Source organism: Oncorhynchus kisutch, linkage group LG19 (genome assembly GCF_002021735.2).
Source record: "Oncorhynchus kisutch isolate 150728-3 linkage group LG19, Okis_V2, whole genome shotgun sequence".
In the NCBI taxonomy this organism is placed as follows: domain Eukaryota; kingdom Metazoa; phylum Chordata; class Actinopteri; order Salmoniformes; family Salmonidae; genus Oncorhynchus; species Oncorhynchus kisutch.
Window position 1 is genome coordinate 44772942 of NC_034192.2, and position 576716 is coordinate 45349657.

Genomic DNA, 576716 nt, shown 5'->3' on the forward strand with positions numbered 1-576716 from the left:
ACTGTTTAATAGTCACATCTACAGGGTTGATTCAGACTGTTTAATAGTCACATGTACAGGGTTGATTTAGACTGTTTAATAGTCACATGTACAGGGTTGATTCAGACTGTTTAATAGTCACATGTACAGGGTTGATTCAGACTGTTTAATAGTCACAAGTACAGGATTGCAGGTGTGATAGCAGGATACAATGAAACTCTTAGGCTCCTAGCTCCAACATGCAGGACTAAGTGACCATTGGGGAAGTGAGGGGGGGGGGGGGGGGGGGCATAGGAGGAGCAGCATGACCATTGAGGGGTGGGGGGGACCAAGTGAAATAAAAACAAGACACATTTTTATTTAAAAAACGTATAATATACATATTAACAACTACAACAGTGATTCATGTTTTGGGGTGGGGGGGGAGCAGCAGGTAAGGTACGTTATTGTTGAGGGGGGGTGTCCACATTTATCAATACATGTCAAACAGCATACTGTATGCACACATACAGTAAAAATGCAAACATACAGTAAATATATTTTGCATATGCTACTGTATTTGTACTGTACTTTATGTTAGATCAATTTTACGGAATGGGGTTCCTTAAGAATCGGGCTATGGTTGATAAGATCACTCTGATGTTATGGAAGATCGCAGGGTTTTCAATAATCTGTCGTTGGATTTCACAATGGCAGCCTCCTGTTCGTTTGTAAATAGACGTGTTCTACCACCACGTGATGGTCGTCTTTCAGTTCTACAAAAACAAAATAGCATACAGTACACAAGGTAAACATGTTACAAAATAGTATAGCTCCCAATTTCATACATGAAACATTGACTTTAATTCCCCTTACAGTATGTATTGGAATCTACATTCTTTACTGTAGTGATCAATTGGTAATTGAGCTTAGCTTGTTGAACAGTGTTGCTTTTCATTTACACACATGACATTTGAGTTTGTGTGTTGTGTTTTGCCAAATGTTTGTTGTAGAATTGCAATCTGAGGGTAAGGCAAAACATGTGCCAGTAGTACTCCAGATTTGGTGTCTGGTTCTGCTAAATGAGTTGCAGGTTTGTGTCAGTGTGCCTCATGGGCCAGTTCTAGTGTGTAAACATTTGAGGAAAACTGTTATAGAGATATGGCTGATCTATCTTCCTGAGAGGCCTTTCCTTTTCCTTTTGCTCTGAGGAAAGGGAAGAGAGAGGTCAATGGCAAGTAACACATTTCCATCCAGCTCTGCATTTTTCAGTAACACTTCAGATCTCACAGGTCATTCTAACAATGTTTTTGTTAATACTGATTTCATTGCTCCACCTGCTGTTTCCCCTTTTCTTTTGCTGGTGAAATAAAAAGATGAACTAGGAAAAGTACATTACCCGAAGAAAAGTTGCATGTCAGCTGTCTAAAAGTAAAAGGGGATGAAAGTAAATAATAAGTAATATTTTGAATAACAGTAGTGTTCCTGCAAAACTCATTAATAAATATTGTCTTTTAGTAGACAGGTCTATTCAAAGTGACTTAAATGCACACCTGTATGTTCAATAGATGTGACCAGCGTGGTAACCAAACCTACCATGTTTCAACTGAGCTATCAGCACCACTCAGCGCAGTTGTCATAGCAACCAAACATTGATAAATATAACTAGGAAACTCAGTATGTAGGTTCACCATTGCACCAAGTGGAGTGAGGAATGGCACAGTGTTATCAGTGAGAGTTGACTGTCTTGGATAAGAGCAGATAGCTAGTTGTTTATGGTGTAGGTCATCACATTTAGGAATGGCACTCCAGTGTTTTATTATGAACCCTCCCAAACACAAACTCCCTCCTTGTCTCTAGAGGTCAAACAAGACCAAGAGGAGTCACACTCTTGGACATTCCTACTGTAATGGACTGATCCAGTAATTCAAATGGAATTCATAAGGGCTCGGGTAGATACACATCACTGCTGATCCTATTGAGAAACCCTATTCATCCCACATTTCCACCCTTTCCCTCACCACTTTATGATTCAGTTCTATTAACATGATCCTGCATACATACCACTGAAATCCAGAACACCTCCCAAGGAGTGTCACTACGATGATTAAGTCCTCTAGGGAACTCCCACTATGTCTACTACACACTTAGAAACAAGGTGCTATCTAGAACCTAAAAGGGTTCTTCGGAAAGCCTTTTATCTTTGATTGTATTGTGGAGCTGGGTGGACTGTAGAATACCGGACATCAATACATAATGGGAGTACTGGGAGGGGTGAGAAGAGCGTGTGTAAGAGATGAAGGCCATGATATCCGACTCCAACTACTTCAAACGTGGAAATGTGGGTCATTTCTGATTGAGACGTTGATGAGATTTCAATCATTATTCACCCATTTAAAAAGACAGTCAGATGTTTGTTGACATCCCAATGTGTTATCACTATGCTTTCCACCATCCAAAAGAACAACCAAATTCCAATGGAAAAACCATGTAAGATTTTTGGTTTAGTTGTCACCTACTGTAAATGTATTATCACAGCACTTTCCACCATTTAAAAGCACCACAAAGTTCAAATGGGAATACAATGTCAGATATTTTGTATTTATACAACAAGTTAATGTGTTATTACTGTGCTGAATCTAATAGCACAACCAAATTACCTGGATTGTATTTGATATTACATGAACAGTACATAGCGCGATTGATCAATGCTGTTCAAGAGTCTGCACAGATATTTATATTGTGAAGATCCCCACAGACCTGCGACCTTTACATGCCATGACATTTATAGTTACATTAACCTCAAAATGTGGTCATGGATGAGTTACTCATTTTCAGGTTGAATAAAGACTGTTACATTAGTTTGTAAGATAGTCTTAACTTTAGCCTATCTACTGTATTAAACAAGTCATATTGAATTGTGTTAGGTTGACAACACAAGCCAATATCAACATTTAAAGTAGATCTACTGCTTGGATAGTTCCATCTGAGCCACTAGTTTAATCCTAGGCATGAATGTTTATTTTTGGTTTAGTTGGGGATCCTTTGTTACTTTGTTGACAAGTTAATAGGCTATTTACTGTATTGCAAAAGCGATGTTGAATTGTGTTTGGTTGTCAACGCAACCAAATATCAACGTTGGAAGGAGATGTATATTTTGTGCCACTGACTTAGTCTGACTTTAATTTCAGTTTGTCTGCAAATGAATAATTGATGTTTGATTCACGTCTCCATCACAACCAGACATCTAAGTTAAAGAATAGGACTAAATCAAATCCAACTTTAAATGCACTTTTAAAAAACGATGAATGAGAACGTTACAGAGGCATGAACATCACACCCTTCAAAAGGCTAACCTCCCCTGTTACTGTAATGGTGAGAGGTTAGAATGTCTTGGGGGGGTATGATATTTGTACTTCTGTAACTTTCTCACTCATAAATATTCACAATTCATTCAGGATTATCCGTAATAATGATAGCATCCAAATTAAACAAGTGTTTAGAAACATATTCTATTCTTATTTACAATAAAAAATGGGACTCCAAAATGACACAATACATTATTTACCATTAATTTCTATTGGGCACAAAATAATCTGAAACACAACCAAAACAAACAGCAATTGCATCCAACAAAGTTGTAGATTGTATGCTATGAATAGGGACCAAATACTTTGAACTACGTTAATAGCAGCCTGTTGTCATAGACGTAGACGTAGACGTAGATGTAACATAGTAAATATAAACTCGGGACACTCACATTAAATCAAATCAAAACCAATTTAATTGGTCACATACACGGTTAGCAGTTCCTACATTGCAGTAATATCTCACAAGTAATCTAGCAATTCCCCAACAACTACCTAATACACACAAATCTAAAGGGATGGAATAAGAATATGTAGATATAAATATATGGATGATCGAAGGCCGAGCAGCTTAGGCAAGGTGCAACAGATGGTATAAGGTACACTACCGTTTAAATGTTTCGGGTCACTTCAACATTTCCTTGTTTTTTAAAGAAAGGGACATTTTTTTGTTCATTAAAATAACATCGCATTGATCAGAAATACAGTGTAGACATTGTTAATGTTGTAAATGACTATTGTAGCTGGAAACGGCAGATTTTTCATGGAATATCTACATAGGCGTACAGAGGCCCATTATCAGCAACCATCACTCCTGTGTTCCAATGGCACGTTGTGTTAATCCAAGTTTATAATTTTAAAAGGCTAATTGATCATTAGAAAACCCTTTTGCAATTATGTTAGCACAGCTGGAAACTCTTGTACTGATTAAAGAAGCAATAAAACTGGCCTTCGTTGAGTATCTGGAGAATCAGCATTTGTGGGTTCAATTACAGGCTCAAAATGGCCAGAAACAAAAACCTTTCTTCTGAAACTCATCAGTCTATTCTTGTTCTGAGAAATGAAGGCTATTCCATGTGAGAAATTGCCAAGAAACTGAATATCGCCTTCCGGGTGGCGGATTGGTTTAAGGCACTGCATCGCAGTGCTAGCTGTGCCACCAGAGATTCTGGGTTTGCGCCCAGGCTCTGTCGTAACCGGCCGCGACCGGGAGGTCCGTGGGGCGACGCACAATTGGCCTAGCGTCGTCTGGGTTAGGGAGGGCTTGGCCGGTAGGGATATCATTGTCTCATCGCGCACCAGCGCCTCCTGTGGCGGGCCGGGCGCAGTGTGCGCTAACCAAGGTTGCCAGGTGCACGGTGTTGGGGAGAAAAAGGGGTAAATAATAATAATAATAATAAAATTAAAAAACAACCACTGAATTGCATAGCGCCACATTCAAATAATATTACTAAAAATATTTATATTCATGAAATCGCAAGTGCAATATCGTCTCAGATTTTGAAAATATGCTTTACAGCGAAAGCAATCCAAGCGTTTGTGTAAGTTTATCGATCGCTCGACAAAATATTATGTACACTTAGCATCAAGTTGCTTGGTCACGAAAATCAGAAAAGCAATCAAATTAATAATTTACCTTTGATGGTCTTCGGATGTTTTCACTCACGAGATCCCAGTTACACAATAAATGTTCCTTTTGTTCCATAAAGATTATTTATATATCCAAAATACCTCAGTTTGTTTGGCGTGTTATGTTCAGAAATCCACAGGAAAGAGCGGTCACGACAACGCAGACAAATTCCAAATAATATCCGTAATGTCCACAGAAACATGTCAAACGTTTTTTATAATCAATCCTCAGGTTGTTTTTAAAATATATAATCGATAATATATCAACCGCAACTGTCTTTATCAGTAGGAGAGGGAGAGGCAATGGCTGCCCAAACTCTGTTGCTCGAGCAAAACTCATGCGAACACCTGACGCGATGTTATCTTTCTCGCTCATTTTTCAAAATAAAAGCCTGAAACTATGTCTAAAGGCTGTTGACACCTTGAAGAAGCGATAGGAAAAGGAATCTGGTTGATATCCCTTTAAATGGAGCGAAAGGCAGGCTATGGAACATGGAGCTTTCAAAATAGAAGCCACTTCCTGGTTTGATTTTCCTCAGGTTTCGCCTGCAATATCAGTTCTGTTATACTCACAGGCAATATTTTGACAGTTTTGGAAACTTTAAAGGGTTTTCTATCCTAATCTGTCAATTATATGCATATTCTAGCATCTGGTCCTGAGAAATAGCCCATTTACTTTGGGAACGTTATTTTTCCAAACATAAAAATAGTGCCCCCTAGCTTCAAGAGGTTAAACCCTTTCCGTTTCCTTACAGTTCCTGCCACTCATCTGCTCCATGCCCTCACCCAGGGGACATAGGTTGGTGGTTCTCCCATCATGACATAATGACCCTGATCTTCCCCTCCCCTGTGACTCACCAAGCACCAACATTTCCCACAAACACCCATGTGGTTTCACTAAAATCATGCTGGCCAGTATCTACTGCTGGCCAGGTATCATGCATTCCTGACATATTCTAAATGTAATTCAATAAACGCTTTATCACACATTTTTCCAGGGAGGGAATACAGCTGTGTTGATGTTGGTAGATGTTAGTTTTATATTTAGGCAACTAACCGTGTAAAGGTTATGGGACATTTTGGGCAATTAAAAAAAAAAAATTGTCAGAAATCCTAACACAGCATAAATAATATGTCATGTTTATTTGTGTCTCATGCATCTCGTCACAAGATATCCTCATCAGAAAATCTATGTGAAAACAAAGAATCTAGTGAGAGTTAACTAATGAGCACAACACGTTCAGACTTTGTTGACTTACAGTAGCAGGTATCAAAACATTTCCAAATGAGGTGTTACTGGTTCCCAGTGTATTCCAACACAGTACATGCTTTGTATAGGGAGAGACAAAAACTTCAAAGTGTACACTGTTATTAGTGTGACAGATCATGAAAACACTGTATTCAATATGGTGCTACAGTTGGCGTTATAGGGGGATATGATGGTTTTATGTCACATGGTGAAACTATATTTCTACATTGTTTGATTAACCATTATTAACTGACAAGTACTAGGACCTATTTTAGGCTCTCCTCATAGAGAGAGCTTGGCACTGTGTTTATATGAGAGAGGACCACACCCATCCTCAGGGCCCTCCCCCTCCTCCTACGTTTAAAATGTGTTCAGAGTGATAGCCTCAAGGAGCCCACAAACAAAACGTCCCAGCTACAAGGGTCTTACACTGCCTCCTAAGATCCATATATAAACCAGCACACTAGAGATATATAGAAGACTCAAGGGAAGAGTGACGTTTTACATCCGTGGACTTGGAGTCTTCAGAGTTAACAGGTTTGTTTTGCTGAGACCTGAGGACACTTGTTGGAGAAGCATTTCTGAACTTTGCACAACACAGCACAGCTTTTGAAAAGAATGGCGCAACGACAGAACTCCGACAAAGATCCGACTATTGAACTCTTCATAAAGGTCAGTATTTTGTTCATCCTTTAGTTTAGAATAAGAAAATAATAATTTGTATTAATTCCAACATAGTCTATGCATATAATTTCAAGAATATGTGAAAAGATGTAAATCGTGTGATGATTGTAATACAGAAAAACATACCGCAAAATTGTTTCATGTGAAAGCTAATGAAATGTACAAGATGTAATGTAAAGCTTCAGTCACTTCAGCCATAGCCTCTATTTCACAGAATGGCTTGTCGTGAAGAACAAATTCTTATTTTCAATGACGGCCTAGGAACAGTGGGTTAACTGCCTGTTCAGGGGCAGAACGACAGATTTGTACCTTGTCAGCTCGGTGATTTGAATTTGCAACCTTCCGGTTACTAGTCTAACGCTCTAACTACTAGGCTACCCTGCCACCCTGTGTGTGTGTGTGTGTGCGTGTGTGTGTGTGTGTGTGTGTGTGTGTGTGTGTGTGTGTGTGTGTGTGTGTGTGTGTGTGTGTGTGTGTGTGTGTGTGTGTGTGTGTGTGTGTGTGTGTGTGTGTGTGTGTGTGTGTGAGAGAGAGAGAGTGAGAGAGTGTGTGAGAGTGAGGGTGGCATTTATCACTGTGTAATGACACCAGACACTGGAGGCCACCTTATCACCACATGCCCTAGAGGAGCAGGCGGCACACTGGGAACGCCTGCCCTCCCCCCCTGAGGCAGGCACACACACACACGCTCTAACACACATGCACATTCTGAAAACTGAAATAAGATTGCAAATAAGTAGATATGGACTGTATCTTTGTAAAGTCATATACGTACAGTACATAATGGTACATATTTGAAGCACACACACACACACGCAGAGAACCATCCCATTTGTTTATCCATACCAGAGGTAGAGTAGCGTTGGTGGGTCAGTAATCAGACTCTGTTCAATAGGTGGGTACTGAGGAGAGCCCATGTCAATTTCTGTAAGCTTCCTCTCTAACTCAATGCCTACAATGCACTACAAGTGCGTGTATTTGTGTCTTTGATCATGAGATGAATATGAATTGCATGATAGGACAGGAGATCAGGACTTACTGTAATAGATAACATGGACAATGTCAACATCAATCATTGGAATTTAAATAGGGCTCCCTATCTTATGTGTGACCATGAGTCTTCTGTGTTTGAGGAGTTATCGTATATTTCTGTCTGTGAAATAAACTACCATTAAACTAGCCGGGTCCCAGATGTGTTAATATTGTTTTGCCAACTACTATGGTCATTGTTTGGTGTGACAATGACCCTAGGAGTTGGCAAGACAGCACAAACAGATTTGGCAACAGGCTATAACTAAACCTAAACTAAAAGAATTATGCTGCTTGTCTTTCAGGCTGGCCACGATGGAGAGAACATGGGCAACTGCCCCTTCTGCCAGAGGCTCTTCATGGTCCTGTGGCTAAAAGGAGTCAAGTTCACCGTGACAACCGTCGACATGAGGAAGTAAGCCCCCGCCTCCCTGGCTTCCCGCCCTTCCAATTCCTGTTCATCTGTTTAAAGGTCGCTCACACAGGGCTCTATAAAGAGTTCAGCAAGAACAAGGATGTTTTTCAGAAACCAAACTGTTTAATGGGGTGTGATACAGAGAGGTGATAGAGGGCAGGGCTTGAAAAACTAAAACATTTGCAGAAAGGAGAAAGAGCTCTGTGTAGAATTGAACAAACACCTTTTCTTAAACTATCCCCTTTCTTGTGTAAATGTCTCAGGCCCATTACCGGTGAGCAAATAGAATCAGGAAACATTGAAAGGATGCTGATAATTGAGTGATTGAGGAGCCACTCCCATGCCAGTGTGTTTTACTTACTGAATCATAGATTGCTGGAATCATGGCTTGATAACCTTTGTGTTCGTTGTGACTGTGTCAATGAATGATTAAGCATGGTATCTGTTGAAATAAAAGCTGGAATGATCCCATATATGACCATGTCTACTCCCTTTCTTTATTCCTGCCCGTTGCCAACCTCTCCACCCAACCCTGCCCCGGTACACTCTAGAAAACCAGCAGAGCTGAAGGATTTGGCACCTGGGACCAACCCTCCGTTCCTCCTGTACAACGGCACCCTCAAGACGGACTTTATCAAGATCGAGGAGTTTCTGGAACAGACATTGGCCCCTCCCAGGTAAAGTATTATTATATTAAAGAAAAAGTGAATGGCACTAACCTTCTTCAAACAAACTCATACTCCTCTCGTCCCACTCCCTTCAGGTATCCACACCTTAGCCCACTCAGCAAAGAGTCCTTTGACGTGGGCGCTGACATCTTCGCCAAGTTTTCCGCTTTCATTAAGAATAGACCAGCCAACAGTACTTGTAAGTAAAGTTTCAGTCAGTCCACATTCATGTTTTAGATTAGACAATGTCTTATGAGGCAATGGAAAATATGACAATTAAATATACTAATGGAATTCCAACAATGACATTGATTCAGTTATTAAAGCACACTGGCAATGGCGTATGCCTTAATGAACTGCTGGTTTGATGTGAATTTTAGGGCCCAGCCCAAGCCTACTCCTGGTCTGTATAGCATACTCAATGGAGAATCTCAACTGAAAGTGCTTTTTTTTTATCCATAAGGAATATCTCCAAAGCTCCAGACCTGTCTGACATACATGCCTGTGTCTCTCTAAATCCATAGTCCATGAGAAGGCGCTGCTGCGGGAGTTCAAGCGTCTGGATCTCTACCTGACCTCCCCCATCCCTGAAGAGATTAACCAAAACTCCAGAGAAAACATCCTTGTCTCCAAGAGGAAGTTCCTGGATGGCAACCATCTCACCCTGGCAGACTGCAACCTGCTGCCCAAGCTGCATGTCATCAAGGTGAAACAAATAGGCATATGACATAAACGGTTTGAAATATGAATTTGATTATTTTCTGGTATTAGGCATGTCTTATGACTATACTACACAACCTATGCAATGACAGGGCCCATCCTTACTTTCTAATCCTTACTTTCTAATAATTTTGGGGTGGCAGGTAGCCTAGTGGTTAGAGCGTTGGGCCAGTAACTGAAAGGTTGCTAGATCGAATCTCCGAGCTGACAGTGTAAAAATCTGAACAAGGCAGTTAACTCACTGTTCCCTGGTAGGCAGTCATTGTAAATAAGAATTTGTTCTTAACTGACTTGCCTAGTTAAATAAAGGTTCAATTTAAATACACTTTTAAAAATCCTAGGAGATGTATAACTCCATTTTGAACCATTGGGAACATTCTCTGCACATATTCTCTATTCTCCATTACTTTAATAGTGTTATATGACTATTATTCTTTATAGTGTCTCACAATTCAACTGTTTTGGTTTGGTTTTATTTGGTTTGGTTTTATTTGATAGATTGCTGCCAAGAAGTACTGTGACTTTGACATCCCGGTCCAGTTCACTGGTGTATGGAGGTACCTGAACAATGCCTACGAGAGGGAGGAGTTCAGTCAGACCTGTCCTGCCAACATCGAGATCGAGAAGGCTTACCTGGATGTAGCCAATAAGAGGCTGTAAACCTATAAACAATTTTTAGCCAACAATTACACAACCATTACACAACTATTACACAACATTTCCTCTTTTACTGTTACCATGGAAATGGTAAGCCATTCACAAAACATGAAGGAATTTTGGGAGGGGCCAGCAATCATTATTGAAATATCTCATGTCAACTGTTTAAAAATCAACATTTATAAATTCCTGTGTTAGGATGCAGATAGGCATTCTAGAAATCAAAGTTCACAAAGAGACCCCCTCCTGCTTAATGTGCATTAGGTTAATTTAGCACTAGGGCATGCACAAGATGAACGACAATGCCATATGTTTTACAGAGTGTGTAATAGTAGGCTGCTACAGTAACTAAGGTCTATGTATGAAGACAAGTACAGACTATTTATTTCATGTAATTATACTGGCAAATTTCATTATATGCCACACTAAATAGGCCAAGTGTGCAATTTGACTGCTTATCTAATTTAGTGAGTTTCTTTGTCCATAGTGTAAATATATATTTCTTACCTTGTTGTTTATGACCTGCACACCCATACTATAAGAATATATGAGTGTATTCTAATTATGTTTATGTGTGATTGAAACTAGTGATACAAAACCTATTGTTGATAGTTACCATTACCACTCATAATATTAAGCTCTCACCAACAAGACTGCAGTCAATTAGCATGTAAATAAGTTTAGGTATCAGGAAAAGATGTTTTACTATAATACAGTACACCTGTTCAAACTATGATGTGAAAGAAAATGTCTGACCCTTGAGTGTGTATGTATGTTTGTTTGTTTGTATGTGTGTGTGTGTGTGTGTGTGTGTGTGTGTGTGTGTGTGTGTGTGTGTGTGTGTGTGTGTGTGTGTGTGTGTGTTTGCTGGTCATTTCAAAGCATCCCATATACAGTATATGCAGTCAGTGATTTCTGTGGTATGATTCCACAAAATATGTATTTACTGTGCATTTCTAAATTAGTCAACTAAAATATAGTTGACGTCTAATTTTAGTATTTAATGTTGTTGACTTTATTCTGCTTCCAAGCATTGGTTCGAGGCATATACGTTGTGTATTTGTATAGAAATTGATATGCAATCTTACACAGTGTTGGTCTCTCAAAAACAAAGTTGTTCCGTTCAATCCACATGATATATTTCATTTTATTGTCAGACAGTCTCAACGCAAGGCCCTTTTCAACCGGATTAAAAAATATATTTTCATAAATAATTGAGTCTAGGGTTATCAGTATAAACATTGTGTTGGGGACGTACGTTTAATATGTAATAAGGGACACAGCTTGTTGTCCAGGCATCGTCGAAACGTCTCTTATCCTCCTTCACCGCACAGCTTCTAGTTGGTCACACAGTATTTCCAGAAGCATGCTATCCAGGGAAGAAAGCGACAAAGATAGACACATGTCAAGATTCTGTGCATCAATTCTTTCTTCATGAGTCCTATCATGTTACATCATCTACTGTTTGTATCCTGATAGGCTATACCCACCGGGCACAGACGTTAATTCAACGTCTATTCCACATTAGTTCAATAAACAACATTGCTTCAACCACTGTGTGCCCAATGGGTAGTTACTCCATCTCACCTTCGACGAGACAGTCCTTAGTTAAAAATCCTTACCAAACACTTTATTGCATTGTAAATATGCCAGCATATATATGGTATTTTCTTAAGTTGTTGATGCGATACTGTGCTTTAAATTGTCCTCAGCAAACACCTGCTCTTACTATGATCATAAGGAACACATAAGGAAAGGTGCTGCGACAGAGTCGGTCCAGGATAACGTTGATTTTACTCACCTCTCTTGTTAGTTTTCGGCAAGTTCTGCTCAGAACGAAGGAAGCCCTGAGAGCGAAGCTTGTCGGCTGCAGCGAGCTTCAACACCACCACCTTCAGATCATCAACCTAAAAAAACAGACAGAATATATTTTATTACACATTGATCCATATAGAATGTAATAGAAGAGAATAGGTTCACCAGAGGGTTCTTTTGTATCACACAGTCAATAGAAATGTCTAGCACACTTACCATGTTGACAAATTTATCCTGCTGCACAGAATCTTTAGCTCCTGAAGGAAAATTGAGAAAATAAACCCAGTAAATATAGACCTCATCACGTTATATGGGTGACTAGCTGCTTAGAATAAAACCAACTGTCCTTTTGACTAACTCGTCTGCATATGGCAAAGAGTCATGGGATATCAGAACATTCACGTCCAATCCTTGGTATCTTCATTGAAGGTTTCGTCCCTCCCCACCTGCTTTATTCCATGTCTCCCTGACTCCATCGTGCTGCAGCAGGAGAGGGTAGAGATTCTTCACCTCTCTTTGGTCAGTCAATTCAGTGTTCTCTCCATCCTCCACATCTGCCACCAACTGCTGGATCAGCACTGCTCAGACCAAACAGCTCTCAATAATCAAACAGTATTATCTCAGTACTGAGATTCACACCATTGCTGAAAGTTCCAGTAAACCCAATGTCATGTTACTCAGAACTGGTGTTAAAAATCCAGACTCCGAGTGAAGTTAACTGTCAAAATAGCTATTGCCTTCAATGTTCTCAGAGGAAAATCTATCCCCATTTGTCATCTATGGTAGACCCACATTATCAGACAAAGGTTTGCACACACGTACTCATTCAAGGGTTTTTCTTTATTTTTTACTATTTTCTACGTTGTAGAATAATAGTGAAGACATCAAAAATGTGAAATAACACACATGGAATCATGTACTAACCAAAAAATGTGTCTATGTACACTGACGACTCAACAGTATGCATGTCGGCTGCAACCGTAAAATAAATGAGACACTTAACATAGAGCTCCAGTCAGTTTTAGAATGGGTAACTGGCAATAGGCTGGTGATAAATATCTCAAAAACTAAAAGCATACATTTTTGGGACAAATCACTCGCTCAACGCTAAACCTCGTTTAGATCTATTATTGAATAATGTGGCTATTGAGCAAGTTGAGGAGACTAACCTGCTGGGTGTAACCCTAGATAGCAAGCTTTCATGGTCAAAACATACTCAATAGTTGCTAAAATGGGAAAGGTTTGTCCATGATTGGGCATTGCTCTGCCTTCTTGACATCCGTGTCGACCAGACTGGACTACTGCCCAGCTGTGTGGTCATGTAAGGCAAAGAAAGACATAGGACAATCGCAGTTGGTCCAGAACAAAGCAGAACGTATCGCACTTAGATGTACACAGACAGAAAGTGTCAGTAACATGCATGTCAGTCCCTCCTGGCTCAAAGTTGAGGAGAGATTGACTGCATCACTATTGGTCTTTGTGAGAGGTATTGATGTGTTGAAGGTACCGAACTGTCTGTTCAAGCAGTTGGCACACAGTTCGGACAGGCATCGGTACAACACAAGACATGTAACCAGAGGTCTCTTCACAGTCCCAAGTTCCAGAACAGAGGCTGGGAAATGCACAGTATTAAATAGAGCCATGATTACATGGAACTCTGACAGCCCAGGTAACTCAAGCTAGCAAAATAACCAGTTTAAAAAAAAACAGATAAAAGGACACCTTACTGCACAAAGGGGACTGTGAAGAGACACGGCCATTTTATATATCTTGTATTGCAATTCCGACTGTGATGTATTAGACCTACACAAACGGTCAATAGTTTTAGAACGCCTACTCATTCAAGGGTTTTTCTTGATTTTTTTACTCTTTTCTACATTGTAGAATAATAGTGAAGACATCAAAACTATGAAATAACATACATGAAATCATGTAGTAACCCAAAAAGGTTTTTTATTTTATTAGTTTAACACATTTTTGGTTACCACATGATTCCATATGCGTTATTTCATAGTTTTGATGTCTTCACTATTATTCTACAATGTAGAAAATAGTAAAAATAAAGAAAAATCCTTGAATGAGTAACTGTGTCCAAACTTTTGACATGGTTGTAGATAATGAACTGAGACTTTCAGAGTTCAACATTGCCCTCACAACATTATGCATAGGGATCTAAGAATGAATACCAGAAATCTAAACACTATAAATGATACCAAGAAAAGATGAGACATCTTACAGCATGTCTCATAAGGAAGGTTCAGCTAGACATGCCCTAAAATAGAACATCATAGACATGGTCAGATCAAAATAATTCAAAGATACCACAGATTCTCTTGCCTACCTTCTTGGGGTTCCAAGCTTGTGTCTGGATACAGTGGTAGAGCATGTCTGGCAGGGCAAATAACAGCTAAAAAGTAGAACAGTGCTAAGGACAGCATGATGACAATAGCTTATGTGGCTCTGTACTGCACTACTTTGTCTTGACTAGGAACTTCACTTTTATATCTTACTCGACCATCCATCACGACGGGATCGATACATCGTCATGTCACCCAGTCTCAGTCTTAATGGTTTGGACGTGATGGGCCCATCATCATGAACACAATTCAGGGGGCTCTGTCAAAGCAACTGGGGCCTATCTCTGCTTGTTCAGAGGGCCCTACAAATGTTTCCTCTCCAATAGCAATCAGTGGCCAGTCATCAACCTCAAATTCTTTATATGTGACTGAAACCATTTTCTTGTTCTAATGGGTTGTTCATCCTACCCCAGACAACATGGTGGAACAGCATGTATCACTGTTCTGATCAAGGCCCCTTTTAAGCACAGAGACTCTTTAGAAATATGTTGTGGTCTCTTTGTTTATTTTCTTTGTCTTACCCTTTGTCTTACACTCTCAGAAAAAAATAGTATGGTTAGGGTACAGTATTGTTCCCCGGGGTATAAAACCACACCCTTCATTAGCATATTTCCCAGCATGCTGTATTGCTAGTTTATTTTTTATTTTTTTATTCAACATGTTTGTTTTTAGATGCACATAGTGTGTTTTTGCATGTACATTGATTGATTGATAGATTGATCTTATGTTACACAAAGACAAAAAACATTATTTTTCAAATTACTAATCCAATCTATTAGTAATTATTGCACCCGTTATACTGAGATAGTTGTTCCTGTTTAAATGGTTTAGCTAACTGATACTGTGGCAGTCATGCTAAATGCATGTTGTAGGTGATTAAAGGGTCACATTTTGGGATTTCTTCACTTCAAACAGGAATAAATATAACTTTGCAAACCAGCATAATGTAATTGAACTGATTTCAGATGACTGTGTTGGGGTAAAACTAGACTGTTAAAGTATGGCTTTATGATATGTGTAATGTATTGTCATAAAAGGTTCTATGATAAAATATTAATTTAGGCACTTGGTGAAGGCTACAGGACTGAAAGCCATTGAATGCAACAACCATGTTTCATCCCCTGAGGCAGTGGTTCCCAAACTTTTTTGGTTACTGTACCACCAAATGAATTTGACTCTGGATGGAGTACTCCTGAAGTACCCTCTCATCTGCATTTTAGTACCCCAAGTTGGGAACCACTGCTCTAAAGTATACTATTGGCTCTTAATGGTATGAACTGCAAGGGTACAATTAGGTACCTATAACTAAAGGTACAATGGACATACCTTACAGGGTTCCACTAAAGTGACAAGCATTTGTACCCCTTTAAGTAACAGTTGTCTACATCATTTTGTGTTTAGAGACCATCATTAGGCAAGCTTCAGGGAAATCGCTCACTCGGTAGTCTTCAGCCATTTCTCATTGTCCTAACATGAAGCAACAACCAATTACTGGCAAAGATAATTGTGTGCCCTGCTTTTCTAATGTCAGTTTATATGGGAAGTCATTTGAATGTTGTACATAAATAAATAAATATTGTTGTATATGTATTTGCAAAACTATCCAATCATTTACATTTCACACATAACCTTGATCATACATAACCTTGTGATCCGTAGAAAATAGAACACTAAAGTTCAAAAGGGCACAAAGAATGACATAGGGTGGTGTGTCATTGCTCTGAGTTTTAGCGGTCTCTTTGTCAAAATGAAAGGTTTCTAATAAACAGGAAATAGGAGTATGATCAAAAGGCCCAGACTGTTGTAAGTGATTGATAAGGTTATCATGAGCGTGTCTGCACAGGTTTCTGTTGAAATTACTGTTGAAAGCAATCTGGTGTCTCGCAAAACATCACAGGTGTCAAACTCCACGGGGCCGAGTGGCTGCGGATTTTAGCTCCCCCCTTGTACTTCATTGATGAATTAAGGTCACTGGTTAGTAAGGAACTCCCCAAACATGGTTGTCTAGAGCTTAATTGAAAGGAAAAAACAAAATGAATGAGTTTGAGTTTGACACACCTGGTGTACATCATCTCAACTGCTCATTCTTAGGTGAAACATTTTGCTGAAAAAATTGTGCTGAAAGTAAGAAGAACTTCCTACATACAGTGTTGTGGTTCTCAATTTCAAAATAAAAACCATGTGTGATGTGTCAAAGTCTAATTTCAATGTAAGGCTATATAAAATAAAATGTTATATGGCGAGTTATGTCATCCATGTAAGTTTGTACCATGGCTTTGAATCTGGTTTGCATCAACATAACTGGAATTTGATATATTCAACACATAGTTTAAGCTGACATAAGACATAATTTTTTGCTTTTTTGTGTGGTTTTTATCTCACCGCCACAGAGATGAGCTGTCAATGACACATGACTTCAGAACCGGTAAGTGGGTGAGGAACCCTGAGCTGATCCCAGGCAGTGTTTCCTTGTTGTATATAACTTTTTTACCAGTTGTAGGTAAGGTATATTGTCATTATGGAGACACCTTTTTCCAACCCATCTTCCATAAAACATATTAATACACTAGAACTGATGCACATCAATAAATAATGGAGACAAAGCACTGAAAAAAGACGTTGGGCGCATTACATAAATTCGCTCGGAGGTGGTTAAAACTGCATTCTAATGTCGACTGCTTAATTTGAAAGAAAACGGTATCAAGCGAAGTGCTTTATGCATGTTCAGTTATTCGGTCTCGGGCCTGCCCGAATGGAAATTTGAAGTTATGGGGAAAAGGCCTCAATGAGACTGACATTAGGCTAAATGTGAAGAACTATACATTTGCCTCTGTTGGCCATCAAGTAGCCTTAATGTTTATGCCATTGTAGGCTACCATTTGATACAATAAATATGTCAAATCGGAGGGTCTGCTGTCCGGACCTCTGGCAGTCTCTATGGGGGTGCCACAGGGTTCAATTCTTGGACCGACTCTCTTCTCTGTATACATCAATGAGGTCGCTCTTGCTGCTGGTGAGTCCCTGATCCACCTCTACGCAGACGACACCATTCTGTATTCTGCCGGCCCTTCTTTGGACACTGTGTTAACAACCCTCCAGGCAAGCTTCAATGCCATACAACTCTCCTTCCGTGGCCTCCAATTGCTCTTAAATACAAGTAAAACTAAATGCATGCTCTTCAACCGATCGCTACCTGCACCTACCCGCCTGTCCAACATCACTACTCTGGACGGCTCTGACTTAGAATACGTGGACAACTACAAATACTTAGGTGTCTGGTTAGACTGTAAACTCTCCTTCCAGACCCATATCAAACATCTCCAATCCAAAGTTAAATCTAGAATTGGCTTCCTATTTCGCAACAAAGCATCCTTCACTCATGCTGCCAAACATACCCTTGTAAAACTGACCATCCTACCAATCCTCGACTTTGGCGATGTCATTTACAAAATAGCCTCCAATACCCTACTCAACAAATTGGATGCAGTCTATCACAGTGCAATCCGTTTTATCACCAAAGCCCCATATACTACCCACCATTGCGACCTGTACGCTCTCGTTGGCTGGCCCTCGCTTCATACTCGTCGCCAAACTCACTGGCTCCATGTCATCTACAAGACCCTGCTAGGTAAAGTCCCCCCTTATCTCAGCTCGCTGGTCACCATAGCATCTCCCACCTGTAGCACACGCTCCAGCAGGTATATCTCTCTAGTCACCCCCAAAACCAATTCTTTCTTTGGCCGCCTCTCCTTCCAGTTCTCTGCTGCCAATGACTGGAACGAACTACAAAAATCTCTGAAACTGGAAACACTTATCTCCCTCACTAGCTTTAAGCACCAACTGTCAGAGCAGCTCACCGATTACTGCACCTGTACATAGCCCACCTATAATTTAGCCCAAACAACTACCTCTTTCCCAACTGTATTTAATTTTAATTAATTTATTTATTTTGCTCCTTTGCACCCCATTATTTTTATTTCTACTTTGCACATTCTTCCATTGCAAAACTACCATTCCAGTGTTTTACTTGCTATATTGTATTTACTTTGCCACCATGGCCTTTTTTGCCTTTACCTCCCTTCTCACCTCATTTGCTCACATTGTATATAGACTTGTTTATACTGTATTATTGACTGTATGTTTGTTTTACTCCATGTGTAACTCTGTGTCGTTGTATCTGTCGAACTGCTTTGCTTTATCTTGGCCAGGTCGCAATTGTAAATGAGAACTTGTTCTCAACTTGCCTACCTGGTTAAATAAAGGTAAAATAAATTAATAAAAAAAATATATGGCCTCCTCTCGCTGTGAAAAAATGAATTGGGTTAGTTTTCAAGCCTTATGGGCAGGTCTTGAGTGGTCATTGGGCTAGAAATATTTGCTTGACCTGGCAACCGTGATCCCAGTGAGTAAGTAGTAGATTTGTGTCAGTACAGAGGGATAGGCCATTAAGTGTTTTGAGCTTCAGTAAGGTTGGCTTCTTAGCTTTCATACCAATGGTTATCATCTGTATTGCAGAAATGGAACATAAATCACGGAAAATGGATGTTGGCGGTGGCAGCTGCAGAGAAGTATTTGGGTAAACAAGATTTGACTTCTGAGGAGTTACAGGGTGTGTTGAGTTGGGGTGCCCCATCCCTCCAGGCCATTGGCATGGTGCGGGAGAAAATAGAGTCAAAGTAGTGGAATGGGGTAGTGTTTTTTTTAATGAGTGGTGTGGCAGCTGCAGTGAAGTACCTGGGTGTATGAGATTTTACCGCAGAAGAGTTATAAGATGTTTTGAGATTCTTTATGAAATAGCGGTATATAGGTGTATGGTTGTTTGGTGTGCAATTTTATTATTCCCCCCCCCCATTTTATTTTTTGTATCACAAATGCAAAGTGATTGAACACAGTAGGTGGCGGCATTCATAAACAAGGTGTGCGAACGCCATGATAGCAAAGAAGAAGAACCCGGAAGTTAGTTGTGTTTGTAAATCCAACAGCTAGCTTGCAACCCTGAGGTATATCAGCATACGGAAACCTCCTTCGACAGGAGTGGAAACAAAAAAGCAAAGGAGGGAATTCTCTGTCAGCTGCAATCGTTTGTAGGTAAGTGTTTTCTCGATTTTTTTTTTGGAAACGTTTCTCTTAATGAGATGCCTTTTTGTGACTATAGCTAATATAGCTAGCTATCTGTAACGTTCGCTAGAAATCAAGCTAACTAGCTATTCGCCTTGCTTCATTACTTGTAACCTGCTTGTCAAGTTATAGCTAGGGTAGCCAGCCAGCCATTAAATAGTTTTATAGTTTTGCACTGACAGTTGAGTCATGTCCTTGCTAATGCTAACAGCAAAACGTTAGCTTGCTAACAGTAGTTAGCTAGCAACACACTCGAATAACATGAAATGACAGTCATTGTTAGGTATGTAACTAGCGTGTTTTTTTAACGGTCATGAGTATCCAGTTTGATTAGTAATATGGTGAATTAATGGTTTGTTCCTACTTTCAGCTTGTACTGTTGACAAACATGTTGTCGGAAGGCAGCTCCTTTGTGAAGGGGATAGCCCTGGGAGGCACATTCTGCCTGTTGTTGTCCCTGTTGGGGAGCTTTGCACCAGGCATGCAGTCCAGCCCAGAGGACCACCACCACCACCACATCAAGGCTCCCACCAAGGACGAGCTACAGAGCCTGTCTGATTCCCAGATGGTGGAGCTGAGCCAGAGAGTGCGAGTCTATTGCGTCATCATGGTTCAGCCTTCTGTCCTGGTGTATTGGTCCACAGCCAAGGACACCTGGGGTAAACACTGCGACCAAGCCGTATTCTACAGCTCTGAGTCGGCCAAAGCTCTGGAAGCGGTGGACCTTAAGGAACAGGACGAGTGGGCCAAGCTGCGCAAGGCCCTGAAGCATGCGTATGACAATGCTGGCGACCTGCGCTGGTTCTTCGTAGCGCGGCCCACCACCTTCGCCATTATCGAGAACCTCAAGTATCTCATTCTGGCCAAGGACCCCAACGAGCCCTTCTACATTGGCCATGCCATGAAATCGGGTGAACTGGAGTACGTGGAGTACCAGAGCGGCATTGTGCTGAGCTATGAGGCACTCAAGAGGCTGGTGAATGTGTTCAAGGATGAGGAGAAGTGTCCAGAGCGAGGCAGAGCCCTGTGGAAGCTGAGCGAGGAGAAACAATTAGCTATATGTCTGAAGTACACCGGAGTCTTTGCAGAGAATGGCGAGGACACACAGGGTAAGGGCCTGTTCAACAGTAAGAGTGTGGGTTCACTCATCCAAGACAGCATGGACAAAAAAAACGTGGATGTGGTGGAGGGCTGCTGCTCGGACTTAGCCATCACCTTCAGCGGAATGTCACCAAACCAGATGCAGGTCATGATGTTTGGAGTTTACAGACTACGCCCGTATGGGCACAACTTTCATGATTCCTTGATATTCCTGCCCCCTGAGGGCTCTGACAATGATTAAAGTGCAAGGCTTCCCACTTTGGGGCAGATATGGCATTAACCAGACTGCTGCTGTCAAGTGAATAAAGACAGTTTTCTTATTCAGTTTGTGAGCGTGAGGGAGGTTGGCAAGTACTCGAGGGAGGCAAATCATTATTCTTAGTCTTTTATACCTTTTTGAATTTGCACTCTGCACATAATACCATTGTGGAAAAGTAATGAACAGATGAAGAAATTTGAAGAGCAAATGTGCCACACATTCCACAGAGGGCCAAGTGTCTGCAGTCTTGCTCCAACCTTGTACTTGATAGATGAATCAAGGTCACTAATTAGTAAGGAACTCCCCTTGCATGGTTTAACACTCCATGGAATGAGTTTGACATTCCATTGACATATTTTTCGTTAACACAATTGAAATTTTTATTGGTATTTGTGGCTGATTTAGTTTAGGATATTAAACTCAACAAAAATAAACGTCCTCACTGTCAACTACGTTTATTTTCAGCAAACTTAACTTGTAAATATTTGTATGAACATAAGATTCAACAACTAAGACATAAACTGAACCAAGTTCCACAGACATGTGACAAACAGAAATGGAATAATGTGTCCCTGAACAAAGGGGGGTCAAAAATAAGTCTATCTGGTGGCCACCAGCTGCATTAAGTACTGCAGTGCATCTCATGGACTGGACCAGATTTGCCAGTTCTTGCTGTGAGATGTTATCCCACTCTTCCACCAAGGCACCTGCAAATTCCCTGACATTTCTGGGGGGGAATGGCCATAGCCCTCACCCTCCGATCCAACAGGTCCCAGGTGTGCTCAATGGGATTGAGTTCCGGGCTCTTCGCTGGCCATGGCAGAACACTGACATTCCTGTCTTGCCTGAAATCATGCACAGAACGAGCAGTATGGCTGGTGGCATTGTCATTCTGGAGGGTCATGTCAGGATGAGCCTGCAGGAAGGGTACCACATGAGGGAGGAGGTCTTCCCTGTAACGCAGTGTTGAGATTGCCTGCAATGATAACAAGCTCAGTCTGATGATGCTGTGCCACACCGCCCCAGACCACGACGGACCCTCCACCTCCAAATCGATCCCGTTCCAGAGTACAGGCCTCGGTGTAACGCTCATTCTTTCGACGATAAACGCGAATCCGACCATCGCCCCTGGTGAGACAAAACCGCGACTCGTCAGTGAAGAGCACTTTTTGCCAGTTCTGTCTGGTCCAGTGATGGTGGGTTTGTGCACATAGGTGACGTTGTTGCCGGTGATGTCTGGTGAGAACCTGCCTTACAATAGGCCTACAAGCCCTCAGTCCAGCCTCTCTCAGCATATTGCAGACAGTCTGAGCACTGATGGAGGGATTGTGCGTTCCTGGTGTAACTCGGGCAGTTGTTGCCATCCTATACCTGTCCCGCAGGTGTGATGTTCGGCTTTACCGATCCTGTGCAGGTATTGTAACACGTGGTCTGCCACTGCGAGGACCATCCACTGTCCTTCCTGTCTCCCTGTAGCGCTGTCTTAGGCATCTCACAGTACAGACATGGCAATTTATTGCCCTGGCCACATCTGCAGTCCTCATGCCTCCTTGCAGCATGCCTAGGGCACATTCATGTGGATGAACAGGGACCCTGGGCATCTTTCTTTTGGTGTTTTTCCAGAGTCAGTAGAAAGGCCTCTTTAGTGTCCTACGTTTTCATAACTGTGACCTGAATTGCCTACCCGTCTGTAAGCTGTTAGTCTTAACGACCGTTTCACAATTGTAAAAGAAAGAAAAGCATGAAAGTGTTTAAACCCTTTACAATGAATATCTGAAGTTATTTGGAATTTTATGAATTATCTTTGAAATACAGGGTTTTGAAAAAGGGACATTACTTTTTTTTTGCTGAGTTTATAAGGCCACATGGAGTGAACATTTTGAAATAATCTTGAAGTATTGAGATGTCTCAACAGTTTGCTACACATGATTGGTTGCCACCATTGTAATTGTTGGTGGATTTGTTTAATTTTGGGGTAACTATTTTACTCACTTGAAACACCTGATGAAATAAATTGGCAGCCATGTTTATCCTCGTACCAAAAACTAAATGAAATTAATTGTTCTGCTGAGACTTGCTGCATTTAGTCATCATGGGAAATCATAGTTCTTACTGACAAGTGCTAAACCAAATACTGAGCACTGTAAAACCAAATAGGCCTATCTCATAGTGAAGCAGTTTCTTACCCCTTGTTATTGATAAGCTAATAGATATACATGCACAGTGCTTTCAGGAAAGTATTCAGACCCCTTGACCTTTTCCACATGGTTACGTTAGCCTTTTTCTAAAATGTTTTTCCCCCCCTAAATCTACACACAATACCCTATAATGACGATGCAAAAACAGGTTTTTAGACATTTTTGCAAATTATACAAAATAAATGGGAGTGTCACTGCACAGCTATTTTCAGGTCTCTCCAGTTATTCGTCCAGGTTTGGGCTGGGCCACTCAAAGACATTCTGAACTAGGTCTTCCTCTAGGATTTTGCTGTTTTTAAAGTCATCATTGACCTCATTGTGAAATCCCGGAGCAGTTTCCTTCCTCTCCGGCAACTGAGTTAGGAAGAACGCCTGTATCTTTGTGGTGATGGTGTATTGATACACCATCTAATGTAATTAATAACTTCACCATGCTCAAAGGAATATTCAACATCTGCTTTAAAAAAAACCCCATTAACAATCGGTTCCCTTTGCGATGCATTGGAAAAGCTCCCATGTCTTTGTGGTTGAATCAGTTTAATTCACTGCTTGAGCTTACAATTATCTGTATGTGTGGGGAACAGATGAGGTAGTTATTCATGTTAAACACTTATTATACACAATGAGTCCATGCAACTTATGACTAGATAAGCACATTTTTACTCCCAAACTCATTTAGGATTGCCATAGAAAAGGGGTTGAATACTTAACTCAGGACATTATGGGGTATTCTGTGTAGGCCATTGACAAATCTCAATCCATTTTAAATTCCGGCTGTAACAAAATGTGGAAAAAGTCAAGGGGTGTGAATACTTTGAAGACACTATATATAAACAATTAGGAACACCTGCTCTTTCCATGAGACTGACCAGATGAAAGTTATTCATGTCACTTGTTAAATCCACTTCCATCAGTGTAGATGAAGTGGAAGAGACAAGTTAAAGAAGGATTTTTAAGTCTTGAGACATGGATTGTTGCCCATTGCAAGACAAAAGATTTTAAATGACTTTGAACAGGGGTAGTAGGTGCCAGGCACACCGGTTTCAGTGTGTCAGGAAATGCAACTATACTGGTTCACGCTCAACAGTTTCCCGTGTGTATCAATGGTCCAAATGACATCCAGCCAACTTGACACAACTGTGGGAAGCATCGGAGTCCATGCCGACGAATTGAAGCTGTTCTGAAAGCAAAAGTGGGTGCAAGTCAATATTAGGAAGGTGTTCCTAATGTTTTGTATACTTTTTGGGACTAATGACTGTAATATGGCTAAGTCAGATCATTTTTGAAGGACATAAATGCTTATCAGGCCCATTCCTTAATACCCCACTATCTGATAACTGGCTGAAACTGTAATCCTCATTTTGTAATCAGTTAATTTGCGCCAGTATATCTGTGTCCATTATTTTATGTGGAAGTATTCTATGGATTAGGTTTTCACTGATGTCAAAGCCCTAATTTCATACCCATAACCTTTAAATGCCTACTGAGATTGGAAAGCAGGTATGACAGGTTTTTCCAAGGCCAAGTCTGCTTTTCAGTCGAGACAATGCAAGGAGACACCTTATTTCCGGATCACATCTTCTCTACTGATTTCCCAATGCTGTCAGAACAGGACCACGGCTGTATCCAACAACCAATAGGTGGTTCTCAATTGGGAGAAAGTCTGCTTTGTGACCCGAAAAGGGGCTGACATATGTAGGAGTGTGAATTTGTTAATAAGCAGGTGTGCTATCGAGGAGAAGCGGACAACTGTATCCTCTTGGCTTCCTATCGCTGAAGCCTTTTGAAATCTGCCACACCCCTTTTGAATAATTTCTGAGAAATGCGCACACGTTTAAAAACACACCTGTGTTCATGCCCCATCAAGCGTCATTGTACACCCTGGAATAGATTTAATATGGACAAGTGTCAGCTAGATTGCTTGTTTTCTCATACATACAACACCTGAAATGTTGAATGTGAACATTTTTATTTATTTTGAGAGTTTCTTCAGTTAGCCTCCAATTCGCTAAAGAGTTATTTGATTTAACAGCATATATACGTGGTATTATGATCTACAATCCTTTTAAAATGTTTTGCTCCTGGTATCAAGTGAATCCCAACGACATTGGCAAAGAAACCATGAAATGTAAAGGCTGTGAAAAAGAAGGGAAAATATATTGAATGCAGGTTTTTATTTGTGCATTAATTGGGGATTGGTTCAAAGCCTCCAGCTAGTTACACAGCTAAGTCCATTGGTGTAAACAATTGACTGGCAGCCTCACTGTCAAGAGCTTCACGTTGTCCAGGGGGGTTGGTGAAGACATCTCACTTATACGTCTTCATGTGCCACAGTCCATCATTAAGATAGTGAACAGTTTCAACTCCTACTCCCTTGTTGACTTTCTCTCTGCTCACAAAAAAAGTGAAGTGGAATGAGCATTAGGCAAGTTTACAAAAGTACAGTAGTATACACACACAGGAGGTTGGTGGCACCTTAATTGGGGAGGATGGGCTCGTTAATGGCTGGAGCGGAATAGTTTCCATATGTTTGATGCCGCTCTGTTCCAGCCATTATTATGAGCCTTCCTCCCCTCAGCCTGCACTGGCTACACATACAAGTACATTTCTGCAGTGTAAATGAGTCTTTCTATAAATAAGGGGGCCAATGTGTGACTGATCAACATTTCAAAATGTTTTGAAAGAAAATGTTTTATGCAGTTCCACATGTGTACTTTAGAGGAATAAAAGTACATATGCAAAGTGGCCCATAACTCCACCTATACAACAGACCTTGGACTACACATCCTTTAAGTAGAGTACACATACATTGGCAAGTCAAATTCAGGGACCTTTTCGAGCACCTAATTGTCATTTGTTTATAGGGCCTAATATAGAACCCCCCCCAAAAAGCGTAAAGTGTCAAAAGTAGGCCATTACCACTTAAGGAAAACTCCACCCAAAAACATTTAGTCCATTGTTGATATACTGCCAAAATATATAAAAATGTCAGCAATCAGGTTTAAGATATGGAACTTTCAAAATATAGAATTCTGTCCCATATGATGCAACATTTTGTAACTATTGTATAGCAACCATAGACTAATGAAACAACATACCAAAAATAAGAATGTATTTTTAGGCCTCTGCAATGCATTGATATTCAAATGATTAATTTCTAAAATGTGAGAATATTGTGGACATTGCCTGACTAAATAGACTGGATGCATGGCGATCTTTCTGTAGTCTGTGGCCAACGCAGGTACACATAATGGAAGGATTTGTATCGAAAGCCAACAGATGTTGTCGTCCTCAATAACCACACGCGGTTTTACCGCAACAGAGTAGGGCTTCACCCTTCAATTGAAGCATCGGGAAACAAAACTGGCCACATCGCTCACAAAAACAGAAAATGAAATCACTGATAATTATATGGGAGCAGAACTTTACAAATTGGCTACAATAATTACAAGGACTTTTCAAACACCAAATTAAGGTCAATATCTGATTTTCAAGCTAGGCCTATACCAGCAGTCTACTTGAATTTCTGAGCTCCAATTCAAGTTGGCTACTTTCAAGCCCCTTGTATTGTTTAAAATTGCAGGTGTAACAAGGAAAACAAAATGTATTTCATCAGTGGTGTAAAGTATTTCTACCTAAGTTGTTTTTTGGGGGGTATCTGTACTTAACTATTTATTTTACTTTTCTACATTCCTTAAAATATTGTACATTTTACTCCATACATTTTCCTTGACACCCAAAAGTACTTGTTACATTTTGAATGCTTAGCAGGACAGGAAAATGGTCAAATTTACGCACTTATCAACCGAACATCCCTGGTCATCCTTACTGACTCTGATCTGGCGGACTCACTAAACACACATGCTTAGTTTAACTTTCCATAAATAAAATGGTGCCATCTGGTTTAAATGATTTACTTTTACTTTTGATACTTAAGTATATTTTAAACCAAATACTTTAAGTCGAATGTTACTGGGTGACTTTTACATGAGCCATTTATTACGGTCAAGTATGACAGTTGGGTACTTTTTCCACCACTGTTTCGTGTTATTTCATTACCAGATCATATTGTGAATAAGCCCACTGGCTATGAAATGTTATTTACAGTGTATTCAGACCTTGACTTATTCCATATTTTGTTACTTTACAGCCTTATTCTAAAGATCCCTCTCAATCTACACACAATAGCCCATAATAAAGCGAAAACAGGTTTAGACATTTGCTAATGTATTACAAATAAAACATACCTTATTGACATAAGTATTAAGACCCTTTTATAAGACTTGATTGAACTCCGGTGCATCCTGTTTGCATTGATCATACTTGTTTCTAAATGTTGTTTCTAAAACTTGATTGGAGTCCACCTGTGGTAATTTCAATTGATTGGGCATGATTTGGAAAGGCACAACTGTCTATATAAAAGGTCCCACAGTTGACAGTGCATGTCAGAGCAAAAAGCAAGCCATGACGTCGAAAGAATTGTCCGTAGAGCTCAGACAGGTTTGTGTCGAGGCACAGATCTGGAGAAGGGTACCAAAAAATGTCTGCAGCATTAAAAGGTTCCCAAGAACACAGTTGGAACCACCAAAACTCTTCCTAGAGCTGACCGCCCAGCCAAATTGAGCAATCGGGGAGGAAGGGACTTGGTCAGGGAGGTGACCAAGAACCCGATGGTCAATCTGACAGAGCTTTAGAGTTCCTCTGTGGAGATGGTTGTCCTTCTGGAAGGTTCTTCCATCTCTACACCAATCTGGCCTTTATGGTAGAGTGGCCAGACGGAAGCCACTCCTCCGTAAAAGGCACGACAGCCCGCTTGGAGTTTGCGAAAAGGCACCTAAAGGACTCAGACCATGAAAAACAAGATTTTCTGGTCTGATGAAACCAAGATTGGACTCTTTGGCCTGAATGCAAAGCGTTACATCTGGAGGAAACCTGGCACCATCCCAATGGTGAAACATGGTGGCCAGCATCATGCTGCGGGGATGTTTTTCAGCAGCGGGACTGAGACTAGTCAGGATCGAGGAGAAAGATGAATGGAGCAAAATACAGAGCGACCCTTGATGAAAGCCTGCTCCAGAGCGCTCAGGACCTCAGACTGGGGCAAAGGTTCACCTTCCAACAGGACAACGACCCTAAGCACACAGCCAAGACAACGCAGGAGTGGCATCGGGACAAGTATCAATGTCCGAGTGGCCCAGCCAGAACCTGGACTTGAACCCGATCTAACAACTCTGGAGAGACCTGAAAATAGCTGTGCAGTGACACTCCCCATCCAACCTGATCGAGCTTGAGGATCTGCGAAACTCTGCAAATATAGGTGTGCCAAGCTTGTGGCATAATACCCAAGGCCAAAGGTGCTTCAACAGAGCACTGAGTAAAGGGTCTGAATACTTACGTAAATGTATTCAAAAATATTTATATAAATTTGGCTAAAATGTCAAAAAAAACATTTTTGCTTTGTCATTATGGGGTATTGTGTGTAGATTGGGGGGGGGAAATCAAATACATTTTAGAACAAGGCTGTAACGTAACAAAATGTGAAAAGTCAAGGGGTCTGAATACTTTGCGAATGCACTATATATCCAGAATAATTAATAGGAAAAGCGCTGGGTGTTGTGCAATAGTCTATCCTATAGAATTCTGCACAGTAGACTCAGTGTCCAATCCGAGGCGCAAAAACATACGTAAAGGAACTCATTACCTTGAGGCTTTCTCAGTTCAATCTTGGGATATTAGAACCAATGTGGATCCAGGCACAACGGTCTTCACTGGTGTAATGAATGAGACACATATTCTGGACATTCTTCAAACATTACATGCGCTATCACAACAGCTGAAAATTACTTCCTGTATCAGATGTGAGAAAATATCACACTTAAATAAATCAGCTGGACACCAAATGCGCATCCAAGTATCAGTGCATAATTATTTTAGAACCATGTTAATGACCGTATCAGTTTAGGTTTTAAGGTGACTCTTTTGGTTAGAAGCAATGGGTTTTGCAATCTCATAGATCATTTTGGATATGCATACCCATAACATGAGACACCGAACTGCTACCTGGAAATGGATCCTATTGCAGAAACTTATTTACTGGACTCCTGGAAAACACCACTCACTCCTGTCCAGTTCCATCTGATTTCTGATTGGATGCTAGATCATTTCTGTTAATGGATGACCAGTATGCCCTTCTCCCTAGGACTCTGATAGGTGCAGAGCTAGTCAACCCAGTGGTGCCTGAACTTTTTAATAATACTAGCTTGTTGACGCTTAGAAAAAATAACCGCTATAGTTACCACTGCTTTATACTAGCACGGGGAAAATCTGAAGGACTTTTCCATGAGTCTGTCAGTAATCAGGTGCTAGCGGCTGACAGACTGGTGGTAGAACAATCTAAGGCAGGAGAATCAGTTATATCAGCCTTTGTGACTGAACAATTCTGAGAGCCTTTTCTCCTGGGAAGATGGTGAGCTTATCAATGCTGTAAACATCTGTTCCTTTGTTAATCTGTTTTCTACATTTTCATTGGCTGGTAACTTGTATGTGCCTTTGTGTCAAACAGATTCTCACACAAAGTGTGAGCAATAATGTTAACCTATCTGTCCCCTCTGCTCCCTATCTGGAAGAAGAGGGACAGAACATTCTTATGACTGAATGAAATGCCATTTCCCCCCCAGACAGGGAAGTCTGAAAACCCTGGTTTACAGAGCACCAGGACTAGTTATGCTGAGATACCATAAAAAGGGGAGATTGTGGCAGAGTATATTTTGATTTGTTATCTTATATGACCTGTAGAAGGGGACAGGTCATTCTGTTCCTCATCTTGTCTGTAAGGTTGCTCTGTTCCCTGATATGCTCAAATCGCACTGTTTCAAGTTGCCCTTTTGTAATATAACTAGAGATGTGATATATTGGTAAGCAGATCGGAATCGGCCGATATTAGCTACAAATGTCAGCATCGGATCTGTCTAGTTTAACGCTGTTGCGCAAAACCGATGTCGAAGTTGACATGAATACCTATAATGAGGGTAGATGACGTAATGACGGCACGAAAAAATACAGCGCTACATGTGCGACACAGCATTCCTAACCTGGCCCACAATGTCTGCTGTGTGGATCTATTTTCAAGTTTCAAAGGAAACTAACAAAAAGGCCATATGTAACGTTTGTGCTGCTATTATTTCCAGAGGGGAGAAAGGGAAATTTCTCAACACCACAAACCTAATCACCCATTTGATAGTGCATCACCCCCAGACGTTCAGCAACTACATAGAACCAAAGCAGAAAAAAAGCTTGCCACACTTCCAACAACTAAACAAGTTCAAGTCTTGCAGTCATTTGAAAGAGTAAGAACATTTCAGCGAGACAACTCAAAGGCGAAATCCATTAACGCCAAGATAATGACAAACTGTGCTCTGTCGTGGATGTTGGCTTTCGCCGACTGGTTGAGCACCTCGAGCCCCGGTACACACTACCAAGTATCGAGCATTTTTCAGATGCTGCCCTACCAGAGTTACACAGCATCCATGAGCTACTTGCTATGGGCGTCACTGCTATTAGCTTCACGACTGACATTTGGACCAGCGATGTCATCCCCATAAGCATTATGAGTCTGACAGCACAGTGGGTCAACGAGGATTTCGTACTGAGGAAAGCCGTATTGCATGCTCAAGAATGTGCTGGTTCTCATACTGCTTCTGCCATTTCAATGGCATTTGAGAACATGTTTGAAACATGAACACTCCTAGCACCATTTGAACAACTGACTGGAGAATTAAGCTCAAACTGTGTCTGCAGCAGACGTGATACCCTCTGTCATGGCAGTGAAACGCCTGCTCAACAAAACTGCAGACACAGACCGTGGGGTTACCTTGCAAAAGTACTCGACTAGAGGCTGTGAACAAGCGATTCGGTGGCATTCTCTCTGACCTGCTTTACTGTGTCGCCACCTTTTTCGATGCTAGGGACAAGGGCCGCTACTTCGATGCAGACAAACAGGGTTCATGTGAAATTTTAGACACAGCTGGACAAGATGGAAATGGACACAGTGCGCACCGAGGAAGAGGACCCATGACAGAAGAGGCCACGGACAGACAGAGCTGAAACTTCACTGCTTGACATTGATGAAATCCTGGTTGAGAATGAAAAGACTGAACAAATGAACAACGAAACCTAGCAAATAAGTAAAATAAATGGGTTTTGATTGTTTTACAGGTAATGGGGACATATGTAAATGCCAACAACTTTTTGGTCCGTGTGTGTTAAATAGTCAACTGTACTAGAATGTTTTAAAGGCCTCACATTTTAAATATTGATTATCGGTATTGGGTTTATTGGCAAGGAAAACAATAGGGTATCAGCCAAAAATGTAATATCGGCGCATCCCTAAATATAACCAGTCTGTTTCTAAACTACTGTGTTCTAACTCTAATCCATCTATTGATAAGCAGAAGTACCGGACTCATTCAAAGGGCATGTGCAACACCCCTCCCATCCTGGGTCTGTATAAATGTCTGAAATCACCCCTCCCATCCTGGGTCTGTATAAATGTCTGAAATCACCCCTCCCATCCTGGGTCTGTATAAATGTCTGAAATCACCCCTCCCATCCTGGGTCTGTATAAATGTCTGAAATCACCCCTCCCATCCTGGGTCTGTATAAATGTCTGAAATCACCCCTCCCATCCTGGGTCTGTATAAATGTCTGAAATCACCCCTCCCATCCTGGGTCTGTATAAATGTCTGAAATCACCCCTCCCATCCTGGGTCTGTATAAATGTCTGAAATCATCCCTTCCATCCTGGGTCTGTATAAATGTCTGAAATCATCCCTTCCATCCTGGGTCTGTATAAATGTCTGAAATCACCCCTCCCATCCTGGGTCTGTATAAATGTCTGAAATCACCCCTTCCATCCTGGGTCTGTATAAATGTCTGAAATCACCCCTCCCATCCTGGGTCTGTATAAATGTCTGAAATCTAAGAGCGAGTCGAATTGTTTTTTACCTTGCATGCATGCTTGTAATAAAGCTTTTTATATTGAGATCGGACTGCCTTCTGAGTGATTTTTCCACCACAATAGCTGCACTACATTTCTGAGAGCTCTATACAAAAAAAAAAAACTGTCTGACAGCTAGATCCAGGATTCAAGTTCAATGTCTAATTTAATTGATGAATGCTTAATACATGATAACGCCATCTTAAATGCAAGGTCAGAAAAGTAATGTTTCATGCCGCTCAATTTTGGGAAAAATCGATCAAGACACCAACCAGGATAAAGGGTTAAACATCAACTCGTGAATTTGATTGAACAACTTGTTTCAGCTGTTAAGTTATTGATAATAATCTGCAAAAAAGATTCTTCATGCCCCCTTATATTAATGTAATGACATGAAGAATATTTTTTTTGCAGATTATTATCAATAACTTAACAGCTGAAACAAGTTGTTCGGTATAGGAAATCCTCCCTGGTACCCTAGATTATAGAAAGACCCAAATAGGAAAAAGCACATGATGTGATACTTACATGTCTTCTGCAGACATCTTCATGACTCCGACACAAAGGGCATGTTGCTTGCCCTCCGCCATTATGGCCTGGAACCAATTGTCAAGGAAACACCATCTCACATGCACTTGATACTAACAGGAAGTATCAAAAACACCAATGCTGGTGTATGACATCATTACAAGCTGACATAATGGTGCATTCAGAAGGTAAAAATGGGTAAAAACATGTATGGGTCAAACTACAACATTATACACATTAAGGTTGTAAATGGCCTTGTTTTACCATCTTTTGGTCAGAGAGTTGAAAGGTCAGTGACTCACACTCTGGTATCAAAATGCTGGTCTGAGTTTCCCACTTGGAACTCCGACTTGAGGGCCGATCTAGTGGTAAGCCATTTCCAACAGGAACTTGGACCTCCTAGTTTCTGAACGCATCATCATGATCACAATGAATATGATTACATGGATGGGGGCCAGGGGGCCTGATCCTAAATAAACACTTTCACTATTAGACACTGAGAATAGAGCCCAGTAAGATCTTGTACTGAACATAAATGATCAGCATAATTGGTCATAGGAAGGATACAACTACTGTTTCTGAGGCAGAGGGGTAGAGTTTGGCGCCTGGGGACGTCAATCCAGGACACATGATATTGGCTCCACTTAAGACAAACTTGATGGCCCCTTTGTCTACTTGTTGGTGTGGAAGAATAAAGGGGTCTGTAAAATATGAACAGAGAAACTTACTGAACAGTACACTGCAACACAGCAATTCATCAGACACCTGCACATCAAAAAGAGCAGAGGTCTTACACTTATGCAGCAGTCGGAGGGTTGGGTAGAACGGTCCTTCTCTTTGTCTGAAGAAGAGCAATTCTCCATTCACCGTCAAGATTTCAATGTGTTCATGGCTGCAGGTTGGATGACGGAACACAAAACAACATGTCAAACCGTTCTCTTGTTCACCCAAGGGGGGCAATACCCAGCCCTCTTGGGTTCTCAGGCGAAGCATGCAACGCGGCCAATGTGTACAACAATCCCGACACCGTTTCTAAATAGATATCCAGCATCTCCGAAGACCTGTGTGTAACGGAAGAAGGAAGCTAGAAAAGTGTTGAATGTTTAAAAAAAACTATTTTGGCTGCAACAGTTAAAATGTAGAATAAGTGTTTTTTGCATTTGTAAAATTATTTTGATGTGATATGAAAGTAGAGGGCCTTGTATTTCTTGAACCAAATTGCAATTGAGAATCCATTCACATTTATATGGAGTATCAGACTGTTTTGGATGCCAGAGTCAATTTGCCTCTAGACATAACTTAAGGGCCTTGGATGGTAAGGAGTAGGCTAGACTACACTCCTTCACAGTCCATCTTGGCCTAGTAAAACTGATGTCAACAAATATTCCAAATACAATGGACTTGTTCGTCATTGCAGCAGACAGTGCTGGTGACTTGTGACTGACTGATCAACGAATCACCTTGCATGATCATAAATAACTACTAATTATTATTTGTAGATCAGTCAGTCGGTCAACATTTACCCACACTGGGAAAGGGGGATACCTTGTCAGTTGTCCAATTGAATGTATTCAACTGAAATGTCTCTCCTGCATTTAACCCAACCCCTCAATCAGAGAGATGCTTCATGGACTTGCTGATCTGAAACCATTGACTGTACATAGTCTCAAACACGGCCACTGATAAGGGGAAAAATATTATCTTCTTGACTTACCATCGCACTATTTTGACAGGGTCCTTTTTTGGCATGATATGGTTGAGCCATGACTCAATGTCTGGAAACTGGTCCAACAGCTGGTTTTTGATGCCTTTGATTACAGAGGTCTTCAGCTGAATACAGTTGGAAACATTTTCCTTCTCATCAAATCTGAAACGAGACAATAGAAACACATGCATGTTAGTTTGACCCTTCATTCAAATGAAAGCTAATCAAGAGTTATCAGTTGATAAGTCTATTTGGAAGACTAAGAACATGTTATAGTTAGCTAGCTAAGTGGCTATAGTTAGCTAACTAGCTGCCTGGTCATGTAGATAGCAAGTTAGCTAGGGAAATCATGCGTAATACCTACTTCTTAAACATCCTCGTTGGTCGCGTTTACTGTGTTCTTCTCTACCTAGACAAGTCTATTATTTTTGCTTGATGTTTGACTTTGATGAACAAAAATCCAATAACATGTATTTCAATTCAATAGTCTCCCCACGCCTGTTTCGCAGTTTATAGGCAGCAAGTGACGTCAACTTGCGACATGCATGCGACGGTTTCGAACGAAATACGGCAGGCTCCGAACCCGAAGGCCCCATTCGAATATTTTAAAGATGAGTCCTTCCTTCCTCCCTTCTTTCTATACGTTATTATTTTACATGTCCTTTGAAAATACGTTGTAAACCATAACTTTTGACAGTAAACCAAAAATCTTTAGATAGGAAAACATAGTTGGGATACTTGGGTACATTAAAGCACACTATTAGACCATGTCAGAAGATTTTACTACATGTAGCAGGCAGGTAGCCTAGTGGTTAGCGCGTTAGACTAGTAACCGAAAGGTTGCAAGATCGAATCCCCGAGCTGACAAGCTAAAAAATGTCGTTCTGCCACTGAACAAGGCTAGGAACTCACTGTTCCTAGGCCGTCATTGAAAATAAGAATTTGCTCATAACTGACTTGCCTAATAAAATGGAAATACATTTACACCATCTCTGGCGCCATCTTGCGGTACATGACAGTTGTACAGCTAAATAAGGCTTGCTAAGTAGCACAGCCACTTTTGCAGGTCGTCATTAGTTACTACAGACACAAAGTCCTAAACCCCGCCCATTTCTACAATTTATCTTCTGAAATGTATTATTTTAAACCTAACCCCACTGCTAACCTTATGCCTAACTCTAACCTTAAATTAAGATTAAAAGCATACATTTAATTTAATTTTATGGCTGTGCTAACTAGTGGAAACCACTTTTGCAGCAGTAACATGTGGGTAAAGCACTTCCGGTAGGTCATGGAATCGCTTGTAGAAGGTACGTTTTGATATTGAACTTCCCAGGTGTTATGGCAATTTAACACTTGATACATTACATATTTCGGCTAGAAATAAGTCTCTATTGGATGCCGACAAAACTAACTACTGCTCCACAACGTGGATATTAAAGAGAGGCCAAGCAATAGGAAGCAGTAATCAACCATCTTTCTTCTGCCAGCAGAAATAACAAGAACAGTGAGAGGGTCCAAGTCATTGAGCTGGTCCAAATGGGGCTGTAGTTTGCAATGTATTGTCTGTTTCTTAGCTAGATACTTGTAAAAGACCGGACGACTCGGTTGGAATATAGCAAGAAAAACCTTGGAATCGCGACTTGTTAACCCACGGCACATCTGGAGGTTTATGATTAGTAGACTGGCTATAGCTATTAGAATTTGTATTCATTTTTTCATGTTTCCAATAGGTTTACCTTCCCCTAATCCCCCACCGCCAACCCAAGAGGCTAGACCAGCAGCTTCAGATGTAAATAACGACAGCAGTATCACGTCTTCGAAGAAGAGGAAAATAAACAGTTCTGAGAGGGAAGACATTGATTCAATCTCTTCATCTCCTAAAACCACAAATTATTCACCTTCCTCCTGCACCTCCACTTCGCAACACATTCAGAAGAAGTTGAGGTTCGAAGATTCAGTAGATTTCATTGGACTGGATGTGAAAATGGCCGAGGAGTCGTCTGCATCGTGTTCTTCTAACAAGATGAAAACAGTTTTTTTGGCTGGGGGTGTTGGGCACCATGCAAACGGGCTGACGAAAACGGCAGGCTCCACTACCTTCTCCAACAGCAAACCTGGCGCTGCAAAGAAACTAGTCATCAAGAACTTCAAAGGTAGTGTGATATTCAAAACATTCTAGGGATGGATGGATGCAAGGAATTGCTTGCTGTAATGCCATTTGTCCCTTATAGTGAACGTTTCTTTTAAAATTGTGTTAATTACTTGGCCTTGCCTAAAATATGTGCATTAGTCTGGCTAATCTATGCAATTTTACAGTTGAATATGTGTCATTGTAAAATAGGTGGTTCGAGCCCTGAATGCTGACAGCCATGGTATATCAAACTGTTACCACGGATATGACAAAACATTTATTTTTACTGCTCTAATTACACCGGTAACCACTTTATAATCGCAATAAGGCACCTCGGGGGTTTGTGGTATATGGCCAATATACCACGGCTAAGGGCTGTATCCAGTTGTGCATAAGAACAGCACTTAGCCAGTGGCCATATGCCACACCCCCTCGGGCATTATTGCTTAGTTATAAAATGCACAATGATACACTACTATTTAAATGCCTGACATGATGCAGCTCATTTGTCTGAATATTGTTTTGTTTTTTAGATGTTAGACTGTTTATGTGTAAAAAAACTAAACTTAAAAAAACAGTGGTACAGATAAAAGAATGACACCAGAGAATTACTGTTCTCAAACTGCTTCCCTGTCTCTTTCATTTTCTTCACAGAAAAGCCCAAATTGCCAGAGAACTACACACACGAGACCTGGCAAAAGCTAAAGGAGGCGGTCGAGGCCATTCAGAACAGCATTTCAATCAAGTACAATCTTGAGGAGCTCTACCAGGTACCTCAAAATGCTGCACGTGCCTCATTTCCCTTCAGAACAGCCTTGGGTCATGTTCACATAATATTTTATTTGTCACATGCTTTGTAGACTGACAGTGCAATGCTTACTTACGGGTTGTTTTTCAACAATGCAGAGTTAAAGATAATAAATAGAAATAGTGACACAGAATAAATACCCAGTGACTAACAAATAACAATGACGAGTAAAAATAACATGGCATTTGGCACCAAACCTGGACTTGTCCAATAAGAAGTGCTTGTTTTCATTGACCAATGCAAAATGTTTTATGCTCCCTGCCCTAATGAACACTACTCTGTGGTTATTATGATGATTGGCCACAGATGGGAAGCCCTCCTCCCCTGTGACCGTGACTTCTTTGATTTCGCAGTCAGTAAGCTAAACACAGTCCTAACAAACAAGCTATTTTTTTCTTCATGTCTCTAGGCCAGTATCTTGCGAAAGAGCTTGACAATAATTTGTGTGATATGTCTGCACTGTTTAATAGCTGTGTTGAGTTATGGGATGTTTAGATTACTTGGTGGCGGTGTCTTCTGTAGGATATTACATGCATAGATAATCAGTGTTTTAGCCCTGAAATGTAATAAACTCTTTAAGCACTCTCCTTTCTGTTTGTTGTTTTAGGCTGTGGAGAACCTCTGCTCCCATAAGATATCAGCCAAGCTCTACAAACAACTGCAGGTTGTGTGTGAAGACCACATCAAGGCACAAATCGATCAATTCAGAGAATATCTTTTTCTGTGTGTGTAAATAGATGGTACTAGAAAGATGGTTCAATATATGTTTAGACACTGCTCAATCCTTGATCACTCAATGTAGGCTTTCATAAGTCTAATTATTTTGTGTTTACTAGGGGATAGCTTTTGTCATTTGAACTACAGAAACTGAAATCATGTTCTTTTTTAAGGTTGATATTGAATGCATGTCCTTTTAATCATGTGTACTGAAAGGACACTGCTGCTGCTTTGTGTTGTTATGCATATGAAACCTGCTACATCCTTGACTCAGTGCTCACGGATGCACTGGACAGTACACTCTTCCTGAAGAAAATAGACAAGTGTTGGCAAGATCACTGCAGACAAATGGTATGTCTAGGACTCTGTCCTTGATAGGATGTCATTTGATTCAATCTCATTCAAATCATTTCCTATAAAGGATTTCTTTCCTCTTTTACAGATCATGATTAGAAGTATATTTTTGTTCTTGGACCGCACCTATGTTTTACAAAATTCAATGCTCCCGTCAGTCTGGTGAGTTTCTCTCCCTCAAATCAAAATTCTGTAGAAAACATTGTTCAAATTCTAACTGTGTTCTTTCAATAGTAATTGGCTTTGGTTCATATTAATATCACCCCTCTTTCCTTCAGGGACATGGGCCTGGAGTTGTTTAGGTTTTACATTATCAGCGACATGAAGGTCCAGAGCAAGACCATCGACGGAATCCTGCTGCTCATCGAGAGGGAGCGCAGCGGCGAGACCGTCGACCGTAGCCTGCTGCGGAGCCTATTGAGCATGCTTTCTGACCTGCAGGTATGGCTAAGCCCCTTCACACAGGGCATGGGAAAGCCTACTCAGTGGATTTCTTGTCCTATTCGCCCGGTTAATCAACCCTTAGCCCCTACCCCAGTGGTTCCCAAACAAGGGGTCGTGACCCCATGTGGGGTCATCTGATGAAAATAGGGTCACAGGAGAATTTCCAAAATCCTGAAGGAAAAAAATATATTTACCAAAATTTTAAACGCAACAATTTAAACAATTTTATTTAGAGTTCATATAAGGAAATCATTCAATTGAAATAAATAAATTAGGCCCTAATCAATGGATTTTACATGACTGGGCAGGGGCGCAGCCATGGGTGGGCCTGGTAGGGTAGAGGCCCACCCACTTGGGAGCCAGGATTCGTTTTTCCACACACCAACACTTTATTACAGACAGAAATACTCCTCAGTTTCATCAGCTGTCTGCGTGGCTGGTCTCAGACGATCCCACAGGTGAAGAAGCCGTACATGGAGGTCTAGGGCTGGTATGGCTACACGTGGTCTAGGGTCGTGAGGCCGGTTGGACATACTGCCGAATTCTCTAAAACGATGTTGGAGACAGCTTGTGGAAAATAAATTAACATTAAATTGTCTGGCAACAGCTCTGGTGGACATTCCTGCAGTCAGCATACCAATTGCACACTCCCTCAAAACTTGAGACTTCTTTGGCATTGTGTTGTGTGACCTGCACATTTGAGTGGCCTTTTATTGTCCCCAGCACAAGGTGCACCTGTGTAATGACCATGCTGTTTAATCAATGCTCACTAACAGGGATGTAAACAAATATTTTAGAGAAGTAAGCTTTTTGTGTGTATGGAACATTTTGGGTATATTTTATTTCAGCTCATGAAACACTTGAAACATTCCCATGGTGAAAGGCTAGGACCGCGACGCACATTATTGCTGAGACGCACATTATTGCTGAGACTTTTTTAAATTTTCGGTGGCAATTTATATGGTGAAAAAAATGTGTGGGGAGGCACAGAAACTCTTATCATTACCTATGTCGGATAACTGGTAAACAAAGAATTTATGCTATTGCTAGCAATCAAGAGGAAAGTCTGACTGACTCAAGCTCCCCAGCTTATGCTTTCCAAATGGGTGTGAGGGCCAAGATGCCCATGCGTTGACTTTTGTCGGGGATGCTATTCATGAGGACATATTGTTCTGTCCCACGATTCCTGAGCACGAAACAGCATAGCGGATGTTGGGATCGAATGGTGGGCTTTTGCACAGATGGGGCTCCATCTACAGTATGGCGGGCAGGCCTCTGCACTCTATGAATGTGTTTTCCTCTGCCATATGGACACATTGTATGATACACCGGGAAAAAACTGGCGGCAAAAGAGCTGAGCACAGAATTCTGAGATACTGTATATGGCAGCAGGTAACTTTGATTGTAAACTACATCAAACCACATCCACTGTAGGCACACGTGTTCACAAAACTGTGGAAATATGGGATCAGAGCATGACAATGTTCTATTTCACACTGAGGTTTGGTGGTTATAGAGGGGAAATATTTTTCTCATTGGAAGAGCAGTTTGGGACCTACTTCCCAATCCATTTGACTGTGATCCTGGCTCAGTTGACATGCCGGTAAGTGAAATCGAACAGTTGATCGAGCTGTCATGTGCTCGAATGCAGCAGACAACGCATTCACGGGTCACTACAGAGGGGTTTTGGTTCCTGATTCAAAGGGAATACCCTGCCGTCTCCCTTTGAGAATTAATGTTGCGTTCAAAACAACTCGGAAATCTCAGACTTCAGTGCGTTCAAGACAACTGGGAACTCGGAATGAAACGAGCTCAGACTGGGAAAAGTCATTTTGAATGGTCATCCAACTCAGAATTCCTAGTCGGGAACTCCGGCCTCTATTTATAGACTTTCTGACCTAGAAGATCACTAACGTCATGATTTGACCTCGTATTTTTCAGTTCCCAGTTGTCTTGAAAGCACCGTAAAACTCATGGTAGGCTACCTTTCACCAGCTCATATCTGTATGAAGCTGGATTCGGTGCTCTCAACTGCATAAAAAAAAACATATCGACCCAGGTTGGATGTGACAGCAGAGATGAGATGCGCCCTGTCGACCACACCCCCTGACTGAAAAATTCAGACGCGACATGCATCAAGCACATCCATCTCATTAGTGGTGGTGAGATGAGAGATTATGTCTGAATAATTTGCAATCGACTGTCATAGCCCCACATTAAAAGTATGGGATGGTGAGTTGAAGACGATCAGAATTACTGTTAGAATGGTTTTAACTGCCAAAGCCCCAAATAAAATAAAAAGTAAACATTGGCTGTTAATTACATTGTTTTCACATGGTTTGGGTCGTGAGAATTTTCAGATATCAAAATGGGGTCCTGGGCCAAAAACATTTGGGAACCCCTGCCCTACCCCCTAAGCATTTGTTTAGATCAGAAAGGATTGGACAGGTATATGAAAGCTGTTTCTTGTAGCTATCCATTTCTTCCAGATGTGCAGGGTGGATAGGGGTTGATCCTGCACTAAGATATCCCTTTGATATTGCCAACCACTTCAACTTTTTTGGTGACAAGATTAGCACACTTGCATGCAAACAACAAATTCTGAGCCTTCATATTCATGCATAATGGACCAAATAATCAAAGACAATCACTGTAGTTTTGAGTTCTACAAAGTGGGTGTGGAAGAGGTGATTATAAAAAATAAAAAAAATCTATCTATAAGTAAGGACAATGTACCAAAAAACTGGATGGTATATTTGCTGAAATTGGTTGCGAAATACATTGTGACTCATGTTTGCCACATCTTCAATTTAAGCCTAGAAGACAGTGTGTGCCCTCAAGCTACTGGGGTGGCAGGTAGCCTAGTGGTTAGAGCATTGGACTAGTAGCCGAAAGGTTGCAAGATCGAATCCCCGAGCTGACAAGGTAATAATCTGTTGTTCTGCCCCTGAACAAGGCAGTTAACCTAGGCCGTTATTGAAAATAAGATTTTTTTTTCTAAACTGACTTGCCTAGTTAAATAAAGGTTCTTGTTTTTTTAAATGAAGGGAGGGAGGGAGGCTATTCTTGCTACCCAAGAATAGCAGAGCACTCTTTCATGGTTCAAACAGCCAACCAAAAGTGCTTAGCAAACTTTTGGAAAAAATTGTGTTTGATCAAATACAAAGTTATTTTACAGAAAACAAATGATCAACTTTCAGCATGACACAAATGACTAATGATTGGCTGAAAGACATGTATAGTAAGAATGTGGGAGCTGTTTTGTTAGAATTCATTTCAGCTTTTGATGTTATTGATCATAATCTATTGTTGAAAATAAACGTTGGTGTTATGGATTTGCATCCTCTGCCTTTTATTATGGATTGAGAGTTACCTATCTAATAGAACAGAGGATTTTTGTTAATGGAAGCCTCTCATGCAATTTCAATTGAGTGTGGTGTACCGCAGGGCAGCCGGCTAGGGCTGTTATTGTTTTCTGTTTTTACAACTGACCTTCCACTGACCTGGAATAAAGCCTGTGTGTCTATGTAGAATGATAGTGAAGACATCAAAAATGTGAAATAACACACATGGAATCATGTACTAACCAAAAAATGTGTCTATGTACACTGACGACTCAACAGTATGCGCATCGGCTGCAACCGTTAAATAAATGAGACACTTAACATAGAGCTCCAGTCAGTTTTAGAATGGGTAACTGGCAATAGGCTGGTGCTAAATATCTCAAAAACTAAAAGCATACATTTTTGGGACAAATCACTCGCTCAACGCTAAACCTCGTTTAGATCTATTATTGAATAATGTGGCTATTGAGCAAGTTGAGGAGACTAACCTGCTGGGTGTAACCCTAGATAGCAAGCTTTCATGGTCAAAACATACTCAATGGTTGCTAAAATGGGAAAGGTTTGTCCATGATTGGGCATTGCTCTGCCTTCTTGACATCCGTGTCGACCAGACTGGACTACTGCCCAGCTGTGTGGTCATGTAAGGCAAAGAAAGACACAGGACAATCGCAGTTGTTCCAGAACAAAGCAGAACGTATCGCACTTAGATGTACACAGACAGAAAGTGTAAGTAACATGCATGTCAGTCCCTCCTGGCTCAAAGTTGAGGAGAGATTGACTGCATCACTATTGGTCTTTGTGAGAGGTATTGATGTGTTGAAGGTACCGAACTGTCTGTTCAAGCAGTTGGCACACAGTTCGGACAGGCATCGGTACAACACAAGACATGTAACCAGAGGTCTCTTCACAGTCCCAAGTTCCAGAACAGAGGCTGGGAAATGCACAGTATTAAATAGAGCCATGATTACATGGAACTCTGTCAGCCCAGGTAACTCAAGCTCGCAATAAAACCAGTTTTAAAAAAACAGATGAAAGAACACGTTATTGCACAAAGGGGACTGAAGAGACACGGCCATGCAATTCCGACTGTGATGTATTAGACCTACACAACCGGTTAAAAGTTTTAGAACACCTATGCATTCAAGGGTTTTTCTTTTCTTTTTTACTCTTTTCTACAATGGTGAAGACATTCAAACTATGAAATAACACGTGGAATCATGTAGTAACCAAAAAAGTGTTAAACAAATCAAAATATATTTGAGATTCTTCAAATAGCCACCCTTTGCCTTGATGACAGCTCTTCCATTCCTATTTTGGTTACTACATGATTCCATATGTGTTATTTTATAGTCTTGATGTCTTCACTATTATTCTACAATGTAGAAAATAGTAAACATAAAGAAAACCCATGAATGAGTAGGTGTTCTAAAACTTTTGACCGGTAGTGTATGTACTCATTTGTAGGCTGTGTGTGATATAAATGTATGCAGTTCAATCCTTGACTAATAATGTTCTGTATTATGTCATGTTTCATGTGGACCCCAGGAAGAGTAGCTGATGCTTTTGCAGCAGCTAATGTGGATCCTAATAAATACCGAATCTCCGACTCTGCTGTGTCTAAGACATCATGGGGTGTTTGTCAGCTGTGTTATTAGCAATCAACAACACCCGCGTCGGGATTTGAGTTGATGTACTATCACCTCCCCCACTTAAGAAATGGCTTTAATGACACCCAATGTTCTCCCTCCTCCTGACAGATTTATCAGGACTCCTTTGAGCAGCGCTTTTTGGAGGAGACTAATCGTCTGTATGCCGCTGAGGGACAGAGGCTGATGCAGGAGAGAGAGGTGATTTATCCCCCTGGGCAGTGCAACACCACTGACTCTCTACTCCAGACCTCAGAGCCCTATGTCATCATAAATTAGAATATTCTGAGTCTGACTGGAGGCCACATTTTGATAGCCTGGTTCCAGATCTGTTTGTGCTGTATAGCCAAACATGATATTGTACTGCCAAAACTTGATGATCATAGAAATTGGCATGGTCTGTTCTTGCTCTTTTGCGAACTCCAATGATCGTCATGTTTGACAGTAAAATGTATTGTTTGGCTATACAGCACACACCGATCTGGGACATGGCTAGCATTTAGAGTCTTGAGTCATCTTACAGTTACTTCTGGTAAAGAAAATACGTGATATGTGGAGTGGTTTTACATGGCACTAGATGTTTGTTTGACCCTGTAAGGATAGGTTGCTTTTGACTTCATATCCCAAATGATTTAGAAGCTACTTGATGGTTTAATCTGATCACTTCTTGAATATCTCGTCAGGTCCCAGATTATCTCCATCACGTCAACAAACGCTTAGAGGAGGAAGCAGACAGAGTCATCACGTATCTAGACCAGAGCACACAGTGAGTATTCTTTGTTAGAATACAAGGGGTTCGTCTTCCAAGAGTCCATCAGTATTGGTGTCATCTGTTTTCAGTTCCACATTTGACGTAATGAAGTTTTGATTTGCTGCTGCCTTGGCACCGGTCTCAACGGGGTCTACCTGTAAATATAAAGGATGATAAAAGAGAGATTTGACTCCTCATTTTCTCCCTCTCACGCATTCTTTTTTCAGAAAACCTCTCATTGCCACTGTGGAAAAGCAACTACTGGGTGAACATCTCACTGCAACACTGCAGAAAGGTATATATCAGAGACTACAGACGTACCACACTGGGGCATTTGTTTGCTTAAAATGGATGACATTTTAACAGAGTAAAAAAAAAAAACGATGCTATTGTCATATCACTTATCACATGATGAGAACATCAAATGTAAAAATAAAAAAAAGATATGGACTGTTTTTTGTTTAGTTACATGAACTAAATTGTCACTAAATACCTTAAACTAAACTACTATTTTCCATCTCCAGGCTTGAATCACCTGCTAGATGAGAACAGAATCCAGGACTTGTGTCTTCTCTATCAGCTCTTCAGTCGGGTGAGAGGGGGCGTGCTAGTCCTCCTACAACACTGGATCGAGTACATCAAGGTATGCTTGAAAACATCAGTAGTCCGAATCTGTAATTTACTCTTACTAATTAACTTTTTGAAGGTGTGGGGATACTTCCTTCCAAGTACAAAACAGCTGGAGATTTGGATCATTCATTTGTATAGTATATAACCTAAAGCAACCCTTGACACCTCTACCAACATCACACAGGCCTTTGGAAGTACGATGGTCATTAACCCTGAGAAGGACAAGACCATGGTACAGGAGCTGCTGGACTTCAAGGACAAGGTGGACCACATCATCCACGTCTGTTTCATGAAGAATGAGAAGTTTGTCAATGCCATGAAGGAAGCCTTCGAGACCTTCATCAACAAGAGGACAAACAAACCTGCTGAGCTCATTGGTTGGTATCTTATGATGATCGCTATGGGAAACATGATAACGATAGCACTACAACGAGTGAACTGACTGAAAGAGAACTCATCTTTTCAAATTGTCTTCGTTCATAGACGTTTGTGTGCATTTTGCTCCCACCAGTTTAAAGCTTCAGAATAAAGCTATTAAGCAAAAATTATATTCACATTTTTTTTTTTTACAAGTAAACTACAAAAATGTAAATAAAACAACACGTGGTTGTATTTTGTAGCAAAACACGTGGATTGGAAACTGAGGGCGGGGAACAAGGAGGCCACGGACGAGGAGCTGGAGAAGATGTTGGACAAGATCATGATCATCTTCCGATTCATTTATGGTAATGTGGTCCCAACATATTCATTTATGGTCATGTGGTCCCAACATATTCATTTATGGTCATGTGGTCCCAACATGTTCATTTATGGTCATGTGGTCCCAACAGGTTCATTTATGGTCATGTGGTCCCAACATGTTCATTTATGGTCATGTGGTCCCAACATGTTCATTTATGGTCATGTGGTCCCAACATGTTCATTTATGGTCATGTGGTCCCAACATGTTCATTTATGGTCATGTGGTCCCAACATGTTCATTTATGGTCATGTGGTCCCAACATGTTTCGCCAAACCATCATCTACTTCCAGGTCCTTTTAACTTTCCTCTTTGACAGGTCTCTTAGAAGCCTGTTGAAGTCTGTCTTTGTACTTTAACTTCATCCTCACCTTTTTGAATTCTTGAATAGGAAAAGACGTTTTTGAGGCCTTCTACAAGAAAGATCTGGCCAAGAGGTTGCTGGTGGGAAAGAGTGCCTCCGTGGATGCCGAGAAGTCCATGCTGTCGAAACTGAAACATGGTCAGTGGGTCCCCATCAGACCTGGGTTCAAATAGTATACATTTTCCATCAAATGGCTGTGCTTGATTGACTGAGGCAGTGGAAAGGTGCTCAACCTACCCCACCCATCCGACACTTCAGGCAAGCTCAATCAAACGCTCAAAAGAATTTTAAATATTTCAAATAGTATTTTAGAACAATTCCACACACAATCCCCCACCACTTTCTACATCAGAATCCACCACTAGGACTGGGAATGATATCACAATACTTAGGTGCCGATACGATATGTATTGCAATTCTCACGATTCTACATGTATTGCGATTTGATGTTCCAAACATATTGCTCACTATATGGGTTCTATCTTCGGCTGGCGGTACGGCGGCGGCAGTGCCAAACACACGTTAGTTTCAATTTCAGCGTGTAAAAACTGATGCTCTGGCGTTTTCCACCCCATGCAACAGGTTCAAATTTACTTGCTGCAGAGAGACATGAGAGAGTATGAGAAGATTAGTTTTGATCAGTCATATAAATATAAGTCCTGGAAACATGTTGGCTCACTATTTAAAAACTATATACAGTACCAGTCAAAGGTTTGGACACACCTACTCATTCAAGGGTTTTTCTTTATTTTTTACTATTTTCTACATTGTAGTAAAGACATCAAATCTATGAAATAACACATGGAATCATGTACAGCACTTTGAGATATCAGCTGATGTACGAAGGGCTATATAAATACATTTGATTTGATGTAGTAACCAAAAAAGTGTTAAACGAAACAAAATATATTTTATATTTGAGATTCTTCAAATAGCCACCCTTTGCCTTGATGACAGCTTTGCACACTCTTGGCATTCTCTCAACCAGCTTCACCTGGAATGCTTTTCCAACAGTTTTGAAGGAGTTCCCACATGCTGAGCACCTGTTGGCTGCTTTTCCTTCTCTCTGCGGTCCATCTCATCCCAAACCATCTCAATTGTTTTGATGTCGGGTGATTGTGGAGGCCAGGTCATCTGATGGAGCACTCCATCACTCTCCTTCTTGGTCAAATAGCCCTTACACAGCCTGGAGGTGTGTTGGGTCATTGTCCTGTTGAAAAACAATTGATAGTCCCACTAAGTGCAAACCAGATGGGATGGAGTATCACTGCAGAATGCTGTGGTAGCCATTCTGGTTAAGTGTGCCTTGAATTCTAAATATATCAGACAGTGTCACCAACAAACACCATCACACCTCCATGCTTCACAGTGGGAACCACACATGCGGAGATCATCCGTTTACCTACTCTGCATCTCACAAAGACACTGCGGTTGGAACCAAAATTCTCAAATTTGGACTAATCAGACCAAAGGACGGATTTCCACCGTTCCAAGCAAGTCTCTTCTTCTTATTGGTGTCTTTTAGTAGTGGCTTCTTTGCAGCAATTCGACCATGAAGGCCTGATTCACGCAGTCTCCTCTGAACAGTTTATGTTGAGATGTGTCTGTTACTTGAAATCTGTGAAGCATTTATTTGGGCTGCAGTTTCTGAGGCTGGTAACTCTAATGAACTTGTCCTCTGCAGCAGAGGTAACTCTAGGTCTTCCTTTACTGTGGTGGTCCTCATGAGAGCCAGTTTCATCATAGCGCTTGATGGTTTTTGCGACTGCACTGGAAGAAACTTTCAATGTTCTTGAAATTTTCCAGATTGACTGACCTTCATGTCTTCAAGTAATGGACTGTCGTTCTTTTCTTATTTGAGCTGTTCTTGCCATAATATGGATTTTGTCTTTTACCAAATAGGGTTATCTTTTGTATACCCCCCCTACCTTGTCACAACACAACTGATTGGCTCAAACGTGTTAAGGAAAGAAATTCCACAAATGAACTTTTCACAAGGCACACCTATTAATTGAAATGCATTCAATGTGACTACCTCATGAAGCTGGTTGAGCGAATGCCAAGAGTGTGCAAAGCTGCCATCAAGGCAAAGGGTGGCTACTTTGAAGACTCTCAAATATAAAATATATTTAGATTTAACACTTTTTTGTTGCTAACTACATGATTCTATGTGTTATTTCACAGTTTTGATGTCTTCACTATTATTCTACAATGTAGAAAATAGTACAAATAAAGAAAAACCCTTGAACGAGTAGGTGTGTTCAAACTTTTGACGTATGTGTGTGCGTGCACTTGGAAAGTATTCAGACCCCTTCGGTTTTAGCACTTTTTGTTACTTTACCCCTACCTACATGTACAAATTACCTCGACTAACATGTACCCCCCACATTGACTCGGTACCGGTACACCCTGTATATAGCCTCGTTATTGTTATTTTATTGTAACATCATTTTTTTATTTATTTTTTTTTACTTTTAATTTATTCAGTAAATATTTTTTTAACTATATTTTCTTAACTGCTTTGTTGGTTAAGGGCTTGGCAGTAAGCATTTTATGGTATTCAGCGCATGTGACAAATACAATTTGATTATTCTAAAATGTATTTAAATACATTTTTTGGACTAAGCGAAAACAGGTTTTTATTTTTTCCACTTATAAAAACAGAAATACCTTATTTACACAAGAATTCAGACACTTTGCTATGAGGTTTAAAATTGAGCTCCTAAGCATCCTGTTTCCATTCATCCTTGATGTTTCTACAACTTGATTGGAGTCCACATGTGGTAAATTCAATTGATTGGACATGATTTGGAAAGGCACACACCTGTCTATATGAGGTCCCACAGTTAACAGTGCATGTCAGAGCCAAAACCAAGCCAAGAGGTTGAAGGAATTGTCCGTAGAGCTCCGAGACAGTGTCTCGGCACAGATCTGGGGAAGGGTACCAAAACATTTCTGCAGTATTGAAAGTCGCCAAGAACACAGTCTTAAATGGAAGAAGTTTGGAACCACCAAGACTCTTAGAGCTGGCCGTCCGGCCAAACTGAGCAATCGGGGGAGAAGGGCCTTGGTCAGGGAGGTGACCAAGAACCCGATTGTCACTCTGACAGAGCTCCACAGATTAACTCTGGAAATAGAAGAACCCTCCAGAAGGACAACCATCTCTGCAGCACCAATCAGGCCTTTATGGTGGAGTGGCCAGATGGAAGCCACTCCTCAGTAAAGGCACATGACAGCCCGCTTGGTGTTGGCCAAAAGGCACCGAAAGGCCTCTCAAACCATGAGAAACAAGATTCTCTGGTCTGATGAAACCAAGATTGAACACTTTGGCCTGAATGCCAAGCATTGGGTCTAGAGGAAACCAGGCACCAGTCATCACCTGGCCAGTACCATCCCTACGGTGAAGCATGGTGGTGGCAGCATCATGCTGTGGGGATGTTTTTCAGCGGCAGAGACTGGCAGACTAGTCAGGATCGAGGCAAAGATGAATGGAGCAAAGTACAGAGAGATCCTTGATGAAAAGGATGAAAAGGTCCTGCTCCAGAGCTCTCAGGACCTCCGACTGGGGTGAAGGTTCACCTTCCAACAGGACAATGACCCTAAGCACACAGCCAAGACAACGTAGGAGTGGCTTCGGGGCAAGTCTTCAAATGTCCTTGAGTGGCCCAGCCAGAGCCCTGACTTGAACCCAATCGAACATCTCTGGAGACCTGAAAATAGCTGTGCAATGACGCTCCCCATCCAATTTGACCAGAGCTTGAGAGGATCTGCAGAGAAGAATGGGAGAAACTCCCCAAATACAGGTGTGCCAAGCTTGTAGCGGCATACCCAATAAGACTTGAGGCTGTAATCGCTGCCAAAGGTGTTTCAACAAAGTAAAGGATCTGAATACTTACAGTTGAAGTCAGAAGTTTACATATACAAAACTCCTGACATTTAATCACAGTAAAAATTCCCTGCCTTAGGTCAGTTAGGATCACCACTTTATTTTAAGAATGTGAAATGTCAGAATAATAGTAGAGAGAATGATTTATTTCAGCTTTAATTTCTTTCATCACATTCCCAGTGGGTCAGAAGTTTACATACACTCAATTAGTGTTTGGTAGCATTGCCTTTTAAATTGTTTAACTTGGGTCAAACGTTTCGGGTGGCCTTCCACAAGCTTCCCACAATAATAAATTGGTTGAATTTTGGCCCATTCCTCCGGACAGAGCTGGTGGAACTGAGTCAGGTTTGTAAAACTCCTTGCTCGCACACACTTTTTTAGTTCTGGCCTCAAATGTTCTATAGAATTGAGGCCAGGGCTTTGTGATGGCCAATCCAATACCTGGACTTTGTTGTCCTTAAGCCATGTTGCCACAACTTTGGAAGTATACTTGGGGTCATTGTCCATTTGGAAGAATTTTGTGAAGTGTACCATTCCCTCCTGCAGCAAAGTACCCCCCACAACATGATGCTGCCACCCCCGTGCTTCATGGTTGCGATGGTGCGGCCTTTCAGGTTATGTCGATATAGGACTTGTTTTACTGTGGATATAGATACTTTTGTACCTGTTTCCTCCAGCATCTTCACAAGGTCCTTTGCTGTTGTTCTGGGATTGATTTGCACTTTTCGCACCAAATTACGTTTGTCTCTCGGAGACAGAACGTGTCTTCTTCCTGAGTAGTATGACGGCTGCGTGCTCCCATGGTGTTTATACTTGCGTACTATTATTTGTACAGATGAACGTGGTACCTTCAGGCGTTTGGAAATTGCTCCCAAGGATGAACCAGACTTTTGGAGGTCTACAAACAAATTATTCTGAGGTTTTGGCTAATTTCTTTTGATTTTTCCCATGATATCAAGCAAAGAGGCACTCAGTTTTGAAGGTAGGCCTTGAAATACATCCACAGGTACACCTCCAATTGACTCAAATGATGTCAATTAGCCTATCAGCAGCTTCTAAAGCCATGACACAATTTTCTGACATTTTCCAAGCTGTTTAAAAGGTACAGTCAACTTAGTGTATGTACTCTTCTGACCCACTGGAATTGTGATACAGTGAAATAATCTGTCTGTAAACAATTTTTGGAAAAATTACTTGTGTCATGCACAAAGTAGATGTCCTAACCGACTTGCCAAAACTATAGTTCGTTAACAAGAAATTTGTGGGGTGGTTGAAAAATGAGTTTTAATGACTTCAACGTAAGTGTATGCAAACTTCTGACTTCAACTGTATGCAAATGTAATATCAGGTTTTTTTATTTATACATTTGCCACGATTTCAAAAACCTGTTTTTGGTTTGTCATTATGGGCTAGTGTGTGTAGATTGATGAGGGGGAAAAACAATTTGAATACATTTTAGAATAAGGCTGTAACGTAACAAAATGTGGAAAATGTCAAGGTAGGTGTATGTGATTAATATATATCAGTATATGCTATATGTGTTTATGTATTATTTTATTACAAAAATACTTTTGAGTCAAAGTATCAATATAATATTGCAGTATGTAACTATATCAATCCCCCCCATCACTAGCTACTACTATTAACTGTACACATAGAACTTTGACCAACAACTATGAAGCATGTGACACTGAATGAGACTAGGGACTCGTAACCTTGGTCCTTTCTTTAGAATGTGGAGCGGCATTCACCAGCAAGCTGGAAGGCATGTTCAAGGACATGGAGCTTTCCAAGGACATCATGGTGCAGTTCAAACAGGTACACATGCTGTTGTCCTTCTCTGTTTTAGGACTACAGAATCAGACGTTACGCAGTCAGCTATCCATATGTAAAAATAGAGAAGAATAATAATTATGTCTTTGCAACTTGTTGTGGCAATATTTTCACAACTAACTTTAGAATTATTAGCCTAGATGTGTCTCATTAGACACCATTGATTGGTTGGTTTATTTCTCCCTTTTCCTATTACATAGTGTCAAAACCTCCCTGGTAACATTGAGCTGACAGTGAACATCCTCACCATGGGATACTGGCCCACCTACGTCCCAATGGAGGTTCATCTGCTCCCAGAGGTTAGTGCAAGTATCAAACCCTTCAGGCTCTGTTATTTTATGACCTGCTATGTAATACATTTGGTTTATGTCACACCCTGTTCCCTTTTTTTTATAGTGCAGTACTTTTGACCAGGGAACTATATAGGGAATAAGGTGCAATTTGGGACAAAGCCATAGTCATTGTCAGATTATTTTTAACACTCTTTCTTGGCCAGATGGTGCGGCTGCAGGAGATTTTCAAGACGTTTTACCTCGGCAAGCACAGTGGCAGAAAGCTACAGTGGCAGTCGACATTAGGCCATTGTGTTTTAAAAGCTGAATTTAAAGAGGTACAGTAGCTAGTAATTTTTATTAATCTAGTATGTTAGGCAGAAATTCATTGTGATAACATTTCCTTTTCCACAAACAGGGCAAAAAGGAGCTTCAGGTATCCCTGTTTCAGACACTAGTGCTGCTCATGTTCAATGAAGGAGAGGAATTCACCTTAGAGGAGATCAAGCTAGCTACAGGAATAGGTCTGTATGATCACAATGTACTCAGTCATGACACAAATCCTAATGGATCCAATATAGCAGTCCTCTTGAGACATTTTCAGACATGTTGCTTAAACTGTATAAATTATTATCACTATCATCTTTTCTATTTGATTGAAACACAAGCTTTTGCCCAGTCTTTTTGGTTTGAGTTTGCGTTGACCTAAAGTGAGATGTGTGTGCAGAGGATGGCGAGCTGCGGCGGACCCTGCAGTCGTTGGCGTGTGGCAAGGCGCGCGTCATCCATAAAGTCCCCAAAAGCAAAGACGTGGAGGACGGAGACAAGTTCTCGTGTAACGATGACTTCAAACACAAACTCTTCAGGATCAAGATCAACCAGATCCAGATGAAAGAAACGGTATATTCTCTTTCTTTCTCAGCAGGGCTGTAGTCATTAGGAGGAAATATTTGTCATGTTTTTATTGGACAGGTTTGTTTTAGTGCATAATGAATATGTCCCAATGCTATTTAAATGGGAATATGAGTCTCAGTCCAGTCTAGTTCTAGCACTAATGTTTCTGAACTATGCATTGCCCCTTAGAGGCGGGTGTTCAAGTCTGCTACTCTCCACTATGTTGTAATAATAATAATATGCCATTTAGCAGACTTTCCTTTTCCTAAGCCACTTAGTCATGTACGGTTGAAGTCAGAAGTTTACATACACCTGAGCAAAATACATTTAATCCCATAAAAATGCCCTGTCTTAGGTCAGTTAAGAACACCACTTTATTTTAAGAATGTGAAATGCCAGAATAGTGAGAATTATTTATTTCATCACATTCCCAGTGGGTCAAAAGTTTACATACACTCAATTAGTATTTGACAGCATTGCCTTTAAATTGTTTAACTTGGGTCAAATGTTCAAAGTAGCCTTCCACAAGCTTCCCACAATAAGTTGGGTGAATTTTGGCCTATTCCTACTGACAGCTGGTGGAACTGAGTCAGGTTTGTAGGCCTCCTTTCTCGCACACACTTTTTCAGTTCAGCACACACATTTTCTATTGGATTGAGGTCAGGGCTTTGTGATGGCCACTCCAATACCTTGACTTCGTTGTCCTTAAGCCATTTTGCCACAACTTTGGAAGTATGCTTGGGGTCGTTGTCCATTTGTGACCAAGCTTTAACTTCCTGACTGATGTCTTGAAATGTTGCTTCAATAGTATCCACATAATTTTCCATCATGATGATGTCATCTATTTTGTGAAGTGCACCAGTCCCTCCTGCAGTAAAGCATCCCCACACCATGATGCTGCCACCCCGTGCTTCACAGCTGGGATGGTTTTCTTTGGCTTGCAAGCCTCCCCCTTTTTCCCTCCAAACATAACGATGGTCATTATGGCCAAACAGTTGTATTTCTGTTTCATCAGACCAGAGGACATTTCTCCAAAAAGTACGACCGTAGTCCCATGTGCAGTTGCAAACCGTAGTCTGGCTTTTTATGGCGGTTTTGGAGCTTCTTCGTTGTTGAGCGGCCTTTCAGGTTATGTCAATATAGGACTCGTTTTACTGTGAATATAGATACTTTTGTACCTGTTTCCTCCAGCATCTTCACAAGGTCCTTTTCTGCTGTTCTGGGATTGATTTGCACTTTCTTTACCAAAGTAAGTTTACCCGTCTCCTTCCTGAGCGGAATGGCGGCTGCGTGGTCTCATGGTGTTTATACTTGCGTACTATTGTTTGTACAGATGAACGTGGTACCTTCAGGCATTTGGTAATTGCGCCCAAGGAGGAACCAGACTTGTGGAGGTCTACAATTTTGTTTGATGTCTTGGCTGATTTTCTTTTGATTTTGACACGATGTCAAGCAAAGAGGCACTGAGTTTGAAGGTAGGCCTTGAAATACATCCACAGGTACTCCTCCAATTGACTCAAATTATGTCAATTAGCCTATCAGAAGCTTCTAAAGCCATGACATCTTTTTCTGGAATTTTCCAAGCTGTTTAAAGGCACAGTCAACTTGGTGTATGTAAACTTCTGACCCACTGGAATTGTGATGCAGTGAATTAGAAGTGAAATAATCTGTCTGTAAACAATTGTTGGAAAAATTACTTGTCATGCACAAAGCAGATATCCTAACCGACTTGCCAAAACTATAGTTTGTTAACAATACATTTGTGGAGTAGTTGAAAAATGTGTTTTAATGACTCCAACTTAATTAAGTGTATGTAAACATTTGACTTCAACTGTATACATTTTACTTTTAGGTGGTCCCGGGAATTGAACCCACCATCCTGGCGTTGCCAGTGCCATGCCCTACTAACAGAGCTACTTCACCAATCTCACCCATTTGATTCTATCTGTATTGTCTATCTATAAATAAAAGGAAAATGGGTGGGGGGGATATTAGCCACTCATTCATTTGGTGGATTGTCCTTGGTAGGTGGAGGAGCAAGCCAGCACCACGGAACGAGTCTACCAGGACCGGCAGTATCAGATCGATGCCGCCATCGTCAGGATCATGAAGATGAGGAAGACTCTGAGCCATAACCTCTTGGTGTCGGAAGTGTACAACCAACTCAAGTTCCCTGTCAAGGTGAGTGAACGAAGAACAAACGTGTGAAACACATGACCCTGTGTGCAAGAAGACTACTCACTCAGGGGTGAAGTTTTCCGAAAGCATTGTAGGGAACGTGGTACTTTATTTACACAGACTGACCTTCCAACATACATTTTGCAATTGTTACTCTGGTCCCTGTGCATAACCTGGTCTCAGAGCATTTTGTATTATTCTGTATGCAAATCTAACAATCCATTTAGTATTATATGTTATGTTTTGTATGGTATATATTATTTGTGGATGTCCATCACCATCACAGTATGATATGTTACGAATTACAATTCAAATTATATGTAACGAATTTGCAAATCGTATGATATTTTTTTTAAATATATCAAAGTGGCTAAGGTTAGCTCGCTCACTAATGTTAGCTGGGTTAGGGATAAGTGTAGGAGTTAGCATTTTTACCTTTATTTAACTAGGCAAGTCAGTTAAGAACAAATTCTTATTTTCAATGACGGCCTAGGAACAGTGGGTTAACTGCCTTGTTCAGGGGCAGAACGACAGATTTTTACCTTGTCAGCTCGGGAATTCGATCTTGCAACCTTTCGGTTACTAGTCCAACGCTCTAACCACTAGGGGAAGGGTTAGTTAAAACAGAAACCCAGCTTAAAACCACAAACAGCAAGCAATGCAGATGTAGAAGCACGGCGGCTAGGAAAGACATCCTAGAAAGGCAGGAACCTAGGAAGACACCTAGAGAGGAACCAGGCTCTGAGGGGTGGCCAGTCCTCTTCTGGCTGTGCCGGGTGAAGATAGAACATGGCCATGAAGGCCAGATTGTTCTTCAAGCTGTTCATAGATGACCAGCTGGGGTCATTCAGAGGTCGAGACAGCAGGTGTGGTAGAGGGAGAGAGAATCAAAAACAGCAGGTCCAGGACAAGGTAGCGCGTCTGGTGAACAGGTCAGGGTTCCATAGCCGCAGGCAGAACAGTTGAAACTGGAGTAGCAGCACGACCAGGTGGACTGGGGACAGCCAGGAGTCATCAGGACAGGTAGTCCTGAGGCATGGTCCTAGGGTTCAGATCCTCAGAGAGGAGAGGGAGGGAATTAGAGGGAGCGTACTTAAATTCATGCAGGACACCACATAAGACAGGAGAATTACACCAGATATAACAGACTGACCCTAGCCCCCTGTGGACACTGTGGCCCCGTCCGATGATGTCCTCGGAGACCCTTCCACCCCAACCAACCTCCTTTTGTTTTTGCCTTAAGTAACCATCTGTCTTATGTTACCAAACAAAACATATCATACCAAATGGAGTGTCTCGGCTATATGTACAGAATAATATGAAATGCTCTGAGACCAGTTTGCTGTGTGACTTGGTGGCTGAGAGAAAGTGCCTTGTTAGCTACGAGGCTTTAGGAAAACTCATGTATGATCCAAGTACATTTCCAAGCACTTCAGAGTGGACTGTCATTTTGAGATTTTCTGTTTGCTGACACTCACTTTCTCAACAGCCTGCTGACCTAAAGAAGAGAATAGAGTCTCTCATTGACAGAGATTACATGGAGCGCGACAAGGAGAACCCCAACCAATACAACTATGTGGCTTAAAGCGAGTTAGACAGAGTGAGGGATGAAGAGAGGGAGATGGAGAGCAGGTGGTCCAGTCAGGCTGAAGGCTTCCCTGAGCACTCTGTCCCATGGATGCTCTTCCTCTTGCTCTTCTGCACACATGGATGTCAGCGTTACCCTCTTTAACCCAGCAACCGACAACTGAATGGATACTGCTCAGCGGGATTTTATCAGGGGCCTGTTTTCCTGTGGACTGCATGCCCATTAAACAAGAATATCGTCCATTCATTTCTCAGTGCCGCTCGGTGAGAATTGGACTAGCTACCTTGGACAAAAAAAGACAAACCAATGTTGTTCAGTTTGTTCTTTTTTTATGGAGAGGGGAAAAAAGTATTTATTTTCAAACTTAGATCTCTGTCCATTGTCATTTGTTTATGGCATTCTGTCCCTTGTTTTTTAAGTCACTACTTTATTTGATTTTAATTAACTCTGTACTGTCCCATGCAAATGTTCAAACACCTAACATGGCTCTTAACATACTACACATGGAAGAAAAGAGAAAAACAAAGGTAAAGCTTGTCTCATCAATCAATGTTGTATGTGAGACCCATGGATAAACATTCACAGTAGGATATTATTTTTTCCGTGGTTGATTTCAGTGTCAAATCTGCGCACCTGCAGCCAAGTCAAACAATTCTCAGTATCTATTAGTCGCAACCTACTCCTGTTTATTAACAGCAACAACAGCAATCAATGGGACGATTGTTAAGTAGCAATATGAGGAATTGACAATATGTGCCAAAAATAGAGCACTTCTTTTGTTATATGATTTGTTAATGCTGCTAAACAAACACTTTAACTTGTACATGTTATGCATTTAGTTTTCCATTTTACTTTAGCCCTGACTGTTTCAATGTTTTCTTTTTTTATAGACAAGACTTTACAAATGTATTAAAATTGTAGTTGCGAACTTTGACAGAGATGATGTACTATTAAAAGCACAGCCACATCAGCCCCTGTTTCCCTTCATGTTCCCAAGTATGATATCTCTTATGTTCCAAGCATTATATTCTTTGTAAGTCCTCTCTGTAGGCCTTATGGAAGGCCATGTGTTTGTGGATAGATGGAGTTGTTTGATATCTCAACAGATTAAACTGTTTATTGAGAAATCATGCTTGACTGGACTTTATGCCCTGTCTGAATAAATGTTTGTTTTACTGCTTCAGATTAAAATAATTGTCAGTGTTTCTATTTTGTTTTCCCCCCTTCATATCTGTTAATTTTCATAGACATCTCAACCCCAATAGTAAGATAGTATTGGCATGTAGTATATAATATTGGGTTACCAACATATCAGCTGCACCTTTTTATTACAAGAAGTTATCCATATCAGAGTTTCTAAACCATCTTTGTCCGTATTGTCATACGATGTAAATAGTAAAATGTGTTCCCTCAAAAAGAGGGAGGAAATAGTATCTTTTGATTGGTTGTTTGGGTGATATGTGTCACAAAATAAACAGGAACATGATTCTACAAAATCCATATTTTGTCACTTATTCAGGGGGAGAAGTAGCAACTAAGTTTATTCAAAGCACATTTATTGTGGAGTTCCGATACGTGCTTAGTATATAGGAAGCTCTGCCCGCAGGTCATATGACTTTAATTTCCTGGTGCTTCTGCGGGAGCTGCACATTTGGAAGGGAGCCGAAGTCGAACGCCGTTGTTTCCGGTTGAAGTGTTTTGGCTACCAAGTTATCATGTTTTGGTGCGCGTTTGTGGTTTTCTTCCTGGCTCTTGGAAATGGTATGTTTAGACAATTGAAATTAATTTTGTTTTGTGTCACCGTTGGCTAATATTGTGGGTCACAAAAGAGGAAACTTTCGGTGCTCCGTCACTTCAGGCCTATCCTCTACCAGGTTGTTAGCTTGATAGCTATTTCTTTTCTACGCCAGTAGTTAGCAAACAAACGTTAACTATAATTTAGTTTAACGTTGTTTCAAAAAAGAAATTGCTGTCCATAATCTCAGACTTGAAGTTCATGGAACTGTTGACCTGTCATGCTTATTTAGCTAGGTAATGCGCCTGTTGTGTTATTTAGCAGTTGCAGATAAGACTTCTTCCCGGATGGACAGGGAAAATGACGAGTTTTTCCCTCTGTCTTTGGCTATAACCCAATGTCATGTTTAGACATTGTATTTGGCTTTATATCGTCATTATTGTGTCTATCAAACCTTAACCTGTCAACAATCCACCAGTTGCATTCACCCAATTTATTTGGAACATGTGATAAGATGACTTGGCTCAGAACACCTATCTAGCTAGTTACTAATCTGCTAACGTCGTTAGTCACTTCGTTGCATGACATTTTCGTAGTTAACAACTAGTTACTGTTGTACATCCAGTTCAATCCAAACTTTTGGTTTAAATTTAAATTAAGGATTCACACCTCGAAGGTTGTATCTTCGATAGCTAACGTTACCTTGCTTGTTGATCAGGAAGTTGTCTCATGACCTAGGTACAGATTTTACCCCAGATAAAGTGATATACCAAAGATTGGTGTCCATTACAAGAGAGCCCCATACAAACTAACCTGCTTTCCTGTAACGCCAAGTAATGGACACCAACAGTCGTTGGTTTTTAACATTAGCTCGCATACAATCTGTAGCAACTCATGACCAAGCATCTCTTGATTGCCCTTTCCCAACAGTGTTGTTCAATTGTGAAACGGCTGCTGACTGCTGTGAAATCTTAAACAAGGGATCAACTAGATCCAGCCGTCCGGGGGGAGGAACATAACAATACATACGTTTAGACTACAAATTGACTGGAAGAAAGCTAAACGGATCATATTTGACAAAAATATAATCATTTCAAACCTTGATTAAATTTGGGGACATTGCCCATTTGACTGGTAAATCAAAATCCCATAAAACGTATTGTAAGAGTAGGGGTGTTCACCACCCTCATGGGTAAAGCCCCAACTTGGCTACATTCCATCATGGCCACCTAATCATCCCCCTCATTCCTAATTGGCATATCACTCCTCATGTCCCCACCTTGTGCCGGAGTAGATGGCTGCTGTTTTACAGGTTCCTAACCAATTGTGCTATTGTGTTTTTTGTGTGCTTTATTTGTAACTTATATTGTACATAATGTTTCTGCCACTGTCTCTTATGACCGAAAAGAGCTTCTGTATATCAGGACAGCGATTACTCACCTCGTACTGGATGAATACTTTTTCTTAAAGAGTCAGCTGAGAAAGATTTACTTCAGACACTGGACAAGGCCCAAATCCCCATCATTTACATGAAGAAGAGCCAAGATATCGGGAAAGTATGTCAGGGTCCCTTGTAAGGATTTGACGGCGAGTGTGTAATCTGCCTCTACCATCAGTCCTATTAGCCAACGTGAAATCATTGGATAACAAACTGGATGAGCTCCTATTAAGACTATCCTACCAACGAGACATTAAAAACTGTCAAATATTATGTTTCACCGAGTCGAGGTTGTCGGTCTGTGTCTATTTGTCAATAACAGCTGGTGCACCGTACGTACATACCCCAACCAGAAGCTATGGATTACAGGCAATATCCGCACTGGGCTAAAGGCTGGATTTGCCGCTTTCAAGGAGTGGGACTCTAACCCAGAAGCTTATAAGAAATCCCGCTATGCCCTCCAACGAACCATCAAACAGGCATAGCTTCAATACAGGACTAAGACAACACCAAGCTCTGACGCTCGTCAGATGTGGCAGGGCTTGCAAACTATTACGGACTACAAAGGGAAGCACAGCCGCGAGCTGCCCAGTGACACGAGCCTACCAGATAAGCTAAATGACTTCTATGTCATGAATAGTAAACTTGACAAGCGACAATATAGTAAGCAGGAATGAGTTGACGGAGAATCCACGCATCAGGCGTGACTCTCCCTCTCGCTGCAGTGTCCCCGTGCCAAAAATGACATCAGGTCTCTCCGCGACGCACATAGCAACCGTCAACCTGCTTCTCTACCGACAACATTTTCGACAAGTCACATGGCGAAATGGACGGCCAGAAAAGGAAAGGTGGAGCAGAGAGTGAGAATAAAAAAAGAGAAAGGCCCTTGCCACAGAAGCTGCAAAATAAGCAACATGTTTGCCAGTAAGGGACCAGTAAGGGAGTCAAAAACACTAGCTAAAACACACACACCCAGCATGGTTAGCTAAGTAGCCTAGTTAATAATAGTGACACAACGGCCAGTAGGCTAAACAGTTTGCACGTCTTCGTGGAGGAATTATATCATGGCAATGAGTGCAACAGTGATCATAATGACATTGAAGGCAATATATACGTTTCAACTCGTAAAAAATAGTAAACTTAGACTATGGACATGCCAGCATTCGGTCATGATTCATGCCACATAAGCGAGGGAAAGTGCACATACACTGTACAGCGAAACAGGCTACAGTAATGTAACTATAATACATCCATGAATGTAACACAGTAGCCTGTGTGACACAGCAGCCTGTGTGACACAGCACAGGCAATGACAAAGATCATTAGCGCCATTAGTACCAGCATTTACAAGTTACTACAATAATATACAGCTCTGTGAAAAATTAAGAGCCTACTGATACACTAATTATAGTGAGTCTGATAATAGTATTTTCTTTGCAAAGGTGGAGAAGGAAGCAGCAGCAGCACTAGAGCGTCTACGTCAGTTCAGAGTCAGACTCAGAGCAGGAACCTTCAGGTACAACCCGAGCACAAACCTAAACATATAGGCTATGATTTTAGGTTAATATGTTCTTTATTTATGAGATTATCAGTAGGACTGTAATCGGGGGGCATACAATCAATGACTGCACAAGTAATACAAGTTTAAGTTTAGGTTATTTACAATGTTAATCTCGTTCTGCAGAGCAACCAGATGTACAGAGCATAGTACAGGGAAAAGAGACAGTGAAAGCACTGCAAATCCATTTGATTATTTTGCCCGTCCTCAGTCCAAGGATTTTGACTTATTCTTTTCAGTACCACCCAAAACAAACCCCCCAGTCATTCCGAATGTATTCCACTCCAAAGATGGCACAAACAGAAAATGGCTGACATACAATGAAGTAACTCACTCCTTGTCCCTGCTCAGTATGTCTTTCGTTCGCAAAACCTTCAGCCAGTGATAGTGCATTTGTCAAAGGAGGCATGTAGGCCTGAAACATGCCCATCAGAGCGTACAGGAACATGAGAGAAGCAAGAACCATAGAGAAAGTGCAGAAGCCTTTTTCCTCAGAGCCAGCAAAACAGACATCCGTACCCTTCTGAGTGATAAGCAAATGTCAGTTCAACTAAAACAGGTCAGAAAGAGGAGGCAGGTCATGGAACATGTGATTGAGGTAGTTCAAATTATTGGTAAATGTGGGCTTAGCTACGGAGGACACAGACACGAAGCTGCATATAACTTGGAAAACATGGCTGTCAATCATGGCAAGTTTCTTGAGCTTATATTGTTGCTAAGCAAATATGATATCTTCCTACCTGAGCATGTTAGTGATTGCATTGAGAAGAGCAAGAAGCAGATGGAAAGTAAAGGGAGAGGGTTCTTGGTAACTATGATGTCCAAAACAACAGCAAATAAAGTAATTGAAGTCAGAATGTTGATTCAGTAGACAATTGCTGTTGAAGTGAGAAAGGCAGGGATGATCTCAGTACAAATGGACACAACACAGGATTTAACATCCAAAGACCAGTGGGCAGTAGTTCTGCGATATTTCACTGATGTCCACGAGAGACTCATTGCGGTCATTGACCGTGAGTCATCGACTGGACAGTACTTTGTGGACCTTGTGAAAAAGACCCTTGAGAGATGGACAAAGATATCAAACAGTGTGTTGGTAATGCAACAGGCTGAGTAGCTAATATGCAGGACAATACAGGGTCTTCTAAGCATTTCTAACAGGATAGTTTCCTATCCAAGTACACATATGGTGTCCTCAACCTTGTGCTAACTGACACCACTGGGGTTTGGCAAGTGAATCCCTTTTCTCACTATTGAATGACATTGCTGTGTTCGTTCAAGATTCCTACAAGTGTGTGAAGCTAAGGGAGGAAACCAGTGAGGACAGGAGACGCAGACGGCTTGATGCAATTGGTGAAACAGACTGGTGGGTCAAAGTTGAGGCCTTGAGGAAAGTATTTGTAGGCTTTGCAAAGCCTGACCATGCACTTCACACGGATGTGGTCATCACGATGGAAAGAATTGAAAATGATGCGAACAGAAAACCTGCCATCCGATGCAAGGCCCAAGGGTACAAGGATGCTCTCCTGAAGCATGAAACCATACTTACAGCTGAGGTTTTTCTCAGGATTCTTGAGCAGACGTCCCCTCTCTCTAAATACTTGCAAACAAGTGGCATGGATATCGTAACAGCACAGCACTTGGTGACAGGAATGGAGGATAACCTGAGAAAGTCTGCCCGAGACTTTGTGGGTGTGAAGAGGGCAGCAAACAACTTTGTTGGGTGGACCAATGGCATTCTGGAGGAGCAGCAGGACTGTGATGCTGAAGCTCAGACTGCTCTCCCAGAGAAGAGAACAAAAAAAATGAAGAGAACCAGGTGAGTTAGCAGAAGATGAGTCCATTGCTCATGCTGACATGGATTACAAAATCAAGATTCACAATGTGGTACTGGACACTTGTTGAAAGTATTCACCGCCATTATGCAGCAAACACGGTGCTGTGTGCAGATGTCTCCTGCATGAATCCGAAGCATTTTCCTGAGATCAGAGAAAAGGGCCTTCCAAAGACAGCCATGAAGGAGCTCAGCGACTGCTTACTGGAATGTGATGAACATGCCACTGTTGAGGCATCGCAGGCTGAACTGATCAGCCTTGCACAACAGTGGCAAAGACTGAAACAGTCAGCATTGGAGGAGTACAACACCAGGGCTGCTGCCGCCAGTGATGAATCATGGGAAGGCTTTGAGGATCCTGATGAAAGTGTGGAGTTGGTGAGCAGAAGTTGTTCCACGTGTAAAAACTGCCCGATGTGCTGCAATCTTCTCCTGTCTCAGTACAATTTGCTCAAGGAAGTCTTTCACATCATTGGTTTGGGCTACAAGTTCCTCCTCACGCTATCCATCACTCAAGTGGCTTGTGAGAGGACCTTCTCCACCCTGAAATTCATGAAGAACAGCCTAAACCTCCCTCACTCAAGATAACCTTGAAACGTTCCTTTTGATGGCAACCGAGAGGGAGATTCTTATGGGACTTGACAAAGATGACGACATTGACAAGATGCCAGTGAGTTACTGTGCCACCTGCTGGTTTACTAGTGGTAATTACAGGCTGACATGGGTGAAAGACAATTTGCTGTGAGTTAAAGCTTTTGTACAGAGGCATGTTTTTTGGGACTTTCGTATTATACTTGCAGTTATGGAGCCAATGTTCAATTTCATTGACTCAGTGTGTAGATGTGTTTATTTTTGTGCTGTTTGCTTTATGGGCACCAGTGAGTGAACCAGTGAGTGAACATTGTAAGAAGAGTGCTTTTTTGACTTTTGTATTATACTTACTTACATTGTTGTAGCTTATGTTCAGTGAATGTGTGTGTGAAGTTTTTTGATATGCTTGATACTTGAATATAGAGAGAATCATTTGAGCTAACTCTGTATATCTCATTCTCTTTTTAAAAAAGTGTAGGCTAATTGTTTTGTGTGTCTAGCCTTGTACATTTGTATGTGCTATGGTTGGTGTATTCCTAGTGAGATTGATGGTGGACCCATAACCATAGTTTACCTTACTCAGTGTTCAGATAGGCTACTTGTTGGTCAGTCCCAAATGTTTGTATTTTGCAATGTGGATAACTTTCTTCCCCAATGAACATAGTGGCCAAATGTATAACTAGTTTGGTACCCGTTACTTTAACAAATAGGGTTAGCCTACAAAATTAGCCGTCTGGGGGTTTGCGTGAACAGGGTGTGGTGCTTTGCGGGAACAGGGTGTCCTGGGATGGAGTCAAATTCCTGGCCTGAATTGTTGTTTCAGTCCGCCCCTGCAGACCACCATAGTCTCTGTGTCCAAGAACACCAAGGTAACCAGCCTAAATGACTACCGACCCGTAGCACTCACGTCTGTAGCCATGAAGTGCTTTGAAAGACTGGTCATGGCTCACATCAGCACCATCATCCCAGAAACCCTAGACCCACTCCAATTTGCATACCGCCCAACAGATCCACAGATGATGCAATCTTTATTGCACTCCACACTGTCCTTTCCCACCCGAACCAAAGGAACACCTATGTGAGAATTCTATTCATTGATTACATCTCAGCGTTCAACACCATAGTGCCCTCAAAGCTCATCACTAAGCTAAGGACCCTCGGACAAAACACCTCCCTCTGCAACTGGAGCCTGGATTTCCTGACGGGCTGCCCCCAGGTGGTAAGGGTAGGTAACAACACCTGCCACACTGATCCTCAACACAGGGGCCCCTCAGGGGTGCGGGCTCAGTCCCCTCCTGTACTCCATGTTCACTCATGACTGCACGGCCAGGCACGACTCCAACACCATCATTAAGTTTGCTGATGACACAACCAGTGGTAGGCCTGATCACTAACAACGATGACACAGCCTTTCGGGAGGAGGTCAGAGACCTGCAGTGTGGTGCCTAGGATAACAACCTCTCCCTCAATGTGATCAAGACAAAGGATATATGATCGTGGACTACAGGACGCCCACATTCTCATCAAAGGGGTTGTTTTGGAGCAGGTTGAGAGCTTCAAGTTCATTGGTGTCCACACGACCAACTAACTATCATGGTCCAAACACACCAAGACAGTTGTGAAGAGGGCAGGCAACACCTATTCCCCTTCAGGAGACTGAAAAGAGTTGGCATGGGTCCTCACATCCTCAATGTTCTACAGCTGCACCATCGAGAGCATCCTGGTTGCATCACTGCCTTGTATGGCAACTGCTCGGCCTCCGACCGCAAGGCACTACGAGGGTAGTACGTACGCCCCACTACAGAGGGTAGTGCGTACGCCCCAGTACATTACTGTGGCCAAGATTCCTGCCATCCATGACCTCTATACCAGGCGTTGTCAGATGAAGGCCCTAAAAATTGTCAGACTCCAACCACCCTAGTCATAGACTGTTCTCTCTGCTACCGCACGGCAAGCGTTACTGGCGCACCATGTCTAGGTCCCAAAGGCTTCTTAACAGCTTCTACCCCCAAGACATAACTCCTGAACAGCTATTCAAATGGCTACCCGGACTATTTTCATTGACCCTCACCTCCATTTTTACGCTGCTGCTACTATCTGTTTATTATCTATGCATAGTCACTGTACCTACATGTACATAATACCTCAACTAACTTGTGCCCCCGCACATTGACTCTGTACCGGTACCCCCTGTATATAGCCTCATTACTTTATTGTTGTGCTTTAATTATTTATTTTTATATGTATTTTTTACATGCATTTTATTTTCGTAAATACTTTCTTAACTTATTTTTCTTACAAGCCGTTAACCAACAATGCAGTTAAGTAAGCATTTCACTAAGGTATTCGGTGCATGTGACAAATACAATTTGTTTTGATAGCTGATGTGTGGTGAGCATTCTGGCACAAAAATGGTTACTATGCAGCACTGAGGTGGGTGCTACACATTGATAGGGGGTAAGGTGAGTTTCCCCCTACTATGTAAAGCGCTTTGAGTACCCCAGTTGGTGGAAAAGCACTATATAAATCCAATTAATTATTATTTGTATTATGATCACGACTCTCTATTATACTTGGTAACAGATTTAAAAAATGAAAATCACTTGGAGCGGATTTCCTGGTGTTTTTAGTCTTCTGTCCAACAAGAAAAAAATATACTTAAAAAAAAAAAATCATAATAATTTGGGAGGGGGGGGGGCAAATAAAAGCAGTTGGGGAACTGTGTCTTAGACCCTCCCAGTTAGATAGACAGCAGCTGCTACAACAATCACTTGTCTGCCACGATTCACTTTTAATATTCAATACAGTCAGAATCCTAGTTTTGTTATCAGTAGTAAATCTCTGGTCGCCCCCCCCCCATATGCATAAAGTTTATATTTACATCAATGTGTTCATTTGGTCTGAGAAATGGCCCCAGAGTCCTCTGTTGCAAGCTAGGGCCTCTGATATCAGGTCACTCGGGGTGACGTGGTCCCTGTCACTCCAGGTCAAGCCTAACCATGACCTACCATTTAGTCCCATGTGAGAGTAATCTGCTGATGAACGGTTTATTCAACAGTTTAAAAGTGAAGGTTAAAGTGAAGGTAAAACTTTTACAGTGATTTGAGGCCATTAGGCTACTTATAAGGGAAGTAGAAAATATCCAAAACGCATGTTCGACTAGCCTACCTATGCTGGTAAGATGTGCGTTTATTTTGAATTTATTGAAAAGGGGTTTATTTACACATCTGCCTCATGTTTTTTTGTCTTCTCATTATGAAATGCAAGACTTTATTTCTATTGCAGAACTCCACCTGTCACATGCGACTGAGGTGTCAGTCAACAACACAGAGAATAAATTATGCCTCTACGCCAATTTGATGGTCAACTTCTCCGTCACCTATGAAGTTGGTGTAAATAAGGTGCGTAATCTGTATATTTACTCCTATTTAAATGGTTTTTAATTTGCAGGCTAGTACATCTAAGCCTTTAGAGAACTCCTAAAACAGTCCAGGTATCAAGGGAGAAGGATGCTATGCTACTAGCCTCATGCCATGAATATGCATAGCCATCGAAAGACAACTCCGATATGTTTTTTTTTCTTCTCAGTCATCATCTGTCCTACTTATATCAATACACTTTTTACAACTTAAGCATTACTTGCAGCCACGTGAGTGCTAGTTGGCTACTGAACAGAACATTAAGCGAGCTAAGAACAGCCACACAAATAAACGGACTACATGAATATTGACTCTGGGTATAGGGGTTTAGCCCAGCTGCTGAGAAATGTCTTCTGTTCATCCATTTTCTGTTTAGTTTTTTTCCCCTGTTGACTAAATAGTTGTGAGCCAAAATATTGACACTCTTGCACTTTTTTCAAGTAATGAACCATTTCTTCCTGAAAAGTCTTGAAATTAATACATATTTTGGTATCCACATATTCATGTATTTGGTTTGCAGTTGAAAAAAAAAGAAATCTGAATAATTTACTAAATGTTAGCTTATTCCACAAAGAAATCATAAAATGGCCCAGACAATATTATTGGCACCTTCTGGAAGTAGTTACAAATAATTAATTTCAAGCAGGTGATTCTCCTTTATTTTGGAATTGAACTCGTCTGTGGTGAGTTGCAGGTGTCTACTATATAAAAAATAAAAATAAATAATTCAACCAGTTTGAATAGAGAAAAGGACTCATTCTCCTATTTTGTGTCACTGTGTACCGCAATGAGCATAGTGGAAAGAAAGAAAACCAGAAAATTATTTGAGGTCAGATACAAGATTGTAGCCAAGCATGGACAATCTCCAGAGACCTTGATGTTCATATTTCCACTGTATGTAACGTTAACAAGAAGTTTGAGGCCGATGCCACTGTAGCCAACCTCCCTGGACTTGGCCACTAAGGGGCCCCTTAAGGGATTTATATGGTAGTAGACCCAAGAGGACCCCACTGCTGAGAGAAAGACATACAGTGCCAAATAAAGTATTCATCCCCCTTGGCATTTTTCCTATTTTGTTGCATTACAACCTGTAATTTAAATAGATTTTTATTTGGATTTCATGTAATGGACATAAACTAAATGGTCCTAATTGGTGAAGTGAAATGAAAAAAATTACAGAAAATTGCTGCATGCATATGTATTCACCCCCTTTGCTATGAAGCCCCTAAATAAGATCTGGTGCAACCAATTACCATCAGAAGTCACATAATTAGTTAGATTGCACACAGGTGGACCTTATTTAAGTGTCACATGATCTCGGTATATATATACAGTTGAAGTCGGGAGTTTACATACACTTAGGTTGGAGTCTTGAACGTATGCATGAAATCAGGACAATACCAAGGCCTTTTAGAGCGCAATGTCGGACCCGGTGTCAGAAAGCTTGGTCTCCATCGAATATCATGGTTCTTCCAGCAGGACTGACCCCAAGCACCCAGGAATGGTTCAAGACAAAACGCTGGACTGTTCTGAAGTGGCCAGCAATGAGCCCAGATCTAAATCCCATTGAAAACCTGTGGAGAGATCTGAAAACAGCAGTTGGTAGAAGGCACCCTTCAAATCTGGGAGAACTGGAACCGTTTACATGAGGAGTGGGCCAAACTTCCAGTGCAGAGGTTCAGGAAGCTCATCAATGGCTATAGGATGTGCTTGATTATGGTTATTTTGACCAAATATTAAGTCTAGGGTGTGGATAATTTTGTCAATGCCATTTGTTTATTTTAAATGGATATATTAAGTTCTGAATAAAAAATAAAGGTTCTGTAATAACAGTGAAATAAAGAATTGTGGAGTCCAAATACTTTAGTCAATTTCAACTTATTTTGGTGGGACATTGTGAGTTACTTGAAAAAAGTGCAAGGGTGCCATTATTTGGGGCCACAACTGTATCCTGTAATTGTCATGGCTTGTCTATTTCACCAGGGTTCATCAGTTATAGCCCTTATATATATAAAAAAAAAAAAATGTATTTCTGTGTATGTATGTATGTATGTATGTCTTCTCTTCCCATCTCAGTCTGATTTATAGGCCTAGATATTTCCCAGGATATAAAATATATTATTTTGTTCCTTTTTTTCCTCCTAATCCATCATAAGAACGGACACACTGTTAAGTTATGTCAACAATACTATTTTCTCATGACCTAAGCATCTGAAATAGCCCTGTTCCTGAGAAAGTACTTGACAGGAATGGGATTCCCCTCTTGTCACTTAATGACTGTCCAATGTTTTCGGCCCCTTTCAGAGTGAAACGGTTCTGTTTGTGCTGCCTGAAAATGTGACAACAGAAGGGAGCATCTGCAATAACACAACATCAACATTGAAACTCGGTTTTGGAGACGGGCACAGCTGGGCGGTTGAATTCACCAAGGACAACAAAACGTACCAAGTAGATTCCATTGTCTTCACCTACAACCTCAATGACTCAAACGTCTTCACCAACTCCACGTCAAACGGTAACTAGTGACTACACAGCCTTGTCATGATACTGTTCATTCATGATATACCACTTCGGTACTGTAGTTGATATGACGCATACTGATATTTGACTGAATCTCTCTTGGGTTTAGAAACCAAGTCTGTGACAGCAAAGCCAAGGATCACCAACGTGGGTGTGGATACCTACTACTCCTGCAAGAGCGAAAATGTCCAGAGAGTAGAGTCTGTCACTCAGACACTGTATGATGTTACTTTACAGGCATTTGTCACAAACGGCAGCAAAAGTGACACCGGTAGGTTGTACGAGAACAAGCATCAGGCCATTGTAGGATCAACTGTGACAAAATGATCTGATTTATTGTGCATTATGTCAAACACTATTACTGTGTCTGTTCTCCAGGTTTGAAGTCTATTCCATTTCAATACAATCAATTCAAGAAGTGAACTGAATATCAGATTACTTACTGAATTGATCCCAACCCTGTTGGTTCTCTGAAAAGTCTTTCTCTGTCCTTACACAGACACTGTATGCACTGCTGACCTAACCTCCTCCACTGTGGCGCCCACCACGACCGTTACCACCACAGCTGCCCCCACTTCTACCCCTACCCCTACACTGCCCACACCCACCACTGGAAATTACAGCATCGCACCCGACTTCAACAGTACAGCCTGCTTAATGGCCACCTTCGGCCTGCGGATCGGCTTCAAGCAAGGAGACGTATGTATAAACATAGTATAGCCATTTTAAAATGGGCTCTTTTGATGTTATCATGCAATTTGCCTGTTCAGTAGAAAGGGTTCAGACATGTTTGTCGCAGAGAACTTGACTTGTCTATGAAGATAGGTTGTTGTTACTAGTATGTTAATGTTCTTGTTGTTTATCAACCTGTGTTTTCAGTTGAATGCGTTGTTGTACAACTGACTAGGTATCCCACACTCCCTTTCCCCTTTATTAGAAAGTGGAGACCATCAACCTGGTGCCCAGTGCGACTGAAGTGGGCGGGGCATGTGGGGTCAACAGCAGCATCCTCATACTGACATCGGACACAATCAACATCATGTTCACTTTCAACAACGTAAGTTGACGAGGCCAAATATCTGAAACCAAGGCCGTTATTATCCTGGTTGTCTGCATTTAACTTGTAGACAGCTGGACTAAGGCGGTAGGATGCAGCGTAAGGTCCGTTTGTCTCCTGTTCAAGGGGTTTCCTTGCTCGTTACAGGACAGCAAGAAGTTCCACCTGCACGCTTTGAACGTCACAGTGAAACCAGCCACTGGTAGGCAACCTAGCACTACAAACCCTTTCAGAAAGCACTAGCGTAGTAAACCAAGTCCCTATTTGGACGATAGTATAGGATAAACTTTATTGTCCCCCAGGGGAAAGTTGTCTTGGACACAGTGCGGCTTTATAAGAAATAAACACTATACATTACATACATACACAGTATATACAATGCATATTAAAACCTCTACTCTCTTTGCTCACTCTGTGTGTTACGTCCAGGGGTGGCTGTTGTTGCAGCCAATACCAACATGTCCATTTGGGTGGCGGCGGTAGGCAGCTCCTACATGTGCAACAAGGAGCAGACATTAACTGTCACCGAAACGCTCACTCTCTACACGTTCAAGCTTCGTGTCCAGCCCTTTGGGGTTGAAAAAGGGGAATTTGCTACAGGTAGGTGACTCTGAGATGGTGAATTGTTATCAATACCTTTGTGTTGTGTTAGCCATATGCTACAGTTTACTAGGGTTACTAGAGCCAAATGCAGCAAATATGCTTGAAACTGAGGCATAGGCCATAATAACCACTCTTGGTATCAGTAGAATAGGTCAACTGTCCAGTTTGAGAAACAGCTAAGTATTTAGAGTAGCAGGTAGCCTAGCGGTTAATAGCGTTGCGTGGGTAACCGAAAGGTTCCTGGTTCGAATCCCCGAGCCAACTAAGTAAACAAAATCTGTGCCCTTGAGTAAGGCACTTAACCCTAATTGCTCGTTTAAGTTGCTCTGGATAAGAGTGTCTGCTAAATGACTAAAATGTTCATATGTATTTTATACTATGCCATGTTTCTGCCCCTGCTTAAACTGATTAACAACCAAATGAGCATGAGAAGATGAGATGTTCCGAGTCATTCTCATTGATTCTCTCTCTCGTCTGCAGCCCATGAATGTTCACTGGATGACACCAGCATCTTAATCCCAGTCATTGTTGGTGCCGCCCTGGCCATCTTGATTCTCATTGTAGTGATTGCTTACGTGATTGGTCGAAGGAAGACCTATGTGGGATATCAAACCCTCTAAATAGCTATCTGTGATCATGAATCCAGAACACAGTTTGATCCTTATGTGTCAGGGGGGGGGGTCCCAAAACCTGATCCTGGATTGGCTGTGTAATCTTTCCATTAATGACTGACTCACAAACTGGAGTAGTCAGACTATAGTCTATTTACTTCAGCCACTCTTAAGAGCTGCTTTTAGACTTGAGATTAGGCTAGCTTCGCTTAGGTTTAGACTTGAGTAGCTTTGTTCAGGTAATTCTGAATACTCAAAACGCTCTCCAGGACCAGGTTGGACCACCCATGTTCTTTGTGTAATCTCCCTTTTTGTTTGATTTGCTTTGTCTGTGCCCCCCCCCCCCCCCCCCTTGTTGAAAGGAGCAGTGCAGGATTCTCTGCCTCTGTACAGTATAGAAGGCCTTATTTATTGCAGCATATCTGAAAGTGATTGTTTCTTATGACACTCCATTTCCTTGCATCACTTTCCAGATTCTTGTTCAGTGTAGGCTCTCTTTTGATCAAGTAGCACATTTTATAGAAACTCCGGTCAGAGTACTTGTGCTACTGTTTGCACATTTTCACGAGGAGTTGTGACGATTGGGTGTTGTGCCCTTGTCACTGTGAATCATGCTCCCTCCCCCTCTCCCTCACCTTTTTTTGTTTCATATGTTTTTATTTAATGTCTGTACATTTTAGTTGAACCTTTCTTTTGTGTTTTCATTCATCCTCACAATTCATTGTAGCAGCACAACATTTTGACAACTTGAACATTTTAGAATTTGCCTCGCAGCTCAACTACATTGAGTAGCTTTGTTGATTTGTCTCAGGAACTCCTTACTAACTAACCAGGATAAAGGTCTGCTGCTTCGCTCTCCTCTCTCACCTTACTGATAATCCACTAGTCACAGTAGTTTGCATCTGGAAAGGGAAGACTTTACGACTGAAATCTGTGTGGCCACATTTAAAAAACAATGATAATATTGGCATGTAGTGCCTTCTCCAAGTTGACGTTACCAAACAAGGGCTCTGCCCCTATATGTTCACACACGGCACTAGTTGACATAATGTTTGCCACTAATGTCTGTTTGTCTCAGAATTATGTGTTAACCCTTTGACTGACTGGCTGTGAAATCTACCTTGAAGTGTTACTTTAACTCTGAAAAGTCCATGAGGATGTAAAAGATGAACCTGAAAGGAGAAATGAAACCAAACCCCCTCTCCCGTCATGACATGTTGGCATTAGGTTTCAAAAAGGGATAGCTGTAGTTGACTTATTTGCTGCCATTCAAATGTGTTCTTTGCAGATGGTGATTATTTTGTACATATAAATGCATTCAATTGTTCAGTAAGTTTGACTTAAGTTCAAAATGCATGCTGCAATATTACACCTGTGTATAGTATAGTCTTTGCTCCAGTGTTGCGCCAGAAAGCTGCCAGTTAGTAAGGGGAACTTGTAAACAGAGCTGGGGTCAATTCCATTTTTACAATCAAGTCAATTTCAGTAAATTGATTTCTAATTCCAATTGTCCTCTCTGCTCTTCAGTGAGGAACATTTGAATGTGAATTTTTGTTTACTTCCTGAATTGACTAAAATTAAATGGAATTAACCCCAACCCTGCCCAGTTAACCCCTTGTAAGTTATACCTATCGACAGAGAGCGGTAGTAAAGGTCATTGTCCACAGGATGTGTATATTTTTGTACTGTTAGGATGGGATACAATGGGTATTATGTTGTAGTGCGGTGGTCAGCATGAAGCATGAATACATTTGATTGCTGCCTTTAGTTGCTTTTGATTCAACCAATTTTTCTTCAGATTATGTGAATGATTAATTTATTCCTTATCAAATATTATTTTTGATTCTTGCATTACAGTCCGGTGTGATGTGTCTTGGAAAATGGACTGCTTTTCTACAAATCCTGTTTGTTACTATGATTCTAAAATTGGCTTCTCAGACCCTATATAAAGTCGATTCTAAAATACCCTTTGGAATCTTAACATTTACTATTCCCAATTTTCATTCACTTGACAATGTTATGATTGTGACAAATTTGTGCCTTACTCAATGAAGCTTGTCCATTTGAGATTCATTCAGGTTTGATATCTTTACATTTAGTCTAAATGTCTCCTATTGTATGAATTCAAAATGCATCATGTTAAGAAAAGGGAAATCCCTATTTCAGGAGAGGCCCATCCTCCAAATGTAAGATGCATTGTATTTTCTTCTGTGTAACTCCAAACAAATGTTCATTTTTGAATTCCTTTTCAATAGGCTTTTAGCTGCAATAAATGGGAATGGAAATTGTCCCCCAAAACAATGGTGTGGAACATTTTTTTATATTTTACAATTATGAAAATAAGTGTTATTGGTCCCTGGTCATTTTAGTAAATTGCTCTTTGTTTTCCAACTATTCTTGACTGAGAAGCCTCCTAGTATGACCATGCATTCACGATTTTCATGTTTTACCTTTCTTCCACCCTGCAACGTCCCTCATGCCCACTTTCTTTACTGTCACCCAGCGGAGGATTGCGGACACGACAGGGAGCTGGCTCGTTCCTATAGCCGTCGGGGTTGCTCTGGCTGTGCTGATCCTCATTGTATTGATCGCATATTTTATTGGGAGAAAGAGAAACCAAGGCTCTAGCTATGAGCACTTCTAAATGACCCCACTGGCTATGCTGAGGTTGTATCTTTCCTCATCAGGATACATGTTGATTTTAATTTAACTACAAATTGATATGTGCTGTGCATAGTTAACCTTAATGTACAATTCACCTGAAGCAAAGCTCTTTCCCATGAAACAATGAGTTGGAGAAGATGTTTGTGTTAAAGAAATTGCTTGACTCCATTGATAACATTTGGCATTTAACAGTTCTTGTAGATATATTTAGAATTGATTGGCTGACTCTTATTCCTTACTTATAACATGGTTGACTATAGATGGCAGATGATGGCCAAATATTTTCCTAACTGCTGTCACTGCCCATGTTCTGACAGAATCCCTGGTGTTGTTGTAGATCTGCCATCACCGAATATGCTCTGACAGAACCGCCCCCATGTTGTAGATAAATGTCTGGGTTCTGATCTGATGTCTTGCTGCTTTTCGAGCCTTGTCATCCATGTTGTCTGTAAAGAGCTTAACCAAATCCTGTTTCTTCTCTCTTCACTAAAATGTGTTTTCTGCTAACTAATTGCTAGCATGCTAATGTCGCTAACCCTTCTTCTGTCTCTTCTCTGTGGCAGCCGTGGAGTGCTTCATGGATTCTGATTTGAGCTTTCTGGTGCCCATCGCTGTGGGCGTGGCCCTCTGCTTCCTAATCGTCCTTGTGCTTATCTCTTACCTGATTGGCCGGAGGAAGAGTCGCACCGGCTACCAGTCTGTATAATCTAACCAATCCCAGCTGCTTCTGCCTCTACCCATTCCTTCCCATCCTCCCCCACCCAAGCCCGTCACAACACGTTTGCTCCCCATCCCCAAAGCTTCTATGGCATCCGATTGGAAATGGAAGGAAAAAATGTATCTTTCCTTGACGTTACCCCCAGCAAATTCCCTGTTCAGACTCCCACCCGAAGTATCACCCCACCCAACAGTAATTTTGGTAGTTGACCGTCTGTTGCTATTTTTTGACACCAACAATGACTGAAATCATTTACCACCAAAACCTGTCAACATAATCAGTGGTATTGCACCAGGTGTGTGTGGATGTAAATTGCACGGAGTGAAGTATCATGGGTCATCTTAATAACAGGCCATCAGTTTCTTTATTCCCAGAGAGGCTCATATGAATGAGGCTGTTTTTTCTCACTGTTTTGTGTTGCATTATATTTCTATGTTTCTAATTAATTACTCTCTTGTATAGAATTAATTATGTTGATTTTGGATAAATAGGGACTTGAAATTGTGCAAAGAATTTATTGAAAGTTCATAGATACAAATTGAGGCATTGCTATTCACAAGTAACCATTGTGAAATATTTGTAGAATTAGAAAATATCCTATTTTTGTGAATTCCCTGTAATTTAAATGTTATTATACCACCTGCACTAATCTTCTCTTAGTGTCCCTTTTATTGTACTAGGACTGACTTTACAAAGACATGTACCAACCAGCATTTGGAGCAGTTGCATAAACATGTGATTTTGATGTTTTAGAGAAAAATATAATGTTAAGAAGTCCCCTCTCAGGGAAAGGACGACAGCGGTATAGACTCCGGTCGGGTATCACAAATGGCTCTGTTAAGACTGAGGCTATAGGGACTCTGCAATAGACTAAACTAAATGTGATGTTGGTTTGCTGTTAGGAGTGTCCCTATAGCCTTTTCCTCTAAAGGCGTTTACTACCTGGATCATGTTCAGTAGGTAGGGCGTTTTGAGACTTAGTGAAACAGGGAGGTACTGCCTGAACAATAACCTTTTTTCGTTGCAAACAGTTGCTACGGTGTGTCCTTCTGAACACTGCCCAGGCCTCATAATAGAAAGTATAATAATTTACATATTCTAGCACAAATTATTTTATGACCAAAGCTTGGACAGAAAGGAAACTTATTTCCGGACCTCTGCATTTCAGAGCAGGTAAATGAACAACCTGAGTTTTTAATAAACCAGTGACATGCATTGTGTTTGACCAAGGATGATGTTTCTATCAGGCTTGTTATTCTGTTCCGTACCAATACATAAGACCTCTGGTTAATTTTGCCCCAAAGATGTGGTTTTGTGCCTTTTTTGTTGCACTAGTATTCCCCTCAACCAAGCCTGTCTCAATCCGATGAAGAATGTTGAGATGATGTTAAACTTGTTGAACTTCAGTTGGAGCGGAGAATTAAAATAGTTGCTTTCCTGTTTTGTAGCACTTTGCCTCTTCTTTCGTTACCCACTGGTGTTTTCCTTTCCTTTTACTGCGCTTGTTATGACAAGGACATTGTGTGTGTGTGTGTGTTGCATACAGTTGTAAATCTAGCCCTAGCAATGTTACACACATTCTTTTTTTTCTCTTTTTTTAACCTTTATTTAACCAGGAAGGGCTCATTGAGATTAAAATGTATTTTTCAAGAGTGCCCTGGCCAAGATAGGCAGCACCAATTCATTACAAAAAAATGTAGACAGACAAACTACAAGTAATCTAGTCAAAACCATTGAATTCAGAAGAGTATAAAACAGCAAATTAAAAACATTGACAGGTCAGGGAATCAGCCTCAAAATCCTTCATCAGTGATTTAAAAACACCAATCGGGACAAGTTCTTCCAGTTTTAAAGTATTTTGTAAGGTGTTCCAAGACGATGGCGCAGAGTACATAAAAGCCCTTTTACCAAATTCAGTTCGGACATTTGGAACAGTTAGCAGGATAAAGGCCAGCGAACGAAGAGAGTACCCACCACATTTCTGAACAATAAAAATTCACAACAAAAAGGTAGTAAACTCAAAGTGGTTTTGTAAATAAAAGTATACCAGTGACCGAGCCTACGAGTGACTAGAGAAGGCCAGCCAACCCTGGTATACAAAGTGCAGTGGTGCGTAAGGGTTTTGCAGTTTAAAATAAATCTCAAAGTGCCATGGTAAAGAGTGTCAATTGATCTCAAACATTGAGCGGAAGCTCAAAAATATATATAAAATATCCCCATAGTCTAAAGGCATAAATGTAGCTGATACTAGCCTCCTTCTGGCTTCTAAAGAAAAACAGGCCTTATTCCTAAAATAAAATCCCAATTTCAGCCTCAATTGTTTTGTAAGTTATTGAATATGCAATTTAAAAGAGGCCGTCATCAATTAAAATTCCAAGATATTTATGAGGTTACAACCTCAATCTCCTTGCCCTGACAGGTAGTAATAGGTGAAAGGTTCAGAGGTCTATTTCTTGCATTAGAAAACACCATTAGTTTAGTTTTGTCAGTATTGAGGATAAGCCTCAATTGACACAAGGTATGTTGAACAGTATAAAAAGCAGTTAACAAGTTCTGGAAAGCTTTTGTAAGAGATGAGGCACAACAGTAAATAACAGTATCATCAGCATAAAAATGAGGTTGTGCATTTTGGACATTTTTGTCTAAATGTATATAAATAGTGAATAAGAGGACCAAGTACAGAGCCTTGGGGCACACCATTCAAGACAGACAATTTAACAGACAACCCCATCAATTTGAGTGCACTGAGTTCTATCAGACAGATAGTTAGCAAACCATGCAACTGCATGCTCAAAGACCTACACTCAACAATCTCTGCCTTTTTAGTATAGCATGATCAAACTGTATCGAGAGATCAATAAAAAGTGAGACACAGTGCGGTTTTTTGTCAATGGCTTCAGTGATTATCATTTAAAACCTTCATGGCTGTAATTGTGCTATGCTTCTTCCTGAAGCCCGATTGGTACATTGATAAAATAGAGTTAGTAAATAAAAACTAATGCACTGTCCAGGCCCACAGATCAGACTGTGATCAGGATCATGACTGTACAATCTCTATTGACATGACTGTCGTCCAGGATACATCCCAAATGGCACCCTATTACCTAGTGCCTTCAGAAAGTATTCATACCCTTTGATTTGTTACACATTTTGTGTTACAGCCTGAATTCAAAATATATACACTGGGGCAAAAAAGTATGTAGTCAGCCACCAATTGTGCAAGTTCTCCCACTTAAAAAGATGAGAGGCCTGTAATTTTCATCATAGGTACACTTCAACTAGGAAAAAAATCAAATTGTAGGATTTTTTATTAATTAATTTGCAAATTATGGTGGAAAATAAGTATTTGGTCAATAACAAAAGTTTATCTCTATACTTTGTTATATACCCTTTGCTGGCAATGACAGAGGTCAAACGTTTTCTGTAAGTCTTTACAAGGTTTTCACACACTGTTGCTGGTATTTTGGCCCATTCCTCTATGCAGATCTCCTCTAGAGCAGTGATGTTTTGGGGCTGTTGCTGGGCAACACGAACTTTCAACTCCCTCCAAAGATTTTCTATGGGGTTGAGATCTGGAGACTGGCTAGGCCACTCCAGGACCTTGAAATGCTTCTTACGAAGCCACTCCTTCGTTGCCCGGGCAGTGATTTTGGGATCATTGTCATGCTGAGACCCAGCCATGTTTCATCTTCAATGCCCTTGCTGATGGAAGGAGGTTTTCGCTTAAAATCTCACGATACATGGCCCCATTAATTATTTCCTTTTACACGGATCAGTCGTGCCACCCCCATGCTTCACAGTAGGTATGGTGTTCTTTGGATGCAACTCAGTATTCTTTGTCCTCCAAACACGACGAGTTGAGTTTTTACCAAAAAGTTATATTTTGGTTTCATCTGACCATATGACATTCTCCCAATCTTTTTTCTGGATCATCCAAATGCTCTCTAGCAAACTTCAGATGGGCCTGGACATGTACTGGCTTAAGCAGGGGGACACGTCTGGCACTGCAGGATTTGAGTCCCTGGCGGCGTAGTGTGTTACTGATGGTAGGCTTTGTTACTATGGTCCCAGCTCTCTGCAGGTCATTCACTAGGTCCCCCTGTGTGGTTCTGGGATTTTTGCTCACCGTTCTTGTGATCATTTTGACCCCACGGGGTGAGATCTTGTGTGGAGCCCCAGATCGAGGGAGATTATCAGTGGTCTTGTATGTCTTCCATTTCCTAATAATTGCTCCCACAGTTGATTTCTTCAAACCAAGCTGCTTACCTATTTCAGATTCAGTCTTCCCAGCCTGGTGCAGGTCTACAATTTTGTTTCTGGTGTCCTTTGAAAGCTCTTTGGTCTTGGCCATAGTGGAGTTTGGAGTGTGACTGTTTGAGGTTGTGGACAGGTGTCTTTTATACTGATAACAAGTTCAAACAGGTGCCATTAATACAGGTAACGAGTGGAGGACAGAGGAGCCTCTTAAAGGTGTTACAGGTCTGTGAGAGACAGAAATCTTGTTTGTAGGTGACCAAATACTTATTTTCCACCATAATTTGCAAATAAATTCATTAAAAATCCTACAATGTGATTTTCTAGATTTTTTTTCTAATTTTGTCTGTCATAGTTGAAGTGTACCTTTGATGAAAATTACAGGCCTCTCTCATCTTTTTAAGTGGGAGAACTTACACAATTGGTGGCTGACTAAATACTTTTTTGCCCCACTGTATATTTTTCTCACCTATCTACACACAGTACCCCATAATGACAAAGTGAAAGCATGTTTTTAGACATTTTTGCAAATGTATTTTAAATAAAATATCTAATTTTATACTGAACAAAAATATAAACGCAACATGTAGAGTGTTGGTCCCATGAGCTGAAGTAAAAGACCCCAGCAATGTTCCTATATGCGCAAATAGCTTGCTTCTCTTAAATGTTGTAGACATTTGTTTACATCCCTGTTAGTGAGCGTTTCTCCTTTGCCAAGATACACCACACCTGTCAGGTGGATGGGTTATCAAGAAGCCGATTAAACAGCATGATAATTACACAGGTGCACCTTGTGCTGGGGACAATAAAAGACCACTCGTGCAGTTTTGTCACACAGCGCAATGCCACAGATGTCAAGTTTTGAGGGAGCGTGCAATTGGCATGCTGACTGGACGAATGTCCATCAGAGCTATTGCCAGATAATTGAATGTTCATTGCTCTACCATAAGCTGCCTCCAACGTCGTTTTAGAGAATTTGGCAGTATGCACAACCGCCTCAAAACCGCAGACCACGTGTAACCACGCCAGCCCAGGACCTCCACATCCGGCTTCTTCACCTGCGCTATCGTCTGAGACCAGCCAACCGGACAGCTGATAAAACAGGAGTATTTCTGTCTGTAATAAAGCCCTTTTGTGGAGAAAAAAAGTCAATTTAATTGACTGATTTCCTTATATGAACTGTAACTCAGTAAAACCTTTGAAATTGTTGCATGTTGCAATTATGTTTTTGTTCTGTACACATAAGTATTCACACCCCTGAGTGAATTTATAGAAGCAACTTTGGCAGCGATTACAGCTGTGAGTCTTTCTGGGTAAGTCTCTTGAGAGCTTTCGAAACCTGGATAGTACAATATTTGCCCATTTTATTTTCTAAATTCTTCAAGCTATGTAAAATTGGTTGTTGATCTTTTGTTAATCAACCATTTTCAAGTCATGCCGTAGATCTTTTTGCAGATTTAAGTCAAAACTGTAACTCGTCCACTCAGGGAACACTGTCTTGGTAAACAACTCCAGTGTACATTTGGCCTTGTGTTTTAGGTTATTATCCTGCTGTCAGGTAAATTAATCTCCCAATATCTGGTGGAAAGCAGACTGAACTGGGTTTTCCTCTAGGATTTTGTCTGTGCTTGGCTCCATTCCATTTATTTTGTATCCTGAAAACCTCCCCAGTCCTTCACAATAACAAGCATACCCATAACATAATGCAGCCACCACTATGCTTGAAAATATGGAGAGTGGTACTTAGTAATGTGTTGTATTGGATTTGCACCAAACATAACGCTTTGTATTCAGGACAAGAAGTAAATTGCTTAGCCAATTTTTCTGCAGTATTTAATGGCTTGTTGCAAACAGGATGCATGTTTTGGAATATTTATATTCTGTAGAGGCTTACTTCTTTTCACTCTTTCAATTAGGTTAGTATTGTGGAGTAACTACAATGTTCTTAATCCATCCTCAGTTTTCTCCTATGAATACTTATTAACTCAAGACATTTCAGAGATTTCAAAAAGATTTCAAAAAACATAATTTCACTTTGAAATGGAGTGTTGTGTGTAGGCCAATGACCAACCAATCTCAATTCAATCCATTTTAAATTCAGACTAACACAACAAAATGTGGAAAAAGTCAAGGGGTGTGAATACTTTATGAAGGAACTGTATTCTCTATAGGCCCTGTTCAAAAGTAGTGCACGATAAAGGGAATAGTGTCCATTATGGACGTCCCAGTGCTATGTTATGGGTGCAGTCATCACTGGTATATTAGTAGGTGCCCAAATTCTGTCTCCTTTTAAGGTCATATGAACCTATTTCTATGGAAGTTCAATGTGTTGCAGAGAACAATGGATGGATCTACACTTAATCGCTCCAATGGATTGATTGGATTCCCATATTGTTTAGTGTTTTGCGCATCCATAAGCCTCAAATAAACAATGTAATTTAATCTGACTTGATACGTTGTGGTTTTTATACTTGATGCGTCAAATCATGTCATTTCTTTTCAGGATTTTGTGTGAATTCCTTAATGTTTATAGTACATGACAGATACACATTGTTCAATTAGTCAATATAATTTAATGTTTATTGTTAACATTTGCTACAGTGGTTTTTATTAAACAATATGAATTGGCATAACACTCACCATTTTAATATTTCTTAGGCAGTTTTGATCATTGACTGTACCATATCAACATAATGAATAAAATGAATAAATCATTCTGCAATGCCTTTAAATATACACACCACTACTTATTTATTTGGATAGTGAAGCAAAAACTTTTAATTTGGCACTCTACTCCAGCATTTTGGATTTGAGATCAATTATTTGACACGAGGCGACAGTACAGAATGTCACCGTTTATTTGAGTGTATTTTCAAATCTGTTTTACCATTTAGAAATTAAAGCACTTTATTTATCTAGTCCCCCTATTTCAATGTGTCAAGCATTTGGGCTAATTCACGTATAGAGTTGGTTTCCTGGAAACAGACTAAGTCTAGTACTAGACTAAAAAGCTTATAGAGAATCTCCATTGAAATAGCTTTCTAGTACAAGACTAGGCTTAGTCTGTTTCCCGGAAACCAACCCTTAGTGTATCACATTTTGTCTAAAGTTTAGTATTTGGTCCCATATTCCTAGCACGCAATGAGTGCATCAAACTTTTGACTCTTCACATTTGTTGGATGGCAATGGGTGCATTTGCAGTTTGTTTTGGTTGTGTTTCCTTACGGATTATGTTTTGCGCAATAGAAATAAATGGAAAATAATGTATTGTGTCATTTTGTAGCTACTTTTATTGTAAATAAGAATAGAATATGTTCCTAAACACTTCAACATTAATGTGGATGCTACCGTGATTATGGATAATCATGAATGAATCGTGAATAATGATAAGTGAGAATTACAGAAGCATAAATAGCTTACATAGAGGCACAAGCTTGATGTAGTCATTGCGTGCTATGAATATGGGACCAAATACTTAACGTTTAACTAAATGTAATACACTATAAGTGAATTTATCCAAATACTTATGACACCATCAAATGGGGGGACTAGATACATAAAGTGCTTTAATTTCTAAATGGTAAAACCGATATATATATGAAAATACCCTCAAATAAAAGGTGACATTCTGTTCTGTCGCCTCATACAAAAAAAAAACATTTGATCTCAAATCCAAAATGATCGAGAAATTTTAGGTTCACTGTCCAAATAAATACGTAGGGAAGTGTATATCTGGACAAAGTAGACCTTCAGAGAATGATGGCTAAAGGATAGTCATTACTTTATCTTGTTTGTGCATGTGTAATAAGTTATGTTTAATATACTGTGCTTGACAACCTTCAACGTAAGAAAAGAGTTGCATGTAAAAAATATATAATACATTCCTATGGAAAAAAAAGCATTGTTCTTATCAACATTGTATTTATTATAGTATATATCAGAATAAATACATGGATACCAGGTTTAGTAGAATCATAGCAAAGGTACAGTAACAATGATTAATTCTAGGCCTAAATCAAAATAGCCTGTTATTTCATGAAGAGTGTGCAAGACTGGCATACAAGTTTAGCAACAATGTGACCTCTGTCGGTTTCCACAGTAGATCTTACTTTCCATCAGCTAATATAGAGATCAAAGTCAGCCTGCAGTATTACAGTCTCAGTAGCAGTCTTGTGTTCATACAAAATAAAACAAAATGGCAGCATACACTGAGTATACAAAACATTAAGAACACCGGCTCTTTCCATGACATAGACTGACCAGGTAAATCCATGTGAAAGCTATGATCCCTTGTTAAATCCACTTCAATCCGTGTAGATGAAGGGGATGAGACAGGTTAAATATGGATTTTTAAGCCTTGAGACAATTGAGACATGGATTGTGTATGTGTGCCATTCAAATGGTGAATGGGCAAGACAAAAGATTTCAGTGCCTTTGAACAGGGTATGGTAGTAGGTGCCAGGCACAACGGTTTGTGTCAAGAACTGCAACGCTGCTGGGTTTTTCACACTCAATAGTTTCCCATGTGTATCAACAATGGTCCACTACCTAAAGGACATCCAGCCAACTTGACACAGTTGTGGGAAGCATTGGAGCAACATGGGCCAGCATCCCTGTGGAATGCTTTCGACACCTTGTACAACAAATTGAGGCTGTTATATGAGAGCACTCAATATTAATGTTAATGTTTTGTACACTCAATGTATATTATCAATAAATGTAGAATAAGGAGCTATCAAAAAACAACAACAAAACCTGAAATGTAACCTAGTCATTTACTGTTTATCTTACTGAAATGTAACCTAGTCATTTACTGTTTATCTTACTGAAATGTAACCTAGTCATTTACTGTTTATCTTACTGAAATGTAACCTAGTCATTTACTGTTTATCTTACTGAAATGTAACCTAGTCATTTACTGTTTATCTTATTGAAATGTAACCTAGTCATTTACTGTTTATCTTACTGAAATGTAACCTAGTCATTTACTGTTTATCTTACTGAAATGTAACCTAGTCATTTACTGTTTATCTTACTGAAATGTAACCTAGTCATTTACTGTTTATCTTACTGAAATGTAACCTAGTCATTTACTGTTTATCTTACTGAAATGTAACCTAGTCATTTACTGTTTATCTTATTGAAATTTAACCTAGTCATTTACTGTTTATCTTATTGAAATTTAACTTAGTCATTTACTGTTTAGCTTATTGAAATTTAACCTAGTCATTTACTGTTTAGCTTACTATGTAAAACCTGAAATGTAACCTAGTCATTTACTGTTTATCTTACTGTTTAAGTAAAAGTGTCCTGCCTTCACCATTCTTCATATTGTAGCCCTTGGAGTCTACAAAACACAATAGATATGCTGTTGAAAAGTACAAACTCAAAAGAAATTAGTACACAATTTGATTTCAAATCAAAATGTGCTTAACATGTTCCTCTTATATCCTTATTGTACAGTGGGTATTTATGTCTATTAATAATGTCTTAAATTATAAATTGCATAGCTACAGAGACGAACTACCTGTGAGATGAGCCTTGTGTTTCATAAACCTAGCTAGTGGCATTCATCTAGCTAAGTATTCAATGGTAATATTCAGTTTCTATACTTAGCTTGTGCTCAAGACTATCGGTGAGGTGTCTGTGTCGTGTGTGTATGCTTATGATCCTATAACATTCCAAATGATTGCTTTTTTCAGCAAAAGGCACAAGAGTACATGAGGAAATGGGAGAAGAGAGAAGCTGGTCAACTATTTTATGCAAAACAAGGATTCAACATAATGAGATTTTTTCCTATATTCTCTTGTCTCCTGGTTGTCATGGGGACAGCATTCAGCATGGGGAATACTACTATGCGCCCACATCGAAGGAGAAGGACACACTGCCTAGGAAGCGATCGGTAGGCGAATCATTGATGATGCCCTTGCCATTGAGTTTGCATTTTACAACAATGTGGGTGTCATACTGCAGCCCATTGAAACGCACGGCCACCACCGGTGCTGTGTAGTTTACCTGGGAGAAGGGATATGGGACACAAGCAACTTGAGTGGCTATTGTCACTATGATCATGCATATAATCTAGATCATGAGAGCAACAGTGGAAGTCATGATGCTGAAAATCCTCACTTACATGTCTCAGCTTCCCATAGTAAGGGTAGTACATCAGGTTGAAAATGCTTTTTGGGAAGAACTGAAGTTCTCCTAAGCTTTCTGGCGCACCTTTCTGAAAGAGTGAGAGGTGACCTAGTGAGTTATATTTTGGTGACTAAAGCAGTTATTATATTCAGTAACGAAGAGATGATGTTTGGAGGGAGGAATGCTGATCGTTACTGTACCTTGACTCCACAGGTGACGTTTACGGGAGTGCCATGGCCAGGTAAATAGCCCAGTATCTACAGGGAAAGAAATGAGAGCAAAGAAATGACCCTGTGTATTGTCATTTTGATGAGAAACCATGTAAATCTGTGCATATTTATAATTCACAGTGGTTATCTTCCGTTTTCTACCTAGCGATAATATTAATTTTGGATATCCCCACCAGGTTTCACTCTAAAACGTTAAAAATGGGGACAATAAAACTATATGCTACAGTATATAATGGTAACAATAACATTGATTTGATTCACAGGAACGCTGTAATCATATAACAAGACCATTTTATCTGCTCCTCACAATGGCCACAAGATGTCACTGAAATCTATCTATCTCAGATGACCTCAATGGCATCCTCCATTTCATCGATAAACTCTACTTTACGTCTATAACACAGATAACACTATCTGTTAGCAAACACTGATTATATATGCAGCTTTAGGATGAAGTTCATGTTAGGTGACTGATGCTGTAGAGGGATAGTGTGGTCCTGGATCTGTTTGTGCTGGGAGAATGACTCCTGTGATCGTTGTCATGCCAAACGTGCTTGGCACGCTCATAGAAGTTGGCAAAGACAGTCCAAACAGATCTGGGATCAGGATATCCCTCTATAGCATCATCTTGTGGCCATTGTGAGGAGCAGATAAAAACGGTCTTGTGATATGATTACAGCGTTCCTGTGACTCTACTGTAGCATATAGTTTTATTGTCCCCATTATGAACGTTTTAATATTATCGCTAGGTAAAAAAATGAAGATAACCACTGTGAATTTTAAATATGCATAGATTTACAACATTGTTTCTCAACAAAATGATGTTATAACAATGGGTCCTCCATGGGGGAGATCTCTACGATCTGATCTGAGCTGTGTCTTACCCGGTTCATTCGGAGGAGGATGCAGGGTTTCCCCTGGGAGAATCCAAAGTGGGGGTCCTGGAGCCCCGAGCACTCGCCCAGCCAGGACCTCTTGAACTGGCACGCCTTCCTCTCTGCGCTTTCCCCTTGTTCATCCTGCATGAAGTACGCGTCCTGCGGACACTGGATGTTCCTCTGCTCCTGTACGGCGTCATTGTATGCTGAAAGAGATACATAAAAGAAAATGGTCCTTTTTTCATGGGGGGTTCATGGTTAGCACTGAAACACCATTGATAATTTAAAGAATGGTATATGCTACTGTATGTCAAGGAGTGTGACTGGTTGAAAAAATAGGGACATGAGGTGGATGGGGAGGTGTGGGCTCCCATAAATAAACCAATTGTTCCGCCAGGCCTCTGATTCAGGCAGCCTGACCAAAGCGGGGAACTGAAGAAGGGGGAAAATGTAGCAGAACTCAATGGATACGCTCTGCCCACAAAGAGGCTTCCCTTCCCAGCATGCAGTTCTGCCAGTGGCGGTTTGGTCATGGGACAAAGGTAGGGAAGGTGGGGGGAGAGGATTAACTTACTGTGTGCCTGTTCTGCTTCAATATCATACCCCCAACATTCCCCAACATGTCCCCAACATTTGAATCCCATTGAACCCAACACAAACAAACACTATCCTCAGCTAACTTTCAGCCCACACTCCCGGATTTTTGTACAGCTAAAAGTAGCATTGGAATCAACATGGTAATGTCATGTTCATGGTGGAATTCATGTTTCTATTCAAGTTTGGCCAACTATTCCATCATGCATCTGACTCACGTCTTAGTTGTTCTTCCATTAGCTTTGCATACTTCTTCCAAGACTTGCGGTCAGATGCATTGAAGGCGATCTCATAGTGCCCATCCAGTTGTGGGGACATCGTCATACCTGCCAAAGGAAACCCATAGACAGTCAACTGTGCTTACGTTCAGATAGAATGGACAGATAGAAGGATGGAGGAGTGATAGAGGGACAGAATGACAGAGAAATAGGGAGTTGTGGGTTAGAGTTTATATTTACCTGGTGGCATCACCCTGTCGTTGTGGGTTGGATGGTAGGGGCTGATAGACAGCATGAGGCACCACATACAGGCACCAAACATGGCCGCCAGGAATGCATACAGTGCCGTGTAGAAGAGGATGATCAGAACTAGAAGGAGGTAACATGGATGGCAGATAAAGAGAATGAATTCAAACCAGTCATTATAACTCAATTTAATGGAGATGATGAGAAGAACGGCGAGGGTAACAGTGGTTATGGCTATCAGCGTGATTTGGAAAGACACAAGCACAGCATCAGAACAGAAAGTCATTGATTTGAATTGCCTATATAATGAAGTATAATGAATCCCCTGTTATTATGTTGGAATTGTCTGGGCTGTCTAGACACTCCTAATGGCTTTGCTCAGGATGCTCACTATTGTGTTAATTAAACCAATACAAAAGAGTTGTCTCTCCAAGTCTGCAAATGGGAATCACTCCAATCAGTTTGTATTTTGTTACGAAAAATATTTGTTAACAAACTCATTCACATTATCTGAACTATATGAAAAAAAGAAAACCCTGGGAACTGCCATTGTTCTCCCCCGATTGCAATTAGTCCATTAGCAATTAATCAAACCCAAACGTGCCCTAAACTAAAGGCTTTTACTGCGCAGGCAATTTCACAGGAGACTAGTTGCAGCCAGCCTTGCGTCCCCTGAGCCCACAAAGGCCTTACTGTTTGAGCTCAGTGAGAATTCACCCAGCAGTCCTTTCACTCAGGAACACAGTGAACCTCCGGTTGCCATCGTAGTGACGGTCTTTTGCAGCCATAGAACCATGGCCAGCTCCAAGTAGCCCCAATCACCCCACTCTGTTAATGTGTCCCCCTCTCACACTCCTCTCACACAGGAGACACATCACAGACTTCAAACTCAGTCCCCTCTCCTTTCTTGCCAGGGGGCACATGGGGCCCCATTCCTTCACAAGTGTGCATACATTGCTTTCTGAAACTATCGCTCCTTTTCCTGAGCCTGGCCTTTTGTCTTCTGTATTACTGGGCACGATGATGAAAAAAACAGCAAGTTTTCAGCTTCTGACGTTTTCAGGAGGAACATGCTCTTTCTTGAGACATTTTTCAAAGCTTGGCTCCTTGGACTGCTCTCGTATGGTAGAGTTCAAACCCAAACGCGTCACATAGCAACAAGGCTGTTGGATCAAGAGCCCTGCTCCATCATCACTGATTCAACAAGCCCCAGGAAACAGCCTCTGAAACCCCAGGAAACAGCCTCTGCCAAGAAAGTTTGTCTGACGACTGCGCCGAACAGTCACTTGTCTACTCCCTATGTGTTCGCCTGTGACCGTGAGGCCGCGAGCACGCTAGGGTCAAATGCAGAGTTCACGGGAGCTTTGGGAAAGAGGCAGTGGAAAGCCAGGTGAGGGGTATGAGGAATGTGATTCCTGGCCAGTGCGCTGCCCGGAACAGCGCACTCCCGCCGGGAATCCGTCCCCAGGCAGCCTTGTTTTTGTCCACATCGGGACAGAGTTGTCTGTGCACCTATGTAAACATGAAGCTCGGGGACACACACACTCACAGTCTAGTGAGCAGAGGCGAGGAACGAGGTCCCCCCCCCCCCCCCCAGCTACAGCCCATCCCAGCCCATCACCCAAAAACAATAAGCCACAAAACCACCACTTTTGCTTCAACCATTGGCGATTAACATTGTAATGATTACAAATGAGAGAGGTTAATGGCTCTATAAAGAGGTTAAGTACCAATGTGTCAGTAGACCTAATGTTGCAGTTTTGAACACTGCATAATGTACACGCTTTAGCTGTTATCTTGGGCGTGGAATATTTTGTGTGATATGATATGTAAGCGCAACATGCAGATCTGCTACTACTGAGCACTTCTACTTACACCAGCTATGCCCAGTGCGGCCCATGAACTCTCTGGTCTCTGCGTTCCATAGATATGTCTTCACATCGCCTGCTTTCTCGTGGAGCGTTCTCTTAGGTTTGGGCTTGGGCTTCCATTTCTCAAAGTTCAGGTCTTCCTGCTCCAGAGGTTGATGTTCTATCAACTCCTCCTGCACCTCTTCCAAGGCCTCTGACACTGCGTGCTTTCCAGGTGGCGCCTCTGCAGACTGGCACAATGAATAAATAGAGGGAGAAAAGGAAGGTAAGAATCACCCCAGTCCGACTTTGCCTTGCCACGATGTTGTCAATCAATATCTATTGGTTCTAACTCATTATAGAAAGCCATTTTTTGATTATTATAATCAGCCATGTTTTTAGGTTAAGCGCCATGAATATTTTTACATAAAGACTATTATTCCCTATTTATCGAGTAAATGCAATGTTCCAAAACAGCATGACATCCACTGTAGCAACGCTCCTCCACGATGGTCCTGTCCCATCATGTTTCGTAGTCCTCTTTGGGAGGGCTCTCCTCCTCGAGTTTGACCTTCCTGCTTGGAGCAACAGCTGCATCTGAGCTGGAGGGTCACGACGACAGCCAGATGTAAAACACTGATTCTCAGCATAGAGAGGCCCAAGAAAGATCTCCAGTGGTCAGTGAAACCCCCTGGGGTTTTAAGAATGTCACTTTCTTAATGAAGTGGAGTTTTTAAGAACTTTTTCTATGGCTTTGTTGTAAGATCAAATGCACTTTTAAAAAAAGCATCCTGTTATTTGCAGATGGATCAATTACTGGTAGGCCTTCTGGATGTTTAAAGAATCTAAATCAGAACTAGATCTGATATATGGCATGCAGGTTTGATGGGTTAACAGTTACAGGCAGATAGGGATTTAATTTTATTCTATTCTGACAAGAACTGAATTAATTATTAATTAAATCCATGAGGTATGGTACCCCAATCCTCTTGCAAGGTGCACTTGTAGACAGCAGAATGAGTCCCAGAAATCAATTAGTTTTCATGTCATCCTCTGTTTTCACACAAGGGACTTACTGGATTTGGTGAGTAGTTTCCATGGTGCTCTTCCTCAGCCCCTCCCGCCGTAGAAATGGGCTCCATGATTCTTCACAGAGAGAAAGGTACTTGTTAAACCAATCACATCTACTACCTTCTCCAAGGAATTAAAGCGGCACATCCTAACATCCTTAGAATGTAATACAAATCCATTGCACCCACTGTTTCCGACATTTTTGCGTGAGGTCTACCAAATAACTTTGAAAAACCATTACAAATGTTTTTATCGACAATTGATTTTGGCACAGCTCCAGGGTGTGATTTCCCGAAAATATGTATATTTTTTAAACGAATCTTGACATACCTGAGTTTTCTTTAGCAGGGAAAGTTCTTTGAGTGTCTTGAATCCCTCTTGACCCTAAGTAGAACGAATTCTAAATTGGTCAAAAATAAATGTGGGATTTCATTAGAAAGTTTTACGCACACAAGGGGAGCCGGGCACAAGAAGCTCCTCACAGCTAGGCGAGCATCATAGTGAATGAGTGCATACTGAAAAGAGGAACACGGGGGGGGGGGGGGGGGGGGGGGGGGGGTCTCGTGGGAGAGAGGGAGCAATGTCTTTTTTTAATCCCAGACGAATTTTTGGCAACAGTGAGGGGCCGATGTACGGCATTCTGCACACGCACACCAGAGTCACATTGTCTGTTGAGCTGAACTAACTGAGACTCAGGCATAGACGCAGCGCACCGAAAATACTATTTCTATGTTATTCCCAACATGCTACTGTCTGTCAATCACTGTCGTGCTTAAAGCTGCATTAACTGTTTTTTAAAATTAATAATGTATCTATTTTTGTGCTTTTTAAATGGCCACTGCTTGTTGTAGGCTATGCTAAATGACTAAGACTACTTGAACTTCACAGAACAACAGTTTTATGGCGAGCAGCCGATTGTGGTCGGTTGCAAACTTGCACACGTTGGGTCTGTCACTGTCAGAGAGATGTGCAGACTTCATTCACGATCAGACCCAACGTGTACACGTTTGCAACCGACCACCAACGGCTGCTTGCCATAAAACTGTTGTTCTGTGAAGTTCAAGTAGTCTTAGTCATCAAGAGCTATCTGCATAAACCTAATCATGACGCATATAGGACCTATTAGCGCAGATCACAATGAAAGGGAGCAGTTTGAGGAAACCTGGAAGAACGAATAGATTACTCAGAGGTTAGGCCATGAAGATTATAGCAGTTGATGGTAACAATTTTGAATGTTGACATTGGGTGGCGCTCGAACGTCTCCAAATTGCTAGCCTATCCTACTCCACTCTTGCTTATTATGAGCCTTTTTTATCAGCTAATGTCTTCCTGTCTGATCAAAATAACGGTTATATTCTAATGACAGTATATAACAATAATAAAGACGAATACAAAAAAGCTGAAACTAAATACATATATATATTTTGGCTATAAGTAGGCTATATGAAAATGTTCAGCTAATAAATTGAGATAAAAGAAGCCTACGATTATTTTAGGACTGATTTAAATTAGTTAATGTCCTGAGTGTGACTGTGACTGGAGCGTGGTGCATGCGTAAAACGGTGCACCTATTGACGCTCCGCAGTTCACGACGGATGAAGACAGTAGAGAGTGGACATGTCAATAGACACTAATGTAAAAGAGACAGCCACGGACGTGGCGCGGGGGGTTCTGCTATTAGAGAATGCCACTGCAATCAAATGTCACGCGTGCATTAGCTCTTAGCAGTAAACACGTTTTTGTTCCGCCTGTTTTGTGTCTAGTTTTTAACCTTGAATCATAATTTTGGGCCTATATTCAGCTCCCGCGGTTAATTAGAAAATGCCTCTTGTACAGAATCAACAAGCCGGAATAATTTTGACAGAAACTCCTATAGGTACAGTATGTGCGAGGTCAACCGCATGGTTACAGCAAAAATGATAGGCTACTTTGTGCAATATATTTTTGTCTGTAGCCTACTGGCTAGTATGGCTAATGTAGGTTACATTGGACTGGCTGACTGTTTTTATTTTTTGTGGGTTTGTCAAAATCCTGAAGAAAGGTACAATTTGTCACATTGTCAGGATAAATAGATAGGATGTAATACTAACTCTGTGGGAATTACATGTGTTTGACACGAGCAGGGCAGTTCTTGATTAATATGGGAAAGCCGCTAGTTTACATGAGATAGATACAGTATATTTCTGTTCTTTTTGCTCGGGCCACTGCAGGTGCAGCCATGCAGCATTAGATACAGCGATGATGTATTTGTTACTTTGCCAACAACATTCACACACCCACGGCAGGTTACATTGTATTTGTGTTTCTTACAAAGTAGTTCAATAAGATGTTATTACCATGCAATTATTCATTAATTACATGGTTACAACAACACGTGCACCTGATTCGACATCAGACAATTCGAGCGCTTAGGACACATATTATTTTTTTGTCGAAATGTAGTTCTTTAAATAGTCTTGTTATGTTCAATTATCTAACTATATAGCATTCTAAATAGCCCAAATCATGTTGTTAAAGACAAAATAATACTAAATAAAGCCAGTATTATCAAAAATGTATGCTACCGTGAATCGTCACATTGAATCGATAATGTTAATAATGAGAAACAAATTATCAATGTCTAGATGATAATATATTTTAACTACACATGCTTTCATTTGAATGGAATGGAGCAAGGGGAACGACAGGATTAGTTTAATCAAGGCTTTAGATTCCTTGGTTTATTACACAGCTAACCATAATACACTCCTATTGATATTGCCCTATCAGTTGAAGAGGAGTGTATTATGACTTACACAGGAATACTACTGTCAAAACTATATTAGTACAATCCCCAAAAAGTGGTATATTGAGGGTATATACAGGTATATTGGGGGTATCTAGAGGTATATTGAGGCGATATAGAGGTTTGTGGAGGGTATATATAGGTACACTACATTACCAAAAGTATGTGGATACCTGCTCAACAAACATCTCATTCCAAAATCATGGGCATTAACATGGAGTTGGTCGTCCCTTTGCTGCTATAACAGCCTCCACTCTTCTGGGAAGGCTTTCCACTAGATGTTGGAACATTGCTGCTATAACAGCCTCCACACTTCTGGGAAAGCTTTCCACTAGATGTTGGAACATTGCTGCTATAACAGCCTCCACACTTCTGGGAAAGCTTTCTACTAGATGTTGGAACATTGCTGCTATAACAGCCTCCACACTTCTGGGAAGGCTTTCCACTAGATGTTGGAACATTGCTGCTGGGAGTTTCTTCCATTCAGTCACAAGAGCATTAGTGAGGTCGGGCACTGATGTTGGGCTTTTAGGCCTGGCTTGCAGTCGGCGTTCCAATTAATTCCCAAGGTGTTAGATGGAGTTGAGGTCAGGGCTCTGTGCAAGCCAGTCAAGTTCTTCCACACCGATCTCAACAAACCATTTCTGTATGGACGTCACTTTGTGCAAAAGTAACAGTATAGACTTTACGTCCGTCCCCTCGCCCCGAACCAGGGACGCTCCGCACACGTCAACAGTCACCCTCGAAGCATCGTTACCCATCGCTCCACAAAAGCCACGGCTCTTGCAGAGCAAGGGGAACCACTACTTCAAGGTCTCAGAGCAAGTGACGTCACCGATTGAAACGCCACTACTGCGCACCACCGCTAACTAGCTAGCCATTTCACATCGGCTACACTCACCCCCCTTTTGACCTCCTCCTCTTTCCGCAGCAACCAGTGATCCGGGTCACGGCACCAATGTAACAGTATAGACTTTACGTCCGTCCCCTCGCCTCGACCTGGGTGCGAACCAGGGATGCTCTGCACACGTCAACAGTCACCCTCGAAGCATCGTTACCCATCGCGCCACAAAAGCCGCGGCTCTTGCAGAGCAAGGGGAACCACTACTTCAAGGTCTCAGAGCAAGTGACGTCACCGATTGTAACGCCACTAGTGCGCACCACCGCTAACTAGCTAGCCATTTCACATCGGCTACACAAAGGGCATTGTCATGCTGAAACAGGAAAGAGCCTTCCTCAAACTGCCACAAAGTTGGAAGCACAGAATCATCTCGAATGTATTGTATGCTGTAGCATTAATATTTCCCTTCACTGGAATTAAGGGGCCTAGCCCGTACCATGAAAAACAGTGTCAGACCATCATTCCTCTACCACCAAACCTTACAGTTGACACTGCATTCGGGCAGGTAGCATTTTCCTGGCATCCGCCAAACCCAGATTAGTTCGACGGACTACCAGATGATGAAGTGTGACTCAAGGTAACGCGTTTCCACTGCTCCAGAGTCTAATGGCGGCGAGCTTTAAACCACTCCAGCCGACCCTTGGTATTGCTCATGGTGGTCTTAGGCTTGTGTGCGGCTGCTCGGCCATTGAAACCCGTTTCATGAAGCTCCCGACGAACAGTTCATGTGCTGACCTTGCTTCCAGAGACAGTTTGGATAGTGAATGTTGCAACCGAGGACAGACGATTTTTACGCGCTATGCACTTCAGCACTCGGCGGTCCCGTTCTACGAGCTTGTGTGGCCTACCACTTCGCAGCTGAGCTGTTGTTGCTCCTAGACGTTTCCACTTCACAATAACAGCACTTACAGTTGACTGGGGCAGCTCTAGCAGGGCAGAAATTTGACAAACTGACTTGTTGAAAAGGTGACATCCAATGATGGTGCCACATTGAAAGTCACTGAGCTCTTCAGTAAAGCCATTCTACTGCCAATGTTTGCATGTTGGAGATTGCATGTTTGTGTACTCGATTTATATATCTGTCAGCAACAGGTGTGGCTGAAAAAGCCGAATCAACTAATTTGAAAGGGTGTCCATATAGTTTTGTATATATAGTGTGTATTGAGGGTATATATAGGTATAGTGAGGGTATATACAGGTATATTGGTGGTATATACAGATATATTGATGGTATATAGAGGTATATTGACAGTGTATACAGGTATATTGAGGTATATTGAAGGTATATACAGGTATATTGTGGTTATATAGAGGTGTATTTACAGGTATATTGAGGTATATACAGGTACAGTGCATTCGGAAAATATTAAGACCCCTTGTATTTTTCCACATTTTTTTATATTACAGCCTTATTCTAAAAGTGATTAAATTAAAACATTTCCTCATCAATGTACACACAAAGCCCCATAATGACAAAGACATTTTTGTAAATGTCTAAAAACAAAAAAACAGAAATACATTATTTACGTAAGTATTCAGACCCTTTGCTACGAGACTCCAAATTGAGTTCAGGTGCATCCTGTTTCCATTGATCATCCTTGAGATGTTTCTACAACTTGATTGGACACCACCTGTGATAAATTCAATTGATTGGACATGATTTGGAAAGGCACACACCTGTCTATACAAGGTCCCACATTTGACAGTAAGAGCAAAAACAAAGAAATGAGGTCGAAGGAATTGTCCGTAGAGCTCCGAGATAGGATTGTGTCAAGGCACAGATCTGGGGAAGGGTACCAATTATTATTGTTAATTAGAATTTTTTTAGGTGGTGCTTTGTAAATTATGTCTGAGTGTTGGAGAGTGCCCCTGGCTATCCATAAATAAATAAAAAAGGAAACTGTGCCGTCTGGTTTGCTTAATATAAGGAATTTGAAATGATTTATACTTTTAGTATATTTTAGCATTTACATGTACTTTTGATACTTAAGTATATTTAAAACCAAATACTTTTAGACATTTAGTAGTATTTTACGAGGTGACTTTCACTTTTACATGAGTCATTTTGTATTAAGGTATCTTTACTTTTACTCAAGTATGACAATTAGGTACTTTTTCCACCACTGTGTATTGATGGTATATACAGGTATATTGAGGGTATATACAGGTATATTGAAGGTATATACAGGTATATCGAGGGTATATACAGGTATATTGAGGGTATATACAGGTATATTGAGGGTATATACAGGTATATTGAGGGTATATACAGGTATATTGTCTACCGCTGTGTTTGTCTTCCAGGATCATTCAAACAGAGGAAACGGAAGTCCATCATGGTCACTATGATGTTGCTCATTGTGTCTCTACTCATCCTTATCTTTGGACTGGCAGCCACCACCAGGACACAGAACATCACAGTCGGTGGCTACTACCCTGGAGTCATTGTAAGTAGAAGTCTAACATCTTACTGTCTTAGCGATATGTCATACCTCAACGAGAAGAGGGTAACACTATAATGCATCATAAGACTTGTCATGAGTATATGACCCTCTTGTAATGGCTTATCATCCTCTCGATCCTGACTAAATACCAGCCATTTTGAGAAAGTTGAAATGTTGTTAACACAGAGCAAAATAACATATTAAAAGCTGGATTCTTATAATACATTATACATATTTTATACATGCTTATACATGCTTCTATAATAGCATTATTATTGTTATTGTTATTATTATTATTATTATAATTAGTTATAAACAAGAAATTCCGTCACAGATGTAGTATTCTACTCTATTCTATACCATTGTATTCTATTATACTCTATTCTGGTCTACTCTATTATTTTCTACTCTAAAGCGCGTTATGCCTGCAGACTTTAATTAACTTTAAGTGTTTCTGAAAAGAGTATACCATCCAGGGTAATATGCTCTGGCTGATGTAAGCTCTCTTTTAGCTGCTTTTGAGTGACAATTTATGATGGTCTCTCAGAGGGTGGCATTTCCCCCACATTCATTATTTAGCATGTTTGTCATTAGAGGATGAAACATGTACTCATCATCCATAAATTGGCTTCAGAATCCCTATCTATACAACCCTCAGCATTCTGCCTCAGAAGAAAGCAACAGTGGTGGTCCTATAGAGCTTATACTAATATATTGTAAGCCTTATTCTAAGCCATTATAAAGACTCATACATGCTTTTAACAAGTTCTAAAAAAGAAGCTTCCTAACAGTAAAAATACATGTCCTTCGTTCTATTCTATTCCGTGTGGATTATCAAGGCACAAGGCGAGACCCAGATGCAGACACAGGAGGCAGATGGTTAGAGTCTTTGATATTTATTGACAATCCAAAAGGGGTAGGCAAGAGAATGGTCATGGACAGGCAAAAGGTCAAAACCAGTTCAGAGACCAGGAGGTACAGAGTGGCATGTGGGCTCGAGGTCAGGGCAGGCAGAATGGTCAGGCAGGTGGGTATGAAGTCCAGAAAACAGGCAAGGGTCAAAACCGGGAGGACTAGCAAAAGAGAAAGCAGGAGCACGGGGAAACACGCTGGTTGACTTGAAAAACGTACAAGACGATCTGGCACAGAGAGACAGGAATAACAGGATAAATACACTGGGGAAAATAAGCGACACCTGGAGGGGGTGGAGGCAAACACAAGAAACAGGTCAGGGCGTGACAGTGGATGTTGATTAGGCTGTCTATAAGAATAAATCAACTATGGTCATTCTTCTGAAGAAATACCAGTGAATCAAATTTCAGATACAATTTAAGAACAGCATTGGCTAGGATAGATCAAGATACATGTTATTGTGAACTTGTGTGAATAGAGCTGAGACTGGCTGTACTTTCACCAGATGTATCTTACTGAGTGATCAATGTCACGATCATAGATATGGGCCCTGTTCGAATACTTCAGAAATGCATCCTTCCTTACCTTCCTACCAGTGATGTTGTGGTAAAAAATAGGTGGGTAAACGCTGATCACCGATCGTGGTGAAAAAAGTAACGCACCCTATACTTTCAATGCCTTTTTCAGCAAAAGGTGGGTAAACTGTTACAGACCTGTGATTACTTCCATGAAGTAATCACAGATCTGAATTGATGAAAGTAATAAGGTGGGGATCTTGGACACTTATGCAATCATTTATAGATTTTTCTCACCTCAAGGAAACAAGGAAGGGAGGATGCATTTGTACAGTATTTGAACAGGGCCATTTGATTATTTCTGGGGAAAGGTCATTTGGGTGAACCGAACGGAAGGGCCATTTCCTGATCCAGAGGGACTCAGTATTGTGTTGTAATTGCTGATTCAAATGAATTTCCTATTTATTCCAGTTCCACTGGCGCCCTATCAACAGTCTGCTCTTTTTTCAGCTGGGCTTTGGCTCCTTTCTGGGAATCATCGGAGCCCATCTGATAGAAAACAAGAGGCAGATGGTAAGAGGAATTATATTACGCCTGCACTTCCGTATCAGTTTCTATGCCACGGCTCTATATCTCTCTGCAGACATACACCACCAATAACCCAATCCAATTCTTTAAGCTGCATTCACTTGACATAGACTACATCCAAATTGCGGTCTTCATGTGGCATGGGCACACAACCACAGCTACCTTCTCTAGCAGAATGACACAGTTGGCTCACGGGGGTTTTAGCGTGGCTATCAGAAAATAGCTCCTAGCGCTTCTTGTGAGATGCACCCAGAAATAGACATGTGTAAGAGGAGGAGGACAGATGTCCACGCAGGAATGTACAGAAGGAACTGCAGATGAAGGGTGTTGCCAGGGGCATAGCCACTCTCCATAGCTCCCAAAATAAATAATGAGTGTGTAGCATGACAGCCTTAACGCACAGAAACTACAGGGGGCTGGATGAGGAGCAAATAGCAGTAAACAACTTACATCCAAAGCACCCTAGTGCATTCCTCCCACATAATACAGTGGAGCTGGCGCTGTTGCCACCCTAGTGCATTCCTCCCACATAATACAGTGGATCTGGAGCTGTTGCCACCCTAGTGCATTCCTCCCACATAATACAGTGGCGCTGTTGCCACCCTAGTGCATTCCTCCCACATAATACAGTGGCGCTGTTGCCACCCTAGTGCATTCCTCCCACATAATACAGTGGAGCTGGAGCTGTTGCCACCCTAGTGCATTCCTCCCACATAATACAGTGGAGCTGTTGCCACCCTAGTGCATTCCTCCCACATAATACAGTGGAGTTGTTGCCACCCTAGTGCATTCCTCCCACATAATACAGTGGAGCTGTTGCCACCCTAGTGCATTCCTCCCACATAATACAGTGGAGCTGTTGCCACCCTAGTGCATTCCTCCCACATAAAACAGTGGAGCTGTTGCCACCCTAGTGCATTCCTCCCACATAATACAGTGGACAACATATGGATATATCCGGCACCATCCACACATGTATACATGATGTCAAAATGTGGAAATATTGTTGTTGTTGATGTTGCCAAACATAGATGGAATATATTCCCATGAAATGAATCTTGGCTCAGACCCAAGTCCCTACAGTTGCTGGTTGCTTTTGAATGTGTGTTGTCCCTGGCTACTGCTTCCTTCCTCTCCTCTCCTCCCAGGGAGGGCTGTAGAGTGTTGTAGAAAGGGTGGGGTGATGTGTCATTGAATACATGCTGTCTTTCATTGAGCAGTGAAAGGACTTGAGGGTGAGGGTAGCGGTGCCTGAAAAGAGCTGGGCACTGTGCCACGTGGGGCGGGCAACGCAGGACCGAGGTGACAGTCAGAGCACTCTATCACAGTTGTCCTGTGCCCACCCCCAATATACACCCCCACCCCCTCTCCTCACCGGGAACATTCATACTCACGCACCCAATGTTGCATTCTCAGTGACTTGGTTTACACGTGTCCTCACACACTCATACAGTGGGGCAAAAAAGTATTTAGTCAGCCACCAATTGTGCAAGTTCTCCCACTTAAAAAGATGAGAGAGGCCTGTAATTTTCATCATAGGTACACTTCAACTATGACAGACAAAATTAGAAAAAAAATCCAGAAAATCACATTGTATGATTTTTAATGAAGTTTTGCAAATTATGGTGGAAAATAATACTGTAGTAGATAATATTGTAGTAGATAATACTGTAGTAGATAATACTGTACTAGATAATACTGTAGTAGATAATACTGTAGTAGATAATACTGTAGTAGATAATATTGTAGTAGATAATACTGTAGTAGATAATACTGTAGTAGCTAATACTGTAGTAGATAATATTGTAGTAGATAATACTGTAGTAGATAATACTGTAGTAGATAATATTGTAGTAGATAATACTTTAGTAGATAATACTGTAGTAGATAATATTGTAGTAGATAATATTGTAGTAGATAATACTGTAGTAGATAATATTGTAGTAGATAATACTGTAGTAGATAATACTGTAGTAGATAATATTGTAGTAGATAATATTGTAGTAGATAATACTGTAGTAGATAATATTGTAGTAGATAATACTGTAGTAGATAATACTGTAGTAGATAATACTGTAGTAGATCATACATAATATAGTAGATAATACAAAATGTAGTAGATAATACATCATGTAGTAGATAATGCTGTTGTAGATGATACATAATGTAGTAGATAATACTGTAGTAGATAATATTGTAGTAGATAATACATCATGTAGTAGATAATACATAATGCAGTAGATGATACATAATGTAGTAGATAATACTGTAGTAGATAATACATAATGTAGTAGATAATACATAATGTAGTAGATAATACATAATGTAATAGATAATACATACTGTAATAGATAATACATAATGTAGTAGATAATACTGTAGTAGATAATACATACTGTAGTAGATAATACATAATGTAGTAGATAATACATAATGTAATAGATAATACATACTGTAGTAGATAATACATCATGTAGTAGATCATTCATAATATAGTAGATCATTAATAATATAGTAAATAATACATAATGTAGTAGATAATACATAATGTAGTAGATAATATATAATGTAGTAGATAATACATACTGTAGTAGATAATACATCATGTAGTAGATAATTCATAATATAGTAGATCATTAATAATATAGTAAATAATACATAATGTAGTAGATAATACATAATGTAATAGATAATACATACTGTAATAGATAATACATACTGTAGTAGATAAAACATAATGTAGTAGATAATACATGCTGTAGTAGATAATGCATAATGTAGTAGATAATACATACTGTAAGAGATAATACATGATGTAGTAGATAATGCATAATGTAATAGATAATACATACTGTAAGAGATAATACATGCTGTAGTAGATAATGCATAATGTAATAAATAATACATACTGTAGTAGATCATTCATAATGTAGTAGATAATACATACTGTAGTAGATAATGCATAATGTAGTAGATAATACATACTGTAGTAGATAATACATCATGTAATAGATAATACATACTGTAAGAGATAATACATGCTGTAGTAGATAATACATAATGTAAAAGATAATACATACTGTAGTTGATCATTCATAATGTAATAGATAATACATACTGTAATAGATAATACATACTGTAGTAGATAAAACATAATGTAGTAGATAATACATGCTGTAGTAGATAATGCATAATGTAATAGATAATACATACTGTAGTGGATCATTCATAAGGTAGTAGATAATACATGATGTAGTAGATCATAATGTAGTAGATTATACATACTGTAATAGATAATACATACTGTAGTAGATAAAACATAATGTAGTAGATAATACATGATGTAGTAGATAATAATGTAGTAGATTATACATCATGTAATAGATAATACTGTAGTAGATAATACATAATGTAGTAGATCATCGAGAGCATCCAACATTGAGAGCATCCTGACTGGCTGCATCACTGCCTGGTACGGCAATTGCTCGGCCTCTGACCGCAAGGTACTACACAGGGTAGTACGTATGGCCCAGTACATCACTGGGGCTAACCTGCCTGCCATCCAGGACCTCTACACCAGGCGGTGTCAGAGGAAGGCCCTAAAAATGGTCAGAGACCCCATTCACCCCAGTCATAGACTGTTCTCTCTACTACTGCATGGCAAGAGGTACCGGCGTGCCAAGTCTAGGACAAAAAGGCTTCTCAACAGTTTTTACCCCTAAGCCATAAGACTCCTGAACAGGTAATCAAATGGTTACCTGGACTATTTGCATTGTGTGCCCCCCCAACCCCTCTTTTTACGCAGCTGCTACCCTCTGTTTATCATATATGCATAGTCACTTTAACTATACATTCATGTACATACTACCTCAATTGGGCCGACCAACCAGTGCTCCCGCACATTGGCTAACCGGACTATCTGCATTGTGTCCCGCCACCCACCACCCGCCAACCCCTCTTTTACGCTACTGCTACTCTCTGTTCGTCATATATGCATAGTCACTTTAACCATATCTACATGTACATACTACCTCAATCAGCCTAACGAACCGGTGTTTGTATATAGCCTTGCCACTTTTATAGCCTCCTCTACTGTATATAGCCTGTCTTTTTACTGTTGTTTTATTTCTTTACCTACCTATTGTTCACCTAATACCTTTTTTGCACTATTGGTTAGAGCCTGTAAGTAAGCATTTCACTGTAAGGTCTACTACACCTGTTGTATTCGGCGCAAGTGACAACTACACTTTGATTTGATTTGAATACTGTAGTAGATAATACATCATGTGGTAGATAATACATAATGTAATAGATACATTTAAGCAATAAGGTCAGAGGTGGTGTGGTATATGGCCACGGCTATGGGTTGTTCTTAGAACGACGCAACACAGAGTACCTGGATACAGGCCTTAGCCATGGTATATTGGCCATATACCACAAATACATGTCAATTGAAAAAAGGTCAAACGAAACAAAGTGCAACTAGTTTGCAGTCTTTCCAGCTTCAGTTTGAAGTGATTGTGACTGGCTGTTAGCCAGCCTGCCAGCATAGTGGAGTCTGCCACTAGCACAGTCAGTGTAGTCAGCTCAGCTATCACCATTGAGACCGTGTCTGTGCCTCGACCTGGGTTGGGAAAAACTAAACATGGCGGTGTTCGCCTTAGCAATCTCACTAGGATAAAGACCTCCTCCATTCCTGTCATTATTGAAAGAGATCATGATACCTCACATCTCAAAATAGGGCAACTTAATGTTAGATCCCTTACTTCAAAGGCAATTATAGTCAATGAACTAATCACTGATCATAATCTTGATGTGATTGGCCTGACTGAAACATGGCTTAAGCCTGATGAATTTACTGTGTTAAATGAGGCCTCACCTCCTGGCTACACTAGTGACCATATCCCCCGTGCATCCCGCAAAGGCGGAGGTGTTGCTAACATTTACGATAGCAAATTTCAATTTACGTTTTCGTCTTTTGAGCTACTAGTCATGAAATCTATGCAGCCTACTCAATCACTTTTTATAGCTACTGTTTACAGACCTCCGGGGCCATATACAGCGTTCCTCATTGAGTTACCTGAATTCCTATCGGACCTTAGATAATATTCTAATCTTTGGTGACTTTAATATTCACATGGAAAAGTCCACAGACCCACTCCAAAAGGCTTTCGGAGCCATCATCGACTCAGTGGGTTTTGTCCAACATGTCTCTGGACCCACTCACTGTCACAGTCATACTCTGGACCTAGTTTTGTCCCATGGAATAAATGTTGTGGATCTTAATGTTTTTCCTCATAATCCTGGACTATCTGACCACCATTTTATTACGTTTGCAATTGCAACAAATAATCTGCTCAGACCCCAACCAAGGAACATCAAAAGTCGTGCTATAAATTCACAGACAACACAAAGATTCCTTGATGTCCTTCCAGATTCCCTCTGTCTACCCAAGGACGCCAGAGGACAAAAATCAGTTAACCACCTAACTGAGGAACTCAATTTAACCTTGCGCAATACCCTAGATGCAGTTGCACCCCTAAAAACTAAAACCATTTCTCATAAGAAACTAGCTCCCTGGTACACAGAAAATACCCGAGCTCTGAAGCAAGCTTCCAGAAAATTGGGACGGAAATGGCGCCACACCAAACTGGAAGTCTTCCGACTAGCTTGGAAAGACAGTACCGTGCAGTACCGAAGAGCCCTTACTGCTGCTCGATCATCTTATTTTTCTAACTTAATTGAGGAAAATAAGAACAATCCGAAATTCCTTTTTGATACTGTCGCAAAGCATTCCCCAAGAGAGGATGGCTTTCACTTTAGCAGTGATAAATTCATGAACTTCTTTGAGGAAAATATCATGATTATTAGAAAGCAAATTATGGACTCCTCTTTAAATCTGCGTATTCCTTCAAAGCTCAGTTGTCCTGAGTCTGCACAACTCTGCCAGGACCTAGGATCAAGAGAGACGCTCAAGTGTTTTAGTACTATATCTCTTGACACAATGATGAAAATAATCATGGCCTCTAAACCTTCAAGCTGCATACTGGACCCTATTCCAACTAAACTACTGAAAGAGCTGCTTCCTGTGCTTGGCCCTCCTATGTTGAACATAATAAATGGCTCTCTATCCACCGGATGTGTACCAAACTCACTAAAAGTGGCAGTAATAAAGCCTCTCTTGAAAAAGCCAAACCTTGACCCAGAAAATATAAAAAACTATCGGCCTATATCGAATCTTCCATTCCTCTCAATTTTTTTTGAAAAGGCTGTTGCACAGCAACTCACTGCCTTCCTGAAGACAAACAATGTATACGAAATGCTTCAGTCTGGTTTTAGACCCCATCAAGCACTGAGACTGCACTTGTGAAGGTGGTAAATGACCTTTTAATGGCATCAGACCGAGGCTCTGCATCTGTCCTCGTGCTCCTAGACCTTAGTGCTGCTTTTGATACCATCGATCACCACATTCTTTTGGAGAGATTGGAAACCCAAATTGGTCTACACGGACAAGTTTTGGCCTGGTTTAGATCTTATCTGTCGGAAAGATATCAGTTTGTCTCTGTGAATGGTTTCTCCTCTGACAAATCAACTGTAAATTTCGGTGTTCCTCAAGGTTCCGTTTTAGGACCACTATTGTTTTCACTATATATTTTACCTCTTGGGGATGTCATTCGAAAACATAATGTTAACTTTCACTGCTATGCGGATGACACACAGCTGTACATTTCAATGAAACAGGGTGAAGCCCCAAAATTGCCCTCACTAGAAGCATGTGTTTCAGACATAAGGAAGTGGATGGCTGCAAACTTTCTACTTTTAAACTCGGACAAAACAGAGATGCTTGTTCTAGGTCCCAAGAAACAAAGAGATCTTCTGTTGAATCTGACAATTAATCTTAATGGTTGTACAGTCGTCTCAAATAAAACTGTGAAGGACCTCGGCGTTACTCTGGACCCTGATCTCTCTTTTGAAGAACATATCAATAACATTTCAAAGACAGCTTTTTTCCATCTATGTAACATTGCAAAAATTTGAAACTTTCTGTCCAAAAATGATGCAGAAAAATTTATCCATGCTTTTGTCACTTCTAGGTTAGACTACTGCAATGCTCTACTTTCCACCTACCCGGATAAAGCACTAAATAAACTTCAGTTAGTGCTAAATACGGCTGCTAGAATCCTGACTAGAACCAAAAAATGTGATCATATTACTCCAGTGCTAGCCTCCCTACACTGGCTTCCTGTCAAAGCAAGGGCTGATTTCAAGGCATTACATGGGCTTGCTCCTACCTATCTCTCTGATTTGGTCCTGCCGTACATACCTACACGTACGCTACGGTCACAAGACGCAGGCCTCCTAATTGTCCCTAGAATTTCTAAGCAAACAGCTGGAGGCAGGGCTTTCTCCTATAGAGCTCCATTTTTATGGAACGGTCTGCCTACCCATGTCAGAGACGCAAACTCGGTCTCAACCTTTAAGTCTTTACTGAAGACTCATCTCTTCAGTGGGTCATATGATTGAGTGTAGTCTGGCCCAGGAGTGGGAAGGTGAACGGAAAGGCTCTGGAGCAACGAACCGCCCTTGCTGTCTCTGCCTGGCCGGTTCCCCTCTTTCCACTGGGATTCTCTGCCTCTAACCCTATTACAGGGGCTGAGTCACTGGCTTACTGGGGCTCTTTCATACCATCCCTGGGAGGGGTGCTTCACCTGAGTGGGTTGAGTCACTGATGTGATCTTCCTTTCTGGGTTGCCCCCCCCCCCCCGGGTTTTGCCGTGGCGGAGATCTTTGTGGGCTATACTCAGCCTTGTCTCAGGATGGTAAGTTGGTGGTTGAAGATATCCCTCTAGTGGTGTGGGGGCTGTGCTTTGGCAGAGTGGGTGGGGTTATATCCTTCCTGTTTGGCCCTGTCCGGGGGTGTCCTCGGACGGGGCCACAGTGTCTCCTGACCCCTCCTGTCTCAGCCTCCAGTATTTATGCTGCAGTAGTTTATGTGTCGGGGGGCTAGGGTCAGTTTGTTATACCTAGAGTACTTCTCCTGTCCTATTCGGTGTCCTGTGTGAATTTAAGTGTGCTCTCTCTAATTCTCTCTTTCTCTCTTTCTTTCTCTCTCTCGGAGGACCTGAGCCCTAGGACCATGCCTCAGGACTACCTGACATGATGACTCCTTGCTGTCCCCAGTCCACCTGGCCGTGGTGCTGCTCCAGTTTCAACTGTTCTGCCTTATTATTATTGGACCATGCTTGTCATTTATGATCATTTGAACATCTTGGCCATGTTCTGTTATAATCTCCACCCGGCACAGCCAGAAGAGGACTGGCCACCCCACATAGCCTGGTTCCTCTCTAGGTTTCTTCCTAGGTTTTGGCCTTTCTAGGGAGTTTTTCCTAGCCACCGTGCTTCTACACCTACATTGCTTGCTGTTTGGGGTTTTCGGCTGGGTTTCTGTACAGCACTTTGAGATATCAGCTGATGTACAAAGGGCTATATAAATACATTTGATTTGATTTGATTTGATTGTGTTAGCTGTGTTGTTGGCCAGCTCCTCTGAACAACAGTGTCCTGATAAGTGAGCACATTTTCTATGCCAGGCGAAATCGCGCCTCATTACCTCATTGTTATGGATGGATCCAAATAAATGTCACTAGAAAACAGCTTAAACAAATGCAAATGCAGCTTCTTTGCCATTATTCTGGCTGCACTTTTTGACGTGACTGTAAGTTAGCCGTAGTTGGCTAGCTAGCAAGCAAGGGATAAGAATGTTACCAGTCAGTATGGCAATGGAACATTTAGAACGACTGGGTCGCGTCCATAGCTAGGGTAGCAACCCTAGATTTGTGTCGAGACTATATATTGTGGAAGGATGAAATAATATGAATAAACTTATCAAAATAATGTTTTTCATGAAAATATGTCAATCATTTGAATATGTTGGTAACCCGTAAAAGTGATAATGCCCTCGAAGCTGATTTTTTGAGGTTATACACCCATGCCAATATATCCTCCAAACACTGGCTTCTCAGGAATTATAATGTAGTAGATAATACATCATGTAGTAGATAATACATCATGTAGTAGATAATACGTCATGTAGTGGATAATACATCATGTCCAACATTAGATGCAGAACAACAAACACAATAATTTATTCATGGAATGAGAATATTTCCCCTGAGGTGACTTTCAAATGGAAGGTAATAAGACTAAGGTCTGAGTGGATAACTCTTTGTTTCTCTCCTCACTCTTTGTTTCTCTCCTCACTCTTTGTTTCTCTCCTCACTCTTTGTTTCTCTCCTCACTCTTTGTTTCTCTTACAGCTGGTGGCGTCCATTGTGTTCATCAGTTTTGGAGTGGTGGCTGCCTTCTGCTGTGCCATTGTGGATGGGGTGTTTGCAGCCAGACACATAGTGAGTAGCAGTACCAAGGAGAGGCAATAAGCCAAGCTCTAATGCAGTTAACATGCAGTCATATGGAATATCAATGTGTTGGTGTTATTACACAGTAACCACACTAGTAACTGATTTCATATATAATATGACCATTGTAAATTATTTTCAATTATAAACTGGGTGGTTCAAGCCCTGTTTGCTGATTGGCTGACAGTCATGGTATATCAGACCTTATACCACGGGTATGACCAAAACATTTATTTTTACTCCTCTAATTACGTTGGTAACCAATTTATAATTGCAAAAGGCACCTCGGGGGTTTGTGATATATGGCCGATATACCACGACTAAGGGCTGTGTACAGGTACTCCGCGTTGCATTGTGCTTAAGAACAGCCCTTAGCCATGGTATACTGGCTATATACCACACCCCCTCGTACTTTATTGCTTAATTATATCATTGTTTTTGTACCTTTTCTGTATTTTCCATGAGAAAGTATTAATTACATACTGGTTACTTACGTATAGAGTAACTAAAAGACATAAATTAATTTTAATCTAGTGTTGTTGCAGTGTATCCTGCTGGTGTGGTTGATGCTGTTGTTTCTTCTCTAATGATGTGTAAAACCTTAACAGTAGGATGAAATGTTTGTATGTTTTGTTACGCCCCAGGACCTTAGACCTTACTATGCCGGCCGCTGTGATTTCTACGCCAATTCAAAATCCTCTGTGGATTATGAGGACGTAAGTGCACACTCATATCACCACTTTGTTGAAAGGTTGCCTTGAAGTTGTTTATATGTTGCCTTAAAGTTAAAAGGTTGCCTTAAAGTGGTTTAAACATTGCCTTAGAGTTGAAAATCCATCAGTTTCCCAATATAGAGAGCATGATCCATATGCTTTACTGTGTGATAACAGTGACTACCTGTGTGAAATCTAGGTTCACTGCCAGACAGCATCCCGTGCAACCTGTAACCTACGTGTGAAATCTAATACCTGCTACTGCTGTGACCTCTACAACTGTGGCAAGTGAGTTTCCCAAGCCTCTTTCACCAACTTCTGTCATCACAGGATTATTTTGATATTATCTTGCAGTCTGAGAGGCAGCTTAACTCATCTCAATTTGATTGTTTTTTTAGTTTGATTATTTCCTTGTTTACCTCATGTATTTACCCGTGTGCTGTTTTACTGTATTTTATGTTGCTGTAAGGTCAGCACCGGTGGAAAAATGAAATTGTAAAAACTTTTTTGGGCTTATGTTTCAGAGAACATCCTCTTTTGGGACATGCGAATAAAGATGTTTTGAAAAAGTTTAGGAAAACGTCCATGATTTGGAAGTAGGTCCCTTTCTTTTAGCCCCTTGAGACTCATTAACAACCCATTTTCTGTTGTTGTGGTTGATTGTAACAGTAGCTGTGTAGAAGTCTTCTTGCTTGGAACACACCATGGGAATGAGTGTATGAAGACCATGGGAATGAGTGTATCACTCCTGCATGAAGATCAGTCCACCTACCTGTCCCCCAGCTCTTACTTTCTAGTAGTTGTAGCTAGTTCCTCCATTTCTGCTCCATTTGACAGCCAAAGGCCAACTTATGTTCATGTTTTTATATTCTGTTGTCATTTTCTATCAAATAATTAAATACACAGTGAATGTGGTACAAATGACACTTTTCTCTGTAGCCTTGCGTCTCAAGTAAGTGGTTCTTACTTACTTCTGTATGTCTTTACTATTTGTCCTTCCTGATCTCGTACACCCACCTCTCCCACACACTGGCCCAGCCGTGTGGAGCTGATGGGGGGCTACCACGAGTACACGGAGGTGGGGAGCTGCGAGGATGTGGTACACCTTTATCACCTGCTGTGGTCCGTCACCATCCTCAACATCATCGCTCTTTTCCTGGGCATCATCACCGCCGCCGTGCTGGGAGGCTTCAAGGACATGGTGAGATGAACAGCAGGACATCTGAACATCTGGGTTGTATTATTTATGGCACATCCTAGCATTAAGTTTTAAAGTGTTTTTCAACAGAAACCGAAAGAAAGTGGTTCTTATTGGACTAGTTCAGGTATTCCCTCCCAGTTTCAGTCCGCTTTCTTCCGTTTGGTGCCTAATGAATATGACCCTGGGACGTATATAGTGTACTTAGTTCAAGAAAGAAAGGGGGATACCTAGTCAGTTGTACAACTGAATGCATTCAACTGAACTATCTTCCGCATTTAACCCCTCTGAATCAGAGAGGTGAGGACGGATGCCTTAATCGAAATCCACGGCGCCTTGGGAACAGTGTGTTAACGACAGATTTTTGCCTTGTCAGCTCGGGAATTCGATCCAGCAACCTTTCGCCAGGCTACCTGCCGCCCCTACCTAGTTATGTCAAATAGTTTGAAATACTTGAGCTGCAATTGATTGAGTTTAACGCGGTATAATGGAAGCGATGGAATAGTCCCAAATGTGCAAACCTCAAGCTGAATCAATTTAAATGGATTTATTGGATTTATTTGACCCAGAGATGGAGGAGCAGACATGGTATAAGACACTGACCCAGAGATGGAGGAGCCGACATGATATAAGACACTGACCCAGAGATGGAGGAGCAGACATGATATAAGACACTGACCCAGAGATGGAGGAGCAGACATGATATAAAACACTGACCCAGACATGATATAAGACACTGACCCAGAGACGGAGGAGCAGACATGGTATAAGACACTGACCCAGAGATGGAGGAGCAGACATGATATAAGACACTGACCCAGAGATGGAGGAGCAGACATGGTATAAGACACTGACCCAGAGATGGAGGAGCAGACATGATATAAGACACTGACCCAGAGATGGAGGAGCAGACATGGTATAAGACACTGACCCAGAGATGGAGGAGCAGACATGATATAAGACACTGTCCAGAGATGGAGGAGCAGACGTGGTATAAGACACTGACCCAGAGATGGAGGAGCAGACATGGTACAAGACACTGACCCAGACATGGTGTAAGACACTGACCCAGAGATGGAGGAGCAGACATGGTATATGTCACGCCCTGACCTTAGAGAGCATTTTATGTCTCTATTTTGGTTTGGTCAGGGTGTGATTTGGGTGGGCATTCTATGTTCTTAGGTAGCTTTTTCCCACATGGTTTTTGTGGGTAGTTGTTTTCTGTTTTGTGTCTGCACCAGACAGAACTGTTTCGTTTTGTTCCATTTTGTTATTTTGTCTCAGTGTTCAGTTTAAATAAAGTAATGAACACTTACCACGCGGCGCTTTGGTCCGATTCCTCCTCTTCAGAAGATGACACCCGTTACAGTATAAGACACTGACCCAGAGATGGAGGAGCAGACATGGTATAAGACACTGACCCAGAGATGGAGGAGCAGACATGGTATAAGACACTGACCCAGAGATGGAGGAGCAGACATGATATAAGACACTGACCCAGAGATGGAGGAGCAGACATGATATAAGACACTGACCCAGAGATGGAGGAGCAGACATTTTTATTTGATTTATTTTACCTTTATTTAACTAGGCAAGTCAGTTAAGAACAAATTCTTATTTTCAATGACGGCCTAGGAACAGTGGGTTAACTGCCTGTTCAGGGGCAGAACGACAGACCTTGTCGGCTGGGGGGTTTGAACTTGCAACCTTCCGGTTACTAGTCCAGCACTCTAACCACTAGGCTACCCTGCCGCCCCAGATAGTAAACCGGTAGGCAGAAACTAACAATTCTTAAAAAGTTGCCCAACCATTCTTAAAAGGTTGAATGATGTTAATTAGGCATTTTAGGCATTTGATTTACTTAGGGTTTGCTCAAGATGAAAACTTAGCACCTCGGCCCTTAGTGTGACCCTTAGCGTGGCCCTTCGTCAATCATTGTTGTGTGTGTGCGCATGTGTGTGCGTGAGAGTGTGTGTGTACACCATGGACCACAGGTATCAGTATTGCTCATTCTATCTGTATGTGTTTTGGACAGACGCCCATGCTGACCCCTGACTCGTGTGAGTCAGAGCCCCTCCCAGCAGCCCCTGTCTCCACAGAGCTTCCAGCTCCCAGCACCTCCTCCTTCAACTGCTACTACAGCAATGCCCCCTACCTGCCACCCTATACTGCCTACGACCTGCAGGTAATAAACTACTAATACCCATCATTCATTACCCCCCAGAAAGCCAAAACTAACAGGAATAATTCATTAGGACTGAAGATTAATTTAAACTATGTGTGGGTAGCTCAAACCCTTGAGGAGATCACGAGTTTATGTCAATGGTGTTATGATTCTGTCCTCACTGCTTGACCATAGGATGAGTACTGTACAAACTCAAGTCGCCTGTCTTGTTTCAACCCCGGCTCACCTTCCCCCTCGTGTCTCTTCAGGGCTCCAGTATGATGTTCCCAGACTCTTCTGGCCTGTCTGATGAGTCCCAGTCGGGGGCCAGCCACATGTGGTCCTCCCTGGTCCCCCCGTGCTACTCTCCACCTTACTGCCCACCCGACGAGAAGCCCCCGCCATACAGCCCCTAGGAGAGAGGCTGGAACTGGGAAAGAACAGGGGAGGACATCCGGTATCGTCTCCTCTTTTGCCAGCTACATTGGCAACAAAGGGCAATGGGTATTGATGGGTGTTAGTGGACCTTGAATATTAACCTGTTTGAACGCGAGCTGCTGCTGCATCTGGTGCTCCAAACTGTTCCTGAGCAGCCAAGCCTGCCTGAGCTGTGTGGAATATAAAGATACAAGGAGTTAGTGGAAGAAAGAAAGAGCATGAGTCACTGATGTGACTAGAAGCCAGTGCGGTGAGGTTTAATTCATCCCCCAGTAAGTATAGCCTGTTAGGATTCAGCCAAACCTGGATGGAGCGGGGGGTATAGCAAGACCCTGCTTGGCCTACACCCCCTTTTCTCAGCAGACTCTCTCAGTTGGTGCTAGTTTGCTCCCTAACTCTTCCTCTTGGCCCTAACTCTTCCATGTCTGCATTTCTAAGGGGTCTGGATAACTATAAGCAGCGTAGTGGGGGAGGCAACATCCTATCGTTTACACCTTACAGGTCTGCAAACATCAAAGGGTTATTTGATTTGATGTCATTAGGATCCCCATTAGCCGACACCAATGGTGACATCTAGTCTACCTGGGGTCTGATACACAACGAAAAAATACATTACAGACAAAAATACTATAATTTACATACATCTAAAAAATATTAACACTAGCTAGGTTTCCATCCCATTGAGGACAGATTTTCATGCAAATATTCTAGAATCCGCATAAAGAAAACATGTCCATTTTCCCACCAGTGGTGTGTTTCCACCAAATTAGTGCGTCAGTGCGTGATGACAATTTACTTTTTCACATAAGTTTTTATGTACAGAATACATTTTTTAAGTTCAATGTGTTTCCATCGCATTTTTTACTTTACTTACTACTAACACTGTTGCGTTAATGTGCCTACTCTGGTCTTGGCAGTGTGCTCTAGCCAACAACTCACAGATACAGTGCGGGTAGGCTGTGCAGGTAGTCAAAAATTATAAGATTATTATGGATATGAGCAAGAATATTTTTATTTGTCAAATGGCAGTCAAGCATCGATCATCATGACACCAGAGAAGGACCCTCGATAGTTATTGGAAAGGAGCATCAAGATCACTTTGCACTTTCAGCACCCTGTGAAGTTCATCATAACATATTTAATCTGTAGCCTAATAAACTGCATGGTTTCCCGAGTTGTAGTGGGAGGATCACACACCATATCATCGCATGACTCCAAGTTTACTTTGATATATTTGCGCATAGAGGTGTTTCCACTGCCATTTCTCGCCTAATTAATTGTACAGACACAAAAAGATCCCACAATGTCGAACAAACAAATGATCTGTCGGCGTTTATAAAATTGTACTGAAACATCCTGTTTCCTTCACAGCTGTCATGATTGTTTTTTGTACGGTATGACTTTATCCGCATAAAAACTGTGGATGGAAACGTGGTTAGTGACATTACAGACTTAAATATAAACTACAACTAAGGACACATTTAATAAAACTTAAGAATAATAATGTGTGGGTGTGTGTAGAGTGTGTGTGTGTGTGTGTGTGTGTGTGTGTGTGTGTGTGTGTGTGTGTGTGTGTGTGTGTGTGTGTGTGTGTGTGTGTGTGTGTGTGTGTGTGTGTGTGTGTGTGTGTGTGTGTGTGTGTGTGTGTGTGTGTGTGTGTGTGCATCGATCAGTTACACATACATGTCAGTACATACACACAACAAGTAGGTCACATGGGGGAGAGGTGTTGCTTTATTTGTTTTTTGATATCAAGTTTGCGGTTCACTTTAGCAATATGAGAGGGAAGGCAGTTCCATGCAATCGTGGCTCTATATAATACTGCACGTTTCCTTTCATTTGTTCTGGACCTGGGAACTGTGAAGAGACCCTTGGTGGCATATCTGGTGGGGTAAGTATTTCTGTCAGAGAGTGATGTACGTTGATTATGCAGACAATTTAGAATGTTCAACACATTAATATATCTGACAAAAACAAGAATTGATGCAGTCAATCTCTCCTCTATTTTGAGCAAAGAGAGACTGACGTGCATACTGTAGACAATTGCCCTCAGAGTACATTGAAGGGCAAGACGTGCTGCAGGGGCCACCTGCAGCTTTTCTAGGTTCTTCTTTGCAGATTAGATAAAACTGGGCTTTTGGTTGACTGTGATGTTAAATATTCGGAGCATCTTTTTTTATCACAGACAGACCTCTCCCCATCTTTACAACAATTGAATCAATATGTCTTGACCATGACAATTTATAATCTAGGGTGACACCGAGAAGTTTAGTTTCCTCAACTTGTTCAACAGCCACATCATTCATTACCAGATTCAGCTGAGGTCTAGAACTTACGTAATGATTTGCACCAAATATGTGTTATGGCTTTACATCCTATGGTAAAGAATGTAAAGCCATAACACATACTTTTATCCAACAACAGGCTATGGTCAATAATATTAAAGGTTGTTCTGAAGTCTAACAATACAGCTCCCACCATCTTTTTATTATCAATTTCTTTCAGCCAATCATCAGTCATTTGTGTCAGTGCAGTACATGTTGAGTGCCCTTCTCTGTTGTTAATTAGATTACAGAGAAATAGCATTGTATTTGGTCAAACACCAGTTTTTCCTGAAGTTTGCTAAGAGCTGGCAGAAAGCTTATTAGTCAGCTGTTAGAACCAGTAAAGAATGATTTACCGTTCTTGGGTAGCGGAATGACTTTGGCTTCCCTCCAGACCTGAGGACAAACACTTTTCTCCAGGCTCAGACTAAAGATATGACAGATAGGAGTGGCTATAGAGTCAGCTACCATCCTCAGTAGCTTTCCATCTAATTTGTCAATGCCAGGTGATTTCTCATTATTGATGGATAACAATTTTTCAACCATAAATATGATGGCTCACAGTTTGTTTTGGGCATGAGTTTGTCAACTCTGCCAATGAAATAGTCATTAAAATAATTGTCAATTTTAAAAGGTTACAGCCAAGGGGAAGGGGTAGGAGCGAATTGGGATTGGCTGTAGTGTATCAAAAACAAGCTGACCTTTCTTAAGATGCCAGGACTGTCTACAGATGTGCCTTATCCATATCTGTCAACTCAAGAGAAGCACTCGTTATCCTGGCCAGATGAGAAGCTCTCCTCAAACAATGTGCTCTCCTCCTTGGACAATGTGGTCTCCTCCTTGGACTATGTGGTGTCTTCCTTGGACAATGTGCTCTCCTCCTTGGACAATGTGCTCTCCTCCATGGACAATGTGCTCTCCTTGGACAATGTACTCTCCTCCTTGGACAATGTGCTCTCCTTGGACAATGTGCTCTCCTCCTTGGACAATGTGCTCTCCTGTAATGTACTCTACAACATATTTATCACCCCAGTACAAGAAATATCAGCTGTAACGGTGCTTGGATTTATGTAAAGGTACACAATTTTCTCTAGTAGTGCAATTGAAAATGAAGGTATTGAAGAATCGATACTGAAGATCACAGTTCACCCTATTAATCTAGCTCACAGTATTGTTGTTATAGATAGATCACAGTTCACCCTATTAATCTAGCTCACAGTATTGTTGTTATAGATAGATCACAGTTCACCCTATTAATCTAGCTCACAGTATTGTTGTTATAGATAGGTCACAGTTCACCCTATTAATCTAGCTCACAGTATTGTTGTTATAGATAGGTCACAGTTCACCCTATTAATCTAGCTCACAGTATTGTTGTTGTAGATAGGTCATAGTTCACCCTATTAATCTAGCTCACAGTATTGTTGTTATAGATAGGTCACAGTTCACCCTATTAATCTAGCTCACAGTATTGTTGTTGTAGATAGGTCACAGTTCACCCTATTAATCTAGCTCACAGTATTGTTGTTATAGATAGGTCACAGTTCACCCTATTAGGGGGAATCTGAAACATAAATTATCACTCCGAATGTTATGTAATGTATTTTATAAATTGCAAAGGGACTGGCTAAACACGAACCTATTCTGTTTCTTTCTAGGTGTGATATAACAGGCTTTTACACTTGAATATAGCAAAAAACAGTGTTGTGTGTTGTATCTTAATCACAATATGCATAGACCTCAAAGTAAAGAGCAGCGTCTTAAGATCATCGATTAAAGTAATCAGCATTGTTTTTGCATAATTTTTTTGAACAACACTTTATCAACAGCTGAAGATGTACTTCTGCTGACTGGAGTGGATTGATTGTCTTGCCATTAAAATCATTTTTGTGAAAAATGCATGTACGGTGTTACTTTCCATAGGCAACGTACACTGATTATAGAAAACATTAGGAACTCCTTCCTGATATTGAGTTGCACCCCCTTTTGCCTCCAGAACAGCCTCAATTTGTCGGGGCATGGTCTATACAAGGTGTCGAAAGCGTTCCACAGGGATGCTGGCCCATGTTGACTCCAATGTTTCCCACAGTAGTGTCAAGTTGCCTGGATTTCCTTTAGATGGTAGACCATTCTTGATACACACGGGAAACTGTTGAGCATGAAATCCCCAGCAGCATTGCAGTTCTTGACACGAACAGGGGAGCCTGGCACCGACTACTATACCATGTTCAAAGGCACTTAAATATTTTGTATTGACAATTCACCCTTTGAATGGCACACTTACACAATCCATGTCTCAATTACCTCAAGGCTTAAACATCATTTTTTTACCTCCCACCCTTCTTCTACACTGATTTAGTGGATTTAACAAGTGACATCAATAAGGGGTCATAGATTTCACCTGGATTCACCTGGTCAGTCTGTCATGGAAAGAGCAGACGTTCCTGATGTATTGTACAGTCAGTGTATACAATCAGTATAGGGTAAATAAAGTCAACAAACATCATACGCTGTTGAATACACAACTCACAAGGAGCATTTGATTTTCGTTTCTTTAAATAAAAGAATCAACTGGGGTTGAGGGAATGCCAATGGAGGGGCCTTCATTAATATGAGAGTTAGGGAAACAACCATACAACAATATTTACCTTCCTTCATTACTATGGGAGTTAGGAGAACTACCAGATGTATCCTCTTCCATTACTATGGGTGTTAGAACAACTACCAGATTAATCCTCCTTCAGTACTATGGGAGTTAGGACAACTACCAGATCTATCTTCATTAGTTTCTTTGGGAGTTAGGACCACTACCAGATTCATTCTCCTTCATTACTACGGGAGTTAGGACCACTGTCATGTCTTTGGCTATGCCGGATTAAGTGATATGACATGCTATTCTATAAAATAATTTCTCCGTAATTAACATTACCTGATTGAGCTAATCATGTAAATGTAATTAACAAGAGAGTCGGGGAACCACAAAAGAACATTTATAGAACTGTTATCTTCCGAATAAACTCTTAAAGACCTAGTAATATTTTACATCAATAGCAGTCAATATTAATCATCACCTTAATTCAGTCTCATCTGAAAGTTGTAAATTCTTGGTTATCTTCACGAACCCTGGCTAACAAGTTGAATCAGCAATACAAAATGTAATTATTTATTTACTAAATACCTAACTAATCACACAGAATTACACATACACAGAATTAATCATAACTTGATTACAAATTACGTCCTAGCGGGCAGAACAGATATGACAGTTTGTTACTATGGGAGTCAGGACAACTACCAGATTCCTTTTCCTCCGTTCCTATGGGCGTTAGGACACCTACCAGAAATGTCCTCCTTCTTTACTAAGGGAGTCAGGAAACCTACCAGATTCATCGTCCTTCATTACTATGGGTGTCAGGAGAACTACCAGATTTATCCTCCTTCATTACTATGGGAGTTAGGACAACTACCAGATTTATCCTCCTTCATTACTATGGGAGTTAGGACAACTACCAGATTTATCCTCCTTCATTACTATGGGAGTTAGGACAACTACCAGATTTATCCTCCTTCATTACTATGGGAGTTAGGACAACTACCAGATTTATCGTCCTTCATTACTATGGGAGTTAGGACAACTACCAGATTTATCCTCCTTCATTACTATGGGAGTTAGGACAACTACCAGACTAATTTTCCTCCATTACTTTGGGAGTGAAGACAACTACCAGATGTATCCTCCTTCATTACTATGGGAGTCAGGACAACTACCAGATTCATCCTCCTCCATTACCATGTGATTCAGGACAAGTACCAGATGTATCCTCCTTCATTACTATGGGAATAAGGACAACTACAAGATTCATTCTCCTCCATTAGTATGGAAGTTAGGACAACTATTTAAAAAAATCCTCCTTTGTTACTACGGGAGTGAGGAAAACTAACAGATTCATCCTCCTCCATTACTATGGGAGTAAGGACAAATACAAGATGTATCCTCCTTCATTACTATGGGAGATAGGACAACTTCTAGATTTGTCCATCCTTCATAACTACGAGAGTCAGTACAACTTCCAGAATGAATCTCCTTCATTTCTATGGGAGTCAGGACCACTACCAGAAGCATCCTCCTTCATTACTATGGGAATCAGGACAACTACCAGATTCATTTTCCTCCATTACTATGGGAGTTAGGACAACTACCAGATTTATCATCCTTCATTACTATGGGAGTCAGGACAACTACCAGATTTATCCTCCTTCATTACTATGGGAGTCAGGAGAACTACCTGATTTATCTTCCTTCATTACTATGGGAGTCAGGAAAACTACCTGATTTATCCTCCTTCATTACTATGGGAGTCAGGACAACTACCAGATTTATCCTCCTTCATTACTATGGGAGTCAGGACAACTAGCAGATTCATTCTTCTCCATTACTATGGGAGTTAAGACAACAACCAGATTATTTATCCTCCTTCATTACTGAGGGAGTTAGGACAACTACCAGATGTTTTCTCCGTCATCACCATGGGATTCAGGACAACTACGGAATGTATCCTCCTTCATTTCTAAGGGAGTCAGGACAACTTCCAGATTAATTTTCCTCCATTACTATGGGAGTTGGGACAACTACCAGATTTATCCTCCTTAATTACTACGGGAGTCAGGACCACTACCAGATTTAGCCTCCTTCATTACTATGGGAATCAGGACAACTACCAGATTCATTATCCTCCATTACTAGGGGAGTTAGGACAACTACCAGATGTATCCTCCTCCATTACGAAGTGAGTCAGGAAAACTACCAGATTCCTCGTCCCTCATTACCATGGGAGTCAGGACAACTACCCGATATATCCTCCTTCATTACTACGGGAGTCAGGAAAACAACCAGATTCATAGACCTACATTACCATGGTAGTCAGGACAACTACCTGAAATATCCTCCTTCGTTACTACGGGAGTTGGGACAACTACCAGATTTATCTTTTTTCATTACTACGGCAGTCAGGACAACTACCAGATTTATCATTTTTCATTACTACGGCAGTCAGGACAACTACCAGATGTATCCTCCTTCATTACTATGGGAGTCAGGACAACTACCAGATTCATCCTCCTCCATTACTATGGGAGTTAGGACAAATACCAGACGTATCCTCCTTCATTACTATGGGAGTCAGGACAACTTCCAGATTCATTTTCCTCCATTACTATTGGAGTCAGGACAACTAGCAGATGTATCTTGTTTCATTACTACGGGAGTCAGGACCACTACCAGATGCATCCTCCTTCATTACTATGGGAATCAGGACAACTACCAGATTCATTCTGCTCCATTACTATGGGAGTAAGGACAACTACCAGATTTATTCTGCTCCATTACTATGGGAGTAAGGACAACTACCAGATTTAACCTCCTCCATTACTATGGGAGTTAGGACAACTACCAGATTTCTCCTCCTTCATTACTATGGGAGTCAGGAAAACCACCAGAATCCCGCACCCACAAAGGAATGGAGTCAGCAGGAGCAACAGCCAACCCTCTCCCATCGATGGAGGAAAGGGTTCACCATCATACCACCGCTCTCCACCTTCGGCTCCCCCAGCTCAGGACTCCCCATCTCCCGACTCCAGCACCCTCCGTCTTACGCTCCCGAGGGTTTATGATGGAGCGGCGGCGGGGTGCCAGGGGTTCTTACTCCAGCTGGAACTGGAGCTCGTGCTCTGGAGTGGGCGAACGCAGTCTGGAATGGCCCAGACTCAGCGAAGGAGCACTACCCAGAGTTTTCCCGCCGTTTCAGCGCCGTGTTTGACCACCCTCCAGATGGCCGAGCGGCGGGAGAACGACTATTCCATCTCAGGCAGGAGAAGAGGAGCGCCCAGGATTACGCGTTGGAGTTCCGGACCTTGGCAGCAGGATCTGGGTGGAACGACACTACCGGTGTAGTCTCCGGGAGGACGTCCGCAGGGAGCTAGCGTGTCGGGACACTGCTCTTTCCCTGGATGAGCTGATTGACATGTCCATCCGACTGGACAATCTGCTGGCTGCCCGCGGGAGTTCGGAGAGGGTCCTGTGTGTTCCACCACCCAGCACCTCCACTCCCGTTCCGATAGAGTTGGGAGGGGCTGTGCCGAGGGGTACCGGAGGAGGAGGCTCCCCCTGCACCAGCTGTGGTCGGAGAGGACACATGGCCGATCGGTGCTGGGGGGGTCCGCCTGGGAGTCGAGATGGCAGGCGGAACACTTCTCGATCACCCCAGGTGAGTCAGCACCAAACTCACCCAGAACCTCCTGTTGGTCACATGTTTGTCTTGATTTTTTTGTCGATTCAGGCGCAGCTAGTCGATTCAGGCACAGCTGGGAACTTTATGGATCGCGGACTCTCTATTAAATTAGGTGTTCCACTTGTGCCGATAGATTCTCCCTTCCCCGTGCACCTAGATAGCCGGCCATTAGGGTCAGGGGTAGTAGGGGAGACCACGGTTCCACTGGACATGGTAATGCAGGGGAATCATAGGGAGCTTATCAGTCTCTATATTATTGATTTGACTGCGTTTCCAGTGGTGCTAGGGATTCCCTGGCTAGCCCGGCACAATCCTAAAATTTCGTGGAGACAGGGGGTTCTCCAGGGGTGGTCAGAGGAGTGTTCTGGAAGGTTCTGGGAGTTTCCATCGGTACCACGTCGGTGGAGAGTCCAGACCAGGGTCCCACGGTGTGCATTCCCCCCGAGTATGCCGATTTGGCAATCGCTTTCAGTAAAAAGAAGGCGACTAAATTACCATCACATCGACCGGGAAGGGATTGTGCGATAGATCTCCAGGTAAACGCTGCGCTTCCCAAGAGTCACGTGTACCCATTGTCCCAAGAGGAGACGTTGGCTATGGAGACATATATCACGGGGTTCAGCTACCCACTACCTCTCATTGCTACGGCAGTGGAATCATTTCAGGGAGCGCAGTTCTTCACAAAATTGGATCTCAGGAGCGCGTATAGCCTGGTGCGTATTCGGAAGGGAGACGAGTGGAAAACCACATTTAGTACCACATCGGGCCACTATGAGTACTGCGTCATGCCGTATGGGTTAAAGAATGCTCCAGCCGTTTTCCAATCCTTTGTAGACGAGATTCTCAGGGACCTGCATGGGCAGGGAGTGGTTGTTTATATCGATGACATTCTGATCTACTCAGCCACTCACGCCGCGCATGTGTCTCTGGTACGCAAGGTGCTTGGTAGACTGCTGGAGCATGACCTATACGTCAAGGCTGAGAAGTGTGTGTTCTCCAAACGAGCCGTCTCCTTTCTGGGTTATCGCATTTCCACCTTGGGGGTGGAGATGGAGGGTGACCGCAGTAAGGCCGTGCGTAATTGGCCGACTCAGACCACGGTAAAAGAGGTGCAGCGGTTTTTGTGTTTTGCCAACTACTACCGGAGGTTTATCCGGGGTTTTGGCCAGATAGCGGCTCCAATTACCTCACTGCTGATGGGGGGCCCGGTGCGGTTGCGGTGGTCAGCAGAGGCGGACGGAGCTTTCAACAAGTTGAAGGCGCTGTTCACGGATGCACCCGTGTCGGCGCATGGAGTCAGGAAAACTACCAGAATTATCCTTCTTCATACAAAAAGGACAGCCATCTCAAGCTAAAGATTTCTTCCCTTCTGTGAAATGAGACACACTTCGGTTTTATTTACTTTATTAACAGTTGTTCAGCACTAAGACCTAATAAATACATTATTTAAACAAAGAACATTTTAAAATTAAAAAGGTGTTTAGCACAATTATGTAGAAGACACCACTGTTAATTTTGTAATTTTTGCTTTAAACCATAAAAGCTGGAAGTGCCCTTATTGAAGGACATACTGAAGCAGTATAAAATGTCAAGTTAGCGCTACAGTCCAACTCTATTCAACTACATACTGACAAGACAAGACTGGGAAGAAAAAGGAACATGATTCCAATGAGTTACATGAGTACTATGATACACTACATAGGCTAACTTTATACAGAGTAGCAGGCAGCTTCGTCCTTGACAGAACATGACTTTTAGAAAGACTGCAAAATATATGGCCAGCATATGAAAAAAAAAAAAAAAGGTCCCAACAAAAGAGTAGACCATGTAAGGTAAGTCATGATCAAACCATTTGCAAGGACTTCAATATTTAATGGACATAATTAAATCTTAAATTATAGGTTTGTGCAACCAATTCAACTACTAAATAATTATTGCAATTGCGTTTCCCTTCAACATTGGGCAGAAGTGTTATAATCAACCATTAATTACAAGCACAGCAAAACCAGTCATTTGTGCTCAATTGCCTCTTCATTTGTGGCACAAAAATAATCCAATAGAAATTTGAACAATCCAGATTTTAATCAACACATATGGTATTTGAAGCAATGTATCCCATCAATGAGCTGGTATCTGAATCCCTGTGTGCAGAAAGAGCATTGTTTCAGTATCAATTAATTCCATCAATATCCCACATCCGGATCCAATCTCTGTGGTTTGAAAATAAACTGTACATTATCTTCTCAAAGGCATAACATACTTTGCCTCTATAAAAAAAAATCATAAAATAAAAATATGTACTAACAATAAATACATTTATATGACTAGATTGAGGGTCCTTCTGTTGAACAGCATGAGCACTCCAAAGTTCTTGGAAATATTTACCATTAAAAAGCGTCAGTAGAAATACAATGAGACAATAGACAGTTCAATGACGAGCATGATAAGAACAAAAAAGTCATACTACACTCCAGATGGGTTAGCTAGTGCACATAGGAACTTCCTACAAAACAACTGTTGAACATTTGAAAAAGACAACATGGATGATATTTGACATGGACCCAGGAAACAGAATTCGAGAAGGGGACCCCACTGACAAGGCACAGATCGGTGAGCCACCCTGCTCAGTAGGTCTCTGGTATAACAAACTCAAACTCAGACGAGCCTGGGGGAGGTTGGATGGGGTGGCTCCCTGGTCGGTGGGCATGCGCAGCTGGTCGAGGCTGTGCCTCAGGCGCCACAAATATGTCATCCCAGTTTAACATCTTGCCCTGGGTGGACTGTAACGGTAGTGGGTTGGGCTGCCCCCTTCCAGGGTTAATGTGCTGGACGCTCCCATCCTCTTGGATAATAGGGACCCCTCCTGGATCTGAACCGTCCGTCTCATATGAGTAGGTCTTGAACTGCACCGTTTTGCAAGGGAGCAGGCGGTACAAGTTGTTGTCGGTGTCGTCCTTCTGTTTCCTCCCAGACGGGTCTTGGTTGTGGGCCTGTTTGCAGTGAGTTGACAGTAGTTGGTAGTTGATTAACATCTCGTTGCACAGCAGGCACTGGTACCTCCGCTCACCTGTGTGGTGGATCTCGTGTTTCGTCCGGTACTCAGCCAGGGCGAACACCTTGTCACAGTAGTGGCATGGGTACTTCTTCTCCCAAGAGTGGGTGTTGAAGTGGCGCCGGAGGCTCGTCAGGCACACGTAGGGACGCTTACAGACCACGCACACAAAGAAGGTCTTCCCGTCCATGATGAGCTCGTAGTGATCTTCCTGCTCGCTTTTGGCCTTCTTCTTGCTCGAAGCACCCTGTGGCAGTTGAGAGGTGTTGAAAGGTTGAAGAGGTGTGGCCATCAGAGACCTCTTTGCCCCTCTACTGTTTTTAGAATCTCCCTCCCCGGGATCGTCCTTCATGGGGACAATGTCATATGTGTTCTCCCCGATATTGGCATACACCTTGCAGCCTGGAGAAAGTGAGCCGAGCTCTGAGGCCTTATCTAGTGTTATTGTCTTTTTTGCAGCTGCAGCCGCTTGGGGAATGCTAATGCCTGCCTCATTGATGAATCCGCCTGGTGACGTCACATCCGAGAGCTTGATTTTTAAGTTGCCCTTTCGAGCTAGTGTGACCTGCTTCTTATGGATCCCTATTATCTCTGGGGTTTCTGAGGGCAGGGAGGTGCTGTGGAGTTTGGGGATGAAAGTGCCAATTTTAGCCGGCGTTGTGGATGTGCTGCAAGACGAGGCTACAGCAGGTGAAGATGGAATATTGGAACTGGTGTCAGGGGACACCATAGGGATGTTCAGAGGACTGAGGTCTCGCAGGGTCTGAGAGGAGCTGTTAAGGTGCGGGGCTTCTTTGACCGTTTTCTCTTGGTCCTTTGTCAAAGCAGGGGGTCTGGCCTCTCCCGGTTGCTTTGTCACAGAGGCTTCCTCTGTTTCGGGTGCATCCAAATCAATGATTTCAGAGGGCTTGCATTTTTTGATGGCGTCCGTTTTGGACACAAACATAATGTCATCGTCTGAGTCCTGATCCGTACTTCGGTCAGTCTGGTTGAACTCCTCTGCAGACAGTGAAAAGGACTCGGTGATAATGGGCATCGTTGGCTCTGTACTGTTTTTGTCCACAGAGCTCACCTCATTGTTTTCCGTGTCTTTGGACAGGCCAGGTAGGCCCTTGACTTGTGAGAGCGGTACGCCTAGATTCGCAATGAACTTCACCCCCAACATCTGCCCAGCATTGATAAGCTCCTTGAGCATGTCAGAGCGAACGCGGACAATCTTGGAACTGTAAATGTAATTCAGGATTTCCTCAAAGATTTCCGCCTTTATGAAATTCAACTCAATCACCTGTCCAGCCACTGAGAAAAGTTGGTGGAAATAAGTACTCGACGCCGACAATATGTTTTTGTGCGCTCGAAATTTACGGTCCTGTATAATTATGGTGACGTCGCAGAACAATCCGTTATTTCGTTGTCTATTCATCGACTTCAGCACCGTTCCTGAATATCGGGTGTCAGTTGCAGAGATCAGCTTTAGGCCCGACATCCCTGTGGGGTGAAGACAAGAGCAACAAATAAATGCATTCACTTGACAGTCTATTATATCAATATACAAAAATGTCCTCCATCCCAGGTCTTACAGTTCCTTTACTGCCCTATTAGCTGTAAATTGCAAATCACCTTTCACTTCTTGTTGGATGACCTCATCATGCATTCATAGTTGCTCATTGTTTTAAAGGCAGATGGAGTCAGCAAGCTACCCATTATGCTGGCTGTTGGGGTGAATAAAATAGTTGACAAACTAGCTACATTGCTAGCTAGCTAACGAGCTAAAGCCATAATTGATCAATAAAAGTCAAGGTCTGTACAAATATTGTTGGGGGAGGAGAGAGCGAAAACCAATATAGACTTGCCATCTAGCTAACGTTAGCTAGTTAGCCTAACACCATTCACAAATAGAAGGCCGGTCTACACAATAGTCTTGCATGCCAATCACATCTAAAGTATTTTTCAAATAAAAAGCTATTATGGTAGTGATTTAAGGTAGTCTTGTACAATGTATTATTTTACATTAGGGAAATACGGGTTCATATTGATTGATTATATGAAGAGGATCTAGTTTAGCTAGCTATTAACATAGGATGTTCTCTTCCTGGTTCGCGGCCTTTTGGTGAGAGTTGATCTTCCATCATTACAAAATTATTGTATAGGGCCAATATACGATGTTGGTTTCTACAAGTAGCTAACATTTGGTATTTACCTGCAACGCCAAGCCGTATGATTGATGTTCTTTCCAAACGAAGTATCGGTAGATGGTTGTAGACAACAAAACGTCAATCTCCTTGTTACCGTCGGTGTGACCTACTGCTAGTTCATGCATGGCCAACAGGAGTCGCAACAACTCTGTGTCAAAATAGTTCCATGTAGCGAGAGCTACACATTTGCTGCAGTTCAAACGTTTGAAACTAGATATGCTCAATGGCATTATTTTAGATAATTAATGCAGACCACAATTATTTTTTTTAAGCCAGCGACATTGCTTAAGCGACTGCTAAAAGTCAGTTCCAGTCTAATGTACTATGCGGAACATAGAGCATCGTGCTGTATTGTTTCAAGGGGGATCTGTTTACACTCGCACCCCATCATGTACTGTTTCTGAAGCTCGTATATAAACAACGCAGAATGACCGAAACAGCAGATTAGGTAGTCATTCCTGTTTATTCTTTACCAAGCTCTCCAATTTAGGGTGTTAGCATAAAAAACGCTAGCTACGCCTCTGTCCGATCAAGAACAGAGAAGCCCCAGAAGACGACGGAACCGATCTGGCAGCGGCAGTCGATCTCGCGACTCCAGTCCAGTCTTTGGTCCCATGCCCAAGGCCCCCCAAAATGAAGAAGAGCATAAACCTCCTCGAATATTCGAGATAGAGAGAAATGACAAAGGGTTTCGTACGGAAAACCCGCACGAGAGGTACAGCAATCAGCGAAATGGCGGCAGGAATGATGATCAACGCCAGAGACAAAACGCCTTCATCTCGGGGTAAATGTAGTTCGCTTGCGCAAGTTAATTAGTTACCACCTGGTCTCACAGCTGTGTTTACGCACAGCCAGCTAGATAGCATTGTCTGACTCACACAATCTAACGACAAAATTGTTTCAGGGGTTTGTGAAGTCACTTGATCCCCTACATACTCAACTTTCGGGGGAGGTTCTCTTCTGCACTGTTCAACCAATCCAGTAAATGTGGAGGAGGAGTTAATTAATCTATAAGGCTTATTGGGGTGTGGTATATGGCCAATATACCATGGCTCGGGGCTGTTCTTATGTGCAGCGCAGAGTTCCTGGATTTTGGCCTTAACCACAAACCCTTGAGGTGCCTTATTGCTATTCTAAACTGGTTGCCAATGTAATTAGATCAGTAAAAATAAATGTTTTGTCATACCTGTGGTATACGGTCTGATATACCACGGCTGTCAGCCAATCAGCATCTCCTGATTACATGCCGTTACTTTTAGATTACTTTCCCCTTAAGAGGCATTAGACAAAGACACAAATGTATGTTACCAATTGAACAAAATCTGTTTCAGGATAAATCAATGTCAAAGTTTACATAGCTGGCCATATATGGGTGTTAAATTTTACTTTATGGGTTGGTTATGTAGGCTTCTTCTCACCCATCTCAAAAGAAATGTTGTGCTCATGGAATGGCATGCTTTGAGCACTACTGAATAGCGCTATGTACATGTGAAAAATGAATGCCATCTGCAGCATTTGCTGTAGGCCTATTGTTTAAATGTTTTGTTGGTGACACATTGATATCTTGACAATCCACTTTTTTGGTAAAAAGCTGAGGGATGGGCCTGGAGAAATGTAACCACTCAGATTAATAGACAGAGCTATGGATGCAAGGACTGACCATCCATGATATCAACATTATTGTTTTAACATGATTGTTTTAACCATTTTCTGAGGATATACAGTGGTTGTTTACATTTACAATGTTTACAAACATTGGAGAAAAACAAGCTTATATTTTGGGTTCTCATGGAGTGTCACAGTTGAACTAAGCTCATGAGGCATTTATACGTTATATTCTTCAAGAATCAATGGATATACAGTACGAGTCAAACATTTGGACAAACCTACTCATTCAAGGGTTTATCTTAATTTTTAAAACTATTTTCTACATTGTAGAAAAGTAGTGAAGACATCAAAACTATGAAATAACACATATGGAATCATGTAGTAACCAAAGAAGTGTTAAACAAATCAAAATATATTTTATATTTGAGATTCTTCAAATATCCACCCTTTGCCTTGATGATAGCTTTGCACACTCTTGGAATTCTCTCAACCTGCTTCACCTGGAATGCTTTTCCAACAGCCTTGAAGGAGTTCCCACATATGCTAAGCACTTGCTTTTCCTTCACTCTGCGGTCCAACTCATCCCAAACCATCTCAATTGGGTTAAGGTTGGGTGATTGTGGAGGCCAGGTCATCTGTTGCAGCACTCCATCACTCTCCTTCTCGGTCAAATAGCCATAACACAACCTGAAGGTGTGTTGGGTCATTGTCCTGTTGAAAAACAAATGATAGTCCCACTAAGCGCAAACCAGATGGGATGGCGTATCGCTGCAGAATGCTGTAGTATTTCATTTTTTTATTTAACCTTTATTTAACAAGGCAAGTCAGTTAGGAACTAATTTTTATTTACAATGACGGCATACCAAAAGGTTAAAAAAAACCTGCGAGGATGGGGGCTGGGATTAAAATAAATAAAAAAACATATAAATATAGGACAAAACACACATCACGACAAGAGAGACAACACAACACTACATAAAGAGAGACCTAAGACAACAACATTCCAAACCATCTCAATTGGGTTGAGGTCGGGTGATTTGTGGAGGCCAGGTAATCTGATGCAGCACTCCATCACTCTCCTAGTAGCCATGCTGGTTAAGTGTGCCTTGAATTCTAAATAAATCACTGACAGTGTCACCAGCAAAGCTCCATCACACCTCCTCCATGCTTCACGGTGGGAACCACACATGCGCAGATCATCAGTTCACCTACTCTGCGTCTCACAAAGACACAACGGTTGGAACCAAAAATCTCAAATTTGGACTCATCAGACCAAAGGACAGATCTCCACCGGTCTAATGTCCATTGCTCGTGTCTCTTCTTTATTATTGGTGTTCTTTAGTAGTGGTTTCGTCTCCTCTGAAGAGTTGATGTCGAGATGTGTCTGTTGAACTCTGTGAAGCATTTATTTGGGCTGCAATCCGAGGTGCAGGTAACTCTAATTAACTTATCCTCTGCAGCAGAGGTAACTCTGGGTCTTCCATTCCTGTGGCGGACCTCATAAGAGTGCTTGATATTTTTTGCGACTACACTTGAAGAAATCTTCCGGTTTGACTGACCTTCGTGTCTTAAAGTGTCATTTCTCTTTGCTTATTTGAGCTGTTCTTGCCATAATATGGACATGGTCTTTTACCAAATATAAAATATGTTAATGATTTGTTTAACACTTTTTTGGTTACTACATGATTCCATATGTGTTATTTCATAGTTTTGATGTCTTCACTACAATTCTACACTCCCAAGTCCCACCTTCAGCAGACAAGTTTCAAATTCTCGCAGAAGTTTCTAGCCAAAAACATGGAAGAGCTAGCTGGACTGAACCGAATCCCTTCCTCCCCACTCAACTCTTTCTGCACGACAAATGTCATACATTTTGGGCACCAGGCGTGTCAGTATAGCCTTGGCAGAGGCAAGCTCAGGACTAAGTGGATTCCAGGCTATTGGAACTTGTAAATCCTGTGTCGCTAGCCTAGGACCATAATTGGTCATCACTCAATTGGTCACAAGGTTTAATGTATTTTTTGTATATTTCTAATTATATGAATTTCATTCCAGGCGGTTACAATAGAGGGAGAGAATTGGTGAACTTGGATGACCTGAGGTCTGGGGCTATTCACCAAGAGTAATGGCGCCAGAGTAACTTATTCTTATGCATCTTATTGAACTAATCAAGTACAAGATTATGAAGAGTTGGGCTATACACACCAACTATCAAATGATCTAAATTTAGATAATTTTGTGACCTTTTCCAATAAGCTCTGATGACCATTCACCAGTTGAAGAGTATGTGGAAAACAGGCTCAGATTCAAGCTCATCGGGTGAGTGTGCTGAATTAGCTACTGTAGTAGTCTTTATAATAATTTTTCTATGAAAGTCTGCCCTGAGTTAGCCTATATCTGACTGAATGACATGTATCGACTAGTCAAGAACAAAGTGGAAACTGGGCATTCTATATTATGTAGTAAGTCAAATGTATGTTCTGATTACACCCTTGAATTGGGGAGAGATCAAGACAAGTGCAGTCTAATTCATAGATGATAAGAAGAAGAAAAAGAAGAAATCCAAAAGGAAGAACAAGAAACACTCCAATGACAGCGAGGAAGAGTCGGACTCTGTTGTTGAGAAATGTTTCACCTTGAAAAAGGTTCAATTCAATTATAAAGGCTGCTTGTCTGGCTAACTTTATTTCACCCTCTAATGTTGTTTTATTTCAGATGAGGAAGTGAAAAAGAAGAGCAAAAAGTAAATTAATCTACATTCTACCTCTAGTCAACCGTCCATAACATAAATACATGACATACCTATACACTACAGCATTTTCCTTAACCGTGTTTTGTCTTCTCTTCACAGGTCAAAGAAGTTCAAGAAGAAGAAGACTATGAAGAACCGCAAGCTGTCAGCGAGCGACTCCAGCAGCGATGGGTCAGAGGAGGAGGACACCAACGGGGATCTGTGGGTGGAGAGGACCTGCATTGACAAACACATGGTGGGCCCAGAGGCCCCACTCACCCACCTGTCCCAGGACGATAAGCCTCTCGAGTAAGTATGCATAGAGTAATCTTTCTTACATTTAATAATCTACCTTGTGCTGTGGCTGGGGTTATGCAATAGCAAAGTTATGGAAACATTTTGAAATTCCTCTCAGATGTTGTTATGAAATTATAATAACTTCATTACCACGTTTTATTATAACTTTAGAGATGTTAATAGCTTACTATTGTTAACATTATAAGGGATAATCCACACTGTCTACAACTCTTGACAGTAGTTAATCACATTGTAATTATGTGGCATTAAGTAGAAAACAAAGCCAGGGTCATATTTGTTAGTGCACACTGTAGCAAAATGTTTTGCACTTTAATAGAATGGTTTGCGATTGAAAACAAAAACCAGCATTTCTTATTGGACACATTCAGGTAGCCCAGTTTATTTCTTAGTGACTATGACCCAAGCGCCTTAATTTTAGTGTGCTACTAGGTACATACAACTTGCTTACACAGTTTGTAATGACATTACCACACTATATTCAGCTTTTAAAATGCAGCTCTTTTTTTTATTATCAATGAATGGCTGATTTATTGATTTACATCATTTTTCTCTTTCCCCCTAATTTTGGTCATGCCCTGCTGCCAGGTGAGGGTGCCGCTATGGCAGAATATGTGAAAGCAAACAAGCGTATCCCAAGAAGAGGTGAAATCGGGTTGACTAGTGACGAAATCTCAACCTTTGAGATGTCTGGCTTCGTGATGAGTGGTAGCAGGTACATTACTACTCTTCTGTTTTCATTTGGACATTTTCAATATTTCATCATATTTTACACATTTGGTCGACTGCTTTGTAACGCTCATTGGAATTTTGTAACCCTCCAGACATCGTCGTATGGAGGCTGTGCGTCTGAGAAAGGAAAACCAGATCGACAGTGTGGATGAAAAGAGAGCCTTGGCATCATTCAACCAGGAGGAAAGAGGGAGAGCAAAATCCTCTCCAGCTTCAGAGAAACTGTGTACAGGAAAACTAAAGGCAAAGAGGACAAATTAGCCTTTTTGCTTCGGGTTAACTTTTTCTCCCAGCATTATCTTTCGTTGTGTTTTTTTCCTCATCGTTTCGTGATTTGAGAATGTTATTTATTTCCTCTTTGTATTGGGAATTAGGCTTATATTACTTATATTTTAAAACCTCTCTGACACAGTGGACTATTTTGTTTATTTAGAAAGTAGTCAATTGAATATTGGAAAGTGCTTGTTTGTCACAAAGCAAACGTATTCAAAGACGAGCACAATACTGGACCATGCAGATGTATGGTGTATAGATTTGGAGACCCATCCGGAGAGCCATTTTGTATTGGGCTATTACAATATTGTGCATCTGTAACAGTATAACTTTAGACCGTCTCCTCACCCATACCCGAGCGTGAACCAGGGACCCTCTGCACACATCAACAACAGTCACCCACGAAGCATCGTTACCCATCGCTCCACAAAAGCCACTTAGTGTACAAAACATTAGGAACACCTGCTCTTTTCATGACATAGACTGACCAGGTGAAGGCTATGATCACTTATTGATGTCACTTGTTAATTCCACTTCAATCAGTGTAGAGGAAGAGACCGGTTAAAGAAGGATTTTTAAGCCTTGAGACAATTGAGTTATGGAATGTGTATGTGTGCCATTCAGAGGGTGCATGGGCAAGACAAAAGATTGCTGTGCCTTTGAACGGGGAATGGTAGTAGGTGCCAACCGCACTGGTTTTCGTGTCAAGAACTGCAATGCTGATGGGTTTTTCACACTCAACAGTGTATCAACACCCGTTGAATATGGCCGCCACCCAACGGACATCCAGCCAACTTGACACAACTGTGGGAAGCATTGGAGTCAACATGGGCCAGCATCCCTGTGGTACGCTTTCGACACCTTGTAGAGTCCATGCCCCGACGAATTGAGGCTGTTCTGGGGGCAAATGGGGGCGCAACTCAAAATGAGTAACGTGTTCCTAATGTTTTGTACACTCATTGTAAATCAAATCCAATCCATCCCAGAACCTTCTACCTATGTAACGTTGAACGTAGGAAACGTGTATGTAATATCAATTAATAAATAATTCAAAAATAGTGGGGCTTTATGCAATAGGTCAATTTAGTTGATGTTTAAAATTAGGTTGGATCTTTCTCTTGGAAATGTATTAAATACTGAACAAAAATATAAATGCAAAATGCAACAATTTCAACAGTTTTACTGAGTTACAGTTCATATAAGGATATTGAAATAAACTAATATGGGTGGGCATAGACCCATTTTTCCCACAAAAGGGCTTTATTACAGACAGAAATACTCCTCAGTTTCATCAGCTGTCCGGCTGGCTGGTCTGACGATCCTGCAGGTGAAGAAGCCGGATGTAGAAGGCCTGGGCTGGCATGGTTACACATGGTCTGCGGTTGTAAGGCCGGTTGGACGTATTGCCAAATTCTCTAAAATGACGTTGTAGGTCAATACAAATAGTCTGTCTAGACTGGAAGAATTGTAATTCTTTGGCACGATGTGCTTGTGCAGCCTTATGTCCTTGAAATTCAATACCACCAGTCTCTTATGTACAGAGATGGCACAATGCTGAGTGTATGGTAGATTTGTAGATCAGTGAGTCTGTGGAGCAGGTTACTTAGGGTGAGTTTGTAAATTGAATCTGGAGTGCAAGATTGCAACTCAGATTGCGCTCGTAAATTCAGAGTGTTGTCAGATTGTCTTATTCAGAGCGTTTCACTCGGAGCGTTCAGAGTGTGCACTGGACGCTCTGGTGGAGGAGTAGGGTTGAGCTGAGCGTTCTGACCTCACAACAGCAGTCAAGCATCCAAGCTGTCTAGCTAGATAGCTACTTCCAGTCAAATTAGAGAAAATCTCACTGACCAGTTGACTACCCCTAGCAGAGCTGGTTAAGTTGTTTTTATGTTATCCAGAGCACTGGTGACTGTAACGGTGCTGCTGGTAACAATTTAATGCCGACGTTTACTGACGCCAGCCATATTCAACGGGTGTTGAGCGTTTGTAAATTCATCAGTTATTCTGTGCTCTAGCACAGCCAAAAGCGCTCTGAAATCAGAGTAGATAGCCAGAGTGAATTTATGAACACACCCTCAGGCCAATCCTTGAATGCAATGATAGGCTGTGTTCCAGGCCATCGTTGATGCAGTCATGTTACACATATTTTCAGATATCATTATGCTCTGAGATTACTAAATGTGATTAGTTTCAAGTGTTTAACATCTCGGGAACCACACGATATATGTGCAGCATGACTGCAGTAAAGACGACCTGGTACGTGCCCAGTCAAGCAACTAGGGTCATCTAGAACCATACATCTGCATACATCAGACAGACATAACATGTTATGAATATCAGTCACAGGAGATTGGTGGCACCTTAGTTGAGGTTTGTGGTAATGGCTGGAGTGGAATGGTATCAAATACATGGTTTGCATGTGTTTGATGCCATTCGCTCCAGCCATTATTATTAGCTGTTCTCCCCTGATATCAGTGAATAGGAGCAATTCCTTAGGAGCCATAGAAAGTAGTTACAAATTGTCTATTGAATACATTCAAAACTCTAAACCTGACGTGTTATTTCATACGGTTTTCAATATAATCAGCAGTAACTACACAAAGAAACGGGTTAATTCAGACAATACATAACTTTTAATGTACAACGAATTCTTGACAGAAATCCATTCCATAGGTGAGATCTGGGATCAGTGGATATTCTCAAGTCCCTGTAAAGAAGAAAAAGATTTAGGTAGGCCTAAGCAATGCCTGACAGACACTAGTAATATAACGTTACAGTACTTCGTTATTGCAAAAACGTGAATTCATTGCCTGTTTACCTTCGATTTGTAATACAAATCCACTCCTGACACACGTCTGTCTCTCTCCATCAGATACCACTGATATGGAACCCGGGCGATTCTCTTTTCCTAAAAGTCAAAGAGAAGAAGTGTTAGCATAGCTCATTTAGTATATAGAACTAGCTAATGGTATTACTTAAACCGGTTCAAAACTTCACATTTGGCTAGCTAGCTATTGCTGTCATTCAACACATCGGTAAGCAAATATCTCTCACCTTCCCCCCGTTGGTGAGTTTGTGGATCTGTGCAGTGAAAACCCCAGGAAGGATGAGACAAACAGTCATGACTCCGAGACCGGGAAGAATTTCATACCACATAGCTGCAATGTGGGTGACGCAAGTGACAAAGGCGTTTATTTGTCAGACACGCCAAATACGACAATTTATTTTGCTAACTTGCTAAGATAGGCTAACAAAATGTCGACCAACCTGAATAGTTCACGGTCATCCGTTCACTTCCGGAAGTTTCACATTGAGGAAGCGGAAGAGAGAGGCCCAACTCGGCGGAAAATCTGTCTCCCTCCCTCTGTCCCTCTGCCCCCCCCCCCCCCCCCCCCCCCCCCCCCCCCCCCCGCAAAAAATAATGGTTTATTTGCTTCGTGAGGTTTATTTGATCGAATATAAGTTTCGTAATGCTTAAGTTGAGAAATTGAGAAAAACTATTTCTATCGGAGATGTCTCAAAATGGCTATGCATATTCATGTCACGACGTTAGTAGCATCGCATTTCAATTGAATACAGGCAGTTGACGTCAACAACCCTCGTCAAATATTAATGCATGATTACAATAATGAGCTCTTATCCACCAATCCAAAGAAAGGATAGGCGGGAGCTAGATAGCCGTCGTGCAGCTTTGTGGACAACGGCTCCTATTGTTAGGGCGTAGAGAGATGTATCTCGTCCGTATATCCATAATCTTTGGTCTCCCAAAAGCCAATCAACAATCGTTAGCAAACAAGCAAGTAAAAAAAGTTGATACAGGGCTGTTGATTGCAACAGGTTTATGGCATAACGATGAAAGAGGACAAGGAAAACACTCGCCCGATTGAGAAAATTATGGAGATAAAATGCGAAGATACTGAAAAAACGGAGAAGCCAAAGCCGGAGAAGAAAGAAGCAATGACGAAGGTACGCCAGCTAACAACATTAGCTAGCTAAGCCAAATAGCTAACGTTAGCTAGCTACATGGATTTCACTAGGCTAGCTACTCCTGTATTGCTGGCAAGCTAGCTAGCTAGTGGAGCAGGCGTGATTAACCTTTTATAATTGAACTTGGTTAACGTTAGCTAGCTTTTGAATGTTGCATATTGAAGAGCTGTATTTATGTTATACAAAAACAAAAAAACCGCTAAAATGATTTTCCTGAGTTACAGTTCATAGGAGGAAATCGGTGAAGTTAAATGAATTCATTAGGCCCTAATGGATTGCACATGACTGGGAATACAGATATGTATTTGTTGGACACAGACCTTATGGGCCTCGATCTCCCAACGGTATTTTGTGCATTAAGATTGCCATCAATAAAATGCAATTGTGTTTGTTGTCCGTAACTTATGTCTGCCCATACCATAACCCCACCGCCATTATGGGGCACTATTAACAACGTTGACATGAAACCGATTGCCCACACAACGCCATACACGTGGTCTGCGGTTGTGAGCCTTGTTGGACATAAATGCCAAATTCTCTAAAACAACTTTGGAGGCAGCTTTTGGTAGAGAAATTATCTGGCAAGTCTGGTGGACATTCCTGCAGTCGCATGCCAATTGCATGCTCCCTCAATTTGAGAAATCTGTGGCGTTGTGACATCTGCACATTTTAGTTGCCTTTTGTCCCCAGCACAAGGTGCACCTGTGTAATGATCATGATTTCTATGATCTTTTTCAGCTCATGAAACATGATACCAACACTTTTTACGTGTTGCGTTTATATTTTTGTTCAGTGTATTTAGCTAGTGAGTCTGTTAACTTAACTAATACTTTTAACCATCTGGCTTTGGAGGGCTCGGATATTCAATTGATAAGTTGGTTAACATTTGAGTGTCTTGTTTTTCCACAGATCATTATCCGACGTCTGCCTCCTAGCATAACCAAGGAGGAACTGGAGGATCAATTGCAGCCACTTCCAGAAGTGGACTACCTCGAATTTTTCTCCAATGACAGCAGGTGCATATAGTCTGTTGATTACCATTGTCTTTCAGAATCACATATTTGGTACCCTGGTTACTTACTTAGCTTTTCTCCTGTACAGCATGTACCCCCACGTCTTCGCCAGAGCATACATCAACTTCAAGAATCAGGAAGATATTGTCCTTTTCAGAGACCGGTTTGATGGATATGTGTTCATTGATAATAGAGGTGTGATTCATTTCAGTTCAGTTTCAGTTCATTAAAAGAGGCCTCCCGAGTGGCGCGGTGTTCTAAGGTACTGCATCGCAGTGCCAGCTGTGCCACTAGAGATCCTGGTTCCAGTCCAGGCTCTGTCGCAGCCGGCCACGACCGGGAGACCCATGGGGCCCAGCGTCGTCTGGGTTAGGGGAGGTGGAGGTTCTTGTCCCATCGTGCACTAGCTACTCCTGTGGCGGCCCGGGCGCAATGCACGCTGACACTGTCGCCAGGTGCACATTGTTGCCATACAACACATTGGTGCAGCTGGCTTCTGGGTTAAGCGGGCATTGTGTCAAGAAGCAGTGTGGCTCCGCCGGGTTGTGTTTAGGTGGATGCGCGGCTCTCGACCTTCGAGTTGCAGCGATGGGACAAGACTAACTACCAATTGGATTCCATGAAATTGGGGGGAAAAAAGACAAAAAAAGATTGACAAGATTGAACCACACAATATAAGCCTACATTGCAGCAACTTCTGAGTGAATTGTGTATTAGTGTTGCCCCTTTGTTTTCAACAGGGCAGGAGTATCCAGCCATTGTTGAATTTGCTCCTTTTCAAAAGATTGCCAAAAAAAGGAGTAAGAAAAAGGATGCCAAAAGTGGAACAATCGACGAAGGTGAAAATGTTACATTAGTCATTATATGGTTGGTTGCAATTGCACACCATGCACAATGCATTTGGATACAGACCCCTTGACCTTTGGCACATTTTGTTATGTTACAGCCTTATTCTAAAATATGTGAAAATAAAAAAATATATAATCAACAACACACCATACCCCATAATGACAAAGCGAAAGCAGGTTTTTAGTAATGTTTGCAAATACCTTATATACATAAGTATTCAGACCCTTTGCTATGAGACTTGAACTTGAGCTCAGGTGCATCCTGTTTCCATTGATCATCCTTGATGTTTTATCAACTTGATTGGAGTCCACCTGTGGTAAATTCAATTGATTGGACATGATTTAGAAAGGCACACACCTGTCTACATAATGTCCCACAGTTGGAAGTGCATGTCAGATCAAAAACCAAGCCATGAGGTTGAAGGCTTTATCTGTAGAGCTCATAGACAAGATTGTGTCGAGGCACAGATCTGGGGAAGGGTACAAAAATTCCTACAAAATTGAAGGTCCCCAAGAACACAGTGGCCTCATCATTCTTAAATGGAAGAAATTTGGAACCATCAAGACTCTTACTAAAGCAATCGTGGGAGAAGGGCCTTGGTCAGGGAGGTGACCAAAAACCCAATGGTTACTCTGACAGAGCTCTAGAGTTCCTCTGTGGAGATGGTTGTCCTTCTGGAAGGTTCGTCCGTCTCGGCAGCACTCCACCAATCAGGCCTTTATGGTGGAGTGGCCAGACAGAAGCCAGTCCTCAGTAAAAGGCACATGACAGCCCGCTTGGAGTTTGCCAAAAGGCACCTAAAGGACTCTGACCATGAGAAACAAGATTCTCTGGTCTGATGAAACCAAGATTGTACTCTTTGGCCTAAATGCCGAGCATCATGTCTGGAGGAAACCTTGAACGGAGCAAAGTACAGAGAGATCCTTGATGAAAACCTGCTCCAGAGCACTCAGGATCTCAGACTGGGGCGAAGGTTCACCTTCCAACACAACGACCCTAAGCACACAGCGAAGACAATGCAGGCTTTGGGAGAAGTCCTTGAGTGACCCAGCCAGAACCTGGACTTGAACCAGATCGAACATCTCTGGAGAGACCTGAAAATAGCTGTTCAACCTTAGAGCTTGAGAGGATCTGCAGAGAAGAATGGGAGCAACTCCCCAAATACAGATGTGCAAAGCCGCTGCCAAAGGTGCTTCAACAAAGTACTGCGTAAAGGTTCTGAATACTTATGTAAATGTGATATTTCTGTTTTATATTAATTTGCTAAAATTTCTAGACCTGTTTTTGGTGTGTCATTACGGGGTATTGTGTGTAGATTGGTGAGGAAAAAATGTATGTCATAAATTTTAGACTAAGGCTGTAACGTAACAAAATGTGGAAAAGTCACAAAGGGTCTGAATACTTTCCAAATGCACTGAACAAAAACATATGTAACATGTAAGGTGGTGTTCCCATGTTTTTATGGGCTGAAATAAAAGATCCCAGAAATGTTCCATACACGCACAAAACTTATTTCGCTCATATTTTGTGCACACATTTGTTTATATCCCCGTTACTGAGCATTTCTCCTTTGCCAAGATAATCCATCCACCTGATTTGTAGCATATCAAGAAGCTAACCACGCCAGCCCATGCATGACCTTCACATCCGGTTTCTTCATCTGCGAGATCGTCTGAGACCAGCCACCCGGATAGATGATGAAACTGTGTTTGCACAACTGAAGAATTTCTGCACAATTTGTCAAACTGTCTCAGGGAAGCTTGTCTGTGTGCTCGTCATCCTCACCAGGGTCTTTACCTGACTGCAGTTCGGCATTGTAACCATCCGCAGTGGACAAATTCTCACCTTCAATGGCACGTTTGAGAAGTGTGATTTCATAGGTGAATCCTCAATGTCATCCATTGAGCATTTTTGGGATGCTCTGGATCGACGTGTACGACAGTGTGTTCCAGTTCCTGCCAATATCTTGCAACTTCGCACAGCCATTGACGAGTGGTACAACATTCCACAGACCACAATCAGCCTGATCAACTCTATGCAAAGGAGATGTCATGCAGCATGAGGCAAATGGTGGTCACACCAGATACTGACTTGTTTTCTGATCTACGCCCCTACCATTTAAAAAAAAAGGTATCTGTGACCAACAGATGCGTATCTGTATTCCCAGTCATGTGAAATTCATAGATTAGGGCCTAATGGATTTATTTCAATTCACTGATTTCCTTATGAACTGTAACTCAATTCAAATCTTTGAAATTGTTCCGTTTTAATATTTTTGTTCAGTGTAGATCCTCTAGCTGTAATGTCCCACTGAGACACTGTTTGTTCATTAGATGCTGACTACAAGAAATTCCTGGAGATTTATAATGGTGATGATGAAAAGTTTACATCCACTCCTGAGACTCTACTGGAGGAAATCGAGGCTAAAACAAAGGAACTAGTGGGTATGTAAACATGGCGGTAAACATTTTCTGGTTCCATTTGGTTGAAACCCAAGTCGGATGAAACACGCTAGATGAGTGTTAATGTGAGATGAAGTAGTCTGCCAAAGGGGTATTTCAGTAATTGAGGATTTTGATTATTTTCTCCGCCTTTAGCTAAGAAAACGACTCCCCTCTTGGACTTCTTGAAGAACAAACAGGTATGTATAGCCAGTTTGGAATCTATGTATTTTAGCTGTGCTTCTCTTGCATAGTATATGAGGCTGGACAGACTATTCATGTGGCGTTGACTGCTGATGGTCAGAGAATCCGTGAGGAAAAGAAAGAAGAGAGGAGGAGACGAGAGCTAGAACGGAAGCGCCAGAGGGATGAGGAACGTCGGAAGTGGAGGGAGGAGGACAGGAGGAAGCGCAAAGAAGCCGAGAAGTTTAAGAAAGGGGACAAAACTGCAGAGAAAGATAAAGACCAGGCAAAGGAGGAGCCAAAAATCAAGGTAAGGAAAGGAGGAATCGTTTCAAACTACTCAACTGCGTGTTGATACAGGGGATCCCAAAGCGATTGTAGCAGAATAACACAGACTGCTTTTTTCATGTTGGTAATGCGTTTGTCTCTGTTCAGCTCCTGAGAAAACCAGACCGGGGAGATGACGTGGATGTGGAAAAGCCTAAAGAGAAGTCAAAGAAACCTGAGAAGGACAAGATGAAAGACGACAGAGCTCCAGGGGGTTCTGATATGAAGAAGCGCCAAAACCATGAAAGCAGGGAGGATAGAGGATCACGGAAGTAAGTTGTCACTGCCATTTTTATTTTACAGATGTTACAGGTCTTTAAAACCTCTACAGGATAGCCCCCCCCCCCCTTCCAGGACATAGACATATCTGATATGGGCAGAGAGATTAACAAGAATTTAAGCTAAAGGCACTGTCCAATTTACAGTAGCTATTACAGTGAAAGAATACCATGCTATTGTTTGAGAAGAGTGCACAATTATGAACTTAAATGTATTAATGAACCTTTTAGGCACATTTTGGCAGTCATGATAAAACATTTTGAACAGATATCAAATGGTTCATTGGATCACTCTAAAACTTTTCACATACACTGCTGCCATCTAGTGGCCAAAATTGAAATTTTGCCTGGGATGGAATAATACATTATGGCCTTTCTCTTGCATTTAAAAGATGGTACAAAGAAAACGCATGTTTGAATGATCTTTTACCAAATCTAATGTGTTATTCTCCTACATTAATTTCACATTTCCACAAACTTAAGTGTTTCCTTTCAGTTTTTAGACAAAAATTGAAAAAAAGGGTATGATCCTTAAGGCTTATTCTATTCATGTTAATGTGTTTGTCTTTCACAGAACTGATGAAGATGGACACAAAGAGGGACATAGAGATGGACACAAAGACTTCAGAGAGCGAGACATAGAAAGATACAGGGACCGCGAACGAGACAGGGAGAGGGAACGGCGGCAGAAAGAGAAGGAGCGCATCAGACGACAGGATGAGGATCGACGAAGGAGGAGGGAACGGCACGACGGAGAGAACTCGTACAGAAAGCGAGAAGACGAAGGGAAAAAGGAGAAAGGAGATCGTGTCTGGGAAAAGAGAAAGGGCGAGAATGCAGGAGACTCTGTAAGCCATACTTCAAGCCATACCGATAAGCCTAAAAAGTCAGAAGAAACCCTGAGGGAGGAGAAAGCTAAAAGAGATCGTTTAAGAAACAAGGTAGTAACTTCAGTCTTTGTTGGAATGTAGTCAAATCTAAATTTTTCTGTATCAATCAATAATTCTGTCCTGATGTTTTGACTTGGGGTAATCGGGATACTTTTTCTTATATTTATACAATTTTCTCCCGATTACATTCCTGAATACTTTTGTCAATTTTTTTGTCTCTTAACCATAGTCATGTTGTTCCCTTGTGCATCAGGATCGTCCTGCCATTCAGCTTTACCAGCCAGGTGCTAGGAACCGAGGAGCTCGAGGTGGTGGAGGAGGAGGAGAATCTCATGCTGGGGAGAGAAAGTCAGAGAGTGAGAGCAAGAGATCCCAAGAGAAGGGAGATGAATGATAAAAAAATGACCACAAATAAAGAATGATAAAACGAGTGAGGAGAGGGAGAGAGATTTGCTCTGAGCCAAGCAAACTGGTGCCAGAGAGGCGCCTACAATGATAATCTTGCAGAGCCACATCCCATCCTCCCACTCACAACCAGAGGCAGGGATGTGACCATGGTGCCCCCCTCAGTGCCTGAATGTGCCCCTCTTAGTTTTGTTTCTGAAGAAAATCAAGGGAAAATTAGCACTTCCTTTTAATGTTTGTGAGAGTTTGTTTATAGGGTACAACGAGACAAAGCCAAAGCTTTCTAGGACCACATGAATTTTAAGTGACCTTACTACAGTATTGGTACACAGTCTGTGCTACACAGTTGCAAAGCACGGTTCTTATATTGAATAGGCTTTCACCCTGATTGGTTGTGTATTCTCTTTTTATCACAAACAATAGAACATTCTCTACTTTCGGAACAGTTTAGCAGATTACTGATTTAAAGATATCCTGTTGCATCTATTAAAATCTATTTTGTTAACTTTTAGGCATATTTTAGGTTTATACTCTGTACATTTAAGGAACGACTGCCTTTAAAAAGCAACAAATCCCTTTGAAGATGGCCAATGTGGCATCGATATGAGTCAAACTGTTATTCTAGTGTCAAAATGGACAATGTGTAAATTGGATACATTTGGTCATAAAGTTAGTCTCGTCTATAACGGAGTTTGGAACATCCGTGCGTCACAACGAGTAAATTAAGGTTTGTGTTTTGATTTGACGATGACCATTTGCCCACTAACATGGGGTGAACAGCGATTGCGTGAACAGTGATTGCGCTTTATCCAATAGCATCGACAGTGAGACAGGCCTGCCCAGCACCGCCGACGTTGTTTACGTAAGACAACACCTTGTGGATTTTGTTAGTTTTTTAAACTTGAGAAATACTACCAAACACCTTAGATGTAAAATCGAACAACTAAAACATCCTCGGCAAAAACTCTGAAAATCTGTTATTAATTTAAGTTATGTTAGATTCATTCTGGGGATATTGAGGGAGTGAAATAGGCATCCGCGTCTACAGTGTCATGGGGACAAAACCAAACACGTATACAAGACTAATATCTAGTTTTTCAAATAAGCAACAGAAATAGTCTACAGGTAACAAAACAATAATACAATATTAAGTTATGTTATTTCACCGATTCGGGAGAATGAAATAGCCATTTAATTGTACATATTAAACTGAGCTATGCCTTGATTTGAGACTACATGGAACCCCCAATGGGTGACTATTAACCTTAACTTGTGGCCTTCCCCGTCATACATATATGTATCTTCATACGTAAACAATACTACTGTATGGTTAACAAAATTATAATTGGAATAAACATTTTGTGTTTCTTTCATAATTGATGTAGCCTTGCTAAACAATGACAAATGACCGCAATAAATAATGTTTTGTTCTAAATTGTGTATGGGATTTATTCATTACTCCATATTGGTATGTACTGTAAATAGTTTCAAGAAAGAAAAAACAACTCGAACTTTTTACAAGTGGTACACAGACATCATGGTGCAATGCGGAAGGGATCCTCGTGATGGCGCTGTGGGCGCGTAGCGCAAGAATTTTCTCCACTATGATTGGTTCGGATTGCATACATCACCACCGCTTCCCCTCCTTCTCTCTCTTCGGCATCCGCCATTGTGGTGTAAGGACTGTACACGAAATGGTAAGTTGAAATCTTATAACATCCTTGTCCAGTTAAGTGAAATGCGTACTTGTTCATATCATTCGCAAAGTGTTTTTTTACGGCCACACCGAAAGCCTTTATATTGTCTCCGATAGCAGTATTCAGTCCTTAGAAAAGTACATTTTAGTATAGTGTAAACCAAGCCGGTTTCTACCGAAAAATGACATGTTATGTAAGCAGAGCTGCCTACAGTAAGTTGTCACACTAACAATATTTTCATAAATGTAATGTCAAAATTGTGACGTTTCTACTTACACTCGTCTACTGGTAACATATAAGTGTAAAACACTAAGCTAGCTAGCAGGCTTAGCAAGAAAAACACGTCAGTTACTCCTGGCACGTGATTAAATAAATGCAGGTTTAGCTAGTTAACATGGCTCATCTCTTCATTTCAGTCGTCCCACAAGACTTTCAGGATCAAACGCTTTCTCGCCAAGAAGCAGAAGCAGAACAGGCCAATTCCACAGTGGATCAGAATGAAGACTGGCAACAAGATCAGGTATGCGTGTTATCTGCCTAGCCTCCCTCTGTACGGTGTAACTGGTGCTGAATGCACGATATGTCGGTCTAAAGCAGGTCTGCAATTGCAGTGCTTCCATTCAGTGGGAGTGGTGTCATTAATCCTGCTGAGAGTAATCTAATCTATATCAAATTGTATTTGTCACGTGCCAAATACAAAAGGTGTAGATCTTACAGTGAAATGCTTACTTACAAGCCCTTAACCAAAAATGCAGTTAAAAATAAGTGTTAATGTATTTAGTCAAATTTTAAAGTAGTTAATGATTAAATGTGCCATCCACTTTGGAGTTCACAGCACCTGTGACGTATTCTCTTTTAGTAGAGCAATGGAGAAGTATCATAGCTGTCTACTGAAGTAATGTGGTTCTTATCCAATAGTAAGGTTGAATGTCTTTCAATCATATTGGGGCTGACATCCCCATTGTGGATGTAATCTATTGGCTGTACCTCATTTCCTTGCTTTTGGGCATATGGAAATGACTGATTGGATGTCTGTCAAGTTATTGTATAGAAACAAGCTAGTGTTAACAGCTAGACAAGCCTAAGTACAACCTGTCTTAATACCAAGGAACTTTAATGATTAAATATATTATGTTTTACTAACGCCACCATGGAGACTGCTTGGTAGTTCTATTATCAGTCCAACTCATTCCTTGTTTCAATGTTCCAGGTACAACTCCAAGAGGAGACACTGGAGGAGGACCAAGTTGGGCTTGTAAATGCACAGGTCTTCAGATCTCCAGCATCTTCTACCTGCTGGGCCCTGATCTGGAGGGGAAGCCATACTATCTGGAACAGTGGTCTTTTTGTACAGATACTCTGGTTATGCTTGTGTTTGACAATTAAAGATTTGTGATAAATTAGTTGGTTGTGCCATGTGAGTGTTTTCAAAACTCAATCAATCAGTGTTTCCCAAACTGTCCTGCAGACCCCAAGGGGTCAAAGCTTCATGATTAGTTGGGACAAAAAAAAAAAATTGTGCTCCCCTCGAGGGTCCTCAGGACTGAGTTTGGGGAAACTGCAATATAGCCTTCACTCAGGAAATGCTTGAATGACGATGTAGAACGCTTCCAGTTAATGTCGCTTACCCAATATTTGCCAGCCATGTTTCATTGGTTACCTACTTTGATAGCGTGGGCATTAGTGCAAAGCTCTACATCTGATAATAGAAAGGCATTACACTCTAGGGTCACAGGGCATATGATAAGTTGACTAAATGACTGGCTAGTGACCCTGTCACTTCAGAATTGTTTGCGCAAACCAAAATGTAAAATATGGAATGGTCCGATTATTCTACTTTTAGCCACCAGGGGGAGAATGAGGCTTGATCAGTGATTCGGACTTAAACTTTCAATAGTAATGCTTGTTTATTTAGGAACGGGTTTACATGGGCGCAAGTCTAATTAAATGTTCAATCCAAATAAACCGGTGTGTAATTGAAGCGAAGACTAGTGTTCGTTTTTATACTGACTATAAAATCCTAAGCAGAATTGTTACTTTACAAGTTCATTTTTAGAATGATAGGCTGTATGAGAATATAACATGTATCTGGTTCTGTAGCAATTGCTATACCTATGCTTACACAATTTGCAGGAAGTGTCAAGATTAGTGTTACACAACTCTTTCGGCGTAGAAAACAAGAGCACGCGCGAATGCCTTCAAATAGAAGTATTTGTCAATATTGTTGAATACAGAACATTCTGAAGATGAACGTAAAACTGTTCCACTGCAACCCATAATCTTTGTTTCCCCAAGGCTTGGGGTGCGTAAAATTATTTACAAACGAGTCGTGATGAAAACGCTTGATTTCGCGTGGGAAAACATGTGGCCATCTGACCTTTAATTTTTGTTCACAAATGACAAGAATGGAGCAAACAACTTTTTAAATGAGCCGCGCCAGCTGCCATTCCTTCGAGTCCGATCAAAGTAGACTGGATCGTCTCTCTCCTCATCACTCAATTCTGACTTGGGCACTAGTGTGGCACTGTTGTTAGTGTTCTGCTGACCCACGCTACGGTGCTCATCATCCCAAGTGCCAAGAAGCTCCTTCATCTCCTCAGGAGCGTTGCCCTTCAGATATTGCCAAGCTTTCCTTCCATTGTAATCCATGGCATCGATATTGGCACCGAACGCACCGACTAGAATTTTAATTACCATGTATCGACTGTGCATAGCTGCTACGTGGAGTGGGGTGAGCCCCCCACTGCCCTTCAAATTCACGTTGACTGGAATCCCCTCCTTTTCAGCATGCCTTAGCAATTGTATTAGTGTCTCATCCTGGCCACTTTTGGCTAACCAGTGTAGCACTGTAAACCCACTGACAAAATCTTTCCTGGTTAGTAGACTAGAATCTTCGGAAAGAAAATCCATGATGGTTTCATAGTTTCCATCTACAACAGACAACATCCATGCATGCTCCATGGGGCACAGAGCCCAACCTTCCATCACCTCCTCACCAATCTCCCTTGAAGACGCACCGGAACCTTTCGAAGATCGAACACTTGCAAATCCACCGGACGAGTTCAAAAATAAGTCCTTCAAGTATATTTTACGCATGGCGGGTGTGAGCGAGCCTCTCTCGGATGAGCTACTGTTGGTGTCACACACCTCTGGCTGTCTCTGCAGTCTTGATCTGCGTGCCGAAGCATAAGTAGTGACACTGGCAGGGAATGCCCGCACACCAGCTCTAGACAAGCGGTCCAAGACGTTGGCCTGTCCAGATTGCTTGACATGGGAGTCTTGCCCATTATTAGTTTGTTCGGATCGAGACTCCAATGCGCCTCCGTCTTGCAGGGGTTGGAAATGTGTCACCGAGTTGTCTGTCGGCTCTCTGATGCTGGTGCCGTCATACATGTTGCCTGACTTAGTTGCCTTTTCTCGTTTCCTCAATTTAGATAAGTATTTTGGATAGCATTAAACAAGGAAATGCTTGTCTCCGTTGCGCATTGGACCTTCAATACTTGTCTCTGAAAAAACAACAAAATGTTTATTAGCCTATAGGCCACTCATTTTGTATTTTATTATTTAGTAAAAAAAATACATGTTATAGGCCAAAACGTATAATTCTATTCGGTCTTTGAAAATAAGAAAATGGTAGTGTAGACGTACTTCTCCCCAATAAAGTTATAGCATATAAGCCTACATTTTTGTGAAACTTAAACATGTTTAAAAAATAACAAAAATCCTTCATTGCTTGTTTTCAGTAGCCCAATTACACAGGCTTGTAGACATTGGCTACATCGTGATAAGCAGACAGTTTAGTGACATCTCTTTTAGACTCACATGTAAACAAAGTAAAAAAAATCTGTTTTTCTTTATATTGGATAGGTCATAAATAACAGTTCCGCTCACCTGTAGTCAGTCTACTTGGTGCCAAGAAGCATTTACGTATATCCTCTTAGCGCGAGTCATTTTAACTTTCTCTTTGACCAGCGATTCAAGCTTAAACCTATTTTGTCAACAGCAACCACCCCTCTACACCGATAGGCTCTCTGTAACTATTTTAAAGTTGAAGTTCGCCCTCCAAAAAAAAGTTAAATAATTTTAATTTCCTATTCTCTCCTCTCTCCCCTAGCCTCAACAGTAACTGACAAAGTTCAATTCTAATTCGTGATTAAACCAACAGCACTACAACCTCAAGCACACGTGACCACTAGTGGACTTCTCAAAGGGAGGGAAGTAAAACTTAGAAAAAAAATACAGCCAGTCACCATGTTGACTCACTCCCAATTCATCACTTATTAATACACAGAGATAAGGAGTTACTGTTAGGTGTGGACTATACCATGTAGCCTACATGCAGGTAGAGAGTACATGCAATTACATTATCTAGCTTGTATTTTCATGCTCAGTCTCTTCCCCAGATCTGTTTCTGCAGTCATGCCAACTCCTATGGCCATTGGGGCATTACAATTACCATAGGAGTTGACAAGACAGCAGCACAGACAGGTCTTGGACCAGGCAAGGAATCACTGACAGCACTGCTCACACATATCCTAAAGGATTAGCCTTGATTAGGTATAGGCAACACTGACTTGTGAGACTACCAAGGGATCCATTCAGCATGATCATATTGCAAGTGTCCTAGATTTCTGGCAGCCAATGTGACAAAAATAAAATTAAACTCACTAGAAAACTATTCAGGCTAAAACTTTATTCATACATTTTTTTAATACAGATTAAGTTTTCAACTGTACAAAGCTATAGACTCATACATTCATCTCTGGGGGCAGGTCAATGGTCAGCTCGTTGATAGTTCCAAGGAAGGCATCCAATTCCGTAGTGCAATTGTCAGAAAAAAAGGAGAGAAATTGAAATATGACTGGCAATATACTGACAATCTCACAATGGAATTTAACCCCAAATCCTATGCAGGTTCTTCAATGGAGACACACGTGTGTATGTCTCGAGCACTTCAAAGTCCTCTTCAGGCAAACATGGCATTTGTGGAAGATATACCAGTCCTGCCAGCACAAGATGACTCATAATGAGAACATTATGATCACTACACAGATATAAGCACATCACCTGGCTAACATGATTTGTGAAATTGAGTTTCTGACCTGTGTCTCAAGGAGTTTATTTTGTCCATTTACAGTTGGAGTTGAGGTGATCTTGTTCACTACCCCCACAGCCTTACGACCAGACTAAAGGAACATGCAACTTTTTTCCTGTCAGCGGAGTCTTCAAGAGGATGGTAGTGCATGCGAGTTCTCAATGGAATTAACTCAACCAATGTAGGTTATGAAGCATCACAGAGAACTCTAGTAAGCTAGACAAACAGGTCAATGATTGACAATTGTGAGTAGGTATAGGGCAGACTACCTGGAGCAGATATCAACCGCTGGCGCGTCTTTAGCACAGGTGTATGGAGGGTGGCATTTTATCTCTCTGCGAAGATTATTGAAGCCATTTCCTGTTTGGGTAAAGTAGTAGCTAATTAGTAAATATTGTTACCTAGCTATCTCAGATAATTACCTAGGCTATGTATTGTAATGAAACAACAGGGAGCAGGTCTCGAACCCTCGAGCCCGAGGTCCGGCGCGCTATTGACTGTGCAGTAAAAGCATGCTCGTGCCGCAGACACGATTTCCAGGGTCGTTACACTACCCCCTCCTTTTCAAAGAGCGCGTCCTCGCGCTAGCTTGCGGTTCTACGTCTTACGCGCTCACCGGACAAGCACACGCACTGTCGTGGATGCAAGGTCCGACCACTTCTGACACCAGTGTAATGAAACACGTACCCTCGACCTTCGAGCCCGAGGTCCGGCGCGCTATCGACTGTGCCGCAAAAGCATGCTCGTGCGGCAGAGTCGATTTCCGCGCTTATAAACCCAGGGTCGTTACAGTATTATCAACTACCAGGGTAGTTGAGTTTTGTGACAACCCAGAAAACAAACCCCGAGAGTAACATTTGTGAAGACAGGGTCCAAGTATGTTCAGAAAACCTTTGGTTTGGTTGGTGGCTAGCAATTTCTTAACTTCACGATTTAACTACATTGCATCGATTTGCTACATTGCATCGTGAGAAACTATTCTAGTTGGTGGCATGCTAACGTTGGCTTGAGCTAGTTAGCTACAGTCATGCATACTTTTGTTATTCAAAACTTAAGCGCCAGTTAGTTACCTTGCTTATAATGTGCTAAATTATACCGTGTCAAGGACTTGCCGCTTGGTGGCTAGTGGTCATATGAGTGCATTTTATCGTATTCCTGTCCGGTATCATGGGCTTGTCCGTTTGTTTTGATTTGTACAAGCAGAAACGTCTTCGCGGCTTCCTTTTCATCCCATTGCATTGGTTTACGTGCGCACGGGGGAGCCAGTCGCACGGTTAGTGCTATACGGGAACCCTTGGGACATCCATACCCTAATAACCATAACCCTCACTTAACCGTACCTTCACCACGTCAACGGGGTAAAGTCGGAGTTGGAACGTCCCAAGGACCCCGAATAGCAAGGATAACAGTTAACTACCAAACTTGCATTGTAACAATGACACTTCCATGACACTAGTGATTGTCATTCACCTCTACTGCAGACAGTGTGTTTAATGTGTTTTTTAGTTCTGATAATCAACTTGCTCTGTAATATCATAAATCAATTGTTCACTTTTTAAAACAGCTTGATGTTATCACTTATGTCAAATATTTTGCCCTGATATAAAATTCCATCTCTTTTATTTTGTTTCCCTCTTGATAAATCGCACTCTTCCTATTATAAAGCTTATAATTTGATGGAAAGGCTATTGGCTTTGATAAAAATGGCACACGTATTTTACCATTTCAGCAAAAAGATGAGCATTTCATGGCATCTTACTGGTCCAGCCGGTCCAGCCTACTCAGAAGGTTCCAATAAAAATAGGGGTATACCATATAATTAAGGTGTATGTTATGTATGTGATTAATTGGTTATGCAAACGTTATTTTATCAGCTTAACATGGTGTATGATGATATGCTACCACCCGTTTTGAAAAGTTTATATTTTAATTAAATGCTCTTACCATTTTGGATATTTTATTTTGTTTATATAAATATCTGCGGACAAGTGGTACATTCTCTCGTGTATGAAGCCAACTCTTGTTGTATGCAGCTTCCTGCATAAGGGTCTTCATCCCAAACAATAACGATGGCGGCCACTGAAATAGCTAGGCAAGCGGTGAGTACTATAATTAAGGATGCTTTTCCTGCTCTTTTGGCTAGGGCACCGATGTAACTTGCTAAAATTAATACATTTGAGTAATGGGTGAATTTAACTCAAACAGCATAGATACATGTAGGTGGAAAGCCCATCTCCCCATGGTTGTTGTACTGTTTTTACAAGCTAGCTCCAAATCAAATGACCTCTTTATTACAACGTTAATATCGCATTGATACTAGGTATCTAGATAAATATCGCTCATTACGAAACCGCATGGTTTATGGGGAAAAAAATTATCGCGAACATTCAATTGTCTGATTTAGGCTATTGCCCGCGTGCGTTCCCTTACTTGATTATCGTTGCGATCCAGTATCCTCATCCTTTCTCCATTTCGCAGTTAAAACTATTTATACATAACATTGATATGGTATTATTGATTTGATATTATGACTGTATTTATTTCTGGACATTGCAATTTGCATGCATATCCGCCCTCTCTCGTGAGTTCGATTATGTTAGTAGACTATCACATTGTTTCTGGTCCTCAGTCCCGTTACTTCGCTGGGCGTTGTCTGGTGTGCATAACGAATCGTATAGGTTAACCGCTTGGGGATGATTAATATTATTGATATACAACTAAATAATAACGAGGCTAATAATGTGGATTAATCAAAAGGGATTTACTTAATTTCAGAATGTGTCAGCTTGAAAAATCACTGGGTGAAGGATTGGTAGGCTAAACTAAATAGGTTTTCCGGTTATGTTCACCTACATCAACGCTTTTTTGTGCAATTAATTCAACCCAAATGTCTCAAAAAATGGAAGTCAACAACACGCGTTATGTCATTGTGACCCCAAGTAGGCCTTGGGTTTGGGAATGCTGCACATGTAGGCCAGCTGAGGAGTGTGTTGAGTCAAGAAATACTGTCTGTTTAACCAAGAAATACTGTCTGTTTAACCAATAGCCTTTCAGCTTTTATAACCAATTCGAACTATCCAAATAATTGACAACTGTTTACCCAAGTCAGTGTAACCATTTTCAACCTCCCCTTTTAGCTGAGCGGATTTTGCTGTCTGCCTCAAAATATTTTAAAAGCACATTTTTGTTACATTTAGTCATTTTAGTGGTGGCGTTGCAGTGTTTCAGTTGATTCACTATTGATGGCACACATGTCATTTCCATGTCATCTAAATTCCTTGTTTTACTACCGACACCACCACCCTGTGCAGTTCTCGAAACAGGATGTCTGATGATGCTAGCTTTCTACTCTCTCTCTCACAGACACACACACACACACATCCATATTAGGCCCTTATGGATTTGGGGTAAGGCCTACAACATTTCCTATTGGATTCGTAGGATCTATGTCCTCCTGTATCAAGTTGGGTCATCTGATATAATACATGTATTACTCTCACATAACAATGCCCTTGTTCTACAGTACCCCTCAAAATGTGATGTTTTACCTGCCATATATGGACATTGTGATTTCAACAGTAGGCTGTGTAAATATGTCAGCATACAGGAAACAGGAAGTGTATTACAACTAGAGCACAGATCAAATCAAACTTTATTTGTCACATGCGCCGAAATAAACAAGTGTAGACCTTACCGTGAAATGCTTAGTTACAAGCTCTTAACCAACAGTGCAGTTCAAGAAGAGTTAAGAAAATATTTACCAAATAGACTAAAGTAAAAAATTGACACAATAAGAATAACAAGGCTATATACAGGGTGTACCGGTATCGAGTGAGTGTGCGGGGGTAACTTGAGTGACTGACATTTTATGGGCTTTCCTCTGACACCGTCTATTATATAGGTCCTGGATGGCAGGAATTTTGGCTCCAGTAATGTACTGGGCCGTACGCACTACCCTCTGACCTCCTCCCTATAGGCCGTCTCATTGTTGTCGGTCAGCAAACTTAATGATGGTGTTGGAGTCGTGTTTGGCCATTCATTCGTGGGTGAACAGGGAGTACAGGAGGGTACTAAGCACACACCCCTGAGGGGCGCCAGTGTTAAGGATCAGCGTGGCAGATGTGTTTTTGCCTACTCTTACAACTTGGGGGCAGCCCGTCAGGAAGTCCAGTTGCAGAGGGAGTTTCTAAACCTGAGAATTGAGCTGACATGCATTATCTTGCTAGAATACCATGGAATGTGTGAAACTAGTCTGGCAAAAATAACGAAATTGTAGCTTAAACCATAGATTGTAGCTGTGGTTAATACTTCAACAGTTTGAATTTAGAATTTACACCAGCAGTAGTTGTGGGAGGGAATGTTTGACATGTCATATTGCTGTATAGTCATGTTCTACATGAAATGTGTAAACTGAGGTGAAATAATAATGTTATTATGATCAGCCTTATGTTAACCTAAATTACGATAGCCTAATCCGTACCACCCCTGTTTCATATGTATCTGTGATTATACCTGGTGGTTAATGATTAATTACACATCTTTACTCAGTGTTCCTAATCTCAAAATCATTCTCTTGTCTTTAGGGAGAAGGTGCACGTGCCGTCCCTCTCGCCGGCCATGTCGGTTTCGACAGCATGCCTGACCAGCTGGTCAACAAGTCTGTCAACCACGGCTTTTGCTTCAACATCCTCTGCATTGGTGAGTGTGTCATGCGTGAAACCTCCCTTTTCTCCTCAAGGCAAAATGGGAGCCATTCTCCGCCGCAATTTATTTATTGCGTTTCCACTGTGAATGTAAACCTAATTCATTCTGTCTTTGACCCACTTTGGTTGTTTCTCACTGGTCAATAGTAGGGCTGGGCGGTATACCGTATTTGACTATATACTGGTATTTATGCACAGACCGTTTTGGGTTTTTACTTTACCTTCTATAACGGTATTTTAATGTTTGGTTTGTTAAATGTGAAACGCAGTGTGTAACGTCCATTTTTATAGTTTACTCCGCTACTTGAGTCATCCCTCTCCGCTCTCTCTCTCCACTATGCTTTCCACACAGACTTAGTTCCACCCCATGTCACTCAAGGAGCGCATTTGTTGTTGCTTGACCACAAGACACTTTCGTTCAGTCTGCATGGTCAATGCAGCACATGCAGTAATGTTGATGACAACGATGTTGTTTCCACTTTGATCTTAATATAATTCCACAAGTGTTCTATAATTACACTATTAGTTTGTGTTTCTTACATCTGCAAACAGCTAGTTTGTATTTTCTTAGCAAGTTAAGCTAAATCGTCTTAGCCACTAATGTAAGGTGACCAGATTTCTGAAATTAAAACCGGGGACATTTCCAGCTCGGCAGTCAATATATCATTAAAATATCCAGTGTTATTATCTATGAAATAAAAAAGGGAGACAATTCCGGTTTCATGTATTTAGTCTAACAGGCACATTGTGATAGAGAAAACAACTATATTACAGAAACACTACAGACAAGACAGAACTGTCCCATCTGAACAGCCATTCAGTGGTCCTGGTAGTCTGGGTAGAATAAGAGCAGAAGAGAACATTAGCAAAATTGAGAAAACAGACAATAGTATATGTGAAATACTTAACAACATAATAAAGAAATAAGACGATGAGGTTGGTGCCTACATTGTATACTGATACCAACCTAATCTGTATATTTCTCAGAAGAGTGTATCTTCTTCAGGATTGCTCTGTCTTTGGCCAGCTTCTCCATGAACTCCTAGCAGGGGAGGTTGAATTTTGTCTTCACAATAAGCATGGCCTTGATGGTAGGAACAGTGAACATATTTCTTGCTGCTGTCCATATTATTCATTTGGGAGAACACTCTCGACCGGTGCATTACTTCCAGGTAAGCACATGACAACAGATGCTAATCTAGCCCGGTTAGTGTGTGGGATGTCATTCTCTTTGTAGTCGTTAACCACCGTGCTCCATCTCTGACTGAGTGGTGTCTCAGATGTTTTCCATTCTTCAAGCGATCCCCCCTTTAGGAACTCTTGCTGGCCAGTAACCACCGTGCTCCATCTCTGACTGAGCGGTGTCTCAGATGTTTTCCATTCTTCAAGCGATCCCCCCTTTTGGAACTCTTGCAGGCCAGTAACCACCGTGCTCCATCTCTGACTGAGCGGTGTCTCAGATGTTTTCCATTCTTCAAGCGATCCCCCCTTTTGGAACTCTTGCAGGCCAGTAACCACCGTGCTCCATCTCTGACTGAGCGGTGTCTCAGATGCTTTGCATTCTTCAAGCGATCCCCCCTTTAGGAACTCTTGCAGGCCAGTAAACTCGTCACACAATGCATCCTCATTGATGGTCACATTGGGGCATTTTTCCTGCAGTGTGACTGCTGCCTTCTGGATCTCTTCACGCTGAGGTTGCCTTTTTAAAAGGAGACCATGTAAATATTTTAGATTATCTGTGTGCTTTCCCCATGCTTGCAAGTAGTTCACAGCCATAGTGAAGAATGATTGGGATGCTTTGAGAACGCTCTCTTTAGACATGGCTCCATTATCCTCTAGCTCTCAGAAGTCCTCTGACCAAAACTGGAATTAAGTTGTCATCAGGTCTTGCAGTCAATTTTGCCTCAACGTTTCTCAGGATTGCAGAGGACTCCACAGCACAGTGGCCCTGGCCTTCAAGCATCTTGATCGTGTCACTGAAAACGGTCAAGTTTCCATGGACAAAGGCCAGCCAAAGTTCAGTCAGTGGATCTTCGAACATTGTTCACAGGACAACAGAGCATTTGTCTTCAGAAATAAAAAAGGATTTCAATGGCACATACATTTTCAGCACTCTTTCTAGAGCAGGGAGCATGGACAGCCAGCGAACATTGCTGTGTCCTAAAATGTTATTGTACTCCTGGCCAACAAAATCGCAAAAGCTCTTCAGTCTTTTTCTCTGACGGTGAAAATATGAAAATATACAAATATCTTTGTGAGCAGGTACTCAACATCAAGGGGAATCATATCCGAAGCTGTTCTGGCCGTGTTATGAATGATGTGGGCAGGACGACCTAAGCCAATCACCTCCCGCTGCAGAGCATTTTGGTTGTGTTGTCGGCAGAGAATGCCACGACTTTGTTTTCCAGGTTACATTTTTGGATGACCACCAGGACCTCAGCTGCAATTTCCTCCGCTGTTTTCTCCTTTCAATTCAACAAAATCAGGCAGTTTTGTTTCCACAGATGTGCTGCCATCATATATCTTACAATATCTGACTACTATTGGCAGCAGCTTTACATGCCCATGATTGGACGCATCAATGGACAGGGACACAAATTCAACCTGGTCTAGGCCCTGTGTTACCAATGTAGTTGCCCATGGTGCTAACACGTTACTCACTATGGCTTCACATTTTGTCCTAGCACATGTAAACTTTGGCTCATAAAGCTTCCGTGCGAGTTGTGCTTTGCAGTCCATAGATCTGTAACTATGATTGTGTCGCATAGTGTGGTATGCAAAGACACCCTCCTGCACAGCTAAATCATATTCTTCTTGGGAAGGCTCTACCTTCTTGAAGAATGTGGTGACAGAGGGCATACCAACACGGCCAATCAGAGAGGCTTTATGCTTTTTGGTCTGTTGATGTTCTACCACTGCCGTTCTTCCCCCGCTGCCAATTGAAAAAGAGGAATGACAAAGGGTGCAGTGAACCATTCTATAGTCTTGACCTGAGCGTATAAATGGTCTACATTTAGAAAGTTTGCATAGAAAATAAATTAGACAGTTGCCTGCTACGGTGCATTTTCATTTAACTTCTATCGATAAATACAGCTGGACGTAATACGTAATGTCACACACAACAATGTCAATTAAGAACACATTCTTATTTACAATGACGACCTACCAAGAGGCAAAAGCCCTAGTGTGGGGGGGGCTGGGGGCTGGGATAAATAAAAAAAAATGTGGACAAAACACACATGATAAGAGAGACACCACAACACTACATAAAGAGAGACCTAAGAAAGCAACACAACATGGCAGCAACACATGATAACACAGCATGGTAGCAACATGAGACACCACAACACTACATAAAGAGAGACACCACCACACTACATAAAGAGAGACACCACAACACTACATAAAGAGAGACACCACAACACTATATAAACAGAGACACCACCACACTACATAAAGAGAGACACCACCACACTACATAAAGAGAGACACCACAACACTACATAAAGAGAGACACCACAACACTACATAAAGAGAGACACCACAACACTACATAAAGAGAGACACCACAACACTACATAAAGAGAGACACCACAACACCAAATAAACAGAGACACCACAACACTACATAAAGAGAGACACCACAACACTACATAAAGAGAGACACCACAACACCACATAAACAGAGACACCACAACACTACATAAAGAGAGACACCACAACACCACATAAACAGAGACACCACAACACTACATAAAGAGAGACACCACAACACTACATAAAGAGAGACACCACAACACCACATAAAGAGAGACACCACAACACTACATAAAGAGAGACACCACAACACTACATAAACAGAGACACCACAACACTACATACAGAGAGACACCACAACACTACATAAAGAGAGACACCACAACACTACATAAAGAGAGACACCACAACACTACATAAAGAGACACACTACAACACTACATAAAGAGAGACATCACAACACCACATAAAGAGAGACATCACAACACCACATAAAGAGAGACACCACAACACTACATAAAGAGAGACACCACAACACCACATAGAGAGACACCACAACACTACATAAAGAGAGACACCACAACACTACATAAACAGAGACACCACAACACTACATAAAGAGAGACACCACAACACTACATAAACAGAGACACCACAACACTACATAAAGAGAGACACCACAACACCACATAAAGAGAGACATCACAACACCACATAAAGAGAGACACCACAACACTACATAAAGAGAGACACCACAACACCACATAAAGAGAGACACCACAACACTACATAAAGAGAGACACCACAACACTACATAAAGAGAGACACCACAACACTACATAAACAGAGACACCACAACACTACATAAAGAGAGACACCACAACACTACATAAACAGAGACACCACAACACCACATAAAGAGAGACACCACAACACTACATAAACAGAGACACCCCACCACCACATAAACAGAGACACCCCACCACCACATAAAGAGAGACACCACAATACTACATAAAGAGAGACACCACAACACTACATAAACAGAGACACCACAACACTACATAAAGAGAGACACCACAACACTACATAAAGAGAGACACCACAACACTACATAAAGAGAGACACCACAACACTACATAAACAGAGACACCCCACCACCACATAAAGAGAGACACCACAACACCACATAAAGAGAGACACCACAACACTACATAAAGAGAGACACCACAACACTACATAAAGAGAGACACCACAACACTACATAAAGAGAGACACCACAACACTACATAAACAGAGACACCCCACCACCACATAAAGAGAGACACCACAATACTACATAAAGAGAGACACCACAACACTACATAAAGAGAGACACCACAACACTACATAAAGAGAGACACCACAACACTACATAAAGAGAGACACCACAACACTACATAAAGAGAGACACCACAACACCACATAAAGAGAGACACCACAACACTACATAAAGAGAGACACCACAACACTACATAAACAGAGACACCCCACCACCACATAAAGAGAGACACCACAACACCACATAAAGAGAGACACCACAACACTACATAAAGAGAGACACCACAACACCACATAAAGAGAGACACCACAATACTACATAAAAAGAGACACCACAACACTACATAAACAGAGACACCACAACACCACATAAACAGAGACACCACAACACTACATAAAGAGAGACACCACAACACCACATAAAGAGAGACACCACAACACCACATAAAGAGAGACATCACAACACCACATAAAGAGAGACACCACAACACTACATAAAGAGAGACACCACAACACCACATAGAGAGACACCACAACACTACATAAAGAGAGACACCACAACACTACATAAACAGAGACACCACAACACTACATAAAGAGAGACACCACAACACTACATAAACAGAGACACCACAACACTACATAAAGAGAGACACCACAACACCACATAAAGAGAGACATCACAACACCACATAAAGAGAGACACCACAACACTACATAAAGAGAGACACCACAACACCACATAAAGAGAGACACCACAACACTACATAAAGAGAGACACCACAACACTACATAAAGAGAGACACCACAACACTACATAAACAGAGACACCACAACACTACATAAAGAGAGACACCACAACACTACATAAACAGAGACACCACAACACCACATAAAGAGAGACACCACAACACTACATAAACAGAGACACCCCACCACCACATAAACAGAGACACCCCACCACCACATAAAGAGAGACACCACAATACTACATAAAGAGAGACACCACAACACTACATAAACAGAGACACCACAACACTACATAAAGAGAGACACCACAACACTACATAAAGAGAGACACCACAACACTACATAAAGAGAGACACCACAACACTACATAAACAGAGACACCCCACCACCACATAAAGAGAGACACCACAACACCACATAAAGAGAGACACCACAACACTACATAAAGAGAGACACCACAACACTACATAAAGAGAGACACCACAACACTACATAAAGAGAGACACCACAACACTACATAAACAGAGACACCCCACCACCACATAAAGAGAGACACCACAATACTACATAAAGAGAGACACCACAACACTACATAAAGAGAGACACCACAACACTACATAAAGAGAGACACCACAACACTACATAAAGAGAGACACCACAACACTACATAAAGAGAGACACCACAACACCACATAAAGAGAGACACCACAACACTACATAAAGAGAGACACCACAACACTACATAAACAGAGACACCCCACCACCACATAAAGAGAGACACCACAACACCACATAAAGAGAGACACCACAACACTACATAAAGAGAGACACCACAACACCACATAAAGAGAGACACCACAATACTACATAAAAAGAGACACCACAACACTACATAAACAGAGACACCACAACACCACATAAACAGAGACACCACAACACTACATAAAGAGAGACACCACAACACCACATAAAGAGAGACACCACAACACCACATAAAGAGAGACACCACCACACTACATAAAGAGAGACACCACAACACTACATAAAGAGAGACACCACAACACTATATAAACAGAGACAACACAACAATACATAAAGAGAGACACCACCACACTACATAAAGAGAGACACCACAACACTACATAAAGAGAGACACCACAACACTACATAAAGAGAGACACCACAACACTACATAAAGAGAGACACCACAACACTACATAAAGAGAGACACCACAACACTACATAAAGAGAGACATCACAACACCACATAAACAGAGACACCACAACACTACATAAAGAGAGACACCACAACACTACATAAAGAGAGACACCACAACACCACATAAACAGAGACACCACAACACTACATAAAGAGAGACACCACAACACCACATAAACAGAGACACCACAACACTACATAAAGAGAGACACCACAACACTACATAAAGAGAGACACCACAACACCACATAAAGAGAGACACCACAACACTACATAAAGAGAGACACCACAACACTACATAAAGAGAGACACCACAACACTACATAAAGAGAGACACCACAACACTACATAAAGAGAGACACCACAACACTACATAAAGAGAGACACCACAACACCACATAAAGAGAGACACCACAACACTACATAAAGAGAGACACCACAACACCACATAAAGAGAGACACCACAACACTACATAAAGAGAGACACCACAACACTACATAAAGAGAGACACCACAACACTACATAAACAGAGACACCACAACACTACATAAAGAGAGACACCACAACACTACATAAACAGAGACACCACAACACCACATAAAGAGAGACACCACAACACTACATAAACAGAGACACCCCACCACCACATAAAGAGAGACACCACAACACCACATAAAGAGAGACACCACAACACTACATAAAGAGAGACACCACAACACCACATAAAGAGAGACACCACAATACTACATAAAGAGAGACACCACAACACTACATAAACAGAGACACCACAACACTACATAAAGAGAGACACCACAACACTACATAAAGAGAGACACCACAACACTACATAAAGAGAGACACCACAACACTACATAAAGAGAGACACCACAACACTACATAAACAGAGACACCCCACCACCACATAAAGAGAGACACCACAACACCACATAAAGAGAGACACCACAACACTACATAAAGAGAGACACCACAACACTACATAAACAGAGACACCCCACCACCACATAAAGAGAGACACCACAATACTACATAAAGAGAGACACCACAACACTACATAAAGAGAGACACCACAACACTACATAAAGAGAGACACCACAACACTACATAAAGAGAGACACCACAACACCACATAAAGAGAGACACCACAACACTACATAAAGAGAGACACCACAACACTACATAAACAGAGACACCCCACCACCACATAAAGAGAGACACCACAACACCACATAAAGAGAGACACCACAACACTACATAAAGAGAGACACCACAACACCACATAAAGAGAGACACCACAATACTACATAAAGAGAGACACCACAACACCACATAAAGAGAGACACCACAATACTACATAAAGAGAGACACCACAACACTACATAAAGAGAGACACCACAACACAACATAAACAGAGACACCACAACACTACATAAAGAGAGACACCACAACACTACATAAACAGAGACACCACAACACTACATAAAGAGAGACACCACAACACCACATAAAGAGAGACATCACAACACCACATAAAGAGAGACACCACAACACTACATAAAGAGAGACACCACAACACCACATAAAGAGAGACACCACAACACTACATAAAGAGAGACACCACAACACTACATAAAGAGAGACACCACAACACTACATAAACAGAGACACCACAACACTACATAAAGAGAGACACCACAACACTACATAAACAGAGACACCACAACACCACATAAAGAGAGACACCACAACACTACATAAACAGAGACACCCCACCACCACATAAAGAGAGACACCACAACACTACATAAAGAGAGACACCACAACACCACATAAAGAGAGACACCACAACACTACATAAAGAGAGACACCACAACACTACATAAAGAGAGACACCACAACACTACATAAACAGAGACACCACAACACTACATAAAGAGAGACACCACAACACTACATAAAGAGAGACACCACAACACCACATAAAGAGAGACACCACAATACTACATAAAGAGAGACACCACAACACTACATAAACAGAGACACCACAACACTACATAAAGAGAGACACCACAACACTACATAAAGAGAGACACCACAACACTACATAAAGAGAGACACCACAACACTACATAAAGAGAGACACCACAACACCACATAAACAGAGACACCCCACCACCACATAAAGAGAGACACCACAACACCACATAAAGAGAGACACCACAACACTACATAAAGAGAGACACCACAACACTACATAAAGAGAGACACCACAACACTACATAAACAGAGTCACCCCACCACCACATAAAGAGAGACACCACAATACTACATAACGAGAGACACCACAACACTACATAAAGAGAAACACCACAACACTACATAAAGAGAGACACCACAACACTACATAAAGAGAGACACCACAACACCACATAAAGAGAGACACCACAACACTACATAAAGAGAGACACCACAACACTACATAAACAGAGACACCCCACCACCACATAAAGAGAGACACCACAACACCACATAAAGAGAGACACCACAACACTACATAAAGAGAGACACCACAACACCACATAAAGAGAGACACCACAATACTACATAAAGAGAGACACCACAACACTACATAAACAGAGACACCACAACACCACATAAACAGAGACACCACAACACTACATAAAGAGAGACACCACAACACTACATAAACAGAGACACCACAACACCACATAAAGAGAGACACCACAACACTACATAAACAGAGACACCACAACACCACATAAACAGAGACACCACAACACCACATAAAGAGAGACACCACAACACTACACAAACAGAGACACCACAACACCACATAAAGAGAGACACCACAACACTATATAGAGAAGCAGCAGCACCACATGGCAGCAGCACCACATGGTACAAACATTGTTAGGCACAGACAGCACGAAAGGCAAAAGGTAGCGACAACAATAATCAGGCGAAGCAGCCACTGTCAGCTAGAGTGTCCATGATTGAGTCTTTGAATGTGGAGATGGAGATAAAACTGTCCAGTTTGAGTGTTGTTTTTACAGCTCGTTTCAGTCTAGCTGAACTGAGAAGAGGAGCGACCCAGGGATGTATAATAGCAGCACAACATTGCTTAGAGTCAAGGGCAGTGGTGACATCATTGAGGACCTTTAAGGTTGCAGTGACACATCCATAACCTGAGCGGAAACCAGATTGCATACCAGTGAGAATACTATAGACATCAAGAAAGCCAGTCAGTTTATTATTGACAAGTTTTTCCAACATTTTTGATAAACAGGGCAAAATATAACAGTTAGGATCAGCTTAATCTCCCCTTTAAACAAAGGATGCACCATGGCTGCCTTCCAAGCACTGGGAACATTCCCAGAGAGGAGAGACAAGCTTGGTGATGATAGGGGCAGCAACCTTAAAGAAGAAAGGATCTAAATCATCTGAGCCAGATGTTTTTTTTTGGGGTCAAGTTTAAGGAGCTCCTTTAGCACCACAAAATCAGTGAACGCCTGCAGGGAGAAGCTGTGTAGGGGGGCAGGGGGAAAAGAGGGAGAAGCATCAGGACTAGTCAGATTAGAAGGGCTGGGAGATGAGGAAGTGTTTGATTGGCAAAGAGGCATCCAACAAAGAGGTCAGCCATACGCTCCTTGTCAGTAACAGCCACATCAACATTAAGGGACATGGGCAGCTGTGAAGAGGAGGGTTTATTATCCAGGTCTTCACGGAGCAGTGGTGCGGGGTTAGTGGTGCGTGCTTGTTAACAATACCACTGAAAATAATAAAAAAAGAAGGTCCAATAATCTTCGACAGAGGGGATCAAGCGGATTCAAGAATCTTCGACAGAGGGGATCAAGCGGATTCAAGAATCTTCGACAGAGGGGATCAAGCGGATTCAAGAATCTTCGACAGAGGGGATCAAGCGGATTCAAGAATCTTCGACAGAGGGGATCAAGCGGATTCAAGAATCTTCGACAGAGGGGATCAAGCGGATTCAAGAATCTTCGACAGAGGGGATCAAGCGGATTCAAGAATCTTCGACAGAGGGGATCAAGCGGATTCTATACAAATTCAGGCCAGGCCATGAAGGAAGGTGGTTTATGCATTTCCCATTTTATGTCACCTAGCAGCACAAATTCAGACTTAGTGGGGCCAGGAGAGAGCTTAGGGCAGGTAGGGTACAGGTCGGTGTTGATGATGGATGATAACACCCAGCAACAGTCAACAAAGAGCTATTTGCTTAATGCTTAAAACCAGCAAATCAAATTGTGGAGACAACCGAGCACTGACCGGGTTTCTTGGTAAACATTGACGTTCCACCAGCTTTGGAAGATCTGTCTTGTCGAAAAAGGTAATAACTAGAAAGGCTAACATCAGTGTTCAGAATACTCTTTCTTAACCATGGCTCAGTAATGACCAACACATCTGGCTGGATAAGAGCTGTGAACCCACACTTTCAATTGATACATTTGAGGTAATAAGCTTCTAGTGTTATCGTGCAGAAAACCCAGGCTTCTAGTGCCTGCATGCTCCCATCCCTAGTGCCTGCTTTAGTGTTTGCCACTTGGCCTTAAATTGTATCCATTTGTTTTTCTCTGTTGCCTATGCTATTTAAATATTTAAATAATAAATCCAATTTTTTAATTGTGTTAACGATGGCGGTTTGATTTCCAAGTTTTTGGTATACGTTTTTTCAAAATGAGTGATGAGAATGAATCGTCCAGCCCATTGGGTATCTCACTACAAGCCCATATGCCATGTCTTCAAATATGTAGACGGAAGGATTAAAAGTAATTTTACATGTTGAAAAAATGTTCATGTGCTAACATTTCAATGACCTAAACTGGGACATGCTTAAACCACCTGACCAAGTCTTAAAGCAATGGGACTCCCTAAATCTTTCTTAGATTATTACCAAAAGCAATGGGACTCCCTAAATCTTTCTTAGATTATTACCAAAAGCAATGGGACTCCCTAAATCTTTCTTAGATTATTACCAGTCCCACAAGGTATGACTCCAAACACCCAGAAAAGGCTACTCTCCTCGATGTTATCCTCACAAATAATCCTAATAGGTATCAGTCTGGTGTTTTCTGTAATGACCTTAGTGGTCACTGTTTTACAGCCTGTGTTCGTAATGGCTGCTCTGTGAAATGACCTGTCCTGATTTGTCATAAATGCTTGCTAAAAAACGTTAACGAGCAAGTCTTCCTTCATGTACTGGCCTCTGTATATGGTATAGAATCAGCTTGATACCCTCTATCGAAGATGCTTGGACATTCTTTTTTAATATTTTCAGTGGTATTGTTAACAAACACGCCCCCATAAAGACATTTTGAATTAAAAACAGGTTCAGCCCCTGGTTCAACCGTGATCTTGCAGAGTTACTCCATCTCAAGAATTGCATTTGGCGAAAGGCTCGGCACACGCATACTCAGGCTGACTGGCTCTCGTTCAGGCAAATGAGAAATACGTGCACTCAGGCTATCCGGAAGGCCAAAGTTAGTTACTTTAAGGAGCAGTTCTCTCTCTGTGGGTCTAACCCAAAGAAGTTCTGGAAAACAGTTAAAGACCTGGAGAATAAACCCTCCTCCTCACAGCTGCCCATGTCCCTCAATGTTGTTGATGTGGTTTTTACTGACAAGAAAAGAAGCACATTGCTGAACTCTTTAATTACCACTTCATTAAGTCAGGATTCCTATTTGACTCAGCTATGCCTCCTTGCCCGTCCAACATTTCCTCATCTCTCACCCCTTCTAATGCGACGCTCCTCCCGCTTTTCCCCCTGCCCGCTACAAAGTTTCTCCCTGCAGGCGGTCACTGAGTCCGAGGTGCTAAAGGAGCTCCTTTAACTTGACCCCCAAAAAACATCTGGGTCAGACAGTTTAGACCCTTTCTTCTTTAAAGTTGCTGCCCCTATCATCACCACGCCCATCTCCAACCTTTTTTTCTCTCCTCGCTGGGGAGTTCCCCATTGCTTGGAAGGCAGCCACGGTTCGTCCTTTATTTAAAGGGGGAGATCAAGCTGATCCTAACTGTTATAGGCCAATGTCTATTTAGCCCTGTTTATCAAAAGTGTTGGAAAAACTTGTCAATAATCAACTGACTGGCTTTCTTGATGTCTATAGTATTCGCTCTGGTATGCAATCTGGTTTCCGCTCAGGTAATGGATGTTTCACTGCAACCTTAAAGGTCCTCAATGATGTCACCATTGCCCTTGATTCTAAGCAATGTTGTGCTGCTATTTTTATTGACTTGGCTAAAGCTTTAGATACTGTAGACTTTAGATACTGTGTCTCTGAGGGGTCTTTGGCTTGGTTTGCTAACTAACTCTCTCAAAGAGTGCAGTGTATAAAGCCAGAACATCTGCTGTCTCAGCCATTGCCTGTCACAAAGAGAGTACCCCAAGGCTTGATCCTAGGCCCCACGCTCTTCTCAATTTACATCAACAACATAGCTCAGGCAGCAGTAAGCTCACTCATCCATTTATATGCAGATCATGCCGTTTTATACTCAGCTGGCCCCTCCCCAGATGTTGTGTTAAACACTCTACAACAAAGCTTTCTTAATATCCAGCAAGTTTTCTCTGCCGTTAACCTGGTTCTGAATACCTCCAAAACAAAGGTAATGTGGTTAGGTAAGAAGAAGGACCCTCTCCCCATTGGTGTGATTACCTCCTCTGAGAGTTTAGAGCTTGAAGTAGTCACCTCAATACAAGTACTTGGGAGTATGGCTAGACGGTACACTGTCCTACTCTCAGCACATATCAAAGCTGCAGGTTAAAGTTAAATCTAGACTTGGTTTCCTCTATCGTAATGGCTCCTCTCTCATCCAAGCTGCCAAACTAACCATAGTTCAGATGACCAACCTACCCATGCTAGATTACGGAGACTAAATGTATAGATCGTCAGGTAATGGTGCTCTCGAGCGGCTAGATGTCCTTTACCATTCAGCCATCAGATTTGCCACCAGTGCTCCTTATAGGACACATCTCTGCACTCCCCCCTATCTGAGATATATACTGCAGCCCTCATCCTCCACATACAACACCCGTTCTGCCAGTCACATTCTGTTAAAGGTCCCCAAAGCACACACATCCCTGGGTCGCTCGTCTATTCAGTTCGCTGCAGCTAGTGACTGGAACGAGCTGCAACAAACACTCAAACTGGACAGTTTTATCGCAATCTCTTCATTCAAAGACTCAATCATGGACACTCTTACTGACAGTTGTGGCTGCTTTGCGTGATGTATTGTTGTCTCTATACCTTCTTGCCCATTGTGCTGTTGTCTGTGCCCAGTAATGTTACTACCATGTTTTGTGCTGCTACCATTTTGTTGTCATGTTGTGTTGCTACCATGCTGTGTTGTCATGTGTTGCTGACTTGCTATGTTGTCTTAGGTCTCTTTTTATGTAGTGTTGTTGTCTCTCTTGTCGTGATGTGTTTTGTCCTATATTTTTTAGCCCATATCATTAACATGATATCCAAAAGGTCACACTTCGTAACCTAATATATCCGGTAATGAGCACCAAGCTCTGTTTACAGAGCGGCGCAGCTTTCTCAACAAAAACGGCGCCGCTTGCTCGACCCAAACAATTTGGTCGTCGTCTTCAAGTTGTTTCCACGGATTCGCAAAAATCTAAATTAGCATGACGAGCTGAATTGAATGTAAAAGACTGGAAATAAAACGTTTGTGGTATGCTCAGCGCTCCATTGACATTTCACAGAGATACGCTTGTTTCTGTAAGAAGTCTTCGGAAAAAGAACACAAACTTTGCATTAATATGAACAGTGTATACTAAACTATGATAATGTCATGTCTCAAAAGCGATATAGATCTATATCTTACCTCTATATTGTTTTATGTCCTCCGGATTGGAGAAGAAAGATGTCAGTTAGCCTTAATTCTCACACTATTTTTCTCTGGCCTCCGTTTATTTATTCGCCCTAATTTTGGCCATACTACAAGGGTAAAACGGTCAATAAGTTTTGAACATATTTGGATAGAGATGAGGTTTGGACCATGGGTTTTCTTAGAGTATTATCTACACAATGAACATATCATTTTACTCATTGGTCAAAAGACGCGTTTTTGATTGGACAGCCGTTTCCATTACACATGTCGCAAACATTATTTTGGTGACATTGCTTTTGTCTAAATAAACCTGGCTTAATGGAAACCTGCCTATTGACAGATATAGTTTTCATATATTAGCCTTATTTTAAAGCAAATTATCAAATTTGTCAATTTTGTTGAATGTAGGAAACAGATAATATAATTCTCTCAACTTTCCATACTCTAAATTACTTGAAAGTTATCAGTGGCACTCAAAACATTCAAAAGCAAAGGCAGAAGCCCTAGAACCTCTATTATTACAGTCTACTCTATGAAGTCTGGTGTGTGTGGATCCCAGAAAGCAAAGCTGTTGTAAAATTGCACAGGCCTGCCTACAGCTCAAGCCCCAGAAATGTGATCCGGAGGCATGTGGCAAGAACTTAATCGAGAGCAAAACATTTTGTCTTCACAAGACTTAGATTTCTTATGCTTTTTGCTGGTACATTCAAATGGAAACCTTTGGATGTCAGGGCCCCATCTTTAGCATGGGGTTCAGCTTGGGTCCCTGCCAAGCGAGATGCTTATCCAGCCGTTTCTATGAGGATGATGAGAGACCACGGAAACATCTTGACGATGACCTGAGGTGGACTTAACCTCAGATGCAGGAAATGGGAGGGGAGAATCTGGCACTGTGCTGTTCCATTCTACCCCCCCTCCCCCTACACTATTTAGTGTGCACTCAGAGTGAAAGCCTGATGCCTTGTGAAAGGAAGACTAATATATCGTTGGCAGTGTAGAGCTCTGCGTGCTCTGAGTGTAGATGTGGTGTCTGATGAACAGAAGTAAGCCTAGGGTAGCATCCCAAATGGCACCCTATTCCCTATATAGTACACTACTTAGTGAATACGGTGCCATTTGGGATGTACAACTAGATTTTCTTGCACTGGGAAAGGAAGGTGCCTTCTCATTCGACTGACAGCTTTGAACAGTGTGAGTTTGTCAGAACGCAGGACATCCGTGACTCAGACCCATGCAGCCATTTTTAGGATGGTCTGCTCTAGATATCAACTCTGGTGGACATAGGATTAGCTTGTTGTGCTGCGCCGCTGCAAGATGTCCCATTCAATGTAGTCAGAGGGAGGGGCTCACATAGCTAAATGTATAGGGAAGTGACAAATGGGAAGAGTCCATATAATTAACATTCTGGTGGCATTAGAGAGATCTGCTCTGCAGCCCGAGTCCAAATGGTAAAACTGAAGTATTTTCAACAGGATGTACTAAATCCTGTAATGTACAGTATGGGAGAATATTTTAAAGCCACATTTATTCTGACAATGGCCCAATCTGGAATATTCCCTGCTGTTCAATGCTAATTTCCATTAATGATGTACTGTAACCTATACCCATTGACTCTAGAAGAATATAGCTTATGAATGCCTAATGAGCTTAGTAAAACTATCTCACACAAACCCAAACTCCAGATAGTAGAGTCCACAAAAAAATGACACAATGGTGAATGAACCGAAAGGTATGTGTGTATTTTAGGGGAGACGGGCCTGGGAAAGTCCACTCTCATGGACACCCTGTTCAACACCAAGTTCGAGGGCGAACCCACCCAGCACAACCAGCCGGGCGTGCAGCTCAAGTCCAACACCTACGAGCTCCAGGAGAGCAATGTGCGCCTCATGCTGACCGTGGTCAACACTGTGGGCTTTGGAGACCAGATCAACAAAGAGGACAGGTGAGAGACAATGATGTAGATAAACATGAATATACTGTATGTCTGTCTGTCTATCTGTCTGTTTTTGGGATTAAAGCCCCAGGTTCCGCTTCATGTGTCTGAGATGCCCCCTATGATGTGTGGACTTGAGGTCATCCCCTTTGGAGTCTGGTGGAACTTTAGGTACTACTCTTATGATGCCTCTCCCATACCTTATGAAAACAGTGAGTCACTGATAGATTTATTGTTAGACAATATGGATAACAGTAGTCTGACACTTGAGCCAGGAGTCTCAAGGGCTAAATTCTCCCTCCCTCCTGTCATGTGAACCTCATTCCTCATCATGAGAGATCAGAGAGAGGATGGATGATGTCATATGAGCACCAGGCAGCTCTCTCTAATCTCAGTCCTCAGTCTGTCCCAGACCTCTCTAGCTGCTCTGGTTAGGGCCCCGAGGGGGACGCTGTGCTAGTTACAGGAACCCTCATGTAGGTCAGCGCTCCAGGTTCAAACTGCTTCACATCACTATCAAATGGTGGCTGGATGAGGGTGAGCTAAGGGCTAGCAGTTTACCTCGGATGAGTTTTGTTATGAGGGGGAGTGGAAGTGGGAAGAGGTGTGTGGGAAGCGGTGTGTGTGTGTGTCTGTGCACTCACATGTGTGTGTGTTTGTGCACTCACACGTGTGTGTGTTGAAGGGCAGAGGTAAAACCTGTGTTTAATCAGAGGTTCCTATCCGCCTTCGGCTGTGCGGTGAATCTTCCCCTTCCTTGGTGATGGTATGCCTCTCCTCTGCTCCCTGATCCGTGCGCTCCCACGTCTCTTCCCCACCATGTTCTGCCTGATGACTCCCAGCTAATGAGACCCAGCTCAGCTGAATGATGGATCAGCAGATCACTATTATGGAGCTGAGCTGTACTCACTTAGCATCTAGCTACCTCCCACTGACAACACTCTGGGATTAAAGTACAAACTGGCTTAAATCTCTCACTTAAAGGGATACTTCTGGATTTTGGTCATTGAAGCCCTTTATCTACTCCCCCAGAGTCAGATTAACCATGTGTGTGTCTGCTGGCATACTGGATGCAGAGACATAAAAATGGTATCCATAAGTTCGCCTGACTCTGGGGAAATAGGTAAAGGGCTTCATTGCCAAAATCCCTTTAAGAGAGGCTTTACAACACCCTCTCGTATTCTATGGTGGTGGAAAGGTAAAGGTATAGCCTACCCATAATCCTATATGACTATAGTAAGACACATTTTCTCTTTTTGGTGCACAGCTACATCTTTATTCCGGTTTCCTTATCAGCTGTTTATGGTGTGTTTATAACACCTTGAAACACATGCTTTTCTCTCCTCAGCTACAAGTCTATTGTGGAGTTTATCGACACCCAGTTTGAGGCCTATCTGCAGGAGGAGCTGAAAATCAAGCGCACGTTACACAGCTACCATGACACACGCATCCATGCCTGTCTGTACTTCATCGCGCCCACCGGACACTCCCTCAAGTCCCTGGACCTGGTCACTATGAAGAAACTGGACAGCAAGGTGGGCTGCAAGGCTAGCTAATGACACTATGATTCCAATGGTTCACTGAGTTCAAATCCTGCGTGGGACAGATATAGTACACTGAATTGACCTATATGTGTCACTGTCAAGGTTGGCTTCTCTGTAATCCGCTTTGGAAAAAGATATCTGCTAAATTACCATATTATGCAATTCATTCATTAAACTCTGCTGATTTGAAGTGCCACTTGAAAAGCAGCTTCCCTAATATGATAACCTCGGGTTGAAGAGTTACATTTTTTTCATAGCTATTTATAAAATGCAGGGGGAAAAGAGAAAGCTCTCTAGCCTCAAGATGATGTCACCATGTAGATGCAGGGCATCATTGATGTCATCACAGAGCATCGTGGCTCATAAACTCTTCTACACCATTTGCACGCTCAAAGATGGGCTCCTGTCCCGTGACGGTGTAGGTCAGCCGTGAAACGGCCCTTGGTCGTCATGGTGACACTAACTCTATTTTTCTAAGGCCAACCCAAAAGGCCCTATTTGCATAGAAACTTCCTGACTTTCGAGTGTTTGCCAGAGCAGCTGTACCCTAGCCACCTTCCAGCCTCTGTGATCCAAAGCAGAAGCCTCCCTGTGTAGGCAGGCAGCTACAATGAAACAAAGCCTGTTGCGTAGAAGGGAGTGCAGTGTCTCTTGAGTTTATGGGTGAGAAGTGGTGGTGGGTGTTGTTTGACAAAGACCCCCCTGCATCCTCAGGCCTCCTCTTTCGTCCTATGCCTCCATTGAAGCAGATATTCTGGCATATCCCTTCCCTATCTGTTCATGTTCTGATTTTGACACCAAGCATGGGGGCTGGAGGATGTGTTTCTTCTGAACTAGCTGGATCAGTAGGCTCTCATCATTAACATTGTGTTTGGAGATCTCTTCACGAGATAGATCCTGCGTTAGAGATGAACTAGTACTACCCTCTCTTGTAAATGCTCTTACTGCTCTGCTGTCTATTTTTCTATCTTTGCTTCGTTCCAAGCTCTGATTATGGCGGAAATGCACATAGATATGCCCAAATCAAACATCCCTGAAGCTAGTAGAGGCTAGAGGTGTTCAGATATAAAAAGACATGTTACATTTCTAGCTGTTGTATCCGTCTGCATGATATCCCTGCTGTAGACCAAGGCACAAGGCATCCAGAGAAGCATAAGAAAGGGAGGTGTAGGCCCAGATCTCAAGGTCTATTTATATCCTGTCTTGGCCAGATGTTCCCCACTTGTCTCAGGGGGTTTAGCTAGCTAGCTGTGATGTAATGACCTGGCTGCATAGGAGATGCTCGCATCATCCGGCCCCGCTCTGCTACCTTCCAGCTGAGGTCTCCCCAGCAAACACAGAACGTACCCGTAATGTTCCCAGAAGGTTCTCCTTTGGTTATTTGCTAGCTGGGTACACTCTCCAATCAGAACACCAGCTTGATGCTGCTGCACAATATAGGCTAAACCCAGCAGCTTGGGTACAACTTTGGTTTGATATGGGTTTAGTAGCCCATACAGAAAAAGTATATAATAACCTAGATTTTAACAACCAACATATATGTACATGTATTTAAGTGTATGTAAATTACAGATATAAATATATGTTTAAGCCATTAAAAAAAATTCTGTTTTCATATATTTCTACATATGTTTCTGTATTTAAATATATGCTGTGGAAATAGATTTTGACAGTATGCTGTGGTTGGTTGTAAAATATATTCCCAAATATATTTCAGAATTACAAACTGGGTGGTTTGCCGTGGTATATCAGACCGTATACCATGGGTATGACTAAACATTTGTTTTTACTGCTCTAATTATGTTGGTAACTAGTTTATAATAGCAATGATGCACCTCTGGGTTTATCATATATGGTCAATATACCACGGCTAAGGGCTGTGTCCTAGCAAGGTGTTGCGTCGTGGATATAAACAGCTCTTAGCCGTGGTATATTGGCAATATACCACACCCCTCTCGGGCCTCATTGCTTAAATAGACACTGAGTGTACAAAACATTAGGACCCATTTCCATGACATAGACTGACCAGGTGAATCCAGGTGAAAGCTATGCTCCCTTAATGATGTCATTTGTTAAATATACTTCAATCAGTGTAGATGAAGGGGAGGAAACAGGTTAAAGAAGGATTTTTAAGCCTTGAGACATAGATTGTGGTTGTGTGCCATTCAGAAGGTGAATGGGCAAAATATTGAAGTGCCTTTGAACGGGGTATGGTAATAGGTGTCAGACGTACCGGTTTGAGTGTGTCAAGAACTGCAACGCTGCTGGGTTTTTCACACTCAACAGTTTCCCGCGTGTATCAAGAATGGTCCACCACCCAAAGGACATCCAGCCAACTTCACACAACTGTGGGAAGCATTGGAGTCAACATGAACCTGTGGAACACTTTCGACACATTGTAGAGTCCATCCCCCGACGAATTGAGGCTGTTCCGAGGGCAAAAGGGGGTGCAACTCAATATTAGGAAGGTGTTCCTTATGTTTTGTACATTGTATGTTGCCATGTATTTTACGAATGGAACATTTAGCTTTTTATACCACGTACTGTAGCTAGCCTACATTAAAATTAAATGCATAGAACTACATAGTTCAGCACTAAATCACAACAGCATGCCCTAGGGAGTTTTTCCTAGCCACCGTGCTTCTACACCTGCATTGCTTGCTGTTTAGGGTTTTAGGCTGGGTTTCTGTACAGCACTTTGTGACATCAGCTGATGTAAGAAGGGCTTTATAAATAAATGTGATTGTATACTTTGAAAAGTTTGAATGACCAACTTAAAGAGTGCTTTCAAAATGTTTTTTTGCTCAAATAACTTGGTCTATTGTTGAATTGTGGCATGGCAGTCACAGGTTGAATCTGAAACACAAAATATAATGTACAAATTACCACTTTGCACTTAACATCTTTATTTGAACATAATGTCTCTGAATATCAAATGCGGATTCCTTCATCTCCAATGTACATTTTCAGACTTACAAGTTGACAGTTACCCTGCGGATAATGCAGAGACAGTCAGGGAAACAATTCCACACAAGATAAAGAATTAGGGGTTAATGATGAACATTAAATTGAGACTTACAATGCAGATTCCTTCACCTCCAGTGTCAATTGCAGACTCACAAGTTGACAGTTACCGTGTGGATAATGCAGAGATGGAGTTGGCTAAAAAATTGCTGCACCCCCAGCTTCAAACATCTTCCCGTGGCTATGGAGACAAAGTCATTGAAACAATCCCACACAAGATGGCTCATGTTCATGAACACATTTTAATTTAATTGGGAACTAGCTAGCTAAAGGACAATGACCCAACACACCTCCAGGCTGTGTAAGGGCTATTTTACCAAGAAGGAGAGTAATGGAGTGCTGTATCAGATGACCTGGCCTCCAAAATCCCCTGATCTCAACCAAATTGAGATGTTTTGGGATGAGTCGGGCCGCAGAGTGAAGGAAAAGCAGCCAACAAGTGCTTAGCATATGTGGGAACTCCAGACCAACTCCAGACCAAAGGACACATTTTCACCGGTCTAATTGATTGTGTTTCTTGGCCCAAGCAAGTTTATTTTTATTGGTGTCCTTTAGTAGTGGCTTCGTTACAGCAATTTGACCATGAAGGCCTGATTCACACAGTCTCCTCCCCTGAACAGTTAATATTGACATGTGTCTGTTACTTGAACACTGTGATGTATTTATTTGGGCTGAAATTTATGAGGCTGGTAACTGAACTTGTCCTCTGCAGCATAGGAGTCTTCCATTCCTTTGGCGGTCCTCATAAGAGCCAGTTTCATCATAGCGCTTGATGGTTTTTGCGACTGCACTTGAAGAAACTTTCAATGTTCTTCACATTTTCCGTATTGACTGGAAGATATGATATGAAGATGTCTTAAAGTAATGATGGACTGTCATTTCCCTTTGCTTATTTGAGCTGTTTTTGCCATAATATTGACTTGTTTTTTTACCAAATAGAGCTATCTTCTGTATACCCCCCAACTTGTCACAACACAACTGATTGGCTCAAGCACATTAAGAAGGAAATTCCACAAATGAACTTTTAACAAGGCACACCTGTTAATTGAATTCCAGGTGACTACCTCATGAAGCTGGTTGAGAGAATGCCAAGCGTGTGCAAAGCTGTCATCAAGGCAAAGGGTGGCTATTTGAAGATTCTCAAATATAATATATATTTTGATTTGTTTAACACTTTTTTGGTTACTACATGATTCCATATGTGTTATTTCATAGTTTTGATGTCTTCACTATTATTCTACAATATAGAAAATTGTAAGAATAAAGGAAAAACCCATGAATGAGAAGGTGTTCTAAAACTTTTGACTGGTAGTGTATATATTTTATTGAAATGTATTCCAATTTATTATTTTTCGTATGGGAGTGTTTTGTATGTGCTTATTATAGATTAAGCTTAGTCTTGTACTTACAAATTATCAATGCAGAAGCTCCAGGGAAAAGGGCTTTTTAATCCAGGACTAGGCTTAATCTGTATCTGGGAAACAAACCCTTAATGTGTGGAGCTGAGAGGTTTTGGATCAAATGATTATAGGATTATCTTGATCTACATTGTTTTCATGGGCTCTGATTTGAAAGTAGCCAATTTAGTTTCAGTCGTTTTTTTTGTCCTGCTGGAAGCGGGGGGTTGTAAAATTGCATTTGACATGAGCCTCAAAGCTGTTCCTTATTTAGCTACATCCCAATGTGTGGGCATTATTTGTTCACACCTTGTCACTGTCAGCCCATCATAACAATCCTTCATCTGCTCTGCTCCCTAGCTGCTAGCATGCACTTTGTACTAAATATTGTAATCCTGATTTTAATACTTGATGCAAGTCTGTAAAAAACAAACAAATCAATGCCTGTGTTTTAGTATGTATTTTGAATGATTGTTTTGTCTATGTGCCTGTGTGTAACCGATGTGAAATGGCTAGCTAGTTAGCGGTGGTGCGCACTAATAGCGTTTCAATCGGTGACGTCACTCGCTCTGAGACCTGAAGTAGTTGTTCCCCAAGCTCTGTAAGGGCCGTGGCTTTTGTGGAGCGATGGGTAACGATGCTTCGTGGGTGACTGTTGTTGATGTGTGCAGAGGGTCCCTGGTTCGAGCCCGGGTGCGGGCGAGGGGACGGAAGCTAATACTGTTACACCTGCACATATCATTTCCTCATTAGCGGATAGCCTAATAACATTTTCTGATCTAATTTCATCTCCTCAAACAACAGGTCAACATAATCCCCATCATCGCCAAATCAGACGCCATCTCCAAAAGCGAGCTGACCAAGTTCAAGATCAAGATCACCAGTGAGCTGGTCAGCAACGGTGTTCTGATCTACCAATTCCCCATCGACGATGAGACGGTGGCAGAGATCAACTCCACCATGAACGTAAGATAACCCTTCTATGATGCTGCTCATTTTAGTTCAGCAGCATTTCAGAAAGTTATACAGACTTACTAGTTATAGTTGAGAAGTATGAGAGTGACTGACAAGGTTTGGTTAGGAAGAAATATCAAGTGAATACGATAGTTGATGCTTTCATGGATTTTTTTTTTGTGAGGCCAAGTAATACAATATACGTACATCTACAGGAGTAGATGTAGTTGTGTATCTGTACCCCTCGAGTAAGTTTCCTTTCACTATGAGTTGTGAGTCATTTATTCTGTTAATTCTCAGAACATTGAAACAGCAGCACTAGAGCAGGATACGAGCACCATCTGTGTCCTCCTCCTCCACCAGTCCAGTACAGTGTATGACAATCAGCTAGCTCTTGCTACAGGAAGCTCTGTGTGGGAAAGGGCCCCTGGCCGCTGACTAACGGGCCGGGGTTAAATGAGCGGACCATGAGGAATGACATAAGCGAGTGGAGAATGCCAATGCTTCTGACTGAGCAGAACCCAGCTGATTTGCGTTAGTCAATTAGCTCTCAAGACTCTCACCCTCCGATCTCACGAAGACGCCACCACTCTGGCAGAAAGGCCACCCACTCCGATCACTGCAGTCAGAAGCCCTTGCTGTTGGATGAATGGAACGTGTATTAACTTGCAATATAGACCTAACATGATTCACATCACCTGCAATTAACTTTGTGTTAGGTTCACTCTGCCAATTGTTTTGCCTGTCAAGAGATGTGCTCCAATTGATCCAAATCTAAACAAATAAATAATCAAGTTGTGTAATGGAGTGATAACATGGAATGATAATTGCAGGAAGTGTCAATAGTGTGTGTGCTTGCATGATGTGTGTGTATTTGTGTGTGATATGTGTGTTGTGTTTGATAAAAAGAGAGAAAGGTGGACTCAGGTGTCACTGCACTAACGAGAATCCCTTCTGCTCCGCAGGCCCATTTGCCGTTCGCCGTGGTGGGAAGCACGGAGGAAGTGAAGATCGGCAACAAGATGGTGAAAGCGCGGCAGTACCCCTGGGGAACGGTACAGGGTAAGCTAGGTCACGTACAACAGGGGAAATGAGAGGTATGTAGTTGTTAAGGGAGTTGGGGCGGAATGAGTGGGAGGGAAATGGTGGCCTTCCATTTTTGGCCACCATTTCCCTCCCACTCATTCCGCCCCAACTCCCTTAACAACTACATTCATACCGTCAAGAGGGAAGCTATCACTGCTGCTTATGTAATCTCATTCAGGTTTTTTCTATTTAACAATGCATGCGCCCACTCTTCCATAACTGTATGAACTACAGCAGAGGTTGCTTGAGTCATGTCACAAATGTCTGAGGGTTCTATGGGATTGATTTATTTCAAACGAGTCAATAATGCTTGAAAAGTGGTAGGTCAGGAAACCTGTGAGCATTATCAGGGTAAGTCACTGATTTACCATAGGAATACAGATGTGAAACATCTCGTATTCTCAGTATATCAAATGACAAGATATTCAAATTATATGACACTTCCTCCGTATTCCCACACCTTATCACCTGTCAATTTGTTATTTGGCCACCTTACGTGGCCCTCCGCTAGATTGTAAAACCAGAAATGAACCCTCCATAGGTCATGAATGGAGCTGTGTACATTTGTTATTAGTGTTCACTGAGTATTACACATACCTGCACATTTCAATCACAGTTTAATCAGAAATGTGTTTAAAACAAGCAATTATGTGAGTTGTGAATGTGTGGTTCTGGTCTTTTACAATGGCTGTTGTTTGTTCAATCTGTAGTGGTTAATGGATTGACCCACGTTGTCAACCAGTGGTAGTGTTTTAATCAAACGCTGTTGAGTAGTAGCTGTCTGACGTGTGTGTGTGTGTGTGTGTGTGTGTGTGTGTGTGTGTGTGTGTGTGTGTGTGTGTCGGCAGTGGAGAATGAAAACCACTGTGACTTTGTGAAGCTGAGAGAGATGCTAATCAGGGTGAACATGGAGGATCTTAGAGAGCAGACTCACACCAGACACTACGAGCTCTACCGTCGCTGCAAGCTGGAGGAGATGGGCTTCAAGGACACAGACCCCGACTGCAAACCCTTCAGGTGAGGCTGCTTCTCTCCATATTTCCTCCTTACTTCCTGTTTCCTCTTAACTCCCTACATCCCTCAGAGACTGCATCCCGATTCTCCACCCTGCTGCACACTCCTTGTCCTGGATTTAACAATGGTGTAAACTGCCTCCACAGGGAAACCTTTTGTCTGGTTATTTATTTTCTTTAGCCACAAAACCCCTAGCAACAATAATTAGAGCTCTTGGCTCAATCCAGGGCATAGAGATTAGTGGAGATCAACATGTGACATCATTGTATGCAGATTAGATTTTACTTTATTGATCTGAACCAGAACATTCTCTGACATGCCTTTTATTACTGTTGGACACATGGTGCTGTGTCCATATTCAAAGTAAATTGGAAGAACTGAAATAATGCCCATTTGTAATCATGACTTCTCAAGCTTAGAAAATACATCTAAGTGGAAATAGACAAAGACATATGACATCCCTGGGTGTACTGATACCATGCAGTCTGAAGGAGGCATATAAAATCAATTACTCTCCTTTAATAGATAGGTTGAATCCGATGTTCAAAGATGGAGATCTCTCCCTTTCTCTATGATGCATAGGGTCAATATAATTAAAATTAATATATTAATAAGGTTGATGTATTTATTCCAGGCCCTGCCAGTTTCAATTCCATCCAAATTTTTTTAAATAAAATGGCCTGCTCTCCAACTTTAATTGGAATGGAAATTGACTGTTTAATACTTCCTCTAGAAAGCTGGAGGTCTTGGACTACCTCATAGGAAGATGTATTACTGGGCTGTACAACTGCTTTCACTTAAACAATGGAAATCAGTCTATCCTCCTATTGAAGCCGTACATGTAATACGTTGTGATCTAAAATATATTCACTATATTCACTACTAAAAACAGACAGTCCAATGATTCTCAATGTCATTAATGTTTTGGAAAATGTACATTAATTCATGAGGTGGAAAGAACAAATATCGCCAGGCACCCCTATTTGGAATAACCCCACCTTACCTCCAGTGTTTAATGATAACACCTTTAAGTCCTTGTTCCAAAGTGGCATTATGAATTTTGAACATGGATCTCTACTAATTCAATCAATTACAAGAAAGACTTGGATTATCCAAGGCCGATTTCTTTTAAGTTCTTCCATTCAGAAAGCTTATTCAATCACTTCAACAGAATCTGGATGAACCGACGGCTTCTAGCATAGAAAAAATATGGAAAGAGGCTGCTACGCTAAAGAAGTTGATTGCCAAGTTATATCAAGGGTTGATTTAAACTCTACCAGATGGTTCAGAACCTAGATGGAAACCATGGGAAACAGATATAAAGGAAGAAATTGAGGAGAACTATTGGTCACAGATATGTTCCAAGATGGCATAGCAGTCGGATGTCTATTTGTCCTGTCCCGTCCCATCTATATATAGTTTTCTTCGTATATATTTTTTATCTCAATTTCCATCTACGGTCTGAACATACTCTCCTGCAACCCTCCTCACCCAATGTGGTACGGATCTGCAATTCTTTTACACTTTGGAACTGGAACCTCCATTAGAAGATAGCCAGCTAACTAGCTACTAGCTAGTTAGCCAGAGGTCATCACCATTAACTCGGACATCAGCCAGCCTCAGCCTGGTCAATTCCTGCCAGTCTGCACAGCGCGATATCAACCCAGAGCATATCGGACTGCTTTTTCCATACCGCATCTCTGGATTCCTACCGCAAGCTCTGAACCTTTACACCGGATCATCGCAGCTAGCTAGCTGCTATCCGAGTGCCTACTCCTGGCTAATGTCTCTGTCCCGAAGCAAGCACCAGTTAGCCTGGAGCAAGCCTCGAGCTAGGCCCATCTCCCGGCTAGCCAAAGAGGTCCTTCAGCCAATTCTTGGGCTACAATAACTATTTTGCCAATTGGCCTGGACCCTTTTTACTGCTGACACGGAGCCCCACCAATCCATCACGACCGGTCTACCGACGTACCTTTCCGAGGGGGTCTCAACAGGCTATTCTGTTACGATGTCGCCAAAGAATCATCTACTAGCCCCGGCCCGCTAGCTTTTCTGAACGATGTGTCCCCTGCTCGCCTAGCGTAGTAGTGACTACAGAACGGCACCCTGACTCACCTATTGCTGCTCCTTTGACCTTTTGACCCAATGATCACTCAGCTATACAGCTGATGCCCTCTGGACTGTACCTCTTTTTGTTTACTTGTCGGCCCCAGCCTCAAACTCAGGTCCTGTATGTACCTAACGAACCCGCCCGCCCATTCATCGCCAATTACCCGTTGTAGTCTTAGCTCTCCTGATCAACACCTGTGTTTGCTTTATGTCTCTCTCTAATGTCAATATGCCTTGTCTACTGCTGCCTTGGCTAGTTCTTACTGTTTTATTTCACTGTAGAGCCCTCAGTCCCGCTCAAAATGCCTTAGATAGCTCTTTTGTCCCACCCCATGCACATGCGGTGAGACCTACCTGGCTTAAATGGTGCCTCCAGAGATGAAACCTCTCTCATTTTCACTCAATGCCTAGGTTTACCTCCACTATACTCACATCTTACCTTACCATTGTCTGTACGTTATGCCCTGAATCTATTCTACCATGCCCAGAAACTGCCCCTTTTATTCTCTGTCCCCAACGCACGAGACGACCAGTTCTTATAGCCTTTAGCCTTACCCTTATCCTACTCCTCCTCTTTTCCTCTGGTGATGTAGAGGTTAACCCAGGCCCTGTAGTCCCCAGTTCCACTCCTATTCCCCAGGCGCTATCTTTTGTTGACTTCTGTTACCGTAAAAGCCTTGGTTTCATGCATGTTAACATTAGAAGCCTCCTCCCTAAGTTTGTTTTATTCACTGCTTTAGCACACTCCACCAACCCTGATGTCCTAGCCGTGTCTGAATCCTGGCTTAGGAAGGCCACCAAAAATTCTGAAATTTCCATTCCCAACTACAACATTTTCCTCCAAGATAGAACTGCCAAAGGGGGTGGAGTTGCAATCTACTGCAGAGATAGCCTGCAGAGTTCTGTCATGCTATCCAGGTCTGTGCCCAAACAGTTCGAGCTTCTACTTTTAAAAATCCACCTTTCCAGAAATAAGTCTCTCACTGTTGCCGCTTGTTATTGACCCCCCTCAGCCCCCAGCTGTGCCCTGGACACCATATGTGTATTAATTGCCCCCCATTAATCTTCAGAGTTTGTACTGTTACGTGACCTAAACTGGGATATGCTTAACACCCATGCCGTCCTACAATCTAAGCTGGATGCCCTCAATCTCACACAAATAATCAAGGAACCTACCAGGTACAACCCTAAGTCCGTAAACACGGGCACCCTCTTAGATATTATCCTGACCAAACTGCCCTCTAAATACACCTCTGCTCTCATCAACCAGGATCTCAGAGATCACTGCCTCATTGCCTGCGTTCGCGGTCAAACGGCCACCCTTCATCACTGTCAAACGCTCCCTAAAACACTTCAGCGAGCAGTCCTTTCTAATCAACCTGGCCCGGGAATCCTGGAAGGATATTGACCTCATCCCGTCAGTAGAGGATGCCTTTGTTATTCTTTAAAATTGCTTTCCTCTCCATCTTAAATAAGCATGCCCCGTTCCAAAAATGTACAACTAAGAACAGATATAGCCCTCGGTTCACTCCAGACTTGACTGCACTTGACCAGCACAAAAACATCCTGTGGCGTACTGCATTAGCATTGAATAGCCCCTGCGATATGTAACTTTTCAGGAAAGTTAGGAACCAATTTACACAGGCAGTTAGGAAAGCAAAGGCTAGCTTTTTCAAACAGAAACTTGCATCCTGTAGCACAAACTCCAAAAAGTTCTGGGACACTGTAAAGTCCATGGAGAATAAGAGCACCTCCTCCCAGCTGCCCACTGCACTGAGGATAGGAAACACTGTCACCACTGATAAATCTATGATAATCGATCATTTCAATAAGAATTTTTCGATGGCTGGCCTTGCTTTCCACCTGGCTACCCCTGCCCCGGTCAACAGCGCTGCACCCCCCACAGCAACTTGCCCAATCTTCCCCCATTTCTCCTTCACCCAAATCCAGATAGCTGATGTTCTGAAAGAGCTGTATAATCTGGACCCCTACAAATCAGCTGGGCTAGACAATCTGGACCCTCTCTTTCTAAAATTATCTGCCGCAATTGTTGCAATCCCTATTACTAGCCTGTTCAACCTCTCTTTTGTATCGTCTGAGATCCCTAAAGATTGGAAAGCTGCCACGGTCATCCCCCTCTTCAAAGGGGCGACACTCTAGGCCCAAACTGTTACAGTCTTATATCTATCTTACCCTGCCTTTCTAAAGTCTTTGAAAGCCAAGTTAACAAACGGATCACCGACCATTTCGAATCCCACCGTACCTTTTCCGCTGTGCAATCTGGTTTCGGAGCGGGTCATGGGTGCACCTCAGCCATGCTCAAGGTCCTAAACGATATCATAACCGCCATCAATGAAAGACAATACTGTGCAGCTGTCTTCCTTGACCTAGCCGAGGCTTTCGACTCTGTCAATCACCGCATTCTTATCGGCAGACTCATAGGCCTTGGTTTCTCAAATGACTGCCTCGCCTGGTTCACCAACTACTTCTCAGATAGAGTTCAGTGTGTCAAATCGGAGTGCCTGTTGTCCGGACCTCTGGCAGTCTCTATGGGGGTGCAACAGGGTTCAATTCTCGGGACGATTCTTTTCTCTGTATACATCAATGATGTCGCTCTTGCTGCTGCTGATTCTCTAATCCACCTCTGCGCGGACACCGTTCTGTATAATTCTGGCCCTTGGAATTACTGTGGACACTGTGTTAACTTCTTGCGGATCAGTGGAACGCTAGCGTCCCATTTCGAAAACCTCCGGGGAAATTGCAGAGCGCCAAATTCAAATTAAATTACTATAAATATTAAACTTTCCTGAAATCACAAGTGCAATACATCAAAATAAAGCTTAACTTGTTAATCCATCCACCGTGTCAGATTTCAAAAAGGCTTTACGGCGAAAGCAAACCATGTGATTATCTGAGGACAGCGCCCAGCACACAAATGCATAACAAATCATTTTCAACCAGGGAGTTGCGACACGAAAGTCAGAAATAGCGATATAATATATGCCTTACCTTTGAAGATCTTCTTCTGTTGGCACTCCAAAAGGTCCCAGTTACATTACAAATGGTCCTTTTGTTCGATAATGTCCTTCTTTATATCCATAAAAACTCAGTTTAGCTGGCACACTTCAGTCAATAATCCACTCGGTTTCCTCCCTCAAAATGCATACAAAATGAATCCCAAGGGTTAGCAATAAACGTATCCAAACAAGTCAATCAATGTTTATAATCAAACCTTAGGTGCCCTAATACGCAAATAACCAATACAATTTAAGACGGAGAATCGTTATTGTCTTTACCGGAGAAAAATACCAAAGAACGGGCTCTCATTTTTTTTGTTGGGGGGGGGGGGGGGGGGGGGATGGTTTGCCCTCGGTGTTGTGCCTGCCATTTCAGTTCTGTTATACTCACAGGCATTATTTTAACAGTTTTAGAAACTTTAGATGCATATCCTAGCTTCTGGGCCTGAGTAGCAGGCAGTTTACTTTGGGCACGCTTTTCATCCGGACGTCAAAATACCGCCCCCTATCCCAAGGAAGTTAACAAACTTCTAGACGCGCTTCAATGCCATGCAACACTAGTCCCATGGTCTCCAACTGCTCTTAAATGCAAGTAAAACTAAATGCATGCTCTTAAACCGATCGCTGCCCGCACCTGCCCGCCCATCCAGCATCACTACCCTGGACGGTTCTGACTTAGAAGATGTGGACAACTACAAATACCTAGGTATCTGGTTAGACTGTAAACTCTCCTTCCAGACTCACATTAAGCATCTCCAAACAAAAATGTCATCAAGAATCGGCTTCCTATTTCGCAACATAGCATCCTTCATTCATGCTGCCATACGTACCCACGTAAAACTGACTATCCTACCGATCCTTGACTTCGGCGATGTCATTTACAAAATAGCCTCCAACACTCTACTCAGCAAATTGGATGTAGTCTATCACAGTGCCATCTGTTTTGTCACCAAAGCCCCATATACTACCCACCACTGCGACCTGTATGCTCTCGTTGGCTGGCCCTCGCTTCATATTCGTCGCCAAACCCACTGGCTCCAGGTCATCTATAAGTCTTTGCTAGGTAAATCCCCGCCTTATCTCAGCTATGGTCACCATAGCAGCACCCACCTGTAGCACGCGCTCCAGCAGGTATATTTCACTGGTCATCCCCAAAGCCAACTCCTCCTTTGGCCACCTTTCCTTCCAGTTATCTGCTGCCAATGACTTGAACGAATTGCAAAAATCACTGAAGCTGGAGACTCATATCTCCCTCACTAACTTTAAGCATCAGCTGTCAGAGCAGCTAACCGATCATTGCACCTGTACACAGCCCATCTGTAAATAGCCCACCCAACTACCTCATCCCTATATTGTAAAAAAATATATATTTACCTTTGCATCCCAGTATCTCTACTTGCACATTCATCTTCTGCACATCTATCACTCCAGTGTTTAATTGCTAAATTGTAATTATTTCGCCACTATGGCCTATTTATTGCCTTACTTCCCTAATCTTACCTCATTTTCACACACTGTATATAGAGGTTTCTATTGTGTTATTGACTGTACGTTTGTTTATTCCATGTGTAAGTCTATGTTGTTGTTTGTGTCGCATTGCTTTGCTTTATCTTGGCCAGGTTGCAGTTGTAAATGAGAACTTGTTCTCAACTTTCCTACCTGGTTAAATAAAGGTGAAATAAAAAAAAAATCTGTGAAATGGTTCATACCTGCTCCTACAACGGTAGACAGAAACTACTGCAATTTAATATAATTCATAGGACTTACTACACTCCTGCAAGAATGCATCTAATGCGCCCAGAAATGTCACATCTCTGTTGGAGATGCAAAAAGCACAAAGGAACCCTATTACATATGCTGTGGTCCTGTGGTAAACTGACAATGTATGTGCTATCTTTTCATTGTGTTGAGTCATTTATATCCATCCATCTCCAAGATTATGTCTGTTGGGAAATGTAAATATTGGTGATTAATATCAGAGGACGTTTTGTAATCTAGGTCTAATTGCTGCAAAAAATGGAAGCCCATCAATTGGAAAGCCTTATATTCACCTTCAATAACAAACAGGAGGACTGAACTATCTAGCTACAATCCCATAAGACTATATATTATAAAATGAAACATAAACCAGGCATGTTTGACCGAATTTGGAAAATATATGTTGACCACCTTAAAGAATGCTTTGTATAGTGTGCGTTTTATTTTTGTGTTGTAGTCATGTAGAAAACCCTTTTATAATTTTTTTAAAATAGTTTTAAAAAATAAAGGAACTCCCTCCAGTCAATTCCGAACATAATTCCAATGCTTTGAACTCCATGGCGAGGAGTGTGCCAGAGCACTCTTTAGGAGAAGGGTGAAGAAACGGTATGCACCACTTTCCACTTTCTACCACCCCCTTAGTTAATCACAACCACTTTTATCATTTTGATTTAAATGGCAGTCTGCTCTATTCCACTGTAATGATAGACATAGTACTAACATATATGAGTCATTGGTATGACATAATTTATGTCTTTCCTCTTTCTGTGTGGACCCCAGTCTGCAGGAGACGTACGAGGCCAAGAGGAACGAGTTCATGGGAGAGCTGCAGAAGAAAGAGGAAGAGATGAGGCAGATGTTCGTCCAGAGAGTCAAGGAAAAGGAGGCTGAGCTGAAGGAGGCCGAGAAAGAGGTTTGTGTATGTGTGTATACAGGAAGGTATCTCTTTTACTAGTTAACCCTGTAATTTTGCCATGTCATCACCAATCCTACCAACCTAAGAAGAACTAGGGTTACATGTGCGACATCTCTGTTTGCTACAGATATCACACCTAAATTAGTTTCTATCTGAGATGTAAGTCTTCTCCCTCGCAACACAGCTGCACGAGAAGTTTGACCGGCTCAAGAAGCTGCACCAGGATGAGAAGAAGAAGCTGGAGGACAAGAAGAAATCCCTGGATGACGAGCTCAACGGCTTCAAGCAGAAAAAGACGGCCGCTGAGCTCCTACAGTCCCAGGCTCTGCAGGCAGGGGGCTCCACCACACTCAAGAGGGACAAGGAGAGGAAAAAGTAAGTGTCTCCTGCATTCACCTCCTTACTACTCACACAGCAGGCAGTGTTCAGGGTCGTGTTCATTCGGCACCCAAACAGAATAGAACAGACTGAAACAGGGAAGGACACCCTGGACCTGTCAAATGAGAAACGCTCATTTTCATGTTTAGTTCGAAACGCTTTAACATGGTTCATGTTGCCTGCCTTAATGAACACAACCCAGCTATACTTGAGGATTCCTTAGGGATACTAGACTGGAGCAGTCTGATCTAGGAGGAACAAAAACCAACTGGATATATTGTGACTATAGTGTTTCCCCTAGATTGTTTTCCAGGCTGAGCGCAAAGGCCCCCAAATCAACATTCAGGGCCTCATTAACCAAAATTCAGGCCTATACAATAATAGGAGAACACTGGGTCATTCATTCCACTTAGAATAGGTGCCATCCAAAATGATGTAATACTGTCCTTCCCTATCCACGCATGTGTATTTGGTGATACAGATAGTGGGATGGACTGATCAAAATAGAAATGTGATTTAATTCTGTGCTGTATGTATGTGGACCACTGTATGCTGTTTTTGCATCACTGCACCTCAGATATAAAGAAGCCTGGCACACACCACACCTAGAAAAATGACAAACTCCTTATCGAAGCTTTCATTTGCCTTGTGTCGATGCATTTCCAGGAACTCTTTGCCTGACCGTTAATGTCACTGAGCACTGAGTGGTTTCTCTCCCCAGTCTAATGGATGAGTGATAATCAACGGAACTGACTGATTACTTTGAAATGGAGGAGCAATAGATGTCATGATGCTTAGCTTAACAGCCTTTGCTCTTATTCCTTTATAACTATGGTATAGAGGTGGACTTGCTATTCTTCTACAGAGTAGAGTACTATATCTAGTAATATCCTAAACCAGATGTAAACCAGATTAATCTAAATTAGACTTGGTATTACAGGAATCTGATTGTATTGACCCTAGACTAGGGACACTGCTGGTATAGGCCTATATCCCATAGGAATGTTGGTTGTAATTTTTACAGCTTGTTTTATCTGTAGTATAGGGCTGCAGTATTAGGGCCATGGTGACAGAGTTGTTGTCGTGGGTCCCTTCATGTTGGTAATCACTCCTGGTTGTGTATTCAAGCTGATGTGAGCCCTGTCACCGGCCCCGTTAGAAAGAAAGAAGACACTTGCACTTTTTTCAATTCTAAATGATTTTCTTTACAGTTCTTCTGTCCTTTCTCTCCACTATCTCTGAATTCTGGACTTTCCCCCCCTGCCAGGCAGCTGTTTTTGCACCTCACATGGTTCACTTTACTCTCCTCCCCATTCACTTCATGCCTCTGGGTTACTGATCAAAACATTATTGGCCAGTTTCCTGGACACAGATTAAGGCTTGACCTAGACTAAAAAGCCTAGCTTAATCTTGTCTGAGAAACTGGCCGTATGAATGATAGTTAATACTTCCTCGTTTGCTAAACCTATGGATCCCAAACTTGGAGCCTTTCTATTTCCTTATCTAGTGCAAAATATAAGCCTGTAGATAGCGTATGCTACAAATTAATGTTTTGTTCAGGAACCAAAGGACATGAGCATGGCATGTTTTAGTGAGTGGTGTAGATGTGACATGTGTATGTGTTGCCGCGTTCAAGACAACTCGGAAACTGACATTTCCGATTTATAAACTGGTTGTAGAAAGATGAGGCCCAAGTTTCCCACTTTGAAAATATCTGAATCAGCCAATAGAAAGCTCTACACAAAAAAACATATTTAACTCTGAGGTTCCTAGTTTCCAAGTTGTCTTGAATGCACCATATATCTCCTGTGAGTGCATGTGTCACCTATGTTCATCCATGCTGTTTTACAGTTAACTCCTCCACTTGCTGCATGCTGCATGAGGCATCTTGTCCTGGTAAGGCTTGCATACTCAACTGTTCCCCTGGTAACCAATGACAAAAAGCACATAAATCAATGTTTAAATACATGTTAATCAGATGTGAGTTTAACACATATTTGAACTTAAATGAGAAGGGAGTCCTCAAATTATAATTAGACATTTATTTCAATAAGTATTTTAACGTCTAGCAGCTGGTAGAAATGCAGGCAACAATATGTCTACTATCAACACCACAACAATCTGCTTTTGTGGTCCACCCTGCCCAGCCACTACACAAAGAGACATTCAGAGTCCTGCAGAAACTGCAGGGTCACACTAGTGCTCTGTTCAGCTATAGTGCCAATCCTTGTGTACAAGGATTTTTTATAGCAATGTTTTTGTTGTTGATCCTTCAGCTATTTGACACCCACCTCTTTGTTGATACAAAAGAAAAAGCCACTGAGAGATATGCTATTCATACAGCCTCAGCCATACACTCATCAACAGAAAGGGTTCCAAAATAGTTCTTCGGCTGTCCCCATCTGTGGTAGTCCATAAAGTAAGGAGCCTTGCACAAGCCCAAACGGCAGGAGCCTATCTCCTGTTTCTGTAGCGTTAGTCAGCTTGATGTACAAGTAAACCACCTGGACAACACTAGTCTATCACAGGACCTTACCCCCAATCCTTGATGCTGAATGCCAAGCAGAGACACATCAGGTCCCATTTTTATAGTCTTTGGTATGACCTGGCCGGGATGGAACTCCCAACTCTTCCAATCCCAGGGCGGACACTCTAACCACAAGGCCACTGAGTTGGTGTGGTGTCTATTAGCATACCAAGTCAATTTAGTTTCAACAGATACTCTAAATCTCCCCACCCCCATTCACTCGTAAGTCCTATAAACAGTAACAACCTAAGTGCATGTTCCTTTTAACATTACATTTTACCACTAACATGAAGAATGTGATTCTGTCATTTGATTAAAAAGTATGTCTATCACAGGAAGTTGGTGGCACCTTCATTGGCGAGGACAGGCTCGTGGTAATGGCTGGTTTCCATGTGTTTGATGCCATTCCATTAGTGCCGTTTCGGCCATTATTATGAGCCGTCCTCCCTTCAGCAGCCTCCTGTGGTATCTACCAGTGTTAGCGTTAACCCCTAGAAAGCAGTAATGGTCCTTCTCTCTCGTTTCCAGTTAAGGATTCCTGTAGGAATGATTTTTCACCCAATCCCTGGCAGTGCCATGCTGTTCTCTGTGCCCTCCAGCCCTCCCCCTCTCCCCCATTCCAAACCCCACACATGCCCCTGCACTGTGGAAGAATCCAGCCATTACTGTGAATGGGAATCCTTGACTCAAACACATCCTTTTTGCGCTAAAGATGCTTGTTTTTGTATGTTCTTTTTGTTACGAGCCATCATCCTCTGTTTGCCTGTTTGCTTTCTGTTGGAAAGTAGATTTATTTTCTTGTTGTTTTTGTTGTTGACCTGTTCTGCATGACTGAGTGTGCTTTTTACTTTTACATGCACAACTACTGTTGTGACAGGCAGGAGTTTGTGGAGGCTAAGGTGAAATGTATATCAGCTGTGGTCTGACCAGGCCAGTGGAGTGGGTGTTTTTGTGTGTGTGTGGACACATGTTTACTATACTTGTAAGTACCAGAAGTATTCTCAAGAATAGTAAACCAACTAAAATTCAGAGAAGTGAGGACATTTTGTTGGTCCTCACTTGTAAATATGACTATTTTAGGGTTAGATTTTGGGTTAGAATTAGGGTTAAGATTAGGTTAAGAGTTAGGGTTAGCGGTTAGGGAAAATTAGATTTTGAATGGAAATCAGTTGTTGGTCCCCCAAAAGATCTCACTAGTATAGTAAGACATAGCTGTCTGTGTGCGTGCTCATTAGCATCTTCCGGTCCATGTTTCAGACCACCACTATTCTACACACTACCAGGGTATAATCAACCACTCCAATAGTATGACATTATGACGATGTGCGCTGATATCGTGTTGCAATATAATGTGTAATTATAAAAAATTAAGACACTATTATTGCATGTTTTGAATGAGGGCATGTTGTCCACCACCTATCAAGAGAGTAGCCTAGTTCCAGATCTGTTTGTGCTTTTGCCTGCTCGTAACATGGCATGAATAATGAGTGACAGGGAGTTGGCATGATAGCACAAACAGACTGGCACTCAGGCTATGGAGAGAGTGAGCGTTAGTCAACTGCTGATGTTATTTCATCTTAGCCTGGTGCATGTGCAAATATGAATGATTTCTTGTCATGTCTTTGCCCATCCCTCATTGTTTTTCATATACTTGTACACTATCTGCATACTTGTTAGCTTTTCACGTTTGCACATTTTACACAAATGTGATTTTGTATATTTCCAGTGCAATTGTGACTTTTAGATTTTTTTTTACATATAACATCATATTTGAAGCCTTTTAACCAAATAACAATAATGTAGGGATCAGTATTAAACTTGTATCAGTGTTACACAAAAAATACTTCATCTCCAAGGGAAATAAAGAGGGAATTTCACCAAATATTTCAACTGTGGCCACGATTATTGTGTATGAAATATTTAATGAAGCAGTAACATAGTACGTAAGTGGGTTCTGCATGTGAGGATATTAGGGTTTCACATAGATTCTGATTACAGTTGAAAACACTAGCTTTGGTCTACATATTTAACTCTCATTCAAGGGTTTTGAGATATCACGCCATTGTTATTGTCAAAACAACTCTCCTTACAGAGCTTTACAGAGCAAAATTGTCTGCTAACCTGAATTCATAGGGCTGGATCCTAACTTGGGACGTAACTTGGAATTTCACATAAATCCTGAATTGAATTCAGTGGGAGACTTGCATGAGCATTTAAGTTAGGTGCTCAAATGTCAAGTTAGTATTCAGTCTTATACTACTGCACTGCTTTTGTCTGAACAGACTGAGCCAGCAGTCATTCTCCATCCCTCCTAGAGAAACAGGATTTCGTAGCATTTCGCTACACTCGCATTAACATCTGCTAACCATGTGTATGTGACAAATCAAATTTGATTTTGATTTGGGGATAGGAACACTCCTGTATTTGGCAGATTGTGTGAGTGCCAATGAGATTGTTGGGTTTTATTTTCCAATCCACTTCCTTCATATCTGTATCTTGAGGACAGGGTGTTGTTTATCAGAAAAACATTTCCACCCTCCAAAAACATGTCTGTGTGTCCTTGCTCAATATAATCATGTGGGACAGTTGGCCTGACGAGTGTCCACAGATGTGGGCCTTTTGTTGCCATCTAAATGTATTGAAATGGTCTCTTATACGCTTACACATTCTTGTACAAGGGTGTAGTAGGTATGGTTTACAACTTCTCACAATCCCTTCTCAAGTTGCTCTTTGTCTCAACGTTTCTGGGGAACTGTTGTCCTCAGCTCTTTGGGTTGGCAGGGTGTGCCTTGGTGTGTGGTGTCATTCACACCCTGCTTCAGTCCCGCTGTTCACTGCTCTATGTATTTACCTTTCCTTTGCAGTAATCCCTGGCTCTGCACTGAGTAGGTGCTTCCACCCTCAAGCTTTGCTAAGGGACCAGGCTTTGTGGGTAGCCGGTACCCCAAGGCTGAGGAGAGGCATTGCGGACCCTGGTTTAAAAAAACATTAATCTGCTCTATGTACTAACTAAAAGATACCCCTATACAGTTGAAGTCGGAAGTTTACATACACTTAGTTTGGAGTCATTAAAACTTGTTTTCAACCACTCCACAAATTTCTTGTTAACAAACTATAGTTTTGGCAAGTCGGTTAGGACATCTAATTTGTGCATGACACAATTCATTTTTCCAACAATTGTTTACAGACAGATTAGTTCACTGTATCACAATTCCAGTGGGTCAGAAGTTTACATACACTAAGTTGACTGTGCCTTTAAACAGTTTTGAAAATTCCAGAAAATGATGTCATGGCTTTAGAAGCTTCTGATAGGCTAATTGACATAATTTGAGTCAATTGGAGGTGTATCTGTGGATGTATTTCAAGGCCTACCTTCAAACGCAGTGCCTCTTTGCTTGACATCATGGGAAAATGAAAAGAAATCAGCCAAGACCTAAGAAAAAAAATTGTAGACCTCCACAAGTCTGGTTCATCCTTGGGAGCAATTTCCAAACGCCTGAAGGTACCACATTCATCTGTACAAACAATAGTACGCAAGTATAAACACCATGGGACCATGTAGCCGTCATATCGCTCAGGAAGGAGACGCATTCTGTCTTCTAGAGATGAACGTACTTTGGTGCGAAAAGTTCAAATCAATCCCAGAACAACAGCAAAGGACCTTGTGAAAATGCTGGAGGAAACAGGTACAAAAGTATCTATATCCACAGTAAAATTATTCCTATATCGACATAACCTGAAAGGCTGCTCAGCAAGGAAGAAGCCACTGCTCCAAAACTGCCATAAAAAAGACAGACTACGGTTTGCAACTGCACATGGGGACAAAGATCGTACTTTTTTGAGAAATGTCCTCTGCTCTGATGAAACAAAAATGAAACTGTTTGGCCATAATGACCATCGTTATGTTTGGAGGAAAAAGGGAGAGGCTTGCAAGCCAAAGAACACCATCCCAACCGTGACGTATGGGGGTGGCAGCATCATGTTGTGGGGGTGCTTTGCTGCAGGAGGGACTGGTGCACTTCACAAAACAGATGGCATCATGAGGGAGGAAAATGATGTGGATATATTGAAGCAACATCTCGAAGACATCAGTCAGGAAGTTAAAGTGGCCATCACAAAGCCCTGACCTCAATCCCATAGAACATTTGTGGGAAGAACTGAAAAAGCCTGTACAAGCAAGGAGGTCTACAAACCTGACTCAGTTACACCAGCTCTGTCAGGAGGAATGGGCCAAAATTCACCCAACTTATTGTGGGAAGCTTGTGGGAGGCTACCTGAAACATTTGACCCAAGTTAAACCATTTTTAAAGGCAATGCTACCAAATATTTAATTGGCTGTATGTAAACTTCATACCCACTGGGAATGTGATGAAAGAAATAAAAGCTGAAATAAATCATTCTCTACTATTATTCTGCCATTTCACATTCTTAAAATAAAGTGGTGTTCCTAACTGACCTAAAACAGGGACTTTTTACTCGGATTAAATGTCAGGAATTGTGAAAAACTGAGTTTAAATGTATTTGGCTAAGGTGTATGTACACTTTCAACTTCAACTGTATGTATATCACTGCTGCTCTAACTATATGTGCTCACTATGTGGCTTAATCTTAATATCTTGTCTATGGCTATGCCTTTTGTCATGTCGTGTGGTTTTGCTGTGCTGACTTTGACTAATATCAGCATTTGCTCTTTGTTTCTGTAAGATTGACATTTCTGGACTATGTTGTTGTGCATGTCTTGGTAGTTTTTCCATCATATTAGGTTTATTAATATTGTCCATGTTTGATTTATTAAATGACATTGAATACCCTTTTGGGATTTTCAGAGGACATAATATCTGCTGCGAGCTGTTAATTAGACTTGTTTCGATGAAGGGATTAAGCTATTTATTAAATGTTTTAAATCAGTATTATGCTCAAATCGAATTAGTCAGCTATAGTATGGTATTATATAAGTAGTTTTTTTTACGACACTGACAGTACATTTGTAATGTAGTTTGTGTAATTTGAAGTACAGTAGCAACTATACATGCCTTAGGAAAACCCAAATACTTTCTGTCTTTCCTCCCAAAATGTCAGTAATCCTTGTTTCTTATTTATCTTGAACCCTGCCTTCTGGTAAGCACTGTTGCCTGGGCCTCTCTTGTAACTTTGCATTTGTCTCTTCCTCTCTCTAGCTTCTTTTAATCTGTCTTGCCCACCTGTCTGAAGAGGGGATTGCAGCTTCAACGAGAACTAAGCACCCGTTTCCTCTTCCTGTCTTTTCTCTCTGCATTAACCTTTTTTAAACTTCTATCTCATCTGCTTTGTTGACCATGGCCTAATGTGGGCTTCACATGGTATTTTTTGGATAGTTTACGTTTTGTCACCTAATCAAGGTACACTTTGGCTGGTGAGAGTCCTTCACACTTAATATTATGCAGCTCCGTCTTGGTGTATGAATGAACAAAGCTTTGCTGAGGTAGGATTCTAAACGGTTGTTCAAGAGAAACACATCGAATCAGGTTTCATCATACCAATTGTAACAGAGCCAAGGCTCTGGATTAATTTATATTTTTCACAAAACTATCTGAATTTCATTAACAGTTCATTTTAAGGAAGTCTTTGTGTAATAACATTCAATCATATATTACATCCATTTTGAGAAGGGCTGATTCTGTTTGAAATAACCGATACTATTACAAATAACCTATATGATTAATGTGCTCCTCATTCAAAGGGGGAGTTAGTTTTGAATAAAAATAGCATAACCCAGATCTCAATAAAACACTGATAAAACCAAAATACATTCATTTGGTGATTGATAGAGCAAAGTGTGACATCTAACCATACATGTGTGACTAGTAGATACTTTTGTCAGTTAAAAACCAAAAGACAATTGCGATCCAAAACAGTGATCTTTATGTTCACTGCATAGGTTGTTTCATTGCAACTTAGAAGAGCCAGAGCCGTATTCATGTCAAGCACTTATTTAGTGAAAACACCCTTTCCGTTCTGAAATACCATGTAGGTCACATTTAATGCCCTTTACACATTGTGCTTTAACTACCATCACCCTATTCTGTATTTTGCATGTCTAATGCTCTTTTATTTCATCACTTCTGTGATCTTGACCTTTTGCTCCCATAGCTGTTTTCTCACCTAACAGTTCCGTCTTGCACTATTTCACATTTGGTGCTCTATATTGTTTGGATCAGTTTTATCTTGTGTAGTACTCCTTGTTATACCCTTCTCCACAATTTTCAGCATCCATATTGCCAAATATTACAATGAGATGGAGTTGAATCCTAGGTACAGATGGAAATATTTGTATAATTTATAAGGATATATTTTGTGTATTGAAGTGGAGACCTGTTTATGAGATATGATCTTTGGATGTGACTCTTCTCTCTGTGTAGTTACATTTTGGTGTAAGAAATTGTCATACATTTTTCTAGCATCTGCCATAATCACCCCTCCTAGTGAATTATCTGTCCACACCACAAATGAATTATGAAATATTTTATTGTAGTTTGATTCCATTGATGTACTTTTTCAATAAAATTATGAAAATAAAGTGTGCATTTGTTTTGTTATGCCAAATTACTTAGTTGTGCAAATAAACATTGGTGTTATATAAATATTCACACATTGAAATAAGCCCCACATTTTTGGTGCACTTTGAAAGTAAAGAGGAAGACTGACACCTTCTGGTTCTCAGGTGGAGCGCATGCATGCGGAAACATTCCAGACGCCATGATTTTAGATGGACTAGAAAATGGAGGGTTGTAAAAGCAAAGATTTTTATAACTAACCCCAGAAAGACCACCACACGTCATTTTCAATTGGAACAAATGAGGTAGTGGGCAGAAGATTCAAGTAGGGAGGCAGAGCCAGGCACGAGGCAGCGATATCCTATTGGCGCGTTGTAGCATGTATTTGCATATTTCTGTTAGGGAACGCCTGCTTTGTAGAGTGCGCGTGTGCAATAGCTCAATTCGCCCTTGCACATTTTTTACAACTTTGGCAAAGGGTAAAATCTACAAAACGCAGTCCACTCCGTTCGTATCATATAGTTTTGGGAGCAGAAAACGGTATTGAAATCAAATGTTTCATCGATGAGAAAATGTCCATAATTTTGACAAAAATGAATCTGCTCAATATTCTCCCACTGTCGACTATTGGACTTCCTCTCACCACCATATGTGGTAGTGAGTGGATACGCCAACCGAATGCTTCACACTTATACATTCGCTGAAAAATCTGTCTCATTGTTCTATCTGTGGTTATATGGAACGTTGACGGATTGTCACTAGTTACTACAGCTACAAAGTCAATATTGGATATATCGTAAAAATGAATGAAAACAAAAAATAGCTTTTTGATCTTAATTTAAGGTTAGCAGTGTGGTTAAGATTAGGTTTAAAATCAGATTTTAAGGAAATAAATAGGCGATGTTGGTGTTTATCCATAATTATGACTTTGTGACTGGGATGATTACTGACGACCCCCCCGGATGTTATGGTGATGACCAAAGGCGAAGCCGCTCGCTAGACATTGAACTATGTTAGTGGAAGACTGACACCAAGGGCACAAAGAAACATCGGACTTATTACTTTGCATTGAGGTAAGTGGCTAATATATTAATTTCAGCTAAAAACAATTCGACAATTAGCTATCTGTCTCGTGCTCCATATCACATTCCCGTGCAAGATGATGCATCAATCTTTTTTCAGTGAGCTAGCTAGCTAGCCATCTTTGCTCGTTTACTGCGTCACTTGTTTCGTCTGCTAAAATCTGGTTTACTTTAAAATAGATTGTTTGTTCTACCATTTAATCTGTAGACAACTCAAATTAGCAAACGAAGAATTGATTGTGTGCGTCAATGATAACGTAGTTAGCTGTTATGCTAAAGTTAGCTAGCTAGTTGCTACGTAGCGTGCTAGTTAACTCGGTAACGTTATACCAAAGACAGTACAGTATGAAGATAGGCCAAAACTGCTTCTCCAATAGAAATCCCAGATCTCACTTGTTGGCGATGTCGGCTAGTTAAGCTCATGCGTAGAAATACGTCATCGGGGCTAACGGTTGTCTCTTGCAGAACTGCGCATGTACAGGCGGTTAAATCATAGGCTCTCCGTCAATGTAAAGTTGTTTTTGACGAAAATGAAAACGTGTCAGTTTGTCACTTTCACGAGGTTGGAGTAATAACATCTTCAACTGCTTAAGACATTTGCTTGAATCTAAGTTGTGTCTTTAGATTTCGAGAAAATTAACTAAGGAATAATTGTTCACTTCTCAAACCCTGGTCTGTTTCGCAAGCGTTCCGGCGATGTTGCCCCTCTGGGTTTAGAAATTCTGTGGTTATACTTCGTAGGAAATACGGTTTAGAGAAGTTTTGCACACAAAGGAGTCATAATTAATCAGAAATGTAGTTAATGTTGCCATAAATAATAGCATTTTTATCCACATCAGTCTGCCTATTCTTAGCTAGTTATCTAACGTTAGCCATAACATTCATTCTTAGCGACTCATGATGGTGGCCTTTCTGTCAGCTGGGGCGTATTCATTATGCTGTCTCAGTTGCAAAACGTTTCTCAAACGAAATGGGGAGGGGCCTACTTGACTTTGTCCAATAGAAGCATGTCTGGGTAATGATTACACTCCAGGTAACGTTCGCTAATTTTCTTTGTTGCAGTCTGTAAACTGATCTTGTGAGCTAGCACTAGTTATTTTTTGCCATCATTCCAATAATTACCTTTACAGAGCCAAGTCAATGTCAATGCGTTTCGAAAGTGAGAAACAGTGGTTGGCCATAAAATAATTTATTGTGACACAAATGCAAATTGAAAATTGAGCAGCCTCAGTAGTTCTCGTTGTTCATGTGGTGCAGGATGGTCTTCTCTGCCCACAAGGCCTTTCCTGACACCTGGATAAGGACATAGGCGTACCTTGTCGGAATCATGGCCTAATATGAACCTGTGTTCATATGTAGCCTACATATTTTTTTTTTGCCCTCAGTTTGATGTGGGAATTATGTGGGAACAAAGGTTCTTTCCCTAATAGAGTATTTCCGGTAGTAGAGCCAAGTTAACTGTTTTACTGTGCTAGCATAGAAATACACATTATGCTTGATTACCTTTTTTATATAGCTCTGTTTTCTTTTAAAGGTATGGTTCTGATCTGAGGTGAGAGGTGCTGGACATGGCTGAAAGGATTGACATTGGCGAAATGCCCTCCTTTGACCTGGTTCCAAGTGCTGAAGCAAAGAAGCGACCCAATTCATCAGATGGCAGTGAGTGATTTTGGTTCTTCAAATTGAACTCCTTGCCACTGTTTTAAAGTATTTTTCTAATTTGCTGGAAGATGAAAAATTACTCGTTGATTGTTATACGCTTGTCATTGATTGATTCTCTGTTTTGTTCTTTAATGTTAGGAGAAGAGCCAATGAGGAAAATGCCAGTGTCCAAATTTGGTTCCAGACCACGATTTGAGCCTGTGCACTTTGTTAGTGGTGGCAGCAGTGGCAGGTCTGGCAATGATGAGAAGGAGAATGACAAGGAGCGCCGTAGGAGTGAGGTGAACAGTGTGAGACAGTGGGACTCAGACTCTGACCGTCCCTCTTATGGCAGCACCCGAGCTACAGACTCCTCTGCAGCTAGGCCTGCGTTCGACAGAGTTTCATCATACGGTTCTTCTGACTCTTGGCGGGATAGAGAAAGAGATAGAGACATACCCTCAGGTAGTACAAGTGGTTTAGGTCATGGAAGCCAAGGATCCGCCTCAAATTATATGACTAAAATGCAGCAGGACTACTCGGCCAGATACGAGTTCCACAGCACTAGGCATCCGGACACATATGCTCAGGCCCCTAGATTTGATGGATATGGAGGGGGTAGTCGATCAGGGGGCTGGGGGGATTCAGGACGCCAAGGCCTTGGCTTCAGGCAGCAGGACAGACCCACATCCAGCAGACCATTCAGCAGAGTCTACAGCAGCCCAGGGAGGAGCAGCCCCTCATCTGTCTCTGGGTCTTCTTCACAACCCATCCCCATATCTCAAGCCGTGCTGGATGAAAAGCAAAGGCTGATCAATAGTGTGGCATCCGCCATAGCTGTCACTTTAAGAGACCCTGCGTTCATGTGTGGAGCTGAATCTCCTAACTACAATTTCATGCTGAGCCGTAGCATCCAGGCCTGTAAAACCAATCCGGAGTATGTCTATGTCAACCTCAAGGATATCCCTCCAGCAGACCTACCCAAGAACAGGAAAGTACCGACTGATGGCTATGCCTGTGAGCTGAGATGCCAGTGTGTTTACCTTGCTACTGGCTACTCTGGCAGCAAAAACGGGGCCAGGGACCGTGCTTCTGAGCAGGCTATGAAGCTTTTCTTTAAACTGGTGGAGGTCCGTGTAGTGCAGCGCAAATTCAAACACTCCTTGGTCAATGATATTGTGGTCTGCCAAACGCACTGCCCTACCCCTGCGTTTCTACCGGCACTGCGTAACCCAGAGGACAAGCCTACGCCTAGCTCCAAGGGTCAATATGAGCCTGACAAACGCAAGCACTGGACAGATTTTGTCGTTGTTGACAACGCTCATGATGCCATCTGCATTCTTAACAACTCTGCCGCCTTCAACCGCATGAAGATTGACTACAAGTTCGACGTGGTCCCCAACAGCAGTGCATGGCAATGTAGCGTGTACTTGCAGGATGCACTGGTGGCACAGGCCAGGGGAAGTAAGAAGACGTCTAAACATACAGCAGCTGAAGAGGCAGTGAGGAAACTACGCATGAACCAGGCAGCCCGGCAGCAGCAACAACAACCACAGCAGTTCTCTCGAGGGAACCATCACTCTGACCCATCGGGTGGTCGTTTCGGTAACCAGGGTGGTAGGAAGAAACACTTGAGTGAACTGGTCATCCTGGAGAACTCAGACAATGCCATCTGCATCATCAATGACACTGCCCAGTTCAACAAGGTATCTGCCGATTACAAGTTCACAGTGCTACCAGACCACCGCTGGAGGTGTGAGGTGTTCCTGGAGGGTCAATACGTAGCGGCAGGCATCGGACCCAAGAAAACGGTGAAGCACATTGCAGCAGAGGAGGCCCTGGCCACACTCCGGCAAACACAGGCTGTGGTGAAATCCAACCTCAGGAAGGAGGGTAATGCTGATGCCCTCTCTCGCCACCAGATTCTGACTCGCTCTGGTGAAGAGTCCTCGAGACAGGAGATCAAGGAGGACAATATTGGGAATCAGCTACTCCGCAAAATGGGCTGGAAGGGTGGCGGATTGGGCCGGGAAGGGGAGGGCATCTCTGAACCCATCAAGGTCAAAGAGCAATTCTCCAGAGAGGGACTAGGTATGGACATGGACAAGTCTGGGAATCAGCTCACCAAACGGAACATCGAGGACATCATCCGTAACTATGCCAGTTCAGACCGCCAGGACGACCTGCGCTTCTCCACTGAGCTCAACAATGATGAACGCAAGCAGATCCACCAGATATCCCAGAAGTATGGCCTGCGCAGTAAGTCATACGGCCAGGGCAGGCTGCGCTTCCTCATCGTCAGCCGCAAAGTGCACAAAGACCAGCTCATTGGCCAGCTCCTGCAGGAAGGGCAGGTGGGACGCTACGAGCTGGTGAAACCTCAGGCCTCACACTGACTGGATATGTCATAGCTCCAACAATACTTACCACAAAAAAAATCACACCTGATCTGAGAAAAGTTTCTGAATGTAAAATGTTTCAATCTTCTAGGCTTGTCTTTCAGAGAAACACTTGTGGTTTCTGCATTCCTTTTCATACAATTGCATATTTTCTGACATTGTATCAACGCTTCTTGTGTCATTCCACTATTTTGTCTTGTCAGCTTCAAATTTGCACTATGCTAGTCTTGAACTGCTTTGTGCTGTTACGGTTGATTAGTGTTGTATCTTTTGACAGAAATCCTCAATTTTTAGCAAATGTTTTTCATGGCTACAGAAATAGCCTTAACCAGCAGAATGCCTGCCATTTCACTTTCACAAAAGTTTCATTAGAAATGTGTATACTGTTGGTATCACCTCAGGTGATGACAGGTGTAATCTGTAACTATGTGCTGACATTGAAACATCCCTGTCACAATACTTGTAATGTTCCCCCCCCTCAGATAGTTGAGAAGATTTACAAATAAACTGCTTCCATGACTTGAATTTGATCTTTGTCACATGGTAAAAGTGCAAGCTGTGATCCCTTTGGAATGTCAGATGTATAAGCCTGTGAATACAGTTCACTCGTCTGCTTGTTTTCACAGCTGTAATAACGCTAATTAATAAATTAAGTCTACTGTCTGGACTTCAATATGTGAGTTGACTGGTGTTATTACAAAAATGTTTTCTTAATTAACTGCTATATCAGTGGCAATTTGAACCATACCCCTCCAATGTTTGCAGCAATATTGTGGAGAAAAGGGAGGGATCTGAGACCAGCTGGAAACTTAGTAAATCATGTCACATGTATCATTTTTATTTACAAGACAATGTACAGTTTGAATGGTGTTAAGGACACTGCAACATACCCATGTGGTATTCGTAATTACGTAATGATACAAATAAATGGAACTCCAAGTAATTTGGGCATCTAAACCATAAGATTTGAGCATTAAGTAGACAACCTTTGCCTTGATACATTGCGTTCTGTGCATGAGAAAACGTTTACCACATTCTCAGCAGGCAATTTGTCAATCATCCTCAAAAATATGCTTTTGCACTAGTTACAGGACTTGCATTTAAAAGTGCACCACGTATGTGCCTTTCCGAAACACTTGAGTCCTGTTGGAGATATCATTCAAAGAGCCATTCAATTCATAAAAGCCCTAACAAGAACATGGTTTGTGCATGTAAAAAGGTAGGGTTTTAAAATTGACATTGTTTGGAAAAAAATCCATGACAGGTGTTCATCAAATTCTTTCTTAGTTGGAATACTATCATGCTATAGCTCCAAAAAGGCAACCGTGTGAAAGCTAGAAACAAAAATCAAACCACAGCGAAAATCCTCAAACTTCTGGACATACACAATTATCTGAATCAATACAGCAAAATCACACTACAAGCCAAAGATTTAAAACACTAAAATGACATTGTAAGTAACCTAGATATAACAAGGTACATTTACTTTGATGTGCTCTTGTCCAGGAGGAGCATTATGCATGAAGAGAAACAAACATACTGCAGAGAAAGATTCAAACCATGTGTATTTAATTTCCTTTGAGATATTGTTCTCTTTTTGACTTGAGGCTGGATATTGTTCATACTTTGTGAGGGGGTCAACAATCACGCCAACTCTGTTCCACGATGGCAGACACCCGCTTCTCGTACTCCCGCTTGTTCTCCTGATATAGCTGAGCCGCCTGGCTGTTGGCTGGGCTGTTGGGATTCGGCTCATCCAGTAAAGACTAAGACGATGAATAGTAGACACTTCAGTAGCAATAGTATTCTGGCACCCTTGACTAGATTTTTTAAATTCAAATTGTTTCAAAACACTTATTTGAGAGAAAAAAATGGAAGCACAAAAGGAGCTTTATACAATTCAAGTATTTCATGAAGATTCATGGTTAATGCTGTGTATACCTGTATTGAAGTTAGAATTGAAGAAACATCATAAGTTGGACTCCAGCGGTTCTGAAGAATATCCAAGCATATACTACCATCTGCGTAGACTGTACAACAGAACATACATTTACTCCATAACAAAGACTGGTGGATTGTCTTGTTGACAAAGATTCAGCTGTTCCACTATAAAATGATCCTGTAAGCAATAAGCATGTTTCTAAAAAAATAAAAAAACGTACCGTTTGGATGAAACATTTTGGAGACAAAACGCACAGTTGGAGGCTTATTAGGGTATTCCTCTGTGAATTCTATTGTGAGTTTGAAAGTTCCTGAAAATAAAGGATATGAGAATATTAATTATCAAGTGGCCACTCAAACAATCAATCACACAATGGTAACCGGTTAGCTTGACAATCACCACAAATGGATCTGGGACCAGGCCAAAACAGAATGGCTTAGAACAAATTCAAAGTTGTCTTGCTGCAAAATGTTTTGAGCAACCAAATAGCATATTGTAATTCGCCACTAAATTGTTAGTTTCAAATAAAATAACATATACACATCCTAAAGCACAAATGTACATAAATGCAACTCAATGAGGGACATTTTGAGGATTACTGGTGGGTCTGATATGCATATTCATTGACAGATGATGTCAAACAGATACAATCCCCTGGTTTTGACCAACAGTTAACCCATATTTCACACGATTCATTCACTTTCTGGCAGGCAGTAATCTCATCTCAGCGATTTAACAGGTCAGCTGGATTATTGTAGTAGTTCTGATAAGACACCACCTGGTCTACAATGTCAAATCAAAAAGGTTTATTGGTTGTGTACACAGTTTAGCAGTTGTTATAGTGGGTACAGCAAAATGCTTATGTTACTAGCTGCTAACAATGCAGTACAATGTCAAACAAGTACACAAATAAAACAAATATTTAGAATGAATCCAATCAAATTTTATTTGTCACATACACAAGGTTAGCAGATGTTCATGGGAGTGTAGCAAAATACTTGTGCTTCTAGTTCCGACAGTGCAGTAATATCTAACAAGTAATCTAACAATTCCACAACAACTACCTAATACACGCAAATCTAAAAGGGGTGAATGAGAATATGTACATGGAAGTATATGGATGAACCATGGCCGAGCGGCATAAGCAAGGTGCAATAGATGGTCAAAAAAATACAGTGTATGTATATATGTAAACATTATTAAAGTGGCATTACTTAGACTGCATTGTATAAAGTGACTACTGTTTGGGTCTCAATGTAGGCAGCAGCCTCTGAGTTAGTGATTGCCGTTTAGCAGTCTGATGGCCTTGAGACAGAAGCTGTTCTTCAGGCTCTTGGTCCCAGCTTTGATGCACCTGTACTGACCTCACCTTCTGGATGGTAGCAGTGTGAACAGGCAGTGGCTTGGGTGGTTGATGTTTTTGATCTTTTTGGCCTTCCTGTGACATCGGGTGCTATAGGTGTCATGGAAGGCAGGTAATTTGCCCCTGGTGCTGCATTGTGCAGACCACACCACCCTCTGGAAAGCCTTGCGGTTGAGGGTGGTGCAGTACCAGGCTGTAATACAGCCCGACAGGATGCTCTCAATTGTGCATCTGTAACAGTTTGTGAGGGTTTTGGGTGACAAGACAAATTTCTTCAGCTTCCTGAGGTTGAAGAGGTGCTATTGCACCTTCTTCACGACACTGTGTGTGAGTGGACCATTTCAGTTTGTCGGTGATGTGCACGCTAAGGAACTTAAATCTTTCCACCTTCTACACTGCTGTCCCTTCGATGTGGATAGGGGGGTGCTCCCTTTGCTGAAGTCCACAATCATCGCCTTTGTTTCGTTGACGTTGAGTGAGGTTGTTTTCCTGACACCACACTCCGAGGGCCCTCACCTCCTCTATATAGGCCGTCTCGTCGTCGGTGGTCATCAAGCCCACTACTGTGTAGTCTGCAAACGTAATGATTGAGTTGGAGGCGTGCATGGCCAGGGAGTACAGAAGGGGGCTGAGCACACACCCTTGTGGGGCCCCAGTGTTGAGGGTCAGCGAAGATGTTGTTTCCTACCTTCACCACCTGGGGGCGGCCGTTCAGAAAGTCCAGGACCCAATTGCACAGGGCGGGGTTGAGACCCTGTTGTGACTCGTCTCTCAAAGCGCTTCATGATGACAGAAGTGAGTGCGACGGGGCTGTAGTCATTTAGTTTAGTTCTTTGCCTTCTTGGGTACAAGAACAATGGTAGCCATCTTGAAGCATGTGGGGACAACAGACTGGGATAGGGAGCGATTGAATATGTCTGTAAACACACCAGCCAACTGGTCTGCACATGCTTTGAGGACGCAGCTAGGGATGCCGTCTGGGCCAGCAGCCTTGCGAGGGTTAACACGTTTAAATGTTTTACTCACGTTAGCCACAGAGAAGACGGGGGTGCACCGTCCTTGTTAGCGGGCCGCGATGGTGGCACTGTATTATCCTCAAAGCAGGAAAAGGTGTTCAGTTTGTCTGGAAGCGTGACATCGGTGTCAGTTACGTAGCTAGATTTCTTTTAGTCAGCGATTTCCTGTAGAACCTGCCACATTCGTCGTGTCTGAGCCATTGAATTGCAACTCCACCTTGTCCCTGTACTGGCATTTCACTTGGTTGATTGCCTCACGGAGGGAATAGCTACACTGTTTACATTCAGACATACTCCCAGACCTGGTTAAATGAGGTGGAACATTTCTGTCCGCATGATCAAAACAATCTTGAAGTGTGGCTTCCGATTGGTCGGACCAGCATTGAATGGTTCTCGTCACTGGTACATCTGGTTTGAGTTTCTGCCTATAAGACAGAAGGAGCAAGATGACGTCGTCGGGAGGGTGGGGGAGGGCTTTGTACGCATCACGGAAGTTAGAGTAGCAGTGGTCAAGGGTATTGCGCATGCGATTTGCACAATCAATATGCTGATAGAATTTAGGTAGCCTTGTTCTTAAATTTGCTTTGTTAAAATCCCCAGCTACAATAAATGCAGCCTCAGGATGTATGGTTTCCAGTTTCCATATAGTGAAGTTCCTTGATGGCTGTCTTGGTGTCTGCTTGAGGGGGAATGTACACAGATGTGACTATAACTGCCGAGAATTCTCTTGGTAGGTAAAATGGCCGGCACTTGATTGGAAGGAATTCTAGATCGGGTGAGCAGAAGGACTTGAGTTCCTGTATGTTGTTATGATTACACCATGAGTCGTTAATCATAAAGCATACACCCCACCCTTCCTTTTCCCAGAGAAGTGTTTATCTCTGTCGGCACGATGCATGGAGAAGCCCGATGGCTGAACTGATTCTGACAACATATCAAGAGAGAGCCATGTTTCCGTGAAACAGAGAATGTTACAGTCTCTGGTGTCTCTCTGGAAGGCAACCGTTGCTCGAATTTCGTCTACCTTGTTGTCAAGAGACCGGACATTGGTGAGTACTATACTCGAGAGCGGTGTGCACGTCTGCGAAGCCTGGCCAGGTGGCTGCTTCGTCGTCGTTGTTTTGGATCGCCTACTGGAATTAGCGCCATTGTCCTGGCTGGTGGTCCGAACAGAGGATCTGCGTCGGGAATGTCCTATTCCTGGTCGTAATGTTGGTAAATTGATGTTGCTCTTATATCCAATAGTGCTTCCCGGCTGTATGTAATAAAACATAAGATTTCCTGGGGTAACAATGTAAGAAAAAACACATAAAAATATATATACTGAATAGTTTCCTAAGAACTCGGTGCCATGCTGTACTGTCAGAACAAATCCAATTAATACTGTAAAAGTAATCCAACTGCAATCTATACATATACACTGGATGAATTTAAACAAAATATATTAAAAATGGCGCACACACAGCAGTAGATATATTACAGTGAGCTATGTAAAGCATCCAGTATATAAATAAATGTGTATAAACAGTAACTAAAATGCAATGTACAGTAGTAGAAATATTAGTATAAACTGTCAAGAATACAGTATTTAAATACAGCAAAAGGCAAAATTGATTAAATGCAGGAAATGAGCTTCCAGACTAGAGCCCGGAATATAAATATATGTGAATGGTGTGTACAGCCAGTATGGACAGTATATAAATAGAAAAGGTGTGTAAAGCAGTAGTTATATAGGATGATCATGAGCCATGACTAGAATACAGAGTATACACAAAGTGAGTAAAACAGTATGTAAACATTAAAGTGACCAGTGTTCAATGGCTATGTACATATGGCAGTAGTACTAGTACTGCTAGTCTACGTACTGTTCCAACTAACAGGTCTCCCATGCAATTAAATAGTCCATATCATGGTGCTGATCACTTCCGTTTGAGTTGTCAAACACATGCACAAGAATGTACCAGCTACAAAAAAGGAAACGCATAGCTAGCGAGCTATTTACCATCTTCAAAAGGTGTTCCCTCTGGGCTGGGGAAGAGAGAAAACAGTTCACTTTAGATAACTAAATGTTAGTTTGATAACTTTAATATGTTAGGGACAAGAGGTTCAATGTTAATTTCTTGAAAATTAACAGATAATTCATAATACCCTACTTTGGATACATGTTACGACATGTCATTAATTTTGCGGGTAACGTTAATCATCTATTTCTAGCTATCTAACGTTAGCTACTACTTTTTATAGTCCAGTCACTTACCCAAAAATTACGGCATTCCATACCATGATATTGTTTTCCGACGGGGCTCCACTAACTCCTGCAGGAGGGTCCTCTTGAAGCCTGAGAAATAATATTATTTTCGATGCATAATTAGTAAACGTTAGTAGTTCGCAAGCTAGCTAATTAAAATAGGCTAAAGTTAACAGTAGTAGCCAGGCCAGTTAACTACAACTTCCAAATATTCAGCTGTAATGTTATCTTTACGTTAACAATCCATGTGTTAGTAACTTATTTATCACGTAGATAGTAACTTATGCTATCCAGTAACTGTTAAGATGTTTGATAACATTTCGCAAAAAAAATAAATAATAATTCAGCTAGCCAGCAAGTCAGACAAACGCTTCGCCTAGACATCCAAGCGAGCTAGCAAGCTGCTCCTCACACATACCGCTTAAAATCTCTCATTAAACGTCGTCTTGCTGGAGTTGACATCTTATTCAGTTGAACTAAAACGTACGCATATGGTTGCAAGTCACACGTTTTGAAACAAACGATTTTCACAGTAATGATTATATTTCCCACGAGTCTTTCTCCCCCTCAGACAGGAGCTGGCTGGGCTAGCCACTACTAACATTACCACTCACAAGGAAAAGAGGAGTGAGTATTGGTATGGTTCTTTTTTTTTCTTTATTTGTTTCTTCTTCTTCAAGATTTGTATGGCGGATCGGATCCAACTTTTAGGTGCATACACCGCCACCTACTGTACTGGTGTGGGAGGTAATTCACGGCTTACCTACATTACATTCTTGATACGGTGATACAAATTGGGAAAAAGGAAAATTGCCAGTGTTGGAAAAAGTACCCACTTGTCATACTTGAGTAAAAGTAAATATACCTTAATAGAAAATGACTCAAGTAAAAGTGAAAGTCACCCAGTAAAATACTACTTGAGTAAAAGTATTTGGTTTAAAATATAGTTCATGTCATGGTTCCACCTGTCACCAGAGGGCGGCAGAGACCGTCCTAGAGACGGTTGTCCTTTGCAGAAGCTTGAATTGTTAACCATGTGCGTTCGTTTCCTAAGTGAGTTTTCGAGACTTCGTGTTTGTTGGTTTTTCAAGTTTACTGTGATCCTGTGGCTACCGTTTCTCAGTAAAGTATTATTTTTTATCCTTAACCACTGATTCCTCGTCTGGTCTCTTCTCTGCACCTGGGTCCAATCTTACCACGTCACAGCAAGCTTCTGCCTCAACATGGACCCAGCAGAGATCACCCAGATCCAGAATGCTATAATCCAACAAGGAGCACTGCTGGGGCGGCAGCAAGAACAACTCACACAAATATCAGAGACCCTCCGGGCACTTACCGATTCCCTCCAACAACGGCCTAACCCAGGAAGAGCCAATGCCCAAGTCTCATCACCCAGTTTTACAGGCGTCGCCGTAGTTACCCCAGGGAACCTGCACCGGGAATCTAAGTTCCCAGTCCCCGAGCGGCATGACGGCCACCCGGGAGGATACAAAGGGTTCCTCACTCAGTGCTCTCTGGTGTTCGAGCTACAGTCCTCCTCGTTTCGCACCGATTGGGCCATGATCGCCTACATCTCTCTACTCTCGGGCAAGGCCCTAGTGTGGGCAACGGCACTGCCGAGCTGCAACCAGTCTTCAACCACCCAGTCTATGGACGAGAAGCGGCAAGCCATCTGTTCAACCTCTGCCAAGGGGCCAGACCAGTGGCTTCGTATTTGAGTTCCGCACCCTCGCCGCACAGAGTAGGTGGAACACTGAGGCACTGGTCACCGCTTTCCAGCAGGGTCTGTCTAACTCCATCAAGGATGAACTGGCCGCTCGGGAAATGAGAGAGGACCTCGAGTCCCTGATAACTTTGGCCATCAATTTCGACAACCGCATCCGAGAATGTGTGAGACAGTGCTTTTCTCTCCAAGCGGTTCTCGCCAACGGAACGCAAATACGATGTAGGCAACCGGTAGCTCTTGGCAGTTAAGTGGGCCCTTGGGGGGTGGAGACACTGGTTGGAGAGAGCACCTCATCCTTTTCGTGAAATGGACAAACCATAAGAATTTGGTCTCCATTCAAGAAGCCAAGAAGTTGAACGTTCGCCAGGCTAGGTGGGCTGTGTTCTTTAATAGGTTCAACTTCACACTAGCCTATCGCTCGAGATCCAAGAATCAGAAAGCAGACACCCTGTCCTGCCAACATAATGTCTCTAACAAGGAGAGGGTGTCACGCCCTGACCTTAGGGAGACGTTTTATTTCTCTATTTGGTTAGGTCAGGGTGTGATGTGGGGGTGGGCATTCTATGTTTTGTGTTTCTATGTTTTTGCCGGGTATGGTTCTCAATCAGGGACAGCTGTCTATCGTTGTCTCTGATTGGGAATCATACTTAGGCAGACTGTTTTTCCACCTTAGTTGTGGCTAGTTGTCTTTGTTAGTGGCCTGTATAGACGAAGTAAGCGTCACTGTCGTGTCCTTATTCTTTGTTTTGTTGGCGACATTTTTATAATAAAAAGAAATGTACGCTCACCATGCTGCACCTTGGTCCGGTCATTTCCACCCTGACGACGGTTGTGACAGAGGGACTCCAAGCCCATCATCCCCAGCTCCCGCATTGTGGGACAAACCCCGGCAGGGGTCCCACTAACAGACTTTATGTTCCGCGATCAGCCCGTTCCTGAGTACTACACTCCTCTAAATTAACTGGGTATCCAGGGGTTAATCGGACACTGGAGTTCCTGAGGCGGAAATTCTGGTGGCCCAACATGATTAAAGATGTGAGATCCTTTGTTACGGCCTGCTCCACCTGTGCCCAAAGCAAGTCCTCACGACTGTGACTGGCTGGGTTGCTCCAACCCCTGCCCATCCCCAGCCAGCCCTGGTCCCACCTGTCTGTAAACTTTATCGCAGGGTTACCCACATCCCAAGGGCTTATATACTTATATACTTATACTTATATACACTATACTGGTGGTCAACAATCGGTTTTCCAAGGCAGCCCATTTCATCACCTTACCCAAGTTGCCCTCAGCGAAGGAGACCGCTGTTCTCATGATTACCCATGTCTTTCGACTACACAGACTTCCCCAATACATTGTCTAGGATTGTGGGCCCCAGTTCGTCGCATGATATTGGAAAGCCTTGTCGGTGAGTCTCTCCTTGGGGTTCCACCCACAGTCGAATGGGCAAACGGAGTGGGCCAACCAGGAGTTGGAGGAGTTTCTCCTCTGTTTTGTCTCCATCCCAGGCCAGCAACTGGAGCAAGTTCCTCGTCTGGGCAGAGTATGCTCACAACACACTGCCGAACTCGTCCACTGGACTGTTCGCCGCTCAAGTGTCAGTTCTGGTTCGACCCCGCCTCCCTATTTCCTGAATAAATAGGCCGAAGCGGGGGTGCCATCAGCCGAGGCATTCATTAGACGATAGCGCGATCCTCCTTGCTCCACTCCTCTGCCCGAGACCAAGGCAAACTGTCACCAAAGGCCTTTTCGGGCTCCTCTGACCGGGGCAACGGGTGTGGCTGTCCACCCGTGATCTTCCCTTACAGGTGGACTCACGGAAGCTCGCTCCACGCTGCATAGGACCATTCAAGATCCTGAGTCGCATCAACCCTATCGTCTCCAGCTTCCCAGGTCTATGAGGGTCTGTCCATCCTTCCATGTCTCCCGTTTCAAGCTGGTAAGGACCAGTCTTTTCTCTCCCCCCACAACTGCACCTCCGCCTGCTATACTTGTTGATGGTCCCCCGGCCTACACGGTCCGGCGTCTGTTGGAGGCTCATCGGGTCCAAGAAACCCTGCAGTAGCTGAATTTGTTCTTAACTGACTTGCCTATTTAAATAAAGGTAAAATAAAAAAAACTTAAAACACTGGGAGGGCTACAGCCCTGATGGGTGGGTGGGTGTGGGTGCCTGCCCGGGACATCCTGGATGAAGGAATGATTTTTAAAATGGACCACCCTTGGCCGGAAATTCGTCACTCCTTCCTCATGCGATGATTGTGTTTTCAGCCACCGGTAACTTGTGGGTGCTTCATATGCACTACAGTCAATTATGATTGCATGTCTACATATATTAAAAATATAATTATTAATATATGCCTACTGTATGATAGCTAGCAAATTAATTAGCTAACTAATGTTAGCCTGCCTAGCTGGAACGTCTGAATAAGGAACATTTTTTATTTCTACAATTTCCAAAAGATAACCAAACAAAAACATTTCTTAGACCGCTGCGCTACTCGGGAGCCCATATAAAGTGTTTTTTTCTCAACGTTGCCGGGATGTTACGTGTCCTACTTATAGTTACTTAAATTCGACACTCATTGACCTCCATACAACAACAACTCGTATGGTGATCGAAAAAACGCAACCTGCAGGAGAAGACAGATGTTGGGCTCCCTCTTGCTTCGCCTCTTCCTCTCTGTTTATAGCTACTGTTTTTTAGTACATGGCACAAGTTACATGCAGTCGACACTAGGTGGGGTTGAATTGACATGGATAGCAGAAATGTGGAGATGTGTTAAATTCAGACTTTTTTAAAACAAGGTTACCTACAGGCTACCTATCTGTAATAATCTAGAACATTATAATGGTAGAACTCTTTATACAATCACCCTAAGGGGCTATGTAGGCCAGTTTAGGAGAGTCAGCTAACTATAACTGACGTATTTACAAGTATTACTATTCTTCTACAGGTCAGATATAAATCTATACGTTTGCCCTGATGACGTATCTATTCCCATATGGTCTAGCGGTTAGGATTCCTGGTTTTCACCCAGGCGGCCCGGGTTCGACTCCCGGTATGGGAATTAATTATTTTTAATATGGTCTCGTTCATGAAAAGCAATATGTAATTGTTTCACAATAAATTGTAAAACTCCTCACAGAGAGCAGGACCAGTGTTTTTATCAGTAATATGCTAAACACTCTGCAACAACATCTGAAGTCTGGAATGTACATTGTTCAACTGGACAACACAGTTGTTTATAAGATTAAGTACATTCCCGAAGAAGGAAATGTACCGAAAATGCGATCCCTCTGAAGTGGGCGTGATTCAAAATGTACTGTTATTTTGATATTCTAAGGGACAGTGTGCATTTATCTGTTTCAATGTATCAATCTGAGCCACATGCTAGGCGTTCTATATTTAATGTTTTTTTAATAGGCATGGAATTCCATAATGTTCGCGATTGTAAACCTAGTTGGTGATAACACAATCTGCTATAGAGAATAATTCAAATTATAAAAACGAAGTGTCTATATCATTTTCAGTTCAGTTGAAATTCAGATAGGCCTAGTTTATTCTAGTCTATACCGGTAAGTTTTTAGTCTTCTCAATAAGAGTAACCAACATGACATTATTTTTTCATAACGTCCTGTTTCTCCATAGTTTTTAATGCTAAACAGTCATGTCTTATGGTTTCTTTTACGCCTGTTACGTCAGGTTAGGGAAAATGTGACTGGTAGGAATTCCCCACGCATCAGCTTTCCGTAAGAAAAAAATAAGAAAAAAACTGTGTAACCTTTCGTCAAGCACGAGAAAGTAGTGAAACTGGAGTTGCCTCAGTCGTTGTGCTGTACCGATGATGTCGAGCATTCATCTCACATTTGAAGAATTACATATTTTTTGGGGAATATTACCAAGATGTTGATAAGTGCCTACTGAAGATATTTGGCTACTGTCCGATGTTGATGAAGCCATCATTCATGAGGCGTAAGACATTGGAATTTTAAACGTCTGACGCTAGGCTATAAGATAAGGACTAAAGGTGAGTCTTCGCTACTCGAATAGCTAATGATGTACTTCTGTTTTTTTAACGCTGTCTTGACTATTCGTCTGGAATGTGTATTGATCTAACAGCTGTGTTACCACCTCCCAAGCAGTCCCTTATTTTCTAGAACCCTCCCTTTCAATAAGTTTATGAGAGTTATTTAGTAACGTGTTATATTTATTTAATTCATTTTCATATAGCATACATCAGGTATTTATTTATGTAAATCCACAACAAAGTAAATAAGAAGTTTATACTGTAGTTTAGACTGTATATTCACCTAGGCTACTACAGATATGGACTATAATTTCTCAACTTCAAGATTTCTATTAAACCAATGTTCTGCCACTGACCCCACATTTGATGTGAAAAGCCTCCAGTCTGAATGACCTACTGTTTTGCTTTATTAACCCTCCTCTTACGGAGAAGCTGTGTCATTGTGCCACTACCATGCCTGCCTTGTGACAGGGGTGCTGTGTGGTAAATGTGTGAAGCTGTTGTGTGCTGCTGACAGAGCTAGCCTGTCTCCAGTGTCTCCTGGGTCCAGTGGCCATTTGTGCTTCATGTGAGTGTGAGGGATCAATTATACAGTCCTGAAAGAAATGGATTGTTAATGTTTTCTCTGTTATGTAAAGAGGAGTTCAACTAAACCCTATTGTCTAATACTTCTGATGGCAACATCACATTAATAAGCATAACCAATAGCTCTTCAGACTCTGAATTTACTATTGGAGAATAGTCTGTCATTGCACCAGTGCTTCTAATTTCCTCTGATTATTAGAAATGGCATGCGGTACCATTAACAATGTTCCACTACTCTATCTTGAAGTTTGTCATTCAGTTCAAGAGGTTGAGAACGACCCCCTCTTTCTGGGGCACTTGTCTGAACCATGTCTGCTCATCATGGTCATCAAACATGTTCATGCTTATTTTCATGTAATAAACAACCTTCACCCTCCAAAAAATGTGATGCTTGGATCTCCACTAAACCGTGTTTTCTCAAATGACTTGAGCTCCTCAACATATCTGTGGCCAATATAAATGTTTGCCAGATGTTTACATTTTTCGGTTAAGATGCTGGCCTCAGGGACATTGCAAGCTGAGAAATCTCATTGGCCTTCCGTGCCTGCTGTTGTCTGGAGAAAGGGAGGGGCGAGACAGGGGAATACTTGTGCTCTTGTTATCCGGTGGGGGGTGGGGGGGTTCTTGTGGTTCTCAGCTCAGCCCGTCAGCAACAGATATCAGCTGGTCCCTCTGACCCCACCTCTCCTCCACTGCCACCCCCCCCCCCTCCCTGCAACACAGCCAGCCTATCCCAGAGGCCTGGCAGATAATTGGAAATCTCAGTCTTCTGAAACCAATTATCTCCAACAAGAGCTCCTAAATATGCTTGTCTGCAGTGTAGTGGTCTCTAGCATATGTTGCATGCACAGACTTCATGCATAGTTTTTTTTAAATCCCATGGTGCCTGCCTAACTCCACACTCTTCACTCCCATCCTCTTTCCCTCCTTCCCTCTCTCTCTCAGCCTTGATAGTCATGTGCATCAATGACCCTGCCTTCTCTGCCTTTGAACTTTATTGCTGAAGGGATTTCTCCCGCACAACGGGACTTTGAGGGACTAACTTCCCTCGCCTTTCATGAGACAGTGCTTGGATTAACCTGATGAGAACAGGCCAGGCATCAGGTTGCAGTTGATAGGGTGTTTATACACACTGACTTGGAACACTAGCCTCTGTGACTGCCTGGCTGGGGCAATTGGTATCCCTGGTACTTATGGTGTGACCGTGATGTCACCATCAGCAGGGCACAGCAGCCCTAGCCGCTGAGGAGTGACTGGGTGACGATGACTCCAGACAATGGGTGAGCTGTGCTCCTTTGTACTCCATACTATTGAGGGTTCCTGTCATTGTCCCGGCCTCAGTCTTGAGGTTTTTCTTAACCGGCAGAGAGCTGCCCTAATGGGCTCCTGGATATCGATCTTACCAGCTCACTTGTATCAGACTTTTATGCTGTGTCTGAAGCACCACTATAGCCTCACAAAGGACAGATACCTTACATAGTGGCCTTGACAGAGACAGGTGAGTGAATGAAATGACTCTTGTGTTTGTCATATCCTTTTTGGTCAGTGTTCAAGTCAGATGATGTGGGAAACATATGCTCTATCGCATCCTCTGAAAAAGCTATAGATTAGAAGCCCCTGTAATGTCTCTTGAGATGCCTGGTTTGATGTCTTCTTTCCAATCAAGTCCAGTGATCAGTCTCTCTGAGGTAAATTAGTGTCATTTGACACCTCTCAAGTAACCACAAGGTGGCAATGTTTATATGTTTATCTGTCTATGTAAACAAGTATGTAAGTTGACCAAAATGTGAAGTGACTCACTCAAATAAAGGAACCAAATTTACACAGAAAACCTGAAACAAAATCGTCATACTTCCCTATTTCACACCGAAGATATCTAACTGTTGCCGCCCGTTTCTGTTGAAAGACAGTGGGGGAACTTGCTTTGTAAAGTTCCTTATTTCACAGTGATTTGGTTTCAACAGCTCTGTCACCTGAGTTCTCCGTCCTCTGATATCTCAGTAGGCAGCGCTACAGCCAAGCGGCAGAAGTGACGTCAAAGAGAAATGGGAGCCAGGGGAAATTCCACCTGTAACCCCATCCAGCCTGCATGTTGCCTCACACAATATGAACTGTATGTACTGTCATCATATGTACTACCATATGTACTGTCATCAGGTTAACCTCAGTGTTGATGTCTTGTAAACTACATAACGTGTCTTGTTTGGCCAAGATATACTGATGTTAGAGGTCATATATGTTAACCAGCTCCAAAATAACAATGCAATGTCTCAGCAGTAGCTTTAATTAAGACTTGGTAAGCTTTGCTATGACCAGAATATATAGCTTTTCTTCCCATGAAACATATAGGCTATTACCAAAGAAGGTACAGCATGAAGATAAGCAGAAACTGCTTCTCCAATTGAAATCCCCGATCACACTTGTAGGCAATGTCATAGCGACATTGGCTAGCTAAGCTCATGCATAAAAACACGCCATCGGGTCTCATGCCAAACTGCGCATGTGCAGGCTGTCAAATCAAAGGCATTCCTTCAATGTGAAGTTATTTTTTGATGAAAATGAAAACGTGTCAATTTGTCAGTTTCACGAGGTTGGAGTAATAAGATGTTCAACTACTCAAGGCATTGGTTCGAATTTAGGTTGTGTTGTGCCTTATATATTTCAAAAAATAAGAAATAATTTTTCACTTCTCTCATTGACTTCTCAAACCCCAAACCCGGGCCTGATCTGCTTGGCCTGTTTCGTTCCCAGCGCCTCTGGGTTTAGAAACTGTGCCATTACTCAGTTATTACTCTGTTAAAACATTATGGTGGCAAAAGATGACCAACCACAATAGTGATTGACAATCAGTCTAGACTGATGCAGAGGTTTTTCTGCTGTCTCGTTTCTGGCACGTCATCGTCTGTTGGCACCATCTGATTGGTGCAAATTCAAGGTTGCACCTCTCAGTCCGGGTACTTTTTGTTGAGACTGATGTGTATGTATCTTGGGTATTTTTAGTCAGCACGCTATGTATCCGATGCTTGATTAAATTGGGCGGGGGTGGCTGGGTTGTGGTTTGACTACTAGTGTGATGCTCAAACAATAGCCAGCTAAGCTAACCACATACATAGCAGCCTATCACCACAAGGAGCATCACGTTCTCTCTCTCTCTCTCTCTCTCTCTCTCTCTCTCTCTCTCTCTCTCTCTCTCTCTCTCTCTCTCTCTCTCTGCTTACACTGTCATTTGAATTGGTGCTTTGTGTTGTTGCCATGTGTTAGGATGCATGTCGGTCAGTGGAGTGCTACTAATGTGTCTGTCATGAAAGCTTGACGTGCAAAGTCATGTCAGTATGTGCCTGTGACCATGTGTCTGATGATCTCACCTCGTTCAGCTGATCCACAGCGTCAAACAAGTTCACGTGTGAAATACGACGGCGTCTTAAAGAGTGAGCTGGACAACATGTGTTAGCCAGTTAGCAGCTCGTCACCTACATAGAGAAGCCGTTACTATCCTATATCGGCCACCACATTATATAGGCTAAATTACTGTCCTATATCTGTCACCACATTATATAGGCTAAGTTACTGTCCTATATCTGTCACCACATTATATAGGCTAAGTTACTGTCCTATATCTGTCACCACATTATATAGGCTAAATTACTGTCCTATATCTGTCACCACATTATATAGACTAAGTTACTGTCCTATATCTGTCACCACATTATATAGACTAAGTTACTGTCCTATATCTGTCACCACATTATATAGGCTAAGTTACTGTCCTATATCTGTCACCACATTATATAGGCTAAGTTACTGTCCTATATCTGTCACCACATTATATAGGCTAAGTTACTGTCCTATATCTGTCACCACACTATATAGGCTAAGTTACTGTCCTATATCTGTCACCACATTATATAGGCTAAGTTAGTGTCCTATATCTGTCACCACATTATATAGGCTAAATTACTGTCCTATATCTGTCACCACATTATATAGGCTAAGTTACTGTCCTATATCTGTCACCACATTATATAGGCTAAATTACTGTCCTATATCTGTCACCACATTATATAGGCTAAGTTACTGTCCTATATCAGCCACCACATTATATAGGTTAAGTTGCTGTCCTATATCTGTCACCACATTATATGGGCTAAGTTACTGTCCTATATCTGTCACCACACTATATAGGCTAAGTTACTGTCCTATATCTGTCACCACACTATATAGGCTAAGTTACTGTCCTATATCTGTCACCACACTATATAGGCTAAGTTACTGTCCTATATCTGTCACCACACTATATAGGCTAAGTTACTGTCCTATATCTGTCACCACACTATATAGGCTAAGTTACTGTCCTATATCTGTCACCACACTATATAGGCTAAGTTACTGTCCTATATCTGTCACCACACTATATAGGCTAAGTTACTGTCCTATATCTGTCACCACACTATATAGGCTAAGTTACTGTCCTATATCTGTCACCACACTATATAGGCTAAGTTACTGTCCTATATCTGTCACCACACTATATAGGCTAAGTTACTGTCCTATATCTGTCACCACACTATATAGGCTATGCATAAAGGTAAAATAAAATAAAATAAAAAACTGTGAACAAAATACTTTGTTATGAAATGGCAAAGCTGTATACTAGACCAAACTTGAGTCCTTTCAGCTGTTGCCCAGTGTTAGCAGCTCTTAAGCCATTAAAAAGGAGAGTTCTTCCACAGACACAAAGTCAGTCAATTAGCCTCGGTGGAGGTAGCTCCTGTCTATGTCCAGACTGCAGGTAGCGCATACTGTTCACAGAGGTTTGATGTGGACTGTCTGGAATGTTGGCCTTGCCGTGTATGTTTAATGGGATGCATTTTATGTGAAGGGTGTGTGTTTGTGTGGCTCGGCTGGAAGGCTCCTCCTTCCTGCCGAATATTCTGCTCTTAACTACTGAAAATATGCCCAGCCATAAACTGCAGGTTTAGTTGAGTGCTCGCATTATTTGTGTAAGGATGTACTACCACACAAAATGGGCTGCAGTCTTACAAAATATATATATAATATATATATATAATCATCACCAGGAAGTTCCAGGACGTGTTAAATGTTATCACATGAGCAGAATATACCTGGATACCTATAACCTATTCTGTGCTGTACTGTACTGAACTATACTGTACTGTGCGCTCAATTTCTATCCTGGTTGAGATTTAACTTAATCTGCATCCAGGTGCAATGGTTGTGTCATGTCAGGTTACTAGTTGAAACATGAGACCATCTGCAGATTATAATCCAGTGCATCATCCCATGGTCAGCGCATCATCACCTCATTTGGCAGATCTATGAGTGACTCAGCTGTAGGCTATGTGCATTGGATGCATTTCCATTCAGCTATACGCCTACACCTCTCTCTTTGTTAGTTCTGTGTGGCTGCAGTCATCCACAGTCATTGCTGTGAGTCAGAGTTGAGGGCAATTCCATGGAAACGGAATTGCGCTGAGACTCAGATTTTTTACATAAAATGTATGCCAAACAAGAATATAGTAGAGTTCAGTCGAGTTTAGTACAGTACAGTACTGTAGAGTAGAGTACAGTAGAGTTCAGTAAAGTACAGCACAGTAGAGAAAAGTTCAGTAGAGTACAGTAGAGTTCAGTACAGTACAGTAGAGTACAGTATATTCAGTAGTCAGTTATAGTTCAGTACAGTACAGTACATTATAGTGTACTCAACTTTAGTGTGTTCTCCTGTGGACTGTACTGAACTATACTCTACTTTTTTTTACTGTACTGTACTCTCCTGTGCTGTGCTCTACTGTACTGTACTGAACTATACTGTACTGTACTATTCTGTGCTGTGCTGTGCTGTACTGAACTATACTGTACTGTGCTGTCCAAACTTGTGAACCCAATTGTGGTTTGTGATTACTATGAATTCCCATTGTAGTCAATTCAAGTACAGAAATTCTGTTACCGATTTTTCAGCAATTCCATTATATAAACAACATTTATATCTGTAAAAACACTATAACTAATTAATAGGTCTACCTTTACTCGTGAAATTAAATGATCCTCCCTCCTCATGGGGGGGAGAAATTAGAAAATATCTTAAAGATATGTGGGTTTTTGGTAAAGGAATTTCAATGCACAAGGCAATGTTTCTTTAACTTACTGAAGGCAGAATTATATGTCCCAAACTAAATATAAGTTTTGATATTAGTTGGCAGGGGTCTTTACTTCAACATTATGTAAGGGATAATCAATGGGGGGCTATGCGTTCTTTTGAAATTAATGAACAACGTGGAAGTTGTGTTTCACCACACGCTAGCGGAGTGGAACTAACTTTCCCTGGAGTCGCAGTATTTTCCAGAGAACGCATAGGTGATGATCCCTTTCATACCATGGCAATCACTTTATAATTTGCAGGTAGAAATGTGTTCAACATCCACTGAAGCTGGTAGCAAGTTTACCAGATAGCTAAAGTAGTTGCCTTGGTAACCAAACCAACAGACTTGCTAGTTTAGCTAACCAAACCATCAGTCCTAGCCTGTTTTTTATGAAAATCGAATTCAACAATGCCAATGTTTTCAATTCGACTATTGCTTTCAATATCAGCTCAAACATATAATATGTACGAATTAGCTATAGCCTATGAATTCTACCTTGCTGATATACTATGCGTTCTAGGGAAATAATGCACGCTCTAGAATGCCCTTCAAGCCAATCAGAAACTAGTATTCAACAATTACATGGTCTAATATGTTTTCATGTATTTCTAATATCTTTTTTTTTTAAATTCTGGTTGATGTTTTCAATGACCCCTTTTCCATCTGTTTGACCAGAAATCATAGCCTTTGCTTATTTCACATTTTTAGGATGGAAAATGGTTGAAAAATTAATATATGCCTTAATATATATATATATATATATATATATATATATATATATATATATATATATTTGATATCTTACCTTTCATATGACACCCAACAATTTGACATGCTCCAATGAACTTCACATGTTGAAGCTTATGGGTCCTTCTACATTGAAATAACCTTGACCAATTCCCCAGTCCTGCCTGGTCACAGTCACGTAACATAACACTGACCAAAGCTGCATAATCTTCCTGACCATTCATTGTCTGCCAATTAACTGAAGGTTGAAAGGGTTTGAGTTAGTGAACTAGAAAATATTTTCTCCCCTAAGGATCATTGAAATAAACGATGTTGGCCTTTTTATTTTATCACCCATTGTTCGAAGTAAGTCTGCTCTGAGTAACATTGACACGTTTTCCATTGTCATTTCAAAGTGTTTCATGGTGTTTAGTTGTACCTCTATGTCCATATCAGTGGGGCTCATTAGAATGCCTCGCTGACACTTTCTCCCTCTTCACCCCAATCTGCGTGAGGGATGCTATTGGCCCAGTTAGCCCTGGCTGAGGAATTTCCTTGGTTGCGTCCCAAATAGCACTATTCCTTATGTAGTGAACTACTTTTGACCAGGGCCCATAGGGGACGCACACCTCTAGCTCTGAGTCACTCAGGGAACAGCCATCAGCTGACCTTGGAGCTGCACAAACAGCACTGCCTGTCCTTCACAAGGCTCCACATCTCATGCCCTCAAGGTTTGTCTTATTTAGGGAGTGAACGTTATTTATAATAAAAGGGTTACATGGAGAAAATCGTACCTCTCCCAAATGAAAATGGATGGCCCTCCCTTCAGCAAAATATATTTTAGGCAAACCCTCCCTGTACCCAAAATAATAATTAAAACCAAGTGGATATTAGAGAGCATGTCTACCGTTTACCCTCAATTCTTGGAGAGACCAGAGCCTTAGATATGCAGTTTTATAAACTGTTATTCGTCCTGTAAGCATTACATGGCAATGCAGGAATTTTGATAGCGGGCAAGGCTGCGGGCCAGAAGGTTTTTGGTTCACAGGTCACCATGGACAAGAGTAGGGGTGGAAAGATCTCCTTTATAGTAAAAGCATTGAATTAATCATCATCGTATTTGCAGGTCTGAGAAAAAAATGGCCTTTTATAAAATGTTCATGCAATTCTACTTCACTTTACATATTATTAGAATCTTTTTTAATGGCCGAAATGAAAGGCTGAGAATTGAAAGAGAGCGAACCCTATGTGTTCATCTTATCATATTTCTACAATGCCAAGTCAGTGTGTCTTGTTTGCACTGAAACTGCCCCTGTTTGCAAATACTTAAATCTGAGATGTCATTAGGAATCTGAGCATGGTACTTTCAAAAGTTAGGCCTACCTTTCCACCCCAGACAGAGTAGGCCTACCGACGCAGAAAAATGTACGTTTTAACTGCTGGCTGCTCTTTTTCCATGGCTTAACCCAACGAGAGAAGGTCACAAGTGTTTCCCTAAAAGCTCTCTGGGTTTAAACATCTATTGTTCAAAGAGTGAATAGCTTAATCAATTGATAGTGACAGAATTAAATTACTTCCCAAGCGAAGTTTATTTTTTGTCTCCCCAGCTGTAGAAGGTTGTAGCTCAGCCTCTGAATGTCAAAGAAATGAAACAATGACACTCCCATACAGTGGGGCAAAAAAGTATTTAGTCAGCCACCAATTGTGCAAGTTCTCCCACTTAAAAAGATGAGAGAGGCCTGTAATTTTCATCATAGGTACACTTCAACTATGACAGACAAAATGAGAAAAAAAATCCAGAAAATCACATTGTAGGATTTTGAATTAATTTATTTGCAAATTATGGTGGAAAATAAGTATTTGGTCACCTACAAACAAGCAAGATTTTTGACTCTCACAGACCGGTAACTTCTTCTTTAAGAGGCTCCTCTGTCCTCCACTCGTTACCTGTATTAATGGCACCTGTTTGAACTTGTTATCTGTATAAAAGACACCTGTCCACAACCTCAAACAGTCACACTCCAAACTCCACTATGGCCAAGTCCAAAGAGCTGTCAAAAGACACCAGAAACAAAATTGTAGACCTGCACCAGGCTGGGAAGACTGAATCTGAAATAGGTAAGCAGCTTGGTTTGAAGAAATCAACTGTGGGAGCAATTATTAGGAAATGGAAGACATACAAGACCACTGATAATCTCCCTCGATCTGGGGCTCCACGCAAGATCTCACCCCGTGGGGTCAAAATGATCGCAAGAACAGTGAGCAAAAATCCCAGAACCACACGGGGGGACCTAGTGAATGACCTGCAGAGAGCTGGGACCAAAGTAACAAAGCCTACTATCAGTAACACACTACGCCGCCAGGGACTCAAATCCTGCAGTGCCAGACGTGTCCCCCTGCTTAAGCCAGTACATGTCCAGGCCCGTCTGAAGTTTGCTAGAGAGCATTTGGATGATCCAGAAGAAGATTGGGAGAATGTCATATGGTCAGATGAAACCAAAATATAACTTTTTGGTATAAACTCAACTCGTCGTGTTTGGAGGACAAAGAATGCTGAGTTGCATCCAAAGAACACCATACCTACTGTGAAGCATGGGGGGGGAAACATCATGCTTTGGGGCTGTTTTTCTGCAAAGGGACCAGGACGACTGATCCGTGTAAAGGAAAGAATGAATGGAGCCATGTATTGTGAGATTTTGAGTGAAAACCTCCTTCCATCAGCAAGGGCATTGAAGATGAAACGTGGCTGGGTCTTTCAGCATGACAATGATCCCAAACACACCGCCCGGGCAACGAAGGAGTGGCTTCGTAAGAAGCATTTCAAGGTCCTGGAGTGGCCTAGCCAGATCTCCAGATCTCAACCCCATAGAAAATCTTTGGAGGGAGTTGAAAGTCCGTGTTGCCCAGCAACAGCCCCAAAACATCACTGCTCTAGAGGAGATCTGCATGGAGGAATGGGCCAAAATACCAGCAACAGTGTGTTAAAACCTTGTGAAGACTTACAGAAAACGTTTGACCTCTGTCATTGCCAACAAAGGGTATATAACAAAGTATTGAGATAAACTTTTGTTATTGACCAAATACTTATTTTCCACCATAATTTGCAAATAAATTCATAAAAAATCCTACAATGTGATTTTCTGGATTTTCTTTTCTCATTTTGTCCGTCATAGTTGAAGTGTACCTATGATTAAAATTATAGGCCTCTCTCATATTTTTAAGTGGGAAAACTTGCACAATTGGTGGCTGACTAAATACTTTTTTGCCCCACAGTATGTATCGGAGTTACGTCTTTCCCTGGTATTTTAAATCCGTACTGTGAGATGCCTAAGACAGCACTACAGGGAGACAGGACGGACAGCTGATTGTCCTCGCAGTGGTAGACCACATGTAACAACACCTGCACAGGATCGGTACATCTGAACATCACACTTGCGGGACAGGTACAGGATGGCAACAACAACTGCCCGGGTTACACCAGGAGCGTACAATCCCTCCATTGTGCGTACAATCCCTCCATCAGTACTCAGACTGTCTGCAATAGGCTGAGAGAGGCTGGACTTAGGGCTTGTAGGCCTGTTGTAAGGCAGGTCTTCACCAGACATCACCGGCAACAACTTCGCCTATGGGCACAAACCCACTGTCGCTGGACCAGACAGGATTGGCGAAAAGTGCTCTTCACTGACGAGTTGCGGTTTTGTCTCACCAGGGGTGATGGTCGGATTCGCGTTTATCGTTAAAGGAATGAGCGTTACACCAAGGCCTGTACTCTGGAGTGGGATCGATTTGGAGGTGGAGGGTTCGTCATGGTCTGGGGCGGTCTGTCACAGCATCATCGGACTGAACTTGTTGTCATTGCAGGCAATCTCAACGCTGTGCGTTACTGGGAAGACATCCTCCTCCCTCATGTGGTACCCTTCCTGCAGGCTCATCCTGACATGACCCTCCAGCATGACAATGCCACCAGCCATACTGCTCGTTCTGTGCGTGATTTTCTGCAAGACAGGAATGTCAGTGTTCTCCCATGGCCAGCATAGAGCCCGGGTCTCAATCCCATTGAGTACGTCTGGGACCTGTTGGATCGGAGGGTGAGGGCTAGGGCTATACCCCCCCAAAATGTCCGGAAACTTGCAGGTGCCTTGGTGGAAGAGTGGGGTAACATATCACAGCAAGAACGGGCAAATCTGGAACAGTCCATGAGGAGGAGATGCACTGGAGTACTTAATGCAGCTGGTGGCCACACCAGATACTGACTGTTACTTTTGATTTTGACTCGCCCCCCTTTGTTCAGGGACACATTATTCCATTTCTGTTAGTCACATGTCTGTGGAACTTGTTCAGTTTATGTCTCAGTTGTTGAATCTTGTAATGTTCATACATATATTTACACATGTTAAGTTTGCTGAAAATAAACGCAGTTGACAGTGAGAGGACGTTTCTTTTTTTGCTGAGTTCATATATGTGCCCTCTGTTCCCCAGTGTCCATGTTGGTTATTGTTACCATGTCCGTTGGTCCTGTGAGTAGCTGTGTTGTTGTTTTGTGCAATTGTTATTACGGGTCTTGTCCCTTGCATTGTTATTACGGGTCTCGTCCCGTGTATTTATTAGAGGTTTAACCTTGCTCTTTTGTTTGGATTACATCCCTGTGTGTTCTGTATGCATGTTTGTTTTGTGCTTCGTCCCTGTGCCTTTCATGGCATGTTGTGTAATTTGGGTGGTAATTTGGGTCCTCCTGTCTCCAATCCTTATACAACGTGACGGAATAACCAACCCTAAATGGAGACAGCAGGAATGTCCCGTCCGGCGCCACCACATCTTCAGCAGCTGCAACTGGCCCTGACCGACCCGCATCTCTGTGGTCATCCTCGAGGCTGGTGTCATCCTGCCGTCGGGGGGAGGGGGTGGGGGGGTACTGTCACGGATTCCCCTGGTACTGCTGCTCATTTTGTGCACCAGCTCCGGAGTTCTACAGCACCCGCTTCTAGGCGTCATGAACTGTCTAATTCCGCACACCTGGTTCCCATTTCCCCTGATTAGTAATTGTATATATGTGCCCTCTGTTCCCCAGTGTCCTGGTCGGTTATTGTTATTATGTACGTTGGTCCTGTGAGTACCTGTGTTTCGGCTTGTTGTTATTACGGGTCCCCATGCCTTTCATGGCATGTTGTGTAAATTGGGTGGAGTATTAACAACCCCTATTACGGATACCTGTGCCTGTCTCAGATCCTTATACAACATGACAAACATTTTTGTTTTTAATCAAATCTATTCTAGTAGTAGCAAGCTATCAATGTTAACATCCGGTCCTCATCTTCACGCGTTCCTTCTTAAACTGAACAGAACACAGGCTATAGGCTAGTCCACTCGCAAGATAGTGAATTTTTGGGACTAGGCCTAATCAACAATTATTTTCTGAAGAAGCCTACGCAGCACAGCCATTGGTTAGGCAGCACACAATAGTTTTGGATCAGCAAGAGCAGAGCAGGCCGGGGCTCAGGGTTGGAATATCCATTGTCGTGTGTAATGCAGCCCAGTTGTATTTACCCCATCCCAGCAGATATCTTAGAAATATAACTTTGCGCTGTGCTTCTCCGAGCATGCACTTCGTAGCCTATAGGCTATGGATAATTTGATTGAGACCACACTAAATAGCCCATAGGCGCACTTGATATTGTGTGCCCAGTGGAGAATCAGAGATGAGGGGTGGCATCAGGCACACATCGATATATAACCTAATAAGCAACTAATTCTGAGAAAAACTGAGAAATATTGATGTTTCATTAATTACAAATTGCATGACTCTCCCCTGTACTAGATTTAAAACATATTAAACCCTGCCCTTGACTGAAACTGAAAAAGCATGACCCTCCCCATTTTCCTCCAAGTAACCATTCTGTACCTTTCTATCCATTCCTTATGATATTTTCTTATGGTCTTCAATCAGGCCTTTGATTCAGTTCTATACTATTTTCATAGAACTGAGATAAGATGTACTGTACTCCACTGGTACACATCCACCGTAGTTGCTGGAACTGCGCTGAAAGACAGGGCATTTGATTTCCATAGGGGCGGGCATGTTTTTTTTCTCATGGGACCTCCAATGTGTGCACATTTTTTAAAATGGGTTTTTATAGTAAAATGTATTACATTTCAATGTGGCATAAACACCAGTCATGATACTTTCATCTGATTCCCAAACAAATCACTCAATAGGTGATGCGCGAGTTTCAAGTTTGGGGAAGCCTACCATTTAAAACCATTTATGCCGATCTGTGTGCCAGTTATGATTTTCATATGCATATTTTCGTGGAACAGTTTCATTTCAAAACTAACATATTATTTACTCAATCATTGTCATTCACTTAATAGTAAAAGTCTGAATTAAAATGCTAAAAATCTAAAAGGTCAAATCCAACTAATGCCTTATGGACACATTGATACATCGTGATCCATTGGCGGTTCAAGACTCAGATTGTCTATAGGCCAATGCAGGAGTAGGCCTATCACTTTTATTGTCAACTAAGTAAAAATACATAAAGCCGACAAATATCCTGATGAAAATTCAGGTTCTTGTAATCACATTCATCTCTCGACTCCACCTGTCTGCCTCCCTTTCTATAGGTCTTGAACTATTGTGCTCATGGTATCAAATCAATCAACTGGGTCTGGCCTGAAGTTGCTGCTAGTGAACCTGCAACATTGTATCAACTAGCCTATTCCAGGCCCTACCCTGAGAGTTTCCCATGTCAGTGAGCTTGGGACAGACAGCTGTTTTGGGGAAAGGTTTTCACCTATTTTACTACGTTTCCACTTGATATATGGGATAATCAGATCATGATATTTTGCTCATTCACTCCGAGGCTTGGTGATTATTGAGGGGGAGAGTGTTGGAAAGATTTTTAATATACTGTGAGGATTGAGGAACTAGTATAGTATGCAATGGATGTTAATAAAACAGACTTCGTTGACTTACTGTGTGAGGTGAAGAAAAAATGACTGAGAAATTCAGCTTATTAGTGGTGGATGCGGATGAGCAGGGACCCTGACAAAAAGAAACCAGACATCCCTAAATGGGCACTTTCCTACATTTGCGTGCAGCAGGGCAGGTACTTCTATGCGTGCTCAGGTGCACATGCTCCCAGGACAGAGAAACATGCTCATTGCTCACATGGACCACTCCAAACAACACAAAAATGTAAAAATTGACAAAACTCGTAAATGATGGTCATGAAATGAACCAAAACTTGTTTGTCGCAACATTTCCACTCTGAGAATGAGAACGGTAAATGACTATAATGAATATATGAATTAACAGAAATTAATGTAACCAAATGATGGAGATTAACGGTACATTTACTACTGTTCACATATGTAATGGGGAATTGATCAAAATAAACAAAGGGCAATCAATTCACACATTGAAACAATGAATGTGCAAGAATTGGTGCAAGACAGCTGAGTCATTCTGGAGAGCTGAGCACATGCATTCTGAAGAGAGACACACCCATATCTTCGCCACACCCCTCTTCTTGAGTCAACATTTTTTATTATACTCAAGACCAGTGGCGTCCCATCATTCAGGGCAGAGCCTCACCTGTGTTGAGCCACACATTTTTAGCCCCCCCCCCCAAAAACAAATATTTATTTATTTATTTATTGTTCAAAAGGTTGGAGTCACAATTTCCTTGTTTTTGAAAGAAAAGTACATTTTTTTGTCCATTAAAATAATATAAAATACAGTGTAGACATTGTTAATGTTGTAAATGACAATTGGAGCTGAAAACGGCTGATTTGTTTTATAGAATATCTACATAGGCGTACAGAGGCCCATTATCAGCAACCATCACTCCTGTGTTCCAATGGCACGTTGTGTTAGCTAATCCAAGTTTATCATTTTAGAAGGCTAATTGATCATTAAAAAAACTATGTTAGCACAGCTGAAAACTGCTGTACTGATTAAAGATGCAAAAAAAACTGGCCTTCTTTAGATTAGTTGAGTATCTGGAGCATAAACATTTGTGGATTTGATTATAGGCTCAAAATGGCCAGAAACAAAGAACTTTCTTCTGAAACTCGTCAGTCTATTCTTGTTCTGAGAAATGAAGGCTATTCCATGTGAGAAATTGCCAAGAAACTGAAGATCTTGTACAACGCTGTGTCCTACTCCTTTCACAGAACAGCGCAAACTGTCTCTAACCAAAATAGAAAGAGGAGTGTGAGGCCCTGGTGCACAACTGAGCAAGAGGACAAGTACATTAGAGTGTCTAGTTTGAGAAACAGACTCCTCACAAGTCCTCAACTGCTTCATTAAATAGTACCCGCAAAACACCAGTCTCAACGTCAACAGTGAAGAGGCGGCTCCGGGACGCTGGCCTTCTAGGCAGAGTTCCTCTGTCCAGTGTCTGTGTTCTTTTGCCCATCTTAATCTTTTCTTGTTATTGGTCAGTCTGAGATATGGCTTTTTCTTTGCAACTCTGCCTAGAAGGCCAGCATCCCGAGGCTGAATGAACTGTTTCGCTGCCAGACAAGGCTCCGCTGATAGCCAGGTGTAGCAGTGGTAAGGTGTTGGGACTGCTGTTGGGACTCTATCTAGGCCCTAACAGTTTGCGGGCACTGTTTGTCACCGTTATAGTGCAATTCATGTATTTTTTTGTATTGTGTTGTGTAGTGGCTTTTCTGGCATGCATCGCACATGTATTTTTTTGCCCAACCAAAATTTACATACTAAAATGTCCACTGCTCAAGACACATTATCTTCACACATATTTTAGATGCTTTTCACTGACAGCAGCGAACTCAATAATCAGCTGGGCCTATTCCCACGTTCTGCCCAAGCAGGCTTCCCAAATCGGAATAGGCCTATGCACTTGTGATAGGCCAATGATCCTCTGCGGCTAAGTTATGCTCTCTGGTGAAGTATTTCAATGATTTTATTTAGACAGGAGTAATTATATAATTTGGGCAAAATATAATTTTACTTTAGGGGAAGCCAGTATCCGCCAACCTTCCTTTCCAATTCACAAGTAGCTGAAACCAGACATCTGTATATAATGACGAGATGCTCATGTCAACTGTAAGCGGGCTGTCATGTTCCTTTCACTGAGGAGTGGCTTCCGTCTGGCCACTCTACCATAAAGGCGTGATTGGTGGAGTGCTGCAGAGATGGTTGTCCTTCTGGAAGATTCTCCCATCTCCACAGAGGAACTCTGGAGCTCTGTCAGAATGACCATCGGGTTGTTTGTCACCTCCCTGACCAAGGCCCTTCTCCCCCGATTGCTCAGTTTGGCTGGGCAGCCAGCTCTAGGAAGAGTCTTGGTGGATCCACACTTCTTCCATTTAAGAATGATGAAGGCCTTGGGAACCTTCAATGCTGCAGAAATGTTTTGGTACCCTTCCCTAAATCTGTGCCTCAACACAATCTTGTCTCTGAGCTTTACGGACAATTCCTTCAACCTCATGACTTGGTTTTTGCTCTGTAGAACCTTATATAGACAGGTGTGTGCCTTTCCAAATCATGTCCAATCAATTGAATTCAAGTTGTAGAAACATCTCAAAAATGATCAATGGAAACAGGATGCACCTGAGCTCAATTTCAAGCCTCATAGCAACAGGTCTGAATACTTATGTAAATAAGGTATTTATTTTTTAAATTGTAAATACATTTGCAAAAATGTCTAAAAACCAATTTTTTCTTTGTCATTATGGGGCATTGTGTGTGGATTGATGAGGGAAGAAAACTGTAATACATTTTTGAATAAGTCTGTAACGTAACAAAATGTCTACAAAGTCAAGGGGTCTGAATACTTTCCGAATGCACTGTATATGACTCTTAGCTGTCTTTATTTTTAGGCTATAAAGTAAAGGTGTGTCTCTTCACTTAGTCAGCGAGGTCACATGGTTGACTTCTGCAAACATCAAGGTTGCAGCTCTCTCTCTAACCCTCCACAAGGGTAGGCTATGAGAGTGCCCTTTTCTGTCTTGACTTGATGGCCGTTTGGGCTTACTTTTACCCCAAAATAGTTTCTTTGGACTTTGAAACTTTTTATTTAATTTGTAGCTTTTCTGTTTGTCGCTTTTCCCCTATGGCCTTTCTGTTTCTGTATCTATTTCAAGTCCTTTATTAAATGATTGTGCTCGTTTAGCCACTTAAATATAAAATATGGCACACATCTCTTTCACTAGCTAATAAGAAAACAAACACTCACAGGCTTGATAGGCTTGGCCCCATATCAACCTTTGATACTTTTCTCCCCTCCAAGGCGAAAGTACAGCCAGATCCTAGTTTTGGTCCATGTAATAATGGCCTACAGCTGAACATTGAGGAAAATAACCATCAGAGACAGTGACAGCGACCCATAAGTCCTCTAATTTGTAGAGATGGAATGTCATCATTTCTGAGGCCTATATCCGCCGAGCTGTCATCTTATTCCCTCTGCAGATAAAAGGGACTGCAGTGGGGGATGAGGTGGTCTTCAGCATGGGCACTGGCAGAAAGTGGAACAAAATGTTCCTTAATGAAACAGCTGGAGAGGATAATGGAGTGCTGCTATCTGTGTCAACCACAAGTGTCTATTGAACCTGCCCTCTCATCTGTTTGCTTTTCTCTCCTTTTGACATTTTTGTCAGCAAAGTCAATGATCCTGCCACCCGTTACTAGTGTGTTGATTTGTTTTTTGCAAATGACTGCAATTAACAGCCGATTAAAAGGTGAGGCAATTTTCTGCTCTCTGAACTGGGGTCTTTGTTGGGGGGCTGTTAATAGGAAACGGAGAGCTGGGACTCCCAGAAGCACTTCAGATACCAATCAAAGCTGTAGTATCAAGCCCCAGGAAAAGCGATGTTGCCATCAAAAAGCCTCATTGAAAAGGTTCTTGTGGACCCGTGGGAGAAAAAAAAATCTTAATTGACATGATTACACTGGCCATGTGGTCTGAATATACTGCCATTCTGCCTCTCCTCACCAGAAAGAGCCACACAACCAGGCTCTGAGAAAAAAACATGCACCACCACACACTATTTAGGAGTAAATAATCAGCACATCCACACTATTTACAGGTCAATAATCAGCACATCCACACTATTTAGGAGTAAATAATCAGCACATCCACACTATTTACAGGTCAATAATCAGCACATCCACACTATTTACAGGTCAATAATCAGCACATCCACACTATTTACAGGTCAATAATCAGCACATCCACACTATTTACTGGTCAATAATCAGCACATCCACACTATTTACTGGTCAATAATCAACACATTCACGCTATTTACAGGTCAATAATCAGCACATCCACACTATTTACAGGTCAATAATCAACACATCCACACTATTTACAGGTCAATAATCAACACATCCACACTATTTACAGGTCAATAATCAGCACATCCACACTATTTACAGGTCAATAATCAGCACATCCACACTATTTACAGGTCAATAATCAGCACATCCACACTATTTACAGGTCAATAATCAGCACATCCACACTATTTACAGGTCAATAATCAACACATCCGCACTATTTACAGGTCAATAATCAGCACATCCACACTATTTACAGGTCAATAATCAACACATCCACACTATTTATAGGTCAATAATCAGCACATCCACGCTATTTACAGGTCAATAATCAGCACATCCACACTATTTACTGGTCAATAATCAACACATTCACGCTATTTACAGGTCAATAATCAACACATTCACACTATTTACTGGTCAATAATCAGCACATCCACACTATTTACTGGTCAATAATCAACACATTCACGCTATTTACAGGTCAATAATCAACACATTCACGCTATTTACAGGTCAATAATCAGCACATCCACACTATTTACAGGTCAATAATCAACACATCCACACTATTTACAGGTCAATAATCAACACATCCACACTATTTACAGGTCAATAATCAGCACATCCACACTATTTACAGGTCAATAATCAGCACATCCACACTATTTACAGGTCAATAATCAGCACATCCACACTATTTACAGGTCAATAATCAACACATCCACACTATTTACAGGTCAATAATCAGCACATCCACACTATTTACAGGTCAATAATCAACACATCCACACTATTTACAGGTCAATAATCAGCACATCCACGCTATTTACAGGTCAATAATCAGCACATCCACACTATTTACTGGTCAATAATCAACACATTAACGCTATTTACAGGTCAATAATCAACACATTCACACTATTTACTGGTCAATAATCAGCACATCCACACTATTTACTGGTCAATAATCAACACATTCACGCTATTTACAGGTCAATAATCAACACATCCACACTATTTACTGGTCAATAATCAGCACATCCACACTATTTACAGGTCAATAATCAACACATCCACACTATTTACTGGTCAATAATCAACACATCCACACTATTTACAGGTCAATAATCAACACATTCACGCTATTTACAGGTCAATAATCAGCACATCCACACTATTTACAGGTCAATAATCAACACATCCACACTATTTACAGGTCAATAATCAACACATCCACACTATTTACAGGTCAATAATCAGCACATCCACACTATTTACAGGTCAATAATCAGCACATTCACACTATTTACAGGTCAATAATCAGCACATCCACACTATTTACAGGTCAATAATCAGCACATCCACACTATTTACAGGTCAATAATCAACACATCCACACTATTTACAGGTCAATAATCAACACATCCACACTATTTACAGGTCAATAATCAGCACATCCACACTATTTACAGGTCAATAATCAGCACATCCACACTATTTCCAGGTCAATAATCAACACATCCACACTATTTACAGGTCAATAATCAACACATCCGCACTATTTACAGGTCAATAATCAGCACATCCACACTATTTACAGGTCAATAATCAACACATCCACACTATTTATAGGTCAATAATCAGCACATCCACGCTATTTACAGGTCAATAATCAGCACATCCACACTATTTACTGGTCAATAATCAACACATTCACGCTATTTACAGGTCAATAATCAACACATTCACACTATTTACTGGTCAATAATCAGCACATCCACACTATTTACTGGTCAATAATCAACACATTCACGCTATTTACAGGTCAATAATCAACACATTCACGCTATTTACAGGTCAATAATCAGCACATCCACACTATTTACAGGTCAATAATCAACACATCCACACTATTTACAGGTCAATAATCAACACATCCACACTATTTACAGGTCAATAATCAGCACATCCACACTATTTACAGGTCAATAATCAGCACATCCACACTATTTACAGGTCAATAATCAGCACATCCACACTATTTACAGGTCAATAATCAACACATCCACACTATTTACAGGTCAATAATCAGCACATCCACACTATTTACAGGTCAATAATCAACACATCCACACTATTTACAGGTCAATAATCAGCACATCCACGCTATTTACAGGTCAATAATCAGCACATCCACACTATTTACTGGTCAATAATCAACACATTCACGCTATTTACAGGTCAATAATCAACACATTCACACTATTTACTGGTCAATAATCAGCACATCCACACTATTTACTGCTCAATAATCAACACATTCACGCTATTTACAGGTCAATAATCAACACATCCACACTATTTACTGGTCAATAATCAGCACATCCACACTATTTACAGGTCAATAATCAACACATCCACAGTAATCAACACATCCACACTATTTACAGGTCAATAATCAACACATTCACGCTATTTACAGGTCAATAATCAGCACATTCATGCTATTTACAGGTCAATAATCAGCACATCCACACTATTTACAGGTCAATAATCAACACATCCACACTATTTACAGGTCAATAATCAGCACATTCACACTATTTACAGGTCAATAATCAACACATCCACACTATTTACAGGTCAATAATCAGCACATCCACGCTATTTACAGGTCAATAATCAACACATCCACACTATTTACTGGTCAATAATCAGCACATCCACACTATTTACAGGTCAATAATCAACACATCCACACTATTTACTGGTCAATAATCAACACATCCACACTATTTACAGGTCAATAATCAGCACATCCACGCTATTTACTAGTCAATAAACAGCTCATCCACACTATGAATGAGTTACCTGAGTGTGTGTGTGTGTGTGCGTGCGTGTGTGTATGTGCGTGCGTGTGCATGTGTGTGGTCTTGTGTGTGACTTGGTGTGTATAAATCTCTCACCATCTAACAACCCTGGGTATTTAAGACTGGAGTCAGACGGTGTAGAGGACTAGAGGGCTGCTTGGACTTCTCCTCAATGCGTCTGATCTGGGGCTGTGTAGTGGACACGCAGTATTTCCAGGGGTGGTGATAAATGGGGGTTGTTTGGTTTACTTGCTCTGTTCGAAGCAATTTCTCTCTTCTGTGCCGAAGTGTTCCTAACCTGGGCCAGCCTGAGTAAAAACTGCCATTCCAGATTGGTCTCAGATTGGGGTTAGTGAAAAGGTGACCACATCAAATGCAACTCCTTTTACTGAAAATGTAGCTGAGATGTCACACACACACACACACAGGCTGGTGGGAGCAGCTTTAGGACTATAGGCTCATTATAACGGCTGGAATGGAATGAATGAAACGGTATCAAACAGATAAAACATATGGAAACCACGTTTGACTCCATTCCATTTACTCCATTCCAGCCATTACAATGAGCCTGTACTCCTATAGCTCCTCCCACCAGCCTTCACTGACACACACACACACACACAGCTACGCCACAGAACTACTCAGCTTCCTGTTTGTCAGTCGAATTGTGTCTGATAAAGATGCTATCTAAAGACACGTGATGTAACAGCCCTGAACACAGGATGAGGTGGGGGATGGTGGTGCCCCAGTGGCAGATTTACATTAATTAGCTCTTCAGGCCTTTTCAGCTGAATGGGCAGGTGTGTGTGTGTGTCTTTGTCTCTGTCTGTGTGTGAACACAAGTATGCGCATTATCAGGCAAACAGGAGAAGCTAACATGGAGAATCCTGCTCGTGACAGCTGTACACCTGTTAGCTCATGTTTGATTGAGTTGGTTGCTTATGGGGGAGCATGTGATGAGAGCTGCAGACAGTATGGCCACTAATATACATCAGCGGTATATCATCCAGGTGGGGTTTAGGGGGAAGAGGGGGGTCTAGAGAAACACCTGTGCTGAGGCGTTAGCTAAGACCAGTAGCCTGCCTTTGATGTCAAAGTGCGGTCAGGTGAGACTGCTTTGTCTTTATAGCCCACTATTCTGGTACCTCCCACTGAAGTCACATATAAAGCTGGTTTTATGGGGCCTCTATTGGCTCAAGAGCCACTCCTCTGGATTTACCTCTGACTGTCTCATTTGCTTTACCTAAATGACCTCATACCTCACAACCCTCTAATAAACACTTAATGATGAAAATGTCCCTGTATTCTTCTGACACATTTTTACAACCCAGTGTTTCTCAGGTCTTCCATTTACTGATTTTAACCACCAAGACGAGACTGCTCTATAGTGCTCGGTCAAAGTCCAAGTGTCCTCAACCAATGGTAAACTGAACTATGCATTTACAGCACCCAACTCCCTCCCCAGCACTCCTCCGCAGAAGAAACCAGTCTGTTGTCTTTCACATTGCTCAAGGTGTGGCCTGCTGGTTGATACGTCCCGCTCTCCCCTCCCCACGTCTGACCCACAGCCAATCCCCAACACCTGCCGCGACTCACCTGAAAGGATTTGCATACAGGGCCCACCCTGGTTCGTGATTGGCCAGGTGCAGCCACACTGCCTGAGGACTCCCCCACCAATGGCTGTCCTGCTGTGTGACTCACAGAGAGAGCCAGGGCAAGTTGCTTCACTACACTTCTCCTTTTTTTTTTTTTTTTTTACATTTTTAACAGCAGCCATTGCCTCGCTTTCTCTTCTTCTCCTTTTCAGTTTAGTTTTATCGCTGTGAGTGGGAGAGGTAGAGGGCAGGTCAGTGTTCCACACCTCCTGTACCGCGCTGGGTCCCGCTGCTCTCTGGAGGCACACCCTTACTTGGATTATTTTTCTTTCATTGCAGTTGTCTCGGTTTCCCCCTGTGTTTTTAAGTCATTCAGATCTGTCACTTGTTCCTGTTAACATGGAGTCTGACACATAAGCCCTGTGTCTTTGAGGTTAGTGACTGCAGTACTTTTGTTTCTTTATGGGTGAATAGTTGGTTCAAACCAAATAGAGTTGTTTATATGGGTCATGTATTTAACATTGTATGTGTTCCTCATTTGTTTTCTATATTTGCGAATGTGTCACGAGAAAAGCAGAAGTACGACTTGCACAAATATAAATCGAGAAACAAAAAAGTTCATGTTGATACAATTAAAGATATTCTCCAGTACTTTTGTATACTTGTAATTCTCTTTCATGGGAAAAGTATCTGAAAGTATCTCCCATGAGCCAAAAGTGCTCCACGAAAATGGTGTACTACGTGATATGTGCACCACGTCATCTCTCTCTCTCTCTCTCTGGCGAGGGGCTGAAGCTCATTGGCTGAAACTAATTGTTAGTTAGTTTATCATTGTCACTTGTCATCGTTGTTGTTTTGCTTAAGAGTCATTGCCATATATGGCGTGCTTTAGCAAGGGAGGGAACTGTAACCAAGCCCCCTGCCCCCTAGTCCAAGCCCCGTAACCAAGCCCCCTGACCCCGAGACCAAGCCCCCTGACCTCGAGACCAAGCCCCCTGACCCCGAGACCAAGCCCCCTGACCCCGAGACCAACCCCACTGACCTGGAGACCAAGCCCCCTGATCTAGCCCCCCTGACCCTGAGACCAAGCCCCCTGACCAACCCCCCTGACCACGAGACCAAGCCCCCTGACCAAGCCCACGTGAGCGTTTACAGTTGGTCATGGTGTAGAAATACTTGTAATTCTGTTTCATGGGAACTCTCAGTAGACCATAGGCCATAAATTTGAAAAGGTTATACATTTTTGCTAACTCTGCTTTGGCCCGGCGCTAGCCTACCTCTAAAATAATAAGTAATTAATTAAATAGTATCTAGATTCTAGAATGTGCTTCTCCCCACACCCTGTTGCATGGTCAGGTAAGGTTCTGTTTGATTTCAGGCTTGCTTATCAGGAACTGATCAGGCCACCGGAGCCCTGTATGAATGTTGATCTTCCTGTAAGACAGAGGAGGATCAGCAGGTATTCGTTGCGACTCATAGTGGATGACAAACAAACTGGTGTTGTGCTACCATTATCTCCTAAGCAGTTCACATCTCAACATGTTATTCTCACATGAATGGTTTTTGTAGAGTTACCTTTGGCGTGCCTAGTTGTGGTAGGTTTCTGTTGCTAAAAGTTGCAGCAGAGATAAAATCATGGTTCCTGTTTCACCAGAAACATGCTCTGCACTGACAAACTTTATTGAGATTGGCAGTTGTATCTGAAAACACTCAAAACAAAGTGACCCCATAGTTTTTGTTGTATAGATCCATCAGACCTCGAAAGACCCAAAATAAAGCAATTTCACTCAATGTTGGCTCAATGATCTCCTCACATATCATTGGAGAAGCTTACACTCTGTCTCGTAAACCTAGTGATACTGTATCAAATCAGCCCTCTGTGGTTGTTAGTTATGAGGTCACTGTTTAGTTCAGCAGGGCCTACACCTGGAAAATGTTGCATTCAACCAATGCTTTACACACTTTTAATATCATGAGTCAATAACCCGGTTTTAACATTGGTGAATTTCTAAGTTGTACCCCATAGTTATTCCCAGTTTGCATCTGAGCTAACTTTGTAATCATGCTTTGTGCCCACCCTGGCCTCTTGATTTGGCTTGTAAATGAGGCACAGTACCTGAGGTTTGGCCATGAAGTGAGAGAAACACAACACTCCCATTGTTGACCTATTGAGTGGCTGTAGAGAGGGGCCTAGTTTCTGTCACAAGGGAGGGAGTGGCAGAGAGGTGAAGAGAGGGAGGAACGGAGGGAGGGCAGCAGTAGTATCAGGTTGGCTCCTCACACAATACAGAGTCAACAAGTCTTAGCCTGTAATTAGATCATTTGGCCTGGCTGAGGAAGAGGAGTAGGGGTGGATTTAATCAGCCCAGGCTTGACATGCCCTCATATGGAACAGTACAGGGTTGGGTCTGTTCTGGCTCACATTTTCTCCCTTCACAATCCAGCCTGTAGTTGACATTGAATGACAGAGGGCGGCAGTTTGTTCAAGCTGTTTCGCAGTTGATGGGTAAATAAGCAGATCCTGTGGCCTGCTGGCTTGTCAGTCGTGTTGCTATGACACGTTAACAAAAAAAAGTTATCATATAGATGGTGCTTTCAAAACAACTGGGAACTCGGGGGGGAAAAAATGTGGTAAAATCAGGACGTCAGTAATCTTCAGTCAGAGCTCTAGAAAGATGCCCGAGTTCCCGACTTGGAATTCTGAGTTGGATGACCGTTCCAAATGATTTTTCCCAGTCGGTGCTCGTTTTTTTCCAGAGTTCCCAGTTGTCTTGAACCCACTGAAGTCGGAAGTCAGAGATTTCCCGAGTTTCCATTTTTTTTTTTACACGGCATGTGTCTCAGGTGACCTCTGGTAACGGGTGACATGATCTCAGGTAACGGCAGTGACAGGAACCTGTTTGGGTGGGTAATTCTAGGTTGGGTTGTGGTCCCTTCTTTCTTTTGTTGTTAGGGGCTTTCACACACATCTGAGGCCTGAGTGATGGGAAAATGGGCTGTAACAAGTCACAATGTGCTCGAGGTGATCTGAATTCTACACCTCTGGTTTGAAACTCTGCCCCTCGTTTATTGTGGGGGAGGCTGCAGGCTCAAGCTAGCCAGAGACCGATGGAGACATACATGGACCCATTCAATATCAATAGCCTTCATGTTGATGGAGAAAATGGTAAACAGTAACTATGTGTTTGACTGTTCATTCTAAAAGTGCAGAGATCCCGAGTGGTGCAGCGGTCTAAGGCACTGCATCTCAGTTCAAGAGGTGTCACTACAGTCCCTGGTTCAAATCCAGGCTATATCTCATCTGGACATGATTGGGAGTCCCAGCATCGTCCGGGTTTGGCCGGGGTAGGCCGTCATTGTAAATAAGAATTTGTTCTTAACTGACTTGCCTAGTTAAATAAAGGTAACATTAAAAAAAATAACAAAATGGTGGACATTGGTCACATTTAAAAGATCTAGTGCGCTGTGTTGCCTGGCTGAGGGTCCTTTGTGTTGATCCAGAGGTGGATTTGCATTGCGTTTCCATACTTGTCTCTCCATTTCCATTGAGTAAAGCACAGCTCTCCCAATGTTGCAACTGTCTGAGACTCACACAAACAAGTTGAGACTTGCAAACCATTGTTCTGAGGTTCAGGGGGAACCAGAAATACAAGCTGGGTGTCTCAATACTGGAAGCAGAAACATAGAGCAAGATTTCTTCTCACACCAGAATCAGAAAACCTGAGAAAGGAGATGACGATGCTGATGTGATCTTGTTAGGTCACTGCTCTATGTGAGCTATCTCTAAAGCTCAAAATGGAACTGTGCAAAGTTGTCATCAATGCAAAGGGTAGCTACTTTGAAGAAACTCAAATATACAATTTGAGTTCTAGCCAATGAGCTTCAGCCCCTCGCATTTGAGTGACCGTTAGCAAGAGGCCTGCCCAGCGTTATCCAATGAGGTTGCAGAGCGGGTAACGGCTCAGTGGACACAGAAAAAAGAGAGAAAGCAATGACGTGGTGCACCTATCTGTACATATGCAACGTAGTAAGCTATTTTCGGGGAGCACTTTTGGCTCGTGAGTGCTACTTTTGGCTCGTGAGTGCTACTTTTGGCTCGTGAGCGCTACTTTTGGCTCGTGAGTGCTACTTTTGGCTCATGAGTGCTACTTTTGGCTCGTGAGTGCTACTTTTGGCTCATGAGTGCTACTTTTGGCTCGTGAACGCTACTTTTGGCTCTTGAGCGCTACTTTTGGCTCGTGAGCGCTACTTTTGGCTCGTGAGCGCTACTTTCAGAAATACTGGCTAAAAAGTATACAAATGTACCGGCGAATCTTTTTAATATCTGCATGATTATCATCCTTATTTCAAGTGACTTACAAAGAATCAAGCTAGTCAGTCTCTCAGGCTGGTTTGGATTGTGAACCAGGGAGACCAAGACCATGTGACCACACATCTTAATCATGTTTGGGGGACACGCTCCCGTCTACCTCCCTAAGTCTCTTTGTCCTCAGCCTCACTGGATCATTAGCCAGCTCTATTACCTCCCCCCTATCCCTCCCTCCTTCCTTCCTTCCTTCCTTCCCACACTAGCCTTGTGGAGTGGGCAGCTGTGCCCGACTCTCACCACCATGCCCCCAAGGCAGCTTGTTGTGGTAATAAAATAAGTCATTTTCCAGGGGGAAGAGAGAGTCGTTTCTGGTGAAGATCAGATCACACCTTCCTATTGATAACGTTCCCGGTTATTCAACATCAGGACTGTGAGCTGAGGGGGCGGAATCTTTCCAACTCTGTGAGTAGGGTTGGTAGTGTCAATCAAATATCATATAAAATGGTATTTGTCACATGCTTCGTAAACAACAGGTGTAGACTAACAGTGAAATGCAGAGGTAAAGATTAAACAAATCATTTGGAAATAGTGACACAAGGAATAATTACACAGTGAATAACGAATAACAATAACGAGTAAAAAAAGAACATGGCTATATACAGGGAGTACCAGTACCGAGTCGATGTGCAGAGGTATGAGGTAATAACATGGCTATATACAGGGAGTACCAGTACCGAGTCGATGTGCAGAGGTATGAGGTAATAACATGGCTATATACAAGGAGTACCAGTACCGAGTCGATGTGCAGAGGTATGAGGTAATAACATGGCTATATACAGGGAGTACCAGTACCGAGTCGATGTGCAGAGGTATGAGGTAATAACATGGCTATATACAGGGAGTACCAGTACCGAGTCGATGTGCAGAGGTATGAGGTAATAACATGGCTATATACAGGGAGTACCAGTACCGAGTCGATGTGCAGGGGACGAAGTAATTGAGTAGCTATGTACATATACAGCAACAGGGTGCCTTGGGTAATAGGAGTCACAGCAAGGCTAGTTACTGATATACCATGGAATTTCAACGGGATCCATCGTCTTGAAAAATAGTCAGTCAATATTAGGATTCTTTCTTAGAAAGGACATCTGGTGAAGTGAGTCAGCAGGATACTGCAGGAGTATGTTGCTTGTCTTTACAGATCAACCGTAACCCACTTCCCATTAAAACCTCAATGATTCAGTAGCGCCTCTTGCTATCTGTCTTGCTATGATATCTATCATGGAAACATCACAGGTACGTGGGCGGCAAGAGATGGATTGTTTTTCTGAAATGTATAGGTTCAGTAATTGATGGCGTACTCATACAGACGACATGGCTTTTCTTGTTTAGTGAAGAGATGGTAGGTGGAATATTGACATTTCCACCAACTGACATCTCCAAAGAGGACAGTATAGTTCTGTGGCCTCTGCACATGCATATACAGCATCTTGTTTCCAGCTGCGTTAGTCCGGTCCCACCATTCATGAGGTAACATACCTCAAAAATACATTATACTGCTTCAACTGCAGGACACATCAAGCCCAATACTACCACCTTCAAATGTCTGACCATCAATCCAACGTCTTCTTCTTCTCCCTATGTAGTATCGCTATCATTTAATATCAGCCATTCTAACTTAGGCACCAGGAGAAAATGTTCATATTTTCATGTGGTTTTCGGAGATTTGGCTCCCAGACGCCACAGCTGCATTGGTGTCTATGGCTGGTCGGGAGTGGGGTGGGCCTCTGCATTCAGTGGTGTGGAAAACTGGGCCCTGCCTTTTTAAGCCTTCCATGACTCCAGGAACACAGACTTCTCTTGTGTCTGCTATGCTCTGAGTCCTCAGTCAGACACATGCAAGGGCCCACAGTTACAAAGACTAGCTCAAAGCCTTGTTCGTCATCCTCAAAACTGCCCATGTCTTCCATAACTGCCCATGCCTTCCATAACTGCCCATGCCTTCCATAACTGCCCAAGCCTTCCATAACTGCCCATGCCTTCCATAACTGCCCATGTCTTCCATAACTGCCCATGCCTTCCATAACTGCCCGTGCCTTCCATAACTGCCCATGCCTTCCATAACTGCCCATGCCTTCCATAACTGCCCATGCCTTCCATAACTGCCCATGCCTTCCATAACTGCCCATGCCTTCCATAACTGCCCATGCCTTCCATAACTGCCCATGTCTTCCATAACTGCCCATGCCTTCCATAACTGCCCATGCCTTCCATAACTGCCCATGCCTTCCATAACCGCCCATGTCTTCCATAACCGCCCATGCCTTCCATAACTGCCCATGCCTTCCATAACTGCCCATGCCTTCCATAACCGCCCATGTCTTCCATAACCGCCCATGCCTTCCATAACTGCCCATGCCTTCCATAACTGCCCATGCCTTCCATAACTGCCCATGCCTTCCATAACTGCCCATGCCTTCCATAACTGCCCATGTCTTCCATAACTGCCCATGTCTTCCATAACTGCCCGTGTCTTCCATAACTGCCCATGCCTTCCATAACTGCCCATGCCTTCCATAACTGCCCATGCCGACCCCCCCCCCCCCCCCAACACTGTATTTCGATACAGTGTTGACTATCTGTCGATAAGCAACTGCTTGCTAAGGTTACAGTTAGGGTAAGGTTTAGAATAAGAGTTAGAGCTAGGGTTAGGATTAATAGATAGTTTGTTGATATGTTACTGATTGTCCATCTGTTGATGCTCTTCAGACTATCCAAATAAAGTGTTAAGGGGGGGATCGATACAGTTACGTATCACAATATTTGTATTTATTTATTTTGCTAGGTAGTGTTAGCTAGCACTAGTCGACTGTACCTGTGGAAAAACTCTGGTATTTGTCGTCCTATAGCTTGTTCTCCATCTTCTTTTTAAAAAGTGAACATGTTTTCAGCACTTTTATTTCACACAAAAGAGACACCCTCAGAACTTCTATCAAATTCAAAGCCTAGTTCAAAATAATTTGACAGTTGTGAAGAGCATGAGAACAGTGTGAAGTAACAGACACAGGGTGGCTGTTGGACTGATGTTGTGAGAAAACATCGTACCACCATGAAATGAAGCTATTTCCTGCATGCAGATTGGTCTGTAATGGCCAGGTTGATAACTAACAAAAAGTGGGTCCTAAAGGTTGCAGCCAAGGATGGCACAGATATTTTTTTACCTTGATAGTTCTATAGAATGTAACAGTGGAAAATATGTTGATAAGTATGTACTCACAATGCTGTTAATTCTTTTAGGAACTCCCACTGTACCCAACATTGACATAGAAAACATGGCTAAAAATAATATGATGACCTAAGAAGCCTGCTCATATTTCTGTCTGAGAAGAGAAGCTAGAACTGCTCCTAAAATGATCCACGCTGCCCTGGCCATATCAAAGCTCAATGTTAATGCAGTCAGAAAATTGCATCAGAGGCTGGCTGGGAATGGCTTCCAGGGGATGAGTGTGAGTTTCCAGGCATTAAGCTCTCCCAAAGCAGCAACACTAATACAGTAATGCAGCAGAGATCAGTCTGAATCGATACAGACGGATCTGAGAGGAGAGGGAGGATGACAGGGAGTGAATGTTGTCTGTGGTTTGGAGCATGATGTACTACAGTACCCATAATGTCTTGTCACCTTACCAATACGTGATTTAACTGTATCTTGGACAGGTTAGTACATGCACACTTATTGTTATTCCTTAAATAACGTGCATTGAGATTGCCATGTGTGTTTTCAATAGTATGCATGTTTTATTGAGTTTATTTAAGCATTCTGGACTGTTTGGATGACAAATTGGGTTAGATTCACTTAGGCTGCGTTTGCACAAGCCGGCCATTTCTGATCATATTGGCAAAGGATCTTATTGCCCAATTATTGGCAAAGGAGATGATTTGATTGGTCAAAAGACCAATTAGTGGAAAAAGAGCTCAGAATTGGGCTGCCTGTGTAAACTCAGCTTTAGACGCTCAGTGAAAGTGAAAGCCGTCAAGTTTTTGAGCGTCACTTCAAAACCAATGTGATCATTTTTTTCCCTTGGCAAATTGGCAATCAACTTCCACATGGGTCGAAACTTAGAGTGGCTTTGTTCTGTTTGACCTTGATCACTACCTGCTCTCTCAGGTGCTGCTCCTTAGTTACATAGCCTTCGGAAAGTATTCAGACTGTATTGACTTTTTACACATTTTGTTACGTTGCACGCTTTTTCTAAAATGGATTAAATAAAACAAACTCATCTACCCACAATACCCCATAATGACAAAGTGAAAACATTTTAAAATATATTTTTAGCAAATAAATACCTTATTTACATAAGTATTCAGACCCTATGAGACTCGAAATTGAGCTCAGGTGCATCCTGTTTCCATTGATCATCCTTGAGATTTTTCTACAACTTGATTGGAGTCCACCTGTGGTAAATTCAATTGATTGGACATGATTTGGAAAGGCACACCTGTCTATATAAGGTCCCACAGTTGACAGTGCATGCCAGAGCAAAAACCAAATGATGAGGTCAAAGGAATTCTCCATAGAGCTCAGAGACAGGATAGTGTCGAGGCACAGATCTGGAGAAGGGTACTAAATGATTTCTGCAGCATTGAAGGTCCCTAAGAACACAGTGGCCTTCATCATTCTTAAATGGAAGAAGTGTGGAACCACCAAGACTTTTCCTAGAGCTGGCCGCCCAGCCAAACTGAGAAATCGGGGGAGAAGGGTCAGGGATGTAACCAAGAACCCGATGGTCATCCTGACAGAGCTTTAGAGTTCCTCTGTGGAGATGGGAGAACCTTCCGGAAGGACAGCCATCTCTGCAACACTCCACCAATCAGGCACATGACAGCCCGCTTGGTGTTTTCCAAAAGACACCTAAAGGACTCTGAGACCATGAGAAACAAGATTCTCTGGTCTGATGAAACCAAGATTGAACTCCTTGGCCTGAATGCCAAGCATCACTTCTGGAGGAAACCTGGCACCATCCCTATGGTGAAGCATGGTGGAGGCAGCATCATGCTGTGAGGATGTTCTTCAGCGGCAGGGACTGGGAGACTTGTCAGGATCGAGGCAAAGATGAATGGAGCAAAGTACAGAGAGATCCTTGATGAAAATCTGCTCCAGAGCACTCAGGACCTCAGACTGGGTCGAAAGTTCACCTTCAAGCAGGACAACAACCCTAATCACAGCCAAGACAACGCATGAGTGGCTTCGGGACATGTCTCTGAATGTCCTTAAGTTGACCAGCCAGAGCCTGGACTTGAACCCGATCGAACACCTCTGGAGAGACATGAAAATAGCTGTGCAGCAACACTGTGCCATGCTTGTAGCTTGTAGCGTCATACCCTGTGCCAAACTTGTAGCATCATACCCAAGAAGACCCGAGGCTGTAATCGCTGCCAAAGCTGCTTCGACAAAGTGAAGGGTCTGAATGTGATATTTCCTTAATTGGATTTTTTAAAATTAGCAAACATTTCTAAAATCCTGTTTTTGCTTTGTCATTATGTGGTATTGGGGCGGGGGGAGGGGGGGGGACATTTAACCAATTTTAGAATAAGGCTGTAACCTAACAAAATGTGGAAAAAGTTCTGGGGTCTGAATACTTTCCGAAGGCATCGTATGTTCCATTGACGGCTTCAAATTGTTAAATTGAGTGTCTGAGCTCCCGTCACTGTGAAGGATGACATCATTTACATCATTATTCTCCACTCTCAGTAAGATTCGGTTTAAAAATTCATGCCAGTTAATTGATGCTTGGAAGTAGTGTGTACACTTCAGTTCAAAATGTATTCCCTACCCACTCTGCTTAGTTCCTCACGTAGAGTAGGTCTTTGAGGGTTGTGTGACTGAAAGACTCATTCACTGCACTGTCATTGTGTGTGTGTGTGTGTGTGTTTGTCAGGCTTGGGATGCAGTCTGTGTCTTCTCAAACACACAACCCCTGCCAGTGACACACAACCCCCCCCTCCCCCCCTCTCTCTCTTATCACAGAGCCTGCTCTACAAACCTTCTCCCTCTGCTCGTTCCTAAGCAACAGCCACTCCTTGTTTACCTATGCATTTTTGCATTGTGATTCTCATCAGGAGAAGTCACAGGCACCCAGAGATGGTTGTCTGTTCCCTTTATTCAAAGTAGTGAAGGCTACCTTGTTTGTTAGACCCTACATGTATGTTGTGTGCGGATAGTGTAATATGTTTTCCACCTAGTATCATATACATGATCACTCAACTTTAAAGTAGGCCTACTACATTACTTTCACCTTCTATGGTTGAATAACAACAGGTCACCATTCAACCCCTCTTATACAACAATGCTTGTCTGTCTCTATGGACATGTGGTTTATTGTCCTCCTCATCTCCTGCATCAATGCTGCACCTTCCCCTCTGCTATCATAAACAAACGACCTGCTTTATAAAGTCTGACCGGCGCTGCTTCACAAATATTGACCTGTACTGGCTCGGCTCCCTCTCTCCCACCTACACCCAACCTCACACAATACAATACACTGCAGTGAAAACCAAATTACAAAATGGTCAAATGTGGAATTGAATTAATAGAACATGAAAAACCACAGCAATTTGATGTCTATTCTATGATTTTGAGCAGAATCGGTGAATCCCAAACTACCCAAGTCTCTAAATCAGACACAAACACACGTGTCATATAATTAGGCACGTATCTCAATTATTTTGTAGGAAATTGTGCAAACTCCAAACATGTTGGGGTGTGTGTTGGGAAAACACTTCGCTCTGGAGCCTGCATCCTTGCTGGCTTGGTCGAAATGGATATTGGAGGGCCTAATTAGCACGTCTAGGGTGAGAGTGTCCTGGCTGTCAAGGTTTTAGAGGGTATCAGAATGTAAGAGCCGATTTGCTGGTTGTTTAACTGTTTACCGACAGCTCACTCTTAGTCTTAATCTTTAAATCTCTGCTAAAGCTGCAAATAGTAATTTCACCACTTATTTGTGTGATTTCTAACTGAAGTGACTCACCCACAGGAATTATGCACAAAATGTTAGTACCTCATGAGCTTTCTCAATGCAGTACTATAGATGCATGCAAGTGATTTGTTTGAAGGGGCACTGAAGATCAAATGCAATGTCTTTTGAATTGATTATGTTTCAAATAAATACAAGAAATCTTGTGTATTTTCTCCTAAAGATGTATCAAATTAAGGGGACATAGGACATGTGCTCACTTCAGTTTCCCCCTGTTCTCAGTTTCAATGCCTCTGGATGCATGCAAAAAAAGCACGGAAAGACACCCAAAGACAAGTAGCTTTTTTATAGCATTTGACCCCAAAACCGGCGAGAAGATTGAGGCCAAAGAAGCAGAGTTAAGCTCCTCTTTCTTTAGACATGCTGACTGTGTGTGTTGCTGACTTGCAGCATGCCTGCCGATGGGTGGACACACCAGCCTGCTTGTGTCCAAACCTGTTTTGGTATGTACCGCTCTGAGCAGCCAGGCCCCCACCCCCAGAAGGAGCCAAAGCCTCAGTGTTCTGATAGTGCTAAACGATTTGAGGACACTATCTCAGTACAGACTTGGTATGCTATAATTTCTGCCTCAAGCAACTACTGGAGAAACAAAAGTATCTTGACTGCATTTTCCTCCTCATTTTTACAACAGCTGCCTATGGAACCATGGTTCTTAGGGTAAGCCTTGCAAACTGGCATGTCTGAAGTATTATCTGTTGGAATATGCAAAGCAAAGTTTCAAGGTGCCTTGGTCTGATCATCTGGTGAGGTGAAAAAGCAGGAATCTCACGGTCAACTTTGTTTTCATTCAAGGTTGTTGCTGCATGATTTAGTGTGTGAACTGTGAAGCATGGTGGGTGTGCGCACTGTGAAGCATGGTGGGTGTGCGCACTGTGAAGCATGGTGGGTGTGTGAACTGTGAAGCATGGTGGGTGTGCGCACTGTGAAGCATGGTGGGTGTGCGCACTGTGAAGCATGGTGGGTGTGCGCACTGTGAAGCATGGTGGGTGTGTGAACTGTGAAGCATGGTGGGTGTGCGCTCTGTGAAGCATGGTGGGTGTGCGCACTGTGAAGCATGGTGGGTGTGCACAATGTGAAGCATGGTGGGTGTGCGCACTGTGAAGCATGGTGGGTGTGTGAACTGTGAAGCATGGTGTGTGTGTGTGAACTGTGGAGCATGGTGGGTATGTGAACTGTGAAGCAAAACAAATTAGAAATCAGTGGGTGTGTGAACTGTGAAGCATGGTGTGTGTGTGTACTGTGAAGCATGGTGGGTGTGTGAACTGTGAAGCATGGTGTGTGTGTGTACTGTGAAGCATGGTGGGTGTGTGTACTGTGAATCATGGTGGGTGTGTGTACTGTGAAGCATGGTGGGTGTGTATACTGTGAAGCATGGTGCTGCTGGTATATTTTTCCGTTTTTTTTGTATCCTCCTGCCGACCTGTGCTGTGACATGTCGGTATTGGTATGAATGTAAACAGATCAGGGGTGGGCGTTTGTTTGTGTGTGTGTGTGTGTGTGTGTGTGTGTGTGTGTGTGTGTGTGTGTGTGTGTGTGTGTGTGTGTGTGTGTGTGTGTGTGTGTGTGTGTGTGAGACAGAGAGTTGGCGGGGGCGGTGGTATTTCACAATCACACATCTGCTACCATGGAGCAGAGTTAAAAAAAGTCCATCTGAGGGCCATTGGACTTGGAATTAGCTTCACAGGGCCATGTCTTAGCAGTAGTTTCCACTTCATTTTGACTTAAAGGGGTACTGTGTTAGCGTTTAGGCAGCTGTTGCTTAGGAGATAGAGGGAGGTTTCTGTGCAACTTTGGGATGCTGGATGGAGCTGAAAGTGGTTTTTGCTATTCCAGTCTGGTCATGTACCAAATTGTTACCTCACAGCAGCCAAAACAACGGGAGAGTCTTCAAAACAAAGCAATTCAAATATTTCTGAGAGAGGAGAATTGTCAATGCACAGTAAGAGGCAGCTGAGCTGAGGCAGAGAGATGGATACTTTCATTGTCTCTGTCTTTTCCATTTCAACCCATTGTGTCACCCAAACACATAAGGTACTAAAAGCCCAGAGAGAGACTTAACTGGCTAAAAACCACCCAGGCTCATATGACATATGTCAAAACCATTAGATATTCAATCAACTTCATAAATAAACCTCAAACTTTCTTTTGACGTGTCTCGAGAAGCAGGGAACTAATTCTTGGACCAAGGACAAGTGTAAAGATTCTTCAACAACAGAGTCATCCGTCTACACCCACATTTTGCAATCATGTTAGTTCACAACTGGATCCTGTTAATAGCTAATAATTTCACCTCAGTGTGCATGAACCAGATTGGAGATGGGGTCAATGATGATGAACAAACAACCATCTCCCATGTGAGATTTGCATCGTTGCTCTTCAATATCATTCTTTGTGTTTGATCACAGATGACCAATAGGCACCTTTCCAGTTTCTGGATTCTAATCATTCTTCCTATTCTGTGAACAGGGAAAATGGCCCAAATGTACATTTTATTGAGTAGAATCTTGTAGCACTCATGTAGCTGCTAACTTTACTCGAGATATAAGGGGGCAGATGTATTTTTTTGCCCCTTTCTGCAATTTCCTGTCCTGTTTTCACAAGTCAAATGGCTCTTCCTATCTGTGGCATGTGGCCTGTTGCCACATAATAGAAACAGATTGCTGGTGGTGGGGTAGTTCTGAAAAATGTTCTCAAGACCACACCATGACTATCATTCAGAATCCATGCTTTGGACGGTGGGCTATTTACCTCAGGTAAGATAGAAAATATTATGTTTGACCAATGCTTTACTGGCAGAACATAGTGTGACAGGAGCTTGGTTCTTCTTAGAATTGGCGTAAAACCTCACGAACACATGGGGAAGGAAGGAAGGAACGGAAAGGGGTTACCTAGTCAGGTTTCTGTCTGTGTCTATATGTTAGATGTAAGTGTGAGTTTTGGAAGGGAAGGTATAGCATATCTAGGTTAACAAGAAGAGGCTCACTGTCACGCTGTCCAATCACTAGAGGTCGACCGATTAATCGGAATGGCCGATTTCAAGTTTTCATAACAATCGGAAATCTGTATTTTTGGGCGCCGATGTGCCGATTTTTATGTATTTTCATTGAATTTTTTATACCTTTATTTAACTAGGCAAGTCAGTTAAGAACACATTCTTATTTTCAATGACGGCCTAGGAACGGTGGGTTAACTGCCTCGTTCAGGGGCAGAACGACAGATTTTCACCTTGTCAGCTCGGGGGATCCAATCTTGCAACCTTACAGTTAACTAGTCCAATGCAATAAAGACCTGCCTCTCTCTCATTGCAGAGACTGCCTGTTACGCGAATGCAGTAAGCCAAGGTAAGTTGCTAGCTAGCATCAAACTTATCTTATAAAAAACAATCAATCATAATCACTAGTTAACTACACATGGTTGATGATATTACTAGATATTATCTAGCGTGTCCTGCGTTGCATATAATCTGACTGAACATACAAGTATCTAAGAATCTGACTGAGCGGTGGTAGGCAGAAGCAGGCGCGTAAACATTCATTCAAAACAGCACTTTCATGCGTTTTGCCAGCAGCTCTTCCTTGTGTGTCAAGCATTGCGCTGTTTATGACTTCAAGCCTATCAACTCCCGAGATGAGGCTGGTGTAACCGAAGTGAAATGGCTAGCTAGTTAGCGCGCGCTAATAGAGTTTCAAACGTCACTCGCTCTGAGCCTTCTAGTAGTTGTTCCCCTTGCTCTGCATTGGTAACGCTGCTTCAATGGTGGCTGTTGTCATTGTGTTGCTGGTTCGAGCCCAGGGAGGAGCGAGGAGAGGGACGGAAGCTATACTGTTACACTGGCAATACCAAAGTGCCTATAAGAACATCCAATAGTCAAAGGTTAATGAAATGCAAATGGTATAGAGGGAAATAGTCCTATAATAACTACAACCTAAAACTTCTTACCTGGGAATATTGAAGATTCATGTTAAAAGGAACCACAAGCTTTCATATATTCACATGTTCTGAGCAAGGAACTGAAACGTTAGCTTTCTTACATAGCGCATATTGCACTTTTACTTTCTTCTCCAACACTGTTTTTCCATTATGTAAACCAAATTGAACATGTTTCATTATTTACTTGAGGCTAAATGGATTTTATTGATGTATTATATTAAGTTAAAATAAGTGTTCATTCAGTATTGTTGTAATTGTCATTATTACAAATAAATAATTGGTATCTGCTTTTTGGTCCTCCAATAATCGGTATCTGCATCTGTCTCAACATCAACAGTGAAGAGGCGACTCCGGGATGCTAGCATTCTAGGCAGAGTTGCAAAGAAAAAGCCATATCTCTGTCCAGTGTCTGTGTTCTTTTGCCCATCTTAATCTTTTCTTTTTATTGACCAGTCTGAGATATGGCTTTTTCTTTGCAACTCTGCCTAGAAGGCCAGCATCCCGGGGGGTCGCATCTTCACTGTTGACGTTGAGACTGGTGTTTTGCGGGTACTATTTAATGAAGCTGTCAGTTGAGGACTTGTGAGGTGTCTGTTTCTCAAACTAGACACTGTAAAGTACTTGTCTTCTTGCTCAGTTGTGCACCGGGGTCTCCCAATCCTATTTCTATTCTGGTTAGAGACAGTTTGCAATGTTCTGTGAAAGGAGTAGGACACAGCGTTGTACAAGATCTTCAGTTTCTTGGCAATTTCTCACATGGAATAGTCTTCATTTCTCGGAACAAGAATAGACTGACGAGTTTCAAAAGGAAGGTCTTTGTTTCTGGCCATTTTGAACCTGTAATCGAACCCACAAATTCTGATGCTACAGATACTCAACTAGTCTAAAGAAGGCCCGTTTTATTGCTTCTTTAATCAGTACAGCAGTTTTCAGCTGTGCTAACATAATTGCAAAAGGGTTTTCTAATGGTTTTCTCAATTAGCCTTCTAAAATGATCAACTTGGATTAGCTAACACAACATGCCATTGGAACACAGGAGTGATGGTTGCTGATAATGGGCCTCTGTACGTCTCTGTAGATATTCCATTAAAAATCAGCCGTTTCCAGCTACAATCATCATTTACAACATTAACAATGTCTACACTGTATTTCTGATCAAGTGACCCCAAACTTTTGAACGGTAGTGTACATAGAGTGGGGTCTGAAATTATTGATAAAGATGAGCAATAAGGACTGTATGAACGAAATAATCATGAATGAATCATGAATAAAGATGAGTGGGAAAGTTAGAGGGTCAAAGATCATACCCCAAAGACATGCTAACATCCCGTTATTGTAATGGTGAGAGGTTAGAATGTCTTGGGGGTATGATCTTTGACCCTCACTCAATCATTATTCACGATTTATTCAGGATTATCCATAGTCATGGTAACATCCACCTTAATGTAGAAGTGTTTAGAAACTTATTCTATTCTTATTTACAATAAAACTTACTGCAAAATGACACAATACATTACGTACCATTTCTATTGGGCACAAAATTATCTTAAACACAACCAAAACTAACTGAAAATGCATCCAAAAGTTTGTAGCGTTTGATGTAATCATTTTGTGCTTGGAATATGGGAACAAATACAAAACTTTTGACTACTTTATTTATAGGAATCTTTAAGTTTTTTTTTTATTACTTGTTAAACTATATCTCTTTCTCTGAGGAATTGTGTTAGAAAATAATATAATTTCCCCCCCAAAATGTTGTATACAATATAGCATAAAATATTATTTATTTTATACAGTCATTATTGCTCATCTTTACCAAGGTTGTCAATAATTTCAGACCCCACAGTTCCTGAGTTTTGGACTTTCTAAGACCACAGAGGAAGGGTAGAAACACGACAAAGACCCAATGAGTTAGTTAGAAGCGAGTAGGGGTAGTTGTGCAAAATAACATTAGACTCTTGCACTGAGAGAGGTTTTCTACTGAATGTGGTTTAACAGACAGGAAGTCGCTGAAACCCAGCGATGCATTTCCTGTCAGCGCAAGCTTCACAGGTCAGTTTGTCGCTGCTGTTTGTTTCTCTTCTCTCAATTATATTTTGCGCCTCTATTTTCAGTTTTCTACTCCCTCTTCTCTCTGTCCTCATGCATGGTATGCTCTGCCATGATAGGGAGGAGTGGGTGTCATTATATTTCCAAAGCATCAGGATACTTGTGTAGGCTACAAGTAAGCTACAATTAGTAATACAACAAAAAACATTCCTGGATTTGAATGATTTAACTCTCCCACATCCGTATGAAGACTCAATGCAGAAGTCATGTGAATTTTGATAATCTATGATCAATAAATTTGATTATCATGCTCTAGACTCTACACACACAGCGATCTGTCTGCTAATAAAACATAGTAAATTACCATGCAAATGATCATGGTACTCATGTGGCTCTATGAGCTGTGAGGTAGCACTATGAGCTGTGTTGTCACACCAGAGGGCTAGCTATAGCTCTTCAGATGTAACCTTAGCGAGTTAGCACTAGCAGCACCAGTCTGTATTGCCACACACCACAGAATGCTATAGCTCTTCAGATGTAACCTTAGCGAGTTAGCACTAGCAGCACCAGTCTGTATTGCCACACACCACAGAATGCTGTAGCTCTTCAGATGTAACCTTAGCGAGTTAGCACTAGCAGCACCAGTCTGTATTGCCACACACCACAGAATGCTATAGCTCTTCAGATGTAACCTTAGCGAGTTAGCACTAGCAGCACCAGTCTGTATTGCCACACACCACAGAATGCTATAGCTCTTCAGATTTAACCCTAGCGAGTTAGCACTAGCAGCACCAGTCTGTATTGCCACACACCACAGAATGCTATAGCTCTTCAGATGTAACCTTAGCGAGTTAGCACTAGCAGCACCAGTCTGTATTGCCACACACCACAGAATGCTATAGCTCTTCAGATTTAACCCTAGCGAGTTAGCACTAGCAGCACCAGTCTGTATTGCCACACACCACAGAATGCTATAGCTCTTCAGATGTAACCTTAGCGAGTTAGCACTAGCAGCACCAGTCTGTATTGCCACACACCACAGAATGCTATAGCTCTTCAGATTTAACCCTAGCGAGTTAGCACTAGCAGCACCAGTCTGTATTGCCACACACCACAGAATGCTGTAGCTCTTCAGATTTAACCCTAGCGAGTTAGCACTAGCAGCACCAGTCTGTATTGCCACACACCACAGAATGCTGTAGCTCTTCGGGGTTGGCCTTAGAAAGTTAGCACTAGCAGCAGTTGTCTGGATGAGGGTGCTGCTGCCTGCGACCTTGTCCATATTAGACCTTCTCTCACTCAGAGCCTGGGGCTGCAGTGGAATAGTACAAGGTTTACGAGAGATCAGATTAAATTCCATCTCTCCCACTGAAAACCCTGTACTGGAGGTGACCTTTTTCTCTCCATCTTCATTTGGCCGTAGCACACCAGCCCACCTCCCTGTGCATTACTACATCAGACAGACATCATTGTTGGTTTGGATGCAGGTGTTTTGTTTAGAACGACGGCTCCATTATCAACTCGATGTTGTTTATTATCAAACTCAACTGACTCATACAGAACAGCGTAATCTATCCCATATACCAAACGTCAGACATAACCGAACAGTAACAGCACTGTAGAACTGTGTGTTAATGTAACTCTGAATGCAGCACTGTAGAACTGTGTGTTAATGTAACTCTCAATGCAGCACTGTAGAACTCAGACATATCAGTCCAGATTACATGTTAGATATTGTTGCACTGTTGTTGCACTGTCGGAACTAGTAGCACAAGCATTACCCTCGCAATAACATCTGCTTTCCATGTGTATATGACCAATAACATTTGATTTGAGACATAGCGGCATGTTTTGTTGTTTCGCTTTACCCGGCCGCACTCGCCAGCTCAAATCAAGTCTAATCAAATTGTATTTGTCACATGCTTCCTAAACTAACAGTGCAGTGCTTACTTATGGGCCCTTTCCAACAATGCAGTGAGAAACATTGAGAAATAATAGAAAAATAGTAACACAAGGAATAAATACACAATGAGTAACGATAACTTGGCTATATACACAGGATGCCAGTATGAGTCGATGTGCTGGGGTATGAGGTAATTGAGGTAGATATGTACATACGGGTAGGGGTAAAGCTGGGCGTCGTTAGAGGATGCCTATGTCCTCTGCCTTCATTTCTGGCTATATATCTCACCCGGCATGGCAACCTCTAACCTCCTTTTCCCCAATAAAGTTGAAACATGTCAGGACTGTGAGCGTTGTACACTACCATGGCCCATGCATGAACATGTGCCGAGCAAAGCAGCGAATACTACTGGCAGTTTTTACACACACTGCTGTAGGTTGCTGTGGTGGTGAAAAGACTGTGTACACTGTTCTCTGGTGCCGAGACAGCAGCCTCCTAATTGCGGAGGACTGTGACCTTTTCTGCTATGTATAATTCCCAAACAACTGGGCTAGTTTGCCTTGGAAGGCTGTCAATGCTTTGTTCCGCTACCATGGGACATGGTGTGAGATTTCTCAAAAGTTTTTAGCAACTTGCATGTCTAAAAGACTTGATGTTTAATTGTCTGTGACTTATGTCAGAAGAGTGGTTAGTTCATTGTCTCCCTCAGTAGGGTTTTGCTGTTGTTGTTAAATGAAGTACATTTCTTAGCCTCTGGTCTGCTGACACCATGTGTTTTATGTCCCTGTTGATGTGCATGAGGCCAGAATCCTCTCAGGCCCGGCACTGGCTATCACAGAGCTCCAGGATTGACTTGACACCAGCCTAATACCACTGAGTCATTTCCCCAACAGGAACCCAGATGATTCCTGCAAAACAGCACTTCTCTGCTGACCACACTTGATGAGCACAAAAATGTGGTGTTGTCCTCTGTTTTTCTGGGGTTTTCTGACAACTTGTACATTGGTATTTTGCTTTGCTCTCAGGTCAGATCTACACTACCAGTCAAAAGTTTTAGAACACCTACTCATTCAAGGTTTTTCTTTATTTTTACTATCTTCTACATTGTAGAATAATAATGAATACATCAAAACTATGAAATTACGCATATGAAATCATGTTGTAACCAAAAATGTGTTTAACAAACAAATCAAAATATTAAATGTTTGAGATTCTTAAAATAGCCACCCTTTGCCTTGATGACAGCTTTGCACACTCTTGGCATTCTCTCAACCAGCTTCACCAGGAATGCTTTTCCAACAGTCTTGAAGGAGTTTCCACATATACTGAACACTTGTTGGCTGCTTTTCCTTCACTCTGCGGTCCGACTCATCCCAAACCATCTCAATTTGGTTGAGGTCGGGGAACTGCCAAAGGGGGCGGAGTTGCAATCTACTGCAGAGTCAGCCTGCAGAGTTCTGTCATAATATCCAGGTCTGTGCCCAAACAATTCGAGCTTCTACTTCTAAAAATCCACCTTTCCAGAAACAAGTCTCTCACCGTTGCCGCTTCTTATAGACCACCTTCAGCCCCCAGCGTTACCCTGGACACCATATGTGAATTGATTGCCCCCCCATCTATCTTTAGAGCCTGTACTGCTAGGTGACCTAAACTGGGATATGCTTAACACCCGGCCGTCTTACAATCTAAACTAGATGCCCTCAATCTCACACAAATTATCAATGAACCTACCCACCCGTCCAGCATAACTACTCTGGACGGTTCTGACTTAGAAGATGTGGACAACTACAAATACCTAGGTGTCTGGTTAGACTGTAAACTCTCCTTCCAGACTCACATTAAGCATCTCCAATCCCAAATTAAATCAAGAATCGGTTTCCTATTTCACAATAAGGCATCCTTCAATCATGCTGCCAAACATACCCTAGTAAAACTGACTATCCTACCGATCCTTGACTTCAGTGATGTAATTTACAAAATAGCCTCCAACACTCTACTCAGCAAATTGGATGCAGTCTATCTCAGTGCCATCCGTTTTGTTACCAAAGCCCCATATACTACCCACCACTGCGACCTGTGTGCTCTCGTTGGCTGGCCCTCGCTTCATATTCGTTGCCAAACCCACTGGCTCCAGGTCATCTATAAGTCATTGCTTGGTAAAGCCCAGCCTTATCTCAGCTCACTGGTCACCATAGCAGCAGCACGCGCTCCAGCAGGTATATCTCACTGGTCACCCCCAAAGCCAATTCCTCCTTCGGACGCCTTTCCTTCCAGTTCTCTGCTGCCAATGACTGGTACGAACTGCAAAAATCACTGAAGATGCACCCCAGTATCACTACTTGCACACTCATCTTCTACACATCTATCACCCCAGTGTTTAATTTGCCATACTGTAATAATTTCGCCACAATGGCCTATTTATTGCCTTACCCCCCTTATCCTACCTCAATTGCACACACTGTATATAGACTTTCTCTATTGTATTATTGACTGTATGTTTGTTTATTCCATGTGTAACTCTGTGTTGTTGTTTGTGTCGCACTGCTTTGCTTTATCTTGACCAAGTTGCAGTTGTAAATGAGAACTTATTCTCAACTAGCCTACCTGGTTAAATAAAGGTGAAATAAAAACATTGTGGAGGCCAGGTCATCAAATAGCCCTTACACAGCCAGGAGGTGTGTTGAGTCATTGTCCTGTTGAAAAACAAATGAGAGTCCCACTAAGCCCAAACCAGATGGGATGACGTATCGCTGCAGAATGCTGTGGTAGCCATGCTGATTAAGTGTGCCTTGAATTCTAAATAAATCACAGACAGTGTCACCATCAAAGCATCCCCACACCATAACACCACCTCCTCCATAATTTACGGTGGGAAATTCACATGCAGAGATCATCCGTTCAGCCTCACCGCGTCTCACAAAGACACGTCGGTTGGAACCAAAAATCTGCAATTTGAACTCCAGACCAAAGGACAGATTTCCACCAGTCTAATGTCCATTGCTCCTGTTTCTTGGCCCAAGCAAGTCTCTTCTTCTTATTGGTGTCCTTTAGGAGTGGTTTCTTTGCAGTCATTTTACCATGAAGGCTCCTTCATGGTAACTGTTCATGGTAACTGTTCTCCTTTGAACCGTTTATGTTGAGATGTGTCTGTTACTTGAACTCTGTGAAGCATTTATTTGGGCTGAAATTTCTGAGGCTGGTAACTAATGAACTTATCCTCTGCAGCAGAGGTAACTCTGGGTCTTCCTGTGGCGATCCTTATGAGAGCCAATTTCATCGTAGCGCTTGATGGTTTTTGTGACAGCACTTGAAGAAATGTTCAAAGTTCTTGTAATTTTCCGTATTGACTGACCTTCATGTCTTAAAGTAATGATGGACTGTCATTTCTCTTTGCTTATCTGAGCTGTTCTTGCCATAGTGTGGACTTGGTCTTTTAAAAACAAAATGTATCTTTATTAATGTAGGCAAGTCAGTTAAGAGCAAATTCTTATTTTCAATGACAGCCTAGGAACAGTGGGTTAACTGCCTTGTTCAGGGGCAGAATGACAAATGTTTACCTTGTCAGCTCAGGGATTCAATCATGCAACCTTTCGGTTACCAGTCCAAAGCTCTAACCACTAGGCTACCTGTTTTACCCTACCTTGCCACAACACAATGCATAGTAAAAAGGTCAAACGCATTAAGAAGGAAAGACATTCCGCAAATGAACTTTTAAGAAGGCACACCTGTTAATTGAAATGCATTCCAGGGGACAACCTCATGAAGCTGGTTGAGAGAATGCCAATAGTGTCCATTGTTCGTGCAAGTCTCTTCTTATTATTGGTGACCTTTTAGTAGTGGTTTCTTTGCAGAAAAGCTGTCATCAAGGCAAAGGGTGGCTATTTGAAAAATCTCAAATATATTTTGATTTGTTTAACACTTTTTTGGTTTCAACATTATTCCATGTGTTATTTTATAGTTTATTTTATAGTTATGAATTCTTCACTATTATTCTGCAATTTAGATAATAGTAAAAAAAAAAAGAAGAAAAACCCTTGAATGAGTAGGTGTTTTAAAACTTTTGATTGGTAGTGTTTGAAAATGTAGCTGCTTTGGTTTCAAATCAAATTATATTTGTCACATGGGCCTAAATACAACAGGTGTAGGTATTCCTTACCGTGAAATGCTTTCTTGCAAGCCCTTAACCAACAATGCAGTTAACGAAATAGAGTTAAGAAAATATTTACTAAATAAACTAGTGTCAATGTAAATTGTCCAGGTGGCCATTTGATTCATTGTCTTATGGCTTGTGGGTAGAAGCTGTTTAAGGAGCCTTTTGGTCCTAAACTTGGCGCCCACGGTACCGCTTGCCGTGAGGTAGCAGAGAGAACAGTCTATGACTTGGGTGACTGGAGTCTTTGACAAAAACATTTTGGGGGCCTTCCTCTGACACCGCCTAATATATAGGTCCTGAATGTCAGGAAGATTGGCCCCAGTGATGTACTGGGCCATACGCACTACCCTCTGTAGCGCCTTACGGTCAGATGCTGTGCAGTTGCCATACCAGGCGGTGATGCAACCGGTCAGGGTGCTCTCGATGGTGCAGCTGTAGAACTGTTTGAGGATCTGGGGACACATGCAAAATCTTTTCAGTCTCCCGAGGGGGAAAAGGTGTTGTCGTGCCCTCTTCACAACTGTCTTGGTGTGTTTGGACCATGATAGTTTGTTGGTGATGTGAACACCAAGGAACTTGAAATTCTCCACCCGCTCCATTTCAGTCCCATCGACGTTAATGGGGGCCCGTTTGGCCCGCCTTTTCCTATAGTCCACGATCAGCTCCTTTCTAGACAGAAAGGTATGCCTACCAAATTGAGCCTACACTACCCACTGAGCACAGACTGCAGTTCAACGTTTTGTTTTTACCATCAATGTAGCGTCACTTTTGCCAGGCTAATAGCTAGCAGTTTCTGGGAACGAGACCATGCTCTATAGATGTATTTGAGGCTAAGCTTTTCTGTTTGTCTCTCTGACTGAGACTGAACTACTCAAGTAGAGGGCTATATTCCGTCACTGGGATATGATGAGCTGTTGTAATTGACTGCAATGGGTCAGTTTTCCTAAACTTTGCAGTGTTTAGTGAAGAGAGAAGTGTGATCAAATCAAATCAAATTTGTATTTGTCACATACACATGGTTAGCAGATGTTAATGCGAGTGTAGCGAAATGCTTGTGCTTCTAGCTCCGACAATGCAGTAATAACCAACGAGTAATCTAACCTAACAATTCCACAACTACTACCTTATACACACAAGTGTAAAGGGATAAAGAATATGTACATAAAGATATATGAATGAGTGATGGTACAGAACGGCATAGGCAAGATGCAGTAGATGGTATAGAGTACAGTATATACATATGAGATGAGTACTGTAGGGTATGTAAACATTATATTAAGTGGCATTGTTTAAAGTGGCTAGTGATTCATTTTTTTACATCAATTTCCATCCATTTCCATTATTAAAGTGGCTGGAGTTGAGTCAGTATGTTGGCAGCAGCCACTCAATGTTAGTGGTGGCTGTTTAACAGTCTGATGGCCTTGAGATAGAAGCTGTTTTTCAGTCTCTCGGTCCCTGCTTTGGTGCACCTGTACTGACCTCGCCTTCTGGATGATAGCGGGGTGAACAGGCAGTGGCTCGGGTGGTTGTTGTCCTTGATGATCTTTATGGCCTTCCTGTGACATCGGGTGGTGTAGGTTTCCTGCAGGGCAGGTAATTTGCCCTCTGTGATGCGTTGTGCAGACCTCACTACCCTCTGGAGAGCCTTACGGTTGTGGGCGGAGCAGTTGCTGTACCAGGCGGTGATACAGCCCGACAGGATGCTCTCGATTGTGCATCTGTAGAAGTTTGTGAGTGCTTTTGTTGACAAGCCGAATTTCTTCAGCCTCCTGAGGTTGAAGAGGCGCTGCTGCGCCTTCTTCACAACACTGTCTGTGTGGGTGGACCAATTCAGTTTGTCTGTGATGTGTATGCCGAGGAACTTAAAACTTGCTACCCTCTCCACTACTGTCCCGTCGATGTGGATAGAGGGGTGCTCCCTCTGCTGTTTCCTGAAGTCCACAATCATCTCCTTTGTTTTGTTTACGTTGAGTGTGAGGTTATTTTCCTGACACCACACTTCGAGGGCCCTCACCTCCTCCCTGTAGGCCGTCTCATCGTTGTTGGTAATCAAGCCTACCACTGTAGTGTCGTCTGCAAACTTGATGATTGAGTTGGAGGCGTGCATGGCCACGCAGTCTTGGGTGAACAGGGAGTACAGGAGAGGGCTCAGAACGCACCCTTGTGGGGTCCCAGTGTTGAAGATCAGCGGGGTGGAGATGTTGCTACCTACCCTCACCACCTGGGGGAGGCCCATCAGGAAATCCAGTACCCAGTTGCACAGGGCGGGGTCGAGACCCAGGGTCTCGAGCTTGATTACGAGTTTGGAGGTTACTCTGGTGTTAAATGCTGAGCTGTAGTCGATGAACAACATTCTCACATAGGTATTCCTCTTGTCCAGATGGGTTAGGGCAGTGTGCAGTGTGGTTGCGATTGCGTCGTCTGTGGACCTATTGGGGCGGCAAGCAAATTGGAGTGTGTCTAGGGTGTCAGCTAGGGTGGAGGTGATATGGTCCTTGACTAGTCTCTCAAATCACTTCATGAGGACTGAAGTGAGTGCTACGGGGGCTGTCTGTCTGCTACAATGCCACTTAATATAATGTTTACATACCCTACAGTACTCATCTCATATGTATATACTGTACTCTATACCATCTACTGCATCTTGCCTATGCCGTTCTGTACCATCACTCATTCATATATCTTTATGTACATATTCTGTCTGTCTGCTACGGGGGCGGTAGTCGTTTAAAATATATTTTTTTACGCTTTCAGTTTTGCGCGAATGCTGCCATCAATCCACGGTTTCTGGTTTGGGAATGTTTTAATCGTTACTGTGGGTATAACATCGCCGATGCACTTTCTAATGAACTCGCTCACCGAATCAGCGTATTCGTCAATGTTGTTGGACGCAATGCGGAACATATCCCAATCCATGTGATCGAAGCAGTCTTGAAGTGTGGCATCAGATTGGTCGGACCAGCGTTGAACAGACCTGAGCGCGGGAGCTTCTTTTTTTAGTCTCTGTCTGTAGGCTGGAAGCAACAAAATGGAGTCGTGGTCAGCTTTTCCAAAAGGAGGGCGGGGGAGGGCCTTATATGCATCACGGAACTTAGAATAACAATGATCCAGGGTTTTACCAGCCCTGGTAGCACAATCGATATGCTGATAGAATTTAGGGAGTCTTGTTTTCAGATCAGCCTTGTTAAAATCCCCAGCTACAATGAATGCAGCCTCAGGATATGTGGTTTCCAGTTTACATAGAGTCAAATAAAGCATAAGAGTCAAATAAGGCATACCCCCCCCGCCCCTCTTCTTGCTTCTGTCGGCGCGATGCGTGAAGAAACCAGCTGGCTGCACCGATTCCGTTAGCGTCTCTCGAGTGAGCCATGTTTCCGTGAAGCCAAGAACGTTACAGTCTCTGATGTCTTTCTGGAATGCTACCCTTGCTCGGATTTCATCAACCTTGTTGTCAAGAGACTGGACATTGGCGAGTAGTATGCTAGGGAGTGGTGCGCGATGTGCCCGTCTCCGGAGCCTGACCAAAAGACAGCTTCGTTTGCCCCTTTTACGGCCTCGTTGTTTTGGGTTGCCAGCTGGGATCCGATCCATTGTCCTGGGTGGAATGCAAAACACAGGATCCGCTTCGGGAGAGTGATATTCCTGGTCGTAATGATGATGAGTTGACGTTGCTCTTATATTCAGTAGTTCCTCCCGACTGTATGTAATGAAACCTAAGATTACCTGGGGTACCAATGTAAGAAATAACACGTAAAAAAACAAAATACTGCATAGTTTCCTAGGAACGCGAAGCGAGGCGGCAATCTCTGTCGGCGCTGGAAGTAGAATGATTTATGCCCACTCTCTTGTCTATCCTCTCCATCCACCCTGAAATGCCAGTGATAGTCAGTTTCCCCGCTATCACCAAGTAGGAAAGAACTCCACACTCTCCCTGTCTTCCCTCTAACTTTCTCCCCTTTCCACCCCAAAAGCGCTCATTAGATCAGGAGCTATTCTGAGACTCTTGAGCTGACAGCATTGAGGCCATGATCTTACACTCTCGATACAGGGCTAGTGAGTGTTAGAGCAAGCAGCACCACCCATAATACTACCGCCCATCACATAGTTATACCAGAACCATCGGAGTATACTCCAACCACCCTATAACAACGTCACCTCTTTTGAACATTGAACATCTCACATTTTGTCATTCGAGCAAGTAACCGGGGTCGATAAGAATAGTTTGTTCTTGGTCGGTTTTCTTGTTTCCCACAATGTTTGCGTGGTTGCCACATGCAGGCTGACTCATTGCCTAGTCATTCAATTGACTTAAATTACCTCCTTTCATGGTCAACAATGAGCTCAGCTGTGGAGAGCGAAGAGGAGGGAAGCATGGCCTGCTGGGAGCTGTGCGTTTGTTACACGGGTGTATTACATTTCGTGAAACGTTCAGAACATTGCAGATAGAAAGGTAGGCCTAACAATTTGAGCCTATGCTACCCACTGAGCACAGACTGCAGTTCAACATTTTATATACATTTGATTGAGTTGTCAACTAACATGAATTCAAAACAAAATCATTTAGGTAAACATTTACGTTGATTACTTTTTGCAAATCCAGTCAGTTTTCCAAGTTGATTCAACATCATCAGATAGATTTTTTTGGGTCGAAATGACATGAAAACAACATTGATTCCAACCAGTTTTTGCCCAGTGGGTAATCTCTATTCCACCTAACAGACAGTCATATCAACTGTTTTTTGCCCAGTGGGTAATCTCTATTCCACATAGCAGACAGTCATATCTGTTCTACACAATACAACGCTCTGTAACATCGCTCCCTTTTGAACAGACCCCAGGCCTCTAATTGGTTGTTATTGCGACTGCTAGTTACTTTGGGAGAGGGAGAGCAGTCTTCTGCTGTCTGTTCTCAGCTAGCTCCTCCTCCTCTTACAGCACATAGAGCTGAGGACACGCTACAACAGATAGCCATGTTTGAGGGAGGGAGTGTGTGGAGCAAGTCAACCGTCAGTCACGTGACGTGAGCCACAGTGGAGTGGTAATTACTTCAGTACCTGCAGTCTGAGGCTGGTCTAGAGTGGCCCCACCCAGCCTAAAGTCACACTGCTTTATTTGCTCTGTGGAGGCTTGTGAAATTGAGGAACACTTTAACAGAGCAAGAGAGCATTCCTCCCTTCTGTTTTGCTTTGCTTGTTTCTCCTCTCCTCTGGCTGAGAGTGATCTCAGTTTCCCTCTGCCTGTGCAGACAAGGCAGCTGTTGTCATGTGCTCTGGGATACTGTGCAGGTCTCTCTAATGACTGACTGTAGTATCTCTGTCTGCCCTCAGCACTGGGTCACCCAAATCAATGATTCAGTAACAGGAGGGATATAGAGTACATGCATGTGCGCACACACACTCTCACACACACACTTTCACACACAGACATTGTTCACATTTAACCCATCATATAGTAAAGCCCTTCCACCTTGATATTTCTATTGATCTGATAACAGGCTTTTGGCTAGCATCAGATAACCCACTTGTGATTGGACGGTGCGAATGATTCATTCAGTCACACGCTTATCTCTAAACTCTCGGACTAAGATAACATAATAGTTTGGTTGATTCATGGCACTTTCAAATTCTAACAGACAGTCATGGTGGATGGCATGCTGAATAGGAGAAAAGGGAAATTGAACAGAGAAGTGAGACAGGATTGTAGGAGTCATATCATATTCTGGCCTCTCTAAAAGGCACAGTTCATTTAAAAATGGAAATTTCTTAAGGCCCGTATTCACAAAACACTCATACACTCCAGCCACCCACGTCATAGACTGTTCTCTCTGCTAGCGCACGGCAGCGGTACCAGAGCGCCAAGTCTAGGTCCAAAAGGCTCCTTAACAGCTTCTACCCCCAAGCCATAAGACTGCTGAACAATTCATCAGATTGCCACCCAGACTAGAGGTCAACCGACTTCGCCAAACGTGTAATGATTTAACAAGAACGCATTCGTGAAAAAAGCACAATAGTTGCACCAATGTACCTAACCATAAAAATCAATGCCTTTCTTAAAATCAATTCACAAGTCTATTTTTTTAAACCTGCATATTTAGTTAAGAGAAATTCATGTTAGCAGGCAATATTAACTAGGGATATTGTGTCACTTCTCTTGCGTTCAGTGTAAACAGAGTCAGGGTATATGCAGCAGTTTGGGCCACCTGGCTCATTGCAAACTGTGTGAAAACCATTTCTTCCTAACAAAGACCGTAATTCATTTGCCAGAAATGTACATAATTATGACATAACATTGGAGGTTGTGCAATGTAACAGCAATATTTAGACATAGGGTTGCCATCCGTTAGATAAAATACGGAATGGTTCTGTATTTCACTGAAAGAATAAACGTTTTGTTTTCTAAATTATAGTTTGCCGATTTGACCATATTAATGACCTAAGGCTCGTATTGCTATGTGTTTATTATAATTAAGTCTATTGTAACACTTGTCTTCGTCCTCCTCTTCTGACAAGGAGTAAGAAATGTCAGACCAATGCGCAGCGTGGTAAGTGTTCATCCTTTTAATAAACTGAACTGAACACTAAATACAAAGTAACAAAAGAGAACAAATGAAACCGCTCCGTCAGGTGCAACACACACAAACAAAAAACAATCAAAAGTGAAACCCGGTTACCTAAGTATGGTTCTCAATCAGGGACAACGATTGACAGCTACCTCTAATTGAGAACCATACCAGGCCAAACACAGAAATCCCAATCATAGAAAAAAGAACATAGACAACCCACCCAACTCACGCCCTGACCATACTAAACAAAGACATAACAAAAGAACTAAGGTCAGAACGTGACATCTATGATTTGATAGAGCAGTCTGACTGAGCGGTGGTAGGCAGCAGCAGGCTCGTAAGCATTCATTCAAACAGCATTTTCCTACGTTTGCCAGCAGCTCTTTCGCAATGCTTCAAGCATTGCGCTGTTTATGACTTCAAGCCTATCAACTCCCGAGATTAGGCTGGCAATACTATAGTGCCTATAAGAACATCCAATAGTCAAAGGTATATGAAATACAAATGGTATGGAGAGATGGTATCCAGAAATGGTATCCTATAAATTCCTATAATAACTACAACCTAAAACTTCTTACCTGGGAATATTGAAGTCTCATGTTAAAAGGAGCCACCAGCTTTCATATGTTCTGAGCAAGGAACTTTAAATGTTAGCTTTTTTACATGGCACATATTGCACTTTTACCTACTCCTCCAACACTGTGTTTTTGCATTATTTAAACCAGCATGTTTCATTTATCTGAATACTAAATTTATTTGATTTATGTATTATATTAAGTTAAAATAAGTGTTCATTCAGTATTGTTGTAATTGTCATTATTACAAATGTATGTATATAAAAATTGGCCGATTTAATCGGTATCAGCTTTTTTGGTCTTCCAATAATCGGTATCGGTGTTGAAAAATCATAATCGGTCGACCTCTAACCCAGACTATTTACATTGAACCCCCCCCCCCCCCCCCCCCCCCCCCTCTGTATTTATAATGCTGCTACTCGCTGTTTATTATCTATGCATAGTCCCTTTACAAATTACCTCGACTAACCTGTACCCCCGCACATTGACTTGATACAGAGTCAATGTTATTGTTATTGTTATGTAATTTTCTTAATTTTATTTTTTTACTTTTGTTTATTTAATAAATATTTTCTTACCTCTATTTCTTGAACTGCATTGTTGGTTAAGGGCTTGTAAGTAAGCATTTCACAGTAAGGTCCACACCTGTTGTATTCGGAGCATGTGACAAATAAAATTTGATTTGATTGACATTTTAAACGATTGATTTTGACTTTGAAGTGAACTGTCCCTTTAAGTCTAGAAGGGAGCATTGGAGTTGGGCAGTACCAATGATGTCATAGACTGTATGGTGCATAGAATGAAATGTGCCTAAAATAAATATACTTTATCTCTATGCAGCCAGGACTGGGCTCCCATATGAACTTGACCTGTAGATGTTTACATTGTTCCCAGAGAAGCAGAGAGAGGAGATTCTGCCTAGTCCAGGTTTATGTGTGCTGTTTGCTCCGTGTGTGGTCCCTATCCTGTCTCACTGCTTTTTGCGCAGAGTCACCTAGCAGACCGAGCTGTCAGAGTTGTCACTGTGCCCACTGAGAGGGGTTAATGTGGTGCCTGGAATTGAAGCACCCCCCCATTTACCCACACCATGAGGTCCATTCCCCTAGGAGGGGGCAAGTGTCCCCTCACCCCCTTGTCCCATTATTCCTTTCCACTCCTCTCCACTCCCCCTTTCTCTCATCTGAGCTTTATGTTATGAGCAGACTGGGAAGAAACAAGCAACTTTTAATCACAAATTTGGGAAACGAACACTGGGTATGTACATAGTCAATGGTAGGCTTCGAGGGGACTCCTATGGTAGGTACACATATAGCTCATCTCTTGGCAGTAGTACTGTAGACTACTTTATCACTGACCTCAACCCAGAGTCTCTTAGAGCGTTCAGTCATGAGGCATCAAAGCCAAAGGAACTGAATAATATTAAGAAATGCTACAGTATTCCTCTCCTCTCCTAATTTGAACCCCACACATCTTCCCTCTCTCACCCCCCCCCCCCCCCCCCTCCTTTTCACCACCCTCTCAGAGACACAATTGGACCAGGAATGCACTTGGTCAGACATTTCAAGGCAAACAGGCCCCACCCTGCAACAGTAGAGAAAGAAAGGGGGGGGGGGGGGGGGGGCTTTCGAAGTACTGCTGCCATCCTGACTCTTTCAATTCAATGATCTCTCTCTACTCTCTGCTGTTGCCAGCCCCCCCCTAATCTTTAAGCAGACCACCGGCCCCTCCCTTTACACTCCATTGCCCTTGAGACCAGCCTGTGGGGTGTGGGCTACGCTTTCACTACGACCCGCCCTCCCCCCATCCCATGATCCGCCCATCACTCCCTCTCTCCTGAAGGGTGCTTGGACAGAGATCATCAGGAAGACTGTGTTCTTTTTCCAGAGGCTGTATTCTGTTCCACCAAACCCATTGTTCTACAGCCCCCCTCATTTACACTGGCCCTCATGGGTGAGCTCACATCCTTGGGGTGTTGAGGGGTGTGCTACCCCCCTTCCCAAGGGTCTACAGACGGGACATCAAAGGGGGACTAGTCTATTCACGGCTACTGGTCTTTGATGGAGTAAAGGGAACCATGTGCTTTTTAAAGTGGAGCAACACTGACAAGCTCAGGAATCATGACAGAAGCCAATGTTTGAGTTTACAAACCCCCCAGGTTAGTCGAGGTCATTTGTAAAGGGACTATGCATAGATAATAAACAGCGAGTAGCAGCATTATAAATACAGGGGGGGGGTTCAATGTAAATAGTCTGGGTTAGAGGTCGACCGATTATGATTATGAGGTCGACCACTTCTGAGTTTATGTAAAAACATTGGCTTCTGTCATGATTCCTGAAATCATGTTTGTTATCCGTCATGAGATTCTGTAACCTGATCTAAGTACATGAAATGGTTGTAGAATTGAACAGTAATATGTTTGTCATTGTGCGAAGGAAATTTGTTTTCCAGACAGCAGAAACACACTCAACACATTTTGGGAAAAGCACAGGGTCTAACGCAGTGCAACGCCCCTGGATGGAATTATATAGTGGTTATTATGTAGGGGTTATTCTCTAGGGGTTATTATGTAGGGATTGTTATTTAGGGGTTATTATTTAGGGGTTAAGTGCCTTGCTCAAGGACACAACAGTGCTGGATGGTAGTTATGATCTGACACCAGCCGAAATGGTGGTCGTGACACTTTACATAATGTTGAACATCGCACTGGTATAACCTATAGGAGACAGGCAGATATAATCACAAAAATTTAACATTAATATAGGTACTGATCAAGGAGACAGGCAGCTATAATCACACACAGTTTCAAGGGAGTGCAAGAGTGACAATGTGAAGCCGGGTGATGTATGTATTGGAAAGCGTGGTGCATTTTTCAGTCTGCTCAGTGCTACTCTTGATTGTACTTTGGAAGACTGTGAGAGGACCTGTTAAGCAGGCAGGCGGTTGGGGCCCTTTGAGCCAAGCAGGCAGGCGGTTGGGGCCCTCTGAGCCAAGCAGGCAGGCGGTTGGGGCCCTCTGAGCCAAGCAGGCAGGCGGTTGGGGCCCTCTGAGCCAAGCAGGCAGGCGGTTGGGGCACTCTAAGCCAACAAGGAACCAAGGATCTGAATTATCCACTGGAACCAGCAGTCTTGTCATGGGAGCCAGCAGAGAGTCAGGCCCATGGCTGTCTCCTAGATCCTTTTCACACTTTGGTGCTGACCCGAACAGTACTGTGCTGGCTGGGATATTTTTCTTACTTTTTGGATTCAGACACATAAACACACAGACGATACGTGGGCTGCGAGCCTCACTCTATGAGTTGGGTTGTTAAACCCTCTCACACATTTGAAATACTTTGTTTTGTCATTTAGTGAATCTTGCTCGAGTGATGAGTAACATTGCCTATGACCTGAAGACTTGTGTTAACTCCCAGATGCTTAGTTTAACAGGCTTAGTGCCTATAGGCTTTATTTCATCAGGCGTACACAGTCTTGTGGTGTACAGGAGACCCAGGTTCGACTTTGAACCCCGGTCAGTCACAGCTGGTCTTACACACACACACACACACACACACACACACACACACACACACACACACACACACACACACACACACACACACACACACACACACACACACACACACACACACACACACACACACACACACACACACACACACACACACACACACACACTTGGCTCCTAATGACTGTTTACTGACATGTTCCTCTCTCTCCTCTCTCTCAGGCAGGTGTAGATGCTCCAGACGCAGCAGGCCCCAGGAAGAGGCTGCCTCCATCCATCTGTGCGGCTCTTCTCTGATTCCTGGGTCTCTCAGTCTCACTTTGCACCACACCTTAACAGGGACCACAGAGAAAAGAAACAGGAGTGAGGAGGCCACTGGAGATTCTCAAGAAGGGAAGCCATTTTGTTTTGACCCTCAGTATCACTGACCTTTCAACCTTTGGTTCAATCTGGTGGTTTCCTTGTGATTGGACACTCCCTAGAGGGGTAGGAAATCACCCTCCCCGTCTGTCCGTCTGCGTCCTACCTTCGGACCTCCATCACTATGGCGACCTCGGTGCAGCCCAACGAGTTGGTGTTTGAGTTCGCTAGCAATGGGATGGATGAGATAAACCAGGTACCTGTCATTACATTGGAGTTTAGCAGTAGTCGATATCAGTAGTGTTATCATGATGTACCACTACCACCAATATAGAAAACTTCAAGATGGAATTTGCATTCGGGGGAAACGGCACCACTGGCCACCTCACCACCATTGTTATAGTTTTTGCTGCTGAGCTAAGGTGCATCGCACAACATGGTAAAAAAAACTTGCACTACATATTGTGCTCTTCTAACACGCGTGCAATAATGTCTGAGGGGGAAAAACGGTGTTCGTTGTTTGCAGTAACTTCTTTGTTGTTGTAATATCACATCGGATGTGCCTGATTCACCATTAAGGTTTCCTGCATGTAACTCTAAGTAACATAATACAAAAATCCCCATCAAAATCTGTCAGTTTAAGCTAGAGCAGGGGCTGCATCTCAATCCACCGCATCCGGCTATGTCGGCCTTCCGCGTCCGCGGTGGAAAGTGGCCGAGCTACAGCAGTGCTTTTCAGAGCATGAGATATCCCCGAAAATCGGTCTTCTCATGAAAACGGCTCTATTATGACCACTCTATGGATAGGATAGACTCTCACTCTCTCTTTTTTCACCACAAGTGTCTGAAGGCCATACAAATTAATGGAAATATGGAGGTCGTTTTGTGCCAACAAAAATCAGGGATTAAATATGTGTCCAAAAAAACAAAAATATTTCCTGAGCTTTCTTATGTCTACTAGATATCGGACAGATACTTCAAAACAATATTCCTTATGATTTATTTTTGGACTGTCTTTTTTTTGTACATTTATGAATGTGTTATTCAGTGCATTTCTATGGGCTATAGAAGTAAAGGCCAAATTCAATATTTTATCAAATAATTGTAAATGTAAAGGGGTATAACATTTTAAAATCAAATAGCTAAATGATCCATGGTATGATCATCTTGAAATAATTCCATATGTTCCCTTAGTATGGAGAGATGGAGAGAAGGAGTGGAGTATGAAGGGATGGCAAGGAGAGGGCTGGGATATGGAGTGTGGGCTGTTGGGAGGACAGAGTCGGAAAGTGTGAGAGACCTGGAGTTGTGACTCTTTTAGTGTTCGTGGGAGGAGAGGGTGGGTCTTTGCCAGGACCCAGTCAATTTACAGCACAAAATGTACGGTTTGTATGTGTAAGTGCACTTCAGTGTCCAGGTGTGTTTATCTTACCTCCACATCTTTGTCTGAATTCTGTGGAACAGGTTTGTCTGTGTGTGTGCCCGATGTTTGTGCCGTGTGTGTGTGTGTCTCTGCATTTTGTATTTGTGTAGATGTGGATGGATGAGTTGTCGCTGGATACTCTTGCCTGAATGTCCTGGTTCATGCCTAACCAGACATACCTGTTGTGTGGAAATAACACAGGCCTCCTCTAGGGTTTCTCCCTGCTCAGAGGATTACATCGCCTGTCCACCTGGTAGCTTGAAAAAAGCTCTTAAACTTAACTTATATATATTTAGTGCTAACACTAATGAAGTTGTCCATTATGTTTTTGCCGGAGCTAGCTAGTCTGAAGGATTTATCTTTCCATTAGGGGCTGTTGGAATCGGAGAAAGCCACAGCTAGCCTAGCTTGCTGGACAGTAATGACTAGCCTTCTTATATTGTATTTTACAGTCAATAAGTAGCTCCCTGAATAAGAGCCACGGTGTAATGATTTCATAATGATGTTTAGCTCAGTTTAGAGTCTGAAAGCTGCTATTAGAGTTCTATGGCAGCCTGCTATTAGAGTTATATGGCAGCTTGCTGTGAGAGTTCTATGGCAGCCTGCTATTAGAGTTATATGGCAGCTTGCTGTGAGAGTTCTATGGCAGCCTGCTATTAGAGTTCTATGGCAGCCTGCTATTAGAGTTATATGGTAGCTTGCTGTGAGAGTTCTATGGCAGCCTGCTATTAGAGTTCTATGGCAGCCTGCTATTAGAGTTCTATTGCAGCCTGCTATGAGAGTTCTACGGCAGCCTGCTATTAGAGTTATATGGTAGCTTGCTGTGAGAGTTCTATGGCAGCCTGCTATTAGAGTTATATGGTAGCTTGCTGTGAGAGTTCTATGGCAGCCTGCTATTAGAGTTATATGGTAGCTTGCTGTGAGAGTTCTATGGCAGCCTGCTATTAGAGTTATATTGCAGCCTGCTAGTAGAGTTCTATGGCAGCCTGCTGTGGTCATACACTTACATTATTTACACCCACTCTCGCATTTAACTGAACAGTCATTCAAGTACAGAACTCCATAAGGTCTAGTCTCTCAAAAACACACCCCATTTTAATTATTTCAGTTATCTGTGGTGTGGCAATGTTTGCCATTCACTTCCTCTATCAGCCCCATTAGGGGATGTTAAAAGTAGGTAGGTGGGGCTAACAACGGCGTCATAGGCAGGTAAAGCAGAACCGAGTTGATTATAGGGGAACCTCTCACACACAGGGGCTTGCTTTCATAGCCGAAACTGGGAACTTGGAGATGAAAATCACCTAGTGATCGTTATCTCTCTGGTTTCCCTAGAGGCAGCCATTATGGCTCTTGTGTAATTCGTTCTAAATTACATACTCTGTTTTACACCTTTAATTAGCTTAGAGTGCCTCTTGACTCCTTCTGTTCAACATGATACTGGTCCACCATGTTTTCGTGATACCGGGCCGCCATGCTTTCATGGTACCGGGCCGCCATGTTTTCATGGTACTGGGCTGCCACGTTTTCATGGTACTGGGCCGTTTCTTTTTCTTGATACTGGGCGGCCATGTTTTCATGGTACTGAGTCACCTTGTTTTCATGGTACTGGGTCACCATGTTTTCATGGTACTGGGTCACCATGTTTTCATGGTACTGGGTTACCACGTTTTCATGGTACTGGGCCGCCACGTTTTCATGATACCGGGCCATTTCTTTTTCTTAATACTGGGCGGCCATGTTTTCCTGTGTGGGGTGTATCACAACGGAGATTCACTAAGTTAGCCATTCTACAGATATAGCTCCTTTGTTACAAAACTGGAGCTGACATGGGTTATTGAGAATATCAAGTGCATCTTGTTTCCATTGATCATCCTTGAGATGTTTATACTAGAGGTCGACCGATTATGAATTTTCAACACTGATACCGATTATTGGAGGACCAAAAAAGCTGATACCGATTAATCCGGCGATTATCTTTTTAAAAATTTGTAATAATGACAATTACAACAATACTGAATTAACACTTATTTTAACTTAATATAATAAATCAATAATAATCCATTTAGTCTCAAGTAGATAATGAAACATGTTCAATTTGGTTTAAATAATGCAAAAACAAAGTGTTGGAGAAGAACGTAAAAGTGCAATATGTGCTATGTAAGAAAGCTAACGTTTCAGTTCCTTGCTCAGAACATGAGAACATATGAAAGCTGGTGGTTCCTTTTAACATGAGTCTTCAATATTCCCAGGTAAGAAGTTTTAGGTTGTAGTTATTATAGGACTATTTCCCTCTATACCATTTGTATTTCATTAACCTTTGACTATTGGATGTTCTTATAGGCACTTTAGTATTGCCAGTGTAACAGTATAGCCTCCGTCCCTCTCCTCGCTCCTCCCTGGGCTCGAACCAGCAACACAACGACAACAGCCACCCTCGAAGCAGCGTTACCCATGCAGAGCAAGGGGAACAACCAGTTGTCGCTGGATACTCTTGCCTGAATGTCCTGGTTCATGCCTAACCAGACATACCTGTTGTGTGGAAATAACACAGGCCTCCTCTAGGGTTTCTCCCTGCTCAGAGGATTACATCGCCTGTCCACCTGGTAGCTTGAAAAAAGCTCTTAAACTTAACTTATATATATTTAGTGCTAACACTAATGAAGTTGTCCATTTTATTTTTGCCGGAGCTAGCTAGTCTGAAGGATTTATCTTTCCATTAGGGGCTGTTGGAATCTGAGAAAGCCACAGCTAGCCTAGCTTGCTGGACAGTAATGACTAGCCTTCTTATATTGTATTTTACAGTCAATAAGTAGCTCCCTGAATAAGAGCCACGGTGTAATGATTTCATAATGATGTTTAGCTCAGTTTAGTGTCTGAAAGCTGCTATTAGAGTTCTATGGCAGCCTGCTATTAGAGTTATATGACAGCTTGCTGTGAGAGTTCTATGGCAGCCTGCTATTAGAGTTCTATGGCAGCCTGCTATTAGAGTTCTATTGCAGCCTGCTATGAGAGTTCTACGGCAGCCTGCTATTAGAGTTATATGGTAGCTTGCTGTGAGAGTTCTATGGCAGCCTGCTATTAGAGTTCTACGGCAGCCTGCTATTAGAGTTCTATTGCAGCCTGCTATGAGAGTTCTACGGCAGCCTGCTATTAGAGTTATATGGTAGCTTGCTGTGAGAGTTCTATGGCAGCCTGCTATTAGAGTTATATGGTAGCTTATGGTAGCTTATATGGTAGCTATTCCCAGGTAAGAAGTATTAGGTTGTAGTTATTATAGGACTATTTCCCTCTATACCATTTGTATTTCATTAACCTTTGACTATTGGATGTTCTTATAGGCACTTTAGTATTGCCAGTGTAACAGTATAGCCGCCGTCCCTCTCCTCGCTCCTCCCTGGGCTCGAACCAGCAACACAACGACAACAGCCACCCTCGAAGCAGCATTACCCATGCAGAGCAAGGGGAACAACCACTCCAAGGCTCAGAGCGAGGGAAGTTTGAAACGCTATTAACGCGCGCTAACTAGTCAGCCATTTCACTTCGGTCACACCAGCCTCATCTCGGGAGTTGATAGGTTTGAAGTCATAAACAGCGCAATGCTTGATGCACAAGGAAGAGCTGCTGGCAAAACGCACGAAAGTGCTGTTTGAATGAATGTTTACTCGCCTGCTTCTGCCTACCACCGCTCAGTCAGATACTTAGATACTTGTATGCTTGTATGCTCAGTCAGATTATATGCAACACAGGACACGTTAGATAATATCTAGTAATATCATCAACCATGTGTAGTTAACTAGTGATTATGATTGATTGTTTTTTTATAAGATAAGTTTAATGCTAGCTAGCAACTTACCTTGGCTTACTGCATTTGCGTAACAGGCAGTCTCCTTGTGAAGTGCAACGAGAGAGAGGTAGGTCGTTATTGCGTTGGACTAGTTAACTGTACGTTTGCAAGATTGGATCCCCCGATCTGACAGGGTGAAAATCTGTCTTTCTGCCCCTGAACGAGGCAGTTAATCGGTCGACCTCTAGTTTATACTACTTGATTGGAGTCCACCTGTGGTCAACTCAATTGACGGGACATGATTTGGAAGGGCACAAACCTGTCTATATAAGGTCCCACAGTTGACAATGCATGTCAGAACCAAACCAAGCCATGAGGTCGAAGGAATTGTCTGTAGAGCTCCGAGACAGGATTGTGTCAAGGCACAGATCTGGGGAAGGGTACCAAAACATTTCTGTAGCATTGATGGTGGCCTCCATCATTCTTAATAACCTCTTAGGGATAGGCGGGATGTAAATGTCTCAACTGGCCAATTGCCAGGGAAAATGCAGAGCGCCAGATTTAAATAAAATACTAAATGGAATAAGTTTGGAACCACCAAGACTCTTCCTAGAGCTGTCCACCCGGCCAAACTGAGCAATTGGGGGAAAATGGCCTTGGTCAGGGAGGTGACCAAGAACCCGATGGTAACTCTGACAGAGCTCCAGAGTTCCTCTGTGGAGATGTGAGAACCTTCCAGAAGGACAACCATCTCTGCAGCATTCCACCAATCAGGCATTTATGGTAGAGTGGCCAAAGAGAAGCCACTCCTCAGTTAAAGGCCCACTTGGAGTTTGCTAAAAGGCACCTGAAGGACTCTCAGAACATGAGAAACAAGATTCTCTGGTCTGATGAAACCAAGATTGAACTCTTTGGCCTGAATGTCAAGTGTCACGTCTGGAGGAAAGCTGGCACCATCCCTACAGTGAAGCATGGTAGCAGCATCATGCTGTGGGGATGTTTTTCAGTGGCAGGGACTGGGAGACTTGTCAGGATTGAGAGAGAGATGAACAGAGCAAAGTACAGAGAGATCCTTGATGAAAATCTGATCCAGAGCGCTCAGAATCTCAGACTGGGGTGAAGGTTCACCTTCAAATAAGACAATGACCCTAAGCACATAGCCAACACAACACAGGAGTGGCTTCGGGACAAGCCTCTGAATGACCTTGAATGGCCCAGCCAGAGCCCGGACTTGAACCCGATCAAACATCTCTGGAGAGACCTGAAAATAGCTGTGCAGCGACGCTCCCTGTCCAACCTGACAGAGCTTGAGAGGATCTGCAGAGAAGAATGGGAGAAACCCCAAATACAGGTGGTCCAAGCTTGTAGTGTCTTACCCAAGAAGACTAGAGGCTGTAATCGCTGCCAATGGTGATTCAACAAAGTACTGAGTGAAGGGTCTTATGTAAATGTGTAATTACAGTTGTAATTTTTTTATACATTTGCAAAAATGTTTTTGCTTTGTCATTATGGGGTATTGTGTGTAGATTGATGAGGGGAAAATAATTTAATTCATTTTAGAATAAGGCTGTAACATAATAAAATGTGGAACAAGTGAAGGGGTCTGAATAATTCCGAATGCACTGTATGCACAAAAGCTATCTCGCTGGCTAACTATTTGATCCTGCTTTGTGACAAACCCTCCAGGTGCAACTGAGCCCCATTATGTCAAAACAACAACAGTAGACAGACACAGACATCTTCTTCCCCGTCAGCAGATTCTGTATGGGATTCGGTCTGGCATGGTCTGGTCCTGCTATGGAGGGGAGACAGTGTGGGGTTTAATACACTGCAGTGAACTCAGCAGACTCACTGGTTCTCTCTCACATCAGTGAACCCAGATGGGACTCCCTACTGACTGAGATGCTACTATAGTCTGAGACCATAACGTCAATGACATTTCATCTTTTACAGTCAAGCGCACACAACAACAGCATCCTTTATTTTATACTTCCCAAGTGGTCTCGTGGCCAACTGTTGATTGATCGTTAGTGCTGACATCATGGAAAATAATTTAGCATGGACTCTGTTCTGAAAATGCAGATATTGTCTGTGAAGTTACTAGAACAGTCGCTGAACTCATAGCTATGTTTACATAGTTTAATTGTATGGTAATGACCCATAGAGGATTAATGATTCAACATAATGCAGTTGTGTGTGGCATTGTGCTGTTAGTGTACTGTTAGTTATCTGGTTAAAGTGTAGCATTGAGTGGATGTAGCCTTGGACTCCCTAGTCCCTCCGTGGGCTCAAGGCTCAAAGCTTAGACACCTGGAGTTCCCGGGGTTCAACCACAACAATGGAAACTTGTGCTTTAGACGAGAGAGAGAAAGAGAGAGAGAGACCATAGAAATATAATTACTAAAATGGACAAGAATTACCAAAAAAGCAGAACGCTTATAATGTTCCACAACATAACAAAGACTATCTCAAGGGATTGGAAAGGTAAAGTCCTACAACTCTGAACGTTGTTAGGCTATTCCATTAAAACCGTTTTGGAAGTTTAAGTCAAAATGTTGTTACTGCCTTTCAGTATGGCTAAGTATTTGGCCACTAATTGTTTTCTAATGATTGAGAACTTGCATGAACTGTTTGGGCAGGACAAAGCATCATAGATCATATGATAATCAGGCAATGAGCTGTAGTCTGCTGCCATCTCTTGGTTATTTTCAGAAACTGACACTGAATGAATTTGTTTCCTCTATAAATACTTTGCACCATTTCATTAGTGCATTTTTGTTTGCTTGATATTTAGAATAGCTTAAACTGAAGTAAAAGACCTGCAAGCTAGGAGTCCTGCCTGCTCCTTTTTTTCTTCAAGCCGGGACTGGAGCTTTTAGGGCATGGGTCATGCCACAAATTCGGTGCCTTTTGAGATTTGTGACTTGGGGAAAAAAAACATTTTATTTTATCTAATTTTAACATTCTGTCATAAAGAGCACATGTTCAACCTAATAAAATACGTTTTCCCATTACATAGTAAGTGCCTATTTAGTGCCAAATAAAGTAACAGGGTTGACGATGTCATCTTAAATCAGCCATGAATCACCTTGTGACAGGGGGAATGGAAGGTTGTTGTGTGCAGCAGGGATGGGCAATTGAATGCAAGCTGAAGCTTCACAATAAAATTTTAAAAATTCCACCACAAAACACCAGAATATGTACAAATAGAGTAGAACCAGCTCACCTGCTTTTACACCATGATTTGGCTATTAGATGTTCAATATTTATTTTGAAAGTAGTATTTAAAAGGGAATATTTTCATCATATTAAAAACGAGATTTATTGAATTTATTTATTTATTGAATTCTCAATGTGGTCTGTATTGAAGGGCACATTATTGAATATAACATGCTTTTCAATATTTGTGCACAATTTATACTTAAGATATCAAAGGGACGCAAAAGACACTCATTTCGTGGAACCACCCACGTAATGGGAAAAAACCAACGGAAAGAGGTGCCATCCACACTGCTTCATGTTATGGTACTGTTGAAGACAGCAAAATAACAGTTTACTCCACAAGGACCTCACACAATGAGAAATGAGAGAAGCTTGTTGTGTCCACATGTCCTGTCTGGATAACTGCCACATGTCCTGTCAGGATAACTGCCATGTCACATGGGTAGGCCAACTGTAGTCAGTGTTTCCCCTACCATTGTATAGGGCGATACGTATTTAAATAGACCCTGGATGTTTGCATGCAACCTGCCTGGAAAATAAGCTAGGAGAAACACTGGTAGAAGAGGTCAGTGTTCAAAGGGTTGCCAGGTGGGCTTGGTTGCCATACACTACAGTTTCTTACACACTGAGCATACCAAACATTAAGAACACCTCCCTAATATTTAGTTGCTCCCCCCATTTGCCCTCAGAACAGCCTCAATTCGTTAGGGCATAGACTCTACAAGGTGTCGAAAGCTATCCACAGGGATGCTGGCCCGTGTTGACTCCAATGAGTCCCACAGTTGGGCTCCCGAGTGGCGCAGCGGTCTAAGGCGTTGCATCTCAGTGCTAGAGGCGTCACTACAGACCGTGGTTTGATCCCGGGCTGTATCACAACTGGCCGTGATCGGGAGACCCATAGGGCGGAGCACAATTGACCCAGCGTCGTCCGGGTTGGGGGAGGGTTTGGCCAGGGTATGCCGTCATTGTAAAATAAGAATTTGTTCTTAACTGACTTGTCAAGTTAAATAAAGGTTAAATAAAATAAAAAAGTTGGCTGGATGTCCTTTGGGTGTTGGACCATTCTTGATACACACGGGAAACTGTTGAGCATGAAAAACCCAGCAGCATTGCAGTCCTTGACACAAACTGGCACGCCTGTCACCTAGTACCATACCACATTCAAAGGCACTTAAATATTTTGTCTTGCTGATTCACACTCTGAATGGCACACATGCGCAATCCATTTCTCAAGGCTTAAAAATCCTTCTTTAACCTGTCTCCTCCCCTTCATCTACATGGATTGAAGTGGATTTAACAAGTTACATCAATAAGGGATCATAGCATTCACCTGGTCAGTCTATGTCGTGGAAAGAGCAGGTGTTCTTAATGTTTTTTTATACTCAAGTGTACTCAGTTTGGCCAGAGCTCTGGTAATTTCCTCTTCCCATGTTCAGAAATGTTGTGCTGGAAATGAGGGAGTGTGTCTGGAATCCCCAGCAAAAAGACACAGGTATGAGTTACGAAAGGAGTGAATGGGTTGACAGTGTTCATGAGGTATGATACTGTAGGAGTGAATGTGTTAACAGTGTTCATTTATTTAATTATATATATATTTAAAATTTCACCTTTATTTAACCATGTAGACCAGTTGAGAACAAGTTCTCATTTACAACTGCGACCTGGCCTAGATTTAAACAAACGTACAGTCAATAACACAATAGAAAGTATGGATAAACAGTGTGTGCAAATTAAGGAGGTAAGGCAATAAATAGGCCATAGTGGCAAAATAATTACAATTGAGCAATTAAACACTGGAGTGATAGATGTACAGAAGATGAATGTGCAAGTAGAGATACTGAGGTGCAAAGGAGCAAAAAATAAATAACAATATGGGGATGAGGTAGTTGGGTGGGCTATTTACAGATGGGCTGTGTGCAGGTGCAATGATCGGTAAGCTGCTCTGACAGCTGATGCTTAAAGTCAGTGAGGCAGATATGAGACTCCAGCTTGAGTGATTTTTGCAATTCGTTCCAGTCATTGGCAGCAGAGAACTGGAAGAAAAGGCGGCCAAAGTAAGGTTGGCTTTGGGGATGACCAGTGTAGGGATGATTTGTAGGGATCCAGATTTGGGATTTTGGTGAAGGAGAAGCAGGGCGGGGCTTGGGCAAGTTGCTGCAGGGGGTGCTGAGCTGTTGGCCATGGTAGGTGTAGCCAGGTGGAAAGCATGGCCAGCCATAGAAAAATGCTTATTGAAATGATCGATTATCATAGATTTATCGGCGGTGACAGTGTTTCCTAGCCTCAGTGCAGTGGGCAGCTGGGAGGAGGTGCTCTTATTCTCCATGGACTTTACAGTGTCCCCAAACTGTTTGGAATTAGTGCTACAGGATGCAAATTTATTTTTGAAAAAGCTAGCCTTAGCTTTCCTAACTGACCTAGTATATTGGTTCCTAACTTCCCTGAAAAGTTGCATATCGCGGGGCTTATTGATGCTAATGCAGAAGCCACAGGAAGTTTTTGTGCTGGTCAAGGGCAGTCAAGTCTGGGATGAACCAAGGCTATATCTGTTCTTAGTTCTACAATTTTTGAACGGGGCATGCTTATTTAAGATGGTGAGGAAAGCACTTTTAAAGAGCAACCAGGCATCCTCTACAGATGGGATGAGGTCAATATCCTTCCTGACACCCGGGCCAGGTCATGGTCGTTTGACCTCAAACCCATTACGCACGCAGGCAATGAGGCAGTGATCACTGAGATCCTGCTTGAAGACAGAGGTGTATTTAGAGGGCAGGTTGGTCAGGATGATATCTAAGAGGGGGGTGCCCATGGTTACGGATTTAGGGTTGTACCTGGTAGGTTCCTTGATAATTTGTGTGAGATTGAGGGCATCTAGCTTAAATTGTAGGACATCCGGGGTGTTAAGCATGTCCCAGTTTAGGTCACCTAACAGTACGAACTCTGAAGATAGATGGGGGGCAATCAATTCACATATGGTGTTCAGGGCACAGCTGGGGGCTGAAGGTGGTCTATAAGAAGCGGGAACGGTGAGAGACTTGTTTCTGGAAAGGTGGATTTTTAGAAGTAGAAACTCATTGTTTGGGCACAGATCTGGATAGTATGACAGAACTCTGCGGGCTATTTCTGCAGTAGATTGCAACTCCGCCCCCTTTGGCAGTTCTATCTTGTCGGAAGATGTTGTAGTTACGGATGAAAATTTCAGGATTTTTGGTGGACTTCCTAAGCCATGATTCAGACACGGCTAGGACATCAGGGTTGGTGGAGTGTGCTAAAGCAGTGAATAAAACAAACTTAGGGAGGAGGCTTCTGATGTTAACGTGCATGAAACCAAGGTTTTTACGGTTACAGAAGTCAACAAATGAGAGCGCCTGGGGAATGGGAGTGGTGCTGGGGGCTGCAGGGCCTGGGTTAACCTCTACATCACCAGAGGAACAGAGGATGAGTAGAATAAGGGTACGGCTAAAGGGTATAAGAACTGGTTGTATAGTGCGTTCGGAACAGAGATTAAAAGGAGCAGATTTCTGGGTGTCGGAAGAATAGATTCAAGGCATAATGTACAGACAAGGGTATGGTAGGATGTGAGTACAGTGGAGGTAAACCTAGGCATTGAGTGACGATGAGAGAGGTTTTGTTTCTAGAGGCACCAGTTAAGCCAGGTGAGGTCACCGCATGTGTGGGGGGTGGAAAGAAAAGGGCTTGCTAAGGCATATTGAGCAGGGCTGGGGGCTCTATAGTGAAATAAGACAATAATCACTAACCAAAACAGCAATAGCCAAGGCATATTGGCATTAGGGAGAGGCATGTGTAGCCGAGTGATCATAGGGTCCAATGAGTAGCACTAGATGAGTCAGGGAGCCAATTCAGTAGTCGCTACTATGCTAGGTGAGCTGGAGACACGGCGATTCAGTCCGCTAGCGGCCCGGGGATAGCAGATGAGCCTCAGGCGACGTCGCAATGGAAGAGCCTGTTGAATCCACCTCGGATGGTTACGTCGGTAGACAAGTCCTGATGGATCGGTGGGGCTCCGTGTCGGCAGTAAAAGGTCCAGTCCAATTGACAAAAGAGGTATTGTAGCCCAAGAATTGTCTGGTGGACCTCTTTGGCTAGCCTGGAGATGGGCTTAGCTCGAGGCTAGCTCCAGGCTAACTGGTGCTTGTTTCGGGACAGAGACGTTAGCCAGGAGTAGCCACTCGGATAGCAGATAGCTAGTTGCGATGATTCGGTGTAATGGTTCAGAGCTTGCGGTTGGAATCCGGAGATGTGGTAGGGAAAAAGCATTCTGATATTCTTTAAAAATATATATGTAGCGTTATTACCAGCAGTTTTTCAATTCTTGTTAGGATGAGGCCATGTTGGTCACATGAGAAATATGGGTTTATGTAGATATGTCTAGCTCTCGCTCTCTCTGTCTGTCTGTCTGTCTGTCTGTTTTTCTCTCTGTCTCTCTCTCTCTTTGTCTTTCTGCCTCTCTCTGTCTCTCTCTCTCATTCTCTCTCTCTCTCTTTCTTTCTCTCTGTGTAAGTAGTTCATTTTGTTCAGCTGCATGGGGATCAAGCGAATGTGTGAGATATACCAGAGCAACTGTAAAAGCACAGTGTATAAGTCTACATTAACTTTACAAAGGTTGTAGTACTTAAAGGATATAAGATTTTTAAAAACAAGCAAAAGACATGTCATTCTGGGGTCTAACGTCTGTGGTCTAACGCCTGTGGTCTAACGTCTGTGGACTAACGACTGTGGTCTGTGGTCTAACGTCTGTGGACTAATGCCTGTGGTCTAACGTCTGTGGACTAACGACTGTGGTCTGTGGTCTAACATCTGTGGTCTAACGTCTGTTGTCTAAAGTCTGTGGACTAACGACTGTGGTCTAACGTCTGTGGTCTAACGTCTGTGGTCTAACAACTGTGGTCTGTGGTCTAACGTCTGTGGTCTAACGTCTGTTGTCTAAAGTCTGTGGACTAACGACTGTGGTCTGTGGTCTAACGTCTGTGGTCTAACGCCTGTGGTCTAACGTCTGTGGACTAACGACTGTGGTCTGTGGTCTAACATCTGTGGACTAACATCTGTGGTCTGTGGTCTAACATCTGTGGTCTAACGTCTGTGGACTAACGACTGTGGTCTGTGGTCTAACGTCTGTGGTCTAACAACTGTGGTCTCTGTCTTCTGTTGGTCTCTCTGTGTGTCCAGCTGGATGATCCGTCCGTGTTCCCAGCAGTCATCGTGGAACAGGTGCCCGCTGCTGACCTCATGCAGGTCTACTCGGGCATGGAGTCGGACGAGGTGACCAACGGCATTATGGTGGACAACACTGTACATGTGATGGAGGAGCCCATTATGGTCGGAGACGTGGGCCTTTCAGGTAAGGGGGAGGAGGGCATGATATGCATGCATGCCTAGGGGGTAGGAGCTAGGAGTTGATTCCGGACAGGGCCTGGTACTATCTAAATTACCTAGAATTCACCCTTATTGATTGTAATATCCTTTCAAGTTTGTCTCTAAAGCTGTCTGTTTCTTGTTCTGATGATAATCCCTGTCTTATTGGCCAGTAGAAAGGACGGTATCGGGTACAGAGGATAACATGGAGACCAATGAGGCTGCGGCAGCCCTTCTTAACATGGAGTCTCCAAACAACATTCTGGATGAGAAACGCATGAGTACGAACTCTGTTCTGTTGTTGCTACTCTCTAGGAGGTTAGGGGAAGGAGTATTTTTTGTAATGTTGGTACCACATGTGTATTAACTGAATCCAACTTCTACCCCAGAGCATTTATCTTGTGGGTTTTATTTTATCTGACCTAGTATTGATTCCGTGCTCTTTTCAAGATTCTATTCTGGATTTTCAATTTCTTTACCTTTGATATTGAATACTGCATTGTTGAGGAAGAGCTTGTAAATAAGCATTTTACCATACCGTTTACACTTGTTTTATCCTGTGGAGTTGATAATTACATTTTGATTTGATTTATCACTTTGTTAAAACCTGCACATTTTTGATGAAGGTATGCAGTTTAATTTGTATGCGGTTTCATTTGTAGTATTTCCACTAACTCCTGTCATTATCTCTGACTGTTGCTTTAGTTCAGTCTCACAATAATATTACAGAACTAAGAGTCATATTGAGTGTACTACTGTTTTCTCTTGTTGTTGTAGTTCATACGTACGGGACCATGTTGGAGTCTGACTACACCTACATCCACCTGCGGCCGGAGCCCAACGGCTGCATGGATGTATCGCTGGACGATGAAACATCCTCCATGGACGAGATCCCTCAGAAGAGCGTGTCCAAACCACAGAGGAAAACCAAAAGTACTGCAGGGGTTCTGCTGGAATCTAGGGAGCAGTGTTACAACACATGATTTAGTCTTGTTTTTAATCTTCTATATGAAAATGTTCCACTTACTCTCATGTTTCGAAGAGATATGCTTTTAAGAGTTACACAGGAGTACCTTGGAAAATATATTTGCCTATAGCCTTATTAACCATAGCTTATAGCCTTATTAACCATAGTTTATAGCCTTATTAACCATAGCTTATAGCCTTAATAGCTTTATTAACCATAGTTTACAGCCTATTTAACCATAGCGTATAGCCTTATTAACCATAGCTTATAGCCTTATTAACCACAGTTTATAGCCTTTTTAACCATAGCTTATAGCCTTATTAACCACAGTTTATAGCCTTTTTAACCATAGTTTATAGCCTTATTAACCACAGTTTATAGCCTTATTAATCATAGCTTATAGCCTTATTAACCATAGTTTATAGCCTTATTAACCATAGCTTATAGCCTTATTAACCATAGTTTACAGCCTTATTAACCATAGTTTATAGCCTTATTAACCATAGTTTATAGCCTTTTTAACCATAGCTTATAGCCTTATTAACCACAGTTTATAGCCTTTTTAACCATAGTTTATAGCCTTATTAACCACAGTTTATAGCCTTATTAATCATAGCTTATAGCCTTATTAACCATAGCTTACAGCCTTATTAACCATAGTTTGTAGCCTTATTAACCTTAGCTTATAGCCTCATTAACCATAGCTTACAGCCTTATTAACCATAGTTTGTAGCCTTATTAACCTTAGCTTATAGCCTTATTAACCATAGCTTACAGCCTTGTTAACCATAGTTTACAGCCTTATTAACCATATCTTACAGCCTTATTAACCATAGCTTATAGCCTTATTAACCATACCTTACAGCCTTGTTAACCATAGTTTACAGCCTTATTAACCTTAGCTTATAGCCTTATTAACCATAGTTTACAGCCTTATTAACCTTAGCTTATAGCCTTATTAACCATAGCTTACAGCCTTATTAACCATAGTTTGTAGCCTTATTAACCTTAGCTTATAGCCTTATTAACCATAGCTTACAGCCTTATTAACCATAGTTTACAGCCTTATTAACCATATCTTACAGCCTTATTAACCATAGCTTATAGCCTTATTAACCATAGCTTACAGCCCTGTTAACCATAGTTTACAGCCTTATTAACCTTAGCTTATAGCCTTATTAACCATAGTTTACAGCCTTATTAACCTTAGCTTATAGCCTTATTAACCATAGTTTACAGCCTTGTTAACCATAGCTTATAGCCTTATTAACCATAGTTTGTAGCCTTATTAACCTTAGCTTATAGCCTTATTAACCATAGCTTACAGCCTTATTAACCATAGCTTATAGCCTTATTAACCTTAGCTTATAGCCTTATTAACCATAGTTTGTAGCCTTATTAACCATAGTTTGTAGCCTTATTAACCTTAGCTTATAGCCTTATTAACCATAGTTTGTAGCCTTATTAACCTTAGCTTATAGCATTAATATTTGCAAATTGTTCATAATACAGTGCTGACATTTTTATTTTATTTAGTCAAGAACAGGGATGTGGTTAATTGGGTGTCACAGTGTTGACCTTTACCCTTTTCCTGTCTTAGTGCGCAAGCCTCGGCCGGTGCGCCCCTGCTCCCCCATTACCACTCCCAACCTACCACTCAAGAAGAAGAGCAAGGAGGGCAAAGGTGAGCGTTCATCTCAACCAGTTCACCTCTCAAAAAAAAGCCAATCAAAATCAAGGTCTCTCCTGGGCCCTTCTCAATCAGCTTGCTTCTTGAAAAAATAGCCAATCGAAATCAAGTTCTCTCCTGGGCCCTTCTCAATCAGTTTGTTTATTGAAAAAACAGGCAATTGAAATCAAGGTATCTCCTGGTTCCTTCTGTAAGCTACTGTGCATGTTTCTGCTTGTAGAGTGGTGCAATCAGCAGCCGGCAACCAGCAGCCCAGCCCCTGTAGTCCAGTTGGGTTGGACCTCAGCTTGCTAATTGACGAGCTGCTCTCAACGTGCTGTGTTTCACAGGGAAATAAGTGATTGCGCGCTGGAGGGTACATTGATGAACTACTGATAAAACCCTTTTCCCCTTTCCTTGTGTGTGTCCCCTTCCACGTCACATAGAGATAGGGAGAGGGGGTTGGTTCAGCCGCACACATATACATTATGTTGTCACGGTGGCTGCTGGAGGGGTTGCTGTTTTTAACTAATTCTGGCCTAACTGTTTCTCAAACAAGAGTCATCTACTGCAATCCAATGCATTTATTTTCCAAGCCTAGGTACATACTGTACATAGCAGACAAGAACAGCACATTTATTTATTTAGGTTATGAGGAGGGAAAACTGCAATTACATCTCTGCCTATTTCCGTTTAAGGAAAATCTGCAATGCTAAATGAGTTATGGACAGGTGTAGCAGAACTACACGCTCACATGTACTGTATTAGACTCATATGTACTGTATTAGACTGACATGTACTGTATTAGACTGACATGTACTGTATTATACTCACACATACTCTATTAGACTGACATTGACTGTATTAGTTCAAACTGTGAATGGCTCCTTTCTCCCCCTATGTAGGGAACACCATCTACCTATGGGAGTTTCTCCTGGCCCTGTTGCAGGACAAGAACACCTGTCCCAAGTACATCAAGTGGACACAGAGGGAGAAAGGCATCTTTAAGCTGGTGGACTCCAAGGCCGTGTCGAAACTGTGGGGCAAACACAAGAACAAACCTGACATGAACTATGAAACCATGGGCAGGGCACTCAGGTGAGAGGAAGGACACACATGGCGTTGGCCTACATCACAGACATCACAGACATACAGTTACGAAGGCTATCACGCTAAAATTTCTGTGGCCCTGTTGCAGTAAATAGTTAAATGTCTGTGGCCCTGTTGCAGTAAATAGCTAAATGTCTGTGGCCCTGTTGCAGTAAATTGTTAAATGTCTGTGGCCCTGTTGCAGTAAATAGTTAAATGTATGTGGCCCTGTTGCAGTAAATTGTTAAATGTCTGTGGCCCTGTTGCAGTAAATAGTTAAATGTATGTGGCCCTGTTGCAGTAAATAGCTAAATGGAAAGTGGAGTAGGTGCTTCTAGATGGCATAGACAACAAACTGCAGTATGTTGTGTTGTACCGACATAATACAATCATATCTCATCTGCATCCCCTTCTCCTCTTGAAGGCAGTATTATAACATCAGTGTCTGTTATGAAACATAACTGAGAAAAATATTGAATACAGCGAGCAAGGCACTCAGACCCCAGACATCCTTTGTACCAGGAGTTTAAGTCACGTCTCGCAGGTCAACATTATCAAGGACCAAGGCATAAAATAAATATTCACTGACACTTTATTCAAAGTGGACCTTATTCAAGCCACGGTCATGATCATTCAAAACGCAGGCTAGCAGGGTAGAAAGGAAAGTTCTCCATTGAAGTCAATGGTGAAAAGTGCTAAAACTTTCCTCAAGTCTCTTTCTGTTTGTAATGTTACTTCATGTTTATTCAATGCCACAAACATCTTACCTTACCTGTCCCTACCTAAGGTATTACTACCAGCGTGGTATCCTGGCTAAGGTGGAGGGTCAGCGGCTGGTCTACCAGTTTAAAGACATGCCTCCCGACCTAGTGGTGATTGACGACGAGGACCCATGCCCAGACCTCACCTCTGGCTACGGGGGCCAGCGCCCCAGCCACCACGGCCGGGGAGGCTCCAGAGGGGGGCAGGGTAAAATCCATGCCCATGGGCACCGTCCTATATCGGTAAAACAAGTGAAGAGAGAGCCCATTGATATGGATGGAGGGCTGTACCATGAGGTCAATGGTAAACAGGCAGAACACATGATCCAGACGGTCCACGTGCTGCAGCCCAACCAGAGGGCGGCTGTGCCGGCCTCCACACACACTTTGAGGTGAGAGATAGATGGCAACCTGGCATATGTACACACACGCACATTCATACATGCACATGCATATCCATACACACACACAGATTTTGAAAGCTCATATATAATGCCAGTATGAAACATAAAGCTACTTTTATGCCTGAAGATATGTTCTATACTATATTATAAACTGGGTGGTTTGAGCCCTGAATGCTGATTGCCTGAAAGCCATGGTATATCAGACTGTATACCACGGGTATGACAAAACATTTATTTTTACTCTTCTAATTACGTTGTTAACCAGTTTATAATAGCAATAAGGCACCTCAGGGGTTGGTGGTATATGGCAATATAACACAGCTAAGGGCTGTATCCAGGCACGCCGCGTTGCATATTGGCCATATATAACACCCCCTCTGGCTTTATTGCTTAACTATATCATACTAGAATAGTGTTCTATTAAAAGTGTGTGTCTGAACCTGACTGTAAAGCACTTTGTGTCAACTGCTGATATAGAAAGGTTGATTGATTGATCTGATCTCCTCTCTCTCCTCAGGACCATCAACATGCCGAACTCCGTCCCCATGGTCCTGACGTCTTCTGGCCAGCTGCAGCCCCTCCTGTCCAACGGTGACTCGTCCAGCCACTCCTCCCAGCCCAGGGTCATCCTCCAAACCGTCCCTTCTACCACGGCGGGGGGCAAGGATGTCCTCACCATCCAGACGGCCTCCCTGGCCACCGGGATGGGCAGCCTCCAGGATCACCATCAGCACCCCCAGTTCCTTGTCACCAGCCTGGGCTCCACTACCACCACAGGGGTCCTCAGCTCCACCACTGCCTCCCTCAACGGCCTTCCCCGCATGGTCACTCTCAACACAGCCACCGGTCAGACCATGGTGGCCCAGCAGCCGGGGACCGTCATTGCTACGGTCCTCAAGTCCTCCAGCGGTGGCGAGCTCCTCCATGGCCTGCATGGCATCAAGGAGGAGATGCTGGACCCCTACTACCTGCAGTCATTGGTTAATGGAGACCCGTCGTTTGGCAAGGAGGAGATGGAGGCAGGGGAAGCAGAGCTCACCTACAGGACTGTGATCATCGGGAAGAACCAAAGCCTTGGACCGAACCAGGGGGAGACTGGAAGGGAGTCTCCAGTGAACGGATACTTTTCCCAGGGAAGCAGCCCCAGTGAGGGCCTGACCCCCGTGGAGGAGCTAGAGGTGCGCGGGGAGATGGCCCTGCAACCGGAGCACATGGTGGGGGTCAAGGGGCTCCAGGAGCTGCCAGAGATCACTGTCCACCTCCCAGCCTCCTTCATCCAGATCAAGGCAGAACCCACAGAGGTCTAGTAGACCACAAGCTGACCTTTATTGTCATGAGTCTTGTCCTGGAGGCAGAACTGAGTGATTTCCACTAGATGGTCCAGCTGAAAAGTCCAAAATTGTCTCTATCGTAAAAATTAAGGAAGACAAAAGTGAGCTTTTTGATCTTAATTTAGGGTTAGGCATTAGGATTAGCAGTGTGGTTAAGATTAGTTTTTTTATTTTACCTTTATTTGAACAGGGAGTCTCCATTGAGACCAGGGTTTCTTTCACAAGGGTGCCATGCACATACTATTCATAAGACAAAATCGAATTGAAATCAGATACAATGTAAAACAAACTAAAATACAGCACAACACAAATATTCTTACATTCCTTAGTAGGAAGTTCCCCAATTAGTATTTGCAATTGCTCAAGCGGCAGTACAACATCCAATTGTAATGTATTGTAAAATTGGTTCCAGCAATGAGGTGTATTAAAACTAAAAGAGGATTTACTTAGTTCTGTGGAGACCACAAGGAACCTCAAGAGTTTGGTATCTCCTGATTTTATACTTTATATCATGTTTTATACTTTAACAACGAAGTGAGTTAAGTTGGAAGCTTGTGTAGTAGAGCTTTGTAAACAATAAGGGAGTAATGAAGTGATATATGGGATGTTAATGAGGACCAGCCAACCTTTTGATACAGGATGCAGTGATGAGTAATAAAACTGTCACCTATGGCATTCACAGGTTTAAGAGTAGTGGCTGCGGCAATCTGGTAAATGGTGTCACCATAGTCAAGAACTGGTAGGACAGTTGACTGTACAATCTGCTTCCTGCTATTTAGGGATAGGCAAGATCGAGTTAGAAAAAGAGGCCCACTTTAAACCACTTTTTTAAACTATCTCATTCTTATGTTTTTGTCAATCCAAATGTCCAGATATTTATTGTCGGGATTCCGATCGATGGGAGAACCATCCAATGGATAACTGTAGTCCATCAGGTTAAGGTTAGGTTTCAAATCTGATTTTACGACTTTGTGGCTGTTCCAGCTAGTGCCCACTCTGCAGAGCTGCCTCCAGGGCAAGATTCATGACAATAAATGCCAACCTGCTAATAGGCCTGGACTCTCCATCAAAGTTGGACTATGAAATCAACATAAAGAAAGACTACCCAAAGGGCAATTCCACCACTTTTCAACCTCATTTTCATTGTCTCCAGTAAAATACCATTGTCTACATATGTGAAAATGGCGCATTTGTACGTTTTGTCGAAACATATAAAAAGTTCTACCCAACATCATCAAAAGATGATCATAGAAACACGCTGTTTTCACATATGTAGACACTGGTATGGTGCTGGAGATAATGAATATGAGGGTGAAAAGTGGTGCAATTGCTTTTTAACAAAGTTTCCTTGTTCTTATCCCGTTGATAATCTTATTTTGAAAAGCGACGGATTTTTAAATGTGGAGCGACAAACAAACGTTGGCCCCTTGCAGGATGTTTTACTCACTGTTGATCCCGTGCCCAAATTTCAACATCAAGGGATTGTTTTGTGATGTGTTGTTGAAGGCTCCATAGTTCGAAAGGCCCTCACTTGGATCAATCTACCTACCTACCTACCTTGCTACTGTCAGTAGACCCGCCCCCTTCCCAAACCTGTCCCCACCAGGAGAACAGCCATTGGATAACCAGGGATCTACCCCACCACATGTGCCAGTTAGATTAGTAAATGTTCTACCTACCAGTACATCTCATCAGACTTGTGTCAATGGTAACAGACAAAAACAGCAAACCAAAAACAGGAGATGGGAACTCATGTGGGAGAATGCAATGAAATCAGACTTGATGAGCAGAAAATGTGTCATTTCTACATGCCGTCTCCACTTGAATGACGGAAACGCACCTTTACTGACCTTTAATGGAAGAGTGCCTTATACGTAAAGGTAAAACAGTTCAAACTCTTGACTGGAAAAGTCTGAGGGGGGGAAAAAATGACGGTTCAGATTGTTTTGACTCAAACGTTTGTGACTTATCCGGAGTTTCCTCCATATCCCCCCATATTATAAGTTGTCGATAAGGTGTGCTTTCCCCTCCATTACTCATCGCCTTACAGCAATGTGTTACTATGGAAATGGGCATTTCCTGTCCCCTTGGACAGTCCAATCACAAACCTGTTTGTATATAGCTGCAGACTTGATGCAGGGAGAGAGAGAGAGAGAGAGAGAGAGAGCGAGAGAAAATACGGAGGAAAAATAAAATAGATTTTACCAGCCTCCTATCTTCCCATTAAGGCCTTTAATCCTGTTTATATGAAATGGAATATATATAAATATATATAAAGTAATAATATACTATTGAGATTCAATTTAAGGCCACAAATGTATTTATTTTGTGAATTTCTAAATTCTGTATAAAAAGGCACATTTGTTTGTTATTTACATATGGAAAACACGAGGGATAATATACAAAGTATATGAAATCAAATAACAGGAAGCTCATATGTCGGTGAATTTGTTTTCTAAAAAGCTGATATGTTTTTTTTAAGCATTCCTTATAATCAGCGCAGCATTGATGATGATACTTTCTCTGTTTTGGACTCAAAGTGGTTTGCCCCGACGCAAATGATGGTCTCTATAAACATCTCTGTCCTGTGTCATTTAAACATTGTGTTGTATGTGCTTTGGTTCTTCTTCCCTTTGTACAGCGGACAGACCTCTAGCCTTATTCAACAGTCAAGCAGTAGAGATCAGTTGGATAGATTCACACACCCCTGTCCAGTTAATTTGGTAATTTGTTCTCAATCAGGTCCTCTGTGACCTCTCCTAACCCAGTTATTTTGTGATGCAAATTGTGTCTCAACACTGGTGTTTTCCTCCCTACTTCTATGCATTTACAATTCTGGTGCTGCTCTCCTAGCTCTTGGTCTTTGGTCAGACTGGTGTCTGTGCTCTTTTTATTGGGTGTCCCAGTTTTGTTAAGGACCTGAGACGTCAGGGTCTCTGAATGGCTATGATAGCCTGCAGATGCTAGTGTAAGTAAACCAATATTTATCTTGAGCGCTATCATGGCTAAATTACTAAATTACTTTACTTTATTTTTTCCACTTGAGCTGGAGTGAGCAACAGACCGTCAGAACTCTAGCTCAGCATCTGAGGACAAGCTTTAATGCTAATTTCAGGGGAAATGAAGAGTCTGTGACGTGACTTCCGCTTTTGGACATTAACACGGTGACACTCCATCTTAACTCCTCCACATTTACGGATTTGTTTCAACAGTGCAGAAGAGAACCTCCCATCATTTTTTCCCTTCTCAACAGGTCCAGAAAGAAACGTCGCTCAGGCATTTATTTTACGCCTGCTTCATTAGGTTATGCTACTTTAGGTTATGCTACTTTTTAGAACTTGTGCCCAGGCATCAGTCTTATGTCAACCAAAGGGCTCTCTGTGTTGACAATCTGAATGTTGTACAGTACAAAGTTATGAAAAGTTGTGACAATCAATGCTCTCTAGGGTTACAAAAAGTACCAAAACAGTCTTTGGTGTTGATAATTGACTGCAATGAACTCTGTGGGTGGGGTTGACTGGATTTTCCTGCTTACAGACGCTTATGTTGTATATACAGGTATTTTCCTTTTTAAGCACTGTTGTATGTGAGATGTTGGCGTCTGTCCGCGATGTCTGTCCGATCATTACATTTTCCTTTGTCTTGGGTTTTCTGTGGTTTCCTCCTATGCTGAAACTAGATTAGATTTTTTTTAAGAAAGAATATTCAGGCCCAGTGCAGTCAAAGCGTTATTTTCCTGTGTTTTATATATATTTCCACACTATGTGGTTGGAATAATACTGTGAAATTTTGAAAATGATGATAATGCCCTTTTAGTGTAAGAGGTGTTTGAAAAGACCACCTGAAATTTCTGCCTGTTTTGGTGGGATAGAGTTTCGGCCTGCCTGATAACATCACCAGACAGTAAATTAGTTAATAGACCAATAAGCAAGAGTTCCAATCCTCTCTGCCAATAACAGCTAGTTTTCAGTTTTCCCCTCCCCACCCAGGACACTCCCAGACAGTCCTATCAACATTCTTGCTTGAGAAATTGCTCTTTGCTAAGAATCTATTTTTGTTTCTTTTTGACCATTGTAATTGAAAACAATCCCAGTAAGGTACTTAAATGTTACCCAGAAATGATTTGATGTTGAGATGAAAACGGCTGCAATGGACCTTTATAATAATAAAACACATTTTGCTTATATTCCGTTTCAGTGCTTATTCAATATACACTGAGTATACTAAACATTAGGAACACCTTCCTAATTGAGTTGCACACCCCCCCACACACTTTTCCCCTCAGAACAGTCTCAATTCATCAGGGTGTTCCACTGGGATGCTGGCCCATGTTGACTGCAATGCTTCCCACAGTTGTGTCAAGTTGGCTGGAAGTCCTTTGGGTGGTGGACCATTCTTGATTCACATGGGAAATTGTTGAGTGTGAAAAACCCAGCAGCATTGCAGTTCTTGACAGAAGCTGGTGTGCCTGGCACGTACTACCATACCCCGTTCAAAGGCACTTAAATCTTTTGTCTTTCCCATTCACCCTCTGAATGGCACTCATACACAATCCATGTCTCTTTTTTAAATTATTCTTTAACCACCCCTCCACCCCTTCATCTACACTGATCGAATTGGATTTAACAAATGACATCAATAAGGGATCATAGCTTTCACCTGGATTCACCTGGTCAGTCTATGTCATGGAAAGAGTAATGTTTTGTATACTCAGTGTAATAGCCTGGAATCCAAACTGATTCCGCTACTTTTAACATCAGTCCGGCATTCAGTCTGGTTTAACCAGGCTATCAATATGACACCAAACAATATTATAGCTTTGCATTCAAACTGATGCACACGTTTTTTTCAGTCTGGTTTAACCAGGTTGTCAATATGATATAAGACAAAATAGTGTGGGCAGGCTGTTTTGAAAACTGGGACTGACTGATAAAATAATTCTACTTTTACCTTGTCTCCTCTTTGATGAGCATATTAACATACACTTTCACACAAGATCAAATCAAACACATGTCGGTGTGCTGCTCTCAGTATATCTTCCTCCACGGTCTCTGTCCCCATGCCAGGCTCAAACCAGTGATCCTCTGCTCACAAACACACATAACCGTCCTCCCTGACAACATACCAACCGATTGAGCTACACCAAAGGTACCAATTGGATAGGTCCATCAGCTATAGTTCAAGCTCTAGTCCTTTACTCCGTAACTCCGTAACACATCGTGCTTAAAGAGGGCTCTGATGAGGGTCAGGATGTTTCCAGCCATATGTTCCTCTTCCACGTCTATTGCTGTAAAAACAACAGAAAACCGTGGGCCTGCTAGTCCTACTGCAGCGGGGGAAAAACGACAGCAACGACTACAATATGTCTACATGAAACAAACTGGCAACAATTGAGATTTGAGCAAGAATAAGCTGTTCATTGGTGCAACTGACGCTACGAATCGTGCTCAGGAGACAGACAGACAAACCAGTCTGTTCTAGATAATAGCAGAAGCAGCTGTGCTGCTGGTTTCTAAAGGGCTACTTATGGGCTTTTATTGTACACATAATGGTATTGAAGTAGCTCCAAGCTTTGAAGTTAGAGAGCAATATTGCTGTGTACAATCTGCAACATGGGATTTGATGAACAGGAGAAGAAAAGGCATTTCTACTGGAATGAAGCCTTTAGCAGGCCAAAGAGGCTGATTGGACCGTACCTCGGAGTCGTCTTCCAGTTGCCGTAGGCAGATGAATACATTAGTCCAGTCGTGCTGGGGGACAGTGGAGGCTGTTGTCACTGCTGTGACCTACTGTACGGAGCAGCCTGAGCAGTGGGTTGAGAGTAGGGGAGAAGGGAAGGGGGGGGGGTGTACATTGGCTGGGATTGAGTGAGCCTCGGGTGGGGGTCTGCTGAGAGAGTTGACAGATGGGTTTGGCTGCTGTACACAACCCCCCCCCCACCAACACTCCATGCACGACACCCACTCCCTCTCCCCACACAGCTGCCGACCACACACTCCTGCAACGCCATAGGGTTACCACACCAAACAACACAGAAAAACTGCCACAATACCACTTCCTGTCACCAACAATGACTGCATAAGCCTTCGCCGATGGACCATTGTCCTTATCCATATCGATGTAATATTTCAAAACCGTCTCCATTTTTGTTTCATGCTGTATCACGCAGTGAGATGCTAACTACCTTTTCACTCCACCTGAATAGACCTGTGGTGTCTGGACTTCAAAGCCAGCAAGATGCTAGTGGGATTATAAAGCTAATGAAAGACGAGCTTCTGTGTGTGTGTGTGTGCGCGTGTGCGTGTACATGCGTGTGTGTGTGTGCGTGCGTGTGTGTGTGCGTGTGCGTGTGTGTGTGTGCGGCAGTGAGTCAGAGAGCCCGGAGAGAAAGCCAGGCAGCCCAGTCCATCCGGAACCTGGGAGGGGAGAGGTCTATTTCCTGCTTCGCCTGCAGCCAGTGACACAGTGTGAGACGACCTAGCTCGCGCTAGTGAGTGTTTACTGCCGTGCCGCTCCACATGCCTCTCTCACACGGAGCGAGGAGCTGTTGAAGGATGCCGGCTGACACGGTAGAGCCTCCAGCCTGTGTCGGGAACCATGGCGGGGAGATTATTCAAACATCAGGCCTTCAGTGCATCATGGACCATGTACACTGACCCCACAACACAGCCCAAGCATAATAGCATTTGTCTGTTGTCTTATGGCCTAGCAGTACTACTGCCATGCACTGTGCTCTGCCTAGCAACCCACCTCAACTGTAATTTGGCCATCTGAGTGACCAATGGGCTCTGAATATATGAAAGGATTTTCAAAGGAGAGGCTCTCTCCATGGATGTTGATATGTGCTGTTATTTGAATTTGACAGATGATTCAAAGTTTGAGTTAGAAATAGCAAAGAAAGGCATTTACGTACTCAAGCTGACAAGTTAAACCTTAAAGCATAGGGCCCCTGCAGGTAATCATAACGCGACACTGGTGGAGATCAGTCTCAAAATGGCCATTCTGTCATGAGACCACAAGATGGCACTAGCAATACATCTGTAACACTATCCACCTGACAAGCCAAATATGTCTCTCCCCTCACTCATAGAGAGGTAAATGACACTGCAGTTTTGATGTGGTAACAAAAGTGAATTCACAAGTGTACACTACCGGTCAAAAGTTTTTGAACACCTACTCATTCAAGGGTTTTTCTTTATATATATTTTTTTACTGTTTTCTACATTGTAGAATAATAGTGAAGACTTCACAACTATAAAATAACACATGGAATCATGTAGTAACCAAAAAAAGTTAAACAAATCTAAATATATTTTATATTTTCTTATAGCCACCCTTTGCCTTGATGACAGCTTTGCACGCTCTTGGCCTTCTCTTAAGCAGCTTCATGAGGTGACAGATGTGCCTTCATAAAAGTTCATGTATTTGAGCCAATCAGTTGTGTTGTGACAAAGTAAGGGGGTATACAGAAGATAGTCCTATTTGGTAAAAGACCAAGTCCATATTATGGCAAGAACAGCTCAAATAAGCAAAGAAAAATGACAGTCCATCATTACTTTAAGACATGAAGGTCAGTCAATACGGAAAACTTCAAGAACTTTGAGCGTTTCTTCAAGTGCACTCTCAAAAACCATCAAGCGCTATGATGAAATTGGCTCTCATGAGGACCGCCACAGGAATGGAAGACCCAGAGTTACCTCTGCTGCAAAGGATAAGTTCATTAGAGTTACGAGCCTCAGAAATTGCAGCCCAAATAAATGCTTCACAGAGTTCAAGTAACAGACACATCTCAACATAAACTGTTCAGAGGAGACTGCGTGAATCAGGCCTTCATGGTCCAATTGCTGCAGTATGGATCCTGCAGCACTGTTTCTTTTTTGCACGCCTGCTCTGCTCAACACAATGCTAAACAAGCTTCCAGGGATTTTTTCCTAGATGCTGAATAATTTACATGAGGAACGTGGACATGAGGGATTTACCTTTGAAACTACCGATTCTGGTGTTTACTCTGAGTGGAGTCATAGATATAGATTTTAATGTGTAGCTTGTAGTCATCTGGATAGGGTATGTTGAGGAAAGATACACCTACTCACAAATTGGACAATTCACATTTCAACATCCAAACAACGATTGTCCTCAGTCTCCTAACTATTAAAAAAAAAAAATCACTCACGAATCGGGTACTAATCAGAATCTATTGCTCTCATGGCATTACAGATGGAGAACAATTGAGATTTAATTCATGGCAAATTTGACAGTTATGGGCCAACTTGATATTGATACACCCACCAATCATTAGTGGGGAAATCGTATCAAATCATTGTCTAACAGAACAACTTTCGCCTCCTTTTACCTTCAGAAATCCTCTATTATGAGGGGAACAACAGTAGAATACATTATCAGGTGGATATTATACAGATTGACTTCCTTCGTCTCTACTCACTGGCCAAGACTCTCAAGAAGGCGTGAAATGTTCTCAGTAACACAATTGCTGTAATATCTGTATCACATTCCACCGTCAGAGTGAGGTGGCCCATTCAAAATTACTCTCAAGGCTCCCATGGGCAATTTACTCTCACAACCACACAATAGCCAAGCCTGAATCTCCTAGGAAACCTTGTAGGATTGACAATGCATGAGACCGCTGGTAATCAAACATAATATCATAATAAGATCAAACATAATACTAGTGCTCAGATAACCTAACCATTTTTATACACAGTCAGTCCATCGTCTCGCTCTTTCTGTCTGTTTGACTTTCTCTGTCTCTCTGTCTCCCTCTCCTGCTCCCTCTCTCCCTCCCATTCTCTTTCCATCGTTTACCATGTCTGTTGCTACAGTATACTGATTGTGTCAGCTTCAATGCACACAGCAGCATGACGTGATAAGGGAAAAATACAGGCAGAACAAAATACATATCAACACAAATTGTATATTATTTTCAGAACCGCCTTGGGCATGGCGGAGCTGCCTGTCGGCACATTTGAAGTATGTTTGCAATTATTGCATTTGTTAACGCCTGACAATATTTTTACTCGACATGTTGCCCTTGGCCATTGACATTATTGATTTGAAAATACAATGTGTTTGCAGCTTGAACTTCAGTTCTTTACTCCCGCCTGTTAATTAATACATTAACATAAGTAATGAAGTTGAGTTTAGACTTAAGACAGACACAGTCAATTTGCTTATTGTCGCGAAATGTTTGACCTTTTTGAGGTCGATTGTTTTTTTAAACTTTCCCAACATTCTAAATGTCGAGAACCTACAGTATGTTTCATGCAACATTACTGGGAGGGTACATCACTTGGAGGGAGGGTACAGAGAAATTGGATGTACTTCAAACCAACATGAATCAAAGTGAAACCAGCTCTATATTTTCTCATCTGTCTTTTTACTTCTTTTGTTGCTTTGGTTAAAGAGCATCTATTTAGGTTTCTTTTCGAGGAAGGATATTAGTAACACTTCTTATGAACAACCTATATAATACATAATAACAACATCTGTTCTAATAACCGTGCTCATAAACATCTATAACTACTTTCATAGAGCATTATGAACAGGGTGTATGTCTTTTGAAGCAAAGTGGCATATGACTTAATCAATACATTTTGGAGTCAGGACATGTCATAGATTGACCCTCAAAGGTTAATAGATGTGTGAACTGCAGCATTGGACCATTTGAATGTATGGTATTGGACTTTTTTCCACCAATGTTGGAATTTCAGCCAGTAGAAACCTGAATATGGCATCCATATTAGGAAGTTCCTCAGTTGTCAGGTGAAAACCATTATATTAGTTATCAGACAAAACGTCCTAATATGGATGCCGCATTGCTATAGTAACTTATTAAGACTCACAAGAAGTCAGTTCTTTATCTTGATGTGAGTAGCATTAGATGTATTTTAGTATCAAAATACATTTTAATTGCATGTAATTGATAATAACTTAAGCATGTCAAGCCATCATACAGTATCTCTTGTGGTTGTAGGCCTATCTATTCCGGTAGAATCACTGTTCAGAGCATGATTACTGTGAGCTATTGAGCAACGGAGAAAAATGTGCAGATTACATTACATAATGGTAATTGAGCTGTGGCATAATTATGTCATTTACAGCCATTACAGTTAAAACAATGCTGCTTAAAATAACAATAATGACTTTACATCAAATAAAGATTGGCAAGTTGAATTAAAAGAATTAAGCATATCTATAGCCGCTGCTTTATTATAATTAGTCGACTCATTCTGATTTTTGCTATGTGTTTATATACCTCCTCATCAATACATATATATTTCAAGTTAAACATGATAATTGTAGTAAACAATAGTCAAAACAGATCATTCACAAAAAATAGGACATATATATTTTTTTGTCTAGAAAGGGTTAAATGCTCTTGACAGAGTGAGCAGGCTACAGCACTTCAGTATGTTCTACATAAAATACATTGTTGGTTGTCATAGGCCATAGCAGACGTGGGTTCAAATAGTGTTTGTTTTCTTTCAAATACTTTAGCTGTGTTTGTCTTGTGCGATTGGACCACCAGGATAGGACCAAAAATGCAAACCCTGATCGATCTAGCACTCCAGGAAAGCTCAATCAAAAGCTCAAAGTATTTGAAAGAAATCAAATACTATTTGAACATAGGTCTGCTCCACACAGCAAGAGAAAGTCGGTTACACGCCACTCATCAAAAAGATGAAGAAGGAAATGAAATGAGAAAGAAATGCAGCACCGTGAGAAACGGCCAAAACTAGCTCTTTAGCTACTGTTACAAATTCTTTAAAAAATATTTAATACATGTTGAAAGAAAAATTGCACTTCAGCACACCGATGACACATCAAGGCCTTTTAGAGAAATCACCAAGATGCTCCCAAAACTCCATTTAGACTTATGAGAGACTGACAGTAGATTTGATTATTTTCAAAGATAATGGGCCTAGGCTGGTTTTACACTCTACCAAGCGTTCACAAAAGCAAAATGTCACTTACTCTTGCTTAGAGTTAATACAAATTCTGGCATGCACTAAAGTCTCTTTGCGGTTGCTGAGACACTAAGCCTACTGCAGTGTAAATCCAGCCTTAAATGAATGCACCTGTCATTTGTGCTGAAACATAGTTGAATCCAGTTCCACTATCCAATCAGATCCTTCCGAGCATACGTGCTATCCACCAGTTGCAGGGCATGATGATCTGACAGATGACACGTCCTCCTTGGTAGTAGTAGGGGTAGGGGTTGAACCCCCCCAGAGGCTCGTAGTAGCGCTGGCAGTAGCGGTAACCACGACGACAGTGCTGGCAGCAGTAGCCATGATCATCCAGACGGTTATCCAGCTCAACTCCAATGTCTCTCTGTGAAGGACAAACGGAAAGTCGATGAGAGGAAGGAAAGAAGTTAGCTGCTTTAAAGGACAGGTTATCCACACAAAGGAAAGCCAGAGACAGAGATATTGAGAACATTTAATTTGAAGTATAGATGGGATGGAAAGGTTTATTTTTCTGTGATAGTTAAATGTTTCTCTTTTTTTAACTTTATCTTTCTCTGTTCAGTGACGTGTGTGTACTTTAAATTAAATTAAATTGGTCTCCTTTTCTTTTCCCTGTGAGTACCAGCTCTCCCAGAGCAGGGACAGTCAGACAGCGGATTGGATTGGGTGAATTGATGTTCTCACTTCGGTTGTGGGTCAGAAAAATATATGTAGAAGCAGCTAAACAGAAGAGAAAGATTCAAATGGATGTCTGAGGAAACAAATGGACAAAATGTTTCCACCATCGACTGTGACACAGGGATCAAGATAGCATTGGAAAGTTATGTTAGTAGTAGTATTACTCTTCGCTTCACCATGCTCCATCTCACATCCCAGAGTCCTCGGCTCCTTTCTCCCAGGGCTATCTTCAATCAAAGTGACTCTGACACTGCCGGTTACCGGGATAATTGCACTATTTCTTTCATCTCTGACCTCCCTCTCCCCCCCCCCCCGCTGTGACCCACGCGAGCTGAGTCAAAATGGCCGCCACTCCTCCATTAGAGACTACAAATTAGAGGCTCTCTGTGGGCGCACTCCCCCTGACCTTGACTTTAAGTGGATGGCACATTCCTAAAGCAATTAGCTGAGTAATGATCGCCTAACAAGGATCTTTTTATTTGCTCGTGCCGACTGGGTGTGAATTTATATAAGGGCCAAATGAAAGCCAAACGAAAGGTAAATTGGGTAGAATTAATGGCCCTTGGGTTTTTCCATTGTGCCGGTCGGCCGGGCGCATGCCCTCTCCAGACGGTGGTAGGGCTGAGTGCCATGCCTTTGATCCAGGGAGACTCTGAATTGGGTTCAGAGAAGTGCCAGTTAACTCTCCGCCCCTAGTTGTGGTCGGCGGCAGCAGAAACCCTTCTCAGAGCAGCACAAATACATTCGGCCACGTTTTCAATCTCCTGCAGCGAGTGAATCTGAGTGAATCTTCACAGAAAATTCAGCACTGTCTGGTTAAATAGCTTTGATAAAAGAGACCAATTGTCCCCCTTTTGGACTTTACTTCTGGGAGAAGCGGCCATGCCGCTCTGCTTATGAGTCAGTCTTTCGTAACAGCAGAAGAAAAAAAAAAGAAATCTATTGAGAGGGGGAACTGAAAATGCGAGGTCATTGTTTCACCCCAGTTTTTCAAAGGGCTGGGGCACATAGGAACACGACTTTGACTCTGATTAATCCTCTACAGTAAATTATGGGCAGTGTGGACTGAAGGCTGTTTGGCTTTCCTATAAAGGCAGTATTAGGCACAGGAAATAGTTTACAGGCCACTAAATGGTCCACGGTCTCACAGATGTTGTTGTCTCCACTGTTTGTGGCTGGAGTGAAGCTACATTCACCCTCCCAGAATTTTGGAGCCAGCATAATATAAACACAACAAATAGTGCAGTAGGTAGGATTCAAATCACGAATCAATCATCACAACTGCTGTGACAGATAAACGTACTAACATTACATACTCCTAATACGGAGGACGAACACCTCGGAAAGAGAAAAAGGGTGATATTTAAAATATGTGTTTTGATTTATGACTCTGACAATGGCTGGTGGGCGATTGCTGATTGATGATGTTAGTCATGTTTAGGGTCATCAGCTGCAAGGCAACAATCTATTATGGAGAAAACACAAAAGCTGTCACTGCAACCGACAATAATCTTATCAGCCGCCTCACAGCTAAAACTGTGATGGTATGAAATCCAAATCCAGAGCTTCAGTTTGGGAAAATTAATGGAAATATATTTATTCAAATGATGGGTGATTACAAAAACAAACAGACAATTGGCATTGTACCTCCGAGACAAATTAATCAGAGGCATCCTTTTTAAAAACGGAGCACGCATATTAATCATTTTGGCTTCAAATTCCCCTCTTCAACAGGATGTGGCGGCGGGTGATTGGAATGGGGCACCGTGGGAAATCTGGGGCCGTCACTCACAAACAAGTGGCATTAACGAAGGGTAAAAGTCATTACCCTCGCGCTCTGTCTGATATCTGACTTGGTCACACACCGAAACGCGTCTCACGCGTAACATCATATCAGAGATTTGATCAGTCTGTCAAGTCAAACTTTCAGTCAGTCATTCAATAATGAGGAAGCGAATCGAGCCGCGACGACTCCTTCAATTTCCACACTACTGAGTGTTATTTTACACACGCTGATTACTGTTCTCCTTGTGGCTTGAAACACACAAGCCTCGTTGCTGTTATTTAATCGTCTATATCAGAGCTGATCATCACAGTCTCTTTGATATTCTATTAAAACACCAGGGACAACATTTCCATTTCATACTGTCACATGACTGTAGGTGTTGGGATTCGTCTTAAATGGAACCCTGTTCCCTATATAGTGCATTACTTTTGAATAGGGAATAGGGTGGCATTTAGGACACACCCTAGGTATGAGATGCAGAAGGCACTGCCTTGTACTCCCAGTGCTGGTTGTGTCATCTTATATCAACCACATGAACTTCATTATGCAGGCAATGGTTAAGCCAAGGGGAAGTATAATATGAAATATATTATAAATATGCCACTAAGCTTTTATCCTGAGCGACTTCCATACATTTTTAGTAGGTGTACAGTATGTCGACCTCTGCATCACTAGCACCACACGCCAGGCTCTTACCAACTGTGCCACATAGGCCCAGGAAGTATCTGTGTTTACAGTTTGGCATAGCCTCGCTCAGGGAGGAGAGGAGGTATTTACAGCCTCTGTTCGCCCTCGGTCTCCTGTGAACCATCACTGCCCACTCAGGGAGGACAGGAGGTCTTTACAGCCTCTGTTTACCCTTGGTCTCCAACCTCCACTCATGCCCGGGCATCCTTGTTTTTTTCAATGCTAACCTTGCCTGCCAAAGAGGTACAGGGTCACACTATGGCTCAACCCAATCGCCCAACCTCCAACCTGTCACGTTCTGACCTTAGTTCCTTTGTTTTCGTCTTTGTTTTAGTATGGTCAGGGCGTGAGTTGGGGTGGGCAGTCTATGTTTGTTTTTCTATGTTGGTTTTTGAGTTCGGCCTAGTATGGTTCTCAATCAGAGGCAGCTGTCAATTGTCCTTGATTGAGAATCATACTTAGGTAGCTTGGGTTTCACTTTTGGTTTGGGGGTGTTTGTTTCCGTGTTTGGGCCACACGGTACTGTTTCGGTTTTGTAAATTCACGTTGTCATTTATTGTTCAGTGTTCTGAGTTTTAATGAAACATCATCATGAACACTTACCACGCTGCGCTTTGGTCCTCCTCTCTTTCTCCCGACGACATATGTGACACAACCGGACAAAACACGTTTATAATTATGTGTGCCGGCTGGACAGACTGAGGCCTGCTTCCCAATCATATCTGAAGGCTTATCCTTTCCCCGTCTAGGTGAAGGACAGTGGTGTGGCTTCTCCAGTGCTGCCAGATGATAGTTATTCAGTCGGAGAGCTGTCCAAGGCCGCTGCTGCAGCGCTGTGCGAAGGCTATTCCGTGGTAGCCGCGGCTAAAGGTCGGCCCCATATATCACCCCACCTCTGTCACTGCTACTTTAATGATTATTAGTCAGGTCGCTTCGAAATTACCTGCCGAAATACGTAATCAGGGGTCCCAGTGGCCGTCAGAGGAAAGGCCACGGTGGAGGCCAGATCCGGTGGAGGGGTGCGGTCAGAATCAGCGCTCTACAAAAGGTCTCGGTCTATGTCGGCATCCCACTGTCATCAACAGCATCTTCAGACTCATGCCACTGTCATCAACAGCATCTTCAGACTCATGCCACTGGCATCAACAGTATCTTCAGACTCATGCCACTGGCATCAACAGCATCTTTTGACTCATCCCACTGTCATCAACAGCATCTTCAGACTCATCCCACTGTCATCAACAGCATCTTCAGACTCATGCCACTGGCATCAACAGCATCTTCAGACTCATGCCACTGGCATCAACAGCATCTTCAGACTCATGCCACTGTCATCAACAGTATCTTCAGACTCATGCCACTGGCATCAACAGTATCTTCAGACTCATCCCACTGGCATCAACTGCAACTTCAGACTCATGCCACTGGCATCAACAGTATCTTCAGACTCATGCCACTGGCATCAACAGTATCTTCAGACTCATCCCACTGGCATCAACTGCAACTTCAGACTCATCCCACTGGCATCAACAGTAACATCAGACTCATCCCACTGGCATCAACTGCAACTTCAGACTCATGCCACTGGCATCAACAGTATCTTCAGACTCATCCCACTGGCATCAACTGCAACTTCAGACTCATCCCACTGGCATCAACAGTAACTTCAGACTCATCCCACTGGCATCATCAACTTCAGACTCATCCCACTGGCATCATCAACTTCAGACTTGCATATTATAACTTGCTGCCTCCCCTCCGTCAGTCACAAAGGCCTGTGTTATCTGCTGGGCCCACAAACACTGAGTAGCGGTGGCCTTGGAATGGGCGGGTTGGAGCTTTAGCTATGTATTACCGTAGCTCATTTTCAAAAGGGGAGCGGGTTTCATCTCCCGGTGTGCTTTAATTGCATAGCATTGCAGCTGGGGCCATAGAGGATGAGCAGGGAGGAGGGGAAGGAAGAGAGGAGGAGAGAAGGAGAGGGGAGGAGGGAAGGAAGAGAAGAGGAGAGGAGAGGAGAAGAGAAAAGGGAGGAGAGTGAAGGCAGGCAGGCAGGCAGGTATTCCTGGGCCAAGCCTGATAAATGTTAATATTATGGCTGTATGTTTGTTTGTGTGTGTGTGTGTGCGCGCGCGTGTGTGTGTGTGTGTCTGTGGGTGAGTGTTCGTCTGTCCCCTGGTTCCTCAGAACTCAAAACCATTCTTCCTTTTCTGGAATGAGCTTTTTAATGCTTACTTAGACAGCCTGGGTGGTCTATACTATGTATGTGTGTGTATGTGTGTGTGTGTGTGTGTGTGTGTGTGTGTGTGTGTGTGTGTGTGTGTGTGTGTGTGTGTGTGTGTGTGTGTGTGTGTGTGTGTGTGTTTACCTTTGAGTGCATGATGTGTGTGTTGCTGTTTGTGTGTGTGTATGCATGTGTGTGTGTCAAGGGTAACTAATTATGGAGCACTAAGCCGCTCACATGCACAAAAACATGGCATTTTGTTCTCTTCCCTCTTTGTTTCCTTCCATGATAATTAAGGCATGATTAATAAATGTGGCGTATCTATTCAGTAATGAGTGACCTTAGGAGTGCTGTTTTGCACGACATTCGTACAAGCTGCCTGCTAGCTACCTGCCTTTGCCCGAAAAGAAAGCAAAAAAGGCTCTGGTTGAGGCTGTGGGGAAAACGTTGCTGCCCTTGAAGGCTAGATATTCCTCTCCATTAATGTAGGGACATTAAGAAAGTCTTAAGCAAGGCAAGTTCATTTAAACAGATATATAGAGCAATTTCTATGCCCTGTGGTACATCAAGACAAGTCTGTTTTATGCTATGAAATTAAGCATCAATTAGCAAGAGTCAATTTCTCTGCAGGAATAAATTAAGGAGAACTAGGCACCACCGTGGCTCGTATCACCTAGTGTGGTGCTGGTTTGCATCCAAAACGGCAGCTTATTCTCTATATAGCACTAGAAAGTATTCACACCCCTTGACTTTTTACACATTTTGTTGTGTTGCAGCCGGAATTTAAAATGGATTAAATTGAGATGTTGTATCACTGATCTACACAAAAGTGGAATCTGTATGGTCCCTCAATCGAGTAGTGAATTTCAAACACAGATTCAACCACAAAGACTAGGGAGATTTTTCAATGCCTCGCATTGAAGGGAACCTATTGGTAGATGTGTAAAACTTTTAAAAGCAGACGCTGAATATCCTTTTGAGCATGATGAAGTTATTAATTATGCTTTGGATGGTGTATCAATTAGAGGTTGACCATCGGAATGGCACATTAATTAGGGCCTATTTCAAGTTTTCATAACAATTATTATTATTATTGGACACCAATGACGGCCTAGGAAAGGTGGGTTAACTGCCTTGTTCAAGGGCAGAATGACAGATCTTTACCTTGTCAGTTCTGGGATTTGATCTTGCAACCTTCCGGTTACTAGTCCAACGCTCTAACCACCTGCCTTACATTGCACTCCATGAGGAGCCTGCGTGGCAGGCTGACTACCTGTTACCCGAGTGCAGCAAGAAGCCAAGGTAAATTGCTAGCTAACATTAAACTTATCTTATAAAAAACAATCAATCTTAACATAATCAGTAGTTAGCTACACATGGTTGATTATATTACTAGTTTATCTAGCGTGTCCTGAGTTGCACATAATCGATGCGGAGCCTGTTCATTTCTCATCGAATCACAGCCTACTTCGCCAATCGGATGATGATTTAACAAGCTCATTCGCGAAAAAAGCACTGTCGTTTCACCAATGTGTACCTAACCAAAAACATCAATGCCTTTGTTTAAAATCCTACACAAGAATACATTTTTAAACCTGCATATTTAGTTAATATTGCCAGCTAACATGAATTTCTTTCAATTAGGGAAATTGTGTCACTTCTCATGCGTTCCGTGCAAGCAGTCAGGGTATATGCAGCAGTTTGAGCCGCCTGGCTCGTTGCGAACTGTGTGAAGACCATTTATTCCTAACAAAGGCCGTAATTAATTTGACAGAATTGTACATAATTATGACATAACATTGAAGGTTGTACAATGTAACAGCAATATTTAGACTTAGGGATGCCACCCGTTCAATAAATACGGAACGATTCCGTATTTCACTGAAAGAATAAACATTTTGTTTTTGAAATGATAGTTTCCAGACTTTACCATATTAATGACCTAAGGCTCGTATTTCTGTGTGTTATTATGTTATAATTAAGTCTATGATTTGATATTTGATAGAGCAGTCTGACTGAGCGGTGGTAGGCAGCAGCAGGCTCGTAAGCATTCATTCAAACAGCACTTTCATGCGTTTGCCAGCAGCTCTTTGCTGTGCTTCAAGCATTGAGCTGTTTATGACTTCAAGCCTATCAACTCCCGAGATTAGGCTGGTGTAACCGATGTGAAATGGCTAGCTAGTTAACAGGGTGCGCGCTAATAGCGTTTCAATCGGTGACGTCACTCGCTCTGAGACCTTGAAGTAGTTGTTCCCCTTGTGCTGCAAGGGCCACGGCTTTTGTGAAGCGATGGCTAACGATGCTTCGAGGGTGGCTGTTGTCGATTAAGTTCCTGGTTCGAGCCCAGGTATGGGCGAGGAGAGGGACCGAAGCTATACTGTTACACTGGCAATACTAAAGTGCCTATAAGAACATCCAATGGTATAGAGAGAAATAGTCCTATAATTCTAATAATACCTACAACCTAAAACTTCTTACCTGGGAATATTGAAGACTCATGTTAAAAGGAACCACCAGCTTTCATATGTTCTCATGTTCTGAGCAAGGAACTTAAACGTTAGCTTTCTTACATGGCACATATTGTACTTTTACTTTCTTCTCCAACACAAAAATTGAACACGTTTCATTATTTATTTGAGGCTAAATTGATTTTATTGATGTATTATATTAAGTTAAAATAAGTGTTCATTCAGTATTGTTGTTAATTGTCATTATTACAAATAAATAAATAAATCAGTCGATTAATCTGTATCAGCTTTTTTTTTGGTCCTCCAATAATCGGTATCGGTACCGGCTTTGAAAAATCATAATCGGTCGACATCTAGTATCAATACACCCAGTCACGACAAAGATACAGGCGTCCTTCCTAACTCAGTTTCCAGTGAGGAAGGAAACTGCCCAGGATTCCACCATGAGGCCAATGGAGATTTTCAAACAGTTATATCTCTCTGGTCACCCCCAAAACCAATTCTTTCTTTGGCCGCCTCTCCTTCCAGTTCTCTGCTGCCAATGACTGGAACGAACTACAAAAATCTCTGAAACTGGAAACACTTATCTCCCTCACTAGCTTTAAGCACCAGCAGTCAGAGCAGCTCACAGATTACTGCACCTGTACATAGCCCACCTATAATTTAGCCCAAACAACTACCTCTTTCCCTACTGTATTTATTTTATTTGATTTAGTTATTTATTTTGCTCCTTTGCACCCCATTATTTTTATTTCTACTTTGCACATTCTTCCACCGCAAATCTACCATTCCAGTGTTTTACTTGCTATATTGTATTTACTTTGCCACCATGGCCTTTTTTTTGCCTTTACCTCCCTTATCTCACCTTATTTGCTCACATCGTATATAGACTTGTTTCTACTGTATTATTGACTGTATGTTTGTTTTACTACATGTGTAACTCTGTGTCGTTGTATGTGTCGACTCTGCTTTGCTTTATCTTGGCCAGGTCACAATTGTAAAAGAGAACTTGTTCTCAACTTGCCTACCTGGTTAAATAAAGGTGAAATAAAAAATAAAAAAATATCATCATATCATTCCATTCCATCACCAAGAATGGAAAGTTTTTGTGTTATGAGAATAATTGCCGCGACCTAACAAATGTTTTGGGAACTTTCACAGAACCAATTTTGGTTTGCTCGGAAAACGTTACTGGTACATTGTGTTATTACATTACCTGGGAACTTAATGAGAACTTTGGGGAAGGTTCTGTAATGGTTGTTACAGATGTTATGCACAACATTTAAATGAATGTTAGGAGAACATTCCAAGGATCTTCCAGTTATTTTTTATTTTTCTAAATAAAACCCTGATTTAATGGGAATCTTAGCTAATGTTCTGGAAATGTTCCCGGGTTGCTGGGTAGGCCCTATGTACTGCAAGACTTTGGCCCTAGTGCACTATATAGGGAATAGGATGCCATTTCAGATGCAGCCCCAGTACAGTACATACGTAGTCGTTGACAGGAACCTGGTCCAGGACGTCACGAGCAACGCGGTTACCCCTGACCTCAGCATCAGGTATGTCCTCCTCATCCTCCACCTCGTGGAACTCAGCATCTGCACCAAAAGGAGGAAGTACAAAGAACAGCTGTTGATGTACTTTCCTGGATCACAGCAGAAATGTCTGTTTTTCCTGTTTGAGGTGATGTGAAGGAGGGGGTGGAGAGGGGTGGAGAGGCCCCGGTGCCCTGTACCTCTCATGGGGGAGGGATGGATCCAGTGGATGGGCAGCTCCTGGCATATCTCCCAGATCTTGGAGTTGAGGAGGAAGGCTGGATTAGTGATGGGCTCCTCGGCAGGCACCCACACCTGGGAGTCTTCCATCACCTGCATGTCTATGCCCTCTGTCTCACCCACCTGTCAGGGAAAGCAAACACACGCACGCACACACGCACACATGCACAAACATCTTCATTTTCGTGAAATCTTTGGGGAGTAAAAATGTTTGACCATTAAAAATCGTATTTTCCATAACCCCTAACCCTTAACCTAACCCTAACCTTAACCTGAACCCCAAAAACCCAAACCCTAACTCTAACCTTAACCTTAGTGATAAGGAAGGAAGTTGATAACTAGCGCTTGCGCAATTCCTAACTAGCGTTAGCGCAATGACTGGAAGTCTGTGGGTATCTGCTTGCATCCATTGGCTCATGAAACTAACTCTAACTTCCTTCAAACTGGTATCCCTTTAACCATAACCCTGTGACGCAGCAGTCTAAGGTACTGCATCTCAGTGCTAGAGGCTTCACTACAGTCCCTGGTTTGAATCCAGGCTGTATCACATCCGGCTGTGATTGGGAGTCCCATAGGTCGGCGCACAATTGGCCCAGCCTGGGTTTGGCCTTGGTAGGCTGTCATTGTAAATAAGAAGTTGTTCTTAACTGACTTGCCTAGTTAAATAAATGTAAAATTAAAAACAAACCTTAAGCTTAAAATACCATTTGAACAAATTCAGGACATGAAAAAGGTCCTGCCTTTTCAAAAAAGTGATTGTTTTCCTACCTTGTCAGGACATACGGGTGAATTGTTAGGACATTAGAGTCCTGATAAGGTAGGAAAACAAGTACACACACACATATATACAGTGAGTATCAAACACACCCAGCCTTACATGGCCGCAGGCACGCACGCACACACACCTTCCTCCACACACACCTGTCAGAGCCCAAGAACACACACACACACACACACACACACACACACACACACACACACACACACACACACACACACACACACACACACACACACACACACACACACACACACACACACACACACACACACACACACACACACACACACACACACACACACACACACAGTTCTGTACTCTCTGCATTCTCAGCCTTCTCTCCCCAGAGCCACAGCACACAAGCCCTGGCCATGTCCTTTTATTCATCACCCTTTATTGTCCACTGGGAGCACCGCCACTTCCTGCCTCTTAGCCTCCTGCTCATTCTCTGTTTCTTCCTATCAGGCCTCCAGGCAGCCCTTTCTGCCCGACGATAATCCAACGACGGCATAAATTTGACTTTGAAATGACTTTCTAGTGCTTTATACTTTATTGTGCGGTGAAAGGCCGCAATATCATTAAAATACAGCATCCACAATAATAAGCATAGCGTCCTCCCCCATCCCCTCCTACTGCATTCAGTTCAGCGACGTGCTTCATTTGTTCATACTGTAGTTCATGAGCTGTAAAGTAAACTATTATTGCTTAATGATAGGGAATGCATGTCACTGCTATCTAATAGAGATGTATGAAAGGGGCTTTTGGCGATGCCTGATATTTGTTTCTTTATGTATATGTAAATACGTCGGCAAACAAACCCCTCTTCCCAGTGCCTCGTTAATTAGCGGCTGGAGAGAACAGCAAAACAGTTTACTTGACAAATGTTTTTACAAGGTGATTCTCTCCCGGTTTGAAGCTTAATTGCACATTAGTTGAGCTTGATGAAGGATCCCCGGGCTATGGTTGGAACCGCTGGTATCATTTATATTAGGTTGTGCACTCTCGACTCTTCCTCCCTTTCTTCCTCACACCTTGCCGATTCTTGCTTTATTTGAATTTACTTCCCGTGCTGTTGTCTCGCTCTAACTGTTTGTTGTGAAGTGACATGATGCCAGTAACCCTGTGGAGACAAACTCGCACCTCGTTCTGGCCAGATGAAAGAATGCGTAGCAGCGTGGCTACTCAAGCGCTAGCTGCCTGTGTCAGTGCTTAGCTAAGCTGCCAAGCCACCAAGCCTTTGACACAGTTTGCTCTCACTCTTTTCAGCAAATGTTTAGCCTGGTCCATATCGGGCTAAGCTAATGATGATTCAAAGGAGGACTAGGGGACTCACTCCCCCTGAACTACAGACATTAAAATGAAGGCCAGGAAACACAAACAGACCTGCCTAATTGGACCTCAGAACCACTGAAGCCGAGCAACTAAGCAAACCTCCCTGAAATGAGTAAGTTGAGGTCAGGACACAGACTGACCAGTTGAGAAACAAGACCAATAAGGAAGATAACCACAATCCGGAAGGCTAAATTGATCATGGCTAGTGTGGAATAGGGATTGAAAAAGGCTATTTGACCACTACAAAGTCAACGTGATTATGATTTTAGAGCTACATTTTTTTATCATGCAGTTATGTCCCAATTTAAGCTGTTTTGTATCTATATAATATTGGACAAAGTAAAGACATTTTGTATTGGGTGTCAGACTAATATAATGTATTTGTATATTGTAACGTTGAGCCTATGTAAGTACATTCCACACACAATCAGTGTCATACTGTAATGAACATATACTTGCCCTGTCTTGCTATAATGTCCTAAAGGTGCAACATTTGTTTTGTGACACATACTTAGGTCACTTGTGTTTGTCATAGATCAATGAACATTTTCTCATGATATCACAAGACTGTATGTGACATAACTTCCCATCTGGCTTTCTCCCATACTGAACAGACATTGCACACTTTTCATAATGTTCATTATTTGTATGTTCAAAATGACATACAGCTTTTTGTTTTAGTAATATGACATTTACCTACAGTACATATCATTCCAAGAATGTGTTGTTTTGCATGCATGGTATGGCATTTGTTTGTGGTTTTTATCTGACTGGGAGGTTCTGGCTTGCCAGCTAGGCTGGTTGTGGCCGTACATATTAAGTGGTTCCCCCGAAGAGCAAGAAGGGATCCAATGACACTGTTCTACTGTCTGAAGAAGGAGGACAACAGCAATTCCATCGCTTCAACATTGGAGGAAACTGGAGGGAGGCTCAGGGATTACAGCCTCCCATCATTTCATATGAGGAACACATTGAAAATGGCGTAAAATACTGGTGGCAAACAATTCATGTTTGTCACCTGGTTCTACTCCCCGAGTGCTTTATTTCCTTATCAGCTGCTCGCAGTTTCTCCACCAGCTGCATTGTTTTCACCTGGCCTCTGAGAATCTGAGGCTCCAGACACCCCGCGCTGAGGCCACGTTCACATAGCCCGCAGGCTTGGAGCAGCAGCAAAACCATTACTGTTTTCTCTTCAACCCCTCTGTGGTTCACAAGGTAGTACCACAGTCAGAACCTTAAGGGAGACTTGTCTGTGAGACAGAGGCCTCCCAGGCCACGGGTGGGTGGATTCTGATGGACAGTAGATCACGTTCTACTTTCTAATGTAGAGGAAGTCTACAAGAGGTCAAAGGTCAGAGAGGTCTTCAAGTCCTTGATATGCTATCCCAATAATGTAGTTCAGTACCACTGTGTGTTATACAATACCGGTAATACTTTACAATGAGGTAATGTAGTAGTTAACATGAGTACATTATCTTATGGAAAATAAGAAACAGATTATAAAAAACAAAACAAAATAAACAAACATGAGTAAAGGCTCAATAGATACATTGACAACATTTATAATAACTTAATAATTACAATGCATTGATAGTTAACAAATACATGAATACATGTTTTTTTTATTAACAAATACACTGCACAGCACATTGTACTTTAGGGTGTCATAACTTGACACTCCTCAGTTAAAAGGCTATGGACGAGTGTGCATATTATGGGACTTGGTTTTCACTAATCCAGTGTGATTATGAGCTAACCTTTTGTACATGCACATGTGTGCTTGTGCATCAATGCAGCCTTGTGTCTTTCCCTGTCCCTGCCTCCTCCTCACCAAAGACAAGGCACCTATCTGATTGATTCCACAGCTGTGATTTAAGGTTTAACAGAGAAGTCTAATTAGGTTTGACAGTGGACAAAATAAGACCAAAATGGCAGTGGTGTAAAGTACGTAAGTAAAAATACTTGAAAGTACTACTTAAGTCGTATCTGTACTTGACTTTAATATCTATAATTTTGACAACTTTTACTTCTATACATTCCTAAAGAAAATAATATACTTTTTACTCCATACATTTTCCCTGACACCCAAAAGTATTCGTTACATTTTGAAAATGGTCCAATACAGGAAAATGGTCCAATACACACACTTACTGTATCAAGAGAACATCCCTGTTCATCCGTACTGACTCAGATCTGGCAGACTCACTAAACACACATTCTTCTTTTGTCAATTATGTCTGAGTGTTGGAGTGTGCCCCTGGCTATCTGCAAATAAAATAAAAACAAGACAATTGTGCCGTCTAGTTTGCTTAATATAGGGAATTTTAAATGATTTATGGTTTTACTTTATATTTATTTAAAACCAAATGCTTTTAGACTTTTACTCAAGTAGTATTTACTGGATGGCTTTCACTTTTACTTGAGTATTTTTCTATTAAGGTATCTTTACTTTTACTCAAGTATGACAATTGGCTACTTTTTCCACCCGCTGCAAAATGGCAGGAACATATGGTGCAGGCTGGGCAATTAGTATCTGGAAACATGGGCCAGACATTATAAAGATGAGGGAGAAGGGGATGCAGTCTGGTTCTTTGTCTAAACAGCTTGTGTTCTTAAAGTCAGAAAGGGATATCTGTGACTTACTTGGCATGACAATGTACCAACATAATATAGTGTATTTTTTAAATGATGCACCAGGGAAGAGCGTTATGATATTTCCCAGATCCGTTGGAGCCATGTGTAAAATGGAAATGAAAGTGGAGGATGGTAGAGGTGGAAAGTATTGAGAGTGGAGAAGGCTAGTGGTTGAAAATCTTGGGAGTCTAGAATGGTAAAGGCCAAAAATATTAAGAGTGGAGAATGGTAGAGGCAAAAAATATTAAGAGTGGAGAATGGTAGAGGCAAAAAATATTAAGAGTGGAGAATGGTATAGAGGCTGAAAATATTGAGCGTGGAGAATGGTAGAGGCAAAAAATATTAAGAGTGGAGAATGGTAGAGGCAAAAAATATTAAGAGTGGAGAATGGTATAGAGGCTGAAACTATTGAGCGTGGAGAATGGTAGAGGCTGAAACTATTGAGAATCTATAATGGTAAAGACTCAAAATATTTAGAGTGAAGAATACTAGAGGCTAAAAATATTAAGAGTGGAGAACGGTAGAGGCTGAATATATTGAGTAAGGGATTCTTTAAAAAAACACAAACACTTTTTTTGCACTGTGAATTGTACTGTGGCACCAAGAAATGAGATATTTTGATTGATAGAATTTCGCCCATCATTCTCGCCAAACTTCAAATAAGGCTATTGGGCCGGGAGAAGTGAGATGAATGCTATATCTCTTCCTCAGACCCCTCTTTCTCTCTCACACTTCCCCCTTTAGGCTATTTGGGTCAAGCCTTTCAATAGTACAATTAAATATTTATATTAGTTCAAGATTGGCAGCAAACACCATTTGATATGTGGGCAGCTTTCAGACTGTTTCATGAGCACTGGAGACTGGAGTTTCTTTTTCAGTGGTGGAGGGCAGAGAAGATTGGATGGTCAGGGTGAGTGTTTGTGCTCTGCTCTCTGACTACTCTTCTCTGTTTATTCCTACTACCCTTGCAAAATGCATGATCGTTTCCTGTGGTAGCACGCACACACACGCACACACACGCACACACACACACACACACACACACACACACACACACACACACACACACACACACACACACACACACACACACACACACACACACACACACACACACACACACACACACACACACACACACACACACACACACACACACACACACACACACACACACACACTGAGTGAGTCAGAGAGATGCAGATAGTCATTCTATACCAGTAGCTCTGTGTCCACTGTCACCACCTCTGTCACTTTGGGAAGCTCTGTGGTCTGGGTCTTGATGTAACACCGCTGGTGTTTGGCGAACCAGATCCCTGTGATTCCCTTTGAGGGAAAAAAGAGAGAAGGAATAATAATTATCATTATTTCATCTGTGATGTGGAACAGCTAAGCGCCAGGGCGATATCATTTTTCAACTCGTTTCTATGGTCTCTTGAAGAAAAATCTAAGCTCTTAACAACTAAGAGAAGGTAGAATCTAATGAGTGTGCAAAGGTGCTTTCCATCCTCTTTATCTTCTTTAATTTTCTAGTAAATCACAGTTCAAAGACAGCTCGGCACCTACAACACAAACCTTTTAGAAGAGACTGTGAGTAAAGAACGAGGGGTTCTTCCTAACTAAACAATACTTCATAGAGGGATGTCTCCAGCAGGAGAGTCAAGCGACATGTCAGAGGGCAAAGCAGCAGTTGCACCCCAAATCCCACCCTATTCCTTATTCTGTACAGTGCACTACCTTTGACCAGGGCCTATAGTAATGCACTATATAGCGAATAGGGTGTGATTTGGAATGCATCAGGTGTCTCTACGGAGGCTGCCCCGGCTGAATTAGTCAGTCATAGGTCCCTGTCACTCTCTTAATCTGTTCAGCCAAGTGAAGAGCCACTCCCTTCAGCGCCATTGACGATCCTCCACTGTGTGGAATTCAGGGTCTTTTCAATTTGACGACCAGAGAAAGCCTATTTCAACAAAGCAGACATATCTGTTAATTGTCTTTCTGTGTGCCATTCTCTGTTCGACAAAGTAGTTCTGCCGGTATAAGTCTGAAACCCCAGGAAAGCATATCAGATTGTCTGCCGTCTCTAGGGCTACCATATATCAGATTGTCTGGCGTCTCTAGGGCTACCATATATCAGATTGTCTGCCGTCTCTAGGGCTACCATATATCAGATTGTCTGCTGTCTCTCGGGCTACCATAGAATAACATAGAGTCATCAGCATATGACAATAGACTGCTGGATCTTTCCCGGCAACGCCTGCCTTCACATTGTATCATGATAAGTGGTAGCATGAAAATGGACTTGATTCAATCAGAATTGAATTGCATCTAAATGGCACAGAGCTCTGATGCATTTCTGACATCTTCTTTAAATCAGTGTTAACTCAGTAATACAGACACTTTTCTCCACTTGTCTCTAGACGCCACACATGACTACACGATATGAAGCAACACCTGTTATAATCTCCTCGTCATAATCCCCCTGTCATAATCCTGTCATAATCCCCCTGTCATAATCCCCTTGTGTATAGTTTCATCTGCGAGGGGGAAAAACAAGGCAATAATAGCCGGCGACACAAAAGCATAATGTTTATGCCTGACTTTATTGTGATGAGCCTGTTTAATTTACTGTAATGGTGAGTGCCGCTACAGAGAGAGGGAAAGGACATTCTCGTGATGAGATGCAATGATTACCGGGATTGGTCAACCAGAAAATGAAGAAAAGACACATCATTACGGGGATAAGAAATGGGAAAAAGATGCGGGCTTATAAAACCACGTCAAAATACCGGCTCGCTATTCTCCCCAATTAAACATGCTACACATACACCAAGCTTTCCAACTGAACAATGATTTGATTGGAGGGCCTGTTGCATCGCCATTGCATAGAAAGGTTAGGGGATGCTGTACCGATCAATCAATCATCAATCATACACATGATAAGACACACACTCTACACACACACGTACACATGGATTTTGTATTGTTGATATGTGGTAGTAGAGTAGTGGCCTGAGGAAACACACTTAACGTGTTGTGAAAAGGGTTATGAAATGTAATACCATGTGATATTTTAAATAGGATATAACTGCCTTAATGTTGCTGGACTAGTGGGGATCCTTAATACACACAAATACATTGTCACTTGGGCTCTATATTCCCGTGTCTTCCTGCGTCTGTTGAGTGTCAGGTGACGTGTTGAGGAAACAAACATGGAAGCTCAGGATGCTCATTCTACTTTTATTTAAATAATTATAAAAATGATTAAACTCAAACTCTCCCCTCAGCTCTTCTGAAAGCTGAACCTAAACCCATGCCATTAAATATACAAAAAATATAAAAATGTTTTAAGTGAGAATAGGCATGGTCTGAAGGCAAGAAATTCACATGAGCACCACAGTGCCTATTCCACACATGCTCTAACACTTACTTCAGTGTTGGTATTGTACTTCAAACTTTGTGTAGGAAGGTTTGTTATGATTCAAACCTCTCAAACAGTCTAATTCATACTCTTAGAGAAGGTGCTTCCACAATAATATGATTTGTACTGTATACAAGGTCAACTATTGGATTTGTCACACACCACAGTAAGACATTACCATTATGCTACCTTTCATTATTTCATTTATTAAATGAAAGTAAGCTTTGCTTTTATACTTACAATACCATCAGGCTTGATTGAGATGGTTTGTCTTGTAGTAATGTGGTGCATACCTGTATTTCCTTCAACCTTTATTTTAGCAATACATGTCATTGGGGAACAAATATCATAATAACATCCTTTTTTTGGTCAGTAGGTGCTCAACATAACAACAGGTGGTGGTGTGTGGGACAGTATCTCAGATAGATAGAGCCTGTCTGCATTCCTGATTTCTGTAATTGTTAGCTTACGTGTAATATTGACATAAGTTCAGAACCTCCTCCTGTGGTCAGTTACAATAAACACCTGCTACTCCCTGCTCTTGAAACCAGCTCTCTGTCTCCCATCACATTCATTATAGAATACCTCACCAAAAACGACAGATTCAGTGGAGCTGCAGCTACGTCTAGCCCGACAGGAGAAACTAATTGATGAACTCTGCGAACCTCCTTCGCCAGTCCATTCCTGCTTCACCGATATCAGTTGCCACAGCCTCCTCTCGTTCATCTTGCCCCATATCCATGCCTAATAAATACAATGGCTCCCCAGGGAAATGTCAAGGATTTCTCATGTAATGTAACCTGTACATAGACCATCAGCCTGCTGATTTCACCTCTGACAAAGACAGGGTGAACTTCGTCATCTCCCTACTCACAGGCAAAGCTCTGGATTGGGTCACAGCCCTGTGGGCCGCTCAAAGTGCTGATCTGTCCTCTGAATCAGGTATTTGACCATTCAGTTTCAGGTCGTCACACCGGGGACCTGTTATGTGAGCTATGACAGGGCCGTCACTCCACCACTGAGTATGCCCTGGAGTTCTGCACTGTGGCTGCTGGCAGTGGATGGAGTGAACCAGCTCTCCTTACAGTCTACCGGAGGGGTCTTAATTGGGAGTTACAGACCGAACTGGCCTGCAGAGGAGATTTAACGGACCTCAACCAATACATCTGGATGTCCATATCCATTGGCAGTTTGGGATCCCAGCTCTTCTTTCTGCTAATGGGGTTACTCAGTTTGTTGAGGGACTAGTGGACTCGGGGGCAGCAGGTAATTTCATTTACGAACAATTGGCACAACAGTTAAGAGTCAAACTAATCCCTCCCTTTAGGATTAATGCACTGGATGGACAAACTCTCGGAACTGGTCATGTGACTCGCATTAACAAATGTATTACCCTTCAGATTGGCCTCCTTCACTCTGAGGTCATTCAGTTAATGGTGTTGTCTTTGCCTAAAGAACCCCTAATCCTCGGTCACCCCTGGCTAAGTCTTTACGACCCTGCCATCTCCTGGCGGCAAGGGGAACTGCTGTCACGGTCTCCCACCTGTTTTAAGAACTGCTTCAGTCTACCCTGTTGAGCCACCTCTATAGAAGTATCGGAGGTTGCCATTCCAACACACATCCCACCTGTATATGCCCAGTTCCAGAGTGTCTTCAGCGAGAAAAAGGCATCCATTCTGCCCCCTCATTGCCCGGAAGACTGCGCGATTGACCTATTTCCTGGGTCATCGCCCCCTAAGGGTCAGATCTACCCCTTGTCCATTCCAGAGAATGAGGCTATGGATTCATCTGTCCATCCAAGTCTCCGGCTGCATCAGTTTCTTTTTTTGTAAAAAAAAGGATGGTAGTCTCCATCCCTGCATAGATTACTGACCTCTCAATGACCTTACCATCAATAATTGATTCCCTCTACCTCTGATTCCGTCCGTACTAGAACAAGTTGGACAGGCTACCATCTACTCCAAACTCGACCTACGTAGTGCTTACAACCTGGTCAGTATACGAAGTGGGGATGAGTGGAAGACGGCGTTCATCACTGCTAGGCGTCATTATGAATACCTGGTTATTACCTACGGTCTCACCAATGCTCTCGCAGTCTTCCAGTCCTTTATGAATGAAGTTTTCCAGCACATGATCAATCAGTTCCGCATCGTGTTCATTGATGATATCTTGATCTACCCTCACTCCCATTGCAGAACATGTACAGCATGTGTAACAGGTCCTCCAATGACTACAGGACCACCATCTCTATGTCAAGGCTGAGAAGAGCGCCTTTCACTTTACCACAGTAACCTTCCTAGGTTTTGTGTTGACACCAGGAGGGGTTAATATGGATGAGGCAAAGTCACGACCATGCTTACCTGGCCCAAACCTACCACTGTAAAGGAACTACAACGTATCCTAGGATTTCCAACTACTACCGCAAGGTTCATTCGAAACTGCAGCAGCACAACCACTCCTCTCTCAGCTCTCACCAGTCAAAAAAACAATACCATCCAATGGACCGACACTGCCCTTACTGCATTTGAGACCTTTAAACTCCTCTTCACCTCTGCACCCATCCTTAGGCAGCCAAATCCTACCCTTCCCTTTTTTTCTGGAGGTTGATGCAGCCGAGATCGGCGTAGGAGCGGTTCTCTCTCAGCGGGTAGGGCCACCTCCCAAATTACACCCATGTGGATTCTTTTCCAAGAAACTGTCACCCGTTGAGAGGAACTATGATGTCAAGAACCGAGAGTTCCTCGCCATTAAGCTGACTATCGAAGAGTGGCGCCACTGGTTAATTAAGAGGGAACTCATCACCCATTCCTTGTCCTTACCGACCACCGCAATTTGAACTACTTAAGACGTGCTAAGAGTCTCAACCCCAGACATGCTCGCTGGGCACTCTTAATCACCCGTGTCAACTTCACTGTCACCTATCTGCCTGGCAAGAAAAATGTGGCTGATTCCTTATCCCATCTATTTGACTCCCCTTCCTCTAACCCAGCTCCTGAGCCCATCCTGCCACTGTCTTGTGTCGCAGGACCCATACAGTGGGATATCCAATCAGCCGTCCAAGAGGCCCTACAACATGACCCAGCACCTCCCGACACCCCTGCAAGCAAGACCTACGTTCCGGTGTCCATCAGACCCCAACTAATGCAGTGGTGCCATACCTCTCTGAGTTCTGGCCATCCCGGGATCACCCAGACCACGAAGCTACTGACACACAAGTTCTGATGGTCATAAGTAACAGCAGATGTCCAAGATTACGTTCTTTCCTGTCCTGTCTGTGCATGGGCAATGCGCCCTTGCCAACCAGCTCGAGCCTTTCCTACACCACACAGACCACGGTCCCACATCGCCATGGATTTCTTCACTAATCTGCTAGACTCTTCGGGCTTCACTATTATTTTAGTGGTAGTGGACCGGTTCTCCAAGATGCAGACTCATCACCCTTCCGCATCTACCTAATGCCATGGAAATGGCCGAGTGCATGTTCCAATAGGTGTTTTGTCTGTATGGGATCCCGGAAGACATTCGGGTTGGGGACCACAGTTCGTCTCCACCGACTGGGGGTCTCCATCAGCCTATCCTCCAGATACCATCTGAGTGAAGTCGCTATCTAGCCTGGGCCGAATACGCACAGAACCCCCTGGTGCATTCCTCACTCCATCTCACTCCTTTCCAGTGTGTCCTCTGATACCAACCCCCCGTGTTCCCTTGGGAGACAGTGCCCGGAACTGTACCTGCCGTCGATGAGTGGTTTCGGCAGAATGAGCAGGTTTGGGAGACCCCACATGGGCACCCACTTAAAGTTTCCCTCTCTCAGAAACGGTTCGCTGACTGGTGTTGCCGACCTACTCCACTCTTCCACCCTGGGCAACGTGTGTGGCTCTCTACCCGGGATATTCGGCTTTGTGACCCCTGCAAAAGTTCAGTCCCCGGTTCATTGGTCCCTTCAAAATAACACACCGCATCAATTCTGTCACCTACCGTCTCCCTGCCATTCCCGTATCTTCTCATCCTTCCATGTGTCCCTTCTCAAGCCTGTGAGGTACAGCCCTCTCCATCCTCCAGTGGCGCACCTTGGCGCACCCCCTCCTTGACTCCAAGCGCCTGGGTGGTCGCATTCACTACCTGGTGGATTAGGAATGGTACGGACTCAAAGAATGACCCGCCCAGGACATCCTCGACCCAGCCATGATCCTGGCTTTCCACCGTAACCGTCCTGACTGCCCAGCTCCATGTCCCTGGGGGAGGCCCCCTGCTCAGCTACTTAGGCCCTCAAAAGCTGCCCGTGGGAGGGGGGGGGTAGTGTAACGTCTGCTTCCAACTCACACTCTCAAACACATATAGACCCCCTGAATGCAACTCACTCTCCAGATCCCAATCACCAGAATTCTGATCACCTGTTCACACACCTGTATGTCATTATCACACACTATTTAATTCAGTTCTTTGCACCCCATCATTGTGGGTTATTGTTTGTTTTATGATACACTTCTATTCTGAGCTATGTTTTCCCGTAATTTAATCCTCCCGTGTTTGATATTTTTTGCCTGCCTCACTAAGAATGCCTTTTGCCTACTCTCTGTCTGTACTTTAGCCTATAAGATTTCCTCTTATCAACATATTGCCTGATCTCCCAGGCGACTTTACTAGACTTTCCCCAGGCTGTACTGTTGCCTTTTTGGACCCTCCTTCTGCCTGCCCCTGGACCCAGCTACCTGCCTCCTCCTGTGGTCCTTTACAATAAACACATGCTGCGCCCTGCGCTTGAAACCAGCTCTGTCTCCCACCGTGTTCATTACATGATTATGCAACATTATTATCAACATTATAATACAGTTTCACACGTGCTCTCCTTGTGAACCCTCCCAATGTTGTGGGTTTTATTGGTTTATTTATTGATAAGATCCCAGCTCATAATCCTACTGATCATTGCTCAAAGCAAATTGGTGAGAGCAAGGAAACAAAAACTGAAGCAAATATTTACTATGCGATTAAACAATGCAGCTGGCTAGATGACTACAGGAGTGTGAAATATGGATGAGCTGTTCTCAATGGAATGGTTCTGAAATATTCTCTCTCGCCAAGGCGAGGTTTGACCGTGAATATAGTATAGTCATTCATCTCGGTGGAAACGACTTGGGACGAACAAATGGGACAGCCCTGGTGTGTCAGATACGAGCTGATTTGGAGGTAGTCATACGAATGTTCACTGGGACAACGGTGGTCTACTCTGACATTACACAGTGGAGGAGTTGGATGTTCTTGTGGGAGGAGGACATCAACAAGTGCATAGAGATGGCTCAGCGCTCACATGATATATGCCTATACTTATAACCACTAGGCTAATAATGAATCACATATTTTTTAATGGTATATGAAGCAGAATATCACATGGTTAAAAATATGCCTAAATTGGTAATGCGTATATGTGGGCAAATTACAGACTGTTCAAAATTATCGGCAAATAGCTACTGTGCCAAAGCGATTTAGAGTTGTTTAACGGGAGTGATGAGGGTGTGGATATAATGATAATGTAAATCATTATACTGCATTATTCTGTGCAAAATTACTATCACATTATTCAAAATATCGGAATATCGGAAAAAAGGTTATTCATGGCAACATATTAGGCAAGAATTAAGCGTAGGCAAAGTGATCGGGGTACAACATGTGATGTACAGTCACATTCACCGTAGTTGTCTGAAGCGTGCTATAAATTGCACAGCTGGCGATGCCTCATTGTGATTGGTTATTCCCCGTAATTTGCAACAAGTCAATGAGTGTCATCACTATTTTTCTTTTGCAGTACCTCAAACTGTAGTGATTACCAGCTGAGATAAACTATTCTGAGTTGATTTTACAACTGGCTCAACGTTTATTGGCAGTTTTTTAACATCATCCTAAAACCTAGGCTGCATTCCAAACACTTAACAGACACACCCTCTCCCCTCAGTCCTCAAATTAAGTGGACACATCTGATTATGTTTCATGATGTCTGACGAGTTTACACTTGCAGGGCAAGGGGCGAGGGAGGAAGGAATTCATATAAAATGGACCGCCCTTGCCTAGAAGGAAAATGTTTTATTATTTCCAAAAGCTAACCAAACAAAAACATAATTACTTTTAGGAGACATGTTTGTGCATTAGTAGCAGAATTGAAACTTATTTACATTCGTTTTTACTTACACTTATATGTTGACTCCATATTGACGTTACACAACTTCTTCAGGCTCGGGTCCTTTATTCAGAATTGACTGACGTGCCCAAAGTAAACTGCCTGTTACTCAGACCCAGAAGCCAGGATATGCATATAATTGGTCTCATTGGATATAAAACACTTTGAAGTTTGTATAAACGGTAAAAATAATGTATGAGACTATAACACAATTGATATGGTAGCCCGAAAATCTGAAGAAAAACAAACCAGAATTATTTTTTATTTTATTTTTTAGATCCCATGCTCTTTCAATGGAAAGCTATGGGTCTTATGTAATTCCAGCTCCCAGATTGCAATTCCTATGGCTTCCAGTAGATGTCAACCGTCTTTTTTCAAAGTTTCAGGCTTGTTTCTTCCGAAATTAGGAAATTAGGAAGAATTTAGAGTTTTGGCACCGGGGGTCACAGTTGGGAATCAGTCTGTGGGCGCGCGAGGAAGTAAACGCGCACAGGCTAATTTTACTTTTCTATTGAACATACTTCTTTCCGTATGAAATATTATAGTTTATTTACATTTTAGGGTACCTGAGGATTATATGGAAATGTAGTTTGACTTGTTTTAACAAAGTTTAGTGGTATCTTTTTGGATTCCTTTGTCTACATGTTGAACGAGTGGATTACTGAAATCGATGGCGCCAATTAAACAGACTTTTTGGGATATAAAGAAGTATTTTAACTAACAAAACGACCATTCATGTTGTAGCTGGGACCCTTGGGATTGCAAACAGAGCAAGATTTTCAAAAAGTAAGTGATTAATAATTATTTAACCTCGATTTTATGAAGCCTGTGCTGGTTGAAAAATATGTTGATGTGGGGCGCCGTCCTCAACAATCGCATGGTAAGCTTTCTCTGTAAAGCCTATTGTAAATCGGACAAAGCAGTTAGATTAACAAGGATTTAAGCTTTTAACCGATATAAGATACTTGTATGTTCATAAATGTTAAATATTACGATTATTTATTTGAATTGCGGGCCCTCCAATTTCACCAGATGTTGTGTAGCCTTAATTAACGTTTTAAGTTTTGGCTGACTTTTCTTAGCGGATGTACAATCATCGCAAATTGAATTATGTGGCATTTCAGGCCCTGAAGTGAACACAATTCTACAATCGCGAACTCCATTAAAAACAAGGGCTGAGGGGCTTACGTTGCAAACTTCCCTTGCTTGGCTAATCATTTGGGCCGACGACAAATGCCGCCGCGGGGATTCCCCCAAGGGCATAAGGCGAGGGTAAGTGGACGAGGGTGTCTTTTATGAGTTTGAAACGCAGCCATACTCTGAGTCTGGAGTTTATTTAGTCTTAAAACTGGTTTTAACAGGATTCCTAGGACCTTTTTTGAGACGCTTTGTGGATACGCTTCCCTGGTCACTCCTCCGTTCAAGCAAGATGCATGCAGTAGTACACACCACTTGCCACTTGCCTGCCTCTCCATGAACCGAAAGGCTTTTTTAAGAGCCACCTAAGACATTAACATAAGTGTGTGTGTCATTTAATCACGTAGTTAATCAAGTTAGCAAGCATTTCCATTTCTTTTGAGTGCAATTTGATCTCTTAACATTATGTTTTATTTTGACTGCATGCTGCTGCAACCTGATCTCATACAATTTTGTATTATTCTGTACAGAATCTGAAACATTGCATTTAGTATGATATGTTACGTTTCGTATTGTATGTATTCAGTTGTGGGTGTCCATCATCCATTTCACATGATATGTTACGAATTGCAATTCGTACAATATGTCACGAATTTCAAATATGTATGATATGTTATGAATTCCAATTTGTTGTGGATAACCTTCGCTTGGTGGCTTACGCTAATGTTAGCTAGGTGGCTAAAGATATATAGGCTAGGGGTTACGGTTAAGGTTAGGAGTTATGTTAAAGGGTTAACGTTAGGGTTAGCTATCATGCTAAGTAGTTGCAAAGTAGCTAAAAAGTAGTTAGTAGTTGCAAAGCTGGTAATTAGCTAAAATGCTAAAGTTGTCCATGATGAGATTGGAACAGTCAAACTTTGGGTTACTAGACATTCATGTTTTATGCCCATCCTTTCACCCCAACCAACCACTCTCGTTTTTGCCTTATTAAGTAACTTTCTGTATTAGGTAACCATACCAAACATAACATACTAATTTCAGTGTTCCATATTTACATTTACTATGCTATGTCTATTCTATGAGACCAGGCTGGCACACAGTATGTTGTGCAAGCAATGATTCAGATGTTGTTGTTTTTTTTACCCTGGTGCAATGTTTGCAGCCCCCCGACTACTTTTCAGTTGTGCATGGCGACTTCAGATTTTCTGTGAACACATTGAAAAGTAACTTGACACGGTGTTGATCAGTCAGCACAAATGTAGATTATAAGAATGACAAGACAGAAGGAGAGAGAGCTGGAATTCATTCTACATGTTTGAAACAGCGATGCTGTCAGTCGAGTCTGGTAGCTTGATTCTAGCATGCACAATTGAGGTTCTGTTTACATGCGTTTGGGGTACAACCACTTACTATATGCGGTTCATAACTAGTGGTTCAATGGTGGTTTTAAACAACGTTAACTAGCTATGTTTTGTGTAATAAAGTTTAATACATTGTGGCACATGAACTAGCCATACACCTTAGCTAATGTTACCTAGCTAGCTAACGTTAACTGGCTCTCATAGCAGCCAATGAATTTTGCTAGCTTATTTATGCATATTTGTTTGTGCTCCGATTACACGTGTCTAGATCAGAAGTTTACATATGATAACTTCAGCCTTATATGAAAATCCTTAGTGCAAAATATAGCTAGCTAGCTTTCCTAGCTTGTTGGTTAGTTACCTGGCCAACGTAAGCGCTCATGTGACTGGTTGAACTTTTCATTAGCTACCTAGCTAATCAAAACAAAACCCATTTCATTGTCTAGCTGTCTTTAGTTGCCTGTTCATTAGCTAGCTACTGGACTTTGTAAAAGCAAGGTAACGTTAGCTACCTAGTTAATCAAAATATCTGTTTGCATTTATTGATTAACCTCAGCTTGAATACCACCATATAACTAGCTATATACAGTAGCCTTGGTTTGTGCTTCTCAGTAGCGGATGGACGGCTCATGACAAGAGGCGGGGAAGTTGATTCAAAGTTGATTTGATTGGTGTCATATTGGCTAAAATATGAAGGGTAGGGAGATTTGAATTCAACACTGAGCTTCAACCAATGCGACTATCATTGCGTCTATAATTAGCTCTGGGTCGTGTTCATTAGGGAATACAGCAGAAAACGGAAAAACAAAATTAGGGTTTCTTATTGGACAAGTCCAAGTAGTTCCTTCCTCTTTCAGTCCATTTTCTTCTGTTCATTCCCGAATGGACACAATCCAGGATTCATGTCGCTGGCCGTAAACAATAAACAAGGTCATTTTTGGATATTGGAGTACCTGAGAAACAGTATGTATTTCAACGAAAATATAAATGATTTCATGTTAAAATGTAAAGCATATTATTACAACATAGCATAGCATCTTGATTGATATTTTTTATTTCACCTTTATTTAACCAGGTAGACTGGCAGACTTGTATTTTGGTTCAAATGAAACGGGATCATTAGATTAGTCTTAGTCTAGATTTAATACAATTGTAGAACACAAGTTTTGTATTGATGTCAAGTTCAAGGTTCTGGGAAACTGGCATTGAGGTAGGCTTACTCTAGTCTATTCTCTCGCCCCCAAGTAAATTCTATGTCAATATTGGAAATGTATTCTTAAATTCTTGTGTATTTCAAAATTGTTTGAAGGTTAGTGATTGTGTAATATCATTGATTCAAAGCGTTACTGTAGTTCCAGATAGAATATTACACAAAATATGAACCACTGTTTGCGTCGAATTATTCATGAAATTACTACATGATTTTTTGTTGAGAAGAGCTTCATAAAAATACAGTAGACGTGGTGGTGGTGGCAGGTGGCAGGTGGTTGCACTGTGTGACCATAATGATTCTCATATAATAGACTGTTGAATATACTTGAAAGTCAGATCCCTAAGGTTCTTCCTGCAGCATGTTCCCTGTATTAGCCTGAAACAATAGAAAAGGGATTTCGCCTCTGGCCTTAAGCGGCATTATCTGCCCATTTCAATTCCTCATACACAGCCCTTGGGCTTAACAGAGATTGTTTTAAAGGGGGCTTTTTAATTAGTAAAGACTTGAAACATCCTTTCTTTATAAAAATACATTCCAAACCCATCCCCCTCAACTTACAGTTAGTATAACTTATAATAAGGTTTGTGTTTTCCTCCACTCTTCTATTCAATTGTAATCACAATGAGGATTATTCTGCTCGCTCACTTGTTTCATAATGTAGTCTCCCGTGGCCATGCCTGGCCAAACACATCTCCTCGGTGGATTCGCTTCACTGACAGAAGTGGATCATTCAGATTGGATGGGCTGGAGGAGAAACTAGCTAGTGTGTTTGTGTGCATGTGTGTGTGTGTGTGGCCGCGTGTGTGTTTGAGTGTGAGTGAACTGAGACCTCTTGTTATTAGATATTTTGTTTTAGTCACGCCGACTAGCACGAAGCTGTAATATGGAGCTCAATGTTAAAATCAACTTGATTGGAGGTTAACAACACACTCCCCGCCTCTCGTCATGAGCCGTCCGGCTGTTACTGAGAACTACAAACAGTGCACTTGGAAAGTATTCAGACCCCTTGACTTTTTCCCCATTTTGTTACGTTAGAGCCATATTCTAAAATGGATTGAATAAAATAAATCCTCATAAATCTACACACAATACCCCATAATGACAAAGTAAAAAACAGTTTATTTTTTGTGAAAATGTATTACAAATCAAAAACAGAAATACCTTATTTACATAAGTATTCAGACCGTTTGCGATGAGACTCGAAATTGAGCTCGTGCCTGTTTTGAGGTGTTTCTACTACTTGAATGAAGTCCACTTGTGGTAAATTCAAATAATTGGAGATAATTTGGAAAGGCTGTCTACATAAGGCCCCATGCTAACAATTTATGTCAGAGAAAAAACCAAGCCATGAGGTCGAAGGAATTGTCCGTAGAGCTCTGAGACAGGACTGTATCGAGGCACAGATCTGGGGAAGGGTACTAATAAATGTCTGCAGCATTGAAGGTTCGCAATGAACACAGTGGCCGCCTGCATTCTTAAATGGAAGAAGTTCAGAACCACCAAGACTCTTCCTAGAGCTGGCCGCCCGGCCAAACTGAGCAATCGGCGGAGAAGGGCCTTGGTCAGGGAGGTGACCAAGAACCCGATGGTCACTCTGACAGAGCTCCAGAGTTCCTCTGTGGAGATTGGAGAACCTTCCAGAAGGACCAATCTCTGCAGCACTCCACTAATCAGGTCTTTATGGTAGAGCGGTGAGACGGAAGCCACTCCTCAGTAAAAGGCACATGACAGCCCGCTTGGAGTTTGCCAAAAGGCTCCTAAAGGGCTCTCAGACCATGAGAAACACGATTCTCTGGTCTGATGAAACCAAGATTGAACTATTTGACTTGAATGCCAAGCATCAGGTCTGGAGGAAACCAGACAGCGCTCATCAGCTGCCAATACCATCCCTACGGTGAAGCATGGTAGTGGCAGCGTCATGATGTGGGGATGTTTTTCAGCAGCAGGGATACTAGTCAGGATAGAGGGAAAGATGAACAGGGCAAAGTACAGAGAGATCCTTGATGAAAACCTGCTCCGGACCTCAGATTGGGGCGAAGGTTAACTTTTCAACAGGACAACTACCCTAAGCCCACGCCAAGACAACGCAGTAGTGTCTTCGGGACAAGTCTCTGAATGTCATTGAGTGGCCCAGCCAGAGTCCGGACTTGAACACGATCGAACATCTCTGGAGTGACCTGAAAATAGCTGTACATCGACACTCCCCATCCAGCCTGACCGAGTTTGAGAGGATCTGCAGAGAAGAATGGGAGAAACTCCCCAAATACTGGTGTGCCAAGCTTGTAGTGTCATACCCAAGAAGATTCGAGGCTGTAATTGCTGCCAAAGGTGCTTCAACAAAGTACTAAGTAAAGGGATTGCATACTTACATTTCCTCAACCAAGAGCAACCAAGACCACAAACAAACCATAGCCGAGAAAACTGTTTTGTTAAGAAACAGGAAGCTAGTTATGAACCGCATATAGTAAATGGTTGAACCCCAAATCCACAGAACCTCAGTTGTGCATCCAAATGTGTGCTGACTGATCAACACAGTTACTTTTCTGTGTTTTCACAAAAAATCTGAAGTCGCCATCCACAAGTAAAAAGTAGTCAGGGGTTTCGGGTTTTCAACAAATCAACTGATTTAGACTATTGTCTTTTTACCAAGCAAGATAAATAAACTGTCAATTTAAATGGTCTGTCAATGTTACAGGTTTTATAGTGTAATGGTTAGAGTTACCGCCTGTGGATCAGAAGATTGCGACTCTGCCATTTCACCATTCTTTCGTTAATAGTTTTGACTGCCCCCTCCCTCCCTCCCTCCCTCCCTCCCTCCCTCCCTCCCTCCCTCCCTCCCTCCCTCCCTCCCTCCCTCCCTCCCTGCACAATTGGCCCAGCGTCATGAGGGTTTGGCTGTCAGGGATATCCTTTTCCCATCGCACTCTAGCGACTCCTGTGGCGGGCCGTGCGCAATGTACGCTGACACGGTCGCCAGGTGTACGGTGTTTCCTCCAACATGTTGGTGCGGCTGGCTTCCGGGTTAAGCGGGTATTATGTCAAGAAGCAGTGCGGCTCGGCTGGGTTGTGTTTCAGAGGACACACGGCTCTCGACCTTCACCTCTCACGAGTCCGTACGGGAGTTGCAGCGATGGGACAAGACTGTAACTACCAATTGGATACCATGAAATATGAGGGAAAAATGGGGTTAAAACATTTAAAAAAGAACAGAGGAGAGGACAGCTCTCAGACTCTCAAGGAAGAAGTCATTGCCCTCATCCGTGAGATGCATACCTTCTCTATGGTACTGCCCAGGGACACACTGCTTGATGGCAGGGTGGTGGATTGTTGGCATGCGCCTGTCACGGAGAAATGCAAACACCGTCTGGTTGACAGGATGCCGGGCCATCTCTATGCGCTTGTTGATGTCCTCCCCCCACTGGAACATCCAACTCCTCTGCTGCAAGATGTCATAGTAGACCACCGTTGTTCCGGGGAACATTTGGATGACTACCGCCAAATCAACACGCATCTGACTTACTAGGGCTGTTCCCTTTGTCTGTTCCACCGAGGTTAATGACTATGATGTCAGGGGGAGCAGCAGCACAGGCCCTCTGCTGGCGCAGATATTCATCAGTTTGCCCCACTTCATTTCTAGCTATGTGACAGTAGTTAAGGGAGAGGTTGTGATGCTTTCCGGCTAGTAGATCCATGAATGCCACACAGTTTTCATGTTGATGAATGAGTAAATGCCTGGAAGCCTGCATAAAAAGTATGTGAAATGTAGTAGTAGTGTAGATGTGGAATGACTAGAACTGCATTCCTATTGAATAAGATCATAAACAGATTCCTTTCTTCCTCCTGTTCCAAGGCAGCATTAAATGTATAATTTAGACTTTTGCAAGGACAATAAACCATTTTCTCTGTTTCTCATTTTTCTAGCCAACATTCCCATTGAAGCACCAAGTCCAATCTGTTCACCTGTTATATTTCTATGTGCTTGAGCTTAAAGCGTGCTCTGAGAGGATCTGTCAGACTTTCACACTCTCCCTTCTTATCTCTGAGATAATCTCCAACAAACACTCATAAAACTATGTATCATCACCAAACATGAAAATTCTGACTATATTTATTTTTTTAATTGTATTTTCAGATTTGTTAGATTTGCCTTATATAGTTCAGTTTAAATAATTAGCAAGTCTGAAGTCTAGGCTACTAGCTAGCCAGCTAGCTGGATAGGTCTATATGTGGGCCTGGTACACGTGTCAAACTCATTTCACGGATGGCCGAGTATCTGCAGGTTTTCGCTCCTCCCTTCTACTTGATTCATGAATTAAGGTCACTAATTAGTAAAGAACTCTCATCTGGTTGTCTAGGTCTGAAAAAAAACAAAAAAACGCCAGGCCCTCCATGGAATGAGTTTGACACCCTTGGCCTAGTAGGTCTATCTGATTCATTTGTTACAGTCCAGAATCATCTTATTGAAGAACACTCAATGACCTAGCTGAGCCTTTACAAGTAAGTTAAACACAGAGAGTAGATATATGTTGGTCGTAGGCTAGTATGTGTCAGTCTCACCAATTAGGCCTAGACAGCCAACTAATATGCAAACAGACCAGTGTTGAGTGGCTGATAATGAGCATTGCGAGTGACAAAAACATTAGCCTATACTATTAAGACAGCATGGCAACGTTAACTGTCGTCCAGTCAGAAATTATGTTTGATCCGTTTGACATGAAATGGACCAAATCAGACACATGCAGAAAACTATGTTGCAAACGTTTCTCCTTGTCAGTTTCACTTTTATGCAGTTTTTATTCAAGCCCAGTGCTACCCTACCTGATTCTATTACTCATCTGTTCTTCAAGACCTCCTCTGCTCATAGAGACTTTGAGTAGTAGAATATTTACTTCCCAATGACATGTATTGCTAAATAAAAGGAAATACAGGCAGGCACCACATTACTAGAAGATAAAACACCTCTCTCAATCAAGCACGACAATCGTGTAAGTATAAAAGCAAAGCTTGCTTTCGTATAATAAAAAAAGAAGAAGCTTGAAACGTTAGTGGAATGGGATTAGTGTGGTGTGTGAAGAATACAATACTTTACCTTGTATGCTGTACAAATCATATTATTGTGGAAGCACCTCCTCTCAGAGTGGGAATTAGGCTGTTTGAGAAAGTTTGAATCCTAAGCAACCAGCATACACGTTGTTGGAAGTATAGTATACCAACATAGCTATTGTAGTAGGTCAAAGCTGTGCACTGGGAAACCTTGGTGGAGCTTACTTTTCGGCTTCAGACCAATGCCTACTTCTCACTTAAAATAGTTTTTTTTTTTATACATGATATTCAGGTATGGTTGTGTGTGTCTGTATGTGCATGTGTGTTTGTATATGTACAGGTAACTGACAAAATAATGGAAACACAAGTAAATGAGGGATACAAAGTATATTGAAAGCAGGTGCATCCACACAGGGGTGGTTTCTGAGTCAATTAACATCCCATCATTCTTAGGGTCATGTATAAAAATGCTGGGCAGGCCATTATTTTGGACATTATTTTGGCTACCATGGCTATGCCCTCATAGGATGACAATGCCGCCCTCCACAGGGCACAAGTGGTTAATGAATAGTTTGATGAGCATGAAAACGATGTAAACCATATGCCATGGCAGTCTGTCACCAGATCACAACCCAAATGAATTTGTGGGAGATTCTGCAGCAGTACCTGAGACAGCGTCTTCCACCACCAAAACACCAAATTATGGAATTTCTTGTGGAAAAATGGTGTCACATCCCTACAATAGATTTCCAGACACTTGTAGAATCTATGCCAAGGTGCATTGAAGCTGTTCTGGCTCGTGCGGGCCAAACAACCTATTAAGAGACATTATGTTGGTGTTTCCTTTATTTTGGCAGTTACGTGTGTGTGTGTGTGTGTGTGTGTGTGTGTGTGTGTGTGTGTGTGTTTGTGTGGTGGATAAGGGGTTGCATATGAGAGGGAATTGAAACCTCTTGTTATTAGATGACACATTGGATATCAGCTTTTTCCGTGAGAGAGAGAGAGAAAAACACAGGAGAGAGTGCATCGTATTGTCGAAGAAGATGATATGATTTCAGAGAACAGAAATGCTTTTACACAATCTAACAGCAATTTGGAAAGGGCTTGAACACAAACACAATCATTCTGCACAAAAACTATAATAAAGAAAAGAAAATGACAGTATATGAAGTATGCAGAAGGTATACTGTACCTAATGTGAATTTTGACAACACTTACGTGTTTGAAGTCGTGGACCTCGAGCACCTCATCACTGCCGTTCCCCATCCTGAAGATCTCAATGCGGTGGGTGGGGTCAATCTCCATGATACTGTCTGTCTCCATACCGTCCAGCATGGCCTTGTAATGTTGGTCGTACACCTGGAGACACAGGACCAATCAGAAACGTATTCAGCCTGACTGACAGGTCATTTAACCAATAGTACATGAGGGTAGGGCGACTCAACTCAGTAGCTCTAAACCAATAGCCTTTCAATAAGCTTACTATACTGCCAATAGCGCTAGGTGTGGCAGGTATCCTAGTGGTTAGAGAGGTGTGACAGCAATCGGAGGGTTGCTAGGTCAAATCCTGGGTCTTGCGGGAAATTAGCTGGTGACCGGAGGGTTGCTGGTATCAAATCCTAGATGTCATTGACTCTTGGACAAGGCACCTAAGCCCCCCAACAACTTCTCCATGGGCACCCAGTGTGGCAGCTCCCCGCTCCAACCAGTATGTGTGTCTTTCAGAGGGGTTCAATTTAGTTTGTACCTTGTGTATATTTGCCAAATTAAGTGATCTTAATCCTTAATGTATGGCCTTTCAATAGGCTACATATACAGTCCACTTGATGCAATCACATTGATCTAGCTATGTCATATTCTTCAAAGCATCATGTCCAAATTTGACCCATGCAACCAATACACACCACCCCAGTGGCATCTTGCATGCTGACATTTGTAAAGTGAGAAAGTATTCAAAAACAAGATCAGAGATAATACTATGTCATTGTTCATACATTTCTATTGACAAACTGCAAGCACATTTGTACATCCATAGAGGCTGCGTAAGTACCCTTCGAGTTTTTATGTCGAATATATGCCACTTCGAAAATGTGGCTCGGATAGTTGTTTGTTTTTCTTGGCCGTACCTTAAAGCACTTGATTATGAATTGTTCTTGGGCACGCCGGGGCGGCTGTTAAAATTCCCTGTCTACAAAAATGATTCATGCCTACGAGATGAAAACTACGCTATTAATATGTATGTGGAGTGTGGTGTTATGATGAGAAATATATTGCTGAGTTCATCTTCATCTGTTGGGGTGATGAATCAAAGCGCCCCATACTGTACCAATGAGAGAGTTGATTAATGGATACAGGTAGGCGGCCAATGAAATCCATCAAGATTAATTTTCCCAATCAACGCATCGGGGCCACTGATTGTTAAGGGATCTAACACAGAAATAACCCAAGCCCTGTGACAAATGTAGTTTCTTTCTAGTGTTTATGACTATAATGTCCATGCATGATTCTCCTAGGTTGGTTTAGTGACTCTAGTACCACTAGTTAAAACTCTATAGCGTGGCAATACCATTCAGAAAGAGGTTAGATAAGCATTCGATTACACTCTTCATACATCTGCTCAACATGTTGCTCACCTACTCACTACCACACACTCCTTATGACATTTAAATGACCTGCACCACATATTACCATCAAGCTCATCAATAAGGTAGCAATAATGATTGAATGGGATATAATTCTTAACAGAAAATCACAGCAAGTATGGCTCTGGAATATAAATAGCCATTAACATGGGTCTCAATGGCCTTGGCTCAGAAAGGAACCTGAACTTTAAAATCGTAAGACGTAGCCAAATGAAGATGGACCTGATATTGGAGTGTCAGTCGAGCAGTTATGTGAAATGTAGAGCCATTAAACAGTCTGGGATCCCTTGTGGTGGATTAAAGTTCCATTTAAGCCTTTTCTTCTATATTAGCATAAAGGTGGAAAGGACTTATTGATTTATACTAAAACTGTTTATCATATTTTCTGTAGGCAGTGATCAATTTGATTAAACTCCAGTGGTGAGATTCTCCTCATCACATCATGTTTAAATGGATTGCAATGTATATCATGAATGAACTGTTTGAATTGACTTGCTCAATGTTTTAAATTGGTGTATAATGTTGCTATCGCTTTTGTTTAGAAAATGGGAATGGATGGCTTCTGTGGATCCTTGGGTTTGTGGCTGGAAAGTTTTCAGACCCCTTGACCTTTTCCATATTTGTTACTTTACAGCCTTATTCTAAAACGGATTAAATAAATGTTTTTTCTCATCAATCTACACGCAATACCCCATAATGACAAAGCAAAAACAGGTCTTTATACATCTTTATACAAATGTATTACAAATAAAAAACCGAAATACCTTATTTACATAAGTATTCATACCCTTTGCTATGAGACTCAACATTTAGCTCAGGTGCATCCTGTTTCCATTGATCATCCTTGAAATGTTTCTACAACTTGAGTGGAGTCCAACTGTGGTAAATTCAATTGATTGGACATGATTTGGAAAGACACACACCTGTCTATATAAGGGTCACAGTTGACAGTGCATATCAGAGCAGCAAAAACCAAGCCAGGAGGTCAAAGGAATTGTCTGTAGAGCTCCGAGCCACGATTGTGTCAAGGCAAAGATCTGGGTAAGGTTACCAAAGAAATTCTGCAGCATTGAAGGTCCCCAAGAACACAGAGGCCTCCATCATTCTTAAATTTAAGATGTTTGGAACCACGAAGACTCTTCCAAGAACTGAAGAATCGGAGGAGAAAGGCCTTGGTCAGGGAGGAGACCAAGAACCTGATGATCACTCTGACTGAGTTCCAGATTTCCTCTGTGGAGATGGGATAACTTTCCAGAAGGACAACCATCTCTGCAACACTCCACGAATCAGGCCTTTATGGTAGAGCAACCAGATGAAAGCCACTCCTCAGTAAAAGGCACAGAACAGCCCGCCTGGAGTTTGCCTGGAGTTTGCCAAAAGGCCCCTAAAGGATTTAGACCATGAGAAACCAAGATTGAACTCTTTGGCCTGAATGCCAAGTGTCTGGAAGAAACCTGACACCATCCCTATGGAGAAACATGATGGTGGCAGCATCATGCTGTGGGGATGTTTTTCAGTGGCAGGGACTGGGAGACTAGTCAGGATCAAGAATCTGCAGAGAAGAATGGAAGAAACTCCCCAAATACAGGTGTGTCAACCTTGTAGCATAATACCCAAGAAGACTCAAAGCTGTAATCTCTGCCAAAGGTGCTGAGTAAAAAGTCTGAATAATTATCTAAATGTGATATTTCATTTTTTTTTTTAAATATATACATTTGCAAAATAATTGAAAAAACAGTTTTGCTTTGTCATTCTGGTGGAAAAAACTATTGAATCAATTTTAGAATAAGGCAGTAACGTAACAAAATGTGGGGAAAGTCAAGGGGTCTGAATACTTTCAGAATTCAGTAACTGTCCAGTGAAAATCTCACTTTTGAAAGTTCATATTCTATTCACGCATACCTAATGTTATTGATCTGTCCTATACTCGTATTTTTGGCCAAATCAAAAATTGGAGGAAAAACGCTTAAAAAAACACCTTAAACTTGTATCTTAAACAGACCTTTTAAAATCCTTGCTATTTCCTCATAGATGATGATGTCATCCTCCTGAGGACGATGAGCTGGCCAATCAGCCGTCTGATCGCATTAATAATTGTAACACCATTCTAACACAGAAAAGCCACTTTTTAACATGTTTAATTACCATGTTTTGTAAGGAAAACTATTTTACTCATATTGTAATCAAATATAGGTCATATTTCTGGAAACACTGGACAATTACTTTAAGCTTGTGAATATAACAGCAAAGAGGTTAGAAATATGGCTTTCTTAGAACTAGCATTTTGGTTAATGGACAATATTCATACCTTTGTTTACCACAAATTGTCATATCAAACATGGTTAATTGTAATGGATTTTTTGGGGTGGATTGACTTTGGATAGCACTAATGTTCATGTAATCTTTTCGCAAATCGAATATTTCAATTTCTTATAGCCCATCCTCACCAACATTGAGTCTCTTCACTAGAAACCGAGAGTGTTCTTCAGTTTTAACTTTGCTTCATTGTCTCCTCAGCATTTTTACCAATTACTAAACATCAAATTCTTCCAGAAGCACATGCTCGGCAACCGAAGCCTGACTGCCTCACAATAGATCTCAGCGTTGCAAGGAATGATAGTGAAAGTTAATTAGCGTTCTGTGCGACTTCACGTAGACGGGGGAGGCCAATGCTGAGGGAGTACATCCTGAGTGCTCCTGAAGCAAATTCATATTGATTTGTACTCGATTGGGCTGGCTATTCAGATATGTCGTATAATTACTTTTAAGGTTCCGATTCAATGCGGTTGCATAACATACTCAACATACATGATATATAAGAAATATGACTTATCAAAACAGTGAAGTTAAGTTAAAGGAACAATTGAAAAAGTGTCTGAATTAGTCTCCCCAGTACCAAGGCAGCTAAGAGAATACACTGTATGATAACCTCTCTATGAATGTCACAGTACAAATGATTATGCCTTCCTTACTCCGTACAACCATGCCGATTCTAAATATGTTTTTTTACAGGGTACGAGGGAAAGATCTCCTATTATCGAAAACGATCATCAGTATCTCCCATTCCCCCCAGGAAGGGCTCAGGTTTCCCACATATCCCTATGCCTCTCACCATCATCAGTCGACATACAAAAATCGAAGGTTCAATCAATCAAAGTTTTTTTGTCACATGTTTTGTACTTCAGCTATTCCTGTCTATTAATGTTCTGTAAAATGTCATGTTTCATGTTCTGTGTGGACCCCAGGAAGAGGAGTTGCTGCTTTAACAACAGCTACTGGGAATCCTGATAAATATCCATACAGTAGGTGTAAAAGAGTGAAATGCTTACTTGCACCACGGGAAATTCGCTTCCAACACGAACACGACATTGCAAATTGTATGGAAGCATTTCCTGACAATGTCTTGTTTATTTATCCACAGCAAGGCCTTTCTCCGATGTGGTCCTTAACAACCTCTACCCAGATGGTTGCAAACATACTGTAGAGCCACAAAAGGCCTAGTGAATAAGATACAGCAGGCCCAACTAGCCCACAGGTTGATTGTGTGAATGGGGCTCTATCCATCTGTGGTACCGAAGGACATTGCGTAAAGGTCACAGCGATGCTGTGTGCAAGTGAGTGGGTGTATGAAGGAGAGGACTGTTTATGTGTGTGTGTGTGTGTGTGTGTGTGTGTGTGTGTGTGTGTGTGTGTGTGTGTGTGTGTGTGTGTGTGTGAGCCTCATGGGAGCCTCGGGTACACCGGTGATGGATAGAGGTGGGCAGCAGCTCAGACAGCCATACTGGTCACCAATTACAAGTCAGAGAGAAAGCGCCTGCGGTAGGTCTTGATTGACATAGCCTACATCTTGGATGCTGTATGAACCTGTCATTGTTATTTTTGTATTGTTATTTTCACACAATTTCGATCTTGTCTCATCGCTGCAACTCCCCAACAGGCTCGGAAGGCGAAGGTAGAGTCATGCGTCCGCCAAAACATGACCTGCTAAACCTCGCTTCTTAACAACCGCCTGCTTAACCCGGAAGCCAGCCGCACCAATGTGTCGGAGGAAACACCATTCAATTGACGACAGCCTGCAGCCGCACGGCCCGCCACAAGGAGTCGCTAGAGCGTGATGAGCCAATTATAGCCTCCCCAGCCGAAACTCTCCCCTAACCCGGACGATGCGGGATCAAACCCAGGTCTGTAGCGTTGCTTCTACCACTGCGAGGCAGTGACTTAGACCACTGCGCCACTCGGGAGGCCCTCTCATTGTTTCTAAAGGAAGTTTAGTGGGTGGATGAATAGAAGGACGGGAAATGACATTAGCACCACTGTTACTGTTACAGAAGATGGTCTCCTGGGTAGACAGATCAGTCAGTCTAAACAGCTGCGGAAGGAGGGAGAGGAGAGTCCAGCGTTCAGCCTTGGTTGGTTGCCAGTGAGAAATCGGAATGGAAATTTCCCTAGCTCTCTCTTATAGCTTTTCTCTTTGCTCCTTTTTCACACAGAAGCCCCACCATTGTCTCCTTGTCCTCCAGCATGGTGATTTAGCAGAGCTCCTGACTCTCACCTCACATGGCCAGTCACATGGCCAGTCACATGAGAACTAGTTAAATGTCTCCCCAGGGTTGCACTCGCTCCTCTGCAATGTTGTTTTTTTAGAGTCTAGTTTTTCCCCACTCCAACGGAAATGGACATCTCTGTTAGAGACATTGAAAATAACCACTTCTACAACCTTCTGCATGTACCAGCACCACCGCTACTCTACTAAACCTCCTCCGCTCTTCAAGAATTAGAGACTGAATTTAATCTACAGCTCTGCTCCTCTCCCATGGGAGTTTCAGAATGTTGAAACAGAAGGTGGGTAGCAACCGCCAGACAAACGAGGAGATGAGAGATGAGGGAAAACAATTCCAGAGAATATTCAGAGGAAGATGTGAAATTAAACAGAGTTAAGAGAGAGGGAGGGAGATAAAGAAGGTGAAACAGGTACCTATGTTAAATGCTGGAAAATGAAGAACCACAAGGGAAATTACTTCAACCATTATAAACTGAACAAAGATATGAATGCAACATGCAACCAGTGGTGGAAAAAGTATCTGTCATACTTGAGTAAAAGTAAAGATACCTTAATAGGAAATTACTCAAGTAAAAGTAAAAGTCACCCAGTACTGCTTGAGTAAAATTCTGAAAGTATTTGTTTTTAAATATACTTAACTATCAAAAGTAAATGTAATTGCTGAAATATACTTAAGTATCAAAAGTAAAAGTATAAATAATTTCAAATTCCCTATATTAAGCAAACCATTTGGCACCATTTCATTTTTTAAATTTATTTACGGTTAGCCAGGTGTACACTCCAACACTCACTCATCATTTACAAACTGTAACGGCGTTCTTCGTTTGTCGAAAGAGAGTCGGACCTGATGCAGCGTGGAAATGCAGCGTGGTGGTTAATCATGATCTTTAATGAAAATAAGTACGACACATGAAAATAACTATATATAAACAAAACAACAAACGGAACGCGAAAACCTATTACAGCCTATCTGGTGAAACTACACAGAGACAGGAACAATCACCCACGAAATACAAAGTGAGACTCAGGCTACCTAAATACGGTTCCCAATCCGAGACAACGAGAATCACCTGACTCTGATCGAGAACCGCCTCAGGCAGCCAAGCCTACACTAGACACACCCCTAATCAACCACAATCCCAATGCCTACAAAACCCCAATACGAAACACAACAAAATAAACCCATGTCACATCCTGGCCTGACCCAATATATAACGAAAACACAAAATACTATGACCAAGGCGTGACAGAACCCCCCCCCCAAGGTGCGGACTCCCGGACGCACCTCAAAACCATAGGGAGGGTCCGGGTGGGCGTCTGTCCATGGTGGCGGCTCCGGCTCGGGACGTGGACCCCACTCCATAAATGTCATAGTTCCTCCCCTTCGCATCCTGGGATAATCCACCCTCGCCGCCGACCATGGCCTAATAGTCCTCACCCAGAACCCCACAGAACTGAGGAGTAGCTCGTGACTGAGGGGCATCTCGGGACTGAGGGACAGCTCGGGACTGAGGGGCAGCTCGGGACTGAGGGGCAGCTCGGGACTGAGGGGCAGCTCAGGACTGAGGGGCAGCTCGGGACTGAGGGGCAGCCCGGGACTGAGGGGCAGCCCGGAACTGAGGGGCAGCCCGGAACTGAGGGGCAGCCCGGAACTGAGAGGAAGCCCAGTACTGAGATGAAGCTCAGGTAGGTAGTAGGCTCCGGTAGATCCTGGCTGGCTGGCGGATCTGGAAGATTCTGGTTGACTAGCAGATCTGGAAGATTCTGGTTGACTAGCAGATCTGGAAGATTCTGGTTGACAGGCTGATCTGGAAGAATCTGGTTGACTGGCAGATCTAGAAGATCATGGCTGACTGGCGGATCTAGCTGCTCTATGCAGACTGACAGCTCTGACTGCTCCATGCAGGCTGACAGCTCCTTGCAGACTGGCAGCTCTTTGCAGACTGGCAGCTCTGGATGCTTCATGCAGACTGACAGCTCTGACTGCTCCATGCAGGCTGACAGCACCCTGCAGACTGGCAGCTCCTTGCAGACTGACAGCTCCTTGCAGACTGACAGCTCCCTGCAGACTGGCAGCTCTGGCTGCTTCATGCAGACTGACAGCTCTGACTGCTCCATGCAGGCTGACAGCACCCTGCAGACTGGCAGCTCATTGCAGACTGACAGCTCCTTGCAGACTGACAGCTCCCTGCAGACTGGCAGCTCCTTGCAGACTGACAGCTCTGACTGCTCCATGCAGGCTGACAGCTCCTTGCAGACTGACAGCTCCTTGCAGACTGACAGCACAGGCTGCTCCGAACAGGCAGGAGGCTCCGGCAGCGCTGTAGAGGAGGAAGGCTCTGATAGCGCTGAACAGGCGTGAGACTCCGACAGCGCAGGAGGGAAGGAAGGCTCTGATTGCGCTAAACAGGCGGGAGACTCCAGCAGCGCAGGAGAGGAGAAAGGCTCTGGCTGCACTAAACAGGCGGGAGACTCCGACAGCGCAGGAGGGAAGGAAGGCTCTGATAGCGCTGAACAGACAGGAGACTCCGGTAGCGCAGGAGAGGAGAAAGGCTCCGACAGCGCTGGCGAGGCGAGGCGTACTGTAGGCCTGATGCGTGGTGCTGGCACTGGTGATACTGGCACTGGTGATACTGGAGCGAGGAGACGCACAGGAAGCCTGGTGCGGGGAGCTGCTATCGGAGGACTAGTGTGTGGAGGTGGCTCTGGATAGACCGGACCGTGCAGGCGCACTGGAGCTCTTGAGCACCGAGCCTGCCCAAGCTTACCTGGCTCGATGCCCACTCTAGCCCGGCTGGTATGAACCGCACCGGGCTATGCACCCACACTGGAAACACCGTGCGCTCCATAGCATAACATGGTATCTGCCCGGTCTCTCTAGTCCCCCGGTAAGCACAGGGAGTTTGCGCAGGTCTCCTACCTGGCGTAGCCATACTCCCTGTAAGCCCCCCCCAATACATTTTTGGGGCCGACTCTCAGGCTTCCATCCGCGTCGCCGTGCTGCCTCTTCATACCAGCGCCTCGCCGCTTTTTTCCGCCTCTAGTTCCTCCTTGGGGCGGCGATATTCACCAGGCTGAGCCCAGGGTCCTCTTCCGTCTAATATCATCTCCCAAGACCAGAAGTCCTTATATCGCTGCTCCTCACGATTAACAGGGAGAGTTGGCTCAGGTCTGACTCCTGACTCTGCCACTCTCTCCCTGAGCCCCCCCCCCCCAATACATTTTTGGGGCTGCTTTTCGGGTTTCCTTGCCAACCGTGTTCCCTCGTATCGTCGGCTCTTATCTCCGGCTGCCTCTGCTTTCCTAAGTGCCTCCACCTGTTCCCATCGGAGGCGATCTCTTCCAGCCAGTATCTCCTCCCAAGTGTAACAACCTTTGCCATCCAATACGTCTTCCCATGTCCATTCCTCCTTTCGCTTTTCCTGCTGTCGCTGCCTGTTACCACGCCGCTCGGTCCATGTGTGGTGGGTGATTCTGTAACGGCGTTCTTCGTTTGTCGAAAGAGAGTCGGACCGAAATGCAGCGTGATGATTAATCATGATCTTTAATGAAAATAAGTACGACACATGAAAATAACTGTATATAAACAAAACAACAAACGGAACGCGAAAACCTATTACAGCCTATCTGGTGAAACTACACAGAGACAGGAACAATCACCCACGAAATACAAAGTGAAACTCAGGCTACCTAAATACGGTTCCCAATCCGAGACAACGAGAATCACCTGACTCTGATCGAGAACCGCCTCAGGCAGCCAAGCCTACACTAGACACACCCCTAATCAACCACAATCCCAATGCCTACAAAACCCCAATACGAAACACAACAAAATAAACCCATGTCACACCCTGGCCTGACCCAATATATAACGAAAACACAAAATACTATGACCAAGGCGTGACACAAACAAAGCATGTGTGTTTAGTGAGTCCGTCAGATCACAGGCAGCCGGGAAGACCAGGGATGTTCTCTTGATAAGTGTGTGAATTAGACATTTTTCCTGTCCTGCTAAGCATTCAAAATGTAACGAGTACTTTTGGGTGTCAAGGAAAATGTATGGAGTAAAAAGTATACTATTTTCTTTAGGAATGTAAGTGAAGTAAAAGTTGTCAAAAATATAAATATTAAAGTACAGATACCCCCCCAAAATGACTTAGGTAGTATTTTAAAGTATTATTACTATTATTACTACTATTATTGTTGGTCACAGATGCTTTAAAAAAAGTGTGCGGCATGGATCAGAAAACCAGTCAGTATCTAGTGTGACCACCATTTGCCTCATGCGGTGCAACATCTCCTTTGTATAGAGGCTGTTGATTGTGGCCTGTGGAATGATGTCCCACTCCTCTTCAATGGCTGTGAACATGTGTGGACATGAAACATGGGACCAACACTTTATATGTTGCATCTATATTTTTGTTTAGTCTAGATCTGGCAGAGGCAGGAGCACAGATGCCATTCACATGTATTGAATGCATGTCGATGTCCACCGAATCAGCTACTGTGGGGGGACAGAAAGCTGAAAATGCAATAATACTTGTGCTCAAAGTGTCCCCACAGGTCATCCATTTGAAGTCAGCTCACTAATGCACACTCATTTCAGTACAACAGGTGCTTTCACCAGAACATATTGTGATTGTCGTACATTGTACATGGAATCAGTCAGACACTCCAGCATTATGTCTTGCTATCTCAGAGAATTATTCTCATAAAGGGTAGACCTACAAATGTCACCAGTCTTTCAAGGAGAGCTTTAGATAACACTACAAAGTAGCCGTCTCTCGATAGTACTGCTGTGGGTATAGGGGAGAGAAATACGGAGGGGGATTATGCTTGTGGACATTGATTACCAGGCCGGTTAGTTCCCAAGGCCTATAAAATATGGATAAATGGAGTGGGGAATGTTCTGGCACTGCCTGCCACCATCCCAAGTCTCCCAGTGTACCCTTTGGTGATGTCAGCTGACGACAGGCAGCAAATTTCTGGACAGGTGCCAACTTGGAAAATAGCAGTGGTGGTCAGTTGCTACTAATAGATCATCAGCTTAGCACGGTGCACAGGAAAAGGAGCCTTTCGGGGGCTGTGGTGTATCAATCTCACTGACGGGAGCATTGACAGCAAGCAGAGAAAACACAACACAGGAGGGATGTAAATTGATGGTTACATATTGCCCGTGTCAACCCGAGCAGAGGCGATAGAGAGATATTAAGCATATTTCATTTCTTGATTGTTGTAATTTGTGCAATAGTTTGAGATATCAACAACTTTTGCAAACCAGAAGAAATGTCTTATCACAGGTGCGTAGGAGAATCAAAAACTGAAGAGGAATGGATGAAGGGACTCCTACACACTGTGTACTAACCATTTATTAGAACAACGATTTGCTCACAACTGGCACAACTTTTACAGAACCATTTTTTCTATTCCTGTTTGGTGTTTCTATTCACACACATCTTTTTAATATACTCATTGTTGAAATAGTCATTATGTCTTTGGACTTTGTTTATTTACCTATTCTGTTGCAGCTAATCTTTGGATATTAACGTGTGTCCTTTTATTAAAGAAATGTTGCTTGAAGAATAAATACAATGTTTGGTAGATCACTAGAAAGAGTGGAAATGGCACTATTTGTTCTTGATTTAAGTTAGGTTTTCAAAGTTTGTCAGTTCAACATTAGACCAAGAACAAACAGTGCCATTTCCACTCTTTCTAGTGATCTACCAAACATTGTATTTATTCTTCAAGGGAGATTTTAAAAAATCGGCCAACATTTCTTTAATGAAAGGACACAAAATCAGGAGCAGCATCTAAATATAACGACTTGAGATCCATTGTACATCCACTATTCTCTCTGTGGTTTTCCTGATTGCTGTGGTACATATGGGGATGTGACGGTACATATGGAGATGCGGTGGTAAATCTAGGGGCGCAGTGGTCCATCTAGGGATGTGGTGGTACATCTAGGGGCATGACGGTACATATAGGTGTGCTGTGGTACATATAGGGGCACAATGGTACATCTAGGGGCCCGGTGGCACACCCAGAGACATGGTGGTACATATATGGACGTGGTGGTACATCCAGTTGCACGGTGGTACATCGAGGGACGTGATGGTACATATAGAGGCACGGTGGCACATCTAGGGGAGCAGTGGTACATCTAGGGGAGTGACTGTACATCTAGGGGAGTGGCGGTACATATAGGGGTGATATGGTACATATAGGGATGTGGTGGTACATATGGAGGCACGAAGGGCACACCAAGGGAAATGGTGGTACATCTAGGGGAGTGGTGGTACATCTAGGGATGTGGTGGTACATATAGAGGCACGGTGGCACATCTAGGGGAGCGGTGGTACATCTAGGGGAGCGGTGGTACATCTAGGGGTGAGGTGGTACACCTAGGGGCAAGGTGGTACATCTAGCGGAGAGGTGGTACTTCCAGGGGAGTGGTGGTACATCTAGGGGTGTGGTGGTACATATAGAGGCACGGTGGCACATCTAGGGGAGCAGTGGTACATCTAGGGGCAAGGTGGTACATCTAGGGCCAATGTGGTACATCTAGGGGTGAGGCGGTACATCCAGGGGAGTGGTGGTACATCTAGGGGAGTGGTGGTACATACAGGGGTGTGGTGGTACATATATAGGCACCGTGGTACTTCTAGGGGAGCGGTGGTACATCTAGAGGTGAGGTGGTACACCTGGGGGAGCGGTGGTACACATAGGGGAGCGGTGGTACATCTAGGGGAGTGGTGGTACACCTAGGGGCAAGGTGGTACATATAGGGGTGTGGTGGTACATATATGGATGTGGTAGTACATCTAGATGTGTGGTGGTACATATAGGGATGTGGTGGTACATCTAGGGCACTGTGGTACATACAGGGATGTGGTGGTACACATAGGGACGTGCTGGTGCATATAGGGTTGTGGTGGTACATACAGGGACACGGTGGTACATACAGGGATGCTAACAGAAGAAAGGTCGTACTTTAGTATGTGCCTTTGTAGGTTGATGGAAATCCCCCTCGACTGATGATGAGGGGCCACCATTATATAGTTGTGTATAATTATGTGAAGAAATAATAATAAATCACAGTTATCAACTGATTATTATGTGAATAAAGGCAACAGGCCCTGTGTATCTCTGGAGGATCTAGCCAAGGTAGAAAGCCTTACATCACCTCTCAGTATGACAATAATGAACATGTGTCTAACTTGCACTGTTATGCACTTATTGAGAGGCTAGATACAAAGAACAAATCCTGGCAACCAATATTCTTGCATTCATTTATTGAGTCATTGCCTGTAGTCTACGGTACATGGTGGAGGAACATATTGCCTGGCTGTAATCAACTGTACATGGTGGAGGAACATATTGTCTGGCTGTAATCCACTGTACATGGTGGAGGAACATATTGCCTCTAATCAACTGTACATGATGGAGGAACATATTGTCTGGCTGTAGTCTATTGTACATGATGGAGGAACATATTGCCTGTAATCAGCTGTACATGGTGGAGGAACACATTGTCTGTAATCCACTGTACGTGGTGGAGGAACATATTGCCTGGCTGTAATCCACTGTACATGGTGGTAGGAACATATTGTCTGGCTGTAATCCACTGTACATGGTGGAGGCACATATTGCCTCTAATCAACTGTACATGATGGAGGAACATATTGTCTGGCTGTAGTCTATTGTACATGATGGAGGAACATATTGCCTGTAATCAGCTGTACATGGTGGAGGAACACATTGTCTGTAATCCACTGTACGTGGTGGAGGAACATATTGTCTGGCTGTAATCTACTGTACATGGTGGAGGAACATATTGTCTGTCTGTATTCTACTGTACATGGTGGAGGAACATATTGTCTGGCTGTAGTCTACTGTACATGGTGGAGGAACATATTGTCTGGCTGTAGTCTACTGTACATGGTGGAGGAACATATTGTCTGGCTGTAATCCACTGTACATGGTGGAGGAACATATTGCCTGTAATACACTGTACATGGTGGATGAACATATTGTCTGGCTGTAGTCTACTGTACATGGTGGAGGAATGTATTGCCTGGCTGTAGTCTACTGTACATGGTGGAGGAACTTATTGCCTGGCTGTAGTCTACTGTACATGGTGGAGGAAAATATTGTCTGGCTGTAATCCACTGTACATGGTGGAGGAATGTATTGCCTGGCTGTAGTCTACTGTACATGGTGGAGGAAAATATTGTCTGGCTGTAGTCTACTGTACATGGTGGAGGAACATATTGTCTGGCTGTAGTCTACTGTACATGGTGGAGGAACATATTGTCTGGCTGTAGTCTAACTGTACATGGTGGAGGAACATATTGCCTCTAATCCACTGTACATGGTGGAGGAACATATTGTCTGGCTGTAGTCTACTGTACATGGTGGAGGAACATATTGCCTGTAATCCACTGTACATGGTGGAGGAACATATTGTGTGGCTGTAGTCTACTGTACATGGTGGAGGAACATATTGCCTGTAATCCACTGTACATGGTGGAGGAACATATTGTCTGGCTGTAGTCTACTGTACATGGTGGAGGAACATATTGCCTGTAATCCACTGTACATGGTGGAGGAACATATTGCCTGTAATCCACTGTACATGGTGGAGGAACATATTGTCTGGCTGTAGTCTACTGTACATGGTGGAGGAACATATTGCCTGTAATCCACTGTACATGGTGGAGGAACATATTGTCTGGCTGTAGTCTACTGTACATGGTGGAGGAACATATTGTCTGTCTGTATTCTACTCTACATGGTGAAGGAACATATTGTCTGTCTGTATTCTACTGTACATGGTGAAGGAACATATTGTCTGGCTGGATTCTACTGTACATGGTGGAGGTACATATTGCCTGGCTGTAGTCTACTGTACATGGTGGAGGAAAATATTGTCTGGCTGTAGTCTACTGTACATGGCGGAGGAACATATTGTCTGGCTGTAGTCTACTGTACATGTGGAGGAACATATTGTCTGGCTGTAGTCTACTGTACATGGTGGAGGAACATATTGTCTGGTTGTAGGCTAACTGTACATGGCGGAGGAACATATTGTCTGGCTGTAGTCTACTGTACATGGTGGAGGAACATATTGCCTGTAATCCACTGTACATGGTGAAGGAACATATTGTCTGGCTGTATTCTACTGTACATGGTGGAGGAACATATTGCCTGGCTGTAGTCTACTGTACATGGCGGAGGAACATATTGTCTGGCTGTATTCTACTGTACATGGTGGAGGAACATATTGCCTGGCTGTAGTCTACTGTACATGGCGGAGGAACATATTGCCTGTAATCCACTGTACATGGTGGAGGAACATATTGTCTGGCTGTAGTCTACTGTACATGGTGGAGGAACATATTGCCTCTAATCCACTGTACATGGTGGAGGAACATATTGCCTGGCTGTAGTCTACTGTACATGGTGGAGGAACATATTGCCTGGCTGTAGTCTACTGTACATGGTGGACGAACATATTGTCTGGCTGAAATCAACTGTACATGGTGGAGGAACATATTGTCTGGCTGTATTCTACTGTACATGGTGAAGGAACATATTGTCTGGCTGTATTCTACTGTACATGGTGGAGGTACATATTGCCTGGCTGTAGTCTACTGTACATGGTGGAGGTAAATATTGTCTGGCTGTAGTCTACTGTACATGGTGGAGGAACATATTGTCTGGCTGTAGGCTAACTGTACATGGCGGAGGAACATATTGTCTGGCTGTAGTCTACTGTACATGGCGGAGGAACATATTGCCTGGCTGTAATCCACTGTACATGGTGGAGGAACATATTGTCTGGCTGTAATCCACTGTACATGGTGGAGGAACATATTGCCTGGCTGTAATCCACTGTACATGGTGGAGGAACAAATTGTCTGGCTGTAGTCTACTGTACATGGTGGAGGAACATATTGCCTGTAATCCACTGTACATGGTGAAGGAACATATTGTCTGTCTGTATTCTACTGTACATGGTGGAGGAACATATTGCCTGGCTGTAGTCTACTGTACATGGTGGATGAACGTATTGCCTGGCTGTAGTCTACTGTACATGGTGGAGGAACATATTGCCTGGCTGTAGCCTACTGTACATGGTGGAGGAACATATTGCCTGTAATCCACTGTACATGGTGAAGGAACATATTGTCTGGCTGTATTCTACTGTACATGGTGGAGGAACATATTGCCTGGCTGTAGCCTACTGTACATGGTGGAGGAACATATTGTCTGGCTGTAGCCTACTGTACATGGTGGAGGAATATATTGTCTGGCTGTAGCCTACTGTACATGGTGGAGGAACTTATTGCCTGGCTGTAGTCTACTGTACATGGTGGAGGAACATATTGCCTGGCTGTAGTCTACTGTACATGGTGGAGGAACATATTGTCTGGCTGTAGTCTACTGTACATGGTGGAGGAACATATTGTCTGGCTGTAGTCTACTGTACATGGTGGAGGAACATATTGTCTGGCTGTAGTCTACTGTACATGGTGGAGGAACATATTGCCTGGCTGTAATCCACTGTACATGGTGGAGGAACATATTGTCTGGCTGTAATCCACTGTACATGGTGGAGGAACATATTGCCTGTAATCCACTGTACATGGTGGAGGAACATATTGTCTGGCTGTAGTCTACTCTACATGGTGAAGGAACATATTGTCTGTCTGTATTCTACTGTACATGGCGGAGGAACATATTGTTTGTCTGTATTCTACTGTACATGGTGGAGGTACATATTGCCTGGCTGTAGTCTACTGTACATGGTGGAGGAACATATTGTCTGGCTGTATTCTACTGTACATGGTAGAGGAACATATTGTCTGGCTGTAGTCTACTTTACATGGTGGAGGAACATATTGCCTGTAATCCACTGTACATGGTGGAGGAACGTATTGCCTGCTGTAGTCTACTGTACATGGTAGAGGAACATATTGTCTGGCTGTAGTCTACTGTACATGGTAGAGGAACATATTGTCTGTCTGTATTCTACTGTACATGGCGTAGGAACATATTGTTTGTCTGTATTCTACTGTACATGGTGGAGGTACATATTGCCTGGCTGTAGTCTACTGTACATGGTGGAGGAACATATTGTCTGGCTGTATTCTACTGTACATGGTAGAGGAACATATTGTCTGGCTGTAGTCTACTTTACATGGTGGAGGAACATATTGCCTGTAATCCACTGTACATGGTGGAGGAACGTATTGCCTGGCTGTAGTCTACAGTACATGGTGGAGGAACATATTGTCTGTCTGTATTCTACTTTACATGGTGGAGGAACATATTGTCTGTCTGTATTCTACTGTACATGGTGGAGGTACATATTGCCTGGCTGTAGTCTACTGTACATGGTGGAGGAACATATTGTCTGTCTGTATTCTACTGTACATGGTAGAGGAACATATTGTCTGGCTGTAGTCTACTTTACATGGTGGAGGAACATATTGCCTGTAATCCACTGTACATGGTGGAGGAACGTATTGCCTGGCTGTAGTCTACTGTACATGGTAGAGGGACATATTGTCTGGCTGTAGTCTACTGTACATGGTAGAGGAACATATTGTCTGGCTGTAGGCTAACTGTACATGGTAGAGGAACATATTGTCTGGCTGTAGTCTACTGTACATGGTGGAGGAACATATTTTCTGACTGTATTCTACTGTACATGGTGGAGGAACATATTGTCTGGCTGTAGCCTACTGTACATGGTAGAGGAACATATTGTCTGGCTGTAGGCTAACTGTACATGGTAGAGGAACATATTGTCTGGCTGTAGTCTACTGTACATGGTGGAGGAACATATTGCCTGGCTGTAATCCACTGTACATGGTGGAGGAACAAATTGTCTGGCTGCAATTCACTGTACATGGTGGAGGAACATATTGCCTGTAATCCACTGTACATGGTGAAGGAACACATTGTCTGTCTGTATTCTACTGTACATGGTGGAGGAACATATTGTCTGGCTGTAGTCTACTGTACATGGTGGAGGTACATATTGCCTGGCTGTAGTCTACTGTACATGGTGGAGGAACATATTGCCTGGCTTTAATCCACTTTACATGGTGGAGGAACATATTGCCTGGCTTTAATCCACTTTACATGGTGGAGGAACATATTGCCTGGCTTTAATCCACTGTACATGGTGGAGGAACATATTGCCTGGCTGTAGTCTAACTGTACATGGTGGAGGAACATATTGCCTGGCTGTAGTCTACTGTACATGGTGGAGGAACATATTGCCTGGCTGTAGTCTACTGTACATGGTGGAGGAACATATTGTCTGGCTGTAGTCTACTGTACATGGTGGAGGTACATATTGCCTGTAATCCACTGTACATGGTGAAGGAACATATTGTCTGGCTGTATTCTACTGTACATGGTGGAGGAACATATTGCCTGGCTATAGCCTACTGTACATGGTGGAGGAATATATTGTCTGGCTGTAGCCTACTGTACATGTTCGAGGAACTTATTGCCTGGCTGTAGTCTACTGTACATGGTGGAGGAACATATTGTCTGGCTGTAGTCTACTGTACATGGTGGAGGAACATATTGTCTGGCTGTAGTCTACTGTACATGGCGGAGGAACATATTGTCTGGCTGTAATCCACTGTACATGGTGGAGGAACATATTGCCTGGCTGTAATCCACTGTACATGGTGGAGGAACATATTGTCTGGCTGTAGTCTACTGTACATGGTGGAGGTACATATTGCCTGGCTGTAGTCTACTGTACATGGCGGAGGAACATATTGTCTGGCTGTAATCCACTGTACATGGTGGAGGAACATATTGCCTGTAATCCACTGTACATGGTGGAGGAACATATTGTCTGGCTGTAGTCTACTCTACATGGTGAAGGAACATATTGTCTGTCTGTATTCTACTGTACATGGCGGAGGAACATATTGTCTGTTTGTATTCTACTGTACATGGTGGGGGTACATATTGCCTGGCTGTAGTCTACTGTACATGGTGGAGGTACATATTGTCTGGCTGTATTCTACTGTACATGGCGGAGGAACATATTGTCTGTCTGTATTCTACTGTACATGGTAGAGGAACATATTGTCTGGCTGTATTCTACTGTACATGGTAGAGGAACACATTGTCTGGCTGTAGTCTACTTTACATGGTGGAGGAACATATTGCCTGTAATCCACTGTACATGGTGGAGGAACGTATTGCCTGGCTGTAGTCTACTGTACATGGTAGAGGAACATATTGTCTGGCTGTAGTCTACTGTACATGGTAGAGGAACATATTGTCTGTCTGTATTCTACTGTACATGGCGGAGGAACATATTGTCTGTCTGTATTCTACTGTACATGGTGGAGGTACATATTGCCTGGCTGTAGTCTACTGTACATGGTGGAGGAACATATTGTCTGGCTGTATTCTACTGTACATGGTAGAGGAACATATTGTCTGGCTGTAGTCTACTTTACATGGTGGAGGAACATATTGCCTGTAATCCACTGTACATGGTGGAGGAACGTATTGCCTGGCTGTAGTCTACTGTACATGGTAGAGGAACATATTGTCTGGCTGTAGTCTACTGTACATGGTAGAGGAACATATTGTCTGGCTGTAGGCTAACTGTACATGGTAGAGGAACATATTGTCTGGCTGTAGGCTAACTGTACATGGTAGAGGAACATATTGTCTGGCTGTAGGCTAACTGTACATGGTAGAGGAACATATTGTCTGGCTGTAGTCTACTGTACATGGTGGAGGAACATATTGTCTGGCTGTAGGCTAACTGTACATGGTAGAGGAACATATTGTCTGGCTGTAGTCTACTGTACATGGTGGAGGAACATATTTTCTGACTGTATTCTACTGTACATGGTGGAGGAACATATTGTCTGGCTGTAGCCTACTGTACATGGTAGAGGAACATATTGTCTGTCTGTATTCTACTGTACATGGTGGAGGAACATATTGTCTGGCTGTATTCTACTGTACATGGTAGAGGAACATATTGTCTGGCTGTAGTCTACTTTACATGGTGGAGGAACATATTGCCTGTAATCCACTGTACATGGTGGAGGAACGTATTGCCTGGCTGTAGTCTACTGTACATGGTATAGGAACATATTGTCTGGCTGTAGTCTACTGTACATGGTAGAGGAACATATTGTCTGGCTGTAGGCTAACTGTACATGGTAGAGGAACATATTGTCTGGCTGTAGGCTAACTGTACATGGTAGAGGAACATATTGTCTGGCTGTAGGCTAACTGTACATGGTAGAGGAACATATTGTCTGGCTGTAGTCTACTGTACATGGTGGAGGAACATATTTTCTGACTGTATTCTACTGTACATGGTGGAGGAACATATTGTCTGGCTGTAGCCTACTGTACATGGTGGAGGAACGTATTGCCTGGCTGTAGTCTACTGTACATGGTGGAGGTACATATTGCCTGGCTGTAGTCTTCTGTAAACATTACCAATAGATTTACTAAATTATGAACGTATAGTCAATCAAAGAATGACTGTAAAACAAGGAGTGCATTTACTCAATTCAACTAATAGTTAGTCACTAAATAACTGACACTAACTAATAACTGATAATTCCAGTATACATGAAATACATGACACATTACAGAATAACACAGAGTAAATGACTATCACCTAAATAAAACTGGATACACTTGTCTTCAGTTCAGAATAATCTGAAAAAAAGTGAGTCTGATACACACAGGAGCTTGGAAGCAAGAACTCAAAGTATGAGCAAATTCATTGCCATTTTAACCAAATTCCAGTGAGAACGCACCCCCACCCCGAATGAACAAAATGCTGGAACAACACACCCAGACTCAAAGTGAATGTTACGACCGGAAAACAGGGATATGCCTGATAACCAGTCAACCCATTCACTTTAAAATTACATCATCCAAATAACATACAATGCAATAAGACATATCAACATTTTCATCTCTTTTTTTAATAAACTCTTGAAACAAACAAAACACGACATTTTCATTCACAGTAAAATGTATTTAGTCGATTCACGTTTTCATCAGTCTTCACACCGCCAACGGTGTCTGTGCTCCCAGGACTTCCGCTGAAATGTCTCGCTCTGGAGATTTTCAAAGCGAAGGAGTGACTCTCTGAGATGCAAATATATAGCTATCCATCCAAACAATTTATTGAGTCCTCATGCTTGGTCTCGGTGCCAGCAAATCGCTAGTCTCGAGTATCACATCTCATTTTTCCACTACACCTCTCCAAGTTATTCTAATTGCACTATCAATGGCCTAGCCATTGTGTTTTCGATTCCACTGAAACCCTAAGAGTAAACTCTTCAAACAAACATCGTTTGGAGAAACTCTGAGGAATTCCCAACACTCATCTGAAAGCCAATGGGATTTAATATGTGTCCTCAAGTGTACTAAATCCTTTATACCTAAGAAGAACTCTAGGAACTCTGGTTAATTTAGTGTATTTGGAAGTCATACATATACTACTGTTTCAATTTGCTCGATGTGGCATTTAGGCTGGAATTAGAGCTCAGGGCTACAGAGCTTTGGGGAATTTACACAAGAAAAAACACTTCAAGTGGAGCAGTTTTATATTTTGTAGCTGGATATGGTAAATATAATACCTGACTCCAAATCAAATATGTGGCAATTTCAGACCATAATTGTAGGGCTATTATAGAGGTATTTTGCCAATTTCGACATAATTCTGAAATGATGATGTTGTTCCACTTTATTTATATTGCTGGAATGAAATGGGTTTGTCTGCTTCTCTGCAGGGTATCTGGATGTTGAACGCAACACTATTCTTACCCGCTTCTTTCCTGAAAGGATTGTAATGACCCACATCTATCCTTGATCCCCAGCGACTCTCTGCCGCTTGCCACGTTTGACCACCTTGCTGTGGTCGACTACCATCTGCAGCTGCTTTTAATTTGCAGGAGCACCACGGTCCCCCTTTTTTCAGCTCTAACGCATATATGACTAATCGCACCAGCCATTTTAAACAACTTGAGCCCTCTCTGGCAATAAATCACCTTGATATGAGCTATTGTGCCCATAATAGAGATCTGTTCAGGTGTGTGTGTGTGTGTGTGTGTGTGTGTGTGTGTGTGTGTGTGTGTGTGTGTGTGTTTATGTGTGTGTGTGTGGGGGGGGGGGGGGGGGGCCTTTGGGAGCAATTCCATCTCTTCCTGGTCAGCCCACTATTGTGAGACGAACTCAGCGACTGGGACACATTGTTGTCTAAAGCATTGTCTGTTTTTATGATAAAAGAAACTACAGTGTTTTTTTTACACTGCATTGCAGTCAAGAGATGATTGTCTTTCCTTTTATCTTGGGGTGCAGTTGTATCTCTCTCTCTCTCTGTCTAATTCAGCACTGCGGGAGATGTCTGAAAATAATGTGGATTTCTATAAAAATCCTTTATTCAGACTAATATTAGAAGTGGAACATCTGATATTAATCTGAGTGGCGCAGTTGTCTAAGGCACTGCATCTCAGTGCTAGAAGTGTCACTACAGGCCCTGATTCGATCCCAGGCTGTATCACAACCGGCCTTGATTGGGAGTCGCATAGGGCAGCGCACAATTGGCCAAGCGTTGTCCGGGTTAGGGGAGGGTTTGGCCGGGGTACTTACTTACTTACTGACTTAATTCTCCCCATGGGGAAATTTTGTTGCAGTGTCATGTACACGTTTGAAGTGACGTTTAAATACAAAACAAAATTGACAATACAACTTTCATAACAGTTACATACCAATAAAACATATTTTTTTAAAGACTAGCCTGCTGGTCTTACTGAGTCGATAGGTACGTTAGCCCAAGCTATTTAGGAGGAATATCACACCTGGCACAAATTATTGTCTAGTTCGTTTTTTTCTGCTGAGGGGTGCCCTATACCTGCGCCCAGAGGGGAGTAGTTCAGAGTCTGGGTACAGGGGGTGGCTTGGGTCTAAAATGATTTTGTGAGCCTTACGGAAGGAGGGCCCTGATCTTAAAGATCTCCTGCAGGCCTGTCTGTTTGACTCCAAGTACCTTGCTTGCTGTGGTGATAATTCTCCTCAGCATATTTCTCTGGCAAACAATACAAAAAGTTAAAATACTCTCAGTGAAAGATTTGTAAAACAGAGTCAGTATAGTGTACATTAAAAGATCCCAGCTTTTTGAGAAAGTACAGTCTCTGTTGGCTCTTTTTGTAGATCAGGTCTGTACATTTACTCCACTGAAGCATATTGTCCAAGAGGACACCCAGGTATTTGTATTCCTCTACAATCTCTATATTCGGACCTCTGATAGATGTTGCAGAGGTAGGTGTTGTACACTTCCTGAAGTCTATGCACATCTCTTTGGTCTTGTTGGTAGGAAGTCATTGTAAAATAAGAATTTGTTCTTAGCTTGCCTAGTTAAATAAAGGTAAACTAAAAAAGGGGAGGGGGTTGGAGACTTATACTTTGTTAAAGGGGATGGGGCTGGCAACGTATACTTTGTTAAAGGGGATGGGGTTGGGGACTTATACTTTGTTAAAGGGGATGGGGCTGGGGACTTATACTTTGTTAAAGGGGATGGGGTTGGGGACTTATACTTTGTTAAATGGGATGGGGCTGGCAACGTATACTTTGTTAAAGGGGAGGGGGTTGGGGACTTATACTTTGTTAAAGGGGATGGGGCTGGGGACTTATACTTTGTTAAAGGGGATGGGGTTGGGGACTTATACTTTGTTAAAGGTGATGGGGTTGGGGACTTATACTTTGTTAAAGGGGAGGGGGTTGGGGACTTGAGCAGCTCTTTAATGCTAGTATATAGGTTAGAATGAGCATATTACCACATAACCTTTGCTCAGGCAACTGTGACCTTTCCCTCCACCTGCAATCTATAACTTCCCATCTCTCTGAGGTCTTTTTCACCAGCCCTTTCAAAGACAGGACAAAATCACTTTTTCAGGACATTATAAATGACGGAGCGCCTCCAAGTTCCACTATAGTCTGCTTCTGTGATTGTTATCTCTGTGCTGGAATGGGTAACAACCAATGAAAGGTTTTAAAATAAAATGTAAAAAAAATGAAGGGCACTAAAGATTTGGCCCCTTTCACTTGGTCTCACCTTCTCTCTCCTCCCTCTTTCTGTCTCTTTCTTTACTCCTCTCTCGCACCTCCCTCTCTCTGTCTCTTTCTTACTCCTCTCCCTCTCCTCCCTCTCTCTACCTCTTATTCCGCTCTCTCTCCCCTCTCTCTGCCTCTTACTCCTCTCTCTCTTCCCTCTCCCTGCCTCTTATTCCTCTCTCTCTCTAACCTCTCTTTGCCTCTTACTCCTCTCTCTCTACCTCTTATTCCTCTCTCTCTACCCTCTCTCTGCCTCTTACTCCTCTCTCTCCTCCCTCTCTCTACCTCTTATTCCTCTCTCTATCCTCTCTGCCTCTTACTCCTCTCTCTCCTCCCTCTCTGCCTCTTACTCCTCTCTCTCTCCTCCCTCTCTCTGCCTCTGTCTTACTCTTCTCTCTCTGTTTCCTTCTCTCCTCTCTACCTGTGCCTCTTTTGCTCTCATCTATTTCTTATTTTTCCTCAATGCATCTTTCTTTCTCTCCTTTCTCTCTCTCGCTTTGCTTTTCCCGTGATGGCTGGCGAGTACCATTTTCCTCGCGAGGAACATGTCAAATGAATCCTGTTGCAGATTTTTTGTCTGAATACATTTCCACTGTTTGAATATGGCCAATCTTGTCTAATAAAAGGGCAGTTGATGTAACATGAAATATTCATCAAATGCCTTCCCCCAAGATTCCGGCACTCTTCGACGCATCTCCATGAATGAGAAACAGACTTGGCCAGACCAAATACTAAGGTAAACGTCCACACGTGCCACTGAATGAGAAGCCTAGGAAAGCCATCAAGGAGGTCACCTCTATGGTGGATATGCATCTCTGTCACTCCGGTTTGGTTTCCAGTCACACCACGTCTTAATACATCGACAAGTGTGTGCTCGGCGCTCCCGCAGCTCAGTGGCATTTAGGAACAGCTTGTGAGTAGCTGTAAGCCTGTATTTTAGATCATTTAGATGCATGGGCTCATTTGGCCAGAAGAACAGCATTAGCTGCTAATGAGGACCGGAACGGAAAAAGGAACTATTAAACAAGCGCTACCGTATGGTAGCACGAGGTAAAGTCGTGAAAGGCCGAACTTCAGAGTTTTAGAAGGACAACCAAATACTTCAGCAGCCATTAGCCAGGTAGGTTTGTAATGTTTAAGCAGGGATTCAAGGCTTGTCAACAGCATGGTTTGCAGAAGAGCACAACACATTACAAGTGACCACAACTTGGCAATCTCAAACTTCTGTAAAAAAACGACAATTATCAAAACAGTCTTCTGACTGAACATAGACACCGGCTCAACCGCCATTGTTTCATCAAATATCTTTTTCTCTCCTTTAACGTTCCACAATGCCATTGACATTCTCCTCACAGCAGTTCCCACAGGGTTGAGTATTTCACTACCATTACTACGATCTTATTACTAATATAACATGCTACCCCTTGAACAAGGTAGACTGTAGGGGACAGCACCTTTGAAATGGCTGTGATATTTACAGCCTCATAATTGATCAAATGTTGTTTACATCGAGCTGCTTCCCTGAAGACACAATAAAGGGAAGTCATTGTGTGCAGCAGCAGACACACTGTAGCCCTCCTACTGAGTCCCTGCTGGTGGTTGGTGCTGGTGATGAGGATAACTCCCTGATCTATTGCCATGGCCCCTGGGTGCGTGGGCGCGAGCTGTCAGCACTAGTTTAGGGCTTCAGATGGGAGAGCCTCTCATCCAAGGGCCCTCTGGTGGCCCAACACTCACAGGTGCTAAGACGAACACTAGTCCATGTCGACTGTGAATGGATGGCACTATTGATCCGCCAACCCCAGGATCCTTCAAGCATACTTGACTTATTTTGCATTGAGAGAAACTATGGAATTAAAAAATATATATATTTTCACAAAGATTGTATTTAAATAAATCCGCTTACATACTGGTTGTATAGATAATATGAATGTGTGAGTATATTAAAATAACAAAATAGATTTTAATGTAATGTTGTTTCAGAAAGACAAGTTGGAATTTACTGAGATAATTGGGCAAACATAGATGGGTATGAGAATTGGTTTGAATGACTCTACCCACCTGATCCCAGCAATCACCTAGAGTAGACTAAACAATCACCTAGAGTAGACTAAACAATCACCTAGAGTAGACTAATCAGTCACCCAGAGTAGACTAATCAGTCATCTAGAGTAGACTAATCAGTCATCTAGAGTAGACTAATCAGTCACCTAGAGTAGACTAAACAATCACATAGAGTAGACTAAACAATCACCTAGAGTAGACTAAACAATCACCTAGAGTAGACTAAACAATCACCTAGAGTAGACTAAACAATCACCTACAGTAGACTAATCAGTCACTTAGAGTAGACTAAACAATCACCTAGAGTAGACTAATCAGTCACAGAGAGTAGACTAAATCAGTCACCTAGAGTAGACTAATCAGTCACCTAGAGAAGACTAAACGATCACCTAGAGTAGACTAAACAATCACCTAGAGTAGACTAATCAGTCACCCAGAGTAGACTAATCAGTCATCTAGAGTAGACTAATCAGTCACCTAGAGTAGACTAATCAGTCACCTAGAGTAGACTAAACAATCACTTAGAGTAGACTAATCAGTCACCTAGAGTAGACTAAATAATCACCTAGAGTAGACTAAACAATCACCTAGAGTAGACTAATCAGTCACCTAGAGTAGACTAAACAATCACCTAGAGTAGACTAATCAGTCACCTTGAGTAGACTAAACAATCACCTAGAGTAGACAAATCAGTCACCGAGAGTAGACAAATCAGTCACCTACAGTAGACTAAACAATCACCTAGAGTAGACTAATCGGTCACCTAGAGTAGACTAATCAATCACCTAGAGTAGACTAATCAGTCACCTAGAGAAGACTAAACGATCACCTAGAGTAGACTAATCAGTCACCTAGAGTAGACTAATCAATCACCTAGAGTAGACTAATCAGTCACCTAGAGAAGACTAAACGATCACCTAGAGTAGACTAATCAGTCACCTAGAGTAGACTATTCAATCATCTAGAGTAGACTAATCAATCACCTAGAGTAGACAAATCAATCACTTAGATTAGACTAATCAATCAACTATTCCATTGTCTTCTGTAACTTGTTTTGTAATAATGCGCTGGCTCTACACGTCAGCATTGAAGATTGAAAATGACCTATCATCGGACTGGTCGAGGAGGTTCCTCAGATGGGAGCTGTATGAACAACTTCTCAAGCTCTTAAGCTTTAAGGGTATAAACGGTATGCAAAAACATCATTCTGGTGTACATGTGCTTTCAAAGGCCCATGTCCCAGGTCTAAAACGCTCACAATTTAGAGTCACTTTTGATGAATCCTTCTATGTCCCTAGGCTTTTCTGCCGAGATTCAAAGACGAGTGCGAAACATCAAAACACGTTGAGGTCATTATATTCCACTCTGAATGAATTCTCCCATTTCACCTCTATAACTATCATTTTATGACTAGCTAGTCCGTTATTTAGAGCCAATAGATGTAAAGTCATTCTTGGAAATAACAGCAGTAGACTACTGATTGACTTTTTAGGGTTTTGTTTCGCCGACAGCCATCAGTAAGTAGTTCAGAGAGTCCAGTGCTAAACTATGAATTTCTGCCTCTACTGGAAAATGAACAATTGTTGACACTGTCTGCCAAAGATTTACACTATGATATTAGCAGACAGGATGATCTGTCACTGTTAAAATTCAAACGGACCGGAGATTTGCAAAGCATCGTGATTAGTGTAAACAAGCAGGATTATACTTGATGAAACCTACTAACTGTGTGCATTAAAATAGACCTTTACATCTCTACTTGACTTATTTTTATGTTTCATACTAGTAAGAGGTATGGCTTGGGAACATTCTGCCACATGTAAAACTATTTCATAGATTAACAACTTAACCTGAAGCATCACTACATCACTAAATGTACAAACCTTTTGAGATGTCGTCAAGCCTCACCAGATATGAATCAAATAAAAATAAAATGACATTGTATTGGTCACATACACATATTGAGCAGATGTTATTGCGGGTGTAACGAAATGCTTGCGTTCCTATCTCCATCAGTGCAGTAGTATCTAACAGTGCAGTAGTATCTAAAAACGATTCGCAACAATACACACAAATCTAAAGATATACGTCACTCTATGAATCTCCATAGAGGCAATTTAGCAACCGTAAAGGAAGCTGGAATAGAATAACTTGGTTTAACGTCACCAGCTGTGACAAAGTTTTGTTATTCGCCGACCTGGCAGGATATTGTACCCATTCATAAGACCATGTGAGGCATTTGTTTTTCATGCATCAACAGACTTCCTGTCCTTGGAGCTACAGTACACTGCACCAAGTCCAAGATCAGAGGAAGAACAAGTACACAGTCCACCGTGGACTCGACATGATACTTTCGCGCTGCACTTCTAGTCAAGGATCTGTGAAGGAGTGAGACTACAATGCTTTCTTTGTCTAGCTTTCACGTGGTGCAAATGACAGCTTGCCATCCGCACAGTGTACCGCCGGAGATAAATTATGCAATAATCAATTTAAAGATGTTTGTAGCCAAGATTGCTTCGGGGTATGCTGTCTGATGTTTGATTTATTTCCAGATCTGACGCTTGTCTTCCAAGACGTCTGCTTTGTTTCGCAAGGTGCCGTAAAAATGTAATACTTTGAGCTCTCGGAGCAAATTCTACCAATTATACCTCTAACATTTTATGGCTGACATGTACTTTTAAGTTTGAGATTGGAGCAAATATATAAATTAACCTAGAGGGGTTCCCTAAACTAGACGGTGAAAGCTGAAGCATGGGGGCAGATGATGCTTCACCCACTCTGAATCAAAACAGGCCTGTTTCCCAAAGGGAGATGTCAATCTTCCTGTGCTTAATATTTTATTATCTTTATTAACGTTGAATGACAAAGCAACCAACATCTGGCGGGCAAAGGGGACATTTGCACTCTATCTTTGATAAGTTATGCCACTTGAAACAACCACAGAGCGTCCCGCATCCATCCAGCTTAGTCCAGTTGAGATGCTGCGTTGCATAGCGCAAGCGATGTTGACAGAGCATGATAGAAACACAACACATGAGGTGAGGCAGGGTACTCTCAGACTGATGTACCGGTAGTCTTTGTCGGCTTCGATTCTCAGTTCATATTCAATGCAACATTCAAGGAGAATTGTTAATTCACTTTTACTTAGTACATGCATACAATGCAAAGCGTTGTAATGAATAACATTTCATTCCATTTTCTATCCATTTCCAACTGGATTTGTCAATGTGAAGACTCTGGGGATTTGTGACTATAGGTGCAGATACTGCCTATAATAATACTTTGAGAGTATGGAGTGTGTGCTCCTCTTCCACACTTCATTAGTTTGGCTAGAGAACTGTTTCCACTAGTTTCCACAGCCACAAAGTCAAAATGTGCTATGTCGGGAAAATGTTTGAAAACAAAAATGTGCTTAATTTTTTTGCTTAATTACCCACAAGGTTAGCAGTGTGTTTAAGGTTAGGGTTAGTTTTAAAATCATACTTTAAGAAGATACATTTTAGAAATAGGCAGGGTTTATGACTTTGTCGCTGTGGTAACTAATGTCGACCCTAGAGAATGCACTGGGACAGAAGCAGAAGATCAGACTCGCTGGGAGAGCCAAACAGGATGTGAAAGCTCAATCAGAATCCAAATTGTACAACAGAGGGGAGAGTAAGACTGCTTGGCTCTCGCTCGAGTGAGAGATGGAGGAGGGGGAGCATGGGGAGAGTAGGAGAGATGGGGAGGGGAAACATGAGGAGAGTTGGGGAGATGGAGGAGGGGGAGCATGAGGAGAGGAGGGGAGATGGGGAGGGGGAGCATGTGGAGAGTAGGGGAGATGGAGGAGGGGGAACATGAGGAGAGTTGGGGAGATGGGGAGGGGGAACATGAGGAGAGTTGGGGAGATGGAGGAGGGGGAGCATGAGGAGAGTTGGGGAGATGGGGAGGGGGAACATGAGGAGAGTTGGGGAGATGGAGGAGGGGGAGCATGAGGAGAGGAGGGGAGATGAGGAGGGGGAGCATGAGGAGAGGAGGGGAGATGGAGGAGGGGGAGCATGAGGAGAGTTGGGGAGATGGGGAGGGGGAACATGAGGAGAGTAGGGGAGATGGAGGAGGGGGAGCATGAGGAGAGTAGGGGAGATGGGGAGGGGGAACATGAGGAGAGTAGGGGAGATGGGGAGGGGGAGCATGAGGAGAGTTGGGGAGATGGGGAGGGGGAACATGAGGAAGGTAGGGGAGATGGGGAGGGGGATCATGAGGAGAGGAGGGGAGATGGGGAGGGGGAGCATGAGGAGAGTTGGGGAGATGGGGAGGGGGAACATGAGGAGAGTAGGGGAGATGGAGGAGGGGGAGCATGGGGAGAGTAGGGGAGATAGGGAGGAGGAACATGATGAGAGTAGGGGAGATGGAGGAGGGGGAGCATGAGGAGAGTTGGGGAGATGGAGGAGGGGGAGCATGAGGAGAGTAGGGGAGATAGGGAGGAGGAACATGATGAGAGTAGGGGAGATGGAGGAGGGGGAGCATGAGGAGAGTAGGGGAGATGGGGAGGGGGAACATGAGGAGAGTTGGGGAGATGGAGGAGGGGGAGCATGAGGAGAGTAGGGGAGATAGGGAGGAGGAACATGATGAGAGTAGGGGAGATGGAGGAGGGGGAGCATGGGGAGAGTAGGGGAGATGGGGAGGGGAAACATGAGGAGAGTAGGGGAGATGGAGGAGGGGGAGCATGAGGAGAGTAGGGGAGATGGGGAGGGGGAACATGAGGAGAGTAGGGGAGATGGGGAGGGGGAACATGATGAGAGTAGGGGAGATGGGGAGGAGGAACATGATGAGAGTTGGGGAGATGGAGGAGGGGGAGAATGAGGTGAGTAGGGGAGATGGGAGGGGGCATGGGGAGAGTAGGGGAGATGGGGAGCATGGGAAGAGTAGGGGAGATGGGGAGGGGGAATATGCGGAGAGTAGGGGAGATGGGAAGGGGCATGGGGAGAGTAGGGGAGATGGGGAGAGGGAGCATGCGGAGAGTAGGGGAGATGGAGGAGGGGGAGCATGGGGAGAGTAGGGGAGATGGGAGGGGGCATGGGGAGAGTAGGGGAGATGGGGAGCATGGGAAGAGTAAGGGAGATGGGGAGAGTAGAGGAGATAGAGGAGGGGATATGGGGAGAGTAAAGAATATGGAGAGAGTAGAGGACATGGGAGAGGTAGATGAGATGGAGGACGGGAGATGGGGAGATGGGGAGGGTTGGGAATATGGAGGAGGGGGTATGGAGAGAGTTGTGGAGATAGAGGAGGGGAAATGGGTAGAGTAGGGGAGATGGAAAATGGGGAGAGTAGGGGAGATGGAAGATTGTATCAGAGATGGAGAAGAGTAGGGGAGATGGAGGAGAGTAGGGGAGATGGAGGAGAGTAGGGAAGATGGAGGAGAGTAGGGGCGATGGAGAAGAGTAGGGGAGATTGGGAGAGTAGGGGAGATGGGGAGGGGGGAAGAGATTGCCTGCCAACCTTGCCCCAGTGAATGAGTTTACAGACTGTGCATGCAACACGTCACACATCAGGTGCCTACAGATTGGGAAGTAAACTGCCGGCCATTCAAATGCTAATTCTGACTACTCTTCTGTCACTCTCGCTTTTGGAGAGGGAGATGCACAGACTCGCATTGAAACGCCACATGGCCCCGACGAGTGTTCCCAACACGCTTTGTAGCAGTGTTCTCAATGCTCCTAGCAGAAGCTACAGTTGAAGTGCACCCAGTTCCCAGAGGTGGGCAGCATGCCACAGCCACCCCTTCCTTCACATACCACAACACTGTCGCTACCTCGGGGTCTCAGCTGGACAGGGTTTAAGAATACAGTGACAACTTTGGGCTTTCGGCTGGGTAGGGTTTAAGAAAACAGTCACTGCCTCAGGCTTTAGGCTGGGTAGGGTTTAAGAAAACAGTCACTGCCTCAGGCTTAGGCTGGTCATGGTTTAAGAGCACAGTGACTATCTCAGGCTTTTGGCTGGGCATGGTTTAAGAACACAGTGACTACCTCAGGCTTTAGGCTGGGCAGGGTTTAAGGATACAGTGACTACCTCAGGCTTTTGGCTGGGCAGGGTTTAAGAACACAGTGACTACCTCAGGCTTTCGGCTTGGCAGGGTTTAAGAACACAGTGATTACCTCAGGCTTTCGGCTTGGCAGGGTTTAAGAACACAGTGATTACCTCAGGCTTTCGGCTGGGCAGGGTTTGAGAACACAGTGACTACCTCAGGCTTTTGGCTGGGCAGGGTAACTCTTAAGGATCAGACTTTAGCCCAAAATGACATACCCAAATCTAACTGCCTGTAGCTCAGGACCTGAAGCAAGGATATGCATATTCTTGATACCACTTGAAAGGAAACACTTTGAGGTTTGTTGAAATGTGAAATGAATGTAGGAGAATATAACACATTAAATCTGGTAAAAGATAATATAAAGAAAAAAACATATTTTTTAGTTTTTTTGTTTTATCGTCTTTGAAATACAAGAGAAAGGCCACAATGTAGTATTCCAGTTTAGGTGCAATTTAGATTTTGGCAACTAGATGACAGCAGTGTATGTGCAAAGTTTTAGACTGATCCAATGAACCATTGCATTTCTGTTCAAAATGTTGTATCAAGTCTGCCCAAATGTGCCTAATTGATTTATTAAGAACACAGTGACTAAGCCCTACTGGGCTTTCGGCTGGGCAGGGTTTAAGAAAACCGTCACTACCTCAGGCTTTCAGCTGGGTAGGGTTTAAGAAAACCGTCACTACCTCAGGCTTTCAGCTGGGTAGGGTTTAAGAAAACCGTCACTACCTCAGGCTTTCAGCTGGGTAGGGTTTAAGCATGACATTTGATTTGACCCTCCCCCCTCCTTCACTTCTGGGTCCAAGAGAACTTGAAGTCTGTTGGAGTTAGTGCGCTCATCCTCCTCCCTTGGAAAAACAATGTGATCATATGACAGGTTGGTAGGATGACGTTAAATACAAAACATGCGAACCAGTCCCCTTTGGTGACATTTCTAGGGCACCGCTGGAATTGTCAAAACAAACTCAGGACACAAACTGAGGAGGGCAGTAGAAAGCCCAGCACCTGTGACCATTCGAAAGGAGCAGGTGCAAGACTGTTCATTAGGCCACCCCAGCCTGACACTGAAGTCTTTAAGTTGCAGTCTGGGGCAACGTGTGAGGGACTGCCCGGGGACTGGGGCGAGACATCAAGGTGAGCAATGCAATTCCAGCTTGAATAATGGAGTGCTTCCCTTCAGCCTGACACCTGTGTTTCTCATGCAATTTCACCACACTGTCCCAGCAGCACCTGGGAGCTATTTGGGCTCCCCCTGGAGTCACTGGTTCACAAACAACTCTCGATTCACAATTATTCTGTGGCTAGTTGCCATTAACGTCATATTGCGGACACCTTTATGCAAAGCAACTTATAGGAGCAATTAGGGAACATAGACAGATTTTTCTCCTAGTCCTCTCAGATTTTGAACCAGCAACCTTTACTGGCCCAACTCTCTTAACCGCTAGGCCACCTGCAGCCCCAAGAAGTTATGCTGCACCCAAATTGTTTCGCGTCTCGAAGAGGCTGTGGAGAGTATAGCAATCACCTGAACAACATGAAGGGAAAGAGAATACCCCCTATGAACTGGGTGACGAATTATGTTCATAGAATTCTTACAAAGGACCCCCAGCATAGTACCGGCACTGATTTAAATCCACTGTAATGTATCAAACCGCAGGTCTATTTTCACCACAGGTAATCCCTTGATGAGTGTAGGTATGAAGTCATAATCACGCATACATTTCTACAGTTGCTAAGCACACCATATAATACATCCATGGACGAACCATTGTATGTTGGTAATAACAGTAGATTAATACACAAGGAGGCAAAATCCCCTGTGAGCTTTGGAGCCCACTAACAATAATGACTACACTGTAAACATTAAGACAGAAATGTACCGGAAGCTAAGAGAGGACGTAGGCACCAGCCCAGCCTGCACACTAAAACACACACAGGCAGGGAGAATGATGGCAAACTATCTTCCCCAGCAGGCCTCTCTAGCAACATATGTTTGCAAGTAATTAAAATAAGTTCCCAAGTGGGTACCGTGTCATATTGAAATACAATGTGCAAAACAAATTACCTTTCCATGGCAGGGGACAGGAGACCAGCGTGTTGGAGGCTCCTGCCAGAGTGGGGAGTGGCAGAGGCAAGCTCAATTGATGTATTGACTTCTAATTAGTTTGTCAGGGGTTAAAGCTTTCCAGAGCAATGTAATAATTGATGAGTGCTTACAGGGAAACGGAAAGGTAAGAGCAGCAAGCCATTCCACATTAAGATATTTTTTTAAAGAGACTCATCCACACGGACAGAGGAGGTTGTGCATTAAATATATATTATTGTGGTTGAAATATTTATTGGGACCTGTGAAGTTGTGACTGCCTGAAGCTGTAATGTTTGCATATACTGTATACAGGTTTCATTGTCATTGTCTGTGGAAACATAGCTTTTTTATGCACACACACACACACACACACACACACACACACACACACACACACACACACACACACACACACACACACACACACACACACACACACACACACACACACACACACACACACACACACACACACACACACACACACACACACACACACACACACACACACATTCCCATTCTCTGTTCAAACTCTCCTTCAGATGAGTCCCAAGATGGGCTTGGCGAGGATACAATTGGTGTGTTTTGCTGCAGTGTGTCTAAGGGGGCTTCCCATCAGGCAGACAGACAGGTGATTGGGCTTTGAAGCGGCTCCATCTTTCTCACTGATGAAGGCCAGAGAACGGGGCCTCCCCTCAAGACCCCATTAAAGGGGAAGTGAGGGGCCACGGGTTTGATGTCCAATCCCTGGGAAGCCTCCGGCCTTAACACATTGTGTGCGTCCCAAATGGCACCCTATTCCGTTTATAGTGCACTACTTTTGACCAGGGGCCATACTGGCATTTGGGATGCGGGCATTATGTGCCACGTGAGAGTGATCACAGCTTATTAAAGTAGAAATAATGACTCCTCCACCTCCGGCATGAAATATTTAACAAGGACAAAGAAGACAGACCCAAAGGTGATTTATACCTGGTGAGCAAGGAGGAGGAGAAGGTGGACAATGCCTGTCCATACAGAGCATTTTGCTGTACCTTGATTAGCCTGTGCTCTGTTACCTTCCAGCACTATCCCTCATGTGAAATTAAAAGTTCCCATTTTGATGCATACAGCAATTCACAACTTACCTGTGCTACAAATCGACAAAAAGGATATTTTACTTCAATATTATTCCAATAGCTTCTTAAGAGAGGGTTATTGAAGCTGGTTGTTGTACAGTATACGTAGTATATAAAATAGGTTTATTATTGCTAATTGAAGGCCCCTATAAACAGTAAACCATTTGTATTATTTGTTCAAGCATATGGACTACTGTGGTTTACTGTCGACATTGAAATATCTAGTTAAGTTAGTAGGTCTTTTTATCATTGGTCTAAATATTCTGTACAAGAAGCAAAATCATTTACAGTTCTTTTCTCTCATTCAAGGTAGCGCCTGGAACACAAATACTGGCTAATGTTCCTTGAGAAGAAAGTATCGATGTATTTATTTTTCCATGGTCTTGAGTAAATTAGCTTTTTCCCCCCATGGGGAATCTGGGGGAAAGAAGCGGAGTGAAAATGCTCTCCATCAAAAGTGAGTGAATTGGATTTTCACAAGATGAATGGCTCAGACAAGAGTTTACTCCAATTATAACATGAAGAGGCTTGAGTTCTAGTGCTGCCAATGTGGTCAACCGCAATTAAGGTCGATTGGACAGAGGTATCAGGAGCACCAATTGCGTAAACATATTTACACTGCGAGTAGAGAGAAGTTAATAGACAAAATGATAAATTACGCTGCAATCAAACATTTCCAACAAGAGATATCATCGTATAACATGACACCTTGTTCAAATTACATATGCGAAAACCAAGACATTGAGAAAGTCATTTCAAACCACAGCTGTCTTTTCGATAGAGCTTCGATAGAGCCAATAGAGCTTTTAATTCAGTGCAATATTATACTGACTGCCGACTAAGGCTGTCTTGGCTCTTTGTGTGGCCATCTCTCTCCATTTCAACACATTTTCCATGGAAGTCATAGATAGGATTTGGTCAGGAAAAGCTTGAGTGGGTCTTTTATCCTGAGTCCTAACAATTCTAACTTTCCATGAAAAGCTGGGCCATACAGCATTGAAGCATGACATCAAAATACGTAGCTGTTTTCATGGTAGAGAAGGATGAACGGATGTGTAACTTTTAACCCGTATCAAGGTCGGACATGAGCTAGTTTGATAAGAGCGATGGAAACCCACCATACTGGTTTATTGTGAAGCAATACAATGAGTCATTATGACATTCCACAGTTATTGACATGAGCCAGGCCTGACCTTGCTGAGGCCCAGACTAAACCTTTACCACAACTCTAGTGTACTGGTTAATCATGAAGCAATACTACTGTTACTGACATAAGCCAAGCCTTACCCTCCCTAGACTAAACCTTTAATATGACTCTAGTGTACATTGTAAAAAATAAAAATAAATTATAAAACAATATTGAGATTCAGTTAAAATTACAAATTTTAAGTAGCCGAAGAAAATTTGCAAAATTGTGTTGAGTTGAAAAAAATAGATGAATTAAGTTGACTTCAACTCACTCAAAATGTCATAACTTATTCAATTAAGTTGAGTTAGCAACAAACTGGTGAAAAAGCTCACACATTGAGCAAGAGACAGATGGGAGCATAAGGTTCCCTACTGAAATCTGTGTTATGTAATTGTTATGGTCAGGGTTTATGTTGTTATGTCAATGTACATATAGTCTACTTAACTTGATAGTAAGTTAGATTAATTGAAAATATGAAGTCATTTCAAAATGGAGGCTAGTTATTGCTACTAAATTGATTAACCTGTTGAGTGTAGGGGGCAGTATTTTGATGTTTGGATGAAAAACGTACCCAAATTAAACGGCCTATTTCTCAGGCCCAGAAGCTAGAATATGCATATAATTGTCAGATTAGGATAGAAAACACTCTAAAGTTTCCAAAACTGTCTAAATATTGTCTGTGAGTGTAACAGAACTGATATTGCAGGTGAAAACCTGAGGAAAATCCAACTAGGAAGTGCCTCTTATTTTGAAAGCTCCCTGTTCCATTGCATGCCTTCCCTCCATTTAAAGGGATATCAACCAGATTCCTTTCCCTATGGCTTCCACATGTTGTGAACAGTCTTTAGACATAGTTTCAGCCTTTTATTCTGAAAAATGAGCGAGAACGATCACATCGCATCAGTGGATGGCTGGGTGCCAGCAGAGTTTCGCATGCGCAACAGCTTGGAGCAGACATTTTCTCTCTCTCTCCTATTGAAAAAGCTATGGTCCGGTTTAAATATTATCGATTATTCATTGTTAAAACAACCTGAGGGTTGATTATGAAAAACGTTTGACATGTTTCTACGAACTTTACGGATACTATTTGGAATTTTCGTCTGTCCCGTCGTGACCACTCGAGCCTGTGGATTTCTGAACAAAACGTGCCAACCAAATGGAGGTATTTTGGATATGAAAATAATCTTTATGGAACAAAAGGAACATTTATTATGTAACTGGGAGTTTCGTGAGTGAAAACATCCGAAGTTCATCAAAGGTAAGCGATTCATTTTATTGCTTTTCTGACTTTTGTGACCAATCTACTTTGCTGCTAGCTGTTTGTAATGTTTTGTCTCTTGGGGGAGATGTGCTTACATAAACTCTTGGTTTGCTTTAGCTGTAAAGCTTTTTTGAAATCTGACACGCCAGGTGCATTAACAACAAGCTAAGCTGTGTTTTGCTATATTGCACTTGTGATTTCAAGAAAATTAAATATTTTTAGTAATTTAATTTGAATTTGGCGCTCTGATCCCGCTAACAGGATGTGTGCGCCAAGAAGTTAAACTATATTTATTTTATTAGTCAAAGTAAATTTGGTGCTAGTTATATTAAGTTTAAAGTTTAAGATATCCTAACTAAAGTTGAAATTGATTCAACTAGGAATAGTAGGTTATAATGACAAATGGTGAAGTTGACTTAGTCAAAGTAAATTTGGTGTAAATTAGGATAGCTTGAAATTCAAAGTTGATAGAACTTGAAACAGGCCATTCAACTTTATGACTCCGATAACAAGCTAAAACAACAAATATTTTTAATCATGAATCATGAAGCAATACTACTGTTACAGACATAAACCAGGCCTTACCCTCCCCAGACTTGGGCTCCAGAAGTGTCTGAGGCTGAAGATGCCCAGGGTTAACATCAAGAAGACCACCACTAGAATCAGGGCTCCTCGCTGGTAACTCCGATACCTGGTCTTCTTCTCTTTTCCGACCTCCACCTAAGGAGAACATTTGAAATCAAATTTGATGGTATAAAATGTATTTATATAGCCCTTCTTACATCAGCTGATATATCAACGTGCTGCACACCCAGCCTAAACCCCCAAACAGCAAGCAATGCAGGTGTAGAAGCACCTGAGAAGCACTGCCAATCCATTCACACCTCAGAGTGGTTCATGTACATATCATATAATGTCGTTGAAGAAGTAACTATAATTTAAAACTTTCAAATAGTCTCTCAACACTTGGTATACACCTGCAGTGAGGATTTTGTTATTCCAATGGTAGTGTTATAACATTGTAATAACCACAGTATAACATGACATAATTGAAATAGTGTCTGACAATCATTTATTGATGCAAGATTCCTAATGTTGCTTACTCTCCATAGCCTCTATAGGCCTACTCTACAACATTGCAGAAATATTATATGAATAATTATATCAATAAAACCCCCACATACTTCTCTATTGTAGTATTAATGCGGTTCAGCATGTCATTTTGAACCTTGTACAACATTGCAGTCCCTTGAGAAAACTAGGAGAAGGCATCTGAAAGAGGAATTGGAGATTGAAAAATAGGCAACCTTGCCACCTGTACAACTCCGTACTCTCTGTTTCCAGGCTTCCATTGATGAAGTTGGTGATAAACATATGCTTGCAACTTTGAAGAACTACTTTCTGGAAGTACCTTACTATGCCCGCAGAAAGTAAATAATCAGCATATGGAAAATCTGCAGTGCTTCAGAGATACTAAAAGGTCACGTTTATTAAATGTTTCCTCCAATTAAACTCTCCCCACTGGACTCAATTCCCAGAGCTCAAGGCCACAAATGAATAAAACAGGGCTTTTGTTCCCCCTCAAAGCTCCAGGGGTAAGGGAATGAAATGTTCTAATTCACACTGGACTGCTTTCAAAGGTTTCCGAGGACCATGAAAAGAAGACATCGAAAATGGAGCTAACTTCGATTAGCAAAATTGTTGTTCCTTAAAAAAGAATTGATCAATCTTCTTGCATCTAAGACAATGATAAAAAGTATACGTTGTTCAAACACAATATCTTGTTTAGGAATGCAGAACAAATGGTTAATTAACAACTATGAATTAAGGTAGAATTGAATGACTGTCATCGTGCTTGCTAGGTGCTTGCTAAATGTGTATATTGGGCTTCTATAGACTATACTTATTGAGTCGTAATTTACACTAAACTTGCTTATAAGGTGATAAGATGATGATATGATCAAGAATATGATGCTGCCAATGTTTGATGACTAATGTCTATCTAATAACCAGCAAGAATATGGATTTATAGAGATGGACAGATAGTTTTCTCTCCACGTCTGGATTTCTATCTGGCTTTCATCCCTGACAGATCCAAGCATATTATCAACATGAAGAATGCAAAAGTGAAATGTATGTATTTTAGTATGCACATATAATGCACATGTACACTATATATACAGTATGTGGATCCCCCTTCAAATAAGTGGATTCGGCTATTTCAGCCACACCCGTTGTTGACAGGTGACTAAAATTGAGAATGCAGGCATGCAATCTCCATAGACAAACATTGGCAGTAGAATGGCCTTACTGAAGAGCTCAGTGACTTTCAACGTGGCACCGTCATAGGATGCCACCTTTCCAACAAGTCAGTTCGTAAAATTTCTGCCCTGCTAGAGCTGCCCCGGTCAACTGTAAGTGCTGTTATTGTGAAGTGGAATAGTCTAGGAACAACAACATCTCAGCCTCGAAGTGGTATGCCACACAAGCTCGCACAGCGGGACCACCGAGTGCTGAAGCACATAGCGAGTAAAAATTGTCTGTTCTCAGTTGCAACACTCACTACCGAGTTCCAAACTGCCTCTGGAAGCAAAATCCGCACAAGAACGTTGGGAGCTTCATGAAATTGGTTTTCCATGGCCGAGCAGCCGCACACAAGCATAAGATCACCATGCGCAATGCCAAGCGTCGTCTGGAATAGTGTAAAGCTCAAAGCCATTGGACTCTCAGTGGAAACTCGTTCTCTGGAGGGGTGAATCACGCTTCACCATCTGGCAGTCCGACGGACAAATCTGGATTTGGCGGATGTCAGAAGAACGCTACCTGCCTGAATGCACTGTAAAGTTTGTTGGAGGAGGAATAATGGTCTGGGGCTGTTTTTCATGGTTCAGGCTCCTTATTTCCAGTGAAGGGAAGTCTTAATGCTACAGCATACAATGACATTCTAGACGATTCTGTGCTTCCAACTTTGTGGCAACAGTTTGGGAAAGCCCTTCCTGTTTCAGCATGGTTTGATCGGTGTGGAAGAACTTGACTGGCCTGCACAGAGCTCTGACCTCAACCCCATCGAACACCTTTGGGATGAATTGAAATGCCAACTGCGAGCTAGGCCTAATCGGCCCAACATCAGTGCCCAACCTCACTAACCTCTTGTGGCTGAATGGAAGCAAGTCCCCAAAGCAACGTTCCAACATCTAGTGGAAAGCCTTCCCAGAAGAGTGGAGACTGTTATAGCAGCAAAGGGGGGACCAACTCCATATTAATGCCCATGATTTTGGAATGACATGTTCGACAAGCAGGTGTCCACATACTCTTTGTCATGTAGGGTATGTGATAAACCATAGCAGTAGCCATAAACATCCAATGTGGCACATCAAGGCACCGGGTCTCCTCTCAAGGTCTGATGATAGGAAACAGAAGGATACATAATCACAGGGCCAGAAATACCTATCATGAAGAGAATTTCTCCCAGCATGGAAAAAAATGTGTCCTAAGTCTACTCTCTCCTCCAGCAGCTTGCATAAGCAGTGGAAACTTGACTCGAGTACAGTTTAGACAGAATATAAATTGCACAGAGAAAGAGAGAGGGAGAGAGGGGGGGGGGTGATGGAGAGGAAGTGAGAGGAGTAGAGCGTTTACAGACAGGCGACTGCCAGTCGACCAGTGTTAATCAGGTTTTAGGGTTGACAATCAGCCAGGTGGTTGGTACCTCTATAGCAGGACTCAGTCTGTGATGAGGGAGCCTGAGGACCCCTGCTGTTCTGAGACAGAAAGAGAGAGGGATGGAGCGCTTACTTAAAAAAATAGAGAACAAATAGAAAGCTGCAAAAGCTTAACAACGGGGCAGTGGGGGGTCATGGCAGTGGGCATTTTTGCCATCCTTACACATATCATTGAATTGTGGTGGATTAAGGTAACACACAAACAAAACGTTTAAATTATTCCACAAGACTAGTTAAAATTATTCCACAAGACTGGACTAAGAGTAGTCCACTTTGGATTCAGTACAATCCTATTGATTCCCTCTATTCACATCTTAGTGAGTCTGTTGTAACAATTGACAAAATCTTCACATGAGAGAAGAGTGTGATGGATGAACAGCTTCTTAATCTCTTATTGGAATGTACCATTTTCATTTGGTACCAAAAGCATAGACACACAGCAGATGAAATAAATAGCAAGTCACTGTCACTATTAAGAAGCAGAACTTTATGTCCAACATCACATTATTCGGGAGAATATCTATGGATTATAGAGGCAATGTGTTTTTTTATTCTGTCAGAGAGCAATAAGCACTCAAAAACAGCCACAGACATATTGAAATCTCACTGTACGTGATAACACATGTTATTGAGGAATAAAGTCCCCTAGCTCGGGTGAGTCTGAGGAAGAATAAACAACACAAGGACCCAAGGAGGCAAGGTGGAGAGGAAAGACGAGTAAAATATGCCTCTGGAAACACTCACCAATATCAAGTCCCATTCTATTTGTGATTCCAAAGAGAAAACATTCGGTGACTGTATGATGTCAGATATAACTCTAGGCATTTGTTTTATTTTATTTATCTTAGCCTCATCATGACCTCCAGGTCTCTCAACCCACCTAAAACTCACAATATACCAATTGCAATGGCTCTATTCTCTGTAAGGTAGTTTTTCCCAATATGCATGACAAAATACTGACATTTGTTGTCATTGTAATTGCATTCATTGTCTTTTCATCACCCAGTAAAATAAATACTGAATTCATTACTACTTATTACCAATATTTCTACAATCGGTATAGTATGGTCAATTAACAACAACAAAAAAGACATTAACACTCACATCTTTCCATAGAGCCTGTTGACTGCTGGACTGAGAGCTATTTTCCATAATGCAAGCCCAGAGGAGAATTCCTTCAGATTCACCCGTCCTAGCTGGTAAAACTACTGAGTCTCTAGAAGGAAAAAAGTCCAAACTTCATTCCATTGGTAATTTCACTGAAAGGGGAGGGTGGGATGGAATTACCAAAACAATTGTGATTCCCATTATAAGAAAAGCAGATGTTTCCAGCGGAAATGTGCTCCAAACTCAAAGAGTGAAATATCTTCTTTTAAAAAAATCTTCATTTTATTTAACTTGGCAAGTCAGTTAAGAACACATTCTTATTTACAATGACGGCCTACCAAAAGGCAAGAGGCCTGTGGGGATGGGGGCTGGTAATAAAAAGATATATAGGTCAAAACAACACACAGCACAAGAGAGACACAAGGTAGGTTTTTAACAATACGATTCTGTACTACAGTCAGGAGAGTTATACTAATTTTACTTTAAGTTGTATTCCTCTTGGAGGACAAGTCAACTTTTGAAAGTGTTTGAGAAAATACATGGAATTATGAGAAAGAGAAGGCTGGCTGTCTAACGAATCTCAAGTGAATGCACCCACAGCAAACAAAGCAAAGACAGCAAAGACAGCAAGCACAGTAAACACAGCAAAGACAGCAAAGACAGCAAAGACAGCAAGCACAGCAGAGACAGCAGAGACAGCAGAGACAGCAGGCACAGCAAAGACAGCAAGCACAGTAAACACAGCAAAGACAGCAAGCACAGTAAACACAGCAAAGACAGCAAGCACAGTAAACACAGTAAACACAGCAAAGACAGCAAGCACAGTAAACACAGTAAACACAGCAAAGACAGCAAGCACAGTAAACACAGCAAAGACAGGAAAGACAGCAAGCGCAGTAAACACAGTAAACACAGCAAAGACAGCAAGCACAGTAAACACAGTAAACACAGCAAAGACAGCAAGCACAGTAAACACAGTAAACACAGCAAAGACAGCAAGCACAGTAAACACAGCAAAGACAGGAAAGACAGCAAGCACAGTAAACACAGAAAACACAGAAAACACAGAAAACACAGTAAACACAGCAAAGTGACTAATAGAAACAACACTCAGGATGATGTTCCCACACAGTGAAACAGAATCCAATTCATTTCCTGTTCCTTTGTTCGACAAAGAGCTTACTTTGACCCACAATGAAACACTATTATAATTTGACACTCTATGCTGTTTGACACCTTTACAGTCTAAGGCCATGTGACACTCTGCAAACAGTTAAGCAGGAAGCTATCTAACATCTGGTGAAATCTGGCAGATTTCCAATCTTTCAGGCAAAAGGAGGACTTGAAGTTGTCTGGGAGTTAACGTTTATAGTCCATATAGTATGTTGCTTCTACAGCACTAACTTTAAAGAATATTAAAACCGCTTAAGATAAAAAATAAAATAAAAAGAAGGGAATATGCCTGGACAAATCAACGGAATTGTCGTGGAGTTGTCCATGTCATTTTAGTAGATGGTCGAGGTAAATACTCCCACATACCTAGATTTCATAAGGAAGAGGAATACCGAGGACCAAGGTCAGTACAACGGAAATCATTAGAGTTAAACATGGTGAAGCAGGACTTTAGTGTGACATGCAACATTTCAACACTCATTAAGTCTGTCAGATCTGATAGCCATGCGGCTTTGTCAGCTTTTTCCTATTGATATAAATCTTTACAATTACTGTCACATTTTGCCTGGGTAAATCAAGCAGCAGCTCTTTCAGGAATAGTGTTGTGTCAGCACTGGAGTCAAGCAGACACAGACCATCCTCCTTGCAGCATTCAGAGCAATACTGGGGCCTCAACACCCATAGGATGGAATAAACAGCAATTTGGAGTTGAGTGTACGCCAGATACCTACAGATTAGAGGCGGGCTGATGGGAGCAGGTTGAGCAAACCTGGAAGAATGATCAATGTAGTACCATAATTTCAGTCAGTTTGCTACAGCAGGAAACAAGAAAAGTGACTTATTATGTGGATTATAATTCATTTGTAAGGGTTGATACATTTTTCATTAGGGCAAATCAGGTCGGAAATTTCAAAGTGGAAATTGCTAACTTTAGAAGCCTTTTAAAACTCAAATACACTACAAGTTTGCATTTCCTGCTGTGGGAAATTCTCCGCAACAAAAGAGTGATTAAGATCCTACATCTGAAATAAACTTTTACTCTTTCCCCTTGAAGCTCCATCGCTGACCAGCATTTGATAGGAATTTGATGAACTATTCAGCCTCTTGTCTGTTTTGTTGGCTGTTCAGACGCAGCCATGGAGTAGAATGTGAGGCACATAAAAGTTCAAAATAAGTGAAGGTGCAAACAAGGCAAGTGTAACTTTTCCATAGCTTTGATGGCATGCATGTCACATTCTTCTTCACCCCTCACTCTCTCTCCTCCCCAGTCAAGGCCTTCCCACTCCGGCACAGAGCTGTTGAGGACACTCCACACATTTCCCCAGCCCATTGCCAAGGTACTCCAGCAGCCCCACTCTTCCCTGTCGCTACAGTAAGGCCTGCATCCATCTGGTCACGGCCAGTAGGCGCAGACATAGATTAACTGGGCTGCACGTGTGCAGTGAGACGATCAAGAGATAGGGTCCCATCTCTCACACACTAACAGCAGACGAAGCCAGCCCCTCCCTTTGGACTACACCGCAGCACCCCTGAGTGGCTCTGCGCAGATCAAACATGGCCTTATTATCCTGTGTGATTCCATTATCCTCTCATGACCATTCTGCAGGTACTGCCTCAGTCTTTCATTACTGTGGAAGGAGAGGTGAGGGCGGAAGGGAGAGAGTGAGTATTAACATTGAAGGCAGTCATGGAAACTACAGCTCTGGGGTCTGAGGAAGGAGTTGGCTGCCTCCCTTTCTCTCTCCCTGCCTCTCTCTCGCTCCGTCTACCTCACTCTGTCTCTCCTTCCCTCTTTCTCTATCTGTGTCCCTCACTCTCTCGCTTCCTCTCTCTCTATCCGTCTCACTCACTCTCTCCATTCCTCTCTATCCGTCTCCCATACTGTCTCTCCCTCACTCTTTCCCCCTCCCTCTTTCTCTTTCTGTCTCCCTCTCTCTCTCCATTCCTCTCTCCCTAGCCGTCTACCTCACTCTCTTTCCCTCCCTCATTCTCTAACCGTCTCCCTCACTCTCTCTTCCTCCCTCTCTATCTGTCTCCCTACCCCTCTCTCTCTCTCGCTTTCTCTGGGTTGTCATGCTTCAGTGAGGAGAGGAAGAGGTGTAGCCCAGCACATGAAGCTTATGCACTTCACTGAGGAGCCTCTTGACTGTTTAATGTAGTGTAGCTGGAAACTGACCAGAACTGTCATTTAATTCTACTAATCCTTTTCAGTTCTGCTCTGCTATGTGCACAATTTCTTGGAAAATAACTGCCCCGCAAACATACACAAATATACACTGTATATACCCTATATTATTATTATTATTATTATTCATGAGGTTATAATAGATTTGTCATTTGACAATACTGGTGTAAATGGCCGGTACTCCCTCCAAACCAGGATGCTGCAGATGAAGTGTCAAATCAGGGTTCATCACCAGAGCCTAGTCATTACATACAGGATTAATTAATTATCAGATCATTATGAGCACAGCAATGTACTAGGGAATATATTTCTCAATGACAAGCGAGGCGACCACAAAAGGATACAAATATGAGTGCAACAATAGCACAAGAATATATAATCTGGTAATGCAACATCTAGACATTGGCTGAAGGAAATCCTAGACAGAAGAAGCTATGGATGTTGCACCTATTTCTCCAGATGGAGCCATAATTTCCATGGATTTCTATGTGCAAGCAAAGTGAGTAAATTAAAGTTGGAGGGAGAACACTACACCCTCTCTTACGAGTTCCTTTGAACTGACAAACTGGGGGAAGCAAATGAATAGAAAGGTGGATTACCACGTTGCAAATCTCTCCAAGTTGCTGCAATCATTTTCCTAAAGCTCACCTTGAGAGGGAAAGCTGCTTGCAGTGGGATTTTCTCAATTTCTTGCTTGGCGGAACAGGTGTATTTACCTTGGTAATTGTATTCCTCATACAATTCATAATGTGATTAAATATTAATACAATTCAGAGTTCGAGGGGAGGCAGATCGGCAAAATTATCTAAGCGGCAATATTGTGGAATCGCTTTCTGCACTCCTAGACATTTCCCATGACCTTATAAAGAAAGGGAAATGTTAAAAGGGAAATCGTCCTCAATACAGCTTGCATAGAAAAAGTGTGCAGAGGTAAAAAAAGGGTATCAAAGTTAATGCTAGAAATGTGGGTATTTTTCACTGTCGTGATCTCTATTCACATTGACTGATTTGTTTAGCTCCTGGCAGTGCTCTCTGAGCCAAGCAACTGTTTAGTGGCATGTTCAAAGCAAAGCTCCCTGTATGAGCACTACGAGAGCAATGGGCCTTGTGCGTCCTTGGGCAGCGGCTGCAAATAATAGAGCCTTCCCATAAGTCATAGTCAAACAGTACAAGGCCCTAAACTGGCAGAAAGAGCACCGATTGACTCCTCATGGTTATTGACGTCAAGGTAGAAGGGCGATGATTCAAAGAAATAGAAAAATCGTATACTTCTATGTGATGATTAGCCTCGAGTCTCAGAGGCATGTTCTACACATGTTGTGCACTCTGAGCGACCACCTGAGTGCCACAGGGCAGCAGATGTGACTAAATAAGTAGGTGTAATAATTACTTTCAATCAGCTTCTTATGTTTAATAGATCTGTCCTGGCTTTCAGAGATGGTAGGTCATAGTAGAGTATTAGTGGATCCAAGCAATAATCAATATCAAGTGAGCTTTTATATTAAACCACACAACATCATGTTTTGAATATGACACAGATGACCCCCTATAAACAATGACATTATAGAGTTAGGCTCTAGTTTTGAGTCCACTTGTGACTGTGTTAACTTAACATCAATTATTGTCACTTCCCTTCACTCTGAGACCTGCCAATAAAATACTATGCAGTAGACAGTTAGCTGTCAGGCAGTCTTATTGAAAGTAACATACAACTGACAGTGATTCTCGTGTAATCAAATCCTCAAGGACATAAAGAGAGTAGCTGTTAACTATGATAACGATCCCTTAACTGGCCCGAACCATACCATTTATCATGTACAGCAGCCCGGCTTTTGCCAGGAGCGATCAATTACAGCATAAATAATACAGTCTGGCAAGCACAACTAACTTGACTATCTTTTTTAAAAAGTGGACATTGAACATAAGTAGGGGATGTGCATGTAAGTTCCACCCTAACTTCCTTTGGGGTGACAATAGCAGTTTTACGTATGAGCAGGAGAGTATAAGCCTGTAACATTTATTCTGTAGTATGACTCTAGTGACTTAGTGGCAGGACTTGCATGTAATCACCTGGAAAGGAGTTGATATTGAGCTGTAGTAGGTGTTTTACTATAGAATTAAGGAAGTCATCATGTAGGCAAAGGTGATTGGTCCAGATTCAAATCTAGCAAATTCGAACTCAGTAGAGTAAATAACAACTTGCAGACTCTGCCCCCTAAGACAGTACAGTACATAGTCATGTGAGGCATGCTTATTGTGACAAAGTGGAAATTCCTCCCTGACTTGGGTGCAAACTCAGAACCCTCTGCACCATAACACAAATACTCAAGAAGCACCAGCTGAGGCATTTCTGGATCCGGGACAACAGTATTTCTTGGTCTCAGGAAGGTAGCAGCGATGCGCTTAGCCATCTGCTACATACTGTATGGGACATGTATGGTTCATTCTTAATACTTCATTGGATTAATGCCAGTCTCACCACTTCCCTCCAATTCAAGACATCTGTATATCGAGGGAGAAAAACATAATTAAGTCAAAGGATTATTTCAAATCCACAAATTGGATTATGAAAGCTGAAATAACAGATTTGTATTTTATTTGACAATTGAAAATACGTAAAGAAGCCACACCAGGTAACTTGGAATCCCAATCCCTTACAGGGAACCCATCTGGCTTGCCCACGTCTACTGGAGCAGGTAAACAACTGTTTGCCAAATTATGCTAATAAACTTGCTACAGAAAGAACAGTGGGAGTTAAACTGAGCAAATACCCATTAAAAGCCTCCGGGGCCTAAAGGCGAATAAATAAAGTCATGCAATGAGCTACAACAAAAGGACTGGTGGGAACGGAGAAGTGGTTCCTAAGCAACTGTTGCAGAGACGCCATAGGGGGACGGTGGTGGGCCAATTGAGACCTGATCATTACGAGAGCTCCCTATTCAATCTCCAAACAGGCCTTCAGTTCACCATATTAGACCCAAATTAACTAACATGCGGGCTCAATTATGTTTGAGTCTTGCCAAGACACACTTTCTGGGAAATATCAATTTAATGTATGATTTGGGCCTTACAAGACGATAGCTGGTGATTTTAACCTGCACCATTGCAGGCTTGAAGGGAAATTCCACCACTTTGAACCTAATTTTCATTATCTCCAGCACTATACCAGTGTCTACATAAATGTATGTGAAAACGGCCTATTTCTACAAAAAACATATAAAGTTAAAAGGTTCTACCGATGACATCATCAACAGTTAAAACGCTTCAAAAAACGATTTTCAAACACTATGAGATTCATGGTGATGTAGGAAGCAAGAGAATACCCTTCCTCTGGCTAGAAACTCATTGCAGGCTTTGAAAATCATTGTTTTTCTTACTTTAAATCCTACCCTGTGATCTTTTTCACCCCAGATCATGGAAACACTCTGTTTTCACATACGTAGACACTGGTTTGGTGATGGAGATAATGAATATGAGGTTGTTTTGAAGGCAGAAAAGAGTGGAAATGTCAAATAATGTCATAATAACAGTAATTACGGACCTTTTTGAAAATGTTATTCCTGTCGACTGCCTTGGCTCTGTAATAAAGTTAGTCAAAGAGCAGTCCTGTCTAAACGAATAATCAATAATCAATCAAATGATGCATGGAGTAGATTTGTGTCTATTACTGTCTCCGAAAGGGTGAAGGAACATCCTCTTATATCTATCTGAGGTATTTAAACAGTACATCCAAAATCATAGAGGAAATGACAAGGCCTGTATTCGGTATTCTGTATTCTGTGCAGGGTTGTCATTTAGTGACGTTTTTCTGTACCACAACTGCAGAGCAGATGTCAAGGACATAACATAGGTGCTATATCCTGATTTATAAACGTATTAATCATTATTCCAAAGCTACTTGACTTATGAGAAGTTATAGAAGAAATAAACATGAATTTGTCATGTTCTAAGAAGAGCTGGGAAAAAACAGTCCTATTTATTACAAAACAATTATTCAACAGTTGTGTCTGTATTTTGCCTCTATACAGTATTAAACAATTGGATTAAATTGAAAGACTATTCAAATGGACTGTTAGTCAAAGAGTCTTTATCCAAATGGACTGTTATTCAGAGAGTCTTTATCCAAAGAGTCTGTTACAGAGAGTGTCTTTATCCAAATGGACTGTTATTCAGAGAGTCTTTATCCAAAGAGTCTGTTACAGAGAGTGTCTTTATCCAAATGGACTGTTATTCAGAGAGTCTTTATCCAAATGGACTGTTATTCAGAGTCTTTATCCAAATGAACTGTTATTCAGAGAGTCTTTATCCAAATGGACTGTTATTCAGAGAGTCTTTATCCAAATGGACTGTTATTCAGAGAGTCTTTATCCAAATGGACTGTTATTCAGAGAGTCTTTATCCAAATGGACTGTTATTGAGAGTCTTTATCCAAATGGATTGTTATTGAGAGAGTCTTTATCCAAATGGACTGTTATTCAGAGAGTCTTTATCCAAATGGATTGTCATTGAGAGTCTTTATCCAAATGGATTGTTATTGAGAGAGTCTTTATCCAAAGAGTCTGTCACAGAGAGCGTCTTTATCCAAATGAATTATTACTCAGAGAGACTGTTTCCAAATAGACTGTTGTTCATAGTCTTTATCCAAATGCACTGTTATTCATAGTCTTTATCCTTATCCTACCTCATTTGCACACACTGTATATATAATTTTTTTCTGTTCTATTTTTGACTGTATGTTTGTTCATTCCATGTGTAACTCTGTGTTGTTGATTGTGTCACACTGCTTTGCTTTATCTTGGCCAGGTTGCAGTTGTAAATGAGAACATGTTCTCAACTAGCCTATCTGGATAAATAAAGGTGAAATACTGTATATATATATTTCTAAATGGACTGTTGTTCATAGTCTTTATCCAAAAGGACTGTTATTCAGAGAGTCTTTATCTATATTGACTGTTATTCAGAGAGTCTTGATCTATATTGACTGTTATTCAGAGAGTCTTTATCTATATTGACTGTTATTCAGAGAGTCTTTATCTATATTGACTGTTATTCAGAGAGTCTTTATCCAAATGTACTGTTATTCAGAGAGTCTTTATCTATATTGACTGTTATTCAGAGAGTCTTTATCTATATTGACTGTTATTCAGAGAGTCTTTATCCAAATGTACTGTTATTCAGAGTCTTTCTCCAAATGGACTGTTATTGAGAGAGTTGTTATTGAAATTGTATGTTATTCAGAGAGTCTTAATCCAAACGTACTGTTATTCAGAGAGTCTTTATCCAAACGTACTGTTATTCAGAGAGTCTTTATCCAAATGGACTGTTATTCAGAGAGTCTTTATCCAAATGGACTGTTATTCAGAGAGTCTTTATCCAAATGGACTGTTATTCAGAGAGTCTTTATCCAAATGGACTGTTATTCAGAGAGTCTTTATCCAAATGAACTGTTATTCAGAGAGTCTTTATCCAAACGTACTGTTATTCAGAGTCTTTCTCCAAATGGACTGTAATTCAGAGAGTCTTTATCCAAATGGACTGTTATTCAGAGAGTCTTTATCCAAATGGACTGTTATTCAGAGAGTCTTTATCCAAATGGACTGTTATTCAGAGAGTCTTTATCCAAATGGACTGTTATTCAGAGAGTCTTTATCTAAATGGACTGTTATTCAGAGAGTTGTTTTTGAAATTGTCTGTATTTCAGAGAGTCTTAATCCAAAAGGAGTGTTATTTAGAGTCTTTATGAAAATGGACTATTTTTCATAGTCTTTTTCAAATATACTGTTATTCAGAGAGTCTTTATCCAAATGGACTGTTGTTCAGAGAGTTGTTACCCAAATAGACTCTTACTCAGAGCGTATTTATCTAAATGGAGTGATTTTTAGAAATTCTTTACCCAAATGGAATGTTACTCAGATAGCATTCATCCAAATGGACTGTTATTCAGAGAGTCTTTATCCAAAGAGGATCCCTTAATTATTTTAATGTAGTCATTTGTCTGCTCTTTTCATCAGCCGACTATTAAGGGACCTTATACTGCACACAACTACATTTTAATTTCACATGCAGCCAGCAAGGGATAATGCACTTAATCACTTTTAATTAGCTATGCAGTTTATAATTGAATAATGGCTTTTTGGTATTTTATTATCCGTGATCCATTTATGCCCAAGGTGACAAAAAAGTGTTAGGCTGACCTCAGGAAAAGAATAGAAAAGAAGTGCGGAGAAGTAAACTCTGTGGTTCATGGCTTTTCCATCGTTTTAATAGTGAGAACATTACTGTAATGACACTTAACCTTTATTCATTCTCAGTTTTCTACTGGAGCGAGATCCTCATTGTAAATCAAGATCCATATGAGCTCTCTCATGGAGACAACTCCTCCTTAACTTTAAACTCAGTCCCATGAGTATAACATCTTATTTCGTAACGACTACGGGAGCCATTGCTACGACACAGGGATTATCCTAGTAATGTTATTTAAGAGGAACATGAAGGAACTTAATGTAGAGTAGAACAGATCGTTCTCTGTCTTAACCCATCAACATCAAACATTGTCCAGTGGATTTGAGATCCCATGGATTGTCAGGCCTTGCATCCATAGGTCCATCCAATTGATATGAAAGTGGTTTCTCCATCCCCGTTGCTCAGCTTTATAGTAAACAAGTGGCGGGGATGCCGTACCCACACTATTAATTCAACTGAATTTGGTATGTAAATCTAAATAAATGTTGCCATATGAAACATGGCTAAAGTTTTCATCAAAGTGGCTGACGTGAAGATATCTACATAAGAATGAGCCGTCGATGGAAAATTCACTCGTCCATTTAATCCAAGGCCTGAGGCGATTGAACTTCCCCCAGAGGGTTGGCGAGTACACTCTGCGGCAAACAAATTGAAGCGTCTCTGTTAACACAGTACATTTCCTGTGCAGGGTGGTTACAAAGACAGAGGGAATGAGACAGAGCATATTTCCTTGGGTCTCCACCAACTCATGAGCAAATTTAATCAAACAGAATTAAACTGATTAAAATATGCAGAGGAATGGAGAGCGGACAGAGCATTACACTTTACAACATTTCCTCATTCAAATGATCTAATGCATAATTTTAATCAACCCATATGTACCCTCTACTCTAAATGTGCTCAATTCCGTCAGAATAGAGGGCTGTAATTGCTGTATAATTACTCTGTGATATAATTAGACAGTGATTAGCTGGATGTTTTAATGATTTTTTATTTTTTTTCCTCCCTCTGTTTGAAATAGTCCTCATTGTGAAAGGCTAAGGTGATGGCGAGGATTGCTAAACACTATAAATGCTTGAAAGTAAAACCTGTTAACAATTGACCCAGAGTTTAGTTGCGATTGTCCTCACGTTATTGTTCATGGTTGCTGAATTTTTCATGTGATACTCAATTCTATATCAGTTGATTATGATAATGTGGAGATAAGGTGTTAATGATTTTTCAGCAAAAATATCACCTTTCAATTTCAGCCATGTCGTTGACCATGAATTCACTGTATTCATAACTCATGAGGTGTGGTGGATTCATGCAATTGCAGTAGTCAGGTGGACTTTTTCAACAACCATATGGAGGAGTTTACACAAGAAGATTGCCATATTCAAGATTACAATCAAATAATTTGTAATCAGTTAATAACTATAAACAGTGGAATAACATGCACAAATGCCACATCCAACTAAATAGAAAGTTAAACACCATCAAAATGCTGTTTTGCTCATTTTCATCAAGGCACTCTGTGGACCAGACAGTCAGTTATGATCAAATATAAGGTGTTCATGATAGCAATCTGAAGGTCTGACTCCTCCTAGAAGTCTGTGTTCCAATTCATCCCAAAGGTGTTCGATGGAGTTGAGGTCAGGTCTATGTTCAGGCCAGTCAAGTTCTTCCACACAGATCTCGACAAACCATTTCTGTATGTCATTGTATGTTGTAGCCTTAAGGTTTCCCTTCACTGGAAGTATGGGGCCGAGCCCGAATCATGAAAACAACCCCAGACCATTATTCCTCATCCACCAAACTTTACAGTTGGTACTATGTATTCGGGCAGGTAGCGTTCTCTTGGCATCCGCCAAACCCAGATTCGTCCGTCGGACTGCCAGATGGTAAAGCGTGATTCATCACTCCAGAGAAAGAGGTTCCAGTGATCCGGAGTCCAATGGTAGCGAGCTTTACACCACTCCAGCTGACGCTTGCCATAGTGCATTGGTGATCATAGGCTTGTGTGTGGCTGCAGGTCCATGGAAACCCATTTCATGAAGCTCCCGACAAACATTTATTGTGCTAACGTTGCTTCCAAAGGTGGCTTGGAACTCGATAGTGAGTGTTGCAACCGAGGACAGATTTGCGTAGATTTTTACAATCTACGCACTTCAGCATTCGGCAGTCCCTTTCTCTGAGTTTGTGTGGCCTACCACTTCGCGGCTGAGCCGTTGTAGCTCCTAGATGTTTCCAGCTCACATTAACAGGATTTACAGTTGACCGGGGCAACTCTAGCAGGACAGAAATTTGACAAACTGACTTGTTGGAAAGGTGGCATCCTATGACGGTGCCACATTGAAAGTTACTGAGCTCTTCAGTAAGGCCAGTGTACTGCCAATGTTTGTCTATGGAGATTGCATGGCTGTGTGCTCAACAAGGCTTTCAAGTTTGATGTGTGTCCAAATCCTCAAAAGAAAAGAATGTGAAAAAAATCAGTCTCAAATCCTACCTTTTGAGATGGTGTCAGGTTGTTAATAGTAATTAAACATTACTGTAAAAAGAGATGAAATATTATTGATATGAAATGTTAGAAGTGTTGACTGGTTACTGTTCCAATATCCAACCTCAGGCCTTCAGATTATCTGCAATATATACAGCAAATAATCCAGACATAAACAGAAACTTCAGGGTCCTCTGTACAAATCCTTAAAACATTGAAACTGAGGTGACCTGCAGTCTTTTGTCAGATTTACTGTCGCACTAGTTCTGAAATGTGTACTAAACATCACATACAGTCTCTCTCATTCCCCCTCTCTCCCCTCAACCCCCCCCCCCTCCCATCTCCACCTCTCATTCCATCTATGCATCAGTCAGATTCCGAGAGGCTGTCCTAATATTACCAGTATCCAGAGGTCATTGTAAATGTCCAAGTCCTGTGGAGATAGCCCGTCACGCCGAGCGCTGCATGCTTGAGGCCTCTCCCCATCAACATTCTTTGCTGCCCCTAGGCCAATGAGCAGATTTTTCATGTCAGCTGGCATGCACCTCCAACTCATAAGTAGCTGTTTGACTTTCACAAGTCGCCCATCATCCAGGCAGCCTACACACTTCCACACAAGGTTGTCATATCCTTGGGTCTATAATTATATGCCAGTTAGAAGTGTCCGGCTACGCATGCAGATTGCCTCTGCTGTTCGCAACCAGGAGGTCACAGTCATACTACATAGCATGTATAGCAATACCGAAATACATCAATGACTGGTTGTGCTAAAGGTTGTTTTCATAACATTCCCTTTCCCCTTGTCAACGGAATACTTTCTATGTAAATATATAATGATTACCTTGGCTGTTCACGAAGTAACATTGGAGTGACATATAAATCTAATGGCTCTAACATGAATGACCTGTGGGGAATGATTGATTGAAAACACATGAATATTAGACAAAGGGAAGATTGTCAACAAATCCCTTAATTGATGGCACTATTTTTGGACCAGAACAATTGTTTGAAAGAGGGGTTGGAGCAGAACTACTGTTGAAAGTGGGGTTGGACTAGAACTACTGTTGAAGAGGGGTTGTGCAAATCCAAATTGCAACAAAAAGATATACAGGAAATAGGCCACGGCTATAAAGACGGGTAAAGAACTTTGTACATTAAGTAAGAATAATGCCAGATATCCCCTGCTCCCCATTTTAGAGAGAGAGAGAGAGAGAGAGAGAGAGAGAGAGAGCGTGTGAGAGCTCAGCCGTGCCTTTGAGGAGATGACAGCTACAATATCATATTAAAGGATCCATCAAAAGTGGCTGAGTGATTGCAACACACCCCGGCTGATGACTGATTGCAACTCACCCCGGCTGATGACTTATTGCAAAACATTGCGGCTGATAACTGATTGGAACACATTGCACATTCTACATTGTAGAATAATAGTGAATACATCAAAACAATGAAATAACACATATGGAATCATGTAGTAACCAAAATAGTGTTAAACAAATCAAAATATATATTCGATTTTAGATTCTTCCAAGTAGCCACTCTCAGACTTGATGACAGATTTGCACACTCTTGGCGTTCTCTTGACCAGCTTCACCTGGAATGCTTTTCCAACAGTCTTGAAGGAGTTCCCACATATGCTGAGTACATGTTGGCTGCTTTTCCTTCACTCTGCAGTCCAACTATTTTTTTAATGTTTTATTTATTTCACCTTTATTTAACCAGGTAGGCTAGTTGAGAACACCTTTATTTAACCAGGTAGGCTAGTTGAGAACACCTTTATTTAACCAGGTAGGCTAGTTGAGAACACCTTTATTTAACCAGGTAGGCTAGTTGAGAACAAGTTCTCATTTGCAACTGCGACCTGGCCAAGATAAAGCAAAGCAGTGTGAACAGACAACACAGAGTTACACATGGAGTAAACAATTAACAAGTCAATAACACAGTAGAAAAAAAGAGAGTCTATATACATTGTGTGCAAGGAGGAGGAGGTAGGCGAATAATTACAATTTTGCAGATTAACACTGGAGTAATAAATGATCAGATGGTCATGTACAGGTAGAGATATTGGTGTGCAAAAGAGCAGAAAAGTAAATAAATATAAACAGTATGGGGATGAGGTAGGTAAAATTGGTTGGGCTATTTACCGATAGACTATGTACAGCTGCAGCGATCGGTTAGCTGCTCAGATAGCAGATGTTTGAAGTTGGTGAGGGAGATAAAAGTCTCCAACTTCAGCGATTTTTGCAATTTGTTCCAGTCACAGGCAGCAGAGAACTGGAACGAAAGGCGGCCAAATGAGGTGTTGGCTTTAGGGATGATCAGTGAGATACACCTGCTGGAGCGCATGCTACGGGTGGGTGTTGCCATTGTGACCAGTGAACTGAGATAAGGCGGAGCTTTACCTAGCATGGACTTGTAGAAGACCTGTAGCCAGTGGGTCTGGCGACGAATATGTAGCGAGGGCCAGCCAACTAGAGCATACAGGTCACAGTGGTGGGTGGTATAAGGCGCTTTAGTAACAAAACGGATGGCACTGTGATAAACTGCATCCAGTTTGCTGAGTAGAGTATTGGAAGCTATTTTGTAGATGACATCGCCGAAGTCGAGGATCAGTAGGATAGTCAGTTTTACTAGGGTACGTTTGTGAGTGAAGGAGGCTTTGTTGCGGAATAGAAAGCCGACTCTAGATTTGATTATAGATTGGAGATGTTTGATATGAGTCTGGAAGGAGAGTTTACAGTCTAGCCAGACACCTAGGTACTTATAGATGTCCACATATTCTAGGTCGGAACCATCCAGGGTGGTGATGCTAGTCGGGCATGAAGGTGCAGGCAGCGAACGGTTGAAAAGCATGCATTTGGTTTTACTAGCGTTTAAGAGCAGTTGGAGACCACGGAAGGAGTGTTGTATGGCATTGAAGCTCGTCCGGAGGTTAGATAGCACAGTGTCCAAGGACGGGCCGGAAGTATACAGAATGGTGTCGTCTCCTTAGAGGTGGATCAGGGAATCGCCCGCAGCAAGAGCAACATCATTGATATATACAGAGAAAAGAGTCGGCCCGAGAATTGAACCCTGTGGCACCCCCATAGAGACTGCCAGAGGACCGGACAGCATGCCCTCTGATTTGACACACTGAACTCTTTCTGCAAAGTAGTTGGTGAACCAGGCAAGGCAGTCATCAGAAAAACCGAGGCTACTGAGTCTGCCGATAAGAATATGGTGATTGACAGAGTCGAAAGCCTTGGCAAGGTCGATGACGACGGCTGCACAGTCCTGTCTTTTATCGATGGCAGTTATGATATCATTTAGTACCTTGAGCGTGGCTGAGGTGCACCCGTGACCGGCTCGGAAACCAGATTGCACAGCAGAGAAGGTACGGTGGGATTCGAGATGGTCAGTGACCTGTTTGTTGACTTGGTTTCGAAGACCTTAGATAGGCAGGGCAGGATGGATATAGGTCTGTAACAGTTTGGGTCCAGGGTGTCTCCCCCTTTGGAGAGGGGGATGACTGCGGCAGCTTTCCAATCCTTGGGGATCTCAGACGACATGAAAGAGAGGTTGAACAGGCTGGTAATAGGGGTTGCGACAATGGTGGCGGATAGTTTCAGAAATAGAGGGTCCAGATTGTCAAGCCAAGCTGATTTGTACGGGTCCAGGTTTTGCATCTCTTTCAGAACATCTGCTATCTGGATTTGGGTAAAGGAGAACCTGGAGAGGCTTGGGCGAGTAGCTGCGGGGGGAGGGGGGGGCGGAGCTGTTGGCCGAGGTTGGAGTAGCCAGGAGGAAGGCATGGCCAGCCGTTGAGAAATGCTTGTTGAAGTTTTCGATAATCATGGATTTATCGGTGGTGACCGTGTTACCTAGCCTCAGTGCAGTGGGCAGCTGGGAGGAGGTGCTCTTGTTCTCCATGGACTTCGCAGTGTCCCAGAACTTGTTGGAGTTAGAGCTACAGGATGCAAATTTCTGCCTGAAGAAGCTGGCCTTTGCTTTCCTGACTGACTGCGTGTATTGGTTCCTGACTTCCCTGAACAGTTGCATATCGCGGGGACTATTCGATGCTATTGCAGTCCGCCACAGGATGTTTTTGTGCTGGTCGAGGGCAGTCAGGTCTGGAGTGAACCAAGGGCTATATCTGTTCTTAGTTCTGCATTTTTTGAATGGAGCATGCTTATCTAAAATGGTGAGGAAGTTACTATCTCAATTGGGTTGAGATTGGGTGATTCTGGAGGCCAGGTCATCTGATGCAGCACTCCATCTCTCTCTTTCTTGGTTAAAGAGCCCGTACATAGCCTAGATTTGTGTTGGGTCATTGTCCTGTTGAAAAACAAATGAAAGTCCCACTTAACTCAAATCAGATGGGATGGCGTATCGCTGCAGAATGCTGTGGTAGCCATGCTGGTTAAGTGTGCCTGGAATTCTAAATGAATCACAGACTATGTCACCAGCAAAGCACCCTCACACTGTCATTCCTCCTCCTCCATGCTTGACGGTGGGAACCAGACATAAAGAGATCATCCGTTCACCTACCTGCGTCTCACAAAGACAAGGCGGTTGGAACCAAAAATCTCAAATTTGGACCCCGGACGGATTTCCACCGGTCTAATGTCCATTGCTCGTGTTTCTTGGCCCAAGCAAGTCTCTTCTTATTATTGGTGTCCTTTTGTATTGGTTTCTTTGCAGCAATTTGACTGTGAAGGACTGATTCACCAGTCTCCTCTGAACAGATGATGTTGAGATGTGTCTGTTACTTGCATTTATTTGCACTGCAATTTCTGAGGCTGGTAACTAGTGTACAGTATTTGTCCTCTGCAGCAGAGGTAACTCTGGGTCTTCCTTTCCTGTGGCGGTCCTCATGAGAGCCAGTTTCATCGTAGCGCTTGATGGTTTTTGCAACTGCACCTGAGGAAACTTTCAAATTTCTGAATTGGCTGACCTTCATGTCTTAAAAACTTCTCTAGGATAGGGGGCAGCATTCAGAATTTTGGATGCAAAGCGTGCCCAAATTAAACTGCCTGCTACTCATGCCCAGAAGTTAAGGTATGCATACTATTAGTAGACTTGGATAGAAAACACTCTGACGTTTCTAAAACTGTTTGAATCATGTCTATGACTATAACAGAACTTATTTGGCAGGCGAAACCCTGAGGACAAACCATTCAGATTTTATTTTTTTGAGTTCACTCTCTTGTCAATAATTTTCATTGGGAATCCAGCTTTTTAAGGGACATTCTTGCAGTTCCTATCGCTCCCACTGGATGTCAACAGTCTTTAGAAATTGGTTGAGGTTTTTCCTTTGAGAAATGAAGAAGTAACTGTTCAGAATGAGGCTCGAGGGAAGTGTACTCTTTGTTAGAGAAGCATGACCTGAAAGCATGCTACACCTTGTTTTCCTCCGGTATTGAACACAGATCATCCCATCTTCAATTTGATCAATTATTTATGTAAAAGAAATACCTAAAGTTGTATTACAAAAGTAGTTTGACATTTTTGGAAAAAGCTTTACAGGTAACCTTTGTAGTCATGTTGCGCGAGTTGGAACCGGCGTTTTTCTGGATCAAACGCGCCAAATAAATGGACATTTTGGAGATATATCGACGGAATAAATCAAACAAAAGGACCATTTGGGACATATTTGTCACGCCCTGGTCTAAGTATTTTGTGTTTTTCTTCATGTATTGGGTCAGGCCAGGGTGTGGCATGGAGTTTTTGTATTGTGGTGTGTTTTGTCTTGGGGTTTTGGTGTGTATGTTTTGGGATTGTAGCTAGTGGGGTTATCTAGCAAGGTCTATGGCTGTCTGGAGTGGTTCTCAATTAGAGGCAGGTGCTTATCGTTGTCTCTGATTGGGAACCATATTTAGGCAGCCATATTCTTTGAGTTTGTCGTGGGTGATTGTCCTATCTGTCCTTAGTGTCTTTGTTCCTGTCGCATTGTTAGTTGACACAAGTATAGGCTGTTTCGGTTTTCATTACGTTTATTGTTTTGTAGTGTTTTGTGTTTATTATTGTTACGTTTGTTTGATTAAACATGGATCGAAATCTACACGCTGCAGTTTGGTCCGACTCTCCTTCACCACACCTAGAAAGCCGTAACAGAATCACCCACCACCAACGGACCAAGCGGCGTGTTAACAGGCAGGAGCCACAACAGAGGCAACAGAGGCAGCAGCAGCAGGAGCAGCAGTAGCTGCAGTGGGAGAGGCTGCACCACCTGGATAAATGGACATGGGAGGAGGAACTGGACGGAAAAGGACCCTGGGCTCAGCCTGGAGAATATTGCCGCCCCAAAGAAGAACTAGAGGCGGTGAAAGCGGCGAGGCGCTGGTATGAGGAGGCAGCACGGCGACGCGGATGGAAGCCTGAGAGTCAGCCCCAAACATTTCTTGGGGGGGGGCTCACAGGGAGTATGGCTATGCCAGGTAGGAGACCTGCGCAAACTCCCTGTGCTTACCGGGGGGCTAGAGAGACCGGGCAGGCACCGTGTTATGCTGTGGAGCGCACGGCGTCCCCAGTGCGGGTGCACAGCCCGGTGTGGTATATTCCAGCTCCGTGTATCGGCCGGGCTAGATTAGGCGTCGAGCCAAATGCCATGAAGCCGGCTCTACGCATCTGGTCTCCAGTGCGTCTCCTTGGGCCGGCTTACATGGCACCAGCCTTGCGCTCGGTGTCTCCGGTTCGCCTGCATAGCCCAGTGCGGGCTATTCCACCTCGCCGCACTGGCAGGGCGACCGAGAGCATTCAACCAGGTAAGGTTGGACGGGCTCGGTGCTCAAGAGCTCCAGTGCGCCTGCACAGCCCAGTCTATCCGTCACCACCTCCACGCACCAGTCCTCCGGTGGCAGCTCCCCGCACCAGGCTGTCTCTCCGGCCCACCCTTACGGGGGCTCCCTCCTCTCCAGCGCTGCCAGAGCCTTTCTCCTCTACAGCGCTGCTGGATTCTCCCGCCTGTTTAGCGCAGCCAGAGCCTTCCTCCTCTCCTGCGCTGCCGGAGTCTCCCTCCTCTCCAGCGCTGTCAGAGCCTTTCTCCTCTACAGCACTGCTGGAGTCTCCCGCCTGTTCAGCGCAGCCAGAGCTGTCAGTCTGCATGAAGCAGCCCGAGCTGTCAGTCTGCAAGGAGCTGTCAGTCTGCAAGGAGCTGTCAGTCTGCAAGGAGCTGTCAGTCTGCACGGAGCTGTCAGTCTGCAAGGAGCTGTCAGTCTGCAAGGAGCTGTCAGTCTGTAAGGAGCTGCCAGTCTGCAAGGAGCTGCCAGTCAGCACGGAGCCGCCAGAGCTGTCAGTCTGTAAGAAGCCGCCAGAGCTGTCAGCCTATATGGAGCAGCTAGTGCCGCCAGTCTGCCCAGCGCCGCCAGTGCCCCCAGTCTGCCCAGCGTCGCCAGTCTGCCCAGCGTCGCCAGTCTGCCCAGCGCCGCCAGTCTGCCCAGCGCCGCCAGTCTGCCCAGCATCGCCAGTCTGCCCAGCATCGCCAGTCTGCCCAGCACCGCCAGTCTGCCCAGCACCGCCAGTCTGCCCAGCATCGCCAGTCTGCCCAGCGTCGCCAGTCTGCCCAGCGCCACCAGTCTGCCCAGCATCGCCAGTCTGCCCAGCATCGCCAGACTGCCTAGCGTCGCCAGTCTGCCCAGCGCCGCCAGTCTGCCCAGCACCGCCAGTCTGCCCAGCGTCGCCAGTCTGCCCAGCGCCGCCAGTCTGCCCAGCGCCGCCAGGCTGCCCAGCGTCGCCAGATCTGCCAGTCAGCCAGACTCTTCCAGATCTGCCAGTCAACCAGACTCTTCCAGATCTGCCAGTTAACCAGACTCTTCCAGATCTGCCAGTCAACCAGACTCTTCCAGATCTGCCAGTCAACCAGACTCTTCCAGATCTGCCAGTCAACCAGACTTTTCCAGATCTGCCAGTCAACCAGACTCTTCCAGATCTGCCAGTCAACCAGACTCTTCCAGATCTGCCAGTCAACCAGACTCTTCCAGATCTGCCAGTCAACCAGACTCTTCCAGATCTGCCAGTCAACCAGACTCTCCCAGATCTGCCAGTCAACCAGACTCTTCCAGATCTGCCAGACTCTTCCAGATCTGCCAGTCAGCCAGACTCTTCCAGATCTGCCAGTCGGCCAGGATCTGCCGACCAGCCAGGATCTGGTAGATCTACCTACCTGCCTGAGCTTCCTCTCACTCCTGAGCTTCCTCTCACTCCTGAGCTTCCTCTCACTCCTGAGCTTCCTCTCACTCCTGAGCTTCCTCTCACTCCTGAGCTTTCTCTCACTCCTGAGCTTTCTCTCACTCCTGAGCTTCCTCTCACTCCTGAGCTTTCTCTCACTCCTGAGCTTTCTCTCACTCCTGAGCTTTCTCTCACTCCCGAGCTTCCCCTCAGTCCCGAGCTCTCCTTCAGTCCCGATCTGCTCCTCAGTCCAGTGGGTTTCTGGGTGAGGACTACTAGGCCATGGTCGGCGGCGAGGGTGGTCTATCCAGGGACGCGAGGAGAGGGGACTAAGACATTAACTGAGTGGGTTCCACGTCCCGCGCCGGAGCCGCCACCATGGAGAGACGCCCACCCGGACCCTCCCTATTGTTTTGAGGTGCGTTCGGGAGTCCGCACCTTAGGGGGGGGGGTTCTGTCACGCCCTGGTCTAAGTATTTTGTGTTTTTCTTCATGTATTGGGTCAGGCCAGGGTGTGGCATGGAGTTTTTGTATTGTGGTGTGTTTTGTCTTGAGGTTTTGGTGTGTATGTTTTTGGGATTGTAGCTAGTGGGGTTATCTAGCAAGGTCTATGGCTGTCTGGAGTGGTTCTCAATTAGAGGCAGGTGCTTATCGTTGTCTCTGATTGGGAACCATATTTAGGCAGCCATATTCTTTGAGTTTGTCGTGGGTGATTGTCCTATCTGTCCTTAGTGTCTTTGTTCCTGTCGCATTGTTAGTTGACACAAGTATAGGCTGTTTCGGTTTTCATTACGTTTATTGTTTTGTAGTTGTTACGAATCCCTTTTGGCCCGACAGTCTAGGGGGGATGGTAATGAGACCCGTAACATCTCATGCAAATTATAATTGTGACAAAGTAAAAGTGTGAACGGAATAACCACGACAACAGAAATCTACCGTCAAACCCCAGGTTTATTTATAAACACGGTAATGGGGGGGAGCAGGAAAAGGGGCTGAGCTGGACCCAAGGAAAGAAACAATAAATATACAAAAACACCCCTAAGCTAGACTAGCCTACTTTAACAACAGCTAACTAACTAACCAAAAATACAGTGGGTGGTCCGCCCAGTTCTAACTAGTGTATTTAACAAAGTTCACCTACGGGTAGTGTATGCCCATGGGCGACTTGTCTTGGTTTCCCCCTTTTCCCACCAGCAACAAACAAAAACACCATAACCAAAAACAATACTCACAGGAGATGACAAAGTGATTTGGAGGTGCTCAAACAAAAGAGAGGTTAAGACACAAAGCGAGAGTGAAACACAGAGACCTACAGACATGGCATTTACAGAGAGATATTGAGCTAGCTCTAGAGCAAACAAATGATGGGGTTTTTAAACCATAGGGAAGGAACTGTGATAGGGTAGGAAATAGGAGGAGGTGTGTCTTCTGATTGATGATTGATTGTTGACTGATTGGGGAGTGATGATGTTCACCTGTGAGGGGAGAAGGAGAGAAAAGAAACACACACACAGGATACACACACACACAGGATAACTGTATCCGTAACAGTAGTGTTTTGTGTTTATTATTGTTACATTTGTTTGATTAAACATGGATCGAAATCTACACGCTGCAGTTTGGTCCGACTCTCCTTCACCACACCTAGAAAGCCGTAACAATATTGGAGTGTCAACAGAAGAAGCTCGTCAAAGCTAAGGCATGAATTATATCTTATATTTTTGAAATCTGACACGTTGGCTGGATTCACAACAAGTGTAGCTTTAATTTGGTATATTGAATGTGTGATTTCATGAAAGTTAAATTTTTAGAGTAATTTATTTGAATTTGGCTCTCTGCATTTTTACTGGATGTTGGCCAGTTGGGACGCTACCGTCACACATATCTCAGAGAGGTTAAAGTAATGATGGACTGTCGTTTGTTGCCATAATATGGACTTGGTCTTTAACCAAATGGGACTATGTTCTGTATACCACCCCTACCTTGTCACAACACAACTGATTGGCTCAAACGCATTAAGAAGGAAAATGAACTTTTAACAAGTCACACCTGTTAATTGAAATGCATTCCAGGTGACTACCTCATGAAGCTGGCTGAGAGAATGCCAAGAGTGTGTAAAGCTGTCATCAAGGCAATGGGTGTCTACTTGGAAGAATCTCAAATATAAAATATGTTTTGATTTGTTGGTTAGTACATGAATCCATATGTGTAATTTCATAGTTTTGATGTCTTCACTATTATTCTGCAATGTAGAAAATAGTAAAAAATTATGAAAAACCCTTGAATGAGTAAGTGTGTCCTAAATTTTAACTGGTATTGTAGGTGTAGCAACAATCAATTAAATCAAATCAAATCAAACATTATTTGTCAGATGCGCTGAATACAACAGATTACACAGTGCTATTTCAGTATACTTATAAAACAATATGCATAGACAGCCTTTAATGAGGGATATACACATTTTATATGTCACAATCAAAACCACTCATTCTTCTACAGTACTTAGTACAAAGCTTAAACAGGGTGAGGTGGCACCTGATTGACTTGTGACAGTGTGATGTGGAGGACTCAGGAGGATGCAGAGTGATTACTATCTTCCCTTGGTCTATACTCTAATTACCATGGCTAATGTACTGTACACTACAGCTACAGGAAACAGCTGTAGCATATATCAGCACCTGGCAGAGGAGGAACATTCTATTCTCTATTAATAAGTGCACTAGGGCTCTGCTCAAAAGTAGTGCACTATGTAGGGCATAGGGTGTCATTTGGGACATAGCCTAGATATTCAGTCAGAGCTTGGGGTTTGAACTATGCACAAGATATGGAAGCAGAAGGTGGTATAGTTTGATTCTCACATTATTTGTCATGCCCTGATCTGTTTCACCTGTCTTTGTGATTGTCTCCACCCCCTCCAGGTGTTGCCCATCTTCCCCATTGTCCCCTGTGTACTTATACCTGTTTTCTGTTTGTCTGTTGCCAGTTCGTCTTGTTGTCAAGCTTACCAGCGTTTGTCCTGTCAGCATCTGTCTTTTCCTAGCCTCTCTTTTTCTCATACTCTTGTTTTTTTTCACCCTTGCCAGTCCTGACCCGAACCCGCCAACCTGACCACTCTGCCTACCCCTGAGCCTGCCTGCTGTCCTGTACCTTTGGGTCTTACCTTATTCTGATAGTACGAACTGGCCATGACTGACCCAGCAGACCCCCAAGGAGACACGAGGAACTGCTTCGTGGCCTTATGGAGGGGGTCCAAATGTTGGCTGAACGCCATGACCGGGCATTGGACGGTTTGCTGGAGCAATTCCGTGGGTTGTCTGGGAGGCAGCCTACCACGGTGGTAACCCCACAGCTCCTCAGTAACCCAGCTGCTAGTAGCGCCGTCTCATTGGCCACTCCACCTTCTCGAGTGCCCCGTTTCCCTCCCCCCTGAACGCTTCAATGGAGAGTCGAGCACCTGTCAGGAGTTTCTAGCTCAGTGTGCCCTCAGTGTGCCATTATTTTCGAGCAGCCCTCATCCTTACCCTCCGAAGCCCCCCAAAACATCTCATCACGCTGATGTCCAGGAGGGCTCTCACCTGGGCTACTGGGGTATGGGAACAGCAGCCGGCCATATGCGTTGGTCTGGAGGGATTCATGGCAGAGGTGAAGGTTTTTTACGCCTGGTTCTCCGGGAGAGAAGCTGCCCGGAGGCTAATCGATGGGCGGATCGAGGGGCAACTACGGGAACGACGGAGGGAAAGGAAATTCGACTTCGGGATCTCACCTTGCCTCCAAGTCAACCCGGAAGATCCCGATGGTCTCATTGCCGGAAGGACCCGATGATTCCCAACCGGCCGAAGGTAGTCGAGTCCACTTCCAGCTGTTGCCAGCGGAATGGCAATACAAGATCGACACAAAGAGTTGTCTGTATTGCGGGACTCTTGGTCATTTCGTGTCCTCTTGTCCTCTAAATAAGCCAGGCTCACCGGTAGGAGAAAGGACTCTGGTGGGCCAAATGGAGAACGTTCCTGTTTCCCTGCTCGCACCCCTTTTCATGCCATTCTGCTGTGGGAAGACCAGTCCAAATCTCGACAAAGTTTTTTTGGACGCTGCCCTGGCGCCTGAGCTGAACATCCCCACTCAGCCCCTCTCCATTCCCATGGACGTTAGTGCGATGGACGGGCGCTCTATAAGCCGAGTCACCCACAACACCACTCCCATCCACCTACGGGTGTCACGGAACCACAGCGAGGCTATCCAGTTTCTGCTCATCAAGTACCCTCTAATTCCCGTGTTATTGGGATTCTCCTGGCTCCAACAACACAATCCCCTCATGAACTGGTCTACTGGTGCCATCATGGGCTGGAGCCCGTTCTGCCACTCCCATTACCTGAAGTCAGCATAACCTGCCCCGGGACGTCTTCTTGGGGGCTCGGAAGGTGCCCCGGACCTCTCCGCTGTTCCCGCGGAGTACCAGGACCTCCAGGAGGTGTTCAGCAAAGGCCTGGGCCAAGTGGCTTCCGCTGCACCGACCCTATGACTGCGGGATTTACCTTCTCCCTAGCACCACACTGCCCTGGGGACATCTGTACTCTCTGTCGGGACCGGAGACCAAGGCTATGGATACCTACATTGGGGACTCCCTCGCTGCTGGATTTATCTGTCCCTCTTCCTCTCCTGCCGGCGCAGGCTGCTTCTTCGTGGAGAAAAGGAACAAGACCCTGCGCCTGTGTACTGACGATCGGGGACTCAACAATATTACAGTTAAGAACTGTTTACTCAGAACCCATTACTACTCATCTCCTCGGCCTTCGAGCCACTCCAGGGGGCCATTGTGTTTTCCAAGCTGGATCTAGGGAATGCTAACTACCTGGTGCGGATACAGGAGGGGGACGAGTGGGAGACCACCTTCAACATGGCCAGTTTACTTCCGGCGCCGACAGAGATGGCCGCCTCGCTTCGCGTTCCTAGGAAACTATGCAGTTTTTTATAATTTTTTTATGTGTTATTTCTTACATTAGTACCCCAGGTCATCCTAGGTTTCATTACATACAGTCGAGAAGAACTACTGAATATAAGATCAGCGTCAACTCACCATCAGTACGACCAAGAATATGTTTTTCGCGACGCGGATCCTGTGTTCTGCCTCTCAATCAGGACAACGGAATGGATCCCATGCAGCGACCCCAAAAAACGACTCCGAAAAAGAGGGAAACGAGGCGGTCTTCTGGTCAGACTCCGGAGACGGGCACATCGTGCACCACTCCCTAGCATTCTTCTCTCCAATGTCCAGTCTCTTGACAACAAGGTTGATGAAATCCGAGCAAGGGTAGCATTCCAGAGGGACATCAGAGACTGTAACGTTCTTTGCTTCACGGAAACATGGCTCACTGGAGAGACGCTATCCGAGGCGGTGCAGCCAGCGTGTTTCTCCACGCATCGCGCCGACAGAAACAAACATCTTTCTGGTAAGAAGAGGGGCGGGGGCGTATGCCTTATGGCTAACGAGACATGGTGTGAAGAAATAAACATACAGGAACTCAAATCCCAAATGTAGACCGCATTATCTACCAAGAGAATTCTCTTCGATTATAATCACAGCCGTATATATCCCCCCCCAAGCAGACACATCGATGGCTCTGAACAAACTTTATTTGACTCTTTGCAAACTGGAATCCATTTATCCGGAGGCTGCATTCATTGTAGCTGGGGATTTTAACAAGGCTAATCTGAAAACAAGACTCCCTAAATTTTATCAGCATATCGATTGCGAAACCAGGGGTGGAAAAACCTTGGATCATTGTTACTCTAACATCCGCGATGCATATAAGGCTCTGCCCCGCCCTCCTTTCGGAAAAGCAAACCACGACTCCATTTTGTTGATCCCTGCCTACAGACAAAAACTAAAACAAGAGGCTCCCACGCTGAGGTCTGTCCAACGCTGGTCCGACCAAGCTGACTCCACACTCCAAGACTGCTTCCATCACATGGACTGGGATATGTTTCGTATTGCGTCAGATAACAATATTGACGAATACGCTGATTCGGTGTGCGAGTTCATTAGAACGTGCGTTGAAGATGTCGTTCCCATAGCAACGATTAAAACATTCCCTAACCAGAAACCGTGGATTGATGGCAGCATTCACGTGAAACTGAAAGCGCGAACTACTGCTTTTAATCAGGGCAAGGTGACTGGTAACATGCCCGAATACAAACTATTCCCTCCGCAAGGCTATCAAACAAGCTAAGCGTCAGTACAGAGACAAAGTAGAATCTCAATTCAACGGCTCAGACACAAGAGGCATGTGGCAGGGTCTACAGTCAATCACGGACTACAAGAAGAAACCCAGCCCAGTCACGGACCAGGATGTCTTGCTCCCAGGCAGACTAAATCACTTTTTTGCCCGCTTTGAGGACAATACAGTGCCACTGACACGGCCTGCAACGAAAACATGCGGACTCTCCTTCACTGCAGCCGAGGTGAGTAAGACATTTAAACCTGTTAACCCTCGCAAGGCTGCAGGCCCAGACGGCATCCCCAGCAGCGCCCTCAGAGCATGCGCAGACCAGCTGGCCGGTGTGTTTACGGACATATTCAATCAATCCCTATACCAGTCTGCTGTTCCCACATGCTTCAAGAGGGCCACCATTGTTCCTGTTCCCAAGAAAGCTAAGGTAACTGAGCTAAATGACTACCGCCCCGTAGCACTCACTTCCGTCATCATGAAGTGCTTTGAGAGACTAGTCAAGGACCATATCACCTCCACCCTACCTGACACACTAGACCCACTCCAATTTGCTTACCGCCCAAATAGGTCCACAGACGATGCAATCTCAACCACACTGCACACTGCCCTAACCCATCTGGACAAGAGGAATACCTATGTGAGAATGCTGTTCATCGACTACAGCTCGGCATTCAACACCATAGTACCCTCCAAGCTCGTCATCAAGCTCGAGACCCTGGGTCTCGACCCCGCCCTGTGCAACTGGGTACTGGACTTCCTGACGGGCCGCCCCCAGGTGGTGAGGGTAGGCAACAACATCTCCACCCCGCTGATCCTCAACACTGGGGCCCCACAAGGGTGCGTTCTGAGCCCTCTCCTGTACTCCCTGTTCACCCACGACTGCGTGGCCACGCACACCTCCAACTCAATCATCAAGTTTGCGGGCGACACAACAGTGGTAGGCTTGATTACCAACAACGACGAGACGGCCTACAGGGAGGAGGTGAGGGCCCTCGAAGTGTGGTGTCAGGAAAATAACCTCACACTCAACGTCAACAAAACTAAGGAGATGATTGTGGACTTCAGGAAACCGCAGAGGGAACACCCCCCATCCACATCGAGGGAACAGTAGTGGAGAGAGTAGCAAGTTTTAAGTTCCTCGGCATACACATCACAGACAAACTGAATTGGTCCACTCACACAGACAGCATCGTGAAGAAGGCGCAGCAGCGCCTCTTCAACCTCAGGAGACTGAAGAAATTCGGCTTGTCACCAAAAGCACTCACAAACTTCTACAGATGCACAATCGAGAGCATCCTGGCGGGCTGTATCACCGCCTGGTAGGGCAACTGCTCCGCCCACAACCGTAAGGCTCTCCAGAGGGTAGTGAGGTCTGCACAACGCATCACCGGGGGCAAACTACCTGCCCTCCAGGACACCTACACCACCCAATGTTACAGGAAGGCCATAAAGATCATCAAGGACATCAACCACCCGAGCCACTGCCTGTTCACCCCGCTATCATCCAGAAGGCGAGGTCAGTACAGGTGCATCAAAGCTGGGACCGAGAGACTGAAAAACAGCTTCTATCTCAAGGCCATCAGACTGTTAAACAGCCACCACTAACATTGAGTGTCTGCTGCCAACACACTGACACTGACACTGACTCAACTCCAGCCACTTTAATAATGGGAATTGATGGGAAATTATGTAAATATATCACTAGCCACTTTAAACAATGCTACCTTAAATAATGTTACTTACCCTACATTATTCATCTCATATGCATACGTATATACTGTACTCTATATCATCGACTGCATCCTTATGTAATACATGTATCACTAGCCACTTTAACTATGCCACTTTGTTTACATACTCATCTCATATGTATATACTGTACTCGATACCATCTACTGTATCTTGCCTATGCTGCTCTGTACCATCACTCATTCATATATCCTTATGTACATATTCTTTATCGCCTTACACTGTGTATAAGACAGTAGTTTTGAAATTGTTAGTTAGATTACTTGTTGGTTATTACTGCATTGTCGGAACTAGAAGCACAAGCATTTCGCTACACTCGCATTAACATCTGCTAACCATGTGTATGTGACAAATAAGATTTGATTTGATTTGGCCACTATGAGTATCTGGTCATGCCCTTTGGCCTCACCAATGCCTCTGCTGTGTTTCAGGCTCTGGTGAATGATGTTATCCGCAACATGTTGAACCGGTTTGTCTTCATCTACATTGACATCCTCGTCTTCTCCCTCTCCCATCAAGAACACGTGTTCCATGTCGGGCAGGTCCTTCAACACCTTCTGGAGAATCTGCTGTTTGTGAACGTGGAGAAGTGCGAGTTCCATCCCTCCACGTTCTGGGTTACATCATCTCTGCTGGGGGTGTCAAGGTGGATCCCGGAAAGTTGAGAGCCTGTGATGGATTGGGTTCAGCCTACGTCCAGGGTGCAGCTGCAACGTTCTTGGTGTTTGCCAATTTCTATCGCCACTTTATCCGGGGTTACAGTACCCTGTCTTCCCCCCTGTCAGCACTCATCTTGCACAAGGTTCCATTCCCGTGGTCCCCAGCTGCTGACCAGGCATTCTGGGACCTCAAACATCGCTTCACCACAGCTCACATCCTGGTTCATCCGGACCCATCTCGTCAATTCGTGGTGGAGGCCGATGCTTTGGACTTCGGAGTGTGGGCTGTCCTGTCCCAGCATTCTGCCCTTGACCTCAAGCCACATCCATGCACCTTCTTCTCCCATCACCTCAATGCCATGAAAAGGAACTACGATGTGGGGAATTGGGAGCATCTCGCAGTGAAGATGGTGTTGGTGGAATGGAGGCACTGGCTGGAGGGGGCGGAACATCCATTCATCGTGTGGACTGACCACAAGAACCTGGAGTATCTCCGCACCACCAAGTGCCTCATCTCCAGGCAAGCCAGATGGACCCTGCTGTTCACCCGGTTCAACTTCTCCCTCTCGTACTGGCCGGGATCCAAGAATGTCAAGCAGGATGCACTGTCCCGCCGTTATAGCCCCACGACTACTACCCCGGAATCCGAGACCATCCTTCCCACCTCATTCCTGCCGACGGAACTCAGCTGGGGAATTGGGAAGCAGGTCCGTGAGGCGTCGCATTCCCAGCCAAACCTCGGCTTGGCTTTTGTACGACAGCACATTTGGTGGCCAACCATGGTTCCGGACGTGTCCGGATTCGACGCCGCTTGCACAGTTTGTGCACAGAAGAAGACTCCTCGGCATGCTCCAGCTGGTCTCCTCCAACCTCTGTCTGTCCCCCACCGTCCCTGGTCTCACATCTTCCTGGACTTAGTTACGGGACTTCCCCCGTCTGATGGCAACACCGCCATCCTGACCATGGTGGATCGGTTTTCCAAAGCTGCCCACTTCATTCTACTTCCAAAACTACCCTTTGCCAAAGAGACGGCCCAGCTCATGGTGCAGCACATCTTCCGGTTCCATGGACTGTCCGTGGACATGGTCTCCGACCTGGGTCCTCAGTTCTCGTCCCAGTTCTGGAAGGCGTTCTGCACACTCATTGGGTCGTCAGCCAGCCTGTCCTCCGGGTTCCACCCCCAGTCGAACGGCCAGTTGGAGCAAGCCAACCAGGACCTCGATACCACCCTGCGCTGCCTGGTCCCCGCAAACCCCACCACCTGGAGCCAGCAGCTGGTGTGGGTCGAATGGGCTCGCAACAACCTTCTCTGCTCTGCCACTCCCTTCGAGTGTTCCCTGGGGTATCAGCCTCCGCTCTTCCCTGAGCACGAAGAAGAGGTCGGCATACCTTCTGCCCAGATGTTTGTCTGCCGCTGTCATCGTACCTGGAGGAGAGCCCGGTCGGCCCTCCTCAAGACCACCTCCAAGTATCGATGACAAGCGGATCACCATCAGACCCGGCTCCCAGGTATCGTCTCGGGCAGAAGGCAGGCTATCCACACGGGATCTGCCCCTCTGTGTGGAGTCTCACAAACTGTCCCCCCAGTTGATCTGCCCTTTCACCATCTCCAAGGTCATTAGCCCCTCTGCTGTTCGTCTTCTGTTGCCCTGTACCCTTCGTATACACCTATATCACCTATGTCCTATATCAAGCCTCAGTCCCTTGTCTCTCAGTCCCTTGTCTTCCATTTCCAGGCCCACCCCTCCACCCTGTGTCGTAGATGGCCATCCGGCATACACTGTGAGACGCCTCCTGAGGGTTTGACCACAGGCAGGGGTTTCCAGTACCTGGTTGACTGTGAGGGTTATGGCCCGGAGGAGATGTGCTGGGTCCCCGCTAGAGACATCCTGGACCCAGCCCTCATCGCCGACTTCCACCACCGGCGCCCAGGTAGGATGCCAGATGGTGCCCCTAGGGGGGTACTGTCACACCCTGATCTGTTTCACCTGTCTTTGTGCTTTTCTCCACCCCCTTCCAAGTATCACCCATCTTCCCCATTATCCCCGGTGTACTTATACCTGTGTTTTCTGTTTTTCTGTTGCCAGTTCGTCTTGTTGTCGAGCTTACCAGCGTTTGTCCTGTCAGCTTCTGTCTTTTCCTAGCCTCTACTTTTCTCCCCCTCCTGGTTTTTGACACTTGCCTGTCCTGACCCCTCTGCCTGCACCTGAGCCTGCCTGCCGTCCTGTACCTTTGCCCCATCTGGATTTTCGACCTCTGCCTGACCTGAGCCTGCCTGCCATCCTGTACCTTTGCCTCTGTTGCTGTAATAAACATTATTACTTCGACACAGTCTGCATCTGGTTCTTACCTTATCCTGATATTATTGAACATTGCAGCACAGAACTTCCCACTCGAGGTTGGATTGTCTATTGGAAAATATACAGGTTACACATGCCGATAGAAACGGATGTTTGTTGTCATAGGAGAAAGAGTAAGATGAGCTGTGTAGTACCATAATGACATAATGATTAGTACCATTGTACTAATATAATATCATATATAATATATATCACTTAGCAGACACTTTATCCAAAGCAACCCTTTTGGACATAATTTAATGATATGTACCCATTTATTCTTGAAGAATTTGACTTATCATTTCCTCATGAACCCAAAATATAATATTGTTTTACACCAATATCTGAAAACAAAGTAAATGTAAACACAGCCTCAAAATGGTTACAGCTAATGTTAATATCATGGATGGTCAGTCCTCGCATCCATAGCTCTGTCTATGAATTTGAGAGTGGTTACATTTACCGAAACCAGGGCAGGGAAAACACTTTATTGTTTCAACTGCTGATTGCCCCCTTCAAATAGTGTTTGCAAACATTGTTGAATGGGTGGCAGCAATGGGAATTCAACACACGACCATGACATTTTAAGCTTTATCTTGGCAAGGTCGCAGTTGTAAATGAGAACTTGTTTTCAATTGGCCTACCTGGTTGAATAAAGGTTAAATAAATAAAAAAGCACCATACTCTACCAACTGAGCCACACAGGACTACTAACATGGAGTTTTCTGTTTGTACTAAAGATGTGGACGCCAACCGGTTGGTCACAATTGACTGGTCGATCTCTAAAGAATTCCCAGTCGATCACCAAACATGTCTTTAAAAAAACGAACGAGAAAGCCTTGCTTTCGTATTTTTTATTCGTTGCTCGCTGTTGGCGGTAGATGCTGGGAAGGAAAAGGGCTCCCATGTTGATCCATTTCATGTCTCTGAAGGTAGAACTCCGCCTACCCAGCAGGGCAAGAGAGCAAATCAAGTGTATCTATTGGTCTACCGCTGGCCAATCAGATAGCTCAGACACCAGCACCAGCTTGCGTTGTTATTATTAGTGGCTTGTGTTCTTTTAAATATCGAGGAATATTTCACTTTCGCTGGTCATAGGAGTAACAACATGAATTTGTGCATGAGGCAGAAATAATACAGTGCTACTTGATTTTCACCATCAGCTGGACTGTGTGCCCTTTTCTCAGTGGAGGTAGGGAAAGCGGCGGGATGGTGAAGGTACGTTTCGGCGATCAAATCAAATGTATTACATCAGCTGATATCTCAAAGTGTTGTACAGAAACCCAGCCTAAAACCCCAAACAGCTAGCAATGCAGGTGTAGAAGTAAGGTGGCTAGGAAAAACTCCCTAGAAAGGCCAAAACCTAGGAAGAAACCTAGAGAGGAACCAGGCTATGAGGGGTGGCCAGTCCTCTTCTGGCTGTGCCAGGTGGAGATTGTAACAGAACATGGCCAAGATGTTCAAATGTTTATAGATGACCAGCAGGGTCAAATAATAATAATCACAGTGTTTGTCGAGGGCGCAACAGGTCAGCAGCTCACAATTAAATGTCAGTTGACTTTTCATAGCCGATCATTCAGAGTATCTCTACTGCTCCTGCTGCCCCTAGAGAGTTGAAAACAGCAGGTCTGGGGCAGGTAGCATGTCCGGTGAACAGGTCAGGATTCCATAGCCGCAGGCAGAACAGTTGAAACTGGAGCAGCAACACGACCAGGTGGAATGGGGAGTCATCAGACCCGGTAGTCCTGAAGCATGGTCCTAGGGCTCAGGTCCTCCGAGAGAAAGAAAGAAAGACAGAATTAGAGACAGCATAACACTGGATAAGACACTGGATAAGACATGAGAAATACTCCAGATATAACAGACTGACCTTAGCCCCCGGACACATAAACTACTGCAGCATAAATACTGGAGGCTGAGACAGGAGGGGTCAGGAGACACTGTGGCCCCATACGATACCCCCGGATAGGGCCAAACAGGCAGGATATAACCCCACCCACTTTGCCAAAGCATAGCCCCCACACCACTAGAGTGGATATCTTCAACCACCAACTTAGCATCCTGAGACAAGGCCGAGTATAGCCCACAAAGTTCTCCGCCACTGCACAACCCAAGGGGAGGCGCCAACCCAGACAGGAAGATCACGTCAGTGACTCAACCCACTCAAGTGACGCACCCATCCCAGGGACGGCATGGAAGAGCAACAGTAAGCCAATGACTCAGCACCGGCAATAGGGTTAGAGGCAGAGAATCCCAGTGGAGAGAGGGGAACCGGCCAGGCAGAGACAGCAAGGGCGGTTCGTTGCTCCTTTGCCTTTCAGTTCACCTTCACACTCCTGGGCCAGACTACACTTAATCATAGGACCTACTGAAGAGATGAGTCTTCAATAAAGACTTAAAGGTTGAAACCGAGTCTGCGTCTCTCACATGGGTAGGCAGACCATTCCATAAAAATGGAGCTCAGTTAGGAGGCCTGCGTCTTGTGACCGTAGCGTACGTGTAGGTATGTACGGCAGGACCAAATCGGACAGATAGGTAGGAGCAAGCCCATGTAATAATTAAATACATTTAGAAAATGTTAAAAAATTATGTGTTATCAGCTAGCTAGCTGCAGCAGTCCACCGTGCCTAGGTTAATTATCTGCTTGTTATCTAACGTTAGCTAGCTAACTTTACATACTACAGCTAGTTATGTAGGCCTATTTATCTTTGCAAACTAAAAACTCATGCTCCAAAAACATTTGTAGATAACAGCAGTGGAAGAGGGTGAAAGGGTTTTCTGCTCCAGCTGTCAGAAAAGGAAGTAGGTGTACTAGTTCGATAGGGCAGGTTGTGGGATGACATTATGAAAATATTATCCAGTTTTAATCCCTAGAGAGTAAAACTAGCAAGACAGATAATATTCAGGGCTGTCTGATTGTAATAAAATGACGACTGTTTCTTTGTGATGTCTGTCCTCAGATAAGGAGAGCTTTGAAAGCCTGTCTGCAGATGGAGGTCCCAGTGAATGTCCCAAGAGACTGCTGGCACATCCTTCCTTGTATGCCAGGTTTTGTATGTGTACTTATGTTAGCAAATGTTGTATTTGACAATACAGTTAAAAGTCACACACAATGTAGGCTTCAAACGTATTACAACTGGAGCAGGCCTATCCTTCTCCTAGAGGTCTGCTGGGTGTGCAGGCTTCTGGCCCAGCTCAGCACTAACACACCTGATTCAATTTATCAAACCTAATGAATTGATAATAATGTGTATTATTGCTGGGCTGGAATAGAAGCCAGCTCACCCAGTAGATCAGGGAGTGGAGCAAGGTTGGCTACCTATTGTATGGACTTTTTTGTTCACCTGAAATTATGCTTTAGTAATAATAGCCTACTTAACGAAGATGTTTAACATTTACGAACAAGTTAGATTATTTGTACATTTTGAAATTATATTTTGATTCATTCAATGTTGATTCATTGAAGTGTTTAAACGTGTTTTAATTGTTAACTTAGAAACATTATTCAAGATGAACTAGTGTCAATGTTTATTCATCACAGATCACAATTCTGCAATATAAAGGGGATATGTCTAATTTGTCTGTGTTTCTGTGTTGCTTTCTCAAAGGAACATGACCTTTTCATCCAGTCGTGAGCTCTTCAATGTAAAATTGTACAAGTAGATATTGTATATGAGGCTAACTATAAGACAGATTTTTGTGGCATGGGGAGCATTGATAATGCTAATGCAGAACTAATGACAGGCGGAAACTAGGTTTTATGAACAAGATTTTCAAGCAAAAACATCTGCTCTGCACATGATTGGTTAACGGCAGCGGTGGCCGTGTGCAATTTGCATAAAGTAGAGCAGAGCGGAACTTTTTCTATCACTTTGCTTGCAGGGTTGGCACCGCTCACCTTCCCACAATCCCCTGCACATTGCTCCGCGTGCTCCAGTTGAAAATGAATGGGGGCAGAACTTCGTCTGGTGTATTCGGAAATGGTGGAAACCCTACATGAGTCGGGTGAGAGGCATCCTCACCGCTGCTCCCTCCCTCAGACTGTCCATCAGATGCAGGTCATCAGTCCAGTAAATAAAAATAAGCAAATTATTATGTTCACTCAGCTGAGCCTCACAAGTAATACAGCAAATTATTATGTTCACTCAGCTGGGCCTCACAAGTAATACAGCAAATTATTATGTTCACTCAGCTGAGCCTCACAAGTAATACAGCAAATTATTATGTTCACTCAGCTGAGCCTCACAAGTAATACAGCAAATTATTATGTTCACTCAGCTGGGCCTCACAAGTAATACAGCAAATTATTATGTTCACTCAGCTGGGCCTCACAAGTAATACAGCAAATTATTATGTTCACTCAGCTGGGCCTCACAAGTAATACAGCAAATTATTATGTTCACTCAGCTGGGCCTCACAAGTAATACAGCAAATTATTATGTTCACTCAGCTGGGCCTCACAAGTAATACAGCAAATTATTATGTTCACTCAGCTGGGCCTCACAAGTAATACAGCAAATTATTATGTTCACTCAGCTGGGCCTCACAAGTAATACAGCAAATTATTATGTTCACTCAGATGGGCCTCACAAGTAATACAGCAAATTATTATGTTCACTCAGCTGGGCCTCACAAGTAATACAGCAAATTATTATGTTCACTCAGATGGGCCTCACAAGTAATACAGCAAATTATTATGTTCACTCAGCTGGGCCTCACAAGTAATACAGCAAATTATTATGTTCACTCAGCTGGGCCTCACAAGTAATACAGCAAATTATTATGTTCACTCAGATGGGCCTCACAAGTAATACAGCAAATTATTATGTTCACTCAGCTGGGCCTCACAAGTAATACAGCAAATTATTATGTTCACTCAGCTGGGCCTCACAAGTAATACAGCAAATTATTATGTTCACTCAGCTGGGCCTCACAAGTAATACAGCAAATTATTATGTTCACTCAGCTGGCCTCACAAGTAATACAGCAAATTATTATGTTCACTCAGCTGGGCCTCACAAGTAATACAGCAAATGATCTATTACCAGTGATCATATACTAATAACATTTTTTTTAAATATTTTCTAATTTCAAAATGGTCTGAGAAGAACAACACTGGCAGGGCAATTCAAGCTTAGCCAATGTGCAGTGATAATGTATTGGGCCTATAGCCTACTGCACAAACATCATTTCTACAGAGCAGTTTTTAATTGGTTATTGTTGCAAAGGCTTAAGTTTCTAAGTCATGTTCAAAAATAAATCTGAGCGGTAGATCATTTTGACTCAGAAAGTGATCTCGACTCAGAAAAGGTTTGTGACCACTGTTCTAAAGAGTTACCATTTATTAGAACCTTTTTATAATAGGGATCATGAATTTACTTAATGAGTAAACAGCATCAATAATTAATTATTTTTTCAAACATTTTTACTGTTGCTTCGACATCACTGGCAATTACCACTCAAACAACACATAAAGCTTTAGTTGTAAACACATGTTCTGACTTGGAGTGACAACTTTGTGTATTCCACTTGACACCAGTGTTAAGGCAGAGCAGACATTGAGCCATGAGGCAATTTCATTCTGCAGCCCTTGATCCAGTCTAAGTATGCATCCCGAATGGAACCCTAGTCCCTTAAATGTACACTACTTTTGTCTAGGGCCCATAGGGCTCTGTTCTGGTGAGCTCTACTACAAAATACTCATGTCAAATGTTGTTGGCAATGGCAAGCCAACTCAAACTAGACACTGAGGAAAGATTGTATTTCTACTGTTGCATTGTAGGACCCGCATCTCAGTCCAATAGTGTCAATCAAATTCATTATTTGTTTGTTTATTCTTTGGGACACATTACTTGAAATGTGAATATGTTGTCTGTGAATGGCACTTTGCATAAGTAGTAAACAATGAATCCAAAAATGCAAATGTGTCTAGCAAACATGAAACTAATGAAACACACTTCAAGGCAGATGACAGATTTTGGAACTCCTTCCACTCTGAATAGTGGCAAAGTGTAAAGTATGAAACCTCAATGCTTTGGAACAGATGGTTTATTTATCTTCACAGAAACACAGAGAGCAACTCTGAGCACATAGGGAACAGGTGCAATAGACATCAACCATGCATATCCATCTGCTTTCAGAGTTAACACAGGGTGTGACTGGGGGATGAGGACAGGGTGTGAATGGGGGGATGAGGACATGGTCTGACTGGAGGATGAGGACAGGGTGTGACTGGGGGATGAGGACAGGGTGTGACTGGGGGGATGAGGACATGGTCTGACTGGAGGATGAGGACAGGGTGTGACTGGGGGATGAGGACAGGGTGTGACTGGGGGGATGAGGACATGGTCTGACTAGAGGATGAGGACAGGGTGTGACTGGGGGATGAGGACAGGGTGTGACTGGGGGGATGAGGACATGGTCTGACTGGAGGATGAGGACAGGGTGTGACTGGGGGATGAGGACAGGGTGTGACTGGGGGGATGAGGACATGGTCTGACTGGGGGATGAGGACATGGTGTGACTGGGGGGATGAGGACATGGTCTGACTGGAGGATGAGGACAGGGTGTGACTGGGGGATGAGGACAGGGAGTGACTGGGGGGATGAGGACCTGGTCTGACTGGGGGATGAGGACATGGTGTGACTGGGGGGATTAGGACATGGTCTGACTGGGGGATGAGGACATGGTGTGACTGGGGGGATGAGGACATTGTCTGACTGGGGGATGAGGACATGGTGTAACTGGGGGGACGAGGACATGGTCTGACTGGGGGATGAGGACATGGTCTGACTGGGGGATGAGGACATGGTGTGACTGGGGGGATGAAGACATGGTCTGACTGGGGGATGAGGACAGGGTGTGACTGGGGGATGATGACAGGGTGTGACTGGGGGATGAGGACATGGTGAGGACATGGTATAACTGGGGGATGAGGGACAGGGTGTGAGTGGGGGATAAGGACAGGGTGTGACTGTGGAATGAGGACAGGGTGTGACTGGGGGATGAGGACAGGGTGTGAATGGAGGATGAGGACAGGGTAGGACGGGATGTGAGCCGCTCTAAAAATGGTCCTTCTTAAGATGAGAACATTGAAGAAGACGACAGTGTTATCAGTTTCATGCATGTCCATTTTACGTTATTGGACTACTTGATTGGGCTACTTGGGTAAAGGTAGCTAATATTTAGCCTAATTTGCACAATGCTGACCTCACAGCTGAACATTTACTTCAGACGTTTAGCAGTTAACCCTCTCTATTTCACCTGCGTCCCTCTTCACCTCGCTGGTTTTACTCTTACCCCATGGATTGAGCACACACGGGAACAGAGCTGCAAATTACGATCCAAAAAGACAGCCTTGTGCTCCTAATGACAGAGGCTGATCCATTTATAAAGAAAATATGTCCCTTTAAAGAGAATGAAAAGCAAGCTAGGGGTATAATTAAGAGGTAGTGTCTGCAGAACTCACAAAGGCTACCGGCACAATGGTCGGTCGCCATAGCAACAGCCTTGTGGCCGGAGTGGGCTTTGGGCCGAAGGGACTTGATTATATCTTGGCCAAACAGGGAAGGTAAATATAATATCTCTGGGTAGAAATGCCAGTCATTGATTAGATATGATTGAGCCACATTAGTGGGGCTGTGCATGAGACCACACACCTGCTGCCGAGCGTGGATGGCACTCTGGGGTTTAGGTGGGTAATGAGAAAGGGGAAGGTTAAAAGCATTGCAATGGAACTAACAGTCCTAGATCTGCTTCATACAGTACAATGATCAGGTTAGTTGCCTTATAAAGATGTTAAGTATTCCAATTTCAATTTCTTTTAGTAAATGCATGGAAGCAACAGCATTTGTGACATTTCCAAACGTCTATCAGATTACAGTTGTAATGTATTCTCTGCAATACATCCCATGTTAATTAGGAATGCAAGGCTGTGTGTCCCAACTTACCCATGTGCAGTTGTGAACGTACAGCCTGAAATTCCCAAGCAGCCAGCACATACAGTGCCTTGCGAAAGTATTCGGCCCCCTTGAACTTTGCGACCTTTTGCCACATTTCAGGCTTCAAACATAAAGATATAAAACTGTATTTTTTTGTGAAGAATCAACAACAAGTGGGACACAATCATGAAGTGGAACGACATTTATTGGATATTTCAAACTTTTTAACAAATCAAAAACTGAAAAATTGGGCGTGCAAAATTATTCAGCCCCCTTAAGTTAATACTTTGTAGCGCCACCTTTTGCTGCGATTACAGCTGTAAGTCGCTTGGGGTATGTCTCTATCAGTTTTGCACATCGAGAGACTGACATTTTTTCCCATTCCTCCTTGCAAAACAGCTCGAGCTCAGTGAGGTTGGATGGAGAGCATTTGTGAACAGCAGTTTTCAGTTCTTTCCACAGATTCTCGATTGGATTCAGGTCTGGACTTTGACTTGGCCATTCTAACACCTGGATATGTTTATTTTTGAACCATTCCATTGTAGATTTTGCTTTATGTTTTGGATCATTGTCTTGTTGGAAGACAAATCTCCGTCCCAGTCTCAGGTCTTTTGCAGACTCCATCAGGTTTTCTTCCAGAATGGTCCTGTATTTGGCTCCATCCATCTTCCCATCAATTTTAACCATCTTCCCTGTCCCTGCTGAAGAAAAGCAGACCCAAACCATGATGCTGCCACCACCATGTTTGACAGTGGGGATGGTGTGTTCAGGGTGATGAGCTGTGTTGCTTTTACGCCAAACATAACGTTTTGCATTGTTGCCAAAAAGTTCAATTTTGGTTTCATCTGACCAGAGCACCTTCTTCCACATGTTTGGTGTGTCTCCCAGGTGGCTTGTGGCAAACTTTAAATGACACTTTTTATGGATATCTTTAAGAAATGGCTTTCTTCTTGCCACTCTTCCATAAAGGCCAGATTTGTGCAATATACGACTGATTGTTGTCCTATGGACAGAGTCTCCCACCTCAGCTGTAGATCTCTGCAGTTCATCCAGAGTGATCATGGGCCTCTTGGCTGCATCTCTGATCAGTCTTCTCCTTGTATGAGCTGAAAGTTTAGAGGGACGGCCAGGTCTTGGTAGATTTGCAGTGGTCTGATACTCCTTCCATTTCAATATTATCACTTGCACAGTGCTCCTTGGGATGTTTAAAGCTTGGGAAATCTTTTTGTATCCAAATCCGGCTTTAAACTTCTTCACAACAGTATCTCGGACCTGCCTGGTGTGTGTATTTGTATGAAGGTGTGAGTGCGTGTGTGTATGCCCGAGTCTCTAGCCTTTAATGAGGAAATTTTCTGCACTGCCAAACTGCTTCTTCTCCATTAGCGATGTGCTGTGGATGGTGGATTGACACACTTGATTTACCCTATCCTCAACGACATTAGAGGCATTAGTGAAGGAGAGGTGAATGCAGTGCTTAATATGAGCTGGTGCTGGAACAGGATCCATCCAACTCTTTTGTTCCGGAACCTATTTGCCTGGATCCGGTATCTCCTGACAATGTAAAAATCTGAATAAAAGTTCATTCGAGTTGCCTCTTAGTTAATTCTCCTGCACCCATAAAAAAAAGTAATGTGAAAATGTAGATTTTCAGCCTGGGCCTAATATTCTAAGAGTTTATTTGGGGGTGTGGTTTATGGTTTGCGCAACACTGTAACCTATGTTTGAGACCAACAATTGGCCGTGACTGTGTGAGAAGCAAGCCAGTGTCTCTGTTAGCGGGTCCAAACAACCACATTGTTGGCTAGCTATGGGGAGCTAGCATGCTAGCATACAGAAGGTTTAATTCATGCTAAGTGATAGGGTACTTTGTCAACCAATACCCACTGATCATAAGCGACGGCTTTATTGAGGCATTAGCAATATTTGAACCTTTGAGAAAGCACAGGTATTATTTTGTTCTGATGCAGGTATGAAGAAAATGAAGACAATGTATGTCAGGTAAACTGTTTCACCTTTAACTGCCCAGCTGTTCAAGACTTTTGGAAGCTACCGCCATTTACTTTGAATAAAGTGAATATGCCTACACTGTAGCTAATTACTGTAGGTCGATACACATGGAAAACATGAGAATGACACCAATAAAAGGACTAATTTGAGGTAAAAAGGATGGAAAACAATTAAGATCATTGAAGGGCATACTACTGTAAAAACTATAAACTAATTCCCAGACAGCCAGGTGTTTCCAAAAACAAGCAAATTCAACATGAATATTTATCATGGTGTCTTACATACTTAGTGTTAAAGGAATTAGGGGAATTTCTATTGAAAGAAAGCCTCTTGAGTGGAGAAAAGGAAGACATTTCAAAACACTCACAATACTGTTGATGTCAACTGCACACCATCCTAACGGGAGATATTACTACCAGATTAGTGTGAATACCATCCCATTGTGAATATTGTACAATACAACAGATCACATCTAAGCTGGGTTTTCACCCATCAGGTTTTCCCAACGCCTGTGGTTGAAACGCTAGGCTTCTCCCCTGGGGCATCACTTATCTAGCACACTGGAGTTGTGCCACCTTAGGTGTTAGTCAGGATTGTATTGTCTCACCCTCCTCTTTCCTGTGCCATGTACAGACCACCTATGACTATGAGTATCTTTGCATCCTCCTTGGAGTGTGATATGGTAACCCCCATGGCTCAGCTCTCTACTGACAGGTATGACACCTCACCCTTTTTACTTCTACGTCTATGTGACTTGGCCTGCTTTGAGGCCCTCTGACAGGGTAGGCTTAAGGTTTTCAGGGCTTCCTCACTTCCTCCAGGTGACAAGGTTCAATAAAACATTGTATGTGTTCTGAATTCTTTCAAAAAAGTTTTCCTCCCTAATAAATGAAAATGTGCCAGAAAAGACCTCTATTACCATTACTGTCTGTGGACCATCTCAATGTGATGAAAGAGTTGATTTAATGTGAGCTGGAATTCCCAACAGTATTACAATGTAAAGAGGGAACGCTCCACATACTTTAGCCCTCGAAAGTGTCTCGTTTTAATGGTGTCAAACAGCTGATGTGACTTTGGAGAGGGACATTGCAGAAACACTGAAATCATGTCATCCATCTTAGGCCATGCCTTCTCAAGAGCCTGCTTTGATTTGAATGTGAAAACGGTTGCGTGTTACTTCCCCGGAATTGAATTGATTGCTGTTATGTGCCTTTGTCCATATCTACATTAGATTCCCTGCATTAGCCTAGGATACAGGCCCTCTGAGCTGCCACATAATTAGCCCAGAAGCACTCCAATTTGAGCCTTTCTTCATATGTAGCAGCAGAGAGTATGAAAAAAATCCCTCTCTACTTAGTCAAATTCAGCGCTTGCCTGGATACCCCTAATTCCCATCCAACTATTTTTGCAGATTACTTCTGAAGAGTGCAGAAAAGGAATGTCCATAGAAGCTGTTAGCTCCATGCCATGCTAGTGCCCCCTGCTTTAGAAGTCTAAGTACAGGTTATTGTACCTTATGGGGGGTTGTGATTGAGGTCAGGGTGGCTGAGGCGGTGAAGAGAAGTGAGACGATTTGACAGACAGACTATTACATACCCTCTGAACTGAGGACTCCCTGAGGAACCGATCCGAGTTTGATCTTCGTCAGCTCATACAACACTGTGAAACACGCCTACTTAAATAACCTCTAGCGGCATGTGCATCTGGTCCAAATCAAATTTTATTGGTCACATACACATGATTAGCAGATGTTAATGCGAGTGTAGCGAAATGCTTGTGCTTCTAGTTCTGACCATGCAGTAATATCTAACAAGTAATCTAACAATTTCACAACAAATACCTTTTAAACACAAGTGTAAAGGAATGAATGAATAAGAATGTGTACATATAAATATATGGATGAGCGATGGCCAAACAGCATAGGCAAGATGCAGTAGATGGTATAGAATACAGTATATACATATGAGATGAGTAATATAGGGTATATAAACATTATATAAAGTGGCATTGTTTAAAGTGACTAGTGACACATTTATTACATCAAATTTTTTTATTATTAAAGTGGCTAGAGATTTGAGTCAGTGTGTTGGCAGCAGCCACTCAATGTTAGTGATGGCTATTTAACAGTCTGATGGTGTCACGTTCGTCATAAGGATTGGACCAAGGCGCGGTGTGGTGTGCGTACATTCTTTTTTTAATGAATGAACAAAAACGACAAACAACCAAACAAAACGTGAAGCTATACAAACTAGTGCTGACAGGCAACTAAACATAGACATACAAAAACCCCTAGACATACAAAAACTCGAGTACCCACCCTAGTCACCCCCTGACCTAACCAAAATATTTAGAACAACAGAGATATCTAAGGCCAGGCCGTGATAGTATCCCCCCCCACCCCAAACGTGCGGACTCCTGGCCGCAAACCTGAACCTATAGGGGAGGGTCCGGGTGGGCATCTACCCTCGGTGGCAGCTCTGGTTCTGGACGCAGCCCCCCTCCTTACACTGATCCCTCCGCTTCTGTGGAACCGGACCGTGGATCATCATCAGAGGCTCTGGACTGCAGCTCGTCGCTGAAGACTCTAGACTGGGGACCGTCGCTGGAAACCCCGGACTGGGGACCGTCGCTGGAGGTCGCCGGAAGCTCTGGACTGGGAACCGTCGCCGGAAGCTCTGGACTGGGAACGGTCACTGGAGGATCTGGACTGTGGAGGCGCACTGGAGGCCTGATGCGTGGTGCCGGCACTGGTGGTACCAGGCTGGTGACACGCACCTCAGGGCGAGTGCGGGGAAGAGGCACAGGACGTACTGGACTGTGGATGCGCACTGGAGACCTGATGCATGGGACCGGTACAGGTGGCACCAGGCTGATGACACGCACCTCAGGGTGAGTGCGGAGAGGAGGCACAGGACGTTCCGGACTGTGGACCGTCGTTGGAGGTTCCGGACCGTCGTTGGAGGTTCCGGACTGTGGACCGCCTTTGGAGGTTCCGGACCGGGGACTGTCGCCGGAAGCTCTGGACTGGGAACCATCACCGGAAGCTCTGGACTGGGAACTGTCGCCGGTAGCTCTGGACTGTGGAGGCGCACTGGAGGCCTGATGCGTGGTGCTGGCACTGGTGGTACCAGGCTGGTGACATGCACCTCAGGGCGAGTGCGGGGAAGAGGCACAGGATGTACTGGACTGTGGATGCGCACTGGAGACCTGATGCGTGGGACCGGTACAGGTGGCACCGGGCTGATGACACGCACCTCAGGGCAAGTTCGGAGAGGAGGCACAGAACGTACTGGACTGTGGAGGCGCACTGGAAACCTGATGCGTGGGACCGGTACAGGTGGTACTGGGCTGATGACACGCACCTCAGGGCGAGTACGGAGAGGAGGCACAGGACGTACTGGACTGTGGAGGCGCACTGGAGGTCTATAGCGCAGAGCTGGCACAACCCTTCCTGACTGGATGCTCACTCCAGCCTGGCAAGTGCGGGAAGCTAGCACAGGATGCACTGGGCTGTGAAAGCGCACTGGAGTCCTGTTACGTGGGACCGGTAGAGGTGGCACCGGGCTGATGACAGGCACCTCAGCACGCCCAATCTGCAGCACTCTCAATGCCAGCACCTCTCTCCGGAATCTTGCATCAAGCTCCTCACTCGACTCCCTGACTGGCTCCATGTGCCCCCCCCCCCTCAATTTTCTTGGGGTTGCCTCTCGTGCTTGCCTCTCTCGTATCGTCGCCGTTCCACTTTCGTTCCACACATCTCCTCCTTAGGAAGGTGATACTCCCCGGCCTGTGTCCAGGGTCCTTTTCCATCCAGCATCTCCTCCCAAATCCACTCCTCCTGTACACGCTGCTTGGTCCATTTTTGGTGGGATCTTCTGTCACGTTCGTCATAAGGATCGGACCAAGGCGCAGCGTTGTATGCGTACATTCTTTTTTTAACCTCTATCGACGAGCAATCCCGTATCCGGGAGCGTAATCATAGCCTCAAGCTCATTACCATAACGCAACGTTTTCTATTCATGAAAATCGCAAATGAAATGAAATAAATATATTGAAACACAAGCTTAGCCTTTTGTTAACAACACTGTCATCTCAGATTTTCAAAATATGCTTTTCAACCAAAGCTACACAAGCATTTGTGTAAGAGTATTGATAGCCTAGCATAGCATTAAGCCTAGCATTCAGCAGGCAACATTTTCACAAAAACAAGAAAAGCATTCAAATAAAATAATTTACCTTTGAAGAACTTCAGATGTTTTCAATGACGAGACTCTTAGTTAGATAGCAAAGATTATTTGTGTAGACGAAATAGCTCCGTTTTGTTCATCAGGTTTTGCTAAGAAAAAGACCGGAAAATGCAGTCACTTACAACGCCAAACTTTTTTCCAAATTAGCTCCATAATATCGACAGAAACATGGCAAACGTTGTTTAGAATCAATCCTCAAGGTGTTTTTCACATATCTATTCGATAATCTATCAGTGGTGGCAGTTGGCTTCTCATCAGCAGCAAACGGAAAAATACTGCAGCTGGAGATTACGCAATAATTGCAACGGAGGACACCAAGCGACCACCTGGTAGATGTAGTCTCTTATGGTCAATCTTCCAATGATATGCCTACAAATACGTCACAATGCTGTAGACACCTTGGGGAAAACGTGGAAAACGTAAGCTGACTCCTAGCTCCTTCACAGCCATATAAGGAGTCATTGGAATGAGGCGTTTTCAAAAAATGCGGCACTTCCTTATTGGATTTTTATCTGGGTTTCGCCTGTAACATCAGGTCTGTGGCACTCACAGACAATATCTTTGCAGTGTTGGAAACGTCAGGGTGTTTTCTTTCCAAAGCTGTCAATTGTTTAAAACGGGAACGTTTTTCATCCAAAAATTAAAAGAGCGCCCCCTATATCAAAGAAGTTAATGAATGAACAAAAACAACAAACAACCAAACGAAACGTGAAGCTATACAAACTAGTGCTGACAGGCAACTAAACATAGACATACAAAAACCCCATGACATACAAAAACCCTAGACATACAAAAACTCAAGTACCCACCCTGGTCACACCCTGACCTAACCAAAATATATAGAAAAACAGAGATATCTAAGGTCAGGGCGTGACAGATGGCCTTGAGATAGAAGCTGTTTTTCAGTCTCTCGGGCCCAGCTTTGATGCACCAGTGCTGACCTTGCCTTCTGGATGATAGCGGGGTGAACAGGCAGTGGCTCAGGTGGTTGTTGTCCTTGATGGCCTTCCTGTGATATCGGTTGGTGTAGGTGTCCTGGAGGGCAGATAGTTTGCCCCCGGTGATGCATTGTGCAGACCTCACTACCCTCTGTAGATCCTTACGGTTGTGGGCGGAGCAGATTTTTTGTGCGCAAATGAACTCAAGCTTACGGACAATGTCAAATGTGATATAGCGAAGCACCTGGTGAGCTGGGTGCGCAATTATGCAGGTATTTTCCCAAAACGGACGACACAAACAACTGTATTTGTTATCCCTTTCATGCCCTGCCTCCAGTCCACTTACCGATATCTGAATAAGAGAGCCTCATCGAAATTGCAACAAGCAGTTCTGTGAAAATATAATTTAATCAGAAGCCACATCCAGATTTCTGAATAGGGCTGCGCTCAGAGTTTCTTCTCTTGGCAAATTGTGCTGTTAAGGCACTGATGCCCTTTGCAACCACGTACATATGTGAGAGTGGATTCTCAGCCCTCACTAGCATGAAAACTAAATATAGGCACAGACGGTGTGTGGAAAATGATTTAAGACTGAGACTCTCTCCAATAGAACCCAACTTTGCAGAGTTATGTGCATCCTTTCAAGCACACCCTTCTAATTAACCTGTGGTTAGTTCTTCACAATTTTCGATTAACAAATACGGTTTAATATGTAAGATGGTTAAATAAAGAGCAAAAGTATTGATCATTATTATACTATTATTTGTGCCCTAGTCCTACAAGAGCTCTTTGTCACTACCCAAGAGTCGGATTGTGACAAAAACTCACACTCATTCTTACGTTTAAAAAATTTATTGTATAGTGTGTGTGTGGCAGGCTTACAATGATGGCAAAAACAACATTTGAGAGTATGCTGACCCTGGTGCTAGAGGGGGTATGCAGCTGGAGGTTGAATGTTTAAAAGGGTACGGGACTATAAAAAGTTTGGGAACCACTGGTCCAGGTGGAAAAGGGCAGTGTGCAGTGTGATTGAGATTACGTCATCTGTTGATCTGTGGGGGGCGGTATGCGAATTGAAGTGGTTCTAGTGTATCCGTGATGATGGTATTGATGTGAGTCATGTTGATTTCAGTGCTACGGGGCGGTAATCATTTAGGCAGGTTACCTTTGCTTCCTTGTGCACATAGACTATGGTGGTCTGCTTGAAACATGTAGGTATTACAGACTCGGTCAGGGAGAGGTTGAAAATGTCAGTGAAGACACTTGCTAGTTGGTCTGTTCATGCTTTGAGTACATGTCCTGGTAATCCGTCTGGCCCCACGGCTTTGTGAATGTTGACCTGTTTAAAGGTCTTACTCACATCGGCTACCGAGAGCGTTATCACACAGTAGTCCGGAACAGCTGGTGCTCTCATGCATGCTTCATTGATGCTTGGCTCGAAGCAAGCATAAAAGGTGTTTCACTCATCTGGTAGGCTCGCGTCACTGGGCAGCTCGCTGCTGGGTTTCCCTTTGTAGTCCGTAATAGTTTTCAAGCCCTGTCACATCCAACGAGCGTGTCGTAGTAGGCATTAAATATTAATTCGGTATTGACGCTTTGCCTGTTTGATGGTTCGTCTGAGGCCGTAGTGAGATTTCTTAAAGGCATAATTTCCTTGACAGCTGCAGCTCTAGCCTTTAGCTCGATGCGGATGTTGCCTGTAATCCATGGCTTCTGGTTGGAAATATGTACGTACTGTCACTGTGGAGAGGACATTGTCGATGCACTTATTGATGAAGCCGATGACTGAGGTGGTATACTCCTCAATGCCATTGGATGAATCCCGGAAAATATTCCAGTTTGTGCTAGGAAAACAATCTTTTAGCATAGCATCCGCTTCATCTGACCACTTCCGTATTGAGCGAGTCACTGGTACTTCCTGCTTCAGTTTTTGCTTGTAAGCAGGAATCAGGAGGATAGAATTATGGTCAGATTTACCAAATGGAGGGCGAGGGAGAGCTTTGTAGGCATCTCTGTGTGTGGAGCATACTAGAGTTACAGACATTCTTTATTTATTTGATGCATTCTTCTATCCTTCACCTGCTCAGTTGGATGTGCATATTTAACTTTTTTTTCTAACCGATACTTGTCTATGGGTAAAGTTCACTCACTATCTCCACTTCTAAATTGTAGTTTTGTATTGTAAAAAAGTCATGATCTCCCAGAAGATAGTTAGCTGTACATAATTCCAGTCAAGTGACCAGGACTTCGCAGCTGGCCCATCTATTGGAAATCGCTCAGTTTTGGGGATAATCAACGAGGGGCTATGCATTCTATGGAAAATAATTAAGGCATTAAGGGTTACATTTCAGCATTAATTCTGACTGGTTAAGGTTTGGGTTAAAACTGAAAAACTAAAATTACAAAAGGAGTGCCTAGTAGCACTGGGATTGAGCCCAGATGTTCAGAGCCGTACCTCACCTAGTAACAGGCCTAGTAACAGGCACTCGCATTGCACCTAGTGGCCGGTTGGAAATGGAACAAAAAGCCAAGCCATCTCATAACTTCCCCATTCTACTAAAGCCTGGACAGAGCGTAATCCATTGGAGTTTGGACTGTGTTCTTGAAAGTACCTTTAAGTGAGTTTCACTCAAAGAAAATACAAAATAATCCTGACATGGGAGGTTGCTCTTTGGTTGTACTTGCCATCTCTGAACTCCATAGAGCAGCTGTGCCTGTAACTGTGGAGAGATGGAGCCCTCTCCAACCCCTCTGGAGTGCAAACAGATGGGAGGTTCACCGGCTCGCCCCTGGCTCCTCTCCCTGTCTCTCTCTCTCTCCCTGTCTCTCTCTTGCACGCATGCACGCAGGCACACACACACACACACACACATACACACATAAATAAAAAATGTAATTAATATATATTTTTATATATTTTTATGTATTTGTATGTCCCTATACATGTTTTGCAATGCCCAGGTGATGGCAGTGTTCTTATAGCTTGTGTGACAGACAACTGCAACTGAGCTGCTTAAAGAGGTTGTTAATATGGAGCCTGCTCCAAAACTGATAAACTCTGTCCACTGTGGTAGTGTTTACACCAGGCTTTAAGCCCTGACATATGTTTTGGAAATTAACATCTGCCGAGGCTATGGCTAATCCTATAGGCAGCCCATTTAACACCCAGGGATCTCAGATAGGATATACTCTTCATGTATATTTCCCCCTTGCCTCTATTTTCTTGCAAACCGGTTTCCCAATAATATGCTTGAGTCTGGGCCTCTAAGCTCCCCCTCGCTAATGCTATTTATCTGGTCTGACACGTTAAGCGAGGTCTTTTCAGGGCCAAAATCACATTGACTTCACCCAAAATATGCTAGCTTTAATCATTTCACTTAGTGTCGGCAGCTGCTTCCCCTGCTTATCTGTTCAATCCAGTAGATTTAAGGCCCCAGACACCCATGGTGCGTATTTGAGTAGGACTGAGAGTGCCTTACAGCAATGGCTTTAGCAGAGAGGAGTGCATATGGGACTAAACCACACATGCTTTGCATCGAGGTAACCAAACTCAGATGCTCAGCCTCTGCCGGCATCTGTAATTGGACATACCTGCTCTAATGTCGTCACTGTAAATAAGAATTTGTTCTTAACTGACATGCCTAGTTAAATAAATGTTAAATTAAAGAAACAATGCAATACAAGTACTTAACCCAAAGATTATCTAAACAGCATAAATAGAAACAACCCTGTCTTTCAAATATAATTCGTAAAAATCCAAATAACTTCAAAGATCTTAAATAATTAATGAACATGCACCTGTGGAACGGTCGTTAAGACACCAACAACTTACAGACGGTAGGCAATTAAGATCACAGTTATGAAAACTTAGGACACGAAAGAGGCATTTCTACTGACTCTGAATAACACCAAAAGAAAGATGCCCAGGGTCCCTGCTCAACTGCGTGAACGTGCCTTAGGCATGCTGCAAGGAAACATGAGGACTGCAGATGTGGCCAGGGCAATTAATTGCAATGTCCGTACTGTGAGACGCCTAAGACAGCACTACAGGGAGACAGGACAGACAGCTGAACGCAGTGGCAGACCACGTGTAACAACACCTGCACAGGATCGGTACATCCAAACATCACACCTGCGGGACAGGTACAGGATGGCAACAACAACTGCCAGAGGTACACCAGGAATGCACAATCCCTCTATCAGTGCTCAGACTGTCCTCAATAGGCTGAGAAAGGCTGGACTGAGGGCTTTTAGGCCTGTTGTAAGGCAGGTCCTCACCAGACATCACCGGCAACAACGTAGCCTATGGGCACAAACCCACCGTCGCTGGACCAGACAGGACTGGCAAAAAGTGCTCTTCACTGACGAGTCGCGGTTTTGTCTCACCAGGGGTGATGGTCGGATTCGTAGTTTATCGTCAAAGGAATGAGCTTTACACCGCGGCCTGTACTCTGGAGCTGGATCGATTTGGAGGTGGAGGGTCCGTCATGGTCTGGGGCGGTGTGTCACAGCATCATCGGACTGAGCTTGTTGTCATTGCAGGCAATGCTGTGCGTTATAGGGAAGACATCCTCCTCCCTCATGTGGTACCCTTCCTGTAGGCACATCCTGACATGACACTCCAGCATGAAGATGCCACCAGCCATACTGCTCGTTCTGTGCATGATTTCCTGCAAGACAGGAATGTCAGTGTTCTGCCATGGCCAGCAAAGAGCCTGGATCTCAGTCCCATTGAGCAAGGTCTGGGACCTGTTGGATCGGAGGATGAAGGCTAGGGCCATTGCCCCAAAAATGTCCGGGAACTTGCAGGTGCCTTGGTGGAAGAGTGGGGTAACATCTCACAGCAATAACTGGCAAATCTAGTGCAGTCCATGAGGAGGAGATGCACTGCAGTACTTAATGCAGCTGGTGGCCACACCAAATACTGACATTACTTTTGATTTTGAACCCCACCCTCCCCTTTTTACAGGGACACATTATTCAATTTCTGTTAGTCACACGTCTGTGGAACTTGTTCAGTTTATGTCTCAGTTGTTGAATCTTATGTTCATACAAATATTTACACCTGTTAAGTTTGCTGAAAATGAACGCAGTTGACAGTGAGAGGACATTTCTTTTTTTGCTGAATATATTATGTTGACAAGATAGTTGAGTTACCGCTCTAACGATGGAAATACATGTCCTCAATGATTGAAGGCAGGCGAGATCAGGTGGGACCATTCTAGCCAATGAGAGGGCAAATATGTGTTTGAACAACAGACACAACTAAGTAGTTTTTCTCAAAGTTGCCAAAATGCCACGTACATCCACTTATATCAGTACATTTGTAACAGCCTAAACATTCTGAAACTTCTATCTTCTAACTTCTACGCCTCACATAATTCGACACTCTGTCATAGACCTCCATACAAAAAAGGGCTTAACTCAGGTGGACAAGTAAATCCTCTCTTTTGCAGAGAATTCAGGGGGGTAGTCTGACCGGGACTCGAACATTCAGTCCAACACCTTAGCCATTACACTAAGAGATCCGAACCTCTTCATGAGTTTGCGTTGAGTAGTCTGTGCTGCAGAATAGCAAGAGTCTGATGGCAAGGGTGCTAGTTACTTGACTGCTGATTCAAAATCAAGGTACTTTCTTTCCCAAGTAATATGACAAAACTATGAATCTCATATAAATCTAGTGTCATACTGTATGTGTGTTAATAGCGAAGTGATCAGCTAATGGATGAGGATGGAAAAATGTAAGCACTCACATTCATGGATGCAAGGACTGACCATCGATGAGCATATATTTTGGGTTGTGATGGAGTATGATAAAAATATTTTTTAGATTTTAGATTCTTCAAAGTAGACACCCTTTGCCTTGATGACAGCTTTGCATAATCTTGGCATTCTCTCAACCAGCGCCAACTCATCCCAAAACATCTCAATAGGGTTGAGGTTGGATGATTGCTGAGGCCAGGTCATCTGATGCAGTGCTCCATCACTCTCCTTCTTGGTAAAATAGCCCTTACACAGCCTGGAGGTGTGTTGGGTCATTGTCCTGTTGAAAAACAAATGAAAATCCCACTAAGTGCAAACCAGATGGGATGGCGTGTCACTGCAGAATGCTGTGGTAGCCTCGCTGCTTAAGAGCGCCTGGTATTCTAAATAAATCACTGACAGTGTTACCAACAAAGCACCCCCACACCATCACACCTCCTCCTCCATGCTTCACGGTGGGAACCACACATGCATTCACCTACTCTGCGTCTCACAAAGACCCGGTGGTTGGAACAAAAAAAATATATTTTGGACTCATCAGACCAAAGGACAGATTTCCATCGGTCTAATGTCCATTGCTCGTGTTTCTTGGACCAGGCAAGTCTCTTCTTCTTATTGTTGTCCTTTAGTAGTGGTTAATCTGCAGCAATTGGACCATGAAGGCCTGATTCACGCAGTCTCATCTGAACAGTTGATGTTGAGATATGTCTTTTACTTCAAATCAAATCAAATTTATTTATATAGCCCTTCGTACATCAGCTGATATCTCAAAGTGCTGTACAGAAACCCAGCCTAAAACCCCAAACAGCAAGCAATGCAGGTGTAGAAGCACGGTGGCTAGGAAAAACTCCCTAGAAAGGCCAAAACCTAGGAAGAAACCTAGAGAGGAACCAGGCTATGTGGGGTGGCCAGTCCTATTCTGGCTGTGCCGGGTGGAGATTATAACAGAACATGGCCAAGATGTTCAAATGTTCATAAATGACCAGCATGGTCGAATAATAATAAGGCAGAACAGTTGAAACTGGAGCAGCAGCACGGTCAGGTGGACTGGGGACAGCAAGGAGTCATCATGTCAGGTAGTCCTGGGGCATGGTCCTAGGGCTCAGGTCCTCCGAGAAAGAGAAAGAAAGAGAGAATTAGAGAGAGCATATGTGGGGTAGCCAGTCCCACATTACTTGAAATCTGTGAAGCATTTATTTGGGCTGTAGTTGCTGAGGCTGGTAACTCTAATGAACTTATCCTCTGTACCCTCAGTAGTGCCTTGCGGTCGGAGGCCAAGCACTTGCTACACTAGACAGTGATGCAACCAGTCATGCTCTCGATGGTGCAGCTGTAGAACCTTTTGAGGATCTGAGGACCCATGCCAAATATTTTCAGTCTCCTGAGGGGGAATAGGTTTTGTCATGCCCTCTTCACGACTGTCTTGGTATACTTGGACCATGTTTGTTTGTTGCTGATGTGGACACCAAGGAACTTAAAGCCCTCAACCTGCTCCACTGCAGCCCCATCGATAAGAATGTGGGCGTACTCGGGCCTCTTTTTCCTGTAGTCCACAATCATCTCCTTTGTCCTGATCATGTTGAGGAAGAGGTTGTTGTCCTGGCACCACACGGCCAGGTCTCTGATCTCCTCCCTATAGTCTGTCTCGTCGTTGTCGTTGATCAGGTCTACCACTGTTGTGTCATTGGCAAATTTAATGATGGTGTTAGAGTTGTGCAGTCATGAGTGAACAGGGAGTAGAGGAGGGGACTGAGCATGCACCCCTGACGGGCCCCTGTGTTGAGGATCAGCGTGGCAGATGTGTTACCTACCCTTACCGCCTGGGGGCGGCCCATCAGGAAGTCCAGGATCCAGTTGCAGAGGGAGGTGTTTATCCCAGGGTTATTATCCCTTAGATTATTGATGAGCTTTGAGGGCACTATGGTGTTGAACGCTGAGCTGTAGTCAATGAATAGCATTCTAAAATAGGTGTTCCTTTTGTCCAGGTGGGAAAAGGCAGTGTGGAGTGCAATAGAGATTGCACCATCTGTGGATCTGTTGGGGCGGTATGCAAAATTAAGTGGGTCTAGGGTTTCTGGGATAATGGTGTTGATGTGAGCCATGACTAGCCATTCAAAGCACTTCATTTCTACAGACGTGAGTGCTACGGGGTTGGTAGTCATTTAGTCAGGAAACCTTAGTGTTCTTGGGCACAGGCACTATGGCGGTCTGATTAAAACATGTTGGTGTTACATACTTGGACAGGGAGAGGTTGAAAATGTCAGTGAAGACACTTGCCAGTTGGTTAGCGCATGCTCGCAGTACACGTCCTGGTAATCCGTCTGGCCTTGTGAATGTTGACCTGTTTAAAGGTCTTACATCTGCTGCGGAGAGATTGAACATACAGTCTTCCCAAACAGCTGGTGCTCTCAAGTAGTTTAGCTCGTCTGCTAGGCTCGTGACACTGGGCAGCTCTCGGCTGTGCTTCCCTTTGCAGTCTGTAATGGTTTGCAAGGCCTGCCACATCCAACGAGCATCAGATCCAGTGTAGTGCGATTCGATCTTAGTCCTGTATTGACGCATTGCCTGTTTGATGGTTTGTCGGAGGGCATAGCGGGATTTCTTATAAGTTAGAGTCCGGGTTAGAGTCCAGCTCCTTGAAAGTGGCAGCTCTAGCCTTTAGCTCAGTGTGGATGTTGCCTGTATTCCATGGCTTCTGGTTGGGGCATGTACATACGGTCACTGTGGGGATGACGTCATCGATGCACTTATTGATGAAGCCAATGACTGATGTGGTGTACTCCTCAATGCCATCGGAGGAATCCAGGAACACATTCCAGTCTGTGCTAGCAAAACAGTCCTTTAGCTTAGCATCTGCTTCATCTGACCACTTTTTTATTGATCTTGTCACTGGTGCTTCCTGCTTAAATTTTTGCTGGTAAGCAGGAATCAGGAAGATATAATTATGGTCAGATTTGCCAAATGGAGGGCGAGGGAGAGTTTTTTTTTGTGTGTCGAGTAAAGGTGATCCAGAGTTTTTTTCCCTCTTGTTGCACATTTAACATGCTGATAGAAGTTTGGTGAAACGGATTTAAGTTTCCCTTTATTAAAGTCCCCGGGTTATTAGGAGCGCCGCCTCTGGGTGAGCGTTTTCTTGTTTGCTTATGGCGGAATACAACTCATTCAATGCTGTCTTAGTGCCAGCCTCTGGCTATGGTGGTATGTAAACAGCTACGAAAAATACAGATTAAAACTCTCTAGGTAGATAGTGTGGTCTACAGCTTACCATGAGATACTCTACCTCAGACGAGCAATAGCTCGATACTTCCTTAGATATTGTGTACCTGCTGTTATTTACAAAAATACATTGTCTGCTGCTCCTTGTCTTTCCAGATGCTGCTGTTCTATCCTGCCGCTGCCGGTGCAGCATAAAACCAGCCAGCTGTATGTTGATAGTGTCGTCGTTCAGACTCACTGAAGCATACAATATTACAGTTTGTCAGTTTGAATGTCCCATTGTTAGTTTAACCTTCCACGTAGTAATCTATTTTATTACCCAAAGATTGCATGTTTGCTATCAGAATGGAGGGAAGTGGGGGTTTATTCGATCACCTATGAATTCTCAGAAGGCAGCCTGCCCTCCGGCCCCTTTTTCTCCACCTCTTCACGCAAATCACAGGGATCTGGGCCTGTTCCCGAGAAAGCAGTATATCGTCATTAAAGGAAAAATGATTCTGACAGTCAATGGTGAGTAATCGCAGTCCTGATGTCCAGAAGTTATTTTCGGTCATAAGTGATGGTATCAGCAACATTATCTACAAAATAAGTTTAAAAAAACAAAGTTACAAACAAAAATAATAATCAGTTGGGGGCACGTAAAACATCTGCCTTCTCCGGCGCCATTTCATCATATGACTTAATGTTTTTTTTGACTGCACTTGAAGAAACCTTTCAATGTTCTTGATATTTTCCGAATTGTCTTAAAGTAATGATGGACTGTCGTTTCTCTTTGCTTATTTGAGCTGCTCTTGCCATAACTGATTGGCTCAAACTCATTAAGGAGGAAATAAATTCCACAAATGAACTTTTATCAAAGCACACCTGTTATTTGACATGCATTCCAGGTGACTACCTCATGAAGCTGGTTGAGAGAACGCCAAGAGTGTGCAAAGCTGTCAAGGCAAAGGGTGGCTACTTTGAATAATCTCAAATATAAAAAATATTTAGATTTGTTTATCACTTTTTTGGTTACTACATGATTCAATATGTGTTATTTCATAGTTTTTATGTCTTCACTATTATTCTGCAATGTAGAAAATAGTGAAAATAAAGAAAAACCTTGGAATGAGTAGATGTGTCACGATCGTCGTATGAAGCGGACCAAAATGCAGCGTGATATGTGTTCACGATGATTTTTTAATAAAAGAAAGCACTGAACACTGAAAACAAAACAATAAACGAATAACCAGCGTGACGCTATATTGAGAACTGTGCTGACACAAGCAACTAACAGACAATCACCCACAACCCAAAATGACAAAACAGGCTACCTAAATATGGCTCCACTTTAGTAGCGTCCTTTGAGCGGCGACCCTCACCGCCGACCTAGGACTGGCAACCCTACTAAAGGACCCCACTGGACTGAGGGGCAGCTCAGGACTGAGGGGCAGCTCAGGACTGAGGGGCGGAGGCTCTGGCGCCTCTGGACTGAGGGGCTCTGGCACCTCTGGACTGAGGGGCTCCGGCGGCGCCTCTGGACAGGCGAGAGACTCCGGCGGCGCCGGAGAGGCTGGAGGCTCTGGCAGCGCTGGACAGGCGAGGCACACCGTAGGCCTGGTGCGTGGTGCCGGTGCTGGTGGTACTGGGCCGACGACACGCACAGGAAGCCTGGTGCGGGGAGCTGCCACTGGAGGGCTGGTGCGTGGAGGTGGTACTGGATAGACCGGACCGTGCAGGCGCACTGGAGCTCTTAAGCACCGAGCCTACCCAACCTTACCTGGTTGTATGCTCCCGGTCGCCCTGCCAGTACGGCGAGGTGGAATAGCCCGCACTGGGCTATGCAGGCAAACCGGGGACACCATGCGTAAGCCTGGTGCCATGTATGCCGGCCCAAGGAGACGCACTAGAGACCAGATGCGTAGAGCCGGCTTCATGGCACCTGGCTCGATTCCCACTCTAGCCCGGCCGATACGCAGAGCTGGTATGTACCGCACCGGGCTATGCACCTGCACTGGGGACACCGTGCGCTCCACAGCATAACACGGTGCCTGCCCGGTCTCTCTCGCCCTCCGGTAAGCACAGGAAGTTGGCACAGGTCTCCTACCTGGCTTCGCCACACTTCCTGTGTGCCCCCCACCCCAATACATTTTTGGGGCTGACTCTCGGGCTTCCATCCACGCCGCCGTGCTGCCTCCTTATACCAGCGCCTCTCCGCCTTCCCCGCCTCCAGCTCTTCTTTGGGATGGCGATATTCCCCTGGCTGTGCCCAGGGTCCTTTACCGTCCAACTCGTCCTCCCATGTCCAGTCCTCCTTGCGCTGCTCCTGCTGCCTGTCCCCATGCTGCTTGGTCCTGTTGATTGAGAACCATATGAGGCCAAACACAGAAACAGACAAACTAGACATCCAACATAGAATGCCCACTCAGATCACACCCTGACCAAACAAAACATACAAAGCAAACTATGGTCTGGGTGTGACAAGATGTGTCCAAACTTTTGACTGGTACTCTATATACAGTGGGGCAAAAAAGTATTTAGTCAGCCACCAATTGTGCAAGTTCTCCCACTTAAAAAGATGAGAGAGGCTTGTAATTTATCATAGGTACACTTTAACTATGACAGACAAAATGAGAAAAAAAATCCAGAAAATCACATTGTAGGATTTTTAATGAATTTATTTGCAAATTATGGTGGAAAATAAGTATTTGGTCAATAACAAAAGTTTATCTCAATACTTTGTTATATACCCTTTGTTGGCAATGACAGAGGTCAAACGTTTTCTGTAAGTCTTCACAAGGTTTTCACACACTGTTGCTGGTATTTTGGCCCATTCCTCCATGCAGATCTCCTCTAGAGCATTGATGTTTTGGGGCTGTTGCTGGGCAACACGGACTTTCAACTCCCTCCAAAGATGTTCTATGCGGTTGAGATCTGGAGACTGGCTAGGCCACTCCAGGACCTTGAAATGCTTCTTACGAAGCCACTCCTTCGTTTGGGATCATTGTCATGCTGAAAGACCCAGCCACGTTTCATCTTCAATGCCCTTGCTGATGGAAGGTTTTCACTCAAAATCTCACGATGCATGGCCCCATTCATTCGTTCCTTTACACGGTCTGTTTTTCTTTGCAGAAAAACAGACCCAAAGCATGATGTTTCCACCCCCATGCTTCACAGTAGGTATGGTGTTCTTTGGATGCAACTCAGCATTTTTTGTCCTCCAAACACGACGAGTTGAGTTTTTACCAAAAAGTTCTATTTTGGTTTCATCTGACCATATGACATTCTCTCAATCTTCTTCTGGATCATCCAAATGCTCTCTAGCAAACTTCAGACAGGCCTGGACATGGCTTAAGCAGGGGGACACGTCTGGCACTGTAAGATTTGAGTCCCTGGCGGCATAGTGTGTTACTGATGGTAGGCTTTGTTACTTTGGTCCCAGATCTCTGCAGGTCATTCACTAGGTCCCCCCGTGTGGTTCTGGGATTTTTGCTCACCGTTCTTGCGCTCATTTTGACCCCACGGGGTAAGATCTTGCGTGGAGCAAAAAGATGGTGGTGGTCTTGTATGTCTTCCATTCCCTAATAATTGCTCCCACAGTTGATTTCTTCAAACCAAGCTGCTTACCTATTGCAGATTCAGTCTTCCCAGCCTGGTGCAGGTCTACAATTTTGTTTCTGGTGTCCTTTGACAGCTCTTTGGTCTTGGCCATAGTGGAGTTTGGAGTGTGACTGTTTGAGGTTGTCGACAGGTGTCTTTTATACTGATAATAAGTTCAAACAGGTGCCATTATTAATACAGGTAACGAGTGGAGGACAGAGGAGCCTCTTAAAGAAGAAGTTGCAGGTCTGTGAGAGCCATAAATCTTGCTTGTTTGTAGGTGACCAAATACTTATTTTCCACCATAATTTGCAAATAAATTCATAAAAAATCCTACAATGTGATTTTCTGGATTTCTTTTCTCATTTTGTCTGTCATAGTTGAAGTGTACCTATGATTAAAATTACAGGCCTCTCTCATCTTTTTAAGTGGGAGAACTTGCACAATTGGTGGCTGACAATTATTTTTTTTGCCCCACTGTAGTTAATTTAAAAGTCTTAAAATTGATGCATCAATCCCATATTGCCCCTTTGACCTCTAGCGTCGAGCAATCCCGTATCCGGGAGCGTAATTATAGCCTCAAGCTCATTACCATAACGCAACGTTAACTATTCATGAAAATCGCAAATGAAATGAAAGAAATATATTCACTCACAAGCTTAGCCTTTTGTTAACAACACTGTCATCTCAGATTTTCAAAATATGCTTTTCAACCATATCTACACAAGCATTTGTGTAAGAGTATTGATAGCTAGCATAGCATTAAGCCTAGCATTCAGCAGGCAACATTTTCACAAAAACAAGAAAAGCATTCAAATAAAATAATTTACCTTTGAAGAACTTCGGATGTTTTCAATGAGGATACTCTCAGTTAGATAGCAAATGTAAATTTTTTCAAAAAATATTATTTGTGTAGGAGAAATCGCTCCATTTTGTTCATCACGTTTCGCTAAGAAAAAAATCTGAAAATGCAGTCTCTACAACGCCAAACTTTTTACCAAATTCACTCCATAATATCGACAGAAACATGGAAAATGTTGTTTAGAATCAATCCTCAAGGTGTTTTTCACATATCTATTCGATGATAAATCATTCGTGGCAGCTGTGTTTCTCCTCGAAGCAAACGAAAAATACACGCAGCTGGAGATTACGCAATAATTGCAACGGAGGACACCAAGCGGCCACCTGGTAGATGTAGTCTCTTAAGGTCAATCTTCCAATGATTTGCCTACAAATACGTCACAATGCTGTCGACACCTTCGGGAAACGACAGAAAGTCTAAGCTCATTCGTGACCCATACACAGCCATATAAGGAGACATTGGAACACAGCGCATTCAAAATCTGGGGCACTTCCTGTATGAAATTTCATCTTGGTTTCGCCTGTAGCATTAGTTCTGTGGCACTCACAGACAATATCTTTGCAGTTATGGAAACGTCAGAGTGTTTTCTTTCCAAAGCTGTCAATTATATGCATAGTCGAGCATCTTTTCGTGACAAAATATCTTGTTTAAAACGGGAACGTTTTTTTATCCATAAATTAAAAGAGCGCCCTCTATATCCAAGAAGTTAATGGACGCAGATGGTGAAGGATTCATGCCCCAACTGATTTCTAAACAGTAGTGATAGGTCTTCACAGTCCGCTGACCCCTAATTACTCTAGCTAATTGACTACTTTTAAGGCACTGCCAATGTTTAATTAGAGAAGAAAACACATTTCTAAAATGATTTACATTTAGACACATGAAGTGGCAGTTTCATAAAGAGAAGATTTTCTTGGCGGTATGAGGCGCTAGTCCAAACATCAAACTAATTTGGAATGTGTGTAACGAGTGCGCTGCGAAGCAAGTTCAGGGAGTCGGGAAGCAAGTTCCGGGAGTGAGTGTTTTAATAAATAAACACAACTAAATACTAACCAAGAAACACAAACACCGCACAGACATGACAATGGAACAGAAACAATAACACCTGGGGAAGGAACCAAAGGGAGTGACATAAACTCATCAAAAAAAGAAACGTCCTTTCACTGTCAACTGCGTTCATTTTCAGCAAACTTAATTAACATGTGTAAATATTTGTATGAACATAACAAGATTCAACAACTGAGACATAAACTGAACAGGTTCCACAGATGTGTAACTAACAGAAATGGAATAATGTGTCCCTGAACAAAGGGGGGTCAAAATCAAAAATAATGTCAGTATCTGGTGTGGCCACCAGCTGCAATAAGTACTGCAGTGGACTGCACTGGACTGCACCAGATTTGCCAGTTATTGCTGTGAGATGTTAACCCACTCTTCCACCAAGGTACCTGCAAGTACCCAGACATTTCTGGGGGGAATGGCCCTAGCCCTCCGATCCAACAGATCCCAGACGTGCTCAATGGGATTGAGATCCGGGCTCTTCACTGGCCATGGCAGAACACTGACCTTCCCGTCTTGCAGGAAATCACGCACGACGAGCTGGCGGAGGCAGGGGAGCCTGGCAATCTGTCTGAGTCATGACAGCCTGTAGAGACTCCCGGACCTGACGTCATTCCCACTGAAAAAACAAAAAACACTCCCGATGCTTCCCTCAGGTGAGGCGTTATTCTGTAATGAGTGCGCTGAGAGTTGGGAAGCAAGTTCAGGGAGTGAGTGGTTTATAAATAAACGCAACTAAATACTAACCAAGAAACACAAACAACGCACAGACATGACACAAACCATAACACCTGGGGAAGGAACAAAAAGGGAGTGACAATGTGTTAACCTTGCGATGAGACATATTGTGCCCATTTGTGAGGGTGAAATTCCACAGCCCAAATTAAGAATGTTTTTTTATGCTAATCTTATCTCCGGCACATCTATTACCTGTGGATCTAAATTATGTTTGTGAAACGAGCAAAAACACTCTCTCAGGAGGGACACAGGGAAGCCAATCACAAACAAAATGGTCTATCAAATGGCGGAACAATCGTCTATGTGCCTCATAGGCTGATGCCCATGATAGTGGAATTAACCTGAGGAATAAGCTGTGTCTTAAAGTAATTAAACTGAGTTATGGGGATCGCAAACGCATTCTTCTAAACTCACGGTGAAAACATGATGCATAAATAAATGCTTTAGCGGGGAGACAACAGAACGGGAATTTGCTGAGCCACTCCAAAGAGTTACAGGGTGTGAATGACATCTACTTTCAATAGTTACGTTAAATATATTATTCTGAGACATTCATTTTTCGTAGATTGAGTCACTTATTCATCATTTAGACTTTGGACAATGTGTTTTGAACTGTGTCACTCACAAATATTTGAATGCCACAAGAGTAATCCCTAAATGTAATGCACAACATATTTATGTTGCCTAATTGCAATTTGGGTTTTCAGTTCTCATTGACAACTGTGAATGAATAGCAATGATATTCATCTAGAAAGAGGGATAACGAAAAGGATTTGTTCTATTTCAGTTTGACTTAATTTAGCTTCAGACAGCCTCAAGATGCTCATTTGAAATCTGTAATGGGTTCTATTTGGGTGAATGAAAAAAGTGCATAACCCTTAAAAGAAAATGACCGATTTTGGAACAGTTCTGGGAAACCAACTTTTGCTTCCACCTGAAATAAATTACAACTTGTAAGGCTTAATAAAGTCTTCACAAAACCTTCATTTACATTTCTACAGCCTACATATATGCTTCAGAAATCATACATGTTTCAGTCATTTTTGGTGCACTTCAAGCAATGGTTATAGTTGTATCTCTAACTTCATTACTCTCCCAGCATTTGCAATTCTAGTAAACCTGTATTTATTTGAGTAAGCCTTCAGACACAATACAACTCTTTATTCTTGTTGTGCTCAGGATGATCAGTCAAATGCCATATCTCCCACATCGTATATGGCCTTGCTGCTACAGGCGGCACAGATCATAAAATAATAATGACAAAGTTGGCATTACACAGACCATCTACTACTGTCTTATTGCCAGTCTCAAAAGAGTGCAGGAATTTGTAATACCACAGGCAGAGATGAACACATTTTTCAATGAATTCCATCCATAGGAGATACAAAAGACAAATGGAAATAGCTTGGGAGAAATAGTTTGAGGCGACCTGATTTATAATCCTGTGTAATTCATTCAACAGGATTAGCCTGACTGAACTTCATTCATTTTCAAGGCTATTTGCTAAAGTCAACCCAACCGCATTTTCAACGAGACTTCTTTTTTTATATAATTTTTTAATTCTTTGCAACTTCTTTGGCACCCAAAATTATAATCATTATAGAATGGATAAAATATAGCTAAAGAAACACAACTTTTTAATACTTTTCATAGCGGCTTTTGTATGATGGGAATGGCAGCTTTGGAAAAAGATAAAGAAAGAAACTCTAAAGGTTATAAACTTAATTTTCAAAAGAGCAAAGAGATATATTTTTTGCAAACGCCATGACGGAAGTGATTACATATTTTTTTTCCCTCAACACTGCTTTCACTGTCAGATCTCTGTTCAGAATCTACTACTTGATAATGGTAGCAGGTAAAGTTGATAATGTGATGTTGTTGAACCGATTTATTGATTGAACAGTTAATTAAATGTATTGATAAAGTTATCATACGGCATCCATATTAGGAAGTTGTCATCTGTCAGACAGAGCTCGGCAGTCCAACAGAAAAGAAGCACCGTTAAAATGCACTTTTGCTTTAGGTTTATGCATCCTTAAAAAACACATACGAAAAAAATAAAGCAATCTCCTGAGCTATATTATTAACAATAATTTGCTTATTATGGCCAGAGCTGGCATGTCTTACTTTTACAGTAGCACAATATAATATTTGCAGAATGTAGCCTTTCATTCTTCTTAAAAAGTCCAGGAGAGATCTTAACCAACGACTTGAGAATAAAAACAGTTCTGTAAATTATAGTTCTAATGAAAGTAACACTGAAGTGCCAATGTTCTCAGAGCATATTTCCACAGGACTTGAGGACAGTTTATCCTTGGCTGTGATTTATGGTCTCATTAATATATTTATGTCCCCTCTCGGTCTTTACTTTTTATGATTTACACTCACAAGCTGAAATGCTGGTGAAAAAAGAAAAACATATTTTTTTCCCCCCTATATTCATGAAGTAGAAATAATAGAAAAATGCCTGGAGGTTAAAAAAACACAGAAAAGAAAGTGAATCCATGAGTGAGCTACACAGCCCCTGCTGCTGCAGCTGCCACCTACTGCAGCCGCCACCTCCTCCAATCTGTGGCAGGAGATGAGTATCAGGGTGGTCAAAGAGCCTTCCTGTGTGCCGGAGCCATCCTTGGAACTATTTAATCATGACAGGAACACTGTGGCAAATTGGAGCGCTCCCATTGGCTTGCGCTTGACTACTGTGACCATATGGAGCGAAGTGATATACCTACCTGTTATCTTCCTTGAGTGATGTTCCCAGAAGAAATGATTACTTCATTTAGTCATGCATTATTGGGGTGGCTCTAGGGGGTAGGAGGGATATAACAATTTATCAGGTCATTGTTTGGCGTCTCCGCAGTGCATCACCTGAGCCTTTGGAGAGGCCATTCCCTCAGCCGGAAATTACATTTGGTTAACTTGTTAACGGACATCAAAGCTAAAGTAAATATTATATTAAATGTCTACCAATGCTTTTGAGATGAGACAGAAAGTCATAACATTTTCAGTAAGAAAAATAAAATTCATCCCTTTTCTTGGAATCATTTATTTAATACATTTGACAGCAAATAATTCAAATATATGCAAAAATGTAACACGTTTATAGCTTCATAAATGTTAGCATGCTTATAGGTAAGCTTCTGCATGCTGTCTCTGTGTGTGAGTTAAGTCTATGGTTATTAGGTGGGTATATTGTCCCCATAGGCATAATTTCTGTATGCATAGCACGTGTGCATACTGTATCACTTGTCATTGTGTGCATTTGTAAGCAAATAACCAACTTTTGTCTTAACAAAGCCACCAAATATGAAATGTTAATGTTCCCAGGCGTCGGCACCCTTGTGTCAAATAATGGAAAAATATGAATTAATTTAGAAATGATCATTATATATGTCACGTGAATTTGGAAGCATGCACATCTTTGCCTAATTTACCATTAAATCAGCAAATAACATATTGTGGTCATTATGTCCAGGTTGGTGGAAGAATGTGGTACTGATTGGATGACACTCTGTTGTGTAGGAGTGCAGAGACAATATCAAGTTTCAAAATGTAGTTATCACAGAGCATCTCAACTAAGTAAATCCCTCAGACTATTATTAAATTACCCATTGGCCTGTAGATATGTGTTGCGATTAACTGAATATTAAGTGTGTGATTAGATCAGAGAGCTGTGGGAATGAGACAGAGGTGATTTAACATTGTGATTGGAGAAACAAATGGGGACATTACTGATTGTTTGACACAACTACAACACGTGTAATCTGGTGAATCTTTGGGCATAATTGCATTAGAGATACAGTAAGTAGTATAATATAGTGACACACTTCTTAATTTATCAAGCCAGGCTGATTTGACTGTAACATGGTAGAGTGTGCCACTGAGAACTACATTTCCCAACCTACTGTAGATCATCTTGTAACCATATCCTGTACTGACATTACTACATTCAGTTCTGGACCATAGAATCAGAAGACATGTTGAAATGTTCTGCTGCTTTGGCATCAAAGGAGCTGGAGAATGTTTGTAAGTATTTATATACACCATAATAGGGATCTAAATCCACTGTCAAGCTGCTCTGATAAAACCTGAGCAGAGGAGACAGATCTGCTGATGCAATCGAAAAACACAAGGCGTGTAATGGCATTCAGCATGGCCAATGGGCCCTTCCCAAATGGCAGCCTATTCCCTTTTAAAGTGCATAGTTTTTGACCAGAACCCTATTGAACCTGGTCAACAGTAAAGCGAATATGGTTCCATTTTGGACTGGCCCATTTCTATTTCATTCATGCATATCTCAGACATGCCACCTACTGTGCTATAATAGACAATCATGTCCAACTTCAATCTATATATTTATCATTTGGACAGGCATTGACTTGTTGTTTATACTTACAGGATTGTCCCCACGCCTAAATCGCTCTAAGAAACATCAACATGCCACAAAGAACGTACTTTGGGAGATGTGCTCATTCCCAAGTGACAAGAAAATGGGAGAAATCATTTTTATTCTACACATTTCCTGGAAGGGACTATTTGTGGATGCCGGTTTAGATTCCTGTTACAAATTAAGTTTGAAAAATAAACCCCTTGGAAAATGTTGCAAAGCAGATAATAATGCCTATGAAATTATGTGGCAACATCACCATTGACATAGCCAAACATATTCAAAGGGTTGTTTCTCAAAGACTGTACTTATAACTGAGAAAATTATCTTTAATGCTAAATAACACAAAAGGATGATAATATGGACTAGTACATTGTTAAGTACATTTTTGGAGTTTAAAATGATATTTTAATTGTGTAACAAGTATTTTATTTGAATTACATTTGGAGTAGAAATGTCACCAGAGCTGCATTCAGTACAAAAAAACGTACTGCAACGTTCAATTAAATAGAAACCGTGATGTTCTAAACGAAAAGTTGAAAAACCCGGAGGGGTTGGGTTGTCAGTTCAAAATGCACCGCTGCCCTTCAAATACGTCACTCATTGCTTCAAGCCACACCCACTAAACGGTGCAAACATATGCTACCTCAAAGTCTGTACAAGAACATTGAATAACGTTTTGGGGAAACGTGCCATTCAGTACAATCCGTTACGCAATGTAGCAAACGTTCAATCGAACGCACCCCATCACTGATTTTCTCACAGTTGTTCTACAAAATAAATTCCAAGCATGGTTTCATTCTGAACGGATAGTTAGACCAACAGTTTAAAGTAATACAGAAATTATTGGTATTTCAAATCAAATCAAACTTTATTTGTCACATGCACCGAATACAAGTGTAGACCAACAGTGCAGTTCAAGACGAGCTAAGAAAATATTTACCAAATAAACTAAAGTGACAAATTTTATTGAAAAATAATAAAAAGTAACATAATAACATAACAATAATCAGGCTATATACAGGAGGTACCGGTACCGGAGCAGTGTACAGGTTAGTTGAGGTAGTTTGTACATACGGTATAGGTAGGGGTGAAATGACAATGCATATATTATAAACAGCGAGTAGCAGTAGTGTACAAAACAAATGGAGGGGGGGGGTCAATGTAATAGTCCGGTGGCCATTTATACATTTTTCAGCAGTCTAATGGTTCGATATAATTACCAAATTATCAGGAAAGTTTGGGATGTATTTTCTCTTGAAAATCCCCCAGACCCCCCCTAGATTGTCTGCGAAACCCATTGACCCTGACCCCCCCCAATATGCAACACAAAGTTACACCCTTGCTCACATCCACCGAGTAGGACTTACTTTACCTGTGCGCACAAGTGCTCCTGAGATGTGGTTGAACTTTAAAAGATGCATGCTTTCCTCAAAGGGAAAGGGCAAGGTGCAGATTCAAACATTCCCTTCCTCTTGTGTCTGTTTGACTCACTTCTCATTAGTATTCTCGACCACACAGGCTTTTTGTTTGTTTCCATTCCTTTAGTTTAATAAGGCTGCTAATATCAATTACACCAAAGATTGCCTTGTGTCTCCATGTCTGCAGCTCAGGGTGTGCACTCAGGAAAGATCACGGCGCGGGGAAGAGAGGTAACCTCTAAACACAGGATCTCTAATTGCTCTGACATTGCTCACGCCATTGGGCCTCATTGGAATATTCAAGTGAAGGAGCAATTTGGGTGTAATCCGTTGACACAGATCATCCCCCCCCCACCTTTTCTTTCTCTCACTAACTTTCTCTTTCTTTCTTTACCTCACTTCATCAGCAGTAGGTGGACGGAGACAGAGAGAGAGTAAAATACTGAACCCATCTGTTCATCTGTCAGAACTTTTTTCCTCTCGATTTATGGCATGTGTCTATTTGTTGAAGTGTCTGGCCTCCCATGGAAACTGAGAGATAGAAGCTGGGAACAGAAGTGAGTGATTCTGGCTTCTGCTTCAGATAACCTCTAAAGCTTATATGAGTGCTGGGCCATTTACAGCTGAGGTTCTCGACAGATCCGGGACTAACGGGTGTCAAGGCTACAAATTGCGCCCACTCGGACCTACTGTGCAAGCCTGTTATCTGAGCCGATGTATAGCAGGAGAGATGGTCCGGTTGAGATACGTTTGGGCAATGACAAACCTTCCATGAGACCTGAAAACTCTGGGAAGTTTCCAGAGCAAATGCCTAGGCTTTGGGTTAAAGGGCTAGCATGATGTTAAGATGCAAAGACGGCATTGGATCGATATGAGGGTGATCGCACCTGTAAGGAGGCTTGGATGGGTGTGATTTTGGCAGGTCCTCGTAAAGCATTGTTAGGTGGCTTTATGTCGTTCCACCCCTCTTTCCGTTTCTACCAAAGAGACGGGGGTTGTGTGATTTTCCTCCCCCCGACCAGCTGTTGGCTTTGATCTACATGCAAGGCTCAGTTAGTTTGCATTATGAAGCCATCTTAATCCATACAGGCCCATATTTTATCCAGCAGGAAGCCAGAGACTCCATCTGACACAACCCCTAAAACAGCAGCTGATTAACAACAGAAGGGCAATCAATTCCCACCGTGGGCGTGCTCAGGCTCCAGCGTCGCTTCTATGGCAGACATATGGGAAAATCATCAATTAACATAAATTACATCACGCCCCACTTGTACGAATCTAGCAGAGGACTGTGAATACCGCTACTCCGGAGTAGGCTCTTAAAATAGTGTTTACTGCACTGTATCTTTAAACAGGTCTTGACTATTCAACATTATGCAGCTTTAGAGGGAGGTCACATCTGAACATGTTTCTAAAGTCATCTCTGCATATACCTACATTGAGTTATGATGGCAATTATGTGAATTGACAATGACTACACAAAATTAAGAGAATTAAGAAAGCTATGTACACTCTCGGCTAAGTGCAGGGGACTCCTACCGTGTGAAACGCAGCTCTTTTCTCTGTTGGTAACATATGCTAATGATAATGCGTACTGTGATTCATTTGATGTCAAATGACCAAAGACCAGAGTAGAATAAAACAGTATGTATTCCAGAGTAGAATGAAACAGTATGTATTCCAGAGTAGAATGAAACAGTATGTATTCCAGAGTAGAATAAAACAGTATGTATTCCAGAGTAGAATGAAACACCACGTATTCCAGAGTAGAATAAAACAGTATGTATTCCAGAGTAGAATGAAACAGTATGTATTCCATTGTAGAATGAAAGAGTATGTATTCCAGAGTAGAATGAAATACCACGTATTCCAGAGTAGAATGAAACAGTATGTATTCCAGAGTAGAATGAAACAGTATGTATTCCAGAGTAGAATGAAACAGTATGTATTCCAGAGTAGAATGAAACAGTATGTATTCCAGAGTAGAACGAAACAGTATGTATTCCAGAGTAGAATGAAACAGTATGTATTCCAGAGTAGAATGAAACAGTATGTATTCCAGAGTAGAATGAAACAGTATGTATTCCATTGTAGAATGAAAGAGTATGTATTCCAGAGTAGAATGAAATACCACGTATTCCAGAGTAGAATGAAACAGTATGTATTCCAGAGTAGAATGAAACAGTATGTATTCCAGAGTAGAATGAAACAGTATGTATTCCAGAGTAGAATGAAACAGTATGTATTCCAGAGTAGAATGAAACAGTATGTATTCCAGAGTAGAATGAAACAGTATGTATTACAGAGTAGAATGAAACAGTATGTATTACAGAGTAGAATGAAACAGTATGTATTCCAGAGTAGAATGAAACAGTATGTATTCCAGAGTAGAATGAAATACCATGTATTCCAGAGTAGAATGAAATACCATGTATTCCAGAGTAGAATGAAACAGTATGTATTCCAGAGTAGAATAAAACAGTATGTATTCCAGAGTAGAATGAAACACCACGTATTCCAGAGGTGAATGAAACAGTATGTATTCCAGAGTAGAATGAAACAGTATGTGTTCCATTGTAGAATGAAACAGTATGTATTCCAGAGTAGAATAAAACAGTATGTATTCCAGAGTAGAATGAAACACCACATATTCCAGAGTAGAATGAAACAGTATGTAGCCCAGAGTAGAATGAAACAGTATGTATTCCAGAGTAGAATGAAACAGTATGTATTCCAGAGTAGAATGAAACACCACATATTCCAGAGTAGAATGAAACAGTATGTATTCCAGAGTAGAATGAAACACCACATATTCCAGAGTAGAATGAAACAGTATGTATTCCAGAGTAGAATGAAACAGTATTTATTCCAGAGTAGAATGAAACAGTATTTATTCCAGAGTAGAATAAAACAGTATGTATTCCAGAGTAGAATGAAACAGTATGTATTCCAGAGTAGAATGAAACACCACATATTCCAGAGTAGAATGAAACAGTATGTTTTCCAGAGTAGAATAAAACAGTATGTATTCCAGAGTAGAATGAAACAGTATGTATTCCAGAGTAGAATGAAACACCACATATTCCTGAGTAGAATGAAACAGTATGTATTCCAGAGTAGAATGAAACAGTATGTATTCCAGAGTAGAATGAAACAGTATGTATTCCAGAGTAGAATGAAATAGTATTTGTTACAGCATAAAATTAAGTTAATTGGCTGGAAGAGGGAAATGATACAGTAGCCTACATCATGGTCCGGCTTCTCTAGGCATATGAAATATGTTTTTCCAAAATTCATGTTGCTCCTCTTTTTTATATATACTTAAATTCAGTCCAGGATTCTGTCTACGACGGCACAAAGACGTTTGATCATTGTATCAACCGCCCTTCAAAATCAGGTTGTTTTTAATGATCCGTTTTGAAACGCATCAACACTCTCGTAAGTGAATGGGAGCTTGTCTTTACATATGTAGTGCTGCTCTCTGGCACTCTGTGGGCACATCAGCTTTGACTGACAGGCCACGGTTCCCAGTTCTGATTTTAGGCTAATAAAAAAATAAGCTTCACTTTCTACTACCCTGGCTGACATTCTGCATACAGGAGGGGGGGGGGGGGGGGGCAGGAGGAGTGGCAATTTATTTCTTTACAAGGGGTAACTTGTATGTTTAATAATTCATATGGCATATGTCGAGCCGTCAGTTATTCCGCTTTGATCAAAATCCAAACGTGTCTCTCGTGGAGCCAGCAGTTTCATATGAAAGTGCCGGGACTTTCAGCGGCGTACACCTGCCAGAAAAATGCTATGCATGCTCTCTTCCCCACATGTTTACACACACACTAAAATCTACTAAAATGGTCTTAGCAGATATAAGGTCATAGAAGATATACCACCACGGCTCATAGAGAAGTTAGCTCTCAAATTACACTGATAACTTCCGCAGTCATGATATTCTTACATTTCCTTACAAAACTAACCCTGATAGAACTAATGCTTGAGAATGCTGATGCCGTTGGAAACAGAGGAAAAACATCTGGCTCCCATGGGTAAGCATGTGGTTCTGAAAATAGAAATGCAAACACATCTTCTAGGCCAGGGATGGACAACTGGTGGCCCGCAGGCCTACTCTAGGACAGGGATGGGGAACAGGCAGCCCAATAAAAAAATATTTTAAAAACTTGGGTAGACCTAGTACTACATACAGTGACTTCGGAAAGTATTCAGACCCCTTGTGTCACGACTTCCGCCGAAGTTGGTGCCTCTCCTTGTTCGGGCGGCGTTCGGCGGTCGCCGTCACCGGTTTTCTAGCTGCCACCGATCTACGTTTCTTTTTCTATGTTGTTTTGTTTTGATTTAACACTCTGGTTCCATATTAACTTTGTGCGTGTTTGTTCCTTGTTGAGTGTTAGAATGCTGAGTTATGGTGTGTTTTCCCTGCATGGAATTTATGGTTGTTTCTTTTCGACAGCCCGCTTGGACTTGACAAAAAAGGCCTCTCAAACCATGACAAACTAGATTCTCTGATCTGATGAAACCAAGATTGAACTCTTTGGCCTGAATGCCAAGCATCATGTCTGGAGGAAACCTGGTACCATCCCTATGGTGAAGCATGGTGGTGGCAGCATCATGCTGTTGGGATGTTTTTCAGCGGCAAGGACTGGGAGACCAGTCAGGATCGAGAGACAGATGAACGGAGCAAAGTACAGAGAGATCATTGATGAAAACCTTCTCCAGAGCGCTCAGGACCTCAGACTGGGGTGAAGGTTCACCTTCCAACAGGACAATGACCCTAAGTACACAGCCAAGACAATGCAGGAGTGGCTTCGGGACAAGTCTTGTGAGATGGCACCAGCCGATTGTATTTTTGTTGTTGTTTATTAGCCGGTGTTTGTAACTCATTTTTAAACTTATTTTCTATATAATTCTGCCGCTACCGTCTCTTATGACTGAAAAAAAACTTCTAGACATCAGGACTGTGATGACTCACCATGGATTAGCAAAATCCTTTTTTCCTTTCATGACTCTGACGAGCCCGAAGCGAAGGATATACTGCTTCCTCGGGAACAGGCCCCGATCCCCGTGATCTGCATGAAGAGGAGGCGGAGAAAGAGGGGCCGAAGTTCAGGCTGCCTTCGGAGAATTCTATGCGATCTAATAAACCCCCACTTCCATCCATTCTGCTAGCAAACGTGCAATCGTTGGAGAATAAAATCGACAAGTTATGCTGAAGATTAAACTATGAATGCCACATTCAAAACTGTAACATCTTATGCTTCACGGAGTCTTGGCTGAATGGCGACAATATCAACATAGAGCTGGCTGGTTATATGATGTTCCGGCAGGATAAAACAGTGGCGTCTGGTAAGACAAGTTGCGGTGGTCTATGTATTTTTGGAAACAACAGCTGGTGCACGATATCTAAGGAAGTCTCGAGCTATTGCTCGCCCGAGGTAGAGTATCTTGTGATAAGCTGTAGACCACACTACCTACCGAAAGAGTTTATCTGTATTCTTTCTAGTTGTTTACATACAACCACAGTCAGAGGCCGGCACTAAGACAGCATTGAATGAGCTGTATTCCACCATAAGCAAACACAAAAGAGCTCACCCAGAGGCGGCGCTCCTAGTAGCCGGGGGACTTTAATGCAGAGAAACTTAAATCCATTTCATGACATTTCTATCAGCATGTTAAATGTGCAACCAGAGGAAAAAGAACTCTAACACAGAGACGCATATAAACCTCTCCTTCGCCCTCCATTTGGCAAATCTGACCATAATTCTATCTTCCTGATTCCTGCTTACAAGCAGAAATTAAAGCAGGAAGCACCAGTGACTAGATTAATAAAAAGTGGTCAGATGAAGCAGATGCTATGCTACAGGACTGGCCTCCGACCGCAAGGAACTACAGAGGGTAGTATGAATGGCCCAGTACATCACTGGGGCCAAGCTTCCTGCCATTGAGGACTTCTATACCAGGCGGTGTCAAAGGAAGGCCCTAAAAATTGTAAAGACTCCAGCCACCCTAGTCATAGACTGTTTACGGTACCGGAGCACCAAGTCTAGATCCAAGAGGCTTTTAAACAGCTTTACTCCAAACCATAAGACTCCTGAACATCTAGTCAAATGGCTATCCAGACTATTGGCAGTGCCCCCTCCCAATCACTCTTTACACCATTGCTACTCTCTGCTGTCATCTATGCATAGTTACTTTAATAACTCTACATACATGTACATACTATCTCATCTAACCTGTGCCCCCACACATTGACTCTGTATCGGTACCCCCTGTATATAGTCTCGCTATTGTTATTTTACTGCTGCTCTTTAATTACTTGTTACTTTTATCTCTTATTCTTATCTGCAATTTTTTTTAACTACATTGTTGTTTAGACGCTCATAAGTAAGCATTTCACTGTAAGGTATTCGGCGCATGTGACTAATAACATTTTATTTTAAGTCTCTGAATGTCCTTGAGTGGCCCAGCCAGAGCCCGGACTTGAACCCGATCTAACATCTCTGGAGAGACCTGAAAATAGCTGTGCAGCAACACTCCCCATCCATCTGATAGAGCTTTAGAGGATCTGTAGAGAAGAATGGGAGAAACTCCCCAAACACAGGTGTGCCAAGCTTGAAGCGTCATACCTAAGAAGACACAAGGCTGTAATCACTGCCAAAGGTGCTTCAACAAAGTGCTGAGTAAAGGGTCTGAATACTTATGTAAATGTTATATTTAATTGTTTAATTAATTAGCAAAAATTTGTTTTTGCTTTGCCATTATGGGTTATTGTGTGTAGACTGATGAGGGGGAAAAAACTATTTAATCCATTTCAGAATAAGGCTGTAACCTATCAAGATGTGGAAAAAGTCAAGGGGACTGAATACTTCGGAGCCTCCGAAAATAAGGATTATGAGGGCATTATTAGTGCTGGAGTAATGGGGGAGCTCGCCAAATTTAAATGACTCTATAAATACCTTCATGGAGACATGAACCACACTTCAGAGACAAAAATATGATTAACATTGGAATGAGGAACATGTGGCCACATATAAAAAATGTGATTAATTCACAGACAATGTTTTTACATTTACGCTTTTTCATGATGGTGTTGTCGGACTTTCACCCTGTTGTTATTCACCACTCTTCTTCTTAATGTAAACATCATTTGACTATGAGTGGATGCATAGGAACATGTTCATATTTCCCACAAGGTAGAAAAGGGCAGATGAGGATAATAAAGTAAGGTTTCCATGGCAACAGACCAACTGGGTAGACACTGGTTGAATCAACGTTGTTTCCACGTAATTTAAAATAGACGTTGAATTGATGTCGGTGCCCAGTGGGAAGCGAACTAGAAGAGTGAATATGTACATTTCTTTGAGATTTGGCTTAACTGTCTGGCTTTTTTCCTTTGACTTTACACTACAAATGGCTATAGATGGCCAATCATGCAAAATCAACTAATATTATATTTAGTTTTTTTTTGTACACTAAATGTTGAAGGACTACTGGAGTAGTACTATGCAGTACTATGTATTCCTATTTTTTATGACATTTTTTTTATTTCACCTTTATTTAACCAGGTAGGCTGTTGAGAACAAGTTCTCATTGACAACTGTGACCTGGCCAAGATAAAGCAAAGCAGTGCAACACAAACAACAACACAGAGTTACACATACACAAACGTACAGTCAATAACAATGGAAAAATCTATGTACAGTGTGCGCAAATGTAGAAGACTAGGGAGGTAAGACAATAAGTAGGCCATAGAGGTGAAATAATTACAATTTAGCATTAACACTGGAGTGATAGATGTTCAGATGATGATGTGAAAGTAGAGATACTGGGGTACAAAAGAGCAAGAGGGTAACTAATAATATGGAGATGAGGTAGTTGGGTGTGCTATTTCCAGATTGGCTGTGTACAGGTACAGTGACCGGTAATCTGCTCTGACAGCTGATGTTAGAGAGGGAGGTATAAGAATCCAGCTTCAGAGATTTTTGCAATTCGTTCCAGTCATTGGCAGCAGAGAACTGGAAGGGAAGGCGGCAAAATAAAGTGTTGGCTTTGGGGATGACCAGTGAAATATACCTGCTGGAGGGTGTGCTACGGGTGGGTGTTGCTATGGTGACCAGTGAGTTGAGATAAGGCGGGGCTTTACCTAGCAAAGACTTCTAGATGACCTGGAGCCAGTGGGTTTGGCGTTGAATATGTAGTGAGGGCTAGCCAACGAGAGCATACAGGTCGCGGTGGTGGGTAGTATATTGGGCTTCGGAGACAAAACGGATGGCGCTGTGATAGACTGCATCCAATTTGCTGAGTAGAGTGTTGGAGGCTATTTTGTAAATTACATCGCCGAAGTCAAGGATCGGTAGGGTTGGTCAGTTATGAGGGTATGTTTGGCAGCATGAGTGAAGGAGGCTTTGTTGCGAAATAGGAAGTCAATTCTAGATTTAATTTTTGATTAGAGATGCTTAATGTGAAGGAGAGTTTACAGTCTAACCAGACACCTAGGTATCTGTAGTTGTCCACATATTCTAAGTCAGAACCATCCAGAGTAGTGATGCTTGTCAGGCGGGAGGGTGCGGGCAGCGATCGGTTGAAGAGCAAGCATTTAGTTTTACTTGCATTTAAGAGCAGTTGGAGGCCACGGAAGGAGTGTTGTATGGTGTTGAAGCTCGTTTGTTAGCACAGTGTCCAAAGAAGGGCCAGATGTATACAGAATGGTGTCGTCTGGATCTTTTTTTAAGACTCATCTTTTCAGTAGGTCCTATGATTGAGTGTAGTCTGGCCCAGGAGTGTGAAGGTGAACGGAAAGGCACTGGAGCAACGAACCGCCCTTGCTGTCTCTGTCTGGCCGGTTCGCCTCTCTCCACTGGGATTCTCTGCCTCAAACCCTATTACAAGGGCTGGGTCACTGGCCCTGGTGCTCTTCCATGACTCTTCGAGGGCTATTTGAGGGCTATACTCGGCCTTGTCTCAGAATGGTGAGTTGGTGGTTGAAGATATCCCTCTAGTGGTGTGGGGGCTGTGCTTTGGCAAAATGGGTCGGGTTATATCCTGCCTGTTTGGCCATGTCCGGGAGTATCGTTGGATGGGGCCACAGTGTCTCCGAACCCCTCCTGTCTCAGTCTCCAGTATTTATGCTGGAATAGTTTGTGTCGGGGGGCTAGGTTCAGTCTGTTATATCTGGTGTATTTCTCCTGTCTTATCCAGTGTCCTGTGTGAATTTAAGCATGCACTCTCTAATTCTGTTTCTCTTTCTTTCTTTCCTTCTTTCTTTTTTCTTTCTATCTCTCGGAGGACCTGAGTTCTAGGACCATGCCTCAGGACTACCTGGCCTGATGACTCCTTGCTGTCCCCAGTCTACCTGGTCGCGCTGCTGCTCCACTTTCAACTGTTCGGCTATGGAACCCTGACCTGTTCACCAGACGTGCTACCTGTCCCAGACCTGTTGTTTTAAACTCTCTAGAGACAGCAGGAGCGGTAGAGATACTCTGAAAGATCGGCTATGAAAAGCCAACTGACATTCACTCCTGAGGTGCTGACCTGTTGCACCCTCTACAACCACTGTGATTATTATTATTTAACCCGGATGGTCATCTATGAACATTTGAACATCTTGGCCATGTTCTGTTATAATCTCCACCCAGCATAACAAGAAGAGGTCTGGCCATCCCTTATATCCTGGTTCCTCTCTAGGTTTCTTCCTAGGTTCTGGCCTTTCTAGTGAGTTGTTCCTAGCCACCGTGCTTCTACACCTGCATTGCTTGATGTTTGGGGTATTAGGCTGGGTTTCTGTACAGCACTTTGTGACATCAGCTGACGTAAGTAGGGCTTTATGAATAAATGTGATTGAAATAAATACATTTGATTGATCAGAGAATCACCAGCAGCAAGAGCAACATCATTGATATACAGTTGAACTTCGGAAGTGTACATACACTTAGGTTGGAGTCATTAAAACTATTTTTTCAACCACTCCACAAATTTCTTGTTAACAAACTATAGTTTTAGCAAGTCAGTTAGGACATCTACTTTGTGCATAACACAAGTCATTTTTCCAACAATTGTTTACAGACAGATTATTTCACTTATAATTCACTGTATCACAATTCCAGTGGGTCAGAAGTTTACATACACAAGTTGACTATGCCTTTAAACAGCTTGGAGAATTCGAGAAAATGATGTCATGGCTTTAGAACCTTCTGATAGGCTAATTGACATCATTTGAGTCAATTGGAGGTGTACCTGTGGGCGTATTTCAAGGCCTACCTTCAAACTCAGTGCCTCTTTGCTTGGTATCATTGAAAATTCAAAAGAAATCAGCCAAGACCTCAGAATTTTTTTGTAGACCTCCACAAGTCTGGTTCATCCTTGGGAGCAATTTCCAAATGAAGGTACCACGTTCATCTGTACAAACAATTGTACGCAAGTATAAACACCATGGAACCACGCAGTCGTCCTAGAGATGAACGTACTTTGGTGTGAAAAGTGCAAATCAATCCCAGAACAACAGCAAAGACCTTGTGAAGATGCTGGAGGAAACAGGTACAAATGTATCTATATCCACAGTAAAAACGAGTCCTATATCGACATAACCTGAAAGGCCGCTCAGCAAGGAAGAAGCCGCTTGTCACGGTCGTCCTCCTCTTCATCTGAAGAGGAGAGGCGAGAAGGATCGGACCAAAATGCGGCGTCGTAAGTGTCCATGGTAAATCTTTAATACCGAAAGTACTGACACTGTATACAAAACAATAAACAAATGACGACCGTGAAGCTACAACATAGACAATCACCCACAAACAAACAGGGCAACCCAGGCTACCTAAGTATGATTCTCAATCAGAGACAACTAATGACACCTGCCTCTGATTGAGAACCATACTAGGCCGAAACATAGAAATACCCAAATCATAGAAAAACAAACATAGACTGCCCACCCAACTCACGCCCTGACCATACTAAATAAATACAAAACAAAGGAAATAAAGGTCAGAACGTGACACCGCTGCTCCAAAACCACCATAAAAAAACAGACTACGGTTTGCAACTGCACTTGGGGACAAAGATCGCATGTAATTTTAGATTCATTTAATAAAGGTATTAAACACATGTGGTATGGGATTGTACAATCTTTTTGGTGTATCATACTGATTTCACAGCATTTAGAACACAGCTGGTCTCTATGAGCCATGTTCCTATTCCTTAGAGGACCAAATAAGTAAAGGACGTCATTTAAATTTATTTTGTAATAAGCACATGTGGTATTGCATTGTGTAAGATGTCACTATAAATACAGCATTCACGCCCAGGGTGTTATTCAAGGAAATAACATTTAAAGCAAGTTAATTATGCTAATGGTTGGCAAATTGTTCTTATAATTACCTCTTGAAAGTAAAAGAGTGATACGAAATATATAATTCTATAATTATCAAGGCCATTAGACAGCCCACTAACAAGCACGTTGCAGGTTTGATCAAATTAAGGATTTTAGGCAATTTAATATAATCTCAACTGTTTACCTGCACCTCTAACTCAGAATCTTTCCCCTTGGTAAATCTAATCAGAGCTAACACGAAAGTATAACACGCTTATTGAGAACTCAGCCATACATGTCCACATCTGCCACGCCATATTTCTATGGGCCGCATTTGGGTCCTCTGTCATCTTTTATTAATTCATTAACAAGCTGTCTCTCTTTACACTGTGGGCCTTAATGAAACTACTCATTTGTATTTATGCACGGTGGTCCTTTGATTGATACAGTCCTTGGTGGGTAATTTGAGACTACTGTATTGAATGTGTGCTAGCACAAAGAGGAATCACCCGGGCAACTCGAAAAGCAAATCAAAATAGATTGTGACTCTTGCGTTATACATCAGGAGAAGACCCGGGAAGGTTAACCTGTTCAACTCTGATTGGTTATTTTGAAAAAACAAACAAACAAACATCTTTGGTATCTTGGGCTCTGTTATAGTCACATTGTTTCTGAATCCCACATTTCTTATCTTTTTATTTCTTTTTTATTTTATTGAACCTTTATTTAACTAGGTAAGTCAGTTAAGAATAAATTCTTATTTACAATGACGGCCTAGCCCAGCCAAACCCTAGCCCAGATGATGCTGGGCTTATTGTGTGCTGCCCTAACTTTCCAACAGTACTATTGTGATTTTGTAGGACTAGTTTTGAAACCCGAAATGTACTTCATGAGGGTGGTATATAATATTATGCGTCATTTAGAAAATGCCACTGGCGCGTGTGTCAAAGTTTAAGAGGTTTTTAAGATGGTCTAGTCATCTGGCCACCTCAGAGGGACCTCTCAGTGGGAACAAAAACAGGTTGGTTCTGTTAACAAAAATCACTGCTCAAATCTCACACACGAATGACAGGAGAACATCCAAAAGCCCTGCGACCATGAAATCCACGCTGCTACATGTATGACAGTTTGTTAAATAAGTGCCCAAGCTATCATCCCCTTCCTCTGAAATGTGTATGAAAACCACTAAATGGTCTGCCAGCCTGTACTCACTGGGCCTCTCTAAAGTGTTATTTTCCTTGGGTGTCTTGCTGAGTTATGAGCCATTGTCGGTGGAGAACAGTGGTGAGAATGCACTGTGACCTGGAGTAGAGCGGGAGAAAGGGAGAAGGCTGTTCACCCGGGCCCTGCTTCACTGCAGCGAATAATGAAGTAGCAGGATTGTGCCTTGGAAATCCTCCCTCCTCACAGTACAGTCTATCTCCTGTAGATAACCCCCTCCAAGCAACTCCACAGCCATTCATTCTACTCCACAGCCTAATACGCCATCATTTCCCTCTGAGCAAACTAAGAGCACTTAGTGTCAACATAAAACCTATCTGTTAGTTTTTAAAGCTGTCGTCTGCGAGACCAAAGTCCCAGGGACTTCTCTTACTTACTTTCTGCGAGCCCTTTGATGCCCCTTAGGGTTTGACTTAAAGAGGGAGTGAAGGCAAACTACAGCTAGAAATAGTTCCGACCGTGTACACCATGCAGCAAGACTCCTATCTACTGGTTCATAACATTTTAGACACCAAATAATTTTTCCTCTCAAACACTCCTTCTCAATGTACCCACAGAAAAGCCAGTAGAAAAACACTAAATGTGCTAGTATGTTTTATAATGGTTTCTTTACAGACTTCTTCCACACATGCTCACACATCATTTTAATTGCTCAGTTCATTTTCACTGAATTAATTTGTCACATGTAAGTACTGTAAATGACCAATGAAGAAGAACACTCCGAGCAGAATTACCAGAGCATTTCTCCAGGGATTTCACGTAGCCTATCTAGAGTTAAATATCCCCAGTGAAAACGCTTTGTTTACTCCCATATGGACGGTTGTGGGGCAGCAGAACAGCTCCATAAAGCCTATACGTCTATGTCATTATGACATATATCATGAAGACATGATGTAAACGTGCGGGTACATATAGAGTTACAGTCATAATGCAGTCATACAGTCATCCTTGGAAATGTGTAATGTAACGATAATGTGGTGTTCAACGTGTCACCTCTTGTGACAGCTGTCTTCCTCTGACGAGGAGGAGTAGTAAGGATCGGAGGACCAATGCGCAGCGTGGTACGTGTTCATGTTCTTTATTAAACCAAGCGAACACTGAAACAAAACAATAAACGACACCTGAAATAACTATTCAAATTTATTTTATTTTTATTTCACCTTTATTTAACCAGGTAGGCTAGTTGAGAACAAGTTCTCATTTGCAACTGCGACCTGGCCAAGATAAAGCATAGCAGTGTGAGCAGACAACAAAGAGTTACACATGGAGTAAACAATTAACAAGTCAATAACACAGTAGAAACCAAAGGGGGAGTCTATATACATTGTGTGCAAAAGGCATGAGGAGGTAGGCAAATAATTACAATTTTGCAGATTAACACTGGAGTGATGAATGATCAGATGGTCATGTACAGGTAGAGATATTGGTGTGCAAAAGAGCAGAAAAGTAAATAAATAAAAACAGTATGGGGATGAGGTAGGTGAAAAAGGGTGGGCTATTTACCAATAGACTATGTACAGCTGCAGCGATCGGTTAGCTGCTCAGATAGCTGATGTTTGAAGTTGGTGAGGGAGATAAAAGTCTCCAACTTCAGCGATTTTTGCAATTCGTTCCAGTCACAGGCAGCAGAGTACTGGAACGAAAGGCGGCCAAATGAGGTGTTGGCTTTAGGGATGATCAGTGAGATACACCTGCTGGAGCGCGTGCTACGGATGGGTGTTGCCATCGTGACCAGTGAGCTGAGATAAGGCGGAGCTTTACCTAGCATGGACTTGTAGATGACCTGGAGCCAGTGGGTCTGGCGACGAATATGTAGCGAGGGCCAGCCGACTAGAGCATACAAGTCGCAGTGGTGGGTGGTATAAGGTGCTTTAGTGACAAAACGGATGGCACTGTGATAGACTGCATCCAGTTTGCTGAGTAGAGTGTTGGAAGCCATTTTGTAGATGACATCGCCGAAGTCGAGGATCGGTAGGATAGTCAGTTTTACTAGGGTAAGCTTGGCGGCGTGAGTGAAGGAGGCTTTGTTGCGGAATAGAAAGCCGACTCTTGATTTGATTTTCGATTGGAGATGTTTGATATGAGTCTGGAAGGAGAGTTTGCAGTCTAGCCAGACACCTAGGTACTTATAGACGTCCACATATTCTAGGTTGGAACCATCCAGGGTGGTGATGCTAGTCGGGCATGCGGGTGCAGGCAGCGACCGGTTGAAAAGCATGCATTTGGTTTTACTAGCGTTTAAGAGCAGTTGGAGGCCATGGAAGGAGTGTTGTATGGCATTGAAGCTTGTTTGGAGGTTAGATAGCACAGTGTCCAAAGACGGGCCGAAAGTATATAGAATGGTGTCGTCTGCGTAGAGGTGGATCAGGGAATCGCCCGCAGCAAGAGCAACATCATTGATATACACAGAGAAAAGAGTCGGCCCGAGAATTGAACCCTGTGGCACCCCCATAGAGACTGCCAGAGGACCAGAGAGCATGCCCTCCGATTTGACGCACTGAACTCTGTCTGCAAAGTAATTGGTGAACCAGGCAAGGCAGTCATCCGAAAAACCGAGGCTCCTGAGTCTGCCGATAAGAATATGGTGATTGACAGAGTCGAAAGCCTTGGCAAGGTCGATGAAGACGGCTGCACAGTACTGTCTTTTATCGATGGCGGTTATGATATCGTTGAGTACCTTGAGTGTGGCTGAGGTGCACCCATGACCGGCTCGGAAACCAGATTGCACAGCAGAGAAGGTGCGGTGGGATTCGAGATGGTCAGTGACCTGTTTGTTGACTTGGCTTTCGAAGACCTTAGATAGGCAGGGCAGGATGGATATAGGTCTGTAACAGTTTGGGTCCAGGGTGTCTCCCCTTTGAAGAGGGGGATGACTGCGGCAGCTTTCCAATCCTTGGGGATCTCAGACGATATGAAAGAGAGGTTGAACAGGCTGGTAATATGGGTTGCGACAATGGTGGCAGATAGTTTCAGAAATAGAGGGTCCAGATTGTCAAGCCCAGCTGATTTGTACGGGTCCAGGTTTTGCAGCTCTTTCAGAACATCTGCTATCTGGATTTGGTTAAAGGAGAACCTGGAGAGGCTTGGGCGAGGAGCTGCGGGGGGGCATGGCCAGCCGTTGAGAAATGCTTATTGAAGTTTTCGATAATCATGGATTTATCAGTGGTGACCGTGTTACCTAGCCTCAGTGTAGTGGGCAGCTGGGAGGAGGTGCTCTTGTTCTCCATGGACTTCACGGTGTCCCAGAACTTTTTGGAGTTGGAGCTACAGGATGCAAACTTCTGCCTGAAGAAGCTGGCCTTAGCTTTCCTGACTGACTGCGTGTATTGGTTCCGGACTTCCCTGAACAGTTGCATATCACGGGGACTATTCGATGCTATTGCAGTCCGCCACAGGATGTTTTTGTGCTGGTCGAGGGCAGTCAGGTCTGGGGTGAACCAAGGGCTGTATCTGTTCTTTGTTCTGCATTTTTTGAACGGAGCATGCTTATCTAAAATGGTGAGGAAGTTACTTTTAAAGAATGACCAGGCATCCTCAACTGACGGGATGAGGTCAATGTCCTTCCAGGATACCCGGGCCAGGTCGATTAGAAAGGCCTGCTCACAGAAGTGTTTTAGGGAGCGTTTGACAGTGATGAGGGGTGGTCGTTTGACTGCGGCTCCGTAGCGGATACAGGCAATGAGGCAGTGATCGCTGAGATCCTGGTTGAAGACAGCGGAGGTGTATTTGGAGGGCCAGTTGGTCAGGATGACGTCTATGAGGGTGCCCTTGTTTACAGAGTTAGGGTTGTACCTGGTGGGTTCCTTGATGATTTGTGTGAGATTGAGTTCCATGTGGAACACACAGACACAGAAAATAAACACCCATGAAACACAAGTGGGAAAAGTATGTTTCTCAATCAGAGACAACTAACAACACCTGCCTCTGATTGAGAACCATACCAGGCCAAACGCAAACACAACATAGAAAACGGAACACAGACAAACCCACCCAACTCACGCCCCGACCATACTAAAACAAAGAAACTAAGGTCAGCAGCCCCTTTCATCTATGAAAGGGTTACTGGGCCATCAGGGATTAGGAGAAGAGATGGATTAAGTTGTTATAAATTGATCATTTAAATAAAATGTTTTTAAAAAGGCCTGATGGACAGGATACAATTGATACAATTGATAAGCAAGACAACACTTAATCAGTCAACTTTTTGTGCAGTGTCTGTGTTATCATCCTCTTGTTAGGGATTAAAGGAATGCTAATATATGCTTTAAAGTGTTGATGCCGAGGCCTGGCTAAGAGAGGGGAATTATGGGAACGGGAAAAGATGTGCAAGGTCCTTTGAGAGGATTACTGTACTGTATTTAGTCAAAGGTCCTGTAACCCAGGTGCCTCAGCCTCTCAACATCCTCTGAAGCCTAGACCAATTTTTCCTTTGATTAAGCCATTGCTGCCTGCTTGTCTCCACTTCCAGCAAGGGCGATCAAAAGACACTTTAGCGAAAAAGCGAAGGAGCAAAACTTTCCCCCACTACAAATTCGCTAATATGCCCAGATTAACATTACAAATCCAGAGCGTCCGTAGATGACACGAACATTGTTCCTGGCAGTCCCCCTGTGCGATTGCTATATCACCCTCCCCCCACTTCAGAAAATGTATTAGGGGATTTGTGTTCCTAATGACACCTGGCCCCTGCCACTGGAGCAGTGTAAATAATCCCATCACAGAGCCCAACCTCATCAGCGACAGGGTAATCCCTTGTTTAAGGCAGTTACACCAACCCCACCCATTAATTCCCCCTTCATAAGGACGTAGCTTAGCATACATTACCCAGTTATGATTTGGTGAAGGAAATAGAACGCTCGCAGCCAGGCTGGGGGCGCTAGTTCTCGCTCTCCTAACTCTCTTTTTCGGTTCCAGGAAGAACATGTCACCTCGCTTTGCTTCATAAAGGGCTCAGCCACATGACAGCCGTTTTCAGAAACGCCAGAGAAACGCCAGAGTTAAAAATGTAAAACTCTCCGGTCGGTGACATATTGGGACAGAGTTAAGGCCGTGATAAATCAGGCAAAGGCAAAGGGATTTAGTCCTCAGAAAGAAATGTTAAGAGGAGTGGAGGAGTCAGACAGGGAGCTAGTGTAGGATCCTGTGAAAACTGTTCTGCCCATAGAGGACATAGTTACAGTGTTTTTGTACTTACAACTTTAGAAGTGCCTCTGAAAAGCCTGACAGTGTGGTCTTTTAGATTAAAGTCTACCGACACAAACTGTGCTATGGTACATTCTTGAGAAAAACTAAAACCTACACACAGAAATTTTACCATGAAGACACAGAGCCGTGGCTCTGAGAAGCCTGGACAACATGATGTTTCAGATTAAAGTCTATGGACCTGGTAACAATTTACATTTAGTAGCTCTTATACCTGTGTGGTAACTCTGTAATTACTGCAATAACAATATTGCTGTTACATAGAAGTTTAGTAATGGCAGATGAAGAAGTAACTGGAATGGTTCTGTCACTGGAACTGTTTAAATGTATACATATCATACACAATTGATATTTGAAAAGCATTTTGAAAAGCAATTTGAAAAGCATTTATTTAACTAGGCAAGTCACAACTTCTTATTTTTAATGACAGCCTAGGAACAGTGGGTTAACTGCCTTGTTCAGGGGCAGAACAACACATTGTTTACCTTGTAAGCTCAGTGATTCGATGTTGCAACCTTCTGGTTACTAGTCCAAAGCTCTAACCACAAGGCTACCGGCCTTCCCAATCTCACAGAGATAGAAACTTGACCAGAATTAACCAGCGATGGGGAGTAGTGAACTACATTTTGTTCAACTAGTAACTTAAGTACGTTTTCCAGTATCTTGGGGGTAGTTGAACTAAATTCAAATCTGGGTAGTGTTTTCAGCAGTTAAAACTTCTTACGGCTTGAATCCCGCTAACGGGATCGATACGACAACAGCCAGTGAAAGTGCAGGGCGCCAAACTCAAAACAACAGAATTCTCATAATTAAAGGCTTTACAGCGAAAGGACAACATATGATTATGTTAGGTCAGAGCCTAGTCACAAAAACAAACACAGTCATTTTCCAGCCATAGAGAGGAGTCACAAAAAGCAGAAATAGAGATAATGAATCACTAACCTTTGATGATCACCCTCCCCCACACTCATAGGACTTTCATGTTACACAATACATGTATGTTTTGTTTGATAAAGTTCATATTTATAAACAAAAATCTGAGTTTACATTGGCGCGTTTAGTAGTTCCAAAACATCCGGTGATTTTGCAGAGAGCCACATCAATTTACAGAAATACTCGTAGTAAACATTGATAAAAGATACAACTATCATGCATGGAATTATAGATACACTTCTCCTTAATGCAACCGCTGTCAGATTTCAAAAATATTTTATATAATCTGAGTACGCCGCTCAGACAACAAATCAAACCATACAAACATCCGACATGTTGGAGTCAACAGAAGTCAGAAATAGCGTTATAAATATTCACTTACCTTTGATGATGTTCATCAGAATGCACTCCCAGGAATCTCAGTTCCACAATAAATGTTTGATTTGTTTCATAAAGTACATCATTTATGTCCAAATACCTCCTTTTTTTTGCACGTTTAGCCCAGTAATCCAAATGCTCAATGCGCGATCGCTTAGTTCAGACGAAAAGTCCAAAAAGTTATAGAAACATGTCAAACGAAGTATAGGATCAATCTTTAGGATGGTTTTCTCATAATTCTTCAATAATGTTCCAACCGGAGAATTCCTTTGTCTTCAGAAATGCGATGGAATTCAAGCTAACTCTCACGTGAACGTGCGTGGTCAGCTCATGCCTCTCTGACAGACCTCTGACTCAATCCCCTCTCATTCCCCCCTCCTTCACAGTAGAAGCATCAGACAAGGTTCTAAAGACTATTGACATCTAGTGGAAGCCTTAGGAAGTGCAATTTGACCCCATAGACACTGTGTATTCGATAGGCAAAGAGTTGAAAACAGTTTTAGAAACTTCAGAGTGTTTTCCATCCAAATCTACTAATAATATGCATATATTAGCAACTTGGCCTGAGTAGCAGGCAGTTTACTCTGGGCACCTTATTCATCCAAGCTACTCAATACTGCCCCCAGCCATAACAAGTGAATAACTTTGTTTTGCCATGTAGTTAAACTACTGGAACTAGACACTAGTCTTTTAGCAATAATAAGATCAAATATGGGTGAAGTAGTCAAGTGATGGCTTTCTATTTTAGAATCAGAGCTGCCTAATTCTCACTTCAAACATTATTTTTGTGTTTAGTAGACTAAATTACATATTCTGTTAATATATAACCTCAAAGTGATCTGTTTTTAGTCTATGACATTTCAGATTTACATATAATAATTTTTCACAAAGGGGTTTTCATGTAGTAAACTACATTTTTCTTAGGGGTAGCTTTGGTGTAGCTTAACATATTTCAGTGTGTAATTGGTAGCTTGGTAAACTATCTTTTCAGAGTAGCTTCACCAACACTGGAATTAAATTGCTTAGAGATACTTATCTTGTAACTTGCCCCTTTTGATTTGTCACTCAGTCGATATATCTCAATAACCCCGCTAAACGAGAAGATAACTCTAAATAACAGGAACATTCCAGGAGTGGATTTCAATAAGGCAACGTACAGACTGGTTAGCATGCACTTCAGAAGGGAGAGATGGTTCAGAGTGCTCCCTCTTTAATGAATACAAATGTTTGTGGTATCATTATGTGTCATGTGTCACATTATTCTTCCTACTCAACAAAGAGGTTTTAATGCCCCACACTTTTCTCCTGGAAGATGAAGGCTTGGCACACAGAGTCAGAGTAAGAAGTAAAAACGGTGAGATGGTTCCATTGCAGGAGGCAGTGTGGAGGGAAATAGAGAGTCTTCAACGTGTATATCCACATTTTAAGCTCGGAGAAGAGGAATGGGGGGAGAGAGAGGGTGAGGGAGAAGGAGAGAAAGACAGGAGAGAGTGAAGGAGTGGGTAAGAAGGAAGAGAGGGATGTTTCTAAACAGGAAGGGAAGGAAGCAGTATGAATTTAATTGCCTGAGAAATGTGCTATGAATATACCAATTGGCATCACCAGAGGAAACACTAAACCTACTGTTAATGGATTTACATGGCGTAAGCCACGCAATGAATGCATAGAATATTCAGAGGATGACATCTGGGACATGCTAAGTGATAGTATCATGGCTGAACATGACAATCCATATTATCACACCTTAATTTCTATGAACATATTTTATATGTTCTTTCAGAAAACCTTTTAAAAACCTGTCCTTAGGAGAGACAATGTTGGATAAAAGATATGTTTTAGAGAAGAATCTAAACTGGCAAAGAAACTTGATTAAATGTATAACTCTGTTTTACATGGATCCTTGAGTACAGCCCTGAGGCACATCCGAGAAATGTGCAATACAAATACGCAGCCTTTAAAAGAGCTCACCTTGACCTTCAAATGGAAGGAGAAACTTTGAGCCAAGCTGACATCATGTGGTCCACATATCCTTGGTCCTGTGAACTCACATTGAATAGTCTGCTTCGGAATATTGCCGATACATTTTAGGTAGCTGTGAAATGTGGATGCTTTGTAAACTGTCAATGCTATTTAAAATATTCTCAATTAAAAGTTTCATTGTTGTACAACACTGATTGAGAGCCAACTTGATGAAACCATGCCCAAAGACTAGGTCGACATTATGTTTAATCTTGTGATATGCCATCTTTTTTTAAACTGTTGAACTACTGATGTTTTTTTTACAGGTGTGTCACTTTCAAGAAATGTTAGAAATACTGCAAGAAAGACTATCATCCAACTATAAAAAAAGAGGGATAGTCACAAATGTTTTTGTACAGGCACACTGTAGAAATCCCCTTAATGTATGACCATGAACTAAATCATTGCTGTAACAAATAAACATGTACAGTCGGCTACTCTCACTGCTGTTGTGAAACCTGTTAGGTAGCACACTGACAAACCTACTCTTGCTATGTTTTGGGATCCTAGGCCTGCTTACAGTAACTGGTCCGTATCCTGATAGAAATCTGTGCATTTAACATGTAAGTAAGAGCAAGCGCACATGTTGTTGTCCCTAGGGCAGACAGCATACACAAAAGGGACTATGTACAGTACATTCCTAAAACTGCTGAGAACATATTTATATCAACATTGACTCATCTCACACTTTAATAACACAATGTTCTTCAGACATATTGTATATAATGTCAACTAACTTCAGTATCTGTGTTCTGATGCCGTGCTGTAAAAAACAACAACATATGTTGTTTGTTCTCAACCGATACAGTGTGTGTGTATTATCTAGTGTGTGTTGTGTATTATCCAGTGTGTGGGGTGTATTATCCAGTGTGTGTTGTGTATTATCCAGTGTGTGGTGTGTATTATCCAGTGTGTGCTGTGTATTATCCAGTGTGTGGTGTGTATTATCCAGTGTGTGGTGTGTATTATCCAGTGTGTGGTGTGTATTATCCAGTGTGTGGTGTGTATTATCCAGTGTGTGGTGTGTATTATCCAGTTCGTGGTGTGTATTATCCAGTGTGTGGTGTGTATTATCCAGTGTGTGGTGTGTATTATCAAGTTTGTGGGGTGTATTATCCAGTGTGTGGTGTGTATTATCCAGTGTGTGGTGTGTATTATCAAGTTTGTGGGGTGTATTATCCAGTGTGTGGTGTGTATTATCCAGTGTGTGGTGTGTATTATCAAGTTTGTGGTGTGTATTATCCAGTATGCGGCGTATTTTATCAATAAAAGGATTCAATTTCCAACCCTGCTTGTTTAAGTAATAAAGCAGGACTCCAAGAGTTACACGGAGAGAGACTCAGAGAGTTACACGGAGAGAGACTCAGAGAAATACACGGAGACAAACTCAGAGAAATACACGGAGACAAACTCAGAGAAATACACGGAGAGAGACTCAGAGAGATACACGGAGACAAACTCAGAGAAATACACGGAGAGAGACTCAGAGAGATACACGGAGACAAACTCAGAGAAATACACGGAGAGAGACTCAGAGAGATACACAGAGACAAACTCAGAGAAATACACGGAGAGAGACTCAGAGAGATACACGGAGACAAACTCAGAGAAATACACGGAGAGAGACCTTAGAGAGATACACGGAGAGAACAAATGGTTGCCACTGGAGTCCATCAAGTACATGGGGAAAATGTGTGCTTGTTAGAACAAACACAGACATCAAAAGGCTAACCTCTGCATTGATAACAGCAGTCATTACAGCACTGCCATCTTTCAGCACTAATAAACTAACGCCTTGGTAAAAGGTTGACGGATAAAAAGACACTCAGATTAGAAATAATTGGAAGTGAGATGCATTTTGAGGTTGTTTGGCTGAAATAAATTGAACATTTAAGAAATATGTCAGATCGTTTTGGTAGAACACATGACATTACAACTCTGCCATAATAAAACACATACAGTTGAAGTCGGAATATTACATACACCTTAGCCAAATACAGTAGTGGCCAAAAGTTTTGATAATGACCCAAAAATGTATTTCCACAAAGTCTGCTGCTTCAGTGTCTTTAGATATTTTTGTCAGATGTTACCATGGAATACTGAAGTACAATTACAAGCATTTCAAAGTGTCAAATACTTTTATTGACAATTACATGAAGTTGATGCAAAGAGTCAATATTTGCAGTGTTTAGCCTTCTTTTTCAAGACCTCTGCAATCTGTCCTGGCATGTTGTCAATTAACTTCTGGGCCACATCCTGACTGATGGCAGCCCATTCTTGCATAATATATGCTTGGAGTTTGTCTTAATTTGTGGGGTTTTGTTTGTTCACTCGCCTCTTGAGGATTGACCACAAATTCTTAATGGGATTAAGGTCTGGGGAGTTTCCTGGCCATGGACCCACAATATCAATGTTTTGTTCCCCGAGCCACTTAGTTATCAATTTTGCCTTATGGCACTCACACCTGCCTGCTGCCATTCCTGAGCAAGCTCTGTCCTGGTGGTGCCCCGATACCGCAGCTGAATCAACTTTAGGAGACGGTCCTGGTGCTTGCTGGACTTTCTTGGGCGCCATGAAGCCTTCTTCACAACAATTGAACCGCTCTCCTTGAAGTTCTTGATGATCCGATAAAAGGTTGATTTAGGTGTACTGTCAGCAATATCCTTGCCCGTGAAGCCCTTTCTGTGCAAAGCAATGATGACGGCACAGCGTTTCCTTGCAGGTAACCATGTTTGACAGAGGAAGAACAATGATTCCAAGCACCACCCTCCTTTTGAAGCTTCCAGTCTGTTATTCGAACTCAATCAGCATGACAGAGTAATCTCCAGCCTTGTCCTTGTCAACACTCACACCTGTGTTAACAAGAGAATCACTGACATGATGTCAGCTGATTCTTTTGTGGCAGGGCTGAAATGCAGTAGAAATGTTTTTTGGGGGATTCAGTTAATTTGCATGGCAAAGAGGGACTTTGCAATTAATTGCAATTCATCTGATCACTCTTCATAACATTCTGGAGTATATGCATACGACCATCATACAAACTGAGGCAGCAGACTTTCTGAAAATTAATATTTGTGTCATTCTCAAAACTTTTGGCCACGACTGTACATGTAAATTCAGTTTTTCACAATTCCTGACATTTAATCCTAGTAAAATTCCCTGTCTTAGGTCAGTTAGGATCACCACATTATTTTAAGAATGTGAAATGTCAGAGTAATAGTAGAGAGAATGATTTATTTCTGCATTTATTTATTTCATCACATTCCCAGTGGGTCAGACGTTTACATACACTCAATTAGTATTTGGTAGCACTGCCTTTAAATTGTTTAACTTGGGTCAAACGTTTCGGGTAGCCTTCCACAAGCTTTCCATAATAAGTTGGGTGAATTTTGGCCCATTCCTTCTGACAGAGCTGGTGTATATGAGTCAGGTTTGCAGGCATCCTTGCTCGCACACGCTTTTTCGGTTCTGCCCACATATTTTCTATAGGATTGAGGTCAGGGCTTTGTGATGGCCACTCCAATACCTTGACTTTTTTGTCCTTAAGCCATTTTGCCACAACTTTGGAAGTTTGCTTGGGATCATTGTCCATTTGAAGACACATTTGCGACCAAGGTTTAACTTCTTGACTGATGTCTTGAGATGTTGCTTCAATATATCCACATCATTTTTCTACCTCATGATGCCATCTATTTTGTGAAGTGCACCAGTCCCTCCTGCAGCAAATCACCCCCACAACATGATGCTGCCACCCCCATGCTTCAGGGTTGGGACGGTGTTCTTCGGCTTGCAAGTCTCCCCCTTTTTCCTCCAAACATAATGATGGTCATTATGGCCAAACAGTTCTATTTTTTGTTTCATCAGACGAGATGACATTTCTCCAAAAAGTACGATCTTTGTCCCCATGTGCAGTTGCAAACCGTAGTCTGGCTTTTTTATGGCGGTTTTTGAGCAGTGGCTTCTTCCTTGCTGAGCGGCCATTCAGGTTATGTCGATATAGGACTAGTTTTACTGTGGATATAGATACTTTTGTACCTGTTTCCTCCAGCATCTTCACAAGGTTTGTTTCTGTTGTTCTGGGATTGATTTGCACTTTTCACATCCATGTAACATTCATCTCTAGGAGACAGAACGCGTCTCCTCCCTGAGCGGTATGACGACTGCGTGGTCCCATGGTGTTTATACTTGTGTAGTATTGTTTGTACAGATGAATGTGGTACCTTCAGGCGTTTGGAAATTGCACCCAAGGATGAACCAGACTTGTGGAGGTCTTGGCTGATTTCTTTTGATTTTTCAATGGTCAAGCAAAGAGGCACTGAGTTTGAAGGTAGGCCTTGAAATACATACACAGGTACACCTCCAATTGACTCAAGTTATGTCAATTAGCCTATCAGAAGGTTCTAAAGCCATGACATTATTTTCTGGAATTTTCCAAGCTGTTTAAAGGCATAGTCAACTTAGTGTATGTAAACTTCTGACCAACTGGAATTGTGATACAGTGAAATAATCTGTCTGTAAACAATTGTTGAAAAATTACTTGGGTCATGCACAAAGTAGATGTCCTAATCGACTTGCCAAAACTATAGTTTGTTAACAAGAAATTTGTGGAGTGGTTGAAAAACTAGTATTAATTCAACCTAAGTGTATCTAAACCTCCGACTTCAATTGTACATAAACGTTGCCTATGTATACTGTAGCTTTGAGATTCCTCTGTAATAGCACTGTGTAAATTAAATGTATAATCGTCTTATTATAAATGCCCCTGAAATTACCCCGATAGACCATACCACGCCATGACACATGTGAACCATTTTGGATTCAATGCATTTCAGACGCACTACCCAGAAATCACTTCACCATTTCTTGGTTGCTAAATGTTTAATAGTTCATCTAATTTCAGTTTGTGACAAAACAAGAAAGTATAGTATAGAGAAACATTGAAACAATTTACCATCTAAACCGCTGTGAAATATTTTTTCCAAAACCAAAAACATTTTTGGTTATGGAAAATTTCAGCTGTTTCAGCTGTTTGAAGCTGGTGTTCAAAACCAAAAGTATAAGATGCAAAAAAGAAACTAAAACACGAGGAGCATAGAAATAGCGCACATAGAACCGAAATACCGCTTCTTGGACTTGCTTTCAATAACAATGACAGATCTATAACTCACATTTTTATGTGAATTCGGATGGGTCGCCCAAAATGTTACATATTGCAGCTTTAAGTTTATATTCCCCCCTATGGCTCCTGATTGGCCTCTATATACCCAAACTGGAGACAACGATCTCCAACCCAGCCTCCGTGGGACTTCTGTAGACAGCCCACTTGTCAGCATTGGAGGCAGGGGGGAAATTCATGTGAAGGGACAAGGTCTGAGAGTGCAGGGGAAAGTAGGCTCTATTGGATTAGGGTGTCAGATATGCTGATCCACTGTCCTTGGCCCAGACCACACAGAGCGGTCTAACTCGATTTCCACCTCTGACTCGTCCGTTAGATGCCAGGAGAAGTTATTATTAATGAAACTGAATTTTTAGGAGGGAAAAAGGAAAAGGGAGATAGAAAGATTGGAGAGGGTGCTGTGTTGACTGTCAATATGATGTGTTGTACAAAACAAAGTCTTCAGCGATTGGATTATCTATATCAAATCAGAGTATCAAAGCCAATGACACATTTTCAAAACGCTGCTCTACCCATGTGTGTTCTGGCTCTGGTCCAACCAATCCGTTTTTGGGACCAGTCAGAATGTTTAGAACGGTTAGAATGTGTTTGCATTCTAGAAATCATCGGGAAGGTACTCAGATTCAGACTCATTGTGGAGAAGAAACTAGCGTCCGTGGGCATGGCGTAGCATCTCGTCAAATTGGAAGTAAATGTGTCAGAGCTGTCCGATCATAAACTCATCACCTTCACCCTAGCTCTTCTACCAACTCCGGCCAAAAAAACGTTCCATTCAGTTTAGGAGTCTGAAAACAATGAACACTGTCCAGCTTACTGAATCCATATTCTACCTACCAGTTACTGACTCTGTGGCTCAATAAAACACTGCCTTGGCCTCCATACTGGATGAAATTGCTCCTTTGAAAACCCGCATGGTGTCTTTCTCCAAAACTTCTCCCTCGTACACTAAATAGCTACCCTCTCTCAAAGCAACTGGCCATCATCTAGAACAACAGTATAAGAAAAATGGGCTAACTGTGCATGCACAGATGTATGAGCAGCATCAGCTAAAATACAAACAGGCCTTACATGCAGCTCAGACATCTTACTACTCCCAACTAATGAGCAACGGCACTGGTAACTCCCGGGAGCTGTTCTCTACTGTGAGCAAGCTCCTCAACCTATGAACAATTCTGTTACCTCCGCCTCCCCAGAAGGGTACAATCAATACCTGTGCTTCTTCCAAAGCAAAATTGAAAACATCAATAACACTATCCTGTCCTCTCCTGCCCCAGTAGTTGAGCTACCCAGTCCCACGCTCTCCAACTTCACCACAGTCACTGCAGCTGATGTACCCAAGCTGGTTAGGACAATGAGACTCACCAATTGCTCACTTTGCCCTATCCCCACCTCCCACCTCCCTTGTCAAGACCTGCTTACCTGCTCTGGAGCCTTTCTTCACAGAAATGATCATCAAGTCCATCATCACTAGATGTGTTCCTCCTCAGCTCAAACAGTTTGCAGTCACACCAGTACTTCAAAAGCCTGGATCTGACCCTGAGAACCTCCATAACCCACATGCCTATTTCCAACCTGCCCTTCCCAAGTAACCTCCTCGAACTGTTTGTAGCTGACTCCAAAACCATCTGGCCACTCACAACCTGCTTGAGCCCTTCCAGTCGGGTTTCAGAGGTAGACACAGCAACAAGACTGTCCTGGTAAGGGTCACCAATGACTTCCTCATGAATGCTGACTCTAGGGATGCCAGCATCCTGGGCCTGTCAGAGTTTCATGGACTGGTTCTGGTCCTATCTCACTGATCGCTACCAGTTTGAAGCCATCGGTCCTAGTAGGTCAGACACAGTTGTGGTCCAACGGTGGTCCCTACATGCTGCCTCTAAGAAAAATCTTGAGCAAACATAGACTGGGCTTTCACTTTTATGCTGATGACACTCAGCTGTATGTCTCCACAAACACTGACACTGCCAATGCCACTGCACTCCTGGTAAGCTGCTTGCAGGACATCAAAGCGTGGATGCAGTTGAGTTTCCAGCAGTTAAACTGCAAAAGACTGAGTGGCTCTGGCACCATCATTAACAACAACAGCAGCCACAGCCTCAATATTGATGGCATCAAGGTCCTCCCCTCCAGGGAGTTTCAAAAACCTGGGCGTGATATTTGACAGTCAGCTCTCAAAAGTATGACCAAAGTCACATTTTTCCATCTACGGAACATTGCCAGGTCACGATCTGTGCTATTACAACCTGCAGCTGAGCGACTCATCTACGGCTTTATTTCATCCCGTCTGGACTACACCCTTTTTGTTGACGCATCTGCCAAGTGTCTAAACAGGCTACAATATGTCCAGAACTGTGCTGCACATGTTCTCACCCACACCTCCCCCACATGCACATCACTCCAGAGCTGTTAATCATCACTGGCTACCCATATCCTAACGCATCGACTACAAAACCCTGGTTCTCACCTACCAAGCTATCCACAACTCTGGACCCAAGTACCGGTCTCACCTCTCATTCTACCCTCCTGCCCCACTCACACACTTCTCTCCTCCCGGTCCGTCTCCCTTCACCAGCCCCGCAGAAGTCTAAACTATGGGTGACAGGGCTTTCAGTTGCACGGCTCCTCAATCTGCCACTGCGTGTGTGTGTGCTCTCTAACAACACTGACAACCTCCTCCAGGAGCCTTTGACCATGAGGCTAATGTCATTACACTGTAAGTATTACTGAACAAGCAAACACTTTCCCTCATTAAACCCTAATTGCAACTTTGCCCTAAACTATCACAGAGAATATTTCAAATGATCCTGACATCATATCACTGCACAATTTACCAAAATAACAAGTTTGCTCAATTCACTAATTTACACAATGTCCCTTTGGCTGACTTGTCAGATCAACAAAATAGTGTTTACCGAGACCACCTCCTCTTAATTAAACACACACGCAATATTGAACAAAACAAAGAAACTGAAATAATGTACGCTCTCAGCTAAGAGAATGTCTAAGAGTGCACTCTGCAATATCATCCTACCACCCTATCACTGTTCCAAATGTATTCTCTGTGATTAAAACTGCCTCTTGTTTTCAAATTCCACACAAGGCCGAGGAGACAAATACAGGAGCTCAGTCTTGATTCTGAAAATAATTTCTCCACATCTCCATATCAGAGGCAGCTTCTCAAAGGCCCAGATTCACTGTGCACCATCAGCCCAGCTACTATTCCTTGCAGTGGGAGCGCAGAGACAAAAAGGAGAAACACTCAAATCAGTAGATTGACTGGTTGCATCCCATCAGGGGCGGCAGGTAGCCTAGTGGTTAGAGGTAGCCTAGTGGTTAGAGGTAGCCTAGTGGTTAGAGCGTTGGGCCAGTAACTGAAAGGTTGCTAGATCAAATCCCTGAGCTGAAAAGGTAAACATCAGCCGTTCTGCCCTTGAACAAGGCAGTTTACCCACTGTTCCTAGGACGTCATTGTAAATAAGACTTTGTTCTTAACTGACTTGCCTAGTTAAATAAAGGTTAAAAGAAAATAGCACAATACAGTGCCCTACTTGTGACCAGGGCCCACAGGGCTCTGCTCAAAAGTAATGGACTATGTAGGGTTCCATTTGGGATGCGGACACTGTCTTTCCAGGTAATGGTATAAATTACAGTGTCTACAAGACTAATCACTCAGTAATTGTATTGCATGTCACAGGCGGAAAAATACTACAAAGGCACTATAGTAGTTCATACAGAGAGCATCAAGCAAATCCCATTCTTGTTAACTCATTATTTTTGCTCGGTAATGGCATTATTAGTCAGAAAGAACAATGACGACAATACAACAAATCAATATAAAACACACCTTTTTGTTCATGGAGCAATATGACGCAAAGACCATGCCATATTAATATAAACAGTGCAAGCAAGCAGAATAAGCCATTTTCATGGACAGTTATCCCATACTGGAGAGGGGGGAGACAGGGAGAGAAATAGAGGTTGAGAGAAAAGAGAAAAATAAATCCCAATCACGTGTGTCCACTTCCGTCTCCTGTTGCATCTGTCTCAAGTGTTGATGGGAAGGACCAGCTAATTAGCCAGCCTTTTGATCCAGTTCTGCAGTAGTGTACTAGGACCATAACTAGCATTGATTCAACTGGTCGTAAATGGCAGTGGAGCATCAAGAATCCGATTTAGTGAAATCTAACAGATGAGTAGGCGCTGCAGTGATTGTGTGAGTTCAGAATGATGGTTGAACGCCTAATGAAATCACAGAGGACAGGGAATCACTACTGTTCTCAGTCAATGGAACAACTCAATTGGTGTTAGCAGAACGGAGGGATGATATAAAATGACAAAAACTGCAAAATACTGTATTTCAGTATGTAGTTGATATCTTTTCACATCCCATTGTTGAGTTACAGCTATAATACCAACAAGAAAACTCTAAATCCTTAAAGCATGTTCAGAGGCGAGCCGTTCTTTCTTCAAGCACCAAATGAGCTGTTATTTTAGGATTCGGTTTTCAAAAGCAGTATGGCGGAGGTGGTTTTAGTCTTCATTTCTCTACCCGTTAGCATGCTTCTAATATGGATTTGTGAATCACCTCAAAGTATCCACAAACTCAGATACACAGAGAAATACTTGGTTTAAATGTAATCTGTCACCTTATAATACCATGCTATTTGTGTATTAATTATACCATGTGCCTGTATAGATGATGCGTGTTATGATCCCATGTACTGTTGTAATGTGGATGTGATATCCTAGGCATGTTAGTGCAGCATAGAGATGATTTATCAGTCAGAATGGCACCCTCAGGCAAAGAGGTATGCTTAGATAACCTATGCAGAAAAATACACATTTTTTTAAATGCTAAATTCTCAAATTTTGAGCCCCATCTAAAATAATTGGTGAATGACACCCCTGATAAAACCAACACCATTAGCAAACAAAACACATTTTGGAAGTTGAACATGATATCATACTAACATCAGTGGATGTTTATCAAATAATGAAAGTACTCTCATCTGTAGAATTTGAACAAGCTTAAAGTACACCCTAAATTGCTGACAAACTGTTACAAACCCTTGCATTCCCACTAAGTCTAAGAATACTGAATCTCTATCCCACATTGGGATGTTAGAAAGGACAAGGAAGGAAGTTTGGAAAGTGCTCCATGTCAGCCAATTAGTGCTAATCATGCGATAGTAACTATCAAGGCACAAGGTGAGACCCAGATGCAGACACAGGAGGCAGATGGTTGGAGTCTTACAATGTTTATTAATCCAAAAAGGGGTAGGCAAGAGAATGGTTGTGTACAGGCAAAAGGTCAAACCAGTTCAGTCCAACAGGTCCCGAAGGGCAGGCAGATTCAAGGTCAGGGCAGGCAGGATGATAACGCAGGCGGGAAAGTAGTCCAGAGTCAGGCAGTGGTCAAAACCACACTGGTTGACTTGACTAAACATTCAAGACAAACTGGCAATGAGAGACAGGAAACACAGAGATAAATACACTGGGGAAAATAAGCGACACCTGGAGGGGGTGGAGACAATCACAGGGACAGGTGAAACAGATTAGGGTGTGACAGTAACAAGAATAAAACATGTATAAACCTGTAGGCTATCTTGTCCATTAGATCACACACTCGCATTCACCACCCCAAAATTGACGTTTTGTTTATCATCTCTTTAACTTATTGATAGGCAGAGCAAAAGCCTGCTTCATTTGGAAGCACCATATTGAATATATGAGTGGAATATTTACCATTTGTCAGGGCTCTTCTAAAATTGAGAGACACTTTGAATTATCTATCAGAGGAATATAGATGTTTGGGAGAGAGCGAGAGAGACACGCTGTTGGTTAATCAATATGCACATTCTTCCTGGCAACTACAGCTAATGAAAATCTGTCAGGATCAGCCAGACTGAGTATTTACAGGGGAGATTCTCTGCAGTAATTGCATGTTAGAGTGTGTTCTGTTGTCATTATCCATACTGTATGTGGAGAGGGTTTTTACAGGCTTTCCATGGTCAATGCTAATTAACCTAGATGGAACATTTTGCTTAAGCTTATGATGAATGCAAGGGATAGTACACAGAGAAGAATGTACCTCCCAGTATTTGAAATGCAAAAGAAGAGCACAAGCTCATGTAGTGTCAATATTTAAAAGTTTGTGGTTTCTGCCTCAAATATTAGCCAAGGAACACTAATAATTCCCCAAATGACCTAAAAAAATACATTGACAACATCAGCAAATGCAGTCCAGGGTAGATATATTGCCATAAGATACAACATAATATTTGACAGAAAAGTAGACTCTGCTATATGACATCATAATTTACTGACTTGCCTAGTTTAAATAAAGGTTAAAAAAAAATTATATACAGAGGGAAAACTTCCTGCTGTTGATACTGTATCTATAAGGTAGGAGGTGTGACACTGTGTATGATGTCACATTGCTGAATCTACCTTGGAAACAACATACTTTCTTTAACATGGCTCAAGACAAGATTGTGAACACTGAATTTGTCTGCTACTTTCTTAATGTAACTGAGCAGCGTTTCCACACAAGTTTACCCCCTGGTGGATATGCCAAGAATTGACCACTGTCATCAAGCCATAGAACACATTTGTAGTATGACAAGAACAACCCACATGACTTATTTGTGACATCAGAATTTCTATCTAGACATAATTAATAATAAATGCACATTCACAAAGTACCCCCTTAAGAGTAGGTTAATAAAGGGATCTGATTGCAAAATGTCCCTCTGAGTCCCATTGTTCATTCAGTTCAGATGTCTAGATCACAGAGCTGCATTACATGTTCCAGCACCTCAATTAGAACTTGGCCCCACAGCCCCAGACAGTCAGTCAGTGTGACTTAAAAAAAATAAAAATAAATGCGAAGCAAGACATTTTCCCTTTGAGGGGGCTATTATTGAAATTATAGCTCTTAACACTGTGTATTCCCTGTGACATTGCAGAATGTTCTCTACAATTTGAAAGAGTGAGCTTCCATCCCATATGGTACCCTATTCCCTAAATAATGCCCTACTGTTGACGAGAGCCCATCCTAAGTAGTCGTACACTATAAAGTGCATAGGGTGCCATTTGGCATGACCATTGAGAGAGAGGAGGGGGGAGAGGGAGAGAAAGAGAGAGTGAAAGAGATTGCTAGAAAGTGACTGAGAGAGAAAAGAGAGAGAAAGAGAGAGAGAGAAACTATTACACCCGCCCAAGCCCCATCCTGCGACCTAAGAGGTATGTATCAGATGCTCAACATCCTCTGTTCACACCGACTGTGATGGTCCGGACCTAAACACTAGTGATACTACTGAACACAAAGCTTTTACTATCTCATCCTGGAATATGTAAGGTCTGAGGTCATCTGCCTTTGGCCTAAAAAGCAGGAACCCAGACTTCCTCAAAGAAATTGGAAATACAGACATTATCATCCTACAAGAAACATGGTATAACAGAGATGGACCCACTGGTTGCCCTCTAGGTTACAGAGAGCTGATAGTCCCATCCACCAAACTACCAGGTGTGAAACATGGGAGACTCAGGGTCATGCTAATTTGGTATAGAGCAGACCTAACCCACTCTATTAAATTAGTCAACATTTTACATCTGGATAGAAATTAATAAGGAAATAATCTAAACAGAGAAAAATGGCCTCATGTGTGCCACCTATATTCCCCAATAGAATCCCCATACTTTAATGATGACAGCTTCTCCATCCTAGAGGGGGATATCAACAATTTACAGGCTCAGGGACATGTACTAGTCTGTGGCGACCTAAATGCCAGAACTGGACAAGAACCCGACACCCTCAGCACACAGGGTGACAAACACCTACCTGGAGGTGACAGCATTCCCGCCTCCATATAACCCCCTAGAAACAACTACAACAACATAACCAACAAAAACAGGCCACAACTACTGCATCTCTGTGGGATGCTGGGTATGTACATAATCAGTGGTAGGCTTCGAGGGGACTCCAATGGTAGATACACCTACAGTATAGCTCATCTCTTGGTCATAGTACTGTAGACTACTTTATCACTGACCTCAACCCAGAGTCTCTTAGAGCGTTCACAGTCAGTCCACTGACACACCTATCATATCACAACAAAATCACACTCTACTTGAACAGAGCTATGCTCAATCATGAGCCATCAAATCCAAAGGAACTGAATAAAAATTATATAGATGGAAGGAAAATAGTGTGGAAATCTACCAAAAAACAATTAGGCAAACAACAAATTCAATCCCTTCTAGACAATTTCCTAGACAAAAGGAACACCTGTAATAGTGAAGGTGTAAACTTGGCAGTAGAACACCTCAACAGTATATTTGACCTCTCAGCTTCCCTATAAAATTTAAACACTTCAAGCAGACAACCTAAGAAAATGAACAACAATGACAAATGGTTTGAGTAAGAATGCAAAAACCTAAGAAAGAAATTGAGAAACCTATCCAACCAAAAACATAGAGACCCAGAAAACCTAAGCCTATGCCTGAAAACCTGAGCCTATGCCTTCCCTATGGTGAATCACTAAAACAATACAGAAATAACCTACGGAAAAAGAAGGAACAGCACGTCAGAAATCAGCTCAATCCCCTTTCCGATTGTTTGGGGCAGCAGGAAAAAAGCTTGTCCGGAGAAGACAAGGTGAGCGCTACCATCAGTCCTGTGTCATGCCAACAGTAAAGCATCCTGAGGCCATTCATATATGTGGGGTTGCTTCTTAGCCAAGGGAGTGGGCTCACAAAATTTTGCCTAAGAACACAGCCATGAATAAAGAACGGTACCAACACATCCTCTGAGGAACAATGCCTTTTCCAGCATGATGGAGCACCTTGCCATAAGGCAAAAGTGGTAACTAAGTGGCTCGGGGAACAAAACATTGATATTTTTGGTCCATGGCCAGGAAACTCCCCAGACCTAATCCCATTGAGAACTTGTGGTCAATCCTCAAGAGGTGGGTGGACAAACAAAACCCCACAAATTCTGACAAACTCCAAGCATTGATTATGCAAGAATGGGCTGCCATTAGTCAGGAAGTGGCCCAAAAGTTAATTGACAGCATGCCATGGCAAATTGCAGAGGTCTTGAAAAAGAAGGGCCAACACTGCAAATATTGACTCTTTGCATCAACTTCATGTAATTGTCAATAAAAGCCTTTGACACTCATGAAATGCATGTAATTATTCTTCAGTATTCCATAGTAACATCTGACAAAAATTTCTAAAGACACTGAGGCAGCAATCATTCTCAAAACTTTTGGCCACGACTGTATATAGACATAATGACATTTGAAATGTCTTTATTCTTTTGGAACTTTTGTGAGTGTAATGTTTACTGTACATTTTTTATTGTTTATTTCACTTTTGTTTATTATCTATTTCTCTTGCTTTTGCAATGTAAACATATGTTTCCCATGACAACAAAACCCCTTATATTGAATTGAAATTGAATTGAGAGACAGCGACAGAGAGAAAGAGAGAGAGAGAGAGAGAGAGAGAGAGAGAGAGAGAGAGAGAGTGAGAGCGAGAGAAAGAGAGAGAGAGAGAGAGAGAGAGATGGAAGGGGTTAGCAGTGACCTGAGGGCTCCATACTTCATTAGAGAGGAGTGATGTCACATTTTGCTGACAGATTCAAATGGAAGTGAAACTTTCTCATGAAAAACACAGCCATGGAGTAATTAGTGTATTTAGATGATATAATGGCATCCATATGCAAATAAGAATGCAAATAAATGTAAAGTAATTGTAGAAATCCCAATTTAGAGTTCACTGAATAGTAATAACACATTCCTAGATAACCAAGACCAGCAGAAACATTGGGGGCATAGCAACAGCATTGCATATTCAATCCCCAGCGTCATGTCCCAAACATACAGTACGTGTGAGCAATAATTGACCATCTTCTTCCCTGGATGGATGTATCCCCTCCCTTACAGACATGCAGTATGTTTACTACAAACAGTCCTTCGTCTATTATCCCCACCAGTAAGGGATGGAGTGTGTCGTTCATTCCCTCCAACAAACCCACCAGAGCAGGAACATCAGCTCTCAGTACATTAATGCACATGAGTGAGAGAAGGGAAGTCGGGAGAAAGTCTCCCAGGAATTCAGTGGAGAGGAAGAGGGAACATGGGGGAACTTCTGTGTTAAACGAACACAACTGTCCAGCAGCATGGGCATATAAATGGTTCTCCTTCCCTCAGCAGATGCGTCCAGACACATTGTCTGCCTCCACTGCTTTGCCGCTGCAGAGGGAAAGGGGGACTTAGGACCCACAATCCATCACCCCGAATCCTGGACATCTGGTGCAGACACCGCGGAGCGAAACCCGGGCAAGGGGGGAGGACATTTCAATGTGGAGCGCACCACCCTCTCCGACTTCACCGTCAACCAGCGTCTGTCTCATCTACTTCAAATCTGCATCCCAAACAGTACCCTATTCCCTATTTAGTACACTTATAGGGTTCTGGTCAAAGTAGGTCATAGGGAAGAGGGTGCCATTGGAGATCCAGCTCTAGACTCACTGAGCAATTGACTCATTAACTCAGTGCAGAGTGGCGACAGTCTGCCCATGCATTATTCAGAGCTTGGGGTGGCCACCGGGTGTGTCACACAGGTGGGCAGCAGTCTCAGGGGGCCTCAGGGGTTTGGCGGCCAGGATGGGCAAGGGACAGGGTGTTCTGTTCGCGAAGACAGCGTGCAGATGTTGGTCAATTTTAGGGCATCCAGGCATTCACTACAGGATGGCCCATGTGTTAAGCCCATGGGAGTTAGGCTCTCCTGTGCCCTTGTAGAATTGGGGTGTGTCTCAATAATTTAAGAGGCTTCCTACCTTTGTCTACTTTCTCTATTCTGCAGAGAGAAGGTCAATTTAGACTATTGAGACACACCCTTACTGGAGATCGGAAGCAATATATATATTTTTTTATATCACCATTATTTAACCAGGTAGGCCAGTTGATAAAAAGTTCTCATTTACAACTGTGACCTGGCCAAGATAGGGCAACGCAGTGCGACACAAACAACACAGTTACACATGGGATAAACAAACGTACAGTCAATAACACAATAGAAAAAATATATATACAGTGTGTGCAAATGAGGTAAGATTAGGGAGGTAAGGCAATAAATAGGCCGTAGTGGCGAAGTAATTACAATTTAGCAATTAAACTAGAGTAATAGATGTGCAGAAGATGAATGTGCAAGTAGAGATACTGGGTTGCAAAGGAGCTGCTCTGATGCATCTCTGATGCATCTGATCTTATGCATCTTACCTGGAGCCCATGGGTTTGGCGACGAATATGAAGCGAGGGCCAGCCAACGAGAGCATACAGGTTGCAGTGGTGGGTAGTATATAGGGCTTTGGTGACAAAATGGATGGCACTGTGATAGACTGCATCCAATTTGCTGATTAGAGTGTTGGAGGCTATTTTATAAACGATATCGCCGAAGTTGAGGATCGGTAGGTTAGTCAGTTTTACGAGGGTGTTTGGCAGAATGAGTAAAGGATGCTTTGTTGCGAAATAGGAAGCCGATTCTAGATTTAGTTTTGGATTAGAGATGCTTAAAACCTGTTGTGACTAGGGGGCAGTATTTTCATTTTTGGGAAAAAAACGTTCCCGTAGTAAACAGGATATTTTGTCAGGACAAGATGCTAGAATATGAATATAATTGACAGCTTAGGATAGAAAACACTCTAAAGTTTCCAAAACGGTACAAATATTGTCTGTGAGTATAACAGAACTGATGTTGCAGGCGAAAGCCTGAGAAAAATCCAATCCGGAAGTGCATCCTGTTTTGAAAGCGCTGCGTTCCACTGAGTCCCTATTGAGCAGTGAATGGGCTATCAACCAGATTACTCTTTCTCCGTATTCCCGAAGGTGTCTACAGCATTGTGACGTAGTTTTACGCATTTATGTTGAAGAATACCCGTAAGCGGCTACATTGCGTAAGTGGTCACCTGATGCTCCCAGAGAGATTCTTGCGTAAAATGCAGAGGTAGCCATTACTCCAATCGGTCCTACTGAAAAACGAATTGTCCCGATGGATATATTATCGAATAGATATTTGAAAAACACCTTGAGGATTGATTATAAACATTTGCCATGTTTCGATATTATGGAGCTAATTTGGAAATTTTTCGCCGTTTTCGTGACTGCAATTTCCGGGCGATTTCTCAGCCAAACGTGGAGAACAAACGGAGCTATTTCGCCTACAAAAATAATATTTTTGGAAAAAAGGAACATTTGCTATCTAACTGGGAGTCTCGTGAGTGAAAACATCCAAAGCTCATCAAAGGTAAACGATTTTCTCATTTCCGTGACCAAGTTACCTGCTGCTAGCTGGACAAAATGCTATGCTAGGCTATCGATAAACTTACACAAATGCTTGTCTAGCTTAGGCTGTAAAGCATATTTTGCAAATCTGAGATGACAGGGTGATTAACAAAAGGCTAAGCTGTGTCTCAATATATTTCATTTGTGATTTTCATGAATAGGAATATTTTCGAGGAATATTTATGTCCGTTGCGTTATGCTAATTAGTGTCAGGCGATGATTACGCTCCCTCATGCGGAATGGGGAGTCACTAGCTTTGGTGACAAAACGGATGGCACTGTGATAGACTGCATCCAATTTGCTGAGTAGAGTGTTGGAGGCTATTTTATAAACGATATCGCCGAAGTTGAGGATCGGTAGGTCGGAAAATGTTAAAGTTAGGGATGGAAATTTCAGGATTTTTGGTGGCCTTCCTTAAACAGGATTCAGACACGGCTAGGACATCCGGGTTGGCAGAGTGTGCTAAAGCAGTGAATAAAACAAATTTAGGGAGGAGGCTTCTGATGTTAACATGCATGAAACCAAGGCTTTTACGGTTATAGAAGATGGTTGGACATGTTGAATTTGTTCCAAAACAACACTGGAATTGTGACGCGATGGACAGCTTTAACAATCAATGCATCGATTTTTTATTTATTTATTTGGTTTGGTTTGGGCCTACATTTGAATTGCCATTGGAAATTTGTACCGTGTGACTAACCTGCCTTTATAGCAGTGATAAATATGCCACGATATACAGTATAGGGAACATGACATCACTATAGAGCAGGCATGGGAATTCAGTGTTGATTCTCCAATACTATGTCTCCGTTCAAAATGGCACCCTATTCTCTATGTTTGACCAGGGCCCATGGGGCACTATGTAGGGAATATGGTGTAATTTGGGACGTGCACTTTGATAGGCTACATTGTAAAAATGTGTCTCTTGTTGGATGCAAGAGCAGGGGAGCCAATTAAAAGCAGCCTGCATGTTTTATGTTAAGCAACACTGACTGACAACACATTTCACATGCTGTTGTGCAAATGGAATAGACAACAGGTGGAAATTATAGGCAATTAGCAAGACACCCCCAATAAAGGAGTGGTTCTGCAGGTGGTGACCACAGACCACTTCTCAGTTCCTATGCTTCCTGGCTGATGCTTTGGTCACTTTTGAATGCTGGCGGTGCTTTCACTCTAGTGGTAGCATGAGACGGAGTCTACAACCCACACAAGTGGCTCAGTTACTGCAGCTCATTCAGGATGGCACATCAATGCGAGCTGTGGCAAGAAGGTTTGCTGTGTCTGTTAGCGTAGTGTCCAGAGCATGGAGGCGCTACCAGGAGACAGGCCAGTACATCAGGAGACGTGGAGGAGGCCGTAGGAGGGCAACAACCCAGCAGCAGGACCGCTACCTCCGCCTTTGTGCAAGGAGGAGTAGGAGGAGCACTGCCAGAGCCCTGCAAAATTACCTCCAGCAGGCCACACATGTGCATGTGTCTGCTCAAACGGTCAGATGAGGGTGGTATGAGGGCCCGACGTCCACGGGTGGGGGTTGTGCTTACAGCCCAACACCGTGCAGGACATTTGGCATTTGCCAGAGAACACCAAGATTGGCAAATTCGCCACTGGCGCCCTGTGCTCTTCACAGATGAAAGCAGGTTCACACTGAGCACATGTGACAGACGTGACAGAGTCTGGAGACGCCGTGGAGAACGTTCTGCTGCCTGCAACATCCTCCAGCATGACCGGTTTGGCTTTGGGTCAGTCATGGTGTGGGGTGGCATTTCTTTGGGGGGCCGCACAGCCCTCCATGTGCTCGCCAGAGGTAGCCTGACTGCCATTAGGTACCGAGATGAGATCCTCAGACCCCTTGTGAGACCATATGCTGGTGCGGTTGGCCCTGGGTTCCTCCTAATGCAAGACAATGCTAGACCTCATGTGGCTGGAGTGTGTCGGCAGTTCCTGCAAGACGAAAGCATTGATGCTATGGACTGGCCCGCCCGTTCCCCAGACCTGAATCCAATTGAGCACATCTGGGACATCATGTCTCACTCCATCCACCAACGCCACGTTGCACCACAGAATGTCCAGGAGTTGGCGGATGCTTTAGTCCAGGTCTGGGAGGAGATCCCTCAGGAGACCATCCGCCACCTCATCAGGAGCATGCCCAGGCGTTGTAAGGAGGTCATACAGGCACGTGGAGGCCACACACACTACTGAGTCTCATTTTGACTTGTTTTAAGGACATTACATCAAAGTTGGATCAGCCTGTAGTGTGGTTTTCCACGTTAATTTTGAGTGTGACTCCAAATCCAGACCTCCATGGGTTGATAAATTTGATTTCCATTGATAATTTGTGTGATTTTGTTGTCAGCACATTCAACTATGTAAAGAAAAAAGTATTTAATAAGAATATTTAATTCATTCAGATCTAAAATGTGTTATTTTAGTGTTCCCTTTATTTTTTTGAGCAGTGTATATATGCATAGATAATTTTCACAGAACCAGCATACAGCAATTACATCTCAGTAAGTACAACTGTCAGACATCTACGTATTAGTCCATGGTCTAACACTGTAAATCCACTAACAGTAAGGATTAGACATCTGTCATCATTACTAGAATTTTCTTTTTTTGTATTTCAAGATGTCTGTTATCAAGAGTACCACATACTAGCAGCCACACAGCTCCAGATGGGTCGATCCTGCTCATAATACCTCTTGGATTAGGAAGGGAATCATGGGTTTTAAACAATTATATATAAATACGCTAGATGACTGACAGGGGACGCTGTTTTGAAGCCACTGCACCTCCATCTTGGCACTCTCCCACCATTTAATCAAAATATTTTGGAAGCTATAGATGGGTTGGGTGTTTTGCAACAAAACCGACACGTGTGCAACTTTGGAGCAAAACAGACAGGGACCACTGGCAAACTAGATTTCATCTCACAATGTTTATTGAAAACATAAATACATTTGCACAAAAACATAATTACAGTTGTTGGTTAGCTAGCAAATGTTTTGCCATATTAGCATAGGCATAACATTAGTTAAAACATGACATGGTATCAAGAGCAAGATAAAACTAGCTAAAACGAGTCACCTACATGTCAGCTTCTTGCCATTGTTGCTAGCCATCTGGCCTTCCAGAGTCACAACAACACATGAACGTCTGCCCAATTAAAGAGTGCAAATCGTTTTACGTGACGTTGTCAGCTAACCTATCTATAGAAATGCATTTATTAATGTTTACATTTGTTTTTGCCACATTTATCTATTATAGACACCTTTAAGCATACTTTTAAATTATATTATGTGAGCTCAAATAAAGACAAAAACCCCTAAAAGCATTTTCCTCCCACTCCTCTTTCTATTCTGGTTAGATCCAGTTTGTGCAGTTCTGTGAAGGGAGTAGTACACAGTGTTGTATGAGATTTTCAGTTTCTTGGCAATTTCTCACATGAAATAGTCTTCATTTCTCAGAACAAGAATAGACTAACGAGTTTCAGAAGAAAGTTATTTGTTTCTGGCCATTTTGAGCCTGTAATCGAATCCACAAATGCTGATGCTCCAGATACTCAACTAGTCTAAAGAAGGCCAGTTTTATTGCTTCTTTAATCAGTACGACAGTTTATCTGTGCTAACATAATTGCAAAAGGGTTTTCTAATGATCAATTAGCCTTTTAAAATGATAAACTTGGATTAGCTAACACAACGTGCCATTGGAACACAGGAGTGATGGTTGCTGATAATGGGCCTCTGTACGCCTATGTAGATATTCCATTATAAATCAGCCGTTTCCAGCTACAATCGTCATTTACAACATTAACAATGTCTACACTGTATTTCTAATCAATTTGATGTTATTTTAATGGACCAAAAAATGCTTTTCTTTCAAAAACAAGGACATTTCTAAGTGACTCCAAACTTTTGAACAATACTGTATAGCATCAGTAATACAGGGATAATATAGAGTTTAACATTGGTTTAAAACTTGAGAGAAGGGTGTTGCAGGATGCTACTGCTGCTGCCTCAACCCATGGACAGCCTACCACCCCTCTGCCCAGCAGATAACGCTGCCTGCTCCATCCTCTTCCAAAACCCTAGCTTTGGCATTTTGTTTTATTGAATAAGTTCCCAAGGAGGAACAACAGCAGTGCTCATCGATGGGAGCCAAAACCAGCAGGTCTCTCCAAAATAGGCGGCTTACATTTTAGTCATTTCTAAACGAGAGCAACTTACAGTGAGTGCATTTATTTTCATACGAGTCCCCTGTGAGAATCAAACCCACAACCCTGGCATTGCAAGTGCCATGCTCTACCAACTGAGCTATATGGGAACTTATAGATAGAAGCAGAGAGACAGAAATCTCGCCTCTTTGTCTCTCTGGTTGACATCTCATCTTTTGTCTAAATAGCAGCCTTGATGTGTGCAGGCTGGCTCCACTCGGCTCAGAGAGGTTTTATTGGCCTCTAATAGGTATGTCATTTGAAAAGTGACAAATCGGACAGTTATAATTGGAGGGGGGCTCGGCTCTTTATTAGAGCCGTTGGTCGTCGGTTTCCGTTTTCCCCTCTAATGAAGGAAGATAAGAAAGTGATGGTGGAGCTGGGGTCTTTTTTAAAATATATACCCGGTTTGTGGAGACTTTACACGAGCCGCCGTGTCAAAACATCTTTGTTCTACCATGAAGGGATTCTGGGGGATTCGGGCGACATGGTGTTCTTGGGAAACCAAGGCCCGTCTTCCTGGGGATAAAGTCTCTCTTCTTTTCCACCCCCTTTCCTTCCATCCCTAGATACTCCTCATGGTCTACATGTATTACACTGATAGTGCATGGAAATGCCTCTGCCTGACATTTGATTCTAAAACTACCAACATCTAAACATGTTGACAGAAGCTATGAAAGCTATGAAAATAATAAGAGTTTCAGTTCTGCCTTAAAGACCTTTCAAAGATGGTGAAATGAAATGAAATAGAGGATAGAAGACTAGCTTCTTTTCAGCGTTATGAATCACGTATGATGATAAAAGATTTAAGTCCTAAAAATCTACGGCTTGAGATGATTCTGCTCCTCTTAGAGAGCTTAGGATCACCATAACTCACGGTGGCAGAGCCCCGTGTTATGACAGTGGTGAAATATCCATCAATTGGTTTTACAACCACTTTTTGTCACCAGGGTGCAAAATTTGCATATAAAATATAGATGTTTCATCATGTTCTTCATGCATTCTATTTAATCTACTTATCACAATATATTGTTTAAGTCGGTTTAAATAACTAGAATCATTCCACTCATACTTACATAGACCAAAAATCAACCGTTCCACAATGTTGTGTTGACAACAGTATCACAGTAGAGTACATCTGCAATGCAGGGGGCTCCATTGTGTGTCCTCTATTTCACATGTCACTGCCTCACACCTCTCCCTTCACTCTTGCTCTGAGCATCTGTCAGGGAAGGTGTACAACAAGGAACAGACCATGTGCCAGGACAGGGGGATCTGGGGGGTGGGAAGGATGGACAGATTAGTTAAGGGGATCTGGGGGTGATGAACAGATTAGTCAGGGGGATCTGGGGGTGATGGACATATTAGTCAGGGGGATCTGGGGGTGATGGACATATTAGTCAGGGGGATCTGGGGGTGATGGACATATTAGTCAGGGGGATCTGGGGGTGATGGACATATTAGTATTATATTATCATATCATATTCATATTATATTAATATATATATTCATATATATCATATTATACATCTCCAAGGTGGCATAGCAGTTCAGACGTCTTTTGTCCTCGTCTTGTCGTGTCCTGTATATATATATATTTACAACTTTTTCACATACATTTTATTTTTATTTTCCATCAACTCATCTTCAAAACACTCTCCTGCAGCCCGCCTCACCAATGTATATTTATAAAAAAGTATTATTTATCTCAGATCTGTAATCCTCCAAGAAGCTAGCCAGAAACTCCAGGAGGCTGGCCTGAAACTAGCCAGAAGCTAATCCAGAAGCTAGTTCAGAAGCTAGTTGGCTCCTTTACTGGCAAGTCGTTGGTGTTCAGCTAACCACGGTTTGTGGTCATCGGCTATCCTTTGGCTCGAAAGTCTATCGCCAGTTCTGTACGGCGCAGCGCGGCTCGGAGCGGAGCATACCGGACCAATTTTTCTCTCCGTGTCCCTGGATTTCGACTGCTCTCTGGACATTCATGCCCGGATCTCACAGCTAGCTAGCTGCTATCCGTGTGACTATCGGCCTTCGTCGATTCCGGAGCAAACATCAATTGTTCCGGAGCTAGCAAGCTCCGTCAATCACTCCTGAGTTCCATCACTCGCACCTGGGCTGCAGTCGCCTATCCGGACCCGTTTTGCTGCCTTCGCGGAGCCCCACCGGGCCTTCACAACTGGACTGCCGACGTTATCTACCCGAAGGAGTTATTCGGCTGGCTCCTCCGTCGCGACGTTACCTGAACGCCCATCTGCGGCCTGCTAACCGTTAGCTGTCTTACCGGCTGCTATCTGAATAGACAATCGGACAATTTTTTTATTTTTATTTTATTTTATTTTTTATTATTTTATTATTATTATTATGTTTTCTTCTTGGGCCTCTATAACTATATCTATTGTTTTTATTTTTGTTGTTGTTGTGTGATTTGGATTGATCCCCTCTACCACACGGAACCCCACTAATCTACTGACGGAGCGCAGGAGGTGGCTAACAACAGACCTCCATCCTATGCTAGCTTGCTACCGATGCCCTGGCTAGCTGTCTAAATCACCAACCAACCTCTCCACTCACCGGACCCTTTTGATCACTCGACTAAGCATGCCTCTCCTTAATGTCAATATGTCTTGTCCATTTCTGTTCTGGTTAGTGTTTATTGGCTTATTTCACTGTAGAGCCTCTAGTCCTGCTCACTATACCTTATCCAACCTATTAGTTCCACCACCCACACATGCAATGACATCTCCTGGTTTCAACGATGTTTCTAGAGACAATATCTCTCTCTTCATCACTCAATACCTAGGTTTACCTCCACTGTATTCACATCCTACCATACATTTGTCTGTACATTATACCTTGATGCTATTTTATCGCCCCCAGAAACCTCCTTTTACTCTATGTTCCAGACGTTCTAGACGACCAATTCTCATAGCTTTTAGCCGTACCCTTATTCTACTCCTCCTATGTTCCTCTGGCGATGTAGAGGTGAATCCAGGCCCTGCAGTGCCTAGCTCCACTCCTATTCCCCAGGCGCTCTCTTTTGACGACTTCTGTAACCGTAATAGCCTTGGTTTCATGCATGTTAACATTAGAAGCCTCCTCCCTAAGTTTGTTCTATTCACTGCTTTAGCACACTCTGCCAACCCGGATGTTCTAGCTGTGTCTGAATCCTGGCATCTGTCAGGGAAGGTGTACAACAAGGAACAGACCATGTGCCAGGACAGGGGGATCTGGGGGGTGGGAAGGATGGACAGATTAGTTAAGGGGATCTGGGGGTGATGAACAGATTAGTCAGGGGGATCTGGGGGTGATGGACATATTAGTCAGGGGGATCTGGGGGTGATGGACATATTAGTCAGGGGGATCTGGGGGTGATGGACATATTAGTCAGGGGGATCTGGGGGTGATGGACATATTAGTATTATATTATCATATCATATTCATATTATATTAATATATATATTCATATATATCATATTATACATCTCCAAGGTGGCATAGCAGTTCAGACGTCTTTTGTCCTCGTCTTGTCGTGTCCTGTATATATATATATTTACAACTTTTTCACATACATTTTATTTTTATTTTCCATCAACTCATCTTCAAAACACTCTCCTGCAGCCCGCCTCACCAATGTATATTTATAAAAAAGTATTATTTATCTCAGATCTGTAATCCTCCAAGAAGCTAGCCAGAAACTCCAGGAGGCTGGCCTGAAACTAGCCAGAAGCTAATCCAGAAGCTAGTTCAGAAGCTAGTTGGCTCCTTTACTGGCAAGTCGTTGGTGTTCAGCTAACCACGGTTTGTGGTCATCGGCTATCCTTTGGCTCGAAAGTCTATCGCCAGTTCTGTACGGCGCAGCGCGGCTCGGAGCGGAGCATACCGGACCAATTTTTCTCTCCGTGTCCCTGGATTTCGACTGCTCTCTGGACATTCATGCCCGGATCTCACAGCTAGCTAGCTGCTATCCGTGTGACTATCGGCCTTCGTCGATTCCGGAGCAAACATCAATTGTTCCGGAGCTAGCAAGCTCCGTCAATCACTCCTGAGTTCCATCACTCGCACCTGGGCTGCAGTCGCCTATCCGGACCCGTTTTGCTGCCTTCGCGGAGCCCCACCGGGCCTTCACAACTGGACTGCCGACGTTATCTACCCGAAGGAGTTATTCGGCTGGCTCCTCCGTCGCGACGTTACCTGAACGCCCATCTGCGGCCTGCTAACCGTTAGCTGTCTTACCGGCTGCTATCTGAATAGACAATCGGACAATTTTTTTATTTTTATTTTATTTTATTTTTTATTATTTTATTATTATTATTATGTTTTCTTCTTGGGCCTCTATAACTATATCTATTGTTTTTATTTTTGTTGTTGTTGTGTGATTTGGATTGATCCCCTCTACCACACGGAACCCCACTAATCTACTGACGGAGCGCAGGAGGTGGCTAACAACAGACCTCCATCCTATGCTAGCTTGCTACCGATGCCCTGGCTAGCTGTCTAAATCACCAACCAACCTCTCCACTCACCGGACCCTTTTGATCACTCGACTAAGCATGCCTCTCCTTAATGTCAATATGTCTTGTCCATTTCTGTTCTGGTTAGTGTTTATTGGCTTATTTCACTGTAGAGCCTCTAGTCCTGCTCACTATACCTTATCCAACCTATTAGTTCCACCACCCACACATGCAATGACATCTCCTGGTTTCAACGATGTTTCTAGAGACAATATCTCTCTCTTCATCACTCAATACCTAGGTTTACCTCCACTGTATTCACATCCTACCATACATTTGTCTGTACATTATACCTTGATGCTATTTTATCGCCCCCAGAAACCTCCTTTTACTCTATGTTCCAGACGTTCTAGACGACCAATTCTCATAGCTTTTAGCCGTACCCTTATTCTACTCCTCCTATGTTCCTCTGGCGATGTAGAGGTGAATCCAGGCCCTGCAGTGCCTAGCTCCACTCCTATTCCCCAGGCGCTCTCTTTTGACGACTTCTGTAACCGTAATAGCCTTGGTTTCATGCATGTTAACATTAGAAGCCTCCTCCCTAAGTTTGTTCTATTCACTGCTTTAGCACACTCTGCCAACCCGGATGTTCTAGCTGTGTCTGAATCCTGGCTTAGGAAGACCACCAAAAACTCAGACATTTTAATTCCAAACTACAACATTTTCAGACAAGATAGAACTGCCAAAGGGGGCGGTGTTGCAATCTACTGCAAAGATAGCCTGCAGAGTTCTGTCCTACTATCCAGGTCTGTACCCAAACAATTTGAACTTCTACTTTAAAAAATCCACCTCTCTAAAAACAAGTCTCTCACCGTTGCCGCCTGCTATAGACCACCCTCTGCCCCCAGCTGTGCTCTGGACACCATATGTGAACTGATTGCCCCCCATCTATCTTCAGAGTTCGTGCTGCTAGGCGACCTAAACTGGAACATGCTTAACACCCCAGCCATCCTACAATCTAAACTTGATGCCCTCAATCTCACACAAATAATCAATGAACCTACCAGGTACCTCCCCAAAACCTTAAACACGGGCACCCTCATAGATATCATCCTAACCAACTTCCCCTCTAAATACACCTCTGCTGTCTTCAACCAAGATCTCAGCGATCACTGCCTCATTGCCTGCATCCGTAATGGGTCAGCGGTCAAACGACCTCCACTCATCACTGTAAAACGCTCCCTGAAACACTTCTGCGAGCAGGCCTTTCTAATCGACCTGGCCGGGGTATCCTGGAAGGATATTGATCTCATCCCGTCAGTAGAGGATGCCTGGATATTTTTTTTAAATGCCTTCCTAACCATCTTAAATAAACATGCCCCATTTAAGAAATGTAGAACCAGGAACAGATATAGCCCTTGGTTCTCCCCAGACCTGACTGCCCTTAACCAACACAAAAACATCCTATGGCGTTCTGCATTAGCATCGAACAGCCCCCGTGATATGCAGCTGTTCAGGGAAGCTAGAAATCATTATACACAGGCAGTTAGAAAAGCCAAGGCTAGCTTTTTCAAGCAGAAATTTGCTTCCTGCAACACTAACTCAAAAAAGTTCTGGGACACTGTAAAGTCCATGGAGAATAAGAACACCTCCTCCCAGCTGCCCACTGCACTGAAGATAGGAAACACTGTCACCACTGATAAATCCACCATAATTGAGAATTTCAATAAGCATTTTTCTACGGCTGGCCATGCTTTCCACCTGGCTACTCCTACCCCGGACAACAGCACTGCACCCCCAACAGCAACTCGCCCAAGCCTTCCCCATTTCTCCTTCTCCCAAATCCATTCAGCTGATGTTCTGAAAGAGCTGCAAAATCTGGACCCCTACAAATCAGCCGGGCTAGACAATCTGGACCCTTTCTTTCTAAAATTATCTGCCGAAATTGTTGCCACCCCTATTACTAGCCTGTTCAACCTCTCTTTCGTGTCGTCTGAGATTCCCAAAGATTGGAAAGCAGCTGCGGTCATCCCCCTCTTCAAAGGGGGGGACACTCTTGACCCAAACTGCTACAGACCTATATCTATCCTACCGTGCCTTTCTAAGGTCTTCGAAAGCCAAGTCAACAAACAGATTACCGACCATTTCGAATCTCACCATACCTTCTCTGCTATGCAATCCGGTTTCAGAGCTGGTCATGGGTGCACCTCAGCCACGCTCAAGGTCCTAAACGATATCTTAACCGCCATCGATAAGAAACATTACTGTGCAGCCGTATTCATTGATCTGGCCAAGGCTTTCGACTCTGTCAATCACCATATCCTCATCGGCAGACTCGACAGCCTTGGTTTCTCAAATGATTGCCTCGCCTGGTTCACCAACTACTTCTCTGATAGAGTTCAGTGTGTCAAATCGGAGGGTCTGCTGTCCGGACCTCTGGCAGTCTCTATGGGGGTGCCACAGGGTTCAATTCTTGGACCGACTCTCTCCTCTCTTCTCTGTATACATCAATGAGGTCGCTCTTGCTGCTGGTGAGTCCCTGATCCACCTCTACGCAGACGACACCATTCTGTATACTTCCGGCCCTTCTTTGGACACTGTGTTAACAACCCTCCAGGCAAGCTTCAATGCCATACAACTCTCCTTCCGTGGCCTCCAATTGCTCTTAAATACAAGTAAAACTAAATGCATGCTCTTCAACCGATCGCTACCTGCACCTACCCGCCTGTCCAACATCACTACTCTGGACGGCTCTGACTTAGAATACGTGGACAACTACAAATACTTAGGTGTCTGGTTAGACTGTAAACTCTCCTTCCAGACCCATATCAAACATCTCCAATCCAAAGTTAAATCTAGAATTGGCTTCCTATTTCGCAACAAAGCATCCTTCACTCATGCTGCCAAACATACCCTTGTAAAACTGACCATCCTACCAATCCTCGACTTTGGCGATGTCATTTACAAAATAGCCTCCAATACCCTACTCAACAAATTGGATGCAGTCTATCACAGTGCAATCCGTTTTATCACCAAAGCCCCATATACTACCCACCATTGCGACCTGTACGCTCTCGTTGGCTGGCCCTCGCTTCATACTCGTCGCCAAACCCACTGGCTCCATGTCATCTACAAGACCCTGCTAGGTAAAGTCCCCCTTATCTCAGCTCGCTGGTCACCATAGCATCTCCCACCTGTAGCACACGCTCCAGCAGGTATATCTCTCTAGTCACCCCCAAAACCAATTCTTTCTTTGGCCGCCTCTCCTTCCAGTTCTCTGCTGCCAATGACTGGAACGAACTACAAAAATCTCTGAAACTGGAAACACTTATCTCCCTCACTAGCTTTAAGCACCAACTGTCAGAGCAGCTCACAGATTACTGCACCTGTACATAGCCCACCTATAATTTAGCCCAAACAACTACCTCTTTCCCAACTGTATTTAATTTTAATTTATTTATTTATTTTGCTCCTTTGCACCCCATTATTTTTTATTTCTACTTTGCACATTCTTCCATTGCAAAACTACCATTCCAGTATTTTACTTGCTATATTGTACTTACTTTGCCATCATGGCCTTTTTTGCCTTTACCTCCCTTCTCACCTCATTTGCTCACATTGTATATAGACTTGTTTATACTGCATTATTGACTGTATGTTTGTTTTTACTCCATGTGTAACTCTGTGTCGTTTTATCTGTCGAACTGCTTTGCTTTATCTTGGCCAGGTCGCAATTGTAAATGAGAACTTGTTCTCAACTTGCCTACCTGGTTAAATAAAGGTAAAATAAATAAATAAATAAATTAGTCAGGGGGATCTGGGGGTGATGGACATATTAGTCAGGGGGATCTGGGGTTGATGGACATATTAGTCAGGGGGATCTGGGGTTGATGGACATATTAGTCAGGGGGATCTGGGGTTGATGGACATATTAGTCAGGGGGATCTGGGGGTGATGGACAGATTAGTCAGGGGGATTTGGAGGTGATGAACAGATTAGTCAGGGGGATCTGGAGGTGATGGACAGATTAGTCAGGGGGATCTGGAGGTGATGGACAGATTAGTCAGGGGAAATGGAGGGTGATAGACATATTAGTCAAAGGGATCTGGGGGGTGATGGACATGTTAGTCAGGGGGATATGGGGGGTGGGAAAGATGGACAGATTAGTCTTCAAACCTCCCCTTCCAACAGTGACCTCTCCCTTGACAAACGGAAGCCTGGTGATGCGACGAGGAATGCTATGGCAAAAAATGCATTGAAAGTACATTGAAAAAGCTACTTAGTTAGCCTTCTTATCGTAACCCCTGGTTATCCCTGGCAGAAAGATCATTTGAGGGGAAAACACGAACAAGCATCCCATCCCTGACTCCCTCAAAGACACTTCCTTCTTTCTGTCATCCTCTTCCGTCCTCCTGCCCTGTTGAGTAATGACCCAGTAAGTCAGCCCCAGTGGCCTCTGCAAAGGAAAAATAAAGCCCTGCTGCTGGGGATATAAAGATGGAGAGAGATGGAGAGATATAGAGAGAGCCAGGTGCCAAAGCCTGGCTTTCAACAAACTACATGGACCAGAATGCATTGCTGTTGAGTAAAATTAAGCTCAGGGTAAACAGGTGTTTTAATGCAGTGTCTACTAAACCTTCAACAATGTCTATGGTTTACTACATAATAATAATAATACATGGGACTTATATAGCTCTTTGCAAGGACCCAAAGTCGCTTTACAATTATAGAAATGAAAAAGAAAACAACAAAACAGGAGTCAAAACAAAACATCAGAATAAACAAGACATAAATAAAGAGAGGGGTGGGCTCAAAGAAGGGAAAGAGTGTGATGTATCAGTGTAAGGGGAGGGGAAGGTTGGGATTTGGATATGAGCCCGGTTAAGAGTACGGGGTAGGGTACGGGTCAGTGGGTCAGTACGGTGAAGAGAGGAGTGCCTTAATAGTGTATTTCTTTGCTTTTATGTGTGTGTGTGTGTGTGTGTGTGCGTGCGTGGGGGGGACGCGCTTAATGGTGGGCCTTGTTAAAGAGGTGGGGCTTTATAAGAGACTGAAAGATAGCTAAAGGGAGGGAGTTCCAGAACCTAGGAGCAACCCTGGAGAAGGCCCTGTCGGTGGGGGAGAAGAGGGTCTGAGAGGTAAAGGGGGGGGGGGCAAGGTGGTGAAGGGCTTAGTAGGTCAGAAGTCAGAAGAAAGATCTTGTAATCAATACGTTGGGTGACAGAGAGCCAGTGGAGTTCATTGAGGACAGGGGCGATGTGGCTGCCAGGACAACTGCCCTGTAGCACTCACGCCTGTAGCCATTAAGTGTTTTGAAAGGCTGGTCATGGCTCACATCAACACCATCATCTCAGTCACCCTGGACCCACTCCAACTTGCATACTGCCCCAACAGATCCACACTACATACTGCCCTTTCCCACCTGGACAAAAGGAACACCTATGTGGGAATGTTGTTCATTAACTAAAGCTCAGCATTCAACACCATAGTGCCCACAAAGCTCATCACTAAGCTAAGGACCCTGGGACTGAACACCTCCCTCTGCAACTGGATAGTGGAGTTCCTGACGGGCCGCCCCCAGGTGGTAAGGGTAGGCAACAACACATCTACCATGCTGATCCTCAACACCGGTTCCCCTCTGGGGTGTGTGCTCAGTCCCCTCCTGTACTCCCTGTTCACCCACGACTGCATAGCCAAGCACGACTCCGACACCATCATTAAGTTTGCTGATGACACAACAGTATTGGCCTGATCACCGACAACGATGAGACAGCCTATAGGGAGATGGTCAACGACCTGGCAGTTTGGTGCCAGGCCAACAATCTTGCCCTCAATGTGAGCAAGACAAAGGAGATGATCATGGACAACAGGAAAATGAGGGCCGAACAGGCCCCTATTTACATCGACGGAGCTGAAGTGGAGTGTGTCGAGAGTTTCAAGTTCCTTGGTGTCCACATCACCAACAAACTATCATGGTCCACACATTAAGACAGTCGTGAAGAGGGCATGACACCTTTTCCCCCTCAGGAGACTGAATAGATTTGGTATGAGATCCCAGATCCTCAAAAAGTTCAACAGTTGCACCATCGAGAGCATCCTGACCGGTTGCATTACCGCCTGGTATGGCAACTGCTCTGCATCTGACCATAAGGCGCTACAGAGGGTAGTGCGTATGGCCCAATAAATCACTGGGGCCATGCTTCCTGCCATCCAGGACCTATATACCAGACGGTGTCAGAGGAAGGCCCAAAAAAATAGTCAAAGACTCCAGTCACCCAAGTCATAGACTGTTCTCTCTGCTACTACTCGGCAAGCGGTACCGGAGTGCCAAGTCTAGGTCCAAAAGGTTCTACCCCCAAACAATATGACTGCTGAACAATTAATCAAATGGCCACACGGACTCTTTACATTGTCCCACTCCCTTTATTTTTACACTGCTGCTACTCGCTGTTTATCATCTATGCACAGTCACTGCACCCCTACCTACAGTACATGTACAAATTACCTCGACTAACCTGTACCTCCGCACATTTACTCAGTACCGGTGCCCCCTGTATATAGCCTCGTTATTGTTATGTAATTCTACTGTGTTACTTTTCATTTTTACTTTATTTTAGTAAATATTTTCTTAACTTTATTTATTGAACTGCACTGTTGGTTAAGGGCTTGTAAGTAAGCATTTCACGGTAAGGTTGTATTCGGCGCATGTGACAAATACAACTTGACTAGATTTGACTCCACACTGCCCTTTCCCGCCTGGACGAAAGGAACACCTACGTGAGAATAACTGTTTCTTGACTACAGCTCAGCATTCAACACCATAATGCCCTCCAAGCTCATCACTAAGCTAAGGACCCTGGGACTGAACACCTCCCTCTGTAACTGGATCGTAGGCTTCCTGACGGGCCGACCCCCAGGTGGTGAGGGTAGGCAACTACACATCCGCCACACTGACCCTCAACACAGGGGCCCCTCAGGGGTTAGAAGTACTTGCTAACTAGCTTTTAGCACAATGACTCCAGCCACCCAAGTCATAGACTGTCTCTGCTAAAGCACAGCAAGCGGTACTGATGCACCAAGCCTGGAGCCAAAAGGGCCCTGAAAAGTTCCTACTACCAAACCATAAGACTGCTAAATAATTAGCTAAATAGTTTTTAAAAAGTCTGGGTAGCTAGTTGGTTAATTGACCCTTTTTACTCATCACTTACGCTGCTACTGTTCATTATCTATCCTGTTGCCTAGTCACTTTAACAAAATTACCTCATACCCCAGCACATCGAGTCGTACCCCATGTATATAGCCACGTCATCGTTACTCATTGGTATTTATTCCTTGTGTATTTCTATTATTATTTATTTTTTATCTCTCTGCATGTTGGGAAGGATCCATAAGTAAACATTTCACTGTTGGTAAACAACAGGTGTAGACTAATAATGTGACAAATAACAATTGATTTCACACACACACACACACACACACACACACAGCTTCCAGAGACACCTATAGGAAGAAAGGAGCACACATAGAGATGATATACATATGGCTACGGTGTTCTGAAGGGACCCCTGACCCTGTCACATCTCGTTTTCCACTGCCCAGGTTTTCCTCACCCAGATACAAACACAACACTGTATGATTATCTGAGCCCAGGCGTAGTCAACCCTGCTACCACCACATGGGAAGTTGTTAAAAAGGCAAGACAGACAAGTCAAAAGGAAAAACAAGAGTTGTTTGTCGGTAAGAAACTAGTCTGATTGTGGCGGGAACCAGTGGAGGCTGGGGGCCAGTTGTGGCCGCATGGGGACTTCACATAGGGAGGTATCAATAAAGCCAAAGTGACAGAGGCACACTTGATTAGAAGTGACGGCTACATCTGGCAGCCTTGGCCATTACTTTCCCACCAGCCCATCCCCTGGGGTGGCATGAACTGACAGGCCCAACAGCCCGTTCCCTGGGGTGGCATGAACTGACAGGCCCGGTCAGGCCTTCCATTACCACCTCCAACGCCTAGCCCTGCCAGGTAGCACACAGCTACCTCACCGCGGCAGAAAATAGCTATCTAAGGGGTGGGAGGATGAGGGGGTGAGGAAAGAAGAAGGGAGGGAGGGACCGAGGAAGAGAGAGAGCACAGTAGAGCTGAATACACACGGATGTCCGTCAACGTTGTGTTTCTGCCTGCAAATAAAGCCAGCGTTAATTCATTGAATTATAAATAGATGATTCTCTCTTGAAATCAGAGTTAAATACATTTATTTTCTATAGTGCTTTTCATTACATTTTTTACATTTGTATTAAATAATGATGTACAATAAAAACAACATATATTAAAAATGAATCATAAGTAAACTAACAATATTGTAAACTTGATGCTAAATACAGATTTTTTAGCTTTAGTGTGTGTGTGTCCAACAACCACTTAGTTATGTTAGGAAGTGTGCCATCTTCATTACCGTCCCTGGTAACTTCACCCCAACTTCTCTTATCCCCAGAACACAGTAACATAAGAACATAAGTGTTTTTCTGACATTTTGGGGAAATTGAACTGAAAATAAAGAATACAGCCCTAGCAGAGCCACAAGTCCCATGGGGACGTCCTCTAGGGCATGGATGTTCTCCCAATCAAAGGCCAGCGGGAATTCACTCTCATGGTGAAATGGATTTCAGTCGATGTGCAGTAAAGGAGTGGGGTGCGGTGAAATTCGTGTCAATAAAAGTAAGAAAAGATTAATACACATACAATTAACAAAGAACATAACAAATGTTCAGCTGTAGCTTCTGTTTGTGAAAAAACGGATTATTGGTGCAGAAGCATACCTTGTCACGGACATAAAGGCCACTCTGGTTCTCATAGAAGAGGTAGGGCAAGAGCAGGATCGCTGCTGTGGTCTCGAGTCCTAGTAAAGTAAAGCAATGATCTTTCTACACTTGTTCATTTTATGACAAAATACATAAGAGAAAGGGGAGGAATAAGAGCAAATACCTCGTGTACCTCTTGCTAGTCCTTGAATTATCTTTTTGTTTATATATATTCCATGGACTTGATTCATTTCTGAGAAGAGCTGAAAAGATAATTTGCACACATTTGTATGCTAATAGATTTCAGTTTGTATTGACTGCTGTGTAGGTTAAATGTACACTTCAAATGCAACTGTCCTACAACATATCCGTACCTTCTTTTTGATCCCAATTGCATTGTGTCCATGCTCTGTCCTATAAGAATTTCAAAGGACGATCGTTTAAAAACAAGAAATGGACAGTGATGGGGGTAAGGGGGGATACCTAGTCATATTTTGCCTCATCATTGCAGGCGATCATCATTCTCAAAGCCGCTGTTTACTTCTAAGATCACTTTAGCACCACCCTAAAAACCCGATTCAAATTCGACACAAACCTTCAAATAGGTATGTAATGACACATTATATAAACTCTTTATAGTGTTTTATTTACATTTTAGAGGCGATAAGGTGATAAGTTGGTCAGATCGAGTGAAAAAAAGCAATTTTCCCACACAACATCTCTCCTTCTCCTCGTTTACGTTAATGTTATGCCCCCTTGTGAGTTCATAATAGTATTGCATGCTGTCGCAGCCTATATAAAGAGGAAGCCCTCCATTGACGATTCAGTTCGTTGTAACATCTCATCTGGACAGGGCACCATCCTTAGTTAGTTAGTTAGCTAGCTAGCTAGCTAATGTCAACGAAGCTAGCATTAGCTGGTTCATTCTCACACAAGTGAGAACTGCTCTAGATTGGAAACTTACTTTAATGAGTGTCACGCACTGACCTTAGAGAGCTTTTTATGTATCTATTTTGGTTTGGTCAGGGTGTGATTTGAGTGGGCATTCTATGGTAATTTTTCTATGTTTTGTATTTCTTTGTTTTGGACAGGTATGGTTCTCAATCAGGGACAGCTGTCCATCGTTGTCTCTGATTGGGAACCATACTTAGGCAGCCCTTTTCCCACCTGTCTTGATGGGTAGTTGTCTTTGTTGGTTGGAAGCCTTTAGCTTCACCGTTGTTTTTGGATTGTTTATTGTTTTTGTCAGCGTCATATAAATAAAGGAATATGTACGCTCACCATGCTGCACCTTGGTCCTCTTCATTCAACGGCCGTGACAATGAGTGTAAAGCCATGTTGGCTTTATGGAAATTATATACAATATATACAATATAAGGGGTAGAATATAGTTCCGAAAATCATACAAACCTAGTTCGGCCTAGCTAGCTCCACCCTACCTGACACCCTAGACCCACTCCAATTCGATTACCGCCCAAATAGGTCCACAGACGATGCAATCTCAACCACACTGCACACTGCCCTAACCCATCTGGACAAGAGGAATACCTATGTGAGAATGCTGTTCATCGACTACAGCTCATTCAACATCATCGACTACATTCAACACCATAGTACCCTCCAAGCTCGTCATCAAGCTCGAGACCCTGGGTCTCGACCCCGCCCTGTGCAACTGGGTACTGGACTTCCTGACGGGCCGCCCCCAGGTGGTGAGGGTAGGCAACAACATCTCCACCCCGCTGATCCTCAACACTGGGGCCCCACAAGGGTGCGTTCTGAGCCCTCTCCTGTACTCCCTGTTCACCCACGACTGCGTGGCCACGCACGCCTCCAACTCAATCATCAAGTTTGCGGACGACACAACAGTGGTAGGCTTGATTACCAACAACGACGAGACGGCCTACAGGGAGGAGGTGAGGGCCCTCGGAGTGTGGTGTCAGGAAAATAACCTCACACTCAACGTCAACAAAACTAAGGAGATGATTGTGGACTTCAGGAAACAGCAGAGGGAACACCCCCCTATCCACATCGATGGAACAGTAGTGGAGAGGGTAGCAAGTTCTAAGTTCCTCGGCATACACATCACAGACAAACTGAATTGGTCCACTCACACAGACAGCATCGTGAAGAAGGCGCAGCAGCGCCTCTTCAACCTCAGGAGGCTGAAGAAATTCGGCTTGTCACCAAAAGCACTCACAAACTTCTACAGACGCACAATCGAGAGCATCCTGGCGGGCTGCATCACCGCCTGGTACGGCAACTGCTCCGCCCACAACCGTAAGGCTCTCCAGAGGGTAGTGAGGTCTGCACAACGCATCACCGGGGGCAAACTACCTGCCCTCCAGGACACCTACACCACCTGATGTTACAGGAAGGCCATAAAGATCATCAAGGACAACAGCCACCCGAGCCACTGCCTGTTCACCCCGCTATCATCCAGAAGGCGAGGTCAGTACAGGTGCATCAAAGCTGGGACCGAGAGACTGAAAAACAGCTTCTATCTCAAGGCCATCAGACTGTTAAACAGCCACCACTAACATTGAGTGGCTGCTGCCAACACACTGACACTGACACTGACTCAACTCCAGCCACTTTAATAATGGGAATTGATGGGAAATGATGTAAAATATATCACTAGCCACTTTAAACAATGCTACCTAATATAATGTTACATACCCTACATTATTCATCTCATATGCATACGTATATACTGTACTCTATATCATCTACTGCATCCTTATGTAATACATGTATCACTAGCCACTTTAACTATGCCACTTTGTTTACATACTCATCTCATATGTTATACTGTACTCGATACCATCTACTGTATCTTGCCTATGCTGCTCTGTACCATCACTCATTCATATATCTTTATGTACATATTCTTTATCCCCTTACACTGTGTATAAGACAGTAGTTTTGAAATTGTTAGTTAGATTACTTGTTGGTTATTACTGCATTGTCGGAACTAGAAGCACAAGCATTTCGCTACACTCGCATTAACATCTGCTAACCATGTGTATGTGACAAATAAAATTTGATTTGATTTGATTTGATTTTTTTGCTAGCTAACGTTACTGTACTGTAGGTCATACAATGCCAACGGTCAGACCTGGCTTTCTAAAATGTACATTAGTTCTTCTAAACTATAGCTATAGTAATGTTATGGAAGCTATTCACAGAAGACCATAATTGTCTCCGTTATTCATTAGTATTCTATATTATTATTTAAATGATTTTGATACATATTCAGAGCCAAACATCAACCCAACGTACCTTTGTAACTGTTGTCGCATTCAAACTCGGCACGAGGGTTTTTAGTTGCAATTGCGAAGTTCCCCGAAGGATGCCAGCAACAATGGGGGTTCCTCGATGAACCCAACCTCCTAAGTAATTCTTTGAATAACCTTTTGGCGCTGTTTTTCATTGCCAAGGATGAGGACAACTGAACTCATAATTTTTAGAGTGTAGGCAGGCTGCTATATACCCATGATTAAATCAACACAGGTAAGTAGGCTGCTATATACCCATGATTAAATCAACACAGGTAAGTAGGCTGCTATATACCCATGATTAAATCAACACAGTCAGGTAGGCTGCTATATACCCATGATTAAATCAACACAGGTAAGTAGGCTGCTATATACCCATGATTAAATCAACACAGTTAGGTAGGCTGCTATATACCCATGATTAAATCAACACAGTTAGGTAGGCTGCTATATACCCATGATCAAATCAACACAGTTAGGTAGGCTGCTATATACCCATGATCAAATCAACACAGGTAAGTAGGCTGCTATATACCCATGATTAAATCAACACAGTTAGGTAGGCTGCTATATACCCATGATTAAATCAACACAGTTAGGTAGGCTGCTATATACCCATGATTAAATCAACACAGTCAGGTAGGCTGCTATATACCCATGATCAAATCAACACAGGTAGGCAGGCTGCTATATACCCATGATTAAATCAACACAGTCAGGTAGGCTGCTATATACCCATGATTAAATCAACACAGGTAAGTAGGCTGCTATATACCCATGATCAAATCAACACAGTTAGGTAGGCTGCTATATACCCATGAATAAATCAACACAGGTAAGTAGGCTGCTATATACCCATGATCAAATCAACACAGGTAGATAGGCTGCTATATACCCATGATCAAATCAACACAGTTAGGTAGGCTGCTATATACCCATGATCAAATCAACACAGTTAGGTAGGCTGCTATATACCCATGATCAAATCAACACAGTTAGGTAGGCTGCTATATACCCATGATCTAGTCAACACAGTTAGGTAGGCTGCTATATACCCATGATCAAATCAACACAGTTAGGTAGGCTGCTATATACCCATGATCAAATCAACACAGTTAGGTAGGCTGCTATATACCCATGATCTAGTCAACACAGTTAGGTAGGCTGCTATATACCCATGATCAAATCAACACAGTTAGGTAGGCTGCTATATACCCATGATCAAATCAACACAGTTAGGTAGGCTGCTATATACCCATGATCAAATCAACACAGTTAGGTAGGCTGCTATATACCCATGATCAAATCAACACAGTTAGGTAGGCTGCTATATACCCATGATCAAATCAACACAGTTAGGTAGGCTGCTATATACCCATGATCTAGTCAACACAGTTAGGTAGGCTGCTATATACCCATGATCAAATCAACACAGTTAGGTAGGCTGCTATATACCCATGATCAAATCAACACAGTTAGGTAGGCTGCTATATACCCATGATCAAATCAACACAGTTAGGTAGGCTGCTATATACCCATGATCAAATCAACACAGTTAGGTAGGCTGCTATATACCCATGATCTAGTCAACACAGGTAGGTAGGCTGCTATATACCCATGATTAAATCAACACAGGTAGATAGACTTGCATTGTTTTTAAAACAGCCTATTTGTCAGTTTAACCAAATCACACAGCCAAATATATTGTTTTACCTTACAACTTTACTTAGCAAAGTAGGGAATATCAATACTTCGAACTTCCTTTCTACAAATGACCCACTCAATCTCTAGACCAGATTTGATTCATTTGAACAAAGGCACTCACAGTTCAAACAAAGTGCATGGTTAGTATCAATCAAATCGTCTCATATCGTCTCTAAGCAACAATTGACAACGTGACATACACTGAGTATACCAAACATTAAGAACATATTTCTAAAATTGAGTTTGTTTTGCCCATTCACCCTCTGAATGGCACACAATCCATGTCTCAATTGTCTCAAGGATTAAAAATATATTTTTTATTCGTCTCCTCCCCTTCATCTACACTGATTATTATTTGTGGTCAAATAAGGGATCATAGCTTTCACCTGGATTCACCTGGTCAGTCTATACCATGGAAAAGAACAAAGTAGTTGATGGTGGACTTCAGGAGACAGCAGAAGGAGCACGCCCCCATCCACATCAACGGGGACGCAGTGGAGAAGGTAAAAAGCTTCATGTTCCTCGGCTTACACCTCACTGAATCTCAAATGGTCCACCCACACAGAGAATGTGGTGAAGAAGGTGCAACAGCGCCTCTTCATCCTCAGGAGGCTGAAGAAATTCAGCTTGGCTCTGAGGACCCTCACAAACTTTTACAGATGCACCATTAGGAGCTTCATGTCAGGCTGTATCACTGGACTCTCCAGAGGGTGGGGCGGTCAGACCAATGCATCATCGGATCACCGGGAGCACACTGCCTGCCATTCAGGACATCTACAGCACCCAATGTCACAGGAAGGCCAAGAAGATCATCAAAGACCTCAGCTACCCGAGCCACAGCTTGCTCACCCCTCTATCATCCAGAAGGCTAGGTCTGTACAGGTGCATCAAAGCTGGGACAGAGAGACTGAAAAACAGCTTCTATCTCAAGGCCATCAGACTGTTAAAGTCATCACTAGTTCACACTTCCAGAGGTAACAGTGCACTTAGTTTATTTTCATACAAAGTATTAGTACATTTTTACCAACGTTGCTTGACTTAGACGCCATTGATGCTGTTGACGCTTGCGGCCTGTACGTTCTCTCTCGTTCACTCCCATGCATTCCATTTCAAGCATTCGCACATGTATATAAAAAAGCTCCCTTTGTTATTTGGGCTTATGGAGGGAGAAAGAGAACGAGAGAGAGGGAGAAGAGAGAGAGAGAGAGATAGGAGGAAAAGAGAGAGAGAGAGGGAAAGTGAGAGAGCACACAGTGGGAGAGAGCACAGGGGTTCAGCACAACACGTATCAGAGATAATTATTACACCACCGCCGCTCTCAAGAGGGAGTTGAGTTCACTATCTACGGTGTGTGAGTGTGTGTGCGCCAGTGTGCCCTCTGAATAATAGACCCTCTCTCCATTCTTTGTTATTAACACTTGCTTTGTGCGATATCTGATCTCAATCGGATCCCTAACGTGAACTCTCGCGTATCAAAGGCAGACTGACATTAAAAGAAGTCTCCATCATGGTTGATGTTCGTTAATCTTCCTAGGCAAAATACAAGATGCGTGTTTTCTGTACGGAACAGCATGAAACCCATTCATTCAAAGATGCTCTACAATGGAGGCAAAAATAAACAGGGGTTAATTTTGCTCTCTGGAGGCTTTGAGTGCAAATGGAGCTCAGAGGGCACTTAAACAACCCCTAGTGCGGGAGGTGTCCCATTCAGTCCATGCTATATGAAATGGTTTCAAACACATCAAGGGGAAAATTATAGATTTGCGGCAGAGGAGGCTGGTGGGAGGAGCTATAGGAGGATGGGCTCATTGTAAAGAATGGAATGGATGGCACAGTATCAAACACATCCAACATATTTGACTCTGTTCCATTTCAGCCATTACAATGGGCCCGTCCTCTTATAGCTCCTTCCACCAGCGTCCTCTGATCGGAAACCTACTGTGTGTCTGGTTGTTTTTCATACACAGAGGCCAGAGAGTTGACACTGTATCTGGTACTGGAAAACATATGGTAACAGTATTCTTTTGATGGCTGTCAATAACGATCTATGACTTTTGTGTTGCCACCCGTAAGAAAAGGTAATTGAATGAGAACTACATATTGACACAGAGAGTTCGGTGAAAGGTCGCTGTTGCTGCATGAGATTGAACATTCCCCAGTCTCTGTCTCTATTCCAGTTCACTTCCTAAATCACAACAACACTGATATAATAATTTCACTGGAAAACCTCCAATGACTCAGGACTTAATATGGCTACATCACTTACTTGTAGGTAAACCAGTGTGTGGTTACCTACAAACACCACTTGTGTAAAGCAGTTTCGCTGGAAAATCTAACAACCCAAAAAGAACCCAACAAACCGGTTGGACCCAGACGTACAGTATAACAGTAACAGGTCTACCTTACGAGGAAAGATATGTCAGAAAAGGTGAGGGAGCTACGCTGAGGGTCTGTGCTGTGAGCAGTTGCCAGAGTTGGTGGCCAATGAAAGAATGGGAGCGAGAGGCTGGGGACCAAGAGTTTTGAAGGTCGCATTCCGGGGGCTCAAAGTTAAAGTTGATGTACGCCGGCTGAAGCAACATCTGAAGAGCAGGCCAAAATTTGAGAGGGTGTTCATCGGGTCGGCCAAGTCCCACATAGATCGAGTCATCAAACTCAAATTCAGAACACTCATACAAGAGATTTCTACATTTCAGGGAACGGGAGGATGCTAAAGCAGTCTCCTGATCCCGAGGGTGACGACATCATGCCCAGGAAGGCTGAAAACCATCTACCTAGTCCCTAAGTGCTGAACAATTTTCTTTAATTCACTGGAACGTTAATGGGCTTACGACCACAAACTGTACACTTAGAACATCACTACTACAGTCCCTAAACCATCTTTATTTCTTTGAATGAAACTCATTTGTATAGTGACTCCACTATTGACTTAAATTGTTATTCTTGGTTTGAACAAAACCGAAACGTTCATAGAAGAACTCCTAAAGCTTCAGGTGGCGTCAGACTTTTTGTTAGGAATAAATTATTTTAACAATATAGGAGTGAACATTGTAGACAAGTCAATGGATGGAATAATTGGTGTAAGATTTTAACACCGGAGGATTCTATAAGTGGACGCGACTCGTGTTTTTTTCAGCCATTGTTGGCGCAGGGGTATTCTCTGGACACCCAGAGTTGCTATAGACACAGGTGGAAATAGGCATGGGGAAACTTCCATTGAATTCTTAAAGGATTCCAAGTGCTGCATTCTGAATGGTAGATTATCACCGCAAAATGATTATTTCACATCAATATCAACAAAAGGTAAAAGCAGTCGTCGACTATATATTGTAATTGTTGAATGTGATTACCTTAACTGAGCTTGCGGAAAGTAAAGGTCCTGAGTGTATTGGTCTGATTAGAGACCCTGGTAGACTACCTGATCATTCATTGTTGTTTTTGAAATTCATGGCGGTCAAATACACTGCTCAAAGAAATAAAGGGAACACTAAAATAATACATCCGAGATCTGAATGAATGAATAGTAGAATGTGCTGACAACAAAATCACACAAAAAATATCAATTGAAATCAAATTTATCAACCCATGGAGGTCTGGATTTGGAGTTACACTCAAAATTAACGTGGAAAACCACACTACAGGCTGATCCAACTTTGATGTAATGTCCTTAAAACAAGTCAAAATGAGGCTCAGTAGTGTGTGTTGCCTCCACGTGCCTGTATGACCTCCCTACAACGCCTGGGCATGCTCCTGATGAGGTGGCAGATGGTCTCCTGAGGGATCTCCTCCCAGACCTGGACTAAAGCATCCGCCAACTCCTGGACAGTCTGTGGTGCAATGTGACGTTGGTGGATGGAGCGAGACATGATGTCTCAGATGTGCTCAATTGGATTCAGGTCTGGGCAACGGGCGGGCCAGTCCATAGCATCAATGCCTTCCTCTTGCAGGAACTGCTGACACACTCCAGCCACATGAGGTTTAGCATGTCTTGCATTAGGAGGAACCCAGGGCCAACCGCACCAGCATATGGTCTCACAAGGGGTCTGAGGATCTCATCTCGGTACCTAATGGCAGTCAGGCTACCTCTGGCGAGCACATGGAGGGCTGTGCGGCCTCCCAAAGAAATGCCACCCCACACCATGACTGAACCACCGCCAAACCGGTCATGCTGGAGGATGTTGCAGGCAGAACGTTCTCCACGGCGTCTCCAGACTCTGTCACGTCTGTCACATGTGCTCAGTGTGAACCTGATTTGATCTGTGAAGAGCACAGGGCGCCAGTGGCGAATTTGCCAATCTTGGTGTTCTCTGGTAAATGAAAAACGTCCTGCACCGTGTTGGGCTGTAAGCACAACCCCCACCTGTGGACGTCGGGCCCTCATACCACCCTCATGGAGTCTGTTTCTCACCGTTTGAACATTTGTGGCCTGCTGGAGGTCATTTTGCAGGGCTCTGTCAGTGCTCCTCCTGCTCCTCCTTGCACAAAGGCAGGGGTAGCGGTCCTGCTGCTGGGTTGTTGCCCTCCTATGGCCTCCTCCACGTCTCCTGATGTACTGGCCTGTCTCCTGGTAGCGCCTCCATGCTCTGGACACTACGCTGACAGACACAACAAACCTTCTTGCCACAGCTCGCATTTATGTGCCATCCTGGATGAGCTGCACTACCGGAGCCACTTGTGTGGGTTGTAGACTCCGTCTCATGCTACCACTAGAGTGAAAGCACCGCCAGCATTCAAAAGTGACCAAAACATCAGCCAGGAAGCATAGGAACTGAGAAGTGGTCTGTGGTCCCCACCTGCAGAACCACTCCTTTATTGGGGGTGTCTTGCTAATTGCCTATAATTTCCACCTGTTGTCTATTCCATTTGCACAACAGCATGTGACATTTATTGTCAATCAGTGTTGCTTCCTAAGTGGACAGTTTGATTTCACAGAAGTGTGATTGACTTGGAGTTACATTGTGTTGTTTAAGTGTTCCCTTTATTTTTTTGAGCAGTGTATATTGGGGAGGAAGCGGATGTAGGCTCATCTAAAGTGGGAAGGGGATGTAGGCTCATCTAAGGAGGAACGGGATGTAAGCTCATCTAAGGTGGAACGGGATGTAGGCTCATCTAAGGAGGAACGGGATGTAGGCTCATCTAAGGAGGAATGGGATGTAGGCTCATCTAAGGAGGAATGGGATGTAGGCTCATCTAAGGAGGAATGGGATGTAGGCTCATCTAAGGAGGAATGGGATGTAGGCTCATCTAAGGAGGAACGGGATGTAGGCTCATCTAAGGAGGACTGGGATGTAGGCTCATCTAAGGAGGAATGGGATGTAGGCTCATCTAAGGAGGAATGGGATGTAGGCTCATCTAAGGAGGAACGGGATGTAGGCTCATCTAAGGAGGAACGGGATGTAGGCTCATCTAAGGAGGAACGGGATGTAGGCTCATCTAAGGAGGAACGGGATGTAGGCTCATCTAAGGAGGAATGGGATGTAGGCTCATCTAAGGAGGAATGGGATGTAGGCTCATCTAAGGAGGAACGGGATGTAGGCTCATCTAAGGAGGAACACAATGCCACAGATGTCTGAAGTTGAGGGAGTGTGCAATTAGAATGCTGACTGCAGGAATGTCCACTGAGATTTTGCCAGATAATTTAATGTTCATTTCTCCACCATAAGCTGCCTCCAAAGTTGTTTTACAGACTTTGGAGGCAGCTTATGGACTCACAACCAGACTCACAACCGCATACCACATGTAGCCCTGACAGCCCAGGACCTCCACATCAGGCTTCTTCATCTGCTAGATTGTCTGAGACCAGCCATCCAGTGGAAACTCTGGGTCTACACAACCAATGGATTTCTGCACAAACTGTCAGAAACCATTTCAGGGAAGCTCATCTGTATGCTCGTCATCCTCACCGGGGTCTTGACCTGACTGCAGTTCGGCATCTTGATCGACTTCAATGGGCAAATGTTCACCTTAGCTGACCACTGGCACGCTGGAGAAGTGTGCTCTTAATCCTGGTTTAACTGTACCGGTAGATGGCAAACAGCGTGTATGGCGTTGTGTGGGTGATCGATTTTCTGATGTCAACGTTGTGAACAGAGTGCACCATAGTGGCGTTGGGGTTATGGTATGGGCAGGCAATAGTTATGGACAACGAACACAATTTAATTTCATCAATGGCAATTTGAATGCACAGATATACCATGATGAGATCCTGAGGCACATTGTCATGCAATGCATCCACCGCCATCACCTCATGTTTCAGTATGATAATGCACGGACCATTTCGCAATCATCTTGGAAGCTGAAAATGCCCCAGTTCTTCCATGGCCTGCATACTCACCATTGAGCATGTTTGGGATGCTCTGGATCGACGTGTAAGGCAATGTTTTCCAGTTACCGACAATATTCAGCAACTTCACACGGCCATTGAAGAGGACATTCCACACGCCACAATCAACAGCCTGATGAACTCCATGCGAAGGAGATGTGTTTCGCTGCATGAGGCAAATGGTGGTCACACCAGATACTGTGTAACGGCTGTTGGAAGATGGCGACCAAAACGCACCGTGGTACGTGTTCATACTTTATTTGAACTGAACACTGAAATAGTAAAAATAACAAAGCGAATGACCTAAAACCAAAACAGTCCTGTCAGGTGCAGAAACACAAAACAAAATAACAACTACCCACAAAACACAGGTGGGAAAAGGCTACATAAGTATGGTTCTCAATCAGAGACAACGATAGACAGCTGCCTCTGATTGAGAACCACACCCGGCCAAAGACACAGAAATAGAAAACATAGAACACAAAACATAGAATGCCCACCCCAACTCACGCCCTGACCAAACCAAAATAGAGACATAAAAAGGATCTCTAAGGTCAGGGCGTGACAAAAAGTTAAGTCATGTATGGTCTGTAATAAGAGTTGTAGAAAATAAGTTCCTAAAATATAAAGACCAATCAATGAGAAGAGTTTTCAGAGAAGAGTTTAAACAGTTTCAACATATATTTGACACCAAGCTAAAGTTATATAAGAGGTGGTTCAGAAGGGGCGAAGCACTACATCTCGAACAACTGCAAAGTAACAACCTTTAGCAATTTTGGAATGAAATCAATAGTTACAAAAAAAGTTACAAAATTCCCATGGAAATCATAATGGAAAATTATGATCTTGAACATAAGAAGAATTGTGAATTAGATAACTGGGAGAATGATTTTGAGAACCTATTTGCAACAATGTCCCATCTGTGTCCCATCTGTGATGAGGACTTCTTAAATTATACTTCTAACTCAAAGAATGGGTCAATAGGACTGGATACACCTCAAACTCATTCCTGAATGAAAAATGTACAATGGAGGAAGTTAGGAAGGCTGTTAAGAAAGCAAAAACAAGAAGAGAAACAGGAATAGAGGAGTTTGCAAATTAAAACCTAAATTCTCCTAGGTTACTGCAGACTCTATTTTGTCTATTTCAAATGTGTTTTGAAAAAGGTATCATTACATCAACTTGGTACAGGGCTATCAATAAACCAATCCCAAAGACATAAAAGAATGGTCCATGGGTTCCATTAAATGACAGAGGCATCCGCCTTATTAGCACAGTCTACAATCCATACTCTGGTATCTTAAACAACAGGTTGACTCAGTATTTGGACGAACAGAATGGGTTTGGTAAAATCAGGGTTCATATACTGTAGATCAAATTTCCACTGTATCCTCTGTGATTTGAGCCAGACGACAAGAAAGGAAACATATATGTGTTTGTTTTATTGATTTCCAAAAGGCCTGGGTAAATAAAAATCTTGGTAAATATTGGTAAATATTAGGATGCAATTAAGCTCTATATAGAGCTCAAATGAGTTGAAGACGGGATGGTTTCCTATATAGAGCTCTAGTCTTCTGTGGACAGGTAAATGAGTTGAAGACGGGATTGTTTCCTATATAGAGCTCCAGTCTCCTGTGGACAGGTAAATGAGTTGAAGACGGGATTGTTTCCTATATAGAGCTCAAATGAGTTGAAGACGGGATGGTTTCCTATATAGAGCTCCAGTCTCCTGTGGACAGGTAAATTAGTTGAATACGGGATTGTTTCCAATATGGAGCTCTAGTCTTCTGTGGACAGGTAAATGAGTTGAAGACGGGATTGTTTCCTATATAGAGCTCCAGTCTCCTGTGGACAGGTAAATGAGTTGAATACGAGATTGTTTCCTATATAGAGCTCCAGTCTCCTGTGGACAGGTAAATGAGTTGAATATGGGATTGTTTCCTATATAGAGCTCTAGTCTCCTGTGGACAGGTAAATGAGTTGAAGACGGGATTGTTTCCTATATAGAGCTCTAGTCTCCTGTGGACAGGTAAATGAGTTGAAGATGGAATAGTTTCAAATCAAAATAAAATTGTATTAGTCATATGCGCAATACAACAGTGAAATGCTTACTTACGAGCCTCTAATCAACAATGCAGTTTAGAAAAAATGAGAATAAGAAATAAAAGTAACACGTAATTAAAGAGAAGCAGTAAATTAACAATAGCGAGACTATATACAGGGGGGTACCGGTACAGAGTCAATGTGCGGGGGCACCGGTTAGTTGAGGTATTATGTACATGTAGGTAGAGTTATTATAGTGACTATGCATAGATGATAACAACATAGAGTAGTAGCTGTGGAAAGGGGGGGGGGCAAACAGTCTGGGTAACCATTTCCCACTCCGTTTGGAGTTTTGAGTCAAACAAGGCAAGAGGCCTATTTGGTCATAATTTCCTCATGTTAAGCCAAACATTTCACGAAGCTACAGTATACATAGTGTTGCAATGCTGACATTTATTTAGACTACTGGCAACAATGGAATTACTTGTTCAGTAATTATGTGGGAAATTCAAATGTTGCAGAATGTCAAATAAATGTTCGATGCAACAGCATACGAATCAGCTACCAATTAATATAAAACTGTCCTGTATAGGCTACCTGAACCTGCATGACATGAGCCGTCCTCACTGGCTAATAGCCCTCACAAATGAGCTGCAATATTCAAGGTAAATTCAATTCAACTTGAGAGACTCCCCTGGCCTCCTGAAAGGGAATTCCACCCTGGCCCTGCAACGGCGTATAGTCAACACTATATTTTTACCAACATTACGTTTTTATCATAAACATCCCCATTATCCACATTTTCACCATGTGTATTGGTCTGCTCATAACGGATCCTGATACCGCCCTCTAGGTAGAGGGGGCTTGCCCACAAATGTGAATAATGGTTATGTTTCCTTCGAACGACCAGAACACTATAATCTCAGAATCTCTCTAGAAGTTCGGATGGGACATTTCAGATGGGATGTTAAACGGGTGTCCTGACTCTCTGAGGTCATTAAAGATCCCATGGCATTTATCGTAAGAGTAGGGGTGTCAACCCCGGTGTCCTGGCTAAATTCCCAATCTGTCCCTCAAACCATCACGGTCACCTAATAATCCCCAGTTTACAATTGGCTCATTCATCCCCCTCCTCTCCCCTGTAACTATTCCCCAGGTCGTTGCTGCAAATGAGAACGTGTTCTCATGTAATATTTTCCTGGTAAAATAATGGATAAATAAATAAATAAAAATAGTATTTTGAATACGTTTGTTTTTCACTTTTTGTCATGTGGTGTTCATGTGGTGTTTTGTCATGTGGTGTTCTCAAGAATGATGCGGTGACCAAAGATTATCAGAGGGATTTTTAGTCTGAACTGATGGGGAATCCATTTCGACGACAGCTGAGAAGTGGTGCGTTTACCAGCGATGTTTTTTCCATCACAAAAAAAGAAAGATTCTCAATTAGAGGTAACCTAACGTTAGTTAGCTTGCAAGCCTAGCTGGACTAGCTGGGTAAATTAGCTAGCTAGCTAACGTTACTGTACTGAACTCTGAAAGCTATCAGTTAAATCATATAGCTATCTTTTGGTATACACACTGTCAATCAACTACGCCTATACCCTGGTAGTCACTGCTAGACTGGTAGCTAGCAAACATGTTTGTTTGTTCGTTCTGTCTTTGACTGACGTTAGTTAACATTTAACACAAGCTAATAAGCATAATAATAATCTTGTTTCCAATGTAGTGACGCTAGCTAGCTAACAGCGAGATGACAATATTGAAATGACCAATGTTAAGTACACCATACATGACCAAATGTATGTGGACACCTGCTCTTTGAACATCACATTCCAAAATCATGGGCCTTAATATGGAGTTGGTGCCCCTTTAAACTTCTTCACAACAGTATCTCGGACCTGCCTGGTGTGTTCCTTGTTCTTCATGATGCTCTCTGCGCTTTTAACGGACCTCTGAGACTATCACAGTGCAGGTGCATTTATACGGAGACTTGATTACACACAGGTGGATTGTATTTATCATCATTAGTCATTTAGGTCAACATTGGATCATTCAGAGATCCTCACTGAACTTCTGTAGAGAGTTTGCTGCACTGAAAGTAAAGGGGCTGAATAATTTTGCACGCCCAATTTTTCAGTTTTTGATTTGTTAAAAAAGTTTGAAATATCCAATAAATGTCGTTCCACTTTATGATTGTGTCCCACTTGTTGTTGATTCTTCACAAAAAAATACAGTTTTATATCTTTATGTTTGAAGCCTGAAATGTGGCAAAAGGTCGCAAAGTTCAAAGGGGCCGAATACTTTCGCAAGGCACTGTACATGGTGACATTTAACCAGAAATGTTTAAAAATTATTTGTTTTGAATCCTCTTCACTATAAATCCTCTTCGCTATATCCCGGTCTAAGAGGAATTACTTGAAGCCATTGCATCTGGTCAGTTCTTTCAGTTTTCCCAAAGGATTGTTTGTTAGTGTCTGCCTCCTTTGAAAAAAGCTTGCCTTGGGGGAGGGATGGGGGCACAGAGAACAGGACAACACAAGTTGTAGTCTTTCACAGACTGAAAAAGGTGTGTCTGCTTGTATATTTACTAAATTATTTGTAATTTGGAACATCGCTGAAAGACGGCCAATGGCTCTATCGAAACAGGAAAACCATATATACACCCACAAAAACATATAGTGCGATCAGTATAACATACAGCCTTCACGAAATGCCACAAAGCAGGCCTACATGTATTTCTAGACAAGTCCCCCCCCCCATCAATACACCAGAAGCCGTCATAGGGTTCATCATTCAGCGCGCAAAGTCCTGACCTGCCTTCCTCCTGAGCAATTATGTGTGAAACACATCTCAATGTCCTAGATATGCCTCAGACATGATGAAAACAAGCCCAGAATCCCCCACTGTGAAATTCCCCTTGAAGAGCTCCTTGCTCTCTCTTTTTCTCTTTCTTTCTCTTAGAGTAAAGTCTCTGTGTCTGTGCTTTTCCCTCATTTTCTTCTACGTAGAGGCTTATAGTAGTGACGTTATGTGTCTGCATCGTCTTGCATTTTTGCATGCAAATGTTTTCACCACGACCTGTAAGTCCAGGTAGCGTGCTCGACTGTATTCTATCCTGAGTATTGCAAACCTGGACGGTCTTTCCTGAGACATTGTGCATTATATGTCCATTGCGCTGCACACAATTTAAACGATCCATGCCAATATAAGGGTCTGTTGATATCGCAACCACACAACTCAAACGCCGGTTCACCAGTATGAATGAAATCCCAAACCGCTTTTTTTGTTCAAGCTCAGACAAACTGTTGTTTGAAAGATGATCATCTGTTTGCATCTGCCAATTTATTGGCTGTCCAGTATCCAGACAACCTGACCCCAGAGCTTCCTATACAGTTCATCTCTTTCCGTAACGTGTTGAGGCCGGCAATTAAGGAGAATGAGAGGCTCAATTAAAGATGTTGCAGAACTGCTGTATTTGAAGCATCACTCCCTTCTGCTCAGTTTCCCAGATGCTGCTATGGCAATCAAGCTGTTTTTACCATCCCTGTAACTGTCGCTTCTGCGGAGAGATCGTTTTCTAAACTAAAACTCATAAAGAACTCCCTAAGAAGCATTAGGCCCTTGGTCTAATATTTTGAACACCTGAGTAAGCTCCACTCATTGCATTGGAGCAGCGTAGCTTTGACCGCGGCGTTTGTTCACCAATATCCACTTACTGTCAATCAGTTTAAAATGTTCTTAGCTTCCTGGTACGTATGGATATATTTGGAGGTTACTTGTGAATTAATTTATGAATTAAAAAAAGAAATAGGCCCCAATGATATGCACATGGGCCCCCAAAGCTCATGAGCCCCCCAGCCTGGCAGGGGCTGCGGGGGTGTCCGGTACGCCAGTGACACAAACCCAGTGATGAATACGCTTCAGAACAAGTGGGGCAAGCTACAGACTCAGCTGCAGCGGGTCGTCAAAATGATTCAAAGAGAGCAATCCCATTTAACCTTAACTCCCCTAAGCCAGTGTTCTAGAGATTCAGTTTCAAATAGCTTCCTTCCTCACCAACTGTTACAATCAAAGCAGCCACAGCTCAGAGACAAGACACACTGAAGCTCTCATCCATCTCCACCATGAGAGAGAGAGAGAGAGAGAGAGAGAGAGAGAGGGAGAGAGAGAGAGAGAGAGAGAGAGAGAGAGAGAGAGGAGATAGAAAGATACGTGAAAGAGAGAGAGAGGGAGGAGATAGAGGGAAGAGAGAGCGAGAAAGAAAGATTGAAGAGAAAGAGAAAGGAGAAAGAGGGAAGAAAAATAGCAGAGAAAGAGGGAAGAGAGAAAGAAAGATAGAAAGAAGGAAAGAGAGAGGAGAAAGAGGGAAGAGAAAGAAAGAGTGAAATACTGCTAATTACTAGTAAAAAATTACTCCTGCTTCTGTTCATAGGAGCATTTGACACAAAGGATGTGCCGCGTGGCTGTTTTAATTTGTAACGGGTGTGCCGGAATGGATTAATCTTCATATCTGGAGTGCTCCGACAGCATTGTAGGTGTGCATCATTTCTCCAGTGTGTTCCTCCCTACCCTCAATCATGTAGACATTAATTAACCCTAGTCTGATGAATATACCCCTCACCACTCTTAAATAAAGAAGACACTGTAGTCATGAATAAAAGCCAGGTTCCTAGGTGACGTAGTACACACTGGTACACGGTCCGTGCTCCTCAGAGACGTGTAATTTAGCACAGGGTAGGAGGATGACAGACAGAGTAGCACCAGTCTTTTCTGTGGTTCTTATTAGTTCTATTGTGTTGTATTGACAACATTATTAATGACACTTGCGAAGATCCTGGTGATTTGCGTTTGGCGGTGCCAAGGGCTAATAGCGAATAAGGAAGTTCTGTCTGGTGTGTGTATGTAACAGAAAGAGAGATATTATATTAATATAATAATATTATAAAGATGGTGAGTGTGACATGTATGTGTGTGGATATGTGTGTGTAGGTCCATGTCTGTTTGTGTGTGTGTTCCACCCACCCACGGGTGCTAAATTAACCCCAGGACCCGTCTCCATTAAGGGGGTTGATATGCGCCTGACAGCGAGGGACCAGCTAGCTAATTGGAGTGCCATTCATCTGGCGGGTTGTCACCCTGGACAATTCAACGCTATGTACCCAATTGTAGTTGACAGCAAACAATGCCCTTCTACCTCAATTATTATAACATAAAGTTGCCATGGGTACTGCATTTAAGTAAATTAGGCATCTCTCAGTGTCCAGATACTCGCTGGAGCACACAGGAACAGTGACTGGAGGTGGATCTATTGAGGCAAAATAGAGCCACTCTCTTTATGTCCCCGGTGTCGTGTCTTTGGCATCATTAAAGGTGAAGACTATTTTTTCAAATCAATTCTCTGTCATTAGTCAATTTAATTAACTAGAAAGTCGGGGAACCACGGAAAATCTTCAGATTACAAAGTTGAAATTTTAATATCTGATCAATTATTATTCTATTACTGAATTATTCTTAACCTCATGTCAGTCTCATCTGAACGTTGTGAATTGTTGGTTATCTGCACGAACCCGGCCTTTACTGTAAATCATCTATACACCAATTGGCTTAATCATTTATTTACAAACTAACTAAATAATCACAGAAATGCATAAACAAACAACATAGTGGATATGGTTACAAGGAAATGATAGGGGATGTTCCCTAGTGGGCTAAGCCGATATGATGGCTTGGTGGACAAAGGGAAGTGGTTGTGGACTGAAGAGGGTGGGAAAGACAAAAGGATTCACTACACAGTTGATAATTCTATTAATTGAAATGCTAATCCTTTGCACATGAACACTCACTCATTCGGGAATAATTGCAATCAATATATTTATGCCCAGTGTGTCGTCGTGATCTCTGTTGGAATCGTCCGTCTGTCTGTTGGAGAGTTCGTCCGAGCGTCTCTCTCTCTGCTTCCCTGAAGATCAGGGAAGCAGATCAGTCTTTCGTGGTTAAAATGGATACTTCAGAGTACCATTCAGAAATGTTCTCATAGATTAGGTGTTTCGGTGGTTGTTGGTCTTCTCATCCGAGGTTTACAGAATTTATAGCTGCAGACTCGTAATTAGTATCTAAGATTTGCTCTTATTCTATAGGGATCAATAGTCTCAGAGTTGAACCATTTCTAGCCGTGTAGCCAATACTCCACATAGTATGGTTAGGAATTCAATAACTATTCGCAATCACAGCTCATGCTGTGGGTTTGCTTAGTCCTGGTACTCAAACCTATGCCTCAGCTTACACCGAGGTTTGCGTGGTCTTAAGAGGATTTCCTCAGGAGGGGGTTTTATTCGTAACAATAGAAAAAGCAGTTCAATGGTGCCAGATCATGTCTGTGCTCAAGGAGGTGGGCCAATAACTTAGTTAATCTTTAAAGGGAATATAATTCTTTCACATTAAAGGTCAACATCACATTGCATCATTTCACAAATAGTTTCATCTTTATTCATTTTATACAGGAATTAGATGCAAACACCATAATTGAGAAATGTACACATTCAGAGATATAGTTATGTGTGTTTCCTGTCCTTCGTGAGGTCACCAAATGAAACACACTTAACCAGTTGGATTTAGGGGGCGCTATTTACATTTTTGGATGAAAAACTTTCCCGTTTTAAACAAGATATTTTGTCACGAAAAGATGCTCGACTATGCATATAATTGACAGCTTTGGAAAGAAGACACTCTGACGTTTCCAAAACTGCAAAGATATTGTCTGTGAGTGCCACAGAACTGATGTTACAGGCGAAACCCAGATAAAAATCCAACCAGGAAGTGCCGCATTTTTTGAAACCGCCTCATGCCAATGACTTATATGGCTGTGAATGAGCTACGAATGAGCTTACGTTTTCCACGTTTTCCCCAAGGTGTCTACAGCATTGTGACGTCTTTTTAGGCATTTCCCTTGAAGAATGGCTGTAAGGGACCATATATGGCATGTGGTCACATGGTGTCTCCCGCAGAAAATACTGAAGTAGCCATTTTTCCAATCGCTTCTTATGAGAAACCAACTGCCTCGACGGATATATTATTGAATATATTTGTTAAAAACAACTTGAGGATGGATCCTAAACAACGTTTGCCGTGTTTCTATCGATATTATGTAGCTAATTTTGAAAAAAGTTTGGCGTTGTAGCATTTTTCGGTCGATTTCTCAGCCAAGCATGGTGAAGAAACGGGAGCTTTTTCGCCTACAAAAATAATATTTTGGGAAAAAAGGAACATTTGCTATCTAACTCAGGAGTCTCCTGAGTGAAAGCATCCGAAGTTCTTCCAAGGTAAATGATTTAATTTGGTTGCTTTTCTTATTTTTGTGAAAATGTTGCCTGCTGCCAGCAGAGCCTAGCATAGCATTATGCCATGATAAACTTACACAAATGCTTGTCTAGCGTTGGCTGTAACGCATATTTTGAAAATCTTAGATGACAGTGTTGTTAACAAAAGGCTAAGCTTGTATTTGAATATATTTATTTCATTTCATTTTCATAAATAGCTAATTAGGCTAATGCATTTGAGGCTATGATTACGCTCCCGGATACGGGTTTGTTCGTCGCAAAAGGTTAACATAACTGTCCCTTAAGTGTACACGGACCCTTCCCACATTCTCACATGTGGACATTTTGATTCAGTTTCATCGGCATGAAAAGGGAAAGAGAGTCTCCGCCAGGAATTTACGACCTGAGATAACAGAACCTGGGTGAAGGAGAGAGTGAGAGAGAGGGAAGCCACGATCCAGACCCAGAAAGGGTCACGTCATGACACTGGGATAAATGTGAATCCCAATCTGCTGTCAGCCAACACTATGGTAACCATACTAGCTAGCGGTGTTGCTAATTTCACAACCTCAGACCACATATCTGAGGTCCTTGTCAGAAATGAGAAGGTATCTGATGTTGTGCTGCTCCTCTATAATAGAAGGCCTGGGGTTAACATCTTCACTCTGAGTCTCCACAAATCAAATTGCATGAGTAAAAACATGATGGAACAGAATTCCAGATGTATAGACGTGTGTGTGAGCATGAGTATGCATGAGCATGTGTGTGTTTGTGTGAGAATGTTACATTAGGAAAGTTGGGGCAACAGCATTACCGCATTTGACCTGGCTTCCACTGAGCCTACCTATTAATCCATATTCCCATCTGGTCCGAGGTGAGACATCCGAGGTGAGATATCTCCTCCCGTGCCCTGGGAAACCTCCAATGTGCCACGCAGTACAGGTCCCAAAACCCAGTGATGATCCCTGGCTCATCCCACCAACTGTGGAGGCATCAACCACCTGACCAGCTCCCACGAGGGCCCATGCTTCTCCATGTCACCGGGGGAAGAGATAGAGAGATACAGTGTGTGTGTGTGTGTGTGTGTGTGTGTGTGTATCGGTATTGTGTTTTTTAATAGGCGCCTTGGGAGGTGAGCAGCCTGTGACAGGAGAAGGCATTTGACTCGACCTGTCTCTCCCCAGGCTGGGGGAAACAGCTGTTCGAGTCACCCAGTGTGTGAAATGTGAAGCCCTACCGATGGCATGTCTAGCCCTGCAAAACGCTTCCATCCTAAAAATAGACGCTTTAAAGGCAAAAAAACTGGTGGGCGCATAATGCCTTCAAAACGGCTGATTGCTGAGTGGGGAAATTCTAGTGCACTTATTGTCATTTGGAGATGGCAGGAAATTGTCGATGACAAATAGTGAGAGGGTGTTTCAAATTGGGCTAAATGCACCAGTGATATTTGTATACCTGTGGTAAAGGAAGCACTGTTTGTTTCCCTGGCACAATTTTTGGGTATTTAAATGCTTTAATGTGTTTCTTTTGGATTTTGGGAATGTGGCCCTTTATCTAATTCCCAAGATAAACTTGTGGATAACAGTATGAAGGAAGCTAGAGGTAGTTTTGCGAGCCAATGCTAACTACCGTTAGCGCAAGGACTGGATGTCTATGGGTGTCTGCTTGCATGCTAGATCACATGTAACTCTCTTAATTATAACAGTAAGCATGCATCATGATTCACTGCTTAATTTTAATTGTTTCCATTTGAAATCATCTTAAAGGCCTTCTCCAGTTGTCTTGCCAAGTGACAATGATGTAATCTGCTAAAGGCGGTCTGAGTACGGAGCACTACTGATTGGAATCAACTGATGAGCAGTTAGACATGCACACAGTGAATAGATGACCAGATGAATACCAAACACATCTTCCTTTGTGTCCTCTCTCTAGTCTAGAAATGAGCGACTTCATTACTGGGGGCTTTGCTAGTGCTGGCTGTTTTGAACTGGCCGGGTCAGAATAAAAATTGCGTTTGCCAAAGGCAGAGGACCGGGTCACTGGGGACCAAGTGCCCCAGATATAAAGAGCCCAGCTTATCTCTCTCTGAATCAGCCCCAGTCCCCAGCCTCGAAGGCTCCAGCTTGCAGCTTGCAGCCGGCCAAAACAAACTGCATGTTCTTATGGGAGATCAATCTCAGCAAACTGGGGGAGATTTTCTCAGAGCAGTCATTCAGACTAGGGGAGACTTTCTCTGAGCACTCATTCAGACTGGGGGAGATTTTCTCAGAGCAGTCATTCAGACTGGGGGAGACTTTCTCTGAGCAGTCATTCAGACTGGGGGAGACTTTCTCAGAGCAGTCATACAGCCTGGGGGAGACTTTCTCAGAGCAGTCAATCAGACTGGGGAGAAGTTCTCAGAGCAGTCAACGTTCTCAGAGCAGTCAACGTTCTCAGAGCAGAGATGTGGGTCTCGTCCCAAATTACACCCTATTCCCTGTATATTGCACTACTTTTGACCAGGGCCGATAGGGATCTGGCCAAAAGTAGTGCACTATGTAGGGAATAAGGTGCCATTTGGGATGAGCCCTACATCTCCACACATCACATCACATATCACTGTTGCTCATATTGCTAAAAATCCATCCCTTTCGTGCCTGGTATGACCATGTAGCTGTCCTTGATCAATGCATCAGTAATGCTGGGTGTCAAAAGGGCAGTGTTACAGATCAAAAAAGGAATGTTGTTATTAGATTGGGCACCCCAATGGGAATATTTATGCTACTCATCTATTGCCATATGTGTGTGTTTAAAACGCCCCTATTTACTAGGTTTTTTAACATAAGCTTGAAATAGGCTTATAGACTAGAGCACTGACCAATTGAAGATCTTAGATGACTCATTTGTGGGGAGCCCTATAACTGTAGTGTCCATACTCTAAATGTACTCTAAATATAATTCCAGTGATTTAGCAATGATAGCTGCTAAGAGGTTTTCAGTAAAGTACACAGGATAAAAGATGGATTTATTTATGATTCAGGGGGGATTTATTGCCACAACTGATGTTCCCCTGTTGGGGATCTGACATATTGAATTGACAGGATGAGAAGTACGAACAATATTTAGTTTGTCATTGCTTTTTGCAGGCTTCAATTGTTCCAGCATGTTCCTAAAATTAATTGAACATGTCCTTCCATCTCTAGCAAATCACCATCACTACTCATGTGGATGTTGGTGCCTCTTCATTCCATCTGGGCTGTTTTTTCAAAGGTTTCTGAATCGCAGGTCACAGAGTTTGGAACATGGCGTCCTTGGCCACAGCAAAAACACACAATTGGTCTTTTAGCAATTTGAGCTTCTTTATTAGGTTATGCTGATTATTTATTGCTCGTATGTGTCTATGTGAGCTATGTCAACCCAACATGTCATATTCTCCCTAAATGTCAAGGTTAAGCCTCTATTTGCCTCAACCAAAACACATTTTTGTCACATTGTTTTAAATTGAATCCTTAGCTCTATTTGATATAGGCTTCAGTTACAGCCTGGCAAATATTAGCAGGAAAGTGTGAGCATATTCTCTAATAACGAAGTCAAATGAGACCTTGAGAAGTATCATAACATGACCCTGCTTTTAGTAAATGGTCCAGAAAGCCTGCAAGGCAATTACTTGTTACATACATACTACATACTACTGTGTAATTACAGAATAACTAAAATGTCAAAGGTTTGCAATTAAACTCAAGAGGAAGATACCTCTAATCTTAAGCAATAATGCTCACAGTGATGTGAGGTAAAACACAGTTAGTTTTTTGGACACAAAGATTTGCAATATGTAATTAAACCAATTGCAAACAGCGATCACTGTTGCTGTATAACCAACAACTTAACAGTGATGAGGGTCTAACAGACAAACATGTTGTTATTTACTCTTGTTGTTATCAAAGGGCGCAACTTTGATTTTACAAGTGGGGGGGGATATATCTTTTTTATTATAATTTTTTTGGGGTCAGATAAACACTCTAAACAGCCTACTCAACCGCACGAAGGCGTGCGCATGGTCCTAAAGCCAACACTGCCTAATTTTGTATCACATTGGGGGGGGGGGGGACTTGCTGTGCCCCTGATTAAAAAAAATAGCATAAAATAACTTTGATGATCTCCTTTTAAATGCGGTCCCTGTAACCAAAATGTATACCTACACACAGTAATGACATTGCACAGGTGAATACTCACTCACATATCTCCTGAATATATACTGTTGTAGCTTACTCTATGTATGTAATGTAGCCTAGATATTGACTTTGTACTTTTTACCTACTGCACATGCATGTACCTACTGTAGACATTAAATTGTAATTGTAAAATTACATTTCCTCTTGCAGAATGAGATGTGGATATGGTGTAATATTGACAATCAGGCCCAGGCTCTCAAAAGTTTAGAGAAAAATAATGGATACAGGCTCCTGGGACTATTATTTTTGTAATTTCTCTTCTCGCCGTTTTCCCCAAAGATGTATTAGACACAGTTTAACTAACAGGAGGCTTGAACAACTCCTCTTCACTAAATTATAGAGATCCTTTCCCATTAAACAATTTAATCAATATAACATTTCAAGGACTCCCTTCAATGTTAAGATTATCACTTCAAACACAAGCTGTTGACACACTGGAAAGCATTAACTCCTTAATGAATGAATCATGACATTCATCAGTGTACTTGGTCAGAACGAGATGTTTTGTTGTGACACCCGGTACTCTGCCCTGCACCTTAGATACTGCTGCCACAGAGGCATGTACATAGAGTCATTGAACACTGGTTACTTTAATAATGTTTGCATACTGTTTTACCCACTTCATATGTAAATACTATATTCTCGTCAAGGCTTATCCTATATACCGTACCTTCAGAAAGTATTCACACCCCTTGGGTTTTTTCACATTTATTGTGTTACAAAGTGGGATTAAAATGGATTTGTCATTTTTTTGTCAACAATCTACTGAAAAGTGATTTGTACTGTCAAAGTGAAAGAAGATTAATTTAAAAGAAAATCAGAAATAAAATATAGTCCATAAAAAGTTTGTAAAAGTACTCATAATAATAGGGGTTGACATGATTTTTGAATGACTAACTCTTCCTCTGTCCCCCATTCATACAAAGTCTGTAAGGTGCCTCTGTCAAGTATTGAATTTCAAGCACAGATTCAACTACAAAGACTAGGGAGCCTCATAACAAAGGGCAGTGTTAGGAATATGGGAACAATCAAACACATCAGACATTGATTATCTCTTTAAGCATGGTCAAATGAATTATTATCTCTGACAAGGTAAAAATCATTCTGCCCCTGAGCAAGCCAGTTAACCCACTGTTCCCCTGGGCGCCGAAGACGTGGATGTCGATTAAGGCAGCCCCCCGCACCTCTCTGATTCAGAGGGGTTGGGTTAAATGCGGAAGACACATTTCATTGGAAGGCATTCAGTTGTACAAATCAAATCAAATCAAATGTATTTATATAGCCCTTCATACATCAGCTGATATCTCAAAGTGCTGTACAGAAACCCAGACTAAAACCCCAAACAGCAAGCAATGCAGGTGTAGAAGCACGGTGGCTAGGAAAAACTCCCTAGAAAGGCCAAAACCTAGGAAGAAACTTAGAGAGGAACCAGGCTATGTGGGGTGGCCAGTCCTCTTCTGGACTGGCCACCAGACTGGCCACCTGTGCCGGGTGGAGATTATAACAGAACATGGCCAAGATGTTCAAATGTTCATAAATGACCAGCATGGTCAAATAATAATAAGGTAGAACAGTTGAAACTGGAGCAGCAGCACGGTCAGGTGGACTGGGGACAGCAAGGAGTCATCATGTCAGGTAGTCCTGGGGCATGGTCCTAGGGCTCAGGTCCTCCGAGAGAGAGAAAGAAAGAGAGAATTAGAGAGAGCATATGTGGGGTGACCAGACCTCTTCTGGCTGTGCCGGGTGAGATTATAACAGAACATGGCCAAGATGTTCAAATGTTCATAAATGACCAGCATAGTCGAATAATAATAAGGCAGAACAGTTGAAACTGGAGCTACAACTGACTAGGTATCCCCCTTTCCCAATATATGGATGTCCTTTGGGTGGTGGACCGTTGTTGATACACACAGGAAACTGTTCAGTGTGAAAACCCCAGCAGCATTGCAGTTCTTGACTCAAACTGGTGCACCTGGCAGCTACTACCATACCCCGTTCAAAGGCACTTAAATATTTTGTCTTGCACATTCCCCCTCTGAATGGCACACATACACAAGCCATGTCTCAATTGTCTCAAGGCTTAATAATCGTTCTTTAACCTGTCTCCTCCCCTTCATTTACACTGATTGAAGTGGATTTAACAAATGACATCAGTAAGGGATCAAGGCTTTGACCTGGATTCACCTGGTCAGTCTATGGAAAGATCAGGTGTTCTTAATGTTTTGTATACTCAGTGTATATATTCATATTTCGGTCTCTGACATTGCTCGTTCTGATATTTCTTAATTTATCGGTATTACTGTATGTGTGTATTGTTTTGTATTGTTAGGTATTACTTCACTGCTGGAGCTATAAACACAAGCATTTTGCTGCTGCACCTGCTATAACATCCACAAATCTGTGTGCGCGACCAATAAACTTTGATTTGATTTGATTTGACCCTGCAGTAAGAGTACTTACCCGACTTTCAGGCTGGCAGTGGTGTGTGGGGGCATGTGAGTTATGCTAAGTTGTTTGGAGACTGGGAAAGACAAGATAAAGTCACCTTCTTCCCCTTGATCGTTCCCTCCGCCCTTGGCAAGAAAATAACGAGACAATTAGGAGAGGACAAACTGAGTTTAATCGGTGTCTTAAACACAGGAGATCGGCTAGGATCATTAAGTTCCCCCTCATTATCTGGGAAGTGATACCGAATAGCACACCTAGCGTACGAGACCACACGTCTCCTCCAGCACCACAGACGGAGACGGAGGAGTAGACACGGCGCTGACATCTGTTACTCTGCCACCGTAAATCATTCAAACGGTTTTATATTGCACCATTTATAACCCTGATAATAAACATCAACATTTACAGCTAGCTAGGTCAACACAAGAGCGAAAGAGCTTGTGGAGGACATTGACATGTCGTGACACAACAACGATCACATGTTAGATAACTGGTGAGTGAGTGACAAGGGAGAAGTCATAGTTGCTCAAAACATCCCTTTGAAACAGCCAACTGAACACAGTTATTGCTTCCAGAGCATTTGAGTTGTCAACTTTGTGGTAGAAACAGAAGTTTACAATAAAACATGTATGCTTGGGTTTACTTTGGCAGTGGTATAAGACTTGCCATGATAAAGTGGCAAAGCAGGGGTGTGAACAAAACGAGGAGGGACTTATCTGAATTAGTCCAATAGAAACTCAACTGTTTACAACGGTTTTGGACTAATGATTACACCCCAGGTTTCCATCAGCAACTCCATTCACAGTCAGTAATGATTTATTCTACCAGCATCTCCCATCCACAGACTCCATGATTAGTGTCCGTCTCCCCAGACTTCTGTAAAAATCACAAATAGGAAAGGAAGGAATAAGTGCTAGATTGATCGAGATCAGAAAAACCCTTGTTATTTCTACACTGCAACTAACAAGATGCCTGGTGAAAAAGCACAGTACCGCCAGTTGAAAATGAATTATTCTGAAGAGAAGAAGGGGTTTAGAATGATCTCGACCTAACAGGCAGCGTATAATGAGAACAAAACTCTCGGGGTGATCAATACTGCGCCTGCCATCTCAAACTTTAAATGGAGACTCAGTAGTCCCATCTCTTTTCCTACTGAAAAAAAACACGTGAGATTAAAAGATCCCAAAACAAAAAAACTCATCCTGAACCTCATAATGAGATGGCTAGTATGATGTTGCTGAACTCCTATTTGGTTTATCTGCCTTAGCTACAGCTCCACTGTAAGCTACAGTATAACAAGTTAGATAAAATAATGTGATTCTTCATATACAGCCACCTCCCCCTAAAGAGCTCAAGGCACGCCGTACTACTACGGCTGACAATGGAAAACAACACATTTCACTGAACCTATCGAAAGCTTGTGACAATAAAACTTTTTAAAAATTGGAATCCTTGATAAAGACGAGCAAAAAAGACTGTATAAAATAAATATAAAAAATACTGAGTTATATTGTATGCAGAAAATATATATTATTTTCTACTAATACAATTGTTCAGAGAAAAATATGTTGTTTAACAAGTAATAAAAACAAATCTCCAAAAGACAGCTATCAAAATTATTGGCACCCCTGTTTTCTATGTGCACCTTCCACTTTCTAATATATAATGTTTTATGAGATTGAAGGACACATTGGGAAGGTTCTTAGGCCATTCCTTCATACAAAATCTTTCCAGATCCTTGATATCATGCAGTCTATGCCTATGGACTTCCATACTCAAGGAAAACCACAGGTTTTCAATGGAGTTCAAGTCTGGAGACTAAAATCTTTGGTGGTCAATTGATAATTTCTTTGCAGATTTTGATGTGTACTTGGGATTATTGTTTTGCTGGAAGATCAATTTACGGCACAGTGTCAGTTTCCTGGCAGAAGCAACCAGTTTTTATGGCTAAAATATACTTGGTAGAGTTGCTGACCAAGAAGACAGTGAATGTTCCTGAGTGGTCAAGTTACAGTTGTGTCTTAAATCTGCATGAACATCTATGGCAAGACTTGAAAATGGCTGTCTAGCCATGATCCCCAACGTTTTGACAGAGCTTGAAGAATTTTGAAAAGAACAATGGGCAAATATTGCACAATACAGGTGTGCAAAGCTCGTATGAGACTTACCCAAGAAGACTCACAGTTGTAATCACTGACAAAGGTGTTTCTAACACGTATTGATCTAATCAAGGTATATTCATATTTTATTTTTGAATCTTTTTAAAATGTTAGAATTTTAGAACATTACAGTGTATTTTGTGTAGATCATTGACAAGAAATGACAATTAAAACCATTTGAATTCCACTTTGTAACACAATAAAATGTGTAGAAATCCATGGAGGTGTAGTCTTTTCTCAACAGTCTGAGCAATTCTATTAGTATAAAAGTATATATATATAATTGTGTTTGTATTATTTATTTCATTGTCTTTTTTGCTCATCTTTATTAAAAGGGTGCCAATAATTTTGGAGGTGTATGTATTCCTGTGTCAATGATATCATAGAGCATACCGTCTGCTTTCGACCAAAAATAGCTTTGAGTTAACGATGAATGACTCTTATACCGTGGCAGGCAAGTAGGCAATGAATGGACGTTCGCTAAGTAGGACAGCGGTCATACAGCTCCGAGAGCTATCTGTCAGGCTGTCAGGACCAGTGTGGGGAGGGGGGACCTGGAACACACTCACACAGATAGCCGCGGTGCTATCAGTGCCGCTAAGGTCAACACCGAGCTCCCGGCACATGAGATCTCCCCCTGCATTCGACCTGTAAGCTGGTTCAGCAACATCCAGCAACGTCCCCACTGACCACTGTGATCTCGGGCCAAGTGGCGGCCAGCCGCCAGCTCCCTCCTGCCTGATCAGACCCAGCACCTCTTGTTCGCCGGCCAACTGGCCTCGTTCTCTGAGCAACCTCGGCCAGGTCTCCTCCTGGTTCCGTATGTTCTGTCTCTTTTTTTTTGGCCCTGTGATGATGGATGCAGACCAAGCAGCCGTCCCTGGGTACCCTCAGATGCAGAACCAGAGGGGGGGGATTAAATCTGTTTTTCCCCACCCAAAAGGGGGCGGCTGAGTGTAATCACCTATAATCTCAAATTCAGAGGCCGGCCTCTTGGTAATGAAACGGGGCCTGTTTCAAACCAGCGGATCAAGTCCCTTCAGTCACCAACTTAAGAGGTAGCCCACATGAAGGCCACACATTTGGAGTGGAGAAGTGGAGAAGAGTTTGAGTTGAGGTAAAAAGAGCCCAGCAGTGCTACTCAGTATACTTCCAAGCTCCATTTTGTAGTTGTACAGGCTGTACTGCAAATCCATGGGTCATTCCTAATATTCACGAAAACATTAAGTACACAGTCAATTTAGCCAATGAACATTTAGTTATTGATCCTGCAGAGTCATTACGAGTGTGGCTAAAGTGGAAACCAGACGGGAACCGGAGAATTGCTCCAACACGTAATGGGAAGGAATGTAGAGCACCTTTGAGCATCAAAGCCCAGTGGCCCCCCATTACATGTAATTACACATAGTTTATCTTGGAGGTCAATTGTATACTATGTCTTGATTTCTAAGGCCCACGACAAACCCATGGAGCCTACCGAATTGGCTACACATGCCAATCGATGGAGCGATTCAGCCATGGTTGGGACACACAAAGCTTGTAAGTACAGGTGTCCTTCTGCACTTTAAGGTGACTTTCCTTCTAATGAATCTATCAAAACAAAGACAGACAGACTTAAGAGTGGGAGGAGTTATACAAGTAAAGGACTCCAGCGCAGAGAGACATCGATACCACTAGACGAGACGCCCAATGTGCCGGGGGTGTTACTTGAGAATAAAACTGCAGAGAGAAAGAGAAGCGGTGTGAAAACATAATGTAAATTCTTGACAGGGACGTCTGAGAATGAAGCTGGCAGTGAAGTGTGACAGAGAGTTGTTCAGTGACAAGGCAGGAGAAGGGAAATTGTCAACACTTCCCTCCCTCACAACATGTGCTGGCACCATGGAGCCTGCTAAGAACAATCCCGAGAGAGAGGTGGCAGAGAGATATATAGAGAGAGAGAGGGCGAAGGAGAGAGATTAAGATGAGTACAGTATATGAAGTCACGTAGGTTAGAAAGAGGAGTGAAGTAAGCAGCCATACTGCATGTGCTTCTTCATTCCATTGATTTTGTGTAGTGGGAAACACATGGAGGACGTAACAACTTCAAAGGTAGACAACGATGTACACAAAATGTTGAGTAATGTTGTTTGCTTCCACCTCTCCATCTTCCATATGAAAATAGAATATCACACTATGCAAATAGTGTAATTGCACACATATGCACATATTGCAGACAGAGATTATAAATGAATGTGGTAAAAACAACTACATGTTACGGCTTTCTTCCGTTGAAGGAGAGTCGGACCAAAATGCAGCGTGGTTAGTTCGATACATGTTTAATGAAAACGAAAAATACAAAAACAACAAACGGAAAATGTGAAAACCTATACAGCCTGTCTGGTGAATACAAACACACTGAGACAGGAACAATCACCCACAAACACACAGTGAAACCCAGGCTACCTAAATATGGTTCCCAATCAGACACAACGAGAATCACCTGACTCTGATTGAGAACCTCAGGCAGCCATAGACTATGCTAGACCCCCCTACTCAGCCACAATCCCAATACCTACTAAAACCCCAATACAAAAACACAACACAAAATAAACCCATGTCACACCCTGGCCTGACCAAATAAATATATAAACACAAAATACTAAGACCAGGGCGTGACACTACATTTAACATCTACATGTTAAAGAAGAAGTAGAAGAAGTATGGTTTATTTAAGTGAGTGTTTGTCAATATGCCTGACTTCTCAGTGTTTGTGCACACAGGTGACAGAGGCAGACCCTGAGTCCTTTAATTACATTATGACTCTTAAAGTTAAGTCTTGAGAGTTGAACAGTGAACTCGTGCTAGCAACCCAGGAGCCGCCATGATGTCTTTACTATCTTATCTCCTTTCATCCAAATCAGCATTGCTATCAGAGCCATCTCCATGGGAGCTTATTCTTAATGTCATTTCATCTGTGCAAAGGGGCTGGAATCCAGAGAAAGGACATTGGGAAAAAGTACCTTGTCACCGCAGGTCTGTGAAAGTTCTAAAACCTGGAACCAGCGTGTTCCTTCCTTCTTTCTAAGGCATGATAATGTTGAACCGGGCTTGGGTCTTGATGTCAGATCCTGTCCTCATCACATCGTTGTTCCCTTCTTTGATCAGTGTCCACATTAACCAGGGTCGGCTTCTTCGCTGTAATAGCTTAGCTCGGTTACAACGAGGTAAAGTACTACATTACTTCGTCCATTCATGAATCATTAGGCAGTAGTAATGATCAATCTGCCCTGCGATGAACTGCCCAATCAAAGAAATGGAGGTGGTGTGGTGCAGTGTGAGGGCAGCTGGGATAGAACATTCCACACGGAAGTCTATGTGTGAACGATAGCACACACTGAGCTCTTTGAGGTAGAGAGTGAATAAGGCAGGTACGTGAGTGTAGTTAACTTTTATTTTCATGCTACTCATTTCACATCATAATGTGCTAATTAGAGTTAATAAAGAAAGTGTACAAAGAAAGTGAATGACGAAAGATGTCCGCCACCATCTTGCAACTTAGAAGAGACGATAGAGAAAGAAAAATCATAGAAAAATACAGAAACTCAGTTTCTCCATCACATCCATCACCACCAACACCATCATCACTACCATCACTACTATCACCACCATCACTACCCAGCATGCATATGTATTCCATGTCATCTAGTTATACAATGTGAATGTGAGAACGTAACATATACTTGTGATAAATGCAACAATCTAGCCGTTAGATTGTTCCCACTCTACTTGAGTTAACACAATGTTAAAAGAAAGATGGCGGCTGATGCAACACTGACACCGTATTGTTAAAATACAGATTGGTGACGTGAGTGAGTTGGTGGGGAGGTGGAGGATGTGTCCCAAATGGCACCCTATTTCCTTTTATAGTACACAACTTTTGAACAGAACTCTATAGGGTGCCATTTGGGATGCACACAGAGAGATCAGCAGATAGGTTGACAAGAGCAGGGGGAAGGAAAGGAAATAAATGGAGACAGACAGACAGACAGACAGACAGACAGACAGACAGACAGACAGACAGACAGACAGACAGACAGACAGACAGACAGACAGACAGACAGACAGACAGACAGACAGACAGACAGACAGACAGACAGACAGAGGGCCGGTGAAGCAGAGAGCTCAGTCTGTCTCTGTGCTGCTGCATAAAGAAAGGGATAGATCCTGGAGTCACAGAGGTTGGAGACATGCCCACTTTAAGAGAGAGAGAGAGCGAGAGAAGAATAGAGAGGAAGGGAGAGGTAGGTGAAGGGAGAGGAAAGAGGAATATTGATGGAGGTGAAGGGAGAGAGGAAGAAAAGGGAGAGGAAAGAGGAAGATTGAGAGAGGTGAAGGGAGAGGGAGAGAAGAAGAAAGTATAGAGAAAAGGAGAGTGAGGGAGAGGAGGAGAGAACAGCACTGGTAGAGAAAGGAGAAACAAGGTAGAATGGAGAGAGGACAGAGAGAGATCGAGACTGAATCTGCCAGCCGGCATCCATGTGTGATGCTTGGAAGAGTAAAATTGATGAGCTCATCTTCCGCTCATTATTGCCGTGATGGATCAGATTGCTGACGAGTTCCCTCAAAGGCGACTTAATGATTCGGTGACACAAATCAGAATGACTTAGTCTTCCAACTGGTTGGCTATTAGGGCTCCACACAGCTCACTGGTGTACTTAAACAAATGGGTAATTATTAATAACCAATCGCTGTCATCTTGTTAATAAATTACATCAATAAGGGGCCAATCATATTGTGTTTGCTACGTTCAACTTGTCATACATACAGGAAGTCAAGTGCTGCTGTGTAATATCCATTAATACTTTATTTATGAGATCTGGGCAGTAAAATCAGTAAGATATACAATGATTATACCTCTTGGTTGTGTTCATTAGGCACCAAACTGAAGAAACCAGACTTAAACAGGGTGTACTTGTCCAATAAGAAAACGTTGTTCCTTTGCGTGCCCGAATGAACACGGCAATGGTTCAGACATACTACTATTATCCCTTTGAATTGACTGGATCTGAACAACAGCTTTGATAGCGCTCTTCCTTCCTGCCGGCCTGTTCATGCAGTACAGACTACGTAAACAAGGTGGCAATATTACCATAATTACTGCATGCTCCTCTCTTTCATGGCTGCTTCTGTCCCTCTGTTCCTTCCACCTCCCATAGCCCTTTCCCTCCCTCCCTCCCTCCTCCTCTCATTTGTGTTGTTTCTCTGCCGTTGGTATTGCTCAGCCTCTAATGGGCATGGCGTCTCCTTCGACTGGGCTTAAAAACTTCTGTCTGCCTCCTCTCCATCCCTCCATCCCCTTACTTATTTAATAATGAGACCACACAAGGAAGTGTCTCTATTCATAATGGGGCTGTCTCGCTGGCTGTGTACAAATCGTAGCAGACAGCGGCAAAGCACTCTGATAGATCTTAATTGAGATATGAATGCTGCCTTTCTCTCTCTCTACAGCTGATTGACTCAAGGAGCCGATGCTGAACTTTGTGCCTCTTGTTGATATAATGTATCAAGGCTGCGCTTGAGGAGTCTGTCGAAAGCAGACAGCTCCGCATTTTTTGCCGCAACGACTAATCCGTGTGTCATAAAGAGAGGGTGGCGCTTGCTCCTAAATATGGAGATCTGAACGAACAGCATTGGCGGCGTGTTTGTGCAGGTACTGTCCCTCAACAACCTTGTGGTTGTTTCTGCCTGTCATAGGCCCTCCTTTTTGGCTGGTCTCTCTCTATTCACATCAGAGAGAGAGAGAGAAAGAGAGAGAGAACAAAAGAAAGAGAGAGAAGGAGAGACAGCGAGAGAGAGAGAGAGAGAGAGAGAGAGAGAGAGAGAGAGAGAGAGAGAGAGAGAGACGATTAATAATTTATTTAAGTTTTAAGCAGATCAGTGCATGATCTAGATCTCTAGATGTAGTCATTCGGATGATTGCAGTTTGAGCTACTGAGTACATTTACATGCACACTAATAATTCGATATTAAAACTGATTATGGCAGTAGGCAGATTATAAAATAATCATGAAAACACCTTACTCTGCTTATCTTAATCGGCGTAAGGTCAAAATCGAAGTAAGCATACCCCGATTAAAATACCTGGTTTTCAGAGCAATCTTTTCAGTTATTAGGACACGTAAACAGCTAGTGCGGTGTATTTGATCTAAGCATGTGCCAGCACCAGTATGGAAAGCCTTCCTCTTATGCACAAGTAAAGTAAAAAGTATGCATCTTAGAAATACACTGAACAACAACAACAACAAGCTCAATATGTAAAGTGTTAGTCCCATGTTTACTAAACTGGAATAGAAATCCGAGAAATGTTCCATAGGCACAAAAAGCTTATTTCTCTCAAATGTTGTGCACAAATTTGTTTACATCCATGTTAGTGTGTTACACCCTGATCTGTTACACCTGTCTTTGTGCTTGTCTCCACAACCCTCCAGGTGTTGCCCATCCTCCCTATTATCCCCGGTGCATTTATACCTGTGTTCTCTGATTGTCTGTTGCCAGTTCGTCTTGTCTCATCAAGCCTACCAGCGTTTTTTTCCCATACTCCTGTTTCTTTTAGTTCTTGTTTTCTAGTTCTCCCGGTTTTGACCATTCTGCCTGACCTGACCCTGAGCCTCCCTGCGTTTCTGTACCTTACAGACTCTGCCATGGATTACTGACCTTTTGTTTCCCTGCCCCTGTCCTGTAAATAAACATTTGTTATTTCGAACTGTCTGCATCTGGGTCTTATCCTGAGGTCTGATATAGTGAGCATTTCTCCTTTGCCAAAATAATCAATCCACCTGACAGGTGTGGCATATCAAGAAGCTGATTAAACAGAATGATCATTACACAGGTGCACCTTGAGTTGGGGACAATAAAAGGCCACTTTAAAATGTGCAGTTTTGTCACACAACACAATGCCACAGATGTCTCAAGTTTTGAGGGGGCGTGTATTTGGCATGCTGACTGCAGGAATGTCCACCAGAGCTGTAACAAAAGAATGTAATGTTCATTTCTTACCCTAAGCCGCCTCCAACGTCGTTTTAAAGAATTTGGCAGTATGTCCAACTGGCCTCACAACTGCAGACCACGTGTAATCATGCCAGCCCAGGACCTCCACATCCGGCTTCTTCACCTGTGGGATCGTCTGAATGGGGGTGGGGGAGGGTGCTGAGGAGTATTTTTTTATTTATTTTACCTTTATTTAACCAGGTAGGCAAGTTGAGAACAAGTTCTCATTTACAATTGCGACCTGGCCAAGATAAAGCAAAGCAGTTCGACACATACAACGACACAGAGTTACACATGGAGTAAAACAAACATACAGTCAATAATACAGTATAAACAAGTCTATATACAATGTGAGCAAATGAGATGAGATAAGGGAGGTAAAGGCAAAAAAAATGGCCATGGCCATTTATGTCTGAAAATAAAGTCCTATTGTGGGGAAAACTCATTCTGATTGGCTGGGCCTGGCTCCCCAGTGGGTGGGCCTGGCTGCCAAGTGGGTGGACCTATGCCCTCCAAGGCCCACCCATGGCTGCACCCCTGCCCAGTCATGTGAAATCCATAGATTAGGGCCTAATGTATTTATTTAAAATGACTGATTTCCTTACATGAACTGTAACTCAGTAAAATCCTTGAAATTGTTGCATGTTGCGTTTATATTTTTGTTCAGTGTTGTTTTCAGATACAAACTCTATACAGTACATAATACCCCATAATGACTAAGCAAAAATATGTTTATTAGAAAGAAAAAAAGAAATATCACATTTACAAAAGTACCCTTTTTACTCCGCCTCTAGTCTTCTTGGGTATGACCCTACAAGCTTGGCACAGCTGTATTTTGGGAGTTTCTCCCATTCTTCTGTGTGGATCAATGGGGAGCATTGCTGCACAGCTATTTTCAGGTCTCTCTCCAGAGATGTTTGATAGGGTTGAAGTCCGGGCTCTGGCTGGGCCACTCAAGGACATTCAGAGACGTGTCCCAAAGCCACTCCTGCGTAGTGTTGGCTGTGTGCTTAGGGTTGTTGTCCTGTTGGAAGGTGAACCTTCGCCCCAGTCCTGAGCACTCTGGAGGATCTCTCTTCGTCAAGGATCTCACTGTACTTTGCTCTGTTCATCTTTCCCTCGATCTTGACTAGTCTCCCAGTCCCTGCCGCTGAAAAACATCCCCACAGCATGATGCCTCCACCACCATACTTCACCATAGGGTTGGTGCCAGGTTTCCTCTAGACGTGACCTTTGGCATTCAGGCCAAAGAGTGCAATCTTGGTTTCATTAGACCAGAGAATCTTGTTTCTCATGGTCTGAGAGTCTTTAGGCACCTTTTGGCAAACTCCAAGCAGGCTGTCATGTGCCTTTTACTGAGGAGTTCCTTCTGTCAGGCCACTCCACCATAAAGGCCTGATTGGTGGAGTGCTGCAGAGATGGTTGTCCTTCTGGAAGGTTTTACCGTCTCCACAGAGGAACTCTGGAGCTCTGTCAGAGTAACCATCGGCTTCTTGGTCACTTCCCTGACCAAGGCCCTTCTCCCCCAATTGCTCAGTTTGGCTGGGCTACCAGCTCTAGGAAGAGTGTTGGTGGTTCCAAACTTCTTCCATTTAAGAATGATGGAGGCCACTGTGTTCTTGGGGACCTTCAATGCTGCAGATATTTTTTGGTACCATTCCCCAGATCTGTGCCTTGACAAAATCCTGTCTCTGAAATCTACGGAAGATTCGTTCGACCACATGGCTTGCTTTTTGCTCTGACATGGATTGTGGGACCTTATATGGACAGATGTGTCCCTTTCCAAATCATGTCCAATCAATTGAATTTCCCAAGTTGTAGACACACGTCAAGGATGATCAATGGAAACAGGATGCACCTTAACTCAATTTTGAGTCTTATAGCAAAGGATAAAGAAGGTATTTCTGTTTTAAATATTTTATAATTTTTTTGAAAAATCTGAAAACCTGTTTTTGATTTGTCATTATGGTGTATTGTGTGTAGATTGATGATGTTTAAAAACATGTTTAATCCATTTTAGAATAAGGCTGTAACGTAACAAAATGTGGAAAAGTCAGGGGGTCTGAATACACTGTATGTCCGAATCAAATAGGCTTGAACAGGTGTATTAGATAAATTCTTCTTCTTGCAAAGCATGTAAACATTTTAAACAAACATATAGTAATATATATATACAGTATATAACTATATGACTACTGTGCATGTAACCATAGTCATTGTAACATTCTTCAGTGAAAATCCTGGAAAAAAGGATCGCTTCAGAAGTTCATTCTCATGACCTCGCTTCTCACTGATATCATTTCAATTGAGAAGCAGATACGGAATGCTGCTTCCATGAGAACACGTACGGCACAAGTAATCAGGCAGAAACATGTGGCACGCACACAAATCTCATGGTGAACTCTGCCACCGTATTGCAGGTGTCTAATTAGTCCATTTAAATTCCTTTCCTTCAGTATCTGTGGCAAATGAAGAAGAAAGAGGAGAGGAATTTAGCTTTCCTTGGGTGAAGCATGCAAGCATCTTTCTCCCATCTTCATCAAAGTGTAAACAAAGGTCAAGGGCATGTACAGTACATTAGGCTTCCTGTGTGAAGCTATTCGCTTCTCCAGACAACTCTATGGGTAACAAGGACACACAATGGAAAATGTTTCAAAACGTTTCACAAAATAAACAATTACAAAAGGAAAATGAACGTTTATTACTCCAGGTATCTCCTCCCTGTTTCAGTCCGTTTTCTTTTATATTGTGCCTAATGAACATGATTCTGGCTCCCTCCTAAATCCCCCTAGAAACCCCATGCATGTTAAGAAGGCTGAGGAATTGGTAAGCAGGCAATGGGAAGGAGGGGACTCTGTTTAGTAAGCAGGTGCTTGCAGGAGGCTTAACAAGGGAAGGTGAGGAAGGCCACAGGCAGCCTACGGGGACTTAGACACGTTAGAGTTTTGATGCATTTTAAATTGACCTCGAGCGCACTTCGGAGACAGGCAGAGAGAAAGCAGGGTTTCGGCAAACAAGCGATCAATTACTATTTTATAATTGGACAGGCCTTAATGAGGCAGGCGGATGCAGCCTTGTGCAACTCTGTCAACCCAGAGCCTCGCACACGGGTGGCCCTATCAAACGGCCCAGTCGCTTAGCATAAGCCCCAGCATGCAACACACTGCTTGGAAAATGACAACAATCTCAATGGAGAGTCCTCCAGAACTCTTCATGTTTATGTATGCTGTGTATTTCAGAAAGACACCTTAGTAGGTGTAGGTGTAACCGATGTGAAATGGCTAGCTAGTTAGTGGTGTGGTGTGCGCTAATAGCGTTTTAATCGGTGACGTCACTTGCTCTGAGACCTTGAAGTAGTGGTTCCCCTTGCTCTGCAAGGGTTGCGGCTTTTGTGGAGCGATGGGTAACGATGCTTTGTGGGTGTCAGTTGTTGATGTGTGCAGAGGGTCCCTGGTTCAAGTATGGGCGAGGGGACGGACTAAAGTTATACTGTTACATAGGCATGCTTTCTTGTATTCTCTATGGTATGGTTGTCAGGTTGCCAACTCTAAAACATTTTGTGGTTCCCAGAGCTTTAAGAGTACAACATCCTTAGCAGAAGCATTTCAGGTACAGTAGCAACCCTTTCACAACTCCAGGGTGACATTCCTTGAATGTTGGATTATAACTAAATGTTTTTTTTTAAACAAGATATGTTCCTTTCATCTTATCAAATCATTTCTGGAAAACTGACTATAAAACTATGATCAGGGAATCTTGCAATGTAATTTATTTGAAGTCAAAAAGGTGCCGTTGGAGTTTTATTCACCTCATAATGCATGAGGTTTCTTGAAATTAACTTTGTGTCTGTCTCATAGCAATGGGTCTTGTTTTCTCTAAGTGCAGTGGCGGCAGGTCTCTCTCTCTTTCTCCTTCTCTCACTCACTCTCTTTCTAATAGACACACGCAGCTCAAAGTGAATGCTAAATGAATATGCAAATGGCTGCTACTGAATCATCCTTAGACGGACTAATGTTTGATCATTACACTGTCATTAATTCCGGCCTAATGCAGCCGGGGCCATCAAGTGGATTGTGTTCCCTTCCATACTCAAGCTAGTGATTATGATGGGGAATATAAGCTTCCCATCATTTGGGAGAATCTCCATGCCTTTCAGAGACTTCATCTGAGCTTCAAACGCGTCTCTCCGAGTCAGTCGAGCAAGATGTTGTTTGGTTATTGTATGATTCATGGTACATCACATGGCCTGCCTGCAAATTACCAACAACCGGAACATCCTGCTTCCTGCCATGTTTTTACAATCCCATTGTGTCAATAGACTTGAAGTCTTACATCAGGCTTAGGAAAATCACTTAACTACTACTTAAAACCATAATGTGCTCCAGAGGCAAGAGCAGACAGACACAAATTGCTCTTATATTTATGGGACCTTGCAAAATATAGTACATGTTTATTACTGTCTGTACCTTAAAGTTAAACCAAAACAAGTTGACAAGTTTTCAGTGTCAAAAGTTTCAACTATGTCCAAGGTCAAAGACAACCAGTGTCACACCATCTGTTGTATTAATATGAAGCGCGCCACCCTGTCTGACTGTCAGACGTTAATGATAATGGACAGGGATATTAGCGGCTCTTGACAGGGGGAGCCAGGGTGTAAAGCATACAGAAACAGAACAGCAGAACAAAGTGAACGAAATGCTAATGTGACAGAGTTGCAAAGCGCCCAATTCCCAGAATATTAACCTAATCTCCCATTGGACAAAGACCTTTTAAGCCTTTATTTATTCATAAAATCAAGCTGAATAAACTGCACTTGTCTATTAAGCCCCGAAAACCTGAAATCGTGGAATTGCAGCCTGGTACACACTGGGTGTTTTATGCCAGGTTTAACAGTGAAATCTCAAAGGCTCATTAGCTTGTCTTCTGGAACCTTCTCCACTGCTGCTATAGGGCATCTGCAATTCATATCTGAAGTGGCATGGCTCGCTCAAATAAGACAAGGGTTATTAAACAACTGGGGGACTCAGTTGGCTCGGTGATAAAACACAGCTCCAGAAAACTTGTAGGAAGTAGCAGAATGTTTAATGCCTCAGCCATGCTGCCTCCAGCCCTTGGGCATTGTGGGCCGTCTCCGGCTGGATTCAGGTAAACTGATAGGGCTCATCATTACTGTCCTCGCACTGCACTCTTGGTAGAGGAAGAGATAGAGAGTGAGAGAGAGTGTTGCGCTTCTAGTTGTGCCACATCTGCAATTCAAGTGGTAGGCCTTCTCATGCTCTTGACATGGGGGTGTGTTGGGCATCACACATCTGTACTGTATCTACCCTGGACGCTTCATGGCGTGGAGTGGCGTGGAGGAGGTGGTGGGTGACAGCAGGTGGGGATGCAGCTCAATTAGAGGAGGGCTGTTGGGGGATGATGAATGTGCCTGCCTTGTAGGGGCCGGGGAGGACCAAGGCGAATGCAGGCACATGCTGGGCTGGGCGGCCCCACAGATGTCTCGCTGAGTGAGGCTAAACATGCTAAGGGCCTCATCCATACAGAATAATGTATCCAGCGTCACCTGGTCCTGTGTGTGCTCCCTGTCCTCTCTAGACTGGCTCTCCTCTAGTTCTACTAGATTCTGACAGGTCTTCACCACATATGACTGGCAGGCAATGTTCATGCAGGCTGACACATTTTTATTGCGGATGGAGAAAGGTAAATATGCTACATTTTATACTACAGTAATTCTGCTCATAGATTATGCATGTGTGAAGTATACATTGACACATCCAGCCCAAAGCAGGAGGTTGAAAAAATACTTAGTAGTCGCCAAAGTTCTTGAGCATGTCTTTAAATGCGGGGGTATGGTGTGGAGAGCATAGAATGGCATTAAAGTGGTGCGATAAGCACGTCATTCACCTGTTGCTATGGAAAATGGATATGCTGTAAACCCAGCCCTAATTTGTGTGTTCTCTGTCATCTCTGGCTGCATCTCAAGTGGCTCAACAAAACACAACATATTTTTAGGGGCTAGTCAGCCCTCCCGTTGAGGGGCACACAATGTCTCTCTCGCTCTTATACAGTATTCAGCAGACTGACTATTGGAATATGTAATAGGATAATACTACTGGAGCCATGTTTGGTATATGTATATAAACAATGTCCTTAGAGGAGAACTTTGATCAAATAAAATCAAATACAATTTCATTCATCACAGCTGTAAACAACAGCTGTAGACTTACAGTGGAATGCTTACTTCCCAACAATGCAGAGAGAACGAAAATAGAGAAATAATAGAAAAGTAATAACATGTAATAATAAAGGCACAATGAGTAATGATAGCTTGGCTATATAGTATACACGGGGTACCATTACCGAGTCCATGTGCAGGGGTACGAGGTATTTGGGGTAGATACAGTGCCTTCAGAAAGTATTCAAACCCCTTGACTTTTTCTACATGCTGTTGTGTTACAGCCTGGATTTATAGTGGATTAAATGTAAATATTTTGTCACTGACATATACACAATACCCCATAATGTCAAAGTGGAATCATGTTTTTCCAAATTTTTCCAAAATAATTTTAAATCATAACGTAAAAAAGTATTCAACCCCATTGTTATGGCAAGCCTAAATACGTTCAGGAATAAACATTTGCTTAACAAATCACACTATAAGTTGCATAGACTCACTCTGTGTGCAATAATAGCGTTTAACATGATTTTTGAATAACTGCAACACCTCATCTCTATACCATACTCTTTACCACGCTCCATTTTCAAGTGGTGGCTGTAACAATGGTGACGGAGAAGAAGGCTGACGTTTTACATGTCCCCAACCGATTGTGGTTTTTTTTTTGCGTCATTTGTAACTTATTTTTTAAACTTATTTTGTACATAATGTTGACGCTACTGTCTCTTATGACCAACAGCTGGTGCACGATATCTAAGGAGGTCTCGAGCTATTTGCACTGAGCTAAAGGCTAGAGCTGCCGCTTTCAAGGAGCGGGAAGCTTATAAGAAATCCAGCTATGCCCTCCGATGAACCATCGAACAGGCAAAGCGTCAATACAGGACTAAGCTTGAATCGTACTACACCAACTCTGGTGCTCGTCAGATGTGGCAGGGCTTGTAAACCATTACAGACTACAAAGGGAAACACAGCCTAGAGCTGCCAGGGGACACGAGCCTACAGGATGAGCTGAACTACATCTATGCTCGCTTCGAGGCAAGTAACACTGAAACATGAATGAGAGCACCAGCTGTTCCGGAAGACTGTGTGATCATGCTTTCCGCAGACGATGTGAGAAAGACCTTTTAAACAGGTCAACATTCACAAGGCCGCAGGGCCAGACGGATTACCAGGATGTGTAGTGCGAGCATGCACTGACAAACTGGCAAGTGTCTTCACTGACATTTTCAAACTCTCCCTGTCCGAGTATGTAATACCAACATGTTTTAATCAGACCACCATAGTGCCTGTGCCCAAGAACACTAAGGTAACCTGCCTAAATGACTACCGGCCCTTAGCACTCACACCTGTAGCCATGAAGTGCTTTGAAAGGCTCATCATGGCTCACATCAACACCATTATCCCAGAAATCCTAGACCCACTCTAATTTGCATACCACGCAACAGATCCACAGATGATGCCATCTCTATTGCACTCCACACTGCTGTTTCCCACCTGGACAGAAGGAACAACTAAACTCAGCAAAAAAAGAAACTTCACACGTGTAAATATTTGTGTGAACATAACAAGATTGAACAATTGAGAGATAAATTGAACAAGTTCCACAGACATGTGACTAACAGAAATTGAATAATGTGTCCCTGAACAAAGGGGTATCAGTCAGTAACAGTCAGTATCTGGTGTGGCCACCAGCTGCATTAAGTACTGCAGTGCATCTCCTCTTATGGAATGCACTAGATTTGCCAGTTCTTGCTGTGAGATGTTACCCCACTCTTCCACCAAGGCACCTGCAAGTTCTCTGACATTTCTGGGGGGAATAGCCCTAGCCCTCACCCTCCAATCCAACAGGTCCCAGATGTGCTCAATGGGATTGAGATCCGGGCTCTTCGCTGGCCATGACAGAACACTGATATTCCTGTCTTGCAGGAAATATTGCACAGAACGAGCAGTATGGCTGGTGGCATTGTCATGCTGGAGGGTCATGTCAGGATGAGCCTGCAGGAAGGGTACCACATGAGGGAGGAGGATGTCTTCCCTGTAACGCACAACGTTGAGATTGGCTGCAATGACAACAAGTTCAGTCTGATGATGCTGTGACACACCGCCCCGGACCATGTCGGACCCTTCACCTCCAAATCTATCCCGCTCCAGAGTACAGGCCTCGGTGTAAGGCTCATTCCTTCAACGATAAATGTGAATCTGACCATCACCCCTAGTGAAAAAAAAACGTGATTCGTCGGTGAAGAACACTTTTTGGCAGACCTGTCTGGTCCAGCGACTGTGGGTTTGTGCCCATAGGCGTCGTAGTTGCCGGTGATGTCTGGTGAGGACCTGCCTTACGACAGGCCTACAAGCCCTCAGTCCAGCCTCTCTCAGCCTATTGCGGACAGTCAGAGCACTGATGGAGGGATTGTGCATTCCTGGTGTAACTCGGGCAGTTGTTGTTGGCATCTGTACCTGTCCCTCAGGTGTGACGTGCAGATGTACCGATCCTGTGCAGGTGTTGTTACACGTGGTCTGCCACTGCGAGGATGATCAGCTGTCTGTCCTGTCTCCCTGTAGTGCTGACTTAGGCATCTCACAGTACGGACTTTGCAATTTATTGCCCTGGCCACATCTGCAGTTTGTGCAGAAATTCTTGAGTTGTGCAAACCCACAGTTTCATCAGCCCCCCGGGTGGCTGGTCTCAGATGATCCCACAGATGTGGAAGTCAGATGTGGATGTCCTGGGCTGGCATGGTTACACGTGGTCTCCGGCTGTGATGCCAGCCGGTTGGATGTACAGTCAAATTCTGTAAAACAGTGTTGGAGGTGGCTCATGGTAGAAAAAAATGAAAATTCAAGTATCTGGCAACAGCTCTGGTGGACATTCCTGCAGTCAGCATGCTAGTTGCATGCTCCCTCAAAACTTGAGGCATCTGTGGCATTGTGTTGTGTGACAAAACTGCACTTTTTAGAGTGGGCTTTTATTGTCCCCCGCACAAGGTGCACCTGTGTACTGATCGTGCTGTTTCATCAGTTTCTTGATATGCCACACCTGTCAGGTGGATGGATTATCTTGGAAAATGAGAAAATCTAATTAACAGGGATATAAAAACATTTTGAGAGAAGTAAGCTTTTTGTGCACATCAATCATTTCTGGAACCTTTTCCTTCAGCCCATGAAACATGGGACCAACACTTTACATGTTGCGTTTGTTTTTTTGTTCAGTATATTGGCTTGGGGGTAGAAGCTGTTCAGGGTCCTATTGGTTCCAGACTTGGTGCATCGGTACTGCTTGTCGTGTGGTAGCAGAGAGAACAGTCCATGACTTGGATGGCTGGAGTCTTTGAAATTTTTTTAGGGCCTTCCTCTGACACCACCTGGTATAGAGGTCCTGGATGGCAGTGAGCTTGGCCACAATGATTTACTGGGCTGTACCTTCTGTGGTGCTCAGATGCCAAGCAGTTGTCATACCAAGTTGTGATGCAGCCAGTCAATATGGTCTCAATGGTGCAGCTATACAACTTTTTGAGGATCTGAGGGCCCATGCCAAATCTTTTCAGCCTCCTGATGCCATCTATATGGATGTCTGATCTCTGTATTTACCTGTGTGCAATGATCTCTTCTGTCTCATCTCTACTGCACCCAGCCCACCCACTCCCTCAGGTCATCACACAGATACATGACCCCCTTCTTTGAGGATGTTGGCTGGTTCGATCTGATTGGATGTCTTGGTTTTATTACCTTTGGTTCGGTCTGTGGATTGGTCAACAATTGATTTTGAAAATAACAAGTCAGATCTGGTATAAATGGAATGAAAGCATTTCCTTCTCCCTCTTGTCCTGCTACGGTCTTTACGGAAAGGTTGTATGAGAAATTCTGATTTCCTAGTCTTCTAGGCCTCTAGCCTAGTAGGCATCTCTTTGTTCATGTTTTGTCTTGTAACCTTAAGATATGTATGCCTAGAATGTGAACGCTATGTTAATTCCAGTGTTGCCTTGTAACTTAAGCTTCATGCCTTGTATCTGATTTTGTTCATTTTACAAAGACAATACATAATACTTGATGTTTTGCATTCATTTCTCATGACCATTTCTTTATCTTAGTTAGCTAATCTCATAGTATTGCACATTGTTTAGATATAATATTAAATGGAGTCAGATATTTAGATGTATTAAATGTAGATTGTTAAGTATTATCTCTATATGCTGCCCATTCAATGACAAGCTATTATTTTATCCTATGAACAGTTGGAGTCCAAACTTGGATAAGAGTGTAAATGAACAGTTGGAGAACAAACTTGGATAAGAGTGTAAATGAACAGTTGGAGTCCAAACTTGTATAAGAGTGTAAATGAACAGTTGGAGTCCAAACTTGTATAAGAGTGTAAATGAACAGTTGGAGACCAAACTTGGACAAGAGTGTAAATGAACAGTTGGAGACCAAACTTGGACAAGAGTGTAAATGAACAGTTGGAGACCAAACTTGCACAAGAGTGTAAATGAACAGTTGGAGACCAAACTTGGACAAGAGTGTAAATGAACAGTTGGAGACCAAACTTGTATAAGAGTGTAAATGAACAGTTGGAGAACAAACTTGGATACGAGTGTAAATGAACAGTTGGAGACCAAACTTGGACAAGAGTGTAAATGAACAGTTAGAGAACAAACTTGGATAAGAGTGTAAATGAACAGTTGGAGACCAAACTTGGATAAAAGTGTAAATGAACAGTTGGAGAACAAACTTGGATAAGAGTGAATGAACAGTTGGAGAACAAACTTGGATAAGAGTGTAAATGAACAGTTAGAGAACAAACTTGGGTAAGAGTGTAAATGAACAGTTGGAGAACAAACTTGGATACGAGTGTAAATTAACAGTTGGAGACCAAACTTGGACAAGAGTGTAAATGAACAGTTAGAGAACAAACTTGGATAAGAGTGTAAATGAACAGTTGGAGACCAAACTTGGATAAAAGTGTAAATGAACAGTTGGAGAACAAACTTGGATAAGAGTGAATGAACAGTTGGAGAACAAACTTGGATAAGAGTGTAAATGAACAGTTGGAGAACAAACTTGGATAAGAGTGTAAATGAACAGTTGGAGAACAAACTTGGATAAAAGTGTAAATGAACAGTTGGAGAACAAACTTGGATAAGAGTGTAAATGAACAGTTGGAGAACAAACTTGGATAAGAGTGTAAATGAACAGTTGGAGAACAAACTTGGATAAGAGTGTAAATGAACAGTTGGAGAACAAACTTGGATAAGAGTGTAAATGAACAGTTGGAGAACAAACTTGGATAAGAGTGTAAATGAACAGTTGGAGAACAAACTTGGATAAGAGTGTGAATGAACAGTTGGAGAACAAACTTGGATAAGAGTGTGAATGAACAGTTGGAGAACAAACTTGTATAAGAGGGCAATGGTTCAGAAATAACATGAACAGTGGATTCCCTTTCATCACCTTATACTTGCTTCAATCATCATTTTGTCTTTCTTATCGCTTTTTGATGCAGATTTAGTCTCGAGAAAAGAAGACCTTCATCAGTGTTTACTAAGAACCTTCTTTCAAAACAAGTCGAGGTATAAAATCAATCTGAGATCTTACTGAGGCAACAAAGCACACTTGGAATAGGACGCAGTAAAATGGCAAATCTTTGATTTGACAAAAAAGGGGATTATCAAACTATGTTGTTGATGTTGAAACCTGAACTGAAAATAGAGATACAGTATGGGACCTGGCACAGTGTCTGCATCGGGAAGCCATTCCAACTATTCGTCAAATAGAAGATTAGGACTGTTTTATAATAAAATGTCATTACTGAATGAAATATGAAGAGACTTTTGGAGACCCATCAGTCTTTCGATGTCTTTTCCGTACTGTTACCTTAATCCTTCAGAGCTAGAAAGGAAAGACGGTTAGCTTGCTTTCCCCCCATAGCCTTGGCTGGTTTCAAATGTCTTTGTTCCCCACCTTTTGGGAAAGTGAATGTATTTACTGTTGTGTATTAATCCCTTTTCTGTGTAGTGTGAGAGACATTGTCAATTTAAGATGGGTTGAGATGTTAGTTGAAGAGTCTTACAATAGTGATGTCTGAATGAATCGACTCCATTGAGATGGATGAGGGGAATTTCACATGCTGATTCCTAAATGGGTTTCCTTGCCTTGCATCGTGAGGAGAGGAGAGGAGAGAGAGAATCTGAAGTTAAATGTCTACTGTGTGCTGATGATCTGGCTGCTTCTGTCCCAACCAAGGAGGGCCTACAGCAGCACCTAGATCTTCTGCACAGATTCTGTCAGACCTGGACCCTGACAGTAAATCTCTCAGTAAGACAAAAAAAATGGTGTTCCAAAAAAAGTCTAGTTGCCAGGACCACAAATACCAATTCCATCTTGACACCATTTCCCTAGAGCACACAAAAAACTACACATATCTCGGCCTAAGCATCATTGCCACAGGTAACTTCCACAAAGTTGTGATCTGAGAGACAAGGCAAGAAGTGCCTTCTATGCCATCAAAAGGAACATAAAATTTGACATACCAATTAGGATCTGGAAAAAAATACTTGAATCAGTTATAGAACCCATTGCCCTAGAATTCACAAAATTGGACAAACACCAAGTTGAGACTGCATGCAGAATTCTGCAAAAATATCCTCTGTGTACAATGTAAAAACATTTTTTTATAATAATGCATGCAGAGCAGAATTAGGCCAATACCTGATAATTATCAAAATCCAGAAAAGAGCTGTTCAATTCTACAACCACCTAAAAGGAAGCAATTCCCAAACCTTCCATAACAAAGCCATTACCTACAGAGAGATGAACCTGGAGAAGACTCCCCTAAGCAAGCTGGTCCTGGGGACTGTTCACAAACACAAACAGACCCCACAGATCTCCAGGACAGCAACACAATTACACAACCAAATCATGAGAAAACTAAAAGAGAATTACTTGACACATTGGAAGAATTAACCAAAAAAACAGAGCAAACCAGAATGCTATTTGGCCCTAAACAGAGAGTACACAGTGGCAGAATACCTGACCACTGTGACTGACCCAACATTTAGGAAAGCTTTGACTATGTACAGAGTGAGCATAGCTTTGCTATTGAGAAAGGTCGCAGTAGGCAGACCTGGTTCTCAAGAGAAGACAGGCTATGTGCACACTGCCCACAAAATGAAGTGGAAACTGAGCTGCACTTCCTAACCTCTTGCCAAATGTATGACCATATTAGAGATTATTTCCCTCAGATTACACAGACCCACAAAGAATTTGAAACAAATCCATATATATTGGGTGAAATACCATGGTGTGCCATCACAGCAACAATATTTGTGACCTGTTGTAACGGTCGTCGTATGAAGGAGAGGACCAAAGTGCAGCGTGGTAAGTGTTCATCTTGATTTTTAATACGAATAGTGAACACTGAAATAAAAAACTATAAAATGACAAACGTACAGTCCTGAACGGTGAAATAAAACATTAGAACTGAAAATATACACCCACAAAACACAACTGGGGAAAGGCTACCTAAGTATGATTCTCAATCAGAGACAACTAACGACACCTGCCTCTGATTGAGAACCATACCAGGCCAAACGCAAACACAACATAGAAAACGGAACATAGACAACCCACCCAACTCACGCCCTGACCATACTAAAACAAAGAAATAAATAAAAGAACAAAGGTCAGAACGTGACACCTGTTGCCACAAGAAAAGGGCAACCAGTGAAAAACAAACACCATTGTAAATACAACCTATATTTATTTATTTTCCCTTTTGTACTTTAATTATTTGCACATTGCTTCAATACTGTATATAGACATAATATGACATTTGAAATGTCTTTATTCTTTTGGAACTTGTGTGAGTGTAATATTTACTGTTCACTTTTTATTTTTTATTTAACTTTTGTTTATTCATTTCACTTGCTTTGGCAACGTAAACATATGTTTCCCATGTCAATAAAGCCCCTTGAAATGAAACAATTTAATTGAGAGAGAGAGAGAGAGAGAGAGAGAGAGAGAGAGAGACTATCAACTAAATCCACTGAAGTGTTGCTTGTGTCTTATCTCAACACCTGCAGCGTAGAATAGGCCTAGCCTGTCTACATTCATGTGTCCACTGGGCACACACTAGATGAATCAACGCTAGTTTCAATGTCATTTCAATCACGTTGAAGCAACGTGGAATAAACTTTGAATTTGACGTCTGTTCCCAGCGGGTAAGGACAACCACAGATTGGATGACAAACAAATGTAGATTCTGTCCACTAAATTTCTTGTTCCTTAAAGCGAGAATGAGAAATGAGAGAGAGTGTGAAATTTACACTGCCCACAATCACCAAATGGCCCAAAATTACAGCTTGTGGAGGATGTGTAAAGACCAAACCGTAAAAGATACTGGCAGAGCATTAATAATCATATTTATGATTTGAGACATCATGATGTATCTAGTATATAAATGCTACAATATATACTGTGAACTATTCCCTACTATTCCAAAGTTTCGAATTTTAACATTAGGCCACTCTAAATTTCACTTATTCATTGCGTGTTGCCTTCTGAAACATTAGAGGTCAGTGATCTGTACCTCATTCAGACAGGAAGCCTAGCGGTTAAGAGTGTTGGGCCAGTAACCAAAAGTTCGCCGGTTCGAATTCCTGAGCCGGCAAGGTGTAACAATCTGCCGTTCTGCCCTTGCGCAAGGCAGTTAATCCCCAACAATAACTGCTCCCCGGGTGTGGACGTTGATTAAGGCAGCCCCCCCGCACATCTCTGATTCAGAGGTTAAATGCGGAAGACATTTCGGTTGAATACATTCAGTTGTGTAACTGTTTGGGTTTTCCCTTCACTATTGATTAGGACAGCAGGCGATTGATGAATATTCCTAATCCAATTAGCTATTTAATGGTAGGCCTATTCCAGGTAGATATTGAATAGTAGGCCCATTGAAGGTATTCATGGATGGTTAAACAACTGATAACATGTGTATGGTCTTAGCCACTAACACCAATAGTCACTTAGCCATTAGCAAAGAGGTAAGAGGAAACATTTCAGCACACCCGCACCCCCTCCTTCGGAAAACCTTTCATCGGGGCGAAGGTCGAGGCCTCGCCTCGTCTGACAAGCCTAATCCCTTCTCCAAAATGTTTGTGTTCAGACACTAATCAGAGCCAATAGCGTGATTGAGCGACCTGTCTCTGACCTCAGCTAATTAATGCATGTGGGGAGAAGAAAGCTTAAGAACAATCCAGAGATGTCATCAAAGTGATGTATCTCTCTCCTCACATTCCCTACACCCTGCACCATGCGTGAGCTTCATGTACTTAAGTTACAACCCCTAGCTCGTGCCCCCCACCCTCCACCCTGTGCTTTAGCTTCAAGTGGCCCATTCATAACCAAAGGGATTTGTCCACTTCCCGGCTCGATCTCAGTAGGAAGGAGAATATGATGTTATTCCACAAGCTATTTATGTATAGAGTGGAGTCTATGCTGACAGTAGGTAGCGTCCTCATATTTGCATAGAGCCATCTTTTCCATCTGTAAAATGGCACTTGCAACATGGAGTCAATATGGACAGCAGGGTATGTGTGGGTAGTAGACTGATGTTAATCATTTCAGCACTGGGTTATGTTGACTTAGTCCTGTAGTAGGCATACGATGAGGGCCTCTTCCAGGGTGCCTTGTTTCACTATCAATACATAGTGGTTCATATTGCAGGGAGTCTGCTCCACCGATACGCAAAATAGGTCATTATGCGCTGTTTCCTCATAGCCTAAAGCTAAGGTTGTTCATCTACCTCGTTCTAACGAAGACAGCACCACCTGGTGCTAAACTCCAGGACCAGTATTCACAAAACATCTCAGAGTAGGAGTGCTGATCTAGGATCAGTTTTGCCTTTTAAATAATCATAATGAATAAGCTTACAAGGACAGTGGGGACCTGGTCCTAGATCAGCACTCTGAGACACTTTTTAAAAAAGGGGACAGGAGCCATTTCAGATGAGCCCTAATCTCAGTGAAATGAAAGTGGTGCACCACATAGGGAATACCGCATGATTTCATATATTGTCCCAAGACAAACAATTATCTCAATTCATGTTTAACGAGCACAAATACCCAGGAAAATGTCAACCTGCTCCAGAAGTGATGTTTGCAGAATTAAATTAATAATGAAACTCGTAAGCAAAACAGTTTCCTCTCTCACATCCTCGGTTGCATTTCTCATCAATCACTGCCACCCGAAAACAACTAATTTGTGTTATTGTTGAAACTGCACTGTGAGCATGATTGATTAGACCGCTTTCCGATTACAGGGGAATCACCCCCCCACAATTCAACAGTAGCACATGATATTATCAGCCATTTCAGACGGATTGTTTTCATGCACTCTTCAATTGGCATCGCATGCCTACGACAAAACAAATAAAAATGGTTTAATGGAATTAACAGTATCCCCCCACCAACAGAGTAAATAACCAAAAGCTTTGAGAGACACTGCAGAAACAAACCAGAGAGACAAATGGTTTTGGACAGCAGCGCTCCACCTCCATCACCACCACCAGCAAACACTGTATTTACAGCTGCGGCAACCCATTCCAACGAAAAAAGATATGAGGGAAAAAAATGGCTGTTTCAACTCAGCGGGGTCTTCTCTACCGTCCTGCTGCTCAATCTTTGTTGACAGCAACCGCTTTTACTCCAGCAGTAAGTAAATCCCCCCTATTCCCCATTCATGCTCCTTCACACATGGGTGACTGGCAGCTGCTATTGTAAATAATGATACAGTTCCACTAGCTGTGCTCATATGAAGAGAGGGGGTGCTGGGTATGCCTACTATAGGGGGTGCAGGGTTTGGCTACTATAGGGGGTGCTGGGTATGCCTACTATAGGGGATGCTGGGTATGGCTACTATAGGGGGTGCTAGTTATGGCTACTGTAGGGGGTGCTAGTTATGGCTACTGTAGGGGGTGCAGGGTATGGCTGATCATATTACTCCAGTGCTAGCCTCCCTACACTGGCTTCCTGTCAAGGCAAGGGCTGATTTCAAGGTTTTACTGCTAACCAACAAAGCATTACATGGGCTTGCTCCTACCTAGCTCTCTGATTTGGTCCTGCCGTACACACCTACACGTACGCTACAGTCACAAGACGCAGGCCTCCTAATTGTCCCTAGAATTTCTAAGCAAACAGCTGGAGGCAGGGCTTTCTCCTATAGAGCTCCATTTTAATGGAATGGTCTGCCTACCCATGTGAGAGACGCAAACTCGGTCTCAACCTTTAAGTCTTTACTGAAGACTCATCTCTTCAGTGGGTCATATGATTGAGTGTAGTCTGGCCCAGGAGTGATCTTCCTGTCTGGGTAGGCACCCCCCCTTGGGTTGTGCCGTGGCGGAGATCTTTGTGGGCTATACTCGGCCTTGTCTCAGGATGGTAAGTTGGTGGTTGAAGATATCCCTCTAGTGGTGTGGGGGCTGTGCTTTGGCAAAGTGGGTGGGGTTATATCCTTCCTGTTTGGCCCTGTCAGGGGGTGTCATTGGATGGGGCCACAGTGTCTCCTGACCCCTCCTGTCTCAGCCTCCAGTATTTATGCTGCAGTAGTTTATGTGTCGGGGGCTAGGGTCAGTTTGTTATATCTGGAGTACCTCTCCTGTCCTATCTGGTGTCCTGTGTGAATTTAAGTATGCTCTCTCTAATTCTCTCTTTCTCTCTTTCTGTCTCTCTCTCGGAGGACCTGAGCCCTAGGACCATGCCTCAGGACTACCTGACATGATGACTTCTTGCTGTCCCCAGTCCACCTGGCCGTGCTGCTGCTCCAGTTTCAACTGTTCTGCCTGTGATTATTATTATTTGACCATGCTGGTCATTTATGAACATTTGAACATCTTGGCCATGTTCTGTTATAATCTCCACCTGGCACAGCCAGAAGTGGACTGGCCACCCCACATAGCCTGGTTCCTCTCTAGGTTTCTTCCTAGGTTTTGGCCTTTCTAGGGAGTTTTTCCTAGCCACCGTGCATCTACACCTGCATTGCTTGCTGTTTGGGGTTTTAGGCTGGGTTTCTGTACAGCACTTTGAGATATCAGCTGATGTACGAAGGGCTATATAAATACATTTGATTTGATATGGCTACTATAGGGGGTGCAGGGTATGCCTACTATAGGGGGTGCAGGGTATGGCTACTATAGGGGGTGCTGGGTATGGCTACTATAAGGGGTGCTGGGTATGGCTACTATAGGGGGTGCTGGGTATGGCTACTGTAGGGGGTGCTGGGTATGGCTACTGTAGGGGGTGCAGGGCAGAACTACTATAGGGGGTGCTGGGTATGGCTACTGTAGGGGTGTTGGGTATGGCTACTATAGGGGGTGCTGGGTATGCCTACTATAGGGGGTGCAGGGTATGCCTACTATAGGGGGTGCAGGGTATGCCTACTATAGGCGGTGCTGGGTATGCCTACTAGAGGGGATGCTGGGTATGGCTACTATAGGGGTGCTGGGTATGGCTACTGTAGGGGGTGCTAGTTATGGCTACTGTAGGGGGTGCTAGTTATGGTTACTGTAGGGGGTGCTGAGTATGGCTACTATAGGGGGTGCTGGGTATGGCTACTGTAGGGGGTGCTGGGTATGGCTACTGTAGGGGCTGCTGGGAATGGCTACTGTAGCGGGTGCTGGGTATGGCTACTGTAGGGGGTGCTAGTTATGTCTACTGTAGGGGGTGCTGGGTATGGCTACTGTAGGGGGTGCTAGTTATGGCTACTGTAGGGGGTGCTGGGTATGGCTACTGTAGGGGGTGCTGGGAATGGCTACTGTAGCGGGTGCTGGGTATGGCTACTGTAGCGGGTGCTGGGTATGGCTACTGTAGGGGGTGCTAGTTATGTCTACTGTAGGGGGTGCTGGGTTTGGCTACTGTAGGGGGTGCTAGTTATGGCTACTGTAGGGGGTGCTGGGTATGGCTACTATAGGGGGTGCTGGGTAATGCTACTGTAGGGGGTGCTGGGTATGGCTTCTGTAGGGGGTGCTGGGTATGGCTACTGTCGGGGGTGCTGGGTATGGCTACTGTAGGGGGTGCTAGTTATGGCTACTGTAGGGGGTGCTGGGTATTTCTACTGTAGGAGATGCTGGGTATGGCTACTGTAGGGTGTGCTAGTTATGGCTACTGTAGGGGGTGCTGGGTATTTCTACTGTAGGGGGTGCTGGGTATTTCTACTGTAGGAGGTGCTGGGTATGGCTACTGTAGGGGGTGCTGGGTATTTCTACTGTAGGGGTTGCTAGTTATGGCTACTGTAGGGAGTGCTGGGTATTTCTACTGTAGGAGGTGCTGGGTATGGCTACTGTAACATTTTCCTACTCACACAGATCAGAGAACATAGGACTACAGTGATGAAGGATGAAATATCTACATGCTGTCAATGCAAATTACACAGTTTCCAGGTATGTATTTGATAGTGTTGGAAGGCTTCCAGGTATGTATTTGATAGTGTTGGAAGGTTTTCAGGTATGTATTTGATAGTGTTGGAAGGTTTTCAGGTATGTATTTGATAGTGTTGGAAGGCTTCCAGGTATGTATTTGATAGTGTTGGAAGGTTTCCAGGTATGTATTTAATAGTGTTGGAAGGTTTCCAGGTATGTATTTGATAGTGTTGGAAGGTTTCCAGGTATGTATTTGATAGTGTTGGAAGGTTTCCAGGTATGTATTTAATAGTGTTGGAAGGCTTCCAGGTATGTATTTGATAGTGTTGGAAGGTTTCCAGGTATGTATTTAATAGTGTTGGAAGGTTTCCAGGTATGTATTTGATAGTGTTGGAAAGTTTCCAGTCTCTCATGACATTGTAATATTGTATCTCAAACATATTGTACCCACTTGAGGTCAACAAATTGTAGCCATTTGATTAATTAATGGTTATTTGAAGATAAAGCAACAGAGAGTCCCACCCTCCACAGCTGACTACAGCACAAGGACACAGGCACGCAACCACCCACCCACGCGCACACCCACACGCACGCACACACTTGCTCGTACGCCTCCAAATTGATCTCGTACTGGTACTCCCTGTATATAGCTCCACAGTGATCTGGTACTGGTACTCTCTGTATATAGGTCCACAGTGATCTGGTACTGGTAATCCCTGTATATAGCTCCACATTGATCTGGTACTGGTACTCCCTGTATATAGCTCCACATTGATCTGATACTGGTACTCCCTGTATATAGCTACACATTGATCTGGTACTGGTACTCCCTGTATATAGCTCCACATTGATCTGGTACTGGTACTCTCTGTATATAGGTCCACAGTGATCTGGTACTGGTAATCCCTGTATATAGCTCCACATTGATCTGGCACTGGAACTCCCTGTATATAGCTACACATTGATCTGGCACTGGAACTCCCTGTATATAGCTACACATTGATCTGGTACTGGTACTCCCTGTATATAGCTCCACATTGATCTGGTACTGGTACTCCCTGTATATAGCTCCACATTGATCTGGTACTGGTACTCCCTGTATATAGCTCCACATTGATCTGGTACTGGTACTCCCTGTATATAGCTCCACATTGATCTGATACTGGTACTCCCTGTATATAGCTCCACATTGATCTGGTACTGGGTCTCCCTTTATATAGCTACACATTGATCTGGTACTGGTACTCCCTGTATACAGCTCCACATTGATCTGGTACTGGTACTCCCTGTATATAGCTCCACATTGATCTGGTACTGGTACTCCCTGTATATAGTTCCACATTGATCTGGTACTGGTACTCCCTGTATATAGCTCCACAGTGATCTGGTACTGGTACTCCCTGTATATAGCTCCACAGTGATCTGGTACTGGTACTCCCTGTATATAGCTCCACAGTGATCTGGTACTGGAACTCCCTGTATATAGCTCCACATTGATCTGGTACTGGTACTCCCTGTATATAGCTCCACATTGATCTGGTACTGGTACTCCCTGTATATAGCTACACATTGATCTGGTACTGAAACTCCCTGTATATAGCTCCACATTGATCTGGTACTGGTACTCCCTGTATATAGCTCCACATTGATCTGGTACTGGTACTCCCTGTATATAGTTCCACATTGATCTGGTACTGGTACTCCCTGTATATAGCTCCACAGTGATCTGATACTGGTACTCCCTGTATGTAGCTCCACGTTGATCTGGTACTGGTTCTCCCTTTATATAGCTACACATTGATCTGGTACTGAAACTCCCTGTATATAGCTCCACATTGATCTGGTACTGGTACTCCCTGTATATAGCTCCACATTGATCTGGTACTGGTACTCCCTGTATATAGTTCCACATTGATCTGGTACTGGTACTCCCTGTATATAGCTCCACAGTGATCTGGTACTGGTACTCCCTGTATATAGCTCCACAGTGATCTGGTACTGGAACTCCCTGTATACAGCTACACATTGATCTGGTACTGGTACTCCCTGTACAGTATATAGCTCCACATTGATCTGGTACTGGTACTCCCTGTATATAGCTCCACATTGATCTGGTACTGGTACTCCCTATATATAGCTACACATTGATATGGTACTGGTACTCCCTGTATATAGCTCCACATTGATCTGGTACTGGTACTCCCTGTATATAGCTCCACAGTGATCTGGTACTTGTACTCCCTGTATATAGCTTCACATTGATCTGGTACTGGTACTCCCTGTATATAGCTACACATTGATCTGGTACTGGTACTCCCTGTATATAGCTCCACAGTGATCTGGTACCGGTACTCCCTGTATATAGCTACACATTGATCTGGTACTGGTACTCCCTGTATATAGCTCCACAGTGATCTGGTACTGGTACTCCCTGTATATAGCTCCACAGTGATCTGGTACTGGAACTCCCTGTATATAGCTACACATTGATCTGGTACTGGTACTCCCTGTATATAGCTCCACATTGATCTGGTACTGGTACTCCCTGTATATAGCTCCACATTGATCTGGTACTGGTACTCCCTGTATATAGTTCCACATTGATCTGGTACTGGTACTCCCTGTATATAGCTCCACAGTCATCTGGTACTGGTACTCCCTGTATATAGCTCCACAGGGATCTGGTACTGGAACTCCCTGTATACAGCTACACATTGATCTGGTACTGGTACTCCCTGTATATAGCTACACATTGATCTGGTACTGGTACTCCCTGTACAGTATATAGCTACACATTGATCTGGTACTGGTACTCCCTGTATATAGCTCCACATTGATCTGGTACTGGTCCTCCCTATATATAGCTACACATTGATATGGTACTGGTACTCCCTGTATATAGCTACACATTGATCTGGTACTGGTACTCCCTGTACAGTATATAGCTCCACATTGATCTGGTACTGGTACTCCCTGTATATAGCTCCACATTGATCTGGTACTGGTACTCCCTGTATATAGCTCCACATTGATCTGGTACTGGTACTCCCTGTATATAGCTCCACAGTGATCTGGTACTGGTACTCCCTGTATATAGCTTCACATTGATCTGGTACTGGTACTCCCTGTATATAGCTCCACATTGATCTGGTACTGGTACTCCCTGTATATAGCTACACATTGATCTGGTACTGAAACTCCCTGTATATAGCTCTTCATTGATCTGGTACTGGTACTCCCTGTATATAGCTCCACATTGATCTGGTACTGGTACTCCCTGTATATAGCTCCACATTGATCTGGTACTGGTACTCCCTGTATATAGCTCCACAGTGATCTGGTACTGGTACTCCCTGTATATAGCTCCACAGTGATCTGGTACTGGAACTCCCTGTATATAGCTACACATTGATCTGGTACTGGTACTCCCTGTACAGTATATAGCTCCACATTGATCTGGTACTGGTACTCCCTGTATATAGCTCCACATTGATCTGGTACTGGTACTCCCTGTATATAGCTACACATTGATCTGGTACTGGTACTCCCTGTATATAGCTCCACATTGATCTGGTACTCGTACTCCCTGTATATAGCTCCACAGTGATCTGGTACTGGTACTCCCTGTATGTAGCTCCACAGTGATCTGGTACTGGTACTCCCTGTATATAGCTCCACATTGATCTGGTACTGGTACTCCCTGTATATAGCTCCACAGTGATCTGGTACTGGAACTCCCTGTATATAGCTACACATTGATCTGGTACTGGTACTCCCTGTATATAGCTCCACAGTGATCTGGTACTGGTACTCCCTGTATATAGCTCCATAGTGATCTGGTACTGGAACTCCCTGTATATAGCTACACATTGATCTGGTACTGGTACTCCCTGTATATAGCTCCACATTGATCTGGTACTGGTACTCCCTGTATATAGCTCCACAGTGATCTGGTACTGGTACTCCCTGTATATAGCTCCACATTGATCTGGTACTGGTTCTCCCTGTATATAGCTCCATTCTTCTGTATTTTATTTTATTCCGCTTGTGTTATTATTTTACGGTAAAGTCCACACCAGTTGTATTCGATGCATGTGAGAAATAAAAGACAGGCCAAGGAGCAGCGGTGGCTCTGCTACAGCTTATCCTCACTTCAGACATACTAATGAACCGCTGCTCACTGCTGCAGAAATGTATATCAAATTGATATTAATGCTGGTGAAAAGCCAGTTATCGCTCAAGTGGTCAAACAGCTGCAAGAGACGAGGTACAGCTGAGAACATGAATGTTTAACAAGATGTCTGCATAGTTTCACCTCCATTCAAGCCTCAAGCTTTCATCTGAATTATTAACCTAGAAAAATATTGTTAGTAGTTTTCCCCAAGATTCTATGTTCGGCATCCCTTTTTCCGAAATAAATTAATCTAACAATTCCAAATGTCATAATAACCTGCACTGGTGCATTGAGTGCCAAGATCTGAGGGCAATTTCATTTCCAACCGTCACAAAAGTGGAAGAAATCTTTCACAGCATATGGCAAGAAATCTAATCTTCTGTGAATATTATGTAGGTCTATGTCAGCTAACTGAGCAATTTACAGGAAGCACTCTGAATTGTAGTTCTGTTACAAACTACAATTGGGCTGTTGGGATAAAGTGTGATGTCTCATATTGCATTGTAGAATGATGCTCCATGCCTGTCAGAACAAGATCAAGGCCGACCCTCAAATGTCCTTTTGTACATTTGAATAGTTGAGTTGACCTATCCTCTAACCCTACAGCTCTCGTTCCGTTTTTACTGTGTGGTCTCATAGGAACCTACAGTATCCCACATGTTGCCTCTGCCTGGGAATGTGACTACACACACACACACACACACACACACACACACACACACACACACACACACACACACACACACACACACACAACCACACCTGTTCCGGGTCCGTCTGGAGGAGCGGGAGTCCACAATCTCACAACAGTCACAGTTCACCTGCCTCCTCATTGGAATCAAATAAGTGTCGGGCGATGAGGCCAGCATTGCCCTGCACTGTCCAGTAAGGAACTGTACTGCCGCCATATGCAATTTTCAAATATGGCGGTGCCGTTGCTGTGGCAATTCCAAAGCCGCATTAATAAGCAGGCCTTGAATAGGAGCTAACAATAAGAGCACACCATCCATGACTGGCCCTGACAGCTATCCCGCCATCCCGCTCCGCACCACAACACTGATGGCCCGCTTCTATCCATTCCCCCTGCTTCCCCCACCCCAGCAGGCCTCATTTACAGTACACCGCATTAAAAAGAGATGTGGCGTGTGAGTATTCCGCTCTTCACTAGCCGTACCACCTCAGCGTGAGTCAACATGTTGTGTTATGACAATGTTACCAACCAGGCTGTAACCAGGCTAATGCCTGAGACTGTACACTGACAGGTGCTTTTGAGAGTTCAGAAAATAAGGTTAAATGGCTGGCCACTTTTGTTGAATGTGAAAACTAGAGTGGTATCAGGGGTATGTGTGATGGTGAGAATCAGAGATGGACTGCAGTACATGGTGGGGAAAAGTACAGTTTCAATTCACACACACTGTGCTTTGCACTCAGCATTGAGAGTATTGTAGATGGAGTTAGAAATACACCCAGCTTCCCCAGGCACTGGTCCAAGTTAAATATGTTGGTGGCCTGCCTGCCTCTGCTGCAACAACAGCACAACACATTTCAATTGGCATGGAAGGTACTTGCTATTGGATCGGCTATCTACTTAGTGTTGCTGCCTAAGGGGTTTGATAGATTTTGAAATATCCACAATGAAGACGTGCATGGCTAAACATTGTATCGTTCTCCTTGCTGTAAAGGTTCAAACTCATTTATATGGAACAGATATGTGGTGTACTGGATGGAAAGGGAATAATTCACATTTAGGTGTACACAGTATTTATTAATGTATTAAGCACAAAACATTTATTAATGTGATGTTTCGTTGAGGTTGTTTTTTTAAACAACTCAAAGTTTCGATCAAACTTTATTAATACAGACGATTGGTACGTAAACCAGCTGACTTGTATCTGTGTACATACAGTCTGATATCCCAACTGCCATCTAATTACTTGGTGTTAATAGTAATTACACGCGGCCTCCTGATTAATTTCTCCAGGGCTCTCAGAACACCATCTCCCAGAAGCCTGTGTGGTTTGCATACATTAAGTGGCCCGTCATATCACTGAACCCAAGGAGCCTGTGTAGCAGCAGCTGTCTGATTGGAGAGGGCTTTTGCTGCAGACAGACAGAACTAATCCCTGACACATTGCTTCACTGCCAAAACAGCTGTAGCAGCAAGAGGCCCATGCCACTGTTCACAGGCGCACGTCCCCAAACACTTTCTTTAGAAAGAAATTGCCGATGGGGGAGTCGCTCTTATTGACACAAGGAAGGTACTGTTCTTGTAGGACACGTTTCAATTTCTGTGACTATGGATTTACAACAATCAGCAAGGAACTATTGTGTCAATATAAGAATGGGGGAAAAAAGACAGACAAATATGAAATGAGCAAAAGAGTTTCAATCAACCAATTTACTTTCTTTCAATTAAGGTCCCATAAAGTTAAAATCCCAAACATAACCACAATCAAATGTCTCAAGTCCAATTTCTAATGTCCAACTTTAAGTAGGAAAGCCAGAATCCGATCCAAATTAAAGTTAAAAAACGAAATCTAAAAACAACATCTGTATCCCCATTTCAAAATGCAAAAATATATTTATTTAAACCTTGCATTGTGTTGTAAACCCTCCCCCCAAAAAACTGCATGGATCTTACCGGAAAATACTAGAAAGTTAAAGTTGACCTTGCATTGCAATCCAGAGATTCTTCGTGTGGCTCAATTTTCAAGGATCCGGATAGAAACCAACTCAATAGTAACCCTTGGAAGGTGAGTATATCCAACAAAAAGGAACTATTTCTAACTGTTTATTCGTCCAATGCAGCTGTTTTTAATCTCATTATCAAATCATTAATTGGTAACAATTAAGTACTTTACTGTGATTGTTTTCAATTAAAATTGTGAAAAAATAAACAAAAATAGCTACTTAGCTAAATTTACTTTCTGAAGCAAGAATTTCGCTTGGACTGTCTGGTGGTGGTCTGAGAGAGGGGCCTATTTGTAGAGGCCTAAAGCTAAATGTGTTACCTGAAAACGAGATGTTAGCAGAGAGGAGGGCAAACTCTCTATGCTACTGGTCTATTAACTTACACAGCCGGTCCAAAAAACCCACCTGGCCAAACCAGATGAAATTTCTGGAAGTATTTTCAAACAGTTCTTACACTAAAAGGCATGATCATAATTTTCACCATTTCACAGTATTACTCCAACCTCCTTGTGTGGAAATATGCAGTATATAAAACACAGGTAAATCACGTTTTTGACTGGACTGCCCCTTTAAGGGCAATTTAAAGCTGCCAAAGCGCTTTACAGCATCTAAAAACAGGCTGCACACACCAAACTCCCCAAAAGGTAGGCCTAAGGCGTTGTCCTATGTTTAGACATTGCTGACTCTTGACACATCTTTCTGCATAGATATTTTAACCAAATTCGACACTCTCTCATTGACCTACATACAAAGACTCCTTGCTTTGGTGGGCGAAACTACGGAGCCCCTTAGGGGTCATGGTGGAGAGAAAAAAACATCCAGGCTAATCTGTTCCCTCCCCTCTTTTTTTTCCCATTCCCTCTGATTTTTTATTCGTTCCGGTCGTCAGTCCCACTTGACCGATAACATATTGCAACCTAAATGTAATTCTATTTAGTTCATTATCTACTCTTCAGATGGTGATGATCACTGACTATTTCCAGTTTTAGTGTTTTCACCTGAATCATTCAATCAAATAATAGGTAGAAAAAATGGACGACACATTGTGCAAACTCTGATTCAAGCCACTTGGACAACATAAACAGTTGTCCATTCTGAGCGCCTCTCATCCCCGCCACCAAGTGTTTTATTCCTTATGCATAAAGTTAGGACCATATGTCCGATAAAACATGTGTCGGCCAAGCGCCTTGATGTGTTAATGTTGTTTACAGTTGTGCACGTGACTCATCAGAGGCAGAAAGGAAAGGCATGCACATTTATTCTGCATCATTTCCAAGAGGCTTTGGTGTTAACAGGTGAAATGATGCGCTCTCATCCCTGCGCTACGCAGATTAATGTCTTGTGATGTAAGCCAACCTTGCACAGATAGGTTGAAATCGTCTCTTGCTCTATGTTCATAACTGAAACAGATAGCTCTTTGCTTTGCTGTTATTACAATACGGTCACCTGGAAATGAGTTAATTCAAATCAAATCAAATTGTATTTGTCACATGTGCCGAATACAACAGGTGTAGAACTTACCATGAAATGCTTACTTACAAGCCTATTTACAAGCCCGTAACCTACAATGCAGCTCAAGAAATGGAGTTAAGAAAATATAAACTAAAGTTTTAAAAAATCTAATCAAATCAAAAAGTAACACAAGAAAATGACATAACAATAACGGTACAGGGGGTACTGGTACCGAGTCAATGTGTGGGGGTACAGGTTAGCAGAGGTAATTTGTATAGTGACTATGCATAGATAATAAACAGCGAGTGGCAGCAGTGTAAAATTGTGTATTGCAATGCTAGGGTAGGTAGCTAACAAACTCCCCCAGAGTATAGACATAGAACAGCTACGGTCATGAGCCAAATGGAATTCGTACCTAGGGATGAGAGTGCATCATAGCTGCCCCATATTTGCACCTTGAGTGGTTTTGCACGCCTGTTACTATTATTCGCCCTTATGATTCGGAGGCACTGAAACTGGAAACTGGAAAATGATGGTCAGGGATCATCACCATTTTAAGCATGTAATTAATAAAAAATCAGAGAGAAAGGATTTTTAAAGATGAGGGAACTGATTAAAAAAATTAGGGAAAAAATATTTTGGGGGGGAATGGATAATAAAAATTAGGTAACGGATTAGCCTGTTTGTTTTTTGTCATCCGCCATGACACCAAAGGAGCTCAGTACGAAACAGCGTAAAAACGCCACCTACTGGAGGGAGACAGATTTTCTGTCGAGTTGGGTCTCTCTCTTTACCTCTTTCTCTCTGTTTATACTCACAGTGGAACACGCCCCTTTTCTTAAAGGGATATTGCACCTTAAAGGGATGAGTCACAGAAATTAATATGGAGACCATGTGTGATTGCGATTGAAAATAACACTGTTAGAAAATCAGATAAATTAAATTACATCAACAGTCAAATAATATATACACACAGTACCAGTCAAAAGTTTGGACGCACCTAGTCATTCAAGACTTTTTCTTTATTTGTACTATTTTCTACATTGTAGAATAATAGTGAATACTTAATTACATACAGCTGGGAAGAACTACTGGATATAAGAGCGACATGTAAGAGCGACGATTGTCCTGGGTGAACCACCACCCACCACAATATATCTAATCCCAAAAACCGAACCAAAACAATGGCGCCACAGAAAGAGCAGACGGAGCATTCTCCTGGTCAGGCTCCGTAGACATGCACATCTCACACCGCTCTCGAGTACACTACTCACCAATGTCCAGACGCTCGACAACAAGGTAGATAAAATGCGAGCAAGGGTTGCCTTCCAGGGAGACATCAGAGATTGTAACATTCTTGGAATGTTGGAAACATGGCTCTCAGGATATGTTGTTGGAATCGGTTCTCCATGCAGGCCGACAGAGATAAACACCTCTCTGGTAAGAGGAAGGGCGGGGTGTATGCTTCATGATTAATGACTCATGGTGTAATCATAACAGCATACAGGAACTCAAGTCCTTCTGCTCACCCGACCTAGGATTCCTTACAATCAAATGCCTGCCATATTACCTCCCAAGAGAATTCTCTTCAGTTATTGTAACAGCTGTGTACATTCCCCCCAAGCAGACACCATGACAGCCCACAAGGAACTTTACTGGACTCTATGTAAACTGGAAACCATATATCCTGAGGCTGCATTTATTGTAGCTGGGGATTTAAAAAAAGCTCATTTGAGAACAAGGCTACCTACATTCTATCAGCATATTGATTGCACTACACACGGGGGGATATACACTCAATCACTGCTACTCTAACTTCTGCAATACATACAAAGCCCTCCCCCGCCCTCCCTTCGACAAATCCAACCATGATGCCATCTTGCTCCTACTGCCTTATAGGCAGAAACTCAAACAGGATGTGCCAGTGACTAGAACCATTCAACGCTGGTCTGACCAATCGGAATCCACGCTTCAAGACTGTTTTGATCACACGGACTGGGATACATTCCAGTCAGCCTCAGGAAACATTGATCTATTCGCTGACTCATGAGTGAGTTTATAAAGAAGTGCATTGGAGACATTGTACCCACTGTGACTATTAAAACCTAACCTAACTAGAAACCGTGGATGGATGGCGGCATTCGTGAAAAACTGAAAGTGCGAACCACACGCATTTAACCGTGGAAAGAGGTCTATGATTATGGCTGAACATAAACAGTGTAGTTATTCCCTCCACAAGGCAATCAAACAAGCGAAATGCCGGTACAGGGACAGTCACAATTCAAGTGGAGTCGCAATTCAATGACTCAGATATGAGACGTATGTGGCAGGGTCTACAGGAAATCACGGACTACAAAAAGAAAACCAGCCACGTCACGGACACCGACGTCATGCTTCCAGACAAACTAAACACCTTCTTTGTCCACTTTGAGGATAATACAGTGCCACCATCGCGGCCTGCTAACAAGAACTGTGCCCCCCCTCTCCCTCTCCCTGTGGCTGACATTTAAACGTTTTAACCCTCGCAAGGCTGCTGGCCCAGACGGTATCCCTAGCTGCGTCCTCAGAGAATGCGCAGACCAGCTGGCTGGTGTGTGGGGCGGCAGGTAGCCTAGTGGTTGGGCATTGGACTAGTAACCGAAAAGTTGCAAGATCGAATCCCCGAGCGGGCAAGGTAAAAATCTGTCGTTCTGCCCCTAAACAAGGCAGTTAACCCATTGTTCATAGGCCATCATTGAAAATAAGAATTTGTTCTTAACTGACTTGCCTAGTTAAATAAAGGTCAAATAAAAATACATTACAGACATATTCATTCGCTCCCTATCCCAGTCTGCTGTCCCCCCATGCTTCAAGATGGCCACCATTGTTCCTGTACACAAGAAGGCAAAGATAACTGAACTAAATGTCTATTGCCCCATAGCACTCATTTCTGTCATCATGAAGTGCTTTCAGAGACTAGTCAAGGATCATATCCCCTCCACCTTACCGGTGTCATGACTGTTCTGATCAGGTCAGGTTACAGGAGACCACAACCCTACAGATTATCTCTCAACCCCAACAGAAGAGGAGAGATCTAGGGGTCTGAAAATGTGGGGGTTTTATGACCCCCCACACCCCTGGTAAATCTCAGGCCACAGACAAATTCCTTTGTCATGTTACTATGGAGAAACAGCCTCAGAACATTAACCATGAAATAAAGGGACTTTGGAACAATGGTTTCAGTCAGCCAAAATGGTGGTCATGACGATAGATGGAATATGAAAATGTATGTCATTTTAGTTTTGTTATTAAAGGTTAATAGATGACGTTATTACAAAAACATTGTCACGCGAAGAGTTTTTCTAGTATATGTTTGATGTTTAAACATTATACGTGTGGAAAATGTCCAAATCAAAGGGAATGTTTTGGTAAAGATGAAATGTGAAGTTAGTTGTCTAAAATTGGATTTGAGAAAAACCTAGACCTTGCTCTTAACTTGGTACGCCCAGAGAATTGCCCTAAAGGCGGTTACGCCCACTTCTGACACGAGGGTATAAAACCTGTGAGTAAAGAATTTACAGATAAGACTAAGTGACCCAAGCTGCAGCCAAGGACTAAAAAGTCAACGAACCCAAAACGCAACGCAAGTTTGAAGACAAATAAATATTTTTCTACACAAGCTACGGATGAGTAGATGTGTCTAAGCGGGTGAATTAAAGTTGAACCACCTAGCCTCCATCTCCCATCGAATCGTGGTATCTACACTGTTTCATACCAACGCTGTGAGCTCTGAGCTACAGAGCTGTCTGTCCTCAGAAGACCCCTTCCAGAGCAAGGGTGAGGGAACAGACTCCTAAGCCAAAAGGACACTGACATCGGGAGGACGATCAGAGAGGTGCTCCAGAGAAGTGCGTCATCGAGCAGCCTGAACGGTCCCTTGCACGGTCCACGCAGAGAATCCTCGGAGGTCTTCCCCACGTAATTACATAATTATATTCTGACCCATGAGAGCGGCAGTTTAGGGCAAGGCTAGGGTTAGAATAGCATAGCTGACAAATTCACCCAAATGTATATTTCTCTCGTGTACTCTCTTTGAAATCCTCATTTTGGGTAACACACGCCATAGTGTGTTGGCCCGTTATACTAAGTTCTAATCAATAGCCTATAATGTGTTTTGTCTATGTGTATCTTTTATCATCATTTTAGCTTTCTAGGAAATAAATATTGAACTAGGATTGGTGTGGTATGAACTCATTGGTGTCACCCGGGTCCGTGCAGATTCACAGACTATACGATGTTCAGAACGAGATTGTAGAGGTAACTGGTTAATTAGCGGCTGTTGTAAAATCGATATTCTGATATTCTTTGAGTTTATTTGGGAAATAGAAACTCAATAAAAACTAGTTTTCCCATGGTGCCCCAGGTTAATGAGTTAATAATTGCTTGATTCAGTTAATCACGCAATTAGAAACGTTTAATCATTCGATGAACAACAGTCGTCACATGAACTAATACAACGTCACGACACCGGCCACCCTAGACCCACTTTAGTTTGCATACCGCCCCAAAAGGTCCACAGACGATACATTCGCTATCACTCTGCACACTGCCCTATCCCACCTGGACAAGAGGAAAACCTATGTAAGAAAGCTGTTCATTGACTACAGCTTAGCATTCAACACCATAGTACCTTTCAAGCTCATCATCAAGCTGGAGGCCCTGGGTCTCAACCCCGCCCTGTACAATTGTGTCCTTGACTTTCTGACGGGCTGCCCCAGGTGGTGAAGGTAGGAAACTTCGCTAACCATCAACACTGGGGCCACACAAGGGTGCATGCTCAGCCCCCTCCTGTACTCCCTGTTCACCCACTACTGTGTGGCCGTGCATGCCTCCAATTCAATCATCAAGTTTGCAGACGACACAACAGTAGTGGGCTTGATAACCAACAACGACTAGACAGCCTACAGGAAGGAGGTGGGGGCACTCGGAGTGTGGTGTCAGGAAAACAACCTCTCACTTAACGTCATCAAAACAAAGGAGATGATCGTGGACTTCAGCACCCCCCTATCCACATCAAAGGGTCAGCAGTGGAGAAGGTGGAACATTTTAAGTTCCTCAGTGTACACATCACAGACAAACTGAAATGGTCCACCCACACAGACAGTGTGGTGAAGAAGGTGCAACAGTGTCTCTTCAACCTCAGGAGGCTGAAGTAATTTCACCCAAAACCCTGACAAACCTTTACAGATGCACAATCGAGAGCATCCTGTTGGGCTGTATCATCGCCTGCTACGGCAACTGCACCGCCCTCAACTGCAAGGCTCTCCAGAGGGTGGTGCGGTCTGCACAAAGGCGAGGTCAGTGCAGGTGCATCAAAGCTGGGGCCGAGAGACTGAAAAACAGCTTCTATCTCAAGGCCATCATACTGCTAAACAGCAATCACTAACTCAGAGGCTGCTGCCTACATTGAAAACCAATCACTGGCCACTTTAATAATGTCACTTTAATAATGTTTCCATATCTTACATTACATATATCATATGTACGTATACAGTATACTGCATTTTATACCATCTATTGCACCTTGCCTATGCAACTCGGTCCATCGCTCATCCATATATTTATACAGTTGATGTCAGAAGTTTACATACATTTAGGTTGGAATCATTAAAACTTGTTTTTCAACCACTCCACAAATTTCTTGTTAACAAACTATAGTTTTGGCAAGTTAATTAGGACATCTACTTTGTGCATGACACAAGTAATTATTCTAACAATTGTTTACAGACAGATTATTTCACTTATAATTCACTGTATCACAATTCCAGTGGGTCAGAAGTTTAAAGTTGACTGTACCTTTAAACAGCTTGGAAAATTCCAGAAACTGATGTCATGGCTTTAGAAGCTTCTGACAGACTAATTGACATCATTGCAGACGACATCAGTGCAGTGAAGAAGGCGCAACAGTGCCTCTTCAACCTCAGGAGGCTGAAGAAATTTCAGTTTGTTCCAAGATGGTGTTGCAGTGGTTTGTCGTTCTCCCATGTACATTTGGTATTTTTTGTCTTTTTTTGTATATATTTCAATTTATTTTCAATCTCTTTACTATTTTTAAATTAAATATATCTTCCGGTAACCCGCCTCACCCACTTTGATATGGATCTGCTATTTTTTTGACCTTTTAGCCAGAACCTCCATCAGAAGCTAACCAGCTAATTATCTACTAGCTATTTAGTCATTGTCTGCCACTGCTAGCGGCCTTTACCTTCGGCACAGACACCAGTCGCTTTTAGCCTGGATAACACTTGCCAGCCTGCCAGTATCGGACTGTCCTGAAGCTAGCATCAGTTAGCCGCGAGCCAGGCACATCTCCCGGCTAGCAAACGAAATTACTACAACCACAATACCTCTTTTGCCAACTGGCCCGGTGTCACGTTCTGACCTTAGTTCTGTTATTATATCTTTGTTTTAATATGGTCTGGGCGTGAGTTGGGTGGGTTGTCTATGTTCGTTTTTCTATAATTTGGGATTTCTGTGTTCGGCCTAGTATGGTTCTCAATCAGAGGCAGCTGTCAATCGTTGTCCCTGATTGAGAATCATACTTAGGTAGCCTGGTTTCACTTTTGAGTTGTGGGTGTTTTCCGTGTCAGTGTTTGTGCCACACTGGACTGTTTCGTTTGTGTCGTTTAGTCACGTTTATTGTTTTGTATTTCAGTGTTCATTTTTTATTAAACATTATGGACACTAACCACGCTGCGCATTGGTCCTCCGATCCTTCTCGCTACTCCTCCTCGGAAGAGGAGGACGTGATCCATTACACCCAGACCCTTTGTCGACATGAAGCCCCACCATTCCACCACGACTGGTCTGCCGACGTAACTCCGTCCGCTGTGCCCCCAACTGGCCTTTTCCGGACGTCGGAGCCGGTTCTTCTACTAGCCCCGGCCTGCTAACTTTAAACACAGTGTCTCCCGCTTGCTAGGTAGTAACGACTACCCAGCGGCTTCCTTGTTTTTTCTATTGCTGTTTACTGGACCCTATGATCACTTGGCTACATAGCTGATGCCTGCTGGACTATTCATTAATCACGGTACTCCATTTTCTTTATTTTTGTTTATCTGTCAGCCCCAGCCTCGAACTCAGGCCCTGTGTGTAGTTAACTGACCTGCTCTGCCCATTCATCGACATTTTACCTGTTGTTGTTGTCTTGGCTGATTAGCTGTTGTTGTCTTACACGTTGTTGTTTTAGCTAGCTCTCCCAATCAACACCTGTGATTGCTTTATGCCTCGCTTTATGTCTTTCTGAAATGTCAATATGCCTTGTATATTGTTGTTTAGGATAGTTATCGTTGTTTTAGTTTACTGCGGAGCCCCTAGTCCCCCTCAACATGCCTCAGATACCTCCTTTGTCCCACCTCCCACACATGCGGTGACCTCACCCAGCATAACTAGCACATCCAGAGATGCAACCGCTCTTACCGTCACAAAATGCCTCGGTTTACCTCCACTGTACCCGGACCCCACCATATCCCTGTCTATACATTATGCCCTGAATCTATTCTACCATGCCCAGAAATCTGCTCCTTCAATTCTCTATCCCCAACGCACTAGACGACCATTTTTGATAGCCTTTAGCCGTACCCTCATCCTACTCCTCCTCTGTTCCTCGGGTGATGTGGAGGTTAACCCAGGCCCTGCGTGTCCCCAGGCACTCTCATTTGTTGACTTCTGTAACCGAAAAAGCCTTGGTTTCATGCATGTTAACATCAGAAGCCTCCTCCCTAAGTTTGTTTTACTCACTGCCTTAGCATACACTGCCAACCCTGATGTCCTTGTCATGTCTGAATCCTGGCTTAGGAAGGCCACTAACAATTCTGAGATTTCCATTCCCAACTACAACATTTTCCATCAAAATAGAACTGCTAAAGGGGGAGGAGTTAGCTTGCAAAGTTCTGTCATACTTTCCAGGTCTATGCCCAAACAGTTCGAGCTTCAAATTAAAAATATGAATCTCTCCAGAAATTAGTCTCTCACTGTTGTCGCCTGTTATTGACGCCCCTCAGCTCCCAGCTGTGCCCTGGACACCATATGTGAATTGACTTCCCCTCATCTATCTTCAGAATTCGTTCTGTTAGGTGACCTAAACTGGGATATGCTTAACACCCCGGCAGTCCTGCAATCTAAGATAGATGCCCTCAATCTCATACAAATTATCAAAGAACCCACCAGGTACAACCCTAAATCCGTAAACATGGACACCCTCATAGATATTATCCTGACCAACTTGCCCTCCAAATACACCTCTGCTGTTTTCAATTAGGAACTCAGTGATCACTGCCTCATTGCCTGCATCCGCTATGGTTCCGCGGTCAAACGACCACCACTCATTACTGTCAAACGCTCCCTTAAACACTTCTGCGAGCAGGCCTTTCTAATCGACCTTGCCCGAACTCCAGAACTGACTGCCCTCGACCAGCACAAAAACATCCTGTGACGGATTGCAATAGCTACGAATAGTCCCTGCGATATGCAACTTTTCAGGGAAGTCAGAAACCAATAAACAC

The 576716-nt window shown here is 42.7% G+C and overlaps 19 protein-coding genes, 1 long non-coding RNA gene and 2 other non-coding genes across 51 annotated transcripts; 14 read left to right on the plus strand and 8 right to left on the minus strand.

The window, feature by feature from the left end:
* Positions 1-6573: 6573 nt before the first annotated feature.
* Positions 6574-11928, plus strand: LOC109864874 (chloride intracellular channel protein 2-like). Its single transcript, XM_020452896.2, has 6 exons — positions 6574-6876; positions 8223-8332; positions 8884-9009; positions 9096-9199; positions 9525-9706; positions 10219-11928. The coding sequence occupies exons 1-6, from the start codon at positions 6823-6825 to the stop codon at positions 10378-10380; spliced, it is 738 nt and encodes a 245-aa protein (XP_020308485.1). The 5' UTR covers positions 6574-6822; the 3' UTR covers positions 10381-11928.
* A 7553-nt stretch (positions 11929-19481) lies between these two features.
* Positions 19482-21465, plus strand: LOC109864875 (C1GALT1-specific chaperone 1). Of its 2 annotated transcripts, none has more exons than XM_020452898.2 (2): positions 19482-19633; positions 20038-21465. In XM_020452898.2, the coding sequence occupies exon 2, from the start codon at positions 20056-20058 to the stop codon at positions 21007-21009; it is 954 nt and encodes a 317-aa protein (XP_020308487.1). In that variant the 5' UTR covers positions 19482-19633; positions 20038-20055; the 3' UTR covers positions 21010-21465. The 2 variants fall into 2 exon arrangements, with proteins under 2 accessions (XP_020308487.1, XP_020308486.1); XM_020452897.2 differs by having other exon boundaries at positions 19483-19637.
* Positions 21466-25380: 3915 nt separating this feature from the next.
* mcts1 (MCTS1 re-initiation and release factor) lies at positions 25381-35017 on the minus strand. 2 transcript variants are annotated; one of them, XM_020452899.2, is made up of 6 exons: positions 34818-35017; positions 34463-34615; positions 33543-33640; positions 33316-33449; positions 32749-32816; positions 25381-25614 (listed from the first exon to the last, which is right to left on the minus strand). In XM_020452899.2, the coding sequence occupies exons 1-6, from the start codon at positions 34826-34828 to the stop codon at positions 25533-25535; spliced, it is 546 nt and encodes a 181-aa protein (XP_020308488.1). In that variant the 5' UTR covers positions 34829-35017; the 3' UTR covers positions 25381-25532. The 2 variants fall into 2 exon arrangements, with proteins under 2 accessions (XP_020308488.1, XP_031653042.1); XM_031797182.1 differs by having other exon boundaries at positions 33316-33640.
* Positions 35018-35665: 648 nt separating this feature from the next.
* LOC109864878 (cullin-4B) lies at positions 35666-58482 on the plus strand. 4 transcript variants are annotated; one of them, XR_004204166.1, is made up of 21 exons: positions 35666-35763; positions 36187-36609; positions 37242-37357; positions 38003-38106; positions 38394-38463; positions 38555-38628; positions 38745-38907; positions 44012-44101; positions 44584-44666; positions 44879-44946; positions 45176-45294; positions 45466-45658; positions 45902-46006; positions 46412-46522; positions 52003-52088; positions 52304-52402; positions 52600-52713; positions 52794-52899; positions 53103-53275; positions 55122-55450; positions 56937-58482. XR_004204166.1 is itself a non-coding variant. In XM_020452901.2 (21 exons), exons 1-21 carry the CDS (start codon positions 35745-35747, stop codon positions 57030-57032), a joined length of 2565 nt encoding a protein of 854 aa, XP_020308490.1. In that variant the 5' UTR covers positions 35667-35744; the 3' UTR covers positions 57033-58482. The 4 variants fall into 4 exon arrangements, 2 of the variants coding, with proteins under 2 accessions (XP_020308490.1, XP_020308489.1); XM_020452901.2 differs by having other exon boundaries at positions 35667-35763; positions 55298-55450; XR_004204167.1 differs by having other exon boundaries at positions 35755-36609.
* Positions 58483-58497: 15 nt separating this feature from the next.
* LOC109864879 (lysosome-associated membrane glycoprotein 2) lies at positions 58498-77230 on the plus strand. 2 transcript variants are annotated; one of them, XM_020452904.2, is made up of 9 exons: positions 58498-58796; positions 67477-67592; positions 69915-70125; positions 70240-70401; positions 70630-70829; positions 71068-71187; positions 71335-71389; positions 71617-71787; positions 75629-77230. In XM_020452904.2, the coding sequence occupies exons 1-9, from the start codon at positions 58751-58753 to the stop codon at positions 75769-75771; spliced, it is 1224 nt and encodes a 407-aa protein (XP_020308493.1). In that variant the 5' UTR covers positions 58498-58750; the 3' UTR covers positions 75772-77230. The 2 variants fall into 2 exon arrangements, with proteins under 2 accessions (XP_020308493.1, XP_020308494.1); XM_020452905.2 differs by having other exon boundaries at positions 58520-58796; positions 72271-77223.
* A 5360-nt stretch (positions 77231-82590) lies between these two features.
* Positions 82591-91768, minus strand: LOC109864880 (protein ATP1B4). 4 transcript variants are annotated; one of them, XR_004204262.1, is made up of 10 exons: positions 91593-91768; positions 91268-91337; positions 90217-90442; positions 88336-88464; positions 88096-88203; positions 87290-87489; positions 86376-86432; positions 86171-86263; positions 85225-86052; positions 82591-85189 (listed from the first exon to the last, which is right to left on the minus strand). XR_004204262.1 is itself a non-coding variant. In XM_020452907.2 (9 exons), exons 2-9 carry the CDS (start codon positions 91331-91333, stop codon positions 85891-85893), a joined length of 1041 nt encoding a protein of 346 aa, XP_020308496.1. In that variant the 5' UTR covers positions 91334-91337; positions 91593-91768; the 3' UTR covers positions 82591-85890. The 4 variants fall into 4 exon arrangements, 1 of the variants encoding a protein (XP_020308496.1); XR_004204264.1 differs by having other exon boundaries at positions 82591-84804; positions 84875-86052; XR_004204263.1 differs by having other exon boundaries at positions 82591-84804; positions 84840-86052.
* A 1058-nt stretch (positions 91769-92826) lies between these two features.
* tmem255a (transmembrane protein 255A) lies at positions 92827-117451 on the plus strand. 2 transcript variants are annotated; one of them, XM_020452910.2, is made up of 10 exons: positions 92827-93138; positions 97253-97395; positions 99330-99392; positions 108725-108814; positions 109468-109539; positions 109736-109824; positions 110061-110132; positions 110575-110737; positions 112770-112919; positions 113168-117451. In XM_020452910.2, the coding sequence occupies exons 1-10, from the start codon at positions 93084-93086 to the stop codon at positions 113312-113314; spliced, it is 1044 nt and encodes a 347-aa protein (XP_020308499.1). In that variant the 5' UTR covers positions 92827-93083; the 3' UTR covers positions 113315-117451. The 2 variants fall into 2 exon arrangements, with proteins under 2 accessions (XP_020308499.1, XP_020308498.1); XM_020452909.2 differs by having other exon boundaries at positions 92848-93138; positions 110569-110737.
* Positions 117452-123334: 5883 nt separating this feature from the next.
* zbtb33 (zinc finger and BTB domain containing 33) lies at positions 123335-129019 on the minus strand. Of its 2 annotated transcripts, XM_031798067.1 has the most exons (3): positions 127197-127548; positions 126617-126708; positions 123335-126484 (listed from the first exon to the last, which is right to left on the minus strand). In XM_031798067.1, exons 2-3 carry the CDS (start codon positions 126648-126650, stop codon positions 124572-124574), a joined length of 1947 nt encoding a protein of 648 aa, XP_031653927.1. In that variant the 5' UTR covers positions 126651-126708; positions 127197-127548; the 3' UTR covers positions 123335-124571. The 2 variants fall into 2 exon arrangements, with proteins under 2 accessions (XP_031653927.1, XP_020308502.1); XM_020452913.2 differs by lacking the exon at positions 126617-126708 and having other exon boundaries at positions 127197-129019.
* Positions 127542-134024, plus strand: LOC109864884 (NF-kappa-B-activating protein-like). Of its 5 annotated transcripts, none has more exons than XM_020452917.2 (7): positions 127863-127975; positions 130855-130935; positions 131056-131118; positions 131515-131542; positions 131651-131839; positions 132434-132560; positions 132670-134024. In XM_020452917.2, the coding sequence occupies exons 3-6, from the start codon at positions 131061-131063 to the stop codon at positions 132435-132437; spliced, it is 279 nt and encodes a 92-aa protein (XP_020308506.1). In that variant the 5' UTR covers positions 127863-127975; positions 130855-130935; positions 131056-131060; the 3' UTR covers positions 132438-132560; positions 132670-134024. The 5 variants fall into 5 exon arrangements, with proteins under 5 accessions (XP_031653930.1, XP_031653929.1, XP_031653928.1 ...); XM_020452918.2 differs by having other exon boundaries at positions 130855-130921; XM_031798068.1 differs by lacking the exon at positions 130855-130935 and having other exon boundaries at positions 127562-127975.
* A 1436-nt stretch (positions 134025-135460) lies between these two features.
* ndufa1 (NADH:ubiquinone oxidoreductase subunit A1) lies at positions 135461-136158 on the minus strand. The gene is made up of 3 exons (XM_020509367.2): positions 135905-136158; positions 135669-135758; positions 135461-135557 (listed from the first exon to the last, which is right to left on the minus strand). The coding sequence occupies exons 1-3, from the start codon at positions 136004-136006 to the stop codon at positions 135537-135539; spliced, it is 213 nt and encodes a 70-aa protein (XP_020364956.1). The 5' UTR covers positions 136007-136158; the 3' UTR covers positions 135461-135536.
* A 272-nt stretch (positions 136159-136430) lies between these two features.
* upf3b (UPF3B regulator of nonsense mediated mRNA decay) lies at positions 136431-144658 on the plus strand. Of its 2 annotated transcripts, XM_020452919.2 has the most exons (10): positions 136431-136816; positions 137747-137853; positions 137939-138045; positions 138591-138689; positions 141033-141143; positions 141297-141340; positions 141445-141633; positions 141759-141922; positions 142503-142869; positions 143072-144658. In XM_020452919.2, the coding sequence occupies exons 1-10, from the start codon at positions 136703-136705 to the stop codon at positions 143210-143212; spliced, it is 1443 nt and encodes a 480-aa protein (XP_020308508.1). In that variant the 5' UTR covers positions 136431-136702; the 3' UTR covers positions 143213-144658. The 2 variants fall into 2 exon arrangements, with proteins under 2 accessions (XP_020308508.1, XP_020308509.1); XM_020452920.2 differs by lacking the exon at positions 138591-138689 and having other exon boundaries at positions 136494-136816.
* A 92-nt stretch (positions 144659-144750) lies between these two features.
* On the plus strand, positions 144751-146324 carry rpl39 (ribosomal protein L39). Its single transcript, XM_020452930.1, has 3 exons — positions 144751-144920; positions 145337-145440; positions 146131-146324. Exons 1-3 carry the CDS (start codon positions 144789-144791, stop codon positions 146177-146179), a joined length of 285 nt encoding a protein of 94 aa, XP_020308519.1. The 5' UTR covers positions 144751-144788; the 3' UTR covers positions 146180-146324.
* On the plus strand, positions 145511-145639 carry LOC116355120 (small nucleolar RNA SNORA69). Its single transcript, XR_004204365.1, has one exon. It is a non-coding gene; the product is annotated as a small nucleolar RNA SNORA69 (small nucleolar RNA).
* A 929-nt stretch (positions 146325-147253) lies between the features above and the next one.
* sowahd (sosondowah ankyrin repeat domain family d) lies at positions 147254-149099 on the minus strand. Its single transcript, XM_020452927.2, has 2 exons — positions 148812-149099; positions 147254-148426 (listed from the first exon to the last, which is right to left on the minus strand). The coding sequence occupies exon 2, from the start codon at positions 148311-148313 to the stop codon at positions 147300-147302; it is 1014 nt and encodes a 337-aa protein (XP_020308516.1). The 5' UTR covers positions 148314-148426; positions 148812-149099; the 3' UTR covers positions 147254-147299.
* Positions 149100-149588: 489 nt separating this feature from the next.
* On the minus strand, positions 149589-150715 carry LOC116355037 (uncharacterized). Its single transcript, XR_004204267.1, has 2 exons — positions 150023-150715; positions 149589-149923 (listed from the first exon to the last, which is right to left on the minus strand). It is a non-coding gene; the product is annotated as an uncharacterized LOC116355037 (long non-coding RNA).
* Positions 150716-152009: 1294 nt separating this feature from the next.
* On the plus strand, positions 152010-197651 carry LOC109864886 (septin-6). Of its 6 annotated transcripts, none has more exons than XM_031797562.1 (11): positions 152010-152114; positions 154599-154713; positions 171182-171377; positions 172717-172903; positions 178138-178299; positions 179253-179349; positions 180222-180390; positions 188052-188184; positions 188372-188562; positions 190417-190461; positions 196270-197651. In XM_031797562.1, the coding sequence occupies exons 1-10, from the start codon at positions 152085-152087 to the stop codon at positions 190418-190420; spliced, it is 1284 nt and encodes a 427-aa protein (XP_031653422.1). In that variant the 5' UTR covers positions 152010-152084; the 3' UTR covers positions 190421-190461; positions 196270-197651. The 6 variants fall into 6 exon arrangements, with proteins under 6 accessions (XP_031653422.1, XP_020308513.2, XP_031653420.1 ...); XM_020452924.2 differs by having other exon boundaries at positions 191621-197649; XM_031797560.1 differs by lacking the exon at positions 190417-190461.
* A 632-nt stretch (positions 197652-198283) lies between these two features.
* Positions 198284-203422, plus strand: LOC109864890 (NF-kappa-B-repressing factor). The gene is made up of 3 exons (XM_020452931.2): positions 198284-198698; positions 200242-200366; positions 200508-203422. Exons 2-3 carry the CDS (start codon positions 200276-200278, stop codon positions 202742-202744), a joined length of 2328 nt encoding a protein of 775 aa, XP_020308520.1. The 5' UTR covers positions 198284-198698; positions 200242-200275; the 3' UTR covers positions 202745-203422.
* A 142-nt stretch (positions 203423-203564) lies between these two features.
* On the minus strand, positions 203565-209969 carry LOC109864891 (ubiquitin-conjugating enzyme E2 A). Its single transcript, XM_020452932.1, has 6 exons — positions 209735-209969; positions 209326-209406; positions 209071-209096; positions 204910-204999; positions 204689-204777; positions 203565-204513 (listed from the first exon to the last, which is right to left on the minus strand). Exons 1-6 carry the CDS (start codon positions 209776-209778, stop codon positions 204385-204387), a joined length of 459 nt encoding a protein of 152 aa, XP_020308521.1. The 5' UTR covers positions 209779-209969; the 3' UTR covers positions 203565-204384.
* Positions 209970-214035: 4066 nt separating this feature from the next.
* Positions 214036-214107, plus strand: trnae-uuc (transfer RNA glutamic acid (anticodon UUC)). The gene has a single exon. It is a non-coding gene; the product is annotated as a tRNA-Glu (tRNA).
* A 768-nt stretch (positions 214108-214875) lies between these two features.
* Positions 214876-296897, plus strand: elf1 (E74-like ETS transcription factor 1). 9 transcript variants are annotated; one of them, XM_020452940.2, is made up of 10 exons: positions 238476-238745; positions 272551-272944; positions 273883-274068; positions 286305-286476; positions 286664-286771; positions 287268-287423; positions 289058-289141; positions 290032-290224; positions 291003-291368; positions 291898-296710. In XM_020452940.2, the coding sequence occupies exons 4-10, from the start codon at positions 286365-286367 to the stop codon at positions 292685-292687; spliced, it is 1809 nt and encodes a 602-aa protein (XP_020308529.1). In that variant the 5' UTR covers positions 238476-238745; positions 272551-272944; positions 273883-274068; positions 286305-286364; the 3' UTR covers positions 292688-296710. The 9 variants fall into 9 exon arrangements, with proteins under 9 accessions (XP_020308525.1, XP_031653426.1, XP_020308523.1 ...); XM_020452933.2 differs by lacking the exons at positions 238476-238745; positions 273883-274068 and adding exons at positions 252284-252405; positions 252961-252993 and having other exon boundaries at positions 286287-286476; positions 291898-296897; XM_020452939.2 differs by lacking the exons at positions 238476-238745; positions 273883-274068 and adding exons at positions 252285-252405; positions 252961-252993.
* A 5876-nt stretch (positions 296898-302773) lies between these two features.
* On the minus strand, positions 302774-380493 carry tnmd (tenomodulin). The gene is made up of 7 exons (XM_031798427.1): positions 380364-380493; positions 376123-376257; positions 337630-337770; positions 319283-319390; positions 313278-313440; positions 313034-313140; positions 302774-304063 (listed from the first exon to the last, which is right to left on the minus strand). Exons 1-7 carry the CDS (start codon positions 380409-380411, stop codon positions 303854-303856), a joined length of 912 nt encoding a protein of 303 aa, XP_031654287.1. The 5' UTR covers positions 380412-380493; the 3' UTR covers positions 302774-303853.
* Positions 380494-380596: 103 nt separating this feature from the next.
* On the plus strand, positions 380597-381501 carry LOC116354974 (balbiani ring protein 2-like). Its single transcript, XM_031797247.1, has 2 exons — positions 380597-380616; positions 380967-381501. Exons 1-2 carry the CDS (start codon positions 380597-380599, stop codon positions 381499-381501), a joined length of 555 nt encoding a protein of 184 aa, XP_031653107.1.
* Positions 381502-576716: the final 195215 nt, after the last annotated feature.

Excerpts from the sequence above, each read along its gene's own strand:
- LOC109864874 (XM_020452896.2), top strand. The coding sequence starts at position 6,823 with ATGGCGCAACGACAGAACTCCGACAAAGATCCGACTATTGAACTCTTC. Across the intron at positions 9,010-9,095 it reads CAGACATTGGCCCCTCCCAG|GTATCCACACCTTAGCCCAC; the intron begins GTAAAGTATTAT and ends CACTCCCTTCAG. Across the intron at positions 9,200-9,524 it reads TAGACCAGCCAACAGTACTT|TCCATGAGAAGGCGCTGCTG; the intron begins GTAAGTAAAGTT and ends CTAAATCCATAG.
- LOC109864875 (XM_020452898.2), top strand. The coding sequence starts at position 20,056 with ATGTTGTCGGAAGGCAGCTCCTTTGTGAAGGGGATAGCCCTGGGAGGC.
- mcts1 (XM_031797182.1), bottom strand. Across the intron at positions 33,641-34,462 it reads CCTGTCAAAATAGTGCGATG|CCATGAACACATTGAAATCT; the intron begins GTAAGTCAAGAA and ends TCCAACCTGCAG. Across the intron at positions 32,817-33,315 it reads CTGCCTCAGAAACAGTAGTT|GCCATAATGGCGGAGGGCAA; the intron begins GTATCCTTCCTA and ends AATTGGTTCCAG.
- LOC109864878 (XM_020452900.2), top strand. The coding sequence starts at position 36,126 with ATGATTAGTAGACTGGCTATAGCTATTAGAATTTGTATTCATTTTTTC. Across the intron at positions 52,900-53,102 it reads CAAGCTAGCTACAGGAATAG|AGGATGGCGAGCTGCGGCGG; the intron begins GTCTGTATGATC and ends ATGTGTGTGCAG. Across the intron at positions 55,451-56,936 it reads AACTCAAGTTCCCTGTCAAG|CCTGCTGACCTAAAGAAGAG; the intron begins GTGAGTGAACGA and ends CTTTCTCAACAG.
- LOC109864879 (XM_020452904.2), top strand. The coding sequence starts at position 58,751 with ATGTTTTGGTGCGCGTTTGTGGTTTTCTTCCTGGCTCTTGGAAATG. Across the intron at positions 58,797-67,476 it reads CTTCCTGGCTCTTGGAAATG|AACTCCACCTGTCACATGCG; the intron begins GTATGTTTAGAC and ends TTTCTATTGCAG. Across the intron at positions 70,126-70,239 it reads CACCAACTCCACGTCAAACG|AAACCAAGTCTGTGACAGCA; the intron begins GTAACTAGTGAC and ends TCTTGGGTTTAG.
- LOC109864880 (XM_020452907.2), bottom strand. The coding sequence starts at position 91,333 with ATGGAGCCCATTTCTACGGCGGGAGGGGCTGAGGAAGAGCACCATGGA. Across the intron at positions 86,264-86,375 it reads ACGTCACCTGTGGAGTCAAG|AAAGGTGCGCCAGAAAGCTT; the intron begins GTACAGTAACGA and ends TCACTCTTTCAG. Across the intron at positions 86,053-86,170 it reads ACTATGGGAAGCTGAGACAT|GTAAACTACACAGCACCGGT; the intron begins GTAAGTGAGGAT and ends CCCTTCTCCCAG.
- tmem255a (XM_020452909.2), top strand. The coding sequence starts at position 93,084 with ATGCCTCTTGTACAGAATCAACAAGCCGGAATAATTTTGACAGAAACT. Across the intron at positions 93,139-97,252 it reads TTTGACAGAAACTCCTATAG|GATCATTCAAACAGAGGAAA; the intron begins GTACAGTATGTG and ends TTTGTCTTCCAG. Across the intron at positions 110,133-110,568 it reads AAAACGTCCATGATTTGGAA|GCCCAGCCGTGTGGAGCTGA; the intron begins GTAGGTCCCTTT and ends TCCCACACACTG.
- zbtb33 (XM_031798067.1), bottom strand. The coding sequence starts at position 126,650 with ATGCATGATGAGGTCATCCAACAAGAAGTGAAAG. Across the intron at positions 126,485-126,616 it reads CATCCAACAAGAAGTGAAAG|GGATGTCGGGCCTAAAGCTG; the intron begins GTGATTTGCAAT and ends TTCACCCCACAG.
- LOC109864884 (XM_031798068.1), top strand. The coding sequence starts at position 127,870 with ATGACAAAGGGTTTCGTACGGAAAACCCGCACGAGAGGTACAGCAATC. Across the intron at positions 127,976-131,055 it reads CAAAACGCCTTCATCTCGGG|CTCTGATGACCATTCACCAG; the intron begins GTAAATGTAGTT and ends TTTTCCAATAAG. Across the intron at positions 131,119-131,514 it reads CTCAGATTCAAGCTCATCGG|ATGAGGAAGTGAAAAAGAAG; the intron begins GTGAGTGTGCTG and ends GTTTTATTTCAG.
- ndufa1 (XM_020509367.2), bottom strand. The coding sequence starts at position 136,006 with ATGTGGTATGAAATTCTTCCCGGTCTCGGAGTCATGACTGTTTGTCTC. Across the intron at positions 135,759-135,904 it reads AACTCACCAACGGGGGGAAG|GAAAAGAGAATCGCCCGGGT; the intron begins GTGAGAGATATT and ends TTTGACTTTTAG. Across the intron at positions 135,558-135,668 it reads ATTTGTATTACAAATCGAAG|GGACTTGAGAATATCCACTG; the intron begins GTAAACAGGCAA and ends TCTTCTTTACAG.
- upf3b (XM_020452919.2), top strand. The coding sequence starts at position 136,703 with ATGAAAGAGGACAAGGAAAACACTCGCCCGATTGAGAAAATTATGGAG. Across the intron at positions 136,817-137,746 it reads AGAAAGAAGCAATGACGAAG|ATCATTATCCGACGTCTGCC; the intron begins GTACGCCAGCTA and ends GTTTTTCCACAG. Across the intron at positions 138,690-141,032 it reads AAGTGGAACAATCGACGAAG|ATGCTGACTACAAGAAATTC; the intron begins GTGAAAATGTTA and ends TTTGTTCATTAG.
- rpl39 (XM_020452930.1), top strand. The coding sequence starts at position 144,789 with ATGGCGCTGTGGGCGCGTAGCGCAAGAATTTTCTCCACTATGATTGGT. Across the intron at positions 144,921-145,336 it reads TAAGGACTGTACACGAAATG|TCGTCCCACAAGACTTTCAG; the intron begins GTAAGTTGAAAT and ends TCTTCATTTCAG. Across the intron at positions 145,441-146,130 it reads AAGACTGGCAACAAGATCAG|GTACAACTCCAAGAGGAGAC; the intron begins GTATGCGTGTTA and ends TCAATGTTCCAG.
- sowahd (XM_020452927.2), bottom strand. The coding sequence starts at position 148,313 with ATGTATGACGGCACCAGCATCAGAGAGCCGACAGACAACTCGGTGACA.
- LOC109864886 (XM_031797559.1), top strand. The coding sequence starts at position 152,085 with ATGGCGGCCACTGAAATAGCTAGGCAAGCG. Across the intron at positions 178,300-179,252 it reads AGATCAACTCCACCATGAAC|GCCCATTTGCCGTTCGCCGT; the intron begins GTAAGATAACCC and ends TCTGCTCCGCAG. Across the intron at positions 188,563-193,956 it reads AGGGACAAGGAGAGGAAAAA|TAATCCCTGGCTCTGCACTG; the intron begins GTAAGTGTCTCC and ends TTTCCTTTGCAG.
- LOC109864890 (XM_020452931.2), top strand. The coding sequence starts at position 200,276 with ATGGCTGAAAGGATTGACATTGGCGAAATGCCCTCCTTTGACCTGGTT. Across the intron at positions 200,367-200,507 it reads ACCCAATTCATCAGATGGCA|GAGAAGAGCCAATGAGGAAA; the intron begins GTGAGTGATTTT and ends CTTTAATGTTAG.
- LOC109864891 (XM_020452932.1), bottom strand. The coding sequence starts at position 209,778 with ATGTCAACTCCAGCAAGACGACGTTTAATGAGAGATTTTAAGCG. Across the intron at positions 205,000-209,070 it reads GGGAACACCTTTTGAAGATG|GAACTTTCAAACTCACAATA; the intron begins GTAAATAGCTCG and ends CTTTATTTTCAG. Across the intron at positions 204,514-204,688 it reads CAATTCTAACTTCAATACAG|TCTTTACTGGATGAGCCGAA; the intron begins GTATACACAGCA and ends TCATCGTCTTAG.
- elf1 (XM_020452936.2), top strand. The coding sequence starts at position 272,873 with ATGGCGACCTCGGTGCAGCCCAACGAGTTGGTGTTTGAGTTCGCTAGC. Across the intron at positions 289,142-290,031 it reads GAAGAGCAAGGAGGGCAAAG|GGAACACCATCTACCTATGG; the intron begins GTGAGCGTTCAT and ends CCCCCTATGTAG. Across the intron at positions 291,369-291,897 it reads GCCTCCACACACACTTTGAG|GACCATCAACATGCCGAACT; the intron begins GTGAGAGATAGA and ends CTCTCTCCTCAG.
- tnmd (XM_031798427.1), bottom strand. The coding sequence starts at position 380,411 with ATGGAAAATAGCTCTCAGTCCAGCAGTCAACAGGCTCTATGGAAAGAT. Across the intron at positions 337,771-376,122 it reads GGAGCCCAAGTCTGGGGAGG|GTGTACGACCAACATTACAA; the intron begins GTAAGGCCTGGT and ends CTGTGTCTCCAG. Across the intron at positions 319,391-337,629 it reads AGGTCCACGACTTCAAACAC|GGAATCACAGGGATCTGGTT; the intron begins GTAAGTGTTGTC and ends TTTCCCTCAAAG.
- LOC116354974 (XM_031797247.1), top strand. The coding sequence starts at position 380,597 with ATGTGCTCCAAACTCAAAGA. Across the intron at positions 380,617-380,966 it reads ATGTGCTCCAAACTCAAAGA|CAAACAAAGCAAAGACAGCA; the intron begins GTGAAATATCTT and ends ATGCACCCACAG.